This window comes from Homo sapiens, chromosome 7 (genome assembly GCF_000001405.40).
Source record: "Homo sapiens chromosome 7, GRCh38.p14 Primary Assembly".
In the NCBI taxonomy this organism is placed as follows: domain Eukaryota; kingdom Metazoa; phylum Chordata; class Mammalia; order Primates; family Hominidae; genus Homo; species Homo sapiens.
The window spans coordinates 157,110,156-157,538,765 of NC_000007.14; the positions used below are offsets into that span (position 1 = coordinate 157,110,156).

The window sequence follows — 428,610 nt, forward strand, 5'->3', positions numbered from 1 at the left end:
TCTACCTTACTCTCTGCCTGAACCAAAATGAGGTGGCAAAGTCACAGGAACAGAAGTCCTGCTTTTGGTGAGACTACAAGACACCTGGAACCTGAATCACAGTGTAGAAGAACGTCAGCAGACAGTGGACGCAAACATGACCCCACAGAGCGGACAGTCTGGAGCAGCCAGTGGATCCCTCCACATGACCTGTGTGAAAGGAAAGGAAAATCTCGAGACCAAACTCACCATGCCAAAGGGAACTGAGTCATGCAATGCCTGCCTGCCTTCTGTTTCCAGACAGCTGTGATCCCCATGCCTGCGTTATCGCATGTCAAATGTAGACCTACTGAGCGTGAGACAGATGCATGACTGGCTTTCCCCTAACTCTGTTCTTTTTTTTTTTTTTTTTTTGAGATGGAGTCTCACTCTGTCATCTAGGCTGGAGTGCAGTGGGGCGATCTTGGCTCATTGCAACCTCCGCCTCCTGGGTTCAAACGAGCCTCCTGCCTCAGCCTCCCGAGTAGCTGGGATTACCGGCGCATGCCACCATGCCTGGCTAATTTTTTTGGTATTTTTAGTAGAGATGGGGTTTCGGCATATTGGCCAGGCTGGTCTCAAACTCCTGGCCTCAAGTGATGTGCCCATCTCAGCCTCCCAAAGTGTTGGGATTACAGGCATGAGCCACCATGCCCGGCCGGCTCCATTCTTTACACAGGTGAAATGTAGATTCTCTGAGTGCTAATCAGAGCCTCATGAGAATGTGGCCTCTCACCTGTTTGCCTACCCTCTTTGTTTCCCTTTTCTCCTTTCTCTTGAAACACTGAAGTCCTTAAAACCCTCTTTGGTAAAAGCACAGGACACAGATTCTATTGTGCCTTGAGTTTCTTTTTCCCGGGCACATGCTCAACCTCAGCAAAATAAATCTCTCAGCCGATTGGGATCTGCCTGTCACTTTTTGTTTTGTTTTTCGATAGGTCATTTTAAGGACTTTATTAGTCGCTGTTTGGTTTACATCCAATAAGGACAAGGGAACAACCACAGGTGCTGACCCAGGGCACGGTTGGGGCCACGCAGGACTGGTTAACGGGTAAGGACTACTTAGACCCCCAGTTCCTAGCCCCTACAGTTAGGCAGTCACTCTTTCCCATCCATTTACGGGTTTAGAGTTTTAATTTATAACAGTGGAACTGGAGAGATTCCAGTTTGGGAACCAGGCTGACGGAAGGACAGATGTTGAAGCAGGATGTTTCCCTGACCTCTTTGCCCGCGGGAACTGAAGTGCGTGGGCACCAGCAGGGGCCAACTCCACTCACTTCCTGCTCCACCCCTCGTGGGAGCACAGGTGCACATGTGCAGGAGTCGGGGTGGGTGCTTTGGGTGCGGCAAGAGCGAACTCCATACCAGCCCTCCCGGCAGTGTCTAAAGGAGGATGCCTGCAACCCCTGAAGCCCCAGAGGAAGTGTTACAGTGCCCTTTTAGCTTTGCCATCCATGGCTTAAGTGTTAACAGCTCAGCAGAGGGTCAGTGTGACAGCCTTTTGCACCCACACTTGTAGCACTTGAGTTCTTGTCTGGCGCCCAGGAGGAATGAGGTTGCATGAATGACTTGAAGGTGGTAAATGCAGGACATTTTGTTGCTGATGAAAGTGGCTCTCAGTGGTAAGGGGAGCTGAAAAGGGGACGAAGTGGGAAGGTAATCTCTCTGAAGCTATGCCATCAAGTTGTTCCCCTGAACTCAAGCCACTTCTCTCCAACATCCAGCTGCTTCTCCTCTCCCTGCCAGCTTAACCAGGGGTTTTTAATGGGCACAGGACCACTGGTGAGGCGGGCCATGGGTGGTTTTGGAAAAGGCGACATTGGAGCTGGAAAACACAGATGTATGTTCTCACTTTGGGCCACAGTACGAGGTTTTGAGGCTTGAGGGTGGGGCCCTCACTGGAGACCTGCCCTCCTCTGCCCAGAACGTCCCTGCCTCCTGTCCTTATCAATATTTGGTGAGTTAAGTATTTTTAATTTCTTTGGGTATGATAATGGAACTGTAGTTATGGTTTACCAAAAACCCAGTCCTTATCTTTTAGCAATACATCCTGAAATGTTTATGGGCAAAATGGCGCAATGTGTGGGGCTGGCTTTAAAATAAGCTGGGTGGGAAGAGGGTGCAGGTACAGGGAGAAGGTGGCTGTGGAGGAGACAAAGTGAGGGATGCACTGGTGGCTGCTGGGGCTGAGTGATTGGCATGTGAGGATTTATTAAGCTCATCTCTCTACTTCTGTAGATGTTTAGAATTTTCTGCAATAAGATGCTTAAAAAAATTAAATGATGGCCTGGTGTGGTGGCTCATACCTGTAATCCCAGTACTTTGGGAGGCTGAGGCAGGCAGATTGCTTGAACCCAGGAGTTTGAGACCAGCCTGGGCAACATGGCGAAACCCCGCCTCTACAAAAAATACAAAAATTACGCAGGTATGGTGGTACATGCCTGTAGTCCCAGCTACTCAGGAGGCTGAGGTGGGAGTATCAATTGAGCCTGGGAGGTTGAGGCTGAAGTGAGCTGAGATTGCACCACTGCACTCCAGCCTGGGTGACAGAGTGAGACTTTGTCTAAAAAAAAAAAAATTTAAATGATGTTAACTGGGCAGAACAAAACAGTAACCCACAGCCACCACTTCAGAACAGTCATGGAGGTGAGGGACCCGGGGAAGCAGAATCCAGACCGGGTGCCTTCGACAGAGAGGCTTTACCCAGTGTTACCCGAGGAGTGGCTCATCGACCGGGGCAGGGCTGGCCCAGAACCTGTGCAGCAGCAGGGAAGTTCTGCAAAGGAAGAAAGAGATTCTATAAGGGAGGAAGAAACGGGGAGGACAGGGGCAAACAGATGGCCAGCATGGCCCCACATGGGCGTGCTTTGCTCAATGATCTCCTAATCTTGAAAAGTAAGGAAAAAGGCTCCCTTTGAAACATGACTGAAATAATTTTAGGACAATAACAAGGCATCATGATATTAATATAAAGAAAGAGAATTGGAAATTGCATCCACCTGGGTAATTTTCTCTCCTCGCTGAGATTAAATTTTCTAATCTGTAAAATGAGGGGGTTGGACAAGATCCATGGCTATCAATCTTCATCCTACTTAATACTGAGCTATTTACTATCCGTATGTCAGTCTTTGCACCTCAAAAATACATAAAATATCTTAAAGTAATCATATTTCCCCAGGAAAAATATAATCAAAAACCTACTTAGCAAATTTAATTTGAAAGATGATGAGGCAGGAGGATCAGTTGAGGCCAGGAGTTTGAGATGAAGCTGGGCAACATAGTGAGACCCTGTCTCTACAAAAAAAATTTAAAATTAGCTGGGCATAGTGGTACATACTTGTAGTACCAGCTACTTGGGAGACTGAGGCAGGAGGATTGCTTCAGTCTAGGAGTCAAAGGCTGCAGTGAGCTGTTATCATGTTACTGAACTCCAGCCTGAGTCACAGAGTGATATCCTGTGTCTAAAAATATAATAAAAAGTTGAAAGATGAGGGATGTAGTTTGGCTGTGTCCCCACCCAAATCTCATCTTGAATTGTAGTTCCCATAATCCCCACCTGTGGCAGGAGGGACTTGGTGGGAGGTGGTTGAATCATGGGGGTGGTTTCCCCCATGTTGTTTTTGTGGTAGTGAGTAAGTTCTCACAAGATCTGATGGTGTTATAAGGGGCTTCCCCCTTCACTCGGCTCTCATTCTTCTCCCTCCTGCTGCCATGTGAAGGAGGACATGTTTGCTTCCCCTTCTACCATGATGGGTAAGTTTCCCAAGGCCTCTCCAGCCATGCTAACCCGTGAGTCAATTAAACCTCCTTCCTTCATAAACTACCCAGTCTCAGGGATGTCCTTTTAGCAGGGTAAGAACAGACAAATACAATGAGCCACGGATGGATGAAGGGGGCTTGCTTTCTAGTGTGGCATTGGACAATTGGATGTGCATTCATGGCTCTGCATTTGGTTTATTATTGTTCTCTGTTTTCCATGTAGAAATGACTGCAAAACCCAGACTTCAGGATATCACTAGCTTGTCATTAAAAATGTTTAAGTTTAAATCTCTATTGCATAATAATTCCGCAATTTTTAAAATTACCAAATCAGGGTTTATGATCTGAAAAAGACTGTGAATTTTCAGTTTCACGAGGAAAACCCCCATGTGTGTGGAGTCTTATGCTGCACCTCATTGGCCATCAGTCTTGTGATTTTCCTGTGAAAAGTTGTCATGGGTGGAGAAGAAACTAAATCAACCTTTGTTTTCTCATCCATACCATATCTGAATTTTCTTTTCTTGTGGCTATGATTTTGCCATGGCAGAGAAGATGTTTTGCCTTAAAAATGTAGGTTTCTTCAACTCCTAGGTATATGTTCAAAAGAATTGAAAGCAGGGACTCAATCAGATATTTGTATACCAATACTTTTTTTTTTTTTTAAGAGATAGGGACTTGCTTGTCGTCCAGGCTGGAGGTCAGTGGCACAATCACAGCTCACTGCAGCCTCAAACTCCTGGGCTCAAGGGATCCTCTTACCTCAGCCTCTTGAATAGCCGGGACTATAGGCATGCCCCACCATACCTGACTAATTTTTATTTTTTATTTTTTAGAGATAGGATCTCACTTGTTGCCCAGGTTGATCATGAACTGCTGGCCTGAAACCAACCTCCCGCCTCAGCCTCACAAGTCATTAGAATTATAGGTGTGAACCACCTCCCCTGTACGATATCAATATTTGTATAGCAGTGTTAGTCACAGTCGCCAGAAGGTAAAGCAACCCAAGTGTCCATCAACAGATAAATGGATGAACAAATTGTGGTCTATTCATACAATCGAATATGATTGAGTCTTAAAAAGGAAAGAAATTATGACACAGGTTACAATACCGTTGAACCTCAGAAACATTATGCTGAGTGAAATAAGCCAGACACAAAAGAACAAATGCTGCGTGATTCCACTTTCATAAGGTACCTTCACAGTCAAATTCATAGAGACAGAAGCTCCAGGGGTTGGGGCAAAGGGGAATGGGGAGTTAGTGTTTAATAGGGACAGAGTCTTAGTTTGGAAAGATGAGAAAGTTTGGAGATGGATGGTGGTAATCATTGCAAAACAATGTGAATGTATTTAATGTCACTGAACTGTATATTTAAAAATGGCTAAATGAGGCCAGTTATGGTGGCTCACAGTTATGGTGGCTCAACCTGTAATTCCAGCACTTTGGGAGGCCAAGGCAGGAGGATTGCTTGAGCCCAGGAGTTCGAGACCAGCCTTGGCAACATAGTGAGACCCTATCTCTACAAAAAATTTAAAAATTAGCCAAGTGTGGTGGCATGCCCCTGTAGTCCCAGCTACTCAGGAGGCTGAGGCAGGAGGATCATTTGAGCATGAGAGGTCAAGGCTGTAGTGAGCTATGATCGTGTCACTGCATTCCAGCCTGGAGAACAGAGAGAGAGACCCTGTCTCAAAAAAACAAAAAAACAAAAAAACAAAAAAAAAAACCCCAAAAAGGTTGAATGATTGATATTATGTTATGTACATTTTACCACAATAAAAAAGTCATGAATAAGAAATTTTAGGTTTACACTTTGGGAGGCCGAGTCGGGTGGATCACTTGAGCCCAGGAGTTTGAGACTAGCCTGGTCAACATGGCAAAACCTCATCTCTACTAAAAATACAAAAATCAGCTGGGTGGTGGTGACTGCATGTAGTCCCAGCTTCTCAGGAGACTGAGGCAGGGGAATCACTTGAACTGGGGAGGCAGAGGTTGCAGTGATCTGAGATCGTGCTACTGAACTCCAGCCTGGGTGACAAAGCGAGACTCCATCTAAAAAAAAAAAATTAGGTTTAGCTCATTCTTGTTAAAAAATGGTGAATCTGATAGGAAGGTAAAACTGCAGTCAGGTAACTATCTTCTGTTCAGTGGGTAATGAACACACCAAATGCAAAGAAGCCACAAAGAACCAATGCATGAATGCTACAGTATTCTAAGTACAGCCCCACTTCAATCAGCAGCTACTCCTTAGTACTTCGCTTTGATTCAATGGCTATGCATTGTGGAGTCTCACATCTCTGCAGGTTATACACAGTGCTTGGCTTTCTGGGACCCAGGTTTTATACAATTTACTATGTGGATCGCGCCCTCTAGTCCATCCTCGCCAAGACTGTGAGAGTCTTCTATATTGTGGATTGTCAGCAGTGATGAACAGAGTGAGCCACTGCACAATGAATTTCCCAGCTTTCTTTGAGGTCCCACCAGGAGAAACTAAAACAATGATTTCCAAAGGAATGTGGGTATGAGTATTTTATTTTATTTTATTTTTTATTTTTTTTTGAGACTGAGTTTCGCTCTTGTTGCCCAGGCTGGAGTGCAATGGCATGATCTCGGCTCACTAAAACCTCCACCTCCTGGGTTCAAGCCAGTCTCCTGCCTCAGTCTCCCAAGTAGGTTGGATTATAGGTGCCTGCCACCACGCCTGGCTAATTTTTTGGTAATTTTAATAGAGACGGGGTTTCACCATGTTGGCCAGGCTGGTCTCGAACCCCTGACCTCAGGTGATCCACCCGCTTTGGCCTCCCAAAGTGCTGGGATTACAGGCGTGAGCCACTGCACTCAGCCGGCATGAGTATTTTAAACAACAACCACACAACTGTAGTTGATTTTCCAGCAGTGATGTCTCCCCTCCCACTCATAGTCATCGAACCCCAAGCGAAGGATTTCTGAGCTAGGATACACTCAGAGAAGCAGCAGGGCATAATCAATGACTGTCGGTCAGCAGACCTGCCACAAGCCCTGGCCTTGTCACTTCACCAGCTATGACAGCTTGTGTGAGTCACTCAACCCTTCTGGGCTGGCTTTGGTTTCATTATCTGTAGGACATCCAAGATGATACTTCCTCACTTTTCCTGTCTCTCAGGGATTTCTGGAGGGCTCAATGAGCTAATGCATGCACTGGTTTGTAAACTAATTTTTCTTTCTTTTTTTTTTTTAAAGACGGGGGTCTCACTGTGTTGCCCAGGCTGGTCTCCCACTCCTAGCCTCAAGTGATCCTCCCACCTTGTCTCCCAAAGTGCCGGGATTACAGGCGTGAGCCGCCGTGCCTGGCCTTGGTTTGTAAACTGTAAGCAAACATCATCTTTTGCTTTTAATGGAGAATCACTTGGATGTCCATTCAACCTCATTAGGCCTCATTTTCATGTTGGACTCAAATTTTCTCAAGGTCTTATCCAGCTCCAACATTTGGGCTAGGTTGATTAAGGACAGCTTCATGGAGGAATCAGCACTTTAGGCCCTTCGGGTCTCCCAAGAAAGACTGCACTTAGCCATTTAAAAATTAAGGAAAAGACTGAAACAGGAGGCAGAAACGACCATCAAAGGCACAGAGGTGCAGGTGAGCCTCTGAGCACTTAACTCCAGAGAAGCTGCCCCTGGGTGGGGAGCACACAGTCACTGTGCAAGGGTTACTTGCATCAGCCAAGCTAGCACGCGGTGTCACATCAGTATTGTTAGTTTGAATGTTAATGGTTTGGCAGTTTTGTTTATTTTTAATTTGTGAATTATTTTACTTCTATGTTTGCACGATGACATGAAGCATCAGAAGCTTATAATGAGTTTACATTTACACGTTTAAGGAAAATTGTACTCAAAATAATGCGGAGGGTACATGAGAAATATTACCTTTACATGTAATCTACTGGATAGTACAATTGTGTCCCCCCAGATCCCTTCTCTCCCTTCCTAATCATCTAGCTGCAGAAGGGATTGAGCCATCCTCAACTGCCAGAATCACCCTGATTTCTTCAATTCTTCCTCTCTGCCACTGATTGGTTAAGTTCTAGCCAATCAGCACATGGCATTTCCCTAGTCAATGGGATTGGCTCCAAATGGGCACATGACCCAATGGGAGGGCAGACATGCCAGTAGAGGTGTGTGGGGCTCGCTCTAAAAGATAGCTTCTCTTCTGGAGTTGTTCTTTGAAGAGCTACTGAGGGCTGCCACTTTCTCCCTTTCTGGTATATGTCCATAAAAGCTGGAACTGCTTCTGCTGCTGTTTTGCAGATGTGTAGAAGACCAGTGCTAGAGGGAAGCAGGGCAGTAGCACAGGAAAGCACATACTTACCTGTCTGGGCAGCTGAGTCATCATACCCATCCTGAAGCCCACTCATTTCTTGGACAATCTAGTGTGAGTTTATAAGTCCCCTTTTAGTTTAAGTCTTTCTGCTATAAGAGATAGCCCCACAATTTCATGCTATAGAACAATTACAACAATATTTTTAATTTATATTTATTTATTTATTTATTTTAGGCGAGGTCTCACTCTGTCACCCAGGCCAGAGTGCTGTGGCGCAATCTCGGCTCACTGCAACCTCCGCCTCCCAGGCTCAAGTGATTCTTGTGCCTCAGCCTCCCAAGTAGCTGGGACCAGCTAATCTTTGTATTTTTAGTAGAGACGGGGTTTCGCCATGTTGGCCAGGCTGGTCTCAAACTCCTGGGCTGAAGTGATCTGCCTGCCTCAGCCTCCCAAAGTGCTGGGATTACAGGTGTGAGCCACCGCACCCATCCAACAGTGTTTATTTTGCCATGAATCTGTAATCTGGGCAGGGCTTGTCAGGCCCAGCTTATCTCTGCTTTGTCAGCTTCAGCTGGAGCTCCGGAAAAGTAAAGGGCTGGGATCACCTAGAGCCCATCCACTCCACAGGCCAGGTGTCCTGGACCTTCGCTGAAACACCTGCAGTAATCTGTGCCTGCAGCTGGGGCTGCCTCACTGCACACGACTGGGTTCCAAGGGACAGAGGAAGGGAGAGAAAGAAAGCAAGAAGGTGAGTGCTCGCACAAACCAGGTGGAAGCCATATTGCTCCTGTGACCTGACCTTGGGATGACCTTGGAAATGACCTGCATCTTCCCCTGAGTCCACAGAAGCAGCTTCAAATGGAGGGAAATAGACTGTCTTTTTTTTTTAGACAGAGTCTTACTCTATCGCCTAGGAGTGTCATGGCATGGTCTCAGCTCACTCTAGCCTTACCTCCTGGGCTCAAGCAATCCTCCAGCCTCAGCCGTCTGAGTAACTGGGACCACAGGTGTGCACCACCACACTCAGCTAATTTTTATATTTTTTGTAGAGACAGGGTCTCATCATGTTGCCCAGGCTTGTTTTGAACTCCTGGGCTCAAGCAATCCACCTGCCCTGGCCTCCCAAAGTGCTGGGATTAAATATTGCTTGGCCAAGCATGGTGGCTCACACCTGTAATCTCAGCACTTTGGGAGGCCGAGGTGGGAGGATCACTTGAGCTCAGGAGTTGGAGACCAGCCTGGGCAATACAGGCAGATCCATCTCTACAAAATAAAATTTTAAAATGAAAAATATATATTACTTTTCTTACTATAACACAGGTTTGATAATACCTGCTTGATGGATTATTACAGGGATTAATGAGAAAATATAAGTAAAATTATTTTGTAAGCTGTAAAGCTCTATACAAATGTGAATGATTATTTTAATTTAGTATTTTAAACTTCAAAACCAAATTGATACAACTGATCATTTAAGTCCAGGAGGTAACTACTTCCCTCTTGCTTCTAATGCCTGACAATGAGGAACAGAACTGGGGTTGAGGCTGCTCTCCAGGGAAGGCGGCTGATGCATCAAAGAAGGTCATGTTTTATTTGTAAATTGGGCAATGGGTCCTTGGAACTTGGTATTTTATCCTTTTAGTCATTTTGTATGTCCAAAATATTTCATCATAAATTTAAATCAATCCCTTCCCTTGCTTTTCTATTAATACGTGAGGCACTGGGTTGGGAGAAGTCGGATAGGGTCCCTTCATACCAGCTGGGAAGTTTCTGTGGTGACTGCTCCATTGGGTAAGATTTTAGCTTTGTTGATCAGCCCGTCTGATCAACAGGACCAGTTGCTGGGAGGTTAGAAGGAGCAGTGGACGGCCACTTGGCCATAAGCATCACACGGAGAGGGGCCTTGTCTCTGTTGCTGTGTCTCCAGCTCCTGGCGCACAGCCCACGTGTGTCTGCTGAGTGCGGGCAGCCCTGGAGTGGGGTCTTTGCCTTCTCCTCCTGTCTGTTTCTCCTGTTCTTCTGGGCCCCTAGATGATCCCACGTCTTCATGTCCTGGCAGTTGGGTGGTTCTAGGGACCGTGGGATAAGATTGCCAACGGGCCTGTGTGGGAGGGCCGTGTGCCACTTCTCATCACCCTGAGACCATCGTGTTCTTGTCCCCACTGTAGAGATGGAGGCACGAGAGCTGGGCAGGCTGACCTGCCGAGTGGCCGCGGCGGACACTGTCCTAGAGAGCCGTCCAGACTCCCAGCAGACCTTGCATTAGCACCAGGTAAACCTAGGGGTTGTTTGTACCTGAGCATGACGTAGCCTGCCCTGACAATTTCATGCTCCTGTCAAGAAGCGTGAGCTCCTGCATCCACACACAGCGGTTCTCGGGAGGAAAAGCATCACAGGCAAGGCAAGGGAGAGGAAGAGGAAGGTACATTTTAATAACAAACGGTTGAGGCTTTAAGTGAAATGGAAGATCTTTATGTGAAAAACGGTTGAGATCTGGTGATAATTTGAAAGTAAAATCCATGGTCCTTGTTTCTGTAACGGCAGTTTGAGGAAGCTGCATGTTCACAATGACCGTGCCGGCCTTCCTAGTGAAGGTGTCTACCGACTAGGACTAAAGCCATGGTGACATAAAAGAGATTTTCATAACTAAACAGTTCTTTAAATGTGTGTCATTGAGCACCCGATGTGGCTTCCAAGATAGTTCAGCGGGACACAGGGTAAGGTGTGGAGGCAAAAGTGCGTCTCGCCCAGACCCAGCGGTCGAGAGGGCTCTGTGGCCACCTCCACCAGCTTCTTAGCCACCGGCCATTTCAATCCAGGTGAGCACAGCACAGATGGGCAGGATTCTAACTCCCCTGCACCTCTGTCTGGAAATCTCTGGAACTGACTAGAAAGTGGTTCTGGAAACTTCTCTAGAGATTGTCTATGCAGGCCTAAGCACTGCAAATGGTACTGGCAGAGCCCAGCTTGGAGATTTTCCTGAGGTTAGACCCGCTGGCCCTGCTGCACAACCAACTACCCAGCACTTGGTGGCCCAAAAGCAAAACACATTTGGTGCCCAGCTGCTGCGGGCCAGGGGCTGCCGCGGGCCAGGGGCTTGGGGATGGCTTCGCTGGGTGCTTCTCTCTCAGGGCCTCTGGCGAGGCTGCAGTCAAGAGGCCGGCTGTGGCTGCATTTGCCAAAGGCTCAACGGAGGCAGGTGGGCCCACCTCAGGATGGCCCCGTTGTGGGGGTTGGAGCTGGAGGCCTCGGCTCTGTGCCGCGTGGGGCCCTCTGTGCACTGCCTGAGTATGCTCCCTGTGTGGTGTTTGCGTTCTCCAGGGTGCATGACCCAAGAGAGGGAGCACACAGGAAGCTGAGTGCCTCGCGTGAATGTGTCTCCGAGGCCCACACTGCGGAGTCCAGGTTTCTTCTACTCAGCAGAAAAGAGCAGCTAAATCCAACCTGTGCTCCAGGGGAGGGGCATAGGCGCCATCTTTTTTTTTTTTTTTTTTTTTTTTTGAGATGGGGTCTGGCCATGTTGTCCAGGCCGATCTTGGACTTTTGGATGCCTCCCATCTCAGCCCACGTAGCTGAGTCTACAGGTATAAGCCATGGCACCTGGCTTCAGGATCCATCTTTTGTTTCTTTGTTTTTGAGACTGAGTCTCACTGTGTCGCCCAGGCTGGAGTGCAGTGCCATGATCTTGGCTCACTGCACCCTCCACCTCCTAGGTTCGAGTGATTCTCCTGCCTCAGCCTCCTAAGTAGCTGGGATTACAGGTGCCTGACACCAAGCCTGGCTAATTTTTGTATTTTTAGTAGAGACAGGGTTTCACCATGTCGGCCAGGCTGGTCTTGAACTCCTGACCTCAGGTGATCCACCCACCTCGGCCACTCAAAGTGCTGGGATTACAGGCATGAGCCACTGCGCCCAGCCCAGGCTCCATCGTTTGAAGAGAGTGCCAGAGAAGCTGTGCATATACAGGCTGAGCATCCCTAATCCAAAAATCCCAAATCTGAAAAGCTCCAAAATTCAGAACGTTTTGAGCACCAACGTGATGCCACAAGGGGAGAATCTCATGCATGCCCTCACGTGATGGGTCACAGTCAAAATGCAAACTTTGTGTTCTGCACAAAATTATGTTTATGTATTGCATCGAGTTATCTTCAGCTATGTGTGTAAGGTGTATATGAAACATAAATGAATTTTGTGTTTAGATTTGGGTCCCACCCTCAAGATATCTCATTATTACAAATATTCCAAAATCCGAAAAAATAAAAATCTGAAACTTCTAGTCCAAACTATGTTGGATAAGAGATTGTAACTAGTATTTTAAATGCCATAAGATTTAATTGGCTAATATTTAACAATAACTATAATGTGCCAAGTACTAAGCTACATTTAGAAAAACAAATTGTCTAATCAAATGGTTGGTGTGATCATCTCTGAGTTACACACGAGCAGACAGACCTCAGAGGTGGCCTGACTTGCTCATACAGGCAGTACCTGAGATTTGAACCTTGGTCCTTTGATGCTGTAGTAACTATGTTGTTTATTTTCTGTATCTGATGCTCTGACACCTGGGGCCTGTTGACCCTGGGAGGCTGCCTCTCCCACAAACAGCCAGTTCCTGGATAGCGAACACTTGCCCACCCCACGCAGGCTTTCCATGTGCAAACCCTGCAATGCAGAGCCCACACCTGCCACCTCCTCTGTGGGCTCACACCCCAGGCCACTGTTCACCCACACTTGTCAACCCTGGGTAGGGACCAGACGCGGGGCAGCCCCTGGCCCCAGAGGGCTGTAATTATTCAAGCTGGGCAGTCCTGGGCCTGCTGACCCTGCCTTGGCCTCCCTTATTGTGGAAACCACAATAGAGGCTCCTGCTCGGTTCCCCCACCCCCCAGCATCCCGACCAACCCTGGCGCATCCCTGTGTGGCCCCTGTGGTGCGACCTGCCCTCCTCTCAGGATCTGTGAGTAACAAGCCATCTTTTCAATGGCAGCCATCCTGGATCTGTTGCCCTCACCATGCTGAACCATAAGCAAGCCTGTTGAAGACAGACAAACAGATGCCTGGCCTGGTCCTCCCCGCCGCCCCCTCCCTGCTGCCCCCTGGACACTTGCTGCTCCAGTGTGCACCATGGTGAGGGCACAGGGAGGCACCACCTGCATAGATCTCACAACAGCACATGGAGAGCTCTGCGCCAGGCCTTGGGTGCTTCTGGATTCCTTGCAGCTGGTGATTATTTCAGGCCCGCTGCTGCCTCTAGCCATGGCTCTTCAATGAACTTGTATCGGAAGAGATTTACTACTCTAACTAGATCTGTATCTCAATTTAATGAAAATGTTAAGGATACTTTGATGGTCTTGCGCCAGTGTAATTTTAAATGAAATGTCTTCACTCTTTGGCAGCCTGCACTGCTCAGGTGTTTAACTATCAGAAAGTGCTTAAGTGAAGTGCTCTTTGCAATACTGTCTTTACATCAGCTTGTTTTACAGCATTTTTTTCCCCAGAGTAAACAAAATAAGTTTTGTGGGTATCTTTGAGGCAAAGCCTCATCTGTGTTGCTAGAAATTAAACCCTGGCCACCATAGGTTACAAAGTGGTGCATCTTGGGGGAGACACCAGGCCTGGTGCTTCTTTCTAAGCTTTGGTTTCCACGTTTGTAAAATGTGGGTAATAACGTTTCCCTCATAGGACTGCTCTACGCACATAAGTTTAAAAGTCCGTATGGGGCCGCGCACAGTGGCTCACACCTGTAATCCCAGCACTTTGGGAGGCTGAAGTGGGTGGATCACTTGAGGTCAGCAGTTCGAGACCAGCCTGGGCAACACAGTGAGACCCCCATCTCTACTAAAAATATGAAAATTAGCTGGGCATTGTGGTGGGCGCCTGTAATCTCAGCTACTCGGGAGGCTGAGGCAGGAGAATCGCTTGAACCTGGGAGGCGGAGGTTGCAGTGAGCGGAGATCATGCCACTGCACTCCAGCCTGGGTGACAGAGCGAGACTCCATCTCAAAAAAAAAAAAAAAAAAAAGTCTATATGGCATGTCGTGTCATACCTGACAAAATATGAATCCTCAGTAAAGAGGAGCTTTGATTTTCCACTGCTGTGTTTATATGTTCCGACACTTGATTATTCGTAGATGACCTTGAGCAGAAGTGTAAGTGTATCTTCCCAAAACACAGGGTGCTCCGCGCTTGGCGAGGAGGAACTCTCCTTGACTGTCCTGGCAGCTTCGAGCTGTCCAAGGCGACAAGGAGCACTTGCAATTTGGCCTCCTACTTCCCACACATTGAAGGGCTGCCAAACACACGCTTAATTGTCTAACCTTTTTAAATGATTAAAATGATGGTGATGATAATGCGGAGAAGAGTAGAATGTTAACCGCAGCATGTTATCAGTACTTGGTGTTTTCATACTGTTTATCATCGCAGTTCTTTCAACCTGTGAACTTAGCAAAATGCCCTTTGAGTACAGATGCTGAGTGTCAGTAACGCTGGTCTGAAATGACCGGGCTCATTCAGCGTTTGTATCACTAAAATGTAGCCCTCAAGAATGGAGCCCGGCCAGGCCTATGCCTTCCACCTCGTGGGGCATCCTGCCCACGTGGCAGATGAAGTTGATGACGTTAAGTGACTCACCAAAGTCATGCAGTTAGGAAGGGTCAGGGAAGGGCTGGAACCCAAGTCTCAACAACGCTTTACTACTAGGAAACGTCTTAAGCGTTAGGAAGTTGAAGGCATGCATGAATATCTGAATATTGCTCAGTCTGCAATTGACAGTGTAAACAAGGTTTCACGGAAGAACAGCTCGGCGATCTGCCCGGGTAGCTGTGAAGTCACAGCCATGTTGGCCGATGGATAGTGGACACTGTTCCGTTTTTAGCAAAAAACCCCACAATCCTCAACCTTCAAGAGCTTTATGAGAAAAAGAAGAAAATGGAAATGCCTAGACTCACGAGGGGTGCTGCCTGCCTTCCTCCCGAGGAAGGAGGAAGCCTCTGGGTCCCCGTGCCTCCGGGCAGTCGGGCTCTGGCCCTTCTCGTCTTGTCCCAGACACGCTGTCTTTCTTCTGTTCCAAGCGGGGCCTTCACCTGCTTTCACTCTCACCCCTGCCCCTCCAGGCCCTTGTTCTGCCAAACTCCTCCTGTGACTCAGCCCCTCCCTCCCTCCACACTTGCATTATCGGTTCATTGCTGAGAACTGGGAGCCTGGGACACAGACCTCTGGGGAATAATTTCATGCCTGGAGAAGGAGCCCCTGGCAGGGCTTTGGCCACCGCCCCAGGCCTCAGAGCTGAGCGCCGGCCCCAGGGAGGCCTGTGTCTCACAGCCAGCCCCGCAGGAGCATCCCCAGCAGTGCACCTGGCTGTTCACAGCCGCAGCTTGAGGCGAGGATGGACGTTGAGGCCACACAACATGTTGGCCTTATTGGGTGACTGCAGCTCACAGGGGAGGGGCCCAGGTGCAGAGGCTGCCTGTGTCTGCAGTGCCCTGGGACTTATGCGGCAAGGCCTGAGCAAGGGTGTGGGCCGTGGACCTCAGAGCAGGCAAGGGCCGGGCTCGGGGGAGTCTGAGGGGCATCTCAGCTGCACACCGAGGCCCCTCGGGACAGCTGCTGACGCGTGGCCCGACCTCTCCTGGGGAAGTTCAACTCAAGGTGCAGAACAAGTCAGGTCAGGGCAGAGAGCCTGGTGGGGGGTGTGGGCAGGGGGAGGCTCCCGGTGACCCCACGGGAAACCCCGCAGAGGCTCTGGGGCAGGAGTCACTGTGAGGTGAGGAGAGAACCATCCGGAGTCGCCATCCACGGACAGATGCGGTTCTACAGGGTGAGGCAGGACAAGGCATGTCCCAGCACTGACTTGAAACTGTCCTGAAGCCACTGGAGCTGGTGTCCTAGGCAGAGAGGTCACACAGGCAGAGCTCTGAGTGCCAGAGACATGGGACTCATCAGGTAAAGGAAAGGAGGGTTTCAAAAACTTGGGATCGGCCGGAAAAGCACCTGAAGCAAGGCCTGATTGAGCTTGCCCCTGTGTCTTGAATACCACCTTCTGGAGTGCAGGAGAGGACGCACAGGCCACAGTTGCAGGCTGGAGTACAATGGCGTGATCTCAGCTCACTGCAACCTCTGCCTCCCAGGCTCAAGCAATTCTTGTGCCTCAGCCTCCCAAGTAGCTGGGACTACAGGCATGTGCTACCACATCTGGCTGATTTTCATATTTTTAGTAGAGACAGGGTCTCACCATGTTGGCCAGGCAGGTCTTGAACTCCTGACCTCAAATGAGCCACCCACCTCAGCCCCCCAAAGGGCTGGGATTACAGGCGTGAGCCACTGCGCCTGACTAGCAACTGAGAATTTTTGGCATGGATTCTGGCTAAGCTGTACAGAGGGTTTGCATTTTGGTGAGTGGAAAATCATATCTACCCTCCTGTTAAATGCCATGGTCCCTGCTGTGGTCTCTGGTACACTGTGTCTTGATTCTTATTCATCTCAAAGTATTTTCTGGTTTCTGTTTTTCTTAGACTCATTGGCTATTTAGGAGTGTGTTGTATAATTTCCACATATTTGTGAGTTTCCCAAATTGTCTCCACAAAGTCTTACTCTGTCGCCCAGGCTGGAGTGCACTGGCGTGATCATGGCTCACTGCAGTCTTGACCTCCTGGGCTCAAGTGATCCTCCCATCTCAGCCTCCCAAGTAGCTGGGACTACAGGCATGTGCCCCTACACCAACTAATTTATTACTTTTTTTAATAGAGATGAGGTCTTGCTATGTAGCCCAGACGGGCATCGAGCTCCTGGCCTCAAGTGATCCTCCCAAGTCGGCCTTCCAAAGTGCTGGGATTATAGGTGTGAGTGCTGTGCCCGACTCTTGTCATCAATTTCTAATGTCACTCCCTCGTGCTTGGAGCACGTGCTCTGAATTACCTGCTCCTTTGCAGATGTGCTGAAGCTTGCTTTACGGCCTCGCACGTGGTCCATCCTGGAGAATCCTCCGTGCGCCCTGGAGAAGCATGTGTGTTCTGTTGGTGCTGGCAGAGTGTCCACAGGTGTTATGTCTAGTTGGATTGTATTGTTATTTAAATGTTCTCTTCTTTCTTTCTTTCTTTCTTTCTTTCTTTCTTTCTTTCTTTCTTTCTTCTGTCTGGTTTCTATGCATTATTAAAATTGAGGTAGTGGAGTGGGCGTGGTGGCTTATGCCTATAATCCCAGCACTTTGGGAGGCCGAGGTGGGCAGATCACAATGTCAAGAGATCGAGACTATCCTGCCAACATGGAAATACCCCGTCTCTACTAAAAATACAAAAACTAGCTGGGCATGGTGGCAGGCGCCTGTAATCCCAGCTACTCAGGAGGCTGAGACAGGAGAATCGCTTGAACCTGGGAGGCGGAGGTTGCAATGAGCTGAGATGGTGCCACTGCACTCTAGCCTGGCAACAGAGCAAGACTCAAAAAAAAAAAAAAAATTAAGGTAGCGAAGTCTCTAGTTACTACTTTGAATTGTCCATTCTCCCTTCATTTCTGTCCATTTTAATTATTTTGGACTTTAATGAGACTTTCATCTTGTAAAACAATTCAATTTTTTTAATGCTTGAACTTCCCCTGGAATATAATGAAGAAGAGAATATATTCAAATGCAGAACATCTTATTGTGGGCATTTTATTAATGAGGTTTATTTTTCTAAAAAATTATTATTAAAGTTATTATGCCTACAGAAAGTGTATTAAACAGATATTTAAATTTTGAAGAGTAAGATCGAAGCACACATCTCAAGGAAGACCACCCAGCTTGAGACACTCCGTCGGCAATAACTGAGACGCTCTCGCGGTGGTCTTTCCTGCTCAGTAACTACCATCCCCACTTTTCTGGAAAACTTTTCTTTGTATTTCTTTACAATTGTGTTTATTGGAATGTCTTTTTGTATTTTATTTTCAGAGAATTTTTTTTTTTTTTTTTTTTTTTTTTAGACAGAGTCTCACTCTGTCGTCCAGGCTGGAGTGCAGTGGCATGATCTTGGCTCACTGTAACCTCCACCTCCTGGGTTCAAGTGATTCTCCTGCCTCAGCCTCCTGAGTAGCTGGGATTACAGGTGCCCACCACCACACCTGGCTAATCTTTGTGTTTTTAGTAGGGATGTCATCATGTTGCCCAGGCTGGTCTCAAACTCCTGGCCTCAAGTGATATGCCTGCCTCGGCCTCCCAAGGTGCTGGGATTACAGAGGTGAGTCACTGTGCCCAGCCAATTATCAGAGAAACTTAATGTGACCACTTAATCTCATTGATAACTTCTGATGAGCTCTATTGGACAGGGTAGCTGGACACAGTTTGGTATAGTAAATGGAGGAAGGAGTGACTGTTCAGCCTCAGGTGTACCGTGGCCATGGTGTTCACTTAATGAATGTTTTCCTTGCACCCACTTCAGAGCCTCTGGGGTCCAAATCTACATTGCTCACTGGTGGTCCCAGGATGATACCTGAAGGAGAGGTGGTGTGTCCTTTGGGGTAGCAATGAACAGAACCTATTGAAATTTAGGCATGTATACCCTTCAACTCAGCCGTACCGTGGTTTCATTTCCTTTGGGTATATAGCCTGGAGTGAGATTGCTGGATCATAGGGTAGTTCTACTTTTAATTTTCTGGGCCGGGCGCGGTGGCTCACGCCTGTAATCCCAGCACTTTGGGAGGCTGAGGCGGGCGGATCATGAGGTCAGCAGATCGAGACCATCCTGGCTAACAGAGTGAAACCCCGTCTCTACTGAAAATACAAAAAAAAATTAGCCGGGCGTGGTGGCAGGCACCTATAGTCCTAGCTACTTGGGAGGCTGAGGCAGGAGGATGGTGTGAACCTGGGAGGTGGAGCTTGCAGTGAGCCGAGATTGCGCCACTGGACTCCAGCCTGGGCGACAGAGCGAGACCCCATCTCAAAAAAATTAATTAATTAATTAATTAATTAATAATAATAATAATAATTTTCTGAGGAACCGCCATGCCGTTTTCCGTACTGGCTGTACCAATTCACTTTCCCACAGTGTACAAGGTTTGCTTTTCTCCTCATCCTCACCAACCCCTGTTACCTCCTGTCTTTTGGATAGCAGCCGTGCTAACAGGTGTGAGGAGCTGGCTCAGCATGGCTTGACGTGCACGCGCCTGATGCTGGGTGATGGTGAGTGCCCTTCCCTGCAGCGATGGAGCTATGCCCTTTCGAGTGTCCATCCTGCAGAAAGAGCTCCCACCTGTGTGCAAGAATGTTCTTGCAGCATAAATTGAAATAGGAAGAAAAAAAAAGAGACATCCGCCTGGGTGTGAAACAATAGGGAAATGGTAAAATAATAAATTCTGGAGCGTTCAGACAATAAGATTCTAAGCATCCAGTTAATGCAGCAAAATGAGTTAGTTAATGTTAAAATGAATGTGCTACATCTCTAAATGCCGTTATGGAAGACTTGTGATATATTTTGGTTCCCAACGAAAGAAAGTTTTGGGGGAGATGAGGAAAATGATCTTGTTTAAAAACAAAAAAATTGTAGATGGATAGTATGGCACACAGAATCATGGCTCCCTAAATATGTCCATGTCCTAATCCTGTGAACGTGTGAATGTCATCCTTTTTTTTTTTTTTTTTTTTTGTGACAGAGTCTTGCTGTGTCGTCCAGGCTGGAATGCAGTGGTGCAATCTCAGCTCACTGCAACCTCTGCCTCCTGGGTTGAAGCAATTCTCCTGCCTCAGCCCACCTGAGTAGCTGGGATTACAGGAACACGCCACCATGCCAGACTCATTTTTTTTGTATTTTTAGTAGAGATGGGGTTTCACCACATTGGTCAGGCTGGTCTCGAACTCCTGACCTCATGATCCACCTGCCTCAGCCTCCCAAAGTGCTGAGATTACAGGCGTGAGTCACCGCGCCCGGCCGGATGTTATCTTACACAGCAAAAGGGACCTTGCGGATGTCATGAAGTCAAGGATTTTGCCAGGTGAGATGATCCTGGGTTACGTGGTGGACCCCATGTCATCCCAGGGTGCCTACGATGGGGAGGCAGGAGAGTCAGTCAGGGAAGGGAATTGAGGACAGAGCGGTGGTTGGCATGAAGTGATTGCTGGAATGGGTCATGAGCCAGGGAATGCTGGACAGGGCAAGAACAGAGCCTCCTCCCGCGTCTGCAGAAGGACCCCGCCCTGTGATGCCTTGGTTTCAGCCCAGGGAGACCCGTGAGGACTTCTGACCTCCAGAGCTGTAGGGCAATGCATTTGTGTTGTTTTAAGCCTCTAAGCTTTTGGTAATTTGTTACAGGAGTGATAAGAAACTAAGAGAGAGAGAGAGCTGATAGATCAATAATCTCAAAGATATGATGAGGAGGCAGAGCAGATAGGATTTTTTTCATTTATTTGTGTACATTGGAATTGATTTTTAAAATAATTAGCATGTATTACTATTCTAAATAATGAATTTTTAAAATAAAAATATAGCCCATTTTTATCATATGTTTGAATTGTGAGGTAACTAAGACAAGATGGTGTGTAAGACAGAAGAAACTGGATAAATGACTTTCTTGGTGAAAGCAGCTCTTCCTTTTCTCTCCTGCAGTTTGCAAAAGAACTTCTGAGACAATGTGTGGTTTTCAGGTAGAATCTTCAGATACACTGGGAAGCTCTTACAAGCATCCATAAACAATAAGTTAAAAATATATTGCTATTTTCTATTAGATTCCTTTGGAGCAAAGGGATAGAAGGAAGGAAGGAGAGATAGGAGGAGTATATATGTTTCCTAATAGAGTGCAATGAGACATTCGGGGCTTTTTCAAACACCGGAAAATTTGAGCCATAGGGGAGATGTATGTTTTCTCTGTCTCTCTCTCTCTCTCTCTCTCTGTCTCTCTCTCTCTCTCTCTCTCTGTCTCTCTCTCTCTCTCTCTCTCTCTGTCTCTCTCTCTCTCTCTGTCTCTCTCTCTCTCTCTATATATATATATATATGTATATATATGTATTAGGGTCTCCAGAGAAACAGAACCAATATGATGTATGTATCTATAGCTATACCTATATCTGCATTTGAGAGAGATTTATAATGAGGAATTGGCTTAGGCGGTTGTGGCGGCCGGGAACTCCTACCATCTGCCATCTGCAATCCTGAGGCTCAGGAGAGCTGGTGGCATGGGACGGGGTGAAGAACCAGTGAAGTCCCAGAGTCTGAAGCAATAGCCCGGAGCTCTGATGCCCGCAGACAGAAGATGAACGTCCCAGCTCAAGAACAAAGAGGGAGAAGGTTCCCTCAGGTTCCCTCCCTCCACATTTTTTTTTCCTCCATATAATCTTGCCCCTCCTAAACACCTTTTTGTTCTATTCAGGCTCTGAATGAGTTGGAGGTTGCCTGTTCACGTTGGTGAAGGCAGCACACAGAATCATGTTTTACCAGCTATCTGGGATCCCTTGGGGCCCTCAAGTTGACACAAAAATTAACCATCACAGCTGGATGTGATGGCTCATGCCTGTAATTCCAGCACTTTGAGAGGCTGAGGCAGGCAATCAGCCTGGGTAACATGGCAAAACCCCATTTCCACAAAAAATACAAAAATTAGCCTGGCATGGTGGCATGTGCCTGTAGTCCCAGCTAATCAGGAGGCTGAGGTGGGAGGATGGCTTGGGCCCAGGAGGCAGAGGGTGCAGTGAGATCAGGTCACACCACTGCACGGTCCAGACTAGGTGGCAGAGCCAGACCCTATCTCAGAAAAAAAAAGTAACCATCACAATATCCTGTTACATACATATGTATAACTTTTTTTTTTTTTGAGACGGAGTTTCGCTCTGTCCCCCAGGCTGGCGTGCAGTGGCGTGATCTCGGCTCACTGCAAGCTCCACCTCCCGGGTTCACGCCATTCTCTTGCCTCAGTCTCCCGAGTAGCTGGGACTACAGGCGCCCGCCACTACGCCCGGCTATTTTTTTGTATTTTTAGTAGAGACGGGGTTTCACTGTGTTAGCCAGGATGGTCTCGATCTCCTGACCTTGTGATCCACCCACCTTGGCCTCCCAAAGTGCTGGGATTATAGGCGTGAGCCACTGTGCCTGGCCCATACATATGTATAATTATATTTGGCATTTAATGTTTCTGTTATTATTGTTGTTTTAGGCTGCATTTTAAAATTCTTATTTTGAGCCCTTGTAGTCCCAGCTACTCAGGAGGCTGAGGTGGGAGGATTACTCGAGTCCAGGAGTTCAAGGCTACAGTGAGCTATGATCATACCACTACACTCCAGGCTGAGTGACAGAGTGAGATCTGGTCTCTAAACAACAACAACAACAAGAAGCTATTTTTAAAAATTCTTTATTTTGAGATAGATAGAAATTCACAGGAAGTTGTGAGACTAGTACAGAGATGGACCCTTCATCCAGTTTTCCACCTATGGTTATATCTTATGGAATGATAGCACAATATCCAAACCAGGGCCTTGACATTGGTACAACATGTGTTCATAGTTCTAGGTCATTCTAGAAAACAGTTTTATTGAGGTATAACTGATGCAAACATCTGTGATACCATCACCACCATCAAGGTCATAGACACACCTGAGACCTCCCAAGGTAGTGCTGTGCCATTTTATCACATGTGTGTTTTCATGTCATGGTCACAGTCAAGCTACAAAATTGCTCCATCACCACAATGGCCTCCCTTCGAAGCCACCCTCCTCCTCTTCCTCCCCGTCCTTCTCACGTGAATGGAGTCATACAGTACGTATGTGACCTTCTGAGACTGGCTTTTCCAGTCAGGAGGATGCCCTTGAGGGCTTTCTGTGGGCATCAGTAGTTTGCTGTTTGTAAAAATTGCTGAGTAGTGTCCATGGCATGCACCTGCTGAGGTTTGTTTAATATCATCCTTTGAAGGGCATTTTGGTGTTTCCAGATTTGGGCTATTCCAAATAAAGCTGCTGTGGACATCTGTGTAAAATGCTGTATAGACATCAGTTTTCATTAGTCGGAGGTAAATGCACAGGGATGCAATTGCTGGGTGCTGTGGTAAGTGTATGTTTAGTTTATAAGTTAAATTAATTACATTTTCTTTGAGGCAGGGTCTCATTCTCTTCCCAGGCTGGAGTGCAGGGGCACAGTCACATCTTACTGCAGCCTCAACCTCCTGGGCGCTCAAACAATCCTCCCACCTCAGCCCCCTGAGTAGCTGGGACTACAGGCACCAGCCACCATGCCCAGCTAAAAGTTTTTTTTATTAAAGTTACTGCCAAACTATTTTCCAGACTGGTTGCACCATTTTACTTTCCCACAGTGACATATGAGAGGTCCAGTTTCCTCACCTCCTTGCTAGCATTTGATGTTGTCAGTATTTATTTTAGCTGCTCTGATAGGTGTGTAGTGGCTGTAGGATTTTGACCTACTCTTTCCACTGCCTTTCCGTAATCATCTGTTTAATCCAACACATATTTGAGGGCCTGCAGTTGGTACAAAAGTGAGGTAGACAGCTCCTCACCCTTTAGGAGTTTGCTGTCTACAAGAGGAAGTAGGCCAAGTAAACAGTGCTGTTCACTGGAGTCGGAGTGTACAGGCATTAGGTTCTAGGTCAGCACCTATGGTTGGGAATTCTTTTTTTTTTTTTTGAGACAGGGTCTGTCTCTGTCCCCCAGGCTGGTGTGGAGTGGTGCAATCTCTGCTTACTGCAATCTCTGCCTCCCAGGCTCAAGGGATGTTCCCACCTTAGCCTCCGAGTAGCTGGGACTATAGCCACCATGCCTGGCTAATTTTTGTATTTATTTTTTAAGAATGGGGTCTTGCTATGTGGCCCAGGCTGGTCTTGAATTCCTGAGCGGAAGCAATCCACCCACCTTGGCCTCCCAAAGTGCTGGGATTACAGGTGTGAGCCACCATGCCCAGCCTGAAAATCTTTTATAGTGAAAATTACTCTTGAAAATTATTAATCTTTGTAGAGTGATAATGAGATCATAATCTTGTACAAAAATTCCACTTTTTAAGGGTTACTGACAAAATGACGTCTGGAATTTGCTTCAAAGGGATGGAGGGGAGTCTAATCACATAAGATTGGCCCTGGGGTGGGCACTCACTGACGCTGGGCGATAGCTGAAGGAGACTGATTGATTATATGAGTCTCCCTGGCTTGTTGAGTTTGAAATTTTCTATAAAAAGGTACTTTTAAAATCCTTGAAAATCCTTCATTAGGAATCATGTTAAAGATGCTGAAATGATCCTGATAAGACAGATTTTCCTGTGGCATCACTGGTTCTCCAGTGGACACCAGGGGAAGAAGTGGCTCATGGAGCAGGGCCACCCAGCAGACGCACCGACCTCAGCACAGAGGAGCACCCACCCTGGGCTGACTGTGGAAACAGACCAGATGCCAGGCAGCGGTGTTGAGATGGGCAGAGGTGCAGTCAGGAGCACTTCTTCCCTACCCATGTGGGCCGGTCAGAACATTTGAAAGAGGCCCAGCAGATGTGGGACAGCACCCCCCAGTTACCAGCAACACTGAGGTTGGTGTGAGATTCACATGGGCATTCTTGCTCCTCCTCCTAGTCCAGACATTGGAAGGGTTCATTCGAAGCAGAATCTCAGACTTCAGGCTGGGCGCGGTGGCTCACGCCTGTAATCCCAGCACTTTGGGAGGCCAAGGCGGGCGGATCATCTGAGGTCAGGAGTCCAAGATCAGCCTGATCAACGTGGTGAAACCCCATCTCTACTAAAAACACAAAAATTAGCCGGGCATGGTAGCGCACCTATAATCCCAGCTACTCGGGATGCTGAGACAGGAGAATCGCTTGAACCCAGGAGGTGGAGAGGTGGAAGCTGCAGTGAGCCAAGATCACGCCATTGCACTCCAACCCGGGCAACAAGAGCAAGACTCTGTCTCAAAAAAAAAAAAAAAAAAAAAAGAATCTGAGACTTCAGAGCAGACTTACAGAGGTCACAAATATTGATATTACCAATTTTAAATCTTTGCTAACCTGACAGGTAAAAACAAAAGGTTATATCTTTTTTAATTGACAAAATTTGTAAGCTTTCAAAATGGTAAAATTGGGACATTTTATGATTAAAAATACATTCTATACTGTTGCAGTTCAAATATATGTATGAACTATGATAGTTCATACATATATACGAACTGTGACCTTGTTCACATATATATACACACACACATTTGTGTCTGGGTGTGGGTGCCTTAGTCTATTTGGGTTGCTATAACAAAATGCCTTGGCCTGGGTAATTTTTGGACAACAGAAATATATCTCTCACAGCTCTGGAATCTGGGAAGTCCAAGATCAAGGCACCCCACATTCTGCGTCTGAGGACTCTGCTTCATAGATGGTGCCTTCTTGCTGTGTCTCCCCATGGCAGGAGGGACAAACAGGCTGCCTTGGGCACTGATTTCCTTCATGGGGGTGGAGCCTCATGCTATAAGACTTCCTAATGGCCCCTCCTCTTAATACGATCACATTGGGGACTAAGTTTCAAACTATGATTTTGGGGAGACACCAACATTCAGACAACAGTAGAGTGTTTGTATATCTTTCTAACCATCTATCTGTCTATATTTAATTTATATGGCAGATTTTTTCAAACTGTGAGCTGAGACCCATTAGTGGATTGTGAAACGTATTTAGTGCTTTGCGTCTAGCATTAAAAAGAAGACGACGACAGTGGGTGCAGTGGCTCATGCCTGTAATCCCAGCACTTTGGGAGGCCGAGGCAGGAGGATCTCTTGAGCCCAGGAATCTGAGACCAGCCTGGGCAACATAATGAGACCCACCTCTACAAGAAGTGGGGGGGGGGGGAAAGCTGGGGGGTTGGGGGGAAAGCCAGGCTACTGGCACACACCTGGTCCAGCCATTTGGGACGCTGAACTGGGAGAATTGCCTGAGCACAGGAGGTTGAGGCTGCAGTTAGCTGTGATCGTACCACAGCACTCCAGCCTGGGCAATACAGTGAGACCCTGTCTCAAAAAAATAATAATAAAATAAAATAAAAAGACAGAATTTTTTTTAAAAAAAACAGTGCATTCCACATAGTAATGACAAATATTAGTTTTAAAATTTGGCTTTTCCCAATTAAAAAACGAGCAAAGGGCCTGAATTTTTCCAAATAGACATAAAAACGGCCAAGAGGTAATGAAAAGGTGCTCATCGTCAATAACCGTCAAGGAAATGCAAAACAAAACCACAATGAAATATCACCTCACAGTATTAGCATGGCTATTATCCAAAAGACAAGTGTTGGTGAGGGTGTGGGGAAATAGAAGCCTTTGCCCATCGTTGGAGGTACAGCCATTATGGCAAACAGTATGGAGTTTCCTCAAAAAAAACAAAACTGGAACTACCACATGACTCAGCGATCCCTCTGCTGGTTATATATCTACAGGAAATGAAATTGTTTCTTCTGGAGCTCCTCTCAGTTCATTGCAACATTATTCATAACAGCAAGATACAGAAGGAATTCCTGTCATTGGCTACATGTGTGAACCTGGAGGACATGATGCCAAGTTAAATAAGCGAGACAGAGAGAAAGATACTGATGAGCTCACTTATACGTGGAATCCAACAGTCAAATCCTATCTAGAAACAGAGAGTAGAGTGGTGCTTCCTGGGGCTGGGAAAAATGGGGAGAGATATGTAAAAGGAAACACACTCGCAGTTATGTAGCATAAATATGCCCACAGATCTAATGTTCACAGGAGGACTGTTTATTATTATTGTTATTAATTTTTATTTTTATTTATTTATTTTGAGACGGAGTCTCCCTCTGTTCCCCAGGCTGGAGTGCAGTGGCGCGAGTGGCGCGATCTCGGCTCACTGCAAGCTCCGCCTCCCGGGTTCACGCCATTCTCCTGCCTCAGCCTCCCAAGTAGCTGGGACTACAGGCGCCTGCCACTATGCCTGGCTAATTTTTTTGGTATTTTTAGTAGAGACGGGGTTTCACTGTGTTAGCCAGGATGGTCTCGATCTCCTGACCTCGTGATCTGCCCGCCTCGGCCTCCCAAAGTGCTGGGATTACAGGCGTGAGCCACCGCGCCCGGCCTGTTTATTTTTATTTTTTGAGACAGAGTCTCACTCTGTCACCCAGGCTGGAGTACAGTGGCACGATCTCAGCTCATTGCAACCTCCGCCTCGCAGACACAAGCGAGTCTCTTGTCTCAGCCTCCCAAGCAGCTAGAAGTTTAAGAACTTTAAGTGGGGGACCACCTATACATAAACATGCCACCATGCTCAGCTAATTTTTGTACTTTTAGTAGAGACGGGGTTTCCCCATGTTGGCGAGGCTGGTCTCAAACTCCTGACCTGAGGTGATCCACCCACCTTAGCCTCCCAAAGTGCTGGGATTACAGGCGGCGCCAGGACTGTATTTCTTTTTTTTTTTTTTTTTTTGAGACGGAGTCTCTGTGTCGCCCAGGCCGGAGTGCAATAACACGATCTCAGCTCACTGCAACCTCTGCCTCCTGGGTTCAAGCAATTCTCCTGCCTTAGCCTCCAGAGTAGCTTGGACTACAGGCGTGCACCACCACACCGGCCTAAGTTTTGTATTTTATTAGAGATGGGGTTTCACCATGTTGGCCAGGCTGGTCTCGAACTTTTCACTTCAGGTGATCCGCCCGCCTTGGCCTCCCAGAGTGCTGGGATTACCGGCGTGAGCGACCGTGCTCGGCCGCAGGACGACTGTAGATGATATCGTATTGTGTGTTGAAATTTTGCTAAGAGAGTAGATTTTATGTACTCTTACCACACACACACAAAGAGGGTAGTCATTTCACAATGTCTCTATGAAATCATCATGTTGCACACCTTGTATACAACCAAAAATCAATTTTTAGAAATTGGTTTCAATCGTGTATGATATATATGTATATGCACATGTATATGAGATATTATGTATACGTATGTGTGGATATAAGACACATGTTTATGTATAGGTGGTCCCCAACTTAAAATGGCTCAACTTACAATTTTTTGACTTTGTGATGGGTTTATTGTAGCATTAAATACATTTTCAACTTACAATATTTTCATCTTACGATGGGTTTATCAGGACAAAGCCCCATGGTAAGTCCAGGAGCAAATATTTTTGCATACACAGGTATGTGTACATGATACATATTTATATGTATTGATGCTGTATCTATAGATGCATATGTGTGCTATGTATGAGGCAAATCTGCGCATGTCTGTGTACATGGTAAATATTTACGTCCGTCTGTGCGTGTCATAGACATAGAACAGGTGGGATGTAAACAGACGGGCTGGGCCTAGCTGCTCCTTTCCCGCCTCACTCGAGTCTGGCACCAGATTGGCCGCTCCCAGCCCGCTCCGGGTGCCGGCCCCTGCACCCCACCCTGCACCCCGCACCCTGCCCTGCACCCCATCCCGGCCCGTGCCTCGCACTCCACCTTTCCCGCACCCTGCCCCGCACCCAACACCTCCCGCGCCCCTCGCCGCGCTCCCCCAGCACGCACCAGGCCCCGCCCACTCCGCCGCGTGCCCAGCCCGCGTCACCGCCGTCCTCCCCAGGCTCCAGCGCGCCTTGCGGGGCCGCGCACGCTAGCGGAACCGCCGGGAAGAGCGCCGTGCCGTCAATGGCGGAGGCGCGCACGTCTGCAGGGCCGCGCACGTCTGCAGGGCCGCGCACGTCTGCAGGGCCGCGCACGTCTGCAGGGCCGCGCACGTCTGCAGGGCCGCGCACGTCTGCAGGGCCGCGCACGTCTGCAGGGCCGCGCACGCACTGACGGCTGACCGCCATCTTCCCTCCCGAGGCGGCAGTTCCAGGTGCAAGCGCCGGGTTTGCTGCCCGCTGGGCGCCCCTGCAGCGGCCCGAGCTGTGGCCGGCGTGGATGAGGGGCAGGCGAGGCAGGGCCGCCCCTCCAGTATTGCCGCCCCTCCCGCCCCAGGGCAGGGCTGGGAGGGTACAGCCCGGGGGCGGGCTCGGGTCGCCTCCCGGCCGCCGCGTCCTCGCTGCCCCGGGCCGGGCGGGCGGGCGCCGAGAGCCTCCCAGCCCGCCCCGTGCCCCGCCCGCCCGGCTGCTTCCGCGGCGGCGCTGCCCGCACATGGGCTAGGCTGCCAGGATGTTCAGCTTCGAAGGCGACTTCAAGACGCGGCCCAAGGTGTCCCTTGGCGGCGCGAGCAGGAAGGTGAGGGCCGGGCTGGCGGGGCGCCCTCGGCTCGGGGCCTGCGCGGCCGGGGCTCGGGGCTGGGACTCGGGGCTGGACTCGGGGCTGGACTCGGGGCCGAGACTTGGGGCTGGATTCGGGGCCTCCCTGGCGGGGACTCGGGGCTTCCTCGCCGGATCTCGGGGCCGCTCCGGCCGGGACTCGGGGTTGGACTCGGAGCCGAGACTTGGGGCCAGGACTCTGGCTGGGGCTTAGGACTGGACTCGGGGCCTCCCTGGCTGGAACTCGAGGCCGCGCCCGTGGGGGCCTTGCCTGTCCACTGCGCTTCGGGACCCGGGCGCGCTGGCCGTGGCTCCCTTCCATGCAGGAGGCCGGTGAACCCTGGCACGCTTTGTGCCACCCAAGGTGAACTTACCCTTTCTGGGTGTTTCCTTTCAGAAATGCGCTTTCCATGCTCGCTCCCGCATGGCATCAGGGAGTGGCTGCTTTTCGAATGCCACCTGAAGGGCGTTTTCGGTTGTAGAAGGTGAACGGCACGCATTTGCTGATGTCGATAATCTCTAAAGTAGAGGCAGAACGTCTCATGAATAGCCACGTGTTTGAATCCAAGACGAGGGCAATTATTTGCCACCAGCCTCCTGGAAACTGTGGAGAGACTCCGGACTTACATCTGTTGTGATCGACATTAAGTTGTTCGCATGGTAATTGTTTAGGATAAGGGTAGGCAAACCATGACGCCTCTGTTCTAGTCTAGAATTTCTAGCTGTCTGTCCCTGAAGACGGGCATCAGTTGGTTCACTGGAACCGCTAAGTCGTTGAACACTGTGTGGTCTTGTTCCCGCCCCTCCCTTCCCACCCCTTCCCATCATTTCTGAAATGTTCTTTAAAATGCTTCACCTAGTTTTTCTTGTCTATCAGTATATTCTGTATATCACAACCACCAGGTAGGCACATAACGCAGAGTGGGTGCTGGCAGGCCAAGGAGGAACTGCTGTTATTAAGATTGTGCTGTGGGGCTGTGTTTGGTGGTTTCTGAGGTTAGAAGGGAACCTGGGTAAAGAGTTGGGAGAGAAGTGTGCTGATAATTTTTCAGCTTTGAGGTTCGTGTGATGGTGATTGCTTGGAAGTCACTTGTGCTCCAGAACTAAGTACTGTGCAGTTAAGGGTGGTCGTGGTAGCACTTAGGGTCTTCCACGTTAATGAAAATGTTTTATGAGATCAAAGGATTTCTACAGTTAGGAGAGACTTCAGAGAATCTCAGGGCCAAATCGCCTTGCTTACAAGTTCGGAAGGTGAGCTGCAGAACATTTGAAGGAGTGCCCATTCACACAGCAAGCTAGTGGCAGACCATCTGAGACTCCATGCCATTTACACAGCGCCGCGCGGCCTCTGTTGCAGGCAGGAACACCCCACGGGCCACGGATGTTGGTCCCTTTTCACCAAGGAGTGCATCTCTGCTCTGAGGGAGTGAGATTTCTTAACTGTTGATCAGAATCTCAAGGGAAGATAGCACGAGCTGTGTAAAAGAATCACCCCTTTAAAAACAAAACTCTTTTTATTGAGGTATAACTTAAGATACAGTCAGGTTCACAAACACTAAAGAGATCCTTGTGCAAGTGAAATTGAGGAGGAAGGGCGAGAGGGAAGCTGGGTAGGGAAGGAAAAGGCGTCTCAGCTGGAGGCTAGCGTTAACCCCATCTCACCAGGAGCATGCTACAATTGGCCCTAATTGCGGCAGAGGGGTTGGTGGCTGCAGGCTGCTGCCCCTCCGGGATGAGGGTGGGAGTGTGGCACTGCTAACCCTGAGCCGAGGGCCATTCTTCTGGGAGAGAGTGGCAGTAAAGAGCCCTTAGTAGGAACTGGCAGCAGCTGGGGCATGGGTGCCCTGGCCTGGTTAAGGAATCTGGGTGGGGAGCCAGCTGTATGTACAGCTTGAAGGATTTTTGCATATGGACACTCTCCTGTAGATGGAACACCACTCACATCAAAGGAAGACCATCCCCAGCATTCCAGAGGCTCCCCTGCACTCTCACCCATTCATTACAGTCATATGTGACTTAAAGAGGGGGACGCTGTCACTAGTCCAGTTGGTTGTTGTGGGACCGTCCTAGAGTGCACTTAACAGAAACCTATAGCCAGTGTTGCCCACTGCACACCTAGCTGCTTGGTACAGCCCGTTGCCCCTATGCTACACACCTGGACAGCGTGTTTCTGTGCTGAATACTGTAGGCAGCTCTTCATGCAATGGTGAGTGTCTGTGCATCCAAACGTAGATACAGTAAAAATACAAATTATAATCTTATGGGACCACGGTGTATATGTGGTCTGTTGTCGACAGACTGAGAGGTCATTATGCCATGTATGTCTGTAGCCCCACAAAGGTGACTGTCCTTCTGACCTCCATTACTGTAGATGAGCGTTACCTGTTGAACTTCAGGGGCATGGAGCCACTCACCACTTGTCGTTTGTGCCCGGCTGCTTTGGCTTGGCTTCTGTCTGAGAGGTGGACTCCATCCGCCTCGGTGCACGGCATTGCCCTTTGTGTGAACGCACCGTGGCTGATTCTGTTTTCTTACAGACCTTTGCTGTGTGTGCCTTTTGGTGCACATAATACTCTTGTGCTGGGTCCTAGATGATACGCATGTTCAGCTGTTGTGCACACCGCTGCCACAGTTTCCCCGTGTCGCACGCCCACAGCATCTGAAGGTATCCAGGTTTCCACATCCTTGCCAACACTTGATATTGCAAGTCCTTTAATTTTAGTGAGGATGTAGTTTCTTTGTGGTTTTAATTTTGTTTCCTGACAACTAATTATGTTGAGCACCTACATATGCTTGTTTTCCTGAATTCTCTTTGACTGCCGCATAAGTCCCTTCCCTTGTTGGAAAAATGAAGTTATAGTGACCCTTTTCTCATGTCTTAAATTATTATTTGAAATCTTCCCTTTCTGGAGCTTAGTGGAAAATGGAGTGGTTACCACCTTTGAATAAGCTTTTTCTTTTTTCAAATTAAATACTTTTAGTATTTATTATTTGTATAGATCTGTGTACGACAAGTCTGACTTGAAGAAGTTGATAATCTTGTTGGGCAGATAAGACTTAAGCAATTAAAAATTAAATAACAATAGAGTAATTGCTACATTCTAAATTTCCCTTGGTCCTGATTCAGAAAAAGTAGAATTGTTTGGAGCTTAGTCCTGAAGGATGGGTGTAATTAGGATGGGTGGAAGACGAGAAGGCATTCCAGGTTCGTGGAGCGGGGTGTGTGGAGTACATGTAGATTGGATTACATTGATTCAAAGTCACTTTGGGGAGCTAAACATTGATTACACATGGACATAAAGATGGGATGATAGACACCAGGGACTACTAGAGGGGGAAAGAGAGGGACGGGGACAAGGGCTGGGAAGCTACCTGTTGGTAACTGTGCTCACTCCCCGGGTAATGGGATCATTCACACCCCAAACCTCCGCGTCCTGCAGTATATTCTTGTAACAAACGTGCATAGGTACCCCCTAACTCTAAAATAAAAGTTGAATTTTTTTTTTTTTTTTGAGATGGAGTTTCGCTCACGCTGGAGCGCAGTGTTGCCCAGGCTGGAGTGCAATGGTGCGATCTCAGCTCACCACAAACCTCCACCTCCCGGGTTCAAGCGATTCTCCTGCCTCAGCTTCCCGGGTAGCTGGGATTACAGGCCTGCACCACCACGTCTGGCTAATTTTGTATTTTTAGTAGAGATGGGGTTTCTCCATGTCGGTCGGGCGGGTCTCGAACTCCCGACCTCAGGTGATCCGCCTGCCTCAGCCTCCCAAAGTGCTGGGATTACAGGTATGAGCCACTGCGCTCAGCCTGAAATTTTTTTTTAAGTCACACTGATTTCTATCTTTAAATATTTCTGACATCGGGATACACACTGATAGCATGATGCAGTTTAATTGGGGGTATGTTTTTCTTGGTAGTGTATAGAAGAATATCACGGGGTCATCTGATTTCAAGTACAGAAATGGACTAAAACTAGCTTAGTAGGCAAAACAAAAAGAAACAAAAACAAGTTTATGAAAGGATAGGCGTGTCTGACAGAATAGAAAGGTCAGAAACACCCAGATAGCAGGTATCACCACCACAGGAGTTGCTTGTCTTTCTCCAGGAGCTGGGTGCACTCCCTTCTTCCTGTCTCCTTCATTCCTGGCTCTGCAGACTGGCTTTCTCCATTTCTCACACATGGTTTCCTAGCTTAAGCGTCAAGAAAGTTTGATCATAATTACCAGTTTTCAGGAGAGGAAAGTCTGATTGGCCTGGGTCATGTTTCCACCTGATAACCTCAGTCTGAGGAGGGCTTGGAGGCTTGGTTCAGATGGAACAGTCTAGGTGCACCTGAGGGCTGGGGTAGATTCTTCAAGAAGCGGGGAGTGGTCGTTGACTGAATGCCTGAGTTCCTGTGGGACAGGCACAGGAAGGAGTCTAGGCTAGAGATGCAGATTTGGGGGTTATCAACAGAATGGTGGCTTCGAACACAGGTCCTTAAGAGGACTTGGAGTTTGGGACAGGGTGGGACTCGTGAGGTACTGCAACATTTAATATGTGTGGGAGTTGGGGATACTTACAAAAGAGTCACACCTCCGGGAGTGGAGGAGAGTGGTGTCCAGGGAGTGAATCTCAGGGAGGGAGGAGTGACAGGCAATGCCAAGTGCTGCACAGACACAGTGAGTCCACTGACTGCGGAGCTGGGAAGAATTGGGTGATTTGAGCATATTCTGTAGGGTAGTCAGAGTTGGAAGTCAAGAGCATAGCACATTGGAGAGTGAATGGGAAGTCACAAACAGGGCCGAACACAGGCCGGATGCTGTGGCGCACGCCTACAATCTGCCACACCGAAGACTGAGGCGGGAGGATCGCTGGATCCCGGGAGTTCAAGGCTGCAGTGAGCTGTGATCATGCCATAGCACTCCAGCCTAGGCGACACAGCATGACCCCATCTCTTAAAAAATAAGGCAGGGGCAAGGCAACAGTGTAGACCTTTTTTGAAAAGCACCGGAAGATTGGATGATAGAGGGAAATTCGGTGTCTCGGAAATAGTTTTGTCTGTTTTGGGAGACGGGGGAAACTTAAGTTTATAGACTGGGAAGGACGGGGGTTAAAAATGTGGGGAAGACAGGAGTGGCATAACTTTCAGAGTCTTCGAGAATACCCGAGAGGGGAGAACTGAGTGGGAGCAGGCAATGGGAAATATTTTGAGACTTAAAGAAGCTAGGGATGAATATGGATATAGAAAAGTTTGTAGACCGGAGGAACTGAAATTTTTTAAGTTTTTGTAGATCTGACAATAGTGGGAGTAGAATTAAGATCACTTTAATGTTTGTCCAGTGCTTTTTTTAAAAAAAAATAGACTTTATTTTTTAGAGCAGTTTCAGGTTTACAATCAAGCAGAGGGTAGGGTTCCCATATGCCTAGTCTCCCTCACCTCACTTTTCTCTATTACTAGCATCTGGCATTAATGTGGATCATCAGTTACAATTGATAAACCAATGTCGATGTGTTATTATTAATTGAAGTCCATAGTGTACATTCAGGTTCACACTGTGTGTTGTGCATTGTGTAGGTTTTGACGAATATATGATGACATGTATCTACCCTTACAGCGTTATACAGAAGAGTGTCATTGCCCTAGAAATCCTCATTGCTGGCCAGGTGTGGTGGCTAATGCCTGTAATCCCAGCACTTTAGGAGGCCGAGGTAGGCAGTCAGGAGTTTGAGACCAGCCTGGCCAACGTGGTGAAACCCCGTCACTACTAAAAATACAAAAAATTAGCTGGGCGTGGGAGGCTGAGGCAGGAGAATTACTTGAGCCCTGGAGGTGGAGGTTGCAGTGAGCCTGGATTGTGCCAGCGCATTCCAGCCTGGGTGACAGAGCATGACTCTGTCTCCAAAAAAAAGAAAAAAGGAGGAGGCCCGGCACTTTGGAAGGCCAAGGAGGGTGTATCACCTGGAGTCAAGAGTTCGAGACCAGCCTGGTCAACATGGTGATACTCTATCTCTACTAAAAATACAAAAATTAGCCAGGCGTGGTGACAGGTGCCTGTAATTGCAGCTACTCAGGAGGCTGAGGCAGGAGAATTGCTTGAACCCGAGAGGCAGAGATTGCAGTTAGCTGAGATCACGCCATTGCACTCCAGCCTAGGTGACGAGAGTGATACTCTTTTAAAAAAGAAAAAAGGAAGAAATCCTCATTGCATATTCATCCATCCCTCCCATCCCTGTAACACCTGGCAACCACTGATCTTTTTACTGTTTCTACTCTAGCCTTTTCCAGAATGTCATATAGTTGGAATCATATACTATGTAATCTTTTCAGATTGGTTTCTTTCACTTAGTACTATGCATTTAAGGCTCTTTTCATGGCTTGACAGTTCATTTCTTTTTACTTTATTTTTTATCAATTAATAAGCTTTTTTTTTAGAGTGGTTTACGGTTTACAGAATAATTGATGGGAAACTATAATAGAGTCCTCAAAACCTCCTCTCCGCTGCACGCTGTTTCCTTTGTTATTTACATCTTGTATCTGTGTGGTACATTTGTGACATTGGAGAACTATTGAATTTTAATGAAGTCCAGCTCACCAGTGTTTTTTTCATGGATCTTGCTTCTCGCGTTGTGTCTAAAAAGTCATTACCAAAGCCAAGGTAACCTAGATTTTCTCGTATTTTCTAGTAGTTTTATAATTTTGTATTTTACATTTAGGTCTCTGATCCATTTTGAGTTAATTTATGTGAAGGATATAAAATCTGTGTCTAGATTTTTAATTTTTGAAGTTTTTTTGTTTGTGGATGTCCAGTTAGCACCATTTCTGAAAAGACATTCCCCAACTCCATTGAATGCCTGCCTTTGCTCCTTTGTCAAAGATCAGTTGGCTATATTTTTATGGATCTATTTCTTTTTTTTTTTTGAGACGAAGTCTCGCTCTGTCTCCCAGGCTGGAGTGCAGTGGCGCAATCTCGGCTCACTGCAACCTCTGTCAAGCAGTTCTCCGGCCTCAGCCTACCGAGTAGCTAGGATTACAGGTGTGCACCACCACACCTGGCTACTCTAGTACAGACGGGGGTTTCACCATGTTGGTCAGGCTGGTCTCGAACTCCTGACCTCGTGATCTGCCCGCCTGGGCGTCCCAAAGTGCTGGGATTACAGGCATGAGCCCCTGCGTCCGGCCTTTACGATCTGTTTCTAAGCTCTGTTATGGCTTTATTCTCTCCTCCATTGATCTCTCTCCCTTTTGTCAATACCATACCATCTTGATTACTGTAACAGATCTGTAGTAAACTGTACTACTTAGTATATATATTAAACTAAACTTTTTTTTAATTTGAGAGGGAGCCTCCTGTTGCCCAGGCTGGAGTGCAGTGTTGTGACCTCGGCTCACTGCAAACTCTGCCTTCTGGGTTCAAGTGGTTCTTCTGCCTCAGCATCCTGAGTAGCTGGGTGGGCATGTGCCACCACACCTGGTTAATTTTTGTATTTTTAGTAGAAACTGGATTTCACCATGTTGGCCAGGCTGGTCTTGAACTCCTGACCTGAAGTGATCCGCCTGCCTCAGCCTCCCAAAGTGCTGGGGTTACGGGAGTGAGACACCGCGCCCAACCATAGTAAGCATTGAAGTCTGGTAGTGTGAGTCCTTCGACTTCCTTCTTCTTTAGTATTGTGTTGGCTATTGTGGATCTTTTGCCTCTCCATAAGAGTCAGTTTGTTGATATTCACAAAAAAAACCTGTGGAATTTTGATTGGGATTGTGCTGAATTGGTAGATCAAGTTGGGAAAAACTAAAATCTTGACAGTGTTGAGCCTTCCTATCCATGAATATGGAATATCTCTTAATTTGTTTAGTTCTTTTATTTCTTTCATTGGTTATATAATTTTCCTTATATATACCTTATACCTATTTTGTTAGATTTATACCTAAGCGTTTATTTTTAAGGGGTGCTAATGTGAATGGTATTGTGTTTCAGTTTCAAATTCCAGTTCATTGCTTATTTGTAGAGAAGCAATTGACTTTCATGTACTAACCTTATGTCCTGAAATCTTGCTATAATCACTTCTTAGTTCCAGGAGTGGTTTTTTGGTTGATACTTGGAATTTCCTGCACAGATAATCATTTCATTTGCAACCAAAGACAGTTTTATTTCTTCCTTCCTGATCTGTATGCCTTTTTTTTCTTTTTTCTTTTCTAAGACCATCAGAAAGCAATGTGTTTTATTGTCTTACTGCATTAGGTAGGATTATAGTTGAAAAGGAGTGGTGAGAACTTGCCTTGTTCTTAATCTTAGTGGGAAAGCTTTGAGTTTCTCATCATGAAGTATGATGTTTGGTGGGTTTTTTGGTAGATATTCTTTATCAAATTGGGGAAATTCCCCTCTATTCCTAGTTTGCAGAATTTTATCATGAATGAAGGTTGGGTTTTGTCAGATGCTTTTTCTGTATCTGTTAATGTTATGTGATTTTCCTTCTGCAGCTTGTGGATATGATGGATCACATTAAGTCATTTTAGAATATTGAGCCCGTCTTGCGTATCTGGAATAAATCCCACTTGACTGTGATGCATAATTCTTTGTATACGATGTTAGATTGAGCTTGTTGATATTTTGTTCAGGATTTTTGCATCTCTTTTGATGAGGGACATCAATTTAGGGTGTTTTTGTGATGTCTTTGTCTGGTTTGGTATTAGGGTGATACTGGCCTTATGGAATGAGGATACTCTAGGGCCTACCAAAACCAATTACTATAGTTTTTTTGTTTTATTTTGTTTTTTTGAGACAGAGTCTCCCTCTGTCGCCTAGGCTGGAGTGCCTGGAGTACAGTGGTGCGATCTCACTGCCACCTCCATCTCCCGAATTCAAGTGATTCTCCTGTCTCAGCCTCCCAAGTAGCTGGGCTTACAGGCGCCCACCACCAGGCCTGGCTAATTTTTTTGTATTTTTAGTAGAGATGGGGTTTCGCCATGTTGTCCATACTGGCCTTGAACTCCTGGCCTCAAGTGATCTGCCCACCTCAGCTTCCCAATGTGCTGGGATTACAGGTGTGAGCCACCATGCTTGGCCTCAATTACTCTAGTTTTAATTCCTCCCCTATGATAGGTCTAGACTGTTAAGATGGTAAGAACTTGATTGCTTAGTTTTGTAAAACTGCCCTCTATTATATAATTGAAGGGATTACCTAGTTTTGTAAAACTGCCCTCTATTATATAATTGAAGGGATTACCTAGAATATTTTAACTTAAAATGTTTTGTGCTATTTTGTTTTAAAAAGCAGAGGTGTAATGGATGTGATAGTATAATGCTCCATATACATTGTAGTGGAACATAAAAACTTTTTCTTACAGATCTGGCATCAAATAAAGTCAAAATATTTTCTAAGATCAAATTAGTTCTTTTTTTTTTTTTTTTTTCCTTTAAGAGACAGGGCCTCACTGTGTCGCCCAGGCTGGAGTGCAGTAGCTATTCACAGGCATGATCATAGTGCACAGCAGCCTCAAACTCCTGATCTCCAGCGATTCTCCTGCCTCAGCCTCCTGAGGAGCTGGAACTCCAGGCTTGCCACTACCCAACCCCAGCCTGGCTCTGAAAATGTTAATTGACTGTCAGGACTGGTATTATTTAGCAACACTGCATTTGTTCCTTCGAATACAGTTATGCTGTATCCTTTACATGTAGGAGCAAAAGACTGTAGTTCCCTGCTATAGATAAGGTTAAGAATTCTTTTTTTGTTTTTTGAGATAGAGTTTTGCTCTTGTCGCCCAGGCTGGAGTGCAATGGCTCAATCTCGGCTCACTGCAACCTCCGCCTGCCAGGTTCAAGCAATTCTCCTGCCTCTGCCTCCGGAGTAGCTGGGATTACAGGTGCCTGCCACCACACCCAGCTAATTTTTCTATTTTTAGTAGAGATGGGTTTCACCATCTTGGTCAGGCTGGTCTCGAATTCCTGACCTCAGGTGATCCACCCACCTCAGCCTCCCAAAGTGCTGGGATTACAGGCGTGAGCCACTATGCCTGGCCAGGAATTCAACCGATTTTTAAAAATAGAAACCAAGCGGAATGGAAGGAGTGAGACTTGAGACTAATTGTCTCATTGTCTCATTTTCTTTGGACATTAAATCTGGGCCTACAGGGAGGTGAGTAAAGCACCATACAGTATTTAAGGAGGCACTTACTCTCAGGTTCATGCACAGGCGGACCCTGCACTGGCACATCCCTGAGAGTGAGTGCCTCCTTAAATTTGTGCCTTAAGCATCTGGCTTGCCTCATGATATCCCCTACTTGGCTTTAACCACTTGAATGTGTGCTGATTTTCTTGAGTTACAGTGTGAATTGCCAGCTAGGGTCCTTAAAAGGTTGAAAAAATAGATGGTCTCATAAGACCATAGAATAGCCTCAAAAGAAGTTCTTGCAAAAGCTGTAAGGAGCTTCACTCTGTGACTTTTCTTTAATTCTTCTATTATAGAATGTAGGCACCTAGGAATTTGGAAGTGGGGCATCTTATTCTTTGACTGTGACCCCTGTTTTTTACTGCCTTTAAAGCAGCTGCTTTCTGCATGTCCTTGTTCTCCTGTCTCAGGCCTCCAAATGCCGCCCTTTACCATTTGTCAGCATGAAGGAGAAGCCATGCTTTCCATAGCCCATCACCTTCGATGGTGGTCAAATTACAGGCTGTAATACCTGCTGTTGCTGAGGGCATACAGACACTGGGCACAACCTACCTAGGGTTGGTTATAACAGATTTATCAAGAGTCTAACAAGGCCAGGCATGGTGGCTCACACCTGTAATCCTAGCACTTTTGGAGGTGGAGGCTGGCAGATCACTTGAGGTCAGGAGTTCCAGACCAGCCTGGCCAACGTGGTGAAACCCCATCTCTACTAAAAATACAAAAAATTAGCTGAGTGTGGTGGCACCCGCCTGTAATCCCAGCTACTTGGGAGGCAGAGGCGGGAGAATCGCTTGAACCCAGGAGGCAGAGGTTGCAGTGAGCTGAGATCATACCACTGTCCTCCAGCCTGGGTGACAGGGCAAGACTCTGTCTCAAAAAAAAAAAAGAGTCTAACAAGATATGTCCCCTCTAATCCAGCAGAACAAATTTCTACATTTAGAAACGTAAAAATTTATTCTAGTGAACTAATATGCATAAGAGAAGATGCATGGGAAAGGTGATTTATGGCATTACTTATAATACTGAAAAATACTGAAACAGCCTACATGTCTAAATACAGGACATTTGTTAAATAACCGTTAATATAACAATGCAGTGAAATACTGTGCAGCCATTTAAAATGGTCATGATGCGTATTAATGTCTGTCATTAATTTATTAACATACTTGTATTTATGAACATGATTTATTGTTAATGGAAATAAGTAGATTACAAAACAGGATTGCAGTCTGCATTTAAATTATGTTTATCTGAACAGTAAAGATAGCTAGTTTCCCAGTTTCTTAATTTCCATTGAATAAAAGAAAGATACTAGTTGCTTATTGCTGTGTAATAGAGCTTAAAGCAATACGTTTTTGTTACCTTGGTCAGTTCTGTGGGGCAGGCATCTGGATCTACTTCTGCGCTGGCCTGTTCACAAGCCTGGAAGTTAGTGCTGGCCGTTGGCAGGAGAGTCAGTTCTCGGCCGCTTGCGGGGCTTCTTAGGGATACCGTGTCCTCATGGCAGCTGGCCTCCCGCTAAGCTGCTGAGCAGACAGAGCAGGGAGGAAGGGCAAAGCCTGTGGTGACTTTGGTCATGGTGTATTTGTCCAGCCCACTCTCGGGGTGAGGGGAGTCGGGCTCCACCCCCTAAAGGGCAGCAGTAGCAAAGCGTCTGTGGACATAATCCTGAAGCCACCGTAGAAGGGAGCTTCAGGTTTAGCTTAGTCGTAAACGCTGGCGCTGCAAAACAAATACGCTGTGTTTTCTGCCTCAGCCTATTAGGAGTTAAAAATTGTGGTTTTCCTTCTTACCTCTTACCTTCTGTATCAGTAGTTATTGGCTACATAAATAACAACACAGTGAGTTAAAAAGCAAGCATTGTCAACATACATTTTGGTGAATGTGAGTTCACTCGGAGAAGATTGTATAGCTCTTTGGAAATGTAACAAAGAAATTGGCAAACTAGGAGCAGCTTAAAAAACAAGTAAATAGAGACCTGACTTAAAATGCTATTTTTCTAGATGTGCCCTCCTGATCATGTGCTGGCTTTTCTTGTGAACTGTTACCTTCTCCCGTATGCTGCTTGGAAATGCTTAGGTTCCTGCATTATCCTGCCGGAAATACTATCTATTAAGCCGTTTAAGTGTCTTCCTCAAAAAAGCCCAGTAGAACCATAAGGAGTAATTTTTTGTAACAATGCAAATTCACTGATTTAGATCATTTAGCTTTTTAATCCATTTGCCCTTGGAGAGAAGAGGGGGCTATGCAATTGGACCAAGAGGAGTCAATGATTTTGAAGTCAGTCAGCCCTTGGTTTGTCACCATGACAACCGTGGAGCAGGAGGTAGCCACATCATGACAGGGAGGAGAGGTGAGTGAAGTGAGAAGCAGGGGAGCATCACAGTAAAGTGGCCGTCATCTGAGAACTCTTCTGCACAGCCTCGTACCCAGAAGTTTGTTCCCCTTCTGTTCTAGTACCATGTGTGTATCCTATTTCCAGAACCCCAAGCAAGCATCAGTTTTTGTGTGCTGGACTGGGTAGGATTCTTAGGACTATTTACATATTAACATTACTGTCACCAGTTAGAGGGACAGCATGGGCAAAGCTGTCCAACCATGGAGACGTGGTGTTCAGCTACAGGTTGTGGCCAGAATGGGGGTGGGCAAAGGGTGTAGGGAAAGTGGAAGAGAAGGCTGGGAGGAAGGTAGTCAGGGACAGAGCTGGGAGGAAGGTAGTCAGGGAGAGAGCTGGGGGAAAGGTAATTAGGGACAGAGCTGGGGAGCATTGTAGGCCACACTAAGGCATATTCAGGGAGGACTGGAAAGCCGCTAAAGAGTTTTAAGCACATTAATGAGACTTAGGTTTTAGAGATGCGTGGGGGGCAGTTTGGGTGTTTGAATCTAGGGAGGCAAAGCCTGAAGCCAGGGAAATCAAGGGAGAAGCACCCACACTTGTGCCTGAAGAGCAATGAGGGCCTAAAACCTGCAGTGGGCATTTTCTTTTAAGGATGTTTGTGTTTCTCTCCTTGTTTGTCACATGCAGATCCTTGCGCTCCTCACTATTTGTTCTCCTGCAGGGCACTTTTCGTTTATGAGCTCATTGATCTCGACTTCTGATATGTGAGGCAGAGGTGTTAGTGTCCTGTGGAGGAAGAAATCAAGGCCTGGAGTCCAAATAATTTAGCAAAACCCCCAACACTGCCCTGTGGTTTGTTTATCCGGATGCTGTACGGCCTCTCCCTCGTGTCTGGGCAGGTTGTCTTGCCGGCACATCTTGCTTCTGTCTCCTGCTTTACTTGTGCATTCCTGTAACTGCTTGGGAAGTTGAGGACCACATCCTGCAGGCACTGAGAAGGTGGTTCCAACAGTCCTACATCTTTTGGAACTAATTTTTCTTACAGTGCAGCTTTAACGTTGTTTAATTTTTTGCCAGGTGTGGTGATGCACGCCTGTAATCCTAGCACTTTGGGAGGCTGAGGGGGGTGGATTGCCTGAGGTCAGGAGTTTGAGACCAGCCTAGCCAACATGGCGAAACCCTGTCTCTACTAAAAATACTGAAATTAGCCAGGCATGGTGGTGGGCGCCTGTAATCTCAGCTACTTGGGAGGCTGAGGCCGGAGAATGGCTTGAACCCCAGGGGAGCAGAGGTTGCAGTGAGCAGAGATCGCACCACTTCACTTCAGCCTGGATGAAAGAGTGGGACTCCCTCTCAAAAACAAAACAAAACAAAATTGTTCAGTTTTGTACATATTATTTTAGAGCTGTGTGAGCAGACGCTAGATTGTTGGCAGTTAGTATGGTTCACATCACATCTTGCCACTGTGAAACCCCTTTACTGCAAAAGACGAAATTTTAGAAAGTGTAACCTTGAAAAAAAAATAGTTAACTCTGGAACCAACTGTCTGTGACTTAGCTGTTCATCTTTTCTGGGCTTTTCTTTGTTGTATTGCGTAATGGGAGAGTCACAATTCTCTTTCTAATTTGTTTTTAACAGAGTCCAGGTCTCACGGCGTTGCCCAGGCTGGTCTTGAACCGAGCTCAATTGATCCTCCCACCTTGGCTTCCCCAGGTAATCCCAAGTGTTGGGATTACAGGTGTGAGCCACACGCCCAGCCAGAAAGTCATAATTCTTGATAAGGATAAAACCAAACTAGATTATCACGAATCTTCCTTGCTCTAAGAATGGTTGCGTTTCTACTCTGCAGTCAGTGGCCTTTTTAAAAAGTTAACTTTTCCTCCCGGCACTCTGGGAGGCTAAGGCAGGCAGATGCCTTGAGCCCAGGAGTTCCAGATCAGCCTGGGCAACATGGCGAGATCCCGTCTATACTAAAAATACAAAACAAACAAACAAACAAAAAAACGGGCATGGTGGTATATGTACCTGTGGTTTCAGTTACTCGGGAGGCTGAGGTGGGAGGACGGCTTGGTGGGGCGGGGGCGAGGTTGCAGTGAGTGAGCCAAGACCGCGCCACTGCACTCCAGCTTGGGTGACAGAGCGAGGCCCTGTCTGGGGGGGGAAAAGTTAACTTTTTCTGTTTAAAAAAAATGATAGGCCGGGCACGGTGGCTCACACCTGTAATCCCAGCACCTTGGGAGGGAGGCCGAGGTGGGTGGATCACGAGGTCAGGAGTTCAGACCAGTCTGGCCAAGATGGTGAAATCCCGTCTCTACTAAAAATGCAAAAATTAGCCAGGTGTGGTGGCAGGCGGCTGTAATCCCAGCAACTTGGGAGACTGAGGCGGAGAATTGCTTGAACCTGGGAGGTGGAGGTTGCAGTGAGCCAAGATCACACCACTGCACTCCAGCCTGGTGACAGTTCGAGATTCTGTCTAAAAAAAAAAGATAAAAGGTCAGACCTTCTAAAGAGTATCCATGAAATCATCTTCTCACTGAATCCCCTAACTTCCCACCATTATTTTCTCAGTATCCTCTCAGAACAAGTCTAAACATAAACATGTCCTCCCCTCTCATTTTCAGTTAAAATGAGAGATCATATTGCTTTTTCACCTCAACAAAATATCTTAGTGATTCCATATCGGCATCTTTATATTTGTTATTTTTCATGGTATATAATACTCCATAGCATAGTTTGATACTTAATATAACCACTTTCCTATCAATGGATACATATAAATTGTCTTTAGAGTTTTGCTATTAAAATAGTGCCTTATTTACCACACAATTCTGAGGTAAGAAAAGAAAGTCTCTTGGCGTATATTGTGATATTTAAATGATTGCGTTTTGCATTGGATACTTCATTTTTTCTCTAGTCAAGTGAAGCAGAAGGAGTGGAGAAGGAACAAAGAAATCTATAACTGGTTGTAGTCAGACTTTATTTTTAAAAATGAGCTCTTGTGATTGTAAAATAATATTTATAATTGGAAATGTAGGCTATACTGAAATGTATTTAATAATTACCTATTGGAACCCTACCCATCCCTTAGAAATGAAATGCTGTTAATGCATAGTCAGTTTTTTTCCCCATCTTTGTGATGGTAAATGGTCAAATATTTTCCTAGCATTTTAAAAACTTTCTTTTGAACTTGCATCATCTTGTGCATTATGTTTTATAAATATGATTTTTAGTGGCTGATGATGATGCACCTGTAAGTATGTTTTGCATTTGTGAAATTGGCGGTTCTCATATTTTCATAGAGATTCTTATTTCATGTAGGTCTGCAAAAAAGAATCCCACCCCCTCCACACGCACACACACACATTGTAGCTTATGCATTACTCACAAATGTTAACTTTTAACATTTTCCTTTACTCAAAGGCAATGTTCTTTGAAGTGTATAAAATGGCTAGCATTATGTTAGTGCCTGAGAGCCAGAAAATACTGAACTGAAACAGATGTGAAGCTGATAATTCTGTGTAAATGGAGTAAATTGTTAATGGAAGATAAGCCAAATAGGTGAAACAAAAACCTCACAGTTTTTTGGGGTTTTTTTTAAATCAAGATATTTACAAACATGCTAACAATCGTTCTGTAAATGGTTAGCAGTTAATTTGGGCATGTGGTCTTTTGGAAGTTACTTAAATTTACTTTGACATTCACTCTAGTTTTTTAACATAAAAATTTTATTCTGAGGGTTTAATGAAATCTGATTTAAACTGTGTACGCTTTACTATTTCAAATAAAGAATAAACTTTGTTACCACTAAATTTATTTAGTGAAGAAAGCATTTTCCCCCCATTTGAAATCATCTTGGTAAGACAAAACGAAAAGAAAATCACCTTGGTAAATGGCATTTGTAAGATTTGGTCATATTTAATGTTCAGAGAAGATAACGATAGTACCTAAAGCTCCACAGGCACCCAGAGCAGTTGGCTGTGCTCACTGTGGATTTCACATTGGTGGGTAGTTACAGCAGGGAGCGTGCACGCTGTCAGGACGATGGCCTCGGTCGTTTCAGAGACCCTTTGGGTGTTTGATGGACCTTGTCTGTAACTGCTACTAGGCATCCTTACGGGTTCTACATCTGCATAATTTGAAAGATAAGGATGTTTTCAACTATGAGTACAATAAATTGAAACCAAAAACTTGTTAATCAATAGGAAGTTCAGTCCTTTTTCAAAATCAAACTGCTTTCTCCTGGTACCTTATTTGCCCCTTTCCTCCCAGCCACTCAGTGGTGAACTTGTTCCTCATTATATTGAGCTGTTTTTAGAACTTGTTCTCATATTGCTTTGTTACTACTTTGTTTAAAAGTGAGAAAATATTATAAGTACATGGGTGATCATTCAGATGGGAATGTAAACAGTCAAATAAAATACTAGAGCCTTTCACCTCCACTCCTCACACCCCCAGTTCTTTTTTTTTTTTTTTTTTTTTTTTGAGACAGAGTCCTGCTCTGTCACCTGGGCTGGAGTGCAGTGGCATGATCTCGGCTCACTGCAGCCTCCACCTCCCAGGTTCAAGTGATTCTTGTGCCTCAGCCTTTCAAGTAGCTGGGACTACAGGCGCATGTCACCACCCCCGGCTAATTTTTGTATTTTTCATAGAGACAGGGTTTCACTACGTTGGCTGGGCTGGTCTTGAACTCCTAACCTCAAGTGATCCACTACCCTGGCCTCCAAAACTGCTAGCGTTACAGGCATGAGCACCGCATCCGGCCCCAATTCTTTAATCCTTACATTCACACTCTATTTTGGGATTTTTACACATCCTGTCAGAGCTGTTCTCTACATACATAATCATATAGGTGTGTAAATTCCCTTCTTTTTAAAAAAAAAAAAAAAAACACAAGCTAGAGCATATTAAACAGATTGCTGTACTTCTCCTGTCCCCCTTAATAATACTCTCGGAGACAGTTCCTGATCAGTAGATAGATCTACCACATTCCTTTAAAGAGCTATATGATATTCCATGTAGTGAATGCCCTATAATTTTCAGCAGCCAAAAAAATAAAGCTGACTCCAGTGAGTTATTAATGTGGTCCTTATTATATGTGAAGACAGCCTTATTTATAGTTAATGTCTTCAGTTATAAGAGTCTTCATCATTAGACTTTTTAAATTACCCTTTTAAAAACTCATGTCCGGCCCAGGCGGTAGGAGGAAAAAATAAAGGTGTAGGCATGATCCTAATTCACAATTATGAATATCAGCATGTGGCTCACACTAGTAAGTGTCAGCTTCTGAAAGTGAAATTTCAGCATACTATTAAAAATAAACCTGCAACAATGAATTAAAAAATTCAATATACAGAAATCCATGCTAGTGATGTGGACGGTAATAGTCCATGCTGTGCATATAATCCTAAGCTGCAGCTACTGAATTCTTAAGCGAGAAATTTGACTACATTAAGAATTAAAACTTTGTACACATAAAAATATCATAACCAAGGTTAAAGAGTAACAAAGGGAATATTTGTAGCATCATGAAAATGATTATTTGTAGAACAAGATGAAAAGATAATCAAATGAAAAAATTAAATGATTCAAACTGTGGAAACATAAAAAGTTAGACGCTGCACTGTGCAGGTGAAGACAAGGGACAGCAGTCACTTTTCATACATTGACATGATCTCCTTGGAGGGCAATTTGGAAATATTCATTAAAATTCAAATGCACATAGCCTTTGACCTACAAAGAAATTTAACCTGCAGACATTACTGACACATTTGCAAGGATATCCACTGCAGTTTTATTTGAATTAGCCAAAAACTGAAAACAACCTAAATGACCATTAAAATATAACATGGTGGCTGGGCGTGGTAGCTCATGCCTGTAATTCTAGCACTTTGGGAGGCCAAGGTGGGTGGATCACCTGAGGTCAACAGTTTGAGACCAGCCTGGCCAACGTGGTGAAACCTGGTCTCTACTTTGAAAAACAGCACAAAAATTAGCCAGGCATGGTGGTGGAAGCCTGTAATCCCAGCTACTTGGAGGCCGAGGCAGGAGAATTGCTTGAACCTGGGAGGCGGAGGTTGCAGTGAGCCAAGATCGTGCCACTGCACTCCAGCCTGGGCAACAGATATATATAGATATATATATATATAGAGAGAGAGAGAGAGAGATACATATAAACATGGTGAGACCCAATCTGTACACTCTTTTTTCCTTTTTTTTTTTTTTTTTTTTTTCCTGTAAAGGGAGCCTTGTTTCATGGCCCAGGCTGGTCTCAAACTCTTGGCTTCCAGTGATCTCCTGCCTCAGCCTCCCAAAGTGATGGAATTACAAGTGTGAGCCACTGTGCCTGGCCCTAGAGTCAGCTTTAACTTGGAGGCTGCGAAGAAAATTCAAAGGAAACACAAATATAATGAAGCCTTTTGAAAACCAGTTTTTCATGGACTGGCCGAGAGAGGGAACCTATTCTATTACATGCCAAATTCCAGTGTGAAACCATGCACTCATACTTTATTTTGAAACCGTAAGCCATAGCACCCAAAACCTGTTAAACTTTTGGGAACAAACAGGTTGAAAGTAGATGCACAGAGTGGCAGGACCGGTGTAGAGAACACTGCATCTGTGCGTTGTATTTAATCACAAAGGCTAGAGCTGCTAATTGGCCAAGTGGGAAGCTGCTGCCAAAGCTGTGATTAAAAGTGATGATTAGTCACAAAGCAAATAAAATAATGGACAAGATTCCTTTGTCTAATGATTTAGCTCATTGTCCATTTTTAGATAGGGACAAATACATTGAGCAGCTGTTATTTTCCTGGGGAAGACAAACTTGGTTCTGTTCACTAGAGACTGATGAGCCCACTGATACTCTGAACTCAGCTAATCCTTTGCTTTGTCAGGCATGAGCTGAATAGACAAGCCCATGGGGACGTTTTTTTTCTAGCTCGTCAATTAGAAGAAATGCTTTAAAATCTATTGTTGATTTTATGACAAATGACAACATAGACTCCAAGTGTGTTGAATGGTAAAAGCAGAGATGGTGTCTTGGGTTAATATGAGAATTTGGTCCATTGTGCTCCAGCACCAGAAACTACCAGAACTAAAGTCTGCTCCCTTTTTGTATTGAAAACACAGTCCTACTAGTCTCATGTATGCGGGGATATTAAGTCCGTTATCAATAGAGTGTGAAATAATCACTCCTGTGAAAGGCGGAGACTTAATTCTCTAGCCTTGTGAAGTCATGGGCGGTAACTACCAGCACCCACTTCTCCTTCATCCTGAAAGCTTGTAGGTAGGAAAGTCTCTCTCTCCTTGACTGTTATCTCAAGAAGAGTGTCACATCTTTGTGGAGTCAAACTTTCACCATGGCATACACACCATGATTGTGGAGGAAAGAATTGTGGAAAACTTGAAAAAAGTATTTTGAATATGGCATTTACAAAGTTAGGAGTATTTGACACAGCAGGCATGTGGGGAAAAAAAGAAAAGATTAAAAAAAAAAAACAGAATTAGGATTAAAGGTCTCCATGAATGTTTTCCTAAACCAGTTGGTGGCGGTGAATGGATAAAGACAGTCTCCCCCTACCCTGTTTTATTAATATGTGAATATTACCAAGTAAAAGGACACATTCAAAAGATCAGACTGTGGATGGTTTCTTGAAGCAAAAGTTTGTTAAAGCAAAATGGCATTTTGGTTAGGAATTCCTTTTCAGAATCCAGTTGTATCAGAGAACGTGATTAAATACCATTTGCAGCTGGGTGCGATGGCTCATGCCTGTAATACCAGCACTTTGGGAGGCTGAGACGGGTGGATCACTTGAGGTCAGGAGTTTGAGACCAGCCTGACCAACATGGTGAAACCTTGTCTCTACTAAAAATACAGAAACAGCCGAGCGTGGTGGCACATGGTAATCCCGGCGGCGGAGGTTGCAGTGAGCCAAGATAGCCCCACTGCACTCCAGCCTGGGCCAGAGCGAGACTCTGTCTCCAAAAAAATAAATACCATTTGCTTGCCTGATCTAATTACAGACATGTAAATCAGAATTCTTTGGTTAATATCAAAATTTAAAAATAAAACTGTCTAATAGAGCCTAATCTTCCTCTTAAACTAAGCAGCGTAGCGTCTCGTATTCTTTTGTTGTGATTATAAACAGTTTCTTTTACCTTGAGGAATCAAGTTTCAGATAGGACTTTTTATAAATAAACTTGTTAGATTTTTATGTAATTCCGTAGTTACTTTTTTTTTTCTTTTTTTTTTCTGAGATGGAGTCTCGTTCTATCACCCAGGCTGGAGTGCAGTGGCATGATTTCGGCTCACTGCAACTTCTGCCTCCCAGGTTCAAGTGATTCTCCTGCCTCAGGCCTCCAAGTAGCTGAGACTACAGGTGCGCGCCACCACGCCCAGCTGATTTTTGTATTTTTAGTAGAGACGGGGTTCCACCATGTAGGTCAGGCTGGTCTCGAACTCCTGACCTCAGGCGATCTGCCGGCCTTGGCCTCCCAAAGTACTGGGATTACAGGTGTGAGCCCCTGCAGCAGCCACTTTCAAATTTAACTTTAAAAATACAGTTTTCATTGTATTTAATTTGGGGGGATGCCTTCTGTTTGTGACCAGTGATGCTGTTTTTCTGTTTAGTGATGAAAGATTTCCCCTTAAGATAAATATATTTAGGTTAAAAAGAGTCTTTTTGGCAAGACTAACACAATAGTTGATTGTATCATTTGTATGGTACCAAGTAGTAGTTCATTATGCCGTTATGTTTTATTACTGAGCCAGTTGATGTCTTAGTTGGTGTCTGCAAAATTTCTCCCCTTTAAATTTTCTGTCTTTCCCTTGTTAATTGATCTATATCTTGAGAGATACTTTGAGACTAGGCAAATCCTGTTTCTCCTCAAACTTTTGCCCACTAATTTTAGCATACATTAGTAGATCTTGTCTGCAGTGTTTTTCTGTTTTCTGCTTTTCTCTTTCCTTCTACATTTTTAAACTGGATTCTGTGAGGAAAAGAGTTTTCTTTTCCTTGTTTATTGATTTGGTTATTTATGTAAGTATTGAGTCCATGATGCGTGTTTGTGCGTATAATCCTATGGATTAAAATCTAATGCTATCCTTATTTCGTAACCTTACTGTAATCATGAGAGTATTGGAAAAACCCAAATTGAGGGACAGCATCCAGGACATGAAAGATGAAGATAAGAACTCTATAAGATTGGAGGAAGATTAAGAAGAAATAGTACCTAAATATAATGTGGGGTCCTGGATAGGATTCTAGAACAGATAAACAGCATCAGTGGGAAAATTGGTGGATTTCTAATTAAGTTTGTAGATTAGTTAATGTTATTGTATCAGTGTTAATTTCCTGTGGATAATTGTATCTGCTTAATGTAGAAGTGAGTAAGACATATGGGATAAGGGAAATTGTACCATTTTTGTAGCTTTTCTTTGTCTAAAATTAGTTTCTAAAAGTTTAAAAAATTAAAGAATATTAAGTAAACAATCATGAATCATTTTAATTAAGTTTAAAACAATATTTTTTCTGCTGTTGGACATGTGATGAAGGTTTTTTATGTGAAATTTTCTTTGATAGAAAGTATCTGGAGGATTAATTTCTTTGATTTTACTTTTTTTTTTTTTTTGAGACAGGGTCTCGCTTTGTGACTCCAGCAAGAGTGCAGTGGCACAATCTCGGCTCACTGCAGCCTCAGCCTCCCCAGTTCAAGTGATCTTTCTGCCTCAACCCCCAAGTAGCTGGGACTGCAGGCATGCACCACCATGCCTTGCTAATTTGTTTTGTATTTTTTGTGGAGATAGGGTTTCACCATGTAGCCCAGGCTGGTCTCATACTCCTGAGCTCAAGTGATCTGCCCTCCATGGCCTTCCAAAGTGCTCGGATTATAGCCATGAGCCATTGCGCCAAGTCTGGCTTTACATTTTGGCAATTAGAAACTTGATTCTAGGCCAAGCATGGTGTCTCATGTCTGTAATCCCAGCAGTTCGGGAGGCCAAGGCGGGCAGATCACTTGAGGCCAGGAGTTCGAGACCAGCCTGGCCAATGTGGCGAAAACCCGTCTCTACTAAAAATACAAGTTAGCCAGGTGTGATGGTATGCACCCGTAGTCCCAGTTACTCGGTAGGCTGTGGCACGAGAATTGCTTGAAACCGGGAGGCAGAGGTTGCAGTGAGCCAAGATCGCCACTACACTCCAGCCCTGGGTGACAGAGCACGACTCTGTCTCAATTTAGAAAAAAAGGATAGAAACTTTGATTCTGAATATTGTTAGTTCATGTATCAGTGTATAATTTTAAGTTGGCTTAACTACTCTCTGACACTGTTCTGATAAAGTATATCTCTTAAGATATTTAATTTTTTTTTCTTTTTTGAGACGGAGTCTTGCTGTGTTGCCCAGGCTGGAGTGCAGTGGCGTGATCTTGGCTCTCTGCAAGCTCCACTGCCTGGGTTCAAGCGATTCTTCTCCCTCAGCCTCTCGAGTAGCTGGGACTACTGGTATGTGCCACCATGCCCGGCTAATTTTTGTATTTTTAGTAGAGACGGGGTTTCACTGTGTTGGCCAGGCTGGTCTCGAACTCCTGACCTCATGATCTGCCCGCCTCGGCCTCCCAAAGTGCTGGGATTACAGGCGTGAGCCACCGTGCCCAGCCTAAATTTATTTTTTTGTAATGATTCATATATAGTGTCTCCAATCTTGAACTTTTTTTTTTTTTTTGAGACAGGATCTTGCTTTGTCACTCAGGCTGGAGAGTGGTAGCTCAATCCTGGCTCACTGCAGCCTTGACCTCCTGGGCCTAAGTGATCCTCCCACCTCAGCCCCCTGAGTAGCTGGGACTACGGGCACATACTGCTGCACCCAACTATTTTTAAAAAGTTTTTGTAGAGGCAGGGTCTCAAACTCCTGTGCTCAAGTGATTCTCCTGCCTTGGCTTCCCAAAGTGCAGGGATTACAGGCATGAGCCACCTTGCCCAGCCTGGACCTTTAATTTTATTTTGGATGAAATTTACAAAAATAAAATGTCCATACACTAAAGACTGGAACAGTCTTTGGGGGAGAAGAGGGTTCTGTTTAAGTATTTTTCATTTATTTGAAGTTTTCCTTTTATTCTTTCACTTCCTTCTACAAACCAAGTCATTTTGTTCAAAACTTAGTTTTATTTATGAAAAAAAATTTTCATCAAAGAAATTGATTTCTTCATTGAAATTTTTATTGAGATAATTGTAGATTCATATGCAGCTGTTAGAAATGATACCCAGAGATGGCCGGGCGCGGTGGTTCACGCCTGTAATCCCAGCACTTTGGGAGGCCGAGGCGGGTGGATCAGGAGGTCAGGAGATCGAGACCATCCTGGCTAACACAGTGAAACCCCGTCTCTACTAAAAAAATACAAAAAATTAGCCGGGCGTGGTGGCGGGCGCCTGTAGTCCCAGCTACTTGGGAGGCTGAGGCAGGAGAATGGCGTGAACCCGGGAGGCGGAGCTTGCAGTGAGCCGAGATCACACCACTGCACTCCAGCCTGGGCGACAGAGAGAGAGACTCCATCTCAAAAAAAAAAAAAAAAAGGAAAGAAATGATACCCAGAGACCCCTGTCCACATCACCCAGTTTCCTCTGGGGTAATATTTTACAAAGCTAGTAAGATGTCACAGCTAGAACTCTGACATTGGTACGGAGCACCAGTCTTACTCAACATTTCCCCAGTTTTACCTGTACTCATTTGTATATGTGAAGAAATCAGATTTTATGCTTAAAAAACTACTGAAGTACTAACTTGTATTATATCTAGTGACCTCTGGGAAACCATTTAACTTCTTGTGCCTCAGATTCTCTCATCTGATTAAGTCAAGACAGCTTGTTTGGATGATCTTTAGGATCTTTTTTTGGGTGAAAACATTCTGTAATTTTTGTATGGGAGTTTTAAAATTGAAATTATAACCTTACCTCCTTTTTTCTCTGTTTGGGTGTAGGAGGAAAAGGCTTCTCTTTTACATCGTACTCAGGAAGAAAGAAGAAAGAGAGAGGTAAAAACAGTTTTGTAATACTCTGTAGATAAGCATTTTTTCTACAGCATTTAAACATGCCTTGGTTTTACTGTATATATGTATGTGTGTATGTATTTTTTATATATGACAGAATGTGTGTGTATGTGTGTTTAGCTTTAGAAACATTTATTCTGGAGCCGGTGTAGAAAGAGATGGACTAAAAGGGCAGTTTCCAGACTGGAGAAGGAACATGGGCTTTTGGTTGACTTACATAATGATATGGTTTCCAGAAGATCTAGAAAGCCGTATTATAAATATAATGTTCATATTTCTTTTTCTTCTCTTTTTTTTAAGATACTGAGTCTTGCTCTGTGACCCAGGCTGGAGTGCAGTGGCAAGATCATAGCTCACTGTAGCCTTGACCTCCTGGGCTCGGTGATCTTCCTGCTCTAGCCTCCTGTAGCTGGGACTACAGGTGCATGCCACCATGCCCAGCTAATTTTTAAGATTTTTACATAGATAGGGTCTTGCTTTGCTGCCGAGGCTGATTTCAAACTATGGCCTCATGCAATCGCCTCCCTCATTTTCCCAAAGTGTTGGGATTACAGGCGTGAACTGCCTCGTCTGGCTGATGATGTTGATGTTTCATGAAGCATAAGGAGAAAGCTCACTGTTAAGACATGTGTCTTAACTGTTTGTGAAGAAGGTAAAAGAAAGACACTAATGACATTTTTATTGTTTATCCTACGTTATATCTTGTGATAGTTTCTTTAAATAGCTTTATTTTGTTGATTAATCAGCAATTGTACTATCTTATGACCTGCTTTTTTAGGTAGAGTTTTTTGTTTTGTTATTTTAACAATTCATTTAGGCCCCTGACAAATATTTATTGAGAACTTACTATGTATGTACTAGGTATTGCTCTGCTTGCTGGGTATACAGATAGTGAATAAGACAGACAAGGTTCCTGCCGTGAACCAGGATGCTGAGGTGGTGACAAAACCTGTGAGGGCCACAGAGTAATGTGATTACAGCTGGAAGGGCCTATATTAGAGATGGTGTTTAGGGGAAGGGCTCTCTGAGGTGGTTACAGTGAAAAGAGTTTAGGCAGGATTTTCCAACCTTGGTGCTGACATTTTTGAACAGATAATTCTTTGTTGGGGGGAACTGCTCTGTACATTGGAGGATGTTTAGCAACACCCATGGCCTCTACCCACTAAATGCCAGTAGCACTCCGTTACCTCAGTTGTGACAACCAAAAATGTCACCAGAAACTACCAAATGTCCCAGGGAGGGCACTGCTCAACCAAGAAAGATATTTGTTGGTTGGTGTTTTTAATCTTGTTTTATGGAAAATTCTCGGCCATTATCTCTTCCATTAGTGCTTTTGCTTCATTCTTCTCCTCCTCTCCTACTTGGACGCAAACTGTAAATGTTTTTGACCTTTGCGTCGTTTCCCATATTTCCCTCATGTGCTTTTCTCTGTGTTTATCCTTTTGAATATCTCTGCTTCAGTTTGGATATTTTCACCTGACCTAATTTCTGATTTACAGCTGATCTCTTTAGCATTGACTTTTTTTTTTTTTTTTTTGAGGTGGAGTCTCACTTTGTCAACCGGGCTGGACTGCAGTGGCACGATCTCAGCTCACTGCAACCTCCGCCTTCCAGGTTCAAGCGATTCTCCTGCCTCAGCCTCCCGAGTAGCTGGGACTACAGGTGCACGCCACCGCACCCAGCTAATTTTTTGTATTTTTAGTAGAGATGGGGTTTTGCCATGTTGGGCAGGCTAGTCTTGAACTCCTAACCTCAAGTGATCTGCCTGTCTCAGCTTCCCAAAGTGCTGGGATTACAGGCGTGAGCCACCCTGCTGCCTAATTGTTAAATACATCCATTGACTTCGTAATTTCAGTTTTTGTTATTTCAGTTCTAGAATTTTCTTTCATTCTTTTATATAGTCTTTAGTTCTCTTTTAATTTCTTGAACATAATTATAGATTTTTTAAGACAATGTTTAAACTCCAGTAATTGGATCTTCCGTGGGGTTTGTTTCTATTGTTTGTCTTCTTGATTTTTAATCTGATGGGGTTTCCTTTATAGGTGACTAGCTGCTTTTCTTTTGATGCTTTTAGAATTCAGTCTTTATCTTTGACTTTAGATAGTCTGATTATTTGCTTGGAGATCGTTGAGTCTGCTGTATGTAGGTGTCTAAATCTCTTGTGAGACAGGAAGTTTTCATCTATTATTTCATTAAATAGGTTTCCTAATCCTTTCTTTGACTCTTTGACCTTGGTGTTACCAATACTTTGAATATTTTATTGCTTTATGTTATCCCAAATGTCATGAATGCTTTGCTCATTCTTTTTTCTGTATTTTTGTCTGGCTGGATTATTTCAAAAGACCTGTCTTCAAGTTCTGAGATGCTTTCTTTTGCCTGATTAGTCTGTCTTGAAGCTTTCAAATGTATTTTGTATTTCTTTAAATGAATTCTTCACTTCCAGAATTTCTAGTTGATTCTTTTTAAAAATACTTACTCTTTGGTAAGTTGCTCACTTATATCCTGAATTATTTTTCTGACTTCTTTGTATTTTTCAGAATTCCCTTGTATCTCACTGAGCTTTAAAATCAATATTTTGAGGGCTGGGCGCGATGGCTCACGCCTGTATTCTCAGCACTTTGGGAGGCCGAGGCAGGCCGATCACCTGAGGTTGGGAGTTCGAGACCAGCCTGACCAACATGAAGAAACCCCATCTCTACTAAAAATACAAAATTACCCAGGCATGCTGGCGCATGCCTGTAATCCCAGCTCCTCGGGAGCCTGAGGCAGGAGAATTGCTTGAACTCGGGAGGCGGAGGTTGTGGTGAGCTGAGATCACGCTGTTGCACTCCAGCCTGGAGTGAAACTCCGTCTCAAAAAAAAAAAAAAAAATCAATATTTTGAATTATTTGAGATTTTCAAAATTTCTATTTGATTAAAATCTATTGTTGGAGAATTATTGTATTCCTTTGGAGATGTCGTATTTCCTTGTTTTTTCATGTTTCCAGCATCCTTACATTGCCATGTGCATCTGGTGAAAGTCGCTTTTTCCTGTTGGTGGTGGTGGTGGTGGTGGTGGTGGTGGTTTTTGAGACAAAGTCTTGCTCTGTCACCCAGGCTGGAGTGCAGTGACATGATCTCAGCTCACTGCAACCTCCACCTCCTGGCTTCAAGTGATTCTCCTGCCTCAGCCTCCCAAGTAGCTGGGATTACAGGCGTGCACCACCATGCCCAGCTAATTTTTTGTATTTTTAGTAGAGATGGAGTTTCACCATGTTGGCCAGGCTGGTCTGGGACTCCTGACCTCAAGTGATCTGCCCACCTCAGCCTCCCACAGTGCTGGGTTTACAGGCATGAGCCACCATGCCCGACCTCACAGGATTTTTTTATAACCATTTCAAGCCCAGGAACTACATCTACATGACCTGATGGTGTTCTTGAATCCCACAGTGTGTGTGTTAGTCTCAGCTTTGTAGATGGCATTCATAGAAGACATGAAACAAGGTAGTATGGTGAGATGGAGTACAGGCTTTATTATCATACCTGAGTTTGAATTCTGCTTTACATCTTTGGGTGTTGCTTAATTTTTATAGCAGTCTCAGTTTCTGCATCTTTAAACTGGAAGTGATGCTCACCTGTAAGATGACTGTGCATTTGTATATAAAATGCCTCTCTCTCTCTCTTTTCTTTTTTTTTTTGAGACGGAGTCTCACTCTGTCACCCAGGCTGGAATGCAGTGGCGCGATCTCGGCTCACTGCAAGCTCCACCTCCCGGGTTCACGCCATTCTCCTGCCTCTGCCTCCTGGTAGCTGGGACTATAGGCACCCGCCACCATGCCCGGCTAATTTTTTGTATTTTTAGAAGAGGTATGGTTTCACCATTTTAACCAGGATGGTCTCGATCTCCTGACCTTGTGATCCTCCTGCCTCGGCCTCCCAAAGTGCTGGGATTACAGGCATGAGCCACCATGCCTGGCCTAAAGTGCCTCTCATAGGGCTGGCACATAGTAGTAGGCTGTCCAACAGCAGTAGCACTGGTCATAACAATGATGAAGAACGCATATTTTTGCCAGGTCGCTGAACATTTTAAAGATACTCTCAAGTCAATGAAAATTGGAATTTTCTCTTGAAACAAGAAAGTGACCTTTAAAATAGATGCTGGTGTTGTCTGCTTGTATTCCTTTAATATTTAAAACTTTAAAAAGTCCTGCTAGCCGGGCACGGTGGCTCATGCCTGTAATCTCAGCATTTTGGGAGGCCAGGGCTGGAGGATCATGAGGTCAGGAGATCGAGACCATCCTGGCTAACATGGTGAAACCCCGTCTCTACTAAATATACAAAAAATTAGCCAGGTGTGGTGGCGGGTACCTGTAGTCCCAGCTACTCGGGAGGCTGAGGCAGGAGAATGGTGTGAACCCAGGAGGCGGAGCTTGCAGTGAGCTGAGATCAAGTGGGCGACAGAGCAAGACTCTGTCTCAAAAAAAAAAAAAAAAAGGTCCTACTATGCTGGTGAGATTGTAAAATGGTATTGCCATTTTGGAAAACAGTGTGGCAATTCCTCAATGATAACTCTACTTCTAGGTTTATGCTCAAGAGAAATGAAAACCTGTATCCACAACAAAACTTATATATGAATGTTCATAGCAGCCTTAATTCATAATAGACCAAAGTGGGAGCAGCCCAGATGTCCATCAGTAGATGAATGGAGGAATTCAACGTGGTCCATCCATACAATGGAACATTACTCTTACTTAGCCTTAAAAAGGAATGAAGTTCTCACATATGCTGTAACATAGGTGGATCTTGAAAACATCATGCTAAGTGAAGAAAACCAGACACAGCATATTGTATGATTCCATTATATGAAGTGTCCAGAATAAGCACATCCATAAGATAGAAGTAGATGAGTGATTGCCAGGGGCAAGAGAAGGGACGGCAGGAAACGGGGGGTGACTGCGAATGGAGACGGGGCTTCTGGTTGTGGTGATGAAGGTATTCTAAGATCAGTGGTGATGGTTGCATAGCTCTTAATATATTAAATGCATATTTAGTGGGTGTTACCTTTTAAAGAATGAATTTTATGGTATGTGAATTACATAGCTGTTAGTGTTTTTAAAGTCTTTACTAGCAAAATGTCATTTTCACTGGATTCTGACCAATTGCTCCCTCACTCCTCCTTTTATTGTTTAGGAAGAAAGGCGAAGGTTGAAAAATGCAATAATTATCCAGTCATTTATTCGAGGCTATAGAGACAGAAAACAGCAAGTAAGTTTGTTTTAAAATGAGGAGATTAGTAGGGCATGGGAGAGCTTATTTTAAATATGGTATCTTTGTACACCTTGTTAATTGAAGTCAATGCTGACAGTAGTATTCTTCCCAATAAATAATTTTATTTGTTCTAATTATTGTGAAGATTTATAGATAGGTGAGTTTTTAGGTAATTTTTAAATAATAAAATACAAACATGGGCCTCACCACAGTTGAAAATCAAAATAGAAGGAAGTCATGAGAGATCCTTTTTTTTTTTTTTTAAATTGAGACTGAGTCTCACTCTGTTGCCCAGGCCAGAGTGCAGTGGCATGATCTCGGCTCACTGCAACCTCTACCTCCTGGGTTCAAGCAATTCTACTGCCTCAGCCTCCCGAGTAGCTGGGATTACAGGCATGTGCCACCACGTGCAGCTGATTTTTGTATTGTTAGTAGAGTCGGTGTTTTGCCACGTTGACCAGGCTGGTCTGGAACTCATGACCTCAAATGATTCGCCTGCCTTGGCCTCCCAAAGTGCTGGGATTACAAGCATAAGCCACTGCGCCTGGCCTGTTTTTGTTTTGTTTTTTGTTTTTTGAGAGAGTCTTGCTCTGTCACACAGGCTGGAGTGCAGTTGCACGATCTTGGCTCACTGCAAGCTCTGCCCCCAGGTTCAAGCTATTCTCCTGCCCCAGCCTCCTGAGTAGCTGGGACTACAGGTGCATACCACCACAGCTGGCTAAATGTTTTTGTATTTTTAGTAGAGATGGCGTTTCACCATGTTGCCCAGGCTGATCTCGAACTCCCGACCTCAGGTGATCCACCCACCTCGGCCTCTCAAAGTGCTGGGATTACAGGTGTGAGCCATCGTGCCCTGCCTAGCTTTTGTATTTTTAGTAGAGATGGGGTTTCGCCATGTTGGGCAGGCTGGTCTTGAACTCCTGACCTCAGGTGATCCACCTGCCTTGGCCCCCTGAAGTGCTGGGATTAAAGGCATGAGCCACCATGCCTGGTTTTTTTTTTTTTTTTTCTTTTTAACCATTTTTTTTCTACAATTCAACTGTGAGCAAGGACCGATAATGGTGTTTTCGTTGTCAATTTCCACCATTCCTGTAAACACAGCAACGTATATTTACATCATAAGAATTGTGTGTCCAAATACTATATTTATGGGTCATTTTGTTTTGTTTTTCTTCCAGTATTCCATCCAAAGAAGTGCATTTGATCGCTGTGCTACCTTGTCACAGTCCGGGGGCGCTTTTCCCATTGCTAATGGCCCCAACCTTACCCTTTTGGTAAGGCAGCTTCTGTTTTTTTACAAACAAAATGAAGACTCAAAACGTTTGGTGAGTGTTAACTACATTTTCACTTGTCCTCGTTTACACGTGTTCTGCTTTTTTGTTTAAAGTGGAAATGGCTTCTCATCAGAAAGTTAAACAGCTCTCCACTGCATCCAGGCTTTGCAAACTTCTCAGCTAGCTGTGAGAGGTTACCTATGTGGTGATGTGTTTTACCTCTTAAAATTTGATACACATAAAAATGTGTATCCAAAAATAGGCTTTTTCGTATTTTTTGCAGTGGAAAACCTTAAGCATTTAAAAAGCAGAATATTTTGCCCACCTATCATGTACCCTGACACAGCCTTAGCAGTTGCCAGCACGCCTAGGTCAGTGGGACGTGCACCCTGAATACCACATCATGATTACTTGCAAACTCTAAAATACAAGGTCTCAGTGTTTACATTTTATTATTATTATATTAGAGATGGGGTCTTACTCAGTTGTCTTGAATTCCCAGGCTTAAGCAGTCCTCCCACCTCAGCCTCCCAGGTAGCTGGGACTACAGGTGTGTGTACACCTTGTTAATGTTAAGGCTAATTTTTTTTTTTGTAGAGATGAGGTCTTGCTATGTTGCCCAGGCTGGTCGTGAACTTCTAGCCTCAAGTGATTTTTCCCTCCCTGGCCTCTCAAAGTGCTGGAATTATAGGCGTGAGCCACTGTACATGATTTAGGGTCTCTTTTGTGGGGAGGGCACTGAGGGAGTAGAGCCTTGCTCTTGTCACCTAGGCTGGAGTGCAGTGGTGCATTCTTGGCTCACTGCAACCTTCCCCTCCCGGGCTCAAGCAATCGGTGGTGTCTCAGCCACCTAAGTAGCTGGAATTACAGGCGTGTTACCAACATGCCTGGCTAATTTTTGTATTTTTAGTAGAGACAGGGTTTCACCATGTTGGCCAGGCTAGCCTCCAACTCCTGGCCTCAAGTGATCCTCCCACCTCATCCTCCCAAAGTGGTAGAATTATAAGCATAAGCCACCATGCCCAGCCTTAGGGTCTCATGTTTTTAAAAAAAATCCCAAATGTAATCGTAGTTCTCTAAAATTTTGTAGGCTGTTGATCTTATCAGTGCTGAGGAACAGTGTGTATTAATGGTGGAAAATACAACCAGATGCATAGAAGAATAATTTTTTTAAAAAATGGAATTTGTTACTGTCCATTTTCTCAAGGAATATTAAGAGATTTGTATATAATTGTTGGGTTATATACATTTTTAAATATTTTATATATATATATATATATATATATATTTTTTTTTTTTTTTTTTTTTTTTTTTTTTTTTTTTTTGAGACAGAGTCTTGCTCTGTCACCCAGGCTGGAATGCAGTGGCATCATCTCGGCTCACTGTAACCTCCGCCTCACGGGTTCAAGCGATTCTCCTGCCTCAGCATCCCAAGTAGCTGGGATTACAGACGTGTACCACCACGCCCAGCTAATTTTTGTATTTTTAGTGGAGATGGGATGTCGCCATGTTGGGCAGGCTGGTCTCGAACTCCTGGCCTCAGGTGATCCACCTGCCTCGGCCACCCATAGTGCTGGGATTACAGGCATGAGCACTGCACCTGGCCTAGGTTAAATATGCTATTTATCTTTTTTTTTTTTCCTTTTTGAGACGGAGTCTTGCTCACTCTGTCGCCCAGGCTGGAGTGTAGTGGTGCGATCTCAGCTCACCGCAACCTCGCCTCCTGGGTTCAAGCGATTCTCCTACCTGAGCGCCCTGAGTAACTGGGGTTACAAGCTTATGCCACCACCCCTAGCTTAAATTTTTTTGTATTTTTAGTAGAGTCAGGTTTCACCATGTTGGCCAGGCTGGTCTGTACTCCTGACATCAAGTGATCCACTTGCTTTGACATCCCAAAGTGCTGGGATTACAGACATGAACCACCACACCCAGCCAGGTTAAATATATAATTTATTTTTGGAAATTTTTGTTTATCTGTGTTAAAAATTTCAAATTGCATGAAAGGGGAGTATACAGTGAAAAATAAGTCTTCCTCGCTACAAACCATCCCTACTAGAATGATCCTACTTGAATTAATTACAGCGGACAAAGGAATACATGATTATTCCTCTAGTGTTTGGCTTTAAAACCCAGCATTGCCTCCAGAGTTGAGCTAAGGTGGAACATGGTGAAGACTTTCTGTAAACCGAGAACGTGCAGAGAAGGAACTGAGAGCCAGTCTAGAGAGGCAGTGAAAGCCGTTGAATCTACCCATTCTGGACTTCAGTTAAGTGCAGGCTCTTTCCAGGCTTGCTTTCTGAAGTTGTTGAAAAAAAGAATCAGAATAGTACAACGGCAGATAATCGGGCTTGCTTTCTGGAACAGGATGTCCTGGCCTCACATACTCTAATCTTGTAGATTACAAGATCACCAAGGAGCACAGACAGGCAGGTGCTGTGAGATGTCGATTGGTGTCTCTCCAGAGCACCTATTGCCTTTGAGTGAGGTCCTCAATCTTAGTCATCAGTCACGACATGGTGTAGCTACACAGTCTTGCTTCAGAAGCCATCTGTGAAAAGCTTGGAGGTAAATGAACATATTTGACTTTCGGCCTCGAGCAAATATCAAGCAAATTGCTCATGTGCAGATTCTGAAACCTGAAATAGAATTAAATGTCATAAGACCAGTCCAGGAAAAGGATAAAAGAAAAGTGGGCTGGACACAGTGGCTCAGGCCTGTAATACCAACACTTTGTGGGGCTGAGGTGGGAGGATCCCTTCAGGCCAGGAGTTTGAGACCAGCCTGGCCAAAATACCAGACCCCACCTGTAAAACAAAGCAAAAAATAAATTAGCTGGCTGCGGTAGCTTGCTGCTGTAGTCCAGCTACTTAGGAGGCTGAGGCAGGAGGATCGTTTGAGCCCAGGTATTCAAGGCTGCAGTGAGCTATGATCCTGCGACTGCACTCCAGCCTGGGCGGTTGAATGTTGATTCAGTTCTCAAGCATAGATGCGATAGCAATAAATTAATCTTAACGTAGGGGAAAATGTCTCCTGCCCCAGTCTTCACATTGTTTGCCTTCTACTCTAGGAGTAAGCATAATGCCACTTTTGATGGGTTTTCAAAGTTATTCTATGCAAAAATCAACATATATGGCTATTTCTTCCTCACCTCCTTTTTAAAAAATTTTTCTTACGACTTTAAGTCAAATATGGTACTAAGATTATATTTTATGTATAGTTTAATTCTGGAATTAATTGCCTCACTTTTTAGTTGCTTAATTTTCTTTGAATCTTTTGATAAAGTCTTCTTCCAACAGTCCTATTATATAATGTATAGTTATTTTACATCTTATTTGTTAACTGATAATAGAAATTTTAGGACGAACTACATGTCAGATGGTGAAGGGAGTATTCATACCTTATTCATTCCTGAGAAAATGTGGGCAAGGTGGCTCCAAACACCTCAAGAGAAAGCCTGTGTGTAGGCAAATTAACTAATATTCGGAGTAGTTCAGAATTATTTCATCCCAGTTTAAGACATGCGCTAATTTATTATGCAGAGTGCTTTTGTGTTGGTAATTTCATTGTTTAATAACGTTTTATGGCAAAGAAATGTTAATGTCGAAGAAACTACTTAAAAATATAGGCAAAGACAAGGCTATGTGGCGTATTTATGACTAGCTACACTTAAGAGGCTATCTTTGCCGAGGGTGGTGGCTCACGTGTATAATCCCAGCGCTTTGGGAGGCTGAGGTTGGTGGATCACTCGAGGCCAGGAGTTCGAGACCAGCCTGGCCAACATGGCAAACCCCGCCCCTACTAAAAATATAAAAATTAGCTGGGCGTGGTGGCGGGCACCCGTAATCCGAGCTACTTGGGAGGCTAAGGCATGAGACTTATGCCTAATATATGAGAAATACCGTATTTCTCATATATTTTTATTACAGATTTCTGATATTTGCAAGTGAACTATTTTTGTTTCAGATTGACATGAGCTTTAAGTGTACTTTGTTTTAGTTACTAATTTAGTAATTTAATACTGATGTGTTATTTTAAGATTGAAAATGCAAATACTTTTGTTTTTTTGGAGACAGGGTCTCTCTCTCTCTCGCCCAGGCAGTGCAGTGGCTTGATGTTGGCTCACTGCAACCTCCACCCACACCCCGCAAGTTCAAGTGATCCTCCCATCTCAGCCTCTCGAATAGCTGGGACTACCGATGTGTGCCACCACGCTCGGCTAATTTTTGTATTTTTTTGTAGAGACAGGGTTTCACCATGTTGGCCAGGCTGGTCTTGAACTGGACCTCAGGTGATCTGCCTGCCTCAGCCTCCCAAAGTTACAGACGTGAACCACTGTGCCTGGCTGGAAAATGCACATACCTCTAAATAAAACCGACTTAGAATATTTACTTCTTAACCATCTTTTGATTAGGTTTGATTAAATGTGCATTGCCACTAAAGGAAATTTGGGGTATTATGTAAATTAGCAAACTATTAAATTTTCATTGAGAGTTGTATATTTTATGTTTTGCTGTTTCAGATATGGCTGTATCAGAACTTAATTAAACACAGCTCTCTGTTTGTCAAGCAGTTGGATGGATCTGAGAGACTTACATGCTTATTTCAGATAAAAAGATTGATGAGCCTCTGTTGCAGGTAAAATTCTATTGTAAGTCAGTAACGTATATAATGTATTGATCACCTTGTCTAGGGGAACACCTTTTGACTTTTATTTTCAGAGACAGTGGCTTTTCCATACTTTTTTTTTTTTTTTTTTTTTGAGGTCATGGACTTCTGTATATATTACAATTTTTACTGTAGGTGATTCAGGCCGGCATGAGGTATAAATGAAGACACATATTCAGTATCTTTCAGATGACTTTTTCTTTCACGGATGCCTTTGAATTATCTTGTGAATGATGGCCATCCTGGTTACTGGAGAATGGAAGGCCAGCCAAAAGAGGACTCCTGATGTGTGAGAATGATTCCATTCCATAGGGGTCTCCACCAAAATGCAGTTTGAAAGCCCCATCTTTAGAATACACCTTTCATCAGGCTTTTTATTATTTATGTAGGAACGCAGCATAAGCCACTGCCGTGACTTTCTTGCATTCAGTGTCCGAAAGAACACGTGTAAGTGATGTGAGTTACATTACCTGAATATAACACCTTTACCAGCTTTTAATAAATTGCTTATATCTCAACTGTAGTAAAATTTTCAAATGATCCTGAGCCTTCCATATAATTTCACTTAATTTTCTGGACACTGTCTGTAATATTTGTTTAGGATTACTGTCAGAACTAGTCTTTATTAACTGATTTTTCCAAAATACTTAGCTGGACCAAAGGTAGGAATAAAGAACCTATTAGAAGAGAGAACCAAGAGGATCCTAGATGCCAGTAATTCATATTTTTTCTAACTTATTTCTTTAATAAACTTTTAGTTTGAAAAACACATTGTATACATTCTTTTTGTGAAGCAGGAGTTTGCAAACTTTTTATGTAAATGGCGAGATAGCAAATATTTTAGGGTTTGTGGTCCACATATGGTCTCTATTATGTATTTTTCTTGCCTTTTGCTTACAACTCTTTAAAAATAAAGGAATCATGCTTCACTCAACAGCCGTACAAAAAACAGCCCTAGGGCTGGTTTGGCCTGTGGGTTGTAGTTTGCAAAACACCTTTAACGTAACTTTTGAATGTATTTGTATAAGCAAATAATTTTGATACATGATATATGTAAATATAATTATTCTTTTCCCAACTTTTATTTTTAAAAATTTCTAATACCAGAAACACCTGAAGCCCAGGAGTTCGAGGCTGCAGTGAGCTGTGATTGTGCTACTGAACTCCAGTTTGGGCAGCAGAGCAAGACCATGTTTCTTTTTTTATTATTTATTTATTTTTATTTTTGAGATAAGAGTCTTGCTCTGTCACCCAGGCTGGAATGCAGTGGCGTGATCTCGGCTCACTGCAACCACTGCCTCCTGGGTTCAAGCAGTTCTCCTGCTTCAGCCTCTCAAGTAGCTGGGACCACAGGCACGTGCCACCACGCCCAGCTAATTTTTGTATTTTTAGTAGAGATGGGGTTTTGCCATGTTGGCCAGGCTGGTCTCAAACTCCTGACCTCAGGTCATCCGCCTGCCTTGGCCTCCCAAAGTGCTGGGATTACAGGCGTGAGCCACCGTGCCCAGCCAAACCCATGTTTCTTTAACAACAAGAAAACACTCCTCCTCATCTTTCCTCTTTAATCTCAGTAAGGTCTCATGTATTTTTTAAAATACAGTGTGTGACAGATGACTTTTAATGGTCTGCTTATAGGTAGAGAGCACCCTGTAAGCAGCCCGTTTTTCTTGGCTTGGCCTCATTTGTATTTTGAGAGATCTTTGTTTTCTGTGAGGTCACAAAGCCTTAAGTGCTCTCTCTGCCCCAGGCCTGGGGCTGTTTTCTCTAAGGAGCACTGATTCTTTTTGATGAGAAATGGAATTTTAACAAAATGTAAATGTTAGAAATTGTACTTCAAGTGTATGTTAGTAAGTCGACAGTCTTATCTGCCACGTGCCAGAACATTGAATTTTTCTTTTTCTGTAAATGTGGCCTTCCAGAACCACCTGCAGCTCCTTTTATGACTAATCACATACATATTTTTTAATGCCGTTGAACATTTCTGAAGTCATGGAATCACTGGGTCACATAGTAGTTATATATTTCACTTTAGAAGAAACTACCAAACTTAGGACAGCAGCATAGGAGAGGCGCAGTTCCTCCATATCCTGAACCCTTGGTATTGACATTTGTCAAAACCCAGCCATTCTGATGGGTGTGTAGCTGTATTTTATTGTGATTGGAATTTGTATTTCCTGGATTACTAATGATGACGGGTGTTTCTCAGGAGCATACTGGTCACTCAGATGGCTCTTTTTCAAGAGTCTGTTCAAATCTTTTACTTCATTTTTTAAGGTGGGTTGTCTCTTGACAATATGGATATCCTTTTCCCGTCCAAGGCTGTCCCGATAAACCTGGAGCTACATCCTATGTTGTCTCTCACACGAGGCACCGTTCCAGCACTTCTCTCTGTTGCATTATCAGGTTTACCTCTCACATGGGATTATCAGCACACATGCTGCTGACTTTTCCAGGTTGACAAGAGGCTCTCCCACCGCCCGCCGCTGCCCTTTGCGTCCCAGCGGCTTGTTATGTGTAGCCCCGCTCCTCCTGCACTCGTACACCCCTCGAGAGACACCAGTGTGGTGCTGAGGGGAAAGTTGTGAAAAGGGCAAAGACAAAACAAGGTCTGGCTGGGTGTCCTGCCCAGCCTGCCCGCTGGGTCCTCACCCCCTGTCTCTCCTGGGCTTTGCGGCTGTTGAGACAGAAGGCAGCCTGCGGTAAGCGGATAAGCCGTGTAGACACACCCCACCCAGAACCCTGCACGTTATTCCCCTCCTGGCAGGGCAGAAGGCTTTTGTCACATAGAGAAGTTAGTTTCAGTGAGGCATTGAAACAGCCTCCTGGGTCCCTCATTAAAGGTGATGTGTGGTCAGATGGATTCTGTTTTTTTTTTTTTTTAAGAAAAAGGAAAAACAGCTGTAAAATACCTTGTGAAAGCAACAGGAGAAATCTAAAAATAAGTTCGGTGTTAGACAAAGTTTTTGATAGAAAAAAGGATTGGGGTGGGGGGAAAGAGGGAGGAGTGGACTAGAGACAGCCAAGAAGAAACTTTCGGGAGTGGCAGATGTGCTCTGTGTCTTGATTGGTGCGGCCTGCCCGACTGCTTGTGCTGCCCTCTCTAAACGGATAGTTAACCTGCAGTTCTTCTCATAGTAAGAAGGGAAGCCTCAGTCAAAATGAGAGTTGACTTAGGACCAGAAATATATCATTGTTCTATTTGGGGGATATTGCAGGCGTGGAAAGTCTCAAAAGCATCTTTAAGGAGATGAGATGCACTGTTAAAGAGATTCGTATCTGAGTTTAATTAAATGCAGCTTCTTGGTACAATTCATGGATTATAATACTTCTTACAGTGTTTTGTAATCTTTAATTTTTCGTGTTCATTTCTCCACTGTCCATTTTTCTTGTCTGTGAACTTAGTGCCAGCATACCGTTTGGCACATAACGAGAATTCTTTTAAAAACTGTCTGAATGACTGAATGTTAGTTGGATGATTTCCCTGTCTATCTGTAAGATGTCCCTATTTTCAGAGATAATCTTGTACTGGAATAGTTTCTTAACCATTGTCACTGAGAGTAACTTGGGGAAACTGGTGACATTTTGCCATCCTGTAAGTGTGTGAATACTTTTTTCATTTTTACAGGTTGCTGCAAAACTGTAATGATGACAGTTTGAATGTTGCACTTCCAATGAGAATGCTTGAAGTATTTTCGTCTGAGAATACTTACTTGCCTGTTTTACAAGATGCTAGCTATGTGGTGTCAGTGATTGAACAAATTTTGCACTACATGATTCACAATGGTAAGTAGTAGGCAGGATCAGAACTGTGGCTCAGCATCCTGATGGGGAGTGAGCAGAGGCCAGCCTGCTGCTGTGAGCCTGTGCCCTCAGTCTCAATGTCAGAGCGGTACTGGTGTCCCAGACGCCTTGTGCTCCATCCACAGGTGCCCACCAGAGTCCCAGATTCCAAAATCTGTCCTTGGCTCCACCCACTCTGAAAATTCAGAAACATGCTACTCTCTTTGCCTTTTTCTTTTGCTTGGAAGTGAACCAAAATTGACATATGCTTTCATCAGTTGTCCCGTCATCCAAGATTGGTGTCTGCAGTGCAGCTGCCGGTCCTTCACCTGACCAGGAAGGGCTCTTACCACCTCCTGGTCATTCTGAGTGAATGGGAAAGGTAATGCCACCAATGTATGAGTTGAACATCACTCCAAGAGCCTTATGAAAAAGTAAATTTTGTTAAATGATTTTTCTTCCAAGAGTGAGGTCCTTTCACATTAGTTCAGTAGAAGAGAATAGGATATTTAGTTTGAATTTTCTAACTCAGTGCTAAAGTTTTAATACATTGATAATGCTCCTAAAATGACTGCATCGTAGAAGCTATACTGAACTGCATCTGAAACCCTTGAGGACACATTAGTGACACTTTCTGGAGAAAAAGGATGAAATAAACATGATTTTTAAAAATTTTATGAAGTGAGCAGTATAAATCCTAACACAAAAGAACCTTTGGTCTCGACATCCTCATAGGTAGAAACCCAAGCACTTCAGGACTCCTGGGCTCGAGAAGTATTTGTCAGCATTAAAAATGTGCGTGAGACTAGTTGTGAAGGGAGGTCTGGAGAGCCGTGGCTGCAGACAGAATTATAAGCAGCTGTGCTTTCCTTCACCTGAAGTCATAGTCTGGGTTACATCTAACGGACTTGAAGTCTGGACCACTTGGTCCTCTTGGTCCTCTGTCAAAACTACAGAAATTAAACGCATACTCATTTCAGCCTTGCTGCTTGGCGTGTTACTATTTTTTAGACTCCTTAGTTTGTTGAAAACTTAGGGAAACAGTATTCCGAGTTAATTAAAAGTAAACTGAAAGTTGTGGAATTTGATCTTTTTAAAAACTAATAATTAAAAGTGGTTCATTGTGTTAGTTGACATATATACTGTTTTAAGACTAAGCGTTTGAGAATTTGTATTTGTTTTCTAAAATTGTAAGGAAGATATTTAAGAAATATGCATTATTTGAAATGTGTCCCAATATACGAAATGCTTAAAAATCTTACACAGAAACTGCCGCTTCTAGCATCTTCTGTGGTACAGCAGTTGTTTACTTTCTAACAGTCGATAAAATTTTAGCCTTTTAAATTATAGTATTACCATTATTTGTATTGTTATTGCACATTCTGTGCCATGAAGCTTTTTAACATTTGCAACAGAACCTTTGTCATGTTGTCAGTCTATTCAGTAAGTACATTGTTAGTTATGTTAGTCACTTTTTTAAAAAAGTCTCTGTGTATTTTTTAAAATTCTTGATGTATTTTTATCTTTTTAGTTTCATAGCAAAAGAGCTTTCAAGCTTTCATATGAGTTTCACTAGTTATCAGTATACACTAGGTTAGACTTGGGGTAGTTACAAAGTAGGTCTAATGATAAAGTACTGAGTATGCATTGTTTGGTGATCTTCACTCAAATACGAAGCTGTGTAGGACTGTTTCAAAAACTAGCCCATGCAGATGGATTGTTTTTAATGTGCTACCAAATACGCTTGTATATGATGAGATACTCAAAAATTGCACCTGAACCTTCTTATTCTATAAAAATGGAGTAAATGATTCTGAAAGAATATATGATTTGGATCATTCTTGATACCCAGAGTTATGTTCACTGCCTCCCACCCAGAGTTCCTATCAGAAGCGTAGGCTGGATATTTTAAGAGGTTCTGAAAGTTGTTTCAGTTTACGTATAAGCTGCCTTTAAACAGTTAACTTCTTCAGTTCCCAGATTGTGGTCTCCAAATACATCATCTCCTCTAAAAGGAGCTTAAGAGTTTCTGGAGAAAAGGCTGATTGTAGGGCGGGATGCAGGACTGCCAGTGACCCTGGGGCTCAGGAGCCTCCTAAAGCCCACCCCGGGGCCCCAGGTGGAGCAGCATGAGGTCAGGACTACAGTGGAATGAAACCTACCAATATGTTCAACTCTATGAATTCAACACGGTGTTTAAAAAATGCACAAATCAGAGACAAATTATAAGATCACAATATGTGGTCCTTATTGAGCTCCTTCCTGATGCAAGCAAACTAGTTAAATAGAATTTCTAACATGAGACAGTTGGAGACTTGAATACTGACTAGATATTTGTGATGTTAAGGAACTACTCTTCATTTATTTTAGCTGTGATAATGTTTTTAAAAATAGTCTCTTAATGATACACTAAAATAATTATATCTTAGACTTCCTTCCAAATGAGTGGTATACAGGTGAAATGAGATTGGCTGTAGTTGACAGTTGTTGGTACATGAGGTTTGTATACCGTTCGGCTGCCTATATATTTGTTTAGTTTTCCTTGCTAGCATGTTAAAGAACTAACTTAAGTTTGGACCTGTAGAGATGGTTAAAAGCATTTAAAAATTGGCAAGTTTTTTCCCTTATTACAGGAAAAGGCACTAAATTTTAAATATGTGTTTTTCCTTTTAGGGTATTATAGGTCTCTATATTTGTTGATTAACAGCAAGCTTCCATCAAGTATTGAATATTCTGATTTATCTCGAGTTCCTATAGCAAAAATTTTGCTAGAGAATGTTCTAAAACCATTGCACTTTACTTACAACTCCTGTCCGGAAGGTGCGAGGTGAGACTGGAATGGATTTATTGATTTTGTCCTTTCACAAGATCTATATCTGATGGTAACTTTTACATAGGATGTGATTTTAAATATAGACTTGAAATTCAGGTTTTTACTTTATTAGTGTTGATTTAGTTTATAGGAAAGTGTACTTTTTCTTTCTGGCCTGTAGCCTAATACAAATTTGTGATTCTGATAACATGGTTATTTTCCTGCTTTTCTAAGTAACTGTCAAAAATTAACGAAAACATGGTAGTTATCTTAATAGAGAAGACATTAAGTTTACTTTAGGTTGATCTAGTTGATATTAAAATGGTTAACTTGGCTAATTTAGAAGAGTAGATTATCCTTTTAGAAGGATATTTTGAAAGGTGATTTTAATCAGTGATTGGATGGACAGTATAATTTGATTTTATAAAAAGCTTCTGTTTTTCTTTTTCAGGCAACAAGTTTTTACAGCCTTCACAGAGGAGTTTCTGGCAGCACCTTTTACAGATCAGATTTTTCATTTCATCATTCCGGCGCTTGCAGATGCGCAGACCGTTTTCCCTTACGAGCCCTTTCTGAATGCACTGTTGTTAATAGAGAGTAGATGTTCAAGAAAGAGTGGTGGAGCACCCTGGCTTTTCTATTTCGTTTTAACTGTTGGCGAAAATTATTTGGGTATGAAATACAAGATCTTTTTTACCTGAACACACATATGGGTAGCATTGGCAGATGAGTCAAGAGAAGGCCATGCAGTGGCAGGTGTTATGGAAAGGTGGGCCTCTCCTGGAGGAGTGTATTTGCTGGAGGGATGTGGTCTGGGCAGTGTGTTCCTGGGGACAGTTTCCAGATACAGTGGAAAAGACTGACATATATATGTGTCTTATGAGGCCACACAGATTATTTTAATAGAGTTAACAGAGTTAAATGGGAAAGCTCTTCTGTGAGTCAGGCCTGTTTCCCTCCCTCTGCTAAATTTCCAGTGTGCCTCTTCTAGAATAACATCTTCCTGTAGTATGTTTGAAAACATACATACATACATACATGCATGAATTATTCATGAAAGAAATATAGGAAAATGTGAAAACCAAACTTTTGGGGGTTGGGTGCGGGGGGGTATATAGAGTCTCGCTCTGTCACTAGGCTGGAGTGCAGTGGCTCCATCTCAGCTCACTGCAACCTCCGCCTCCCGGGTTCAAGTGATTCTCCTGCCTCAGCCTCCTGAGTAGCTGGGACTACAGGTGCACGCCACCACACCCAGCTAATTTTTGTATTTTTAGTAGAGACGGGGTTTCACTATGTTGGCCAGGATGGTCTCAATCTCTTGACCTCGTGATCCACCCGCCTCGGCTTCCCACAGTGCTGGGATTACAGGCTTGAGCCCCTGTGCCCAGCCCAAACTGTTTTTCTTACTCTCTCACTCAACACTGAAAAATTCTGTGAGCAGAAATGTGGGGTTTTTTTTCCCACACACCAAGCAATTCTTCAGTGGACACCAACTAGGTATTCTACAATTCAGTTCAATTCTGATGCCGTCCACCCGGAGATAATGTCAGATCCCATCATCTGAGGGCTTAGTCCTGCAAGACTACACCCACTTCAGAGGCCGATTACAAGTAGTAGGTTGTCACCTATACTTCTGACCAACCTGCAAAAATGGGGGTTCCTCAGCCCCTCCTTGGGATTGGTAATTGACTAAGACAGTTCACAGAACTCGGGAAGTCGAGGTGTGCGGGAATGGGGAGCTTCCATGCCTTCTCCAGGCACTCCACACTCTCGGCACCTCCCTGTGTTGAGCTCATTGTGTCTTCCTGTTGAGTTTTATGGTGCTTCTTCTCCAGTGTCCCTCCCACAGACAGCCCCTTGGAAGTTGGTGCGTGGGGCTGAAAGTTCCAACCCTCTGATCACTTGGTTTTTCTGGTGAAAAGCCCCATTCTGAGTCCCCTAGATGGCCTCACCATAAGTCACCTCAAGTATGATCACAAAGGGCTGGCTATGAATAACAAGAGACTCTTTATCTTTCAAGAAATTACAAGAGTTGTAGGTGCTTTCTGACATGAACGGGGACAAAATCTAAATATGTTTCCTATTATAACACAGTTAGAATTTTAAAAATAAGATCTGGTCAGAAATGCCTCTCTGCGTGTGAGGAAAAATGGCGTCTTCGTTTTCCATTTTAAAAAATAATGTTTAACTAAAATACGTTTTAACTGATTGTTTTGCAAAGGGGCCCTCTCTGAGGAAGGGCTGCTGGTGTATTTGCGGGTGCTGCAGACCTTCCTCTCTCAGTTACCAGTCTCTCCTGCCAGCGCGAGCTGTCACGACTCAGCCAGTGACTCTGAGGAGGAGAGTGAAGAAGCCGACAAGCCCTCAAGCCCGGTAAGCCCCGTGCCCTGCATCTGGGGGGCTGCGATGCAGGCAGCCCCGTCGGATCTTCTAGCTTTCTGTCCACCCGTAGTTTCAGTTACACAAGTCAGACCCTCAAGCAGCCTTTGCAGAGAAGCCCCGTCAGCCCCACTACCACAGTTTCTAGTGATGGGAAAGTCTCTCCCACCGCTTTGTTAGCACGTTCATGGAAGTGTAAATGGAGACACATAGCTTTGTGTTTGGTTTTTTAGGCAAAATAGGATCATACTATATGTTAACTTAGTTATTAGGAAATATTTTCTGGAAGTGAAATTGTTGGGTCAAAAAGATCCTTTTTACCCTATCCTGTGAACACCGGGTAGTGTCTTCCATTAATTCCTGCTGATTTTATAGAGGATAAATGTTATTTACTTAAAAATTACTTTCAAGTTCTTATCTCTTTTCTTCCTTACTATTGAGTTTACAGTATATTTTCAGGGAATAAAAAACTTTAAAATTATATATACATGCATACATAATTTGTGTTTTACTTAAAGAATTTAACCGCCAATGACTTTTTTTGGTCTTAAGCAATTGAAATGGCTTGAGGTATGGCTATCATAAGTTGTTATTTTTTCATTAAGGAGTTTTATATTGATTACTACTAAGTGTAATCACAGAATATACTTGAGAGGGTCTCAGGGCTTCCAGGTGAAGTAAATTTTTAGAATATTGTGAAGTGGGTGTGTCAGTGCAGTGCTGCACCTTCCTGGACAAAGAGCTTCACTAGTATCGAATGAAAGAGATCACAGCAATAAGAAAAGGATCGATAAGTCAGCTCAGGGCTTGATTTTTTTTAAAAAATAAGAGAAGACAAAGAAAGGAACAGAAGATATTCACTGCCAGGGCTCATGGCTGAGGGGTGGGCTGATGACAAAGGAGTGAAGCCGTTTTTATAGTGGACAGTGGATGCTGGAACTGTTGCATCTGTCCAAACTGTACACCAACAAGTATTCATTTTTTTGTATGTTTATAAAAAAGAGTGGGTTCTGTAGATGGAATGTAGATAAATTTTTGTTTTTGGAAGAAAGTTATTAAATAGTCACCTCCCATAGAATTTGTGAAATTAAACCCTTATTTATATGCAGTGTATTTTGTATTCATGTGAAGATGAGGCTGTGGGCTTTCTCAGCGAGAGAGAGGACAGGTTTTTCCTCGCTGTGGGTGTGCAAACACGATGAAAGCAGAACATGCGGACCCGTGAACCGGGAAATCACCTGCAGGCTCTCACTCGTGCTCACACTTTGAACATTTAAGAAGTGGGATCAGTTTCTTGATTTTTAAAATTATTTACAACCATAGAAAATATTACTCTATATTCTTTTTTAATACATAAGGGTTTCAAGGTCTGTGTATTATTTAACTTTATACTTTAATTTTCCTTTTTTTGTTTATTCTCTTCATTCTTCCTTTGTCTTGGGTATTGTCCACATTTGGGCTGAGAACTAAAGACCCCATTTTGAGCCAGGCACTCATAGGTTTCACTGCAAGTCATTCTTTCTTTGCCATGTCTCTTACCTGTATGTTTCTGTGTTGCCTTTTCTTTCCCCTGGCACTTAATTATATAAAACCTAATGTGATTGTATGAGATTTTTCCAAGGTCAAAGTTCACCCTTGATAAGCTCTTTTGCCTTTAGGTTTCTGTATAATCTGTTCACTTACAGCTTATGTACAATTTATTTTAAAATTGTACACTACAAAAATAGTAGTGCTAGGATTCCTTTCTCATTCTGATGTACTTTTGTTAGTCTTAATGTTAAAGATTCAGGTTTGACAGATGAATTTACTGCTTTTATCTATAAAACAGTGTTTTGTTTGGTAAGTTATTATAAATTATATAAATTGTATTCATCCAAGTTTCCAGACAATACAGTCAGCAATACCCAATGTTATATATATTCACATTCATATATATATATTCATATATACACATACATATGAAAAAAGTATATATCTTTGGTTACTGCCCCAAATGAGTAAATTGCATAGATTGGCTTGGGTTATATTCAGTGAATCAAATCTTCTGGAGAGATTAAGGTATAAAATAGATTTGTGTAGCCTTTGATTTTAAAAAATTCGTTAATAGGCTGGGAGCAGTGGCTCATACCTGTAATCTCAGCACTTGGGAAGGCTGAGGCAGCTGGATCATTTGAGGTTAGGAGTTCGAGACCAGCCTGACCAACATGGTGAAACCCTGTCTCTACTAAAAATACAAAAATTAGCTGGGTGTGGAGGCGGGCAAGTCCCAGCTACTTGGGAAGCTGAGGTGGGAGAATTGCTTGAACCTGGGAGGCGGAGGTTGCAGTGAGCCGAGATTGTGCCACTCAGTCCAGTCTGGGTGACAGAGCAAGACTGTCTCAAAAAAAAAAAAAATTTATGTAATACTCTCACTTATTTTGCTTAAACTGTGATCTCAAATTAAAATGAAAATGCCATTAGATGATGATAGTTTCACTATGTATGGTTGTCTTAGTGCAGCTTGATGTAAAAAAAAAAAGTAGGAAATGAAGTTTTTTTGAAATGTAAATACTGAAGCTACTGTTATATCATAGGCAAAAACCGGGTATTCAGAGTTTACTGTGTTAGGCAAAATGGATGCCTACTGTTGACTGGATCCCTAGAGGATTTCACACTAAGTGTACTGTGATGTAGATAATTTTGAGATGATGCCTAGCTTTCTTTGCCCGAAGAAAAATGTGATTTCGTATATGTTTGTAGTGTAGAGGACGTTCCAGTTGAGCACATTTATGGAGACTGGTTGTTCTGGTATGTTCTAGGAGGATGGCAGACTGTCAGTATCATACATAACAGAGGAATGCCTGAAGAAGCTGGACACAAAGCAGCAGACCAACACCCTGCTCAACCTGGTGTGGAGGGACTCTGCGAGCGAGGAGGTCTTCACCACCATGGCCTCCGTCTGCCACACGCTGATGGTGCAGCACCGCATGATGGTACCCAAAGTCAGGCAAGTGTCCGTGGGCGTCTGTGCCAGGGGGTGCCAGCCAGAGAACATACCTTCCTCCCTGGGAATTGCTCTCCTCTTAAGTTTTGTCTGCTCTTTTCTGGTAGAGATTGATGTAGGATATTCTACTGTCCAAGCGTTTCATAAAAAATAATTTGTGTTTTTCTTTTCTAAACCAACAAATACTGAGACCTTTTCCTGGCCCGTGAGGCTCTCAAGTACCCTATCTGTAATATTTTCTGTAGTACCTTATGAATGTGAGTTTATTCACCCATCTGAAAGGCTGGACTCATACCTGCATTAGTGAAACACTATGTTACATATCTTTTTAGGCTTTTTTCATAGTACTCGTGTTTTATGGGGTTTTTTTTTTTCTTCTTCTTCTTCAGACAGCATCTCACTCTGTTGCCCAGAGTGCAGTGGTGTGATCATAGCTCACTGCAGCCTTCACTTCCTGGGCTCAAGCGATCCTTTCACCCCAACCTTCTGAGTAGCTGGGACCACAGGTGTGCACCACCACACCTGGCTAATTTTTTGTTTTTGTGTGTGTGTGTGTTTGTTTTTTGTTTTTTTTTTTGAGATGGAGTCTTGCTGTTGCCCAGGCTGGAGTGCAGTGGCGCGATCTCGGCTCACTGTAGGCTCTGCCCCCCTGGGTTCATGCCATTCTCCTGCCTCAGCCTCCCGAGTAGCTGGGACTACAGGCGCCCGCCACCTCGCCCGGCTAATTTTTTGTATTTTTAGTAAAGACGGGGTTTCACCATGTTAGCCAGGATGGTCTTGATCTCCTGACCTTGTGATCCGCCTGCCTCGGCCTCCCAAAGTGCTGGGATTACAGACATGAGCCACCACACCCAGCCTTCATAGTACCCTTTTAATTAGATTGTCCTTGACAATTTATCCCTAAAAGTAAATTTTTGTTTTTCAGCCTTTGAAATAAACTTTTGGTTCAGACAAAACAAAACCTGCAAGTTAAAAATATGGCCTGTTTGTGCTTAAATAATTGTGACAATAATCTTGAACTGTTTTCTCTCCCTCCAATTTGAGTGATATGTTAGTGGTTTCTTGAGAATTTAACAGAAAAGTATTCAATTGGATACAGAGTAAAATATATGTAGTAGTTCTGCTAGGACCCAAGGGACTGATGTTGCATAGGCAAAAGCTGTCAGTAAGTAAGCAGGTCTGACGTTAATTCACGTTACCCTACAGAATTCTCTTTGTTTTTATAAAATGCCATCCCATCATATGAAAAGAGTGATTTCTGTTGGCTAAGAAAGCATTCTTTGAAATGAACTGTAAGTAAGGAACCCATCGGTTGAAATGGCCTTGTAAACACTAATGTGGCCAACTAATGAGGTGCTGTCTTCACTCACTGGTGTTTATTACCATCGGAGGAAGTAGATGTCAGTGAAACTGTGGCTCCTAGATTAGGTCCTTAGCTCTTTGCCGGCTAATTGCATGAGAGCAGGATGTGAGATCTGAGGATCGCAGCAGCTGAACCAGGACACTTGCTTTTATTGTCGCACAACCCATTGCTGTGGATGGTAATTGCTGGATTTCAATGCATCACTGCCCTGGGCTGAGGTTTACTAGAGAACCGCTTCCAAAAGGTGTTTAATGGGTGAAGGAACTTTCTGTGTAGGCTTGATTTTATGAGTACAGCACCTATTTCCTCTAAGAAACTACTCTAGGAATTTTATTTATGGCTTAAACATATTAGGTTCTAGTATTTAGAAAGAGCAAGTAGGCTTACTCTAACTGTTACAGATTTTAACTGCTTTCAATTTTGATTTTTTTAAAAAAGTATTTGAAAGATGATTAGTATATTCCCAGGCTGATAACTCATTCACAGGCCCTCACTGATTAATATTAGTCCCTTTTATTTTCAGAGTTAGGATTTGCCATTTAATTTCTGTTTAACACTGATTGTCAGGGTGTACAAATGAATGTGGAGACCTTTGTACCCTGACATGGAAAGATTTCCGAGACAGATGCGTACATGAAAACCGGGAAGACACAGGACAGTATGTAGAAGAACCGGCTTTTCCTATAAGAAGGATGGAAAAAATAGGAATATATATTCATATTGCATAAAGAAACTTGGAAGCATATACAAGAAACTCATGAAAGTGAACACTCGTGTCTGAATATGCCGAGGAAGCTGGGGCTGGAGCAGAAGTGCTCTTCTGAGTACACTATTTTTATATCACTTTTAAGTTTTGGATTAGGTGAATGACTTAATATTTTAAAATTGGTTAAGTAATAAATGAATTGCCAGCTCCTTTTCTGAGAGGAAATTTTAGATATATTACCATTGGACGTGGAAATTTGGATTTAACATTTTTAATATCCACTATTTTAAAATATGATTAAATATTCACTGGCTATATTTTAAGGGGGCAAAAAATAAAGGCTCTACTGCAGTATCAGACAACTAAAATAAGAAAGTAGGCTACCAAAGATAGCCTGTTAGAAAAGTGCTTGGCTTTCATCTGGCATACGTGGGGTTTTTAGTGGGTACTGTTTCAGAGTTTCATTGACTGCATTTGTGACCCTACTTACATGTAGATGAGGCCTGCGGTGCCCACTCAGCCCCGCGGCATTCCTGGCCTTTGTGTGTATTTCACATTCCTCGTCCTTCCTTTTCCTGACTCTTTCAGCGGCTTCTTTCATAGATACCATATTCATGTGATTTTTCCTTTACTTGGGCTTCTCAGTTTCCTTTGTGGGTTCTTTTTTCTCCTCTTTCTCACTCTTTCCTAAACTTCTTTTTGTATTCAGTTTTTTAGGGTTGTTAGTTTGTGACGGAGTCTCTTGCCTTGTCGCCCAGGCTGGAGTGCAGTGGTGTGAACTCGGCTCACTGCAACCTCCACCTCCAGGGTTCAAGCGATCCTCCTACTTCAGCCTCCCGAGTAGCTGAGATTACGGGCACCCATCACCATGCCCAGCTAATTTTTGTATTTTTAGTAGAGATGGGGTTTCACCATGTAGGCCAGGCTGGTCTCGAACTCCTGACCTCAGGTGATCTCCCGCCTCAGCTTTCCAAAGTGCTGGGATTACAGGCGTGAGCCACTGCGCCCTGCTTAGTTTTTTAGTTCTTTATTTGGTCCTCTGGGTAATCTCTTTCATACAAGTGGCTTCAGCTACATTCTAGTGACTCTCACATTTGTGTCTTTAGTTTAAGTAACTTTCTGGAGCTCCAGACACAAGTGTACCTGCTTAATAGGAGATGTCCCTGGGGACCTCTCCTCTGTCCCCTCCCAGGGTCTGAAGTTGAGTCCAGCATCTCTCCCTCTTAAGAGCCTCCTCTTTCTGTCCCTGTTTTGGTGAACAGGCCCGTCATCTACTTGGTTGTCTGTACCTGCAGCCTGAAACTGCAGTGTCCTGCATGGTAGCCACCAGTGACGTGTGTTTTAAAGTAAATTAAATACAAGCACAGACTCAGGTCCTCGGCTACCAAAGCCACATTTCAAGTGCCCAGTAGCCACATGTGGCCAGGGGCTACCTTATTGGACATCACAGATTAGAACACACCCACCCTCACGGAAGGTGCTGGTGGGCGGTGCTGCCCAGGGTTTTGGCTCAGTATTCCCACCATGGTGCTCGAGAGCTGTATTCTCTATGTCATGGTTTGCCAGCCTGACTTGTGGAAAATACAACCCTGATTATTGCATTCTCTTGAACAGTGTAGACTCCCTTTGCTTTTAGGAAAAAATTCACATTCCTTGGATTATTGATTTGTGCAGTATCCCCTTGTTATCAAGCATTTGTTTACCTCTCAACTTTATTTCTAGCACAAAATACTTTTTCTCCAACCATAAATGAGGCAAAAAGGCATATCTTGCATTTTCTTGATCCCATTGCGCTTTTTTATGCCTCCATGGTGTTTCGTGCCCCTTTCCTTTTGCGTATGCCAGTCTCTTCCAGTTAATGTCTGGGCTGGCATGTTCTCAGGGGCTTGGCTCTTTTACCCCATTGATGGATCTAAAAGTTTTGAAGCAGAATTTTGAAGATAGTGTTTTAGGGGTCGAAGAGGTTGATGTTATAATTTGCCCGTAGTTTCATTTAAATACATAAATCATAAGACACCTAGTTTTATTTCAACATATGCTTGATTTTTCCACCAAAAAGTAGTACAGTGAAGCAGCTTAATTATGTCTTGTGTTGTTAATCATTGTGATTTAGATAAACAGCGGTGCGCCTCGAAGCGCAGTGCTTCTTTTCTGTGCACGCGCGTGTGTATGTGTGTGTGTAGTGTTTGTTGGTTTTGTCTTTATTTTTGTTTTTGTTTTCTGAAACAAGGTCTCACTTTGTCACCCAGGCTGGAGTGCCGTGGCGTGATCTCAGCTCACTGAAACCCCGCCTCCCAGGCTCAGGTGATCCTCCTACCTCAGCACCCTTGAGTAGCTGGGACGATAGGCGTGCCACCACACCTGGCTAATTTTTTGTAATTTTTGTAGAAACGGGGTTTTGCCATGTTGCCTAGGCTGGTCTCGAACACCTGGGCCCAAGTAATCTGCTTGTCTCAGCCCTCAGCCTCCCAGAGTGCTGGGATTGCAGGTGCAAGTCACTGCGCCCAGCCCCTCGTGTGTTTTCTAACCATTTCTTTGCCATGTGTTTTCTAAGAACTGTGGTGTATGTGGTGGGGATGAATGCTCTTTAGCTCTGAGAGATTTATAGCTTCATATCTTATACTTTAATAATTTGGGATAAAATGATTACACAGATGACTTCAAAGCAGAAAAATACAGATTTGTTTTTCATTGTATGTGTAGAATTAAATATATATACCGTCCATGTGTTTGTAAACAAGTTTTTATAATATTTTGGAAAAAATATTGAGGATGTGCCTGGAGAGAGAAGTAAATTTTGTCTATAATTTCATAGCTGCTTTTATTATCAGTGATATTTTCATTATAATCAATAGAATTAATAAGCTATTGATTCATGTTAAAAATTGCATTCTCTTTCATGAAGTTCAAATAACATTGATGAGCTTTTAAACATTTCAGCACATAGTGATCTTAAAATTAAATGTATTTTGAAATCCTATCTAGATTATAAACTAATTTCCACTAGCTGTTGTTAGACACATCAAATAAATAAAATAGACTTGCCTTCGTCAGCTTCAGCAATATCATTCATAGTTCTGAATCTTCTAAGAATTCTTAGAACATTTGTGAATGATAATTGTTTCCCGGGAAATATGAGTACACTTGGAAGAAGCATATTCCACCAAAGTGATTCTAAATCCCTACCACGTTTTTAAAGTTTTCTTTTAAGCTTGTTAAGAAATAGTAAGAGAAGGGGCTTCCTTTTCGATCCGCCATCTGCGGTGGAGCCGCCACCAAAATGCAGATTTCCATAAAAACCCTTACGGGGAAGACCATCACCCTCAAGGTTGAACCCTTGGATATGATAGAAAATGTAAAGGCCAAGATCCAGGATAAGGAAGGAATTCCTCCTGATCAGCAAAGACTGATCTTTGCTGGCAAGCAACTGGAAGATGGATGTACTGTCTGACTACAACATTCAAAAGGAGCTTACTCTTCATCTTGTGTTGAGACTTCGTGGTGGTGCTAAGAAAAGGAAGGAGTCTTACCCCACTCCCAAGAAGAATAAGCGCAAGAGAAAGAAGGGGAAGCTGGCTGTCCTGAAGTATTAGAAGGTGGATGAGAATGACAAAATGAGCTGCCTTCGTCGAGAGTGCCCTTCTGATGAATGTGGTGCTGGAGTGTTTATGGCAAGTCACTTTGACAGACATTATTGTGGCAAATGTTGTCTGACTACTGCTTCAACAAACCAGAAGACAAGTAACTGCGTATGAGTTAATAAAAGACATGAACTTAAAAAAAAAAAAAAGAAGGGATTATCAAAGAAGACATTTGAGGTAGTGAATGCCACTTTCCCCCATTTTAATTTAAACTGTAGCATGAGGGAAAGTATGTTTTTTGAATCTGTAAATCTTTTAATTAAAGAAAATCAGTTGCCAGTAAGAAGGGCTGGCTGTTTAAATTGGTTCTGGTGTCAATGCTGGAATGCTAGCGCGCCTGAGTGTCTAAGGCTTACCTCCTACTCTTAGCTCCTAGTTTGTGAAGAGCAATTTTTAGCAGCTTGTCTCCAGACGAAATACACCTTAAAATTTTTATTAGTAAGGACATTGGAATTTATTTTGAATCTTGCATTATCTGATGCAAATTATTATATATCTGTTTTATTGCTTTTTATGGCATTAGAAGTGTCCAGTAATATTTTTTTAAAAAGAAAAATTTCAGAAGAACAAATTATTGCCTTTGTACTTGTGTGCTATAAGAGTTCGACAGATCATTGGGTGTCTCGCTGTTTCTTTTACCTGTGGCACCTGGACTTAGAGGGGAATTCTCAGAGGATGCCATGCTGTGGTGGCCTTGACTCCTTGTGTGGGAGCCAGTGTCTTCCATTGTGTTCTCTTTCATAACTCAAGAGAGTCCCCGTGGAAAACTGGCCTGAATTTATGACCCGGCTTACTGATTAACTCATAGGATTGTTACAGCTAAATAAAGCTTAATGAGTAATTTTTAATCTATCCCACTATGTGGGAGAAGAATATCACTTCTTTACATTTTAGAAGTAGAGCCCCAGACTAAATAACCTTCAGAAATTTGTCTTTTTTTTTTTTTTTTGGTGAAAACATTCTTTATTAGTAAGCAGACATTTGAAACTTTTTGATTACATGCATCATGCAAAATGACTGACCTCACACATGGTTGTCTGTTCATTGTGACATCTTTTTTGAGATGATTACAAATTTAAGATGACTGCAGTAGTAAAAATAATTCATGAAAATGACTCTCAATGAAGCAAAACACTACATAGCACACATGAAATACTGTTCATCCCTCCTGGATGTTTAATTCTCTCCTAACGTAAATCTCTATTTTGGAAGACTATTATTTACAAAAATGGCAGTTGTTTTTGTATGTGCATCTATAGGCACTGAACTGATATGAACAAAATTTCAAATAATTTTACAAGGTTTGGTTGTTTTTTCCTGTTTTGTTAATCCAAAACAGGACAATGCCCTTTGATTTACAATGTTCAGTTCTTTTAAGAAATCATTTTCTTTGGAAGATGATTTTGACCCATGAAAAAGTTGTTTTACCCCTGGTAATCTTTTTGAAATGGGGCTGGCTGTTATACATTATACAGGTTGTTTTCAGTTAAGTGAAAAGGAGTTGGGCTTGTCTTGAGAAGAATTCCTCTAAATTATGGCACTGAGAAAACTTCTCTGCAGTGGTGGGCTCACCACTTCCATCCTGTGGTAGTTCTGGTAGCACTCCTGGTATGAAAACCCTAGCACAGGTAATTTCACCTCTTTGAAATAAGCAGTGATCCTGGAGAAAGGTGAATATTCCAAATCTAGTAGCATATTCAGGTCATCTGGCAGAGAAGTAGGCATAAAAGACTTTTCTAGGTACTTAGAATGCTGCTGTAACAAATATCTAAAAATGGAAAAGTGGCTCTGGAATTAGGCAGTAGGTCGAGGCTGGAAGAATTCTGAGGCGCATGCCAGAAAGAAGCCAAATTGCCTTAAACAGACTGTTAGTAGAAATGTGGAATGTTAATGCTAGGGAGGCCTTGAAGGAAGAAAGGAGTATAGCAGAGAATACCTCGATTGCGGTAAAATATCTAAATCATCATGAATAGACTGTTGGTAGAAAATGAGGAATATGTTATTGGAAAACTGGAGGAAAAGGGGTCCTTGTTACATAGTGGCAAAAAGCTAAGCTGAATTGTGTCCTGCAGTTATGTGTAAAGCAGAATTTTTAAGTGATGACTTCAGTATTAGCTGAGGATATTTCCAAGCAAGCTGTGGAAGGTACAGCCTGCTGTCTTCTTGCTGATTATGGTAAAATATGGAAGGAGGTAGATAAATTGAGGGAAGAACTGTTGAATATAAAGAAACTAGGACTTGATTTGGGAAATTCGTGGCCTATTCAAGGCAAAAGCCACTAAAACTAAGAGATTCACTGTCAGGACAGCCTTCTCTAGAGAAAGTGATGAAGGTATGGCTGTATAACCTTCTGCTAATACTTCAGAAACATCAAAAGGTCTGAGTATCAAGTCACACAAAAGGCTCTTTGAGGAGATTAAGAGTGTGAATCATAGATCCTCCCAGCTATTTCAGAAAAAGCCAAAATTAGAGACGGGATTTTCCAGGAAAGATATGTGAGGAGCCTCCTGTGTAAATGAGTGAATCCCCATGACATATGTAAGAGACCCACAAGTTTCTCGACAATGTTATAGCAGCAGAAACACCACTATTTTTAACAGAATGCTTTAGAGAATATAAAAGAAGAAACAAACTGATAAGCTGATACTCAGCTGCAAACATGTGCTACCTTTTGTGAAAAAGTAAAGATGATTGAGACAGTCACAAGCCCAGAGAACTGAGCAGTGAGCTGAAGATTACTCCCAGGCCTTGAAACTGAAAGGAGGGTGCCTGGCTGGTTTTGTAAATTGATGGTGCTGATGGCTCCTTTTTTCATCCCAATTTCTGCTTTTTGAACAGGAATGTGTATAGCTGTTACTGTATGCCTGTCACACCATCATACATGGGAGCAGATAACTTGTTTTCTAGGTTCGCAAGTGCACAGATGGAGGAGAATTATGCCCCAGAAATCACACCCAGATCCTCTCCCAAATTTAGATGGCTTTAGTGTGAGATTTGAGACTTTTGAGTTGGTGAGACTCAGATAAGATTTTGGATTTAGAGTTGATGCTGTAATAATGGGTTGTGACTTTTGAGCACCTATGAGTGACGTAAATTTATTTGTGATGGATCTGAATCTTTTAACACAGGGGTGGAGTGGTGGCGGGGCGGGGGTTGCACTGTAGTAGGCAAGAAGAATAATGTTCCATGTAAAACGTTAATGTCCTAATCTCCAAACCTGTATGTAACCTTAAATGGTAAAAGAGATTTTGCAGATGTAATTAAGGTTACTATGGATTTCAAGACGAGGCGATAAGCCCAGATTATGCAATGGGACTAATTTAATCATGAGTCCTGCAGAGAACCTCTCCAGGGTGGTGTCAGAGAGATGTGGTAACAGAAGGGTCATAGAGATGAAACAGTGCTGGTTTTTAAGATAGAAGGCCGCAAGCCAAGGAATGCGGATGTTCTCTAGAAGGTGGAATGACAAGGAAATAAATAATTCTCCTATGCAACGCTGCCGACAAACTGATGTTAAAAGCACCGCGAAACCCGTTTGGACTCCTAACCTATAGAATTGTTAAGATAATAAATTTGTGCTATTTTAAGCCACATTTTGTAACTTGTTATGGTGGCAATGGGAAACTAACCAGAAGTGATAACTAAGGATGAAGTGGTGTCTGGGAAGAAGGGAAACCTTCTGACTTCAGAAATACAAACATTTATGCTGGTAGTTCTTTAGATCTAGTCTGTCCGACAGAATATACATTCCTGTATTTCTACACTAGTCTTGTTCTGGAGAAGACGTTCTAGGTTGAGCACATAGAAGAGTGTTTAGTGTATATAGTGAGTTTCCTAGAAAAATGTGTTGAATGAATAAATGAATGTGATCAAGGCAAGCTCTGGGAGGAACTGTAATTACTTGATTTTAAAATGCTGTTGCTGTTTATCATATCTTCTTAAGAATTGCTGACCTTTAGGCCAGGTGCAGTGGCTCACGCCTATAATCCCAGCACTTTGGGAGTCTGAGGTGGGTGGATCACCTGAGGTCGGGAGTTTGAGACCAGCCTGACCAACAAGGAGAAACCCCGTCTCTACTAAAAATACAAAAATGAGCTGGGCGTGGTGGTGCATGCCTGTAATCCCAGCTACTCGGGAGGCTGAGGCAGGAGAATCTCTTGAACCTGGGAGGTGGAGGTTGTGGTGAGCGGAGATAGCGCCATTGCACTCCAGGCTGGGCAACAAGAGCAAAACTCCATCTCAAAAAAAAGAATTGCTGAACTTTATGTGTTTCTGTTTAAGTTCACAGCAGTCATAATTCTGCAAAATACAAGGCAAAACTGTCGTTTCTGATACTAGTAATATATCTAAATCAGTAAGTAAAAAGGATGTGTAACATCTTAATAGGAGAAATAATTATTGTATGATCAAACAATTTCAAAATCAAACTAGACACTTTTCAGTATTTACTACAGACAAATTTTCAACTTATTTGATCAAAAGATTTCTTAATGGCTGTTAGTCAATGCTGCATCAAGAAACTTTAGTGCAAATTTTACCAAATGCATTTATCAAAAAGGGGTTTTCATTTTTTTCTGCAAACAAAACATTAACACTAAGTATGTAACAAACTGATTTGCCTACAAATCCAAAAACTATCAACATAAGCCAGTCCTTCAACTAAAAACTCAAACATACTTATCTTAAGGTCTATTCCTAATCCAGATTTGTCTATATTCAGGTTGGAAGACAGAATAACAATAAAACCAAAATTTATCTGTAAAAATAATAAAAATAATTTGTTTTTTTTTTTTTTTAATGCTGGAGGTATTGTCCTTATTAATACGACACATCATCTGTTCCCACATGGTACTGCATGGATAGGAACAATATTATTTTAGTTGATGGAGTAACACAGTGTTAAGAATATCTGCTTCTAGCAGTGTCAGGCTTTCATCTGTTAGCTCTTTATTCGGAAATGAAGTCACAAGAATAAAGTCAAGAGCTGCAAATTCAGGACAAGACTGTACAATAAAGTTCCGGACATCCAGGATCCTGTGTGTACTATTGAATCTTTGTATCAAACGACTCCCATCTGCTAACCTGATTTGAATTTTTGTTGTTGGCACTGAATCATCAATAAGAACAACCGCGTTAAGTATTGATTTATCCTCCTCTTCTGGAGAGGAAGGTGTACTGACTATTTCAGGTGTAAGCCTTCCAAGTTTTTGCCCTTCTCCACTAAAAGCCTTGAACCTCAATCTAGGTTTTATGTATTCTTGATCCTGATGGTCCTCCATATCCCAATTCACTTGGCCACCATGAACAAGGCACTGAAGCTCCAGGGGGATCTCTCCTCTTTTAACAAACTCCAGAAATTGAGCATTTGTTGGTTCATTGTAAGGTCTCAATTCTCCATCATCTAAACTGAAACCATTGCTCCACAGTTTAAGCAAAATCTGAACATCTTGTAGCTGATTTTCTCCATGCATATATTCAGACCGCTTACAAAAGGAATTACCCAATCTGTATCCTCCACCTGTAAATGACATTGAGGTGGTGTCCGTGGGCTCTTGAAGACTGCAGCTTTAGGTCTGTCAGACTTGGAAGATTTGCGCTTCACTTCATCTTCATACAGTTCTTCCAAGGCCAGTTTATTTCTTGATATGTCATCCCTTTGGCTGTTTTCAAGTTTCTTTGCAGGTTCTTCACATTAAGTTCTGCAAATCCTGTGCGCTCGGAGGCCACAGCCTGGAAGATCTCCTCTCCTGCTCACCGAGCTCAGGGCCGCCGCCCTCCGCCATCTTCCGCTGGCTGTATTTGTCTTTTTTTTTTTATTTTTTTCGACAGGGAGTCTTGTTCTGTCACCCAGGCTGAAGTGCAGTGGCGCCATCTCGGCTCACTGCAACCTCCACCTCCAAGGTTCAAGCGATTCTCCTGCCTCAGCCTCCTGAGCAGCTGGGATTACAGGCATGCGCCACCACACCTAGCAAATTTTTGTATTTTTAGTAGAGACGGGGTTTCACCATGTTGACCAGGCTGGTCTCGAACCCCTGACCTCAGGTGGTTACCCACCTTGGCCTCCCAAAGTGCTAGGATTACAGGCGTGAGCACCTGGCCCAGAAATTTATTTTTAAAAGTTTAATAGTTTGTTTTATTATTGCTTATTGAGTGATTTAGTAAATATTCTGTCAGGGTTAGCTTGAAATACAAATTTTAAAATGTGTATTTTAAATGTGTATTTCTGAAAATGGTATTTCAGAAATATGTATACATTCACATGGAAAGATGTTAATTATAATCTTAGTGACAAACTCTTAGAACCTGTAGGAAGAACTCATTTTTGTTTCTATGTCTACACACAAGGGTCTGGATGGATTTATAGCAGGGTATTAACTGATGATTTCTGGGTAGATAAGATGCCATGTGGCTAACATTCTTTTGCCTTGTTTTGTTTTAATAACATTTTTTAAAAACTCAATTTCTCAACTGAAGAGAAAATAAGCAAATAATACCTTTTCAAATTATTTTGAAAGTTCGTATTTTTCGTAGCTTTTTTCTTACTCTTTTTTCCGTATGACTGTTGCGTATTCTTAGCAAATAAAACTCCACAAAGGCAAGAAAAAACGTTAACACTCTTATCAGGCATATGGTAAGGATTTTAAATATCTCAGAGATAGGGTATCTATTATCATTTTCTAATACAGCTTCCCTTTTCAACAGTATAGTCTTTTTCAGAGTGAATTTTTTTTATTTTTATTTTATTTTATTTTATTTTTTTGAGTCTGAGTCTTGTTCTGTCACCCAGGCTGGAGTGTAATGGTGTGATCTCGGCTCACTGCAACCTCAGCCTCTCAGGTTCAGGCAATTCTCCTGCCTCAGCCTCCTGAATAGCTGGGATTACAGGCGCCTGCCACCACGCCCAGCTAATTTTTCTATTTTTAGTAGAGACGGGGTTTCACCATGTTGGCCAGTCTGGTCTCGAACTCCTGACCTCAAGTGATCCACCCGCCTCAGCCTCCCAAAGTGCTGGGATTACAGGCGTGATCCACCAGGTCCAGCCATATTTCAGAGTGAATTTTAAGTGGAAATTTGCTCGAACATTAATGACAGACAGCATACTTAGTTACCTGTCTTAATTGGTCTCCTTTAACTTGTATTATTACCATTTTTTCGTTTTTCCAATATTATTAAATATTTATTATTAAGTAATATTTTCCAATAATATTAAATAATATTTGTTGGAGACCCCGTTTGAGATTCTGCTCTTACTGGAATGAATGCAGTGTGCCCCCACTTTGTCATGGCGTGTGACTGATAAACATCATGCATGTTTTCATAAAATCATAATACTTCTGAGCTGGAAGGACCTTAGAACAGATGTATCACTGCCCCTTCATTTTCTTATGCAAACATTGCTTTTAGCCTACATGACATTGGAAAGATGGCTGGGCTGAATGATCTAATAGATTCTTTCTAGCTTAAGGTTTCCTGATTCTAGGAAATTTCACATGCTCTTTCATGCTTTTACTGTTTTTTCAGTGATGTACCCTTATTGCCATCTGGATATCTCAAAATGCATTACATTAAAATAAGAATGGAGTTTAGTTGTTGTTTATTTTTAATCAGTACTTCATGATTCCTATGGTGTACTCAGAAAGTGCCAATATGGAACAATGCATTTGATGTTTTGGATTGAGTGCAGGAAATTACTCGACCAATCAAATATGAGATTTTTTTATTGGATTTTGAAAGACCTCATCTCTTAAAAAAATATTTATGCTAGCTGATTACACAATTGTGGCTAGAATGTTTATCCTGTCACAAACATGCAGTATAAAACAGAGCTAATTTAAATGCTCATGCATTCTTCACAAAGTTCATCTTTTTTAAATCTAATATTATAGAGGAAAAGTTTTTAATTTTTATTTATTTTTATTGTTTTGAGATAGGATCTCACTTTGTCACACAGGCTGGAGTGTAGTGGTGCAATCTTGGCTCACTGCAGCCTTGAACTCCTGGGCTCTATCGATTCTCCTACCTCAACCTCATGAGTAGCTGGGACTACAGCCACCACACCCAACTTTTCATAGAGATGAGGTCTCACCACATTGCCCAGGCTGGTCTCAAACTCCTAGGCTGAAGCAATCTGCCTCCTTTGGCCTCCCAAAGTGCTGGGATTACAGGCATGAGCCACCGTGCCTGGCCTAAAAATCTTTAAGATACATTTTTTTAGATTTATTTTTGAGATGTTAACAGCACATTTTTTGTATTTCAAGAAAAGTGACTTGAGTCCGTCACTAAATATTTTACAAATTTTAAACGTGTTAAGTAGGCCAGGTGCAGTGGCACACACCTGTAATCCCAGCACTTTGGGATGCTGAGGCGGGTGGATCACTTGAGGTCAGGAGTTCAAGACCAGCCTGGCCAACGTTGTGAAACCTCATCTCTACTAAAAATACAAAAATTAGCCAGGCGTGGTGGCGGGCACCTGTAATCCCAGGTACTCAGGATGCTGAGACAGGAGAACCCCTTGAACCCAGGAGGTGGAGGTTGCAGTGAGCCAAGATCGTGGCACTGCACTCCAGCCTGGGCAACAGAGCAAGACCCTGTCTCAAAAAAAATAAAAAGAAAAGTATAAGCAGTAATAACAATAGTAATTATAATATTGTGATATATTAATACGATATGTAGCAGAGGGGGAGCAGGTTCAACTTGTGCATGAAAACAGCTTATATCTTTATCTTTTGGGGTAGGTCTCACAGCCACAGGGGAGGGAGGGCGGGCTTTCCTAGCTTGGTAACAGCACAGATTTACACCTTTGGGAGCCGTGTCTCGGTGTCTCATCAAATGGCTGGTTGTCTGAGGCAGCTTTTTGTGGTATTAGTACAGAGATTTGCTAAATTGTACGTTGATCTTCAGTGTATCGCTTTTTTTTTTTTTTTTTTTTTAAGAAATGTTTTGAATAAGTAATTGCTTTACTGTTCTGTGTTTTTCTCCTATTCCTTTTTAGGCTTCTCTACAGTTTAGCCTTTAATGCCAGGTTTCTGAGACATCTTTGGTTTCTAATATCTTCCATGTCAACACGGATGATCACAGGGTATGTATTATACAGACTTATAAATTGAGCTCAAGGGCACAGGAAGTGGCAGCCTAATCAAAAATGTTGCCAGAACCTGTTTTTAAGTCCTGTTTATACTGGGCTTATTTCATATTAGAAGGTAAGTTCCAGATGGTCTCAGTTGCACAAAAAGAAAAATCAGTGTCTAATCTTAACAGTTACTTATCTGTATATATTATAGAGAGTATGGTTTTATCTGAAGGTAAGTTTCCTTTAAACATCCTAGCCATGTTTTTAAAAAAGCAGACATTTGGAAATTGCTTTGCTCCATATGACTTTACTCCTCTTTTCACAGTGAAAATACAGATTTGAAGTAAATTAAAGACTGCTGCAAACATTAGAACAGTGTAGAAGTTTTTAAACATTTGTTGAAATAATTTGATTTTTCTTATTTGAATCGTGTAATTTAAAAAATATCATCTTTGACTTAACATATTTTAACTGAGTATGTAATAGGTAGGAATTTCATACTTAAAATCCTTCATGGTAAACTGACTTAGCCTAGTACTCTGTTGTTGAATTTTTCCTCTGCCAGAAGTCTAAGCCGGCCGGGCGCGGTGGCTCACGCCTGTAATTCCAGCACTTTGGGAGGCCGAGGCCAGCGGATCACCTGAGGTCAGGAGTTCAAAACCAGCCTGGCCAACATGGTGAAACCCCATCTCTACTAAAAATACAAAAATTAGTCGGGCATGGTGGTGCGTGCCTGTAATCCCAGCTACTTGGGAGGCTGAGGCAGGAGAATCGCTTAAACCTGGAAGGCGGAGGTTGCAGTGAGTCGAGATCATGCCACTGCAGTCCAGCCTGGGTGAGAGCAAGACTTCCTCTCAAAAAAAAAGAAAAAAAGAAGTCTATGCCAATCCCCCTGTGCTGTAATCGGAAAAGATGAAGTGTGTAATTCAGTTAATTGGAGACTAAACTTACAAGATGCAACTGTGTGTCATGCTCATGGTAGTAGTGATAATAGCAGTCACTGTTACTGACTCCATGCTGTGAACCAGCTCATTCGGTGGTGGGAAGACACATCTCAGTTGTAGGGCAAGAGTGTAGAAAGTGGTCTTGTTTTCTTTTTAGGAACAAGAAGTTAGAAGAAAGAATTTTTGGTGGGTTGGGGTGGTATATCTAAAATATAAACACACTCATCTGCAATCTAACTTGCTGTGTGCAGTCATAATGAAAACTCTTGTTGAGATTTCTGGATTTTGAGCTTTTTCATGCAATATGTAGAGCAAAAGATATTCATATGTTGTTCAGCCAGGCACAGTCAGCCCCTTTATGATGGGACTGGTGTTCAAATCATCTGGACAAAACAGTTCATACTAATGAAAGGGGAATGTCAGTTTCTCAATATTATTACTTCAAATTTTTCATTTTTTTAATTGAATCTTAAGTGAGGAAAGGGGAGTTTTACTGCTGCCGCTGTGACTGGTGAAACTCATAAAGGTTAAGTGAGTTATCTTGCATCAACAGTGGGTGGCTAAAGCAGAGACAAAAGACTCCTACAATGATTTACTGTCTTGAGAAATTCTTTTCTTTCATTTCCAAACCAAAATACAAGATTTTAAGTATGTTTTGTTGTGTTTTTTTTGGTGCATTTCAGCCACTTCTGACTACGCCAGCTTTGGTTTTCATTAGTGACAGGTTTGTTTTGGGCAGAAGGGAATTGAGAATCATTAGGACAGGAAATTATCGTTTACCCATAAGTGCCTCAGCTTAGCAACAGAAACACTGTCATAGTTCTGCCTGATAATTGCTTATTTGTTTATGGCATTTGTCTCTTGCTAAGGAAATGGAGTCATGGTGTGTGAAAGAAAAGTGGGATATTGTTAATTATATTAAATTATTAATACTATTTTATGATAGGGTAGTTTTACAAATCTTATTAAAAGACAGTTTGATAATTTGAATGTCTTTTTACTTGTTTATTAGAATGAAGTCCCTCAAGAAACTGACAGTGTATTAATGCGTTCCCAATACAGATACTCCTTGAGGTACAATGGGGCTTTGTCCTGATAAACCCATTGTAAGTTGAAAATATCATAAGTTGAAATGCATTCAAGACACCCAGCTTACTGAGGCCTCACAGCTTAGCCTAGCCTACCTAAAACGTGCTCAAAATATGTGCATTAGCCTACAGCTAGGCAAAATCATCAAACACTAGGCCAATTTTATAATAAAGTGTTGAATGTCCATGTAATTTATTGAATATTGTACTGAAAGCGTAAAAACAGAATGGTTTATGGATACTCGAAGTATGGTTTCTACTGAATGGGAATCACCTTTGACCATCTTGAAGTTGCAAAATCCTAAACTGAACCATTGTAAGTCAGGCACCATCTGTAAATGTCTCATATTTCCTACTGGGAATAAAGTTTAAAATGAAATAACTGATTTTCTGAAACTGGCACTCAATTTAAGTCAAAAATAGTTTAACAGTAAGGCTTGCATTGCTAGGACTTACAGCTTTAGTGGGCAGAAGTATCATCAGGGGAGCGTGTTAAAATGCATATTCTCCTGAGACGAGATTGCGCCATTGCACTCCAGCCTGGGTAACAAGAGGGAAACTTTGTTTCAAAAAAAAAAAAAAAAAAAATTTCAGCTTCTCTGTTCCTGCCCTAAGACTTGGGTTAGAAACCCTGGAGACTGCAACCTCACAAGCTTATCAGGTAATCGAGGTACAGATGGTTTGGGGGCCAACCGAGAAGCACTATTCTTCACCCCAGTCTAGCAGACCACATTTAAACAATCTCCAGATGGATAGTGAATTTTGACACATCAGACATTTTGCAAATAACATCTTTATTCATTTACCTCATTTTCAGTACTTGCTATTGAAATCAGCCAGTTTAGTTTCCTTCTTCTTGAAGATGAGGGAACCCATAGCCAGCTGGTACTGTTTTCCATTAGGCATCCCTTGACTACAACATAACATAGAGATGCTTTGCCCAGATGTCTTCAGTGTGGGCAGTAGGTGCTGGTGTTGGCTGTTTGATAAATAATCTCAAAACAGTCTACAGTAGTATTCTGAAAACCTGTTAAAGCAAGAATCCGTTCTTAAAAGCTCTTTGCAAGGGTGGGGGACATTGGACGAGGAGGAGGAGTGGTTCCCACAGGCACGCAATTTGAAAACCCTTGTTCTCAAGATCTAGACAGAGGTTAGGGATTGCCTCGGGTCTCACTGATGGTCAGTAATTCACCTAGCTCCCCTGAGTTATGTGTGAATCAGTGTCTTTTCCATTACAGTAAGTTGCAGACTTTATTTGCACATAAGTCTTTGAGACTGACCTGTTTTCAGAGGAATATTTGAGTCAGTGTTTATAGCAGAAAGAATGGTCAGCAGAGAACTAAGAGACCTGTGTCTCGTTTGTGCCCTGTCTGCAGGGCAGCATTGGCACATATCCTTGCCAATCCCAGTTTTTGTCATTAAAGTAAAAATGATGCATTCCTTTTGCTTGTTTCACAGGGGGTTTGAAGAGGACAAATAAGTTTTTGTTGGTTAATTACCCTGTCCCTTTTTTTTTTGGACCCAATATAAGAATTTTATGCATCCTGCAATATGTGTGCATAACTGATGATGTGTTGGTGGTGATGATTCTTGTCAGGGATAACAGTACAAGTACAAGGATTCTTGTCGGGGATAACAGTGGAAAGCAGGCTCATCAAGACGCAGGAGTGGGCTCCAGCTGTCATAGGCAGGGCTGTTGAAAGAAGCCACCCCTGTCCAGTTAAGGCAGCCCTGTGCCTTTTTTATCCTCCATATAAACAACCTTTTTGTGTCATCCTGGCTTTGGCAATGAGGTAGGACAATTGTGCTTTGTCCCTTTTTGAATGTCCCACAATGTTTAAATTTTGGAAGAATGGCATTCATTCATTGATGAATCTGTTCAGCATAGTGCTAAATGCAGAGTATCACAACTGCAAACATGGATCATGTATGCTCAGGTTGTGTAGCATGTGGACATAGTGTATCTTCTCTGTGGGAACACAGTTTCAGGTGCACATATGGGTTCCTTTTCTCAAAGCGGTTGATGATGGCAGTGCCCTCCCCTGAACCATGCACCATGGAGACTCAGAAGCTCCAGGTGGCTCAGCCAAGCTCCTTACGGCCCCGCTAATTAGAACAAGTGGCCTTACCTTCTGCTTTGCTTTCATACATGATTTGTAGATCCTGACTCCTGGTTACATCTCATCTAATATATACCTGTAGTTTTGTGGAAATGGATATTTGGGGAGATAAGAGAGTGATCTTGCTCACAGTGTCTGTTAACCTGTGATTGATTTGACTTGGTAGAGGGGACCATGGACTTTATAGAAAGAGCTTGCAGGTGAGCCTATTAGCTAAAAGTTCCATAAGACAAGGAACCAGACTTAAAAACGAGAGAAAAGGAAGAAGTTCTAGGTGAAATAAGTCAATTTAATATATCGTAGCTCTTTTTTATTTATTTATTTTTTTTGGAAACGGAGTCTCGCCCTGTTGCCCAGGCTGGAGTGCAATGGCACGATCTCGGCTCACTGCAACCTCCGCTGCTCGGGTTCAAGTGATTCCCCTGCCTCAGCCTCCCAAGTAGCTGGGATTACAGGCACGTGCCACCACACCCAGCTAATTTTTTGTATCTTTAGTAGAGATGGGGTTTCACCATGTTGGCCAGGCTGGTCTCGAACTCTTGACCTTGTGATCCACCCACCTCGGCCTCCCAGAGTGCTGGGATTACAGGCGTGAGCCACCATACCCAGCCTTTTTTCTTTTCTTTTTTTTTTTCCTTAATATTTTAAACTTCTTTGAAACAGAGTCTGGCTCTGTTCCCCAGGCTGGAGTGCAGTGGCGCAATCTCAGCTCATGGCAACCTCTGCCTCCTGGGCTCAAGCCATTCTCCTGCCTCAGCCTCCTATGTAACTAGGAAGGACTACAGGCACCTATCACCACACCTGGCTAATTAATTTAATATATCATAGCTCTTGATGGGTGAAAGGCTGCTGAGTAAAGACCACCTTAGCTGCTGTGAAAGCAGGAGCAGGATGGGAGCTGGTGAATAAAGTGGACAGTGGGAGCAAGGCCACCATAGAGAACTGGAAACTTTGTTTCTTGAGGTTCCAGTTTGGCTTCAATATTGAATAGCTTTCAACGTTACCAAAAGTTAAGTCGCTGGATAAATTTTTCCTGAGACCAGAATGATTTGCCTTTATTAAATATGTTGAGTAGAAGGGAAGGGGGATGGTTTCCTCATAAGAGTAAAGTACATGTGTGTCTTGAATAGTGGCCTTATTAGAGCTCTTCTTAGGGCCTTAGTCTGGGAACGACTGGCTTACTCTTAGTAACTTCATTATCTAGTTGGTACAGGTAGCAGAAACCTTAGTGAAGATTAATGGGTTGGTATGCTATTTTTTGTATTAATCTATGCTGTTTATTAACCTGCATTGCCATGGTGACTTTACCTTGCCTTTAAATAGTTTAATTCCTAATGCAAATGTTACTTTCCCTGATTATATTTGTTTGATGTTATGTTTTAATTAGTTCCCAAACTAAGACTAATTTTAAAGTGACTGGTTTTTTTCTTCTTTTCTTTAATTCAAGGTCTATGGTACCGTTGCTTCAGGTGATATCCAGGGGTTCTCCTATGTCTTTTGAAGATTCTAGTCGAATCATCCCACTCTTTTATCTTTTTAGCTCCTTGTTTAGTCATTCACTAATTTCCATACATGATAACGAATTCTTCGGTGATCCCATAGAAGGTAAGGATTTTGAGAAACCAGTTTGCTGCTGGCCACTTGGCCCATCAGTTTTCATAGACAGTAGAAAAGTTTTAAGCTTTTTAAGTCTTTCAGTGTGTGTTAAAAGATGGAAAAAGAAACAATAGAAAACTGGATTGTGTTTTTTAGTTGTAGGTCAAAGACAATCATCAATGATGCCTTTTACTTTAGAAGAGCTGATAATGTTGTCTCGATGCCTTCGAGATGCATGCCTGGGGATCATCAAGTTGGCTTATCCAGAAACCAAGCCAGAAGTTCGAGAAGAATATATTACAGCATTTCAGAGTATTGGAGTTACTACTAGCTCTGAAATGCAACAATGCATACAGATGGAACAGAAAAGATGGATTCAGTTATTTAAGGTATAGAGTATATGTATTTTTTTGTTTACTGACATTGAAAAATGTACAAACTTTTGTCTTGACTCGTTGCAGAGGAATAAAAATGCAGGTTTGTTTCAGACATGTTTTAATTTGCAAGACTTTTTTTTTTTTTTTTTTTTTTTTTTTTTTTTTTTTTGATACATGGACTTGATGTGTCTCCCAGGCTGGAGTGCAATGACACCATCATACTCCACTGCAGCCTTGAACTCCTGGGATCAAGCAATCCTCTCACCTCAGCCTCCTGAGTAGCTGGGGCTACTGGCACATGCCACCACACCCAGCTAATTTATTAGTTTTTTTGTAGAGACAGAGTCTCACTGTGTTACCCAGGCTGGTCTCAAATTCCTGGCCTCATGGATTCCTCCTGCTTCTGCCTCCCATAGTGCTGGGATTATAGGCGTGAGCCACTGCAGCTGGCCTATATACCTTTTTAATTAAGAAAAGTAATTTTAGTACTTTTGATTAATTAAGGTAATTTAATTAACTAAAATTACTTTCATTTTAATTTACATTTGCCTCACTTAAAACCATGTTTTTAAACCTTGTTACATGCATCTTTTCTATGTGGCCCTAACTACTTAACTGTGACACGATGAAATATAAATACAGTTTTTAAAATGTTTTTATTTTTCACTAAATATTTCTTAGATTTTATTGTTTTTTCAAACCTTTCAAAAATTGATTAACAACGTAAAGTAGGTCATTAATTTTTAATGCTAGTTGTATATAAATTATTTTAACATATCTTCGTTCTTAACCAGAAAGTGAAGTTTTGAGTTACTGTGGCTGGAATGTTGGCAGGAAACCACCACCAGTGAGAATGTAACTGTTGGGATGGAAAAAAAGAAAAGGAAAAGGGTGCTTGACTTCCCATGAAATTTCTGCAGCAAACACATCTAGTCAGCTAAAATTGCTCATTAAAGGAGTGAGAGCAGAAGAAATGCATTTTCCAAATTGAATGCTAGATTTACAGTCCGTTTAATACCAGCGACCTCTCGCACACTAATGTTCAGTTCGAGTCATCAGCTGTCCCTTTGGGTCTTTTATCACTGCTTTTGTCAAGCTATCTATTTAATTGAAAGAAGTTAATTGAATGAAAATGATCAACTAAGCTTGTATTAATATTGCTAATGGAACTTTCTTCTTGGCCATGTTTGGAGAAAGATGTCAAGCTAGACTTTAGGAAGGGCCCATTAATGCTTGCACTTAACCTGATGGGCTAATTAAGGAATGCTTATTCATCCTCCAAGTCCACGAGAGTCTCTCTCCAGCCCGTTCTGCCTGGTTTTACAACACATTTCTCTTAGGAGCATGAGCATTAGCAGCAGCAGCCGTAACTGATAATGTTTTGATTGCACTGAATACAGTCCTAATGCATCGTTGAATTTATAATTTGGGCAGATTGATGTAATATATGTTTGCACAATTTATTTTAATTACCTATTTCTGTATTCCTAAGTAAACTGGGACGGTCACATGGTAAGCCTTTACTATATCCTTTCTTAAAGATTGACAAATTTGCAATTTTTCTATGTTAAAAAATAAGCAGTCTCACCTATTTAAAACTTATAATTCTTACATAAGCTTTTCCTGGATGTGGGTGTTAACGGTAGCATATTTGTTTTCCTTTCAATATTTGATTAAACCCTGGGGTCTTTGTTAATAAAGCTTTCCATGATGTGCAATATCAGGTGTTGTGTATGATATCAGATAATTTCACTGTTTTATGGCATCTGTTGAGAGTTTCATAATTTCCATGACAGGCTTATCTTTAGTATGTAGAAATCTCTGAACTTAATAATGCCATATAAGATATTTTCCACCCTGGCCTTATTTTGTTTTGGTTAAGCGTTAAATGAAAAGTTTGTACAGAATTTTTTTATGCCTCAAAATGACTCCCTGCCACTTTATTCATCATTGAAAGTTTTAAGAGTTAGGGCAAGGCCGGGTGTGGTGGCTCACGCCTATAATCCCAGCACTTTGGGAGGCCAAGGCGGGTGGATCACGAGGTCAGGAGTTTGAGACCAGCCTGGCCAAGATGGTGAAACCCCATCTCTACTAAAGATACAAAAAATTAGCTGGGCGTGATGTACGCCTGTAATCCCAGCTACTAGGGAGGCTGGGGCAGGAGAATTGCTAGAACCCGGGAGGCAGAGGTTGCAGTCAGCCGAGATAGCGCCACTGCACTCCAGCCTGGGCGGTAGGGTGACTCTCTCTCCAAAAAAAAAGAGGGTGAAAATTTACCTTTTTTTTGTTGGTGGTGGTGATTGTTTTAGGTTTGAAATCAAGTTGTTGTAAGACCTTTTGAGTTTAGAATTGTTTAAAGACCTTTTTTTTTTTAAAGGATTTCTGTTCTTTGGTCACCTGTCCCCCAAACCATTTTATGCTACCTGCTATTGAGCTGAGCCCCCAAAATAAAAATCACTGCATAATTTTTGAGTAATCAGCTGCTGTTAGCTGTTCTTTTAAGAAAATACTATCTCTATTATGAAGTTGTATGAACTTACACCTCTGTAGTTAACTGTGTTTTAGGCAGTATTCTAAGAGTTTTGCATATATTCATTTAATACAATAGTTCTGTGAGAAAGATACTATAATTTGTTTTACAGATGAGGTCATGTATATGATGGTAGAACCAGCTGCTATTCTACACTCCCCTTCTGAAAAGAATACAAATTGTATCAGCATTTTTCATATTATTGTTGTGCCAAATTTGAGTTGAAGAATTCGAGGTAGAATCAACCAAAGAACGCAGAAGCGTTTAGCCCATGATCTCCTGCCTTCCATTGATTTTGACAGAATTGCAAACGATGAGACCTGACTCCTTCAACACCGACCATTTTCATTTTTCAGTCCTATCATGGTCCTCCCAAAGTCATTTGTGTGAGAGGCTCTGCTGGCTGGTCACAGAGCATAGAATTTTAAGTGGATAGAGTCATCTTTCTTTGTCACTGTAAGAATTGAGGTCACTTTCTAAGCCCTGTCTTGACACTGCTAAAACAGTTTATGCATTTATCAAATTTATAAACTCCTCTTGAAGTGTAATTTAGAGCTATAATTACTTTAGCTTGATGAGATAGGAAATCCTGTTTTGAGATGTCTGTGTGCATCCACCAAACTTAACAGGAGTTTCCTCCTGTGATAGGGAAACAGGAGGAAGTGGCAGGGAATGAGGAGGAAGGTTCCCATGCCCTCATTATCCATATGTCTGGAGAGAGAGAGAGAGAGAGAGAGAGAGCCATACTATGAGTGATTTTTTTACTTCCTTAGTGGTTAAGTTGTATTTTTTCAGTTCCAAAAAGCTATTTTTAAAAAGTAATAAAGCAACAGCAGTGCCCTGTTAATATAATCCTAACATGCGACCATTTGACTATGTTACAACCAAGAGATCCAAAGCTTGTAGCGCTGTGCCTTATCCTTTTCTGTTATTGAAGATTTTGATTGATTTTGTTTTTGTTTTTTGACTACTAAAGTGGATGCTATATGCAGTAATTTTATAGTGTTTTAAATATGTGCTGAAGAATACTGTTTTTCAAAATACTCCAGTTTTTAACCCGTTTGTGCCAGAGGTTGCGAATTTTTTGTGTGAAAAATCAGGCCTTGGCAATGACCTTGAGCAGTAGAATATAAATCCCACAAGCTTAGCGTTCCAGTAATGGAACACTAGGCATAAATGGGTTAACAAGTGGTAACTAAGGGCTATATAAAATTTGGTTAACCCTTGACAGCAGCAGTGCATACCAGATACTTCATGACTTTCATAGGTTAGAGTGTTTTATTCTCAGTTATTTGAACACTCACAGTATTCATCCCACCCATAGTGACACAGCTCTATGCTAAGGGATCATAAATGAATTCACACAGGGTGCCTGTTCCTGCAGTATCACCACGTAGTGAAGGAGACATGCATTCAGCTAATGACAGTGGGAAACAGCAAACCACAGAGGCCGGTCCTGTGGAAGCACACAGGAGAGAAGCACCAGCTGCTGCGTCATCTGGCACTTGACTCACTTGAGGAAAACGGTTGTTTTCCAACGAGGTCATGTTCTTAGAGCTTTTTCTGACATGTTACTTTTATATATTCTTCTTATGAAGTCAAATTGTAAAAATCCATTCTCATTTGATGTATTTCCCACATTGCACATTTATTGCACTTCAGAACCTGGAAATTGTATGCTAAGTATGCTTTGTATTTTGCTTTTTAAAGAACTAACTCATCTGGTTTCAGGACTAGATCTACTGTAGAAAGAAAAAAAAAAATTAACTCAGTTGTTTGGTTTTAGTTACCAGATTTTACATATCACATTTAAGATAAAAAAGATACTTTTATTTTATGTTATGATGCAATTTAGTCTTTCAGTTGCCCTTCAAAACTTGGACTATATGTACTTAATTTTTTGGTTGCAATACTATATCTAAATATCCGTCATCTCCATACAGAAATGTCACAATTTAGGATTAATAGCCTTGTCATCTAATTTATATATACATTTGTGATAATATAGCTAGTGCGTAAGAATATTTCCCCAAGGTCAGTTAAGCAAGATTTTCTTATGATCATCATTGCCATGAACTCTCAAACATAGCGATCTTGTGAAAACAGTGCCTGTTAATTTACAATGTTTACCTTGAACAGTTGTCAAGTGTGATTTTTATAAGGAGTTGGTATGTTTCTAAGCAGTTATCTACTTGATCTTTTTAATATTGGGGTTAAGGGAAACCTGCTTACAGCATCACCTATTTTTCATTCAAATGGCACATAATAGAGCATGTGTAACAGTTGTGTACCTTTGTGGGGTTTTTTTGTTTTTTGTTTTTCTTTTTGAGACAGGGTTTCGTTCTGTTGCCCAAGCTGGAGTACAGTGGCTCGATCTCACTGCAACCTCCACCCCCCAGGCTCAAGTGATTCTTTCACCTCGGCCTCCTGAGTAGCTGGGACTACAGGCATGTGCCACCACACCCGGCTAATTTTTGTATTTTTTGTAGAGATAGGGTTTCACCATGTTACCCAGGCTGGTCTTGAACTCCTAGGCTCGAGTGATCTGCCTGCCTCGGCCTCCCAAAATGCTAGGATTACAGGTGTGAGCCACCACGCCCGGCAGTGTGTGCATTTCTGAATAAATTTATTAGTACTTGAATAATGTATTAGTTTCTGCATTTATTTAATGTAACGTTTTGATCTGGCGTGGAAGAACATGAGAGGAGGCACAAGAGTTAACACATCAGATGGACATAATGCTATTGTATTTCAGAACTTAAAATCCACTAAAATTTGTATATTCAGCTAGATACAGCTAGTTGTTCCAGTGTTTGCTATCTTACTTCATATAACTTACCACACTGGTTCTCAAGTCGTAACTACCTATCAGAGTCATCTGGGGGAGCAGTTGAAAACTCGACTGGCTCCACCTCAGACTAATTGAATTGGAGTCAGTGATGGCGGCACGCCTGTGGTGGGCTTGTCTTAGTGCTCCAGGTGATTCTAAAATGCAGCAAAGGTTAAGAGCCACAGGCCTAACCCTGCAGATAACTCACTTTGAGCACATTTAGTCACTTTATGTGATTTGGCATGGTTGCCTCTACAAACTTTCCCTTTTTGGTGCTAGATACTTGTAGAGCAGTTGAGTTTGTGATTCTGAAAGTGAATGTGGAAAAAAGGAATGTGTTAAGGTGTTTCGAGATCACAAAATGGATCCAGTCAAATTTTCATGTTTATATTTTTCATTAAAACTTAGGAGAAAAATAGTTGATATGAAGGAGGGAAAAATGTTCTCAGTTGAATTTTAAGGTTTGGTATTTGATATTCTAAATAAGTATTTTGGGAATTGGTCCGGGACTAGTCATGCCATATTTAGCAAATAAAAAGACAGGTCACCTAGTTAAAATTGAATTACGGATAAATCACAATTACTTTAAAAAATGTAGTTATGTCCCATGCAATATTGTGGACATACTTTAAAGAAAGCAATATTTTGGACATACTTCTACTAAAAATGTATTATTTGATATAAATAAATATAAACATATTATTTGATGTTTATTAAACCATCCATTACCACAGTGCCGTCTATCTTGATATCCCATCCTTAACATAACTCCCTTGGCTGGACTCACTTTTTTACCTTCTCCTTTCCTCCTCCTTTCTCCCCATCTCCCTCCACCGCCTTTTTTTGATTGACCAAGGATCCATGGTACTGGCATGTTATATTGGTAACATGTGATTACTTCTTTTTTCATATTTAGGATAGGAAATATGAAAGAGGATACACTATATTGAAATTTTTTTAACATTTAATTGTATAATAATTTAGTAGAAGAATGTAAATGAGAACTTAATTGTCTCATATAATTTGATAATGTTTGTAATCTGTAGAAAATATATGTTCTTATGAACAGAGATTGAATAGAAATAGATATCTAGGAGTTAGGCAGACCTGATCTTTCCGTTGCCTGACCTGGAGCAAGTTACCCCCTCAATAAAGCTAAGTTTCCTTGGGGATGATAAATTCATGGGGACCCCAGGATTCCATGGGATGATGCAATTAAATATGTAAATATGTCAGAAAGGATGACCTTTGTTAACGGTTGGGGTGATTATGAAAGGGCTAATTTCAGCATGGTAACTATTAAATCTGGATTTATTTAAAGTATCAATTTAATTGGTCACAAAAATGGAAAGACCAGACACGAACATCTTCATACAAAAAGATTGTACTTCTGTTCCTTTTAGAAGGGTGTGTGCTCTGTGTGGACTACCTGAATTTATCCCATACAAGGATAGCACATGTAATTAGCATAGCTCATTGAGATTTCATCTTTGCTTTTGAAGAGTAAAATGAATGACTTTCAAGAATTAGTGTATTAGGTCAATGACAGTACTTTGTTTCAGCCAAACAGTTAACCAGACAGAACTAATAATGAGGCTCTCCCCAGGCTGCCTAGGCTGCATAAGAAACCATTAATTGTAAGATGTTGTATGTGCAGCTAAGCCCCTGAGCAACACCATAGAGTCAAGGGTCAAGGAATAGCTGACTCCAGTTTACCCTGATTAGTTCACTAAACATTTCCACTCGTTGAAGAAGGACGGTATTTCCATAGCGTTGTGATAGGTTTTAAAATGCCACAAGAGAATCGCCACTTCTAAATTGGCACGAAATACCCACCACTTATAAAGGTGCATCTTTGATCTTGAGTGGGTTTTTACTATGCAGTTTTATCTGCATGACCAAATTGCTCGAATAACACTTTTTCTCTGTCCACGGGTAGGTCATTCAAGGGGTGTCCACATTGTAGTGGCCTGAGATATCAACCCAAGTACCCTTCCCCTTTTTTCTTGGGCACACAGAATTTCTGGTATCCCTGCATGCCTTGGATTTGCATTTCATAAAATAAGCATTTGTATTTCATTGTATGTAAATGCTAAATTATGGAATTTTAAAGGGAAATCTCAACAATTGATTGTGTGATCTTTATAATGTATAATATATCCAGTATAGATTAGATATATTATAAATTTATATATTATATATACTAGATACATAGTATATATTATACAATTTATAACTATAATATAAATTATATAAATTAGTATATATATAATAGATATATATTAGAAATGTTATTTCTAATCTAGCCGGTGGGTATATTATAAATCAGATTGTCCTGATTTTGTTTTTTCTGTGGTGATTTCCGTTGTCTTTAATTAGAGGCAGCATGCATACAGGCCTGGCCGACTTTTTCAGAAAACGCCGTCTTGAGCTCTGTAGTAGTTATATGATCCAATCCTGGTTGTAGACATTTAAAATGTTGGATTTACAATTTTGGTTTATCTTTGTTTATTACAAAATGCATTTCTATTCGGTAGAGAACTTCAGGTCTTTTTAAAGTAATGCTATTATATCTCTTTAATCATGTATTATAAAATTTACAATTATTGATCTCAAGTCAGTCATTTAGTACCTGCTAGGTTCCAAGGTGGCTAGTTGGATTCTATTTGTGAGGAACTCACTGCACAACAACCAGAGAGGAACTGTTCTGAAAGAATATTGTAATTTTTTAAAACCATAATAAAATACTAAGCTGTGATGACATAGTGAAGTGTGTCCAGGCCAGCCTGTTTGGAAAGGTTATCAAGGAGATCAGACTCGATTTTTCTGGAGTTAAGATCACAGATCTGACTCCATTTGCTTACGTGAGGCAAGTGCTGCAATTGTTTTCTCTTTGGGAGATGTGACAGTGATATCTGGGGTGCTGCTTTTTTCCCCTAGTGCCGTTAGTACATTATTTCTCAGAAAACTCAGAAATACTCTTTCAGGAAAAAGTTGTACAAAATTGCACCACTTAGAGGTATCTTTCATTAGAACTCAGATGAGCTAAGACATTTCCAGATTCGTGGGTTTTTTTTTTTTTAATATTTTAGGTTTGGGGGTACATGTGAAGTTTTGTTACATAGATAAACATGTCATCGGAGTTTGTTGTACGCATCCTTAGATCACTCAGGTATTAAGCTCGGTCCCCAGTAGTCATCTTCTCTGCCCTCTCCCTCCTCCCACCCTCCCCCTTCAAGTAGATCCCAGTGTCTGTTCTTTCCTTCTTTGTGTTCATGGGTTCTTATCATGTAGCTCCCGCCAAATTTGTGTTTCAAAGCTTAATCGCCACCTCCGTTGTAACTTAAAAATTATCATGTACATGTGTTTGTGTTGTTCTGCACATATTTGTTGGCAGATAACTGCTTTGTATACATTATTGTGATGGCAAAAAGAAGCCCTTTTCTGTGAGCGGGTTTGGTGTCCGGCTCGACCTGGGTTCCTGCACCACCGCTGTGTGCTCCTCCTCGAGTGAATGTATGGCTCACTGTGCATTGTGCTGCCGAGCTCACGTGTGTGACGCGGATATGTTCTTTCTTTTCAGGTTATCACCAATCTAGTGAAAATGTTGAAGTCCAGAGACACGAGGAGAAATTTTTGTCCTCCAAACCACTGGCTGTCAGAACAAGAAGATATTAAAGCAGATAAGGTGTTATTGAAAGATCTTTTTAATATTTATCATTAAAAAATACATTCAGCTTGTGTCTTTCTGGAGAGAAGAATTAAGCACTTTAAAATTATTTATTTTATGACTCATATGACTAAATAGTAATGATAAACCTTATTACTAACTCTTACGCCAACTTCTTAATGGAACATATAGCAGTATCATTGACTTAAAATGATATTCTGAGTTATTAATCCTCAATTTTCCTTTTTAACCTGAGATTATATTAAAGCCTTAATGATTCTTTGTGAGGTTGAAAAATATTTTGCTTTTATTAGTATTAATATATGTCTAGTATTTAAAAGAGATAGATCTTATACCTAATTTTTGTGATTTTTTTTTTTTGAGACGGAATCTTGCTATGTTTGCCCGTGGTGGTCTCAAACTCCCAGCCTGAAGTGATCTTCCTACCTTGGCCTCCCAAAGTGCTGGGATTACAGACGTAAGCCACCACACCAGTCCTTTATCCTTGATTTTCTAAAAGAACAGAGACAAATTTGAATATTACTAATACCTACATCTAAAGCAGATTCAGTAGTATGATACGTTAGTAAAAAATTTAAGTGGCCAGGCGCGGTGGCTCACGCCTGTAATCCCAGCACTTGGGGAAGCCGACGGGCAGATCACTTAAAGCCAGGAGTTTGAGACCAGCCTGGCCAACATGGCGAAACCCTGTATCTCTATTGAAAATACAAAAATCAGCCGGGCGTGGTGGCAGACGCCTGTAATCCCAGCTACTCGGGAGGCTAAGGCAGGAGAATCACTTGAACCTGGGAGACAGAGGTTGCAGTGAGCTGAGACTGTGCCATTGCACTCCAGCCTGGGTGATAAGAGCGAAATTCCGTCTCAAAAAAAGAAAGAAAAATGAAAGAAAATACAAATATTAGCCGGGCATGGTAAGTGTCCCCCTGTAGTCCCAGCTACTCAGGAGGCTAAGGTATGAGAATCCCTTGTGCCCTGGAGGCGGAGGTTGCAGTGAGCCAAGATCGTGCCACTGCACTGCAGCCTGGGTGACAGAGCGAGATTCTGTCTCCAGAAAAAACAAAAAATATAAGTGATGTTAACAGAGGGACATAAGGTATTTTCAGTTCTTGAGAAAAAGTCGTAACTGGATTCATTTCAGAATCTTGGGAGTAGGAGATGGAGTGGTGGAGGGTATAAAAGAAACCATGTCGGCTGGGCGCGGTGGCTCATGCCTGTAATCCCAGCACTTTGGGAGGCCAAGGCAAGTGGATTGCCTGAGCTTAGGAGTTTGCGACCAGCCTGGGCAACATGGTCAAACCCAGTCTCTACTAAAATAAAAAAATTAGCCAGGCACGGTGGTGTGCGCCTATAGTCCCAGCTACTTGGGACTGAGGCTGAGGCAGGAGAATCGCTTGAACCTGGGATGCGGAGGTTGCAGTAAGCTGAGATCACGCCACTGCACTCCAGCCTGGGCGACAGAGCAAGATTCCGTCTCAAAAAATAAAAAAAAAAAACCATGTCACAGAAATATTCGAGGAGAGAAAACAGGAGTGTTTCAGAACAATTTTATAAGCATGACTATGTCCTCATAAGATATTTGTGAGTTAAGCCTGTTGCATCTAACTCTGCCCACTGACAAGGTAGAGCAATGGTGGCAGATCCCCCAGCAGTGAACAGTTCTGGGGCCCAGGCTGGGGTTGCTTCACAGCAAAAGAAGCAGTCCTGGCAGGGTGCTTGGCTCCAGGTCTGGGGAAGACCCTGCAAGATGGGTGTGGAGTGCTCTGTCATGCTGGAGAGCGAGGAAGCTATTGCAGGGTGGCTGGGGCTGGGAGACAGGGTTAGGAGCCTGTCTCTAGCTGGTCATGGGCAGAAACTTGAAGCATTCATGAAAACAGCTAACTCTGAGTTCGCAAGGGTGCTAACAAAACCCTTCGTCATCATATTTGTAGGATGCAAAGGAACCATCTCATTATTTTGAATGCTGTTTTGAAAAAAAGAAGTACTCAAGCATTTAACCCACCTTTCATTTATAAACTGTACCTCAGGCAAAACAGATAGTGTGTGATCTTTTGCATAGAAGTATTCCAGCCAATACTACATGAAAAGGATTTTTGCAAACTAGAATCAGCCTGTTGCAGGCTCTGGTGAAGGAGATGACCAGGGCGGTGCCACTCCAGGTGCAGCGCATGTCTAGGGTCTGCTGGTCTGAGATGGTGTGTTGGCCTCCCAGGAGAGGAGGGTCTGGTCCCAGAATGCAAATAGCTGCACCTCTTCCTTACTCCAGAAAGTTGTGCGATGGGAAAATGTCAGCTGAACCCAGCAGTGTGCTTAGTGATTTAATTGATTTATATTTTGGCACAAGTCCCTTATCTCATCACCAGCTGGTAGTACGGTGCACACACCCACACTTGAAGTAGGTTTCACTTCTGCAGTGAAAAGCAGAGATGGGGCCTCTCAGTGATCGAGCATCCCACACCACCTAGGAAACGTTCTCGCCAGAAAGTTAAATCTAAATGTGGTGGAACCTCTACATCTAACTACAAAATTACAGGAAACATAGGGGTTAGAAGTACATCTTTAACAACACCATGAGGGTGCAATTAGCAAAATCTAGATTATGGGAAATTTTACAGGATGAAAGTTTCTTCATTAAAAATTGCAAGGGTGGCTGGGCACGGAGGCTCACATCTGTAATCCCAGCACTTTGGGAGACCGAAGTATGTGGATCACCTGAGGTCAGTTCGAGACCACCCTGGCCAACATGGTGAAACCCCATCTCTGCTAAAAATACAAAAGTTAGCCAGGCATAGTGGCATGTGCCTGTAATCCCAGCTACTTGGGAGCCTGAGGCAGGAGAATCCCTTGAACCTGGGAGGCAGAGGTTGCAGTGAGCCAAGATCAGGCCACTGCACTTTATCCTGGGTAACAGAGTGAATGAGACTCCATCTAAAAAAAAAAAAAAAATTGCAAGGGCCAGCCGGGTGTGGTGGCTCACGCCTGTGACCCGGGCACTTTGGGATGCTGAGGCAGGTGGCTTGCTTAAGCTCAGGAGTTCAAGACCAGTCTGGGCAAGATAGCAAAACCCCATCTCTACAAAAAGTACAAAAATTAACCAGGCGTGATGGTATACACCTGTAGTCCCAGCTACTCAGGAGGCTGAGGTGGGAGGATCGCTTGAAACCAGAAGGTGGAGGTCGCAGTGGGCTGAGGTCGCACCACTGCATTCCAGCCTGGGTGACAGAGTGAGACCGTGTATCAAAAAATAAAAAATTGTAAGGACCAAAAATAAGGGATGAGAGGAACTGACAGATGAAAAATAACTTGAGAAAATATACTGTGTCTGTTTTATTTGAATACTGCCTCAACCAAATTGAAAAAAAAACTAGAAAGTGAATTTTTGATAATAATAACTTAATTTTTAAAGTGATCTATTTTGCTTCATAAAGCAATTATATTATTTTACTATGTTTAGATATTATGCACCATCAAATAAAACAATTAGAGATTTCTTTGGGGCATATTAGAAAACATAGTTAACTGTAAAAGTATGAAAGGACAGCTAGCATGAGAGAGGACCTGAAAAGGTAAAGCAAAAGGGGACATGAAGGTATGAGGTCAGAGAGAGGGCCCAGCCCACGGTAGAGAAATGTCCAGCACCAATTCTGTTCAAGTGTGATCAGGTCAAAGTGTGTGCTAGAGCACAGGGGAGTTCTGAACCAGGATTGCCCCCGACAGGTCACTCAGCTCTATGTGCCAGCATCCAGACATGTGTGGAGGTTCCGGCGGATGGGGAGGATAGGCCCGCTGCAGTCCACCCTGGACGGTGAGTTCTCTAGGACACAGGGTTACTGAGGTATGAATTACATGCTGTCAAATTCACTCCTTTAATCTACAGATCTGTTATTTTTCATAAACTTATACAGCCATGTCACTCCCAGCAGGAGCTACCATGTAGAAAAGTTTCATCACCCACAAAATTGCCTCTAGCTCCATTGCGGCCACCTCTTCAGCAGCCACCCATTTCTGTTTTGTCCTGTCACTTTGCCTTTTGCAAAAGGCCTCCAAAGGGAACCATGCTGTGTAGTCTGCTCCTGGCTCCTTTTGGTCAGCACGCTGCATTTGAGGGTGCTGTGTGGGTTGATTGTTCCCTCTGTTGCTCAGCAGTATTCCAGTGTGGGGATGCACCACAGTTTGTGAATCCATTCATTGGTTGAAAGACATTTGGTTATTTTTTCTGTCTCTGGGAATACGAGTACAGCTGCTATAAACATCTATGTACAGGTTTTTCTGTGAACATACATTTTGTTTGACATGGAGTAAGTTTCACTGGGAGTAAGAATCCTGAGACATTTGGCAAGTTTATGTTTAACTTGATGAGAAGCTGCAGAACTGTGTTCCAGGGTGGCTGCACGGCTTTGCATTCAGACCAGCAATGAATGAGAGCCTCTGTTGTTCCCAGTCCTCATCAGCACTTACAGTTGTCATTTAAAAAAAAAAAATTCTATGGGCCAGGCGTGGTGGCTCTCGCCTGTAATCCCCAGCACTTTAGGAGGCCGAGGTGGGCGGATCATCAGGTCAGGAGTTCAAGACCAGCCTGACCAACATAGTGAAACCCCGTCTCTACTAAAAATACAAAAAACTAGCTGAGCGTAGTGGCGGGCACCTGTAATCTCAGCTACTTGGGAGGCTGAGGCAGGAGAATCGCTTGAACCCAGGAGGTGGAGGTTGCAGTGAACCAAGATCACACCACTGCACTCCAGCCTGGGTGACAGTATAAGACTGTCTAAAAAAAAAAAATTTGGCCATTGTAAAAGGTGGGAAATGGTATCTTCTTGTGGTTTTAATTTGTGTCTACCAGCCGACTAATGATATTCAGCATCTTTTTCATGAATTTGTTTTTTTGTTGTGTTTTCTTGGTTGTTTTTTGTTTTTTTGGAGACAGGGTCTCACTGTGTGCTCAGGCTGGAGTGCAGAGGCGCAATCACGGCTCACTGCAGCCTTGACTTCCTGGGCTTCAGCGATCTTCCTGCCGTAGCTTCCAAAGTAGTTGTGACCACAGGCGTGTGCCACCACACCTGGCCAATTTTTTAATTTTTTTGTAGAGATGGAATCTCCATGTGTTGCCCAGGCTGGCCTTTAACTCCTGGGCTCAAGGGATCTTCCCACCTTGGCCTCCCAAAGTACTACGATTACAGGTGTGAGCCACTGCACACTGCCTGTGAACATGTTTTTTAGTTATTGAATTTTGAGAGTTATAAAGCTATTCTGGATATAGTTTATCAGATATGTGATTTGCAAATATTTTGTCCCAATCTGTGGCTTGTCTTTTTCTTTTCTTAGCAGTGTCTTTCAAGGAGGAGAAGTTTTAAATTTTGATAGAATCCCATTTACCATTTTTTTCTTTAATGAAATTGTGCTTTTGATATGATGTCTAAGATACCTTCACCTAACACTTTACTTTTTTTTTTTCTTTCTTTCTTTTTTGAGGCAGGGTCTCAGTGTGTCACCAGGCTGGAGTGCAATGGTGCAATCACAGCTCACTGCAGCCTTGAACTCTGCAGTCTCAGGCAGTTCTCCCACCTCAGCCTCCTGAGTAGCTGGGACTATAGGCGCGTGCCACCATGCCCAGCTAATTTTTAAAAAAATTTTCTTCGTAGAGGCAAGGTCTCTCTGTGATGCTCAGTTTCTCAAACTCCTGAGCTCAAGGGATGCTCTCGCCTCAGCCTGGGATTACAGGCATAAGCTGCCATCCCCAGCTCCTTGAAATGAGTTTTAAGAGGCCAAGTTACGATTTATTGTTGGAAAGGAATGGGATATGTGTTTATTCATGAAATACTGCCTGGGGCCTACTGTGTATACAGCCTTCTCCCAGGCACCATCTCATGCACACACGCCTGGTCTGGGAGGAACTTTGTTGCCATAGTAGGAGGGAAAGGGCACGAAGGTGGTCGGGGGTGGCCAGGGCACCGCCCACTGCTGGATCTGGCTGCATTCGGGCCTCACCGCCAGTGCTAGGGCTAGCTGTGCACTTGAGACGTGCTAGACAGCTGGAGTGGAAGTGTAGTCCTTGATTAGGACATCTTTAATATTCGATCAAGTTATGTGTTCGGGGAGCTACTGTGCTGATCCTGCACTGTGCATGGCTCATGGGTCTGCCTGAGGCGGGGATGTGTTCATGGAACTGGATTTAGATAAATGAGTTAATCAGGATGATTTCAAGAATCTTCACCTTAAGAATTGTCAGTGGGAATGCAGGGGAAAGTACAAGTGAACTAATTAAGGTTTTAAAATGTGTTTTAGTGGGTTTGGAGTCCCCGCCGCTGTCTGTGTCTGAGGAAAGACAGCTTGCTGTCCTGACAGAGTTGCCTTTTGTGGTTCCATTTGAGGAACGAGTAAAGGTATGCAATTTGGCTTCTTTATTGTCACTACGTATCATATTAGTGTTAAGAAATTAACACACACCCACCAGAGAAATCTCTAAAGGTGCCTAGTGCCTGGCTGATTACATAACATACTTTTCTCATTAGGCTGAAATAGCTAAGAATGATTTATAAAACCCAACCAGATACCTCTTTTTACAAACTGAAAGTATTTTCTTAGTTACAACTGATTGAAAGCCAGTAAACACTATAGATTTCTTATAATGAGGGTCTAACGTCATTTTTCTCTATTAAATTTTGCATTATTTGGCCAGGTACAGTGGCTCATGCCTGTAATCCCAGCACTTTGGGAGGCCGAGGCAGGTGGATCGAGCCCATGAGTTTAAGACCAGCCTGGGAAACATAGTGAAACCCTGTCTCTACAAAGAATACAAAAGTTAGTTGGGCGTGGTGGCATGTACCTGTAGTCCCAGCTACTTGGGATGCTGAGGTAGGAGGATCATTTGAGCCTAGGAGGCAGAGGTTGCAGTGAGCCAAGATCGTGCCAGTACACTCCAGCCTGGGCAACAAAGCCAGAACCTATCTCAAAGGGGGGAAGAAACTTTGCATTGTTTTTGAAAAAGCAAATTTTTTGTGAAGATATGCTTCTGTACATTCACGTTTATTTATCAGAAACGATGTTTTTTTTTTTCTGAGACAGGATCTCACTCTGTCACCTGGGCTAGAAAGCAGTGCTGTGATCATAGCTCACAGCAGCCTCAAACTCCTGGGCGCAAGCCACCATCTCACCTTGACCTGCTAAAGTGCTGGGATTACAGGCATCAGCCACTACACCTGGCCTGGAAACACTACTTTATTTTTTTTGTTTTTTATTTTTTTTGAGATGGAGTGTCCTCTGTCGCCCAGGCTGGAGTGCAGAGGCGCGATCTTGGCTCACTGCAACCTCCGCCTCCCGGATTCAAGCGATTCTCCTGCTTCAGCCTCCCAAGTAGCTAGGACTACAGGCACGTGCCACCATGCCTGGCTAATTTTTTGTATTTTCAGTAGAGACGGGGTTTCGCCGTGTTAGCCAGGATGGTCTCGATCTCCTGACCTCGTGATCTGCCTGCCCCAGCCTCCCAAAGTGCTGAAATTACAGGCATGAGCCACCGCGCCCAGCCACTTTACTTTTTATAAAAAAAGAAATGGACAAATATCTTAATTCCTTGTCTGGTGTCTTTGATGTACAAAACTTTGTTTATATATGTTTCCAAATTTTAAAATGTTTTGTTTTTATTTGTCAACTATTTTTACCAAATTTCTAAAGATTACTTGGTTCCGTTCTTCAGTAATGGCTTCAAGAGTGTATTTTTTAGGCCTATACACTCTATTTGCATGGTGAACAAAAGAGTTTCTTTTGAAGCTGTTCATGTCCCTTTACTAAACCCTCCCTGCACGTGCGTACACACACACACACACACTCTCTCTCTCTCTCTCTCTCCCACTCACTCACTCACTCACTCACATAATTCCTGAGCTCCCTCTACTGGATTTTTAACATCAAAAAATTATTTGAATTTTGTCAGAGATATTTCTACTAGTGTTAGTATACAGCTTTTTACAAAGCTGTTCTTTCCTCACTACCTAAGTTTTTATAAAGGATTTATAAATGAAAATATTCTATCGCAAGGGGTTTAAATTTTAATTTTATTTTATTTTTGAGACAGAGATTCACTCTGTCACCCAGGCCTGAGTGCAGTGGCGCCTGCAACCTCTGCCTCCCGGGTTCACAAGATTCTCGTGCCTCAGCCTCCCAAGTAGCTGGGATTACAGGCATGAGCCAATGTGCCTGGCCGGATTTTTAAAATTTATTTTAAACTGGGCAAAGGAGCAGCTTTAGAAATATTTAAATATGATATACATTATATATTATCTATACATTTATTGATAAAAATCAAGATTTGATACCTTGACTATTAGCATTTATTTCAGAATTTATGAAGATACAAAAGATAAGATTTAGCAGTTTATTCTTTGGTAGGTTGTAAGAGGTCTTTTGTTTCTAATAACCTTACAGCTTTCCTTGTTTGTTAGATCTTTCAGAGGTTGATTTATGCAGATAAGCAAGAAGTTCAAGGAGATGGTCCATTTCTGGATGGAATTAATGTCACAATAAGAAGAAATTACATTTATGAAGATGCTTATGACAAACTTTCTCCAGAAAATGGTATATATAATTCTTTCTGTGTATTATTTGGCAGGTGGAGGCTAGGGAATTGTTTTAGAAAATGGTGGTTCTTTAAAAATTAGTGTCCATCATCTTGTTCCATAATGACTTAAAAACTGAAATGTGAGGCTGGGCATGGCAGCTCACACCTATAATCCCAGCACTTTGGGAGGCTGAGGTGAGAGGATTGCTTGTGCTCAGGAGTTAGAGGCCAGCCTGGGCAACATACTGAGACCCTGCCTCAACAACAAAAAAAGTGAGCTTATCTGGATGTGTTAGCGTGCCCCTGTTGTCCCTGCTCTGCAAAAGGCTGAGGCGGGAGGATGGCTTGAGCCTGGGAAGTGAAGGCTGCAGTCGAACTCTGATTGTGCTACTGCTCAGGCCTTGGCAGTAGAGCCAGACCCAGTCTCCAAAAAAAAGTGTAGCAAGTCAGATTTGGGAGACATGTTATCAAGTAATATTTCTAAAATTGACAGTTACTACAACAGAAGCCTTTAAAAAATATTAATTATTTTTAAAGGGCAAGAAAGTAACCAGTTCCCCACCTCCTGTTGTCTGCCCCTAAAATTTAGTTTGCAAGCTGTTGTTCTAAAAATCTCGATGGTAGCCATTTATATTCTGCGTTTTTGTATAAATATTTATATGAAATCACAAATTGTAAGCCAAATTAAACATATTAAAATAAGTGCCATTGCAATCCAAGTTTCTTATGAAAAGATAAGTGTGCTCCAATGACACTGCCGTTAGTAAAGGAGAATTATACTGTGATAGCATTTGGAGCTCACTGGCACGTTTCGTCGTATGTTCATATTTGATACTCAGTCTTGAAAGTTCGTGTGCTATTAACCTCTAATATATTAGCAGTTTTAACTTCCAAATATTGTGCTTATGGTAATACATTAATTCCATGTTGGTCAATGCCGAGGGGATTAAAATGAAAGTTTAGGCTGGATCTAAAATTAAAAATGAAATCATCTTACCCAGCTTTTGGAAGGTGATGAGTTGTCCAATGTGAAATGACAATTGCCTTTTCCTCTAGGGGAGCAACTTAATTTTCTTCTAAGGAAATGAAACCTGATTTCTAATAATTTTTATTGCTTACATAAAGAACTAATTTTATCATAATGTTGGAACAGTGGAGGAAAGCTGACATCAGTTGTTTCCTTACTCTATTTCAAGCTTTTTTTTTTTTTTTACACAATTTACCGTTGCCATTGAATCCTTGCCATGGCCCTCTGATGCCGAGTGTCATCAGCTGAGACCGAGTAAACTTAGGTCTGCATGCAGGCTGTGGCCTCTCCACAGGGCCAGGTTTGTCTTGCCTAGCAGATTGTGTTTTCAGAGTATTTGGTGTGAATGAGATGAGACTAGGTACTTTGACTCCTAATCTAACTAATCGTCTAATTGAGAGATGTTTTGGGGTCCCACAGTACCTTATAAATCAATTCTAATAGTTCTTACATTGTATTTTTATTAGCAGATTTCACGTTCATCTCTCCCACTTGACCCTGGAGGTCTTTACAGCTTGGGATGGAATTGTTTATTTGGTGTACACAGCTGATGCTCAGTAGATGCTTATTCAATTTGTGATTGAATCCCAGGGGAAAAAAATAGATGTGACAAAACAATGAGTTTGCCAATGATCGTGTAGTGTTTAGAGAAGAGTGAGATGTTTAACCTTGAAGGGCCTTCCAAGAGGCAGTTCTGGAGCAGCACCTGTAGGGGAGGAGCTGAGTTTGTGGGTGAGGGGAGCTCCGAGGGCACGGGTGCTGTGGTCAGGGGTACTTGCAAGTGGGGGGGCTGTAAGCTCTTCAGCCAGAGTAGAATGCGTTTCTTACTTACCAGCAATTTAAAATTAACTTTAAAACTACTCCCTGGGCGTGGCGCAGTGGCTCACGCCTGTAATCCCAGCACTTTGGGAGGCTGAGGCAGGCAGATCACAAGGTCAGGAGATCGAGACCAGCCTGGCCAGCATGGTGCAACCCTGTCTCTACTAAAAATACAAAAAAAAATAGCTGGGCGTGGTGGTAGGCACCTGTAGTCCCACCTACTCAGGAGGCTGAGGCAGGAGAATGGCATGAACCCGGGAGGCGGAGGTTGCAGTGAGCCGAGATCGCACCACTGCACTCCAGCCTGGCAACAGAGTGAGACTTCATCTCAGAAAAAAAAAAGAAAAAACTACTCCCTGTAGATGATTTTTTGATGTTACTGTCCAATTATAACAAGCCTCAAATTTCCTAATGAATCCTTAAGCTTTAAAAATTGTTAAAAAACTGATCACACCCACCTCCCTAGGGGCATGCTAATAATTGCATTGAAGTTAAAAGATTTGGAAGAATCTTCTCATATTGTTTATACTGTAATGCTTGAAATCTTTATAAATGTTCTCAACTCAAATACTGTAAGCATGATTAAGCCATGTGTTAAAATGTGGTGTTTTGCTACGCAAATTAGTAAAGTCAGATATCATCTCAGAATAATTAATTTACTTGTGAGAGAATGGTTTGAGGTGCATTTTTGACTAAAAATTTACATATAATCAACTAATGTGATTATTCCACGTGTCATCTAGTCATTGAAGTGAATCCATGCTTTACGATGCTCGTTGTCTTATCTCCGAACGATTCTCTGCAGTGTGCATGTTAGCCCCTGTTACCCATAAGTTGACTGAGTGGAATGCAGAGATTGATGGCTGTTCCTGCAGTTGGTGCTCAGAGAGCAAAGATGGGCTGGGGTTCCACAGGGATGCCCACGCACTCCCAGCCTGCACTGCACTACCTTGTTGCAGTGTGGAATATTGGGAGAAACCGTCACATTCCCTCATGGGATTGCTGTAAGAATTGTAAAGTGGGTAACAAAGTTCCCTCGGGGCCTGGAGCTCACTCTGTCATTGACTCTTGGGTGAGAGTGAGGCACAGCTGGCTCTGCACTCTGCTGTCATCAGTTCTGGAGAGCCTCACTTGTCTGCTTTTGTTGGTTGGTTACTTTTATTTTATTTCATTTAATGGGCAGAATTACCATTTCTTCCTGAAGCAGAGGAAATTTATTCCAGAAGCAGGAAAGCAAGCTGGAGCCAAATGGCTTAGATGTGTTTACCTGATTCCCAAGGGTGACACGGACACTGACCCAGAGGTGGCGGGCACGGCAGGGCAGCACTGCATCCCTGCTGCTGTGCAGAGTGGCCCCATCTTGTCCATTCAGTCAGCGACCACTGCTCAGTGAATGGGAACTTGGTATTTCTGTGTGGTGGCTGTAAGCCTCAGTCAGTCCAGTAAATTGTATTTGCCCTATTTGACACATATCATAGACTATTTACACTCCAGGTACGGTAACTTCAAAATTACTGACACGTGTACATAGCAATCTAGGGATAGACAGGGTTTTGAGGAGATTGCATGGAGGCTCTATCAAACATTCTGCTAAACCCCTTTTCCAGAATGCTTCTAGAGGTTACATGTCCCTTGAGATGCTCCAGGGCAGATATGTTTGGGTGACTATGCACCAAAGCCAACAGAGGGCAGCAGCGCATGGGGCCTGTGAAAGTGTCGAATGTACACTACGTGCGGTTGCTTTCCCCTGACTTCATGCAGCAGCCTGTCCCCAACTCTCGTCCCCTCTCCTTCCCCCTATCTTTTCTGCAAAGCACCTGTAGAACATTCTTAGGGAAAGATAAAGGACATTTCACTTACTTCCCCAAAGCTGTTCTCTGATTCAGCCTGTTTATCAGAGCACATCTTAACTTGGTCCACCTTGTGTTTTTTTTGGTTTTGGATTTTTGTTTGTTTGTTTTTTGAAATGGAACTTCTCTCTTGTTGCCCAGGCTGGAGTGCAATGGCACAATCTTGACTCACTGCAACCTCCACCTCCTGGGTTCAAGCGATTCTCCTGCCTCAGCCTCCTGAGTAGCTGGGATTACAGGCATGCACCACCACGCCCGGCTAATTTTTTTTTGTATTTAGTAGAGACGGGGTTTCACCATGTTAGTCAGGCTGGTCTCAAACTCCTGCCCTCAGGTGACCCACCTGCCTTGGCCTCCCAAAGTGCTGGGATTACAGGCATGTGCCACTGCACCCGGCCTGTTTTTGGGGTTTTTAAATTTTTATTTTAGAGATGGGGGTCTCACTTTCAGCCAGGCTGGAGTGCAGTGGTGCAATCATAGCTCACTGCAGCCTCAAACTCCTGGGCTCAAGTGATCCTCTTGAGTAGCTGGAATTACAGGCACATACCACCATGCCCAGCTTTTCTTATATTTTGTAGAGACAGGGTCTTGCTAGTGTTGCCCAGGCTGGTCTTGGACTCCTGGCCTCAGGCAGTCCTTCTGCCTTGGCTTCCCAAAGTGCTGGGATTACAGAAGTGAGCCTCTGTGCAATGTTTTAATTTATTTATTTTTTTTTTTTTTGAGACTGTCACGCAGGTTGGGATGCAGTGGCACGATCTTGGCTTACTGCAACCTCTGTCTCCCAGATTCAAGTGATTCTCCGGCCTCAGCCACCCAAGTAGCTGGGATTACAGACATGTGCCACCTTGCCTGGCTAGTTTTTATATTTTTAGTAGGGATGGGGTTTCACCATGTTGGCCAGGCTGGTCTCGAACTCCTGACCTCAAGGCGATCCGCCCACCTCAGCGTCCCAAAGTGCTGGGATTACAGACATGAGCCACTGCACCTGGCCTTAATTTACTCTTCGTAGCAAATTATATAACCAGTAATTTTCCCCCCTTTTCAGCCAAATACAGCTTTTAAAAGATCACGTAGATCAGGGTTGTCCAATCCTTTGGCTTCCCTGAACCACATTGGAAGAGGAATAATTGTCTTGGGCCACAGACAAAATACACTAACAGTAGCTGATAAGCTTTTGAAAAAAAAAAAAAATTACAGGCCGGGCACGGTGGCTCACGCCTGTAATCCCAGCACTTTGGGAAGCCAAGGCGGGCAGATCACAAGGTCAGGAGTTCGAGACCAGCCTGGCCAATATGGTGAAACCCCATCTCTACTAAAAATAGAAAAATTAGCCAGGTGTGGTGGCACACGCCTGTAGTCTTAGCTACTTGGGAGGCTGAGGCAGAAGAATCACTTGAACCCGGGAGGCGGAGGTTGCAGTGAGCTGAGATGGCACCACTGCACTCCAGCCTGGATGACAGAGGCAGACCCCGTCTCAAAAAAAAAAAAAAAAAAAACCTCCTAATGTTTTAAGAATTTAGGTATCTGTATTGGGCCGCATTCAAAGCCATCCCGAGCCACATCGGCCTGTGGGCTGCAGGTTGAGGACAAGCTTGCTGTAGATTCTGGAGGACCAATTCCCTGAGAGTTTGTGGGGGCGGAGGTTGCAGTGAGCCGAGATCGTGCCACTGCACTCCAGCCTGGGTGACGGAGCAAGACTCTGTCTCAAAAAATAATGATAATATCATTGCTGTTTTGAGTCCTATGTTAAAATGTCCCTAAGATCCTCACACCCCTTCCTTAAGCCTTCCTGTAAGGCTAGTTGATGTTATTGCTTGCTTGTAACATCTTTCCTCCTCACCCTCCCATTTTTTTTTAACAGAGCCTGATTTGAAAAAGCGGATCCGTGTGCACTTGCTCAATGCCCATGGCCTGGATGAAGCTGGCATTGATGGTGGTGGTATTTTCAGAGAGTTTTTAAATGAACTACTGAAGTCAGGATTTAACCCCAACCAGGGGTTCTTTAAGACTACTAATGAAGGGCTTCTGTACCCCAACCCGGCTGCTCAGATGCTTGTGGGAGATTCTTTTGCCAGACATTACTACTTCCTAGGCAGAATGCTTGGAAAGGTAAAGTAACCTTCATATAAAAATAGACCTCGGACCAAAAGATGTTGACATTTTATGTTTATGTGTGGTTGTTATCCAGGTTTACCATAAAATACTGTTTGTTTTAAATTTGGATGCTAAATGTTGCAAAAGCACTGCACGAAACAAATTTGTATGGTTGTAAGTAGGTGCTATGGTTTGAATGTCCCCTCCAAACTCATGTTGAAACTTGATCCCCAGTGTGCCAGTATTCAGAGGTGGAATCTTTAAGAGGTGATTAGATCATGTGAGCTCGGCCGTCATGAATGGATGAGTGGTTTATTGTGGGAAGGGCCCTGGTGACTTTTTACAGGAGGGAGCCCCTAGCTTTGTGATGCCCTGTGCCGCCTCCGGACTCTGCAGAGTCCCCACCAATGAGAAGACCTCACCAGGGGCTGCCTCTGGACCATGGGCTCCTGGCCTTCCAGCTATAAGAAATGGATTTCAGTTTTTATTAATTACTCAGTTTCAGGTCTTCTGTTATAAGCAGTCAAAACGGACTAAGACAGTAAGTTACTGCCTAGTGACTATTAGTTTAATAGGACTGCCGCAACAAATTACCACACTCTTTGGGGGGGGAGGGAGGCTTAGAAAAACTGAAATTTATTATTTGACAGTTCTGGAGGCTGGAAGTCCAAACTCAGGGTGTCAGCAGCAGCATAGATTCCTTTTTAGAGGCTCTAGAAGAATCCATTCTTCTGGTTTTGCCAGTAGCCCTTGACCTTTTTTGGCTTGTAGATTCATCATTTTGATCTCTGCCTCTGTGGACTTCTCCCTGAGTGTCTCTGTCCAACATTGCCTTATTTTTTTTAATAAGGACACCTGTCATTGTATTGGGGTCTTCCCTGATCCAGTGTAACTTCATCTTAATTTGGTTATCTGCAAATACCTCATTTCCAAAGAAGGTTATATTCACAGATTAGGATTTGAATTTGTCTTTTGGGGGGACACAGCTCTACCTGTTAGGGTGACATTTATAAAGTTGAGTATTCAGGAATTGTTATTAGTTTGTTTGTTTGTTTGTTTGAGACGGAGTCTCTCCTTGCTCTGTTGCCCAGGCTGGAGTGCTGTGGCGCCATCTCTGCTCACTGCAAACTCCACCTCTCAGGTTCAAGGGATTGTCCTGCATCAGCCTCCTGAACAACAGGTGTGCACCACCACGCCCAGCTAATTTTTCTATTTTTAGAAGAGATGGGGGTTTCCACCATGTTGTCCAGAATGGTCTTTAACTCCTGACCTCAAGTGGTCCACCTGCCTTGTCCTACCAAAGTGCTGGGATTACAAGCGTGAGCCACTGCACCTGGCCTGTTATTCGCATTCTTAAATAAATTAGAAATTAATGTTGCTATTGTGATTAATTTCTGTAAGAATCAGAGCTATAATCATTTTCAACTTTGTAATAAAATTTCTTTGTCTCATTGGTGGTTCTGTTTTCCGAGAAGCATAGTGCATGGAGTCGCCTGTTTTGAGAAGCAGCTTAATTGAAAAATCAGTGCCTGCAAAACAGGTGGTGCTTTTAGGACTTCTTTTACATAACAGTTTTATTAAAATATAACTCACATTATGGAAAATTGAACCTTTTAAAGTGTACAGTTCAGTGGTTTTTAATATATTCACTGTGTTATGTGACCATCACCAATATCAAACTTGGAAGCAATGTCATCATCCCAAAAAGGAAACGCTAGGTAGTCACTCCCTATCCTGCCCTTCCTCCCCCAGCCCTGGCCAACCACTAGTCTACTTTCAGTCTGTATGGATTTTTTTTTTTCTAGACATTTCATATAAGTGGAATCATTTGTTATATCAACTATAAATTTGTGACCTTTTGTGATTGGCTTCTTTGATTTAGCATGTTTTCAGGTTTCATTCATGTCGTAGTATGTCAGAGCTTCACTCATTTGAAGGGCCAAATCTTATTTCATTGTATGGATATACCACACTTTGGGGTTTGTTTTTTTCATTTTGAAACAGGTCTTTCTCTGCCACCTAGGCTGGAGTGCACTGCTACAAACACGGCTCAGTCCTGCGCTTAAGGAGGCCTCCTGCTTTCAGCCTCCCGAGTAGCTGGGACCACCGTTGCTTGCTACCACACCTGGCTAATTATTTCATTTTATCGTAGAGGCAGGGTCTTGCCATGTTGCCCAGGCTGGTCTTGAACTCCTGGCGTCAAGCAATCCTCCTGCCTCAACCTCTCAAAAGGCTAGAATTACAGGTGTGAGCCACCACACCCAGTCACCGCATTTTGTTTACTTACTCATCCCAGGCTGGAGTGCAGTGGTGCATTTGCATTGGGAATTTGCATTGTTTCCACCTTTTAGCTATTGTGAATAATGTTACTGCAAACATTTGTATACAAGCTGTTATTTGGACATAGGTTTTTTGTTTTTCTTGGGCATATACCTAGACATGGAAGTGTTAGGTCATACAGTACTCCACGTCAAAGTGTCTGCAACCTTTTACAATCCCACCAACAATTTGTGAAGGTTTCAGTGACTCCACATCGTTGTCAGCACTTACTTAGTGTTGTCTTTTTCATTACAGCCATTCTAGTGGGTGGGAATTGGTATCTCATTGTGGTTTTAATTTCCCTGGTGACTAATAATGTTGACCATCTTTTCATGTGCTTCATGACTTCTGTTGAGAAATGTCTATTCAAGTCCATTGCCTATTTTTTTATTGGATTGTCTTTTATTATTAAGTCCCTGCAATGCAATGAATTATGAAATTTATATTCTCTGAGGAAGCTGAAACATTGTCAGATAAATGATTTGCAAGTATTTTCTTCTCTGGATTGTCTCTTCACTTTCATGATGATTTCCTTTGAAGAACGAACATTTTTAATTTTGAAGTCTAACGTGTTTTTTTCTTTTATTGCTTGTTTTTGATGTCTTATCCATTCCCTGACCTAAAATCACAAAGATTTACACCTGTATGTTCTTCTGACGGTGTTGTAGTTTTAGCTCTTACATTTTGGTCTTTGATCCTTTTTGAGTTAATTTTTGTAGATTGTATGAGTTAGGCATCCTCATATTCTTGGCACCCTTGTTGAAAATTAGTTGACCGTACACGTAACACTCTGGGTCTGCCCTTATGCAGTATGGTCTTGATTACTGTAGCTTTGCAGTATGGGGTGTGTGGATTTATTAATAGCAGATGGGAGTAGAACCGCAGCCTTGTTAAGCAGGGATAATGGGAAGGAATCAGTCTATCCTGGATATAGAATAATTCCCCTTTATTTGTGTCTCTTTGAAATGCATTGTCGTAGCCCCAGTTATTTCTTTGTTCAGACTCCCAGTGATTTTAAGTGCTCTTCAGGTTTGAGAAAGGGCTCCAACCTGACTTCACTACCGTAACGGTATGTGTTATATCATCATCTTCAGGCTCACCGTATTTCAGGTGGCAGATTTCAGGTGTTGATTTGATGTTGATTTGTGAGTTGGCTTTGGTGGCAGTTTTCAGATAGCATCTCTCTCTTTGTTGATGGTCACACAGCCTACTTCTCAGTTTCAGCTTCCCCTGGAGGATGTACATTTCATAATTCATTGTATGAAAATCTTTACAATGGGCCAGGCATGGTGGATCACACCTGTAATCCCAGCACTTTGGGAGGCCTAGGCAGGCGGATCACCTGAGGTCGGGAGCTCGAGACCAGCCTGACCAACATGGAGAAACCCCGTCTCTACTAAAAATACAAAATTAGCTGGGCGTGGTGGTGCATGCCTTTAATCCCAGCTACTCCAGAGGCTGAGGCAGGATAATGGCTTGAACCTGGAGGCGGAGGTTGTGGTGAGCCAAGGCCTTACCATTGCACTCCAGCCTGGCAACAAGAGCAAAACTCTGTCTCAAATTAAAAAAAAGAAAAGAAAAGAAAATCTTTACAATGAAATCCCTTAGTTCTTTCTGTTAAAGTGAGCCCAAGAACCTTCTAACTTAATATATATGTGAAAATAAAGGTGAGTGTTCTGCTAGACTAACCTGAAATACTCTAAACTTGGTGGTTTTTACACAGTACAGTCACAGAAGATAGAGCAATAATTTTACCTGCATGAATTAAATCTTAAGATTATATATTACTTTTTCTTCCTGAATGTATAAATCATCCAGTCTTGATTAATGTAGAAGCTAATAGTTATGTAAGTCTGGTGAGGATAAACTCATTTCTCCTCTGTTTATTGACATATTGCTTATAATTGAAATTATTCTGAAGATGATGTCATTGTACAGTTCTGTACTTTGGAATATGTATATATTTACAGAAGATCCAGGGAAGAGAATTTGTGATTTTAAACCTTTCTCCCACAAATGAAGTTTATGTAAGTTATATCTTATTAAGGCTGTTTAAAATAATAAAGTTTAGACCAATAACAAAACTAAGAGTAATTTGAGGATGGTAGTTAACTTAGTTTCACATATTTAAGACTTCCCTTACATTACTCTCTGTGTGGAAATTCCTAAGGGGTTACTAACTTCCAAAACATATCTGATGACCATCTGATTACAGAGTTAAACTTTGTGCTAATGTGCTAACCATTGCTCGGATCTAAGTAAGTGTCATAGTACAGCAGCTGATAGTGTGGCACCTGAACATTACATCTTCAAGAGAAGAAAACTGTATATTGATTGATTGTGATATTTATTGGGTCATAATGTATTTAAATTTTCTTTAATGCATATGTTAGTGATTGTTTACTGTGATAAAGTGCAAAGAGGTCTTCAAGAGTGATCCTGCAGAGGAAGAATTACCTCATGTCACTGGTCACTTCTCAATTAAAAGTTCCATTAGCAAATGATTCTTGCTTCTGGTGTGGGTCATGATTGCATTTTGTCGCCTGTAAGTCAGGCTGCAGACAGGGAATAAATAAACAGCCCAAGGATGTGGTAATGTCATCTTGAACTTTTTTTTACAGATAGAAGCACCTAGGTCCATTTAAGCCAATTAAGTTCAGAATATTTATTGAGGTTAATCCTTTATCATATTTGAATTCTATTTGAAAATGGCTTTTTTTCTTGCTTTAGGATATTGATTTAATTGGGATGGCATGCCTATAAATCAGATTATTTGATATGATCTTGGTTATATATTTGAAAATTTCAATTAGATTGTATAACTTTGGCGTGGTTTATAATTTTTTATCGCGGTAGAATTCAGTGTGCATTTAATGTATTCTGTAGTGTAATATTGGCACTTAACAGTTTATCTTGAGATTTTCAAAAGTTGGAAAGTTTCTTTTTCTCCATCATTAGCATCCTTTTGTAAAATGCTCACTGAATTTGCTGAGGCTTTAAACATCTAAATTGAGGTGAATACTAGTCATTTTGGTTGCCTTAGTCCTTAAAGGGGCAGAGCTTCTCTTGTATAATACCTTGTTTTGAACCCTAAACTCTTTTTTTTTTCTCTTTTTTTGAGATGGAGTCTCACTCTGTTGCCCAGGCTGGAGTGCAGTGGTGCGATCTTGGCTCACTGCAACCTCCACCTCCCGGGTTCAAGCGATTCTCCTGCCTCAGCCTCCCGAGTAGCTGGGATTACAGGTATCCACCACCATGCCCGGCTAATTTTTGTATTTTTAGTAGAGACGGGGTTTCATCATGTTGGCCAAGCTGGTCTCGAAATCCTGACCTCAGGTGATCTGCCCATCTCAGCCTTCCAAAGTGCTGGCATTACAGGCGTGAGCCAGCACACCCGGCAAGACAGTTTTCTATGTAAGTTTATTTCTTCAGAATTAACCATGAAATACAAGTGGTTTAGATTCTACAGTTAAAATGGGAGATGTATTCCTGAATTCAGTTGATTGCTGCACCTAAATAAGATTTCTCGGCTGGGTGCAGTGGCTCATGCCTGTAATCCCAACACTTTGGGAGGCCGAGGTGGGCAGATCACCAGGTCAGGAGATCGAGACCATCCTGGCTAACACGGTGAAACCCCATCTCTACTAAAAATACAAAAAATTAGCCGGGCGTGGTGGCGGGCGCCTGTAGTCCCAGCTACTCAGGAGGCTGAGGCAGGAGAATGGCGTGAACCCGGGAGGCGGAGCTTGCAGTGAGCCGAGATTGCGCCACTGCACTCCAGCCTGGGCGACAGAGCGAGACTCCGTCTCAAAAAAAAAGAAAAGATTTCTCACTGTAGGTTTAGCACCACAAGGTAAATTCTTTCTGCCCTTGGATTAAGTAGGTCTTGCTTACTATTGAGTTATTCCTTCCTTTTTATTTTTCTCATCACGCCCAAGCAATAGTTAAACATCTGAAATTCATGAGAAGAATGGATCAGTATGGTATTGAGACCATTCTGTTTTTTCTGGGCCATGTTAATTTGTCACCATGAAGATTAGAAGCACACACTCTTGCTGGCCCCACTTAAAGTCTGCTGTTTATCTTTGGCTCTTATTTGTGCAATAAAGACAACAAATAATCTAAAAAATAGTGTTGGGTGCAGTAGCTCATACCTGTAGTCCCAGCACTTTGGGAGGCCGAGGTGGGAAGAACACTTAAGCCCAGGAGTTCAAGACCATCCTAGGCATACATAGGGAGACCTGGTCTCTACCACTAAAAAAAAAAAAAAAGTAGCCAGGCATGGTGGTGTGTGTCTGTAGTCCCAGCTACTTGGGAGGCTGAGGTGGGAGGATTGCTTGAGCCTGAAATGTAGAGGCTGCAGTGAGCAGTGATGGCACCACCACACTCCAGCCTGGGTGACAGAGACCCTGTCTCAAAATAATAATAAAATAGGGCCCATGTAAATCCTTTTAAACATTTAAATATTCAATTTAATTTAGATTTAGATTTAGCAAATGTAACTTTATGAAATAAAAGCCAAATGAAGGTATATGGTGTTAATTTTATTGTTTCTAAACTTAAAATCAGCTTTGAGAGGCGGCAGTAAGTAGAGTGGTGGAGGTCACGCTCTGGAGTAAGACAGGCCAGTGGGGACTCCTGGCGTCACCAGCAGAGGGCAGCAGAATCCGGCCTGTGTTGTCGTGGGCCTCCTTGGCTTTGGTGTAAGTAGCTAGCATTGGTCAAGCACTCAAGCTGGGAGACCGGATGGAGTGTCACATCGTTCAGGTGGAGTGATGCTGCTGCCCATGTCCCGGTGGTAGTGCTGGTAAGAAGTCATCATATTCAAGGAGATTTGCTGATGAATGAGATGTTGGGATGTGTGAGGACAGGAGAAGGTAAGGGAACCACCTGGGTTCTGTTATGAGAACTAGAAGGATGGAGGTCATGCTGACTAAGCTGGGAAAGGTGCGGGCAGGAGCAGGTGTGGAGAGGGAGGCATTCTTATGGAGGCTTAGTGAGGGGCAGTTGAGGATAGGGGCCTCAAGTTAGAGGCAGTATCTGGGCTGAGCCATCAGCATTCCCAGGGTCCTTAAGGTCATTAGCCTGAATTAGATCACCCAGGGTGTAGGTGTCACTGGAGAAGAGAAGAGATGAAGAACTGAGCCCCAGGGCTCTCCAAGGTTTAGAGTCCAGAGAGTAGAGAATTGACTAATAGAAGTTCAGGAGATGAAGCTGGAAAGGAAGGGAGAAAACCAGAGAAGTGGGATTTCAGGTGCCAAATAAAGACAGTGTTTGAAAGGAAGAGAAAGGTGGGTATTGTGTGATGGTACTGTTAGACCAAGTAAGGTTTAGCACTGAGAAGTGGCCATGTCATTTAGCACTCTGGACAAGTGATTTCTGTGGCGTGGTGAAGGCAAAAACCTCAGCAGATGGGCTGAAAAGAATGTCAGGATTATCTTCCTAAAGCATCATATTAAAGCTGAAAATATCCACATCATATCACAAGAGAAATGTGTACCTATTAATTAGAATACATGTGAAAGAATGTTTATGGTAACACTGTATAGCCCCTAAACTGGAAACTACAAAAATGTCCTTCGAAAGCATAATGATAATAAATAAATTGTAGGATATTCACAAGACTTACTGAATGAACAGACTACAGCTACTCAAAATGGTATGAGTGAACGGCACAGACCTAACATTGAGTTGAAGAATCCAGACACACAAAAGTACATTTTGTCAGATTTCATTTATGGAAGTTCAGAAACAAGCAAAGCTCCTTGCAGTTTTTGGAAGGCAGGATCCTGATGCTCCTGGGAGGGTAACACTGGAAGGGGGTGCAGGGGGCTTCCAAGGTGCTAGGCATTTTCTGCGCTGTGGACTAAGTGCTTTTCCATAAGTGTGTTCACTGGGTAAAAATGGATGGAACCACAGGCTTGTGATTAGGGCACTCTGCAGCAGTAGACTTCAGAGCAGTTACAAGAGGAAGGATCGGAGAAGAATTGGGGGACTGGTTATCAAGAAAACTTGAGCAGCCGCTTAAGGGATATGGGGCTAGGAAAGCTGTGTTCTAAAGATGGGAGAAATAACAGCATGTGTATTTGCTGCTGGAAATAAGTCAGTGGAATTGCTGAGGGAGAGAGGAACCACACCCTGCAAAGTGAGGGTGTGGGGTCTGGTGCTGAAGCAGGGGGCGCCACAGGCTGCGTGTCCAAGAAGAGGTAGAGGAACACTGGGTGCAGCTGCATGAGCTGGGGAGCAGGAGCTCATTCTGACTGCATCCCACTGTTGCTGCTTTCTGGGTGATGCAGCAGAGAGCAAGGATGGGAAGAGCAGTGTTCCCAGACCAGCCACATCTGCATCACCGGGGGATCTATTAAAAATGCAAATTCTTGGGCTCCACCCCAGACCTTCTGAATCTGGAACTCTAGGGCTAGGGCTCAGCAAGCTGTGTGTTTTGGTTTTTGGTTTTTTGGGGTTTTTTGAGACAGAGTCTTGCTCTTGGCATGGCTCACTGCAACCTCTGCCTCCTGGTTCAAGCAATTCTCGTGCCTCAGCCTCCCAAGTAACTGGGACTACGGACACCCACCACCACGCCCGGCTAATTTTTGTGTTTTTTGTAGAGATGGGGTTTCGCCATGTTGGCCAGGCTGGTCTCGAATTCCTGGCCTCAAGTGATCCGCCCACCTCAGCCTCCCAAAGTGCTGGGATTATGGGTGTGAGCCATAGCACCCGGCCAGCAAGCTGTGAATAGGCTTCAATTAATAAGTGTGACTCTGATGCATGCTGAAATTTGAGAATTACTGGACAATGGAAATACAATAGGATTGCCAGTTAGTGTAGGGCCCACTTGACGTTAATATCATAAAGTGAAGTGAGACCAGCCGTGTGGGTTACTTTTTCTACACCCGTAAACGGCTGTGTGGGTCTGACTAGGATGTAGAGTCAGATTTAACCAGGGGTGGGGTTTTTTGCCAAGTGACTATAATAAAGGGTGAATTGGTTGCAAGTTCAGAGTGGTTACAAGAGCCTGCCTTTGAATCTAGGCTGTTTAGAGAGGAAATTAATCCGTGAATGGAGATTTGAGGGCAAGGGAAGCTGGACAGGAGAGGAGACCTGTGGAGTCGAGGTCCTTCAGGGAGTCAGTGTAGCGGTGGTTAGAGCTAAGATCAGAGGGGCTTAGTTACCGGTAATGCCACTTGGAGGACAGAGCTGAAGGAACTGGTAGCTAAGGTGGAGTTGAGGGACAGCCAGGATGGTAGAATGACAGTCAACTGTGTGCTACAGATGTCACCAAAAATTATCACCAGAGTGTGTTGGACTCTCAGGAGCTAAAATCTTGAATTAAGGGGCAGTGACTGAACCCGGGAGAGGTAATGGATGCGCAAGCCCAGTGCATGAGATTGAAAGCCAGGGATTTTAGCGGGAGGGAAGGGAAGGATGGTCTGGAAGTGGCAGTAAGGAGCACAGGGGGCCTACCTCCCTTCTGTGCCCGGTGGTTCAAGGGTGCAAAAGAGACCACAGCTACTCACGCAGAGTGCTCTGAGGATCACAGAGCGCTGCAGGGCATGTGGGAAAATGGACTGCTGAGTGTCGCAGCATAGTCAGGAAAAAATCCCGTCTTAGCTGTGAGACCAGGAGCACAAAAAACAAAAGGAAAAATGAACTGGACTTAAAAATGTTTATGCTTCAAAAGACACCATCAAGAAACTGAAAATACAACACACTGAAAGAGAAGATACTTGTGGCATATATATGAAGGACTCCATGATAAAAATGGGCGAAGGATCCAATTGGACATCTCTCCAGGGACTGGCAGCAAGCAAATGGGCCATTGGTTCGTGCAAAGATGGCCAGCATCACTAGTCATCAAGGAAGGGCAAAGCATAGCCACAGGCTGCCGCGCACACCCGCGAGTACGGCGGGAATCAAACCAGGAACCGCAGGGTTGGTGAGGATGTGGAGGAATCAGTCCTCATGCATTGCCAATGGGAAGATAAAATGGTGCAGCCACTTTGGAAAAGTTTAGCAGTTCCTCAAAAGGTTAATTACCTTTGGACCCAGCAAACATATTTACCCAAAAACTTGCACACAAATTCTCACAACAGCATTATTCCTAATAGCTAAAAGATGGAAATGACTCAAAGGCCCATCAGCTGACAAACGGGTAAACAGAATACGGTTCATCCATACAGTGGACTATTACTGGGCCGTAAAAAGGGGTAAAGCACTGACACATGGCACACATGGATGTGCCTTGAGAATGTTCTGCCCGGTGAGAGCAGATGCAGAGATCACCAAAGACATGGTTCCATTTATATGAAATGTCCAAAACAGGAAAATCTAGAGACAGAAGGTGGGTGAGTGATCGCCAGGGCTGGGAGGAACCAGGAGTGGCAGCTGAGGGATGTGGAGTTTCTTTTTAGAATAATGAAAATCTTCAGAAATTGATTGTGGCGATGGTCATACAACTTTACGAATATAATAAAACCTTTGAATGTAAGTTATGTGGGTGATATCCCAGTAAAGCTGTTACAAAGGAATCGTGCGGTAGGTAACGTGGTGACTGAGAGAGCCAGTGTCACAGAAGTTAGAGAAAGCAGCAGTCAGTATCAATCGGAGTTCATGGATGCTTTCGTTCTAAAGCTGGAAGGAGTATAGTGATTAGAGCATGAGCTGTTGTTAGGGAAACATAGTACCTGATGGTAACGAAATCTGTTATCATCGAAGGCATCATTGTCCTCAAATTTCTCAAGAGGTGGCTCGACAGATTTCTAGTCTGATATTTTATTCTCCTATATGGCAAAAGTAGAATTTTGAAACTTGAAAGATGTTTTCTTCTAATTGTTGAAAATAGTTCTTGGTTATGTGGGGTACCTTGAGACTGAGCCTGAGTTGTTTTTTTTTTTTTTTTTTTTTTTAAATTCCTACTGTCTTTCAGAAGCAGGAGTGTAAAACTGTCCTCAGATGCTCAGATGTTTGCTTCTTGTCAGTGGAAGTGGGAATATGGGTTTGCTACTTTAGCGAACTTCCTTGTTCATGAAGATGTTTTTTATCTTCTAGAAATATTTTGGTGAGCAGGGTCAGGGGTTTCTGTGTTTTGGAGCCTGAACCTGGAAGCCATAGAACTAGAAGTCGAGGAAAAAAAGGAAGGGTCGAGCCAGGTCTGGTGGCTCAAGCCTGTAATCCCAGCACTTTGGGAGGCCAAGGCGGGAGAATCACGAGGTCAGGAGTTCTAGACCAGCCTGACCAACATGGTGAAACCCCGTCTCTACTCAAAATACAAAAATAAGCTGGGCGTGGTGGTGGTTGCCTCTAATTCCAGCTACTTGGGAGGCTGAGGTAGGAAAATCGCTTGAAACCGGAAGGCAGAGATTATGGTGAGCCAAGATTGTGCCACTGCTCTCCAGCCTGGGTGAAAGAGGGAAACTCCATCTCAAAAAAAAAAGGAAGCGTCAACTCCAAGCTGCTCAAAATGTATCATATTGTGGCTCGATCGCTGGAAGCCACTATGAGGAAAATAGGACAGGAGATGTGCACGTGTCCTCCACGGTCCCCATCCCCCATCCTCTGTGCCCTGCAGGGCTTCCGAAGTGAAAGCCGAGTTGGAGATGAGAAGGGCAATCTCTGCAGGCTTTCCTTGTCTTTATGGAGTGCCAGGGTCTCAAGGAAGAAAAGGTACGAGCACTGTGAGGCCTCGGCAGCTCTGCATGCTGGGGATTTGGGCAGCCTCTGTAGAGAAGTAAGAGTGCAGCACCCGTGTCCTGGTGTGGTGGTTCAGGATTTGCAAGGCAGAGTTGCTCTTTTTCTCTGAGTAACAGCTAGTGGGCTCTGCTCAGTTATCCGTGGTAGACATCTGCTGAATGAGGAGTGAGTTCACCTCAGCTCACGTTTAGAGATTGGCTTTAGGGCACCTGCCAGTGGAGTATTAGAGTGAGGCCCACGGCCTGGCCCCTCCCAGGGAGCTTGGTGTCCTCCTGCTGCTGTTCCTGCATGTGAGGCGCAGGGGACACTGGGACAACACGGATTTTTTAGTGCCAGGGTAGCTGTGTAGACCAAGTGTTGCGGGAGTTGATGGTGTAGAAAGCTCTCTGGAATAGGATTGTGAAGATCTAGGACTTGAAATGGGTGTTGACGTATACATAACCTGAAACCCACAATCCGAAAACTCTTAACACAAGAATGAAAGGGTTTTTTTGCAAACAGATTCATGAATGCAGAATTCCAGTATGTAATGTGGTCCCTGACATATAGTTGGCACTTAATAAATGTTTGTTACATGAATGGGCACCATATGTTGTATTTGGACTCTTGCATTAAAGATGAGGTATGTTGCCAGGCGCGGTGGCTCACACCTGTAATCCCAGCACTTTGGGAGGCCGAGGCGGGTGATCACCTGAGGTCAGGAGTTCAAGACAATCCTGGCCAACGTGGGGAAACCCTGTCTCTACTAAAAATACAAAAATTTGCTGGGCATGGTATGCGCACTTGTAATCCCAGCTGCTCGCGAGGCTGAGGCAGGAGAATCGCTTGAACCCAGGAGGCGGAGGTTGCAGTGAGCTGAGATCGTGCCATTCATTGCGCTCCAGCCTGGGCGATAGAGTGAAACTCCGTCTCGAAAAAAAAGAAAGAAAGATGAGGTATATCTCCTGCCCCCTAGGAGTTTAGAGTTAGTTACACAAGCCCCTAGTGGTCCCAGTGACTGAAGGGACTTTGTTTTTCAATTCCAACTTACTAATTCTGAAGCACAATTATTAAATAGCGTGTTGCTATTAGTATACATTCTTATTTTATGTTTCTTTTTTGTTTTTTAAATTATATGGTTAATATGATATGAAATAATTAAAATTATCTGCTTGCTCAGTTAGGATGGCTTTAAAGCAAGACATCATCTCTTATATAGTTTTTAGATTAAGTTATAAATGTTCACTTTAGAGCTGCCTGAAGATTGATAGAGATGCATTTGAAAAGCATTATTTTTTTATTGATTCTTAATGTAGTAAATTACTGAAGTTATTTGGCGGCAAACAGAAATGGTCTGTGATGTGGTTCACATTTATTCTGATAGAGCCACAATTTGCATTAATTGCGTCGCGACTGCACTCACTTATATTAAAAGGCTTCTACTATAATTAATCCTTTTTATTTCAAATCATTTTGGCACAATTTCTAGCTATAAACATTCATAAAAGACAGACAGTTGAAAAATTCGTTACAGGTCTTTTCCATATACCTATTGCTATTTTTTTCATGACAAGTAGTTATTGATATGCTTCTAGGAACAAGCGTGGTACAGCTGGCTGAGAAGGCCAGTGTGAAAAATGCTAAGTGGATTATTTTGCATAAAAAATAGGCAGTTTTTGAAGTTGTATAATTAACCTGTGTTTAGAAAATACCTTGATTTATGCTTACATTTGTATCTCAGTTGCATACATTATGGAAATTTAATTTATAATCCATTTAGCTGATGCAATCATAGTTTTTAGTGCCATCATTTATTAGTGCTTGTATATTAAATGCTCTGAAGGTTTAAACCTGCCTCATGTAAAAAATGGTACCTATGCATTTACATTTTATGAGTCACAGTGGGATTTCTGTTTAAAATTCAGGTAGTTCTGATATATTTAACTAGTTTCACTGGTTTATTGTTACTAATGCAGAAATGGCAAACAGTGACCTTATATATTGAACATCAAATGATTTACACTTCCAGTTTACTTTTAAAGTCCACTGTACAAATGAGGGCTTTTCTTCAGCACCTGGAATCAATCATGTAGTTGTATGCAGAATGTTCCCCTTGGCTTTGAACTCGTCATTCATTTCGAAGTGATGCCGTTTATCAGTGCTCCAGGTTAATAGTATTAACCATCCTTAACTTTAAACAAACTGTGACTTTTCAACACAACTTTCTTTACATTATCAGGAGATGATGACTATGTGCCTGTTGCCATTTTATTCATTCTCTCATTAAGAAACCCTTTTTTGCTATCTTTTCAAAATTAATTGGGTAATCATTAGTCCTCAAATCAGAAATAAAAGCACAAGGACATAATACTTTGGTTTACCTGGCAGAGGCCAGCCGCAGTCTTCCTGGAGGGGATGTTATGCCGGCTCTAGTTATCAGACATGTGCCTGAGCTACTTAAAAAACAGCATTCTTCAGTCAGGAGTTCGAGACCAGCCTGGCCAATATGGTGAAACTCCATCTCTACTAAAAATACAAAAATTAGCTGGGCCTGGTGGTGCACGCCTGTAGTCCCAGCTACTCAGGAAACTGAGACAGGAGAATCGCTTGAACTCGGGAGGCGGAGGCTGCAGTGAGCCGAGATCGTGCCACTGCACACTCCAGCCCGGGCAACAGAGGGAGACTCCGTCTCAAAAAAAAAAAAAAAAAAAAAACAGTGTTCTTCACAATGTCTGTCATTTTCTGAAACAAAAAGCCAGTGGTACTCTAGATGTTTGCTTTTGGGAAAACCTCAACAGCTATTTTCTCATTTTCTCCAGTCGTATCAGTGGACGAGTCCTTAAAATGTGAATCTCAAGGGGTGTCTGAGCATGCCCTGTTGGAGTGTATAAGTTCTGGAATACTTATTTAAGGATGCGCATTTTATAGACTACACATACGAAGTAGATTATTACTAAATACGGTAACTGGTTGGAAGCTGTGACTAAGCAAAGGACTCACTCCCCACAGGAGCAGTGGCTCACAGTTGAAACGTTTCTCCTTTGCTGGAAGCTTGCAGAAGCACAGTCCCGGCTCTCTGGAAGCTACTTACTCCCATGTTATTAATTCACACAGATCGCTCTAATATTTACAGTGCATGATATGGTTGGGTGATGGCCTCTAGGTTGGAAGGGTGACTTCTGAGTTGACTGTCTCATGGATGAATGACTACCCCATAAAGTTTTGTTTTGATTTTGGTATTCCCTGGGTAGCACCATAGCACTTGAATCTTAAAACAGTAGGATAAAGAGGGTCTGGGTCTATCACAGCATCTCCTGCAGCACAGCTCATAGTAGTCATTTGCAAGGTATGGTTAGTCCAGCCTTCACCTTCCCTCTCTCTGTCCTTCCTGCCGTCCCTCATTCTCGGGCAAAAATTCCAGTGCTGCACCTCCAGACAGTAGGAAGGCCCGTGACTGCCTCTGTTGAGAGGGTTTCTTTCTCTAAAACTGTTCTCCACCTGTTCTCCACACCCCCGGGGGTAATTAGACTACCTCTGTTTGACCTGGGAAAATAGGATCACTGTAAATACACATCTCTCTGAAGACTGGATATTTTCTCTTTTTTTGAGACGGAGTTTTTGCTCTTGTTGCCCAGACTGGAGTGCAGTGGCACAATCTCGGCTCACTGCAACCTCCACCTCCCGGGTTCAAGCGATTCTCCTGCCTCAGCCTCCCAAGTAGCTGGGATTATAGGCATATGCCACCACACGTAGCTAATTTTTTTTTATTTAGTAGAGACGGGGTTTCACCATGTCGGTTGGTCTGGAACTCCTGACCTCAGGTGATCCAGCCGCCTCAGCCTCCCAAAGTGCTGGGATTACAGGCGTGAGCCACCGCACCTGGCCTGACTAGATATATTCTAACACGAATGGCTTTTGTAGAGGAAATTGAGATTTCTTGTTTACTTCCATTCCTTTACCTTAAGTTAAAAAATTGTCCAGATGGACCACATGGAAACAAGATAATTAATGTCTAACTGCATGTCTAGCACAGTGCCTGGCACCTAGTACCTAGTAAGTGCTCAAGGAATGGTAACTGTTGTCTCTATTGTCTTTATTAGAAAACTTTTGGCCGGGCAGGATGGCTCACACCTATAATCCCAGCACTCTGGGAGGCCGAAGTGGGTGGATCACCTGAGCTCAGGAGTTTGAGAAAAGCCTGGCCAATATGGCAAAACCCCGTCTCTACTAAATATACAAAAATTAGCTGGGCATGGTGGTGGATGCCTGTAATCCCAGCTACTGGGGAGGCTGAGGCAGGAGAATCGCTTGAACCTGGGAGGCGGAGGTTGCAGTGAGCTGAGATCGCGCGGCTGCACTCCAGCCTGGGCAACAGAGCAAGACTCCGTCTCCAAAAAAAAAAAGAGCATAAGTAATATTTCTTGACATGTGAAAATCACATGAAACCCAAATTTGGAACATAGCCACCCTCACTCATTGACACATTGTCCATGGCTGCTTTTGTGCTGCAGGGCAGAGTGGCATATGCGGTTATGAACTGGGACCCCCCAAAACTGTGCTCAAATCCTAATACCCCATCCTGTGGGCACGGCCTTGTTTGGAAATAGGGTCCAATAGCTGCGAGGCCTTGTTTGGAAATAGGGTCCAATAGCTGCGAGGCGTGAGTTCATGTGGTTTTCAGTCTCGCAGTGTGTGATCATTTGCCGTAGCCACCTTGGGAGACTAACAAACCTGCAGTTCCTGAAGGATTCACCATCCTTCTGTTGAGGAGGAGCATTTGTTGGCTTCTGTCTCACAAGAAGGATCTGTCTCTTCATAATTCCACGATTTCGCTCCTAGGTGGTCTGTTCCAGAGTTCTCTGCATGCTTAGTGCGTGCATTGAATGCCTGCACGGGATCCTGGAGCACAGTACCTGCCCACTGAATATCAGCTTCCATCTTCGGTACTATGAGGAGAAAATACCTGCTCTCTTAGGATTGGGTTTAATATCAAGTTGAGCATATGGCTCTTTGTTTGTAGAAGGCTTGTATATTCGATGCTAACGTTGTCACTGTTCTCTTTTGAAGGCTCTCTATGAGAACATGCTGGTGGAGCTGCCCTTTGCAGGCTTCTTTCTTTCCAAGTTGCTTGGAACCAGTGCCGACGTGGACATTCACCACCTCGCCTCCCTAGACCCTGAGGTGTATAAGAATTTGCTCTTTCTGAAGAGCTACGAAGACGATGTGGAGGAGCTTGGGCTGAACTTCACTGTGGTGAACAATGACCTGGGAGAGGCGCAGGTGAGGGGTCAGGAGGAGGATTCACATACCTGTATAGCAAGTAGCAGCATCTCCTTGTGTGTGGAAGTCCATTTGTGTTACAGCGTTTGACTTCCGCACATTTTAGTTAGAATGACTGTGGCTGTGAGTTAGACGTCGAAGCATATAGCTCCAAAGCACCTTAGCCCTGGCGTCTGAGCTGAGTGCAGTTCCTGCTCCCACGCATGAAGCCTGTTCCTGCCCGGCAGCCCCTCCTGCGGAGCTCCACTCTCGAGGCTGCGGCCCAGGCTTGCTGCTTGTCTGGCTCTTCCCGGTGCTGGGGGTGGCCGTTCAGCAGCTTCCCGGCAGGACCCCTTGCTTAGTCCTCACTCCTTGCCCGCTCAGAGCCACCTCAGCTGCTCCAGCACTGTCTAGGGGGTGTGTTCATTACCCATCTGGTTACTTTTGTTACTTATATCCTTTTTAAAAAAGAAAAAAGAAAGGTCTATATTAGAGATTCAAACTGATTTTCTTAATAACAGCTTTATCAACATGTAACTCACATACCATAAAATCTGCCCTTTTTAGTACATGATTGAGTGGTTTTTAGTATATTCGTAGAGGTGTGCAGCCATCATCACCCTAGCCAATGTTAGCACATTTTCCTCGGTCTACAGAGCAACCGTGCACCCATTAGCAGGCTCCCCCACCTCCCGCAGGCAGCCACCAGTCCACTCTGTCTCTGCATGGGCCTGCTGTGGACACTTCACATCGATAGAGTCTTTTTTTTTTTTGAGATGGAGTTTCACTCTTGTTGCCCAGGCTGGAGTGCAGTGGCGCAATCTCGGCTCACCACAACCTCCACCTCCCGGGTTCAAGTGATTCTCCTGCCCCAGCTTCCCGAGTAGCTGGGATTACAATGCGCCACCACGCCCAGCTAATTTTTGTATTTTTAGTAGAGATGGGGTTTCTCCATGTTGGTCAGGCTGGTCTCGAACTCCCGACCTCAGGTGATCTGCCTGCCTTGGCCTCCTGAAGTGCTGGGATTACAGGCGTGAGCCACCGTGGCCGGCACGACAGAGCCTTTTACGTGGTCTTCCTTCACTTGTAGTTGCATGGATCAGGACTTCATTCCTTTTCTGGCCAAATGATATTCCATTATATGGATATACCACAAGGTCTTTACTGGTTGATGGACATTTGGGTTGTTCCTATGTTTGGGCTAATAAGAATATTACTGTTATAAACATCCACATACAGCATACTAAAATAATTATTAATGAGTTAGTAACATCTGGGATTTGCTTCAAATACACTCTGTGCATCCATAATCTGAAAATCCAAAATGTTCCAAAATCCAAAACTTTCTGAGTGCCAACATGAAGCTCAAAGGAAATGCTGATTGGACCATTTCAGGTTTTTGGATTAAGGACTCTTACTGATAAGTATAATGCAAATATTCCAAAATTTGGGGGGAAAAAATACAAATCCAAACACTTCTGGCCCAAGTATTTCACTCAGATAAGGGATACTGACCCTGTGTGGTGAGAACAGGGGCAGGAAGTGGGGCTATCAGTTCCAGAGACTGGCCGGGAGGTGTGATGCCTGATGAACTGGCTGTGTGGGGTTGGGAGCTCATACACTGTTCTGTCTACTTTAGCATATGGGGCTTTGTTGTTGTTGTTGTATTGTTTTGAGACGGGGTTTCACTCTGTCACCCAGGCTGGAGGAGTCTAGTGATGGCATCTCGGTTCACTGCACCCTCAGCCTCCTGAGTAGCTGGGATTACAGGCGTACACCACCAAACCTGGCTAATTTTTGTGTTTTTTGTAGAGATAGTGTTGCCCTGTGTTACCCAGGTTGATCTCAAATTCCTGAGCTCAAGCGATCCTCCTGCCTCAACCTCCCAAAGTGCTGGGATTACAGGCATGAGCCACCATTCCTGGCTAATTTTTGTGTTTTTTATAGACATGGGTGTCTCCCTATGTTGTCCAGGCTGGTCTCAAAGTCCTGGGCTCAAGTGATCCTCCTGCCTCAGCCTCCCAAAGTGCTGGGATTACAGATGCAAGCCACCATGCCTGTCCAAGAGCCATATTTATTTGGTTACAACTTATTTAGTTGCTTTTGTTTCTGCATATTTTTCCATACCATAGAGCTGAATTTTCACCAATGCAAAATTTAGATAATTTGGCGGGGGGGCTGTTACTGTCATTAGGAAGTACTCGACATCCAGTGATGTCGCTTGCTGCTAGGTCTTGCACCACCTAGTGGCCTGATTTCTAAATGGCATAAAAGCCTTCGGACGGTGAGTGTTGTGGTGACCTGCCTGAGGCCTTTGCTAATGCGAGTATTTCCCATTTTTCCTTCTGAAATAAATGTTAATAGTGAAACGTCGCATATGCAAGAATTCCATTAAAGCACTGCCGATAATACTGGAATCTGTTAAAAGCAAAAGTGTGAAGTTAAGATGTTCCAGTTATTCATAGAGATTCCCACTGAGTTAAAAAATTATAGATAATGTATGAGAATAATTATACTAAAGAGCCTAATGAGAAAAATTAAGAAATTCACTAGTGAAGCACCTAATTTAGAGGGAGATCTTAAGGATTTCTGTAGAAATAAATAGGTAGTCCTCCTTACAAGTTTTTAAGTTTATAAAGTATGATTTAAAGACTTGTAATATGCAAATACTTTATTGTGTCAGCAGGTTATGTTAATTAATCATCCCTTTTAAAATATGGTGCTGCTCTCAAATTTGTTTTTTTCAGTGTAATCAATTTGGCTGTTAATCTGTTTAATAGTGACCATGAAATTTTAGACGACTAATTTACATAGAACTCTTTCTAGCAGAAAATGCTAAGGGTTTAAGAAGGACCCACAAATAATCATCTGTTAGGTAGAAAAGATTGGACTTGAGTCACGACACCTTGGTTCAGGTCCTGGTTTGGCCGCTTTTCTGTGAGGCTTAAGGAAGTCACAAGACCCCTTCCTCATCTCAGACGGGTGTGAGTGCCGGAGGATGAAATGAGCTAATGGAAGTAGGTCATGTATGGTGGTGTCTTGTGGGGCTTTATGGATTCCAAGTGAAAATAGACTTTCTGGAGGAGCAGAAAGGACAGCTCTTGGTATCTTGCTGTCCTGAGAACTGCTCCAGTTAAATATATTTGTATTTAGAGGAAATTTTAAATATGTCCCTCAGATCTGAAATTTAGCACTTATGTGACATGATTTTTAAGTACACATAGTTGTTTAGGCTTAGCCTGAGAGAGAATTTTAAATTAAAAGTAGTGTAACCGTTTAAAAGTTATTAGAGGGGCTGGGCGCAGTGGCTCACGGCTGTAATCCCAGCACTTTGGGAGGCCAAGGCAGGCAGATCATTTGAGGTCAGGAGTTCAGACCAGCCTGGCCAACATGGTGAAACCCTGTCTCTACTAAAAATACAAAAAACTGAGCCGGGCGTGGTGATGTGCACCTGTAATCCCAGCTACTCGGGAGGCTGAAGCACAAGAATCTCTTGAACCCAGATGGTGGAGGTTGCACTGAGCCAAGATTGCTCCACTGCACTCCAGTGTGGGTGACAGAGTGAGACCTTGTCTCAAAAAAAAAAAAAGTTATAGAAATGTCAGTTTTCTCTGATCAGGCAAGGTAATTGGGAGCCTTGGAAGTTCCTTTAACTGATAACTTCACTGGTCCTTTGTCTTCCAAATCATACAAGTACATCATCATTTATTACCTGCCTCTAATCCATTTAAAGGAAGGGGTGGTATTTTATACATTGAAATATAATAGCTAGCCTCCTGAGGCTTGGTTAACAGATGGACTGTCAGCTGAGTACAAGCAAAGGAATTAAGATAATGAACACAATCTTTAATCAGAATGAAGACAATGGAATTGAAAGCCCATTCTTAGGCTTGATGGTTCCAAACCTTAGGAAGTGAATTATTGAGAATAATTGTATCATCCTTTAAAATGTGAAACGTTAAAAGAAGCAGATCTGGTAAGTTGAACGTTCAAGTTCAATTTGAACATTCTGTATAAAATGAGAACCAGCAAACGAGTCTCCTATAACCATCAGCTGTAGGATGACTTAAGTCAGGCTCTCTAGCACATTTGTGAAACAATCTTTCTGTAAATGGTAAGAGACTGGGACATCAGTGCCATTGCCCAGAGGCAGCAGTCTTGTCTGTTACTCTGGGAATATTAAAGCTACCAGGAAAACTGAAGGCTGTGAAAAGAAAAGAATGGAAAGGTAGGGAAGTTGAAATGTCTTTGTTCATTTATTTTGGGCTTATTTTATATTTTCATTGTCCACAGTATAGGTTGCCCTCATCTAACCCCAGGAATGCAGTTGGGGTGTTTTTGTTGTTTTTTTGTTTTGTTTTAGAAATACAGGTGGGGGTCTTGCTTTATCTCAAACTCCTGGGCTTAAGGGATCCTCTTGCCTTGGCCTCCCACAGTGCTGGGATTAGAGGCGTGAGCCACTATACCCGGCCTGTTTTTTTGGTTTTCTTAATAAATACTTTTTAAAAATTTTTTTATTTAAAATACACTCTTTATAAATTATGATTACATGTTTATATTGTATTTTGCTCGTGTACTGTTTTGTATTTATGAATTCATATAATCATGTAATCACAGCAATTCCAAGTCAGACAAACAAATATCACCATTTTATTAATGGCCAAAAGTTTCAAGGTGTAAAGTGACTTGTCTGTCATACAAGTGGGGGACAGTAAGACCCAGGTCTGTGTTTCCGCTGTGTTGCTTTTCTCATGAGCACTCTTGTGGTGTTTATGGGAGCTCCACGTTATACCTGCAAATTCTGTGAGTATAGCCACGTACTAATAAAAAGTGTTCTTACTCACTCTGTTTATATACATAAGAAATTGGCTGATCTGTTATCACTGATCGTTACCACCACCCTTTGTATCGTAATTAAAGTGCTTTATAGTAATGGCATTGTGGAAGCACACAGGTAAGTGTGTGCTGCTTATATGGATGAAAATGAGAAATCACTTTACTACAGCCTTTGCGTTTCCTCCAGAATGAGTCGCTTTTTCTCTTCTGACTTAACGGTGATTGTTTGCTTCATGTCTTTGCCCTCTGTGATTTCTCATTTTTGTTTAAGTAAAATTGCCATGGTGACATTGCTGCACAATTCCCTAGTGCTTCGGAGGAAACATGGATGGTTAGTGATCTTAAAGACAGAGTAAGGTGCTGGGCTTCGGAGACTCTTCCTGGAGGTGCATCTTGGCATCTGCACAATGCTGTGCATACTCGGGTACTATTTCGTATTTAGATTCTTGTTCACAAAGCATCAAGTCCTATTTCCTTAAAACATTTGTTTCTTGCTTTTTTTTTTAACCTATTATCATACTTTGAGGATTTTGAGATCCTTACGTTTTGTATTCCCAGGTAGTTGAACTAAAATTCGGTGGGAAAGACATCCCTGTCACCAGCGCCAACCGGATTGCGTACATCCACTTGGTGGCAGACTACAGGCTGAACAGGCAGATCCGCCAGCACTGCCTGGCTTTCCGCCAGGGCCTTGCCAATGTCGTCAGCCTCGAGTGGCTCCGAATGTTTGATCAGCAAGAAATTCAGGTACCCTACCTGCTGACTTTCTGGGACACGCTTGTCACAGGAAATGAACAGGCTTTCTTAAAATTTACCTCAAATGTTATTATTTGAACTTTTTTCCTTAGGTATTAATTTCTGGTGCACAAGTTCCCATAAGCCTAGAGGACCTAAAATCCTTTACAAACTATTCAGGTATGTTATCACTGCTAGTTATTGTTTCTGAAAATGTTGCAGGTGGTCATATTTCCAAAGTAATTTTTATTTTATTTTAATTAATTTATTTATTTTTTTTTTTTCAGACTGAGTTTCACTCTTGTCGCCCAGGCTGGAGTGCAGTGGCGCGATCCCAGCTCACTGAAACCTTTGCCTCCCGGGTTCAAGCAATTCTCCTGCCTCAGCCTCCCGAATAGCTGGGATTACAGGCACCTGCCACCAGGCCCAACTAATTTTTGTACTTTGAGTAGAGACAGGGTTTTGCCATGTTGGCCAGGCTGGTTTCAAACTCCTGAGCTCAAGTGATCCACCCCCCTCAGCCTCCCCAAAGTGCCAGGATTATGGGCGTGAGCCACCATGCCTGGCCTCAAAGTAATTTTTATTGTACTCTTTTGTAGGGGTAATGTACATGGTTCAAAAACCAGATGGCTGAGTGCAGTGGCTCACGCCTGTAATCCCAGCCTTTGGGAGGCCGGGGCAGGTGGATCACTTGAGCTCAGGAGTTTGAAACCAGCCTGGGCAATGTGGCGAAATCCCATCTCTACTAAAAATTAGCTGGGCGTGGTGGCATACACCTGCAGTCCCAGCGTGGTGGCGTACACCTGCAGTCCCGGCGTGGTGGCGTACACCTGCAGTCCCGGCGTGGTGGCGTACACCTGCAGTCCCATCTACGTCGGGTGCTGAGGCAGGAGAATCACTGGAGGTGGGAGACGGAGGTCGTGAGATCTCAGTGAGCCGAGATCATGCCACTGCACTCCAGCCTGGGCGACAGGAGTGAAACCCTGTCTCTAAATAGATAAATATATACATACACAACGTACATGGGCAAAAAAAACCAGATGTTTAACATAGAAGATAGATAAATGGCCAGTAAGCAAATAAGCACACAATAACGATGTTCAGCATCATTAGTCATTATAGAAAAATGCCACTTACATCCAAATGAGATAACCCCACATACCCACTAGCTGTCTACTGGTGCAAGTGAGAGCTTTTTGAGGAAATGGAAATGTTCTAAAACTGGATTGTGCTGATGGTTGCAAAACTCTAAACTTACAAAAAATCATTTTTACATATAACCTGTGTGTATCCATGCGTATGTATCTCTTATCTGTAGTTTGCATTGTCCTACATCTGAAGTCTAATCTTTATGTAAAAGCAAATAATGCCTAAGGTCACGTTGTCCCCATGATCGGGTCATAAGTTTAAGGAAATGAAATCAGTCTGACCTTTCCTTTGCCAAGAGATTGTCTTCGGTTGTTTTCATTACCCATCTGCACTGAGGGCTTGCACCTTTAATAATCTCAGCTATGCCAGTAAATAGGTTTAAAATATTATATTCATTTTGGTGCCAATTAATGCACTTAAGACATTTTATTGGTGTTATTTCTGTAGTATATTAACAATGAGGGAACAATATACAGCAATTATTTTAGGTTTAGGGAGCACTTTACTAGATTAAAAGCTGTAAGTGGCAGACATTACATTTCAGAATAGTGGTCTCATCATATAGTGAGATTGGTTGTTAGCCATGGTATTAATATCAGAATGATAATAAGTTAGAAGGAAAGATGATAAAATTAATTTAGCCACCAAATCATGCTGGGAAAACACCCAGCTGTGTTAGTACTAGACACCCATTGTCTGTCATGTTAGATCTGTGGCCACGTGCAAGCCCCTTCTCTGCCGTCTGTTCAGCGGCGGCTTTGAACTGCAGCACGGTTCTTCAAAATAAGGCTCCTCTGCAGTAGTTCTTGGTGCCTGCATTCATCTTTATAGTTACAGGGTGATCCTTATTCTAGCTTTTTATGTATTTATTTATTTATTTTGAGGGCGAATCTCACCCTGTCACCCAGGCTGGAGTGCAGTGATGCAATCTCAGCTCACTGCAGCCTCTGCCTTCTGGGTTCAAGCAATTCTCCCACCTCAGCCTCCCAAGAAGCTGAGATTATGGGTGCGCGCCACAACATCCAGCGAATTTTTGTACATTTGGTAGAGACAGGGTTTCACCATGTTGGCCAGGCTGCTCTCGAACTCCCGACCTCAAGTGATCCGCCAGCCCGGGCCTCCCAAAGTGCTGGGATTACAGGTGTGAGCCACTGTGCCTGGCCCTGCTTTGACCCTCCTTAAGTTGCTCTCCCCTTCTCGTACTTTGCCCATCGCCTCCACATAATTGGCGGTGGGTGGGGTGGGGGCGGGGGGAGGCAGAGAATTCCGCTTTTGCATTTACAATCGGTCCTTCATATCTGTGGGTTCTGTCCACATCCATGGCTTCAACCAATTGCAGATTTTAAATATTTGAGGAAAAAGCAATGGTTGTGTCTGCACTGAATGTGTGCTAAGCAATATAGTGTCACAGCCATTTACACAGCCTCGGCATGAGATGGGATTGTACCAGTGCTCTAGAGATCATGGAAGTGCACAGCACGTACACAGGTGATACACACATGCCACGCCGTTTTAGAGAAGGGACTTGAGGATCCATGGACTTTAGTTTCCGTGGGTGTCTGGACCAATCCCTGTGGGTCCTGAAGGGTGGGTGTGCTTTGCATTTCATAAAGCATGTGTTCATTTTGCCATAGGAGGCTATTCTGCAGACCATCCTGTTATTAAGGTCTTCTGGAGAGTTGTGGAAGGGTTCACTGATGAAGAAAAGCGCAAACTGCTGAAGTTTGTAACAAGCTGCTCTCGACCCCCTCTCTTGGGGTTTAAGGTACACAACTTTCATGACATTTGCTTTAAAGACCACTTCATAATAAGAAAGGCAGCAGAACATTCAGTAGGGTTAAATGAAGTCCTTTTACATACACTTTTGTTTTTATCTTCAGCTAGATTTTTAATTAAGTACTGGTTATGATGTATATATTTTGGTGCTAGTTTTATTTGGGGTTGCTTTTTTTGTTTGTTCACAATAACCTAGTCATATGATAGTTACACATTGTGGTTATGATTGCCTGTGAACAAACCGTACATTTGGAGGGACTATTTGCAATATTAATAATGTCTCATAAATCTGTAACACATCTTGGGCTTTTTGCTACTGAACTGAAGCAGGTACAACGTAGAGATGTTGATGGAGTGTATATGCTACTGAGCCTTATTTTACCACTTCTGGAAATTAATGTTGATCTTACGTAATTTGGCTTATTTTTAGCAATTAAAATTGCCTCAGGCAGATGGATCATTTGAAGTCAGGAGTTCGAGACCAGCCTGGTCAACATGATGAAACCCTGTCTTTGCTAAAAATACAGAAAAATGAGCCAGGCATGGTGCCCTGTGCCTGTAATCCCAGTTACTTGGGAGGCTGAGGCACGAGAATTGCTTGAACCCAGGAGGTGGAGGTTGCAGTGAGCCGAGATCGCGCCACTGCACTGCACTCCAGCCTGGGTGACAGAGTGAGACCCTGTCTCCAAAAAAAAAAAAAAAAAAAAATTGCCTCAGGAACGTCTAATCATAATTCCTGTATTCACTGTAAATTAAAATAAAGCCATATTAACATTTAAAAATGCACACAGTGGTATATATATTATAGAATAATATATAATTAGATAAGTACTGTATGTGATTTGTGCTTATGAAACTTCATAGGCATTCACTTTCTTTTTTCCTTTTTTCTTTTTTTTTTTTTTTAAGTAAGATGAGCACTCGCTGTATCACCCAGGCTGGAGTGCAGTGGTGTGATCACGGCTCACTGCAGCCGCAGCCACCCAGGCTGAAGCAATCTGCCCACCTCAGCCTCCCAAGTAGCTGTGACTACAGGCATGTACCACCATGCCTGGCTGACATTTTGATTTTTTGTAGAGAAGGGTTTCACTGTATTCCCCAGGCTGGCCTCCAACTCCTGGGCCCAAGAAATCCTCTCACTTCAGCCTCCCAAGGTGCTGGGATGACAGGTGTGAGCCACCACACCATGCCCAGCTGGCATTCACCTTCAAATAACCTTCAATCAGAAAGAGTTCCTGCACACTCATGTAGTCCCAGCTACTCTTGAGGCTGAGGTAGGAGGATTAGTTGAGCCCAGGAGTTTAAGACCAACCTGGGCAATGTAGTAGCGAGATCCTGTCTCAAGGGGGAAAAAGTAATGTTAAGGTTTTTTGCTTTGTTGTTGTTGTTGCTGTTTTGTTTGTTTCTTTGTTTTTGAGACGGAGTTTTACTCTGTCGCCCAGGCTGGAGTGCAGAGGGCAATGGCGTGATTTCCGCTCACTGCAACCTCTGCCTCACAGGGTCAAGCAATTCTCCTGCCTCAGCCTCCTGAATAGCTGTGATTACAGGCGTGCGCCTCCATGCCCGGCTAATTTTTGTATTTTTAGTAGAGACGGGGTTTCACCATGTTGGCCAGGCTGGTCTCAAACTCCTGACCTCAGGTGATCCACCTACCTCAGCCTCCCAAAGTGCTGGGATTACAGGTATGAGCCATCATGCCCGGCCCCCCAAGTATTTTTTTATATTTCTGAGTGAAGCTATTCTTTAACTTTTTACTTCGAAACTATTTTAAATGTATAGAAAAGTTGTGAGAATTGACCAAATAACTTCTAAACCCGCACTGACCAATTGTTAACATTTTGCTACATTTACTTTATCATTCTTTTCATGCATTTCTTTCCTGAATCATTTGAGAATAGGTTGAAGACATGAGGTCTTCCCTAAATATCTCAGCACATACTTCCTAAGAACAGAGACAGTTTTGAAACGGCCACAATTAAATTATTACAAGTCAGGAAATTGAACTCTGACATACGGCACTTACCTTATCGAATCCACTGGCTGCACAGTGTGGTCCTGGGACCAGCAGCTGCAGCATCACTTGAGCACATGTTAAAAATGAACATTTTCAGGCCCCACTCAGACCTGAGTCAGCGCTCAGTGGGAGCGGAGCCCCGCAGTCACGTTGTGACCAGCTCTTCAGGTGTTAGGCCGGTTGTCCCTTCGCGTCCTTCATAGAATCTGATCCAGGACCACACGTTGCATTTAATTGGCGTGCTCTTTAGTTTCCTTTCTTCTGTACCCCCATTTTCAAGGGGTGCAGGCAAGTTATCTTGAGAATGTTCGTCAATGTGATGTCGCAGCCCCACCGTTGGGAGTGTACAGATGGCAACATATTTTCACACAGTGTGTTTATGAATGTTCAGAGCAAGCCTTCATAATGGCCAAAAACGAAATAATTCACAGTACATGAACTGCTAGTAAATACTATAGATTAAGAGATATTTAGAATTTAAAAGGAATAAATGATATCTACTACACTGTGTATGAACATTGAAAACACTGTGCTAAGTGAACGAAGCAAGACACAAGACTACGTATTATTATATGTAATTCCACTCGGATAAACTGTCCTTTGAAAGGCACATTTAGAGACACAGAGCGGGTCAGGGGCTGCACAGGGCTGGAGGTGGCAGCGGGAGCTTCGGAGAAGTGGAGCGACCCAAAACCGGATTGTGGGGGTCGCTGCGGAACTCTGTAAATTTGCTAAAATCATTGGATTGTACATTTAAAGGGATAATCTTATAGTAAGTCAAGTACACCTCAATTAAGCTGTTCTTAAAAATTGACTATAAACTAACACAGCATCTCAGTTAGTGCCCTCAGAACTGGAGTTGGGACCCAGTAGAGAGGTGGAAAGAAGTGAGGCCTAAGTGCAGTGAGTTTGTTTCAAATAGGTCAATCATCGACGCCGTTATGTTCTGGAAGTAATGAATAATAAAGACGTATAAACTTAAACGTGTTAGTGAATACCATCACTCAATGATATCAGTAGAAATGATAATCTTCCAAATTGTTGGAGAGAAAAAATAACCATGCAAATAAAACAGGACAAACAGAACCAACTCTGTTTACCAGATATGGGGGGTGGGGGTGGGAAGTAACATTCAGAATCGTAAAATAGAAAACATAGAATGAGAGAAGCCTGAATGTTACAACAGTGAGTGCGGAGAAACTGACGTAATGAAAGAAAAAGACTTTGAGACAGGGCCAGGAAAACGCTGCCGCCTACAAGCAACACACCTAAACGGAGTGACCCAGAAGGGTTTAGTGGCACGTCCAGGTTCGTGTGTGAAGAAATAGATGGGTCCCCTTCAGAGTTTGAAGCATGACCCATGTGACCAGATAGGAGAATCTCTCGAGCGCAGGGAAAGCTGGGTGCTGCCTGTGTGGTGGCAGAGTCTGGAGGGCTTGCTGTGCTGGGGACTAAAGAGCAGGAGGACTGCAGGTGAGGCGTGCAGACGACTTTTTATCGGTAAAGATTTTAATGCCATTTGGTAATTTTGTCATTAACATTTATTATGATAGACAAGGCTTCTAGTATCTTTGTTTCAAAACTGGTTTGTTCCAAAGCTAGAGATAAGAAAATTATGCATCTCATCTAGTTTCATAAAAGGAAGTTTGGAGGACCTGCTCCCATCAAAACACTGGAAGATGCAGAGACTTTTGTCAGCTCCTGGCTAATTAGATAATGCTAATCATGTGAGTAGCAATAAAAATTCGAAGTCCTGCCAGACGTAGGTTCTAGACATTCTGACAGCCAACTAAAGAGCCAGCAATAACGTGTGCCTAGGAGTGCGAGAGCCTTCTCCACCTCCGTGATGCCTCCGGGTTCGTGCATGGCCACTTGTGCTGCGTGAGCGTCGTAGGTTTAGGGGAACAGAAGTAGAGGGATTTACATGAGCTTTTAAAATCCCAAATAGACTGGCCAGGTGCGGTGGCTCACACCTGTAATCCCAGCACTTTGGGAGGCCAAGGCGGGTGGATCCCCTGAGGCCAGGAGTTCAAGACGAACCTGACCAACATGATGAAACCCCGCCTCTACTAAATACAAAAAAAAAATCAGCCGGGCATGGTGGTGCATGCCTGTAGTCCCAGCTACTTGGGAGGCTGAGGCAGGAGAATGGCTTGAACCCGGAAGGTGGAGGTTGCAGTGAACCAAGATTGCACCATTGCACTCCAGCCTGGGCAACAAGAGCAAAACTCTGTCTGAAAAAAAAAAAAAAAAAAAAAAAAAAAAAAAAATCCCAAATAGACTAAAAGGGAAAATCCTACCCCAGTCAAGACCCCGCACAATCATAATTGAGTTATACCGTGGAAAACACTTTGAGCATCCATGAGACGGTCTTACTGTTTTTTTTATTTTTCTCAATGTTCTAACATATGTGAAATTTAATTGATTTTTCCATGATAAGTGTTTTTGAAGTTGTTATATGTTAGACATCCAGTTTGGAAAAATCATCTTAATATTTAGGCTTTCCGGTTAGCTTAGTATGCCTGGATTTGCCAGGGCTGCAGAATTAATGTAGACTTAAAGGAAGAGAATGTCTTTCAGTTGAAGTACTATAAATAGCAAAGGCAGGCAGGCATAATTTTAAAGTTATGAAACTCCTTAGTGCCAGATTATTGGAGAAGAATAACATCTGCTAAAGCTAATTAAAGTTTAATATGTTTAATAAATGTGATTGTTACAGACAAAAAATCATTAAAGTGCTGTAGAAAATTGTTAAGTTACCATCAGGCCACATAATAAATTAATGATTTTTCTCACTCTGAATTAATGCAAATTCCCGTTGTACTGTATTTAATTATGCACAAAATGGTGCCCTTGACTCAGATTTCAGTGAAGAACTTCATTTTTTTACTTTTAAGTCTCCAAGTAGGAAATTCAATTAGCGTTATGAAAGAAACACTAAAATGTGGCATTTAATTGCAAAATATATTTTAAGCTTTTCATTTATCCAGTGACTTTGCCAGCAGTCACTGACCCCTTCATTCAGAGATCCTTTTCTGTTTCAAAAATGCAATGCTTCCTTTTTAGTATATTCAAGCATTTGTGAAAATTATTGCCCTCATGTACTCAGAATGCTGAATAATAAGTGTAATAAATGTTATTTCTGGTTCTCCTTTGGTTCTCATTCTAACATTTTTATGAGAGATTTAAAGGAGCAAATAAACTATAATTAGAAAAAAAAAGACAATGGATTTTAGCACATATTATATGCCACATATATATTTTTTAATGAAGTTTACATTTAACAGTAAAGAGACCTACAAAGATCAGTAATAAGAATCATGTAAGTCTCTTCATAGGCTTTTTTTTTTTTTTTTTTTTTTTTTTTGAGATAGAGTTTCGCTCCTGTTGCCCAGGCTGGAGTACAATGGCCCATCTCAGCTCGCTGCAACCTCTGCCTCCTGGGTTCAAGTGATTCTCCTGCCGCAGCCTCCCGAGTAGGTGGGATTACAGGCACCTACCACCACCCCCAGCTAATTTTTTTGCATTTTTAGTAGAGGCAGGATTTCACCATGTTGGCCAGGCTGGTCTCGAACTCCTGACCTCCGGTGATCCACCCACCTCAGCCTCCCAAAGTGCTGGGATTACAGGCATGAGCCACCGCGCCCATCCTCTTCATAGCATTTTGTGGGCTGTGCTCTTACTAGTTTTACCCTTAACATAAATTATATGCTAAACTCAACATATAATTGAAACAAAATCCAACTGAAATGTGGGTGTGGCCAGTTGGGTGCCTGTTGTGCTTTGTGACAGCTTCAGTGCTTCCAAAGGTTCCTGCAGAATGGGACATTGCTCTAGTTTGATTCACATTTGACTACAATGGTTAGAAGGTAATTACCTTTTCTATTTTTTAAATTTTTTTGAACATAAACTCAAGATTGTATTGTCTTCATAATAAAACAAAAGATGACACTTAGAATTGGATGTCTTGGCCCTTCCTCCTCTTCTGTCCTCCCAGTTCAGAATGCTCACATCTCTTTATATCCAGCATCCTCTTACATCTGCACCTATGCTCAACGCACTCAAGCCTCAGCACAAGCTTCTTCGTAGTTCTAGCCTTTTCCCGGAAAATCAGCTTAGTCTGCCCACCGTAGCCGCTATGCTTCGTGTCCTAACACCACCTTCCCCGGGCACCTGTCCTAACGCCACCTTCCCAGGCACCTGTCGTAACGCCACCTTCCCCGGGCGCCTGTCCTAACGCCACCTTCCCGGGCATACAGAGAATCCGTGCCCTTTTGTGCCGTGTCGCTTTGTGGGCTTGCCACACTTACAGAAAGTCGAACGGGGGCCGGGTGTGGTGGCTCACGCACTTTGGGAGGCTGAGGCGGGCGGATCACCTGAGTTCAGGAGTTCTCGACCAGCCTGGCCAACATGGCGAAACCCCATCTCTACTAAAAATACAAAAATTAGCTAGGTGTGATGATGGGCACATATAGTCCCAGCTACTCGGGAGGTTGAGGCAAGAGAATTGCTTGAACCTGGGAGGCAGAGGTTGCAGTGAGCCGAGATTGTGCCATTGTACACCAGCCTTGTTGAGAGAGCAAGACGCCAACTCAAAAAAAAAAAAAAAAGTCTAGCAAGTATTAGGAACATTCACTTTGTGGGAGCGCTGTTGGCACCGAAAGCACTTTTTTTATATTGGATTTTTTTTTTTTTTTTTTACCTTTCAGTAAAAGTAATGTTTTCATTATAGAAAATTGGAAATTGTGATCAAGTATAAGAAACCTATATTTCCTCCCATTCTAACCATTATTTTTTTATGTTTCCTTCCTTTAATTAGTATGTGTTTTATCTACCTACATGAGTGTGTGTTAATGTAGATATGCATAATTTTTTCTGTTTTTGGTAGAGGTAGGGTCTTGCTCTGTTGCCCAGGCTGTCAGAAACTCCTGGCCTTGAGTGATCTCCCACACCAGCCTCCCAAAGCACTGGTACTACAGGTGTGAGCCAACATGCTCGGCCTGTTACACACACACACACCTGGTATTACAGGTGTGAGCCAACATGCTCAGCCTGTTACGTGCACACACACACACCTGGTATTACAGGTGTGAGCCAACATGTTCGGCCTGTTAAGCACAGAGACACACACCTGGTATTACAGGGGTGCGCCAACATGCTCGGCCTGTTACACACACACACACACACACCTGGTACTACAGGTGTAAGCCAACATGCTTGGCCTGTTACACACACACACACACACACACCTGGTATTACAGGTGTGAGCCAACATGCTCGGCCTGTTACACACACACACCTGGTACTACAGGTGTGAGTCAACATGCTCGGCCTGTTACACACACACACACACACCTGGTACTACAGGTGTGAGCCAACATGCTCGGCCTGTTACACACACACACACACCTGGTACTACAGGTGTGCGCCAACATGCTCGGCCTGTTACACACACACACACACACCTGGTATTACAGGTGTGAGCCAACATGCTCAGCCTGTTACACACACACAAACATATATATTTTTAAGACAGAGTTTCACTCTTATTGCCCAGGCTGGAGTGCAATGCGTGATCTCGTCTCACTGCAGCCTGCAACCTCTGCCTCCTGCCTCAGCCTCCCGAGTAATTGGAATTATTACAGGCATGCACCACTACAGCCGGCTAATTTTTTATTTTTAGTAGAGATGGGGTTTCGCCATGTTGGTCAGGCTGGTCTCAGAAATCCTGACCTCAGGTGATCCACCCGTTGTGGCCTCCCAAAATGCTGGGATTACAGTCATGAGCCACTGCTCCTGGTCACGTAATTTTTAAATATAATTTTAGCTGTATCTTGTGTTCAGTTTTCTAGGCTACCTTTTTCACTCAACATTACATCAGGATCATTTTTCCTCATGTTATTCTTTGAGATATTTTTAATGGGCTTGTAGTGTCCCATCATGTGATTTACCAGTTTACTTTCTGTTTTTTAGTTGTTTACAGCTCTTCCTTCGTTGTGATGCTGTGAACCTCTTGTGCATAAATTATCATGTGCATCTCTAATTATTTCTTAGAGTACAGTCCCAGGAGTTGTGAATGTGGGTGAAGCCCCTGCTCCTGCTGCCAGGCCCACCTCTCAGAGAGTTTCGTGTACACGTGTGCAGGGAAGGGCTGACCTAGCTAGGTCTCTGAAACCCGTGCCAGATACTAAATCTGCACAGGCTGCGACAGTGAGCAGACTGAGGGCGATCTGTGCCTTATTGTCTTCCTGTTGGAAGAGAACACATAAATCACGTATCTCAAATGTGAGGCAAATAGCTAATGGTGTTTGTGTATACGAGGAAGGTGGAGTCACCGGTTCTTCGTGGCCATCAGAGGACCGACACGCCCATAGGTCTCATGCATTAAGTCTGCGTTGAGCAATCCCTAACACGGTTTTTGCCTACAGATACATTTGCACAACTGTGAAAACCAGGTACGTATTCATTGCATCATTTTTTGTAAAAAGCTGAGAGAAGTGCCCAGCAACACGTCGTGCCGCGCGTGTGCATGGAACACCATATAGCCTCACCATTAATAGGCAAGATGAGCGAGACCCATTATCAGATGAGAAAAGCACGGCACGGAATACTGTGTCCAATGTGCTCACCGTCTCAATTTTAAACCTAAAGGAGGGAGAACATTTTCTCATGCGTGCATTTCATCTCTGGGAGCACTTAAGACGCTGAAGCGTTGGTTGCCAGTGGGAATGGGAACTGGGTATCTGTGATACAGGGATGAGAATTTTCACACTGTACCTTTAAATACCAGAACGTCATGAACACATCTGAAAAACAATATTCAAATTTCCCTGATCATCTTTCTTTTTTGTTAACAATTATTTAAATTCTGGCACAAGCAAGCCACTTTTCATCATGCATTTGGTCTATAGATGTTCTACCTCCCTCAATTTCGTCTTGTAATTTAATGAATAGGGGAACTGGGGCCGGGCACGGTGGCTCACGCCTGTAATCCCAGCACTTTGGGAGGCTGAGGCGGGTGGATCACGAGGTCAGGAGATCGAGATCATCCTGGCTAACATGGTGAAACCCCGTCTCTACTAAAAATACAAAAAATTAGCCGGGCGTGGTGGCGGGAGCCTGTAGTCCAAGCTATGCGGGAGGCTGAGGCAGGAGAATGGCGTGAACCCGGGAGGCGGATGTTGCAGTAAGCCGAGATTGCACCACTGCACTCCAGCCTGGGTGACAGAGCAAGACTCCGTCTCAAAAAAATAAATAAATAAAAATAATAGGGTAACTGGGTTGCTTCTTTGTATCTCTTGAAAACTGATAGAGGTCTCATCAGATTCTAAATTTGAATTTTTCTTTTTTTGGCAATAACATCACATAGGTAATGTCGTATGCTTCCCATTCCCTTAATCATCGTGGAGATCCACTTCTCGTGAGTCATCTCCCCACAATGCTGGGATCGATCTCTGCGTCAGAATTCCTCTTGATTTTAGTGGTCACTTATCACTGCCTAGATCCATTGTTTAATGTGCTTCTAAAACAGCCGTGTTCTAATTACATAATTGTATAATTTATTAGCTGGAATTTTCTATTTAAAAACAGCTTTGTTTCTTCTCACCAATGATTTGGTTAACCCGAGTAATAGCTTGTACAGGAAAGATAGAATAAATCTTGATCCTTTTTAAAAAATTTTTATAGACAGGGTCTCACTGTGTGTTGCCCAGGCTGGAGTGCAGTGGTGTGATCATACCTCACTAACCTCGACCTCCTGGGCTCAAGACATCTTTTCACCTCAGCCTCCCAAGTAGCTGGGAGTATAGGGGCAGACCACCACACCTGGCTAATTGTTTTGATTTTTATTTTTAGTGGAAATGAGGTCTCGTTATGTTGCCCAGGCTGGTCTCGAACTCCTAAGCTCAAGCCATCCCCCAGCTAGGCCTCCCAAAGTGCTGGGACTACAGGTGTGAGCTATGCGCCTGGCCTGGAATGTTATTTATCCCTTTTTATGCCTGAAGCACAGTGCATAATCTTTTATGTAAGTTAGAACTAAGCCATCAATGTAATTTTTTAAAAAAGCAAATGTGGGCCAGGCACGGTGGCTCACGCCTGTAATCCCAGCACTTTGGGAGGCAGAGGTGGGCAGATCACAAAGTCAGGAGTTCAAGACCATCCTGGCCAACGTGGTGAAACCCCTTATCTAGGAAAAATCCAAAAATTAGCCAGGCATGGTGGCAGGCACCTGTAATCCCAGCTACTTGGGAGACTGAGGCAGGAGAATCGCTTGAACCTGGGAGGCAGAGGTTGCAGTGAGCTGAGATGGCGCCATTGCCCTCCAGCCTGGGCGACAGAGCTAGACTCCATCTCAAAGAAAACAAACAACAACAACAAAGCAAATGTGGTTTCGGGAAAATGTGACTGCAATGGTAACTTTACTGATTGGAGCAGGCACATTTTGTGTACTTTGTATTAAAACTCATGTAATGCCATGCTTGTTACAGTGACATCTTGCACACATGCTGTTTTTCAGGAGTTGTATCCCGCATTTTGTATTCACAACGGAGGCTCCGACCTTGAGCGGCTCCCCACAGCCAGCACCTGCATGAACCTGCTGAAGCTCCCCGAGTTCTATGACGAGACACTTTTGCGAAGTAAACTTCTCTATGCGATTGAATGTGCCGCTGGCTTTGAGCTGAGCTGAAGCTGATGCTGGGGTCAGACCCCTACAGAGAACCAGTGCTTCCTTCGTCAGCAGCGCCTCCCCAGACCCACGAGGATACTCACACTGCACGCCTGAGGCTCTCCTAAGCTCCTTCTTTCATTCTGCCATTCCTCCCTCCCTTCCTTTTTTAAATGATTTTTATTACGGTGTGGTCACTTATTTAGATGGACATTGCTTTTCAAATAACTTAAAATAACACGTTATGTGCCATGTGGCTACTTTAGTAATATTGCCAAGAAGAGCACAGTTTTTACACTAGTGGCATCTCAGTGAAATTAACCAAAGATGAAGCTTTGGCTTTGCTGGTGAGATCAGAGCCCTCCTGAGCAGGCAGCGCCACTCCAGGGTTCAGACAGGGCTGCACAGGCGGCAGAGATACAGGGTCTGAGGGCTGAGACGCCATGGGGCCGCTGCTGCTTATGTGGTTGGATTGTTTACAAGCCTCATTATTAAAACTGAAGGCATTTTTTTTTTCTGCTGCCTTTCCCAAAGTGGTTAGGTTTGGAAAAGAGATGATGATGGTAATATTTTATTTGTGCTTTTTAAGCCATTTCCCCAAATGGGACTAGCATGCTTGTTTTCAGTATACCGTGGCCTGCCTCATGATGGTTTGGAGATACTGTCTGTGGATGTGAGGTGGGGACTTCATTCATTGTCCTATTTCTATCTCCACTTTGTGCCTGGAGAGCTTTCAGGGGAGGTGGAGGAGGAGGGTCTGCCAAGCTACTGCAACATCTGTCACCCACTATACCCAGTTACTTGGGGGAGGACAGACACTGTGGTGTCATTAAAGTTGTTTGAACCAAAGTGGCGGCTGCATCTTTGTCCCGATGCTAGCCGTGCCGGTCTCCCATCATCCGCTCGCCCTCCTTTCCCCTGGGCTGCGCCCACTTGTCTTCCTGGATATTTGGGGGTGACTCGCCATGCTTGGCACCCTCTGCTTCCTGGTGCTGCTCTGACTCGAAGACGGGACAGTCCCTGGTGCACATCCAGGGAAGAGGAGTGTCGGTAGTTCTTGCAGTAGGCACTTTATCAGGACCTGACCTGTTGCTGGGTGATTTTAGTCTCTACAAACAGAAAGCGTTTCAAAGCGTCAGCTGTGGGAGCAGAGTGACCCTTTGCTGATGCTGGGGGGAGGGGATCTAAATCCTCATTTATCTCTTCTATGTCTCGTATTTTACTGTCACTGGAGGCTCTGTGGGCTGTCATAGTTAATTGACCATAATTAGCAATATACTTTTAAAGTGGGAAAGCTGAATGACACTTTTAAGACAATGAACATTATCAAAACAAAATGTATAATTTCTTAATTTGAATAATAAATTAAGCGTTTAAATGCTATTTGTAGTCTTGATATACAGAAATAAAATAATTAGGGTTGGTCTTTTTTATTTTAGGTTGTTTTATGTTGAATGTTCTATATCTTATTAGTTAATTTGTATATTTTATTAGTATTTTGGAAATAGCATATCTGAGACTGAAGAGAAATTGACAATTCACTTATTTGTGGTTTTTTTCTCAGCTATTCTGAGCTTATTTATTTATTTGTATGTTCTAATGGCTAAACATTTACATTAAATGTTTTTTTTCCCAAGATTGTGTTGGAGTCCTACCCCAAATCATTGTGATTAGCACAGCTTCTGAATGTTACTAGTTTTATCACAGGTGTTTGCATGTCACCAGCTAATGGAGTATAGTAAGATGGCCTACACTCACTGAGAATCAGAGGTCCTCGGGAGGATGCCTGTCATCAGGGGTGGGCCGAGCGTGGCTCCCAGGCCGGCGGCCGGTGTGCTCCTATCCGACCAGCCACGGGTGTTGGCTTCCCGAGTCTCCCATTGGGTCTGGCATTAGTTCTTGAAAAATTTCTGGAGGAAGATTCTTTGTTCTTTGTTTTGTTTGCCCTTTTCTACGTTCTGTCCTACTTTCTGCTTTCTGGTAATTTTGTACACAAACCTAAATGTTGACTTGGGGTTATTGCAGATACTTCTCATGAGGTGTTATCTGCAGAGAGATCTTTGTTTTGGTATCCTGAGCTCGTTAAGGCAGCTTTATCGATTGCAGTGGTTTACAGGATGGTGTGTGCTTTTGCGGAGTGTGGGAAACCAGATACTGCATCCCTGCCCATCGTGAGCCTGCAGTCTACACTCTATGTATCCCTGCCGTTGACATGCAGGCCTCCAGTGGTGGAACTGGGAGCACGGGAAAGGCTGTGGTGGGGTTAATGACTCCTTCCAGGAACTTCCTGAGGAGGTGAGTGGTGAACCTGAAATAATTGAATACGTAAGCTTTCTCATACTTGAAAGAAATAAACAGCCAAAGGCATATGGTAACTCAAATAGAAATTCAGGGCATGCTCAGCTCTTTCAGATCCACCTGCTCCGGGTCAGCAAGCATCACAACTAGCAGGGTAGTCTAGGAAGTGACGCAGCCACCCTGTGCATCCCTCACAGAACAGCAGGTTCACCTGGAGGTTTTTCTAATGAGAAATTACCTAGACTTCCCAAACACGGGCTGAATGCTGGAGTGCTACACTGTGGCATGCTGGGATCAACCCAGAGGGCTTTTCCTGGTGCTTGGATGGTGGTCAAAGTTGGTGACCTGAAGAGACTGGTGACCAGCATGTCCAGGTGGGAAAAGGCACTGACTACACAAAGGTCTCTGCTTCCAGAAAATTCTGAGGGTAAGTTCTTGAGCCCAAGTGCTTTGTGCCTCGACTGATTTATCTGTGAAACAGGGACAGTCTGGAGGCTTGGGTTTCACAGGAGCATTCTGGAGATGCCATGAGCATTGTAGACAGGCTTTTGACTTTCACATACTGTAAACCACGTTTTAATTTGTCTCCCTAGGCGGTTGGTGTCACAGGTTGCAAACATCACATCTTCAAAAGTCTGCCCTAACAGCCTACAAGGTTACAATAGTTTTGGCCAAGGTCTTAACAATAAAAATATTGCTGTATAAAGGCAACGTTACTACTACTTTTTCTTCTGCAGAGGTAGGCAGAAAACGGTAATCTCTTTAAATGCTGTTCTCTTTTTATGTGCATTTTTCTTTTTTTGAGACAGAGTCTCGCTCATTTGCCCTGGCCAGAGTGCAGTAGTACTATCTGGGCTCACTGCAAGCTCCGCCTCCCGGGTTCAAGCGATCGTCCTGCCTCAGCCTCCCGAGTAGCTGGGATTACAGGCGTGAGCCACCGCGCCCGGCCCCACTTTTGCTTTAAGAGGATGGTTCACGTTCTGATTACTGAGATGGATTGCTGTGGTTTGGATTCATCGATTGCGCACTTCTAAATGTTGACAGGAGGCAGTGTCCGTCATTAGCTTATAACTGAGGGCCTTATTTATGTTCAAAATACTGAGCTGAAGACTCTTGACACCAATTTTACCGTTCAGATAGGAGCTCCCACCACCAGCCTCGTCTTCCCTGACCCTGGAGTGGGCAAAAGCAAACATAGAGGCTCGAAGGGTGTCACAGGAGGGAACCATAGCCAGCCAACTGGGGCTGCCTAGAGAGGCAAATACGGCAGAAGTCACTGGGTTTTTCTTTCTGCACGATCCAGAATAAAGAAAGGCACACCTGTTGTGCTCATTAAGGTGATCTTATGTCATGGAAGCAGCCTGGTGTCAGTCTTGAATTTATCGTGGAGGGTGTTCACATACTGAGTCACCCAAAGAATTCAATTGCTGGCAATGTTTCTTAGATTTGTGGATAGCACAAGGTCCATGCGTCTCCTTGAACTGCCAGGATTGCAGACAGAAGTCCGCCTCCACGATGGGTGCTCCACGCCTTCACAGCTCAGGACCCGCATGTGAACTGGCCAGCGTCACTCCACGTACGCACCGTGCTAGGTAATGGGATGGCGCCGATGGACTGATGAGTTTGAGGTGATGACTGAATGGATGCTGTCGTGCTTGCATCCACAGACTTGACAGGACCAGAGCTGTTAGAGCTCATTCAAGTGTGAGGGGGGTAGTCTTTCTTAAAATGGTATCGTGTTCATGGTCATCAGCTCCCTGTGGCTGCTGTAGCAAATTACCACAAATCAGGTGGCTTAAAGCAGCAGCATTTCTCTCCTCCAGGGATCAGGAGGCCTCACAGCCTCAGGGAGGAACCCTTTGTCTCCTCCAGCTTCTGGTATCTGGTGTCTTCTCCCCCTGTCTCCAGTGTCCTGCCTTTTTCCTATAGACACCCCTGTAATCCAGGATGACTTCATCTCAAGATCCTCAATTACATCTGCAAAGACTTTTTCCAAATAAGGCCATGTATGTACACATGTCCTGGAGTCAGGACGTGGCCTGTTTCTTTGGGCAGCCCCATTCTGGCTGTGTTGATTTAAGTGTGGTAGGTAGACCCGTGGGGATTTCGAAACGTGTTCTGGTTGTACTTGGCTGTTGCCCACGCAGACGCAAACAAGCCTTTCCTTTGACTCAGTAAAACGAGCGGTGCATGAGATCAGTGTTCCCGGCCCTTCCTGAAGGCCATTGTGTCTCTAGGGGTTGGGGCTTAGCAGTCTGTATTTTTTATAGTGTCCTGGATAATCCTTCACAGGTGATTTCTGGAAAACAATTAGACAGTCTCAAAAAATCCTTTCAATGTTAAAAACTTCTAGGTTGGGAGTTGCAGGGCATTCCAGCTGATTTGCCTGGAGTTCATTTCTGGTGCTCCAGGGAGTCCTGATACCCGCAGCACCTGGGCCGGAACCTCCAGCTGTACGTGCCATCCAGGCTCCATGGAGGATGGTCTGTGGCACAGCTGCCGACTGCTCGGCTGTGGCCTGGCCCACAGCCCTTCGAGCCTCTACGTTTGCTTTTGCCCAGTCGGGGGTCAGGGAAGATGAGGCTGGTGCTGGGAGCTCCTATCTGAACCGTAAAACTGGTGTCAAGAGATCTTCAGCTCAGTATTTTGAACATAAAATAAGGCCCTCAGTTATAAGCTAATGATGGGTTCTAGAGGCTAATTGCAGCCCGGAGCCAGACGTGAGACTCCAGTCCGGACTGCGTTCTATGTTCCCGACACGCGGGCTGTCCCTAGGCACCTGGCCCTCCTCAGGTCAGCCTGGCCTTCTCCCACTCAACACCTACCACTGCATCACAGACCCTCCCAACAACACCTGAGGCCTTCCTGCCGCTTTCTCTGCCCCTCCCTGTCCCAAGCCATTGGCTTAGAATTGCAGCAAAGTGTCCTCCGTCCTCAGTTCCTGCCCACTGCCAAAGTGACCCTGACCTCAAGTCAGTTCATGACACTCTGGGCAAGACCTTCCAGTGTGTCCCCAGCTCAGGGAGAGCTGAGACCCTGTCATTCGCCCCTGGTGCCATCAGACCGCGCCCCTCCCCGGCTTGGGGCCCTGGGATGTGTGCTGTGCTGTGGCGCATGGCTGATCTCGTGTTGTACAGCAGTTTATTGCCCAGTGCCACCTCCCCTGCCACACCCTATTTAAAACACAGCCCCCCTGACCTCAGCACATCCATCCTCTCTTATTGGTATCTTTCTCTAGAGTGCTGATTTTCATCTAATACACCATGTACTTCACTCACCTATTACTTCCTTTCTCCCCCACCATGTAAGTTTCATGGAGGGTGGGAGGTTAGTAAACTGCTGTTTACCAAGCATGTAGAATAACGCCTTGCACACAGCAGATGCTCAGTAAATACTGGTTGAGTGCATGGATTTGCTACATCTATGGAGAACAGTCTTGCTAACTAAGGTAAATTTCAAGTTAGCCCCTGTATGGTTCCTACCCTCAATTCTTGGACCCCCATTTTTCTCACGAGAGCCTCCCTGCGGCTGCCAGCCGGCCCTAGCTCAGGGTAGGAGTGGGCGCCCGGTGCAGGCCGCCCAGGCACCGCCTTTCTGGTGGTCCCACTGCGGGCAGCTGCCCACGTGTCCAGCAAGTGCCTGCCTGGCCTGCTCCAGACCCCGGGTCGGCTTCGTGGTCCTGGGCAGTGCGTGGGCTCCATCTGGTGGTCAGGAGTGGGCACTGCGTGTGGAAGGGCGCCCGGCGCTCTGGAAGGTGATCTTCACCCGGGTGCCTGCCCCCGCAACCAGAGTCAGCAGGCTTGCACTGCTTGTGTCTCCTCATCAGGAAGTGGCTAATAAAATAGCAATATAAAGCTGACCTTTTAAGAGAAATGTTAAAGTTTTTGAGATGGAGTTTCCCTCTTGTTGCCCAGGCTGGAGTGCGGTGGTGCAATCTTGGATCACTGCAACCTCTGCTTCCTGGGTTCAAGCAATTCTCCTGCCTCAGCCTCCCACATAGCTGGGATTACAGGCACCCGCCACCACGCCCAGCTAATTTTGTATTTTTAATAGAGACAGGATTTTGCCATGTTGGCCAGGGTGGTCCCAAACTCCTGACCTCAGGCGATCCGCCCACCTTGGCCTCCCGAAGTGCTGGGATTACAGGCGTGAGCCACTGTGCCCAGCAGAAATGTTAAAGTTTAACATCCCATTGCCTTAGTTCCTCAAATGTTACACACACAGCAGCAAGCCAGCAGTTTCTACTAGGTTTACAGTAGAGAAGGGAAACCTGGCCAGGCACCCGAGCTCATGTCTGTAATCCCAGCACTTTGGGAGGCCAAGGCAGGTGGATCGCTTGAGGCCAGGAGTTTGAGACCAGCCTGGGCAACATGGCAAAACCCCATCTCTACAAAAAATAAAAAGGTTAGCAGGGCATGGTTGGTGCACGCCTGTGGTCTCAGCTACTCTGGAGGCAGAGGCAGGAGGATCGCTTGAACCCAGGAGGTCGAGGCTGCAGTGAGCTATGAATGGCACCACTGCACTCCAACCGGCCACAGTGTGAAACTCTGTCTCAAAGAAAAGTGAAAACCTTTGTCCACACACAGACTTGTACACAAATGTTCATAGCTGCCTTATTCACGATCGCCAAAGGATGGAAACACACAAGTGTTCATCAGCTGAGGAAGGAATAAACATTATGTGGTCCCTCTGTGCAGTGGAATAGGACTTGGTCGTAAAAAGAAGTGTGGGCCAGGCGCGGTGGCTCACGCCTGTAATCCCAGCACTTTTGGAGGCCGAGGCGGGCAGATCACGAGGTCAGGAGATCAAGACCATCCTGGCTAACACGGTGAAACCCCGTCTCTACTAAAAATACAAAAACAATTAGCCGGGCGTGGTGGCGGGCGCCTGTAGCCCCAGCTACTCAGGAGGCTGAGGCAGGAGAATGGTGTGAACCCAGGAGGCGGAGCTTGCAGTGAACCGAGATTGCGCCACTGCACTCGAGCCTGGGCGACAGATTGAGACTCTGTCTCAAAAATAATAATAATAGTAAGTAAAAGGAAGTGTGATACACAGCAGCATGGGTGCGCCTCAGGGACGTTAGATACAAAAGGACACATGCTGGGTGACTCCTTGACCTGAAGTGTCCAGCACAGGCACATCCCCAGAGGCGGGGTGCAGACTGGTGCTTGTTAGGGCTTAGGAGGGAAGAGACGGGCACTGACAGCTGATGGGTACAGGGCTTCTTTGGGGGCTGACGAGAATGTTCTGGAATTGGTGGTGGTGGCTGCACAATCTTGTGAATATACTTAGAAATAGGAAACTGTACACAGCTGGCCCTTGCGTAACACGGTCTGAGCTGTGCAGGTCCACCAAAGCGTGGGTGGGTTTCTTTTTTTTTCTTTTTCTTTTTTTTTTTTTTTTTTTTTTTGAGATGGAGTCCCAGCCTCCCGAGTAGCTGGGACTGCAGGCGCCCACCACCACGCCTGGCTAATTTTTTTGTATTTTTAGTAGAGACGGGGTTTCACCGTGTTAGCCAGGATGGTCTCGATCTCCTGACCTTGTGATCCACCCGTCTCGGCCTCCCAAAGTGCTGGGATTACAGGCGGGAGCCACCGCGCCCGGCTACATGGGTGGTTTTCCATGAAAGCTGCCCTCTATTGAGAGGCCAGCCTCTCACCTCGCCTTCCGCCTGCCCTTCCTCCTCTAGCCCACTTTATTGTAAGAATACAGCATATGATACGTAACATAGAAACCATGTGCTAACCACTGTTGATGTCACCAGTTGGTTAGGCTTCTGGTCACCAGCAGGCCGAGTTACATTTTTGGGGAACACTGCCTAGTTCAGAGGAAAGACTGGAGTTGGAAATTCTGTCAAACCCATTTGAAGAAGCTTGGAATTTTCTAATTTGGGGGTGTATTTACCTTATTTCATTCTTACCTTTGCTGAGGCTTCCAGTTCAGAAAGAATGGGCCTGGGGCGGTCTTTATCTTCCCCCAGGACCCCCAGTCGAAGGATCCCTTCCTTTGAGGTGGGGCCCACATGGATCTGCAGGGGCCTCCCCTCCCTGCAGCACCCTCGCCCCCCTCCCCTACTCAGGGGCCCCTGGGACCAGAGACCTCAGCCCTAGGGACACCCTGGTGGGCCTGTGCTGCCACCGAGGCCCCTCTCCTCTCTCCGGGGCTGACCGCGGTGGCCGTAGGGGCCTTGCCAGGGTCTGCAGATTCAGGGGGCAGTTTCCTGTTCTGCAGCAGAAGGCGTCCTTGCACAGTCCCCGTGCAGCAATGATGTGTGTGTGAGCACAGGCCCTGGCCACTGCGGGGCAGGCAGAGGGAGCCGGTTCTCCACCTGCCCAGCTGGGACCCCAGTGTGGGACCTGTTTCCTGATCCGCCGCATCTGGGGCTGTCACCTGCAGCTCAGACTGTGGTGCCCGCGGCCAGGTAAGGTTCACACATTATGTTCACATCCAGACCCCACAGATGTGAGGGGCCCCAGCAGATGTTCTGCACCAAGTAAGGGATGAACAGACAGGCCCAGGTCCAAGGCCTCCTGCCCCCTCTCTATTGCCCCCGCCTGGTCTTGCTGAGGCTCCTAAATGGGGTGACAAGGGCAAGGCCAGGACTCCCAGCCACCCTTACCACCCTGTGCCCTGACACCCAGCCAGCTCCTCACCTAAGACCCATCCAACATCTTGGACTATCATTCAAGGAGGAAAGACACCTTGATCCATCTTCAGAGTCCCAACATTACTAAGACAGCCACCTAAGACACCATGAAAGGAAGGCTGGTCACAACAAGGACTGATGAGGCAGGAAGTGCCTGATAAATTCACTCAGAATGTGGTCATTGCTTCCTGGATACAATGAAGTCAACACTGAAAACTCACAGGAGAGAAGTCCCCCTGGAGGGAGCCTCCCCTGTCTACTGGGGGGACTGTTTCGCTGTAGCAGTGTGGGGCCATCCACTCCCTGCTTCAGGGCTATCCCCCGTCTACTGGGGGGACCATTTGTCTAACGGGGCAGCATCACCCACTGCAGGAATCACCCCTGTCTACTGGGGAGACCGTCCCCCGTTCAGTCTGGGGCCTCAGCCTCTGAGGCAAGCAGGGGAGAACCGGGCAGAGTCTGTTGACTTCGGATGGTCCTAATGGCCTCAGTTTCTGAGCAACTCCTTTCTGCGTCTCCCCACACCGGCGCTCCCGTTCCTCCAGCCAGGCTCCCGTGTGTCCTCCTGGTGCCTGTCCTTCCCCCGGGTGTGGGCTCCTTCGCAGGCGCTGCCCACCCCCCACCTCCTGCAGCCACTCATGGCCGGCTCTGGGCCCTGGATCCCCGGAAGGCACACACATTGAGGAAGAGGCTGTGTCTCCTCTCCCCTCCCCTTGCCGGGCTGCTGGGGGCAGTCCTTGGCCGGCTGCCCATCTGTGCCATCGTCTGCACAGAATGGAAAGTGAGCGTCTGTCATGCTCAGTAATTCCATGTCTGTTGAATCTAATATCAAAAGATCTGGGCATCTGTGCTGTGTGTCTGAGTTTTTTCATTTCATTTTCTAGTGATGAGTGTTGAGTGCAGGTTGCCACATACAGAGCAGCGAGACCGCTGGACTTTCGCTCTGCCCAGTGCTTGGTGGCCCCCCAAGGAATGTGTTAAGTGACCTCCTTTATTTTTATTTTGTTTTATTTTTTGACACAGGGTCTCCCTCTGTCGCCCAGTCTGGAGTGCAGTGGTGCGATCTGGGCTCACTGCAACCTCCATCTCCTGGACTCAAGCGATGTTCCTGTCTCCGCCCCCCGAATAGCTGGGATGACAGGTGCGTGTCACCGTGCCCAGCTAATTTTTGCATTTTTTGTAGAGACGGGGTTTCACCATGTTGCCCAGGCTGGTCTTGAACTCCTGACCTCAAGTGATCTGCCCGCCTTGGCCTCCCAAAGTGTTGGGATGACAGGTGTGAGCCACCATACTGAGCCGAAGTGACTTCTTTTCAAGGAGGTTTCTAGGGGCCTGGAATTGCTTTTCACAGGGGGATGGGGACTTGATTTACTCCTGAAAGGGTGAGGGGCGATGGTGTCCCCCTCCCCAGGTCACCCCTTGAGCTGCCATGGGCTTCCAGTGTGCAGGAGCCTTTGGGGACAGGAGACAAGGACAAAACACTTGCCTTAGGGGACCCTTGAATGAGGGCTGTCACTGGCTTAGGTCACCTGGGGAAGCTGCTTACCCTCAGGTGGGTGCCTGGAGTCTCATTCAGGGAAGGGCAGAGCCTAGGGTGGGGGCGCACCCTCAGACAGTGCAAGGGATCTGCAGGGATGTCAGAGGCTCTGTCCCAGACAGACAGGCCCACAGGTGGGCACCACACCAGGGCCACCACCCTAGCCCCACAGCCAGGCCACCCCCAGATGGGCAGCCTGGGCCCATCTTGACGCTGTCAGCTCCCATCCAACTCAGATGCCCGCCCCCCCTCCAGGGGAAGCAGGGAACCCTCGTGTGGGTGGAAGCTCCTGTTCCTTTAGAATGGAGATTGCAGCTGGGCACAGTGGCTCACGCCTGTAATCTCAACACTTTGGGAGGCCAAGGCAGGAGGACCCATTGAGCTCAGGAGATCTGTAGAGCGGAAGGAGGGTCTGGTTCTTCGACACGTGTTTGAGAGATGCTAGCAGCCAAGGCTGGGCTCTGGAGGCCGACAACACAGAAACACACTGTGTCCCAGTTCTGGAGGCCAAAGTTCAATGTCAGCATCGCTGGAGCAAAGCCCCTCAGGGGCTCGGGGACCCTCCTCCCCTGGTCCCGCTCCTGGGGTGCAATAGGCCTTGGCTGGGTCTGCATCGCCCCACCCCCCTCGCCTGTGAGCCTGCCCTCTGCTTCCTCGGTGATGCCACGGAGCCCCGCTGGTCCAGCAGCAGCTGACCTGGGCTGTTCTCTTTTCTTTTTTTGTAGAGACGGGGTCTGGCTGTGTTGCCCAGACTGGTGTTGAACTGGCCTTGAGCCACCTCCTGCCTCAGCCTCCCCACGTGCTGGGAGTGAGGCTGAGCCACGGGGCTGGCTGCTGTGGGCGAGTTTCCTCCGTGGGACCCTGGGCTCAGATCCTCCCAGGGCCTGACCCCTCGGACACACGGACAGTATGCGCTGGCTGTATACCTGGGTCACCCGTGCCCACACCGAACCCAGCACGAGGCCCACTTCATTTCCGTATTCGTCCGCTCGCCCAGTAAACAGTGAGAACGCGCAAATCCCTGCGGGGCCCGGGCTTCCGGGACGGGCTGGACGGACAGGCCTGAGGGGCGCGGCCCGGGGACGCGGGAGGGGGCGTGGGAGGCGGAAGTCCCAGGAGAGCCTCTGGGGACTCCAGGGCCGCGGGAGCGGTTGTGGGTGCGGGGTCGGGATTTGCATTTCCCGCGCTGGGCCGGCGGACGCCCGAGGCCTGCAGGAGACCCGGGGCCCAGGGCTCGGAGTCCAGGAGGTGATTCGGGAGGGCCTGGGACGGCCCCGGGGCCAGGGGTCGAGCCGAGAGGCGGCCCCGCGCCGCTCCCAGGAAGGAAGGAGAGCCACGCCCGGCCCCGCCACGTTCCAGAGACTTGGAACCGCGCAAAGGACGCTTCGGACTCGGCCACCCTGGGGGCCTGGCGGCCGCTCTCCTAGAAAACGGGTCCGCGGAGGGAGGACCGGGGCTCCCGCAGCCAAGGCTCCTCCCCGCCCGCTCCAGCCCGCAGCCCTCCGGGCCCTCCAGAGCCGCGGTCCCGAGAGTCCTCGGGGGTCCCCACCGGGGGCCGGAGGTCGGAGGAGGGAGGCGAGGCCTGCGCGGGACGGTGCCGCGCGGATGGCAGAGGACGCCCGTGGGTGTCGCCCCCACGCCGGCTGCTCCGGGCCCCCCGCCCCGCCCCCACTCCTGCCCTGACCTGGGAGCGGCCGCCGCCGTCCAGTCCCACCCGACAAGGACTTCAGAGCGCTGACCGCAGGGGGCACAGGGTACCAGAAGGTTCCGCCCTGCATGCTTCCAGCTTGGCTGAGAAAGGAGCTGCCGGCCATGGAGGCTGTCGGGAAAGCGCCCTGACGATGAGAGATGCACGAGGGTCCTCGGGGGTGTCCTCAGGAAGGAGCTGAGCAGGTCCTCAGCTCGCCCCACCTCCCCGACAGGTGCACACCCGGCGGGGGCTGAGGTGGGCCCTCCTCTGTCTCCGTGGCCTCCTTGGTACCATGAGCACAGGGCCTGGTCATGGACACCTTCAGCCAGGAGTGTCCCTTCCAGAAAGGGGGAGCCGCCCGGGAAGGTGTTCCGGCGTGCTCAGTCCTTCAGTGACAGCACTGTGACCACTCCAGGTGCCTGGCACAGGCAGAGGTGGTGGCCGCCAGAGCTGGGGGACGCTCCCAGGGTGTAAGGCCAAGGCCTTGGTCAGGAGGACGTGATGCTTGGTGTCACTGGGGCGAAGCTCCGGACCCCGGAGGGAGGAGCTGCTCCCCCTGATGGGAGGATGGGAGCTGGGGGTCCAGCTCTGCAGGTTTTAGCGTAGCCCTGTCCCTCAAGGCTGCCCAGGCCAGGCAGGGGTTTCTCTGCAGTCTCAGCTGGGTGAGGCCCGGCCGGGCAGGCAGGAGGGAGGAAGGCACAGTCTCCTGAGGCGGAGTTGGGGACTGACGGGGAGAGGCAGTGCTCCAGAGAGGCTCTGCACGGGGTCACCCTGCTGGCGATCAGCTGCAGAGGAGCCCTGCCCGTGGACCCGGGATTTGTGGGGGGCACTTCTGCCGGGCGGGGGGTCGGTGTCCAGGTGCTGCAGGGCACAGGGTGAGTGCCCATTGTGCCCTTGGTGGGTGCCGACTCCGCACTCAGCTCTGTGCTGATGAAGAGAACCCGCTCTTGTCCCGAAGGACTTAGGCCTGACCCCCGAGAAAAGGCCGGCACACAAAAACACCAGGGGTCAGGTGCTCAGGCCTCTAATCCCAGTACGTTAGGAGACCAAGGCCGGAGGATGGCCTGGGGCCTCAAGTTCAAGACCAGCCGGACAGCACAGCAAGACCCTGTCTCCACAAAAATAAAAAAATTGGGCCAGGAGTGGTGGCTCACTTTGGGAGGTCGTGGCAGGCAGATCATGAGGTCAGGAGTTCAAGACCAGCCTGGCTGACGTGGTGAAACCCCATCTCTACTAAAAATGTAAAAAATTAGCCGGGCGTGGTGGTGTGCACCTGTATTCCCAGCTACTCAGGAGGCTGAGGCAGGAGAACCACTTGAACCCAGGAGGTGGAGGTTTCAGTGAGCCGAGATTGCACCACAGCACTCCAGCCTGGGCCACAGAGTGAGACTCAAAAAAAAAAAAAAATAGCCGGTGTGGTAGTGCGTCATGCAGCCTCATCCAGCCTCTGAGGAACTGCAGAGACAGAGGGCAGATGGTTCAGAGGTGCAGGCCGGGGTTGGCTCACCTGCCAGCGGCTCCGGGCCCCAACCTCCTTGGCAGCCTCTGCCTCACCTGCTCACGCGGCCCTCGGGCAGCCCAGGCTGTGGGCACCAAGGGGTCCTGCCGGCTTCTCAGGCAGCAGAGTCCTCCGGGTCCTGAGTGTGGTGTGCCTTGGGAACATGCGGGAGGCAGAGAAGAACAGGAAGGGATTGAAACCGCTCCCTCCACCCACTCCTGCCCGAGGCACCAGAGGCAGCCTCAAAAAAAGCAAAAGGTCCAGCCTTCTGTGGATCTCAGGGATGCAGGAGGGGAGGCCAGGGTGGGGACAAAGGCGGGGACCAAAAAGCCGTGTGGGTTCTAGAACATTCCTAGCTGGGCCTTGATCCGTGGCACCGTCGAGGGGTGTGGCCCCTCCGGGGAGGCTGGAGAGGTGAGCTGCAGTCAGGAACCGACGGGCCCCTCTGCGGGCACTGAAGGCCAAAGATCTGACTATCAGCCTCTGGCCACAGGGCTGGGTGGCCCAGGGCCCCCACAGCATGAGGGTTCAGGGAGGAATGGCAGAAACCCCCCGCTGGGAACCAGGAGACCCCCAGCTCATCACTCCCTGATCTTGGGCACGCTGTCCTCAGCCCTTCCTGTGCCTCAGTTTCCCCTCTGTGACATGGAGATGGGAGGTTTGTTGTGAGGATTTGTGATGGTGAATCTGGGCCAAAGCTGTGGTAGCCCTGCAGGGAGGACCCCGAGGACCCCACTCACCTGGAGAGGCTGGCCGCCTGGCATTTGCAGGGCTAGGGCTAGGGCTGGGCCAGGGGACTGGCGGCTGCTCATCCTGAAGGTTCCTCCTGGCACCTGCCCCTGGTGAATCAGGGCTGCAGCCCGGCCTGGGCCTCAGGCTCTGTGACCTAATGGAACTGTCTCAATATTTTCTGCAGCTTCTGCGGTGCTGCCTGGACGCGGCCCACAGGGAGGTGGCCTGGCCACACGGAGGCTGTTTGTGAACCGATGCCAGGCACACCCTCCCCCAGGCACGAGTCTCCCCTCTGGCCTCATCCCTGCCCCACCCCACACTCAGGGAACCCCCTCCCTGTCTTTAAGGCTGATTTCCTCGGTGCGTTCCCCGGGCTGCGTGGGCCATGGCGGATAACCCGCCTGACCCCTTCCACTCGGCTGTCGGTACCCACCTGTCAGCCCCACCTGCGTGTCCCCCTGGAAGGCAGGGCCCGAGTCTCACCCACTCTGCACGTCAGGGCCTCACCCAGCAGCAATAAATGTTTGTTGAATGAACAAGGAGGCTAATACAGCCGGGGCGGGGCTGGGGGGGTGGGTGATCAGCAGGAAACAGTGATGACCGGGCCTCGGGAAGGAGCCGTGGTTACTCCCAGCAGGTGGGACCCTGCAGTCAGCCCAGATTCCTCACGGCTCCACCCTCAGGATTGGGGAAGGAGAAATCAGAATTCCTGGGAATTATCAGAAATTCTTACAATCATACGTTAGTCTGTATTCGCCCTATAACATGTTATTTTCATGTTTTTATGTAATATTGACTGGCCATCATGATAAGAGTAAACGATTTTCTGTGATAGAATCATACTAAACTTTTCGGGGCTTTTCTATTTTAAGAAGATTTAATAATAAATGTGTGGTTCAGTGTGATTTAAAACAGATCTGGAGGCCGGGCGCGGTGGCTCAAGCCTGTAATCCCAGCACTTTTGGAGGTGGAGGCAGGTGGATCACCTGAGGTCGGGAGTTGGAGACCAGCCTGGCCAACATGGTGAAACCCCATCTCTACTAAAAATACAAAAATTAGCAAGGCGTGGTGGCATGTGCCTGTAATCCCAGCTACTCAGGAAGCTGAGGCAGGAGAATCACTTGAACCCAGGAGGCAGAGGTTGCAGTGAGCCAAGATCACGCCGCTGCACTCCAGCCTGGGCAACAGGGTGAGACTCCATCTCAAAAACAAAAAAAAAAACAAAAAAAAAACCAGATCTGTACACGTGCAGGTTTCTTATAGGTAATAAAAATAAAATAAAAATAATAAACAATAAATAGGCGAGGCACGGTGGCTCACGCCTACAATCCCAGCACTTTGGGAGGTCAAGGTGGGCAGATCATGAGGTCAGGAGTTCCAGACCAGCCAGACCAACATGGTGAAATACTGTCTCTACTAAAAATACAAAAATTAGCTGGGTGCAGTGACTCACGCCTGTAGTCCCAGCTACTCAGGAGGCTGAGGCAGGAGAATTGCTTGAACCTGGGAGGCGGAGGTTGCAGTGAGTTGAGATGGGGCCACTGCACTCCAGCCTGGGTGACAGAGCAAGACTCCATCTCAAAAAAAAAATTAAAATTAAAATAAATAAAATAAAATAATAAATAAATAAAACAGATCTGGCTATGAGCCACTGGATTGCCTTTATCTTTCTTAAAATACTTCCGATGTTTATCAAGCTCTTTATTCACGATTATGGAGATCTGAGAAGTTTTGCTTAATAAGGACATTAAGTTTTAGCAGCATTTCCAAAGATAGGTAGCTTGTAGCAAACACTCGAGCACTAGAAAACGGCGTACAGGCTTCGGGGTAACGTCCAGTACCACGGTGCTCACTCCCACAGGCAAGGCTGGCACCAGGGGCTGGAAGCGCCCACCTGAGGGCTCCGAGCAGGCAGCCTCGAACACAGGGTGAGGACAGCGTAGGAGGTGTGAGGAGTCCCTGGTGCTGACATTACAGGAGGCATGCAGGCTCCCTGGTGCCAATGGCACTTGGTCTCATCATTAGCACCAGACACAGGATCGCACACATACACCCCGACAACAGCCTGGAGCCAGGCTGGCCGATTGCTGCAGCATCTCTTCCCACCCCAAAATGTTGACCTCACATGCCTCGTTTCCTGCTCCAGCTCCTGACTGGACACCCTGGAGTACTCCAACAGCAATATATGTTGTGCTAGTTGTTACGGGGGTTTTTTTTTTCTTTGAGACAGGGTCTCACTCTGTCACCCAGGCTGGAGTGCAATGGTGCAATCACAGCTCATTGCAGCCTCGACCTTGTTGGCTCAAGGGATCCTCCCACCTCGGCCTCCTGAGTAGCTGGGATTACAGGCAGGCCATAACCACTCGGCCACACTCTGCCATGCTTGGCTAATCTTTAGAAATCTTTGTAGAGACAGGGTCGTGCTGTGTTGCCAGGGCTGGTCTTGAACTCCTGGGCTGAAACAGTCCTCCTACCTCAGCCTCTCCAAGTGCTGGAATTACACTGTGAGCCACCATGGCCGGCAGTTGTTATGTTCTAATTCTCGCAAAATTATACTCCTTGTTCCTGTTTTACGAATTTCTCCATTGATTTTTCTCGGTTCAGAAAATTATATCTACTTCCTGGGAAAGGCTAGGAAGGAAGTTCTGCAGGAAAGCATCATGGAGAGCAGCCGAGCTGGTGAGACCGGTGAGGCCCATGGTGATGAGCCGCTTGTGGGGCTCGTCCGTGTCTGTGTGCATTCACGCAAACGGCAGAGACCAGACAAACTGTGCACCCAGTACCTCCCAGCCCAGAGACCTCTTTAATCAATATTTACTATATGGCCTGACCATAGTATAGATTTTTTATATAAATTAGGGTTTTTATTAGCACATTAATTCCCAATTTGGGGGCAGTACTTCTGCGGACATTTTGGAGTCACTGTGCTTTGTTAGAACCTTGCCATGGCTGAGGTTTTGCACACACGGTGTAGAAGCAAGCACTGTTATTAAAAGGGGTGTCTGGGCTGGGTGCGGTGGCTCACACCTGTAATCCCAGCACTTTGGGAAGCCAAGGCGGGTAGATCACCTGAGGTCAGGAGTTCGAGACCAGCCGGCGAACATGGTGAAACCCCGTCTCTACTGAAGATACAAAAATTAGCCTGGCGTGGTGGCACATTCCTGTAGTCCTAGCTACTCGGGAGGCTGAGGCAGGCGAATCACTTGAACCCTGGGGGTGGAGCTTGCAGTGAGCCAAGATCTCACCATTGCACTCCAGCCTGGGCGAAAGAGCAAAAGTTTGTCTCAAAAAATGAAAATTAAAAAAAAGAAACCAGCCTGGCCAACATGGTGAAACCATGTCTCTATTAAAAATACAAAAAACTAGCCGGGTATGCTGGCAGGTGCCTGTGGTCCCAGCTACTCAGGAGGCTGAGGCAGGAGAATCACTTGAACCTGGGAGGTGGAAGTTGCAGTGAGCCGAAATTGTGCCACTGCACTCCAGCCTGGGTGACAAGAGCAAAACTCTGTCATAAATAAATAAATAAATAAATAAATAAATAAATAAATAAATAAATGGAGTGTCTGGTGCAAAACACCTGGAGACTCCTGGTGTGCAGCTCTGCAGGCTGGTGTCTCTGGGCGGGGGTTCCCTGCAGGTCCCACCAAGGCAGGGCTCGAGGCAGAGGCTGATGAAAGGCAGGAATGCTTGTTCTTCAAAGATGCAGCTACAGGCCCGGTGTGGTGGCTCCTGCCTGTAATCCCAGCACTTCGGGAGGCCCAGCGAGGTGGGAGGATTGCTTGAGGCCAGGAATTTGAAACCAGCCTGGGCAATGTAGTGAGACTCCCATCTCTACTAAAAATTATAAAAATTAGCTGGGCTTGGTGGCATGTGCCTGTGGCCCCAGCTAACTCGGAAAGCTGAGGTGGGAGGATCACTTGAGCCCAGGAGTTGGAGGCTACAGTGAACTCTGATCACACCACTGCATTCCAGCCTGGGCAACACAGCAAGACCCTATCTCAAAACCAATCAACCAAACAAACAAACGAACCAAACAAAGATGTAGCTGTCCACACGGGAAGCTATATGAAGTGAGCTTTTGTTTTACTGAGACGCTTTGCTTACAAGCTGTTGCAGGAACAGCTCGCCTCCCCAGCAGGCCGGGCAGGGCTCTTTCCAGGCCTGTTGGGAACAAAAGGTGTTCCTTGCATGCTTTGGGTGTTCACTTTCGGGTGATCAGGAAACAGTGACGACCGGGCCTCGGGAAGGAGCTGTTCTTGTTCCTGGCAGGTGGGACCCTGCAGTCAGCCCAGATTCCTCACAGCTCCACCCTCAGGATTGGGGAAGGAGAAATCAGAATTCCCGGGAATTATCAGAAATTCTCACAATCATACGTTAGTCTGTATTTGTCCTATAACATGTTCTTTTCATGTTTTTAAGTAATATTGACTGACCATCATGATAAGAGTCAATCATTTTCTGTGATGGAATCATACTAAACTTTTTGGGGCTTTTCTGTTTACAAAAAAAGATTTCATAATAAATCTGTGGTTCAGTGTTATTTAAAACAGATCTGTATATGTACAGGTTTCTTACAGGTAATAAAAATAAAATAAAAATAATAAACAGTATATAAAACAGATCTGGCCATGAGCCCCTGGATTGCCTTTATCTTTCTTAAAATATTTCCAGCATTTACCAGCTGTTTATTCACCATTATGAGATCTAAGAAGTTGTGCTTAATGAGGACATCAAGTTTTAGCAGCATTTCCAAGGATAGATAGCTTGTAGCAAACACTCAAGCACTAGAAAATGGCGTATGGGCTCCAGGGTAACGTCCAGTACCGTGGTGCTCACCCCTGTAGGCAAGGCTGGCACCAGGGGCTGTGCCCACCTCAGGGCTCCGAACCACAGCGTCCTCCCTACTGGAGCCCAAGAGGCTTGTCCAGCAGGAGCCGTTCTCCTCCTTTGTTTGTATGTTTGTTTTGAGATGGAGTCTTGCTCTGTCGCCCAGGCTGGAGTGCAGTGGCACCATCTCGCCTCACTGCAACCTCAACCTCCTGGGTTCAAGCGATTCTCCTGCCTCAGCCTCCCGAGTAGCTGGGATTACAGGTGCCCACCACCACGCGCAGCTAATTTTTGTATTTTAAGTAGAAATGGGGTTTCACCATGTTGGCCAGGCTGGTCTCAAACTCCTGACCCTCAAACGATCTGCCTGCCTCGGCCTCCCAAAGTGCTGGGATTACAGGCGTGAGCCCCCACGCCCGGCCAGTTCTCCTTTTTGTCTTGGTGAAGGGCCGTGGGGTGGGGTCCACTGACCGTCAGCGAGACCGTGAGGCAGAAGCTGTCTCCTTGGTGCCCTGGCCTCCATGTCCTCTTCTGGAACCCCTGACCCTTTCCCCAGACAGACACCCAGCACTCAGCTCTTGTCCAGCTGGCTCAGGAGGCAATAACTCACTGGCACCTTGGAATGAAGTGTGCGTGAGGCCCTCCTGTACATGCCCACATGCTAAAGAGAAAACCCATGGGAGAACATTGTGCACCCCAAGGGGGTCGAGTCTTGGGAAAGGCCTGAGTTTTTGTGGTCCGTGAACCCAAAAGTATCTGAGACAAGCCTCAATCGATTTAGAAAGCATATTTTGCCCAGGTTGAGGTGTGCCTGTGACACGTCCTCAGGAGGTCCTGATGACACACGCCCAAAGTAGTCAGGGCGCAGCTTCTTCTCATACATTTCAGGGAAACAAGACACATCATCAACACACGTACGATGGCTGGGCGCAGGAGCTCACGCCTGTAATCCCAGCACTTTGGGAGGCCGAGGTGGGCAGATCACCTGGGGTCAAGAGTTCCAGACCAGCCCGGCCAACATGGAGAAACCCAGTCTCTACTAAAAATGCAAAAATCAGCTAGGTGCGGCGGCAGGTGCCTGTAATCCCAGTTATTTGGGAGGCTGAGGCAGGAGAATCGCTTGAACCTGGGAGATGGAGGTTGTAGTGAGCCAAGATCACACCATTGCACTCCAGCCTGGGCAACAGAGCAAGACTCCAACTCAAAATAAATAAATAAATATTAAAATATATACATATGTAAGATGTACATTGGTTTGGTCTAGAAAGGCAGGACAACTTGAGACAACTCGAAGCAGCGGCTTCCAGTTAATGTTGATAAGCAATAGATGGTTGCATTCTATGAGTCTCTGATCAGCCTTTCACTGAATACACAATCCACATGTGAGAGGGGGTAGGGGAAGGGCCACGTGTGCCTTAGTCTGGCTCAGTGAGACAACAGGGCCGAGGAAGCAGTCAGATATGCGTTTGTCTCAGGGGAGCAGAGGGATGGCTTTGAGTTCTGTCCTTCATCTGCACCTGTGAAGGTAAGCTGTCCACTGACATTGCCAGGGTGAAATCCCACACAACTGCTCTAGGGTAAAGATCTTGAGCCCCACGGGGAATTTCCTTGTGCACAAATTGTGAGGGAGGTGTGTGGCTTTTTTGTTTTTTTAATCTCTGTATCTGTCTTATTTGGGAATAAAATGGGAGCAGGCTCGCCTGACAGTTCCCAGTGTGACTTTTCCCTTTGGCTTAGTGACTTTGCGGTCCCAAGATTTATTTTCCTTTCACAGGTCCTTGCGAATGAACGAGGTAGCCACCCACAGTTTCATGAATGCAGGCAGAGGACACGAGACTCCTGGGTCAGATACAAAGGTCTTTATCACCCCCCAGTAGTGCAGAGTCAGGGCCAGCATGTCCGTGCACCATGGCTCCTGAGCCCCAGCTCCTGTGGGGGGATGTGAAGAGGGTGAGGTACCCCTGCAAGCAGCGGTGTGCATTGCAGGAGATGACCCTGTTGTTAGAGAACCCGAATCTTTTATAACAGGCAGTAAGCATACCTGTCCTGAGCTCCTGAGTGAGACTCTCTCTCTTTCTTCCAAGGCTGTCTGCTGTACAAGCGTCCCTGAAAAGACAACCTGAAACAAAGGCTCTGGTCAGAACTACACAGAAATACCAGAGGCCCAGGGAGAGTCACCTCCCAGCCAGAGGATCCACTGGGCTTCCACTGTGGAGCTGGATTACAGAGGAGCTTTTTGTTAGGCAGTGGACTGGGGGAGACATTTGGAAGCAAGGCCCAGGAGTGGTCAGTGCTGGCCTGGGGCAGGACAGAGCCGACTTCCCTCAGTTCACACAGACATCTCAGAGAAGCACTGGCTGGGGTCCCTCCCCACGACTGCCATCCGCAGGGGCACGGGGACAAGAGTGAGAGTAGCCTCTGCTGCTGCTTGCAAAGCCCTGGAAAAAGCCAGACCCCGGCAGAGTCAAGAGTCATAAGGAGCAGGGGCGTCCCGTGGCAGCCCCGTCCATCCCTGTCACTCTGCCTGTCACCTCCTGGGGCTTCTCTGGAAGATCTGAGGCCTCCACCCAGAGCCCCACCCAGACTGGTTCTCCTGGAAATGCCAGCTCCTCCCTCCCTGCTCCGGGGACCTGCCTTTCCCTGAACAGGCGGCTCTGTCTCAGCAAGATGGCAAGGTCAGCTCGTTCGCACTCACATGTAAATGACTGAATGACGAGAGCCTCTTGGGGCAGAGGAGGGATCAGAGGGCGGGCTGGGTCTGTCAGGACGGTTTTCTCCAGGGGACTGGGAGACGTTTCTCAGGGGCTGGGGTTGGGTGGAGGCACCTGCCTGCTCTAGCCCTGCCCAGGGGGCATGGGGGCACCCAGGGATGACCGAGGAAGGGGCTCAAGCACAGTGTGGGCCTGTGTGTGGGAAGGCAGGAGCCAGGTGGAGGCCTAAGGGGAAGGGAGTGAGTCAGGCGGGGCAGTCAGGCTTGCCTGGTGCGTCAGGAGGCAGGCCCAGGACAAGCGTGTGTGTGTGTTTGGGGGTGGGGGGGGGTGCACACTCTGCAGCTCAGCTTTTCAAGCCAGGGCTGCCTCTGTCCCCGACGCTGCCTCATCTGGGGCCGCATCTGACCCTTCCGTGGCTGCAAACAGCACCACCAGCCCCTCCTGGAGTCATCTGCCTTCCCCAGGGCTTTGGTGCCCAGGGCACCATGCAAATGTGTTCTGGGAAGGAACAGCACAGACTGTGCTCACCTGGGCCGGGAGGCAGGGCCTCAAGGCTGCATGGAGACTCGGGGCAGGGGAGAGGACTGGGGGCGCTGGGAGGATTGCGGGGGCTGGGGGGGGGCTGGGGCCACCCCCAGGTGGCTGGAAGTGAGCACAGTGGCCCAAGGCCCCTCCAGGTGAAGGAAGAGGGAAAGGTCCTGGGGACCGTCCATGCACCTGTGAGTGGGGCCAAGGCTTTGCCCCTAGGACACGGCGATCCCTGCACGGCCCAGTGCAGCGAGTGGGTGACCCGTGCAGCTCCGGTTGCTTCCCAGTTACTCTTGGCCACGCACACAGCCTGAGAGCAGGAGCTCTGCGCTGGTTTCACAGCCCTGGAGCCTGGGGGAAGAACCAGTCGCCTGCATGGGGATGGGGAGGCGCAGGGGTGCCGGGGGCCCTTCCAGGGGGTGCGGTTCTGCCATTCAAGGTCCAGAAAAATGACAGAGGAAGAAGAGTTAGAACAGATTCTGAATCGTTCCGCCTCAGCAGGAAGGAAACCCCGTCCCTGCTCCACCACTGGCGCACCTTGAGGACCTAATGCCGGGCACAGAGGGACAGGCGCTGCAGGACCCCGTGTATGCGGCTCCTAGAGTTCTCAGACCCCTGGAGACAGGAAGAAGAGTGGGGGTGCCGGGGGACAGGAGTCAGCGTTTCATGGGGACAGAGATTCAGCTTGGGAAGATGGAAAGTTCTGCGGACGATGGAGGTGATGGCTGCACATCAGTGCGAACGTGCTCCATGCCACCGAACTGTGCGCTTGAAGACGGCTGAGATGGTGCATTTTATGTTATGTTAGATGAACTTTACCACAATTTTTTAAAAAATCAAGAAGTGAAAATTTAGACCATGATCCCCAAGTGAAAGCAGATGAAAATCGGAGGAGGGGGCCGGGCGCAGTGGCTCACGCCTGTAATCCCAGCACTTTGGGAGGCCGAGGCGGGCAGATCACGAGGTCAGGAGATCGAGACCATCCTGGCTAACACGGTGAAACCCAGTCTCTACTAAAAATACAAAAAATTAGCCGGGCGCGGTGGCGGGCGCCTGTAGTCCCAGCTACTCAGGAGGCTGAGGCAGGAGAATGGCGTGAACCCGGGAGGCGGAGCTTGCAGTGAGCCGAGATCACGCCACTGCAGTCCAGCCTGGGCGACAGAGCGAGACTCCGTCTCAAAAAAAAAAAAAAAAAATCGGAGGAGGGGGTGAGGCCAGTGGAGGGCAGGGGAGGAGGAGGGCAATTTCGCTTTGGAAATCCACTCCGGGGGGCCTTGGCCGGAAGCTGGACTGCCGCGGAGGACACTGCGCCCCTGCTCTGCAGAGGAGGAATCCCAGCCGGGGGACGGGCCGCCCGAGGTCACAGAGGGGCCTGCCAGCAGGGGTGTGGCAGGAGGGCGGTGGGGAGGAGGCCAGGGCAGTGTCTGAGGCTGCGTGTGGGGGCCGTGTGTTCACCTGGGCGCCAGGGTGCAGAGGGGGGTCGCAGGGCAGATGGGGGAGGATGGGGGCTCCAGCCAGGCCTTCAGAGACCGCGCGCCTGGAGGAGCGTTTGGCATCACTCAACACTAAAGTGCAAACGTGGGCTCCAAGAGCAAGTCAAGGGTGTTACCAGCTGGGCTCTGGGAGCAAAGACAAAGGCCAGTGGCCTCCCACCCGCCGTGGCAGGACAAGCAGAGTGTGGTCTCCACGCAAGAGGCTGGAGCCTGCAGACCCGGGAGGGCCCCGGGCTGGCGTCACATAGCACAGCAATGCCAGCAGCAGCGCAGTCTCAGGCTCTCCCCGCCCCGATGATTCTCCACTCCCAACATAAGGGTCATGTGGTCTGGAGGGACCTTTGGCCCAGCTACAGGGGACCAACTCAGGGAGACCCCTCCTTGGCTCCGTGTGGGTCAAGAAGGAAAGGATGGATTCCTCGTGTCCATGTAGAGGCAGAGAGCGCTTCCAAAAAGACAGATGAGTGACCATTGCCTCGGCTGCCTGGGCCCTGAAGGGCTCCCCTGTCCTGCTGACTGTTCTGTTCTCAAGGACCTCGGAGAAATCGTGTCGCAGTTTAAGGTCCCTTCCTTGCTGCCACCCAGACTTCTCCTTCCCAAACCTTTAGTGAACAACAGCACCGGGAGAGCTCACTGAGCGTGTGCACCTGTGCACCTGTGAGCGTTGCTTGTGCGTATGTATGTGTGTACATGTGTATGTATGTACATGTAATGTAGGTGTATGTATCTGTGCGAATATGTGTGTTGTGTGTGTGTATGTATATGTGTGGGAGGGTGTGTGTATCTGTGTGAATGTGTGTGGGTGTGTGAGTGGGTGTGTTACACGTGTGTGTATATGTATATGTGCGGGAGGGTGTGTGTATCTGTGTGAATGTGTGTGGATGTGTTACACATGTATGTGTGTGTTGGTGTGTGCACACGCAGCTCTGCAGTGGGCCTGGCCTCGCCTGGTCCTGGGGGAGGCCAGGACCGTGGAGTTCTAGAGGGGGCACCAAGGGCCCGTGTGTCCGCGTGGAGCTGGACATGCTTCTGTGGGCCAGGCACCCTGACCCTGATCCTCTCCAGTGAAGAGGCCGGGGGCAGGCGGAACTGGGTCAGGCTCCAGGACACAGCCTCACCCTATCAGGGCAGCGAGGGCTGGGGCGGACAGGGGAGCCGTAGACAGCCCGTCCCTGGGTGGGCCTGGCCTTCCCGGCCCTGACTCAGCGTGAAGGGGCAGACAGGGCGCGGCCGCCCACGGGGATTCCCAGTTCCAGCCCAAACCCCACCTTTTGCTGGCTGCAGGCCCAGGGCCCAGCCCCTCCCAGCGCCCGGTGAGGCCCCAGGTGAGACCTAAAGATCCTCGGCGGGGACGGAGGATGCACGTACCTTCCGAGACAGGGTCGCTGCTGGCGGCAGGAGGGGCTCCCGGCCCTGCCTTCCTTCCCAGGGGCTGGACCAGGCAGTGCTGGGCTTGGTTCTCAACCTTGCCTGAGAAAAAGCGTGAAAAGTGCACACAGGGCTCTGGGGCCTGCGGAGCTCATGGCCCCCTGAGGGCAGGGAGAGCTGCTGCCCGGCCGAGCCTCTGCTCCCACGGTCTCAGGCCCTCCCCGCCCTGATGAGTCTCCGCTCCCAACACAAGGGCCACGTGGTCTGGAGGGACCTTTTGCCCAGCTGCAGGGGCCATCTCAGGGAGACCCCGCCTTGGAGGACTTGTTCTCCGGATCTCCAGACGTTTAGGCTGAAAGTGCAGAGATTTAGAAGTCGGACAGGGAGTTGGGGAGCAGCGCTGTGCACGTTCCACTCACCTGAACGGCATCGTCTGAGTCGCGTTTGATAAAATTCGTAGGAGGCCACTGGTCTGGCCTGAGCTCCTGCAGGAGGCCTGGCAGAACAGACCAAAACGCAGCCACTCGTGCTAGAGCTCCACGTCATCAAGCCAAAACTAACTTGTTCATCTCACCTTCCAGGAAACCAGGAGACAGAGAATAGCCCCAAACAAGCCAGGTCTTGCCGGCATGATGAGGAAGTCCCCTCTGCTGGAACCTTCCAAGGAAAACCTCTTGGAAATGACCGATCTGCTTTTTGTTCTGTGTCTGCTTCCTCAGCCCCTTTCTGTCTACAAAACCAACCTCCTCTACCCAGCACGCCAGAGCCCTCGTTCTGTTTTATAGAATGATCTGTGCCTGGTTCTAGAATTGCAAAAAGAGCCATTAAGACCATTCAACTGGGGCCGGGCGCGGTGGCTCACGCCTGTAGTCCCAGCACTTCGGGAGGCCGAGGCAGGCGGATCACCTGAGGTCAGGAGTTCAAGACCAGCTTGACCAACGTGGTGAAACACCATCTCTACTAAAAATACAAAATTAGCCCGGCGTGGTGGTGCATGCCTGTAATCCCAGCTACTTGGGAGGCTGAGGAAGGAGAATCGCTTGAACCAGGGAGGCAGAGATTGTGGTGAGCCAAGATCGCGCCATTGCACTCCAGCCTGGGTGACGAGAGTGAAACTCCATCTCAAAAAAACAAAAACAAAAACAAAAACTTTCAATTGTGGCTGGGCACAGTGGCTCACGCCTGTAATCCCAGCACTTTGGGAGACCGAGGCGGGCAGATCACCTGAGGCCAGGAGTTCGAGAACAGCCTAGCCAATGTGGTGAGACCCCATCTCTACTAAAAATGCAGAAATTAGCCAGATGCAGTGGAGCACGCCTGTAATCCCAGCTACTCAGGAGGCTAAGGCAGGAGAATCACTTGAACCCAGGAGGCGGAGGTTGCAGTGAGCTGAGATTGTGCCACTGCACTCCCGCCTGGGTGACAGGGTGAGATTCCATCTCAAAATTAAAAAAAAAAAAAAATCTTTCATTTGGCTGCCTTTTTTTTTTTTTTTTTTTTTTTGCCAGAGTCTCACCCTGTTGCCCAGGCTAGAGTGCAGTGGTATGATCTCAGCTCACTGCAACTTCCGCCTCCCAGGTTCAAGTGATTGTCCTGCCTCAGCCTCCTGAGTAGCTGGGACTATAGGCGCCTGCCACCATGCCAGGCTAATTTTTTTTTGTATTTTTAGTAGAGACGGGGGTCTCACCACGTTGGCCAGGCTGGTCTTGAACTCCGGACCTCAGGTTATCCTCCCGCTTTGGCCTCCCGAAGGGCTGGGATTACAGGCATGAGCCACCTCACCTGGCCTTGGCTGCAATTTCTCTTGCCAGTTGTAAGCTTAGCGATGGTCTCTGGCTTGTAGAGGAGCCTCCAGGGTGACTCGATTAGCCCCTACTCACTTGTGTGGTTGTACCTTCATTCTTTTCCAGCAGACAAGCCTGTGCTGAGCACCTGCTGTGTGCCAGCGACTGTCTGAGTTGCACAGCTGATACGGGACCCAGGCTTGGACCTGCACGGCTGCCAGCCACTGAGCCTGGAGTGCCACAAGCAGGGTTCAGTCGCCATCGTGGGAATGCCACGCAGGAGATGCATGGGTTTCAGCGTGCCATGAGGATGAACCCAACCTACAGAAATGATCATTATTTAGACTGAACTCTGAAAAAGTAGAGGGGTTTAGCCAGGGAGTGGTAATGGGGGGACAGACAGGCCGTGGTGGGAAGGGAGGGAGGGGACCCCAGGCAGAGGGAGCAGCCTGTGAGGAAGAGCAAGGACACCGTGATTCTTGGACTGTGGTGGCCGAGAGTGGCTCAGACTCCCTGGCTAGGGAAGCGGGGACGCCTGCTTTCTTCTGGGAGCCCTGCCCCACACAGTGGAGTCTGAGGGTATTTTAAGCTGAGGACCAGATTCTGAACAGCGGTGACCCTCCCCTAGAGCCCAGCCCTTATGGTGGGAGAAGCCCCAGTCATCCGGGGAGGCATGTGATGCCAGCCCGGCCCCCAGCAGCCAGTGCCAGGCCTGCGAGCGGGTATCCTGGGGGAGCCCCGGCCAGCATCTGCCTTCACTTCAGGAGAGGAGAGCCTCCCAACAGAGCCCCGTCTCCCGGAGCCCTCAGAGAGCTCTGCCACCATTGCTTTAAGACAACATAACCAGAGCCAGTGGGAACCCTTCCAGTTCTGGGGCGGGTGCAGGACTCCCACTTCCCTTAACTCAGTCTTCAAGAGTCCCTCCAGCCTGCGAGACCGTGGTGGGCACCTGGTGAACCATTGAACCCCAACATCCCTATGGAAGCCCTGCACAGTGAAAGTCCCAAGAAAAATATCTGTGAAATGAGTAAAGGGTTATTCTCAGTTTACAACAAAGACTTGAGGTGAAGAGAGAGTGAAGGATGTGAATATCACCCAGCCTCGAGGATTGCGGCCAGAGCTGGAACGGGGTCCTGGACTCCACCGTCCTCCCTGCAGCTGGGGCTGGAACGGGGTCCTGGACTCCACCGTCCTCCCTGCAGCTGGGGCTGGAACGGGGTCCTGGACTCCACCGTCCTCCCTACCCCACGCTGTCTTCTTCCAACCCCCTGCCTTTTTTTTTTTTTTTTTTTTTTTTGAGATGGAGTCTCACTCTGTTGCCCAGGCTGGAGGGCAGTGGCACGGTCTTGGCTCACTGCAACCTCCACCTCCCAGGTTCAAGTGATTCTCCTGCCTCAGCCTCCAGAGTAGCTGGGATTACAGACATGCGCCACCACACCCGGCTAATTTTTGTATTTTTAGTACAGACGGGGTTTCACCATCTTGGCCAGGCTGGTCTTGAACTCCTTATGTGATCGACTTGCCTCAGCTTCCCAAAGTGCTGGGATTGCAGACCTGAGCCACCACGCCTGGCCTTTTTCTTTCTTTCTTTCTTTTTTTTTTTTTTTGGAAACGGAGTTTCACTCTTGTTGCCCAGGCTGGAGTGCAGTGGCGCGATCTCAGCTCACTGCAACCTCTGCCTCTTGGATTCAAGCGATTCTCCTGCCTCAGCCTCCCAAGTAGCTGGGATGACAGGCATGCGCCACCATGCCTGACTAATTTTGTACTTTTAGTAGAGACGGGGGTTTCTCCATGTTAGTCAGGGTGATCTCGAACTCCCAACCTCAGGTGATCCGCCCACTTCAGCTTCCCACAGTGCTGGGATCACAGGCGTGAACCACCACGCCTGGCCTCCCCCAACCACTTTCACCTTGTGTTTCCCTCCTTGGGAGAACAGCGGATTTTATTTTATTTTATTTTATTTTATTTTTTGTCACCCAGGCTGGAGTGCAGTGGTGTAATCTCAGCTCACTGCAACCTCCGCCTCCCGGGCTTAAGTGATCCTCCTGCCTCAGCCTCCTGAGTAGCTGGGACTACAGGCGCCTGCCACTATGTCTGGCTAAGTTTTTGTATTTTTAGTGGAGGTTTCACCTTTTTGGCCAGGCTGGTCTCGAACTCCTGACCTCAAGTGATCCACCCGCCTCGGCCTCCCAAAGTGCTGGGATTACAGGCGTGAGCCACTGCGCCCCGCCTGAACAGCAGATCTTTATTTTCCGTTCATTTCTTTCACTAATTCAGGTTATCGATTGCCATGCTGCTCTCAGGAGGGGATAACCCAATCTCAGGGAATTCCCCTAGGGGAACACTGTTTCTCCGTCTCCCATCCTAGGCTCTGAATTCCCCAGTGATTTCAGAGGAAGTTTCTGATAAGCCAAAAACAAAGACACATAATCCAGCGGAAAGCCTCCTGTGGCTCTGACGGGCGAGAATATCCCCGGTGATTTGGACACACGCACCTCTTCCTGGCGGGGTATTTGATTAAGGAAGAAACTCCCTGTGTTATGTAAGATCTGTGTCATCTGATCCATCAGGGTTTCTTGTCCAGATGCTCAGGCTGAAGAGGTACCGTCGGTCCGAGGTCACTGCCTGGCAAGCGAAGGCCATGATGGTGGGTTGGATGGGTCATAGGTCACGGTCATGGGCTCCAGGCCCTCAGACCCCACCTCCAAATGCCCGGTCATCCTGCTAAGATGTTTATAGCATACATCGTATTTAACCTTTGAAGGTGTTAGATACAGTCAACATGGTAGTTCCATATTTTGAGTACGAGAACCACGTTTAACATCAAGAGATTATCATGTCCTCTCAACTGGTCATGGTTATAATTTTGTTATTTATTGAAAGAGAAAATTCTGAGGGACTCCAAAACCACTATAAATTCAGGAACATTTACAGGAGCTTGTGTCTCATTCATTTGAACAGCCCGTATATTTCATTTCTTACCTTGGAGGACTCCTGTTGTTCACCCACAAGGCTTGCTGTGTTCAGGAACTTCCAAATCTTAGAGTGAGGCAGCCACGTCCAGGGGCTGAGGTCCGCTGTGAGGAGCCCCTCAGCTGCAGGTGCCAGGGTGGGGATGCGTTCAGACAGCCTTGAAGGGCCGTGGGCCACCCTGTGGGTGCAGATGAGCTTCACATGGGTTGTTGTGCGTTAAATTGTCCCCCAAAAGATGCGCCGAAGGCCCAGTGCCTCTGCGTTTTAGGAAGCAGGGTTGGTGTCTGTGTAATTAGTTAAGAAGAGGTTGTATTGGATTAGGGTGGGCCCCAAATCGTGTTCTTAGAAGAAGAAGGAAATGGCTGGGTGCGGTGGCTCACACCTGTAATCCCAGCACTTTGGGAGCCGGAGGCGGGCAGATCATGAGGTCAGGAGTTTGAGACCAGCCTAACCAACATGACAAAACCCCATCTCTACTAAAAATACGAAAATTAGCCAGGCGTGGTGGCGGGCACCTGTAATCCCAGCTACTCAGGAGGCTGAGGCAAGAGAATCACTTGAACCCGGGAGGTGGAGGTTGCAGTGAGCTGAGATTGTACCACTGCACTCCAGCCTGGGCAACAGAGTGAGACTCCGTCTCAAAAAAAAAAAAAAAAAAAAAAAAAAAAAAAGAAGAAGAAGAGGGAATTGAGACACAGGGACAGGGAGGAGGCTCTGTGACAACAGGCAGAGAGGGGACGGCTGCGTCCACAAGCGGGGAGGGCCGAGGGTTTCCAGCGCCCCCCAGAGGCCAGAGGCGCCCACAGAACAGGCTTCCTCCAGGAGGAGGCACTTCTGCTGACGCTAATTTCACTCCCAGCCTCCAAGACTGTGAGAGGAGGAACCTCTGTTGTTTGGAGCCACGTGCAGTGATTTTACAGCCGCCTGGGAAACGCATACAGTGGTCCTGTGCTCTTAGCCTTTCATTGAAAGAGTCCACATGCGGTTGCTAGAAAGCACACGGAGCCCTTTGCCCAGGCCCCTCCACGGTGGCGTCGTGCGGAATCACCGCATGGCGTTCCCGCCAGCACGGCCACAGAGACACAGCCACGCCTCTTGTCAGGCCTCCTGGTGTTTCTTGTACTTGTGTGTGCTGCGTATGTGTCTCTATGTATGTGTGGTGTGGTGTGTGTATGTGGTGTGATGTGGTGTGGTATGGTGTGGTGTGTGGCATATGTGTGTGGTGTGTGTGGTGTGTGGCATGCTGGGTAGTGTGTGGTATGTGGTGTATAATGCTGCGTGGTGTGTGGTGTGTGTGTGTTCTGTGGTGTATGGTGTGTGTGGGTGTGATATGTGTGTGGTGTGTGTGGTGTGTAGTGTGTGGTGTATTGTGTTGTGTGGTGTGTGTTGTGTGGTGGTGTGTGGTGTTGCCTGGTGTGTGTGTGCTGTGTAATGTGTGTTGTGTTGTGTGTGGCGTGTTGTGTTTGTGTGCTGGCTGGTGTGTGATGTGTGGTGTGCTGTGTGTGTGGTGTGTGTGGAGTGGTGTGTTGTGTGTGGTGTGTGTGATATGATGTGTGTATGCTATGTGTGGTGTGTCATGTGTTGTGTATGTTTGTGTGTGCTGGGTGGCATGTGGTGTGTGTGTGCTGTGTGGCGTGTCATGGGTAGTGTGTGATATGCTGGGTGGTGTGTGGTGTGTGCATGGTATGTGGTGTGTGTGTGGTGTGTGGTGTGCGGTGTGCGTTGTCTGGTGTGTGGTGTGTGTGGTGTGTGGTGTGGTGTGTGTGGTGTGTGGTGTGTTGTGTGTGTGGTGTGGTGTGTGTGGTGTGTGTGGTGTGTGGTGTGTGTGGTGTGGTGTATGGTGTGTGTGGTGTGTTGTGTGGTGTGTGCGGTGTGTTGTGTGGTGTGTGTGGTGTGTGGTGTGTGATGTGTGTGGTGTGTGTGGTTTGTATTGTGCGGTGTGTGTGGTGTGTTGTGCTGTGTGTATGGTGTGTGGTGTGTGTGTTGTGCGGTGTGTGTGGTGTGTGGTGTGTGGTGTGTGCAGAGGCTTCTAGTTCTCTACGACTCCACCACCCATGGGTGCTCACAAGCTCCCTCTACAGGAGCGGCTCCGCCCCGCCCTGCACCCAGCACCCCTCCCCACGTGGGACCCTCCCCACGTGGGACCCTCCGCCCTGCTCTAACCCTGCCGGCGGCGCCGCCCTCCACGTCTGAGATTCTGTCATTTCCGCTGTGCTCTGTGAGTGGCATCAGGCCGCAGGTCGCCTTTGGGGGTGGCTTCCCACACAGCCGAGGCCCCAGAGGCTGCCTTGAGCGTGGCGGGGGCCAGGAGTCCGGGGCGGGGGAGCCCGGGGTTTGCTCCTCGGGACGGAGGAAGATTCCAGGCTCAGCCGCCTCCAGTCTGCAGCCCTGCGAACCGCCTGCCACGCGCATTCCTGAGCAGGGCTCTGCAGGGCGCGGCGTGCACGGCTCTGGAACCTGCCAGGATGCGCTGATGTGGCAACTCACTCAGGGTGGCATCGTTCCATGGGCAAGCACCCCTTAGAGAAATGAGGAATGACTCAGATGATCGGCTTCTACGAGTCTCTGCTGCCATTTTAGGGGCCCCGTAAGGTTCCAGCTGTTTTTTGTTTTGCTTTGTTTGCTGTTTGGTTGGACGACAACGTGAGTAGGACTCCTGTCCCAAGGGGAGGACGCGTCCAGCCCGCCCGCCACGTGTCCAGCCTGCTCTCCGGAGCTGCACCAGAGCCTGTGTGGAAAGGAGAAGACGCAGCTCTCCCTGGGAGAGGCCTCAGCACAGCGATGCGAACCTCTCACACGCATGCAGAATTCTCCCACGTGTGTCAGGGAGCCCAGGTCCACCTCCCAGGAAGGCCGGCTCCCCAGCGTCCAGCACGTGGCCTGCTCTGCAGGGGAGCGGGAGGCCGGGGTCCCCCACACAGCTTCTCTCCGTCCACCTGCGCGGAGGCTCCTGCACAGGAACCCTGGTGAGAAAACACCCGCGGTGGGAGGAGAGCGCACGCCGGTGTTGCACACGCTCCCGTGTCACTTTCCCTGGTGGTCTAAAGACATGGTATTCACTCACCAACATCCCACTGCATTGTTCGGAAATAAAAATGCCATTAGTCCTGCCTCTGTCAGGCTGAAAGCAGTCACGGCCCTGGAACCAAGAATGGCTTTTACATCTATGGAGGGTTGCAAAAGACAAACAAGGGAAGGAGGATCACTTGAGGCCATGAGTTTGAGACCAGCCCAGACAACAAAGCAAGATCTCATCTCTACAAGAAAAAAAAAAGGCCGGGAACAGTGGCTCACGCCTGTAATCCCAGCACTTTGGGGCTGGCAAATTGCTTGAACCCAGGAGTTTGGGACCAGCCTGGGCAACATGGTGAAACCCATCTCTACTAAAAAATACAAAAAAGTAGCTGCTCAGGAGGCTACGGTGGGAGGATCACCTGAGCCCTGGAAGTCAAGGCTGCAGTGAGCCGTGTTCACGCCACTACACTCCAGCCTGGGTGACAGGAGTGAAACTGTCAAAAAACAAACAAACAAACAAAAAACTAGCCTGGCATTGTGGTGAATGCCTGTATTCCCAGCTACTTGGGGCAGGAAGATCGCTGGAGCCCATGTTCGAGGCTGCAGTGTGTGGAGAGCTATTATTACACCACTGCACTCCAGCCTGGGTAACAGTGATCCTGTCTCAAAATACATACATATATCTAGCAAGTAATTCAGATCATGTTGATTTAAAGACAACACAGCTGAATATACGATGGCAAGAACAAAATGTATGACTCCAATATATAATATGAAACCTTAGAGCATTTATTCCCCTTGGCTAAGAGGGTCTGAATTCCTTTCGCAGGGCTGCCAGAACAACATCCCACAGACTGGGCAGCTTAAACAAGAGATTGAGCGTCTCGCACTCTGCAGTCTGGAAGGCCAAGGTCAAGGTGTAGGCAGGGCTGGTTCCTCAGTGGCTCTGCAGGACGACTGTGTCCCAGGCTACTTCCCTTTGCTGATCGATGGCCCTTGGCCCTCTGTGTCCTCACAGGGTGGCCCTTCTGTGCACGTCTGCATCCTGATCTCTTCTGGTAAGGACCCCAATCGGATTGGAAGAGGGCCCACCCTAATGGCCTCCTTTTGGCTTAATGATCTCTCGGGAGACCCTGTCTCCAGGTACAGTCACATTCTGGGTACTGGGAGTTGGGCTTGAACACAGGGCTTGGAGAGCACTGTTTTGCCCATAACAGGGCCTCTGGGGAAAAGTTCAAAAATCTGTCAAAAGAAGGAGAAGACAGGAGAATCGCATCGCTTGAACCCGGGAGGCGGAGGTTGCAGTCAGCCAAGATTGCGCCACTTCACTCCAGCCTGGGCGACAGAGGAAGACTCTGTCTCAAAAAAAAAAAAAAAAAAAAAAAAAAAGAACGGTAGATCCTTCTGTTCTGCCTGGAAGGTTGTCCACGAGGCCTTAGTGAGTGAAAGAGCCGTTCTGGGGGCGTCTAAACTGTATGTTCCCATGTGTATGTTCAGGCTACTGACCTGTAGCTCGAGTGGAATTGCAGGGGCCTGTCTGCATCATAGACAGGGCACACTTTGAATTTTCCTGACAACGTGCGTTTTATCTATTATAGGCACACATTTTAAAAACTGGAAATGGAAACCAGAGCAAACACACGAAAACAAAAACCCCCAAACAGATGAGTAAGGGAAACCACTCAGTATGTGTAAACCGTGCCACCAACGTTCCAGTTCACAGCAGCCAGATCACAGGAAGCTGCCTGGCACAGGCGCCCACTTCCTGGTGTCGGGTGGCCCAGAAACCGCCTTGTCATCAGCGTTGCTTGGTGAGCACAGCCCCAGGCACAGCCCCAGGGCTCGACTGTCTTTCTGAGCCCAACTCCCTCCTGGTGGGAACATTCAGTATGTCTTCCTCGGAGGAGGCCATGTCAACCCTGACCCAGCCACTCCCTCTATCTTCTTCTTCTTCTTCTTCTTCTTTTGAGACTGAATGTCGCTCTGTCGTCCAGGCTGGAGTGTCGTGGTGTGATCTCGGCTCGCTGTAACCTCTGCCTTCTGGGTTCAAGTGATTCTCCTGTCTCAGCCTCTCAAGTAGCTGGGACTACAGGCACGAGCCACCATGCCCAACTAATTTTTGTATTTTTAGCAGAGGTGGAGTTTCACTATGTTGGTCAGGATGGTCTCGATCTCTTGACCTCATGATCTGCCTGCCTCGGCCTCCCAAAGTGCTGGGATTACAGGCATGAGCCACCACGCCCGGCCCTGTATTTTTTATTTTTTATTTTTTATTTAGTAGAGATGGGTTTTTCTCATGTCGCCCAGGCTGATCTTGAGCTCAGGCAATCCACCTGCCTTGGTCTCCCTAAATGCTGGGATTATAGGCACGAGCCGCTGCGCCCGGCCGATCTGCCCTTCTTTTTTTGTTTGTTTGTTTGTTTGTTTGTTTTGAGACGGAGTCTCCCTCTGTCTCCCAGGCTGGAGTGCAGTGGCGCAATCTCAGCTCACTGCAAGCTCCGCCTCCTGGATTCAGGCCATTCTCCTGCCTCAGCCTCCCGAGTAGCTGGGACTACAGGCACCTGCCACCACGCCCAGCTAATTTTTTCGTATTTTTAGTAGAGACGGGGTTTCACCGTGTTAGCCAGGATGGTCTCGATCTCCTGACCTCGTGATCCGCCCGCCTCAGCTTCCCAAAGTGCTGGGATTACAGGCATGAGCCACCGCGCCCGGCCTCTGCCCTTCTTTTCAGTTGCTGCATAGTCTCCATTGCATGGTCCTACTGTGTCCATCTCATCAGTTCCTTAGGAATTAGTGCTTAGGGTAGCTGCAGTCTCTGCCACTCTCACCATGGCTGCAGAGCGTGTCCCGGCATATATTTAATGTGTTTCACTTTGTCTACTCCTGCAAATGGATCTGCAGACGTTCCTGTCAGTGGAATTGTTAGGTCAAAGACGATGCATGTCTTCCTCTGAGTATTGATTGTCACGTCTCTCACACTGACATATGCTACTGATTGCAAATCTATGTGGATGCTGCTGTATCAAATAACATTCAAATTAGTCGCAAAGGAAAAGAGAGATGGATTCCTTTCATATGAATTGTCCAACATAGGCAGGTGCACGGGGACAAAGTGGAAGAAGGGGAGAGCCTGTGATGGATCTGAGGTGGTTGTTGTTTTTGTTTTGTTTTACTGCTCCTTGTGGGGTAGGTCCTCCTCGTAGACAGTGTGCCCAGCATAGCCCAAGGTTTCTTTCTTTCTTTTTTTTTTTTCTTTTTGAGACAGAGTCTCACTCTGTCGCCCAGGCTGGAGTGTAGTGGTGGGATCTCGGTTCACTGCAACCTCCGCCTCCCGGGTTCAAGCGATTCTTCTGCCTCAGCCTCCTGAGTAGCTGGGACTACAGGCATGTGCCACCGTACCTGGCTCATTTTTGCATTTTTGGTAGAGACGGTGTTTCACCATATTGGCCAGGCTGGTCTTGAACTCCTGACCTTGTAATCCGCCCACCTTGGCCTCCCAAAGTGCTGGGATTACAGGCATGAGTCACTGCGCCCGGCCTGCTTTTCATATTTTAGAGATGGGTCTGGTGATGTTGCCCAGGCTGGAGGGCACTGGCCATGGTCAGCACAGAAGCTCTTAACCTGCTCCTGTTCCCCGCTGACATGGGCTCGTTCACCCCACCTTGGGCAACCTGGTGGCCCCCAGCTTCCAGAGGTCACCATATTGATGCTGAATTTAGCATGGACACCTAATCAATTTAACACACTGCAGCCTCAAGCTCCCGGGCTCACACAGTCATCCTACACTCCTGGCAATTCTGTTTTAGGAATTTAACTTTAGGAGATAGTAAAAGATAACTTCTTTTTTTTTTTTTTAAGTTGAGACAGGGTCTCGCCTTGTCTCCAGGCTGGAGTGCAGTAGTGCACTCACGGCCCACTACAACCTCAGCCTCCTGGGCTCAGGAGATTCTCCCACCTCAGCCTCCTGAGTAGCTGGGACTACAGGCACGCGTCACCATACTCAGCTAATTTTTAAATTTTTTTTGTAGAGATGGGGTCTCGTTATATTGCCCAGGCTGGTCTGGAAATCCTGGCAGCAAGTAATCCTCCTGCCTCAGCCTCCAAAAGTGCTGGGATTACAGGCAGGAGCCACCACCCTCGACCCCAGCAAAAGATAACTTTTAAAAAGAATATAGTCGTGATTCATACAGATATAAAATGAGCATGTGTTAAAAGATTTCATGTAACTCGTTCAGATGTTACAACTGGTTTAAAAATAATTCCAAGAACCACACACATATAGGAAATGTCAAAGAAAGAGTCAAACTGTAAAATATTTGAAGAAATTTATTCTGAGCCAAATACGAGTGACCATGGCCCATGACACAGCCCTCAGGAGGTCCTGAGAACATGGAACCAAGGTGGTTGGGGCGCAGCTTTATACATTTTAGAGAGGCATGAGACATCAATCAAATGCATTTAAGAAATACTTTGGCCGCGTGCAGTGGCTCACGCCTGTAATCCCAGCACTGTGGGAGGCCGAGGCGGGTGGATCACCTGAGGTTAGGAGTTCGAGACCAGCCTGGCCAACATGGTGAAACCCTCGTCTCTACTAAAAATACAAACAAATTAGCTGGGCGTGGTGGCAGGCGCCTGTAATCCCAGCTACTCAGGAGACTAAGGCCGGAGAATCGCTTGAACCCGAGAGGCAGAGGTTGCAGCAAGCCGAGATTGTGCCACTGCACTCCAGCCTGGGTGACAAGAGCGAAACTCCGTCTAAAAAAAAAGAAAGAGAGAGAGAGAAAGAGAGAGAGAGAGAGAGAGACTTGGGTTTGGTCCAGAAAGGAGGGACGACTCAAAGCGGGGGCTTCCAGGCTATAGGTAAGTTTAAACATTTTCTGGTTGACAATTGGTTGAGTTTATCTAAAGACCTGGGATCGACAGAAAGGAAATGTTCAGGTTAACATAAAAGATTGTAGGCCGGGCGCAGTGGCTCACGCCTGTAATCCCAGCACTTTGGGAGGCTGAGGCAGGTGGATCACCTGAGGCCAGGAGTTCGAGACCAGCCTGACCAACATGGTGAAACCCCGTCTCTACTAAAAATATAAAATTAGCCGGGCGTGGTGGTGCATTCCTGTAATCCCAGCTACTAGAGAGGCTGAGGCAGGAGAATCACCTGAACCCAGGAGATGGAGGTTGTAGTGAGCTGAGATCATGCCACTGCACTCCAGACTGGGCCACAGAGTGAGACTCTGTCTCAAAAAATAAATAAATAAAAATAAATAAAATCAGCCGGATGTGGTGGCACATGCCCGTAATCCTATCTACTCAGGAGGCTGAGGCAGGAGAATCGCTTGAACTCAGAGGTGGAAGGTTGCAGTGAGCCAAGATCGTGCCACTGTACTCCAGTCTGGGCAACAAGAGCAAAACTCTGTCTCAAAAAAAAAAAAAAAAAAAAGATAAAAGATTGTTGGGTGGGTGCAGTGGCTCACACCGGTAATCCCAGCACTTTAGGAAGCTGAGGCAGGAGTTTCACTTGAGGTCAGGAGTTCAAGACCAGCCTGGCCAACATGGTGAAACCCTGTCTCTACTAAAAATACAAAAATTAGCCAGGCGTGGAGGCGTGCACCTGTAATTCCAACTACTAGGGAGGGGCTGAGGCAGGAGAATTGCTTGAACCTGGGAGGCAGAGGTTGCAGTGAGCCGAGACCGTGCCACTGCACTCCATCCTGAGCGAGAGAGCAAGACTCCATCACACACACACACACACACACACACACACACACACACACAAAGACCGTGGAGACCAAGGTTTTTTTGAATCTATCGCGGCTGCCCTTAGAGACAAAAGATGACAAATGTTTCCTGTTCAGATCTTTAAAAGGTGCTAGACTTTCAGTTACTGTCTTCAGGATTGGGAGGGCCTGGAAGAAAAAGATCTATGTTACTAGAGACTCTTTACAGATGCATTTTTCCCCCACAAAGGATGCTTTGCAGGGCCATTTCAAAATATGGCAAAGAAACATGATTTGGGGTAAAATATTTTGATTTTCTTCTTTGTCATGTAATGTTATGCCAGAGTCAGATTGGAAAGTAAGTCACGTTATATAGGGTTAAAGAAAACCCATCTGTCTCTGAAGACGTCCCGCTGAGCCCTGGTGGACTTGAATCCACTAGGAAAGCTCAACCCAGCACAGCTCTCTAAGTCAGCATCCCAGTAAATGCACGTGGAGAGGAGGTTGGGCCAGGGCCACACAGAGCCTCAGGTCCGACATCTGCCAAACAAGACACCAGCTGTGTGCAGCCACAGCTCCTTCATGAAACTCTTGGGACCCAATGTGCTTTGGAACTCGGAATTTTCCCAAACTTTGAAAAGTCGATTCTGCACATATACTATGGTTCTGTTCCATCCCATCTCCGGAGGGTAGGCAGCAGAGTGTGTGCAGGTCCACACTGGCCATCAGTAGCCTCAGACCAATTATGTCATATTTTACAACCAAGGAGTTTCTTAAAAATGTACTTTCTGACCGGGCGCGGCGGCTCATGCCTGTAATCCCAGCACTTTGGGAGGCCCCGCCACTCTAACTAGGTGAACTCTCCCTCGCCCGAGGCTCCAACCAGCTTCCACCTCCTGGTTTGTCCACTCCGCTTCACGGCCACACCTCTGACTGCGCTTTGAGGGCTGCACCAGCTGTGTGAGCATCTCACCTGCTCGTCGGACAGACTTGGGTTTCTCGGTCCCCTGCTTCTGAATTATCTGCTCCCATCACCTGCAGGCTTTCTTCCGCATAACAAGGCAACGTTTGTTCACCAGACCCATTCTTCCTGGACCACCCCAAAACTTGTCTCCATCACACCCAGAAACCCCAACTCCTCTTCCTTTCTGTAGCTCAGAATGCCATCCAGGCCTCCGTCATCCAGCCCTTCTTTGCTTCTTATAGCTCTGCGGAACTATACCAGGAAGGGGTCCTGATCCAGACCCCAAAAGAGGGTTCCCGGATCTCACGCAAGAAAGAATTTGAGGTGAATCTATAGAGTAAAGTGAAAGCAAGTTTACTAGGAAAGCAAAGGAATGGCTACTCCATAGGCAGAGCAGCAGCTTAGGCTGTCTGAGTAAGAATACTTATGGTTATTTACTGATTATGTGCTAAACAAAGGGGTGGATTATTCATGAGTTTTCTTCAAAAGAGGTGGGCAGTTCCTGGAACTGAGGGTTCCTCCCCTTTCTAGACCATATATGGTAACTTCCTGACGTTGCCATGGCATTTGTAAACTGTCAAGGCAATGGCGGGAGTGGTTTTTAGCAGCTAATGTGTTATAATTAGCATATAATGGGCTGGGGAGGTGGCTCACTCCTGTAATCCCAGCACTTTGGGAGGCCGAGGCAGGTGGATCACGAGGTCAGGAGTTCAAGACCAGCCTGGTCAACATGGTGAAAACAAATACAAAAATGAGGCTGGGTGCGGTGGCTCGCGCTTGTAATCCCAGCACTTTGGGGTACCGAGGCGGGCGGATCACGAGGTCAGGAGATGGAGACCATCCTGGCTAACACAGTGAAACCCCGTCACTACTAAAAATACAAAAAATTAGCCGGGCGTGGTGGGTGGGCGTCTGTAGTCCCAGCTACCCAGGAGGCTGAGGCAGGAGAATGGCATGAACCCGGGAGGCGGAGCTTGCAGTGAGCTGAGATCGCACCACTGCACTCCAGCCTGGGCGACTGAGCAAGACTCCGTCTCAAAAAAAATACAAAAATTAGCCAGGCATGGTGGCAGGTGCCTGTAATCCCAGCTACTTGGGAGGCTGAGGCAGGAGAATCGCTTGAACCTAGGAGGCGGAGGTTGCAGTGAGTCAAGACCGCGCCACTGCACTCCAGCCTGGCGACAGAGCGAGACACAGTCTCAAAAAAAAAAAAAAAAAAATTAGCATATAATGAGCAGTGAGGACAACCAGAAATCACTTTCATCTCGGTATTTGTGGGTTTTAGATGGCTTTTTTTTTTTTTTTTTTTTTTGAGATGGAGTTTCGCTCTGTTGCCCAGGCTGGAGTGTAGTGGCACGATCTTGGCTCACTGTAACCTCTGCCTCCCGGGTTCAAGCGATTCTCCTGCCTCAGCCTCCCTAGTAGCTGGGATTACAGGCATGCGCCACCACGCCCGGCTAATTTTGTATTTTTAGTAGAGACGGGGTTTCTCCATGTTGGTCAGGCTGGTCTCGAACTCCCGACCTCAGTTGATCCGCTTGCCTCAGCCTCCCAACGTGCTGGGATTACAGGCGTGAGCCACCGCGCCCGGCCTTAGGTGGCTTCTTTACCGCATCCTGTTTCATCAGCAAGGCCTTTGTGACCTGTATCTTGTGCCACTTCCTATCTCATCTGGTGACTTGGAATGCTGACCCTCCTGGGAATGCAGCCCAGTAGGTGTCAGCCTCATTTTACCAGCCCCTGTTCCAGATGGAGTCGCTCTGGGTGAAATGCCTCTGACAGTACTCCCAGGCATGTGTGTGGAATTAGAATGATTTTCACCTGTTAAATCCGTTCTATGTCAATTTAATTCCTAGACCAGCCAAAGAACCAGCAGGGGTGGAAGGAAGCACAGGCTTTTCCTCCCTCCAGCTGGACAGCTTGTTGTAAATTCTCTTTGCCCAGCACTCGTCACAGGGGCTGGCCCTTTCCGAGCTCATGTCATGTTGTCATTTCCACACTCGATCCTAACTTTCCTTCATCGCGAGGTCTTTCCCACTGTAGGACACACGGGGCCACCTGTGAGTAGCGGAGACCCGTGGTACCAGGAGCCCACCTAACACTGCGGTCCCTGCCTCTCTCACCCAGACAGCTGCAGGGAGGTAGGTGAGGCTTGGGCAGCAGCCCTGCTCACACAGGGCCGGGGCTTCGGGACCCAACTGTACATTTCAGGCTGCAGGAGGGGAAGAATCAGTGAAACATGGGCCTCTGCTGCATCACGCTCAACCCTGGGCCTGACCTCGTTCTGTGGCCACACCCAGCCACAAGCAATGCCAGCCAAGAACCTAGAACCCAGGGCTTAGTTCTGAAGAACAAAGGGAAGATGCTCCCTGGAGGACACTGGCAGTTTCCACTTGGAAAAGTTATGCTTTCCAACTCGAATGGGCTGAGGTTTCCGTCCCAGTACCCTGGGTTCTCTAGTGACCAGAAAGACCCCTGGTCGAGACCAGGGAGCACCCACCACCTGATCAGGGACACGGAGATGGCTCTCAGATCGTCCAGCCATTCTGGGGAGGCCAGCCCCGCCATCCCCCAAAGATTGCGGTTAAATTTCTCCGCAGCTTCAGATGCATTTGCAGTTCTTTGGAACTTCAGGTATTTAAAGATTCTCCAACTGGGTTCAGGGCTCTGTCTGACTCCACAGTCATGACTCATAAATTGTGGTAATAACATAAATATTTGGGAAATGAATGAGGCTGGGAGCCTAGGAAGTGAGGATGTTACGGCTGGTGGAGGAGAAGGCTGAGACCCATACTGAAATTATAAATCTAAAGGGAAAGGAATGCAGAGTCGGTCCAGCAGCCACAATCTGGTATCTTGGTGGAGTGAGAGCCACACGAGAGGTTTCCTTGCCTCTCAGGTTAGTTCATCTTACCTAGATCACCTGAGGCCCCGCAGAATGGGAGCCATTGTTCCCTTCCATTAACAGCACACAAGGAGCAGTTGTCACCACTGGCAGAATAACAATGAGAGCATTATGATTGCATTTCCTATGAATGGAAGGCATCATTGCCATGATTTTTCCATTTGAAACTATTTCACTCTGAAGTGAGGAAAAGTACCAGATTAAAAAGAATGAAAGTTTCCTTGTTTTCAATTTGATAGAGACAAAATTACCACAAACTTGGCTTTATTTGCAATTCTAGAACTGGGAAACACCCCATTCTATAAAACAGAACGAGGGCTCCTGCGTGCTGGGTAGAGGAGGTTGGTTCTGTAAACAGAAAGGGGCTGAGGAGGCAGACACAGAACAAAAAGCAGATTGGTCATTTCCAAGAGGTTTTCCTTGGAAGGTTCCAGCAGAGGGGACTTCCTCATCATGCTGGCAAGACCTGGCTGGCTTGGGGCTATTCCCTGTCTCCTGGTTTCCTGGAAGGTGAGATGAACAAGTTAGTTTTGGCTTGGTGACGTGGAACTCTAGCATGAGTGGCTGTGTTTTGGGCTGGTCTACCAGGCCTAGAGCAGGAGCTCAGGCCAAACCAGTGCACTCCTGTATAGTGCAGCCTTGACATAACTAACTCCATCTTGAAGCCAGGCGGGGGCTCACACCTGTAATCCCAGCACTGTGGGAGGCCGAGACAGGCGGATCACTTGAGGAGTTTGAGACTGGCCCGAGCAACACAGTGAAACCTTGTCTCTACTAAAAATACAAAACTTAGCCAGGCGGGGTGGCGCACACCTGTAATTCCAGCTACTCGGGAGGCTGAGGTGAGAGGATTGCTTGAATCCGGGAGGCAGAGGCTGCAGCGAGCCGAGATCGTGCCACTGCACTCCAGCCTGGGTGACAGAGCGAGACCCTGTCTCAAAAAAACAAAAACAACGAACTCCATCTTGGAAAAAGACTCCATTTTCTATTTCATGGGGAACTCTGCCAACAAGGATGAGGCATTTTGCTTAATAAATAAGCCTGGGTGCGCTGGCTCGTGCCTGTAATCCCAGCACTTTGGGAGGCTGAGGTGGGCGGATCACCTGAGGTGGGGAGTTCAAGACCAGCCTGACCAACATGGAGAAACCCCGTCTCTACTAAAAATACAAAAATTAGCTGGGCGTGGTGGCGGGCGCCTGTAATCCCAGCTACTCGGGAGGCTGAGGCAGGAGAATCGCTTGAACCCAGGAGGCGGAGGTTGCGGTGAGCCAAGATCACGCCGCTGCACTCCAGCCTGTAATCCCAGCTACTTGGGATCCTGCCACTGCACTCCCAGCAGAGACCAGGACTCCTTTTGTCTTCTCGCCCTGTGGACTGGTTCATTAACACTCCCTCTCACCCTCCCTCCCTTCCTCCCTTCTTTCTGTCCTTCCTTCCTTTCTGAGTCTTGCTCTATCACCCCGCTGGAGTGCAGTGGCGTGATCTTGGCTCACTGCAATGTCTGTCTCCCGGGTTCAAGCAATTCTCCTACCTCAGCTTCCCGAGTAGCTGGGATTACAGGAGCTCACCACCATGACCAGATAATTTTTGTATTTTCAGTAGAGTTGGGGTTTCACCATGTTGGCCAGGCTGGTCTTAAATTCCTGACCTCAGGTGATTCACCCGCCTCGGCCTCCCAAAGTGCTGGGATTACAGACACGAGCTGCTGTGCCTGGCTCCTCTTTATTTCTTTTTATTTTTAAAATAAAAATTAAAAAGAGACAGGGTCTCACTAAGTTGTCCAGGCTGGTCTTGAACTCCTGAGCGCAAGTGAACATCCTGCCCCAGCCTCCCAAAGTGCTGGGATTACAGATGTGAGCCACCCTGCCTAGCTGCCTCTTTTTCCTTTTTTTTTTTTTTGAGACAGAGTCTCACTCTGTGGCCCAGGCTGGAGTGCAGTGGTGCAGTCTCAGCTCACTGCAACCTCTACCTCCCAGGTTCAAGTGATTCTCCTGCCTCAGCCTCCCAAGTAGCTGGCATTACAGGCACATGTTACCATGCCTGGCTAATTTTTGTATTTTTAGTAGAGACGGGGTTTCACAATATTTGCCAGGCTGGTCTCGAACTCCTGACCTCAAGTGATCCACCTGCCTCAGCTTCTTGAAGTGCTGGAATTACAAGTGTGAGCCAGCATGCCTGGTCCTCCGTTTCCTCTTGATTTTAAATGTTACTTAAATGTGGAGGCTAGGCACGGTGGCTCACACCTGTAATCCCAGCACTTTGGGAGGCCGAGGTGGGCAGATCATGAGGTCAGGAGTTTGAGACCAGCATGGCCAACATTGTGAAACCCCATCTCTACTAAAAATGCAGAGGTTGCAGTGAGCCGAGATCATGCCACTGCACTTCAGCTTGGGCCACAGAGTGAGACTCTGTCTCAAAAAAAAAAAAAAAAAGTTGTGGAATGTTTAACCTATAACATTTCTATATTGATTAAGTATACTATTACAGGTCAGGTGCGGTGGATCACGCCTGTAACCCCAGCACTTTGGGAGGTTGAGGCGGGAGGATTGCTTGATTCCAGGAGTTTGAGACAAGCCTGGGCAATGTAGTGAGACCCTGTCTCTATTTTTTAAATAACAGTAATAAAATAGAAAAAAAAACAAGAAAAAAAGTACACTATCGTGTTCAGTTTGCAACATTGACTGATCTGTGGAGAGGCTTGAGCCTGTGTGCCCACGTCTCTGACCACGGACTCACCAGGAAGTGGTGAGGAGAACTGTCTCCTTACGAACTCCATGGAGCTCATGGTTTTTGTGATTGAGGCAGCATCAGTAGAAGCCCGACACTGTGGAAAGACAAAACATGCAAGGACCTGGTTATCTCCAACCTTGCACGGCTCATGACACCTCCTATAAACTTTATTTAACAAATCTTATTTAAAGTATGGCCTGGCTGGGCACGGTGGCTCATGCCTGTCATCCCAGCACTTTGGGAAGCTGAGGTGGGAGGACTGCTTGAGCCCAGGAGTTTGAGACCAGCCTGGGCAACCTAGCTACCAAAAAAAATACAGAAAATTAGCCAGGTGTGGTGGCGCACACCTGTAGTCCTAGCTACTCAGGAAGCTGAGGTGGGAGAATCACCTGAGCCTGGGAGGTTGAGGCTGAGCCATGATCGCACCATTGCACTCCAGCCTGGGTGACAGAATCAGGCCCTGTCTCCAAAAAAATAAAGTATGGCCTTCCTAAATTGGAATTATTTCAACAATGTCCATTTTTTCTGATATAATTTCTGTTAAGTCATCAGTAAAATGTATCGATTACGTCTGGATTTACTTAAAAGAGCCTCCCTCTCGTGAACTGCCCCGAGTTGTACGTGCCCTAAAGTGAGGAAAGCATCTCGCCGAGCCGGTCCGGAGAGGCAGGCTATGTGCCTGTGTCCACTGCCTCCTGCCTCCAGTAAGCACACATCGTGTGTCCATCCAGCTAATGGCCAGATGAGCAACCTACCGCTGCACATGTATCCCTGGCTTGGGTGTTACTGCCGTGACCTTTAACCTCTTTTAACAATTGGAAGCCCACTGTGTGCCACCACGCCGAAGGCTGAGCATCTCTGGGGATGGAGAGTGAGGCGGCAGAGCTGCATGGGGCAGCGCAGGTGCACGTCGTCAATTCTCTGAATCAGAAAGTGAACTGGAGGTGAGTGTGAGGGAAGAGAATAAAAACCCGACCCAGCCCTGGGAGCGGGCTCTGCAGCGCGCCTGTGGCTCTGCCCGCGGCTGCTGGCTCTCACCTTTCTGGCCGCCATGCTGGGCAAGGATGCAGGACTCCTGCCCTGCCTTCCTGGGGGCCAGAGGCCTGCAGGGCACCCTCGACTGTGGGCGGCATGGCTGGGGCCTCAACAGCTCCTCTCAGGTAGGCTGCCCTTCCAGTATCGAAGACTCGTCACCCATGTCCCCTCTTTCCAGGCCTCCACTCCATTGGGGACCCACATCCTCCTGCTGCTTTCGTGGGATCCGTGCTGGTCGCTTTCTCAGGACTGAATTGAAACCGCCTTTGCAAAAACTATAACAGAGGAAATTAAGACAGTGAAAGAGATCAGACCCAACCGACTCCATCTTGCTTCTAACATTTAAGCTGTCCTTGTTCATTCCTGGGTGGAGGCCAAACTAACTTTGGGAAGCAATTCAGTTTGAGAACTAAACTCTGATTTTTTTTCTTTTTTCTTTTCTTTCTTTTTTTTTTGTGATGGACTCTCGCTCTGTTGCCCAGGCTGCCGTGCAGTGATGTGATCTCAGCTCACTGCAACCTCCGCCTCCCGGGTTCAAGCAATTCTTCTGCCTCAGCCTCTCAAGTAGCTGGGATTACAGGCACACGCCACGACGCCCAGCTAATTTTTTGTATTTTTAGTAGAGACAGGGGTTTCACCATTTTGGCTAGGCTGGTCTCGAACTCCTGACCTCAGGTGATCCACCCGCCTTGGCCTCCCAAAGTGCTGGGATTACAGGCGTGAGCCACCGCGCCCGGCCTGATTTTCTTTTTCTTGCCCATTCCTATCTAAGGGGCCTGGGGAGTTATGCCCTGGAAACCAGAAATTCTCATCCGATGGGTCTTATTTAACCTTATATATCATGACTTACTTTCCAATCTGACTCTGGCATAACATTACGTGACAAAGAAGAAAATCAAAATATTTTATCCCAAAACATGTTTCTTTGCAATATTTTGAAATGGCCCTGCAAATCGTCCTTTGTGGGGGAAAATGTGCATCTGTGAAGAATCTCTAGCAACACAGCTAGATCTTTCTCTGCCAGGCCCCCTCAGTCCTGAAGAGGTTAACTGAGAGTCTAGCGCGTTTTATTTTATTTATTTATTTTGAGATGGAGTCTTGCTCTGTCACCCAGGCTGGACAATGGTGGGATCTCGGCTCACTGCAACCTCTGCCTCCCGGGTTCAAGCAATTCTCCTGCCTCAGCCTCCCAAGTAGCTGGGATTACAGGCATGCACCACCCTGAACGACTAATACTGTATTATAGTAGAGATGCTGTTTCACCATGTTGGCCAGGCTGGTCTCGAATTCCTGGCCTCAAGTGATCTGCCCACCTCGGCCTCCCAAAGTGCTGGGATTACAGGCATAAGCCACCGCACCCGGCGAGTCTAGCGCCTTTTAGAGGTCTGAAAAGGAAACATTTGTCATCTATTGTCTCTAAGGGCAGCCACTATAAGACTTCAAAATAACCTTGGTCTCCACAATCTTTTATCTTAACCTGAACATTTTTCTCTATGATCCCAGGTCTTTAGACAAATTCAACCAATTGGTTGCAAATGGTTGCAATATTCCAGCAACACAGTAGTAGCTGTAAGCCCAGCTACTAGGGAAGCTGAGGCAGGAGAATCGCTTGAACCAGGGAGGTGGAGGTTGCAGTGAGCCCAAGATTGCACCACTGCATTCCAACCCGGGCGACAGAGACTCTGTCTCCAAAAAAAAAAAAAACAAAACAAAAAAATTTTTCCTATAGCTTGGCACCGCCCACCCTGCCCCCCTAACTTGCTTTGAGATGTCCCACCTTCCTGGACCAAACCAATGTATTTCTTAAATGTATTTGATTGACGTCTCATGCCTCCCTAAAATCTATAAAACCAAGCTGTACCCCAACCACCTCGGGCACATGTTCTCAGGACCTCCTGGGGGCTGTGTCACGGGCCATGGTCACTTATATTTGGCTCAGAATAAATCTCTTCAGATATTTTACAGAGTTTAACTCTTTTTGTAGACAAGTTTGTGGTTTGAATCTGAAAGAAAATTGATAATGGCCCTTTCCCAAAAAGACCCCCTTCTGGCCTGGAGACCTGTCAGCCTTTGCATGACTAACAAATTAGCTGCAAGATTAGAAATTACAGTTTAGGGGGTCAAACAGCCTCTGGCTCCAAGAATCGGAACCTCCCCAGTTGCCCCTGGGGATAACATCACTATTGTAAAACTTAAGATCAGTGCTTGAGATGTTTTGGAGACCCTGCATCCGCTGATACCACCCATTCAGGTAATCTGACTCAACCAGTTCAGCCCTCACACCCAGGAACAGAAGACAACAAGAAAACCTCACTTCAACCCCCTGTGAGTCCATCTCCAACCCGACCAATCAGCACTCCCCACTTCCCAAGCCCTTATCCACAAAATTAACTTTAAAAACTCTGATCCCTGAATGCTCCGGGAGACTGATTTGAGTAATAGTAAAACTCCTGTCTCCCTCACAGTCTGCTCTCTCCATTGCAATTCCCCTAACTTGATCAATCGGCTCTGGGCAGCGGGCAAGGTGAGCCCATTGGGTGGTTACACAATGAGTGCCCAGAGCCTTTGATCTTCTAAAAAAGTCACACACCTCTCTAGTGTGTCCATGTCCAATTAAGCCACTGTCCAAGAATACGTTTGTTCATTCACTCATTCCATCAATATTTGATGGACACCGGGAGGGTACGGTGGCTCATGCTTGTAATCCCGGCGTTTTGGGAGGCCGAGATGGGTGGATCACCTGAGATCAGGAGTTCGAGACCAGCCTGGCCAACATGGCGAAACCCTGTCTCTACTAAAAATACAAAAATTAGTTGGGCGTGGTGGCGGGTGCCTGTAGTCTCAGCTACTCGGGAGGCTGAGGCAGGAGAATTGCTTGAACCCGCAAGGCGGAGGTTGCGGTGAGCCGAGATTATGCCATTGCACTCCAGCCTGGGAGAAGAGAGTGAAACTCCGTCTCAAAAACAAAACAAAAGAAAACAAAACAAAAGGAGACAATTTTCAAACAACTGGGGTCACTTACCTATGGGTTATATACCAGCCCATATTATTGAATAAATGTTTTCTTAGGAGTGTCAAAAGACAAAATTAGGCTGGGCACGGTGGCTTACACCTGTAATCCTAGCACTTTCAGAGGCTGAGGCGGGCGGATCACTTGAGACCTCCTGGGCAGGAGTTCAAGGCCAGCCTGGGCAACTTAGTGAGACCTTATCTCTACTAAAAATACAAAAATGAGCCAGGCTTGGTAGTGCGTGCCTGTGGTTCCAGCTACTCAGGAGGCTGAGGTGGGAGGATCGCTTAAGCTGGGGAGGTTGAGGCTGCAGTGAGCCAAGATCAGGCCACTGCACTCCAGCCTGGGCAGCAAAAGAGCAAGAGCTTGTCTCAGAGAATAATAATAATAATAATATGTGAATAAAAATAAGGAAAGCTATGGAGAAAAGGTACTACTTGGTGAATACCTTTTGAAGGGTTTGCAGGTGTTCACTTGATTTTTTTGTTTGTTTGTTTTTGAGATGGAATCTCGCTCTGTCGCCCAGGCTGGAGTGCAGTGGCGCAATCTCGGCTCACTGCAAGCTCCGCTTCCCGGGTTCATGCCATTCTCCTGCCTCAGTCTCCCGAGTAGCTGGGACTACAGGCGCCCGCCGCCACACCCGGCTAATTTTTTATATTGTTAGTAGAGACGGGGTTTCACCGTGTTAGCCAGGATTGTCTGGATCTCCTGACCTTGTGATCCGCCCGCCTCAGCCTCCCAGAGTGCTGGGATTACAGGCATGAGCCACCGCACCCAGCCCACTTGATTATTTTTTCAAATTTTCTGTAGGTTTGAAAAATGAAATCAGAAACGGGGACAGTGTTTTGTGTTTTGTGTTAAAGGGACGGTCAGCTGGCGCATGGGACCTCTGCAGCCTGGCTTTGGGCCCTTGGACGCTGATGACCCCGCCATGCCCAGGAGCCCCGGGTGGCTCCCTTGAGCTGCAGGTTGAGCTTGTCAGGGCCTGCCCAGTGGCTGCTGGGAAGGGACAGGGAAAACCCTGCCCTGTCATTTCATAGGGCTGAGCATCAACTAGAAAAGAAAATTTCCCAGATTTCAGACTTCAAAAAAGTGGGGGAAGTGTGGGGAAAATCTACCAATTGACTGAAAATGAGAAAACATTCCCTCTGGAGGGGACGCTGCTTGACAGGCTGAGTGCTAGAGAAGCTTGCAAGAGCAACAAAGGCCCGGCTTTAGTTTCCTCCGCAGAATCTGCCTGTTCTTTCACTCTGCTGATCACTCTCAGGGTTCAGGCATGAAGAGGAGACCTCAGCGTTCTGAGCCCAGGACAGTCACTTCCTTCTGGCTCAGCTGAGGGTTCCTGGAGGCGTTTGTTTGCGTGCTGTCTCAGCTCTGAGATGAGGAAGCTCTGGGCCCAGTGACCTCACTCACCTGCCTCTCCGGATCCAGATCCAGAACTGCCCATGAATCCCTTCGTGGATGTCTCAACCTGTTTCCTCTTTGGAAGATGAGGCCTCTGGATCTGGTACCATCTGACGCCCCTTCCTGCTGGAAATCTGCCTGATTCTTTGCCAGTCCAGCCTCATTATAGAACTGACTCAATTTATGGCCCATGGAAGAAAATGAAAGGGACTGTTTAGGGACTTTACATACTCTTAGGACTTTTATTAAAATCCCATGTCCCGGCTGGGCACGGTGGCTCACGCCTGTAATCCCAGCACTTTGGGAGGCCAAGGCAGGTGGATCACCTGAGGTCAGGAGTTGGAGACCAGCTTGGCCAACATGGTGAAATGCTGTCTCTAATAAAAATACAAAAATTAGCCAGGTGTGGTGGCAGGTGCCTTTAATCCCAGTTACTCAGGAGGCTGAGGCAGGAGAATCGCTTGAACCCAGGAGGTGGAGGTTGCAGTGAGCCGAGATCCTGCCACTGCGCTCTAGCCTGGGTGACAGGCAACAGTTCTGGGATTACAGGCATGAGCCACTGCGCCCAGCCAAAAAAAAAAAAAACTTTATTAAATTATAAAAAGAGAGAGATGGCTGGGCATGGTAGCTCACACCTGTAATTTTAGCACTTTGGGAGACCAAGGCAGGCGGATCACCTGAGGTCAGGAGTTCGAGACCAGCCTGACCAAAATGGAGAAACCCTGTCTCTACTAAAAATACAAAATTAGCCGGGCATGGTGGTGCATGCCTGTAATCCCAGCTACTCGGGAGGCTGAGGCAGGAGAATTGCTTGAACCCAGGACGCGGAGGTTGCGGTGCACCAAGATTGCGCCATTGCACTCCAGCCTGGGCAACAAGAGCAAAACTCCATCTCAAAACAAAAATAAATAAATAAAAATAAAAATACAAAGAGATGCAGAGTTGACTGGAAGGAAAGGGAGCCAGGTCCTCTGCACCCTGGCCTCTTTGAGCACACCATTGTGATCGGCACCAGAGTTTTGAATTGGCAGGACGTCTAGTACTTCTGGTTTAACCCTCATGGTTTGAATTTTCTCTCAAATAGCATAACAGAGATTAGTCTGCTCTGAGTTTGACTCCTCTCATTACTTCATGAGGCAGCCCCTTCCATTTGGAGAAGTGTGGATGAAAATTATTGCAAACACCCACCTCCTCTGTAAAGCTCCCCCGTGTCTGCTCACCCTGATGACCTTTTAGAGCCCGGGCAGGGACCTGAAGGCTACTGGTAGGGACAGTTTATAACAGGGGACTACATGTCCCGCGAGAGAGGCCACAAGTGGCATAGGTTATGCATGGAGCTATGGTTGGCCTGGAAGGTCACCCCGAGGATCTCATCCTGAGCTATGGTTAGCCTGGAAGGTCACCCCGAGGATCTCATCCTGAGCTATGATTGGGCCTGGAAGGTCACCCCAGGATCTCATCCTGAGCTATGATTGGGCCTGGAAGGTCACCCCTGCATCTCGTCCTGGGTCCAGCTCAGTCTAGGGCTGTCTTTGTTTTATTTTGTTGAGACAGAGACTTCCTCTGTAGCCGAGGCTGGAGTGCAGTGGCTCCATCCCAGCTCACTGCAACCTCCACCTTATGGGTTCAAGTGATTCTCATACCTCAGCCTCCTGAGTAGCTGGGATTAAAGGCAAGCACCACGACACCTGGTTAATGTTTGTATTTTCAGTAGAGACAGGGTTTTGCCATGTTGGCCAGGCTGGTCTTGAACTCCTGACCTCAAGTCCTGATCCACCTGCCTCGGCCTCCCAAAGTGCTGGCGTTACAGGCTTGAGCCACCCTGCTTGGCCTTGGGCTTGTCTTTGAGATGGAGTCTCGCTCTGTTGCCCAGGCTGCAGTGCAGTCGTGCCATTTCAGCTCACTGCAACCTCCGTTTCCTGGGTTCAAGTGATTCTCCTGCCTCAGCCTCCTGAGTAGCTGGGATTACAGGCGCACGCCACCAAGCCTGGCTAATTTTTTTTTTGTATTTTTAGTAGAGACGGGGTTTCAACATGTTGATCAGGCTGGTCTGGAACTCCTGACCTCATCAGCTGCCCGCCTTGGCCTCCCAAAGTGTTGGGATTACAGGCTTGAGCTACCGCCCCCGGCCTGGGCTTGTCTTTTGTTGTTGTTGTTGTTGCTGAGGCTGGTCTCAGACTCCTGTGCTCAGTGATCCTATTGCCTCAGACCTTCAAGCAGCTGGAACTGCAGGTGGAAGCCACCACAGCATTCTGAGCCCAGAACTCTGGGCTCAGAGCCTGGCTTTTTCATTTTTATACTGTGGTTTTTGGAAAGTGAAAGTGTTTAATTTTGAAGAGATCTAATTTATGAATTTTCTTTTTTTTTTTTTTTTTTGAGACAGAGTCTCATTCTGTTGCCCAGGCTGGAGAGCAGTGGCACAGTCTTGGCTCACTGCAACCTTTGACCCCCGGGTTCAAGCGATTCTCCTGCCTCAGCCTCCCTAATAGCTGGGATTACAGGTACCTGCCACCGTGCCCGGCTAATTTTTGTATTTTTAGTGTAGGCGGTGTTTCACCAGCTTGGCCAGGCTGGTCTTGAACTTTTGACCTTGCGATCCTCCCGCCTCGGCCTCCCAAAGTGCTGGGATTACAGGCATAAGCCTCTGCGCCCAGCCATGAATTTTTTTCTTTTATGGCAAATGCTTTTGGTATCCTGAGCAAAAAAACTCTGCCTCCCAGAAAGTCTCAATTATTTTCACCTGTTTTCTTCTAGAAGTGTTATTGTTTCAGATTTTCATTTGAGTTTGTGATCTCTCTTGAGTTAATGTTTGTATACAGTGCAAGGTAGGGATATTTATTTTTATGTTTATTTTTGGAGATAGAGTCTCACTCTCGCCCAGGCTGGAGTGGAGTGGTGTGATCTCAGGTCACTGCAACCTCCACCTCCTGGGTTCAAGTGATTCTTATGCCTCAGCCTCCCGAGTAGCTGGGATTACAGGCATGCACCACCATGCCTGGCTAATTTTTGCATTTTTAGTAGAAATGGGGTTTCACCATGTTGGCCAGGCTGGTCTCAAACTCCTGACCTCAAGTGATCTGTCTGCCTCGGCCTCCCAAAATGCTGGGATTACAGGCATAAGCCACTGTGCTGGGCCACCTAATTTTCAAAAGTTTGGTAGAAATGGGGTCTCACTATGTTACTCAGCCTGGTCTTGAACTCCTGAGCTCAAGCTATCCTCCCGTCTCGGTTTCCCAAAGTGCTGGGATTATAGGGATGAGCCCCTGCATCCAGCGGAAATAAAATTTTTAGAATAAAACTCTTGCATTTTTTGATGGCAGCCCTTATATACTTGGTATTATTATTACTACTATGAATGATATTGAAATCACAGTGAATGCCAATTTGCAAAACATATGAAATACAGAATTAGGCCGGGCGTGGTGACTCATGCCTGTAATCCCAGCACTTTGGGAGGCCGAGGTGGGCATATCATGAGGTCAAGAGATTGAGACCATCCTGGCCAACATGGTGAAACCCTGTCTCTACTAAACACACAAAACTTAGCTGGGCGTGGTGATGCATGCCTGTAGTCCCAGCTACTCGGGAGGCTGAGGCAGGAGAATTGCTTGAATTCGGGAGGCAGAGGTTGCAGTAAGCTGAGATGGAGCCACTGCACTCTAGCCTGGTGACAGAGTGAGACTCCGTCTCAAAAAAATAAATAAAACAAATAAATACAGAATTAATTTCAGTTATGAGCAACTAAATTTTAACTGATAAAATAGAAAGCCCTCAGCAAGGTCAGGAGCTCAAACATGGCCAAGTGCGGTGGCTCACCCCTGTAATACCAGCACTTTGGTAGGCCAAGGTGGGCAGATCACGAGGTCAGGAGATCGAGACCATCCTGGCTACGGTGAAACCCAGTCTCTACTAAAAATACAAAAAAAATTAGCCGGGCGTGGTGGCTGGCGCCTGTAGTCCCAGCTACTTGGGAGGCTGAGGCAGGAGAATGGCGTGAACCCAGGAGGCGGAGCTTGCAGTGAGCTGAGATTGCACCACCGCACTCTAGCCTGGGCATCAGAGAGAGACTCCATCTCAAAAAAAAAAAAAAAAGGAGCTCAAACATGTATTACTTTATATCAAAATAATGATTTGGTCCCATACTTTGTTCTGGGAAGGGTAGGGAATATCTCTTCAATAGAAATTTGGCCGGGTGCGATGGCTCATGTCTGTAATCTCAGCACTTTGGGAGGCCGAGGCTTGTGGATCACCTGAAGTCGGGAGTTCGAGACCACCCTGGCCAACATGGAGAAACCCCGTCTCTACTAAAAATACAAAAATTAGCTGGGCATGGTGGCATGTGCCTGTAATCCCAGCTACTCAGGAGGCTGAGGCATGAGAATCACTTGAACCCAGGAGGTGCAGGTTACTGGGGGCTGAGATCATGCCACTGTACACCAGCCTGGGCGACAGAGCGAGATTCTGTCTCAATAAATAAATAATAAATAAATGAACAAATCAAAAACAGGCACATGCCTGTTGTCGTAGCTACTCAGGAAGCCGAGGTGGGAGGATCACTTGAGCTGGGGAGATGGAGGCTGCAGAGAGCCGTGAGCACGCACTTCATTCTAGCTTGGGCAACGTGGTGAGACTGTGTAAAAAATATATTTAAAAAAAATAAATACAAATAAAAAATTATTTCAATTAAATTGATTATAATTGAAAATTATAATAATTTGAAAGCAGTAAATATTTTATCGAATCGGAATTTGAAGTGCTAACACAGATTCAACATATTTCTAGGGCAGATGGCAGGTCTTAAGGCTCAGCTCTGTTGAAAGGGACGGTGTCTGTGAAACTAACTGGAGCCTCCTGGGGCTTCAGTGTTGGTCCCAGCTGAACTTTTTTGTTTGTTTTGTTTTGTTTTTGAGACAGGGTCTCACTCTGTCACTCAGGATGGAGTACAGTGGTGTGATCTCAGCTCGCTGCAGGCTTGACCTTCCAGACTCAACCTATCCTCCCACTTTAGCCTCTCTAGTTACTGAGACTACAGTCACGTGCCACCATGCCCAACCAATTTTTCTTTTTTTAAATTTTTGTTCTGAGACACAGTCTCCCTCTGTTGCCCAAGCTGGAGTACAGTAGTGCAATCTTGGCTTACTTCAACCTCTGCCTCCTGGGTTCAAGCGATTTTCCTGCCTCAGCCTCCCAAGTAGCTGAGATACGGAGGCACCCGCCACCATGCCTGGCTAATTTTTGTATTTTTAGTAGACACAGGATTTCACCATGTTGGCCAGGCTGGTCTCACCTCATGTGATCTGCCTGCATTGGCCTCCCAAAGGGCTGGGATTACAGGTGTGAGCCGCCGCGCTGGCCTCCAGCATTTGTTTTTTTCCTGAAGCTTTCCCTCCTCGCATTCTCCTCTCTCACGTAAGCCCTATGCTGTTGTTCCCCAAGATACTCTTTTTCTTCCTTTTAAACCTTACCTATTCTCTAAAATGGGTGACTACTATTAGTTTAGTATTAGAGGGAACCCACTTGGTGATAGTGTTTGCATTGCTTTCTCTATTGGAATTTGTGTGTGTGTTTTAGTAGAGATGGGGTTTCACCATGTTGCCCAGGCTGGTCTCGAACTCCTGAGCTCAGGCAATCTGCCCGCCTTGGCCTCCCAAAGTGCAAGGATTACAGGCGTGAGCCACTGCACCTGGCCTCTGTATTAGAATTGTATAGAGATACTTGTTTTGTGTTTTCTTTTTTTTGAGATGGAGTTTTTGCTCTTGTTGCCCAGGCTGGAGTGCAATGGTGTGATCTCATCTCACTGCAACCTCTGCCTCCCAAGTTCAAGCAATTCTCCTGCCTCGGCCTCCCGAGTGGGTGGGATTACATGTGCTCACCACCACACCCAGCTAATTTTTGTATTTTTAGTAGAGATGGGGTTTCACCATGTTGGCCAGGCTGGTCTCAAACTCTTGACCTCAAGTGATCCACCCCCCTCGGCCTCCCAAAGTGCTGGGATTACAGGGGTGAGCCACTGTGCCCGGCCTAGAGATACTCTCTTTTTTTTTTTTTTTTGAGACAGAGTCTTGCTCTGTCGCCCAGGCTGGCGTGCAGTGGTGCGATCTCGGCTCACTGCAACCTCTGCCTCCCAGGTTCAAGCGATTCTCCTGCCTCAGCCTCCTGAGTAGCTGGGATTAGAGGTGTGCACCACTGTGCCTGGCTAATTTTTGTATTTTTAGTAGAGACGGGGTTTCACCATGTTGGTCAGGCTGGTCTTGAACTCCTGACCTCAGGTGATCCACCCGCCTCAGCCTCCCAAAGTGCTGGGATTACAGGAGTGAGCCACTGCACCCAGCCGAGATACTCTTAATATTCCAATGTCATCAAGCTGGAGATAAGAAAATTATGCCTAATTTTTTTTTTTTTTTTTTTTTTTTTTTAGATGGAGTCTCACTCTTGTCGCCCAGGCTGGACTGCGATGGCGCGATCTTGGCTCACTGCAACCTCCGCCTCCTGGGTTCAAGTGATTCTCCTGCTTCAGCCTCCCCAGTAGCTGGGATTACAGGCACCTGCCTCCGTGCTCGGCTAATTTTTGTATTTTTAGTAGAGATGGAGTTTCACCATGTTGGCCAGGCTAGTCTCGAACTCCTGACCGCAGGTGATCCACCCACCTTGGGCTCCCAAAGTGCTGGGATTACAGGTGTGAGCCACCGTGCCCAGCTGATTTTTCTTTTTAATTTCTTTTTTTCTTTTGACTGCTCCTTATAAAGCAGGGCTAACCCAAAGGCAGCACTCCCAGAGTAGCCATGCTTAAAAATTTAAAGAGGCAGCAACAACCACTTTTCTCAGTGAACTAATTCCTACAGTTGAGGTCTCAAGCACAACCACACAGGGTTCTAACTAGGTGCTCTCAAGTACCAGGCAGGGTTTAACCCTGAGTTTCATTGTAATGTGTCCATGGTATTGCATGATGTCTAGATTTGATGTCCTTGCATTATGAGAACATAAGAACAACATATAGTAACAGAAACACATGATGCATGGTGATTTGGAGGAGTCTCGCGGTTGGAGGAGAGCGGACAAACCGTAATGATGTGAAGTGAAGAAGCACTCATTAGAGAAGTGCCCAGCGAGCAGAAGCAAACGAAAAAGAAAGCAATCGCTGTGAGCATCAGAAACCAATGTGTATGTCCCCAGTGAAGGGCTACCAAACGGAAGTTCCTGGAGCGCCAGGGCTCTCTGGGAAGAAACCCGTACAGGGTCCTGTGTGGCAATGGTGGGTCAATGGAAGCAGAGATACCAATGAATGTTTTCACTGGTCATTGAATTTCTCTTACCCTGTTTGTTAGCATTCATTCAAAGAAAACGAGGTCAAGGCCAGGTGCGGTGGCTCACACCTGTAATCCCAGCACTTTGGGAGGCCAAGGTGGGCGGATCACGAGTTCAGGAGATCAAGACCATCTTGGCTAACACGGTGAAACCCTGTCTCTACTAAAAAAAAATACAAAAAAATTAGCTGGGCATGGTGGCGGGCACCTGTAGTCCCAGCTACTTGGGAGGCTGAGGCAGGAGAATGGCGTGAACCTGGGAGGTGGAGCTTGCAGTGAGCCGAGATCCAGCCGCTGCACTCCAGCCTGGGCAACAGAGCTAGACTCCGTCTCAAAAAAAAAAAAAAAAAAAAGAAAACGAGGTCAATTTGTCCCATGGCGTACAGTGCAGATCCCCTGACCCACAGTCTGGAACTTCAGCTATTCAATGTTAGGCTGACTGTCGCGTGGGGTGGGGTGCGGTTGGCTTGGGGAGAGACAGCCTTTCAGTTTGACTTTAAGATTTTCTTGTTGGGTACAGTGGCTCACGCCTGTAATCCCAACATTTTGGGAGGCTGAGGTGGGTGGATTCATTGAGCCCAGGAGTTCAACACCAGTTTAGGCAACAAAGTGAGACCATGTCTCTACAAAAAAAAACATAAAAAATTAGCCAGGCTTGTCCAGCTACTCAGGAGGCTGAGGTGGGAGGATTGCTTGAGCCTGGGAGGTCAAGGCTACAGTGAGCTGTGGTCGTGCCACTGCACTCCAGCCTGGGAAGAGTGAGACCTTGTCTCAAAAAAGGAAAAATTTTCTTTTTTTTTTTTTTGAAATGGAATCTCGTTCTGTCACCCAGGCTGTAGTGCAGTGGTACAATCTCGGCTCACTGCAAGCTCCACCTTCCGGGTTCACGCCAATCTCCTGCCTCAGCTTCCCAAGGAGGTGGGACTACAGGTGCTCGCCACCACACCCAGCTAATTTTTTGTATTTTTAGTAGAGATGGGGTCTCACTGTGTTAGCCAGGCTGGTCTCGATCTCCTGACCTCGTGATCCGCCCACCTCGGCCTCCCAAAGTGCTGGGATTACAGGGGTGAGCCACCACGCCCGGCCAGAAGATTTTCTTCTGTCTCCTTCCTTCTGGGTTGGGGAACGGGATGATGCCTATTTTTTGTTTTGTTTTTTTAGTTAGTTTTTCTTTTTTTTTTTGAGATGGAGTCTTGCTGTATCACCCAGGCTGGAGCGCAGTGGCGCAATCTCAGCTCATTGCAACCTCCGCCTTCCGTATTCAAGTGATTCTCCTGCCTCATCCTCCCAAGTAGTTGGGATTGCCATCACACCCAGCTAAGTTTTTTTTGTTTGTTTGATTTTTTTGAGACGGAGTCTCACTCTGTCGCCCAGGTTGGAGTACAGTGGTGCAGTGGTGCGACCTCGGCTCACTGCAACCTCTGCCTGCCGGGTTCAAGCAATTCCCCTGCCTCAGCCTCCCGAGTAGCTGGGATTATAGGTGCCTGCCACCATGCCCAGCTAATTTTTTTATTTTTAGTAGAGATGGGGTTTTACCATATTAGCCAGGATGGTCTTGATCTACTGACCTCGTGATCAGCCCGCCTCAGCCTCCCAAAGTGCTGGCATTACAGGTGTGAGCCACCTTGCCCGGCCCCAGCTAAGTTTTGTATTTTTAGTAGAGATGAGGTTTTGCCATGTTAACCAGGCTGGTCTTGAAATCCTGACCCCAGGTGATCCACCTGCCTCAGCCTCCCAAACTGCTGGGATTACAGGTGTGTGCCACTACGCCCAGCTAATTGCTGTATTTTTAGTAGAGAGAAGGTTTCGCCAGGTTGGCCAGGCTGAAGGAGTGATGCCTGTTCTGAAGTGGGCACAGTGACGATGGTGACAAGCCTTGCCACGCTTGGGGTTAGTGTTTCATTTTATCCAAGGTGGCCTCTTCAGTCATTGCTTCAGAGGCTCTGTAAGGCACCCGCTAGAACCTTGGGATTCATTATTTAAAGCTTATTTATTGGCTGGGTGCGGTGGCTCACGCCTGTAATCCCAGCAATTTGGGAGACCGAGGCGAGAGGATCACGAGGTCAGGAGATCAAGACCATCCTGGCTAACATGATGAAACCTTGTCTCTACTAAAAATACAAAAAATTAGCAGGGCGTGGTGGCACGCGCCTGTAGTCCCAGCTATTTGGGAGGCCTAGGCGGGAGAATCGCTTGAACCCAGAAGGCGGAGGTTGCAGTGAGCCAAGATCGCACCACTGCACTACAGCCTGGGCAACAGAGCAAGACTTGTCTCTAAATAAATAAATAAATAAATAAAATAAAGCTTATGTATTGAGCTGCTGCTGAGAACATCCCTGTAGCTGCAAAGAGCATGCGGATCAATTGCTCAGCAAGACAAACACTAAATCCCCAAACCATTTTTGGATATTTTTGTCATTTAAATGAGCCTAGTGGTGATGTGACTGCCATGATACCAGTCAGCCATAAAGGGATCAATGAAAAGCAATTGGGGCTGGGCACGTGGTTCACACCTGTAATCCCAGCACTTTGGGAGGCCGAGGGGGGTTGATCACTTGAGGTGAGGAGTTCAAGACCAGCCTGGCCACCATGGCAAAACCCTGTCTCTACTAAAAATACAAAATTGGCCCAGTGCGGTGGCGCATGCCTGTTATCCCAGATCCTCGGGAGGCTGAGGCATGAGAATCACTTGAACCTGGGAGGTAGAGGTTGCAGTGAGCCGAGATTGCACCACTGTACTCCAGCCTGGGTGACAGAGCAAGACTCTGTCTCAAAAAAATAAAATTAAAAAAAAAAGCAGCTGGATGTGGCGGCTCAGGCCTGTAATCCCAACACTTTGGAAGGCTGAATTGGGCAGATCACCTGAGGTCAGGAGTTTGGGACCAGCCTGGCCAATATGGTGAAACCCTGTCTCTACTAAAAATACAAAAAGTAGCTGGGCATGGTAGCACGTGCCTGTAGTCCCAGGTACTCCAGAGGCTGAGGCAGAGAAATCGCTTTAACCTGGGAGGCGGAGGTTGCAGTGAAGTGAGATTGTGCCACTGCACTCCAGCCTGGGTGACAGAGCGAGACTCTGCCTCAAAAAATAAAATAAAATAAGTAAAAAAGCAATTGGGATTAATAAGAACCTACAAATAATTTTTGGCATCAAACTCATTCTTTTGTTTCTAGATCCCGGTATGTAGTTTCTTTTCACAGCTATTCTAAAGTAATGCTGAATGATATATGGAGAATATAGAAGACTTTGCAGAGCTAGCACGAAATTAAATTGTGACTTGATCTGTGACTATCACCCATCATCAGTATTATTTTTTCTCTAATGGTGTGCAGGTTTCCTGAGCACACAGAGTCTCCTGTGGATTCCTCCTGGGACACAGACCCTGTGCTTGCTTATTGTCAGGAGCTCACACTTTTCCTGGAAGGAGGAATGGGGAGCTTAATGCCACAGAGAGTTTACATGGAACTGGTGTAGTGGATGTGTGGGAGCTGGACTTGCCCACATTAGCTGAATTTGTCGAAGTGGTGTTTCGTATCTAATTCCCCTACTCAAGTGAGACAAACCCATCTGCGAAGAAATCAGAGGATGCAAGGCTGAGAAGCAAACTCACGGCCCATCTCGTGTTTAGAGAAGCCTGACTTATCTTTGATCCAGTGTCCTGAGGCAGTGTGAGGCTGCTCACCAGCTGCCAATGAAAGCCCGGCCTGACCCACTTTCAAGGCCACGCAGACACAACAGTCTCTCCTGCCACAGTCGGGATCTGTCACCACCAGCGGCCAGCCTTCGGGGAGTGCTGACCCGTGCTGACCAGCCTGACCAGCATGGTGAAACCCTGCCTCTACTGAAAATACAAAAATGAGCCAGGCGTGGTGGTGCATGCTTGTAATCCCAGCTATTTGGGAGGCTGAGGTGGCAGTATTGCTTATACCCGCTGGAACCCCGGAGGTGGAGACGCAGCACCAGGTGCTTCTGTCTCGCCCTTTCTACTCCACATTTCCTCTTGGTCTATTTATTCTATATGTGAATACATTCCCATGCCACGAGGTTCAAACAAGAAGTATAAAGGACAGTGTGTGAAAATTCCTATTCCCGGCCAGGTGCGGTGGCTCATGCCTGTAATCCCAGCACTTTGGGAGGCCGAGGAGGGCGGATCACGAGGTCAGGAGTTTGAGACCAGCCTGGCCAACATGGTGAAACTAAGGATACAAAAAAATTAGCCAGGCGTGGTAGCGCACGTGCCTGTAGTCCCAGCTACTCAAGAGGCTCATGCAGGAGAATCAGAATCACTTGAACCCGGGAGGCAGAGGATGCAGTGAGCTGAGATCGTGCCACTGCACTCCAGCCTGGGTGACAGGGTGAGACTCTGTCTCAAAAAAAAAAAAAAAGAAAAAATTCCTCTTTCCTTCTCTGCTTCTCAGGACTTACCCCTAACAGTTTTCTGCTCTTTTGCCCATCCCCAACCCCTGCAACTTAAAAAAAAGTTTTGTTTGTTTCTTTCGTTTGTTTCTTTTGTTTGTTTGAGACAGAGTCTCACTGTCACCCAGGCTGGAGTGCAGTGGTGTCATCTCTGTCCACTGCACCCTCCACCCACCAGGTTCAAGCAATTTTCCTGCCTCAGCCTCCCGAGTAGCTGGGATTACAGGTGTGCGCTACCATGCCTGGCTAATTTTTGTATTTTTAGTAGAGACAGGGTTTCGCCACGTTGGCCAGGCTGGTCACGAACTCCTGACCTCAAATGATCCACCCACCTTGGCCTCCCAAAGTGCTGGGATTATAGGCATGAGCCACTGCACCCTGCCTAAAAACAATTTTTTTTTTTTTTGAGACAGTGTCACACTGTCACCCGGGCTGGAGTGCAATGGCGCAATCTCGGCTCACTGCAACCTCCGCTGCCCGGGTTCACAAGATTCTCCTGCTTCAGCCTCCCGAGTAGCTGGGATTACAGGTGCACACCACCACACCTGGCTAATTTTTTGTATTTTTAGTAGAGATGGGGTTTCACTATGTTGGCCAGACTGGTCTCAAACTCCTGACCTTGTGATCCGCCCACTTTGGCCTCCCAAATTGCTGGCATGAGTCACTGAACCTGCCAAAACAATTTTAAAGCTAAAGAAAAGTTAAAAGAATAGAATAGGCTGAGTGTGGTAGCTCATGCCTGTAATCCCAGCACTTTGGGAGGCTGAGGCAGGTGGATCACTTGAGGTCAGGAGTTTGAGAACAGCCTGACCAACATGGTTAAACCCCACCTCTACTGAAAATACAAAAATGAGCCGGGCTTGGTGGTGCATGCTTGTAATCCCAGCTATTTGGGAGGCTGAGGTGGCAGTATTGCTTATACCCACTTGAACCGTGGAGGCGGAGGTTGCAGTGAGCTAAGATCATGCCACTTCCCTCCAGCCTGGGCGATAGAGCAAGACTTCGTCTCAAAAAAAAAACGTGTGTGTATATATATACGTTTATGTCTATTAAACATATATATTTTGATATTTTTATTAAACATATATATTTTAAAAACATATTAAACATATATACCATTTTGATATTTTTTATTAAGCATATATATGTTTAACAGGCAATATATTCACATAGTTTAAAACATATTCAGTGAACATCATTTTACCCTCAGCCCCCTCTTCTCTGTATTTTCTGCCCCACTCCCCAATGTCTTAAGTGTAATTGCAGAGTTTCTTATACAAATGCATGTTCTTTTTCTTTCTCTCCTTGCTATACACACTGTTCTAATGTTTTAAACCTTGCCTTTTTTTCTTACTTAGCAATATATCTTGATGATGATAAGATAAAGTGATTTCTAAGAATATATGTGAATAATTCTGTAATACAGTGAAAGTTCCTTACTCCTGGCCTCAAGTCATCCTCCCACCTCAGTTTTCCAAAGTGCTGGGATTATAGGCATGAGAAAGTTCCTGTTTAGTGTGTTTGAATAATCAGGGATTAAGCCAATATTTGTCTTTTTTAAAGCTAACATTTCTAAAATGAGCAGTGGGTAATTTATTTTGATGGCAGGAAACGTAACAAGTAAAGCACTTATATATAGGACTCTTCAAAGGTAATCAAATTTTAGGTATTCTTTGACAGTTTTGATTTACATACTTTCCTCTGAGGGTTTGAGCACAGGGATTTCATTAGAGAAACATTAAATAAGTATGTGTGTGAGATACCACAGTTCTCATACACTGCCCTGTTTATTTCTGATACCAGTATAGTAGCTATCCGTAGCTATCCTTCTTCCTATTTTACAGATAGGGAAACCGAGGCTTGTTGATGTGGGTAAAGTCAGTGCGTCATCAGCCCTAAAGTTTTATTGGGCATCAGGGGATGTGGGCACCACAGGGAACCATGCCTCGCACCCCTGTGGCCACTCAGCCTCCAGTCTGGCCCCAGTCAGCACTGGGTCCTCTTCCCTCTGCCCTGCAGCCTCTGTGCTTGCTGGCCCATGAAGCTTCTCGGTCCACTTTTGGCCTTGAACATTTCAGCTGCCCTCAACCCCCGGGGCTCCCTGCAAGCCATTACCCCAAATCCATCCACATTCTCCACGCTCCTCCTTTCTTTCTTTTATTTTTTGAGACGGAGTTTCACTCCTGTTGCCCAGGCTGGAGTGCAATGGCACGATATCATCTCACCGTGACCTCCACCTCCTAGGTTCAAGTGATCCTCCTGCCTCGGCCTCCCGAGTAGCTGGGATTACAGGTATGCGCCACCACGCCCGGCTACTTTTTGTATTTTTAGTAGAGACCAGGTTTCACCATGTTGACCAGGCTGGTCTTGAACTCCTGACCTCAGGGGATCTGCCCACCTCGGCCTCCCAAAGTGCTGGGATTATAGGCGTGAGCCACCGCACTCGGTCTCCAAAGACTTTTCACTCCTACTTAAATCTTTTCTGGGATAAATCCTTGTCATTGAAAGACCTCGTTGTTTCAAAAGAGTTAATTAAATATTACCATTTAATCTCCAAGGTGTTTATACCTGTCCTCCCTAACTGCTATGTGAAGTCCATCAGGATGGGGACCTTGTTTTGTACTGGTTGCTTTTCTTCATGATAAAATTTATTGTATTGACATGCTTCTTAAAAATTATGTATGTATTTGTTTAGAGACAGAGTCTTGCTCTGGCACCCAGGCTGCAGTGCCATGACATGATCACTGTTCACTGCAGCCTCGACCTCCTAGTCTCAAGTGCTCAAGTGGTCCTCTTACTCAGCCTCTTGAGTAGCTGGGACTATAGGTGTGTGCCACCATGCCCAGAAAATTTTCTTTTTTCTTTTTTTTTCCTGAGACAGAGTCTTGCTTTGTCACCCAGGCTAGAGTGCAGAAGCACGATCTCTGCTCACTGCAACCTCTGCCTCCCGGGTTCAAGCAATTCTCCTGCCTCAGCCTCCTGTGTAGCTGGGAATATAGGCATGTGCCACGACACCGGGCTAATTTTTTGTACTTTTAGTAGACATGGGGTTTCGCCATGTTGGCCAGGCTGGTCTCGAACTCCTGACCTTGTAATCTGCCCACCTCAGCCTCCCAAAGAGCTGGGATTATAGGCGTGAGCCACTGTGCCTGGTCATAATTTTCTATGTATTTATTTTTGAGACAGGGTCTGTGTTGCCTAGACTGGAGTACAGTGGTGCTCTACTGAAGCCTGGACCTCCCTGGGCTGAGGTGATTCTCCCACCTCAGCCGCCTGAGTGGTTGGGACTATAGGTGTGTGCCACCGCACTTGGCTAATTTTGCTATATTTTGTACAGATGGGGTTTCACCAAGTTGCCCAGGCTGCTGTCGAACTCTTGAGCTCAAGCAATCTTCTCGCCTCGGCCTCCCAAAGTGCCAGAAAAAAATAATTTATTTTTGGTAGAAATGGGGTCTTGCGGTGTTACCTAGGCTGGTCTGGAATTCCTAGGTTCAAGCAATCCTCCTGCCTCAGCTTCCCAAAGTGCTGGGATTACAGGTGTGCACCACTGTGACCAGCCTGATACGCGTTTTAATGTGTGTGTGTGTGTGTATATATATATACACACACACACATACACACACATATATTTTCTTTTTCGAAGGGGGAAAAGCTATTTGTGGCTAGCCTACCACTTACAATGTAAAATTCATGTCTGTGCTGCTTACATTTCAAGATGAGCTCACAATCACTGTAGGGACGTATTGACATGTAAAATGTCCCATGATAGTACTGTCTGTCCACACTGAGATGGAACTAAACCTCCATCAATCTGCAAGCAGATAGGTTACATGTGACAGTGCCAAGCTGTGCACATATCTGAAATTCCAGTCTTTGCTGAGATTATTTTAGGTTTTATTATGAGATGCCCATACTAACACAAACTATTATTTCTTCCTTTTGAACAGTCATTTATATAACCAGTAAAAAAAGAGAATAGAGGCTGGGCTTGGTGGCTCATGCCTGTAATCCCAGCACTTTGGGAGGCTGAGGTGGGTGGATCACCTAAGGTCAGGAGTTTGAGACCAGCCTGGCCAACATTGTGAAACCGCATCTCAACTAAAAATACAAAAAATTAGGCATGCATGGTTGCTCATGCCTGTAATTCCAGCTACTCAGGAAGCTGAGACAAGAGAATCACTTAAACCTGGGAGGTGGAGGTTGCAGTGACCCTAGATTGTGCCACTGCACTCCAGCCTGGAGGACAGACAGAGAGACTCAGTCTCAAATAAGAATAGAGAATCCAGTCAGATTTTCCTTTGCTAACTGATCATTTGCTAGAAATGACATGCAGTAATACAATTAAAGTTTAAGAAACACAAAAAATGAGCCCAGCACAGCGGCTCATGCTGGTAATCCCAGCACTTTGGGAGGCTGAGGCAGGAGGACTGCTTGAGCCCAGGAGGTTAAGGCTGCAGTGAGCCATGATTGAACCACTGCACTCCAGCCTGGGTGACAGAGCAAGACCCTGTCTCAAAAAAAAAAAAAAAAAAAAAAAAAAAAGGGCAGTATTTCATTTTGAAGTATAACAATTACAGCCATTAACCAAGTGTTCCAGTTGTCTAAAATGAGGCAGGTGTAGACGGAAAATTTTCCCTGTACTCTCTGAAGGTTTCACAACTGAGTCTCTGAACTAAGCTGACAATAGACAGATTCGTAAGAGAAAAAGTATACAAATCTATAACATGTACTAGGGCATCCCAGAATCCAGTGAGATCTGGAAGCTTATACAGCCCCTTCATAGAAGAGAGGGGAGGCAGATGCAGGCAGCTCAGGGGAGAGAAAATGATTTTTTGCCTTCAGAATAGGTGGTGGCCTGTGGCAAAATCTGTCTGGGTGTGCAGCTGACGTCCCTTGAAGCTCTTCTCCCGTGATCCTGGCTCATTCTTCCCTGGATGAGACTTCCAGGGAGGGGGTCAAGACAATTGAGTCCCTTTGGGATGATCTGTCTTTATGTAAATAATGGGGGATTCACAGAATGCCCCTCCCTGCATTGGCAGGTCCCCATGTGCCCTCAGTTTGAGGGCATACTAATGTGGTAATCAGTGAACTAGTTAGTAATCAGTATCCTAATATGGCATAATTCAGGGTGGCATTTCTCCAACTCTTTCATTACTAACGAGCTATTTTAAACCAAAAGTGATTCAAGTGTTAAAGTGCCTTTTACTTGAATATCTCCCAGGCTTAAACGATCACGAATTCATAAGCGTTGTTAGTTCAGAAGGTGGCTGAGCAGGCCCCCGGAATTCAGTGTCAGCATGCCACAGGATCTGAAGTTCAGGAAAGGTGTAACAAAAAGGGATTTTTCTTTTTTCTTGAGACAGAGTTTCGCTCTTGTTGCCCAGGCTGGAGTGCAATGGTGTGATCTCCGCTCACTGCAACCTCCTCCTCCTGGGTTCAAGCGATTATTCTGCCTCAGCCTCTGCAGTAGATGGGATTACAGGCATGCACCACCACACCTGGCTAATTTTTTTTGCATTTTTAGTAGAGACGGGGTTTCTCCATGTGTCAGGCTGGTCTCGAACTCCCAACCTCAGGTGATCCGCCCGCCTTGGCCTCCCAAAGTGTTGGGATTACAGGCGTGAGCCACCGCACCCAGTTGAGATTTTTATTTCTTAAAGGAAAGGATAAGGTGGGCCAGGACTAAGACAACACAGTAGCAAACATCTGGCTGAATGCTGGAGAGGAAGACAGTGGGAGATCCAGGCCAGGCTCCATGGACGAACTGCTTGTTGGCTCCTTAGGCTTTGGGTCTGCGGGACCCTTTCGCTACTGGGAATGGGAGCCTGTCTGACTGCACTGGGTCTGAGACTCCCTGCTCCTGCTGGTCACCATCTACACGCATGTGGTGTTGGTCTCCAGGGTTAGAACCAGAACCCCTGAGGACGCGGGAAAGGCTAGGAAGCCTGGGGATGACCTAAAGTCCAGCTATCAAAATGCGCCGCGTTTTCAGAAAAACTACTGCCACGATTTAACCTAAAAAGCTTCATCTGTATTTTCTGCCACAGTTTGCTTCCGTTTCCTTCAGTCACTATTCCCTGGCGAAGTCTCCACGCGCTCCCGTTCGCCGGGGAACTTAGGGTATCCGGGCTTCCCTAAATTGACAAGCGGGGGCCGGCGCCTTCGCCCGCCTTCGCTGGCCGCCGCTTGGTTTGTTCTTCTTCTCCTTCGGGGACTTCTCCGCCCGCGCCCGCGCCCGCGCCCCAGCTTTCGTCCCGCTGTGCGGAGATGCCACCCAGCTCCACCGCAGGACCGCGGAGCGAGAGGCGGCAGACGCGCTCCGGGGGCCGCCGGTCAAGAGGAAGATGAAGGGCGCGACGACTTCGCGGTTTCCAGAATGGGCTCCTTCTGGCCCAACAATAAGTGCCATTTGGAATCTTCTCGGCCTTCTCTGTGCCTTCCGCGCGTCTGGGCTCCCCGGTACCGTAGACCCGGCCCCGAGCTCCGCCCCCTCGCCCTGGGCTTCCCCGCCCCCTCGCCCCCAGTCTCCTGGGCTCTTCGGGGCGGCGGAAGAGCCGAGAACCTTCGCGAAGGTGGGGCGGGCGCCCCCGAGGTTGGGCCCGCGGTATGGGCAGTGGAAACTGCGCATGCGCGGCGTCAGGGTCGGGCGGAAGTTGACGCCGCCGTGCCGCCGCCGCGTGACGCATTTCCTGTTTGTTGTTGGAGAAAGGAGAGAAAGGAAAGCGCGAGGAGCCGCCGCCACCACCAGCGCAGCAGTCCTGGAGCTGTGAGGAGATTCGGGCCGTCACCCTGCCTCCCCTGCGTCCCGCCACCGGCCGCTTCTGTCCTCGGTGAGGGTCTGTTCCGAGGGTCGGGGGAGGTCGCCTAGGGCCCCGCGCGCGCCCGGCAGACGGCGGACCTCACCCGGCGCCTGGCAACAGCGCGGGGGGTGACCGGGGTCGCCGGCCGGGGAAAGGACTGGACGGGGCGGGGGCCGTGGCCGGGGTTGCGGGGCGAAGGGTGGGCGGGGTCCTCTGGGTCAGGTCTGGGGCCGGGGCCGGGGCTGGGGTCTGGGGCCGCCCGGCCGCGTCCTCCCCGCCCGGCGTCCTTGCCGGAACGCGGCCCAGCCTCCGCGGCGGCGGTTGGGGGTGGGGCCCGGCCTGGGAGCGGCCGGCTGGGGCTCGGCTGGGGCTCGGCGGGGCCGGCAGCGTGGGAGGCGTGGAGCGCCTTCTTTTTCTAAGGCTCCCGCACTCGCGTCTGAAACCAGAAACGGGAGTGGCTTGCGGAGCAGGAATGCCGCAGCCGTGCCGCCAAGTTCGGAGGGAGAAGAAGCAGGTGGGGGACCGCAAAGCCCTGTTTCTAGAACTCCGGACGGATTGTTCAGAAGTTTGTGGAAGAGCAGGCTGCCTTTCTCACTCAGAATGTTTGTCTGCTTTGCTTTGCGTTAAAGAATCTGCACCGTAGTTGATGCAACTGAAGTTTATATAAGAAGTTTACATTAACTCTTACCTAAGGAAGGTCAGTGACACACGCAGTGTAAACTGCAAATCATATATTGGCTCGAGAAAGGTTTTGGCACTAGCGAATTTTTTAAAGGATGGGTTTGCTAGTCAGACGTAAACTTCTGTGCTAACTTCTCACGTAAACGGGGCAGGAAACAGCGCAAGTAGAACGATCGTGCCACCACCGAAGGGGTGCCGCCTGCGAGCTCGGAGGCTTCAGCCTGTTTGGGAAGAGTAGGCTGAGCGGCGCTCTTTGTAGTTTTCAACGTTTTTATTGAGTTGCGAATTTTAGTAAGGATTTGTCGCTACAATTTAAGCCAAATTATTGATTTAGTAGAAAAGTTAGAGTGAAGACCGAAGAAAGGAAACAGACGTTAACCATTAAAGCTTGATTGCTGCTGCTTCGTGTTTAACCGCACTTTTCCAAATAGTGTTGCGTATCAGAACGATTCATGATTTCTGAAAGGAATTATATGCAGCCGCCTTACTCCTCCGCCAGTCCACCCGTCCCGCGTTCTCTCTGGGTTTACTCCAGACTTCCTTTTTTTTTTTTTCCTGAGACGGAGTCTGTTCTGTTGCCCAGGCCAGAGTGCAGTGGCGCGATCTCCACTCACTGCAACTTCCAGCTCCCAGGTTCAAGCGAGTCTCCTGCCTCAGCCTCCTGAGTAGCTGGGGTTACGGGTGCTCGCCACCATGTCCGACTAATTTTTGTATTTTTAGTAGAGACGGGGGTTTCACCGTGTTGGTCAGGCTGGTCTCGAACTTATGACCTAAAGTGATCGCCTGCCTCGGCCTCCCAAAGTGTTGGGATTAGAGGCGCGAGCCACCGCGCCTCGCCGACTCCAGACTTGTTTCCACTCCTGAGGGCCTTAAGCTCCCTTGGAGTTTGTGCTTTCACATTTCTTTCTGCCTTCCGTGATAAAGGGATGAATAGTTTTTATGCACGCTTCAGCGAGCTGCGGGTTTTTGTGGATTACGCAGGCTGTGAAATTTGGGAAGTAAGTTGCCTTAAGTTGGTAGATGTGGAGATTTGACAGGAAGTGGGAGAACAAAGGGGTTGGGAAGCTTTTGGAAAGTGTCCAGGCTTCATCTGTGCTGTGGAAGGTGAGAAAGTTGGGAATTCCAGAGGGCAGAGCTCTTAAAGAATTTGAGATGAGTTCAGCACTCTCTTCAAAACAGTGTTTTAAAATTTATTTTCTTCTGGATATGAAAGTGTTAGGTTTGGGAAGTAATTCTGGCTGTAGGACAGTTTTTCCGGAACACTAGGTGGGGAGTGTTGAATGTTGTGAAGACTAAAATATGCATATGGTATTACAGTGTGATACCTGTTACTGAGTGGCGTACATTAGCTTTCATTTTTAAGCAAGCCCGTAATTCCCTTCTATTAACTCTGTTTTGGACAGTGGTACCCGTCACCCTCATCAGTCTTCAACCTAGATAACCTAAATCCAGGTCTGAGGTGGGGGTGGAATGGTCTGTTTGCACCTTTTTTTTTTTTTTTTTTTTTTTTTTTTTTGAGACGGAGTCTTGCTCTGTCGCCCAGGCCGTAATTAATGCGGTGGCGCGATCTCGGCTCACTGCAAGCTCCACCTCCCGGGGTCACACCATTCTCCTGCCTCAGCCTCCCGAGTAGCTGGGACTTCAAGCTTCCGCCACCACAGCCGGCTAATTTTTTTGTATTTTTTTAGTAGAGACGGGGTTTCACCGTGTTAGCCAGGATGGTCTTGATCTCCTGACCTCGTGATCCGCCTCCTCGGCCTCCCAAAGTGCTGGGATTACAGGCATGAGCCACCGCGCCCGGCCTTTTGTGTGTGTGTGTGTGTGTGTGTGTGTGTGTGTGTGTGTGTGTGTGAGATGGAGTTTAGCTCTTGCCCCTGCTGGAGTATAATGGCACCATCTTGGCTCACTGCAACTTCGCCTCCCAGGTTCAAGCGATTCTCCTGCCTCAGCCTCCCGAGTAGCTGGGATTACAGGCATGCGCCACCACGCCCAGCTAATTTTTTCTATTTTTATTAGAGACGAGGTTTCACTATGTTGTTCAGGCTGGTCTCGAACTCCTGACCTCAGGTGATCCACCCGCCTCGGCTTCGCAAAGTGCTGGATTACAGGTGTGAGCCCGCGCGTCCGGCTGTCACTTTAAAGAGTATTATAAGAGGGCACTTCATAACTTGGGCAGGTATTTTTAGTCATCCTGAACGTGTCGCTGTGGACTGGGTGTCACCGCGGGACCGCACAGACACCTTACTGTCGTCTGCTGTAAAGGTCAGCTTCTATATTGGTTAATGCTTACAGATATCTGTTGAGGAATAAGAGAATGTAATTAGCCTTTGTATTTGTGAGTTGACGTTTTGACGGGATTTTTACTTCTTAGTATTTATTTGCATCGAGGTTACACACTGGATTAACAGCGTTTTTTGGAAACCTTTTTAAAACTTTTTCATTTCCTCAGAAATGATTCTGTTCAAAATGTGGTTTGGTTAAATTTGTGCAGGACCCCACCTGGTGGTGAGAGGCGGGTAACTGCAGGCTCATTAGCGAGTAAGAGTAGGATCAGTGGCAGGATTTAGCAAATGGTGTAGTTCAAGGATGAATAGAATTTGAGAATATCAAACTCAAAAAAATGAGGTTAATGAGAAGAAGAGCAAAGTTGGTGAAAACAAGAATATGTTAGAAACGATGATGTAGGAATGGAAAAACGACAACGCCTACCTGCAGAAAAGTCAACTAGTAAAAATGTGATTTTTTTTTTTGTATTGATATTAATGAGGTGTTTTGTCAAACAAAACCCTTTATGTTTTTGTATGGACATAAATCACTGTTGACCTGTTTCATGTTCCTGGAGATATCCTACTTGAGAAGGAATATTGATTGATGATTAGTTGACTGACTGATTTACTTGAGATGGAGTCCTTGCTCTGTGTCCCAGGCTGGAGTGCAGTGGCGCGGTCTTGGCTCACTGCACTCCTGGGTTCAAGCCATTCTCCTGCTTCAGCCTGCCAGGTAGCTGGGATGACAGGCGCGTGTCACCACGCCTGGCTAATTTTTGTATTTTTAGTAGAGACGGTTTCACCATGTTGGTCAGGCTGGTCTCGAACACCTGACCTCAGGTGATCCCCTGCCTCCGCCTCCCAAAGTGCTGGGATTACAGGCGTGACCCACCGCACCTGGCTGTGTGTGTGTGTGTGTGTGTGTGTGTGTGTGTGCGCGCGCGCAGGTGGAATCACCCTGTGTGCCCAGGCTGGTCTCGAACTCCTGGCCTCAAGTGAGTCTTTCATCCCGGCCTGTCAAAGTGCTAGAATTACAAGTGTGAGCCAGGTGCCTGGCCAGATTTTAGATTTTTTTGTTGTTGTTGAGATGGAATCTCATATTGCCCAGGCTGGATGCAGTGGCGCCATCTCGGCTCACTGCAACCTCTGCCGCACGGGTTCAAGCGATTCTCCTGCCTCAGCCTCCCGAGTAGCTGTGATTACAGGCACCTGCCACTGCTCCCGACTGATTTTTGTATTTTTAGTAGAGACGGGGGTTTCACCATCTTGGCCAGGCTGGTCTTGAACTCTTGACCTCGTGATCCACCCGCCTCGGCCTCCCAAAGTGGTGGGATCACAGGTGTGAGCCACTGCGCCAGGCCATATTTTAGAATTCTTAAGCTGTGTTGCAAAATTACGTGTCTTTGGAAGGGTGATTTAGTTTACACTACATATGATTTTTCCCCCTTTGATATTTTTCTACTTACCTTTTGCCACCAAAGGCTTAAATTAAAAGTGTGTTTTATATTTGTGTTGTGCATATATACGTGTGTGCTCTAGTTGGTATGCTTATGAACTGTGTACTAATACTTATTCCTCTCTGCCACCTTGAGATGGCATGTACCACTTGGGTGGGCTTTGAATCTGAAGTTATTTGTGTTTATAGGAATGTCCAGGACACAGAGTGCTTAGAAAGTATTGATTGAATTAGATTCTTTCTAGTTTGTGTATGTCCTGATGACCTTCCTGTGATTAATAATGGAATCCAGAATTCAAGAAAGTTGGAAAAAATAAGTTTCAGCAGCACTGGAGACTGAGTACTTAACCGAGTGTTGCTTTGTTTATTTTAGAGTCTCACACTGTCACCCAGGCTGGAGTGCAGTGTCGCGATCTTGGCTCACCGCAACCTCCACCTCTGGGGTTCAAGCGATTCTCCTGCCTCAGCCTCCCTGGTAGCTGAGATTACAGGCGTTCGCCACTACACCTGGCTAATTGTTGTATATTTAGTAGAGAGTGGGTTTTGCCATGTTGGCCAGACTGGTTTGGAAGCAGGTGATCCACCTGCTTTGGCCTCCCAAAGTGCTGGGATTACAGGTGTGAAGCACCGAGCCTGGCCCTATTTTATTATAATAATAATTTTTTTTGAGACAGGGTCTCACTCTGTCACCCAGACTGGAGTGCAGTGGCGTGATCTCAGCTCACCCCAGCCTCCGCCTCCTAGTGTCAAGTGATTCTCCTACCTCAGGCTCCGGAGTAGCTGGGATTACAGGCACGTGCCACTATCCTGGCTAATTTTTTTTTTTTTTTTTTTTTTTTTTTGAGTTTCACTCTTGTTGCCCAGGCTGGAGTGCAGTGGTGCAATCTCAGCTCACTGCAACCTCTGCCTCCCAGGTTCAAGCGATTCTCCTGCCTCAGCCTCCCGAGTACATGGGATTACAGGCATGCACCACGACACCCAGCTAATTTTGTATTTTTAGTAGAGACAGGGTTTTGCCCTGTCCAACTCCTGACCTCAGGTCATCCGCCTGCCTTGGCCTCCCAAAGTGTTGGGATTACAGGCGTGAGCCAGCGTGCTGGCCTAACTTCTATATTTTTAGTAGAGATAGGGTTTCACCATGTTGGCCAGGCTGGTCTTGAACTTGTGACCTCAATCCACCTTCCTCGACCTTCCAAAGTGCTGGGATTACAGGTGTGAGCCACCAAGCCTGGCCTATTATGATTTTTTAATGAAAGGGAGTTAAGCTTGGAAGTATCTAATAGGTGATGAGTGCTAGTTGAAGAAATGGTCTCTGATCTTGAGTAATGGGGAAATAACTTCTGTGTTTGTTTCAGAAATATTTTAGGACATACTGGATAATGAAATAAGTAGGTGATGTGTGTGATAAGGAATGAAAATTCACTGCTGTGGGTTTTTTTTTTTCCTACCTGTCTGTACTTTTTTTGTTTTTGCTTTTTTTTTTTGTTGTTTGAGACCAAGTCTCACTCTGTCACTTAGGCTGGAGTGCAGCGGCGTGATCTTGGCTCACTGCAACCTTTGCCTCCCAGGCTCAAGCAATTCTTGTGCTTCAGCCTTCTTTCTGAGTAGCTGGGATTACAGATGTGCACCACCACACCCAGGTAATTTTTTTTTTTTTTTTAAGACAGAGTCTTGCTCTGTTGCTCAGGCAGGAGTGCAGTGGCACTATCTTGGCTCACTGCGCCTGCACCTCCCAGGTTCAAGCAATTCTCCTGCCTCAGGCTGCCGAGTAGCTGGGACTACAGGCGCTCACCACCATGCCTGGCTAATTTTTGTATTTTTAGTAGAGAAAGGGGTTTGCCATGTTGGCCGGGCTGGTCTTGAACACCTCAGGTGATCTGCGTGCCTCGGCCCTCCAAAGTGCTGGGATTACAGGCGTGAGCCACCTCACCTGGCCTCAGATGAATTTAGAAACCACTATTTTTTTTTGAGATGGAGTCTTGCTCTGTTGCCCCGGCTGGAGTGCTGTGGTGTGATCTCAGCTCACTGCAAACTCTCCCGGGTTCAAGCAGTTCTCCTGCCTCACCTGGAACTACAGGCGCCACCACGTCTGACTGGGTTTTGTATTTTTAGTAGAGACGGGGTTTCACCACGTTGGCCATGCTGTTCTCAAACTCCTGACCCCAGGTGATCCACCTGCCATGGCCTCCCAAAGTGCTGGGATTATACGCATGAGCTACCCACGCCTAATCTTTATGTGACGTGTTTTTTTAAAAGTCCTAAACTTAGAGGTCATTGAATTTATTGGAGAAGGTTATTTTTGATTAATGGCGATTAGGCTAATTTTTTTCATGGTTTTAATAGAGATTTTTCGTTTTTTTAAACTTGATTTAGATGTATTGCTTTTGGAAATTGCAGAAATTAACAAACCGAGTTTTCCTAAGAAATATTTTTTCTTAATTTCTTAATTGAAAAGTTTTCTATGGCTTCCTTAATAGACAGTAGGACCTAGTTAATAGTTTAAAGAAGTTTCATAATTGTTATTAGAAATGTTAATTATGGGCCGGGTGTGGTGGCTCACACCTGTAATCCCAGTACTTTGGGAGGCCAAGGTGGTCAGATCACAAGGTCAGGAGTTTGAGACCATCCTGGCTAGCATGGTGAAACCCCATCTCTACTAAAACAATACAAAAATCAGCTGGGCGTGGTGACAGGTGCCTGTAGTCTCAGCTACTTAGCAGGCTGAGGCAGGAGAATGGCGTGAACGCGGGAGGCGGAGCTTGCAGTGAGCCGAGATCCCTCTACTGCACTCTACTGCACTCTGCCTGGGTGACAGAGTGAGACTCCGTCTCAAAAAAAAAAAAAAATAGCCAGGCATTGTGGGACACACCTGTAGTCCCAGGTACTCGGGAGGCTGATGCAGGAGAATCGCTGGAACCAGGGAGGTGGAGGTTGCAGTGAGCTGAGATTGTGCTGCTGCACTCCAGCCTGGGCAACAGAGTGAGACTCAAACTCAAAAAAAAAAAAAAGTTAATTTTGTAGTTAGAGAATATCTTCCTGCTCTACGCAAATTCCCTTCCAGCCTGAAATTATTTGTTTTTTTATTTTTTATTTAAAAAAAAATTTATTATTTTTGTGACAGGGTCTTGCTCCGTTACGTAGGCTGGAGGGCATTGGTGCGTTCACGTCTCACTAGCATCGACTGCCTGGGCTCAAGTGATTTTCCTGCCTCAGCCACTTCCAGTAGCTGGGACTACAGGTGCACACTGCCACACCCTACTGAGTTTTTATATTTCGTAGAGACAAGATTTTGCTGTGTTACTCAGCGTGGTCTTGAACTCCTGAGCTGAAGTGATCCCCCTGCCTCAGCCTGCCAAAGTGTTAGGATTACAGGCATGAGCTACTGTACCCAGCTGTGATTTCTTTTAAAGTGCTACTTTACAGCACTGTCACTTTTATTTTATCATTTTTAACTTTAAAGTTTTTTGTTTATTTTTATTTATTTTATTTTTTGAGATGAAGTTTCGCCCTTGTTGCCCAGGCTAGAGTGCAATGGAGTGGTCTCGGCTCACTGCAACCTCTGCCTTCCAGGTTCAAGTGATTCTCCTGCCTCAGCCTCCCAAGTAACTGGGATTACAGGCGCCCGCCACCACACCTGGCTAGTTTTTGTATTTTTTGTAGAGACAGGATTTCACCATGTTGTCCAGACTGGTCTTGAATTCCTGACCTCAGGTGATCCACCCGCCTCAGCCTCCCAAAGTGCTGGGATTACAGGCGTGAGCCACTGCGCCTGGCTTAAAATTTTTATTTTTTATATATTTTGTTTTTTTCTGAGACAGGGCCTTGCCCTGTCTCTTGTCCAAGTTGGAGTGCAGTGACATGACATGGCTCACAGCATCCTTGATCTCTTGCGCTCAAGTGATCCTGCCATTTCAGCCTCCTGCATAGCTGGGAGTACAGGCATGTGCCACCCCACTCAGCTAATTTTTTTTATCTTTTTGTAGAGATGGTGTCTTACTGTGTTGCCCAGGCTGGTCTCAAGCTCTTGGGCTCAAGTGATCCTTCTGCACATTTCCAAGGTTGTTTCACTCCTGTGTCTTTGCTGTCTAGAAGCTTTTCAGTGTGATGTAATCCCACTTGTCTGTTTCGGCTTTTGTTCCTTGTGCTTTTGGGGGTCATATCCAAACAAAGATTGCTGAGGGGCCAAATTTTAAATTGTGTATAATTTTAATGACTTCAGATTTAAATAGCTGCATTTGGCTTATGGAGTCTTTTGAGCAGCATGGTTTTAAAAAGGTTTTTGCCAAGTGGGGTTCTAATGGACACCTATGCTTGTAGAGCTCTGATGTGAGTGATCTGCTGTAGAAATTACTTCTTTTGATTTAGTATATTATTTTAAAATGCAGGTGATGCACTGGTTTCTTGGTGAGGGAAGCTGGTTTTTCCTGGCTGAGCTTCTGTAGGGTGGAGGGCTGGAGTCCAGGCTCTCGCTGGGCAGGGAAGGCAGCTTGAGTGTGCCTTCCAGTCCTCCTGAGGGCCCACATTTTTCTGGGATCACCTGTTTTCTGTAATGTGCATTGAACACACGGGCCAGGAGAAGAGGGAAGTAGAGGAGCTTTGTCCTCTGTGCTCATCCTCACAGTGCTGGGCGGGCCAGAAGGATTCAGGGCCAACCTTAGGGAGATGAAGGCCAGTTAAAATGTTTTATTGCCACAAATGGTGTCTTTTAAGAAATGAATCCATGTATTTTACACTTAAATGATATTAGGCTACTCCGGGCACACTGCCTATGGGGTAGCCCTGCTCTGCAAGGAGTAGTAAAAAAAAAAAAAAAAAAAAAGTTAAAGATACAACTTAGTTTCTCTGTGACTAGGGAAATCGTCCAAGTATGTATCAAATAATGCTAATTGGTACCTAGTTTTATATCTTGATTAGGCAACTTTTTGCTTAAAATTGTTTTGGAATGCATTAGTATTTCTACAGCTTCAGGCTGCTTTATCATCTAATACACAGTTGGATATTTAATATATAGTTTTATCAGTTTTTTTTAAACACTGTTTTTGAGAGGTCTGAGGAAAAAAAAGATAGTGTTACCAAAAATACTTCTATAGGGAAATACTGATAGAAATGTATAGGTAGCCTTGAAATTCTGAGGTTAATAAAAAAATTTGAATGCAGGTAACCTTTCATGGAGTTTGTCAAATTTTAAATTGTGTCTTACATCAGTGATGACTGAAGCAGTAAGGAGTGAGCTTGCAGCAAACAGTGGGGATTGTTGCAGCATCAGCACTTCAGCCAGCTCTGCAGGTTTCCTTGGAGACACGTGGATTTCTCTTTCTAGACCTTCAGCTATTTTCTTTTTTTTCTTGTTTTCTTGAGATGGAGTCTTGCTCTGTCGCCCAGGCTGCAGTGCAGTGGTGCGATCTCGGCGCACTGCAAGCTCCACCTCTCGGGTTCACACCGTTCTCCTGCCTCAGCCTGCCAAGTAGCTGAGACTACAGGCGCCCGCCACCACGCCCGGCTAATTTTTTCTATTTTTAGTAGAGACGGGGTTTCACCGTGTTAGCTAGGATGGTCTTGATCTCCTGACCTCGTGATTCGCCTGCCTCGGCCTCCCAAAGTGCTGGGATTACAGGCATGAGCCACCGCGCCCGGCCAGCTATTTTCATTTTGTTGTTTCTGTAATGCGTATTTGTATTTAATTTATATTCTAAATTTGTTAGTCTTACTGGCATTTGATGAAAACTAAAAAGGTAATTTTGAGATTTCAAGTACTGGTGAGAGAATGTCCCATAGCCTTGAGGGTTGGAATTGTGTACATTGACAGCATAGTGCCACGATACAGGCTAGCATGAGTTCTGGAGGCAAACTTGGATTCTTACTATTTTTAAAGATGCAGTGTCTTTGGTATGTTGCCCAGGTTGAACTCAGACTCCTGGGCTGAAGCCATCCTCCTGCCTCAGCCTTCTGAGTCACTGGGACTTTAGGTGCACGTGACTGTGCTCGGCTCAGACTTGGGTTTTGAACTTGCTGGAACATTGACATTTACTTAATTCCTTTGAGCCCCCGTTTCCTCACCTACAAACAGTAACTCACAGAATGACTGTGATGGAATACGTACCTGTAAGAATGTGTGACACGTGAGTCAGTAACACATTGTTGCCCCAGCTCCTTTCCCCCTTAATCGGCTAATAATTAAGCCTCAATTATTAGTAAACTAATTAAGCATCATATGACTTGATGATTAGCATGTCACGTTTAAAATTACCTGTTGTCATTCAGGTTATAAGAAGTTTGTTTATTTATTTGTTTTTTTGAGTTGGAGTCTCGCTCTGTCACCCTGGCTGGAGTGCAGTGGTGTGATCTTGGTTTACTCCAACCTCTGCCTCCCGGGCTCAAGCGATTCTTCTGCCTCAGCCTCCCGAGTAGCTGGGATTACAGGTGCACACCACCATGCCTAGCTAATTTTTGTATTTTTAGTAGAGATGGTGTTACGTCATGTTGGTCAGGCTGGTCTTGAACTCTTGACCTCAGGTGATCCACCTACCTCAGCCTCCCAAAGTGCTGGGATTACAGGCGTGAGCCACCATGCCTGGCCTTATTTTATTTTTTTGAGATGGAGTCTTGCTCTGTGGCTCAGGCTGGAGTGCAGTAGCGTGATCTTGGCTCACTGTGACCTCTGCCTCCCGGGTTCAAGCGATTCTCCTGCCTCAGCCTCCTGAGTAGCTGGGATTACAGGCGCCCACCACCTTGCCCAGCTAATTTTTTGTATTTTTAGTAGAGATGGGGTTTCGCCATGTTGGCCAGGCTGGTCTTGAACTCCTGACCTCAAGTGATCCACCCGTCTTGGCCTCCCAAAGTGCTGGAATTACAGGCATGAGCCACTGCGCCCAGTCTTATTTTTTAATATTGCCATATTTTAAATAGGAATGGAAGATTTCTGCACCAGTCCTAGCGTTTGTGGATGTGCATGGAACCCTGTTGGTGAAGTTTTCTTGCCTTGGAGAAGGACCCTAAACAGTTTCCTAAATAGCTCTCCTGTCTGCGCTTGGTTGCATTCCTGTCGTTTTTGATTCCCGCACATATCGTTTGGAGCATCTTCGTAACCCTGCCGTCCAGTCATCACTCTCTTAAGTCCATCTCCCTTGTAGTTAGAAGTTATCTTTCCACATACTCCTGTTGAGTTCACACCACCGCTTAACTCTTCTACTTACAGTGGAAGAGTCCTAATTCCTTAGTTGTAAAATTCTTCAGTTGCGCCCTGTTCTTTCTTGTCCTGACTCCCTCCCCTCCCTCTTACTCCCAGCACCCTCACACTGACGTTCCACCCTACTAACTTGCTGCGTCCCACATGGGCTGTGTGCTGTCGTTATTTTGCCTGAGCATACGCTGTTACTTGTGTGTGGAATACTTTTGCCTCTGTTCTCTGCCTGGGGAGCTTACTCTTGTTTTTCATTTCGTCAGTAAAATGTCAGTGTTAATTTTTCCTTTCCTCATGGTCTCTATACCATCTCCCCAGCACTCTGTGCATATTTGTCTTTTTAAATTTTTTTTTATTTTTTGTGTAGATGAGGGCTTGCTGTGTTGTTGCTCACGCTTATCTGGAATTCCTGGGCTGAAGCAGTCTTCCAGCCTCGGCCTCCCAGTAGTGCTGGGATTACAGGTGTGAGACCCTGCAACGGCCATGTGCATATTTGTCTACATGCCTGTCTTCCACTAAACTTGATGACTTTTATTATTTCCAAAGCTAGCATAGTGTGTGTTATAAATAGTAAGTTTGTATGATTAAATTCAATCAGAATGACAATATTCTTTTAACATTAGGAAGGCTTTGATTGGTTGACTAATGGGGCCAGTCTCACTAAAATGAAACAGTTGGGCAAGGTGTGACCCTCCCTTCCCTTGAGAGTCTCACCTGCCCAAAGGTAATGGGAAGGCAGGACCGTGACCCCAGGTTAGAAAAGACCAGGGGACTTAGCAGAGTTTTATTACTTTTTTTTTTTGAGTCAGAGTCTTGCTCGGTCACCCAGGTTGGCGTGCAGTGGTAAAATCACGGCTCACTGCAGCCTAGACCTCCTGGGCTCAAGCCATCCTCCCACCTCAGCCTCCCGAGTAGCTGGGACCATGCGCTGTGCCATCATGCCTGGCTAATTATTTTATTTTTTGAGACGGAGTCTCACTCTGTCATCCAGGCTGGAGTGCAGTGGCATGATCTCAGCTCACTGCAACCTCCGCCTCCCGGGTTCAAGCAATTCTCATGCCTCAGTCTCCTGAGTAACTGGGATTACAGGTTCATGCCACCACACCCAGCTGATTTTTGTATTTTTAGTAGAGACGGTTTCGTCATGTCAGCCAGGCTGGTCTCGAACTCCTGGCCTCAGGTGATCTGTCCGCCTCAGCCTCCCAGAGTGGTGGGATTTCAGACATGAGCCACCGCGCCTGGCCAACGCCCGGCTAATTATTTTATTTTTAGTAGATTCAGAGTCTCCCTTTGTTGTCCAGGCTGGTCTTGAGCTCCTTAGCTCAAGCGTTCCCTCATTCTCTGTCCCCAGAACACTGGGATTACAGGCATGAACCATTGCATCCTGCCCGAATTTTATTGTTAATTGTAGCATCCTGGTCCATTTTCCCGTCCTGATCAGAAAGAGAGCTGTGGGTCTTGTTATCTTTTGTTGGTGGCAATTGGACTGTCCCTGGAGTATCTGTGTTGGACTGGGGGCACTAAGACATTACGACATTGGAGCTTGCTCAGAGGGGAGGGACCAGGTAGGTCAGGGTTTCTCAGGAGGAACTGTGAAGAATTGTAAGGGTATATTTGCCTAGAGACAGAAAAACTTGCCAAGATAAAGCCCCCAAATATCCAAAGGTAACTATGCGGAAGAGAAATTGAACCTGTATCGCATAATTTGAATAAGGACCAAAGGGTGAAAATTCCTTGGAGACCCCCGCTCCCCAGCATAAGGAAGAATTCCTGTAGTTAACTAAAATTCAGGGCTTGACTTTGGAGATAATGAGTTCCGGTCACTGGCGTTTGTTCAGGCAGAGAAAGGTTGCACTAATTAGTGGTTATTGAAGTGTGGATGCCTTATGAGTCAGAGCTTGAACTTGGTGATATAAAGGTCCTTTAATAAGAATTTGAGGAAGACGCCCAATATGGCACTTTTCTCGAAGTACTTGGAGACAACAACCTTTTTTTTTTTATTTTTTTTTGAGATGGAGTCTTACTCTGTCTCCCAGGCTGGAGTGCAGTGGTGCGATCTTGGCTCACTGCAACCACCACCTCCCAGGTTCAAGTGAGTCTCCTGCCTCAGCCTCCCGAGTCTTAGCTGGCGTTACAGGTGTTAGCCACCAGACCTGGCCAGAGACAACAACTTTTTAATTCTGAGATTCTGTGGTAGCATATGCCAGACATTAGCCAGCTGCTTAACTTTTGTCCAGTCTTTTTTTTTTTTTTGAGACAGAGTTTCGCTCTTGTTGGCCAGGCTGGAGTGCGATGGTGCAATCGCGGCTCACTGCAGCCTCCGTCTCCCAGGTTCAAGCAATTCTCCTGCCTCAGCCTCCTGAGTAGCTGGGATTACAGGAATGTGCCACCATGCCTAGTTAATTTTGTATTTTTAGTAGAGACAGAGTTTCTCCATGTTGGTCAGGCTGGTCTCGAACTCTCTACCTCAGGTGATCCGCCCCCCTCAGCCTGAGCCACCATACCTGTCCTGTCTTTGAATACTGTCTCACTGTTTTTGTTCTGAGTCTTTGAAAAGAATGTTAAAGGTCAATAGTAGTTGGAAGAACTAAGCCTGACTGTCTCCCAACTCATGGTTTTACCAAAAACTCTATTAAAAAACTGTTGTGGGCCGGGCACGGTGGCTCATGTCTGTAATCCCAGCACTTTGGGAGGCCGAGGAGGGCGGATCTACAAGGTCAGGAGATCGAGACCATCCTGGCTGGCATGGTGAAACCCTGTCTCTACTAAAAATACAAAAAAAAAATTGGCCAGGTGTGGTGGTGGATGCCTGTAGTCCCAGCTCCTCAGGAGGCTGAGGCAGGAGAATGGTGTGAACCCTAGAGGTGGAGTTTGCAGTGAGCTGAGATTGTGCCACTGCACTCCAGCCTGGGTGACATAGTGAGACTCTGTCTCAAAACAACAACAACAACAACAACAACAACAAAAAAAACCACAAAACTTGTTTGGCTGGATATGGTGTATGCCCATAATCCCAGCACTTTGGTAGGCCAAGGTGGACAGATCACCTGAGGTCAGGAGTTTGAAACCAGCCTGGCCAACATGGTGAAACCCTGTGTCTACTTTAAAAAAAACCCAAAAAACAAAACAAAAAAAACCACAAAAAATTAGTCGGTGTGGTGGCACATGCCTGTAGTCCCAGCTAGCTGGGAGGCTGAGGCAGGAGAATTGCTTGAACCCGGGAGGTGGGGAGGTTTCAGTGAGTCGAGATTGTGCTGCTGCATTCCAGCCTGGGCGTCAGAGAGCGAGACACTATCTCAAAAACAAACAAACAAACAAACAAAAAAACAAAACTTCTCAATTTAAAATATTTACTCCAATTTGTGGCTCACGCCTGTATTCCCAGCACTTTAGGAGGCTGAGGTGAGCGGATAACGAGGTCAGGAGATCGAGACCATCCTGGCCAACATGGTGAAACCCGTCCCTACTAAAAATAGAAAAATTAGCTAGGCGTGGTGGTGGGCACCTGTAATCCCAGCTACTCCAGAGGCTGAGACAGGAAAGTCGCTTGAACCAGGGAGTTGGAGGTTGCAGTGAGCCAAAATTGTGCTACTCTACTCTGGCGACAGAGCAAGACTCTGTCTCAAAATATATACATATATATGTATATATATATAATTTTCTTTTTTACTCCAAGTAAGCTAGGAGTATCTTCAGTATTGCTGAAGGCTTTATTTAATCATGCAGTGTGTATTTGATGGTGGATTACTCTCTGAATATTTATTCAGTTGAATGTGGAATGAGGTGGTATGAAGATGGGGGTGGGGGTGATTTGGAGGTCCTTTGACTATTCCTGCTGGCTCCCTGGTGAGGGTGTGGCATCTCTGCAGATGAGTTCTCCTGACTGTGCTCAGGCGGCTGTCTGTGTGCCCATCGCTCCTGCCTGCTTTTCTCTTTCCTTCCCACTTCCTCATTGTGTGAGACCATCCACTCCGTGTATTACTGGTTCCTTTCTACTTCATCACAAGCAGGTAGCACTTAGGATATTCTAGATGGAGCTCAGGGCTTTCTTCCCTTGGAGAGCATCATCTGTAAACAACCATGGAAGTGGATGTCACCCACTTCACAGGGTGGGGAAGCAACCACAGTGAGTAGGTAGTTTTCCAAGGAACCACGGCTTGTTTACGATAAACACCCAGTTCCACTTCCAAGTTCCTACGCTGTGAACATTACTGCTTCCCTGTACAGGGAAGGCAGGGTGGTAAATCCTTGATTCTTAGTGCTTGCTGGCTTTTTAGAGTGACATGAACTCAAGAATTTTAAATGTAGGTTTTAAATTCAATTCAGTCAATTCACTTTGAAGCCCACATTCTCGTTAAGGTCAGGAATTGCCCTATCAAATTTTTTTTTTTTTAATTTTTAAAATTTTTCGTAGAGACAGGGTTTCGCCGTGTTGCCAAGGCTGGTCTTGAACTGCTGGGCTCATGCAGTTTGTCCGCCTCGGGCTCCTAAAGTGTTGAGATTACAGGTGTGAGCTGCCGCACCCGGTCCAGTTTGGTTTCTGTGTCCTTTTGATGTACACTTCGTCTTTTTGAAGTTTTTAAACTTTATTTTGAGGTAGTTTTAGATTTACAGAAAAGTTGTAAAGATAGTACAGGGATTTTCCTGTATACCATTCACCCAACTTCCCTTAATCTTTCTGTAACTGTGGTAACTGTGGTGAATTTCTCAAAAGTAAGCAGTTGACACCGCTACAGTATTGTTAAATGTGGACTTTATTCATATTCCACCTGTTTTTCTGCTAATGTCCTTTTCCTGTTCTAGAAACCATCCGAGGAACCCAGATTGTATTTAGTTGTCATTTACTCTTAGTTACAGGTTGTCTGTCCCGTTGTTTTTCTTGACCGGGGTGTGTGTGTGTGTGTGTGTGTGTGTGTGTGTGTGTATGTATTTTTTTTTGTTTGTTTGTGATAAGTTGGGCCTGGTTAGTGCTTGGATGGGAGATAGGGTCTCGTTCTGTTGCCTGTGCTGGAATGCCGCGGTGCAGTCCTGACTCACTGTAGCCTTGACAACCTTCCTGGCTCAAGTGATCCTCCCACCTCAGCCTCCTGAGTAGCTGGGATGACAGACACATGCCACCATGCACAGCTACTTAAATTTTTTTTTTGTTGCACAGAGTTCTCACTGTGTTTCCCAGGCTGATCTTGAACTCCTGGGCTCAAGCAGTCCTCCTGCCTTGGCCTCCCAAAGTGCTGGAATTATAGGAGTGAGCCACTGCGCCTGGCCTGAGTCTGTGATTTTGGATAGCTTTTTAAATTTTCTTGCTTGATCTAGCATTAGCCAGTATAGTAAATTTTTATTTCAATTTAATTCTGAATTGACCTGTACTTTATAGCTGGTTTTGTCCAGGGCAGGACCACAGATTGTATCTGTTGTGATAATAATCTACACATTTATTCATTTTTGTTTGTTTTTTTCGACTTTTTTGAGATGGAGTTTTGTTCTTGTTGCCCAGGCTGGAGTGCAATGGTGCGATCTCGGCTCACCGCAGCCTCCGCTTCCTGGGTTCAAGCGATTCTCCTGCCTCAGCCTCTTGAGTAGCTGGGATTACAGGCATGCGCTACCACGCCCGGCTAATTTTGTATTTTTAGTAGAGACAAGGTTGCTCCATGTTGATCAGGCTGGTCTCGAACTCCCGACCTCAGGTGATCCACCCACCTTGGCCTCCCAAAGTGCTGGGATTACAGGTGTGAGCCGCTGTGCCCAGCTATTCATTTTTAGTTTTAATTTTTTTTTTAAAAAAATTATTTTCATTTTTTTGGAGACAGGTCTCGCTCTCACCCCAAGCTGGAGTGCTGTGGCACGCTTTCGAACTGGTCTCCAACTCCTGGGCTCAAGGAGTCCTCCCACTTTGGTCTCACAAAGTGCCAGGATTACAGGTGTGTGCCACCGTGCCCAGCCAATATCTGCACATTTATAAGCTGACATCTCTGAGAGCACAGGGCAGGATGAAATTAGAGGCTGCTGTAGGTCAGGGTAAGGGATAATGATGCTGGTGAAGATAAAGAACAGTGAATGAATTTCATTTATTTCAGAGGTAGACTCGGCAGAACTTTGTGATTTATTTGTGTCTGTGTGCTGAGTGTAGTGACGTTGGCGAAGGTGAACATTTCACAGGCACCTCGGAGCTCAAGGTAGAATTTACTAGAAAATGACCAGGTATGTAGGAGGTGGGGAGGATTAAGAGTTAAATTTTGGTCGTGTTCTATTTAGGATGTCTGCTGGACATCCAAGTGGCTGTGTCAAGTAGTCATCTGTCTATTTGTGTCTGAAGTGCCCAGGAGAGGCCTGAGCTTGGAGCTTACATCTGGGACTCATTGCTAAGTAAATTATATTTATGTAATGGGAAAGGATGAAAACCCACATGTAGGATGAGAGTTGGCCTTGAGCCTTTAGCGTTCCCGTAGTTTCTTTTATTTATTTATTTATTTATTTTGAGATGGAGTCTCACTGTCGTCCAGGTTGGAGTGCAGTGGCGCGGGCGCGATCTCGGCTCACTGCAGGCTCCGCCTCCCGGGGTTCACGCCGTTCTCCTGCCTCACCATCCCGAGTAGCTGGGACTACAGGCACCCGCCACCTCTCTTGGCTAATTTTTTGTATTTTTAGTAGAGATGGAGTTTCACCGTGTTAGCCAGGATGGTCTTGATCTCCTGACCTCGTGATCTGCCCGCCTCGGCCTCCCAAAGTGGTGGGATTACAGGCGTGAGCCACCGCACCCGGCCAGCATTCCCGTGGTTTCTTCAGCGGGCCAGTGGAGGGGTGAAAGCTGGTGGTGGAAGGCAGATGGAGAGAGAAGTTGGACAAGGAGAGCTGGGAAACGTCTGTGGGTGGTGCTGTGGGTTTTTTACTGACCTTAAATAAGAGCCTCCAGTGGCAGGCAGTGGGGAGCTGCAGCAGGACTGGGGGATGAGTCCAGGCAAGGAAGTGGAGCGGCTAAGGGTAAGCAGTGCAGGAGGAGCGCAGAGGTGAGGGCATCCACTCCAGGGGGTGGCTCTCATACTGCCTTTATGCTTTCCTTGTAGGGTAGCCTTCATTTGGTAAGGAAACTAGCCATTTGATGGAGTGCTGCATGAATACCGAGTGCTGTTAGTGGATGCTGCACGTACATGACAGAGCAGGCTTTCAGTGAGAGTGTTTTTGGTGGTGAAGTAAATCACAGCATTCCCCAGCTGGCCACGCGGCCCTCACCCACACCCACGTTCTCACCTCTGTGCTCACTGCCTCGGGAGGTGTCTTCCTCCCATTCCCACCACCATATGCACAAACACAGGCACACAAGTGCAGATAGAAGATGAGCTGTTTGGACTTGCGAGGGCATGTGTGCTTGGTGTGTGGCACATTGAATGGCCTCTTGCTATATATAGTGCTCAGAGGGGATGATCCAGATGTCTGGCATGGGGAGACTGGTACTGAGATTTCTGCTCTTGTTCTGTTAGTGAGAGTGGATTAGCAGCTTCCCTCTGTTTCTGCTAGGTACTGCCACTGGCATCACTGCCAAAATGCCACCTCAGATCGTTGGCAGCAAACTGGAGCTGGAGTGAAAATAACCTCACGTAGTCACTCAGCCAAGGGAATGAGGGAGACGTGAAGAAACGCTGGCTTTCCTGCTGCTTGTTGCCTGCTCTGTCTTGTGTGCTGTGACTGATGGGCAGGTTTTTAGTTACTGAAAGAAGATTGCGGTGTTCCTACTTACGGGAGTCGACTCCTGTCTTTTCTCTAGAGACTGGTCGGACCTGTGTGGCTTGAATCCTGTATGTTGCCATGTCATTCTAACTACCAGGGAGGAAATCTTTCATAACTAGGGGTTCCTTACCTTGTAACTTATTACATGAAGTCCCTAATATTTTATATTGATTATTTCCAAATGGAGTGGAAAGAACTGTGCAGTGGTATACCCTTAGGCACATTCTCCAATTAATATTTTATCTTTGTTTTATTATGTATCCAGCAAAGCTGATAACGTTAAATTGGAATAATTACAAGAAAATAGGAACAAGTTTTTTTCTAAGTTGTAATTTTAAAAATACTGGGAACAAATCTACTTAAGAAAAAGAACATTTTGATACTCTAAATTCCGTATCTTGTAGTTGGCATATTAAACTTAACACCTAGAATCTTTGCTGTCATGTATTTGAAGATGTACATTTCTTTTCTAAGTTTGATGTTAGTCATTCTGTCGAATTGATAATGTAGTTTATATACATCTAAATAGATCCTGATTTCCATTATAGTTTTTTGTTTTTTTGATGAAAGGACTTCCATAAAAACAAGAGTTTTAGGTCCAGGTTTGGTGGCTCATGCCTGCAGTCCCAGCACTTTGGGAGGCTGAGGTGGGAAGAATCCTTGAGCCCAGGAGTTTGAGACCAAGATCAGCAACAAAGTGAGACCCTGTCTCAATTAAAAAAAAAAACAAAAAACAAAAACCAAGAGTTGAAGTTTCCACAGATGTGTCTTTGTGGCTTTGTGATACTGTTGTCCTTCCTTCCTTCCTTCCTTCCTTCCTTCCTTCCTTCCTTCCTTCCTTCCGTCCTTCCTTCCGTCCTTCCTTCCGTCCTTCCTTCCTTCCTTCCTTCCTTCCTTCCTTCCTCGTTCCGTCGCCCGGGCTGGAGTCCGGTGGCATGGGCTGGAGTCTGGTGGCACGATGTCAGCTCACTGCAGTCTCTGCCTCCTGGGTTCAAGCAATTCTGCTTCAGCCTCCCGAGTAGCTGGGACTACAGGTGTGCACCACGATGCCGGCTAATTTTTGTATTTTTAGTAGAGACAGGATTTCACCATGTTGGCCAGGCTGATCTCGAACTCCTGACCTCAAGTGATCCACCTCCCTCGGCCTCCTAAAGCGCTGGGATTACAGGTGTGAGCCACGCGCCCGGCTGTGCAGATTCTTGATTGTTGTTTTAAAAGAGTAGGTTAGCCAGTCAAATTGAAAGAAGTAAATTGGTTAGGAAACGTCACATCTTAAAGCAGCAGTGTGCGTAGTTCCTCCTTGTGGGACCAGAGGCTACATCCTCCATTAGAGCTGGCAGAAGCAGAATGGGTTTCATTGTACATTTTACTGCCCGGGGAAGTAACAAGGTTGAACCACGTAATCCATAGGGGAACTTAGAGAATGAATCTCTGCTGCTGGTTTTCCACCTTCCATTCGGTAGTGATACTATCTAATTAGTGTGGTCAACAGGGCAATATTGTATTTCTTTGGTAGAGGAATGGATGGGAGCTTGGAACCAGAGGGTAAAGTTAACGCTAACTGCTGTGTAGTCAAAGGTCTTTCTCTCTTGGGAGATGTGTGGGAGGGCTTTTGCTGTTCCCTCGTGTGGGTGACAGAATGGTGGAAGGATGGCTTTCTATTGTTCCCATGTGAAGTTAGTTCAGGGCAGGGACAACGTGTTTGTCCTTGGAGCCCCGTGGTCTTGCCCGATGCCTGGCACAGGAATGCATTGAATGAAAGAGGTAACTGACGTTCCCTGAGCACAGACCGTGTCTAGGAACACATGACAGACTTTGTCAGCTAGTGGTCAAGTGGCACGGAGTCTCTGCCTAGAGTCACCTGTTGTTTAGTTTAGGCTATTATTAGGCTATTTCAGAGCTTTTTTCCCCGTCTCTAGAAGGGTCTTAGGGCATGAATCTGGGAACCAGTTCCCAGACAAGGTCTTGGCCCAGCAGGCTAGTGGTTAGCTCTAGTGGAAGTTCCCTCTGTAGGCCAGTAGGTGCTAAGGTGACACCACCCCTTCCTCCCTCTCCAGACCCATCCCACCACCGTGATTTGCCCATCCCCAGCAGCCTCATCACTGACCACCTGTTTTTACTTGCAGGACCCATTCCAACAATCTCGTAAAACATGGTGGATTACTATGAAGTTCTAGGCGTGCAGAGACATGCCTCACCCGAGGATATTAAAAAGGCGTAAGTAGTTTTATTTCTGTGGTAATGCATTTTCACAGTGGTACATTGGTAATTGAGTAGTATAACTTCTTCTATTGCCTATGAAAATGGCTTTTAATGTAGTATACCAGTCTTTGAATGCCACATAGTTTAATTTGACAGAGCAGTTAACGAGCATTTGCAGTCTAGGCCTGGGCTTTGCTCTTCATTAGTCAGTCACTTGGTTTATATCTGAAGTTGATGATTGTTTCACTGAGGATGTGAGATAATCCCAAACATCTTTTACATTGGACTTTGAAAATGGAGCTGACTTGGCATTCTTGAGTGCCCCTTTGGAAGGCAGGGGCCCAGAGTACATAGCACTCAAATTTTCTTGTTGTGATTGTTGGGCTCCGGCCTATGCCACTGGAGTCCCTTCTGATTCATATGAAAGTTCGAGAACTGCAGCGCTGCCTGTGGTACCTGCATCTGTGTGACCAGGGCCTGGCCATTGTGAGGAGGGCAGTTCAGCCACAGAAGGCTCTCACGGTAACCTTAGTCTGTTTAATTAATGAGGTGTTAACTGTGAATGTAGAGTATACAGCAAAGACGTCATGAAACAGATTGTTAGATTTTAACATAGCTAGAGAGCAGTTAGCCTGGAATAGTTGGAACCAACTTAAAAAAATTGTTAATAAATAATGGAGTGTCTATACTGCTAGACTTAGTGGGTCTGAAGATAGAATTAACTTTTTTGGGGGCCAAATAGTTCATTTTGCTTAATTTTTAAATTTTAATAAAAATACAGAGTCTCAATATGTTGCTCAGGCTGGTCTCAAACTCCTGGGCTCAAGCGATTCTCTTGCCTTGGCCTCCCAGATTGCTGCGGTTATATTTGTGAGCCACTGTGTGTAGCTGAGATAGTTCATTTTAAAATGCTAAATTACGGCCAGGCAAGTGGCTCACACCTCTAATCCTAGCACTTCGAGAGGCCTAGGTGGGAGGGTCACTGGAGCCCAGGGGTTTGAGACCAGCCTGGGCAACAAAATGAGATACTGTCTTGACCAAAAAAAAATAGTTGGGTGTGGTGGCACATGCCTGTAGTCCCAACTGCTCCAGAGGCTGAGGCAGGAGAATTGCTTGAGCCCAGGAGGTTGAGGCTGCAGTGAGCTATGTTCGTGCCACTGTGTTCCAGCTTGGGCAACCAAGCCGAGACCCTGTCTCAAAAAAGCCAAGTCAGGATGGCTGACGTTGCCTGAAGGTTATTTGAAACCTCTGCCGAGGAACCTAGTAGAAGCAGTCTACTGAGGAGAGGTCAGGCAGGCCCTGATGCTGTCACTAGTAGAGTGAGGTTTCCCACACTGTGAGGAAGCCTGTGCTGCACACTTGAGGCTCACACTATTCTTATCAGTAATGTTAACAGCCAGGCATACTTGACAGATTATAAGACGAAGACAGTTGGGAATACCTTACTCCTCTCGAATAAGTTAATGGATGTATTAGTCTGTTTTTACGCTGCTGATAAAGACGTACCTGAGACTGGGAAGAAAAGGAGGTTTAATTTGACTTACAGTTCCACATGGCTGGGGAGGTCTTACAATCATGGAGGAGGGCGAAAGACACTTCTTACATGGCGACAGCAAGAGAATGAGGAAGAAGCAAAAGCGGAAACCCCTTATAAACCCATCAGGTCTTGTGAGGCTTATTATCAGGAGAATAGCACGGGAAAGACTAGTCCCCATGATTCAGTTACCTCCCCCTGGGTCCCTCGCATAACACCTGGGAGTTCTGGGAGTTACAACTCAAGTTGAGATTTGGGTGGGGACATAGCCAGCCCTTATCAATGGATAAGCATAATATGTGTACAGTGCTTTCAGTAATGATGGAAATTACATACCTTTATGATAGAGGTCATTAGAGAGTAGATTGGTTTTAGTTGTTTCTGAGAACATACAGGTTGCTGAGTGTCTCTAGCATGACGTTGAAGTAGGAATTTAGAAAAGGCTGTTACCTTTAAAAGCAGTGAGATTTCCTGCACTCCTGAGTGTACAGTTGTATAAATGCTGACTTTTAAAAATGAGCAGAATGATAGCTATGGGGGCGTGCTGTTAGTCTATCTTGTGTACCCTTGGCTTTGTGTGTTGACAGTTTTTGATTGAAGACTTAAAGGTCTGTGGCTGCCACCTGTTCTGCATCTCTCCTGAGATACCAGACTCTTCCTGGGTTTGAGTCACACACCATGGGCCTTCCTTCCTTGGTGCTGAAGTACTGGTGTGCAGGTCCAACAGATCTGAAGGTCAACATTCAAAGTCATTTGGCACTGTTTACACTTGCATATCGTGTTGTATTACACCTTGATTTTTAAATATTTTAGTAGTGTATGACTGGGGCATACACAGTTGAATCTTGTCCTGCATTCTCATCCATTGCCAAGTTTTCATATGAACACTAGATGATAGGTAGTACTGCACACTAATCATTTTTTCTCTTTTGTCTTTTGTATGGTCTGTTATTTTTGACTGAGGATTTCTGGCACATTTAGGGTTATTTGATCCACTGCTACACGTTTTTTTTTTTTTTTGAGACGGTGTCTCGCTATGTCACCCAGGCTGGAGTTCAATGGCGTGATCTCGGCTCACTGCAACCTCTGCCTCCCAGGTTCAGGCGATTCTCCTGCCTTAGCCTCCCGAGTAGGTGGAACTGCAGGCGCCTGCCATGATGCCCAGCTAATTTTTATATTTTTAATAGAGACGGGGTTTCACCATGTTGGCCAGGATGGTCTCGATCTCTTGACCTCGTGATCTGCCTGCCTCAGCCTCCCAAAGTGCTGAGATTACAGGCATGAGCCACTGCGCCCGGCTGCTACATGTTTGTTTAGGTCCACAGTGACATAAATTACTGTTAAGTATTCTGGACTCCAGCTTTAATCAGATTTTAGTATGGTTAAGCCAAGGTTTTGTTGAACATGTTGTAAGTTAAATTGAGCCACAACAGCTTTACAGTAATAACTTGCCTAGTGTTAAAAGCACTGTCAGATTAGTATACTAGTCTGAAATTTTGAGGGGTATGCTGCTTCTCTTTTTTAACGTTACCCTCCTTTTGAATATATGCTGCTTAGGTTTTGCTAATTAGACTAGAGGATTTTTTTGTATTCATTCATTCATTCATTCATTCATTCATGCATTCATGTTGAGCCGGAGGCTCGCTCTGTCACCTAGCCTGGAGTTCAGTGGCACGATGTTGGCTCACTGCAACCTCTTTCTCCTGGGTTCAAGCAATTCTTCTGTCTCAGCCTCCTGAGTAGCTGGGATTACAGGTGCGTGCCTTCATGTCCGGCTTTTTGTATTTTTAGTAGAGATGGGGTTTTGCCATGTTGGCCAGGTTGGTCTCGAACTCCTGACCTCAGGTGATCCACCCACCTCGGCCTGCCAGAGTGCTGGGATTACAGGTGTGAGCCGCTGCACCCGGCCTTTTTTTTTGTATTTAAATAGCGTGCAATTATTTGGTCAGTTGGAACTCTGCAACAGAATATGACCTTGGTCATAGAATCTTTGTAGAAGTCAGTGTTTTAACTCTGTTTAGATCTTGAATCTGGCACAGAGGGTGTTTGAAAGATTCTGAGATCCTGGCCTGTTGGGTGGCAGGTGATTCACCTTTGGCACACAGATGAGCTAGGTAGTGGGGCTGGCTGAGGAAGTAGGGTCCTGGGAATCAGAACATGGAAGGATATGAATGGTGATGTTGGATCTTGCTGCTCAGTGACCCAGGCCTTTTTTTCCCTTTTTAAAAATTTTTTGAGACGGAGTTTCGCTCTTGTTGCCCAGGCTGGAGTGCAATGGTGCGATCTCGGCTCACCACAACCTCTGCCTCCCAGGTTCCAGTGATTCTCCTGCCGCAGCCTCCTGAGTAGCTGGGATTACAGTCAAGTACCACAATGCCCGGCTAATTTTGTATTTTTAGTAGCGTTGGGGTTTCTCCATGTTGGCCAGGCTGGTCTCGAACTTCTGACCTCAGGTGATCTGCCCACCTCCCAAAGTGCTGGGATTACAGGCATGAGCCACCACGCCTGGCCTTTCTCCTTTACTTCACATACTTGCTCAGTCTTGTCACTGTCAGTCCACGTTGTGGACACTGTGATCTTTATTTTTCTATCTCTAGAGGTTCGTTTGTATTATGCTATCAGGATTTTTATTCTAAAACTTACTTTAATGAGTATTTTTACAATTTTAATTTTGAGACAGTCTTGTTCTGTCGCCCAGGCTGGACTGCAGTGGTGTGATCATAGCTCACTGTAGCCTTGAACTCCTGGCCTCAAGCAGTTGTCACGCCTCAGCCTCTGGAGTAGCTGGGTCTATCTGTGGCTGCACGCCACTACGCCTGGCTATCTGGATTTTAGAACTTTGTGTATTTCATTGTAGAGGAAAGGGAGGTTTTACAGTTAAAACCAGTATTCATCTCACCAGTTGGCAGCTCTGAAGCCATTCTCGTGGTTAATGATGTTAGTTTCAAAAGCATAGTTGATTTCTGGATTTAGAATGTGATCTATATCCTTTATTCTTTCCAAGATATCGGAAACTGGCACTGAAGTGGCATCCAGATAAAAATCCTGAGAATAAAGAAGAAGCAGAGAGAAAATTCAAGCAAGTAGCGGAGGCATATGAAGTGCTGTCGGATGGTGAGTGACAGCGAGCTGCTGAAGGACCCTGAGCGGGCATGCCGGAATGCGGAGTGGGTGTTGGGATCCTCCTCAGGGTAGCACAGTATGGACTCAAGTGACTTGTTTTTGATGCCTACTGGATTTTGGGCCCTTCTAAGAGATTTTTACTTTTCTCGTGAAGATTTGAATTGATTTAGGTAACCACGAGTGCTGGGGAGCTCCAGGGCTTCTAGTAGTTTCTCCTAGGATGGCTGTTTTAAAAGCGGGACTAGACATCCTGGGTTTGAGGAACCTGGGAGAGAGGAGGTTGCGGGACTCAGGTCACTGTGCATGTGGCGTGCTTGCCCCCGTTGTGTGTGATCATTCTGACCTTGCTCACCCCCACTGGCTTAAACAATACCATTCCAGTGGAGTCAGCTTTACTGCTTGAGAGGATGTCATTAGTTCCCAAAAAGAGGGGATGGAACATACAGCTAAAATTTAGATTTCCAGTTTCAGGCCTGTTTTCCCCTCCTAGGTCTGGAGCAGAGGTGTTCTATGTTACTGGAAGTCAGATCCATTGGCCTAGTTCACAAATGGGTGAGGGGTCAGAGGTCAGCTGTCGCCTAGATGCAGTCAGGGTTCCATGGGGGAAGTAAAGGCTGTGCATGGGGCCTGGGGTGGGGGAACAGTGACAGAACTGGAAAGCCACACAGTGCCCCTGTCTGCTGCAGTGCTGGGTGGCCTGTTGTGAGCAAAGGCCGAGGCTTTTCCAAGGTTAGGGATGGACTAACTGAACCCTGGAAGTGGGCACTTGGTTAAGTGTATCTGCATGTGGTCAGGTAATTGGCCCTTATTTACAACAAAAAAAATTTTTTTTTTTTTTAAAGAACCCAATTTGAGGCAGAGGTTGCAGTGAGCCGAGATTGCGCCACTGCACTCCAGCCTGGGCGACAGTGCGAGACTGTCTCCAAAAAACAAAACAAAACCAAACCAATCAGAAGGAACCCAGTGTAAGCTTGCCACCTTCAACAGCTACCAGCACACCACCAGCCTTGCTTTCTCTGGTGACACTGTGGCCCACCCCCTTTGTTTTAGAGGAAATTCCAAACATTTTACTTCAAAAAATATGAAAAGACATAAAAACACCGATATTTGAAGTCTTCTTGAAATGTGGCATTTAAGGTCTTGAACTGTTGAGCTTATTCATTGGAAAGTTTATTTTTTTTAAAGAGAGAGGATCTTGCTATGTTTCCTAGGGAGGCCTTGAACTCCTGGGTTGAGGTGATCGTCCTCTCTCCTCAAGTTCCAAGCACCATTGCGCCAGGCTTGTTCCCTTAGATTTGTGCGCTGGGAGTGACAGAGGAGGGCACAGGCCTCAGTGTTACCATCTTGGTCTTCGGTCCTTGTTGTTTGTGTGCTAATTCAGTATTGCCAGATTCAGGATTTTAGGGACTAGTAACATTAGGAAAAGTGAGGGCCAAAATGAAGCTTCATATTTGATAGAGCAGCTTTAAACTACCACACTGAAAAGTCGCTTGGTTCTTTTGGGAGGTGTATGAGGTGTGTTTTTCATGTCCTTTTAGGCAGCCTTCAGTGCCAGCTGGAGTTGTCTTCAAAACATGGTCATTGTTCTTGCCATGGCACTGGCTACCTGAAACTGCTTGCAAGTGGTTTGTTTCTAAGCTCGTTTTCCCATTTTGTGGAATGTGAGATTTTCTTCTACTTTTTAAAAATTGAGAAGGGGTCTCACTCTGTTGCCCAGGCTGGAATGTAGTGGCATGATCACAGTTCGCTGCAGTCTTGACCTCCCAGGCTCAAGCGATTCTCCCATCTCGGCTTCCTGAGTAACTGGGACCACGGGTGGGTGCCACTGTGCCCAGCTAACTTTTTTGTATTGTGTTTAAAGGTGGGATTTTGCCGTGTTGCCCAGGCTGGTCTTGAACTCCTGGGCTTAAGTGATCCACCTTCCTTGCCCACGCAAAGTGTTGGGATTATAGGCGTTAGCCACTGCATCCAGCCTATGAGATTTTTTGAGGAACGCAGATGGTGTCATGTCAGAAGTACCAGTGCTTCTAATGTCATTGTTTTTGTTCTGGGATATAAGTAGCATTTGGAATGTAAGTGTGAAGACTGTCAGTGGAGAGGGGCACACTAGCCCCAGGCCTTGCATCCGGGTGGTCCACTTCGAGGGTGAATGAGCCTGTAGGGTGTTAGGTTGGCGCCTTTCTGGCACATCTGCTTTCTCCCACTTGCCTAGGCCCTGGCATGTTTGTTTTCGTGCTGCAGATATGGTCCTCTAATTGGGTTTTTGTAGTAAGATGGTGCACTTCTGTGGTTGCAATAATCTTGTACTTGGTCGTGTGATTTTAATGTAGCATGTCTGGGCTCTGTGCAGTAGAGTGAAAGAAACGATCTAATGGAATAAAGAAAAAAATTTTTTTTTGCTTTTGAGATGGAGTTTTGCTCGTTGCCCAGGCTTGAGTGCAATGGTGCAATCTGGGCTCACTGCAACTTCTGCCTCCTGGGTTCAAGCGATTCTCCTGCTTCAGTCCCCTGAGTAGCTGGGATCACAGGCATGCGCCACCATGCCTGGCTAATTTTGTATTTTTAGTAGAGACTGGGTTTCTCCGTGTTGGCCAGGCTGCTCTCGAACTCCTGACCTCAGGTGATCGGCCCTTCTCGGCCTCTGAAAGTGCTGGGATTACAGGTATGAGCTACCTCGCGTGGCTAAGTCCCCCCCGCGCCTACTCTTGTTGCCCAGGCTGGAGTGCAATGGCACGATCTTGGCTCACCACAAACTCCGCCTCCCGGGTTCCAGCTATTCTCTTGCCTCAGCCTCCTGAGTAGCTGGGATTACAAGTGCCTGCCACCACGCCTGGCTAATTATTGTATTTTTACAAGAGATGAGGTTTCACCATATTGGCCAGGCTGGTCTCAAACTCCTGACCTCAGGTGATCTGCCCACCTTGGCCTCCCAAAGTGGTGGGATTACAGGTGTGAGCCACCATGCCTGGCCGTAAATACTTAAATATTTCTAATAACTTGTAAAAATTCAACATACTGAATTTTTTTTGAATTGTTTTTCAGGAGAGAGGTACAGAAAGTTTTCCCTGTTGCTTTGTTTTGTTTTAAAGAAAAGGTGGCCATACTCCTTGAAATTCAGTTGTAAAACATCGAAAACTGATTTACAACTGGGGAAATACCTTATCTATTGAATTAAGGGTTTAAAAGGAACTTGGCCTTACCGACTTTTCTTTCAATTTTTAGCTAAGAAACGGGACATCTATGACAAATATGGCAAAGAAGGATTAAATGGTGGAGGAGGAGGTAAGTACGTGAGTTTTTTCTTTGAAGACAAAAGGTCTTGGCAAGTAAGTTGAGTTTGTAAATCACGAGTCTCTTGGTCAGAGTCGATTTTGTATCAGTAAATAGAGATGCAACGTAGAAAGCGAACTAAATTGGGGAGAGGACAGAGAAATTGATGGCATTTAAAAGTCTTTTACGAGACTAGAAGTATATGTTGATGTATTTTTTATAGATAGAAACAATTTGTAACCATACTGCAATATATTGTGAACATATACCCTTAGATCAGCACTTGACGTTATGTCAAAATATCCTAAGGGTTTAAAGAGCAGATTTTCCTGAAAAGCTAAAATAATGACTTTGAAGGGCGTGGACTTTGTCCCCAAAAGTTCCCACGGTCACTGGGCTGTGACCAGCCTCCCCAGGGGTGTTGGGAAATTATTGCTCCAAACCCACTGGGGCCACGCGGCAGCTTCTGTGGCTCCAGGAGGCCAGTCGTCGAAGTGGATGCAGATACTCTTGGTCTTCATAAACCTTCATAACAAATCATAAAAATGGTGTGTAATGTTACATGTTATATGCCGATCACGGATTTAGAGATGGTGAAAAGTAGTGTCGAAGGGGCCACTGCTGCACTCATATGCCATCAGCGCTGGGCACACTCACTCTCTGTCAGTACAGGGCTCATGTTTTGAATTATAGAGAACTTCAGGTTTATGAAATATTTTTGTTTTTATTAGTTCATGATTTGTATAATGTTTTGTCAACAAAGAATTCTTTGCCTACAAAGCACCAAAATTCATAAACTAAAAGCTGTGTTGTATTTGTGCAGGTGGAAGTCATTTTGACAGTCCATTTGAATTTGGCTTCACATTCCGTAACCCAGATGATGTCTTCAGGGAATTTTTTGGTGGAAGGGACCCATTTTCATTTGACTTCTTTGGTAAGTTAATCACGTGGGTTGACTTGGTGTGTGTCCATGACCCAAATGAGGGCTTACTTAGTATGGCCTTTCTGTTGAATTAACATTGTATTTTAGGCTGGGCGCGGTGGCTCATGCCTGTAATCCCAGCACTTTGGGAGCCTGAGGCGGGCAGATCACCTGAGGTTGGGAGTTCAAGACCAGCCTGACCAACATGGAGAAGCCACGTCTCTATTAAAATACAAAATTAGCCGGGCATGGTGGCGCATGCCTGTAATCCCAGCTACTTGGGAGGCTGAGGCAGGAGAATCACTTGAACCCGGGAGGCAGAGGTTGCGGTGAACTGAGATCATGCCATTGCATTGTTGTCTGGGCAACAAGAGTGAAACTCCTGTCTCAAAAAAAAAAAAGTTAACATTGTATTTTGTCACGAAACTTTGTGTTTAAAGCAGCATTGGACTAGCCTGAACAACATGGTGAAACCCTGTCTCAACAACAACAAAAAAAATACTAAAAATTAGCTGAGTGTGGTGGCGTGTGCCTGTGGTCCCAGCTACTTGGGAGGCTGAGGTGGGAGGATTTCCTTGAGCCTGGGAGGTTGAGATTGGGCCACTGCACTCCAGCTTGGGTGACAGAGCAAGGCCCTGTCTCAAAAAAATAAAACAGCACAGTAGCTGTAAAATCTTTTCTCTTCTTCCTCTTTGAAAATTTAAGTTACAGCTTGAAAAATTAAAATAATAAAGGGTTTAATGTATTTTTTTCTTTGTTATGTATGGCCTTAATTAACTTGCTTTTGCCCTCAGAAGAGACAGTGGTAAGGGCATGGGTGCGAGTGTCTTGGAAACGTTGTTTCCCATTGAACAACCAATTGGTGTGTGAATTTGCCACATCATATTCCTGGTAAAATCATTAAGCACCATAGTACTGTTGGCAAGACCTTTCATCCGTAAACATTGTGTGTGAGGACTGTTGTTGAGAGTTTGCGGAAAGGCACCTCTAGAGCAAGACTGCGGAGGCCTTTGCTGAGGAGAGAATGGTTTTGTTAAGGGAGACAGTGCTGTTATAGCTGCTGTTTGATTGTAGGAAAATGGATTTCTCATCAGTGGCATCTCAGTCCTGATGCCTGGTCCTAGGCGTTGGTGTATGTCTTGGGCACAGTTTGGGTCAGGCACTTTTGTTAGCTGTCTCCTGTTAGAGTCTTCTCAACCACTGGGACTTCCTGAGTGGTGCACTGGGTGACCTGAGAGGTCAGGATTAAACATGTACTCCTGTAGTTGTTTTTGTCTTTTGACTTATTGAAAGGGAAACACATTGTATGTTTACCTCCTTCATTGCCTGGAGCTTGGGTGAAGAAACTGAACACCACCTGCAACTCGAGGAGGGAAAGAGAAGAGTAGTTGTGTCTACAGATAATACAGGGGAGAAACGTGGAGCTCCTGCCTGCCGCAGGCACGAAGAAGCATAATCACTCTCATATCTGGTAGGTCTTGGGCCTTTTGCATGGTGCAGTTCTTCAGTGTGTCTCAAATGGGGATTCAAAGAGGTTGTTCTTACACCTTATTATGGGCTGGCTGGCTTGAAGAGAGCCCCTTTCTGAGGGAGGAAGGACAGTCAGTGGCCTCAAGCATTTTCAGGGAAACTGAAGCTGAGCAGGCGATTTCCGATTAGGGGACCGGGAGACTGGCGTGCTCATCGTTTAAGTGCATTTGCTGTAATCACTGCTGCCATCAGCAGAAACAGAGCTCAAGAAAGAACCATGTTTACATCCGTCCTTCATCAACCCTCACAGGCAAGAAATATTTCTCTAAGAAAAATAATTTACGGATTGATCTCTGTCTTAAAAATGACCTTTGCATCTTGCTGTAGCCTTCAGCAAACTGCATTTGTTGCTTTGCAGGACAGGGCAGTGTTTGGGTTGAAGTCCTGTGTTCTGATCGGTGATTCTCATGGTGACCAAGCGAGGAAGAAGGCCCGCTCTTCCAACACCATGGCTTCTCTTCTGGGGCACACGAGGTGAAACGGGCTGTCCTCGTGATGTCTGAGACCGGGCGTCTTCAACAGGCCCTGCTTAACATTATGATTAAACAGGGCTTTCTTACCATTATTATTAAACAGGCCGTTTCTCAACATTATTATTAAATAGGCCCCTTCTTAACATTGTTATTAAAGAGGCCCTTTCTTCACATTATTATTAAACAGGCCCCTTCTTAACATTATTATTAAACAGGCCTTTCATAACGTTATTATTAAACGGGCCCCTTCTTCACATTATTATTAAACAGGCCCCTTCTTAACATTATTATTAAACAGGCCTTTCATAACATTATTATTAAACGAGCCCCTTCTTAACATCATTATTAAACAGGCCTTTCATAACGTTATTATTAAACGGGCCCCTTCTTCACATTATTATTAAACAGGCCCCTTCTCAACATTATTATTAAACAGGCCCCTTCTTAACATTATTATTAAACGGGACCCTTCTTAAGATTATTAAACGGGCCCTTTCTTAACATTATTATTAAACAGGCCCCTTCTTAACATTATTATTAAAGAGGCCCTTTCTTAACATTATTATTAAACAGGTCTTTCATAACGTTATTATTAAACGGGCCCCTTCTTAACATTATTATTAAACAGGCCCCTTCTTAACATTATTATTAAATGGGACCCTTCTTAAGATTATTAAACGGGCCCCTTCTTAACATTATTATTAAACAGGCCCCTTCTTAACATTATTATTAAAGAGGCCCTTTCTTCACATTATTATTAAACAGGCCCTTTCTTAACATTATTATTAAACCGGCCTTTCATTAACGTTATTATTAAATGGGCCCCTTCTTAACATTATTATTAAACGGGCCCCTTCTTAACATTATTATTAAACAGGCCGTTTCTCAACATGATTATTAAACAGGACCTTCTTAACATTATTATTAAATGGGCCCTTTCTTAACATTATGATTAAACAGGTCCTTTCTTAACATTATGATTATTATTTTAATTCAAAGGGGAAGGGTCCCTTAGTGACTGAATTGTAGCTAATTTTTGTTTTCCTTGGGGAAAATAATCTGATACACCAAGCCATAGAGCAATTACTTGTAAAGAAGGTATAGAGATCTAATTAGATGTGAGTGAATAAGTGAGTTTTTACCCCTAGTCCAAGGAGAGAGGTGCTAGTCTTACTGAAGCGCTTTACTGTTAAATGCTCCATTTTACATGCAGACCTATTTTAAGACCAGGTACCCTGTGTTTCCCATGATTAGTGTGGCAGTGATACTTGTTCATTCCGTTCTTATAGGTGTTCTAGATGACTTCCATTTTCAGGCTCTCAGGATTTACACACTGGGGAAGCTGCTGCTCCATGGCTGCTATATGTATGTAGTCACTGAGCAGCCTGCTGACGGTATGTTTAATGTAGATGGGTGTGGATGCAGAGCCAGAGGGATTTCCGCTTATTCATGATGTAGTTCAGGGGTCAACACCCTGGTCTGTGGCCTGTTACGAACTGGCCTGTTGGGAACAGGAGGTGAGCGGCGCGCAGGCAGGCAAGCATTACTGCCTGAGCCCCACCTCCTATCAGCTCAGTGGCAGCATTGGAGTCTCATAAGGGCACAAACCCTATTGTGAACTGCACACGCGAGGGACCTAGGTTGCGCATTCCTCATCAGAATCCAGTATCTGAAACCATCCCCCTACCCCAACCCATCACCCACTGTGTGGAAGAATTGTCTTCCATGAAACCAGTCCCTGGTGGCAAAAAGGTTGGGGACCGCTGTTGACAAATCATATTTACTAGACCTGGTGTACTTTCCACGTGACGAAAAAGTAGTTTAAAATGTGCTGTAAGATATTTCCGAGCTGCACTTTACATTTATCAGAATGCAGAACCCCTGCTGTACTTCAGACCTCCCTCATGATAGGTGGGGAAGGGTGAAGGGGTGCCGGATGTTGGACACATGGTATGCAGGTCTGTGCCTGAGCACCAGGCAGTGCTCACTGTCACACTGTGGCCAAGGAGACTTGGGCCTGGGGCCTGCGGTGTGGAACCCGTCCTTTACAGAAGAAGCCCTCCCAGGAGAGGTCGCGGAGGCGGATTCTAACACCAGCCTGGAAGGAATGCTGCCTCTGAATTGGAGGGGTACAATCAAAACTGCTGAGGCTAGGTGACTGTCGAAATTTCCAGAATGTGGAGCACATGCAAATGAGCTCTTGTCGAAATGTTAATTGGAAAATATTAATAGGCAGTGGACTTATTTGAATTAGGATGCTCTCTTTATTTTATTATTAGAGGACCCTATTGCTCAGTGAAATGATGTTCTGAGATAGGAAAGAAAGGGTACCTGATAATAGTGCCTTTTGATCCCATTAGTCACAGCAGGCATTACATCTGGGAAAAGCCTGTGGGTTTAACTTCACATTTTATTTATATTCTTGGAAAACCAAAGCGAACCTTTAAGGTTTCCAGAGAGGCCTTTTATTTTAGCAGTGCAGCAAGTTTTTCCTTTGTAAAGCATCACTGTGGTACGAATGATGCTCTGTAGCAATAGAGGAGGAGTCCTGTGGTATGTAGAACCAAGGAAAGCAGACTTCTTGCAGGAAAAATGAGTGCATTGAGGATAGTAACCTGACTTTCTGACCTGTGATTAAATTATGATAGTAGTCAGTCATTTTACTCTCCCAGGGTTTGAGGAAGTGGCCGGTGAGGACTTGGAGCCTAGTGAGGAGTTAGTAGAGCTGCCCAGGGTGGAGGAGGCCACAGAGGACAGCCCTGGTGAAGAGAACAGTGAGGCCTTGGATGTGTTGATATCCAGCAAGGACCTGGCACTGTCTAGTGAGGACGAGGCCTGCACAGGATGTAACTGGGGCCTGGGCGAGCCCTTCAGCGAGGAGCTGGGGCTCATATCCAGCGAGGACGGGGCCAGCCCTGGGGACGTAGAGGAGCTCGGCGAGGAGTGCGAGGAGCCGCTGAGTGAGGAGGAGCACAGCGGGCCAGAGCTGGGGCGCTGCCGGCACCACCATAAAGTGTCAAGGAGCTGCCCGAGTGGGACTGACTTAAAACAGTGTATCTAGAATAAAATGGTTTCCTCTAGTGCCTTGATACTGTCCTTGGTCAGACGACCTCAGCTGCCTTGGAGATAGAACTGAAGAAGCAAGAGAGGGAGGTGGCAGCCCTGAAGCACAGGCCGGGCGTCTCGTAGGCTCTTTCCCTAGAAGCCAGAGCACAGACCCTGAAGACAGCCTTGAGTTTGATCCGTACCACAAACCGGGGGCTTAAACTACCAAAATGTACCATCTCCCAGTCCTGGAGGCTGGCCATGTGAGACCCAGGTATTGCAGGGCTGGTTGCTTCTGAGGCTGAGATGTGTCCCGTCTTGCTCCAGGCCCTTCCCCAGCTGTTCTTCTCCCTACATTTGCAGACGGATGGCCCATCCGATGTTGACATCATCTCCTTTGTGTCTGTCTCTGTGTCCATTGGATTTAATGTTTTAGAGACAGATTTCACTGTGTTGCTTAGGCTGGCCTCCAACCGCTAGGCTCAAGCAGTCTTCCTTCCTCAGCCTCCCAAGTAACTGATCACAGGCATGAGCCACTGTGCCCAGCCACAAGTTCCCCCTTTTTATAAGGACATCATTTATATTGGCTTAGTGCCCACTGTAATGATTTCATCTTAACTTGATAATCTATAAAGAGCCTGTTCCCAGTAAGGTCACATTCACAGGTACTGGGGATTAGGACTCTAATTTAATCTTTTTTGGGGACCATGATTCAACCACTTTAACATCATATTTCTAACGGGTAGATTTTTGTGCTAGTCTTTGAAATTCACAGCCAAGCAGCAAATTTTGAAAGGTGAAAGGAGGAGGAACCTTTAAAGTTAGACATGTGCCCTCACCCCTCGCTCTGAGACAGAGTTTTGCTCTGTCACCCAGGCTGGAGTGCAGTGGCACAGTCTCAGCTTACTGCAACTTCCGCCTCCCAGGTTCAAGTGATTCTCTTGCCTCAGCCTCCCAAGTAGCTGGGATTTCAGGTACCCACCACCACACCTGGCTAATGTTTGTGTTTTTAGTAGAGACGGAGTTTCACCATGTTGGCCAGGCTAGTCTCGAACTTCTGACCTCAGGTCATCTGCCTGCCTTGGCCTCCCGAAGTGCTGGGATTACATGCGTGAGCCACCATGCCTGGCCAAAGTTAGATGTGTTAATGAGAGCTAGAAGTTAGGGGTCAAGTACAGGCATGGGAGTGGCACAGCAGATTGGATCGGTGTGTGCTGGTGACCTGGACCCACTATCATTACACGGCGCTACAGCAGTTTGTTTGTAATGAGTGTTCTTTGATTACTTTGGACAGAGTTCATACACAGGCACACCTACACACAGGTCACTTAGAAGAAGTTAAGGAGTCTTTTTAAATACACATAAAAACATCACATACTAAGCCAGGCATGGTGGTGTACCCCTGTAATGCCAGCTACTGGGGAGGCTGAGGTAGGAGATTCCTTGAGCCCAGGAGTTCGAGTCCAGCTTGGGAAAAATAATGAGATGCCATCTCTAAAAATTTAAGAAAAAAAGGTTAAAAAATGAAACCGTGATGTACGAGACTGGTTTCCAGCTAAAGTTGTTGGAACCATCCTTGTGTGTAATTTCACATGGTCGTGAAGCAGTGGGCAGTCCCGCCCGGCATCCCCACGCGCTCTTCCTCTCATCTGGTGAGAGTTTCTTGGAGAACATGCCAAACTCATGTATGGTTGTGTGCGTATTTGAGAACTCCTCGTGTTGAGATGGAGCTGTTTTTTGGAAGTATCTCATTTTTTTTGAGATGGAGTCTCACTCTGTCGCCCAGCTGGAGTGCAGTGGCGTGATCTCGGCTCACTGCAACCTGTACCTCCCGGGTTCAAGTGATTCTCCTGCCTTAGCCTCCCAAGTAGCGGGGATTACAGACATGTGCCACCGCGCCCGGCTAATTTTGTATTTTTATGAGAGACAGGGTTTCTTCATGTTGGTCAGGTTGGTCTCGAACTCCTGAGCTCAGGCGATCCACCCACCTCGGCCACCCAGAGTGCTGGGATTACAGGCATGAGCCACCGTGCCAGGCCGTTCATTTCTACTGAAAATTATCCTGGCTAGTGAGGATGGGTGCCATGTTAGTGATCTGCGATTCTTTTGTGCTGTTTTTCAGTACATACTTGGTCGTTTCAGGACCTTTGTTTCCTCTGACGTCCTCCCTTAAATAGGGAGAGGAAATGGTTCCTGGAAACGGTCATTTTGAGAATTTTCTGTGCTGTGAGAACTGAGGCTCTGGCTACCCCTCTAAAAGGCTTGAGCCATGCTGTAAGAGTTTGTGGGCAGTGTTTCTGTGGTGTTTCCTCCCTTGTATTTTGTGGTGTTGGTCCCCCTAACAGGTCTTTGTATAGTGTTTGGTTCACATTGTTGGCATGACAGTCACCTGAGCAAGACGTTGCCTGAGTCCTTTGTCAGTTTGGGTTTTCGCATCATCTGTTTCCAGTGGGATTTTGGTCCCTGGTCAACTTGTGGACAACTCCAGAGATTGAGATAGTTGCCGTATCCTTAGTGCTCCCAGGGGGAGATGTTCTGGGACTGTAGGTGCAAGATGTAGGAAGAGTGATTTAAACTTGAGGCTGCAGGCAGACCTGATACTGTGTTGGGCTTTGACAGGTTTAGGGAATACCAGTATTTATAGGCAGTATGATAGTGTAGGGGGACAGTGAGGTGGAAGGTGTGATGGTGGAGGAAAGATGAATCGGCCATCTGCGAGTAGGGCTCAGAAAAGAGCCTGGAGCCTGCTGCTGTTCTGGTGGTTTCTTCCCTGAGCAATGAGGACTGTGGTTGGGAAGAGGCCCATTCCTCCTGACGCCAGAGTTCCTCATCTCATGTTGGCTCTTTTGTATTTGAAATAGAATAATTTGATTGCAGTGTATTGTGGATTCTTTGACTTCGATAGATTTTTGTAACTTTTGGGAAACAGATTACTCTAACCAGACCTGGGAAGTAGCTAGAAATTATACTTGTAATAAAAAACAATTATATGGGAAGCTGAAAATGGTGGTGTTCATTTAACAAATATGGCGTGCCTGCTGTTTAGTGCCAGGCACTATTCTAGGTGCTGGTTTGGCAGTGGAGAGAAACACTGAAGCCCTGTTCTCAGGGCGTGCACTTCAGGGCGGAGCTCCGGCCGTGTTCTTCATTGGCTCCCATTGCGTGTTGTATTCCAGATTCCTAACAGTTAGGTTATTTGCTACTTCTGAAAATGTGAGTTGTAATAAATGAGTGCCTGGTTTTGAGAGGAGTTGGGAGAGCAGAGGAAGTCTGTCTTTCATGCTTGCCTTTTGAATCTCAAGCGTTTCTCCCTTTTGAGGGCGGCTGTCTAGGTTTTAGCTTTGGAACTTGAGGAGAGAGTGACATATTTTCCTTTGTTTGAAATAGCCATGGTGCTTTTTCAGTTTTGTTTTGCTGTCATTTTTTTGTTCCAGCTTTTCTGTGCACTTGGGGAATTGACAGTGGGTCCTGAAATCATGACAGCAGGCCTCTCCTGGGCCGCGGCTGGGAGTGTGCTGAGGAAGGGCGAGCTTAGTGCTGCCCTGAGATGAACGTGGTTGGTGGGAATCCCTTCGCTTCGTTGTGAAGCTGTTCCTGTTCCATCAGGTTCTCATGCTTGGTAAAGCTCAGAGAAAATGTGTGGGTTTAAAACATGTTCTCCACTTCCTCAGTGTTCTTCAAGTTTGTATGTGGGTAAATGTTTGTTACATGTGTTTTGTGGTCAGTTTTCTCACACTGTTCATTGTATATATATATTTTTTGGTCATAAATTTGTGACTGTTCTTTAGATAGTCAGTTTAGTATCTTGTTAATGTTATGGGCCCCTTAATGCATTGGTCTTAGTATTCCTCAGGGAATAGCATGATATTGCAAAATTTTAAAGAAGCTCTTGCTATACGATGCCCAGAATGTTGAAATGGAAGAAGTGTCACTGAAAAGAGTCAAACTGTAAAATATTTGAAGAGATGTATTCTGAGCCAAATATAAGTGACCATGCTGGTGACACAGCCTCAGGAGTCCCAAGAACATGTGTCCAAGTGGTCAGGGTGCAGCTTGGTTTATACATTATAGGGAGGCATGAGACATCAATCAGATCATAACCTGTAATCCCTGCACTTTGGGAGGCTGAGGCGGATGGATCGCTTGAGGTCAGGAGTTCCAGACCAGCCTGGCCAACATGGTGAAACACTACCTCTACTAAAAATAAAAAAATTAGCCAGGCGGGGTGGCAGGCACCTGTAATCCCAGCTACTTGGGAGGCTGAGGCAGGAGAACTGCTTGACCTGGGAGGCAGAGGTTGCAGTGAGCCAAGATCGCGCCACTACACTCCAGCCTGGGCGACAGAGCAAGACTCCGTCTTGGGAAAACAAACAAACAAAAAGAAATACATTGTTTTGGCCCAGAAAGGCAGGACAGCTCAAAGCAGGGGGGCTTCCAGACTGTTGGTGAATGAAAACATTTTCTGGTTGACAATTGGTTGAGTTTGTCTAAAGACCTGGGATCATAGAAAAAAAATGTTCAGGTTAAGATAAAAGATCGTGGAGATGAAGGTTCCTTTGAAGTCTCATAGTGGCTGCCCTTAGAGACAATAGATGACAAATGTTTCCTTTTCAGACCTTTAACATGTGCTAGACTTTCAGTTAATCTCTTCAGGATTGGGAGGGTCTGGAAGAAAAAGATCTAGCCATGTTAATAAGACTGTTCACAGATGCACATTTCCCCCACAAAGGATGGCTTTGCAGGACAATTTCAAATGGTTTGTAGGGCATGACTCCCCAGACCCCTTAGGTAGGAATTTGGGCAAGATAAAAAATCAGAACTCAGTCCTCAAGAGTTAAATCCTAATGCTGTTTCAAGTAATGTTTGTACCTCAGGATACAAAGTTAAGGTTTGAAGACCCATTTAAAGATGCTTCTGAAGAGATGAGCATACATGTTTTGCTTTGCAGAATCTGCATGAGTCTAGAGAAACTGCCACTGGGGGAGAAACGTGTATTACAAGGAAGGTGCTCACGACTCTAACCCTCACCACTGTGGAAGCTAGCCAGTAAAATCTGTCAGGACTGGAGCAGTCTCCTCCCCCGGGGTGGGATGGTGTGGGGTGGGGATCACAGGCCCCCAGGTGATTGGTCGAGGCCCATCCACATTAGGGAGGCAAGCTGCTTTACCAGTCTCCTGATCCAAATGCTAATCTCATCCAGAATCACCCAGAAGGATGTTCGGCTCAATATTTGGGAACTCTGTGCATGGCCCAGTTAACCTGAACATGAAATCAACCACATGTCCATCTGTTGTCAACTTGGCACCCATATGCATTTCCTTAACCCAGGGCTTAATCGTCAAGTGAGGGCAAGAACAAGGTCATAGCCACCTAACACGATCCACTATCCCACAGACAACCAACAGTGCACTAGCCCCTTGCCCAGCGCAGGTCACGTTCTCCTGTGATGTTTACGGTTCTCCTTGATACGGGGTAACTTAATAGGCAATATGTGTGTATTACATAAGAGGATAAGAGAGGGAAGAAAACTGCTATGTGCCTAAATATAACATGCATAGATTATATATGACAAGTATTGGTCACAAAATAAGGAGGAAATACTCCAGGCATTGATGGTCCTCGTTCCTGTAACTGGTCCTGTGGACACAGCCACTTTCTTCCACTGCCCATTCTGTGGTCTTGTGGCCTTCAGCAGGCACCTCACTGGTTGTGGTTCTTTCTGGTGAGGTAAAGTAAAAAAGAAGTTGGTAGCACATTTGATTAACACGTGTCTTAAGATTTATTTCTAAGGTATAAAAGTATGATCAGTTGTTTATAAATCCAAAAGTAATAATACATGCTGGGTTTAAGATTTGAAAATGGGAATGAGGTGAGAGGAGGAGGAGGTCTTGCCCCTCCACCCCAGTTGGAGCCCCACAGGAACGTTGTAGCACGTGCTGTATAGTTGTGATGCCCGCGGTCGGAGCCCCACGGGAGCATTGTAGCACGCGCTGTATGGTTGTGCGTTGTAGCGTGCGCTGTATAGTTGTGATGCCCACAGGCTTCCTTGCATTTCTCTCCAGCTCTGCTAGCCACGAACACTTCAAGTCTGCACTTCACATGCTTGCTTGCCTGTGCATGGTTACGCACGCTCAGCAACTTAGTTCCACGTTTTGGGATGAGTTGAGTTCCCTGACGTAGAATTGCTGGGTTGAGGGTTTTTTATAATAAAAATATTGGTTTTATTTTGGGGGCTGAAGGTTTTAAAAGCTTAATACATACTTCTAGATTGCTTTTCAAAACGACAGAAACCAGCACATGATAAGTAGCTCTTACTTGAAATAAGGACTTGTCTGATCTCAAGTGGCAACTTTTAACTGGTCTTTAAATATTATAAATTTTGAAATTATTTTAATGTTTCTTAGCACTGTTTCTGTTACAAATGAGACTTCATTTTTAGGGTAATTTGTGATTTTAATATTTGAAATTATACGAGTTAAAATTCAGTGAATACCTGAATTGTGAAAAATTATATTTAAGCTACAAAATGTCAGTAGAGAAATAAACAAGATAAAGATTTTTTTCATACAAGAAAATGGAACGGAAAAGCATTGGCCTTCTCATAACATAGTACTCAGCCAGCTTTTGAGGTAGCTTCTGTAGATGATGATATAATTATGAATGTCATTGTCTTAATTTAGCTTAGAATGCAAACCAGTTAAAATCACTTGGTTAGTACTGTTACCACTGAGACACGGGTTCAAGATGCATGTAAAAGCTCAGTGCCTTGTGGACAACTTCTAAGGGTTTAGTTGCCATGGATTTAAAGAAATTGTGACTAAACCAATGTTTTAGCATTGATAAATGGGAAATTGCGGAAGGATGTAAACGTAGAGTTTAACTCTACAACTTGGCTTAGGGACTCAGGTATGGACAGTGAGAATAACTTGGTTTAGGGACTCAGATATGGACAGTGAGACTGGCCACATGAGTGCCTTTCTCACTGTCACACTCTTACCCAGGTTGGAGTGCAGTGGCTGTCGACAGGTGTGATCATAGCTCCCTGCAGCCTTGAATTCCTGGGCTCAAGCAGTCCTGCCTCAGCCTCCCAAGGAGGTGGGACTAAAGATGGTGTGCCACCACACCTGGCTAATTTTTAAATTTATTGTAGAGAAGGGGTCTTGCTATGTTGCCCAGGTTGGTCTTGAACCCCTGACCTCCAGGGATCTCTCCTGCCTTGGCCTCCTCAGGAGCTGGAACTACAGATATATGCTAATGTCTTCAATTTATGGAAATGCAGAAATGCCTTTTTTTTTTTTTTTTTTTTTTTTGAGATGGACTCATGTTCTGCTGCCCAGGCTGGAGTGCTGTGGTGTGATCTTAGCTCACTGTATCCTCCACCTCCGGGGTTCAAGCAATTTTCGTGCCTCAGCCTCCTGGGTGGCTGAGACTACAGATGCCCACCACCACTCCTGGCTAACTTTTTTGTATTTTTAGTAGAGACAGGGTTTTACCATGTTGGCCAGGCTGGTCTCAAACTCCTGACCTCAAGTGATCTGCCCGCCTCGGCCTCCCAAAGTACTGGGATTATAGCTGTGAGCCACTGCACCCTCCCGGAAATGCTTTTTAACGGTCACCTCCTAGGGGAGATGAAGAGAGTTACCGCATAATCAGTTTTAACTGTATTTGTAATGTTTGTTTCTTTACCTGGGAGGATATGTTGTAGATACGTGAGATAGAATACCTAAGTGACACAATGGTGTGCAGGCTATGGCTGCAAAGTAGAAAGTTTCTAAATAGCATGCTTGGATTTTTATTTGAATTGGATGAAGTTTTTGTGTCCTAGAGAAATTCACAAAATGTTCCTAGTTTCAGATAAAAGGTTATGATTTAACATCTTTGCTTTTGTTCTTTCTTGTCTTTGAATAGAACAGTGGGGGACGGTAAGGTCTGTTTGCAAAGTACCTATGACCATCTTACATTATTTTTATGGGTGGGGGGCATTGACTGTGGAATGTGGGCAGTAACTTGCACAGTCAGTAACCGTTTGAGTAACTTCTTGTTGGCATCCCCATTCTGGCACTCCTCCTCTAGGTCTCCACCTCACACGCTGGTTTGTGGGCGGAGGGGCAGGTTGGTGCGTGGGGTGTCCGGGCACTGGCTGTGCATGCCTTCTTCCTCTTCTGTCTCTTGGCCACCTTTTCCAAAAAGTCACCAGTGACCAATTCTCCCAGTGTTTCTTTGGGACTCAATGCCTTGGGCTTGGCATTGGGTAAAGCCAACTGGCCAGTTTCATTCTGACGAGCTCTATAGTAGTCCGGTGTGGACCTCTGCCCTCCCTGCTCTGCGGAAGCTTCCTCAGCCTTTGCTTCTCACTATTTACTATTTGCGGGTCCTGGGGGTACCCAGCGTCTCAGGGTTTTGGCTGCCCACCTGTACGTCGGTCCTTTCAAACTGTGGTCAGAGTCAACCTCAGGTGCTGCTTTTCTCTAGTCACTGCATTTTTTTTTTTTAGTAGAGACAAAGTCTTGCTGTGTTGTCCAGCCTGGATTCAAACTCCTGAGCTCAAGGAATCCTCCCACTCAGCCTCCAGAGTAGCTGGATCAAGTCACTCTTGTTCATAACCTCAGTTGCTTCATGAATCTCGATTTCTGCTTGATTTCAGTGCTTGCTGTTGTATCCTTGTGTGCTGCAGTATTTATTGTTAACATTTGTGACTCAAATGTATCCACTCCCTGCTTTGGTTGCTCTGGCCTGCAAGTAGGCCGTACTAATTCTGTAGTTGGTCCTAGCTTGCCTTTGTCTTTACCTTGCATGCGTTTATGTCTTAATGCACCTATTAGGATTCCTTGCTTTTATCACAGGTTTCCCATTTTTCTGAAAAAATTACAGTAATTATTAACGCAGAACCCAGGTAAATTAAAAAGGTTTGTATGCTTTATGAATTTTTAGTAAGTACTCATTGATTGATAACAGCAACAGAGGAAAACAAAACGGTCAGTTCCGATCTTGATTTCCAGGAGCACTTTGTGTTTCCACTTGGCAGCGTGATGCTTCCTCATGTCGGTGATTTTCTGTTGAGACATCTTCAAGCATCATCTTACGTCTGCTTGTTAACATTTGTTCAGATTTGATTTCAGCTAATCCTTAAAAGTTTTTTGAGACATCAAACTTAGAATAAAAGGAATTTCCTTTGCCGAGATTCATCAGGTATTTACACTTAGCTTACATGGCCACACCATTCCTCGTGTGTGTGTGTGTGTGTGTGTGTGTGTGTGGGCGCGCGCATGTTAGGGTAATCCATTTTTCTGTTTGTTTCTGAATTGCTTTGGAGAAGGCAACTCAGACTCCAAGGAATACAACAGCTGCCGTGTGAAGCTTTTCTCACTTTTCCAGTGGTCGTAGCAGGAACAGCGTCTTGACCTCACATCAGTGACGTGAAAAGAGCTGAGTTTGAAGTGCATATTGGTCCTCCATAAAGAATGTGTGTATGTGCTGTTTTTTTAATTAAGTCTGGTAATTTATTTGATACAATGTATTGTAGTTTTAGTTGAATTAAACTAGTTAGTAAAACTGTTGGTGAGGTAGTGTTTCAGTTACTCTGTAGATAAGCTCTTTTGTTAAAACCTCTTAAGTTTTTTGTTCCTGAATATGTTACAAACATCTATTTTCTCTTACTGTAGCTATCACATGAGGAAAAAAACTTGAAAAAAAGACTTCATAGTGTGTGTTTATGTTTGATTTTAGAAGACCCTTTTGAGGACTTCTTTGGGAATCGAAGGGGTCCCCGAGGAAGCAGAAGCCGAGGGACGGGGTCGTTTTTCTCTGCGTTCAGTGGATTTCCGTCTTTTGGAAGTGGATTTTCTTCTTTTGATACAGGTATTAAATCCCTAGGTTTAATCTCTGTTATCTTAACAGCAGTTAGTACTTATAAAATCATAATACTCTTTTAGTTAGAGTGCTTTAAAATATGTGTATACCTTTCGTAGAATAGCATTGTGGATTTGCCAGCTTTTTTTGGTATACAGGTCTGCGCTTAACCTACATTTTCTCCTAATCTTCCTAAGAATGTCGTGCTTGGAAATCTTCTCCTCTTAATATAATAATCAAGGCCAGAATGTAATGAAATTCTTAGTTAAAAAGGGGCAACATATGTTCTGCATCAGTAGGTGGAAAGTAACGCAGTTGGAAAATCTCACTAACCTTCATGCTGTCTAACCTCCTTTGTAGTTAAAACAAAAGTGCACAAATAGCATCCTAGGAGCATCCCACTGGATGGAATCGAAGGCTGGGCCTTACCACTAGCCCAGGCCAGGCTCACTCACTAGTGAAGTGTCAGCCTCACGCACGTAGCTCTTCATAGTTCACCGATGGAAACAAGCTTGTAGACTGGAGTAACATGAATATGCATATATCATGATATGCCTGTGTGTTTAGCCTGAAGAATCCCACTTTTCTCTGAAGCTCATCCAGTTTCTCTTCACAAAGGAGCTTTTTTTTTTGTTGTGTTTTGTTTTTAAATTTAAAAAGAGTCTCACTTTAGTGAGTGCCACTCTTAGTGTAGTGGCACGGTCTCAGCTCACTGCAGCCTCCCGCCTCCTGGGTTGAAGTGATTCTTGTGCCTCAGCCTCCTGAGTAGCTGGGATCACAGGTGTGCACCAGCAGGCCCAGCTAATTTTTGTATTTTTAATGGAGACAGGGTTTTTGTCGTGTTGGCCAGGCTGGTGTTGAACTGACCTCGGGTGGATCCACCCGTCTTGGCCTCCCAAAGTGCTAGGATTACAGGCATGAGCCACCACTCCTGGCCTGGAGCTGCTGTTTTGATTCTCTCATTTTTATTTTTAAGCCTCCACGATAAGAATTGGGAGAGCTTGTTATATAGGGTTCCTTCTTCATCATGGTCAGAATTTTATTTTCTTTGAACATTGCGCTCATGCCATCTAGGTAAGTAGTGAATTCTGCTCGATTGGACCTCAGTTTTGATGTGCTTTCCCTCAACAGATCCTCTCATTTGATACCATGGAATATGCTGACCACAGGTTAAGAAAGCTAGTTAAAAATACCACGTAAATTGTCCTTTTTAAAAGTAATCAGTGGCTCCTGTATGTGTGTTTGTGTGTGTGTGTGTGTGTGTGTGTGTGTGTGGTGGGGGTGTAAGCCTTCTCCACTTCTGAGGTGCCTTACAAAGTATCACAAGAATAAATACTTAGCGAGGCTTAATTGAGACCAGTGCAGTAGCCACCAGCCACGTGTAGCTCCTGAGCCCTGGAGGCCTGGCTACTCCTAACGGAGATCAGCAGGAGTGTGAAATAGTCATTGGGTTTCAAAGATGGAACATGGGAAGCAGTGTAAAATACCGCAAATGATTTTGATTTTTTGTATTTCCAATTGAAATATTTTGGATATACTGTATTAAATAAAATACTAAAATTAATGTCACTAGTTTCTGCTTTTTAGTGAAATCATTAGAAAAGGTAAACTTAACATACCTGGTTCACATATTTCTTCAGGACACCACCAGCCCTAGACAGTATCTGCGCTTAGATGATTGAATCATGTTCAGAGGTATGCGTCATTTGTGTTAATGGGAGCATTTTGGAAACAGGACAAAAGCTCTAACCAGTAGACCAGCTTTAATATCGAAAAATAGGTTTGCTTTAGTGTGACTTGTGAAAGTTTTTAGTGTCCACACTGCGATAATATCCATAATGTATAATTGAGAATGGTGTTCATGAACTGTAGAACCATAGTTTTTTGAGACGAATACTTGTATTCTTTCTGCAATTATTTTAGTTTTTTAATAATTTAGATTCTTATCCCCTGTGGTCCTGTGGCAAAGAGGAGGGAAGCCGATTAGGTTTGCTGTTCTGTGGTGGTGAGGTCACTCTGTTCCTGTGGGGTAAGAGTGTCCATCACAGTCTGTGGAGTTTACAAGCCACGCCAAAGCAAACAGAGCTTGATACCGAGGCTGCTCTGCTGGTTGGAGCTTAATACTGGTCTCGGTTCCAGAATGTTCACATTAACACAACACGTGCTTCATGGTGCCAAGCAGACCACCCACAAGCAGGGGCTGTCTTTGGCATGTCAGAAAAGCTGCTTGGGTCCCGCGAAGCTCTGCATGAGGAGAGGGGGAGGGGAGAGGCTGCACTCTCGCGTTGCCCTAGAGTCCCCACTCAGGGATCTGAGAGACAGTCTTTCCCCCTGGGCACCCCAGCACTTCAGCTGAGGCCTTGATAGTTGCGTCGTTTATTACTCCTCGGTTCTATGCCTTAACATTAAATATTCTGCTACTGAACTTTCAAACTCTTGTCTTTGCATTACTAGTTGACATATTTCTTTAAGCATTTTTCTTTTCTGTTTTCCTGTAGGATTTACTTCATTTGGGTCACTAGGTCACGGGGGCCTCACTTCATTCTCTTCCACGTCATTTGGTGGTAGTGGCATGGGCAACTTCAAATCGATATCAACTTCAACTAAAATGGTTAATGGCAGAAAAATCACTACAAAGAGGTACTGTGGTATTCTGCATTTTATATTTTTAGTAAGCAGGCGTAACGTTTCACTGGTGCCATGTTGCACGTCTCCCAGAGTGTGAAGTAGAGGTTGTTGTATGCTAAATCTGGCGCCATGAAAATCTTTTGCTCTCCAAATTCATTAATTAAAGCCTTTTCTCTTAAATTTTACTTAACTGTTGAATTATTAGAGGGAATCTTTAATGTAATACAGTGTAATAAGTTTCTGCAGCATTGTTAAAATGGTAAAATGGAAAATCATTAATAGTAAAGCCTTTACTGTTTTATAGCCTCTGCATGTATTTAGCATCCGCCTGTACGGTATTTGAGACACAATTTATTTTGTCAGGTTAATTCTATTTTAGGAAAGGAAGATGTGTTGTTGACAGGTTGGCTTCAGCCATGTTTTTACAGCCTGAAAATTACTTATATTCATGGTGTATTTCAGTAATGTCCTTAAACAACTTAGTTACCCTCACACATGCATTTTCTTTACCAGAAAGGTTTTTAAATGAATTTTTTTCCTACAGAATTGTCGAGAACGGTCAAGAAAGAGTAGAAGTTGAAGAAGATGGCCAGTTAAAGTCCTTAACAATAAATGGTAAGGAGCAGCTGCTGCGCTTGGATAACAAGTAATTCAACGCACGCACTTAACAGAAATGTTAAACTATAACAAGCACCATTTGAGGATTAACAGGAACATTTTTTTGAAGATTTCAAACGAACTCGACTTTCAGTATAATTGTACCTAAAGTATTTATAAACAGCTCATCGGAGCCTCTATTTGTCATAGACTTTTGAGTTGATTGTTGGGACCACATAATAGGACCATTTTTTTTTTGTCTTTAAAATTGTTGTAAATCTCTGTATGCACTTTGCTTTTTTATTAAACGTACTCCAAGGTGAGTCTTGACTCTTTAGTGTAGGACAAGATTGTACACTAACACCAGCATGGACCTGCTTTTCATTGTGTCTGAAATGTGAGCCACGTAGTGTCGGCCTGCTGTGAAGTTAACATTGCCAGGACGATTCTTCTACAGAAATAATTTCAATTTTTTTCAGTATTTAGTAGTGAAAGATATTAATACATTAATGGTAATACATTTCTGGTTTAATATAAATTAAGGATGTTTTCTAGTTGTGCATGAATGCTGGCAACTTAGTAAGTTTTGACAATTGTTTAAATATGTAATGTTAAGCTTAGGTTTAAAAAAGTAAAGCTGGTAAACTGGGTCTTTGTCATTTGCTTTAAAAAAAAAAAAAAAGAAAATAAATGCGAATGTGTTGGTGCATTCTTCCTGAGTGGGATCTGGAGCTTTTTTGTGTCTGTGTATGATTTGTGCCTGGGCTTCTAGTGTCACTTTAATAGCGTTTCGTGCTGTTCATTCAGGTGGATGCCGCACCTCAGTTACATGTAGACATTTTCTTCAGTATATTTGAAGTATATGAAGATTTTCATATTGTAAGTTGTGATTTAGCAATTGATCAAACATTTAATTATGGTAACATTTCTACAGGAGAGGGAAGAAACCATTGTATAATTTTTCACTCTTAAAGTATGTTCTAGTTTGATGTAAGATCACTTACGGATCCGGGCGCGGTAGCTCAACGCCTGTAATCCCAGCACTTTGGGAGGCTGAGGCGGGTGGATCACCTGAGGTCAGGAGTTTGAGACCAGCCTGACCAAGATGGTGAAACCCCTGTCTCTACTAAAAATAGAAAAATTAGCTGGGTGTGGTGGCAGGCGCCTGTAATCCCAGCTACTCTGGAGGCTGAGGCAGAAGAATTGCTTGAACCCGGGAGGTGGACGTTGCAGTGAGCTGAGATCGTGCCATTGCACTCCAGCCTGGGAGACAGAGCAAGCCTTCATCTCAAAAAAAAAAAAAAATCACTTTGGGACAGTCAAGGTCTTTTGTTTCTCAGTTTGTAATATCTTTCATGATTACCATTGGTAACTAGAATCCTAGCTGTAGTGAATATTGAACTAGACTTTGACTGAATTTGAAACTGTTTTGGAACTAAACAGCGTGAAAACCGCTAGAAGGACAGGCGGTTCCCTGACAAACAGCGTAGCGTGTTCCATCCGTGCTGGCTTTGCAGGAGGGCATAGAGATTGCTCGGGATACGCCAGAGCCCTTAAGCAACCTCACGTGCTGTTACTGAAAATAAGTAAAAAATATTTTAAGGAATTTCATAGGAGCTCAAAAAAGCATAGCAACAGTTAAGTAATTGGGGACAGTTGAAGTACAAGAAGAACAACGAGTGATGTGCTTGTCTGTTGTGTCGGAAATAACCCAGCACGCGGCACTTCCTGTCTCTGGATAAGGTAGGTATGCAGCCATGGCACGTGCGGGAAAGCGGGACAGCGCCCTCTAGTGTTGGAAATCCCACTCACAACTAGCATTGTGCGATCATAGAGCGCGCTTTTGTTTATGCCATCAGGACGGGTGGTTTTTTGTTACTAAATAAATTCAAGTAGATACTTGGACTAAGGCGTTTTATATTTTTCATTAGTGGGTGGGATGAGTCAGTGCAGCAGCCTTGAGACATCCAGGGATGTCCAGAAATACCAGGAAAATGAAAAGTCTTTACCTGTAATTCTTAAACTAGGAAGCATTTTGCTATAGCGTTGGTACTACACAATTTTAGAACACATTTGGTTGTTCTAGACTTTGTGGAGTGTTTCATGCAACTCTAGCTGTGAACAGTTTACTCAACATGGTGTTACAGGTAAAATATGTTTGACTCCTAAGGAATCTTTCTTGTGAAAATTTTTTTTTGAGGAGGAGGGAGCATTCATTTGTACTTGGGAAAACTACTGTTTTGTTTGTTTGTTTGTTTGTTTGTTTTTTTGAGACGGAGTCTTGCTCTGTCATCCAGGCTGGAGTGCAGTGGTGTGATCTTGGCTCATTGTAACCTCTGCCTCCCGGGTTCAAGCAGTTCTCCTGCCTCAGCCTCCTGAGTAGCTGGGATTACAGGCACCCACCACCACACTCAGCTAATTTTTGTATTTTTAGTAGAGATGGGATTTCACCATGTTGTCAGGGCTGGTCTGGAACTCTTGACTTCAAGTGATCCATCCACCTTGGCCTCCCAAAGTGCTGGGATTACAGGCGTGAGCCACTGCGCCTGGCTGAGAAAATTACTTTTATTCTGTTCTTCCATTGATAGAAGTGTAATTTTATTAAGTTACTAATAGAATAGAAAGCCTATTTGTTGCTGTCAAATCTTACACCTTTCATTTTTAAACCCCGTTAAGTTTATTCCTAGAGAATTCAGTCTAAGGGTGCATGAGAGTACCTTTGAAAAGTTAGGAAATGGCTGTGAGCATTGATACCATCACTCAAGTAAGTGATGGCTTGGAAGAATAATAGCATTTGATTTAAATTACAGTTTTTGGTAAATTCAACAGTCTCTTTACTTGCTGTAGTGTTGAGCGCCTCTGAAAATAGGAAGCTGAACGCTCCTTAACGGCACGTATCTGGTTGTGCACAGCCCCATGTGGTCCCATCCATTCTGGGGTGTGCTGTCTGCTGTGTTTGGTTTGTGCTCAACTTCCCTGTTTGAGATTCTTTTTTAAGTTTTATTTTTAAAGTCTTTAATTTTTAAAAATACTTCAATAGCTTTTGGGGGGGGGGTAAGTGGTTTTTGGTGACGTAGATGCATTATATAGTGAATTCTGAGATGTTAGTGCTGCTGTCACCCAAGCAGTGTATGTTGTACCCAAAGTGTAGTTTTTTAATCCCTGTTTGGCATCCTTTTGTCTGGAGGGCTCAATAATCTGTATTTTTGTCATCTCCTGTTTTCCTATTCCTTGTAGCTCCCCACCCCGTTGGTTTGATTTGAGTGATGGATTATTCCTTATATTTCTATCCTTTATAAAATTTAAGCTTTTTAGATTCCAAAGATTCCAGGCTTGATTTTGGAAACTCGGGGTTTTAAATAATCTGAAAGATGTCAATCAATAGTGGCATCATGGGCGACTTGTCATTCTTCCTCTTGGAAGTCCTTCAATGAGTAGATTTTAGAAGTGGGTAGAGTTAGTGTCACCATTTGCTAAACTTACCTGTGCACCTAGTGTGCTGAAGTAAATGTTCCTTACAATGTGGAAACGCTTGAGGAACACTGTGGGGTGATTGTCTTTCCAATCAATTTTAATTTCTGTTTATTAATTAGAGCTTGAAAAATGCCTGCTTATCCTGTCTTGATTACCTTCTAGATATCATTTCTTTCCGGGAATACTGATCTTGTTTTAAGCACTATAGAATGAATTAGAAACATTTTTATTTGCAGAGGATTCAACGGTAATAAATAATTGGCATATTATCTCTGTTATTGATTGGCAGCAGTGTTGAAATTTAGCCATTAGCATGTTCAGTGACAGAATGGAGGCAGATGTTGTTATTTCGGAGGTTTTCAAGCACAAAATTATGTTTAGTTGATTTGAATACTTGGTTTCGTGGGGTCTGGAGGGGACTGAATTACATAACCCACTGCTGTTTGTATTTTTAAAAACGAAGGCATGAGATCTTACCCTTTGGGGTCTTGATTTCAAAGCCTTTGGATATGGTATTCCTAGCTGTTCTAGGGACGTGGGGGGAGCTAGATGTAGGCCTTGGTACTAAAGTGTGACCAATGGTTGAAATGGGGTAGACCGAAGTCTGTCATTTGGCTACGTTATTTCGTCTTCCTGTTTAAAAAGGTGAAAAGAGGGAATGTCACAGCAGCTATTCCTGTGTTAGAAATCTAGACGTCACTGATTTCCAGAGACAGCAGAGTTTATGATTGGGCGTTAGAAGGCCTGTCCTGGCTTCTGTGCTTTGGTCAGTATTTGCTGCCTTTTGTGCAGGGTATCAGTCGGTCTTACCTAACTGTTCACTAAGGACTCGACTCTGAGCTTTGTGGCCTGGGCAAGTTGCACACTCAGGGCAGACCCCTGACTGCGCTTTGCCCTTTTCCCTGTACCCTGATTGGGAGAAGATTCCTGCCTCGGAGTGCAACCCCAACAGGAATGCAGGTCCTGTGAAGGCAGTAATTCTCGTCTGTCTGGCTGCTGCTGTGTCCTGGCAGGTGTGCCCTGGAAGCATCCCGTGAGTGCTGGCTGCGGAAACCCAGATGGTGGTTGCTGTCCCACAGCCCTTGATTCAGAGATGCCCTGGACCACAGCTGCCTGGAGTGTAGAGCAGAGGCTTACTCCCCACACCCCTCCTGCTGTGCGACCTGCGGCCCAGCCTGCTGTTGGAGGCTTGCCATGTGGATCCGAAGGACCTGCGTCTTGGCTTTACAAAGATTCTCCACTCCTGGGAGCCCTGACTAGCAAACGTCTGTGTAGTGTTGATGCCACACTGCAGTTGTTAACATCGCGTCCTTTTCTGCCCTGTTAGGTTGGTTTCTCTCTTAAACAGGGCAGCGCTGTCATCCCATTCCCCCGCCTGGTCCTTCCTCTTCCCCCTAGCTGGTTACTGAACTGACTGCCATTCAGGCACTGATGGGAAATCACTTCCAGAACTTGCAAAACCATAGAGACCGGAGGTTTTCTGAAGGAGGCTTTGGTGCTGAAACATTGCTGCTGAAACATTGTTGCAGAAATGTGGGGTGGAGCCTCCTTCCTGCCCGTCTCACCCAGGGGATGTGGTTTGCTTCCCGTGTGGTCAGCGCTGTGCTGCGAGCTCTGAGAGGTGACCTTTTCCTCTGCCTTCCCACAGCTGCCCTGAGTTGGCAAAAAGTGCTTTGCCCAAGGACAGGGTCTAATTGATAATGGCGTGTGGGGGAGATGTGGCTCCTGAGGCCTGGAGCATGCATTCATTCATTCCTTTATATTATTTTATATTTTACTTAACTTTTGGACCAGTTCTCTCTCTCTAACCCAGGCTGGAGTACAGTGGTGCAGTCACAGCTCTCTGTAGCCTTCAACTCCTGGGCTCAAGCATTCCTCCCACCTCAGCCCCTAAGCAGTTGGGACTACAGGTGTGCGACACAACGCCTGGCTAACTTTTTGTATTTTTAGTGGAGACAGGGTTTTGCCGTGTTGCCCAGGCTGGTCTTGAACTCTTGGGCTCGAGCGCATCACTCACTTTGGCCTCCCAGAGTGCTGGGATCACAGACATGAGCCCCCACTCCCAGCCCAGAGCATTTTACACCAGATGTCAGGACATTGCTGGTAGGAACAGCAGTTGGAGCAGAAGCTCGGGGTGTGGTCATCAGGGAACTGTGGAGTTTGCAGCCTGCGTGAGACACGTTTCGTACACACATTTCTGCCAAATTGAGAACTTTGCTGCTCGTCAGCTCTAAGCCAAGTAACCTCTTACCCAAAACTTCCAGGGATGCTTTACATAATGCCAGGCCTCTGAGAAAGTCAGCTGCAGAACTTGAACGAGAAAGTGCTGTTTTCCACGAGTCTTTTCAGCCGTATCTTTCCGTGTCCATGGGTCAGTGGTCCCTGCACAGATGAATTGGCACTGGACACGGCCTCCTGCGGTGGCTGCTGGGGGCTGAGCCTTCCCTGCCAGTCCCTGCCAAGCAGGAAAGACAAGTTTCCCTCAGTTGGGGTCTGTGCCCAGCATGAGTGGTCTATCTAGTGAGTGGCTGGGCACAGTTGTCCCCATCCATGGCGGATGCCTGGTGGCAGCACCCACTGGGTCTCAGCCCAAGTCTTCCGTGGATCCTGGCAAAATATTGATGTCCTTTTCCACATAATATTTAAGGTATTTGTGTAGAGTCTTATGTACTTGCAGGAGCAGTTGGTTAAATTAGGTACCTAGAAGTTGAGTAATTGGCTTGAGAAACGTGTGCATTGAAAATCGGTAAGTTACCAGGCGCAGTGGCTCATGCCTGTAATCCCAGTGCTCTGGGAGGCTGAGGTGGGTTGATTGCTTTGAGCCCAGGAGTTCAAGACCAGCCTGGGCAACATGGTCAAACCACGTCTCTACAAAAAATATGAAAATTAGCTGGGCTTGGTGGCGTGCGCTTGTAGTCCCAGATACTCAGGAGGCTGAGGTGGAAGGATCACTTGAGTCAGGGATATGAGGCTGCAGTGAGCCGTGATCGAGCCACTGCACTCCAACCTGGGCAACAAGGAGACCCTGTCTCAAAAAAAAAAAAAAAAAAGGATAGTCATAAATGATTTCTTAGAAGGAGTCTTCTCCTATCAACAACGGATTGGGGTCTGTGTCCTCACGCTTGCTAGTACTGTCTGTCAACAGTTTCTAAAATTTGCGTCTTGGCTATCCAGGGCAAGCATCTTGTGTCACCTGCGTGTGCCTCTTTTTCTGTGGACTTACTCTCTTGATTTTATAGGAGCCCTTTACATGCTAGTTGATTAGTCTTTAGCCTGCTGTGTTGAAAGTGGGTTTTTTTTTTTTTTTTGGTTTTTCTTTTGTTCACGTGACTTACTGTGTGGTAGTCTTAATTATTTACACAGATGTGTGTGTGCGTGCGTGTGCCTGTTACAGAGCTGCCCCATATTTTTATTTTGTAATCCTGTGTGTGTTTACTTTTATTTATTTGGAAAGGTTGTTGTGTGGGAAACAGCCAGCTTTGTCCCAGATTTCTTGCCCGCGTTTCTGCCGGACTCTCGTCCTGTCTGGTTTCTTGCACCCTGTATGGATGGCAGTGTGTGCATCCGGAAGCGCAGCTCCTTTCCAGCTCGTTTCTAGGCCAGTCTTCGTCGTGCTTTCAAATGAAAGGTGCAGTCAGTGCGAGGAACACCCCATGTAGATTTGGGAGAGCCTTTGACACCCGAGAGCCATGTGGCAGACTAATTTTTTTAACATCCTGTTTTACGGACAGCTGTAAAGTGCTGTCTTAATATGTAGGTGTGCACATTTCCTCATTGTATCACTACATGAAGCTGGGAATGCCGTCTGTGTGTGTTTTCTGTTCTAACTTATGGAAAACCAGGAAGTCGGTACGCCTTACATTGCTTTTTATCTCATCACTTTAGTCTTGGTATTCTGATTTTATTATATTTATTTTTTTGAGGCAGTGTCTTGCTGTGTCGCCCAGGCTGGATGGAGTGCAGTGGTGTGATCACGGCTGACTGCAACCCCTGCCTCCTGGGTTCAAGCGATTCTCCTGCCTCAGCCTCCCGAGTAGCTGGAATTACAGGCGCCTGCCACCACCCCTGGCTAATTTTTTTGTATTTTTAGTAGAGACGGAGTTTCACTATTTTGGTCAGGCTGATCCCAAACTCCTGACCTCGAGTTATCCCGCCCTCCTTGGCCTCCCAAAGTGCTGGGATTACAGGTGTGAGCCACTGCGCCTCGCCTATTCTGATTTTAAAAAAGAATTGGAATATCATATTTTTTACAATTGGAAAACTCTATAAATTTTCTAATTTTTACCCTTATTTTTCTTATTGATATAAGTATTTTTGTCTTGTTTTCCAGCAGGCTGATTTTAGTATTTTACTGTGTGATTATGTTTCTGAGAAAGATTAGTTACTGTGTTTATGTCCCAAAATTCCTCTACATGGCACTGTTGGGTTCTCTTGTACCTTGATTTTACTTTGGGTTTTAGATTCTGTAGAGAGGGTGAAGCTCCCGGCCCTGTGATCTTGAGGAGGGTGAGTTGGGAGCCGTCCATGCCCTGCCTACCCCAACACCAGGTTCAGCTGCCTGTGAAGTCATTTGTTTCGTGCACATTTCCTAGTTACTGGTATTTTTTAATCATTAAAAATGTTTTTAAATTATTGATAGTAATTGTACGTATTTGTAGGGTGCATGTGTGCAGTGGGTGATGATCAGATCGGGGTGCATGTGTGCAGTGGGTGATGATCAGATTGGGGTTAATGGCAGAGCCACCTCACAGTTACTGTTTTGTGTTGGGAACATTCAGAGCCTCTCAGAAAACTTTATTTCCTAAGCTGGTTTGTTGAGGGGTTTTCTTTCATATCAGTTTGCTAATTTATGTGTTCACTGGAAGCATCCACGGTGTTCTGAGGCCTGTGATCATGCGCCTTTCTCATTCTTTACATTTGTCCGTGTCTGAAGGTTTCCAAGTGTTTTCCTGTTGGTTTAGTTTCTCTCAAAAGAATACCTTTCTCATATCTTATTATTATCCTGAGTTTTTCTTCCTATTTTGGTTAGTTGTGCTTCTGCAGAATATTTATTTGCAGTACTTTTGTTCATAAATAGGAATGTTAAGAATTGTTTTTAAGTTCGACTTGTAAAACATTTTTGTTGACTTCTAAGTCGTTCTTTTAAATTTCTATTTTCATTCAAAAATAACCCATATGACATCTATTTTTTGGAAGGAAGGGTTAAGAAACAGCAGATGTTGCCTTGTCAATTCTGTGAGCTTGTATTCTACTGGATTTTTTTCTATCTTGCTTAAGAAATGCTGCCCCTGTGTATCTACCTTAAAAAATGTTTAAGTCCAGGCGTGGTGGCTCACGCCTGTATTCCAGCACTTTGAGTGGCTAAGTGGGTGGATCGCTTGAGCCCTGGAGGTCGAGGCTACAGTGAGTCGTGATGACACCACTGCACTCCAGTCTGGTGATGGAGTGAGACCCTGTCTCAGAAAAAAAAAAGTTGAAAATATGAATCCATCTAGAACATTTGTGTGAAGTGGCCTCACTTTTTCCTCCTCTATGGACAATTTGTCCTTCCTCCATGATGAATTGTGATTTAATTTTTAATGATTTGCTTGTCTGCAGCTTTTTTGGGAGGAACTTTATTGGGATTTGCCCATCATGAGTACATTTGTTAAGGATGGGTGCGATTTCCCTCTTGTGAAGAAGCAACACATCACAAGAGCAGATTTTGTCCCCGCCTCTCAGCGGAGCTTAGAACCATACAGAAAGTGGGCCAGACGTGGTGGCTTACGCCTGTAATTCCAGCACTTTGGGAGGCTGAGCTGCGTGGCGGGTGGATTGCTTGAGCCCAGCCTGGGCAACGTGGTGAGACTCTGTCTCCACAAAGAATAGAAAATATTAGCCTGGCTTGGGGGTGCACGCCTCTAGTCCCAGCTACTCAGGAGGCTAAGGTGCGAGGATTGCTTGAGCTGGTGGAGGTCAAGGCTGCAGTGAGCCAGGATTGCACCACTCGGCACTCCAGCCTGGGCAACAGAGCAAGACCCTGTGCCCGCCGCGCCCCCCCACCTCCCAAAAAACCCCAGAAAGCAGAGAGTTAGCTGTTTGTCTTCCCCATCCGGTATTACCAGGGCTGGAAGCATACTTGAGAGCACTACGTTTAATGGGCAGCATTTTGGGAGGGGGCTGGGGGGGGGTTGGTGCTGGGCACATCTGGCCACTTAATGTAGTTAAAGCAATAGCAACTGAATGAAAAGCTCTAACATGAATTCATCGTTTCATCTGTTATCTGACTTTTAACATTAACATATCTAGTTCTGCTTTTGTCTGTCTTTTAAAGAGAATTGCATGGGCAGCTTCTCTGTTTTTCCTGCGTATGCAGGAGCTTAGCTTTGGGCTCCTGAGCTCAGGCCTTCTCAGCTCTGATGAGCTTCAGGAGAGGCAGTTGGAGGTTGAATCTGGGTGGTGTATGCCTTCTTATGGAAGTCCCTGATGGGAAGACAGAGGAGCTCTGAGAAGAAACTAGAATGACTTGTCATTACATTTTTATGTGGAATAAGATTCAGATGTCTTTAGAAAAATAAAATTTTGTGAATATGCGAGTCTGCAAAAGTTACAACATTCATTCTACGTTTTTTCTTTTCTTTTTTTTTTTTTTTTTTGAGACGGAGTCATGCTCTGTCGCCCAGGCTGGAGTACAGTGGGGCGATCTCGGCTCACTGCAACCTCTGCCTCCCTAGTAGCTGGGATTACAGGCCTGTGCCACCACACCCGGCTAATTCTTTTTATATTTTCAGTAGAGACAGAGTTTCACTCTGTTGGCCAGGCTGGTCTTGAACTCCTGACCTCAAGTGATCCACCTGCCTTGGCCTCCCAAAGTGCTGGGATTACAGGCTTGAGCCTGTAATTTTTTTTTTTTTTTTTGGAGACGTAGTCTTACTCTGTCACCCAGGCTGGAGTGCAGTGAAGTGAACTCGGCTCACTGCAACCTCCGTCTCCTGGGTTCAAGCGATTCTCATGCCTCAGCCTCCTGAATAGCTAGGACTACTGGTGTGTGCCACCACGCCCAGCTAATATTTTGCATTTTTAGGAGAGACAGAGTTTCACTATGTTGCCCAGGCTGGTCTCAAAACCCTGACCTCAGGCAATCTGCCCGCTTCAGCCTCCCAAAGTGCTGGGATTACATGCGTGAGCCACTGTGCCTGGCCCCATGTTCCTTTTCAAGATTTAATGATTAAGTGGGCAACAGTTAAATCCCTCCAGCGCCTCAGCCTAACCAGGGAGCGGGGCAGTCTCAGGGCGACGTGTTTCTTGAGGACGCTTAGATGCCTAGGGTTCCGTTTATAAAGAGTTCCTTCAATAAAAATCACACTTAGACTTTATGTAGTGGGCAGTTAGAAACAGGGAACTAAAGACTTTTCCTTTCTCTGCCTCCAGCAAAGCCCAGGCACCCCACCCAGCACCATGCTGTCAGCCGTGGGGACAGGCAGCCCAAGGCTGCAGGGAGAGGGCCCCAGGAGGCCTGGCCCTGTGGGTTGAGGCTGCAGTGCGCCCTGGGCCCCCTCCTCTGCTCTCAGTGTGAGAGTCCACTCTCTCTGCTGCCCTCTGGGGTACTCTGTGGACCGCAGCTGTGTCCATACTAAAACATGACCAAAGGCTGTAATTTCCGGCTTTCATAGCCCTTTGTCAGGGTATCGTATATTGTGAGTTCCTGGGAAATGGGCACAAATCAAAGGGACCCAGTTCGGGGCAGGGAGGCCACAGCGTATCCCCCGAGACTGAGGAACTTCAGACAGTTCAAGTCTAAGGGGTTTTTCAGGCATAAACATCCACCGCCCGCCTCCTTTTCTACATGGGAAGGCCGACGCCACAGTGTGCTTTAGTTGGTTTCCATCTGAAAGGGGTCCTGAACCTGCCACGGGACGTGATGCCAGTGGTAGCTGAATGTGCCTCACTCCAGGTCCTCCTGGAATTATCCTCACCACTCGGCTGAGGGATGCTGTCCACACCCCTCTCACCGATGTGGACGTGTGCACGCGGTGTGTGTGCAGAATCCAGGCTATCAGGATGCTGTGCCGTGGCTGCCCCTGCGAGGCCCGTGTGAAGCCAGCCCCGTGCGTCTGTAGCTACCCCTTGAGGAGTAACCCGAGCGGCGTGCTTCCTGGGAAGTTGCTAAGCTGCGCTGAGGTGGTAACAACAGCATGTGGCCTCCACCTCACGTAAGCATTTGGTGTCTCCTTGAACCTCTGTTGTGCACCAGCACCTAGGAGACACTGAAGAGCCAGACCCAGTCACGGCCGCCCAGCCAGGGAGAGGGGGTGCGGGTGAATGGTGTCCTGCAGGTGCTGGGCCGGAACCTCTGTGTCGCTGCGGTGGTGTGTTCAGCTCTGACATGAGTGGGGATGCCAACCCCAGCAGGGCTTCTGGGAATCTTTTGGCCTTTTGTTGGCGGGGTTTCGTGAGCCTCTTATGCTGGGAGGAATCCAACAGGAGACTTTCCTCCTCATTGTCCTCAGCCTTCGCCCGTGCTCCGATTTCCTCCTGTGTCCCCATGTGTGCTCCAGTGCCACCATCCCTCTCCCAGCTGGGCCCTGGGCACGTCCCCGTGCCGTCAGCCAGTGCGCTCTTGGAGCAGTTATTTCCAAACCGACCTTCACGTCTTCATTCCCTGGAGCCACCTCTTCATAAGTAGCCATGAAGAGTTAATTGTGGCACCTGTTCTCCCTCTCGACCTCTGCCCTTCATCCTTCTCAATTCAGCTTCTATGTCACGAGCCCATCACGTGGCTGGCAAAAGCAAGTCACTGTCCTGTTTAAAACTGTTCAGGAGTCTGGGCGTGGTGGCCCACGCCTGTAATCCCAGCTACTCGGAAGGCTGAGGCAGAATTACTTGAACCGGGAGGCAGAGTTTGCAGTGAGCTGAGATGGCGCCACTGCACTCCAGTCTGGGCAGCAGAGCGAGACTCTTGTCTCAAAACAAACAAAAACTTGTTCAGCCTTCGTACCTGCTCTGCCCTGTGTTTGAAGCCGGGTTCCTAGCGTTTCCCCAGCAGATGGCGTCTGCCATTCCAGGGCTGTTCGATGTGCCTTTGTATCTGCAGAGTGCAGACAGACAGCACTGCCTTGCCACATTGTTTGGAGTCTGTCCACCCTTGAGCTCCCTAGGAGTGAGGGCAGGGTCTTGCTGGGTGTCCCCAGTGCCTGGCACACATTAAATGTTTGAATGAGCCCATCTTCTGATGGGCCAGGCATGCATTTTTGGTTGTTTGAATAATCTGCAGTGTGTGAGTGGTATTCCTAATTTGTGTAAGTAGCGACTAACCCCCCTCTCTCCCCAAAAAAAGTCAAAGAAAGGAGCAGTCTCCCCAGGGGCCTCGTGGATTGTGTGTATTTGGGAAAAGCGTGTTTTTATCTGCAGGAGTTTGTTTTCATCTGCGTGTTATCAGCCAGGCTCCTGCACTCCATTCAGACTCCATTTGGGGAAGAAACTGGAGCCTCTGATAAGATGGCCATGCCCGCGCGGCAGCTGCGGAACATTCCTCTAATAGCTTCTCGATGATTTCAGTGTGTTTTTGGCTTGAGGGGGGGGATGCTGGCAGATCTTGTTTCTGTTTTTAAATTTTATTTAACTGTGGTTACAAAACAGGATGTTTTCTGGTATATTTAGTTCCCCCAATAAAAAGAAACTTGATCTGTTGTAACCAGCCTACATTTTAGTAATTTATAAGGTTTAATATTTAATTCACACACAGGAAGAAGCAGAAATTATACCCAAACAGTAAATTATCTATGGGCTGTAGAATTAGAAGTGACTTGTTTTTTCTACAACTAATGTGTATTGCCTTTTCCGTACAAATTGCTAAACTAAAATTGTTTAAACAATTAGTGGTAAATTTCCAAAGAAGAGTAATTAATGGTATTACATGGAAAGTTTTAAAAGGCTATATAGAAAGATTTTAGAAAATGGTTGGCTTTCAGAAAGTGGTGTTGGCTCTCAGAGGGTGAGGCTGAACGGCAGTGAATGCCCTTTTTTGGTTTTAATTTGGGGAATTTTAGGTTAATTTGTGAGAAGTTGAGTTGTTTTCTTAAGGATGTTTGTAGAAGTTCCGCTGACAAGTTTGTTGGGGGCTCTTCGTGTGAGATCTTGCACGAGTCAGGCTGCTTGACTGGAAGGTTCTCAGCAGCTTTTGCAGGTCGGGTCCCTGTGGCCCCCCGCCATCCCCTGCCTTGTCTGGTGATGCTCATGCCTAGAAGGGAGGTCTTTCGCCTCCTGATGAGTAGGTGCCAGGAAAGTGGCCCTGCCCCTGCTTGGTGCTAAAGAACAGCCCTGACCGCATCAGGACATTTTGGCCAGTGGTGGTCCACGTAGACCGCAGGGGTTGCGTAAGGTTAGGACGGCATTTTCACTGCATGTGATCCAGGTTTGTATCCTTGCCGTTGACCTACAGCTGCTTGCAGCGCTCAGTGCTGGGATGGCGGCACAGGTTTGCGGCCTAGCAGCAGTCGGCCGGGCCCTGCAGCCTGGGTGTGGAGTGGGCCGTGCCCTCTAGGCCTGAGTGCGGTGACATCACCTAACATACCCCTGTTGCTAAGCTGCATGTGACTATATATCTATATATCTCTCTCTCTATCTGTATTTTTTTTTTGGAGATGGAGTCTCGCCCTGTCGCCCAAGCTGGAGAGCAATGGCACAGTTGTGGCTCACTGCAACGTCCGCCTCCTGGGTTCAAGCAATTCTCCTGCCTTAGCCTCTGGAGTAGCTGGGATTACAGGTGCGCGCCACCACCCCTGGCTAACTTTTGTATTTTTAGTAGAGACGGGGTTTCACCACGTTGGCCAGGCTGATCTCAAAATCCTGACCTCAGGTGATCTGCCTGCCTCAGCCTCCCAAAGTGCTTGGATGACAGACGTGAGCCGCCGCACCCGGCCTGTATTTTGTCAGGAGAATATCAGCATGAGTTAAGTTTATGATGCAGGTGTTCAAAGTTTTTGTTTAGTTGGGGAAAGTGCAGTATTTTGTACCACCCAGTAAAGCCTTTGTAAAGCCAAAACATGAAGTAGATATTGATCACTAATAAGGTTTAATACAGTTGGTTTTGCCTTTTTTCGGTTTCTTTGTGAGCTGCAGTAACGGGAAAGCAAGTTCTAGGGAAGTGTGAGCATGAGGTGCTGGGATGCCTGGGTCCCCGCGCCTTTGTGTATGTGCTCGCGTCTAGGGAGTTCTGAACATGGGGGATGCCCGGGTCCCCGCGCCTTCGTGTACGCACTTGTACGTAGGGAGGTCTGAGCATGGGGGATGCCTGGGTCCCCGCGCCTTCATGGACACGCTCGTGTGTGGTGTGCCGTGATGCTTGCTGTGCAGCAGGCCGGCTGGTGGAGAGCTTTCGCTGGCACCGAGCTCTTCTCCTTGGTGTGGCCGTCGGCTCCATCCTGGTCATCCTTCCCTGGTAGGTGTTACTCTAAAGCTGGGTCCTAAACCTGGCAGGAGCTTCTAATGAGAAGGGGCACTTGATCCTCGGGTGGGCTGTGTTTACGTTCTTGGCTCTGGAATTACCTTTGTCTTGCGGTCTCCGCCGCTGGTGGTCTATGTCTCATCACCAGGCTCACCGCCGGGGCTCTTGCGTCCGCCTGGCACGTGTCAGCTGTGGGTCCGGGATGAAGCCCGGGTGGAAGTCGAGGGTGTTGATGAGGCACACAGGTCATGAGGCGGGGCAGGAACTGTGGGTGGGCGAGACGTGAGTGGGTCATGGAAGGATCTTTCTGGAAGTGAGTTGGTCGCTGAATCCTGCAGAGGGGCCTGGCACAAAGGTGTGGAAGGCAGGTGTGCTGGAGTCCCCACCCTGGCCAGCCCTTGGCTTGTTTCTGTGTGTGGCTGTGACCCCGGACTCTGGATTTCTAGGAAGCTGAAAAGGTTTGATGACCTCTTTCTGTCTTAAAAGGGGAGGTGAGGTAAAACCACTCCTGAGAGGGACTTACCCGCTGTGGTCCCTGCTTTGCCGAAGCCCCGGGTTTTGATGGTGCCGGCAGCTGTCGGCCTCCTCGCCTCTGATTTCTCTGGCCCACCACGAGCCCCTCACCTCCTGCAGGGCTTACTGTGACCTGGGCTCCTCCTCCTGTATCAAAGGATTGCTGGCAGTCAGAGCTCTTCAGTCGTGTACATGATTTATATAATTTATATTTCTTTTTTCTTTTTTTTTGAGAAGGAGTCTCACTCTGTTGCCTAGCCTGGAGTGCGATGGCGCCATCTTGGTTCACCGCTACCTCCACCTCCTGGGTTCAAGCAACTCTGCCTCAGCCTCCCGAGTAGCTGGGATTACAGGCACGCGCCACCACACCCCGCTAATTTTGTATTTTTAGTAGAGACGGGGTTTCTCCATGTTAGGCTGGTCTTGAACTCCTGACCTCAGGTGATCTGCCTGCCTCGGCCTCCCAAAGTGCTGGCATTACAGGCATGAGCCACCGTGCTTGACCAACCTAATTTATACTTCTTAAGGAATGGAAAGAGCACAGAGACCTGTTCATATGGTGGATGTAGCAGTTTTTAAAAGCGAATGTAGATTTGAAGTCATGACATCTGTGTGTGAGTTTTTGGGGACATGGTTCAGCTTGTAACAGGGGAAGTAAATCAGGTGTAAAAATGTGTCAAGGTGGGTGGAACTAAGGGGAGAGAGCTGTGACGTGAAGCATTACGCAATAAAGAGGTTCCCGCCTATTAGATAGAAACAGAGGTGGGAACAGGACCGAGGCGGTGTGAGTGTGCCCTGACCTCTGCAGCAGCGGCCCTCCTGCCGCCGTCTCCACGCGCCCTTCCCAGACCTGTTCAGTTTCCCAGCAGCGGGCTGGCGCCTGCCTTCTCTCTGTTGCAGAGGCCGGCTCTTCCTGGATGTGGGCCCTCTCAGGATGGTTGCAAGCCTGGAGCCCACAGGCTGCTTATCTTAGCAGAAGGCCTTGAGGGCTCCTTCCCCTGCGGTCGCTGTGACGGAGGGAGCGTGTCTGCTCTCTGTGGCTTCGGTTCTTCAGGCTGCTGTTGTGTTGAGAGTGGCTTCTGCCGCACTCCGCATTGATAACTGGGTTTCATCCTCGTTGTATTTTCTTATTTTTTATAGAGATGGGGTCTCCCTATGTTGCCCAGGCTGGTCTCGAACTCCTGGGCCCACGTGATCCTCCCTGCTTGGCCTCCCAGAGTGTGGGGATCCCAGGCGGGGTCCACCCTGGCCTTGTCCTCATTTTAAAGACGAGGGGACTGTGGAAGCACAGGGAAGGCGCCTCTTCTTCCCTGAGCTGCACCCCTTCCACAGGCACCCATGCTGCCCGTGCAGTGGCGGGTGCAGCACAGTCCCACTGCTGAGCGGCTTGGCCTGCAGCGAGGCCCCCTCCCACCTGCCATGCTCTCTTGCTGGCCGTGGGGCGGGCGTGGGGTGACAGGGTTGCCTGTGGTGGCCACAGGGCCATGTGTGCTTTGAGTCTGGCGCCGTCATGCTATGCATGGTGTCCATCTCCATTCAGAGACAAACACCTCCCAGGCTGGCCAGACCACTCACACCACTTCCACCTCCGTAGGCCTGAGGGAGCCGGGTCCCAGGGGAGGGCTGTGGGAGTGGCAGGAGAAGTAGCGATGTGTCTTGGGGACGTAGGCCCCAGTCATCCCAGGGGCCTACGGTGCATGGGTGGTCCCAATTTAAAACAAATAAGGAATATGGGGCCTGTGGTTTCTTATTTAAAGTAAGCCACTCTTTGGCCCCTGCACTTTTCCAGGGCAGGGTAAACCGGAACGTTGTTAGAATTGGGAACAGTCATCACCGTGGGCCACGGAGAAAGTCCACGGAACCCCACTTTCTCCATCAGCCTTCTGGTCTGCCTTCGTACTGTGAACCAGGAGTATCTGAGACCGTCTCAGTCAGTGTAGAAAGTTTATTTTGCCGAGGTTGAGGACACGCCCGTGACACAGCCTCAGGAGGCCCTGACGACAGGTGCCCGAGGTGGTCGGGGCGCGGCTTGGTTTTATGCATCTCAGGGAGACATGAGGCGTCCCTACACGCAAGATGTACGTTCCGGAAAGGTGGGACAGCTGGACGTGGGGTCGGGGGCTTCCGGGTCATAGGTGGATAAGACGAATCATTGCATTCTATGAGTCTCTGATCAGCCTTTCACTGAATACACAATCCACATATGAGAGGGGGTAGGGGAAGGGCCACGTGTGCCTTAGTCTGGCTCAGTGAGACAACAGGGCAGAGGAAGCAGTCAGATATGCGTTTGTTTCGGGGGAGCAGAGGGATGACTTTGAGTTCTGTCCTTTGTCTGCACCTGTGAAGATAAGCTGTCCACTGACATTGCCAGGGTGAAAACCCAACAACTGCTCTAGGGTAAAGATCTTGAGCCCCACGGGGAATTTCCTTGTGCACAAATTGTGAGGGAGGTGTGTGGCTTTTTTGTTTGTTTTTTTTGAGACATTGTCTCATTCCTGCTGCCCAAGCTGGAGTCCAGTGGTGCAGTCTCAGCTCGCAGCAACCTTTGCCTCCTGAGCTCACGTAAAGCGATCCTCCCAGCTCAGCCTCCTGAGTAGCTGGGACCACAGGTGTGCACCCCTGTGCCCTGCTGTAGCCACCTTCTTTAGGAATAAAATGGGAGGCAGGTGTGCCCGATGCAGTTCCCAGCTTGCTCTCTCCCTTTAGCTGAGTGATTTTGGGGTCCTGAGATTCATTGTCGTTTCACAATACCTTGTTTCCCAAATTAGCAACCAAAGAGAGCGGTTATACTTGCCCTGGGGCTTTAGGGGGAAGCGCAGCCCACCCTGTGTGGACTCGCAGCGGAAGCAGAGGCTGCTCCAGAGACTGCGGTGCCTTCCTGTCCACCCTGACCCAGGAGCCTCAGTGTTGAGTGAGGGGCACTGGCTGTTTCTTGAGGGTGGGAAGGAACACCTTTTCAGCCTACTGTGCAGGGTTTTTTTTTAAGGCAGGATTTCTGTTACCCAGGCAGGAGTGCAGTGGTGCGATCACAGCTCACTGCAGCCTCGAACTCCTAGGCTCAAGCCGTCCTCCCAGCTCAGCCCCCTGAGTAGCTTAGACTACAGGCATGCACCACTAGGCCTGGCTAATTTTTTCTTTTTTTTTGTAGAGATGGGGTCTCACTATGTTGCCCAGGCTGGTCTCAAACTCTTGGGCCCAAGTGATCTTTAGCCTCCACTTTAGCCTCCCAAAGTGCTGGGATGACAGGTGTGAGCTGCCACTTTCAGCCCTACTGTGCAGTTTTTTTTTTCTTTTTCTTTTTTTGAGACAAAGTCTTAATCTGTCAGTTAGGCTGGAGTGCAGTGGTGCGATCACAGCTCACTGCAGCCTTGAACCCCCTCGGCTCAAGTAATTCTCCCACCTCAGCCTCCAGAGCGGCTGGGACTGTAGGCGTGCAACAGCGCACTGGGCTAATTTTTGTCTTTTTTTTTTTTTTTTTTTGATAGAGATGGGGTCTGTCTTTTTTCTTTTCTTTTTTTTTTTTGGTAAGGAGTCTCGCTCTGTTGCCCAGCCTGGAGTGCAGTGGTGCAATCTTGGCTCACTGCAACCTCTGCCTCCCAGGCTCAAGCGATTCTTATGCTTGAGCCTCCCGAGTAACTGGGACTACAGGCACACGCCACCACACCCGACTAATTTTTGTATTTTTAGTAGAGACGGGGTCATGTTGCCCAGGCTGGTCTCAAACTCCTGACCTCAAGTGATCCGCCTGCCTCAGCCTCTCAAAGTGCTGGGATTATAGGCGTGAGCCACCGTGCCTGGCCCAGATGGGGTCTTTCTGTGTTACCCAAGCTGATCTCAAAGCTAAGCTGGTCTCAAACTCCTGGGCTTAAGTGATCCTCCTGCCTCAGCCTCCCAAAGTGCTGGGATGACAGGTGTGAGCCACTGTGCCAGCCTGTGCAGTGTTTTTAAAAGGATTGGTGTAACAGTAACTTGTGTGAACACATTGATGTGGTCTGGGCCCTTCCCCGCATGAAAGGACTGATGGAATCCTCAGAACTGCAGGCATGTTGAGCGCCAGAAGCAGGGTCCTTGGGTCACTGACAGGCCGGCCTTGGTGAACACGTGCTGCAGAACACTACCTCCAGGTCCTCCCACATGTGGGACGCGGCGATGGCAGAGATAAGAAGGTGATGTGGCAGGAAAATTCTGAATCATACAAGGACGTGTTGTGCAATAGCTGCGTGAGCTCTAGCAGGATGTTCGAGAGAATGTCCTGGGGGCTCTTTGCCATGGGAGAGGGTGTTGCTGTGGGAAGTGTGCTGAGTTGTGTGTTCCTCGGCCCTCTGTGTGGCGCCTGCTTCCAGGCTGTGCGTGAGGCTGGCTTGTTCCGTCCTGGGATGCTGGCAGGAGTGTGGGTCTGTGCATTCCCATATCTTGTGAGGCATGTTCTCAGCATCAGCAGCCCCAGCTCCTTCCTCCTCGTGGTGACTGGGAGGCGAATGGGCCAGGGTGCTGGGTTTCCAAGAACACCTGCCTTGCTCTCTGTGGGGATCCACAGAGAGTTCACGCAGTGGCCCTGTCAGCCCTGAACATGGAGAGCCACTGCATGTGAGGCCTTGGGGGCATGTCTGGAGAGCCTGTCATGGCGTGGAGCTCACCGTACAGTCTCCTGGGACCTTGACAGACCGCACCAGGCCACATCCTGCGCCAATTAAACCCGAACCTCAGGGCTGATCCCGTTGTGGCCAGGAGGAAGAATGGATAATGCTGGGCCTGGGAGGGACCGGGAGGCCGAGTCCGAGGCGAGAGCCATGGGGTGGTGCTTGTTCCGGTTCTCCTGCAGCCGGTCTGTCCATCCTGCCTGCTGTGACTGTTCTCCAGCCACTTTCTCTTTTTCATTTTTCTTGCTGGAAAGCTGTAGAAGGCAGTGGGGTGGGAACGCTCCATCCACAGTGCAGGTTAGAACCTTGGAGGTGATGGCTTCGCCTGGCAGTGAGGTGAACAGAGCCTCCAGCAGTGCCGGGCGTGTAGCCAGGGCAGCTGCAGCAGGAGGACGCCCAGAGCCTTGGCTCTGAACAGATAGAACCATCGAGGCCGAATCGGGCAGTCCTCCTGTTCAGACCAACTGTGTGTCCCTTTTGTGAGACAGCTGGTGACCCCTGCTGGCACATCTGTGTCCCAGCCGTGAGGCGGCCGCTCCCTGTCCATGCCGGCAGTGCACCGTGCCCACGGGAAGCTCGGTGTGGGGGTTTGGAGCAGCAGCACGCTGCGTGACTCCCCAGGTGATGCCAGGGAGATCTGGATAAGGAGGTCCACATCTCCACCTTCATCTTCTTTCCTCAAGTCACTTTTCCTGGCACCTCACTAACCATGAGGTTTCACAGGAACCTTGGGGAGTCCCTTGTGTGCTTGGCCTGGGGACACAGGACTGTGTCGGACTGCTGGGGCCAGAAGGGTTTTTCTAGAGACCAGACCCAAGCAGCTGCTGTCCACCTGCCACGTGTGCCAGCCCCAGCCTTCCTCCCAAGTGAGTGGGGGAGGGAGGCTTCTGGGTGTTGCCGGGACCTGGCCGGGGGCGGAGTGGCTGAGCTGTGCAGGAGAGGATGGGGCGCAGGCATCCACAGGAGCCAGGCTGCCCTGTGGATGTGGCCGTGGAGCCTGCACCTTTCTCCCCCAGTCACTCCAGGGCTTCTCTGAGCCCGCAGCCGGCCAGCTCAGCGGCCCGGGGTTGGAAGGAACGCAACATCCATGCCTGCCTGGCGGTCTCAGCCTCTGAGGAGACGACACAGGGAGCTTTGGACGCTGCAGGTGTCTTCAATATTCATTTTCAAAATATCAGTCTTAAGTCTCAGCGGGGCCTTTTTCTAAACAGACGGTAAATGCAAAACCTCCCCCAGAGCAGCTCTGAAGGCAGCGCGTTTCTCTTCCTCCGTGGTGGGAGGAGGCTGGGCTTTGAGGGCGGGAAGCCCTGGTCGAGGCTGGACCCGCAGCCTGGCCCTCCCCAGGCGATGGCAGCCCCGGCTGACCCACAGCGCTCTGAAGACAGGTCCTCGGACACCCGCCCAGGGGCGCGTTTTCACCTGCGGAGCAGGGGTGCGGGGAACAGCTGGGAGGTGGGGGGGGTCCCAACCGCAGCTGAGCTGGAAGTGCAGAATTTCAACTGGCAGCGAGACTGGGCTTCCCAGAGCCAGGATGAGCCAGGATGTGTGGGGTTACCCTGCCCCCATTTTCCCTCCGCGTGGAGTGGGGCGAGTGAGCGGCTCACGCTTGGCTCTGAAGCTCCCTGGGCACGGGGGGCTGTGACTGGGCCAGGCAGGGGCGGCTCTTCTGGCGGCAGTGACAGAGCTCACGCTGCATCGCTGTGCCCCGGGGAAGACTTCACAGCTATGGATATTTAGGGTCCAGTTCAGTGTGTCACACACCAGAAACTTTAAATTTTTTTCTCAAATGTTCTACTTTAGTTGGCAAAGTATAATTCTTAAAAGTCATGGCGGAGTATTGGGTGCAATCCTCCTGGAGGCAGGAACGGGCTTAGCACCGGCAGGTTCTGGTTGGCCCTTTGCTGCTGTGTGCGTGGGTCCCTTCGTCTCTCCTCTCTCCCTCCAAGGTGGGATGTGGTACCCTGGGAGCACCTGTGCTGAGTCTCTCCTTGGTGTCCAAGGGGCTGGGATGGCCCAGGGTGCACAGGTGTCCCCGGGCAGCCTGCAGATGCTTCTCGACGACACGGCCCCTTTGAGTTCGAAGGTCAGATCTGGAAGCCACGTTGCCACACAACAGCGACTTCGCAGCACTGTCGCCATGTGTCCCGCTCTCTTGCCAGGGTCCAGGCAGCTGGGAAACAGCTTGGTTTGCTGAGAAGCCACGTCCTGGGTGTCCCTGTCCCAGAGCCCTCCTCGCTCCCAGCCTGCAACTGGGGCCTGGTCGGGCGCCCTGGCATGTTTCCTCCTGCTGCAGGCGTGCTCAGGAAGTGCTGTGTGTGCATGGCGCCCGCGGGCATGGCCTGTGTGCTGGGTGCTGTTTTACTTCACTCACGTCATAGAATCGCAGACAGCAGCCCTGCCACCTGTTTGTTCTGCAGGTGAGCACGTGGAGTTCCCAAGGGGAGAACTGGCCCCGGGCTAGGTGACCCCTCTCAGCTCAACAGTTCCATGTGATGCTGAGAGATGTGCGTGCATTCTCCTGGTGCAGCCATCTCAGCAGGGGTCCTGGGGTCCCCTGGCAGGACGCGCGGGCCGGGTGTTGACAATGGGGTGTCATAGGTCAAGCCTCACAGCCTGCGTTTACGGTGCTTGGTTAAATGGTCCCCAAAATCACGTTTCTGTGTTCAAAGTGTGGGGAAATAGGATTGGGGTAGAAGGTGACATCTGAGGCCTGCGCCTCCTCTTGGGTTTGCTGAATTCCAGAAACGATGGAGCCCTGTGGGCGCCGTGCTGTGGCTTTAGGATTTTGTGAGGCTTGCCCTCCCCTCTGGGGACACACAGGCTCCAGGCTGCGAGTTGCCCAGGTCTTGGTGTTCATTGGAGATGAATTTCTGCACTTGTGTGGGGGTCTTCCTTAGGCCAGCATCACCATCGTGGTCTCCAAAGACCAGAGCCTGGCCTGAGGGGACAGCCTGAGAGCAGGTTCCTTCCTGACCTCGGAGCCCGTTCTCTCTGTTGTGGTTGAGCCACATTTGAGCTCCTGGGGGCAGGCCCTGGGCCTGGCACTCAGCACTGGAAGTGGTGTATAGGCCAGTTTAATTGGAGAAGCTCCTGAATGTCTGTCGGTCTGTCAGTCCGTTGGGTTTCAGATGCATTTCAATGGCTGAGTGCTCCTCAGTGCTTGCGGGGAAGCGAGGAGGATGGGGCCGCCCCTGGCGTAAACTCTCTGCTGTGCCACGGGAGGGGTCTGCCTTGCTTTACATCTGCGCAGGGCTCGGGGCCCGAAGTGCTGGGTGCGACAGTCGTTTTAGGCACATTTTAGAGTTTGCGGAGGGACGAGGAATCCCACCACCTGCGGCCTCGCACACTTGCTCCTGGAGCTCTGACGCAGCTGCCTCCCTCACATCCACGCAGTGATTGCCACTCAAACTTTGAGAATCACAGTGGAGAACATTCTGTGAATATTGTTTTCTTGTTTTTATTCCTCAGCGTTCAAAACATTTTTTCCATATTTCTTTTTTTTAATGCATGGCCTTCCAATGACTTTTTCTGTATTTCAAAGATTAATAAAAGCACAACTTTTCAGAGCGTTGAGAAGCCGGCCCGTCTTGGGTGTGTGTGTTGTGCGGGGCCAGAGCTGGAGCTGCACTGGAGTGGCCGGGATGGCCCTGCCTTGGGCGGGGCTGTGGCTCCCGTGGGCGCCGCCGCTGCTGCCACAGATTTATTCCAGCACGAGGCGGAGAGGGGATGTCTTCCGTGTATGGACTCAGGAGGAAATCGCCAACTGGACCCAGAACCTTTCTTCCCCAGGGTGGCTCAGCTGGCTGGTTTTGACAGCGAACTTGTCAGCCCTGACCGTGATTTCAGTGGGGCACACTCACTCTCGGAAGAGGCGTGTTGACTGTGCCAAAGCTGGTGGGGCGGGGAGCCGCTTCTTCCAGGAGAGAGAGAGGGGTGATTTTCTGATGACTCACTTTTTTCCCACTCTTGGAGGATTAAGTTCTGGCCCCAGTGGCGCCACTGAAGAAAGGAGATAACCTCTTTCTCCTGCCCGGAGATGGCGCGTCTGGATTCAGGGAGATCGTGCGGCCAGCTTCCCTCCCTCTGCTCTGGATGGGGGCCGGCCGCCGCCGCTCACTCACGGCTCTCTCTCTCCCGCTGTGCCTGCAGGTGTGGCCGACGACGATGCCCTCGCTGAGGAGCGCATGCGGAGAGGCCAGAACGCCCTGCCAGCCCAGCCTGCCGGCCTCCGCCCGCCGAAGCCGCCCCGGCCTGCCTCGCTGCTGAGACACGCGCCTCACTGTCTCTCTGAGGAGGAGGGCGAGCAGGACCGACCTCGGGCACCCGGGCCCTGGGACCCCCTCGCGTCCGCAGCAGGTGTGCAAAGGGAGGCAGCCGTGGAGCAGGCGCAGAGTGAGACTTCTCTGGGTGCCAGAGGACAGCGAGGACACAAACCGCGCCTGGGCTGCTGTGTTCTGACCTGAGCGGGCGTGGGCGGTCGGGCGGGGCGGGAGGAGGTAGCCTCGCTCTGCTCCTCTCCCGCTCGCGGCGCCCCACGCCACGGTGGCTCCGGGCCCCCCACCGTTAAAACGGGGTCCGCGTGTCCTGTACGCAGCGTGTTGCTCCGCAAAGGATGACAGAGCTGCCACGGCAGTGCGAGGTGCTGCTTTTACCGTAGACGTGCCTTTTCGTAGCTTTCAGCGTAGAGCTTGAGGCCTGTGGCTTAGGCCGGGTGGTCTCGTGCTGGTGGGGTCTGCGTTTGCCCCTGCCCCTCCGTCAGCTTCACCTTCTCGTGCCTTCTTCTGCGCTGGGTGCAGAACAAAAGACCCCCTCAAGTCAAGCCTCCTTGTGAAGCGTAGTCTGCCCGCCCACCCCCCGTGGGGTTCTTGGCCGCCCTGCCCTCCTCCCACCTGTTAGGGAGCCGGATAGTCTCTGAAGTGAGTGCCCCGGAGAAGTTCTGGGTCACCCTGAGGACGTGCTGTGCATGTAGGCTTGGCCCTGACTGCGTCCTAAAGCCCAGGGTCCATGTAGTGTGAATCGTGCGTCAGTTGGAAGTATTTGTGCCTCTTCTGGTTCTTATCACCGCACGCGGTGAGGTGACCCCAGCCGCTCATGTCGTGCAGGAAGACATGGATGGTTGATCCCTGGGTTTGGGGGACCGAAGCGGATGTCGTGAGGTTACTTCTGTGGACTTGGGCCGAACAGCACTGTCTAAGCAGGACATGAAAAGAAGGGGGAAGCGTCTCTCCTTTTCCCTTCATGGAACTTTCCATTGAAAAATTAGCCCCTTCCAGTCCTTCTCGGATGAAGCACAGTTGCCGGTTACGCTTCCGAGGAGGACGGAAGGTGCACCCCCAGCCGTGAGAGCCTCAGGATGTGCCGCCTGTGGGTGGGCACGGCAGCCCCTCCAGCCGGCCGCCCACCTGCCGTGCTGCGCTCACCTTTGCTGTGTGAGTCTGTGCTGTGTCACTGAGTGACAGACAGAGGCAGTTGCAGGCTGCATGCACCCAGAAAGAACTCCCCCTGCACTAAGCGGGCATGGGGGAGGCTCCCCAGGGTCCCTGCACTGAGCGGGGTGGGGGAGGCTCCCCACGGTTCCCTGCACTGAGCGGGGTGGGGGAGACTCCCCACGGTTCCCTGCACTGAGCGGGCGTGGGGAAGGTTCCCAGGATCCCTGCACTGAGCGGGGTGGGGGAGACTCCCCACGGTTCCCTGCACTGAGCGGGCGTGGGGAAGGTTCCCAGGATCCCTGCACTGAGCGGGCGTGGGGAAGGTTCCCAGGATCCCTGCACTGAGCGGGCGTAGGGGAGGCTCCCCAGGATCCCTGCACTGAGCGGGCGTTGGGGAGGCTCCCCAGGGTCTGTTGTGCGCTCCTGGTACTGGAGGGTCTGATGGCCGTAGGGAGGGTGCACTGTTTGTCGATGGGTCTTTGCAAGGTGCAGGATAGAGCAGGGTTGTAGCTGTAGTGTCCCTGAACCACTGGGGTTAGGAGGCCACCGGAAGCCTGGCCTGCTAGGGGCCTTGTGATTTCGCAGGCCCCGAGAACGTGGTGTGCAGGTGCGGGCCGCCTGGGGGAGCCATGTTTAAAGTGCGGTGAGGCTCCTGGAACGGCACCCACCGCAGGCCCGAGGCCACACCTGTATGTCAGAACTGGGCGGGTCTTCTCCTCCCAGGCCTTCAGCGCCTGTGGCTATGGCTGTGGGCGGGACTGATACGGGCAGGCAGGCGCTGTTCTCCCCACGTATTCTCGGCTTCCCCGCCATACACCGTTTCTGAGTGGGGAGAACTGGTTGACTGCTGAATCCCAACACAAATCCTTAGAGCAAAGAGGCCAGTGATGGCTTTTGTTTCTGCCCGGATCCTCTTTGTGGATCTTCCGTTTTGCGGCTTTTCCTCTCATTTGTTTCCTTTTTTTAATCGCTTCATGAGATCTTGAAGATACCAAAGTAACCATCAAAGATTTAAAGACGTGATTTTTATACAAATATATAACGAACACGTCAGAGACTTTTACTTAAGTTCTTACTGAGAGATGACAAAGCTGACTCAAAGGATGAGTCAAGAAACCGCTGCAGAGTTGGAGACAGAACTGGAGTGAAATTGCAAAGCAGGGTGGTTTTGGTCTCTGCAGAGGCCATTTGCGACTCACTCACCAACTCCGGTGTCAGGGTGCTGGTGGGTGACAGGGAAGAGGTTGAGCAAGCCTCCGCCCCTGCAGGCTCGCTCATTATACAATGAGCACCTGCACCACCAAATCCGAACAACTGTACATGCTTACAGAGAAGGGCACGTGCTAGTGTGGGAGTGACAAAGTCACACGGGTGCAGACCCCTTAGCTCCAGCCTGCTGGGTGTTCTGACGAATGGACTTTGTAGCGATAACACAGGCTCCTGAGTCAGGATACTGGTTTGCTGCATTTCTGCGTCACTGAAGGTCTCGCTTTCCCCGAAGCCCCTTGTCACAGAAAACCCATGACTCTTGGCCAGGCCTCTGGGTGCCTGGAAGATCCCACTATCATCTTTTTGTGGGATTTGCATGTCCTGGTCAAGGTTCCTGTAAAAGGAATACAGTGAGGAGACCGGCCACCCGACAGTATTGATGGCCCCCACTTTGGCCTCCAGCCGTCTGACCCGTCCCTGAATCGAGCAGGTCCTGTCGGAGCTCCCAGGAGTGAGCGAGCTTCCACTCACAGGGTCACAGCCAGGTGTGCAGCCCCCAGGCCTGGGCGGTTCTAGGGCATGATTTTTTTTAGGCTGGAAATGAGCTCTCACTTGAGATGCACCCCTCAAAATACTGAACGTACTGCTTCTGTGAGAATTTCCCCTCCTTGTGTCTGGTGTGATTGACAACGGGTGCAGCCAGTGGAAGCAGGAATGTCGGGGAGCGCGGGGTGCAGGGGGTGCCCTGTCACAGTCAGCGGGGAGCGCCTGTCCCTGCTGCGTGGTGTGGGGTTCCCGTGGCTGGCATTTGCTGCTGTGTGGAGTCCTCAAACCCAGCGCTCGCCCTGCCTGCGTTCAGAGGACAGAGGCACCACCGGGAACCCACCGGATCCTCACTCAGGCTTTGGAAAGGCCGAGTGATGTTTTGTGTTTGTGAATTCCACACATACTGTAGGAGTATCAAGAACACGTAACTGTTAAAAAAGGAAAAGTAAAATTACTGAACAGGAAAGAAAGAATAAAGCAGGTCCTTTGTTTTTTTGGCTGAGGAAAGCAGCCTGCCCTGGAACGCTGTAGAATGTCTCCCTTTTTGTGAAGCACAGCATGGAGCTCTCGGAACTGAAGATGGGAATCTAACCCTGCCCTCAGCTTTCAACAGCTCGAAGTTTGTCTTTTTAATGAAACTAATTTGTGTATTTATACTTAAGGGTTTTCAAGTCCTTAAACTTGATAAGAAAACTTAAGTCGTTTTCTATCAGGACAAGTTTTTAAGTAGTCACTGGTGGGAGAGCGTGCCTCTGTGGACTGTGCCCAAGGCTGGCGGTCCCACGAAGTCCCAGAGCCCGCGAGCCGGTGCCCAAGGCCATGTCTGTGATTTGCAGGAGGTTCAGGTGACAGGAAGGCCTGCTCTGTTTTTCTCACTTCAATTTTGGACTTTTTTTTTTTTTTTTTTTTTTTTGAGACAGTCTCGCTCTGTCGCCCAGGCTGGAGTGCAGTGGCGTGATCTCGGCTCACTGCAACCTCTGCCTCAAGGGTTCCAGCGATTTTCCTGCCTCACCTCCCCAGTGGCCGGAACTACAGGTGCTTGCCACCACTTCTGGCTCATTTTTGTATTTTTAGTAGAGATGTGGTTTCTCCATGTTGGACTGGCTGCTCTCGAACTCCTGACCTCAGGTGATCCCCCCGCTTCAGCCTCCCAAAGTGCTGGGATTACAGGCGGGAGCCACCGCGCCCGGCAATAGTGGAGGCTTGAAGAACACCGGAAAGTGGTTTCCTTGTACCGGACCCGCCCCTCCCCCACCATCCCGGCAGCCCCAGGGCGGGTGAGGGCGACTGCAGTGTGGTCACCTCAGGCTTTCCGTCCCTAGCTCATAAAGGCCCAGTGGCAGCAGTTGCTTTAAAGGAGCTCCGTTACTCCCTTTGTTCTGGGGTCTTGGTAAAGTTTGCTTTGCTGAAGCGGAGGAACCGCAGGCGGTGCTGACCCCCCCACCCCGCCCCCATCCCACGGGGTCCCTTGGGTCCCGGGGCACGAGGCTCCTCTGAGGGACACGGCCTCCAAGAGCTGGCTCTGCCCTGGCCGCCCTCCACAGTCACGGCGGCTCCCCGCATGCTCCTCGGGACGGAGATCTCCTGGCTTCCTCCCGCTTCCTTTCCTCTGCGTTTTCCGCAGAGCCGCCTCCCTGCTTTGGAAGCAGGTACTCAGCGGCCTCTGCAGCCGCCAACGGCACACAGGCCTCTCTCTGTTCGTTCTTTCTTTCCGTAACCGTAGCTTGAGGCACATTTCCTAAATATGCAGCATGGAACGCTTGGCGGTTCTGAACGCGCATCTCGTGCTGCTCCTGTAGGGCGGTTAGGACGCGCTCCTCTGGCGAGGAAGGTGGCAGCCTCCACTGTGCACGGGTCACAGGCGAGTGTGGTGTGGTGTGGTTGTGGGTGGGGTGTGGACTGGATCTGCAGGCTTGTCCCTCTCTCGTGGAGAGCTGTCGGGGTCCAGGCAGTGCTCAGTGGTGAGAGCCACAGCACATTTGAAAGTCCACATGTGTTTGCCCCACTGTGGTCCAGGACATGTGTGAGCCACACTCAGTGGACTTGCACCTGTGACATGTTGGTCAGCGTGGCGGCCGTCAGCTGGGTGTGGAATGCATCTGATTGGAGCCTGGCACCCGGCCTACCATGATTGTGATTCTCTGGGGCGAGTCCTGAGTGTGGGCAGGGCCTCAGGCCCCCAAGAGGGCTGTGAGCAGGCACCTTCCTGTGAGGCACGATGCCACCATGTGAAGTTGTGTGGGTCTTTGGAGAGTTCTGGCAGGTTGAGGGCCTGTGCGTGTGGGACCCAGGCCTGCCCTGCCTGCTGCCGGCCATGTTCCCTCTGCCCAGTCATGTTGACAATTGTGGCCAAATTCAACATCGGGCCTGTTTCCTGCACCCACGTTGGCACACACTGAGTTCAAGACAGTTTCTGCAGAAATGAATCCAGAGGTGTTTATTTCTGGCACGTTGGATCAGACGTTCAGAGGGTGGGCGTCTTTCTCCATGCACTTCAGCTGGATCAGTCAGTGTCAGCCATTGACTTTAGCAACAGGGAAATGAAAGACTTTCCTCAATAAGAAATGGGACTTTCTCACGCTGGATGGCACAGAGCTGGCAAACATGAGGCCAGTCCACACCAAGGCTTTGCCTGCAGAAAGGCTGCACTGTGGCCAGCGGGGGAAGCGGAGGAGACACCTGTGGACACCCTCCCCACAGGTGGGCACACCTTTGCGCAGGCCCAGTGTGCGTTCTGAAGGAGAGCCCAGGGTGGGGTTCCGGGACTGAGGTGCAGCCGTGTCCAGGGTGGGCTTCTAGCTCTGCCGCTGGGCGGAACTGGGGTAGGTCCCAGGGTGGGGTTCCAGGACTGAGGTGCAGCCGTGCCCAGGGTGGGCTTCTAGCTCTGCCGCTGGGCAGAACTGGGGTAGTCCCAGGGTGGGCTTTTAGCTCTGCCGCTGGGCGGAACTCGGGTAGGTGGGAGTCCTCACTTCTCTGCAGGGTGGTGAAGCTCTCTGGGTAGTGTGAGCAGTTCTCAACGTGCACCTTGGAAAGCGCCCGTTTTGAGGTTTAGCTGTGGCCAAGATAGATGACTTCATTTTGTTGCTTTTTGTTCTTAACATGGGGAGATATTTAGAAAACATGTTTGGCTCTTGCTGGGGAAGCAGTGCTGTTCCGTACAGTGTTTTACAAGCCGTGTTTCCTTAGGATTGAAAGAAGGTGGCAAGAGGAAGAAGCAGAAGCAGAGAGAGGAGTCGAAGAAGAAGAAGTCGACCAAAGGCAATCACTAGACCGGACTTGAGGCACGCGGTGCACCCCCAGACGCTGGCGCTCCACCGTGCTCGGCATGCGGTCGTGCACACGCGCTAGGTAGCAGCGTCGGTCAGGACTGTCTCGAGGCCACACTCGCTCGGCAGGATTATGCGATCACGGATCAGTCAGAGCAGGGTCAGGAGACGGGGCTGACGGCACGGGTGGCGGGGACAGACGTTTGGGACTTGGCCGCGACTCTCTGCTTCTCTCCAGCTCTCAATCTGCTGCATTTTCCTCTAGTGCTTCCGGATCCTCTTCATTCTTTTCGGCTACTCAACCACTCCGCATGCTGCTGGAATATTTCTGGCTTTAGAAGTACAGGAGGGCGCAGATGGCTAACTGAGTAACATTCATGAAATGAGGCTTTCTGTGGCGGCGTAGTGTTTGGAATTAGAAGGTAATTCAGTAGAGTGTAACTTAGAGAATATTGCAAGTGACACATTGAATCCTGCCCGTCAGGGCACCTTTTCCTCAGAGCAATCCGGCCACACGAATAGAAGGCTGTCGTGAATCACATCAGATGTAAAATCATTCCTTCTGTTTACTCTTTTAATTTTCATCCTTTGCAGGTAGTGCAAATTCAACTTCAAATATGGTGTAGGTTTTGCTAGATTCCATATTTTTTTCTTGGATTTTTGCTAATTATTTTTAGCAAAAAATTTTTGCTCAGTGGCACTCTCCCTAGTGTCCATGGGTTAGGGCCATGCTGGGGAAAACGGGCCGGTATTTACACACGCGCAAAACACCCAGAGACGGCACAAGGAGGTTGAACTCATGTTTCAGTTCGCGAACATTGACTCCTTACGAAAGTCACTTCATTCTAACTAGATGCGCCCACTTCCGGTCATTATTTCGTTTGCATGATGTATTGCTTCTTCACGTTTTGTTTTTATTGAGCACGGAGTAGAATTCCAGGGCTGCCTTGACTTCTTCCCTGCATGCTCCCTCCCAGTGACTTTCCTTCCCTTTCACATGAGGATCTGCCGTTCATGTTGCTTTCTCCTTTGTCCTCTTGGACTTGAGGGCATTGTGAAAAGCTTTGCTGTGATTTAAAAATGCCAGCAATTTTAATCTAGCAGTGTTGAAGCTGGGAATTTTTTGGCGCAATCCATGTAGCAGTGACCCAGGCTTGGGAGCCAGAAACAAGTGTGACCTGGGATTTTATTTAACACAACTGTTGCCAAAGAGTTGGCTTTGTTTATTTGGTTTTGGCGGGGAGAGGAGTGGTATTTGATGCTTTCTGTGGACAATGTAACCCTAAACACATCATGTATTTTAAATGCCACCTACATAAATAAAACATAAGCATATTGAATACAGCTCGCCTGCTGTCCTTTGTAAGCGCCAGTAAGTTGCACCGTTAAGACTGACTAGAAATAAAAGCAATTCTTCAACATTACGATTACAAAGGATGAAAGTGGTGTTTTGCAGGCAGAAGCCTTGCTTCCGAAATGCGTCACTGTAAGGCGAAAACATGACTTTAAAGCTAACACCCCCGGCTGGGCAAAGTGGCTCACGCCTGTAATCCCAGCACTGTGGGAGGCCAAGGTGGGCAGATCACCTGAGATCAGGAGTTCAAGACTAGCCTGGCCAACATGGTGAAACCCCATCTCTACTAAAAATACAAAAAATTAGCCGGGTGTGGTGGCACACGCCTACAATCCCAGCTATTCGGGAGGCTGAGGCACGAGAATTTCTTGAACGAGGGAGGCGGAGCTTGCAGTGAGCCAAGATCGCACCACTGCACTCTAGCCGGGAGACAGAACGAGACTCCGTCTCAAAAAAAAAAGGCCGGGCACGGTGGCTCACGCCTGTAATCCCAGCACTTTGGGAGGCCGAGGCGGGTGGATCACGAGGTCAGGAGATCCAGACCATCCTGGCTAACACGGTGAAACCCCGTCTCTACTAAAAAATACAAAAAATTAGCCGGGCGTGGTGGCGGGTGCCTGTAGTCCCAGCTCCTTGGGAGGCTGAGGCAGGAGAATGGCGTGAACCCGGGAGGCAGAGCTTTCAATGAGTCCAGATTGCGTCACGGCACTCTAGAGAGAGCGAGACTCTATCTCAAAACAACAACAACAACAAAAAAGTAACACCCCAACGCACAGATGAGGTGGAAACTCCCGCAGCCTTCACAGGAGGCATTGAGGGTCCCGAGAGGAAAACCTCGTCGACTCACCCTGGCTCTGCTGGCGACCAAGACTGGGCCAGACACGCGCTCAGTGCTGACATCCTGGCGTCCGGCCTTCCTGGTGACAGGGGAAGGCGGTGCAGTAAGTCGCCTTGCGGGCCGGGGTCGGGGGTGTTTTTAAAACAAGATTAGTCCTTCTCAACTGCTCAGATCCCAGAATCTGCTGCTGAGATTGTGGCGAGGGAGGCAGGTGGTTCGACAGGTTTAGAGGTGACTGTTGTGCCCTCAACCCTGCCCACTTGACCCTCAGGCCGTCCCAGGAGCGTGGCCGGGCTGCCTCAGCAGGGGCACAGCTAGGGAGCGTGGACAGAGCCGCGAGCGCCTTCCAGACAAGCCAGGCCACACACAAGACAGGCTCTTGGCAAAGGGGCCAGAGCCCCGTCTTCACACGGCCTGGCTACCGAGTCAGCTCATGTCACAGGTGGGTCCTCCCTTCGCTGAGAGGGAGAGACCCCGACCCCAGGAGGAGAAGGGAGCTGGTGTCCATGGGGCCCGGCAGGTGCATGGCCAGCAGGTAGGCATCTGCTTCTCAGGTGAGGAGGGGTATTGGGGTCTACCCGACCCCTGCGCCCAGCGCCCCATCCCCCTAGGGCGGGTCCAGGAGCTCTGTGCTGCAGATAGAGCCCGCGGCTGCTTATGCCAGCGTCTGCTGAGGGGGTGGATGCTGCAGATAGAGCCCGCGGCTGCTTATGCCAGCGTCTGCTGAGGGGGTGGAGAGGGAGCCCGGCCCCTGGGTGTGCTCGGCAGCTGCTGAGATGATGGCAAGGGGGAGCGCGGCACCTGTCGTCGTCACCTTTGTGACGTCCCAAGCACTGGGGGGCCCTGCGGGGGGTGGGGAAGGCAGTGAGGTGCTGGTGGGTGGGAGGCAGGGGGGCTGTGGACGGTGTGGCAGGGACTGCAGTTGTGGGACTGGGGTGGGGAGTCCTGGGGGTGTCAGGACCACAGTGGGGCTTCCTGGCCACCCCACTGCCAATCCCAGGGCCACCCTGTACGCCATTCACTTTTGTCAGGGGCATAAAGGGCTGCAGAACCCACTTTCTGTAAGTAAATACATTTAAACATCCTGAAACGTTCACACCCTAACCCTAACCTGGGGGTCCCACGTGCCTTCCCTCATGTGGGTTGCACAGCTGGAGACAGAACCAGGACGTGGCGCCGTCACCAGGGAGAGCTCTCTGCTCTTTTGTTCATAGGCCTGGAAAAGTGGGACCATGACGTGAATAACCACACCTGTGTTTAACACATTTTGTTTTGTTTTTGTTTGTTTGTTTTTTTGCAATGGAGTCTCACTCCGTCACCTAGGCGGGAGAGCCGTGGCACCGTTATCACACCTCAGAAAATTAGTAATTCCCCCATGCCAGCTACTTCTCAGTCCATTTTCAGAAACTATTTACTTTTATTCTTTTCTTTTTTGAGGCAGAGTCTCACTTTGGCACCCAGGCTGGAGTGCAGTGGTTCAATCATAGCACACTGTACCTTGATCTCCTGGGCTCAAGCGATCCTCCCACCTCAGCCTCCCAACATGCTGGGGCTACAGCTGTACCACCATGCCTGGCTAATTTTTAAATTTTTTATAGAGACAGGATTTCACCATATCATCCAGGCTGGTCTCAAACTCCTGGGCTCAAGCAATCTGCCTGCCTCAGCCTCCCAAAGTATTGAGATTACAGGCGTGAGCCACTGTGCCTGGCCCGTAATTTTTTTGTTTGTTTTTTTTTTTTTTTTTTTTGCAGGAGACTGGAGTTTTATTGTTACTCAAATCAGTCTCCCCGGGCTGTGATGTTTTTAAACTAGACTTCAGTCAAGACTACACATTGCATTTAGTCGTCACGTGTATTAGGTCTCTGTACGCTTTTACCTTTTATTATGAAAAATCTTAATGTCCAAATTGTGTGCTTGGAACAGGTAACTGTAGAAATGAATCCCTCTCCCTGGCCCAGAGGTGCACAGCGCCCGCCCCTCTTGTGTATCTGCACCCCCTCCCCATCATGTTTTTTTGTTTTTGTTTTTGTTTTGAGACAGAGTCTTGCTCTGTGGCCCAGGCTGGAGTGCAGTGGTGTGATTCGGCTGACTGCAACTTCTGCCTCCTGGGTTCAAGCGATTCTCCTGCCTCAGCCTCCGGAGTAGTGGGGACTACAGGCGCCCGCCACCGTGCCCGGCTAATTTTTGTATCTTTAGTAGAGACGGGGGTTTCACCATATTGGCCAGGCTGGTCTCGAACTCCTGACCTCAAGTGATCCACCTGCCTCGGCCTCCCAAAGTGCCGGGATTATAGGCGTGAGCCACCGCACCCGCCATCATGTTTTGAAGTAAGTCCTGGGCTATGCATGACTTCATCTGTCAATATCTGACCTGCCTTTCCTCCAAATTTCTTAGCTGGAATTCTGTAAAGACGGATTTTCCCTTATCCACTGCTTGGGTCCCAGAGGTACAGTTTCTGCTTCAAAAGGCCCCGCACATTCTTGTTTTTCCCGAGTCCCAGTGTCTAGAGCCACTGGCTGGCTCCCTGGCTCCTCCGAGGACCCCGAGGTGACCAGCGGCTCTGTTAGTTCCATCGTGAGCCCACAAGCTGTGATCGCACTTGTGGTGTTTCACGGTTGAGGCCATTGCCCTTGGAAGCTCGGATGGCCGCATCCTGGGGCGACAGACTCCTCGGTGCCTGCAGTTCGTGCTGGCCTCAGGGCCTCGGCTGCTCTGGGTCCTGCCTGGAGACCCCAAGGCTGCCTCTGTGGACGGAGGGAGAGAGTATTTTTTAAAGAGAAAATTCATATTAGGATATATAATATAAAGAATTTATATTAATATTTCCAGTTCAAATTTAGGATTACAGGGTTTTCACTATTTAGATTTTATATCAGATTTTTTTCTTTTACTCTGAGAATTTGAATTTTTTTTTTTTTTTTCAGATGGTCTCGCTGTGTCACCCAGGCCGGAGTGCAGTGGTGTGATCTCGGCTCACTGCAACCTCCAACTCTCGGGTTCTAGTGATTCTCCTGCCTCAGCCTCCCGAGTAGCTGGGATTACAAGTGCCCACCACCACGCCCGGCTCACTTTGTATTTTTAGTACAGATGGGATTCTACCATATCAGCCAGGCTGGTCTCAAACTCCTGGTCTTAGGTGATCCACCCGCCTCGGCCTCCCACAGTGCTGGAATTACAGGTGTGAGCCCACCACGTCCAGCCAGATTTTTAGTTCTTAATACATAACATAGTTACTTATTTGACATATAGAAAATTTGATATATAGAAAATATAATAATTTAAAAATTTAAAAAAATTTTTAAAATTCAGAGAGAGCTCTTCGATCCTTTTTCTCTTTCTTTCTTTCTTTTTTTTTTTTTTTTTTTTGAGACGGAGTCTCGCTCTGTCGCCCAGGCTAAAGTGCAGTGGTGCGATCTCGGCTCACTGCAACCTCCGCCTCCCAGTTCAAGCGATTCTCCTGCCTCAGCCTCCCGAGTAGCTGGGATTACAGGCATGCACCACCACGCCCAGCTAATTTTTGTATTTTTAGTAGAGACGGAGTTTTGCCACGTTGGCCAGGCTGGTCTCGAACTCCTGACCTCAGGTGATCCACCCGCCTCGGCCTCCCAGTGCTGGGATGACAGGGGTGAGCCCCCGCGCCCGGCCCCATGGTTGTTCTCAGGCTGTGACACTGGGATGCATAAATCTTGAGATAATCCCTCTTGGTGTGGCTAAGCCAACAACTCCGTAGACCCTTAGCTTCATTTATTTTCTTTTACTTTCAACGTCTAGGATTTAAGAAATGTTTGCTGTAAATATGTGCATGGTTCCAAAGCAGAATTCACAAACAAGGCGCCCTCAGGGGAGTCCGGCTTCCGCACCTGCCCCAATGGGCTTTCATTTCCATTTGTTTTTATTTCCTTCCATTTCAATACATTAAACATAAACAAAAGTTACTTTTATTTATAACTTAATTACATAATATTTAAATAAACATGAGGCGATCCTTCACTCCCGCCTTTGCTTTTCCTTCCTGGGCGTCTGGAGGGCCGTGCGCCTCACCGGCAGACCTGCCGCATTCCGGACCTGCCCCTGCCCCCGCCCCGAGTTGCTCACCTGGATCCTCTGCCCCCTGTGCAGGTCCTGGGGGCCGTAGGACCTGCAGTCACACATCTGGGCCCAGCACAACCCGTGCGTGGGGCAGGAGACGCGGGCACCTCCTCCTGTGTGGCGGAGCCCCGTGCGCACCTGGCGGTCCTGCTGGAGACGCTGAGTGCAGTCACCGTAGGGGTGCTGGGGCCATGCTCCTCCAGGGTGTGGAGGGTCTCTCACCTCTGTGCTGGCCCTTCCACTCTCAGAGACTGGTAGCTCGTTCATCTCCCGCTGCCTTGCTATGCAGCGGCATCTGGGGTCTGGACTACCATTCGTGAGTGGCTGCAGAACGCCGGCCTCCTCATCCTGTTACTCATCCTGCCTTTATCAGCTTGATGTCTTCCGAAAAGAAGCCTTCCCGAGTTGAGCACGGTGGCTCATGCCTGTCATCCCAGCACTTCGGGAGGCTGAGGCAGGAGGATCCCTTGAGCCCAGGAGTTCCAGACCAGCCTGGGCAACTGAGTGAGACCCTGTCTCTACAAAAAACATAAAAAAGTTAGCCGGGTGTGGTGGCACACACCTGTAGCTCCAGCTACTCGGAGGCTGAGGTGGGAGGATCGCGTACACCCAGCTGTGATCATGACACTGTGCTCCAGCCTGGGCAACAGAGTGAGACCACCCTATCTAAAAAAAAAAGTCTTCCCTTATTGACTGGGCATTTGCTTGTACTGAAATGTACCTTCTACCCCAGATGAAAAGTATTAATTAACTGGAGTACATTGAGGGCCAAGCCCCAAGAGAAAGCTGCGTCACCAGGGAGCATTCGAAGGAGGAGGTCACCGTCTGCTTGGAGAAGAGGCACTCACTTTATTAACTTTAAATATTTTATTCCTAAATTTTGGAAGTAAAATCAACATACAGGGAATACCTGATCATTGGTAGAAAAACCAGAAATGCAGATATGAAAACAAAGAAATGATCCCTGCCACCTGGAGACCTTGTCTTGGTGGACACACAGCAGTCTGTGCTTTACCCAACGATATGCTGGGAAAGACATCGCATCAGGAAATATTTCCATGAATATTTTCGTGGCACAGAATTCCTTTGTACCGAGATGACTTCATCACAGCCCAGTGCCGTTCTTACTCCTGCGGGCTGACTTCCTGCAGGCGGAAATCCTGTTTTATTTTTTTGCCACTTCTGGGGAGGTTCTTGTTCCTACAGGGTCCCACAGGGTCCCTTCCTGGACTTGTCTGTTGTCTTTGGGGCGGATTCCCAGAAGTGGGATGGCCAGGTCAAAGGTCAGATGAGCGCTCATCCCTGCGAGCTTCTACGCACCCGCACTCCTCCCCCTGCCTGCCCTGGTCCTTAAGAGGGGTCCTGCCCTCCATCAGGTTGGTCAGGGCAGCTCCCCTGCAGCCCACACTGGCTGTGGACAGAGCAGGGTGCCTGGAAGGCGTCCCTAGATTCATATTTTAGAGGTTTCTGACAGTTTTTTTTATTTGGCAAAACAGTTTTCTCCTGCATCTGGAACCCTCCCAGGCGAGCCCTTCGGTTGCACTGAGGAAGGGCCACAATCGTGGTTCTTGGCAAGCGAGGCGTGGACATGGCTGGCGCTGGTGGGAGGCCTCAGCCGTGTGGGGGCCCTGTGTGTCCTGACGAGGCCACCCACGCGGCTGCAGGGCTGTTGGGCATCTCAGAGGGCGAGGGCGCCAAGGGGCTGGGCTCTAGACGCTGTCCTGGCAGGCAGGCGTGGGGAGAGTTGGGCTGGGTGAGCACCCGTGGGATTCCCGGAGGTTATTTGGGGATGGGAGCACCCCGGGAAAGATGGACTTCCCGCGTTTGGGTGCCTTGGGCCCCTCGTCGCTGGGGTTTGAGTGTTCCTGGCGAGGCGCTGCTGTTCTGAGCCCAGACCAGGGGGCGGTGATGCCCTGGGGACTCCTCAAGGGCAGGCCCTCGCCATCCCTGGGCGGTCCTGGGTTTCTCCCCGTGCTGACTTCGTTTCTTCTCAGGAGAGGACAGAGCGGGCTGCCACTGTCACTGCTGTGCTGTGTAGGTGCAAAGCCCAGGGCCAGAACCCCCTAGCCAGGGGAGGTGCAGCCCAGCCTACCGTTCACCTGGACAGGAAGCAGGCAGGGACCAGGGCTGCCTCTCAGAGCCGGGCAGGTGGTGCCTGGTTTACAAAACCCAAATTCAGGGAGAAGAGAGACCTGACCTGCAGCTTCAGATCCACGCCTAGGCCGGGAGAAGTGGCTCGTGCCTGTCATCCCAGCACTGCGGGAGGATCCCCTGAGACCAGGAGTTCGAGGCTGCAGTGAGTCTCACCCGTGCCACTGCACTCCAGCGTGGGAGACACCGTGAGCCTTGTCTCTAAAACAAACAAACAAAGATGCACACTGATGCCTGTTCTCCACTTCTCTCCACAACGCTGCCTCCTAATGAGGCGGGTATCTGGGTCCACCCCGGAACCCCGAGGCTAGAGGCCAAGGGGAGTGTCAGCAACCCCGAGGCCTTTCATCCTGGAGGGTGGAGGGAAGAGCCTGAGGTAGACGCACGCACAGTGGGACCCCAGGTCAGCAGTCTGTCCTGAGACCCTGCCTTGAGCTGGGGGAGGGTGCACCTGGGTTCCACCCTTACCTGAGCGCCCTGAGCTCAGGCCCCACCCATACAGGGGCAGCGCTCACCCAGACACCCCGGGAGCCTCTCTCCCCTAGACTGGCCCAAGCACCTGCTGGCCCAGGGCAGGGGGAGGCAGTGAAGGGCAGTGGGCTTTGCAGAGAAGAGGGGTGAAGGCCACCGCTGTTGCCTGTGAAGTAGACTCAGGAGCACGGAGCCCCCTGTGAGCCCAGAGGGCCCTGGCTGACTGGCACGTGGGTCCCAGGCAGCCCAGTTAGTATTGTGCCCGCCTCTGCTGTGGGGTCCAGCCTGCTTTGCCCCTAGGCCTCCCTCAAGGGTGCTGCAGGGAGAGCCCGGCTGGCAGGTGACTTCCGGACACCCAGACCTGCAGAGCCTCGGCCCCCCCACCCGCTTGCTTGGGAGCAGCACGTGGCGTCTGCCACTCTCCTGCCTCTGCCCTCTCCCTGTTCCAAGCCACTGTGCTTCTCCCTGCGCTCACGTGGATCAGGCAGGAAGCAGAGGCAGAGGGCAGAGGGCTCCCTGCTCTCAGGCCCCGCCTGGGTGCAGTGTCCAGGGCAGAGGGCTCCCCCGTCTGGACCCTGCCTGGGTGCAGTGTCCCAGGGCCTATCCACAGACGCTGCGGGGCCGGGGCTTCCCAGGGCTGCTCCTGTCTGGTTGACAGAGGTGGGGGCATGGGTGGAGCCCAGGTGAGGGTAGGTTGGGCTGGGTGAGTGCCGGCTCACTTTCCCCTTTCTTTTCTGTAATAATACTTTTTTTCCTTCTTATTTTGGGGAATATATAGGCTATGATGAGGCTCAATTCAGCCGGATGTTTGTGCTCACGTGCTCACAGCGGCACTGGCCATGGCAGCTGGGGAGGGAGTGGATCCCGTGTGCGGGTGCAGAGATGGATGTGCTCCCTGCGCAGTGGGGCTGCGTTCAGCCCTCCAGAGGACGGGCTCTGATGTGCTGCCCGTGGACCCGCCCTGTGGACACGGTGAGACCCGCCCTGTGGACACGGTGAGACCCGACAGTCAGGAAAGGATGAGCGCTGTGTCCTTGCACTCACAGGGAGTCCCACGGCCGTCCGATTCCTAGAGGCAGAAAGTCGAATGGTGGGGGTGCCAGGGGTTGGGGAGGGGCTGGGGAGTTGGTTTACTGGGGACAGAGTTTCAGTTTAGGGAATGGGAAGTTCTGGAGATGGATGATGGTGATGGACACCAAGCAGCTCTTCATGCCGTGGAACTAACTGTGCACTTAGGAATGGGGAAAATGGTACATTTCCTGTTACATGTATTTTAGCACAATACAAAATTATTAAAAAATAAAAAGATGAGGCTTAGCCGAGAGTTGTGTAACAGCCCCCAGACAGAGCAATGGACAACAGAACTGAGAGTGCAGGGACAGGCTCCCGTCGCCTCCTCTGCGGGTGGGAGCCTGGTGCCCGTCTGGCTGCCCACGGCCCGCCCCTCCATGCTGCTCCCCTGGGCAGGACCTCCGCCGCCTCTGGGTTCCTTCACCTCTGGGTTCTCCTGACCGAGAACGTTGAGGACCAGGCAGCGGTCAAGGTTGGCCCGAGAGGAGGCGGTGGGTGGTGGGGACGAACCTCTCTGTAGGGAAGGGGCCCAGGAGCTGTCTTGAGACTCGGCAGCCCCCTCCCAGCTGGTGGCGAGCAGGGACAGGGAGGCCAGGCCGGTCACCTGGAGCAGACGGACACGGCCCAAGGACGCGGCTGGGGAAGGAGGGAGAGCGAGGTGGGGCACCTGGCTGGCAGTGGGGACCAGCCTTCGTCCCTCAGGGTCCATCAAGGGCGGAGCTTCCTGGATGTCGTGGGAAGGATGGTGGCATGGCCTGGACCCCGTAGGGGCAGCACAGGTCCCAGGAGTCTGGTACTGAGCTGGGCAGCCCCCGCCAGAAGCCGAGCTGGGGCACAGTCTTGGAAGCGACTGTGTGGGTTCCCCCTCTGCCTGGCTCCGAGGCCACCCCTTCCCTCCTGTGACTGGACGAGCTCCCAGGGGTCCTCTTGCCTTGCGCTGGCTTCCACGACTGGTGCCTGGCAACCAGGTCGCACAGTGGCAGACGGGGGGCTGGGGTGGCCGTGAGGTCCCTGGGCCCCCGCCACCCTCGTTCCCGGGCCCGGCAGGGACATATCTCCCCGGGGCTCCCACAGTCATGCAGGCAGTCGTCGGGGGTTCACACAGGATGAGGGTGCAGAGCTGGCTAGCGCACTCCAGGGCTCCCTGTGGCTCGCAGGCGCTGGGCCGCCTCACTGTGCCCAGCTTGCTGATGGGGGTCTCCGGGGAACACACCACTTCCCCTGGCCTGCCTCCTCCCTGCAAAAGGGCAAATCTTGCCTTGTGCGGCTTTTATTTGAGTAAATAACTGTGATAATGGAGGATTTTAAGAGGTGTTTTGACCCAGATTCAAACCTGCAGTGGAAAACACATGTTTTTTTTTTAGACAGTCTCTCTCTGTCGCCCAGGCTGGAGTGCAGTTGCGTGATCTCAGCTCACTGCAAACTCCGCCTCCCAGGTTCAAGCTATTCTCATGTCTCAGCCTCCTGAGTAGCTTGGACTACAGGCATGCATCACCATGCCCGACTAATTTTTGTATTTTTAGTAGGACAGGGTTTCGCCATGTTGGCCAGGCTGGTCTTGAATTCCTGACCTCAAGAGATCCACCTGCCTTGGCCTCCTAAAGTGCTGGGATTACAGGTGTGAGCCACCGCGCCCGGCCGGAAAACACACCTTCAAAAAACTGAGTCATCCTTTCCCTCCAGAGAAGCTACCATGTGTGGTGCAGTTTGCTTTGGGGACCCGCCTGGGTGGACCTGTCCCGGATCTCCGTCCGGGTCTGCCTGTGGAGTACCTGGCATCTCTGCCGAGGCCTGGGGTGCCCCTGACTGGCTCCTTGCCAGGGGAGGAGGCCTGGGGGGACCCCCGGGGGCTGCTGAGGTGAGGGGGGCCCAGGACCCGGCTGAGCAGAGTGAGTGGTCAGGGTCCAGCGCGGGCACAGAAGTGTGGGTGTTCACATCAGGGGCTGTGGGAGGGGCGTCCCCAGCAGAGGGAGGAGGGACGAAGGGGCCATCCCAGAACCCTGGGCTCACCACAGGGGGCATGGGGCTGGAGGGACCCTGTGAGGGGAACTGTGAGGGGCCAGCGGCTTTGCTGGGGACTGACCTGCAGTTGAGGAGGGAGGAGGGGCAAAGCATGGTGCCACCCAGGGCAGGACAGGGTCCAGGTGCCCAGCAGCCTCCATGGCACAGGATGGCCTGGGAGCCGCGTGGGAGCCTCGTGGGAGCTGGGATGTGGCGGCTGTGACCCGCATGGAGTCAGGGCCAGGCTCCTGCACCCCTGGGGAGTGGGCGCCCAGCGGGGCTACGGTGCTGGGGTGGGCTATCCCGGGAGGACAGCGTCAGTGGCTGTGGCTGGGAGTGAGGGAGGGGCTGGAAGGGCTCCCTCTCTGCACCTCTGCTGTCTGTGTGAGGTGTCGGCTCTACCAAAGCCCATAGCCTTCTCCTTGGTGAAGGCAGCTGTCACCAGGCGTGTGAGGCAGGGCTGCACCTGCTAGGCCCTCAAAGGTGAGGCTGGGACATCTCGCTGGGGCCTGGTGGCCAGGTCTTCTCCAAGTCCCTTGGGCCAGAGTCTGCTGGGGAGACCTGAACTATTTCTACTGTCCTGGGCCTCAGGGCAGGACGCAATGTGGGGACGCTTCCCTCTCTGCCCATGGGGTCCACCCGGGGAGCCCAGCCTGCGTTTCAGGCTCCCCCAAGTCCCAACGTGGGCCTGGTTCATGTCTCATCAAGAGAGCCTGTGGGCGATCTTACCTCCAGTCCACAGAGGGAAACACCTTGGACCCTGCGGGCGAGGCTGTGCCCCCGGGGACCCCTCTGGAGGGACCTGGATTGCCGGGGCCTGAAGTGGCCACAGCTGGGGCGGGGGGCCAGTTTCCCTGGGTGCTCTCTGCACCTGGGAGGGACATCCCAGGACATCCCCCAGTCTCACTGGGAAATCTGCCCACAGGGATGACAATACCCTGATTGTGAGGCATGCGGGTATCTCGCAGAGTCTTCCAGAGCTCATGGAGTAATTCTGGGGTGCTGATCAAGGTCTAGCTTGTGTGAGAGCCGGGGGCCACAAGGAGGGGCACGGCGCACCCCATAACAACAGCGGAAGTATGGCTGTTGGTGTTGGGACAGGGAGTTCTGTTTGCTGTCAGGGCCCAGAGACGTCCAAACCCTTTGGGAAGGGCTCACAGCTCCCAGGGTCGCCTCAGGCTCACGGAACCACAGGCCCAGTTTCCAGATGACCAACATAAGCTGCCCTTCCTTGGGCTTTTTCTGGGTTCGCTGCCATTGGCCACATAAAGGAAGGGCCAGTGGTTCATTTGAGGACACTGAGCAGGGTGAGCTTCTGAGCGTCTGCGCTCATGGATCCTGCAGCCCAGGCTATTTGGCACGCTGTGGCTGGAGCTTAAATTGTGGCTGACTGAGCCCCGTTCTCAGCTTAGTTAAAACTTCACGCAGCTGCCAGCTCAACAGGCTGCTTATGTGATTATTACAGTGAATTAGACAGGGCAAGGGGAGGACCACATGCTAGAGATGCTCAGCTTGGACCTTCCCAGGATGGATGTGGCTGGCCTGCTGCCAGCTTCCTGGGGGTGCATGGCTGGGCAGAGGCACCATGGGCAGTGGGCCAGGCTTCTCCAGCTCCCAGGACCTCCCCTCGGGGAGGACCGACCCTTAGGGTCCAAGTTTTGGGAGTGGGGGCAACCCCTGTCCCACACAGGGGACGGTGGACCTGCTGGGTAGCTGGGGGAGCTTGTACTGGGTAGAGGAGGCTGACTCAACATGCTCATGTTGTCATGAACCCCTCATGGGACTCCCCCAGAAAATCATATTCCTGTTTGGCCTGGTTACACACAAACAGACCTGGCCTAAGGGCGGTGTGTAAATACAATGTTTGGTTATTTGTTCATTCACCTGTCCATCCATCCATCCATCCATCCATCCATCCATCCATCCACCCATCCATCCATCTGTCCCTCTGTCTGCCCATCAGTTAATCCATCCATCTGCCTGTCCATCTGTCTGTTCATCCATCTGTCCATCCATCCACCCTTTCATCCACCCACCCACTTGTCCACCCATCCATCCATCCATCCATCCATCCATCCATTCATCTATCCATCCACCCACCCATCTATCCGCTGACCCACCCATCCACCCATCCATCCACCCACCCACGCACCCATCCATCCATCCACCCATCCACACATCCATCCACCCATCCATCCACCCACCCACCCATCCATCCATCCACCCACCCACCCACCCACCCATCCATCCATCCATCCATCCATCCATCCATCCACCCACCCATCCATCCACCCACCCACCCACTCATCCATCCACCCACCCACCTGTCCACCCATCCATCCATTCATCCATCCATCCACTCATCTATCCATCCACCCACCCATCCATCCACCCATCCATCCACCGACCCACCCATCCACCCATCCATCCATCCACCCACCCACCCACCCATCCATCCATCCACTCATCCATCCACCCTCCCACCCATCCACCCATCCATCCACCTACCCATCCATCTGTCCATCTGTCTATCCGTTTGTTCATCCATTCGTCCATCCTTCCATCTGTCCATCTGTCTGTCCATCTGTCTATCCATTTGTTCATCCATTCGTCCATCCTTCCATCTGTCCATCTGTCTGCCCATCTGCCTGTCCCTCCCATTCATTCATCTGTGTGTCCATTGCTGGCACGCTGGGGACAGAGAGCTTTATACATTGTCATCCTGCCCTGCAGAGGGGAAAGGCAGAATCAATCACTTCCAACCCACCCTTGTCAACCCCCCACAGGCCAGTGGAGGGGAGGACTACATGCTGAACACGCTCAGCTTGGACCTTCCCAGGATGGAGAGAAGGGTCAGAGAGCTTCCTGAGTGGGTGTCGGTGAGTGGATGTGGGCAGGCTCTCTGGACGAGAGTGGCCAGAGCCCGGGGTGGGCTTGTGGGTTGGAGGTGAATTTGTGGGAGGGAGAATTTTGCATGCAGCAGGAAGAGGTGAAGCAAGCCTGGACGTGAATGGGCGGCTTCTTCCCCACACTTCACCCCTTGTGCTGCCTGTGGAGTGAGCCACGGTGGCCAGTGATGGGCTTGCCCTAGGACCACTGTCCATGCCGAGTGGTGGCAGCCGCGCCCCGGGAGCACCCCCTCCTGCTGTGGTGGAAACGCAGCCAATGGACAGAGAGAGCCGGTCCCTGGAGCTCGGCTGAGTGTGACAGAGCTCCAGCCTGGGGGCAGCGAGGCTGCTGCACGGCCCACGGGACTCTGTCTTGAAGCGAGACCGTTACCATGACTGGCGCCGGGCGCCCACATACTGAGGTGTTTCTGTAGCACAGACACCCTGGGAAGAATGCCTGTCACACTCCCCAGCGGTCACGAGTTTCCCAAGAGAGTCAGATGTGGCCAGCTGCATGCGTCCCACCTTAAACACATGTGCACAAAAGACACTTCCTGGAGTGGGTGCGGGCGCCACCGTCTTGTGGCCACCGGAGACACTGATTCCTTTCCCAAGTCCCTGTGAAGTGTTTGTCTGAGGAGCTGGGTCTGTCAGCCTTTCTCTTCCACCTCTCAGCTCCCTTGGCCTTTGGGGTGAGTCTGCATAGACCTGCCCACCGCGGGACAGAGGCCTTCCCACAAGGACGAGGCAGCTGCTGTGGGACTGCCAACGTCTGTCTTTCTTGCCACACGGAAGGTCACCTGTCACCTGACAAGATTACCTGTCACTGATGGGCCACTTGTCACCTGAGGTCACCTGTCACCTGATGGGATCACCTGTTCCCTTTCAGCCCTCTTTGGCTTCAAGAGGTCGTGGGACCTCAGGTGTGCATCTGCCCTGGAGTGGTTTTGTTGTGGTTGGGGACATAGCTGTGTCCATCGCTTCTTGTCCCTCATCCCCCTGGGACCAGGCCTTGGGGAGCAGACAGCTGTGAACCCCCAGAGCTGTGAGTCAGTGCGAAGTGGGGAGAGAGCAGCCCACAAATCTCCAAAGGACAGACCACCATCCGCTCAGCTCCCAGCGCTCCCTGCGTCTCGGTAGTTCCTGCTACTGGCTGCTCCGTCCTCTCCAGGGCAGGCTGACTTCGTCGTCACCTGTCAGGCACAGCAGACGCCCACGGCAGGTGTGAGGTGAGGAAAGAAAACCGGACCCCACAGCCCTGAGTCCTCCCAGAGGCTGCTGGAGGGACGGGTGCTCTGCAGGGAAGCTCTGATGTCAGCGTTGTCCCAGTTTGCAGGGACAGGTCCTTGGGCCGAGGACCTCACTTTCAGTCAGCCACAGAGGCGTCCCGCAGCCCATCACCCACACGGAGAGTGCGAATGGCCTGGCCCGGCCTGCCTGTCTCATTCTCCTGTACACTCCAGCAACACGGACACCCACACCTTCCAGTCCCCCTGAGATCCCCAAGTCCTGTGCAGGGGAATGGTGGTCTCTGAAGACACGTCCACCTGCTGACCCCTGGAACCCGTGAGCATGCCTGCCCGAGAGGCCGTCTTTGCAGATGTAACAAGTTAAGGCCTGGAGAGGAGATCATCCTGGACTGAGAATGCCAGCAAACCCAACAACAGCCGTCCTTAGAGGAGAAGGGGGAGGGAGACTTGAGACCGGGACGGGGAGGGAGGCCACGTGGAGACGGAGGCAGAGATGGGAGGGGTGTGGCCACAAGCTGGGAGAAGCAGCAGCTTGTGTGCCGGAAGCTGGGAGAGGCAGGAAGGAGTGTCCATCCTGAGCCTCGTGAGGGAGCCGGCCCCGCCCACACCTTCCTCCACTTTGGCTCTGTCCTCCTGCCGGTGTGAGGAGCCCCCAGGCACGCGGGCGCCCCGCTTTAGAAATTCAGTTTAGAAGGTGCACCTGTGCATCAGTACCGAGGCATCCCAACTTATAAAACCCCAAATCAAGTATTTTATGAAAAAATTGCATATGTCTGTGTAGCTTTGTGGGAACGTTTATTTATTCATGTGAGACTCCAAATGCTTCACGCAGAAAAACAGCGACAGAAACACAGGATGCAGGGCAGAGATGGCATTTTACAGGGCAATATTTTCAGCGGCCACAGGAGGGCGCGTCTATAAAAGAAAACAGGACTGTGCGCGAGTGACCCACTCCACTCCCACCCGAGGCACGCACACACGCATGCACACACATGCACACTCACATGCACACACACACACACGCAGTCATCCACCCACATAGGCACACACATGCACAGACACGAAGTCACCCACCCACACATGTACCCTCACACATGCCTGCACACACACATACATGCACACTCACACATGCACACACATGCATGCACACATGCATGCTCATGCATGCACACCCACATGCAGTCATCCATCCACATGTGCGCACATGCACACAATCACATGCACTCACACGCACCCGCACCTGCAGTCACCCACCCACATGTGCACACACCCATGCACACATGCAGTCCCCCACCCACACATGCACACACACATGCCTGCACACACGCACACTCATGCATGCATGCACACACACACGGTCATCCACCCATATATACACACACATGCACATTCACATGCACACTCAGTCACCCACCCACATGTGCACACTGACATGCATACACACGCATGCACACACACATGCAGTCACCCACCCACACATACTCACACATGCCTGCACACGCATACACTCATGCATGCACACACGGTCATCCACCCACATATACACACACATGCACGTTCACATGCACACTCGCATGCACACATGCAGTCACCCACCCACACGTGCACACTCACACACGCATACATAGACATACACACACACGAAGTCACCCACCCACACATGCACCCCCACACCCCCATGGCCACCTAGTGGCGTTAGTCTTATTTTAATTATGTTCAGGTTAATCAAGGCTAAAATCGAGTTGAAGGGTGAGGGGCCTGAGTGCTTACACGGTCCCATCGGTGGAATAAAATAATTAGTTTAAGGCAGAGTGGGGAGTTTTTCTTGTTGAACAGTTAACATCCAGTCTCACAACCTTCTAAATGACATATCAAAAGCTTCGCAAGCACACAATTTTAAATGATAAAATCAGGCTCTACCAAAAGTTCAAGGTCACTTTTTTCCCCCTACACTCCCATGCCAAAAACATTTCTATAGTTTTTACTCAAATAACATTTGACAAATGGTAATTTGCGTTCTTCTGGGCTAATAGAGAGCAATAAAATCTATTGTTAATATTTTCAGCACCTTCTGGCTAAAATAATCCCATAACCCACTGAACCGTGCACCGCCCCCATAAGTGGTGGTACAAGGAAAGGTCAGGGCCACCAAACCTATCGCACAACCGCTGAAGTCAGCCACCCTGGCGGCCGGGGAGCGAATGGGAAGCACTTGACAACACCTGTCTTGGAGTTGCTTTTTGAAGCTTTGGTCAGAACATGCAGTCGTTTCCTTAATCCAGACTTTTGTGATCAGCAGTTTCTCCAAGGCGTGGTTGAACGGCCTCATAAGTAAAGTTGGCTTGGAGAGACCAGAAGACGTGGCTTTCACCCAGACCGATGACCGCTCTGCAGTGCCAAAGGGTGTGGCGTCCCGATTCCAGGGCCCTTTGCTTCCTATCCACTTGTTACCAAAATCAGGTAAAAAATTACCGAGGTAAAGAAGAAATAACATAAAGAGAGAAAACACAAAACTCAAAGCCAAAACTGTCCCAAGCCTTATAATACTTGTGAGCGAAGTCCTCAGCCCCTCCCGTGGTGCCCTCGATTCCCGTTAAAGGGCAGGAGCAGCAGCAGAAGCTGCTGTGAGCTCCAGGTCTCCACCTCATCCCCAACAACCATGCTCCCAAACCAGACAGCAGCAGCTGAAAACCGCAGAGCACCCTGCACTGTTGCCAGCCAATCCAGGAAGATAGATCATGCTGGTACAGACGGGTTTCAGTGCGGATGCAAATGAACTTATGCATGTGACTCTTCTTAGCTTTAAGCCTTTTACCTGAGGGTTTATTGTTGGAGTTATAGCAATGTATGGTGATGATAAAGGGTCTCCAGCATCATTCCGTGTAGTAAAAATGATGCTTCATCCGGGAGGGGAGGACTCCCCAGCATCTTACTCCCCGCCAGGCCTCCCACGCCCACCTGTTGGTATCTGAGGGTGAGGCGTGGAGGTGGCCAGACCATTACAGTTTGCCCGAGCGTCTAGATTTAGGAATTCTGTTGGACTTAGGAGCATCTAGATTGAGGTAAAAAGAGCACAGTCTACAAAGAAACTAATTGTTCCCGCTTTTACGTGCTCCTCAGTTTTAAAATCTTTTAATTTTAATTAAAAATAAGGGCCGGGCATGGTAGCTCACGCCTGTAATCCCAGCACTTTGGGAGGCCGAGGCGGGCGGATCACGAGGTCAGGAGATGAAGACCATCCTGGCGAACATGGTGAAACCCCGTCTCTACTAAAAATACAAAAAATTAGCCGGGCGAGGTGGCGGGCGCCTGTAGTCCCAGCTACTCGGGAGGCTGAGGCAGGAGAATGGCGTGAACCCGGGAGGCGGAGCTTGCAGTGAGTGGAGATCGCGCCACTGCACTCCAGCCTGGGCGACAAAGCGAGACTCCGTCTCAAAAAAAAAAAAAAAGATTAAAAATTAAAAAAAAATTAGCTGCCTTGACAAAGTCTTAGCTAAAGTACCAAGCATCATGGGAGAATATAAATATAAATATCCAGCCAGTCAAATATATTTCATAAGGAATGAGGCGATTGTAGGCTGGGCGCAGTGGCTCACGCCTGTAATTCCAGCACTTTGGGAGGCTGAGGCGGGTGGATCACCTGAGGTCAGGAGTTTGAGACCACCTGGCCAATATGGTGAAACCCTGTCTCTACTAAAAATACAAAAATTAGCCAGGCATGGTGGCACGTGCCTGTAATCCCAGCTACTCAGGAGGCTGAGGCAGGAAAATCGCTTGAACCTGGGAGGTGGAGGTTGCAGTGAGCGGAGATGGCACCATTGTGCTCCATCCTGGGCAGCAAAGCAAGACTCCATCTCAAAAAAAAAAAAAACAAACACACACAGACACACACCAAAAAAAAAAAGAACAAGGCAACCAACTCCATTTCAGATTAAGCGGCTGCCTTAGGTCCCTGGGATTTTGTTTTCATATGTAATCTCTACAGTTTACGTATTTTCGTATGTAACTTCTACGGTCGGACCAGATGGCAGGCCCCGTCCCAACGCCAGCCACTTGCCTGCTATGTGTTTCCTCTGTCGGCCCTACAGATCTGCCAGTGGCATTACAATCTCTTCAGCACAGGTTATATTTATCACAGCCGTTTAGACAGAGTTAGAATTAATTAGGGTATGTCGCAAATGTCAGATCGTTAAATGAAATGGTAAAAAGTAAATTGTGGTTTTTGGCAAGCAAGTATTTCATAAAATAAGATCCCTTGATGAAAAAGTAATTGCTCTAAAATATATACTTTTATTACCACTTTTAGGGACACAGATTAGCAATCTAAGTTTTAAATTTGATATGAATGGCAATGAATTCTATCTGCCACAATACAGCATGGAATTTGATGTCTAAAATATTCCTAAAGGGTGATTGAATAGTCAATTAAAATATAGCATTGCTAAGGGCCTGTGTGTGTGTGTGTCTGTGTGTATTTAATGCAAGTCAGTTGTTCTTTGAATTTTAAAAGTCCTTACACAGAATTTGGTATGATACATAATGGGAGAGACATTGAAAACTGAAGCTATAAAATACAGGAACCTTTGCAAGGAATGATAGAATTGGTGGGAGGTGGCCTGGGATGGTTAGCACTGAGTGGCCCCCCACGGCTCGCTTCCCTTGGTCTCTGGCCATCAGTGGTGACCGGTGATGAAACCGTTACCAACAGTTTCAGAAATTTCCAAACTCAATCCTGTCTCCTTCCTACAGTTGATTCTAACGGCACAGAAATGATTTCTGTTTCCACGAGTTCATGCTGCTCACGTTAAGCGGCTGTGACAGAGCCTGGTGGGGCACTTGCAATTCTTCCTTGTTTTTCAGTTGTTTATGGTTGAAAACACATCTTTTTCAGCATGGAAGGAATTTCTACAGAAGGCAAAAGGAATGTGTGTCCAGAAAAGGATCTAATTTTGAAGAGTCGAGCAAGTAACACTCACATGTTTGATGGCACAAGAGAGTTAACTTAAATAGCTTTAACCTGACTGGGTGAAGTGGCTCATGCCTGTAATTCCAACCTTTGGGAGACCGAGGTGGGTGGATCACTTGAGTTCAGGAGTTCAAGTCTAGCTTGGGCAACATGGCAAAATCTTGTCGCTACAAAAAATACAAAAATTAGCCGGGGGTGGTGGTGCATGCCTGTAATCCCAGCTGCTTGGGAGGCTGAGGTGAAAAAATTGCCTGAGCCCGGGAGGTGGAGGCTGCAGTGAGCTGAGATCATGCCACTGCACTCCAGTCTGGGCAACACAGTGAGAGTCTGCTGCCTCCTCCCCCAGAAAATCTTTAATCTAATCAACAATGAGGCTGGGTTTTCTAAGACGTTGCCTAAAACATGAAGTTCCAAAAATGTTCTGGACGACGATGGGGTGGTGGCTTCTGCCTGAGGGGCTGCACTAGCACAGAAGAGGGGACGGTGTCCGGAGTGTGCACGTGAACCAAGCCAGTGCCTCATGGTCACGGCCCCACAGCTCACTGTGCACACCCACACACAGACATGCATATGCTGTGTGCACATGCATGCATGTCCAGGACCACAGGCTCTTCCTGGGACAGGATCAGGAAGCAACTCTGGCCCCAGGCAGCCCCTAGCACGTTACCCCCACCCAGTTGTCCAGCCTGACTGAGTCTTATTTAACTTTACAGTTTCCTGAGAAAGCCTCTGTCTAGGAAGGTGGCCATGGAGCCCTTTCTCTCATTGTGTCCCGAGTCCTCCTTTGCCCACCACACAGTCTGGCCCCACCTTCCCCTCCCCTCCTCTCCTCTCTTCTCCCCTCCCCATCCTTCCCCTCCTCTCCCCTCTCTTTCCTCCCCTCCTCTCCTCTCTTCTCCCCTCCCCATCCTTCCCCTCCTCTCCCCTCTCCTTTCCTCCCCTCCCCTCCTCATCTTTCCCCTCCCCTCCTCATCTTTCCCCTCCCCTCCTCATCTTTCCCCTCCCCTCCTGAGCCATGCTGGCTTCACAGCTGAGTCACAGCTGTGGGGGGCGGTGGGGGGTGATTCCAGGGAATGGCTGGAGGGAAAGGAGCACGTGTTTTGGACTAGAGGTGATGTGAGAGCCATGTGTCCAGCCCTTGCTGGAGGCCAGTCTGAGCTGGCTCTCGGCCCTGGGCAGGGCATGGCCTTTCCCGGATGGGGTTGTTGTAGGAATCCCACCGGTCTAGTGTTTGGGGTTGAATTTTGTCTCCAAAAAGAAGGGTTGAGTCCAACCCAGGCCCCACAAGGGCCGCCCTGTTTGGGAGGAGGGTCTTTGCAGATGGATTTGGGCTCAGATGAAGTCATCCTGGAGTTGGGGGCCCCAATCACTGCTTCAGGTCCTTGGATGGAGGCCATGTGACAGAGGCAGAGAGTGGAGTGAGGCGTCTGCAGGTGAGGCATGCAGGGAGGGTCGTGAGGTGAGGAGAGGTCCCCAAGAGCCTTCCACACCTTGGAGGGGCATGGCCTCACGGACGCCTTGACCTCAGATGCCGGCTTCCAGAACCATGAGATGCACCCTCTGTTGTTTTAAGCCCCTGGTTTGTTAGAATGGTCCCAGGCCACGCACACTCGTTGAGCGGCTATAGCCAAGCTCCTGCCCTGTCATTGTTGGGGGCCCAGCAGCACGTGGAGCCTGCAGACTTTGGAGCTGGGTTCAGGGCTCATCTCTAAGCCCCAGGTTCAGCAGTGGCTCCTCAGCAGGGGCGAGTGCCCCCGACACAGCACAGACTCCTTGGCCTTAAATATGCAGCTTCATCTCCGTCTCCAGCTGAAATGGTTTGTCACCTTTGCTACTGGGAGATGCTCACGCTGCTGGGACACCATCCCTGTCCCTCCTCAGCCTGTGTCCTAAAGAAAGTGCCCGGTAGCAACCAAAAGCATCGGCACTGAGGACAGTGTTAGGGGCTCCAAGTAGCTAGAGGGACAAGGCCTGCCTTCGGCTTCTCCAGGGAGCACCTCCTTCACTGTCACCTCTAGGGAGCACCGTATTCACCACCACCTCCAGGAAGCACCTCCATCACTATCACCTCCAGAGAGCACCTCCTTCACCATCACCTCCATCACCTCCAGGAGCACCTCCATCACCTCCAGGGAGCACCTCCTTCACCGTCGCCTCCAGGAGCACTTCCATCACCTCCAGGGAGCACCTCCACACCTCCATCACCATCACATCCAGGAGCACCTCCTTCACCATCACCTCCAGGGAGCGCCTCCATCACTGTCACCTCCAGGGAGCACCTCCTTCATCGTCACTTCCAGGAGCATCTCCATGACCTTGAGGGAGCACCTCCTTCACTGTCACCTCCAGGAGCACTTCCATCTCCTCCAGGGAGCACCTCCATCACCTTCACCTCCAGGGAGCACCTCCTTCACCATCACCTCCAGGGAGCACCTCCTTCACTGTCACTTCCAGGAGCACCTCCCTCACCATCACCTCCAGGGAGCACCTCCTTCACCGTCACTTCTAGGAGCACCTCCTTCACCATCACCTCCAGGGAGCATCTCCTTCACCATCACTTCCAGCAGCACCTCCATCACCTCCAGGGAGCACCTCCTTCACTATCACCTCCAGGGGCACCTCCATCACCTCCAGGGAGCACCTCAATCACCATCACCTCCAGAAGCACCCCCGTCACCATCACCTCCAGGGAGCACCTCCTTCACTGTCACCTCCAGGAGCACCTCCTTCACCATCACCTCCAGGAGTACCTCCTTAGCTGTCACCTCCAGGGAGCAGCTCCATCACCGTCACCTCTAGGGAGCACCTCCATCACCTCCAGGGAGCATCTCTTTCATCATCACCTCCAGGAGCACTTCCTTAACCGTCACCTCCAGAGAGCACCTCCATTACCTCCAGGGAACACCTCTTTCATCATCACCTCCAGGAGCACCTTCATCACCATCACTTTCAGGGAGCACCTCTGTTGTTGGAGGGCAGCATCTCTGTCACTGTCCCCTCCCTCCTGGGCTCCAGGTCATGACTGGTCAGCCTCAGTGGGGCTCTAAGGTCTGAGGCCTCTCTGGCATCAACCTCTTAATAAATCTCTCTCTGTGGCCAAAAACGTTCCACGTCATTTCTTCCTCAATGTCACTTTCCTCGCTGAATAACCGATTAATGCGACATGAGAATAATTTACAATAAGATGACTGTATTTGCTGTGAAGCCCAGGTCAGATGTGAGGGGTGTGACCGTCGGATCAGACAGTCCTAGAGCCCGCAGCGTCAGCTGCGCGCCCGCCTGTCCTCCACTGCGGGCTCTGGAGGTAATGGAAGGGTCTGCCGCCAGTGCTGGCGACCGTCTTCCCCAGCCAGAGCCTGCCTGGGCCGCACAGCCGTGGCTTGACTGTCAGCAGCTCCTGAACATGGCACAGTCTGTGCTGGTGGGATTCTTGGTTCTGCTCTGTTTATGACCAACACGAGGTCACACCGAATGCCAGAAAGTTAAAGGAAGGATCCATTTTCTGAAAAAAGGCAGCAGTGTTTCTGTGTGGTGGTGACCCTGGGGCATCACCCCACCCTGATCTCTTGACCCGCGGTGATCTCTTCTGGCTGCAGCATCTCCCTCCCACCGGCTGCAAGACGCAGAAAGACCGCAGGGTCTGAGGGGGGCTCCTGGGTTTCAGTTCCACCTTCCACTTTGCACAACATGATGATGGGGGCAGGGTGACTTAACCTGCTGAACTTCAGACGTCCCATTTACAGGACAGAGATAAAAAAACCCCAAGCACACAGTTCCCCATGCACCTGGCTGGGTTTCAGGTGCCCGGGACAGGTGGGTGGCCCTGCCTACTGGAGCTCCCACTCTGGGCACGCACAGAGCCCAGAAACGGGGTCACCACAAATTGGAACTCAGAGCAGAAAGGCCTTGTCGGGCGGGAGGCAGGCCTGCTGCGAGGCTGTGCACACAGTTCCACTTCCAAAGGCTGAGGAAGCCAGGGTGATATTCAGCAGCCTCGCTAAATGCCCCACGCTCGTTGCATAGATGAAGACATCTGGGCTTTAGAGAGAAGAGCCTGCCAGGCTCACGGGGGTTAGAGGCGGTGGACTCCAGACCCTCCACTGTGGACCGCAGAGTAATGGCCCTGATGACGATCACGTCTCAGCCCCAGAACCTGAGAGCAAGTCGTGTTTCACGGAAGAGGGAATGGAGGCCGCTCCTCAGCCGACCCTGAGAGAGGGACCTGTGGCAGGCTGTTCTGGGCGGCGCCTGACGTAGCGCCTGGGGTGGGCTCTTCCGGGCGGCGCCTGACGTAGCGCCTGTGGTGGGCTGTTCCACGCGGGCGCTTGACGTAGCGTCTGTGGTGGGCTGTTCCACGCGGGCGCCTGACGTAGCGTCTGTGGTGGGCTCTTCCGGGCGGCGCCTGGCGTAGCGTCTGTGGTGGGCTCTTCCGGGCGGCGCCTGACGTAGCGTCTGTGGTGGGCTCTTCCGGGCGGCGCCTGGCGTAGCGTCTGTGGTGGGCTCTTCCGGGCGGCGCCTGACGTAGCGTCTGTGGTGGGCTCTTCCGGTCGGCGCCTGGCGTAGCGTCTGTGGTGGGCTCTTCCGGGCGGCGCCTGGCGTAGCGTCTGTGGTGGGCTGTTCCGGGCGGCGCCTGGCGTAGCGTCTGTGGTGGGCTGTTCCGGGCGGCGCCTGACGTAGCGTCTGTGGTGGGCTGTTCCACGCGGGCGCCTGACGTAGCGTCTGTGGTGGGCTGTTCCACGCGGGCGCCTGACGTAGCGTCTGTGGTGGGCTGTTCCACGCGGGCGCCTGACGTAGCGTCTGTGGTGGGCTGTTCGGGGCGGGCGCCTGATGTAGCGTCTGTGGTGGGCTCTTCCGGGCGGCGCCTGGCGTAGCGTCTGGGGTGGGCTGTTCCACGCGGGCGCCTGACGTAGCGTCTGTGGTGGGCTCTTCTGGGCGGCGCCTGGCATAGCGTCTGGGGTGGGCTCTTCCGGGCGGCGCCTGGCGTAGCGTCTGGGGTGGGCTGTTCCACGCGGGCGTCTGACGTAGCATCTGTGGTGGGCTATTCCACGCGGGCGCCTGGCTTACAGTCTGTGGTGGGCTGTTCGGGGCGGCGCCTGGCGTAGCGTCTGTGGTGGGCTCTTCCGGGCGGCGCCTGGCATAGCGTCTGTGGTGGGCTCTTCCGGTCGGCGCCTGACGTAGCGTCTGTGGTGGGCTCTTCCGGGCGGCGCCTGGCGTAGCGTCTGTGGTGGGCTCTTCCGGTCGGCGCCTGACGTAGCGTCTGTGGTGGGCTCTTTCGGGCGGCGCCTGGCGTAGCGTCTGTGGTGGGCTCTTCTGGTCGGCGCCTGACGTAGCGTCTGTCGTGGGCTGTTCGGGGCGGGTGCCTGATGTAGCGTCTGTGGTGGACTTTCCGGGTGGTGACTGATGTAGTCGCAGGGTCCTCAAAGCCGACGGAAGGAGGCACAGGGAGGGGGAGTCCCAGACGCCGGTGAGAGATTCGGCCACCGCTGCTGGCTCGGGAGGCAGGAGGAGCCCCAAGCTGGGGAAAGGGCAGCTTTGAGAAGTTGAAAAGGGCTGGAAACAGATTCTCCCCGAAGCTTCTGGAAGGACCCAGCCCCGAGACACTGTGACTTCAGCCTGGGGAGCCCTGGGCCAGACCTCCGACCCCTAGAGCTGTAGAGCAGGGTGGTCCCCAACATTTTTGGCATCAACGACCAGTTTGGTGGAAAATTTTTCCACGGATGGAGTTGGCAGAGGGATGGTTCCGGGATGAAACGGCTCCACCTCAGATCATCAGGCATTGGATTTTCATAAGGAGGTGGAACCTGGGTCCCTTGCATTCGCAATTCACAATGGGGTTCTCTCCCCTGTGAGACTCCAGTGCTGCAGCTGATCTGCCGGGAGGCGGGGCTCAGGCTCTAATGCTTGCGGCACCGCCACTCACCTCCTGCTGTACGCTGGCTCCCAACACGCCACGGACCTGCACTGGTCTTTGGCCGGGGTTGGGGACCCCTGCTGTTGGGGACAGACTCCTGCTGTCTTCAGCCCCCGAGCTTGTGGGCGTTCATTTCAGCAGGCTCAGGAAGCTCACACACGCTCAGGTGTGTCCAGTCCCAAGACCCCAGTCTCAACCACCGCCCCCCCACCCCGACCCGGGGCTAGACTGTGTAACACGCCATCCGCACATGGGCTGTGGGGCTCAGCATGTCTGCGGGAAGGTGCCAGCTGCACGCCGGACCCCCCTCCGCTGTCTTCAAGGGCCCAAGGCCTTCTTGCTGGACCTGTGACCCGGCAGGGCTGACTCGCTGTCTCTGTCTGGTGGACGCTTGATTCCCAGGATCACAGGCACATGTGTTCCCGAGGAACCGCAGCCTCACTCCAACTAGGACTCTCCCTCCGTGTGCCTCCTTCTTTCGGGTTGAGGACCCCGTGGCGACATCACTTCCCACCCTGGACAGCCCAGAGTGCTGCCTCCCTGCAGCCTCTGCCCTCCTCGGAGCCCCTGCAGCCCCATCGCTGCCCGGACCCTGGCCCTCCGTGGCTCGCAGAGCCGCTGCCCGTGCGTTTGTCCCTCACCTCGGTGGCCTCTGCACATCATAACTCTCCTGACGGAACCCACTGTAGAGTGACCTGGGCTGCCCAGACCCCCGTACCCTCCCATGTGCTGTCAGGGTGCGCAGGACACAGCTTGCTGAAAAGTGGGAGGCAAGTAAGAACAGCTGAGTGCAGACAGTGTTGACTTCTCTGTGGTCATTTAAATAGGCTGCTGCAGATAGTTTAAGACAGGGTTAAGTGGGTGAGATCCTTCTTCAGTTTTAACTTACACTGTTCAATTAAAAGTCATGAAATAATGTGGTCACTAGGATGCCGACCAAGACAGACAGCACAGGGCAAGGGCAGGCCAGGGGAGCGTCTGCGAGGGTCTAAGGGGAAAGGTGTTGGAGGGAAGTCGGGGGGCTGAGCCCGGAAAGAAGCCCTTAGTCACACAGCCTGACACCATCTTCAGGGTGGGGGTGCCCAGGCCAGGTGTCTGGGGGCTGCAGCGAGGCCCTCGTGACCGTACCCGTGGTCTCTGCAGTAGAGGAGAGTCCCCCTAAAGGGCTCCCCGCTGGCCATCTGCAGAGCCAAGACAGGTGGGGGTCGCACTCCCCCAGGGCACAGCAGCGAGGCAGAGCCAGCGGCAGTGTTTGCCCCAGGACCACGGCCCAAACTCAGACAACCACCACCTTGGCAGACTGGGGACCCTGGTCTGGCCCACGTCTGCTTGCTTTTTACCTCTTTCCCAAAGTGTAATATACACACCCAAAGCCCAGATGTTGGCGAGTGCTGCTCAGGGGTGGCCCCACCTGTGGACTTGGCTACCGGGTGGCCGCAGGGTGGTGGTAGGGTCTCTGTCCTTCAGGTCACCACACGTGCTGAGGCCAAGGGGATGGGAGCTATGACAGGCTGACCTGCGCCCCCAGCTCTTATGTTGAAGCCCCGTCCCCAGGAGGCTGTGTCTGGAGGGCAGGCCTTTACATCGGTCATTAAAATACAAGGAGGCGGTACGATGGTCCTGACCCGCTCTGACTGGGTCCTTACAAAAGGAGACATAAAGACACAGATGTGTGCAGAGGATGGCCCAGGGAGGACCGTGGTAGAGACGGCCTCTGCAGGCCTAGGAGAGAGACCTTAGGAGGAACCAGCCCTGCACACACCTTGATCTTGATCTTCTAGCCTCCACCGTGAGAAAGAAATATCCGCTGTTGGAGACCCCGCCTGTGGGGTTTTGCTGCGGTGGCCAAGCTAACCGTGCAAGAGGTGCGAAGGGGACGGAGTCTGGGGCACCTCCCAAGGCGGGGAAACTGCAGGGGAAGCTCAGGCAGCGGCAGCTGGGGAGGACTGAGTACAGACTTTTTTCCCCTGTTTGGCTTTTTCTTGCTGTTTAAGCCCTGAGACCCTAAGGGTGGAGGGGAGGAGAGATTTGAGTATTTTTAATTATTTAAAATTTTCTTTTTAAATGCTGATGCTGTTCAATAATTAACTTTCTCTAGATCCTGCTGTTTCTTAAATGGGAAATTAAAGGCAAATGGAAGTGTTGAAAAGACAGCAAAATCAATGACAAAATCCCTTTTATGAAAAGCCGAAACTAGGCGTCAGCAGAACGAAGCCTCTCCCACCAGGGTCAACCCTCTGGAGGCTGGGGCTGCAGGGGGTGGGGGCTGTGGGGTCCCAGCTGACTTTGGGCAGGGCCCTTGCAGGCTGGCCTCCCCCGACTCCACTTGGATCCTCTGCCTTCACACCGGGAGCCCAGCCCTGTGGGGCTCTGACTGGGGCGGGTGGCTCCCGAGGGAGAAGCTGAGCGGCTGCAGGCAAAGGCTTCGGGGAAGGGACCTGGGGGCAGTGGGCACCTGCCTGGGCTTCCTCATTCTAAATGCTCTGTCTCCACCATTTCACCTGCTAGCATTGGAAAAGTCCGTGGTGGGCACCTGGTCCTGAGGCCTCTGCTGGATGCAGAAGCTGTGGAAGGAGCGGAACAGGAGCCCCCGAAACCCACTGCCTCCCCCAAGTCCTCAGCCACCCAATACTCCCTGACGGGCTCTGTATTGGCTGTGGGGGTCCCCCTGGGTCGTGGTCCAGAGGGCCTAACCCTTCTACCCCTCGCCCTGTTCCCCTCTGTCATCACCCGAGTGTGTCCCCAGATTCCACCTGCTGAGGCCTGAGTCCCCAGTGTGATGGTACTGGGGGGTGTCAAGCTTCAGATGAGGCTGGGACCTCATGAGGGGATCAGTGCCCTGTGACCTGTAAGAGGAAGAGATGCCAGAGCTCCCTCCCCCAGCCTGTGGGTCACAGCGAGAAGGCAGTTGTCTGGAGCTGGGAATCTGGCCCCCACCAGGAACTGAATCTGCGGTCCCCTCCATCTTGGACTTCCAGCCTCCAGCAGAGTGTGCCCTTCGAGCCACCCAGGCGGCCTGAGCTGACCGGACGCCCTTGGTTTTGGTGTGTGGGGCACAGGTCTGAAGGCAAATGTGAAGCCGGCGAAGCCTCTGTGCCGATGTTACCAGGAGTTTTCACCCTCTCGGAAAGTGTCACAGACAGGGACCTTCCCCAAGGGTATGACAACACCCCTCCTTGCCCTCAACTCTACAGCGTCAGGTGTTTGAAATACATATATACTGTGTGTTTTTTCTAGGAAGATTTGAAACTTCTGGCTTAACCTGACATTTTGCTGTGGTGGTGATCCAACCTTTAATTGTTAAAATCATTTGCTCCTTAAATGGTTAATCCTTAATCATTAGAGCCCCATCATCAGGGAGTCTCTGTCCGCATGGCCTGGAGTATTTCAGGGCACACATGGCCGGGGCTCGAGACAGGCTGGTGAAGGGAAGAACAGGTGAGTGGTGGGCTGGCGGTTGTGGGGGGTCTGCAAGGGACTGGCCCTGTCCCACGTGAACACGTCCAGGCCCCAGTTAGCATCACCTTGGCAAGCCCCATAGGCTTTTCTCTTTTTATAATCAACCTTATTGAGCTGTAATTCACATAGAATACAATTCACCTATTTAAAAACATACAGTTCAATGATTCACAGACAGACACGTGTAGTTATCAGCACTGTTGATTTTAGAGCATTTTCATCAGCTTGAAAAGACACCTTGCATCCTTTAGTGGCCATGCCCCTAACCCCGCACCCAACTCCAGCCCTCAACAACCCCTCATTGGCTTTCTGTCCCCATGAGTTGTGGGTTCTGGGGACTTTCTGGAGAATGGGATCATACAGCATGGGTGCCTGCATGCCGGGGGCCCTCCTCATCCTGGCTTTAAGGTTCACCTACGTCATAGCATGTGCCTGTGCTTTATTCCTTTTATTTTTATTTTTAAAAATTGTAGTAAAGGGCCTGGTTTGGTGGTTCATGCCTGTAATCCCAGTGCTTTGGGAGGCCAAGCTGGGAAGATTGCTTGAAACCAGAAGTTTGAGACAGGCTTGGGCAACAAAGTGAGACCCCATCTCTACTAAAAAAAAAAAAAAAAAAAAAGTCAGGTATGGTTGTGCACCTGTAGTCCCAGCTGCTTAGAGGGTGGAGGCAAGAGGATTGCTTGGGCCCAGGAGGTTGGGGTTGCAGTGAGCCGTGATTGCACCACTGCACTCCAGCCTGGGTGACAGACTGAGACCTTGTCTCAAAAAAAAAATAAATGTAGTAAATATACATAGCATTAAATCTACCATTTAAACCATTTAAAAATATACAGTTCAGTGGCATTAAGTGAGTTTGCAACCATCACCACCATCCATCTCCAGAACTTTCTCATCTTTTCAAAAGGAAACTCTGTCCCTATTAGGCACGAACTCCCCATTCACCTCCCACCAGCCCCTGGCACCCACCATTCTACTTCTGTCTCTGTGAACTTGACTGCTGTAAACATTAGTATCTCATCTGACTGGCATCATAGAGTATTTGTCTTTTTGTGAGTGGCTTATTTCGCTTAACATAATGTCCTTAGAGTCCCTCCATATTGTAGCATGTGTCTAAATTTCTTTCCTTTTTGTGAATGAATAATATTCCATTGTATGAATGGGCCACATTTTGCTTACATCTGTCAGTGGACACTTGAGTGGCTTCTGCCTTTTGGATATTGTGAGCAGTGCTGCTGTGAACATGGGCGTGTAAATATCTGAGTCCCTGCTTTTCATTTCTATTTGCATATATCCAGAAGTGGAATTGCTAGATCATGTGGTAGCTCTATGTGAATTACCTCTAATGTTTTGAGGAACCACCATATTGTTTTCTACAGTGGTTGTATCATTTTACATTCCCATCATCAGTGCATTAGGGCTCTGATTGCTCTACATCCTTGCAAACACTTGTCATTTTCTGCTGTTTTCTTTTCTTTTTTTTTTTTTTTTGAGACAGGGTTTCACTCTGTTGCCCAAGCTGGAGTGCAGTGGTGCGATCTCAGCGCACCGCAACCTCCGCCTCCCATGCTCAAGTGATTCTCCTGCCTCAGCCTCCTGAGTAGCTGGGACTATAGGTGCCCACCACCATGCCCAGCTAATTTTTGTATTTTTAGTAGAGATGGGGTTTCACCATGTTGGCCAGGCTGGTCTCAAACTCCTGACCTCAAGTGATCCACCTGCCTTGGCCTCCCAAAGTGCTGGGATTACAGGGATGAGCCACCTGTGCCTGGCTTCATTTTCTGCTGTTTTGATATTAGCCATCCTGATGGCTTTGAAGTGGTATCTCACGGTAGTTTTCATTTGCATTTTCCTAGTGATAAGTGATGTTTACCATCTTTTTATTATTATTATTAAAGTTCTAGGGTACATGTGCACAACGTGCAGGTTTGTTACATATGTATACATGTACCATGTTGGTGTGCTGCACCCATTAACTCGTCATTTAGCATTTGGTATATCACCTAATGCTATCCCTCCCCCCTCCCCCCTCCCCCCACCCCACAGCAGTGCCCGGTGTGTGATGTTCCCCCCTTCCTGTGTCCATGTGTTCTCATTGTTCAGTTCCCACCTATGAGTGAAAACGTGGTGTTTGGTTTTTTGTCCATGCGATAGTTTGCTGAGAATGATGGTTTCCAGCTTCATCCATGTCCCTACAAAGGACATGAACTCATCATTTTTTATGGCTGCATAGTATTCCATGGTGTATATGTGCCCCATTTTCTTAATCCAGTCTATCATTGTTGGACATTTGGGTTGGCTCCAAGTCTTTGCTATTGTGAATAGTGCCACAGTAAACATATGTGTGCATGTGTCTTTATAGCAGCATGATTTATAATCCTTTGGGTATATACCCAGTAATGGGATGGCTGGGTCAAATGGTATTTCTAGTTCTAGATCCCTGAGAAATCGCCACACCGACTTCCACAATGGTTGAACTAGTTTACAGTCCCACCAACAGTGTTAAGTGTTCCTATTTTTCCACATCCTCTCCAGCACCTGTTGTTTCCTGACTTTTTAATGATCGCCATTCTAACTGGTGTGAGATGGTATCTCATTGTGGTTTTGATTTGCAATTCTCTGATGGCCAGTGATGATGAGCATTTTTTCATGTGTTTTTTGGCTGCATAAATGTCTTCTTTTGAGAAGTGTCTGTTCATGTCCTTCGCCCACTTTTTGATGGGGTTGTTTGTTTTTTTCTTGTAAATTTGTTTGAGTTCTTTGTAGATTCTGGATATTAGCCCTTTGTCAGATGAGTAGGTTGCAAAAATTTTCTCCCATTCTGTAGGTTGCCTGTTCACTCTGATGGTGGCTTCTTTTGCTGTGCAGAAGCTCTTTAGTTTAATTAGATCCCATTGGTCAATTTTGGCTTTTGTTGCCATTGCTTTTGGTGTTTTAGACATGAAGTCCTTGCCCATGCCTATGTCCTGAATGGTATTGCCTAGGTTTTCTTCTAGGGTTTTTATGGTTTTAGGTCTAACACGTAAGTCTTTAATCCATCCTGAATTAATTTTTTGTATAAGGTGTAAGGAAGGGATCCAGTTTCAGCTTTCTACATATGGCTAGTCAGTTTTCCCAGCACCATTTATTAAATAGGCAATCCTTTCCCCATTTCTTGTTTTTGTCAGGTTTATCAAAGATCAGATAGTTGTAGATATGAGGCATTATTTCTGAGGGCTCTGTTCTGTTCCATTGGTCTATATCTCTGTTTTGGTACCAGTACCATGCTGTTTTGGTTACTGTAGCCTTGTAGTATAGTTTGAAGTCAGGTAGTGTGATGCCTCCAGCTTTGTTCTTTTGGCTTAGGATTGACTTGGCAATGTGGGCTCTTTTTTGATTCCATATGAACTTTAAAGTAGTTTTTTTCCAATTCTGTGAAGAAAGTCATTGGTAGCTTGATGGGGATGGCATTGAATCTATAAATTACCTTGGGCAGTAAGGCCATTTTCATGATATTGATTCTTCCTACCCATGAGCATGGAATGTTCTTCCATTTGTTTGTATCCTCTTTTATTTCATTGAGCAGTGGTTTGTAGTTCTCCTTGAAGAGGTCCTTCACATCCCTTGTAAGTTGGATTCCTAGCTATTTTATTCTCTTTGAAGCAATTGTGACTGGGAGTTCACTCATGATTTGGCTCTCTGTTTGTTATTGGTGTATAAGAATGCTTGTGATTTTTGCACATTGATTTTGTATCCTGAGACTTTGCTGAAGTTGCCTATCAGCTTAAGGAGATTTTGGGCTGAGACGATGGGGTTTTCTAGATATACAATCACATCATCTGCAAACAGGGACAATTTGACTTCCTCTTTTCCTAACTGAATGCCCTTTATTTCCTTCTCCTGCCTGATTGCCCTGGCCCGAACTTCTGACACTGTGTTGAGTAGGAGTGGTGAGAGAGGGCATCCTGTCTTGTGCCAGTTTTCAAAGGGAATGCTTCCAGTTTTTGTCCATTCGGTATGATATTGGCTGTAGGTTTGTCATAGATAGCTCTTATTATTTTGAGATACGTCCCATCAATACCTAACTTATTGAGAGTTTTTAGCATGAAGGGTTGTTGAATTTTGTCAAAGGCCTTTTCTGCATCTATTGAGATAATCATGTGGTTTTTGTCTTTGGTTCTGTTTATGTGCTGGATTACGTTTATTGATTACGTTTATTGCATCCCAGGGATGAAGCCCACTTGATCATGGTGGATAAGCTTTTTGATGTGTTGCTGGATTCGATTTGCCAGTATTTTATTGAGGATTTTTGCATCAATATTCATCAGGGATATTGGTCTAAAATTCTCTTTTTTTGTTGTGTCTCTGCCAGGCTTTGGTATCAGGATGATGCTGGCCTCATAAAATGCGTTAGGGAGGATTCCCTCTTTTTCTATTGATTGGAATAGTTTCAGAAGGAATGGTACCAGCTCCTCCTTGTACCTCTGGTAGAATTCGGCTGTGCATCCATCTGGTCCTGGACTTTTTTTGGTTGGTAAGCTATTAATTATTGCCTCAATTTCAGAGCCTGTTATTGGTCTATTCAGAGATTCAACTTCTTCCTTGTTTAGTCTTGGGAGAGTGTATGTGTTGAGGAATTTATCCATTTCTTCTAGATTTTCTAGTTTATTTGCGTAGAGGTGTTTATAGTATTCTCTAATGGTAGTTTGTATTTCTGTGAGATCGGTGGTGATATCCCCTTTGTCATTTTTTATTGCGTCTATTTGATTCTTCTCTCTTTTCTTCTTTGTTAGTCTTGCTAGCGGTCTAACAATTTTGTTGATCTTTTCAAAAAACCAGCTCCTGGATTCATTAATTTTTTGAAGGGTCTTTTTGTGTCTCTATTTCCTTCAGTTCTGCTCTGATCTTCGTTATTTCTTGCCTTCTGCTAGCTTTTGAATGTGTTTGCTCTTGCTTCTCTAGTTCTTTTAATTGTGATGTTAGGGTGTCAATTTTAGATCTTTCCTGCTTTCTCTTGTGGGCATTTAGTGCTATAAATTTCCCTCTACACACTGCTTTGAATGTGTCCCAGAGATTCTGGTATGTTGTGTCTTTGGTCTCATTGGTTTCAAAGAACATCTTTATTTCTGCCTTCATTTCGTTATGTACCCAGTAGTCATTCAGGAGCAGGTTATTCAGTTTCCATGTAGTTGAGCGGTTTTGAGTGAGTTTCTTAATCCTGAGTTCTAGTTTGACTGCACCATGGTCTGAGAGACAGTTTGTTATAATTTCTGTTCTTTTACATTTGCTGAGAAGTGCTTTACTTCCAACTATGTGGTCAATTTTGGAATAGGTGTGGTGTGGTGCTGAAAAGAATGTATATTCTGTTGATTTGGGGTGGAGAGTTCTGTAGATGTCTATTAGGTCTGCTTGGTGCAGAGCTGAGTTCAATTCCTGGATATCCTTGTTAAGTTTCTGTCTCATTGATCTGTCTAATGTTGACAGTGGGGTGTTAAAGTCTCCCATTATTATTGTTTGGGAGTCTAAGTCTCTTTGTAGGTCACTAAGGACTTGCTTTATGAATCTGGATGCTCCTGTATTGGGTGCATATATATTTAGGATAGTTAGTTCTTCTTGTTGAATTGATCCCTTTACCATTATGTAATGGCCTTCTTTGTCTCTTTTGATCTTTGTTGGTTTAAAGTCTGTTTTATCCGAGACTAGGATTGCAACCCCTGCCTTTTTTTGTTTTCCATTTGCTTGGTAGATCTTCTTCCATCCATTTGTTTTGAGCCTATGTGTGTCTCTGCATGTAAGATGGGTTTCCTGAATACAGCACACTGATGGGTCTTGACTCTTTACCCAATTTGCCAGTCTGTGCCTTTTAATTGGAGCATTTAGCCCATTTACATTTAAGGTTAGTATTGTTATGTGTGAATTTGATCCTGTCATTATGATGTTAGCTGGTTATTTTGCTTGTTAGTTGATGCAGTTTCTTCCTAGCCTTGATGGTCTTTACAATTTGGCATGTTTTTGCAGTGGCTGGTACCGGTTGTTCCTTTCCATGTTTAGTGCTCCCTTCAGGAGCTCTTTTAGGGCAGGCCTGGTGGTGACAAAATCTCTCAGCATTTGCTTGTCTGTAAAGTATTTTATTTCTCCTTCACTTATGAAGCTTAGTTTGGCTGGATATGAAATTCTGGGTTGAAAATTCTTTTCTTTAAGAATGTTGAATATTGGCCCCCACTCTCTTCTGGCTTGTAGAGTTTCTGCTGAGAGATCAGCTGTTAGTCTGATGGGCTTCCCTTTGTGGGTAACCCGACCTTTCTCTCTGGCTGCCCTTAACATTATTCCCTTCATTTCAACTTTGGTGAATCTGACAATTATGTGTCTTGGAGTTGCTCTTCTTGAGGAGTATCTTTGTGGCATTCTCTGTATTTCCTGAATTTGAATGTTGGCCTGCCCTGCTAGATTGGGGAAGTTCTCCTGGATAATATCCTGAAGAGTGTTTTCCAACTTGTTTCCATTCTCCCCGTCACTTTCAGGTACACCAATTAGATGTAGATTTTGTCTTTTCACATAGTCCCATATTTCTTGGAGGCTTTGTTCGTTTCTTTTTATTCTTTTTTCTCTAAACTTCTCTTCATACTTCATTTCATTCATTTTGTCTTCCATCGCTGATACCCTTTCTTCCAGTTGATCGCATCGGCTACTGAGGCTTGTGGATTCGTCACAGAGTTCTCGTGCCATGGTTTTCAGCTCCATCAGGTCCTTTAAGGACTTCTCTGCATTGGTTATTCTAGTTATCCATTCGTCTTAATTTTTTTTCAAAGTTTTTAACTTCTTTGCCATTGGTTCTAACTTCCTCCTTTAATTCAGAGTAGTTTGATCTTCTGAAGCCTTCCTCTCTCAACTCGTGAAATCATTCTCCATCCAGCTTTGTTCTGTTGCTGGTGAGGAGCTGCGTTCCTTTGGAGGAGGAGAGGCACTCTGATTTTTAGAGTTTCCGGTTTTTCTGCTCTGTTTTTTGCCCATCTTTGTGGTTTTATCTACCTTTGGTCTTTGATGATGGTGACGTACAGATGGGTTTTTGGTGTGGATGTCCTTTCTGTTTGTTAGTTTTCCTTCTAACAATCAGGACCCTCAGCTGCAGGTCTGTTGGAGTTTACTGGAGGTCCACTCCAGACCCTGTTTGCCTGGGTATCAGCAGTGGTGGCTGCAGAACAGCGGATATTGGTGAACTGCAAATGCTGCTGCCTGATCGTTCTTCTGGAATTTTTGTCTCAGAGGAGTACCCGGCCGTGTGAGGTGTCAGTCCGCCCCTACTTGGGGGTGCCTCCTAGTTAGGCTACTCGGGAGTCAGGGACCCACTTGAGGAGGCGGACTGCCTGTTCTCAGATCTCAAGCTGCATGCTGGGAGAACCACTACTCTCTTCAAAGCTGTCAGACAGGGACATTTAAGTCTGCAGAGGTTATTGCTGTCTTTTGTTTGTCTGTGCCCTGCCCCCAGAGGTGGAGCCTACAGAGGCAGGCAGGCCTCCTTGAGCTGTGGTGGGCTCCACCCAGTTCGAGCTTCCCAGCCACTTTGTTTAACTATTCAAGGCTGAGCAATGGCGGGCGCCCCTCCCCCAGCCTTGCTGCCGCCTTGCAGTTTGATCTCAGACTGCTGTGCTAGCAATGAGCAAGGCTCCATGGGCGTAGGACCCTCTCAGCCAGGTGCAGGATATAATCTCCTGGTGTGCTGTTTGATAAGCCCGTTGGAAAGTGTAGTATTAGGGTGGGAGTGACCCGATTTTCCAGGTGCCGTCTGTCACCGCTTTTTTTGACTAGGAAAGGGAATTCCCTGACCCTTGCGCTTCCTGGGTGAGGCGATGCCTCATCCTGCTTTGGCTCACACACGGTGCACTGCACCCACTGTCTGGCACTCCCCAGTGAGATGAACCCGGTATCTCAGTTGGAAATGCAGAAATCACCCGTCTTCTGCCTCGCTTACGCTGGGAGCTGTAGACTGGAGCTGTTGCTATTCGGCCATCTTGGCTCCACCCCTGTTTAACATCTTTTAACATGTTTATTGGCCATCTGTATATCTTCCTTGGAGAAATATCTATTCAGATACTTAGCCCACTTTAAAATTGGGTTATTTCTCTTCTTGCTATTGAGTTGTAAGAATTCTTTGTATATTCTAGACACCCTTTTCAGATACATGATTTGAAAACATTTTTTCCTATTCTGTAGATTGTCTTTTCACTTTCTTGATGGTGTCCTTTGAAGCATGAATGTTTTACATTTTGATGAAGTGCATTTATTTTTTCTTTTGTGTTTCTTATAATTTTGGGGTCATATCAAAGAATTCTTTTTTTTTTTTTTGAGACAGAGTCTCACTTTGTTACCCAGGCTGGAGTGCAATGGTATGGTCTCGGCTCACTGCAACCTCTGCCTCCTGGGTTCAAGTGATTCTCCTGCCTCAGCCTTCCAAGTAGCTAAGACTACAGGTGCATGCCACCACACCCGGCTAATTTTTGTATTTTTAGTAGAGACAGGGTTTCACTATGTTGGCCAGGCTGGTCTTGAACTCCTGACCTCAGGTGATCTGCCCACCTTGGCCCTTCAAAGTGCTGGGATTACAGGCGTGAGCCACCATACCTGGCCATATCAAATAATTCTTTGTCAAATCTAAGGTCATGAAAATTTATCCTTATGTTGTCTTCTAAGAATTTTATAGTTTTAGATCTTACATTTAGGTCTTTCATTCATTTTTGCTAATTTTTATATATAGTGTGAGGTAAGGGTTCAATTTTATTTTATTTTTTCACAGGTGGCTCTCCAGCTGTCCCAGCACCATTTGTTGCAAGACTGCCCTTTCCCTATTGAATGGTCACAGCACCCTTGTTGGAAATCAGTTGACCATAGATGTGAGGGTTTATTTCCAGACTGTCAATTCTATCCCATAATGAAGAAAGTACCACACTATTTTGATTACTGTTGCTTTTTAGTAAGACTTGGAATCAGAGAATGTGAGTCTTCCAGCTCTGTTCTCCTTTTCCAAGATTGTCTTGGCTATTCTGGGCTTCTTGCAATTCTGTGTGACTTCCAGAATCAGCTTCTTAATTTCCACAGAGACATCAGTTGGGATTCTGATAGTGAGTGCATTGAATCGGCAGATCAGTTTGGGGAGGACTGCTGTTGTGGCAATGTCAAGTCTTTCAATCCATGAACGTGGGATGTCTTTCCATTTATTGAGATCTTCTTTAATTTCTTTTAATAATGTTTTTTAGTTTTCAGAGTATAAATTTTACTCTCTTTTGTTAAGTTTATTCAAAAGTATTTTATTTTTGATGTTATTGTGAATGGAATTGTTTTCTTAATTTAATTTTTGGATCACCCATTGCAGGTGTATAGAAATAAACTGATTTTTGTATATTGATCTTATATTATGCTATCTTAATAAGCTTAGTTGTTAATTTTAACAGTTTTTTTTAGTGGATTTCTTAGGATTTTCTGTGTACAAGATTATGTCGTTTGCAAATTTTCCTTTCCAATTTTTTTTTTTTTCTTAGATGGAGTCTGGCTCTGTCACCCAGGCTGGAGTGCAGTGGCGTGATCTTGGCTCACCGCAACTTCTGCCTTCCAGGTTCAAGTGATTCTCCTCCCTCAGCCTCCTAAGTAGGTGGGATTACAGGTACCCACCACCACACCTGGCTAGTTTTTGTATTTTTAGTAGAGATGGGGTTTTGCCGTGTTGGCCAGGCTGGTCTCAAAGTCCTGACCTCAGGTAATCTGCCTCCCTTGGCCTCCCACAGTGCTGGGATTACAGGCGTGAGCCACCATGCCCGGCTTTCCTTTCCAATTTGAATGGCCTTTATTTCTTTTTCTTGCCAAATCTCTCTGGTCAGAACCAGTAAAATATTCAATAGCAGTGATGACGGCAGACATGCCTGGCTTGCTCCTGATCTTTGGGGGATGTTTTCAGTCCTTCATCATTAAGTAGGAAGCTAGCTGCGTTTCTTTTTGTATATGTTCCTTATCAGGTTGAGGAAGTTCACTTCTATTTTCATTTTTTCAGTGTTGTTATCATGAAAGGGTGTTGGATTTTGTCAAATGTTTTTTCTGCGTGTACTGAGATGATCATGTCATTTTTGTTTTTTATTCGATTTATAAGATGTACTACCTTAAATTATTTTTGGATGCTAAAACGACCTTGCATTTTTGGGATAAAACCCACGTTTTTCATTTATAATTCTTTTTATATGTTGCTGGATTTGGTTTGCCAATATTTTGTTGAGGATTTTTGTGTCCATATTCTTAAGAGATATTGGTCTAGTTTTCTTGTGATGTCTTTGTCTGGTTTTGGTATCAGAGTAATACTGGCCTCACAAAATGCCAACTATCTGAACAAAACAAAACAACCTCCCAATCTATCATTTTAATGAAGTGCTCTAGAATTTTGCTGGCAGTCCACGTGAAATTTTCTAGTACTGGAGTTACTAGATGACCAGTCCTATTGTACCAACTTTTTGGCTTTAAGATTCCATTTGCATATTGTTTCTGCCTTCTCCAAAGGCTTTGAACGTGCATTTAGACCAAAATATTAAAACTTTGACCACTGTGGGTGGCTACATTTCACCTCACATTCATGAATTCATCAGTTAGTGAGTGAATGAGTCCCCTGCCTCTCCACCCGGACTCCACAGATCTCCTCTGCACGTTCTGAGCTGCAGGGAACCCTGTTTATTCCCCAGCTATCGGAGACGTCTCCAAACTGAAATTACGTCTGCAGTTTCTGCGGGGGCTTTTTCCTTCCTGCTTTTCCATTATTAATAATTCACCCTTGATCTTCACAGAAACCTATGCAGCAGGGGCTTTCACTGCCTTCATTTTTCAGATGAGGAAACTGAGGCTTGCTGAGGATATGCGGGCTGCCCAAACGTCTCACAGCTGGCGGCTGGCAGGCCAGAGGTTCTGCCCTGGTCCATCTGACTGTGGCCCCGGGACTCAGCTCCTTCAGGCCACTGGTGCTGCATGCCTTGTTCTGAGGGCTTGGGGGTGGGAGGCCGGGCAGCTCTTATGAAAACATAGACTCCAAAGCGGGGGCGGTGGCCATGCCCCTTTCTCCTGCTGCCTCGCATCTGCCACCCTGCTGTCTGCCCTTGCTCATGCCTGAGCTGCCGGGAGGACAATCATGTCCCTTCAGAAAGGACGAGGCTCAAGGACCCCGTTCGACTCACTCCGGCAATTTGTTCTTAATCAAAACCATCGCAGTTCCCGGCTGGGAGTCTTGATTAAGCCTCTCCAGCGGGTGCTCTGACTCCAAGCCTCGTCCCTGATTTTTTTATTTAATTTCTTCCCACTCTTCTTTCAGATTTCTAGGTCAGGGAGTTTGAGGCTCGTTCTTGCTTCAGTGCAGCTTGGCGGTTTTGTGTCTGGTGTGAGGTTTCTGCCTGGAGGGTGAGGGTGGAAAACCTTGCCCTTCAGCCAGGACTGAAACCCCAATTGACGGCCCTCCCTGACTGTCCGCGTTCCCAGCCCCGAGGCTGCAGGGCCATTCTTCTTGACCTCTCTTGAACCTTCGCCCCCTACAGAGCCAAGGTTAAGGGTCACTTTCTCAGCTTCCTTCTGCTGGAGAGAACCAAAGATCTGCTCCCCTTTTGTGTGCAGGGGGTCGCTGCCCTGTGAACGGTTTCCAGGCACAAGGCCGTGTGTCTGTCTTTGAGGGAGAGACTTGTGGGGTCATCTGTCCTGAAGTGACAGAGGTTTTCTCCTGTTCTTCCAGCAGCAGCTTTGAACTGGGGAGCCAGAGAAAGGAGGAGAGCGGTGGGAGAGAGGAGGAGGAAGAACCAGGGACCGTTAAGGATGGTTGATCTCTTTGTGCCTTTTAGGGAGAGAGGTCAGCATCGGATGGATGGTCACGCCTTCGGCCTCACAGAGGCAGAGGCCACCAAGGGTCACTTCCTTGAGCTCAGGGGCAGCCCCAGTGTCACTAGGCCCCTCTGAGAGGCACCAGGCAGCCGCTCCCCATCCCCGCTGTGGGGGCACAGGACGGTTGTGATGGGGACTCCCTCCTTTCCCCTAGTGTTGGGAAGGCAGCACCCCAACCTCTTCCTCAACGGTGACAATTCCCAAGGACTGTGTATCCTTAAAAAGGAGGTGGGAAGGCTTTGCAGCACTTTGGTGAGACCAATGTGGACACTGAGGCACATGCCAGCCACTTAGGCCCCTCAGCCTCTGCCTGGAGCAGTGCGGGTCCCTCTATGGCAATGCGGCCTCTGTGGACCTGCTGACCATGTGGCAGGCTCTGTTTCCTCTGAAAACTGCCCCGTCCACTGAGAATCTTCCACATGGGCTCCTGCCGACAGGTGCTAACCTTCAGAACTTTCTGATGGAGGTGACCTTCCTGAATTCCACCTCTTTTTTTTTTTTGAGACGGAGTCTCACTCTTGTCGTCCAGGCTGGAGTGCAACGGTGTGATCTCAGCTCACTGCAACCTCCGCCTTCCGGGTTTAAGCGATTCTCCTGCCTCAGCCTCCCAAGTAGCTGAATTCCAGCTCTTTCTAACTGCGCATTTCCCCCTGATAGCACGAATGCTCATTTAAGAAAAGTTGCAAAATACAGTTACAAAAAAGTTTTAAAAAGATGAGAGCCTTATTCCCTAGCGTTAATTATTGTAAATGCTTTAGAGTATTTTTCCCATCCTTTGATTAATTAGCATGTTTTGTGTATGTATGTATTTCATTAAAAACAAAAGTAGAATGCTCCTAGGTACAGTTTTGCATCCTGCCTTTCCACTTAATGGTATGTGTCATGGACATTTTTCACATCATTAAACCCTTTTCAAGAACATCATTTAAATAGCTACAGAGCTTTCCATTGTTTGGGGACACTACAATGTATCTTGTTCTTCTCCATTGTTAAAAGTTGACATGGAAAACGCTTCTGAACCTGGCTACATCTTATATAAACACGTTTGGACAATATGAGGCTCTTTTATGATCCGCTGACAGAAGGTGCTGAGCACAGGCTCCGTTGGTCCGGTCTTTGGCCCATGAGGCTGGAGAATCTTTGGGCACTAGAAAGTCGGTAGAGAAGCCAGGCGCGGTGGCTCATGCCTGTAATCCTAGCACTTTGGGAGGCTGAGGCAGGCAGATCACTTGAGGTCAGGAGTTCGAGACCAGCCTGGCCAGCATGGTGAAACCTTGTCTCTACTAAAAATACAAAAATTAGCTGGGCACGGTGGCAGGCGTCTGTAATCCCACCTACTGGGAGGCTGAGGCAGGAGAATCGCTTGAACCTTGGGAGGTGGAGGTTGCAGTGAGCTGAGATCATGTCACTGCACTCCAGCCTGGGGGACAGAGTGAGACTCCATCTCAAAAAAAAAAAAAAAAAAAAAGTCAGTAGAGAAACAAACCCTCATGCTCATGTGTCTATGTGTGTATTTGTGTCTGTGCGTGTAGACCAGTGTGTGTGTGCATGCGTGAGAACAGACCCAGGTATAGACTGGATATATGGAAATTGGTGACCGGCCTCTCTCTGGGGCTTTTGGTTGCAGGCACAGTGGCGGTGGGCCGGCCCTGGTGGACTGGAAGCTGGGTTTGGGCGGAGGGTCCAGGAAGGCTGACTTTGCCATGAGCCCCTGCCATGGTCACGAAAAGTCCACCGATAGGACCCAAATGGAACTCCACACAGTGCCTCTCAGAATGGAGGCTACCAGGTGTGGGCCGCAGCCTGGGACAGGCTTCAGGGAGGCCTGTGGGGTGACCGCAGATGATGGTGGGGAAGACAAGTGGGGCAGCAGCTGTGTCTGCATAAACTCTCCTGTAGCTTCCCGATCTCTCTCCCCTTTGTGGAAGGCCCAGTGGCGACTTGAGCAGTTAGAAGCACTGTGGCCGTGGAGCTGTGGCCACCACCTCTAACGCTGAGGTGCTCCATCCGTGCCGTGTGGCCCCGCGTGTGGGCATTCCTTTACTCTGGCAAGTCTGATGTTGGCAGGTGGCTGGGATTATGTTCCTGCTTGCTTGATTTTCAGTTTTTTTTTTTTTTTTTTAAAGGGAACACATAAAGGATAAAGAAATCTGCAAAGTTGTTTAAAAGAGCAAATTTTTTTTTGTTTGTTTTTTGAGATGGAGTCTCGCTCTGTCGCCCAGGCTGAAGTGCAATCTCGGCTCACTGCAACCTCCGCCTCTCGGGTTCAAGCGATTCTCCTGCCTCAGCCTCACAGTAGGTGGGATTACAGGCACGCACCACCATGCCTGACAACTTTTTGTATTTTTGGTAGAGGCAGGGTTTCACCATGTTGGCCAGGCTAGTCTTGAACTCCTGACCTCAAGTGATGCATCTGCCTCGGCCTTTCACAGCGCTGGGATTCCAGGCTGAGCCCCCGCGCCCGGCCAAAAATAGCAGATATCTTTTGACTCCTACTATAAACTTTTATCAATATGAGAGGAAAAGACATGCACTGACTTGAGTTTTGTGATCACAATGGCTCCAGACAGGATGGGCGCTTTTCCTCAGAGGATGCCAGGTGGATCCAGGCAAGGGAATGAAGCCGGTACGGCCACCTCAACCCTGCGAGACGACATGTCATTGCAGCCACATGGATCTCAGAGATTGTTAGATTATTTTAGCAAAAGGTCATAGGTCTCATGTACAAAATCTTCTTCCTTTGTGGCTAATTGCAGGGAAAACAGATAGTTACTTTCTCAATTTACTGGCGCTCCTGTAGCTTCTTGTATTTCCACCGCAAGGCTGCTGTTTGGGTGGATTCATGATTGTCTCTCTCTCTCTCTCTCTGTCTCTCTCTCTCTGTCTCTCTCTGTCTCTCTGTCTCTCTCTCTCTGTCTCTCTCTCTCTGTCTCTCTCTCTCTGTCTCTCTCTGTCTCTCTCTCTGTCTCTCTCTGTCTCTCTCTCTGTCTCTCTCTCTGTCTCTCTCTCTGTGTCTCTCTGTCTCTCTGTCTCTCTCTCTGTCTCTCTCTCTCTGTCTCTCTCTCTCTCTCTGTCTCTCTCTCTCTCTGTCTCTCTCTCTGTCTCTCTCTCTGTCTCTCTCTGTCTCTCTCTCTCTCTCTCTGTCTCTCTCTCTCTGTCTCTCTCTCCCTCCCTCTCTCCCTCTCTCTCTCTCTCTCTCCCTCTCTCCCTCTCTCCCTCTCTCTCTCTCTCTCTCTCTCCCTCTCCCTCTCTCTCTCTCTCTCTCTCTCTCTGTGTGTGTGTTTGATAAAGCACAGTGAGCTTTGAGGAGTCCATTTAATCCCTGCAGAAACCTAAGAGTGGTTTTAAAATCTAAATTATTGTCAAGAGTGACATTTTCATTTGACTTTAAGGGAAATGGTCCATTTCAAACAAAGACAAAAAATTGCACCAATGTCTCAGGGCTGAGATAATTTTTTCCCAGTAATACAAGAAGAACCATTAGTATGAATAGCAGAAAGGGGATCATCTCTCATGAACTTACTTTGAGGAAGGTTTAGAAAGCACCATCCTGGCCAGGTGAGCCCGCTGGCTGAGGAGGGTGTGGGCGGGACACAGGTGAGCCCGCTGGCTGAGGAGGGTGTGGGTGGGACACAGGTGAGCCCGCTGGCTGCGGAGGGTGTGGGCGGGACACAGGTGAGCCCGCTGGCTGGGGAGGGTGTGGGTAGGACACAGGTGAGCCCGCTGGCTGGGGAGGGTGTGGGTAGGACACAGGTGAGCCCGCTGGCTGGGGAGGGTGTGGGTGGGACACAGAGAGGACCAGGATGCTTGCCTTTTCCTCTTCCTCCTTGGCAGCTTGCCCAGGTGCTTGCTAATGTATTCAGTAAAGTTCAAAATAGGGCAGCTGCCCCCAAAATATAGTTTGGAGTGTCCATAAGAAATGTTCTCATTTTTGCCCCCTGAGCCACATAGGCATGACAGTGGGACACGGGGTCTGGGGCGAGGCTGGACGCTGCCATCCAGCACCCAGCTCGTTTCGGCCTGGGCTGCCCTCAGCACTGCGCAGACCCGCGAGCTCCTCATTTCCCCGGAAGATGAACGAGAAGGTTCGCGCGAGATTCTCTGCAAAGCCCTGGCACAGGCCCCGTCCCTGCAGCTGTTTATTGACGCTGTGGCGGCCGAGACGGCATGTTTGGAAATCTGCTTGGCATGGAGACTGCGGTGCCCTGACCACTGCAGACAAGAACTCGTCTTAACACCTGCAGGCTAAAGGAGGAAAGAGTGGGGTGTCTGCGTTAGAGGTTCAGAGCCGCAAGACTCCAACAGCCAAGTTCAACGACAGGCAGAGTTGGTGCCTGGAAACTTCTGTGGATCAGAGGGTTGTTGGTGGTGGTGGGTGCACACCTCACTCATGGTGGTGGTGTCTGAAACAAGACCCTTTTTGCTTTCTGTAGAACTGGCATAGACCGTGTGGTGCAGGTTCAGCTCCAGCTGTCAAGAGGAAGTTAGAGATGAGACAGTTACTGAGCAGGCTTCATCAGAGACCAAATGAACGCAGGGTTTCAAAAGCAAGACTTGGGGCCTCTCAGCTGAGCATTGTGACTTCTAGTGGGGTTTACGTGGCTCTGACAGGGTGTCCTCTGTGGCAGCAGCGTGGAGTGAGAGCACATTGTCCTCACGCTGCTCGCAAACCTGGTCAGGATGAGATGGTGAGAATGAGGCAGATTCTCGATGTGGTGAGGGCATCAGATAGCTGAGGCATGTTGAGAACACCCCCCAGCAGACGCCCACAGCCAGGTTGTGGTGTGGAAGACGAGCCGTGGGGGTTAAAATCAGCTGCTTTTTTTCACACAACGGTCCCTTGAGTGCCGATACAGACCTTGCTCTGATGTGCGGCAGGCGGACATTGTTCCAAGTTATGCTACTTTTGTTAAAAAAAGTACTTGCTGGTGAGAGATGATAATTTGAATGTAGTAACCTGGCACTTAGTTCATTTGCGCATGCCAGGCCAGTGACCGCCCGCTGCTCGTGATAAATACTGGGACTGGCCTCTCACTTTGGCTAATATTTTACCACAGTTCGAATTCACCTCTTCAAGCCTGAGCCCATGTTCTTTTTTTCCCACCTCGCCCCCATCCCCATCCTCACCCCTCACCCTCATCCCATCCCCCTCACAATCCCCATTCCCGTCCCCATCCGCCCCCACCCCATCCTCACCCCATCTGTCCCCACCTCACCCCATCTTCATCCCCATCCATCCTCCCCCCATCCTCATCTCCATCCATCCCCATTCACCGCATCCTCATCCCATCTATCCCCACCTCACCTCATGTGTCCCCACCCCATCCTCACCCCATCCGTCCCCACCCCATCCTCACCCCATCTGTCCCCACCTCACCCCATCTTCATCCCCATCCGTCCCCACCCCATCCTCACCCCCATCCGTCCCCACCCCATCCTCACCCCCATCTGTCCACACTCACCCCATCCTCACCCCCATCTGTCCACACTCACCCCATCCTCACCCCCATCCATCCCCACCCCATCCTCACCCCCATCTGTCCACACTCACCCCATCCTCACCCCCATCTGTCCACACTCACCCCATCCTCACCCCCACCACATCCCCATCCGTCCCCACTCACCCCATCCTCCCATCCTCTTCCCCACCCCATCCATGTCACAGTTCATGGGAAGCCTGGTGCACATGTGTAGAACCAGAGCCACCCTATCCCTGTCCCTCCCTTCCCTCCCCACTGGCTGAGCGGGAGGGGATGGCCTGGGATTGGCTTCCTACCGTTGCCATGACTGTTGCTAGGATCAGGGCTGTCTCCAGCCCCTGCAGGAAACATGTAATGAATTATGGATGTCCGATTTTCTCTGAGAGGCCTGATCTGTAATGCAGATGAGCACCAAGTCCCCCTTTTCTTCTGGTTTCTTAAGAAAAAAAAATCAGTTTTAAATCCGAAGCTGGCATTTGTGTAGTCCTGGCTGCCCCTTGCAGTGACCGCTGCCCGGTGTTGATTCTTATGCAAAGAGAGGGCCGGGGTCAGGGTCTGTTGTTTGTTCTGGAAAAGCTTGTAGGATTTTCACCAGACCTTGTGACCTTTGGGGACATTTTTTTTGTGTGTGATCAGAGACAGAATGGGATATAAACACTAGAAGTGACATTTTCTAAACGTGAGGCACTTCTCTGGGCTGGCAGTGCCAGGAGCGTGGAGGGCTCAGATCTCTGCTGGCAAAGGTGTGAGTGCTCTCCCTTCTCCCTCTCCCTCCCACTCCAGCCTCCACCCCAGAGCAGAGAAACGTTTGCCCAAATGTGACTTATACCTTCGTTCTGAGAGTAGGCACAGGTGGGCCTCTTCCATTGGCTGCCCTTGTGGGCTGTGAGCAGAGAGGGCCCTCATGTTTACTAAGTGCCCTTGTGGGCTTGGGGCCACCCCACCGCCAGATGGAGGGGACAGAGGTGACAGGCGACAGGGCTGGGCTCCCTGTCCAGCTCCCCAGTGGCAGAGGTCCTCGGACAGTGGGAATCAGAAGGGCGTCTTTGCTGGGCCACCCTTGGCAGGGAGTGACCTGAGCAGGTGCTTCCTGTGTGAGTGGGGGTGTCTGGGAACTGTGCAAGGTGCGGCCATGTGGGCATGCTCAGAGCCTGGTTGGACTGTAAGGTAGGAAGGCATCCAGTCGTTCCCATGGGCCAGCACAGAGGAGAAACAGGCATGTGTGCGCGGGCCTGAAGGCGGCCCCTTCCCGGCAGTCTTACCTAAGCGACTGGTCCCTTAGGCTCCCAGCTTCGTGCCTGTCACCCAGCATCCCCATTGCCTCACGGTTCCCCCTCTCACGGGAGAAACGTCGACAGTGCTGGTGGGAACACAGAGATGCCACCCAGGACCCCCGTGAGATGCAGACACAAGCGGCTTTAACTTTACAATGCAATGAAGCAAAATATGCTGGCTTTGAGACCCGGAGGGCACGAAAACAGGGAGCTGGGGTTCTGGAAGGACGCCAGCTCGGCCTGCGAGGGGCTGAAAAATACCTGCTGTTGCCTCTGTCTCGTTGAGAGTTGCCTCCCACCACCACAGAGGGAACCACGTGAGTCAAAGACAGAAAGAAAGGGACGGAAAAGAACTGTATTTCAAAGAGGCAAGCCTTTATATTAGAATGACGGCAACGCAGTTTAGGTGAAAATTACATTTGTCACCCCCACACTGGAGTGTTTATTGAACGGCAGCTGGGTCAGCTCAAGGAATTTCAAAGAGACGCAGGACACGAAGTGATGGATGAGTGGAATCCTCCACTAAAACTCCTTCCAGGACACTGTGTATCTGTCTACAGTTTCATTCTCGCTTTCTTTCTTTTTATTGAGGGCATGCCTTGGACGTTTTGTTTTTAGTCTCAGGACCATTTTAATGAAGAGCCATGGGTCACTGCTTCTATTCGGGGTCATGTACAGACAACAGTCAGTGGAAATAGCACTTGTCTTTGAATTGAGCAGATAGAAAATAGAGAAGGAAAGTCCTGGAGGAGCGGCTTTCCCGCCAGCGTCTACCTGTAGAGAGTGAGACGAAGATGGAGACAATTAACTGGACGAAGCAGGCAAAATCCCCGATAATTGAGGCCGGGTGCCACGGGGTGACTTTCCCTTTCTGGAGTTATTTAGCCAGTTTCTTTCTCTCTGCTGTGTGTGTCGACACAACCTTGGCCTCCCCCGCTGTAAAATGGAAAAACCACAGCCGCAGAGCTCACCAGGGAATTCTGCAGCTCTCGGAATGATTGCGCGCCGGGCTGACAATGCGAAGTGTTAGATTAACGTGAAAGTGTTCTATGTTGGAACATCGAATACAGACGAGGCATGTAAGAAAACGATGTTTTAAGAAATATGTTTTATGCTATATCATTTCTTTTACTGAAAACAATTGGACAAACAAACAAGAAAAGCCAAGGAAAATGCGACCGGGACGTGGAATCGGCCCGTCTGTGAGTGGAAGGATCACACTCCCAGCTGAGATAGAAATAAAGCCACGCGTGCCTCTGTTTCTATGCGTGGTAAAATAAACAAGCAACACTTCGAGGAACTATTGATTCTGTTATTAAAACACAGCCTGTTTGGTTTGCCAGATCGTAGCCATTATTAATGCATTATTAATTCTATGTAAGTGCCTGCTTGTCAGATCCATTAACCGGGGGAGTAATTGCCGAGGGAGAGAGCTCAGAAGGTGTGTCACGCTGCTCGCTCGGTCTAGGTGGAACGAAGCGGAGGGAAGCCACGCGGAGCAATGGAGGCAGCCCTGTAAGGCAGTGTCCGTTTCTGTCTGTGGCCAAAATGGCCAGGGATGTTTTTGGCCAAGCTGATGAGACAGAGATTGGAAGAGGAAAGTTTCATACTGATACTTCGGCTGGCTGGCTGCAGAGTAACCTGCATTTTGGGCCATTTTTGGTTAAATGTATGAAAGCAAACATCCACATAAAGGCTGAAATGGTTTGTCAATGACCCAGAGGCTGTTCCCGGGATCTTTTGAGCCCTGGGAACCTGGAGGTACCTGCAGAGCTGAGCAGATTGCTTCCGCATCAAGGAAACAAGCGGGACTTGTGAGAAGGGGCGGTTTGTGAGGCCCCTGGCTGCAGGCACTGGAGGTCCTGCCACCCAGCGGCACAAGGCTGCCCTGCCTGCTTTAAGGAGGAGACAGGACTATTGACTTGGTCCGATTTGCCTGAACTTCTTGAGTTTCTCACTGCCCGTGGATTCCAGTTGCTTTAACACGGGAAATCGGACCTGCTGGAGGAGACCCTGCGCTGTCCTCAAAGACAACACTGTTTCCACTAACGCAAGGATACAGCGTGATTGAAACAGTGCCCCACCCATAGGGTGGCTGGCAGATTGAACGTGGTGCTCTGTGGAAAAATGTGGTCTGGCCATACCCAGTGCTATGCACGTGTTTACCACCATTGCCTCCCCTTCTCCCATCTCATGTTATCGGTCTGTAAAGTGGGTGTCATGAGTGACTTCTGGTATCTGCTGAGGGGGGTGGTGTCTGGGTGAGGCCCGAGTAGTTGGAGGCTTTGGTTTTTGCATAATGGGACCCCTATTTTCCACTTAACCCGAACCAAAGCGGAATCATGGAAGGCCTCAATGCAGGCAGCCCTGAGGGCGCAAGAAAGTTTGCTTTGTTCAAAGGGCTCCTGGGAGCCGGGCGATGGGTGACCACGCCAGGAAGCACCTTGACTTGGGTACTTTGCAGAATCTTCCTCCCAGCGCACCTAGACTTGCCGCTGTGTGGCAGCTTTGACTCCCAGCCCAGTAACAAACACGTCCATGACGCTGTGGACTGACAGAGACCGCAGAGCTGGTCAACGTGAGGAATGGGGCCCGCGCCCCGGGGGACCTCCAAGGCTGGGGGCACGGGAGCAAGCGGGTTACTCAGGCCCACACTAACCGCACTTGTAACTTCTCTCCCTGAGTCAAGGCAAGTTTTCATTCAAGCCAACGTAACACAATCTTGCCAATGACTGGAAAAATAACTAGCTTTGCAAAAATTTAAAAAGACTCAGATAATACTCAAATTTGGAGCCCTAATGAAGTGTGTAAACCTCATGTCCACAGACTGTGTTACTGGAGCCAGAGGGGGAAGATCCCTGAATCAGCCCGCCTGGGGCCGCCCACGGCTGCTCCTTGCGTGGGAGGTGGCCCCATGCGGCCGCTTCTCTGGGGGACAGAACAGAAACTGGGGCGAGTTTGGCCCAGCCGCAACATCCAAGTCTGTGTTCATTTAAAACTAACTGCCTTTGATTGCATTTGACAAAAACATTGGTCCATGATTGACTGGAAATAAAATAATGAGGGTTTGAGACCCGGGCTCCGACCTCCCTTCTGTTCTGGGCCCGTGTGAGGCCGGGGACGGCCCGGGCAGGTGTCAGCAGCAGGAGTGTTTTCCGGGGTCCCTGTGGAGAACGTCTCTCCGCAGCTTCTCCTGGAACGTTGTCTCCGAGGCTCAGCAGCCTCCTCACACCCCCTGGGTCCACACCTCAGACCCATCTGCCCGCCCGGCCAGCCTGCCTCGTCGTTCCCCGCGGGCTCGTGCCTCAACAGGCAGCGTGTGGATGCCACCGTCACCTTCACGGGAGAGGCAGGTCCGCCCTGGAGCTGATCCCCTGGTGAGTGGGGACCATCCCTCACCTTTGGTTTGCCCGCGTTCTCACACGGGGACAGCTGTTTAACCCGACACCCTTCGGGGACAGCACAAGACACCCACGCTGTCTGGGGGTGGGCTGGAAGTGCACCGTCAGCTGGGCTTCTGGACTGGATCTGGCAGCCCTGCTGGTGGCCCTCAGGAGACGCCCGTGAGGGTTTTGGTGCTGGAGTGGGGAGGGGCTGCCATGGGTGAGAGGCTTTTCGGACACCGGTTGGGGGGTGGCTGGATGGGGTGACCTGGGGACTTGGACGATGGGGACGATGCCTGAGTCAAACCACTCAGTGCAGGGACCCCTGGGCCTTGATTTGGGGTCCTCCTGCAGTCCGGCCTCACTCACCCCGAGTTCAGGCTCTGCAGAGGTAACCCCGGTGGGCAGGGAGAGAAATGACCCAGGGGCCGCCACTGAGCTGGCAGCTTGGCGCAGCTCCATAAGAACACGGGCTTTGGTGCTTGGATTCCAGGAAGAGTGACTGTGTCTTTCCTGTGACCTCAGCGAAGCCTGGGGGCTTTCTAGGGTAGTGGTTTTTTTTTTTTTTTAACAAAGGAGGGGCTGCCGATGTCCCAGAAACGTCACCGCAGACGCTGCAGCATCAGCTGCCACCTTTCAGGAGCTTCACCGCCTGTTGGCATTTCTGATCGAAGGAGAGGGGCAAATGCAGCAGGGGCAGGACCCTCGGCCTGGCCACTCACACACCTCAGCCTGGTTGGCAGTTCACAGGGAGAGACCCTCTGAGGTGAAATCTCTGATGCTGTCCAGGTTCCTACCATCCCCTGACGCCCTGCACCAAGCATGGCAGCTTTTGGGGTCCCCACGAAGGGTCACCGACCTGAGAGGTTCTCGCTGCTGCTGATGGAGCCACAAGGCACGGAGCTAACGTGCTGAGTAGGGGGTGCAGACCCGGCCCCCGCCTGCCTGTCCCCCCTCCACCCCCGACCAAGGACATGCCGGCATCGGAGGGTTTGTGTCTACACTTCTCCCGGTCCCCAGGGTGCAAGAATGAGGCCGGGTGTCGGCGCTGGTCTCTGCTTGTCTGGAAAGGACTTGCTGTCCTGGGGGAAGGGCAAGGGGCTGCTGGCCAGTCCGCAGTGTCCCCCCGAGCTGTCAGCTCCTTCCAGGGTGTAGGGTCTGCGGATGGGAGGGGCTCAGGTTGAAGCTGTGTCCAGGCAAAGGGGAAGCGCAAAGTCGAAATGTTTCCTGGGCAAGGGGCCGGCGGCGCCTAATTCCACCTTGTGTGCCAGTGCAGTTCATAGCCCAGCAGTCACCCGGGGTGGGGTCAACTCTGGAAGGCCCCTGTGTGTTGACTCCAGGGTGAACCCGGGACTCCTGAGTGGGCGCCCAGGCCCCTCTAGTGCTGGCCGCCTCTGCTTCCCTCTCCAGGCCCACCTGCCGGCCACCACAGTGGCCCCCAGCGCCCAGCCCAGGTCCCCCACGCCGGCTTCTCTCGGCCCAGGTCACTCTCTTCACACTGTCATCTGCCAGTCACTTGCACACTCTGATTCCCAAGGCGACTCTGCTGCAGGCACACGCCCTCAGCAAGACCTGGCTGAGTGCCGTCTGTGCCCGTGGATGCACGCGCAGCTCTCCTGGGGACACTGGCCCTGGCTCCACTCCCTGGACAGATCTGTGCCCGGCACTGGGTCTGCTCCCTGCACAGACCCACACCTGGTGCTGGCGCCACTCCCCGGACACACCTGCCCCTGGCGCTGGCCTGGGTTGGGTGTGTCCGTGTGTCCAGCGCTGGCCTGGATTGGGTGTGTCCGTGTGTCCGGCACTGGCCTGCGTTGGGTGTGTCCGTGTGTCCGGCGCTGGCCTGGGTTGGGTGTGTCCGTGTGTCCGGCGCTGGCCTGGGTTGGGTGTGTCCATGTGTCCGGCGCTGGCCTGGGTTGGGTGTGTCCGTGTGTCCGGCGCTGGCCTGGGTTGGGTGTGTCCGTGTGTCCGGCGCTGGCCTGGGTTGGGTGTGTCCGTGTGTCCGGCGCTGGCCTGGGTTGGGTGTGTCCGTGTGTCCGGCGCTGGCCTGGGTTGGGTGTGTCCGTGTGTCCGGTGTTGGCCTGTGTTGGGTGTGTCCGGCGCTGGCCTGCATTGGGTGTGTCTGTGTGTCCGGCGCTGGCCTGGGTTGGGTGTGTCCGTGTGCCCGGTGCTGGCCTGCGTTGGGTGTGTCTGTGTGTCTGGCGCTCCAGCGGGGAGTCTGTGGGGGGCATGTTGCTGAGGTGCTGGGAGCTGGGCCTGACACTTCTGTGTTTTATTGAATCTCCCAACATCCAACATCCCATTTCCATTTAACAGATGAGGAAATGAAAACACAGAGAGGAGAAGGCACTCGCCTGAGGTACCCTGCCAGACGCTGGGGACGGGCTCACACGCAGCGGCCCAAAGCCTGCTGCCTCTCGGAGCAGCGGGGGTCTGGGACGGATATTGAGGCACAGGGCCTTGGACGTGCCCGTGGAGCTGCTCAGCCAGTGGGGAGTTAGCCAGCGTTTTACAGGCAAAGCTGCGGAGCTGTGCTGGTGCCTGTGTGTGAGTATTTACATGCAGTTTGTTACTTGGGGAAATCATGTACTCTTCTCACTGCTTCTGGCTGTGCAGAACACAAACTCAGATCTGGAATCTTCTCACTGCTTCTGGCTGTGCAGAACACAAACTCAGATCTGGAAGCAAAGGGCAGATGCCGTGCAGAGCGTCAGAAAGCACTGCAAACCTCAGACCAGAGGGAAGCCGGGTTTTTAAACCATCTTCCTGCAAGCCTTTTCAGGAGGACCAAAATTAGACCAGGTGGTTGAAGGAGGGTGGGTACAGCTGATGCTCCAATTCAGTCAGCTTTTAACGTGGCTCCTTCAAGCAACTGCTGCCAACCCGCTGTGCTCACCCATCCTGGTTGGGAAGGAACCTGCTGTTCTCAACAAGCCGAGTGTCCCTGCCCCCAGCCCCCGCATGGCTGAGGCTGCCCGTGTGTCAGTGGTGCAGGGTTGTTGAGGGTGCAGCACAGAGTGTGGTGATGATGCCGCCTCCATCCCCATTGCTCCAGGGCCAGGACTTGGATCCAGAGTGGGAGGAGCTTCAGCTGGGAGGGTGGCTGAGCAGCCAGGGAGTGCATCCGTCCCTGGACTGGGGAGACCCCACTGCTGAGGGGCAACAGGAGTGCATTCTATTGCAGACAAACTGCAGGTCCACTCTGACTTCTGTCTTTTCAAGCCTGGCTCTCTCTCTACCACTTCTGAGGTCCTGGCCTTGCCTTGCCGCGATGGCTGCTGTCTGCACCTCAAAGCTCATGCTATTGCTTGGCCCTCTTCTCAATTTCCTGTTTTGTTTCTGCCTTCTGTGGTATCTCCCATGCTACTTGCTTTATACATTAAAAAACCCTCAAAAACAACAACTCCAGGCATTTCCTGCCAAGCAAGCATTTTGGGCAGAACTTTTCCACTTCCAGGATGGGCTGGGTTGCTGTTGACTGTCTGAGAAGCAGCAGAGAGATTAGACATGTCTTTCTCAAGAGCAAACAGGCCTAATACATTTCTCTCACAGCCAAAATTGCCCTGTGTTTGTGCTACTGGAGTTCACTCTTTGAGGCTCTGAGTGGCTACAACCTTCTGTGTCTCCACCAGCAAGGACGTGCACAAACTGTACATATCCTGGTGGCAACTGGGAGGAAAGTCCAGGAGGAGAGGCTGTGGGCACCAGCTGATTTGTAGGGACAAAGTTTACTGAGGAGAGAGGAAGCAAGCCTTGAATTTGTCTGTCCTCTCACCTGGGTTGCAGAGGCTCCCAGGCTGCCCCGAGGGCAAAGCAGGGGAATGTCCCTCTGCCGTCTCTCCAGGATGCTTCAAAGGCACTTGCCTGGATCTGTGAACCTCTGCAGCACGTGGCTGGGAGGGATGGGAAGTGCTGGCAACGTCCTTCCTGGGAGATGGCAGCCTCTGCAGGAGAGGGAGCCCATGCCTGGGGAGAGGGAGCCCGTGCCTGGGGAGAGGGAGGGAGCCCGTGCCTGGGGAGAGGGAGCCTGTGCCTGCGCTGGCCCTCTAGGCTGGGAGCAGGGTTTCTATCACACTGGGCTGCAGAGGGGAGTGAGGCCATAGGCCGGGGCTCAGTGCCAGGGCTCTCATGATTTCCTGGAATGCCTGTTTCTTCACAAGCTGTATGCCCTTAAATTCTGGAACTTTAAAATTTGTTTGAAAAATAAATTTCACCAATTATGCTTGTTTCACTGGGGAGTCAGTCTCCCCCAGCTGCTGGTCTAGAAGAGGGACTCCCTCTCTGTTGTCTCTGGACCAAATCCACATTCACCAAAACCGTCAGTGATGATGTCATCATTTTTGCTTAAATTGCGAAACATGTTTTAAAGCATGCAAGAGAGGAAGAGGGGTCTATTCTTTTTACCCAGGCAGTTTCCATTTCTGTTACTCCTTTATCATTCCTGACACTCTGTGTTTTCTTCTGGTTTCATTTTGCCTCTGTCTGAAGAACTTCCCTTAGCAATATTTTTAGAAGAAGTCTGCTGGAAAACAATACTCTTTTCCTTCAGCTGAGAATATCGTCATTTCACTTCATTACTGAAGGCTCTTTTCATTGGAGATAGAATTCTGGGTTGACATTTAGCAGTTTAAAATGTTGTTCCACTTCCTTCTGGACTTCATTGTTTCTGAGGAGAAATCTGCAGTCTTTTGAATAGTTGTTACCTAAAGAGTAATGTCTCCATTTTCTCAAACTACTTTAAAGAATTTTCCTTTGCCCTCAAGTTTTAGTCTTCATTATGATGTGTCTGGCTGCGTAAAGATTTCTTTAGTTTTATCTTGCTTGGGGTGTTTGCTCAGATTCTTGAATTTGTGGGTTTATGTCTTTTGCCAGATTTGGAATGATTTTGCTGTTATTTCTTCAAATATTGTTTTCTTTATTGCACTGTTTTTCACTGTGGAGGTTGGCAAGTCCAAATCTGCAGAGGAGGCTGGCAGGCCCAGGAAAGAACTGGCATCTTGGTTCACGTTCGAAGGCTGAGAGCTGGCAGAACTCCCCCTTCTTTGAGGGAGGGCAATCTTTTCCTTAAGGCCTTCAACGAATTAAATGAAGCACACCCACATTATGGAGTGTCATCTATTTTACTCAAAATATGTTCACTTAAATGTTAATCTCATTAAAAAATACTTTCCCAGCAAAATTCAGGCATGTTTGGCCAAATATCTGGGTGTCACAGCCAAGCCAAACTGACAGCTAAAATTCACTGTCACGCTCCCCTACTTTGATTCCAGTGACACAAATCTTGGACATTTGCTATGGTCCCACAGGTCTCTGAGGCTCTGTTTATTTATTTCTTCAATCTTTTCTTCTTTGTCATTCAAATTGAATACTTTCTACTGATCTTTAAGTTCATAGATCTTTCCTCTGTCACCTTTATTTTGCTAGGGAACCCATCCACTGAGTTTTAAAATTTTGGTTACCATATTTTTTTGGTTCTAAAATTTTGATTTGTTTTCTTCTTTATATCACATATTTCTTTGCTGAGACTTTTTATTTCCATATTTCTCAAAAGTGTTCACTCCTACTTCTTGGAATATTTTTGCAATAACTGCTTGGAAGTCTTTATCAGAGAATCCCAATATCTGCGCCATCTCAAGGCTGATGTCTGTTTTCCCATGTACATGGAGATTTTCCTGTTTCCCAGGTCTTTGTATGGCAAATAATTTTGGATTATATGCTCGGCATTTTGAATATTATATTATAAAAGTGTGAGTTTTGTTTCTATCTTATGAAGAATGTGAATATTTTTGATTTAGCAACCAATTGACTCTACAACCAAGCTAACTGGGTTCAGAACACAAGTTCCAACCAACCTTCTGTTGTTGTAGTTTAAAAGTCAGCTCCATTTTTTTTTTTTTTTGAGATGGAGTCTCGCTCTGTTGTCCAGGCTGGAGTGCAGTGGCGAAGTGGCACAGATCTCTTGTCTCACTGCAACCTTCACCTCCTGGCTTCAAGCGATTCTCCTGCCTCAGCCTCTGGAGTAGCTGGGACTACAGGCACGCACCACCATGCCCAGCTAATTTTTGTATTTTTAGTAGAGACGGGGTTTCACCATGTTGGCCAGGATGGTCTCAATCTCTTGACCTCGTGATCCGCCCACCTTGGCCTCCCAAAGTGCTGGGATGACCTCGTCCGGCGCAGTCAGCTCCATTTTTAAAAGCCTTTGCAGTGCTATCTGGGTCAGTTCCGTGTGTGCGCCACCTGGTGGACGGTCTGAGCTCTGGGTGGGGTCTGTTCCATAGTTCTACATTTGTGGCACGTTGCTCAGGGTCAGACCCACACACGTGCAGCTCAGGGCGGCCCAGGCGTTCAGAAGCAACTTCACTGGGGCACGTCCTAGGCCTCTCTGCTCTTCCCATTGGACCTCCCCTTCTCAGTCTCCTTCCAGAAAGCTGGAGCTTGGTCAGCTCTGTTGTGCCTGTCACACACCTGCAGGTGTCTGAGGCCACATGGCAGGAGGATGCAGAGACAGCAGTAGGGTGTGCACCACCTTCTTAGGACGACAGCTCCTGTGACTGAAGCAAGAGGCTCATCTAGTCTCGGAGGGTTGGCAGACCCTCTCCTGGTGCTTGTCCACGACAGAAGCTCTTCCTTCCACACCAATACCTATTGGTGGGTTCTGGGCTTGTTGGAAAAACATGGTGAACTCATTGCTAGTCAGGGGTTATTCAGAAATCTAGTCTTCCTGCCGAATCCATGTGCCTTGTTTTCCAGAGACCCATGCATTCCACAGAAGTCTGATGGCTGTGTCTGTGGGGAGAGACTGGGTATGCTCACTCCTTCTTACTGAAAATCCCCCTCACTGCCCGGGTTTTGTTTTGTTTGTTTGTTTTATTGAGACGGGGTCTCAGCCTGTTCCCCAGGCTGGAGTGCAGTGGTGCAATCTCGGCTTACTGCAAGCTGCGGATCCCAGGTTCAGGCAGTTCTCCTGCCTCAGCCTCCCTAGTAGCTGGGATTACAGGTGCACACTGCCACGCCCGGCTAATTTTTTTGTATTTTTAGTAGAGACGGGGTTTCGCCATGTTGACCAGGCTGGTCTCAAACTCCTGGCTTCAGGTGATTCACCTGCCTTGGCCTCCCAAAGTGTTGGGATTACAAGTGTGAGCCACTGCGCCCAGCCACTGCCCAGGTTTTAAGTTCTTTGTTTCTGACATCTCAGCATTTCCCTTTTCTTCTCATCTATTTGGGCTCGGCTGTGAGCTTCACCTTTCGCACGGTGGTCCTTGCAGCGTGTGGTTGGCTGTGTGCTCGGGTTGACAGCATGTTTGGTGGTTTTAGCAAATCGGGATTCCCTGTCAGCTTGGTCCACTGTGGTGCCAAGGCCAAGGGCCCCTGGTTTTCTCCACGTCTCTGGAACCCACAGAGAGAGTGTTGAGAAATGCAGCGTGGTAGGGAGGTCTCCAGGGCTCAGAGGAGACTCATTTCTACCAGCCATGTTATACAGAAGCATTTTATACTTATTGCTTATCTTACACCTGAAAGTAATTTTTTTGGTCACTGTGAATCCGCGGGCTCCGTATAGTGCCTGTTACCCTGGAGAATGAGAAACAGGATGGCATAATTTAGAAACTGTCATCTTGTTGAAGGTGTTTGTTAGGATTACATTTGGCTGTGACTAGCAGAAGCCCCCAAAACAAAATGGTTTGCCCAAGGTTAATTTGATGGCTCCTCACACCAGCCACTGAGTGCCTGGCAGGAGGTGGATGCCCAGGCTTGGGTGCTGGCTTTGCCTTAGTGTCCTCTGACCCACGCCCCTCCCGCTCCCCCTCTACCACCCTTAGGGCACTGGTCAGGCGCCTGCAGGGATAGAGAGCAGCTTGAAGGCAGTGGAATTTGAGAAGGAGTAGAGCTAGTGGAGGAGCCGGGATCCTGGGGACAGAGGATGAGAAAGTGTCTGGAAGTCAGAGTGAGACAGCGTCCTGCACAGTGGGCTGGGGAGAGAGGGAGTGTCCTGCACGGTGGGCTGGGGAGAGAGGGAGCGTCCTGCACGGTGGGCTGGGGAGAGAGGGAGCGTCCTGCACGGTGGGCTGGGGGAGAGAGGGAGCATCAGAGGTCTTCTGCTGAAGACATGGCCAGCCCAAGAGGACCTCTCCAACCTGGCCTCTGTCTCCCTTCCTCTTCTTTTCTCCCAAGGCTCTGCTTCAGCCAAACTCAACCAAAGGTGAGCAGGCATGGAGCTGGTCGAAGCTGTCCTTGGCCTGGGCTTTGGGGGCAGAGCGCAGGGCAAGAAGGCCAGGGATGCCCAGGCTAACTTTGAAATCTGAGTTCTCGACCTTGATAGGATAGGAGGTCAGAAGCACCTTGTTATAACCCCATTAGGATTTCTTCCTGGGGGCCTAACAGAAACTGGCTCCTCCAAAAGACTCCACCGCTGGCACCAACCACCTGCCTGATGCCACCCCTCCTTTCCTGCCTGGTAAGAGACCACTGACCAGAGGCTGGTTCCGGATGACCACAGGCTGGTTCCGGATGACCACAGGCTGGTTCCGGACAGGCTGCGGAGGATGCGCAGGGAGGGTTTTTGTGTCTGCTGCTTCACCTTTAGACCTCAGAGGGCTGGAAACTCCACCCTCGGGCCGTGATAACACCACCACTTTTGCACATGGGACCCATGAGGGGCAAGCAGCTGTTTTGCACATACGTATGTCTCCTCTCGTGAATATTGGTGACTCCTCCTATAGCGTGTTGAGAATGTATACTCAGCCACTGGCTCAGCATCAGTTCCCTTCCCTTTACCCCTCCCTGGACGTGCCTGTTTCTGGCTTCTGGTCAGAGGCTACACATCCCAGCCTGTCAGGATGGCCCCTGCAGCTCTCCTTTCCAAACAAATAGAAAGAAGGGCCGAGACATGCGGAGGGTGGAGGAGAAGGCATGGTGTGGCCTTGTGCTCACAGTGTGGGACAGGGCTCCTGTGTCCCAGCAGCAGGCTGGAGAGAGGAAGAAGAAGATGGAGAAGCCAGGAGTCTACTACCCCTCGGGGAAAGCCCCCAGAACTGAAAGCGGCAAGGCTCCTGTTGACATTTTGTTCATTTCTGTTCCTGTTGGGAGAACTGAGTCCTCCACACCCAGCTGCTGGAGGGGCTGGGAAGCCTTTGTTAATTCTGGGACACCCCACATGGCCTTGGGGCCATATTCACAACTCATGTGCCCCTGGCAGGCACCGGGTTTCCCAGAGGCTCAGCTCTCAGCTCTCTCCCCTTGCCCATGTCCCCAGCCGAGAAAGCCTCGGAGAGAGGTGTGGGAAAGGAGGGGAGGCAGGAGTGTGGACCACGCGGAGCTTGGCGAGAGGCAGGGCTGCATCCTGGTGGGAGTGGGTGGCAAAGGCTGGGCCTCTGGGGACGCTGCAAACTTGGGGCAGCTCCGTCAGTGCCTTCACAGGACCTGAGCAGAGGAGGCTTGCAGGACCGCCCCTGACGGGTGCTCCTCGGGGCACAAGTCACACTCATCCTGTGCCGTCTGCCATGAGCTCCGCACACCCCGTGAAGCCTGGACCGTCTCACGGGGACCAGAGACTGCGAGTTAACTGGTTTTCCTCACAACAGGGATGCCGTGACATTGAGGCATTTGCTGGTGGTGAACAACTTAGTTTCTTTCCTGCATAACTTTTGTTATTTTGAGCAATCTCACTTTCACTTTCAGAGAGCGGTTGAAGAAGAAATGATCAGGAATTGGAGTTAACAGCTTTTCTGTGGGGCAGTTCGACATGAAGAAAATACCTGTTCAAGGACTTTGAAATAAAGATGAAAAAGAGGCCACACGTCCTTACATACCTGATATTTCTTTTTTTCTTTCTTTCTTTCTTTCTTTCTTTCTTTCTTTCTTTCTTTCTTTCTTTCTTTCTTTCTTTCTTTCTTTCTTTCCTTCCTTCCTTCCTTCCTTCCTTCTTTCCTTCCTTCCTTCTTTCTTTCTTTCCTTCTTTTTTTCTTTCCTTTCTTTCTCTCTCTCTCTCTCTCTCTTTCTTTCTTTCTTTCTTTCTTTTTTTTTTTTGAGACAGTTTTACTCTGTTGCCCAGGCTGGAGTGCAGTGGCTCAATCTCAACTCACTGCAACCTCTGCTTCCTGGGTTCAAGTGATTCCCCTGCCTCAGCCTCCTGAGTAGCTGGGATTACAGGCGCGTGCCACCACACCCGGCTAATTTTTGTATTTTTAGTGGAGATAGGGTTTCACCATGTTGGCCAGGTTGGTCTCAAACTCCTGACCTTAAGTGATCCACCCGCCTTGGCCTCCCAAAGTGCTGGGATTACGGGCGTGAACCACCGCGCCCGGCCTGAGCCACCGCACCTGGCCGTTTTTTATGTTATGTGTATCGTATGCTGTGTTCTTACAAGTAAGCTAGAGGAAAGCAAATGCTATTAAGCAAATCTTAAGGAAGAGAAGACACGTTTACAGTTCTTAAAATGGGAGTGGATCCTCATAAAGGTCTTCATTCTGGCCGTCTGCCGGTGGAGCAGGCTGAGGAGGGGAAGAGGAGGAGAGGCTGGCTGTGCTGTCTTGGTGGAAGAAAACCCGTGTATCAGTGGACCTGCCCAGCTCACACCTGTGCTGTTCACAGGCCAACTGCACTTGAGTTGTTTCTCCTGAGAACAAAGACAGGCTCCATGTGCCGGAAATTTTCCGCTGCTACATGTCTACGATTTGATATCAGCCACATTCAACATTCTTCACTATTTCCGTAATTTCCCTCGTAGCTCTTTTTAAAAATCAAACATTCAATCCACCTGCATTTAGCTTTCCTGGTGTCCTTTCTTGTTCTACGACAATTCCTTAGCCTTTTATTTTCTGCTTTTCGTGACGGTGACATTTTTGAAGAGTCTGAGTCCATTGTTTTGCAGAGTGGTCCCTCCGCTCACGTTTGTCTGACCGCGCTGACATTCAGCCTCCTCATCTTTGCAGGGCCCCAAGGCCTCGTTCTCTGCTCCTGGACAGGTCAGCAAGACCCGTGGCTCTGGCAGGGAGCCCTGCAGTGCTCGGGCAGTGCGGTGTCCAGGAACACTGTGGCTTTTAGCTCCTCTCTCTCTTCACTTCGGGGAACTTTTCTTTTTCTTTTTCTTTTTTTTTTTTTTTTGAGACAGGGCTTGCTCTGTCGCCCGGGCTGGAGTGCAGTGGTGCGATCTAGGCTCATGGCAACCTCCACCTCCCAGGTTTAAGCGATTCTTGTACCTCAGCCTCCCTGAGTAGTTGGGACTACAGGTACCCGCCACCATGCCTGGCTAATTTTTATTTTTATTTCTTTGTATTTTTAGTAGAGACAGGGTTTCACCATGTTGGCCAGGCTGGCCTCCATCTCCTGGCCGTAAGCGATCCACCCAACTTGGAGCCACCATGCCCGGCCATACTTCTGGGAACTGTTCTCACTTTATTCATACATCAGCAGTATTTGAGCACTCTCTCTGTGTGAGCACGCCTCTGTGTGTGAGCACTCTGTGTGTGAGCACTCCTCTGTGAGCACTCTGTATGTGAGCACTCTGTGTGAGCACTCTGTGGGTGAGCACTCTCTGTGTGTGAGCACTCCTGTGAGCACTCTGTATGTGAGCACTGTATGTGAGCATTCTCTGGGTGAGCACTCTGAGCACTCTGTGGGTGAGCACTCTGAGCACTCTGTGGGTGAGCATTCTGAGCACTCTGTGGGTTAGCATTCTGTGGGTGAGCACTCTGGGTGAGCACTCTGGGTGAGCACTCTGAGCACTCTGTATGTGAGCACTCTGTATGTGAGCACTCTGGGTGAGCACTCTGTGTGTGAGCACTCCTCTGTGAGCACTCTGTATGTGAGCACTCTGTGTGAACACTCTGTGGGTGAGCACTCTCTGTGTGTGAGCACTCCTGTGAGCACTCTGTATGTGAGCACTGTATGTGAGCATTCTCTGTGGGTGAGCACTCTGAGCACTCTGTGGGTGAGCACTCTGGGTGAGCACTCTGTCTGGGTGAGCACTCTGTCTGTGAACACTCTGTGAGCATCAGCCTTGGGACGGGCTCCCTGGGGTCGTGTGCTCACGGCCACATCAGCTTGTGTGCGGCAGCGGTCACAGAGAGGGAGAGGTGTGGTTGGTCGGCACCAAGCCCCCTGCGCATCCCCGGCGTGGTCCATGTTGAGGGTGCGGGGGGTCCTCGTCCCCTGAGTAGATGCTGATTGTCTGCTCTGAATGGCCACTGAAGCAAAGCCCAGAGAGGCTGAGTTCTTGTCCCAGGCACCGGGCTCTGACAAGGGGAGCTGGGTCTGCACCCAGGTCCAGCCCAAGCACTCCCGGGAGAACCACCGCCCGCTGCTGCCTGGGGAGGACGCCTGTCCCCAGATTGTCCTGCCCCAGCTCAGGGAGGGAGCCAAGAGCATCGTGAGTGAGCGTCTTGTCCACTGTGTGCTCTGCTGGGATCTGGGCACTGAGACACAGTATTTGATGTGGGACCCAGGAAATGCTGAGCCCCCGAGAGTACAGTGAGGCAAAGCGTGGCCAGTGCTGACTCTGGGAGGTCAGTGGGCACCATGAGCTGTCCGGCATTCCCATAATCCTGCTGCCTGTGTCAAGAGGGGCTTCCAGAAAAGACCCAGTGCCTAGCCTCAGGGTCCCTCCAGGGCCGCCTTATTCCTAACATGATGTCCATGAGCCACCCAATAAGCAAAACTGGAAGAGGCACCTGCCCCATTCCAGATCCTTCAGCTGTGAGACTACATGCTGTGTAGACAGCTCCCTACGTGGAGCACTCATGTGTAGACCACTCTGGGTGTGTAATGTGAATGCGTGTGTAAGTGTGTGTGGGGTGTGTGGTATATAGTGTGTGCTGTGTGTGTGGTGTGTGTCGTGTGTGTGTGGTGTTGGTATGTGTTATGATATGTGTTGTTTGTAGTGTGTGTGTTTGTGGTATGTGAGTGGTGTGTGTGGTATGTGGTGTGCTTGTGTGCCTATTGTGTGTTGTGTGTCGTGTTGTGTGTGGTGTGTGTCGTGTGGTGTATGTGTTGTGTGTAGTGTGTGTGGTGTGTGTCCTGTGTGTGTCGTGTAGTGTATGTGTGGTGTGACTGGTGTGTGTGTTGTGTGTGATGATGTGTGGTGTGTGTGTGGTTTGTGTTGTGTGTCGTGTGGTGTGTGTTGTGTGCAATGTCATGTGGTGTGTTGTGTGCAGTGTGCATGGTGTGTGTTGTGTATATGTGGTGTGCCTGTTGTGTCGTGTGTTGTGTGTGTGTTGTGTGTGTCGTGTGTCCTGTGTGTTGGGTCATGTGTTGTGTGTGGCGCATCTGTGTGTGTGTGTGGTGTGTCTGTTGTGTGTGTAGTGTGTTGTCATGTGTTGTGTCACATGTGTTGTGTGGTGTGTCATGTGTTGTGTCGTGTGTGTTGTGTGTTATATGTGTCGTGTGGTGTGTGTTGTGTGTTGTGTATGATGTGTCCTATGGTGTCTGTTGTGTGTAGTGTGTGATGTGTATTGTGTGGTGTATGTGTGGTGTGCCTGTTGTGTATGTGTGGTGTGCCTGTTGTATTGTGTCGTGTGTTGTGTTGTGTGTGTGTTGTGTGTTGTGTCATGTATGTGATGTGTGTTATGTGCGTCGTGTGTCGTGTCATGTGTGGTGTGTCATCTGTTGTGTGCTGTGTGTGTCATGTGTGTTGTGTGTTGTGTTGTGTGTGGTGTGATGTGTGTCATCTGGTGTGTTATGTGTAGGAAGTTATGTGTGTCTTGTGGTGTATGTGTGGTGTGCCTGTTATGTGTATTGTGTGTTGTGTGTCGTGTGTGATGTGTCGTGTGCTGTGTGTGATGTGTGTCATATGTGTGGTGTGTGTCGTGTGGTGTGTGGTGTGTGTGGTGTGTGTGGTGTGTGTGTGGTGTCGTGTGTGTGGTGTGTGGTGTGGTGTGTGTGGTGTGTGTGGTGTGTGTCGTGTGGTGTGTGTGAGGTGTGTGGTGTGTGTGGTATGTGTGGTGTGTGGTGTGTGTGGTGTGTGTCATGTGGTGTGTGTGGTATGTGTGGTGTGTGGTGTGTGTCGTGTGTGTGGTGTGTGTGTGGTGTGTGTGGTGTGTGTGGTGTGTAGTCTGTGTGGTGTGTGTGTGGTGTGTGTCATGTGTGTGGTGTGTGTGGTGTGTGTGTGGTGTGTGTGGTGTGTGTGGTGTGTGTCGTGTGGTGTGTGTGTGGTGTGTGTGTGTGGTGTGTGTGTCATGTGGTGTGTGTGGTGTGTGGTGTGTGTGTGTGGTGTGTGTGGTGTGTGTGTCATGTGGTGTGTGTGTGGTGTGTGTGGTGTGTGTGGTGTGTGTTTGTCGTGTGTTGTGTGTGTGTGGTGTGTGTGTTGTGTGTGTGTTGTGTGTGTGGTGTGGGTTTCATTCATTGGATGGATATTGAGCCTCTCTCTCCCTTTGGGGCTCCTGCTCACCCCTGGCTTGGGGAGTTTCTCGGGGTGTTTCTCTGAGCACCTCTGGTCCCTTCCTCTGACTCTGATCTCCTAGTTTATTTAACTCGTGGGGCTGCCTCGACGGATTTCTGCATTTTTCTTATCCCTTTTCTCCTGTTTTCAGTTTTTCTTGGTACTTGGAGATTTCCTCAGCTTTGTCTTCCAAACTTTCTTTTTTTTATTTTTAATTTTTATTTTTTTTATTATACTTTAAGTTCTAGGGTACATGTGCACAACGTGCAGGTTTGTTACATATGTATACACGTGCCATGTTGGTGTGCTGCGCCCGTTAATTCGTCATTTACAGTAGGTATTTCTCCTAATGCTGTCCCTCCCCGCTCCCCCCACAGAAAGATTTTGCTTCTACTGCCACGGGGCTGTTTTTAATTCCCGAGCGTTCTTTTGGGTGTGTAAGATGGCATCTTGCCTTTGTTTCATGGATGTCACATTTTCTCTGATTTCTCTGAACATTCTGCTGATATTTTCCATTAGTTTCCTTCTCCCCGTGGTTTTGTTCCACAGAGCAAATAGTACACTGATCTGTGTCCTGAAGCTCAGGCACCCAGGGATCTCCTGGGGTTTGATGCCGGGGCTCTCTGAAGTCCGTGGGCAGGGCTCATGGGCCCCTTGCGGACACCCACTTGGGAACCTCACGGTTCAGATCCAGGGACCTGCTCCCCGGGAGTCCAGCGTCCTTGCAGGGGCCTGCGATGCCTTGTGCGGCCTGGGCCGTGCTGCTTGGCGTCTGCACGCAATGGCGAGGGCTCCCGGCTCCCTGTGCGGAACCCTGTGCAGCCAAGGGGAGGCTCCCGGCCCGGTGTGCAGGTGAGGGGTCTCCCGGCCCCGCGTGCAGGTGAGGGGGCTCCCGGCCCTGCGTGCAGGCGAGGGGTTTTCCCGACCCCGCGTGCGGGTGAGGGGGGGTCCCAGCCCCGTGTACTTTTGCTGGTGGCCCTGGTCATGAGGCTTCTCTCCCTGCCCACAGCTGTCCTTGGGGTCTCGGGGTCCAGGGGTTGGCCCCATCTCTTGCTGTGCTACAGGCCCAGACCCCCCAGGGTAAAGGACTTACTGACCCCTTTTGGGAATTGTCTCAACTCCAGAGACCTGCCCGTTGGGGCCACTCCCTCTGGTCCCGTGACTGTGGGCACACCATGTCCAGGCCCCACCCAGGCAGCTCTGAGGGGTCACCTGACCTCGGGGCTTTCTGCTGGGCTGGCGGGGCCTTCAGTGAGACCCACTGCGGAGGTGCCCATCCCACAGCCAGGGCAGCAGCGCCCTCCTGCTCACCTCCAGCCAAGTTGGCTTCCCAGAGGCTGCAGCCTCACCCGCACCCCAGGCTTTCATCCCTCCCCACGCCCTGCCTTTCGGCCTCAGGCTTCTCCAGCATGGGTGAACTGAAAACACCCACGGAACACCCCTCTAGGTGGGGTGGGTGGCTGGGCGGCCACCTCACTGGTCCTCGACAGCCCACTGCACCCCCACATCCCCACTGCACCCCTTACTGCACCCCTCCTACATCGCCACTGCGCCCCACTTTGACCTCCAGGGCATCCCTTGTGCCCACTGCACCCCTATGCACCTCCGCATCCCCGCAGCACCCATGGCGCTCCTGCTGTGCCTCACTGCACCTCCCGCGGCAGCTCCCTGGGGATCGTCACTGCCACGATGAGTTGCTCAGCTTTCTACCAGCCCGAGCTCTCTTGACCTCCGGCACCTGCTGTCTTCTCCCCATCGGGTTTCTCCCTTGTGGTCACGTTAGTGATGTTTTGGAGCCGTGGACCAGGGCACCACGTTTCACTGAAATTCACCCCAGGTAGCTGAGTGTGGCAGGCTCTGCAAAACACCAGAGCAGCATCGCCCAGCAGAAAGGTGGAGCTCTCTGTCTGTCGCCGCGACGTCTCCAGCGTCCCGATGTTGTGACTTGAGCGCTTGTGAGCTCTGATTGTGGCTGTCGTGTTGGAGATGCAGTCCCCGGACGTGAGACCTGTGCCTGGGGGTGCACAGCTGACCCAGCCCTGCTGGGGTGTAGCCTCCCTCTGAGCAGAAGGGTGGGTTCACCGGGGGCTCTCTGCTGAGTCCACACATGCAGCCAGGCCTCTCCTTCTCCTGTGCAAGTGTGTAGGAAGAGAAGAAGCCGCTGAGGGTCAGCCCGGAGTGTCTTAGCACCTGGGATCATGGCTACTCGAGGGCCGTCCTGTCTCAGGCCGGATTTTAGTGAACGTGCTAAGAAACCATGTTCTGTTGTGTCTTCCCAATGCCTCCTCTGTCGCTCCTGGATGAACAGCCCAGTTCCTATGAGGTCACTCCTATTTCCACTGACTGCCAGTTTGTTCTTTGGGGTTAAGTGGTGGCATCTCCCTTTTTGTTGAGTGTGGGCCGGGTTTTGAAGGCAGGCACGTTCCTCTCCTGCCCCCGGCAGAGGTCTGGAGCAGGCAACATTCACTTCTGCACACATCTGTGGAAACCCAGGTGCTGAGTCCTGTTTTTCCTTTTTGAACCCAGTGTGGGGTGTAGACCCTACGCGGGCACGCCCTTTTGGTAACGAGCCTCTGGCAGGATGCTGTGGTGTCCTGAGATGGGAGGGTTAAAGGAGGCATGAGGTCCTGTGCTGGGATGATGTACTCGGGCAGCTCCACCCAGCGGAAGCCGTGGTGATCTTACTCTCTTAGGGTCTTGATTTCCTTCCCCCCATCAGTGGAGAGTGGCATCAGCCTCCAAGCAGCATGCACAGGAGGACTCAAAGTGGTGGGCGGTGAACAGTGTCCAGAATGCAGCACGTGACCCCCAGATGGACGAGCCCGCTGACCATGGGTGGGCTCAGGGGCCACCACATCACAGACTAGAAAGTGTCTCACATTTTCAGGGGGCAGCAATGTGAAAACACGTCCGTGGAGAAATTTTGCAGATAATACACCTTCAGCAGACAAGAGCTCTTACCATGACTTAAAAGTGTGTGGGTTTGTCTTTTAATTACTAATAAGGTTAATTTTTTCCAAAGCCCTCTGACTCCTCGCCCCTTTAAAATAGTGTGGATGCCGTGGGACCTCCACCCGCCCTCATGGTCAGAGGGAGTTGCAGAGCTGCAGGGGACAGGGTCATTTTTGTGCAGTAACCACGGGTGCAATAACCAGGCTAGAATATGCAGGGATGCAGCTAATTAATGAACCAAATGACAACACCCCTATTAAACCATTGTAATCAGAAGTGAAATCATATCATGCTGTCGTGGAGACAGCTGTCCTTGGAAGAAGTGAGGACAAGCTTCGCCCTCATTCGCTCTTGGGTGTGATTATCCACACTGGGGTCACTCAACAGCATTCTGGGCTGGGGAAACACTGCCTCGGAGTTGGCTGGTCAGCGCATGATGGGTTCCTTTGTGTGGGGCAGGCCTGGTTGTGGCATTTGTTTGGAGGGGTGTGTGTGTGTGTGTGTATGTGTGGTGTCCCCATAAGATTTTTTTGAGACAAGCTGCTGTTTCTCTGCATAAATATAATAGCCTAATTTTAATATTCGCCTGACTGTGCGTCTAAGTCAGCTGGAGAATGTGTCACAGGAGGAAAATACTAATAGGATATGTGCCAATTTGCAGTTTAAGTAAGGCTGCCTCTAATAGGAGTTGAGAGCTTTGTATTAACCCCCAACAATGGAGAGAAGCCGTCTTGGCGGCTGATTACTTAGGCAACCTCCAGATAGATCCACACAGCCCATTGAAATTCCAATCATTTCCACATACTATTCCCACCTATATAATTGTCAACTGGCCCTTATCATTATTTATTATGCAAAATTGAATTTTTTTGAAGCGTGAAGAATGAAGTAATTTCGTATGCAAACAGTTAAACTCTCATGTGTATTCTGATTACGTACGTGTTGATAAATTCACTTATGATGAGTGACAGTGTGAGATTTTGGGGTTGGATCGGTCAATCCGTGGAAGACACTGATGAAAATGACAAACCTCATGCCAGAAGCGTCCCCGGCACATCTCGGGTGGAGTGTGCAAAATGTCAGTGTCTAGCCGCTGTCTATTAATAACTAAATATGATTGTGTGTAATGAGCAGAGATTTTTGTGGTGATTGAAGTAGGATTTTTTTGATCTCCCAGATGTTGCTGCTTAGAAATTCATATTGCTTTTCTCCTGATGATGCCTCCTGACCTTCTCAACCCTCTCCACTGTTAGAGCCCCTGTTATTCCCGCACCGCGTTAAGTTGGGGGGCTGACGTGTCCTCCGCCACTGGGCCGATGTTCTGCCCTTTGTCAAAGTCCCCTTTTCCCGTGTGGCCCAGCACCTCCTTTAGGATGAGGCTGCACTGGTGGGGCTGGGAAGGCTGATCAGGAGGTTTGCAGTGCCAGGTCCAGTCCTCACCCCTGGGGTCAGTTTGGCCTCGGACCAGGCACGAGACACCTGGCCTTTTAGGAGGGGGGAGGTTTGAGGTCAGCAGTGGCCCCAGAGCCTTGGGAGAGGGGCCAGGGGAGGGCCATTCTAGATGCAGCCCAGGGAGCCTGCAGCCCATGGCTACCCACGAAAAGAAGAGAGGTCTAAGAGGGAGCCCGAGTTCCCACGCAGGGGAGATGAAGACCAGGGCGGGCAGGGGCCTGGCCCAGGTTCTGGAGAAGCAAGGGGTGCTTCTCGGATATCACGGTGGATGAGAGTGACCCAGAGTCGTTAACCAGAGTGTCTATGCGGCCGTGACGAGGCGTGGACTCGGCTGTCCCCATCACGTGTTCATGAGCTGAGTCTTTTATCCAACAGATACTTTCACGGAGCATCCAAAAAAGTTCCCATCATGTGCTGAGAGGCAAAGAAGGCTCAGCCGTGTTCCTGCCTTGAGGACTTGAGCCAGAAACGGCATATGGGAGAGCCAGGGACAGCACACGGGAGAGCCGGGGAGGGCACACGGGAGAGCCGGGGAGGGCACACGGGAGAGCCGGGGACGGCACACGGGAGAGCCGGGGAGGGCACACGGGAGAGCCGGGGAGGGCACACGGGAGAGCCGGGGAGGGCACACGGGAGAGCCGGGGAGGGAACACGGGAGAGCCGGGGAGAGCACACGGGAGAGCCGGGGCGGCACACGGGAGAGCAGATGAAGGTAATACATGCAGTGGCCCAGCTCGGGGGTGTGGATTCTGTGTGAAGATTTCCCTAGAGGAGGGGCTGCAGCCCCCGGAATCTGAAGCCAGAGTTTGTATGAACAGCAGCAATTCCCAAGCCCACGTCTCCCAGGCCACGGTTTGAGAAATGGAATCTTCCCCCTATGTTAGGATAGTGCTTCATTCCAAAAAAAAAACCCTTCCTAGGGCCAATTCCCAAGTCTAAGTTATGAGAACAGAAAGTAAAGTCGAGTCCCTTCAACAGTTCTTGGAAAATGCACCGGGAATGCTCAGTGTTTCTGGAGCCAAAGCCTTAATTCAAACAAGCAAGCAAACAAACAAGCCTGACGTTGAACATAAAACACATCAATGAAAACAAAGAAAATAATGCAGAGAGGCACATGACTCAGCTCGCAATCAGCGGCCCCGCGAGGGAGGCAGCCTGTGCACTGGGCACGCCGAAGCCCCTCCGGCGGCGGCTCTTTGTTCCCCGCGTCACCTCACTGCACGCCCCGTCACCAGCGTCGTGCTCCAGCAGCGGCGCTCCTCCAGCCAAAGAGGGAGGCACTGACGAAACCCGTGCAGTCAAATTCTCGCGGCCTGTGGTGGGTTGAATCATGTACTCCTAAAAGATATGTTCATTGGGAGGCCAAGGCAGGAGGATCACTTGAGCCCAGGAGTTCAAGACCAGCCTGGGAAACATAGCGAGACCCCCTTCTCTACCAAAATAAATAAATAATAAATAAATAAATAAATAAATAAATAAGCAAGCTGGGTGTGGTGGCTCGTGCCTGAGGGTGTAGAGAGCACCACTGCACTCTACACTAAAAAAAAAAAAAAAAAAAGGTATAATCAAGGCCTAACCCCCAGTACCTGTGGGTGTGACCTTATTTGGAAATAGGGCCATTACAAGATGTGCTCAGGTGAAGATGAGGTGATACTAGGTTAGGGTGGGCCCTGCCTCAATGACTGGTGTCCTTATTTGAAGGTCACGTGAAGACACAGACCCAGGAGGGTTCTGAGAACACCGGGAGACAATGGAGGCAGAGGCTGGAGCGACACATCTGCGAGCCAGGGGACACCAGGGCTGGCCTGCAGCAGCAGAGGCCGGGAGAGGCAGGAATTACCCTCCCCCAGCGACTCCAGCAGGGACCTGGCCCTCCAGGGGCTTTGGTTTTAGACTTCCAGCCTCCAGAACCGTGAGACAGTAAATTTCTATCATTTTAAGCCATCCAGTTTGTGGCAATTTGTTATGGCCGCCGTGGGAAATTGATACATAGCCCGACTGGGCTGGTTTGGTGGATTTTAACATGCTAAAAGTTTGTATTTAGGGCCAGGCATGGTGGCTCATGCCTGTAATCCCAGCACTTTGGGAGGCCGAGGCGGGCAGATCACGAGGTCAAGAGGTCGAGACCATCCTGGCCAACATGGTGAAACCCCGTCTCTACTAAAAATACAAAAATTAGCTGGGCGTAGTGGCACACACCTGTAGTCCCAGCTACTCGGGAGGCTGAGGCAGGAGAATCGCTTGAACCCAGGAGGCAGAGGTTGCAGAGAGCCAAGATGGTGCCACTGCACCCCAGCCTGGCGACAGAGTGAGATTCCATCTCAAAAAAAAAAAAAGTTTGTATCTAACATTAAAAAACAGCTTTATTGAGATATAAATCTTGTGCATGCAATTCACACATTTAAAATGTATAATTAGGCCTGGCATGGTGGCTCACGCCTGTAATCTCAGCATTTTGGGAGGCTGAGGCAGGCAGATCACATGAGGTCAGGAGTTTGAGACCAGCCTGGTCAACATGGCAAAACCCAGCTCTACTAAAAATACAAAAATTAGGTGGGTGTGGTGGCAGGTGCCTGTAATACCAGCTACTAGGGAGGCTGAGGCAGGAGAATTGCTTGAACCTGGGAGGTGGAGGCTGCAGTGAGCTGAGATTGCGCCACTGCACTCAACCTGGGCAACAGAGTGAGACTCCATCTCAAAAAAAAGAAAAAAGAAAAGTGTACCATTAGATGGTTTTTAATATGTGGCCCTTCATGTCTGGCATCCTTCAGGTAGCATCATGTTTCCAAGCTTCATCCACGTTGTAGTGTGTGTCATTCCTTTTTATGGTTTGATACTATTCCAGTGTATGAAGCTACCACATTTTATTGATCTGTCTGTCAACGGACATGTGGGTTGTTTCCATATTTTGACTATTATGAGTAATGTTGCTGTTAACATTCATGTTTACATTTTATTTAATTTTTTTTTGAGACAGAGCCTTGCTCTGTTGCCCAGGCTAAAGTGCAGTGGCATGATCTTGGCTCAGTACAACCTCCGCCTCCCAGGTTCAAGCAATTTTCCTGCCTCAGCCTCCTGAGTAGCTGGGATTATAGGCACCCGCCACTGTGCCTGGCAAATTTTTGTATTTTTAGTAGAGAGGGGGTTTCACCATGTTGATCAGGCTGGTCTTGAACTCCTGACCTCGTGATCCACCCGTCTTGCCCTCCCAAAGTGCTGGGATTACAGGCGTGAGTCACCGCGCCTGGCCATGTTTAAATTTTTGTGTGGACATAGGTTTTGCGTTTCTCTGGGTGTGTGCTTAGGAGCTGACATGCTGAGTCATGGTATCTCTATGTTTAATCATTTGAGGAACTGTCAGACTGTTCTCCAAAGCAGCAACACCAGTTTACATTCCCACCAGCAAGGCGTGAGGGTTCTGATTTCTTCACATCCTCACCAATACTTCCTGTTATCTGACTTTTTCGACTCTAGCCATCCTAGTGGGTAGGAAGTGGAAAGTGGTATCTCATTGTGGTTTTGATTTGCATTTCCCTGATGACTAGTGAAGTGGAGCATCTTTGTATGTGCTTATTGGCCATATGAATATCTTTCTTGGAGAAATGTCTATTCAGATTCATTGGCCATTTAAAAAGTTGGATTATTTGTCTCTTTTATTATTGAGTTGTAAGAATTTCTTATGTATTCCAGAAATGAGTCCCTTTTCAGATACAAGATTTGAAAATATTTTATTTCATTCTTTGGGCTGTCTTTTCACTTTCTTAATGATATCCCTTGAAGCATAAAGGTTTTTAATTTTTTTGAAATATTGTGTTTCAGTATTTTCTTTTTTTGCTTTTGCAATTGGTGTCATATCAAAGAATTCTTTGTCAAATCTAAGGTCATGAAGATTCCCCCTGTTTTCTTCTAAGATGTTATAGCTTTAACTTTTACATTTATGTCTTTCATCCATTTTGAGTTAATTTTTTTATATGGTGTGAGGTAAGGGTTCAGTTTTATTTTTTTCTCTTGTTTTATAGGTGGCTCCACTGGAATCCAGTTGTCCCAGCATCATTTGTTGAAAGACTATTCTTTCCCCACTGAGAAGTCTTGACACCCTTGTTGGAAATCAGTTGACCATAGATGGGACAGTTTATTTCTAGACTTTCAGTTCTAATCCATAATGAAGCCAGTACCACACTATTTTGATTACTGTTGCTTTTTAGTAAGTTTTGAAATCAGGAAGTGTGGGTCTTTCAACTCTGTTCTCCTTTTCCAAGATTGTTTTGGCTATTCTGGGTTTCCTGCAATTCCATATGACCTTCAGAATCAGCTTTTTGATTTCTACAAAGACATCAGTTGGGATTCGGAAAGGAATTGTGTTGAATTGGTAGATCATTTTAGGGATCACTGCCGTTGTAACAATGTCAAGTCTTTCAATCCATGAACATGGGATGTCTTTCAATTTATTTAAAACTTCTTTAAAGTTTTTCAACAATGTTTTGTAGGGTTCCAAGTATAAGTTTTACATTTGTTTTGTCATATGTATTCCCAAGTATTTTATTCATTTTGATGCCATTGCAAATGGAATTATTTTCTTTTTATTTTATTTTATTATTATTATACTTTAAGTTTTAGGGTACATGTGCACAATGTGCAGGTTAGTTACATATGTATACATGTGCCATGCTGGTGTGCTGCACCCATTAACTCGTCATTTAGCATTAGGTATATCTCCTAACACTATCCCTCCCGGCTCCCCCCACCCCACAACAGTCCCCAGAGTGTGATGTTCCCCTTCCTGTGTCCATGTGTTCTCATTGTTCAATTCCCACCTATGAGTGAGAATATGCGGTGTTTGGTTTTTTGTTCTTGCGATAGTTTACTAGGAATTATTTTCTTAATTTAGTTTTTGGATCACTCATTGCAAGTATATAGCAATAAAATTGGTTTTTACAATATCCATCTTGTATTATGCTATATTTCCAAACTCATTTGCTAGTTCTAATAGTTTTTAAGTGAATTCCTTAGGATTTTCTGTATATAGGACCATGTTATTTGCAAACATAGATAGTTTTACGTCTTCCTTTTCAAACCGAATGCCTTTTCTTTTTCTTGCCTAATTGCCCCGGAAACTCCAATACATTGGTGAACAGCAAGGTGAGAGTGGACATATCTGTCTTTTTTTGTGACCTTTGTGGGGAAGTATTCAGTATTTCACCATGAAGTATAATTTTAGCTGTGGGTTTTCCATAGATGCCCTTTCTCTGGTTGAGAACTTCCTATTAGTAGTTTGTTGAGCATTTCTATCATGGAATGAGGTTAGGATTTTGTCAGATGCTTTTTTTCTGCATGTATTGAGATGATCATGTGATTTTTGTTCTGTTGATATGAGGTATTACCTTAATTGATTTTAAAATGCTCAACCAATCTTGTATTCCTAAGATAAATCCCACTTGGTCATAGAATGTAATTCTTATTATAGCTGCTAAATTCAATCTGCTAGTATTTTGTTGAGGATTTTTGCATCCATATTAATAAGAGATATTGCTTTGTAGTTTTGTTTTCTTGTGACATCTTTGTCTTGTTTTGGAATTGTATAATACTGGTCTTATTAAATGCTGCACATTCTTTACAAAAAACAAACCCCCAAGCTGTCATTTAATACATTTTTCCAGGGATCAACATAAAATTTGATACTCTTGCAGTTACTAAAATCTCCAGTCCAGAGGAACAGGGGCAGCAGATAGCTGGGAGGTGCCCTTTAAGTGTGTTAAGACAACGATCAGCTGCCCTCAGCACTGATGTCAGCATTGGCATCTCGGGTAGAACCAGTCAGACAGGCAGACACCCGGTGTGGGAGCTTGGGTTCTGCCTGGCACTGAGAGTTCCTAAAGGCTTGTCTTGGGCACACAGTGTGAGGTGCTGTCTTCTCGCTGGTGCTGAAATTCACGTTTCTGCTGTGTCTTTCCTGTGAGGGCCAGTCCCAGACATGCTTCTGGACATTACCATATCCCTTCTAGGAAGATGCTGAACATCTCCAGGGACAAATTGGAGCCTGAAGCCTCAGAGCTACTGATGATGAAGGAAAGAGGCAAACATTCAGGAGCCACAGTGCAAGCTGAGGACAAGAGAAAGGCAAGTGGGGCCAGGCCACACACACCTTGTTCCCACCTTTGGGCTTTTTATCTTCTTCTTCTTCCGTTTGTGCCGTCTGTAAACCAGGGAGGAGAACGTCTCCTAGAGGGAGGGAGGAGGCAGACACCACAGACAGAAGTGGTCTCCATTTCCTCCTCGAGGGCCATTCCTGCGGGAAGCAGTCAAAGCTGGGGGTGCCAACGACAGCCACTTAGTGGGAAAGAGCCCAGGGAAGCTTTCTGCCTCTGAAAAAAAAAATAGAATTATAGACTGTTCTAGAACAAGGCATTTATGCCAGAATTCCATCTCAGTGACATTGTCATTCACAGAGTTGCTTGAGCCCAAATATTAAGAATCATCCTTGACTCCTCTCCTTTCTTCCCTCTCCCACATCCAAACCACACCTTTGCTTGCCAAATCAGCAGTAGCTGCTGCCTGCTTCATGCCCAGAGCTGCTCAGAGCATGATCTCTTTTCAGCATCTTGACTACTCCCTCCCCAGCCCAGGCCCCCTATGCTCCAGGAACTGTCTCTCATCCACATCTCAGACCTCACACTCGCGGGCTCCTTGACTGGGAAGGTGTTCCTGTCTCCACAGCCAGTCCTCCCCGAATCCCTCCATCTCAGAGAGGCCTTCTCTGCCCCCTGCACCCCTGTATCATCCTGCTTCATTTTTCTCCATTGCCTTTTCACAATGTGACCTTATACATGACCCGTTTTCTCTCCTCTATACTATGATGGGATGTGGGTAGGAATTTTGTTCATCCTGATCATAACTGGCGTATCCCCATCATTTATAAAAGAGTCTTGCATATTCCAATAGGCAATTGCTGAATGAATGGATTAATAATACTAGAAGGAAAAACTGTTGACAAGGGCACTGTCTTAGTCCATTTGCGTTGCTATGAAGGAACACCTGAGGCTGGGAAACTTACACAGAAAAGAGGTTTATGTGGCTCATGGTTCTGCAGACTGTACAGGAAGCATGGTGCCAGCACTGGCTTCTGATGAGGGCCTTGGGAAGCTTCACTCTTGGCAGAAGGTGAAGGGGAGCCTGCGTGTGCAGAGTTCTCATGGTGAGAGGGAAGCAAGAGTCAGGGAGGCACCAGGTTTCTTTAATAAACAGGTTTCACAGGGACGACTAGAGTGAGACTCACTGACTCGTTACCACGAGGGCCAGGCCAGCACCGAGCCATGCATGAGGTATCTGTCCCCATGACCCAAACACCTCCCACCAGGCCCCACCTCCAGCACTGGGATTCAGTTTCAACACGAGGCTTGGAGGGCCAAATACCCAGACCACAGCAGCCACCTGAGCCTGTCCACTCATGCAGCTCCCGCACGGCTGGCATGTTGGGGCATGGCCTTGCCTAAGTGGTCCTGTCTGCCTCCCACCTCCGAAGAGCGGCCTGATAAGGCCTGGGGGCTGTGGCACTGAATCCCTAGCCCATCACTCTTGGGGAGTTTCTTTAAGAGGCATCACTGAGAAGGGCATTTGCCTAGGCCAAATGGCTTCACTCGGCCCTCTCCTATGAAACAGACAATCGGAGCTCCAGAGCTCCAGAGCTGGGAGGGGCTTTGGCCACATCCACCTCTTCATTTTAATGCTGACCAATCTGAGTCCCGGGGCTGGAAACTGACCTGCCAGGACAGACTGCTGGTGGGAGGTAGAGCATGCCCCCTCAGCATCCCCTGGTGGGTTGGATGGATTTTCTTAAATACTATGGAGAAACTGAAAGTCTAGGATGGAATATCTCCTTTGGAAAATGTTATTGGGGTTAGCATTGGGGAGATGATAAGATGAGATAAATACAACTTGCATTTTCAGCAGCTCTTTTCCAAAGAATGAGTAAAAGGTTTCTTGACCACCATCCTCCTCTGATCATACAGAAAACAGTGGGTGGCTTTTGCTCATATCAAAACCACCTGTGATTGATGAGCAAAATTCGGGCTTCCTCAGAAAGTCAAGGGTGAAGTTGGATGTAGAAACTCACGACCTTCATGGAACTGAATCCATTCCCAGCACTTAGAGTTGAATAAATAGTTGTTGATTGAGTGGATAAATTTATAATTTTAAGCTTCTGGCTCTCTTAGCTAATCCAGGAGTCCGGGGAAATCAGTCTCTGTGAAGTTTTGATCAAAGAGGCCTTAGATCCCTCCGGAACAAGGATGGATAGAAATAATAATAATTTTAAAGGTGGGCCACCAGTGCCGGGGAAGGACGGGAAGTGCTGTTTCCCACATTCAGCAGGCACCCGACCACTGCCTGCTACGGGCATGGCTGCGGGAGGCCAAGTGGGACGAGAAGCGAATCCCTGCCGTAAAACTGTTCCCAGCCGAGTGGAGGAGAGAGGGTGTGAACACACTCTCAGGACGCTGTGCTGTGACTGGGGTTTTAGTGCAGCAGATTGAGAAAGGGAAAAAACGTGGCAGGTGGGAAACCCCCTGGGTAAGTCCAAGAATCTCCAGCCACACAAGCGTAGCCTCTTACATTTATGTATTTATGTATTTATTTATTTATCTGAGATGGAGTCTTGCTCTGTTGCCCAGGCTGGAGTGCAGTGGCGTGATCTCAGTTCAATGCAACCTCCGCCTCCCGGGTTCAAGCGATTCTCCTGCCTCAGCTTCCCAAGTAGCTGGGATTACAGGTGCACCACCATGCCCAGCTGATTCTGTGTTTTTAGTAGAGACAGGGTTTCACTATGTTGGTCAGGCTGGTCTCCAACTCCTGACCTCAAGTGATCCACCTGCCTTGGCCTCCCAAAGTGCTGGGATTACAGGCGTGAGCCATCGTGCCTGGCCAACCCCTTACATTTATATCACACTTTTTCTAGGGGCTTCCTTGCACGTTATTTCTAATGCAATAGACAGATGTGTTTGTCCTTCTCACAGTGTAGTTCACTACGTTTTAATGAACTCTTCTTCTTGTATTAAGGCATGGCACGTGCACACCAGAGGGGCTTCCAACAGGGGAAGGGGGAAGGGGGCGTCTCCTTCCCAGCCCAGGCGTTCATACATCTTCCTAGGACTCAGCCACTGTCACTGGGAACTTGTTTGTCCTTCCCAAAGCCAAGCATGTGCACTGAGGCAGAACTGTGAACTTACAGGATGGGTGAAATAGACAACACACGCGATCGACAACCCTCCCCGCTGTATGAGTGACGGCAGTGCTTATTGGCAGTGAAAGAATTCAGCCCTTGTCGTCTTTAACCGTATGAAAGTTGAGGAACAGACGTCTCCAGGCCCATTACTACAGGTTCAGGGCAGCCCCAGTCATGGTGAAAAGGTTTAAGGCCTAGGGCATATTGGTCCGTAGCAGGGCAGTTGGGGCAATACCGCGATGCTTGGGGTGGGCCGGGGGCTGCCAAGAGGAGCACCCCCGGCCGTCCAGCCCGCTGGGCACTAGCTCAGGCTCTTGTTTGCCAAGACGTTTCAGTCCCACCACGTTTGATTTATTTCTGTCCCAGTCTCTGTTTAAATCCATTTAACAGCTCCCAGTGGCCTCCAGGAAAAAACTCCAAATCCTTGGCCCGACATCCAAACCCGTCTACACCGGGGTTCAGGCTCCACTTCGGAGCTTGTGGCCCCTGCCCAGCCCGGGGGCAGGTTTGTGAAGCCAAGCTCCTGCCCCTCCCTGCCCACCCTGGAGAGCCCCGAGTTCTCTCCTCCTCCCCGCTCACGGGTGCTGCCCGAGACCCAGCCCTCCCTCTGCTCTCCCTGCACCTTCCCACCAGCGTGGACGTCCCCTTTTCTGGATTCCTGTAGCTTCAGCAATGCGTTTTCTGCCTTCATTTCTAGGACACTTTGGGGTGACTTGCTGTCTGACCTCTGTTTCTGAAGGTTGGGGGGCTGTTTATTTTGCATTTCTGAATATGGAGTAGAGAATTTTGTTCCATGAAGGTATTTACATAATTATTTATTAAAAGAAAAAACCCCTCAGCTGTTTGAAATTTTTTTCTCCCAGAAGGAGCTCTGTTTTAATGGGAATGGGTCTGAAAGTGGATTTAGTTTACAGATGCTCACAGGAGGATGGTGACAGGGAGGCTGTGTCCAACTGTCACCGCAGTGCGGAGGCATGTTTGGCACCTCGGATCACCTCTAGCTGGGGCTGTCCCGCAGCCGCCAGGCCCACACCCTAAAGGATGTGCGCTCTGTGGTTTGAAGGAGATTAAAGGAAACATGGAGAAACCCCCTGCAGACAGAGGCCGGGCCCTGCTGCCACATCTAGACCTTCCTGACGGATGAGGGGTGCCAGCCATATTCTTTTTGCTTTGATGTAGGGGGTATGTGTGTATTTTGGGGGCTGGGGAGGGAGGACTGAGGCGGACCCACTCTTGGCCAGGCCTGAAACCCTCCCATTGGCACCCCTCTTTGAGCTCCGGCTCACCGCATGCGGCCTGGTGCCCATCACCCAGGCTGTGCCAGGGCTGGGGGTGGCACCCGTAAGAGGCGACACTGTCTGTCTCTGGGCCTTGCCACCCACCCCTCCAGCCTGGCATTTTGTGAATGAAAGCAGGGCTTGGTTGGGGCAGGTGTGCCAGCGATGGAGGTGCTGTGTCCGCATGGGGCCTCATAGCTCAGGGCTTATTAGGAGCATCGATCATCTGCGGTGCCATTTCCAAACTCCCTCTCCCTCACTCAACTCGCTAAACCTCATTCTTTCCCACACCCAGGTGCTCGGGTGAGAAATGGAGTGTTAATGAGTGTTGGCTTGCTGGCCACGGGCTGGGAGGGGGTTTCCCCCTCACTCCTGACCCCGCATGACCCTTGCCCCCTGACCCCGCACAACCCTCATCCACTCAACAAGCTGCTGCATCTCCCTTTGACCCTGACCCGGTTTTTGGTGGCCCGAGAGTGGACCACGTCCATCCTCCCACCCTCAGAGTCCTGGCTTCTGGGGGGCGTAAAAGCCAGAGGAGCCGAGGCCCCGGCCCACGCTCGGAAACACTCTCAGCCTGGAGACATCGGCTGCAGCTCCCCGCACGCCCTGTCCCCTCCCGCTCTGCATTAATCTTGCACTGACACCCTCTTTATGCTGTTGGAAAAATCGAAATGCCAGGAGGCGGGAGGCAGGGAGAATCCCTCATCAGCAACGTTTATGGTATTGACTTGCATCTCATTGACTGTGTCAACAAGCGCTTGGCGTCTACATGTGGGAACAGCCTATAAAACTAGGAAAGCTAAGCGGCCATTGAAAACCCATCACTTCGGATCCACCAGCCACATAACCCTGGACAGGAAGATGAAAAGTACCTTCTTCCCAGCGCTCAGCCTCCAGCTCTGGGCCTGGTGAAGACGGGCACAAAACAGCAGCAGTGAAACACAAAGTGAATCGAATTAGTCACTACTCAGGCCTGGGGCCTCAGCTGGAAATGACCTTCAGAATTCAACGGAGGAGGCCCTTCGTGGGAGACAAAGAAGGATGGGGCGTCATTGTGGGAGCTTTAACGCTGCACAAAGGACGATCAGGAGGTGGCAATGCATGTGTGACCTGCGCCGGGCAGGGAGGGAGGCTCTCAAGAGGCCTCTGCGCAGGGCGGTGCCCTGTGTGCCTCTGGAAATGAGGCAGAATTTGTGGTGACATCATGCCCAGTCTTCCTGCCAACAAAAGAGTGTATCAGGTTGGAAGTGAGTTTTCCATTTCATAGGAGAGTGGGGGTATGGCAGGAGTCCCTCGGAAATAGTGGAGTTTTGCTCCTGCACAAAAATAAGACCCTGTTCTGAGGACGTGAGTGAGCCGAGCATGTCTGTGCTTCCGTCTGGAGGAGCCGGGAGCCCTGGTTGGCCCAGGTGTCTCGCAGCCTCGTGGCTGGCTCTGTCCACAGGGTCCACGAGCTGGAGGGGCACGGATAAAAATGCTTTTCCCACGACAGAGCGCGTGTGGTGGGCTGACTCCGGTTTATCTGTGAGCACAGAGGTGTGGCCTGCTCACCCCACAGGAGGTGACCCCGCAGAAGGAACACTTCTGCCCTGATCTGCTGTTTGCAGAGGACGAGGGCTGTCATCCTGCTCCTCTGAGGCTGAGGCCTCAGCCAGCAAGGCGGCGGGGTCAAGCGGGGTGTCTGAGCCAGCCACACAGTGCTCACTGGAAGCTTTGGTGCTTTGCTGACCCTGTGACCTGAACAGCCACCCACCTCTCCGAGCCCCAGCATCCTCGTCTGTAAAGTGGGGTGACAGTAGCTGCCTGACATGACTGACAGACTCGTTTGTTAAGCACTGTCACGTGTGGGAGGCGACTTCCTTCTGGGTTGGGGGGGCTTCTCTTATCCCTGGGCACTGTTGGGTCCCTAGGAGAAGCACAGGTGAGCAGAGGAGGGCTCCCCTGGGCTGGTGCGGCCAGCAGTTCTGCAGGGACCTCGCACTGGCTCCTTAATGTGGTTCGCGTGGCCTCCAGATTTACGGCTGAATTCTCTCTTCTGAGCATGTCACTGGATGACCAGCACTCTACCAGGGGAACTGCTGTTCTGGGAAAGGTGCCCGCTGGCCAGCGGAGTCTCCTCACACATCCATGGTGTGTGGGGCTCTGATGGGTTCTGGGTGAGCATTCCCCCCTTCTCCTGGATGCCACCTACGTGTCCGCTTGGGAGAATTAGGTGGGCTTTTTGGGCCACGGCTTCCTCATCCCTGTCTGTGCACACATCTGTGTGTGTGTGTGTGTGTGTGTGTGTGCCCGTGCACGTGTGTGTGCCTCGTGTGCATCTGTGGGAGTGCAAATGTGCACGTGTGTGTGTGCATGCATCGGAGAGGCGGAATGTGTGTGGGGCTGGAAACTGATAATCTTTAAAAGATCTCCCAGACTTAAAATTCTTTTATTATGTAACATTTATTTTTATTTATTTATTTTGAGACACGGTTTCACTCACGTCACCCAGGCTGGAGTGCGGTGGCACGCGCTCGGCTCACTGCAACTGCTGCCTACTGGGCTCAAGCGATTCTCCAGCCTCAGCCTCCTGAGTAGCTGGAATTATAGGCGCACGCCACCACACCTGGGTAATTTTTGTATTTTTTTTTGTAGAGATGGCTTTTCACCATGTTGGCCAGGCTGGTCTTTAACTCCTGGGCTCAAGTGATTCACCCACCTAGCCTCCCAAAGTGTTGGGATTACAGGCGTGAGCCACCGCGCCCGGCCTATTATTATGTTAATTTAAAATAAGCAAATACTTGAGTGCCTCTGTACCAGGCGCTGTTCTAGGAGCCAGGAGCTGTGCCCTTCTCCACCCGCTCCCACACTTTCTCCTTCTCTTAACTCCACCATTGCCTCCTCCCTCCCCTTGTTCTCCCCGCCAGCCCCAGGGACATGAAGCACTTGGATTGTCGGGAGCTGCCCGCCTTCAGCCACCGGCCAGTGGCCAGCACCCCGGGTTCGGCCCTCTGCCAGTGCGGGCTCAAAGGCCCCACGCCCACGCAGCCAATCCTCACATGACGGTGACCAGAGGCCACTTGAGCTCAGGCACCTCGGCTGGCACGTACTCCACCCTCCAGGGCTCGGGGCATGACGGGCACCTCGGCTGGCACGTACTCCACCCTCCAGGGCTCGGGGCATGACGGGCACCTCGGCTGGCACGTACTCCACCCTCCGGGGCTCGGGGCATGACGGGCACCTCGGCTGGCACGTACTCCACCCTCCGGGGCTCGGGGCATGACGGGCACCTCGGCTGGCACGTACTCCACCCTCCGGGGCTCGGGGCATGACGGGCACCTCGGCTGGCACGTACTCCCTCCGGGGCTCGGGGCATGACGGGCACCTCGGCTGGCACGTACTCCACCCTCCGGGGCTCGGGGCATGACGGGCACCTCGGCTGGCACGTACTCCACCCTCCGGGGCTCGGGGCATGACGGGCACCTCGGCTGGCACGCACTCCACCCTCCGGGGCTCGGGGCATGACGGGCACCTCGGCTGGCACGTACTCCACCCTCCGGGGCTCGGGGCCTGAGGAGCAGAAGGTGGCCCTGGGCAGATGCTCTGCGTGCGGGAGGCTGCGCTTTCAGTCATTATTTGGATTTCGTTTTCCACATGAAAATATTTAGAGATCCAGCTCTTGGAAGCCAAGGAGAAACTGGCTTTTAAGGTAAAGGAAGGCAAGTTTGCCGAGGTGATGGGAAGACACCTTGCAACTGCGAAACCTCCAAATTTACCGGTAGAACCTGGCACACAGCTTTTGCCGTCGTTTGGAGAATTACTGCGTGCACTGCCGTTCGCTCAGAGCCATTGTGCACGTTTGTTTCTCTGATCACTAACAGCCTGCACGTTTCCAGCGTTTCCAGTTTCCAGCGTTGTATGGGGATTTCCACGTGTTTCAGTCGCTTATTAGCTTTTGTGGCTTCAGGGTGAGCCGTGGCGTCTGAGACACCCAGCCACATCGTTCCGCTGTGGGCGGGGCATTGAAGACAGGTCTGAAAACGTTCCAGCTCTTGCTGGAAGGGACGTCATTTCTGAACACGTGAGGGGTCTGAGTTTCTTTACGACAGCAGCTTCTATTGAGCGAAATGGTCAGAAAACCATTGCTCTAGTTAATATTTTAGATAGTTGCAAGTTACTCCATTTACCATATATACTTTACAACTTTCCAAAGAGTTAAAATACAGAAGGGGCCTTACTTCCAAATATGAAGTGTGTGGGTGCACCGGTTGTTTCAAATTCAGAACGTGTTTTCCACAATGACAACGTCATAAATGCCGTTGAGATTCCCAGGCCGGCTCCTAGAAACCCTTAATAGTAGAAAACCATAGGGGGAAACACCAGTAATTAGACAGAACAGAATACAATTGCTTTTTTAAAAGTTATTTTGATCCCTGGTGGTCAAATGAAAAACATGATCATGGGAGGCCATGGAAGGTGAGCCGTCGATATTCCGAAGGGAAGCCGGGATCCGTCCAAGGGCGTTCGAGATAAAAGGTGCTGTTTCATTAATATGTCTAGCTGCACTTCGAGATTTATGGCTTAACTTTGTTTTGTAAAAATTGAATATTAGCCTTATTCTTATGATTTTCAGAAGTAATCAGAGAAGTTTTTAATTTACAAGGAGGGGAAACAGGGAAACAGAGGAAGGGAGAGAGACAGGCATCTGCGGAGACTTCCCTGGAGAGCAGAGGCCAGAGGCAGAAGAGGGAGGGGGTGGAGTGGTTGCGGAGGACTTGCCCAGGAAACCCCTGTGAGAAGGAAGAGTTTTCTCAGCTGAGCATTGAGCCAGCTGGTGTGTCAGGGGCAGCTTAGTTCACCATGCTGGGTCCTCTCCTGAGCACAGGAAGACTGCACTGTCCCACCTTCTCTGGAGTCCGCTGGGGCCTCCTGTGTGACCTGTGTCCAGGCCTGGCCCTAAAACATCCCACCAGCCTCTCAGCCCTCTCTTCCCTCTGCAGCAGGAGCAAAGGCCACGTCGGGGACATGATACATCACAACATGCAGGCAGCATGGCCCTGAGTCACCACGTGGAGACAAGCCTCAAGAGGACTCCACTTCCCAGTGGACGTTGCACGAGCAAGCAGGAAACCTCTTCTGTGAGCCCCTGAGGTTCAGGGTTTTTTGTTTTTTTTTAGTACCATGGCTACTGTGACGTATCCTGACTAATGCCGACAGCACAGGGAGCCTTTGCCTGCCGGAGGAAGCGGTGAGGAAGAGGTGGTGCGTCGTGCACTTCCTGTTGCTGTTTTAGGACAGCTTGGGTGAGTCCAGCATTAAAAATCAGAATGGGAAAAAGGAGAGGAAACCCGGAAGGGTCTACATGGGAAAGCCAGGGTCTGCGGAAGACAGATTGTCTCTCCCAGGATGCCTGGTGTTTTTGGAGGGGCACGCAGCAGTTGGAGGTTTGCATTTCAGGATTTGCCTTACATTAAAATGCAATTTATCTGTTAATTCTATTTACTTATTTAACTCACATGGATTAACTGCCTATTCTGTGTACCAGACGTAGTTTGTTCCAGGGAAGTGCTGCTGAACCAGGTAAACCCAGCCCCCCATCTCCAGGAGCAGAGGCTGCAAGGACAGGAAGACAATGAGGCAATGGTGTGCTGGGGGAATCGTGCTAAAGTGAAAGCATCCTTCGATCATTTTTAAGTCATTCTAGGATCTTCAGGGCATCAAAGTTTTGCCTGTGAGCCTCAATTGGTCTAATACAAAAATACAGACTGTGGTTAATCATCTGAGCTTTGAGATCATGTGAGATTGTAATCCTGCCTTGGTTCTGCCACTTACTGCTGGTGAAGGAAAAATTAATCTTTCCAAACAGCTTGCAAGACAGAAATCATGCTTTCTACCTCCCAAAGCTGCTGTGGGCATGAAACAGCCCACGTGCATGAGGTGCCCAGCATAGCGCCTGGAAATCACACACAATCACAGAATCATGGGGCCAGAGGAGGCCCTTGAAGTTTTATCTGATTTACTCCTCCCATGAGATGCTTTAATTCTCCAACTTCTCCTCAATGGCACCTATAAAGAAATGGGTTCTCCCTCTGTTGTTCTCTCTCTCGCTCTCAAGCTCTTTTAGTACTTAGAGTTACGCCACTTCATTTGAAGTTTAACATGGTAAATCTTAGAGACCATCCAAGTCCAACACATTTATTTTATTTTTTTTTCTGAGACTGAGTTTTGCTCTTGTTGCCCAGGCTGGAGTGCAATGGCACGATCTCAGCTCACTGCAACCTCTGCCTCCCAGGTTCAAATGATTCTTTTGCCTCAGCCTCCTGAGTAGCTGGGATTACAGGCATGCGCCACCATGTCCGCCTAATTTTGTATTTTTAGTAGAGACGGGTTTTCTCCATGTTGGTCAGGCTGGTCTTGAACTCCTGACCTCAGGTCATCCGCCCTCCCTTGGCCTCCCAAAGTGCTGGGATTACAGGCGTGAACCACCACGCATGGTCCCAACACCCTTATTTTAATGCTGTTAATGTCACTGGATTTCATTTTTGGCCCAGCATCTGCTTTCTCTTGTGGAATGTGCCACGTGCAGTGGAGAAGAATGTGTATTTTCCAGGCGGTGGGTGCAGTGTTCATCATTTGGGTCAAGGTGATGGATGGTGTTGTTCAGATATTTGTCTTTACTGATATTTTTGTTGAGGGATGTTGAAGTCCCTAATTATGATTGTGGAATCATTTATTTCTCCCTTTAACTCTGGATGTTTGCATCATGTGTTCAGAAGCTGTTACAAGGTGGGTTCAACTCTACGACTGTCAGGTCTTTCTGAAGAGCCTTCCCTTCAGCATTATGAAGCGTCCCTCTTTATTTCTAATAATACATTTTGTCTAAATGTCTATTTTATCTGATATTCACAGAGCTTCTCTAGTATTCGTATACTTACTGTTTGCATGGTATTTTCTTTTCCTTTCATTTACTTTCAATCAATATGTCTTCATATTTAAAGTGAATCTCTAAGAACACTACAATCTAATTAGACAAAAAATAAAGCAAATCTTTTAGAGATAGTATATAGTTGAATCTTGCTTTCAAAAACTGTCTGACAATCTGTCTTCTAATTGGAGTGTTTATTCTATTCATATTCAATGTAGTTGTTCATATGGTTGGATTTAGGCCTACTTTTTGGGAGACAGGGGACAGAGTCTCACTCTGCCACCCAGGCTGAGTACAGTGGCATGATCATGGCTCACTGCAGGCTCAGCCTCCCAGGGTCAAGCAATCCTCCCATCTCAGCCTCCCAAGTAGCTAGACTACCAGCACGTGCCACCACACTCAGCTAAGCATCTTTTATTATTTGTTTTCTGTTTGTTTCCTCTGTTGTGGTTCTCTGTTCCTCCTATTCTGCCTTCATTTGAATTATGTTAATGTTTTTTAGAATTCCATTGTACTGGTTTTATTGACTTTTTAGCTATAAATACTCTCGGCATTTTTAAGTGGCGGCTAATGGAATTCCAGTGCACATCCTTAGAGTTTTCTTAGGGTTAATAGTGTAACATCTTATGTACATTTGTAAACCTTGCAGCAAAATAAGTCCATCTGCTTCCCCTTCCTCCGTTTTTTAATGCTATAGTTGCCATAGGTATTACATCCACATACTTTATAAGCCTCACAAGAAAATGTTTTACTTTTTGCTTTGAACAGTCACATGCTTTGAACAGTCTTAAATTAAAAGGAAAATTAGTCTTTTGTATTTATCCAGCTATTTACAATTTCAGATTTCTTCATTCTTTCCCAAAGGTGCAAGTTTCCATCTGGTATTATTTCTCTTTAGCCTCAAAAACCTCCTCTAGCATTTCTTGTAGTCCAGATCTGTTGGCAATGAATTATTATAGCCTTCTTTTATCTGAAAATGTTTTAATTTTACATTTATCTTGAAAAGACATTTTTTACTGGTTGTATAAGTTTGTGTGACTATTTTTTTTCTTTTAGCTTGTTTGGGTGGTTGTTCCACCATATTCTGGCTTCCATAGTTTCTGATGAGACGTCAGTAGTACCTGGAGTTGCTACTTCTCTCTATATAATGTGTCATTTTTCATTTGCTGTGTTCCAGATTTTTTTGGCTTGTTTTTCTTTGTATTTATTGATCTTGAGGCTTATGGAGCTTCTTAAAGTTGTAAAATTATGTCTTTCACCAAATTTGGGCATTTTTGGACAATTACATCTTCAAATATTTTTTGCCCCCTTCTCTCCTCTTTTTATGGGACTCCAGTTCCATGGATGTTTAACATTTGATGTGGTCTTTCAAGTTCCTGAGGTTCTTGTTAGTTATCCATTGCTGCATAACAAATTACCCCCCAAACAGTTGGGGGTTAAACAATAATCATAATTTATTACCTGTCTGTGGTTTCTGTGGGCCAGAATCCACACAGGGCACTGTGAGGACAGACTGTCTCTCCTGGGATGCCTGGCATTTCAGCTGGAATACTGAAGCCTGAAGGTTGGAGTCATCTGAAGGTGCTCTCACCCACACATCTGGCAAGTGGAGGGCTGAGGGCCCAGTGTGGCTATTGGCCAAACACCCACGTGTGGGCTCTCCGTGTGGCCAGGACTGCCTCACAACACAGTGGCTGGGTTTGAAGGGCAAGCACGGGGGTTGGAGGCAGAAGTCATGTTGCCTGTGGCGACCTGGCCTGGGAGTACCACAGTGTCACTTCCCCTGTCTCCTTTTGGTTGGGAAAGTTTCAGGGGTCTGACCAGCTAGAGTCCGCCCAGAGTCTGCCTAACTGGAGACTCTGGATTTTGCTCTACCCCTGTTTATTTGTTCATTTGTTTGTTTAACCTGATCGATCTCAAACTGCAAACTGTTTATTGGGTGGCAGCTCAAATCTCAGAAAAATTTGTAAATTCTCCACTGGTGTGCTTTGTGTCTTCCTTGTGCACGCATGTTTCAGGAGCTAGCCAGAGATCTGGGCAGAGTTCATGGCTCTCTCTCCCTTTCTCTCTCAAAATTCTCCTCCTTTTCCAGAGGCTGTGTTTTCCCTGAACTCTGGCATCCAGTCTTCAGGCAAGGACAACTTCTATTATGGTTTTAGCTGCCCCTACAGCACCAACTACAATACACCCTTAGGATAAATCCATAGAAATGAGAAACTTGTTCTGTGTTACCACCTAAGATCTACGCTTTAGCAAATTTCAAGTATAAAATACAGTATTATGAACTATAGTCACCATGGTGGACATGAGGTCTCCAGAATTTATTCCCCCTGCATAACTGGAACTTTGCACCCTTTGACCAACACTTCCTCAACTTTCCCACCCCAGCTCCTGGCTGCCACCATCCTACTCTCTGCTCCTATGAGTGGCACTATTTTAGATTCCACAGATAAGTGAGATATTGTGGTATTTGTCCTCTGTGATCAGCTTATTTCACTTAGCATGATGTCCTTCAGGTTCATCCATGTTGTTGCAAATGGCAGGATGTCCTTCTTTTGAAAGACTGAGTAAAATTCCACTGGGGACAGGTATACACCACATCCTCTTTACCTGTTTATCCGTCCATGGATATTAGGCTGTTTCCATATCCTGGCTATTGTGAATAATATGCCAGTGAACACGGGAGTGGAGGCATCTCTTTGAGATTTGGATTTCATTTTCTTTGGGTATATCCCCAGAAGTGGGATTGCTGGATCATATGGTGGCTATGTTTTTAATTTTTTGAGGCATCTCCATACTGTTTTCCATAATGGCTGTATCAATTTACATTCCCACTAACAGTTCTAAGGGTTCCCTCTTCTTGACACCCTCCATTCCTAATGGTTTTGTGTAAATGCGCAGGTCTCACCTCCACAGTTGGGTTGTAATCCCGAGAGCAGAGCTGCAGTCCTCATGCCTGCTGACCCTGCAGGGTGTGGTGTCTCTGTCCATCCAAGGACCAGCCCTGTTCATTGTCTAACACAGCAGCAGAAGCTGTGCACACTGACTTTCCCTACAAGAGCAGTGACCAGAGAAAGTTTAATTTATTCCACGCAGAAATATGGCAAGTATTTTTTTTTTAACTAATCAAACAGATTACTTATCAGATGGCATGGGTTAAAAATTACTCAGTCTAAAAATGTCTGGTGAACAAGCGCTTAATTTTAGCAAACAATTCTAAATTGAGTACTTATGAAAAGCAATTTTTTTGTTCCCCAAACCCAAAAGACACCCTCCCTCCTTTAGATAAAAAGGGAAATTGCTTATGTGGGTAATTATTTCTGGAGCTGACCACTTACTGGTGTGGAAAGTCATTACAGACACCCGCTGCTTGTTTCCTGGGGATGAGGCCAGCCCTGGTGGGCTGGGAGGAGGTTCTGCGGCCTTTCATCATCAGGGTCTGTGAGCACCGCAGGGACTGCCTGGGCGGGGGACAAGGCAGGTGCAGAGACCAGGACGCTATTAAGGAGCCCCAGGGGTCCTGATGGTGCATGGGCTGGTTTTAAATTATGAGATGTGTGTGTGTGTGTGTGTGTGTGTGTGTGTGACAGAGAGAGAGAGAGAGAGAGACATGGCTACAGAGAGAGGCAGAGAAGGGGAGCCATTAAATGCCACAGAAAGGCATGGCCACGCGAGAGCTGCTGTGTAGCCCAGCAGAGCCCTTGCTGCTGTTTCTAGAATGGCTGTTTCACAGGCAGCTTTGTGAGTCCTGCTCAGGGCCAGTGTAGACCTCAGGGGTCTGCCCTGGGAGGCCCTGATCACCACCTTCTAGGACCCATGTCCTCGGGCTCCTGCCCAGGCCCACGCCTCCTGCGTCCCATGTGCGCACTGCTCTGTCCCCCTGGGAAGGTGGGAAACCCAACGTGGTGGTGCCTGCCTGCCCAGTCTGGCACAGAGATGGAGCGAGCTAGAGCCTGGCCTGAGCTGCGTGCTGTCTGCAGGGGCTCCCGGATGCTACTCTGTTAAAGCTGGAGTTGGCTGGTCAGAGGGGCAACCTCCTGACACTCCCTCCAAGGCACGGCCTGCCCACAGGCTGCAGCTTCGACCAGTAGAGTGCGGCAGGAGGGACATATTGAGACTTCCAAGCCCAGAGCTGAGGGCACTGGCAGCTTTGCTTCCTTCTGTTGGGAATGGTCATGGGTACAGCCAGGTGTACGGTGCAGAGGATGCAAGCTCAGGCTGGGGGACACACAGGAGGAGGGAGAGAAAGAGAGAGAGGAGGAGGGAGAGAAAGAGAGAGAGGAGACAGGGAGAGCGAAGGGGAGAGGGAGAGAAGGGGAAAGGGAGAGAGGGGGAGAGAAGGAGAGAGAGGGGAAGAGGGAGAGAGGGGGAGAGAGGGAGAGAGACCGGGAGAAGGAGAGAGAGGGAGAGAGGGAGAGAGAGGGGAGAGGGAGAGAGAGGGGAGAGGGAGAGGGGGACAGGGAGAGAGGGGGGAGAGAAGGAGAGAGGAGGGAGAGGGAGAGAGGGGGGAGAGAAGGAGAAGGGGGGAGAGGGAGAGAGATGGGGAGAAGGAGAGAGGGGGGAGAGGGAGAGAGAGGGGAGAGGGAGAGAGAGGGGAGAGGGAGAGAGAGGGGAGAGGGAGAGAGAGGGGAGAGGGAGAGAGAGGGGACAGGGAGAGAGAGGGGACAGGGAGAGAGAGGGGACAGGGAGAGAGAGGGGAGAGGGAGAGAGAGGGGAGAGGGAAACAGAGGGGAAGAGAGAGAGTTGGGGGGGGAGAGTGATGGAGACGGAGAGTGGGGAGAGCAATGGAGATGGGGAGGGACTGCTCATGGTGATAGCATGATGTTTTCTTCCAGTCGAGGTTGGTGGAAAAGCAAGATAGTTTTGGGTTCCTCATGTTTCTTTTCACTATTTTTTACATTTGAATCAAAGATGTTTTCTTGGATATAAGTGGACGTTAAGCTGGTCTTTTTCCTATTTGTGAAACTGTGAAACAGCAAAGTTAGTATTCACCTTTTAACTTGCCCAGGTTGAAAAGTGCTCCCAAAACGGGACTGGGAAAGACAATGGTCTAAGTACAAGCAAACGATTTACAATTCTTAAAAGTTGTTTTGTTTGAATACACTTCACATCAGATGATTCTACAGAGATTGTAATTGTGATACGATCGAGTCTCTGTTTTTCTGCCTTTCAGTATTAAATTCATATTTTTAAGCAGTGTGTAGAGGGAAATTTATAGCACTAAATGCCCACAAGAGAAAGCAGGAAAGATCTAAAATTGACAACCTAACATCACAATTAAAAGAACTAGAGAAGCAAGAGCAAACACATTCAAAACCTAGCAGAAGGCAAGAAATAACTAAGATCAGAGCAGAACTGAAGAAGATAGAGACAAAAAAAAAAAACCCTTCAAAAATCAATGAATCCAGGAGCTGGTTTTTTGAAAAGATCAACAAGGTTGATAGACCGTTAGCAAGACTAATAAAGAAGAAAAGAGAGAAGAATCAAATAGACGTAATAAAAAATGATAAAGGGGATATCACCACCGATCTCACAGAAATACAAACTACCATCAGAGAATATTATAAACACCGCTACACAAATAAACTAGAAAATCTAGAAGAAATGGATAAATTCCTCAACACATACACTCTCCCAAGACTAAACCAGGAAGAAGCTGAATCTCTGAATAGACCAATAACAGGCAATAATTAATAGCTTACCAACCAAAAAAAGTCCAGGACCAGATGGATGCACAGCCGAATTCTACCAGAGGTACAAGGAGGAGCTGGTACCATTCCTTCTGAAACTATTCCAATCAATAGAAAAAGAGGGAATCCTCCCTAACTCATTTTATGAGGTCAGCATCATCCTAATACCAAAGCCTGGCAGAGACACAACAAAAAAGGAGAATTTTAGACCAATATCCCTGATGAACATCAATGCAAAAATCCTCAATAAAATACTGGCAAACCAAATCCAGCAGCACATCAAAAAGCTTATCCACCATGATCAAGTGGGCTTCATCCCTGGGATGCAAGGCTGGTTCAACATACACAAATCAATAAACGTAATCCAGCATATAAACAGAACCAAAGACAAAAACCATATGATTATCTCAATAGATGCAGAAAAGGTCTTTGACAAAATTCAACAGTCCTTCATGCTAAAAACTCTCAATAAATTAGATATTGATGGGACGTATCTCAAAATAATAAGAGCTATCTGTGACAAACCCACAGCCAATATCATTCTGAATGGGCAAAAACTGGAAGCATTCCCTTTGAAAACTGGCACAAGACAGGGATGCCCTCTCTCACCACTCCTATTCAACATAGTGTTGGAAGTTCTGGCCAGGGCAATCAGGCAGGAGAAGGAAATAAAGGGTATTCACTTAGGAAAAGAGGAAGTCAAATTGTCCGTTTGCAAATGACATGATTGTATATTTAGAAAACCCCATTGTCTCAGCCCAAAATCTCCTTAAGCTGATAAGCAACTTCAGAAAAGTCTCAGGATACAAAATCAATGTGCAAAAATCACAAGCATTCCTATACACCAATAACAGACAAACAGAGAGCCAAATCATGAGTGAACTCCCAGTCACAGTTGCTTCAAAGAGAATAAAATACCTAGGAATCCAACTTACAAGGGATGTGAAGGACCTCTTCAAGGAGAAGTACAAACCACTGCTCCACGAAATAAAAGAGGACACAAACAAATGGAAAAACATTCCATGCTCATGGATAGGAAGAATCAATATCATGAAAATGGCCATACTGCCCAAGGTAATTTATAGATTCAATGCCATCCCCATCAAGACCAATGACTTTCTTCACAGAATTGGAAAAAACTACTTTAAAGTTCATATGGAACCAAAAAAGAGCCCACATTGCCAAGTCAATCCTAAGCCAAAAGAAGAAAGCTGGAGGCATCACGCTACCTGACTTCAAATTATACTACAAGGCTACAGTAACCAAAACAGCATGGTACTGGTACCAAAACAGAGATATAGACCAACGGAACAGAACAGAGACCTCAGAAATAATGCCTCATATCTACAACTATGTGATCTTTGACAAACCTGACAAAAACAAGAAATGGGGAAAGGATTCCCTATTTAATAAATGGTGCTGGGAAAACTGGCTAGCTATATGTAGAAAGCTGAAACTGGATCCCTTCCTTACACCTTATATAAAAATTAATTCAAGATGGATTAAAGACTTAAATGTTAGACCTAAAGCCATAAAAACCCTAGAAGAAAACCTAGGCAACACCATTCAGGACATAGGCATGGGCAAGGACTTCATGTCTAAAACACCAAAAGCAATGGCAACAAAAGCCAAAATTGACAAATGGGATCTAATTAAACTAAAGAGCTTCTGCACAGCTAAAGAAACTACCATCAGTATGAACAGGTAACCTACAGAATGGGAGAAAATTTTTGCAATCTACTCATCTGACAAAGGGCTAATATCCAGAATCTACAAAGAACTCAAACAAATTTACAAGAATAAACAAACAACCCCATCAAAAAGTGGGTGAAGGACATGAACAGACACTTCTCAAAAGAAGACATTTATGCAGCCAAAAGACACATGAAAAAATGCTCATCATCACTGGCCATCAGAGAAATGCAAATCAAAACCACAGTGAGATACCATCTCACACCAGTTAGAATGGCGATCATTAAAAAGTCAGGAAACAACAGGTGCTGGAAATGATGTGGAGAAATAGGAACACTTTTACACTGTTGGTGGGACTGTAAACTAGTTCAACCATTGTGGAAGACAGTGTGGCGATTCCTCAAGGATCTAGAACTAGAAATTCCATTTGACCCAGCCATCCCATTACTCAGTATATACCCAAAGGATTATAAATCATGCTGCTATAAAGACACATGCACACATATGTTTATTGCAGAACTATTCACAATAGCAAAGACTTGGAACCAACCCAAATGTCCATCAATGATAGACTGGATTAAGAAAATGTGGCACATATACACCATGGAATACTATGCAGCCATAAAAAAGGATGAGTTCATGTCCTTTGTAGGGACATGGATGAAGCTGGAAACCATCATTCTCAGCAAACTATTGCAAGGACAGAAAACCAAACACTGCATGTTCTCACTCATCGATGGGAATTAAACAATGAGAACACTTGGACACAGGAAGGGGAACATCACACACCGGGGCCTGTTGTGGGGTGGGAGAAGGAGGAGGGATAGCATTAGGAGATATGCCTAAGGTAAATGACGAGTTGATGGGTGCAGCACACCAACATGGCAAATGTATACATATGTAACAAACCTGCAGGTTGTGCACATGTACTCTAGAACTTAAAGTATAATTAAAAAAATAAAATAAATTCACATTTTTATAAATGTTGACTACAAAAGGATTTGATATCGTCACATTCACCGCTGGAAAGTCAATGATTGGATGTCCGCAATGTCACAACAAAGGCCTGTCTCATCTGTGTCATCAGGCTGAGGAGGGGATGTTGACCTGCAGATGACATCACGGCGGCCACACACGTGCCTGGGGCTGCTGGAGATGCTGGTTGGGGAGGAGTTTGGCCTTCTGAGGAGGAAGTCCCAGAGCAGACTTTGGCTCAACTCTAAGGTACATTTGAGCTTGTAGAGGGATCCCCGCCGCTCTCCTGCCTGTGAGCTCGCCCTTGGGCTTGGCAGCCGTGGTGCCTCCTGCCTGTGAACGCCCCTCTCCTCCTTTCTGTGAACGTCCCTCTCCTTCCTGTGAACGTCCCAGACTCTCCTCCTGCCTGTGAACGTCCCTCTCCTGCCCGTGAACGTCCCTCTCCTGCCCGTGAACGCCCCTGTCCTCCTGCTCCGCTCTCTCGACCTTTCCTTCCTTTTGTTGGAGAATAAAGACCTGCGTCTCATGGAGGTGGGGCCCAATACCTGTTGGGAGGCCGGGGCTGGCAAACAATGAAAAGATCGCTGTTTTCCAAACTCACTCAAAGGCTTGTCGATTCGACCTTTACTTCCAGATCAGAGAAAATGATTTTGATTTCATGTTTTTGTTACCACGACGTTTGAAGGTGTGACCTTTAAAGCGACTTTTGTCTCCCGCTCAAACGCTTCTTGCCCCTTTCGGTTTTGTGCTGAAATCAAAGTTGATTCGGTTGCACCAAAGGCCTCCGTCATTTTGGCTTCTGCCTGACGCGCACTGTGGGAAGAACGGTTTCATTATTGTGGGTCGCACCTCACCTCCCTTCGTGCTGTTTCTGAGGGATTCGGATGTCCTGAGGACCCCTTTCCAACTTCCATGGGAGCTGGGAGCCTGGAAAACAACAGCACAAGAGGCAATTTTCTTTTCTTTTCTTTTCTTTTTTTTTTCTTTTTTTGAGACCGAGTCTCGCCCTCTCGTCCAGGCTGGAGTCTGGAGTGCAGTGGCGCGATCTCGGCTCACTTCAACCTCTGCCGCCCGGGTTCAAGCGATTCTCCTACCTCAGCCTCCCGAGTAGCTGAGATTTAACCCGGTAAATTATTGTATTTTTAGTTGAGACAGGGTTTCACCATGTTGGCCAGGCTGGTCTCAAACTCCTGACCTCAGGTCATCCACCCACCTCTGCCTCCCAAAGTGCTGAGATTACAAGAGGCAATTTTTGATTTTCAGCTCCCGGCTGGGCCAGCTTCCAGGCCAGTGGGCTCGGCCAGGCGGGGTCTCCTCCTACAGCCGCCCTGTGCTTTGGGGCTCTGCCTTCCTGACCTTCTGTTTCAGATGATTTTGATCTGTAACAATCTGAGTCCTGCAGCCCCTGGGCTCTGTGGCAGCCTCGAAGGGGGTGGCTTCCACGATGAATGCCACAGATAGGAGCACTGCGGCCTCCCTGGGGTAGCCCAGCAGGCAGTCCGTCCAGTGAGGGAAAAGGGGCAGGTGCGTGGGCAGGCTTGTAACATCCTAATCCCGAGATGGAACTGACCAAGCTGCCCCAAAGCAGACACTGTCTTAGTCTGCTCGGGCAGCCACCACAGCAGACTTTTATCTTCCAGCTGTGGGGGTGGGAGGCCCAAAGTTATGGTGTGGCTGATTCAGTTTCTGGTGGGGGCCCTTCTGCACAGCCATCTTCTTGCTGTGCCCTCACGTGCGGGAGAGAGTTCTGGTGTCTCCTCTGATAAGGGCACTGATCCCACCATGGGTCTCACCCTCGCGACCTCATCTAACCTTAGTGAGTCCCTTAGAGGCCACATCTGTGACCTTGGGGTCTGCCCTGGGGGTCAGGGCTGCCGCAGATGGACTCAGGGGAACACAAACATTCGGTCCTTGAGACATGCAGACAAGCAGGAGAAAACATTATTCCCACAGAAATCAGGGAATGGAGCCAGGCAGAGGACCCTCAGGTTAAAGGAGGGTGGAGGCTGTGGCCTCTCCCTGCCCAGACAGCAGGGCAGGGGATGGAGGCAGGGTAGGTCCCAGCATACGCTGTCGTTCACCACTTTGGAAGGACGGGAGCCTGCTGAGGGGTAACAGGGCGTTTATTACCACAGCATGTCTTAGGCAAGCACCTAAAATGATCACAAGCTTCAGTATGTTTAATAAGCTTTTATTTCAATACAAGGCAAACAAATCAAGGAATTTTTATGCAGTTTAGTAAGAACAGAAGTAGAAATTGGAAATTTAGACAGTTGGATTAGTTTTATTTACAGAGTGAGATCTGTCTGTTTCCCTCTGGTGGTGACTGGCACCGTTTAAAAGAATCTGCGGAATTCCTAACCGTGACAGACGCTGATACTGCTGGGGACACAAGACCCTCTTGGCCAGCGTCAGCTCAAGGCACCTCCTCGCCTGCCGACAGTGGCATGGAGACTGGGGGCTGTGGCATTGGGGGTGGCTCCAGGGCCTGGGACCCTGGCTCCTGAGCGGGTGCGCCACCCTCAGTGTGGGGGAGGACGAGGGAGTGGACACCCACCCAAGGGGGTGACGGGACAGGCTTCCTAAACCACTGGAGCTCTGAGGCTCCTGGCATATCCCTCCCACGGGGCTGCATCTCCGGTGCCTCCCCTCCCCTCCTGTGTTCCACCCACCCTGCCCTGTTCTGGGTGTCTGCAGCTCCGCCACACCTGGTACAAATATCTGCCTTGCTCTGCTGTACCCAACAGCTCTGAGATTTTTAGGAAGCGAAGGGGCAGAAGAAGCGACTCACAAGCTCCTGGAGCCGTGTTGGGAGGGGCCCTCGGGGCCCCTGGAGTGGAGAGACACACCCAGAGGCTTTCCAGCCACCCAGGGAGGAGGCGCGGTGGCTGGGATTTGGAGACAGCTGTGGAGGTGGGTGCAGGAGGCCGGGTTCTCTGTATTTCCAGACTAGAGGCAGCGGCAGCTATTGGTGTGGGGTGGGAGGGGAGAGCAGCTGGGACATAGAAACATTCCGAACCTATGATAAGCTCCCTGCTTCCAAACCCTTAAATGTCCTTAATCTGTAAGAAAGAACACTCCTGACCAAAATTGGCCAGGAGGCCCTCTCAGGTTTATTCTCTGAAATAAACCTGTCCTTGACTGTGGAGCTGCTTTCCCGTTTCTTTCCTCTTTCTTTAACTCTTACAGAGAGCAGCTGGAATGGCCCCACAGGCTACAGCCCGTGTCGGTGTGGGATGCGAGGGAGAGGAGCCAGGATGGCCCCACATGCTTTCCTTGGCTGCCTGGGCGGGTGCAGCAGCCACCTGAGAGGGCCGTCTGAGGACACGAGGCGGCATCAGCCTCATGAGATCTGGGATGTGCACGGGACGTCCATGAAGCCGTCGGAGATGTGTGTCTGGGCAGGGTGCTGACAGGGAGGGTGGGTTTCTGTGGCATTTGGGTTTGGGGGATGAAGCCGTGCAGGGGTGTGAGGCCTGAGGGTTGCAGCAGATGCCTGTGTCCACATCTGGACAGCATTGCTGGCTAACGCCAACCCCACCTGGCTTGGGAACAGGCTTGAATGTGTGGTCTGTCCTGGGCAAAGAGTAAGTTCCTAGAAAATCCCAGCAGTCACTGGGAAGTCTGATGACTTCCTGAGCCGAGCTCTTGGTGTGATGTGATCCCATCGGTGGTGTTACTTCTGGTTTTTGTCTTGTTCACAATAGGATTTGGAGTAGTTTACAAAGGTTAACAAAGTTCAGGGAGTCAGGGAAGGGAAAATTAAGAAAAAGCCCACAGGACAGAGTGGAGCATGTGGCAAGGTCAGCGGCCGCGTGGACGTCTCCGATTGTGCTGGCTGTGCTGCTGTGGCCGCGGTGGGGCAGAAGGTGAGTCCGTCTCCCGAAACTGCTGGCCCCGAGCCTCACAACACCCATTAAAAACCCTGATTTCCAGCTCTGCTCGCAGAGACCTGGATGCAGTGGGCTTGGGCTGGGCCCCGGAACTTGGGTTTCCAGCAAGTGCCCCAGGCGAGTCCTGTGATGGGAGTTGCAGGAACGATGCCAGCCACGTGTCCTGAGGCTGCAGGCAGGGCGGGTGTCTCTGACACCCAGGGTGCTGCCAGTCTGGGAAGCCTGGGCTCCTGCTGTGGGCCTGGGTATTGGAGAGCTGGCAGGCAGAGGTGAGGGCCTCCAAGCTGGGGAGGGTGGGGGCTCTTTACAAGGACCCGGGTCTCCCACGATAGCCTCAGGTGTCTGAACTTCCTCACCTGCTCAGGGGCTTCACCTGCATCCTGGGGGTTTCCTGGAAGGTGAGTGGGTCGGGGGAGCTGCCGACAGGGAGAAGGCGGGCCCAGGAGACTGGGTGGTCCAGGCTCTTTGGGTCGTGCCCTCTGCGGGGCCCGGCTGGTGTTTTGCCCCAGGCAGGTGGTGCAGAGGCAGGGTGGCTGCTAGGGGCCTCCCTGGGAAAAGGTGATGGTCAGCCAGTGCCTGGGGCAGGGCTTGTGGTCGGCCCCAGCCGCTCTCTCACTCCTCCAGCATCTCTGAGCCCAGCCCTGTTGGGTGCCAGCACCTGACGTCCCAGAGGACCCAGGCTTCCTCCCTGGGGTGTGGTCCTGCTTACCATACCCACCCTAACAAGGAACCCAGTGCCAGCCCCCTGAGCCCTGGCACTGCCTCTGGTACCGCCTCGGGGTCTGGGCAGGGGTTGCCCAGAAGCTTTGGGGCAGGAAGAGAGTAGGATGAGACCTCTCGGACGATCAGGACAGGGCTGGCTCCAGGGAACAGGATCTGAGGCGTGGAGTTGGGGAGTGTGTTCCTTCCACATCCCCTGGAAAGGGTGGAGGCCTCCCCATCCCCTTACAGCTAGCAGGGCTTCAGCATCCCCAAGCCAGGGGGAACCAGGAGTCTACACTGATGTTTCTCTGTGCTTCTTCATGCAGGCCAGACGTCCTCACTTCCCCCAACCCCAGTCCAGTTGTACATGTTGTGCACTGCACAAGGGCCCTGGCAGAGGACCAAGTTGGAGTTGAAATCCAGCCATGGCATGGCCCTGTGGGCTGCACACAGCATATGGAGGCTGCACTGGTCAGCAGCTGCTCAGCCTGAGAGAGATCCTGGAGCCCCATGTGGCATCTCTGGGTCTGAATTCTCTCTTGACACAAAGAGGACACCTCCTTGGTCGTTGCTAAGGAATTTGAACAGAGGAGGGCCCTGCAAGTTCCCAGCGCCATGCACTGTGCAGCCGAGCCCAACACCCGGAAGCTGCTGTCAGCTGGTCCCTCGGACACTACTGTGGGCTGGTTTGACCTCTTGGGCCCTCACTGCTCAGAGCTGCAAGGTGGCTTCATCACTTTCTTCTGTGCAGTCCCAGCCTTCCAGATGGTCAGAGACTGCTGGTGCCTCCCTCCACCATCCCGTTGCTGTCCCCCAGGGCCTCATCTCTGGGACTTCTCTACCCTACCATCCCTCACATTGACACAAATGTGTACACAGAAGCACACATGCACACACACATACATGCATGTGCACAGATGAACACACAGACACACACGCACACACATGCACATGCATGCAAAGACATGCACACATGCATGCACACACACACATGCACATGCACAGATGAACACACAGACACACACACGCACATGCATGCACACAGACACACATGCATATACATGCACAGAGATGCACACATATACACACAGACATGCACACACACATGCTACAGCATGTGCACACAGACACACACACCCTGCACACCCCAAGCCTCGTCTGCTGTCTCTGCTGTGCCTGCTTCCCTTAGCCCCTGATACCACCTTCCCCAGGTCTCCCAACTGCCCTGCCTGGACACAGAGAGGGGTCCTGTGAAGTCAGGCCTTGAAGGAGTGGGCGTCTCTCAGCCCCTCTGGAAGCCTCGCACCAGGACTGTCCCCTCTCCCGCAGAGCATTCAGGACCAGCAGCCCTCAGCCCTGCAGTCTCCAGACCTGGTTCTGGGGAGCTTGGGGAGCTGGGGAGGTGGGTCAGGACCCAGACACCTTTGATTGGGACCCATTTGACATGAGACAGTGAGTGTCATCCCTAAATTAAATCTTGATTTCAGAATTTTGGAGTTTACCAAAATGGACTTATTTCTCAGTATTTCCAAAGTTTCTATTTTGTTTTAAAACAATAAACAATATACACCTGAACTTGTAAAAATAAGTTTACATGAATACTATTCCACAACCTCCCACCCCAGCCGTCTTTCCCAAGGTGTGAGGGTCGGGATGTAACTGGCTGGGACCCCATAGCTCCCGGGCCTCCCTGACGTCCAGGCTCCTCTGCGGGAACACTGGGATGACGTGATGCTCTGCAGTGAGGGACACCAGGGGTGGCTGGACGAGCCCAGTGCATGCCTGGGCCCTCCCCTGGGTGGGGTGTGGCATGAGGGCACTCTGAGTGCTGGGACCTGGGTCTTGCTGGCCTTGGCCCGTTCAAATGGCTGTGGCCACCACCGTCTTCAAACCCAACATGATCTCTGGCCGACTGCTCTGTTGCTTTCTGTATTCTGTTTATTTTCTGAGAATTAGAAGAAGATAATAATTATCTGCTCCAGCCTCACCCTCCATGAAGCCTGAATTCCCACTGTCAGCACGCCCTTCCTTTGGACTAAAGACAGCTCTGTTTAGCTTCCTCCTGAAAATGATCACCGGCCCTGGGAGGGCTCCAGGGCTCCTGCTTCAGGATCCTGAGGTGGGGGACGGTGAGAGATCTCTGCCTCCTGTTTGGGGTAGGTGGCCGGGGGTCGGTGGTGACTGCTGCAGAGGCCGCAGGCTGAGCTCACGGTTCACAGTTCTGCCCCCTTTCCCCTGTCACCTAAGGCAGCGAACTGCTTTCCAGCCATCTTGTTTTGTAGGCCATATCAGGAGCCCGACCCCAGCTCTTGTATCAGATCCCGTTACCCTGGGGCCTTCTGCCTCCAGAGCTAGGTGTTGGCGCCTGGTCCCCAGGGAGATGACGGGCTGGACTGCGGGCTGGGCCTCGAATCTGCAGGAACTGGCTGGTCTTGTTGCTCCCAGATAAATTTTTTGGATTTCCATGAAAAGGAAAAGAAAATGAGTGCACGTGAGGCAGGTCGGTGGTGGGCGGGGAGGTGGGGGTGGGGAAGAACTCGCCTGTGCTGTCAGTGAGGAAACGGGAGTTTTCTCCTGGGGGAGAGGGCCCCAGGCGCCTCCAGGAGGAAGCAGCTCAAGGGCTGACTCCAAGTCACCCCTGGGGCAACAAAGTTCAAAAGGTGGGTGCACCTGCTCCAGGCTGGTGGCTGCCGCAGGGCAGACAGCTCCCACCGCCTGCAGCTCGCTGTCCCCTCCCTATGCTGGGGCTGCACTGAGGCCCCGAGTCCCCTGAGCTGAATCAGCACCTGGGGAGATATCCTGGCTGCAGTCTTTGCTCTCGGTTTCTTTTTTCTATTCCTTTTTGTTTTGAGACAAGGTCTCGCTCTGTTGCTAAGGCTGGAGTGCAGTGGTGAGATCCTGGCTCACTGCAGCCTCAACCGCTGGGCTAGGGTGATCCTCCCACCTCAGCCTCCTGAGTAGCTGGGACCACAGGCACATGCTTCCATGCCTGGCTAATTTTTAATTTTTTTTTTTGTAGAGAAGGGGTCTCCCTATATTGTTCAGGCTGTTCTTGAACTCCTGGGCTGAAGCAGTCTTCCCACCTGTACCTCCCAAAGTGCTGGGGCTACAGGTGTGAGCCACCACAAACTGGCCTTGATTTGTCTTAACTTGGTCAACCTGGGTGGACAAAAGGAGTGTTATCTACTGGGGGCTTCCTCAGATACCCCAACAGCCATGAGGGGAGGAAGAGAAGGAGAGGGAAGGAGACTGGGGAGGAGGAGGGTGGAAAGAAGGAGGGGCTGAAGAGGGGAAGAGGGAGGGGCGAGGAGGGAGAGTGGGTGGAATTCCTGAAGGGTCTGCACTGCTAAGACAACCATGAGTTGCAGTTTCTCCCACATGCATGTGGCTGGACCTGCTGCCCCTTCCTTCTTGGGATGGAGGTGGGCCTGGCCGTGCAGATGTGAGAGGTACAGGCGAGTGGGCGCCTGGCGAGGGTTCGGTGGAGCCAGCGTTGGGTCCTCCTGCTGGGTCAGCCCCTGTGTCTGTGACGTTGTGCGGCAGCCTTGGACCCAGGAGGTGCAACACAGTGACCCCATCTCTGTGGAGCTGGAGGGCTCAGCGTTGTCAGCCAAGAGACGCTCGGGCAGACATGGCTTGATGGCGGGGGGACGTCACTAGTGCGTCAACACCATACCAAGGCCAGGCCTGGTTCTCGCCCCAAACAGAACAGCTTGCTCCGACCTTCCCAGCGACCCTGAGCACCTGGTCCCATACTGCCCCCACTCCACAGGGCAGAAGGATGATGTGGAGTGGCGCGCGAGAGTCGCAGGGCAGTGAGTGGGAGGAGGGCCCTGAGGTGTGGGCCAGGCCACAGGCCACAGTCAGGGTCTGCATGGTGGCGCTCCTCTCCCGGCTGAGTGTGGCGAGGGCTGGTGGGAGCCGCGGGCCAGAGGGTGGTGCCTGCCTCCCCAAGAGCCATTCCCACGCCTTCAGAGACGGTGATTCATCTCCAAGGGTAATACAGCAGGAGTGGAAAGGAAAAGAGCTCCAATGATCATGCAGCTGGATTTATTAAAATGGAAGCAGGGGGTTGGGGGCAAAGGCAGCGCCTGTATCCGGAAGAAGCTGTTTCCAGCGGCTTGATGAATTAAACAAGTTATTCCTATATCGCAATTGTAATTATGTCGGGAAATAAAATAGAGATGAGTGTGCATGTACAAAAAAGATGGTTTTGAATGAGGAGCTGGGCGTTTCGAACGCTGCAGTTGGCAGCGAATGGAGCCACAGCGCCGACCTCTTCAGCCGCGATTCCTGCTCAGGAGTGACAGGAGGCCCCAGGCGGCTGCAGAACCTTCCTGAGACAGGAGGGACTTGGCGTGACGGGCCGAGTGGTCCCTGGGCATCTGAATGTCCTCACCCCCTATTTTCTTCTTTATTCCCTGGCCTATTGTAAATAAAAACGAACATCAAATCCTTCACCTCATTTACGTCTCATAACCCATGAGAGAGAAGTTAGCAGAACTCTCCACCAGCGACTCAGCTCTTCACAGGGTCTCAGACGCGAGGGCCAGCTTGGTGCCCCTTAGCACCTAGGGGGTGGGGCTGGCGCTCAGAAAGACGCCCTCAGGCCCAGCCCAGAGAAGGCCCTGCACCCGCCCATGGGGCTTTTGGAACTGGGTCCCAGGGAGCAGCCATGGAGGGGGCTGAGCGTGGCCTCACTGGTGCGGCCGACCTTGGATGTGGTTGGGAACCCGGAGTTTGATCTGGCTTTAGGCTGAGGATGTTGAAAATCACGTGACCACTAGATCCAGACACGTGGAATTAGGAACCGTGCACAGTGGCGTGCAAGAGACTGGTCATTTCTGCAGGTGCATGTGTGTGCATGCTTCGTGTGTCTACACAGACGTAAGACTTCGTGAACGGAGATGCGCGTGTGGGCGTGTGCACTGTGTGGGCATACATGTACCACCACGTCTACAGACGCATGCGTAGATCTATCCAGGATTTGAAAGTGTCAATTAAATACAACCCCATATGGCCCCAGAAGAGTCTCAAAGAGACTCCCAAGGACTTAGGTTCTTCCAAGGAAAGAAATAGCTCAGCCCCATCAAGATCCGGCCAAGAGAGAATCTGTTGATTTCATCCTCCCTCCCTCTTGCCACTCCAAGGAGTTCAGATGTCTGCTGAACATCTCACTCTCTTCTTTCTCTTCTTTTGACAAAAACTTTGGAGACAAAGTTTGCAAAACAGGTAAAAGACCAGAGGTAAGAAAGATGTCAGCAGGTTGCTGAGAGCTGCATTGCTCCAGGAAACACTGCCCTGAGGCACACTCAGAAACCCGCAGCCTCCGGCAGCTCCTGCTCTGCTGGGAAAGTCCAGGTCAGGCCTGATGGACACACACGGGGAGGAGAGAGGCCTCGACGCTGCTGTCTGTCCACAGAAGCACAGGGCCTGGCCTCCTGTATGAGGATGAGGGCTTAAGGCTGCAGGTGTGGGAGGCTGTGAGGTGGGCAGCAGGGATGGTGGGGGGCTGGGGAGGGGAAGGACGTGGGGTCCCAGAGCTGGAAGCTGTGCCGCAGCAGGAGGCTTGGCATCCCCTTACCAGCCCCCTGCCCGGCACCAGCATTCTGCAAACACTGGCTGCTTAAAACGAATGGAGACAACAGTGCACTTCCTGGTGGAGCCTCACTGCTGCCTTGAGAATTCCAGCTGCCTCTCAAGCTGCACAAGAGTGAAGGTGAGGGCGTGGAGCGGTTCCAGCCCCAGTGCTCTGCGAGGTGCTGCTCCTCATGGCTGCGATCACTGCGGCCACCGTCCCACTTTCCAGCAGAGGAAACTCGGGCTCCAAGAGGGGAAGGAAGGTCCCTGTGGCCACATGGCTGGATGGACCATTTGAACCGACTTCGGCCCGCCCCAGCCCGTGCTGGGATGTGCAGGTGCTGGGGGCTACACAGAGCTGAGGAGGCTGTCGGGGCTCCCAGACAGATGCCTGGGCTGGGTTTGCACCCCAAATCTGTGCCTAGACCGGGCTGGGTTTGCACCCCAAGTCTGTGCCTAGAGACTGAAGGGCATGCATCAGGCCAGGGTCTGGTCAGGACCCTGCAAGGGAGTGAGGGGCCCTGGGGACTTGTGTGGGTGCCGAGCCTGGGCCTGGGGACAGCAGCTTTGCCTGGACTTTGCCCGTCTCTGGCTTCTGTTCTGGATAATGGGCCAGCGCCTGGCTGCAGGGGTCAGAGAGTGAGCCTGGAGTGTGCAGAGCCGCCTCCTGGAGTGCTCAGGAGCTCAGGGTGAGAAGGCCGGACGCCACCTTGGTGCGGAGAGACTGGGAAGGGCCCCCTTGCAGTCCCTCTGGGCTCTGCCCTGGCCTCCACCCTGGCATCTCCAGGAATGGCCGCGGGGCGCTCCTCTCTCTTCACTCTTCAGTGTGTACAGCTACTCCTTCCTCTGCTCTGCCCCATGGGAGCAGCTCTGGCTCAGGGGCCCTCTTCTGAGGGTGAGTGGGAGGGTCCCCAGGCCTGGCCTGAGGAGCCCCGACTCCTGCCATCTGGCTGTGACAATCGTGGGGGTTCGGGGCAGGGGGTGAGTGAGGGAGCACGATGCCGGGGTGGCGAAGTCCAGATGTTGTGTGTCCAGATGCCACACAGTTGCAAGCAAGGCCTCCGTGGAACCCCGAGGCAGCTCTGGGACTGGAGGGCCCCACCGGGTGGTCCCAAAAGGGGCCAGTGGGAGGGCCTCGTGGCCCTCTTAGACCAGTCATGGGGTGGGCCATGTCCCTGGGAAGGGCATTGGCATGGGGCAGGGGGCATGTGGCTGAGGGCAGTTCATGGAGAGGGGCCTGGCTGTGAGCCCTCAGCAGCCCAGCTGCCAGCCACTGGGAGCCCCAATGTCCCTGTGGGGCTCCTGGCCTCTGATGCGTGGCCCAAGGCTGCAGAGTCTATGATTTCCTCTGACTTCCCTTCGTTCACAGCCACCTTTTCACAGGGAACGTCTAATCCTAAAAAACAGAAGGATGACTGCAAAGCAGTGGGATTACTTTTTTTTTTAAATAGAAAATCGAGACCACAATAGTTATGTATCAATGGCTTCCTTCAAAGTAGATACCCCAGAGAAGAAAGAGAGAGGCTCAGGGCTGCTAGGAGAAGACAGAGACAGAGAAGGAGGCAGAGAGAGGCAGAGAGAGAAAAAAAGACAGAGACAGAGGGAGGCAGAGAGAGAGAGAGAAGAAAGAGAGGGAGGCAGAGAGAGAGAGAGAGAGATGATAGACGGAGACAGAGAAGGAGGCAGAGGGAGACAGAAGAGACAGAGACAGAGGGAGGCAGAGAGAGACAGAGAGAGAAGAGACAGACAGAGAGGGAGGCAGAGAGAGACAGAGAGAGAAGAAGAGACAGAGAGGAGGCAGAGAGAGACAGAGAGAAGAGACAGATGGACACAGAGAGGGAGGCAGAGACTGTGTGTGTAACACACTCTCCCTTGAAAGAGAAGCAAAAGGAATAAAAAAATATTTGCAAACTCTTCATCCAACAAGGGACTAATACCCAGAATCTACAAGGAACTCACCCAGCTCAACAGCAACAAAAATAATCTGATTTAAAAATGGGCAAATTTCAGCAGGTCATGGACTAAAAAAATAAAAAATAAGAAAAATGGGCAAACGATCAGAGTAGATGTTTCTCAGAAGAAGACCTACCAGTGGCCAGAAAGTATATGAGAAAAGACCCAACATCACTCAGGAAAATGCTAATTTAAAACCATAATGAGATACCACCCCACATCTGCTAGAATGGTTTTTATCAGAAAGGCAGAAGATCACAGAGGCGGGGAGGTGGAGAAAAGAGAGCCGTGTGCACTCTCGGAGGGAAAAGAGGGCCGTGTGCACTGTCGGAGAGAAAAGAGGGCCGTGTGCACTGTCGCAGGGAAAAGAGGGCCGTGTGCACTCTCGGAGGGAAAAGAAGGCCGTGTGCACTGTGGCAGGGAAAAGAGGGCCGTGTGCACCGTCTGAGGGAAAAGAGGGCCGTGTGCACTGTCGCAGGGAAAAGAGGGCCGTGTGTACTGTCGGAGGGAAAAGAGGGCCGTGTGCAGTGTCGCAGGGAAAAGAGGGCCGTGTGCAGTGTCGCAGGGAAAAGAGGGCCGTGTGCAGTGTCGGAAGGAAAAGTGGGCAGTGCGCACTGTGGGAGGGAAAAGAGGGCCATGTGCACTGTCGGAGGGAATGTGAGTGAGGATGCCTGCTATGGAGAGCCCCTGGAGTTTCCTGAAAACACTAAAAATAGAGCCACCTTGGGATCCAGCAGTCCCACTGCTGGGCATACGCCCCAAAGAAAGGAAATCCGTATATCGAAGATGTATCTGCACATCCCTATTCATTGCAGCACTACTTACAATGGCCGAGATTTGGAATCAACCTCAGTGCCCATCAACAGACGAACGGATAAGAAAAATGTGGTGCGTAGGCACAGTGGATACTGTTCAGCCAGAGAAGAAAGGAATCCTGTCATTTCAGCCGCATGGATGAGCCTGGAGGAATTGGGGAAATCAGCCAGGTGCAGGAAGACAAACACCCCAGGATCTCACACATCTGTGGGAGCTAAAAAAGCCGAACTCAAGGCGGTGGTGATGGACTGCTGGTTGCCAGAGTCTGGGGAGGGGGTAAGAGTTAGAGCCAGACGGGAGAATAAGCTCTAGTGTTCCTGGCACTCCACGCAACTGTGGTTGACAACAATTTATTGTATGTTTTCAGAGAGCTGGAAGAGAGGCTTTGGAATGTTCCCAGCACAAAGAACTGACAAAGGTTTGAGGTGACAGGCACGTGAACCGCCCTGATCTGACTATCCCACATCATACACGGGCGTCGAAACACCACCCTGTATTCCAGAAACAGGTGCAATTATTGTGTGCCAATTAAAAAAAGGAGAGCGAGAAGAGAGAGAGGGCGAGCTGGGCCGTGGAAGTGGAATCAGACTCGGAGCTGATGAGGCCAGCGTTTCCTCCTGTCTCCTTTGATGCTGAGGCCTGACGTCACTCCCGTGCCATTCCCAGCCTTCCTTCAGAGTCCCTGCGAGCCCTCAGGAGCTGCGTGGTGGGGTTGACGATGGCCACATCCCGGGCACCTCTGGCTGCTGCAGGCCTCCCAAGACCGCTTCACACTTCTGTGCCGACCAGGCCACCAGCCAGCGTTGCCTCTTGCAGACCACTCGGCCGCTAGTGGGGTGCGCACAGCAGCAGGCTTTCTGTACCCAGAGAGGCGGCAGCAGGAGAGCCACAGAGAGCACGGGAGCTTCTCCACCTCGCCTGGCCCCTCACGTGCGGAGCACGTCCCCTCCAGACTGAAGGGCGCACATCTTGGGCTGCAGGACAGACGCCCCCAGGGCTGAGCTGTGTGGTGCAGGCCAAACGCTCCCGGCTCCCCTGAGCACTGGCCTTGGAGGTGACCACAGAGAAATGACCTGATGGCCAGAAAACCCACCGTGATATTTACCAACTGCACTCAATTTAAAAAAGCAAATCCCTAAACCATCACGTGTGCCTAATAAATGGAGCGACATAAATGGCTAAGACCAGTTTCTAAACAAATGCCTTTACAAAATGAAACCCAGCCATTGTTTAGGAACAAAGGTATAATCAGATCCTCATTTTCTATTCCAATAAAGTCTTTGAATTAATGTCTATTCCGCTCATTATGAGGGTTTTTTCTTCGTGCTCTCCCTGATTACTAACGCACAAGACACAGGCTCCGTCTAACGTGGCTGGTGCTTCCCCAGGGGGTGCCCTGGGCTGGCTTCGTGCGTGAGGGGAGCAGCCAGAGGGGGAGGAACCCAGCAGAGACGGAGACAGTGGGGAGCGGAGTGGAGAGAGGCAGTGGGCGTGCAGGTCTGCTTTTAAAAAGTATTCAGTTAATTTTGTAGAAAAAGAATAAAACTTCCGGGAGCTGCCCTATTAGTTTACACAGCCCAGTAACATATATTCACAGCATCCATTTCAGTCCGAGGTCTCAGCAGGAAAGACCCCACACCTACGCAATGGTGGACATGCTGGTCTCTGCAGAGTCTGAGGACCAATGCTCTGACCTGCCGCATTCACTTTAGATGCTTTCCAGCCACCCAGCAGCACGGTGCTCGGGGCCACCACACCCAGCTGCCCCGAAGCAATGTGTGCAGGACCCCGGCCACGGAGGCAGACAGGCTTCGGACAGCCCACTCACCCACCGGCAGGGCTGCGGGGGCTCCCAGGTCGGGAGTGTGACCGTGGGCTTTCAGAGGAGGATGGAAAATTCCGTACTCGCACCGATTCCACCCGAGAGCAGGTGTGCGGTGTCGGGAAGTGATTCCTTCCCAAGGTAGTCTGCAGCTGGTGGTGCGGGCAGTGGGGCTGGAAGAGTGACAGGAGAGGCGAGTATGGCCCCAAAGGGGCCAGATTCAGGGTTAGGCCCCGGAACCTCACACATGAGGGCTCAGAACACCCACGAGAGGTGGGAATCTTTAATGAGACTTCATCTACCCACAAGGCGTGTGGGCCTCTGTGCATGTCTGTGCATTTCCAGGGAATTCCAATAAACCCCATTCCAAGACCCTGAGAAAAACAGATTTATGGTCTCATTATTAAGTTGGTGCATTTCTTTTTTTGTGTTTTTGTTTTGAGACAGGGCCTTGCTCCCCAGCCTGGAGGGCAGTGGCACCATCTCAGCTCACTGCAGCCTCAAACTCCCTCCCAGGCTCAAGCAATCTTCCCATCTCAGCACCACCTGCCACCTCAAACTCCCTCCCAGGCTCAAACAATCTTCCCATCTCAGCACCACCTGCCACCCAGTAGCTGGGACTACAGGTGTGCGCCACCATGCCTGGCTAACTTTTGTATTATTATTATTCTATTTTTTTGTAGAGACAGGGTTTCACCATGTTGCCCAAGATGATTTTGAACTCCTGGGCTCAAGTGATCCTCCCTCCTCAGCCTCCCAAAGTGTGAGCCGCTGTGTCTGGCCTGGTGCATTTCTTATGCACAGAATTACAATACACAGATCTTTCGTTTTCTTTTTGTAAGATCACGTCTCACCAAATTAAAAAAAATCAGTCTTAAGCAACAACTTTGTAAAAATCATCACTGAATCACTTGCTGAGCAGCCCCATTATGTTGAAACAGTGAATGGTTAAGAGCCCCTAACACGAGCCCCAGGCCCCGCTGACACGTGGGAGGGAGGAGACCATCATCTTGGCACCTTGCGGAGTGTCCCGCTGTGAACTCAGGGCGCCAGCCTGCCCTGCCTGTGATACGTCCACACAAGCTGCATGGCCAAGGTTTGCAGCACAGGGCCTGCACACTGTAAAGTGGGGTGACAAGGTTGTGCCCTCCCCACTCCTTGGTTAGCCCATTGCCTCCTGGGTGTCTGCGTTTTCTCATCCTGAAGCCCCTCGAGGCACCTCTGCGTCTGTGGCCTCCCAGTCAAGGCCATGCTAGAAATCCAAGTGTAGAGCCGTGTTGGTGGAAGAAAGCCCCCCTCGTGGCTGGGGTCTCGACACTGTCTCAATGCCCTCTCGACCGGGGACAGGGTGCACGTCCCAGGCCACATGCAGCAGTCAGGAAGGAAGCCTGGTCTGGGTAATAGAAATTGCCGACAAGTCTCCTCCGCCCACTTGGAACTGGAGCTGGACATGCGGACTGATGCTGAAATAAGAGCTGTCCCTGGCTAGGACCCACTGTGGAGAGGGGCACAGGAGGCCCACAGAGCCCACTTGGGCTGTGAGAGGGACTCCTAAAGGGCCTCGTCACCGACGGCCCTCCTCTTTTGGTGCCCACTCCTGCCCTCTGTATGTCCCCAACCTCTCTTGCATATTTTTGTTTTATGAGTGGGTTTCTCAGATCTGTCTTCCATTTCACTGAGTTTCCAGACCTAGCCAATCTTCCATTTTACACAGACATTGAGTTTTTATGGTCAGCTTGTATCATGTGAACACATATCCTCTAACTTTAAAATAATTGTTCCTTTTCGGTTTCATTTCTAGAAGTTTTGTTTGGTTCAAGTCTAGTTGTTCTCTTTTTAAATGCAGCTATTCTTTTTATATACCATTTAAAATGGTAAAACCGGTTTTATCACCTTTTTCACACTGGACGACTGTCCCTGACAGAGTCCATCCCCGTGGGCTTTGTGATTGTTTATTAGGAGCTCATCTTCAGGGGGCGTCTTTTCTGGGGGTTGCAGAAGGGCACTGAGCGGTTTTGCCTTTACTTATCTTGGGGACCCAAGGGTTTCACGGGGCTTGGATCAGTTTCAACCTTGATATTTCGTCTTGGCTTTCCTGGGCCACGTGGGGAGGGTAAGCTAGACGCCACACCCTCCTGTGGTATGTAGGACTTATTTTTTCCTGTACGGTGGGACGGGGCTGTCCTCCAAACTCTGCCCTTTGTCACAGGGTCCTGAGACAGAGTGTGTGGCAGCCGGCTCGGACCGACTTGCAGGGCAGGTTGTTAAGTTTGTAGGAGTCTTGTAGGCAGCTTGTCAAATACAGCCATTATTAAAAATTTAATTATATTAACCGACAAATTATATTAAAACACAGATAATAAACATGATGTTTTTTGTTTACACTTGTCATCATCCCTAGTGGTTGTATATCCTCTGGTTATTTCCAGCTCTTGAGCCTGTGCGGTGGAAGTGCTAACGGCAGGCTGCCGGCTGCCTGTCCCATCGCGCCGAAATCATTCACAGTGGGCGCGTTGACACCACAGAAGTCGGCAACCACGACAGACGGGGGCGTTGCTTTTGCTTTGCTGATTGTCTAGACTTTAATAAGTGATGAAGAAGACATTCCTAATGCTGATTAAACTTAAGCCTATGGTGTCTGTAGCCCTTCCATTGTGAACAGCAATGAGGAAATAGAGACCATCTTCCCTCAGGATTTGGCAACTATCATCCCATTTGGCAAAAAAAGTGCTCAGGCCATTCATGAGTGACGTGGAATAAGTTCTGACGTATTCTGTTTTCTCTTCTTGCCTGTTCAGGTAAGTGATGTTAACCAACACCACGTCGGAACAACACTCGTTCCCCGATTGCAATCATACGTTGGATACAGATGCAAGAGCTCCATGAAAATCGGAGCGAGCATTCTGTGAGAACCCGTGGGCTATAGGAAATTGAAAATAGAGCACCGTGTGTGCTGTTATTTGTAAGCTGTGTGCTACATATCGTCTATCTGTAAATCGCACAATCTCTGTGAGTCTGCTGTTTGGGGGAGCTGGTTGTTAAACATTCCCCGAAGCCATTTATGCAGATGCCAAGTGGACATGTTTAGCACCCGGTCACCTGCCCTTGTAGGGCTCAGTCCTGACCACCCTTCCCACACTGACCTCCAGCTCCCTCTTTGGAATAAGACCTTGAGGAGTTCTCTTTCTTTAGAGCTTGGCTACACATTTTAAAAGTTACTTTAGTACATTCTGTCCAGCATTTCTAAATAATCGTATCAGGAGTGGAATATTTACACGGCATTTCAGCCTGCCCTATTGTCCTCGGACCTAAATTCTGAAATGCATTCATCATGAGAAGCTTCCATATTGTCACACATCCTCACATAAGATGTTCGGTGGCCGGGTCTCAGCAACCTCTCACGACACAGGGAAAGCAGAAGCTTCCCGGAGGTGTAGGCAGGGTTCCGACATGGCTCACACTCAAGAAGGAAAGCCTGAGAAACTGCACCCACAGGAGCGAAGCTGAGAGTCAATCCACTGAGACTGAGAATTGGGCTTCTTAAGAAAGGAACACCAGCATGTTGGTGGACACTGACAAAGACCCTTCGCTTGGCCCGACTTTATTTATATTTTAAAGAATCTTTTAACTTTTATTTTAGGATCAGAGGTATATGTACTGGTTTGTTATATAGGTAAACTCTTGACTCGGGGGTTTGGTATACAGATGATTTCGTCCCCTGGGTACTAAGCATAGTACCCTACAGTTTTTTTTTGTTTTTTGTTTTGCCCTGGGCCTCTCCTCCCACCCTGCACCCTCAAGTAGGCCCCAGTGTCTGATGCGCCGCTCTTTCTGTCCACGTGTTCTCATTATTTAGCTCCCACTTATAAGTGAGAACATGTGGTATTTGGTTTTTTGTTCCTGTATTAGTTTGCTAAAGATAATGGCCTCCAGTTCTATCCATATTCCTGCAAAGGACATGACTTCATTCTTTTGTATGGCCGCACCGTATTCCATGGTGTATATGTACACATTTTCTTCATTCAGTCTACGGTCAATGGGCATTTAGGTCTCTGCTGCTGTGAATAGTTCTGTAATGAACATATGTGTGCATGTGTCTTTATGGTTGAACAATTTTTATTCTTTTGGGTATTTACCAGTAGTGGGATTGCTGGGTCAAATGGTAGTTCTGTTTTTAGGTCTTTGAGGAATCTCCACATTGCTTTCTACAATGGTTGAACCTAATTTACACTCCTACCAGCAATGTGTAAGTGTTGCCTTTTCTCTACAGCCTCGCCAGCATCTGTTGTTTTTTGAGTTTTTAATAATAACCATTCTGACTGGTGTGAGATGGTGTCTTATTGTGGTCTTGATTTACATTTCTCCGATTAGTGATATTGAATATTTTTTCATATGCCTGTGGGCCACATGTATGTCTCCTTTTGAAAAGTGTCTGTTCATGCCTTTTGCCCACTTTTTAATGGAGTTATTTTTTGCTTGTATGTTTGTTTAAGAGCCTTGTAGATTCTGGATATTAGACCTTTGTCAGATGTATATTTTGTAAATATTTTCTCCCCTTCCGTAGGTTGTCTGTTTACTCTGTTGATGGTTTCTTTTGCTGTGCAGAAGCTCTTTAGTTTAATTAGGTCCCATTTGTCAGTTTTTGCCTTTGTTGCAATTGCTTTTAGCATTTTTGTCATGAAATCTTTGCCAGTTTCTATGTTCAAAATGGTATTTCCTAGGTTATCTTCCAGGGTTTTTATAATTTTAGGTTTTACATTTAGGTCTTTAATCCATCTCGAGTTAATTTTTGTATGTGGTATAAAGAAGAGGTCAAGTTTCAATCTTCTGCATGTGGCCAGCCTGCTATCCCAGCACCATTGATTGATTAGGGAGTCCATTTTCTGTTGCTTGTTTTTGTCAGCTTTGTCAAAGATGAGATGGCTGTTGGTGTGTGGCTTTATTTCTGGGTTCTCTATTCTGTTCCATTGGGTCTATGTGTCTGTTTTTGCACCAGTACCATGCTGTTTTGGTTACTGTAGCCTTGTAGTATAGTTTGACATCTGGCAATGTGATTCCTCCAGTTTTGTTCTTTTTGGTTAGAATTGCCTTGGCTGTTCGGGGTCTTTTTTGGTTCAATGTGAACTTTAGAATAGTTTTTTCTACTTCTGTGAAGAATGTCATTGGTAGTTTGATAGCAATAGCACTGAATCTGTATCTGTAACTTGCCTTGGGCAGTATGGCCATTTTAACGATATCGATTCTTCTATCCATGAGCATGGAATGATTTTCCATTTGTTTGTGTCATCTCTGATTTCTTCAAGCAGTGTTTTGTAATTCTCATTGTAGAGATCTTTTACCTCTCTGGTTAGCTGTATTCCTAGATATTTTATTCTTTTTGTGGCAATTGTGAATGGGATTGCATTCTTGATTTGGCTCATGGCTTGGGTGCTGTTAGTGTATAGAAATGCTACTGATTTTTTGCCTTTTATTTATCTTGCCTGATTGCTCTGCTGGCCCAAATTTAGTTAAGCTCTTCAACCTCCTCCTAGTCCCATCTGTGCCCTTCTTTGTAAAATCCAATTTCAGCAAATAACCATGTTAAGTCAGTTTAGCAAGAACTGTGCCTCCACCCATCCTTGATATCTGGTCACCCTTGATATCTGATCGGGTCCCTCATCCTTTACCACCTCCCAGGTGATGTCGGTCACCCTGGCCCGCCTGCAGCAAGAACTCTGTTAGGTGGGTTTAGCCAGAATCTCCTGACCCTGACATTTCCTCTTAGTAACACTGCATCCACTCACCTTTACCCTGCTTTTTGGTTATGGATCCCCAACCTCCTGTGCTGTGTTTGGAGCTGAGCCAGCCTCTCTTCCCTACTGCAAGGCCCCATTGTCATGGCCCCTACACCTATCGTGTTGGCTCTGAATAAAGTCTTCCTTATTGTGCTTTTAACAGGTATCATTGAATAATTTTTTCTTTAACAATCATGGTGTTGTGATCTGACAGAATCAGATTGACCATGGGACCCCTGGGCCCTTATCCAGGACCCTAAGTGTACGCCTTTGAAACTTTGTCTTCACTCCTGACTGAGTGGGGTCCACTGGTGAGTCAGACTCTTGAACCAAATGTCTGTTGAAGGTAGTCAGCACAGATTTAGATTCTTCAGGTATGAATATCTCTCTGAGGCTAGGTGAATCTCAGGCTTCCTTGGGAAGGTAACTGTGGGGCTGGAAGTACCTTCCTCCTGGCTCTCGTTCCTGAGTGGGGATTTGTCTCTCATTCCCTGGGCTGGAAGTACCTTCCTCCTGGCTCTCTGTGAGGCCCCCCTCTTTTCTCTGTTGTCTGTTTTCTACCAGCTCCTGCTTCTCCCATGGGGACTTCTCTGTCACCTGGAATCCCTCTTCCCGCACCCCAGCTGACTCTGAGCTCTGCTAACTCTGTCCACCCCTGCCAGGCCCTTTCCTCTCCCTCCCTACTCCAGCCCCTCACCCACTTGAACTCTAGACTCCTACTGGGGTCTAAAGGGATCCACTGGAGGCTCAAGGGACTCAAGAGTGTCTTGAAAATTCCACTTGAGGCAGAAAAGAGGAAAAAGAAACTCTTTGGAACTGGGCAAGTGAAAAATCTTAAAGGCCTTCTCGACAAATATTGGTAAATAGCTGTATCCCTTATTAAGTAGGTATCCTCAGCTTGTTCCATTTTCATCAGAAACACAATTTGTATAAAAATATTAAGTGGAGATAAACCAATGAGTTTGTATGTATTAGTCTGTTTTACTGCCTCATGACTAAAATTTTGAAAAATTAAAAGATCTGCTTGCATCCATCTGTACATTTAAGTGTGGATCTATATATATATGTTATGGGTATGGAATATTTTTCTATCTCTGGGTGATGCTGCCAACATACACAAAAGAGCTCTATTTGATTAGCTTAAAATAAGCACTATATAAAGTATTATCTCAGAAAATAGAAACCAACTTAATTGCCCTTTAGCTCATGTGACTTGAGTAATTCTTTAAAAATAAACTAGTTTTACAATTACTGATAAAAATAAAAACAGAAATATCTTCAAAATTGTCAGCATTAAATATAATACAGACATACAATTTTGTCTGTTTTTGCCGGACAGGTTTGTGTTGTCTCTGTTAGATGTTTCAGGCCATAAAATTATAACTCCCACCGTACAGTGGAATGCATACTAAAAATGAATTGCTTAATTGCTTGACGCATGTCAGTTGTGAAAGGAAAAAAAGAGGCTGTAAAAGTGTTGTGAAAATCTTATCTTGTGTGGTCAAAACTGACTAAAAATGGATAACTTCACTTATAAGGTTTTATGAAAAATTAGTTTTAGTTGTACATTGACGCAAAAGTAGAATTTGGTCTTATCTGTTAAAATGACAAATTTTTCTTGGAGTATTGATCTGAGAATATGAAGGAGTTTCCTTGTCTTTTAAGTAATTGACCTAGGAAGCAAATATTTTGTGTTTTATCAAGATAATTTCTTGTGTTTCATGTTGTCTTTTATTAGGTCTTTGATTACTTAAGAAAAGCAGATCTTCTAAGTATTAAAAGAACTAAGTTCTTGTCTACAACTATGTAACCTTCTGCATTTGCCTTTATTTTATCGCTTTGATTAATCAATATCATATTTAATAAAGTGTCTTAAACTTTTTGACATTTTGTACAAACTTCCCAAAATCAAATTCTAAATTAAGTCTTTGTGACTTCAAATTAACTTTGGGACTTTCCACTTGGGCCCCTGGAAGGTCAAAAAATGTGTCTCTCACCTTGTAATAGAGTAATATTAAACAATTATTCTTATTTTATATGTTAAATTATATAGGAAGCATTTCCAAATAAATCTTCTGTGAGTTATATTTATGGGTATGTTACTGATATGAGTGTTCCAAAAATTGTATGAGATTTCTAGAAATCTAATGTGTTATCAGTCAAAATTTTGGTTATACTAAGATGTTGTGTACTACACAAATAACCAAATTTCCTTGCCAATCACATCATTTTTAAAATAAACTCTCATCAGATTTTTAACCATGATTGTTTTAAGTCTCTGTCATTCATAGACAGCTATTCTTTTATTTTAATTCTTCTCTAAAAGCATTTGCCATTAGTTACAGTCCAAGATTACTTCTTCTTCAAAAAATCATGGAAAATACTCTGACAAGCACTCTGAAATACTGGCTTCTGATAAATTTAAGATGCCACTGGGCTGGGTAAGAATTTCCAGAACTCTAATGAAGAAACCAATGAGTTCATAAAATTGCTAACTAAGATCAAGCAGGACAGAATTAATTACATGGGACTAACTACACCGATGAGGATATTTTAGAATGATTTTTTGCTGGAAATATTGGTGGTTCTTTAAATTTTTTGTATTAATTGATTTAAATGTTTTATTTTAATTAAGATTTTTTAACCCTATCTATAGTTTACAGAAGTTCAGTAAACTTTTGTGAATAAAAACTGAAACAATTACTTTTTCTACTTACCTGATCCATCTAGAATTCAGAAACTGTGAGTATTCTTATTTTTGTGGCAATATAGTTATTTGCATAAGTTCAGTAAGAATCTGTTGTCCTTGTACTAAGACATCACTAGAAATGCTGGTTATATTACCAAGGCTTTGACTGCTATGTCATATTTTCAGATATGACTAGACAACTTTAAGAAACTGAGGTTGACTTTATGGGGCCAGTAAAGCCCCCACTGGAAAAGCTTCCCTGTTTCCAGTTTTACAGGTGGTTAGGGATGTCACTTCTTGGCAGGCCCAGGAAACAGGATATTTTGGGAACCTTGAGAAGAGAGAATTCGCCCAAATCTATAGGTGCTACACATACAGCCTGAAGCAAGGCCTTGGTGTGTTTTCACAGCCTCAAGAGTCTTTACCGGTCCAATCTGAGACTCTTTGTCAAAAGTTCCAGCAAAGCAAACTTTAAAAAGCCTGTCAATCACTATTCTTGCTGCGGTGATACAAATAATCAAGACAAGTTTATGACACTAAACTTATTTTGCAAACAAATCAGTCTAACTTTGATTATTTTGGTTAGAAATGAAGGCGATTTGAGAGAGAAAAATTATGTTTCAGGAGAAAACTATAGTACATCTACTGTTAGATTCTGGCCTCTTTGAGGTTTTACTACCTACCTGCAATCTGAAATGGATCCAGAATTCTTCTTGTTCCCTCCAACATCTGACTACGACTTTCCAAACTATTATTTCCCATTTTCTTCCATTCTTCAAATTGGGAATTGTTGCCTTTTTCCTGAAGCCTTGCAAGCTGGAGCTGGACGACTTGATATAAACCTCAGCACTCATAGGGACAACTTTCATGGCATCCAAACTGCCAACCAGGGAGCCTGTGGTTTAGGACGGCCCGCTCCCCTCCAGCCGGAGATGCACCAGCCCAGCATCTAGAAAGCTTCTGGACTGCCTGCCCTCTGGGCTCAGAATCGGAGTTCATAGTTTGTCCCAACTATTTTTCTTTTTCTTTTTGTAGAAACTAAATTCCCCTCACTAAAGCCCTGATGCCTCATACCACCCAGCTGAACTCCTCCACCACCAAGCCCCAGCTGGTGACTCTGCCAGTCCTCACTGAACAAAAGGCAACAAAACAAGAACGGGAACTTATATTTTTCAAAGGAAAGAAGAGAACAAAGGTGTAAAGATTCTCTGCTTGACCAACCTTTAGTCGGGCTTTGGAACCTTCTTCTAGGCCGGTCTGTGCATGTCCTTGTAAAATGACATTTTCAGCAAAGAATCCTGCAAAGTCAGTTTAGCAAGAGCCATCCCCCCCAATTCTTGATATCTGATCACCTTGATATTTTTTCACCCTCGATATCGGATTGGGTCCCTCATCCTCCACCATCCCCAGGTGATGGCGGTCACCCTGGCTTGCCTTCAGCAAGAACCCTGTTAGGTGGGTTTAGCCAGAATCCCCTGACCCTGAGGCTTCCTTTTGGTAACTCTCCATCCACTCATCCCAGCCCACTCCTTGGCTGGGAAGCCCCGCTGCCCATGTGGTGTTTGGAGCTGAGCCCTGCTAGGGTTTGAGTATTGGACTCTGCAAACCTCATGTTGAAATCTGGAGGTAGGGCGTAATGGGAGGTTTTTGGGTCATGGGGGTGGATACCTCATGAATAGATTAATGCTCTGGGGTGGGGGACAAGTTCTTACTCTGGCAGTTCCCATGAAAGCTGGTTGTTAAAAAGAGCCTGGCCCTCCCTCCATGCCATCTCCTGCTTCCTCTCTCTCCATCTGAGCTCTGCACACACACGGGGCCTCCCCAGATGCAGACACTGGCGTCATGCTTCTTATACAGCCTGCAGAGCTATGAGCCAAAAACCTCGTTTCCTTATAAATTGCCCAGCCTCAGGTGTTCCTTCAGAGCAATGTGAAATGGACGGAGACGAGCCCAGTCTCTCTCCCCCACTGCAAAATCCCCCGGCACTCTCCCTGTACCAATTGTGCTGGTCCTGAATCAAGTTTTCCTTCCTGTGCATTAACAAATATCATTCAATATTTGTTTCTTAAACACCAAGCTCCTCTAGCTGGAGGGCACTGCTTAGGAGTTACCTGATTTTGGGACGAGCCCACTCTGCTGTCCTCGGTCTCTCACTGTTGCCAGTGGAGATAGCCGAGGGCAGGACGGAAGGTTGGTCGCTGCACCACGCCCCGGAGTGCCTGCCTCTTTGCTTACAGTTTGAATATTCCCGCTGCATTTTCCTGCCAGGTGGAGGGGTGTGATTGTGTGGCTGGTGGGGACGAGGTCTCCCTTCCCACCAAGGACAGAAGGACAGTCCCTAGATGGAATCGGAGTGCTAGGTGAGAGACATTATGAGCCTCACTGGGTCAGGGCCCGTTGTTAGCATCTAGGACTGAGAATGGGGAGGAAGGGGGCATCTCCCACCCC

The 428,610-nt window shown here is 47.7% G+C and overlaps 3 protein-coding genes, 3 long non-coding RNA genes and 3 pseudogenes across 24 annotated transcripts, besides 58 other annotated features; 6 read left to right on the plus strand and 3 right to left on the minus strand.

Moving 5' to 3' along the window:
• Window positions 1–1,009: 1,009 nt before the first annotated feature.
• Window positions 1,010–13,854, plus strand: LOC105375607 (uncharacterized). Of its 4 annotated transcripts, XR_928261.2 has the most exons (5): window positions 1,010–1,069; window positions 8,057–8,180; window positions 8,697–8,817; window positions 10,238–10,341; window positions 13,057–13,854. It is a non-coding gene; the product is annotated as an uncharacterized LOC105375607 (long non-coding RNA). The 4 variants fall into 4 exon arrangements; XR_928260.1 differs by lacking the exon at window positions 8,057–8,180 and having other exon boundaries at window positions 1,011–1,069; XR_928259.1 differs by lacking the exon at window positions 8,057–8,180 and having other exon boundaries at window positions 1,025–1,069; window positions 8,635–8,817.
• Window positions 15,003–15,553: an enhancer, noted in NCBI's record as "H3K27ac-H3K4me1 hESC enhancer chr7:156917852-156918402 (GRCh37/hg19 assembly coordinates)". NCBI's record gives its function as "activates a minimal SCP1, AML or CMV promoter by ChIP-STARR-seq in naive H9 embryonic stem cells {active_cell/tissue: H9 hESC(naive)}" and the evidence as "EXISTENCE:reporter gene assay evidence [ECO:0000049][PMID:30033119]".
• Window positions 28,263–28,612: a silencer, noted in NCBI's record as "silent region_18860". NCBI's record gives its function as "represses an Ori minimal core promoter by ATAC-STARR-seq in GM12878 lymphoblastoid cells {active_cell/tissue: GM12878}" and the evidence as "EXISTENCE:reporter gene assay evidence [ECO:0000049][PMID:35858748]".
• UBE3C (ubiquitin protein ligase E3C) lies at window positions 28,771–159,215 on the plus strand. 4 transcript variants are annotated; one of them, NM_014671.3, is made up of 23 exons: window positions 28,771–29,183; window positions 53,655–53,708; window positions 58,893–58,967; window positions 60,149–60,295; window positions 64,764–64,879; window positions 68,535–68,692; window positions 71,363–71,516; window positions 71,953–72,173; window positions 73,723–73,874; window positions 76,679–76,866; window positions 91,566–91,652; window positions 97,243–97,400; window positions 97,548–97,780; window positions 106,712–106,816; window positions 110,534–110,621; window positions 113,099–113,196; window positions 115,252–115,384; window positions 120,925–121,172; window positions 138,213–138,425; window positions 143,799–143,987; window positions 144,089–144,155; window positions 146,759–146,889; window positions 157,430–159,215. In NM_014671.3, the coding sequence occupies exons 1-23, from the start codon at window positions 29,118–29,120 to the stop codon at window positions 157,598–157,600; spliced, it is 3,252 nt and encodes a 1,083-aa protein (NP_055486.2). In that variant the 5' UTR covers window positions 28,771–29,117; the 3' UTR covers window positions 157,601–159,215. The 4 variants fall into 4 exon arrangements, with proteins under 4 accessions (NP_055486.2, XP_005249621.1, XP_047277029.1 ...); XM_047421072.1 differs by lacking the exon at window positions 28,771–29,183 and adding an exon at window positions 29,635–29,863; XM_005249564.5 differs by lacking the exon at window positions 58,893–58,967.
• Window positions 28,893–29,282: a silencer, noted in NCBI's record as "silent region_18861". NCBI's record gives its function as "represses an Ori minimal core promoter by ATAC-STARR-seq in GM12878 lymphoblastoid cells {active_cell/tissue: GM12878}" and the evidence as "EXISTENCE:reporter gene assay evidence [ECO:0000049][PMID:35858748]".
• Window positions 29,333–29,402: a silencer, noted in NCBI's record as "silent region_18862". NCBI's record gives its function as "represses an Ori minimal core promoter by ATAC-STARR-seq in GM12878 lymphoblastoid cells {active_cell/tissue: GM12878}" and the evidence as "EXISTENCE:reporter gene assay evidence [ECO:0000049][PMID:35858748]".
• Window positions 82,171–82,707, plus strand: RPS27AP12 (RPS27A pseudogene 12; annotated as a pseudogene).
• On the minus strand, window positions 83,519–88,368 carry LOC777650 (UBX domain protein 2B pseudogene; annotated as a pseudogene).
• RPL36AP30 (ribosomal protein L36a pseudogene 30) lies at window positions 152,867–153,246 on the minus strand (annotated as a pseudogene).
• Window positions 161,660–162,428: an enhancer, noted in NCBI's record as "H3K4me1 hESC enhancer chr7:157064509-157065277 (GRCh37/hg19 assembly coordinates)". NCBI's record gives its function as "activates a minimal SCP1, AML or CMV promoter by ChIP-STARR-seq in naive H9 embryonic stem cells {active_cell/tissue: H9 hESC(naive)}" and the evidence as "EXISTENCE:reporter gene assay evidence [ECO:0000049][PMID:30033119]".
• Window positions 161,820–162,114: an enhancer, noted in NCBI's record as "tiled region #10383; HepG2 Activating DNase matched - State 5:Enh, and K562 Activating non-DNase unmatched - State 17:Gen3'". NCBI's record gives its function as "activates a minimal TATA promoter and a strong SV40 promoter by Sharpr-MPRA in HepG2 and K562 cells {active_cell/tissue: HepG2 | K562}" and the evidence as "EXISTENCE:reporter gene assay evidence [ECO:0000049][PMID:27701403]".
• Window positions 162,429–163,198: an enhancer, noted in NCBI's record as "H3K4me1 hESC enhancer chr7:157065278-157066047 (GRCh37/hg19 assembly coordinates)". NCBI's record gives its function as "activates a minimal SCP1, AML or CMV promoter by ChIP-STARR-seq in naive H9 embryonic stem cells {active_cell/tissue: H9 hESC(naive)}" and the evidence as "EXISTENCE:reporter gene assay evidence [ECO:0000049][PMID:30033119]".
• Window positions 171,843–172,796: an enhancer, noted in NCBI's record as "H3K27ac-H3K4me1 hESC enhancer chr7:157074692-157075645 (GRCh37/hg19 assembly coordinates)". NCBI's record gives its function as "activates a minimal SCP1, AML or CMV promoter by ChIP-STARR-seq in primed H9 embryonic stem cells {active_cell/tissue: H9 hESC(primed)}" and the evidence as "EXISTENCE:reporter gene assay evidence [ECO:0000049][PMID:30033119]".
• LOC124901803 (uncharacterized) lies at window positions 178,085–184,953 on the minus strand. Its single transcript, XM_047421169.1, has 4 exons — window positions 184,881–184,953; window positions 183,327–183,442; window positions 182,908–183,009; window positions 178,085–178,926 (listed from the first exon to the last, which is right to left on the minus strand). Exons 1-4 carry the CDS (start codon window positions 184,951–184,953, stop codon window positions 178,576–178,578), a joined length of 642 nt encoding a protein of 213 aa, XP_047277125.1. The 3' UTR covers window positions 178,085–178,575.
• Window positions 179,064–179,671: an enhancer, noted in NCBI's record as "H3K4me1 hESC enhancer chr7:157081913-157082520 (GRCh37/hg19 assembly coordinates)". NCBI's record gives its function as "activates a minimal SCP1, AML or CMV promoter by ChIP-STARR-seq in naive H9 embryonic stem cells {active_cell/tissue: H9 hESC(naive)}" and the evidence as "EXISTENCE:reporter gene assay evidence [ECO:0000049][PMID:30033119]".
• Window positions 179,672–180,277: an enhancer, noted in NCBI's record as "H3K4me1 hESC enhancer chr7:157082521-157083126 (GRCh37/hg19 assembly coordinates)". NCBI's record gives its function as "activates a minimal SCP1, AML or CMV promoter by ChIP-STARR-seq in naive H9 embryonic stem cells {active_cell/tissue: H9 hESC(naive)}" and the evidence as "EXISTENCE:reporter gene assay evidence [ECO:0000049][PMID:30033119]".
• Window positions 181,558–182,171: an enhancer, noted in NCBI's record as "H3K4me1 hESC enhancer chr7:157084407-157085020 (GRCh37/hg19 assembly coordinates)". NCBI's record gives its function as "activates a minimal SCP1, AML or CMV promoter by ChIP-STARR-seq in naive H9 embryonic stem cells {active_cell/tissue: H9 hESC(naive)}" and the evidence as "EXISTENCE:reporter gene assay evidence [ECO:0000049][PMID:30033119]".
• Window positions 189,994–190,168: a silencer, noted in NCBI's record as "fragment chr7:157092843-157093017 (GRCh37/hg19 assembly coordinates)". NCBI's record gives its function as "represses an EF-1alpha promoter that drives an FKBP-Casp9 reporter gene in an ReSE screen in phorbol 12-myristate 13-acetate-treated (for megakaryocytic differentiation) K562 erythroleukemia cells {active_cell/tissue: K562(+PMA)}" and the evidence as "EXISTENCE:reporter gene assay evidence [ECO:0000049][PMID:32094911]".
• Window positions 191,300–191,594: a silencer, noted in NCBI's record as "tiled region #5233; HepG2 Repressive non-DNase unmatched - State 3:PromF, and K562 Repressive DNase matched - State 9:DNaseU". NCBI's record gives its function as "represses a minimal TATA promoter and a strong SV40 promoter by Sharpr-MPRA in HepG2 and K562 cells {active_cell/tissue: HepG2 | K562}" and the evidence as "EXISTENCE:reporter gene assay evidence [ECO:0000049][PMID:27701403]".
• Window positions 192,176–192,305: an enhancer, noted in NCBI's record as "active region_26923". NCBI's record gives its function as "activates an Ori minimal core promoter by ATAC-STARR-seq in GM12878 lymphoblastoid cells {active_cell/tissue: GM12878}" and the evidence as "EXISTENCE:reporter gene assay evidence [ECO:0000049][PMID:35858748]".
• Window positions 192,516–192,785: an enhancer, noted in NCBI's record as "active region_26924". NCBI's record gives its function as "activates an Ori minimal core promoter by ATAC-STARR-seq in GM12878 lymphoblastoid cells {active_cell/tissue: GM12878}" and the evidence as "EXISTENCE:reporter gene assay evidence [ECO:0000049][PMID:35858748]".
• Window positions 198,042–198,583: an enhancer, noted in NCBI's record as "H3K27ac-H3K4me1 hESC enhancer chr7:157100891-157101432 (GRCh37/hg19 assembly coordinates)". NCBI's record gives its function as "activates a minimal SCP1, AML or CMV promoter by ChIP-STARR-seq in primed H9 embryonic stem cells {active_cell/tissue: H9 hESC(primed)}" and the evidence as "EXISTENCE:reporter gene assay evidence [ECO:0000049][PMID:30033119]".
• Window positions 198,584–199,123: an enhancer, noted in NCBI's record as "NANOG-H3K27ac-H3K4me1 hESC enhancer chr7:157101433-157101972 (GRCh37/hg19 assembly coordinates)". NCBI's record gives its function as "activates a minimal SCP1, AML or CMV promoter by ChIP-STARR-seq in primed H9 embryonic stem cells {active_cell/tissue: H9 hESC(primed)}" and the evidence as "EXISTENCE:reporter gene assay evidence [ECO:0000049][PMID:30033119]".
• Window positions 199,124–199,665: an enhancer, noted in NCBI's record as "NANOG-H3K27ac-H3K4me1 hESC enhancer chr7:157101973-157102514 (GRCh37/hg19 assembly coordinates)". NCBI's record gives its function as "activates a minimal SCP1, AML or CMV promoter by ChIP-STARR-seq in naive and primed H9 embryonic stem cells {active_cell/tissue: H9 hESC(naive and primed)}" and the evidence as "EXISTENCE:reporter gene assay evidence [ECO:0000049][PMID:30033119]".
• Window positions 199,666–200,205: an enhancer, noted in NCBI's record as "OCT4-NANOG-H3K27ac-H3K4me1 hESC enhancer chr7:157102515-157103054 (GRCh37/hg19 assembly coordinates)". NCBI's record gives its function as "activates a minimal SCP1, AML or CMV promoter by ChIP-STARR-seq in naive and primed H9 embryonic stem cells {active_cell/tissue: H9 hESC(naive and primed)}" and the evidence as "EXISTENCE:reporter gene assay evidence [ECO:0000049][PMID:30033119]".
• Window positions 199,666–200,747: a biological region, named in NCBI's record as "OCT4-NANOG-H3K27ac-H3K4me1 hESC enhancers GRCh37_chr7:157102515-157103054 and GRCh37_chr7:157103055-157103596".
• Window positions 200,160–200,454: a silencer, noted in NCBI's record as "tiled region #8406; K562 Repressive non-DNase unmatched - State 23:Low". NCBI's record gives its function as "represses a minimal TATA promoter and a strong SV40 promoter by Sharpr-MPRA in K562 cells {active_cell/tissue: K562}" and the evidence as "EXISTENCE:reporter gene assay evidence [ECO:0000049][PMID:27701403]".
• Window positions 200,206–200,747: an enhancer, noted in NCBI's record as "OCT4-NANOG-H3K27ac-H3K4me1 hESC enhancer chr7:157103055-157103596 (GRCh37/hg19 assembly coordinates)". NCBI's record gives its function as "activates a minimal SCP1, AML or CMV promoter by ChIP-STARR-seq in naive and primed H9 embryonic stem cells {active_cell/tissue: H9 hESC(naive and primed)}" and the evidence as "EXISTENCE:reporter gene assay evidence [ECO:0000049][PMID:30033119]".
• Window positions 200,748–201,287: an enhancer, noted in NCBI's record as "NANOG-H3K27ac-H3K4me1 hESC enhancer chr7:157103597-157104136 (GRCh37/hg19 assembly coordinates)". NCBI's record gives its function as "activates a minimal SCP1, AML or CMV promoter by ChIP-STARR-seq in naive H9 embryonic stem cells {active_cell/tissue: H9 hESC(naive)}" and the evidence as "EXISTENCE:reporter gene assay evidence [ECO:0000049][PMID:30033119]".
• Window positions 206,120–206,414: a silencer, noted in NCBI's record as "tiled region #5385; K562 Repressive DNase matched - State 10:DNaseD". NCBI's record gives its function as "represses a minimal TATA promoter and a strong SV40 promoter by Sharpr-MPRA in K562 cells {active_cell/tissue: K562}" and the evidence as "EXISTENCE:reporter gene assay evidence [ECO:0000049][PMID:27701403]".
• Window positions 208,448–208,497: an enhancer, noted in NCBI's record as "active region_26925". NCBI's record gives its function as "activates an Ori minimal core promoter by ATAC-STARR-seq in GM12878 lymphoblastoid cells {active_cell/tissue: GM12878}" and the evidence as "EXISTENCE:reporter gene assay evidence [ECO:0000049][PMID:35858748]".
• Window positions 223,948–224,027: an enhancer, noted in NCBI's record as "active region_26926". NCBI's record gives its function as "activates an Ori minimal core promoter by ATAC-STARR-seq in GM12878 lymphoblastoid cells {active_cell/tissue: GM12878}" and the evidence as "EXISTENCE:reporter gene assay evidence [ECO:0000049][PMID:35858748]".
• Window positions 226,297–226,799: an enhancer, noted in NCBI's record as "H3K27ac-H3K4me1 hESC enhancer chr7:157129146-157129648 (GRCh37/hg19 assembly coordinates)". NCBI's record gives its function as "activates a minimal SCP1, AML or CMV promoter by ChIP-STARR-seq in naive H9 embryonic stem cells {active_cell/tissue: H9 hESC(naive)}" and the evidence as "EXISTENCE:reporter gene assay evidence [ECO:0000049][PMID:30033119]".
• Window positions 226,562–226,721: a silencer, noted in NCBI's record as "silent region_18863". NCBI's record gives its function as "represses an Ori minimal core promoter by ATAC-STARR-seq in GM12878 lymphoblastoid cells {active_cell/tissue: GM12878}" and the evidence as "EXISTENCE:reporter gene assay evidence [ECO:0000049][PMID:35858748]".
• Window positions 226,800–227,303: an enhancer, noted in NCBI's record as "H3K27ac-H3K4me1 hESC enhancer chr7:157129649-157130152 (GRCh37/hg19 assembly coordinates)". NCBI's record gives its function as "activates a minimal SCP1, AML or CMV promoter by ChIP-STARR-seq in naive H9 embryonic stem cells {active_cell/tissue: H9 hESC(naive)}" and the evidence as "EXISTENCE:reporter gene assay evidence [ECO:0000049][PMID:30033119]".
• Window positions 226,800–227,371: a biological region, named in NCBI's record as "H3K27ac-H3K4me1 hESC enhancer GRCh37_chr7:157129649-157130152".
• On the plus strand, window positions 226,849–307,284 carry DNAJB6 (DnaJ heat shock protein family (Hsp40) member B6). Of its 11 annotated transcripts, XM_047419696.1 has the most exons (11): window positions 227,399–227,473; window positions 227,589–227,656; window positions 248,392–248,482; window positions 253,006–253,115; window positions 256,347–256,406; window positions 257,218–257,328; window positions 272,091–272,222; window positions 274,712–274,853; window positions 275,386–275,456; window positions 299,640–299,846; window positions 305,861–307,284. In XM_047419696.1, the coding sequence occupies exons 3-11, from the start codon at window positions 248,418–248,420 to the stop codon at window positions 305,941–305,943; spliced, it is 981 nt and encodes a 326-aa protein (XP_047275652.1). In that variant the 5' UTR covers window positions 227,399–227,473; window positions 227,589–227,656; window positions 248,392–248,417; the 3' UTR covers window positions 305,944–307,284. The 11 variants fall into 11 exon arrangements, with proteins under 11 accessions (NP_490647.1, XP_006715886.1, XP_005249572.1 ...); NM_058246.4 differs by lacking the exons at window positions 227,399–227,473; window positions 227,589–227,656 and adding an exon at window positions 226,849–226,989; XM_047419698.1 differs by having other exon boundaries at window positions 227,399–227,656.
• Window positions 226,912–227,121: a silencer, noted in NCBI's record as "silent region_18864". NCBI's record gives its function as "represses an Ori minimal core promoter by ATAC-STARR-seq in GM12878 lymphoblastoid cells {active_cell/tissue: GM12878}" and the evidence as "EXISTENCE:reporter gene assay evidence [ECO:0000049][PMID:35858748]".
• Window positions 227,182–227,371: a silencer, noted in NCBI's record as "silent region_18865". NCBI's record gives its function as "represses an Ori minimal core promoter by ATAC-STARR-seq in GM12878 lymphoblastoid cells {active_cell/tissue: GM12878}" and the evidence as "EXISTENCE:reporter gene assay evidence [ECO:0000049][PMID:35858748]".
• Window positions 228,032–228,081: an enhancer, noted in NCBI's record as "active region_26927". NCBI's record gives its function as "activates an Ori minimal core promoter by ATAC-STARR-seq in GM12878 lymphoblastoid cells {active_cell/tissue: GM12878}" and the evidence as "EXISTENCE:reporter gene assay evidence [ECO:0000049][PMID:35858748]".
• Window positions 230,384–230,904: an enhancer, noted in NCBI's record as "H3K4me1 hESC enhancer chr7:157133233-157133753 (GRCh37/hg19 assembly coordinates)". NCBI's record gives its function as "activates a minimal SCP1, AML or CMV promoter by ChIP-STARR-seq in naive H9 embryonic stem cells {active_cell/tissue: H9 hESC(naive)}" and the evidence as "EXISTENCE:reporter gene assay evidence [ECO:0000049][PMID:30033119]".
• Window positions 239,072–239,641: an enhancer, noted in NCBI's record as "H3K27ac-H3K4me1 hESC enhancer chr7:157141921-157142490 (GRCh37/hg19 assembly coordinates)". NCBI's record gives its function as "activates a minimal SCP1, AML or CMV promoter by ChIP-STARR-seq in naive H9 embryonic stem cells {active_cell/tissue: H9 hESC(naive)}" and the evidence as "EXISTENCE:reporter gene assay evidence [ECO:0000049][PMID:30033119]".
• Window positions 247,620–247,669: an enhancer, noted in NCBI's record as "active region_26928". NCBI's record gives its function as "activates an Ori minimal core promoter by ATAC-STARR-seq in GM12878 lymphoblastoid cells {active_cell/tissue: GM12878}" and the evidence as "EXISTENCE:reporter gene assay evidence [ECO:0000049][PMID:35858748]".
• Window positions 263,272–263,470: a silencer, noted in NCBI's record as "fragment chr7:157166121-157166319 (GRCh37/hg19 assembly coordinates)". NCBI's record gives its function as "represses an EF-1alpha promoter that drives an FKBP-Casp9 reporter gene in an ReSE screen in phorbol 12-myristate 13-acetate-treated (for megakaryocytic differentiation) K562 erythroleukemia cells {active_cell/tissue: K562(+PMA)}" and the evidence as "EXISTENCE:reporter gene assay evidence [ECO:0000049][PMID:32094911]".
• Window positions 280,090–280,690: an enhancer, noted in NCBI's record as "H3K27ac-H3K4me1 hESC enhancer chr7:157182939-157183539 (GRCh37/hg19 assembly coordinates)". NCBI's record gives its function as "activates a minimal SCP1, AML or CMV promoter by ChIP-STARR-seq in primed H9 embryonic stem cells {active_cell/tissue: H9 hESC(primed)}" and the evidence as "EXISTENCE:reporter gene assay evidence [ECO:0000049][PMID:30033119]".
• Window positions 287,967–288,046: an enhancer, noted in NCBI's record as "active region_26929". NCBI's record gives its function as "activates an Ori minimal core promoter by ATAC-STARR-seq in GM12878 lymphoblastoid cells {active_cell/tissue: GM12878}" and the evidence as "EXISTENCE:reporter gene assay evidence [ECO:0000049][PMID:35858748]".
• Window positions 290,528–291,086: an enhancer, noted in NCBI's record as "H3K4me1 hESC enhancer chr7:157193377-157193935 (GRCh37/hg19 assembly coordinates)". NCBI's record gives its function as "activates a minimal SCP1, AML or CMV promoter by ChIP-STARR-seq in naive H9 embryonic stem cells {active_cell/tissue: H9 hESC(naive)}" and the evidence as "EXISTENCE:reporter gene assay evidence [ECO:0000049][PMID:30033119]".
• Window positions 291,343–292,333: an enhancer, noted in NCBI's record as "H3K4me1 hESC enhancer chr7:157194192-157195182 (GRCh37/hg19 assembly coordinates)". NCBI's record gives its function as "activates a minimal SCP1, AML or CMV promoter by ChIP-STARR-seq in naive H9 embryonic stem cells {active_cell/tissue: H9 hESC(naive)}" and the evidence as "EXISTENCE:reporter gene assay evidence [ECO:0000049][PMID:30033119]".
• Window positions 295,706–296,375: an enhancer, noted in NCBI's record as "H3K4me1 hESC enhancer chr7:157198555-157199224 (GRCh37/hg19 assembly coordinates)". NCBI's record gives its function as "activates a minimal SCP1, AML or CMV promoter by ChIP-STARR-seq in primed H9 embryonic stem cells {active_cell/tissue: H9 hESC(primed)}" and the evidence as "EXISTENCE:reporter gene assay evidence [ECO:0000049][PMID:30033119]".
• Window positions 298,232–299,231: an enhancer, noted in NCBI's record as "H3K4me1 hESC enhancer chr7:157201081-157202080 (GRCh37/hg19 assembly coordinates)". NCBI's record gives its function as "activates a minimal SCP1, AML or CMV promoter by ChIP-STARR-seq in primed H9 embryonic stem cells {active_cell/tissue: H9 hESC(primed)}" and the evidence as "EXISTENCE:reporter gene assay evidence [ECO:0000049][PMID:30033119]".
• Window positions 299,232–300,231: an enhancer, noted in NCBI's record as "H3K27ac-H3K4me1 hESC enhancer chr7:157202081-157203080 (GRCh37/hg19 assembly coordinates)". NCBI's record gives its function as "activates a minimal SCP1, AML or CMV promoter by ChIP-STARR-seq in primed H9 embryonic stem cells {active_cell/tissue: H9 hESC(primed)}" and the evidence as "EXISTENCE:reporter gene assay evidence [ECO:0000049][PMID:30033119]".
• Window positions 300,232–301,229: an enhancer, noted in NCBI's record as "H3K27ac-H3K4me1 hESC enhancer chr7:157203081-157204078 (GRCh37/hg19 assembly coordinates)". NCBI's record gives its function as "activates a minimal SCP1, AML or CMV promoter by ChIP-STARR-seq in primed H9 embryonic stem cells {active_cell/tissue: H9 hESC(primed)}" and the evidence as "EXISTENCE:reporter gene assay evidence [ECO:0000049][PMID:30033119]".
• Window positions 317,667–317,832: a silencer, noted in NCBI's record as "fragment chr7:157220516-157220681 (GRCh37/hg19 assembly coordinates)". NCBI's record gives its function as "represses an EF-1alpha promoter that drives an FKBP-Casp9 reporter gene in an ReSE screen in HepG2 liver carcinoma cells {active_cell/tissue: HepG2}" and the evidence as "EXISTENCE:reporter gene assay evidence [ECO:0000049][PMID:32094911]".
• Window positions 319,226–319,426: a silencer, noted in NCBI's record as "peak6870 fragment used in MPRA reporter construct". NCBI's record gives its function as "represses an SCP1 promoter by STARR-seq MPRAs in K562 erythroleukemia cells {active_cell/tissue: K562}" and the evidence as "EXISTENCE:reporter gene assay evidence [ECO:0000049][PMID:32103011]".
• Window positions 322,222–322,731: an enhancer, noted in NCBI's record as "H3K4me1 hESC enhancer chr7:157225071-157225580 (GRCh37/hg19 assembly coordinates)". NCBI's record gives its function as "activates a minimal SCP1, AML or CMV promoter by ChIP-STARR-seq in naive H9 embryonic stem cells {active_cell/tissue: H9 hESC(naive)}" and the evidence as "EXISTENCE:reporter gene assay evidence [ECO:0000049][PMID:30033119]".
• Window positions 331,216–331,747: an enhancer, noted in NCBI's record as "H3K27ac hESC enhancer chr7:157234065-157234596 (GRCh37/hg19 assembly coordinates)". NCBI's record gives its function as "activates a minimal SCP1, AML or CMV promoter by ChIP-STARR-seq in primed H9 embryonic stem cells {active_cell/tissue: H9 hESC(primed)}" and the evidence as "EXISTENCE:reporter gene assay evidence [ECO:0000049][PMID:30033119]".
• Window positions 356,076–389,561, plus strand: LOC101927914 (uncharacterized). Its single transcript, NR_110157.1, has 4 exons — window positions 356,076–358,391; window positions 360,714–360,944; window positions 383,178–383,292; window positions 388,175–389,561. It is a non-coding gene; the product is annotated as an uncharacterized LOC101927914 (long non-coding RNA).
• Window positions 380,380–380,674: an enhancer, noted in NCBI's record as "tiled region #4962; HepG2 Activating non-DNase unmatched - State 10:DNaseD, and K562 Activating DNase matched - State 8:EnhW". NCBI's record gives its function as "activates a minimal TATA promoter and a strong SV40 promoter by Sharpr-MPRA in HepG2 and K562 cells {active_cell/tissue: HepG2 | K562}" and the evidence as "EXISTENCE:reporter gene assay evidence [ECO:0000049][PMID:27701403]".
• Window positions 383,046–383,246: a silencer, noted in NCBI's record as "peak6872 fragment used in MPRA reporter construct". NCBI's record gives its function as "represses an SCP1 promoter by STARR-seq MPRAs in K562 erythroleukemia cells {active_cell/tissue: K562}" and the evidence as "EXISTENCE:reporter gene assay evidence [ECO:0000049][PMID:32103011]".
• Window positions 385,659–385,808: an enhancer, noted in NCBI's record as "active region_26930". NCBI's record gives its function as "activates an Ori minimal core promoter by ATAC-STARR-seq in GM12878 lymphoblastoid cells {active_cell/tissue: GM12878}" and the evidence as "EXISTENCE:reporter gene assay evidence [ECO:0000049][PMID:35858748]".
• A 1,689-nt stretch (window positions 389,562–391,250) lies between the features above and the next one.
• LOC105375610 (uncharacterized) lies at window positions 391,251–393,751 on the plus strand. Of its 3 annotated transcripts, none has more exons than NR_187969.1 (3): window positions 391,251–391,360; window positions 392,829–392,954; window positions 393,197–393,751. It is a non-coding gene; the product is annotated as an uncharacterized LOC105375610 (long non-coding RNA). The 3 variants fall into 3 exon arrangements; NR_187970.1 differs by lacking the exon at window positions 391,251–391,360 and adding an exon at window positions 391,921–392,187 and having other exon boundaries at window positions 392,652–392,954; NR_187971.1 differs by lacking the exon at window positions 391,251–391,360 and adding an exon at window positions 391,921–392,187.
• Window positions 402,781–403,281: an enhancer, noted in NCBI's record as "H3K4me1 hESC enhancer chr7:157305630-157306130 (GRCh37/hg19 assembly coordinates)". NCBI's record gives its function as "activates a minimal SCP1, AML or CMV promoter by ChIP-STARR-seq in naive H9 embryonic stem cells {active_cell/tissue: H9 hESC(naive)}" and the evidence as "EXISTENCE:reporter gene assay evidence [ECO:0000049][PMID:30033119]".
• Window positions 403,282–403,782: an enhancer, noted in NCBI's record as "H3K4me1 hESC enhancer chr7:157306131-157306631 (GRCh37/hg19 assembly coordinates)". NCBI's record gives its function as "activates a minimal SCP1, AML or CMV promoter by ChIP-STARR-seq in naive H9 embryonic stem cells {active_cell/tissue: H9 hESC(naive)}" and the evidence as "EXISTENCE:reporter gene assay evidence [ECO:0000049][PMID:30033119]".
• Window positions 404,985–405,915: an enhancer, noted in NCBI's record as "H3K4me1 hESC enhancer chr7:157307834-157308764 (GRCh37/hg19 assembly coordinates)". NCBI's record gives its function as "activates a minimal SCP1, AML or CMV promoter by ChIP-STARR-seq in naive H9 embryonic stem cells {active_cell/tissue: H9 hESC(naive)}" and the evidence as "EXISTENCE:reporter gene assay evidence [ECO:0000049][PMID:30033119]".
• Window positions 406,067–406,236: an enhancer, noted in NCBI's record as "experimental_97964 CRE fragment used in MPRA reporter constructs". NCBI's record gives its function as "activates a minimal promoter by MPRAs in K562 erythroleukemia cells, with activity observed for both the introgressed and non-introgressed 7:157309001 variant alleles {active_cell/tissue: K562}" and the evidence as "EXISTENCE:reporter gene assay evidence [ECO:0000049][PMID:34662402]".
• Window positions 410,758–411,261: an enhancer, noted in NCBI's record as "H3K27ac-H3K4me1 hESC enhancer chr7:157313607-157314110 (GRCh37/hg19 assembly coordinates)". NCBI's record gives its function as "activates a minimal SCP1, AML or CMV promoter by ChIP-STARR-seq in naive H9 embryonic stem cells {active_cell/tissue: H9 hESC(naive)}" and the evidence as "EXISTENCE:reporter gene assay evidence [ECO:0000049][PMID:30033119]".
• Window positions 411,262–411,765: an enhancer, noted in NCBI's record as "H3K27ac-H3K4me1 hESC enhancer chr7:157314111-157314614 (GRCh37/hg19 assembly coordinates)". NCBI's record gives its function as "activates a minimal SCP1, AML or CMV promoter by ChIP-STARR-seq in naive H9 embryonic stem cells {active_cell/tissue: H9 hESC(naive)}" and the evidence as "EXISTENCE:reporter gene assay evidence [ECO:0000049][PMID:30033119]".

Coding starts and splice junctions, on each gene's coding strand:
- UBE3C (NM_014671.3), top strand. CDS start 29,118: ATGTTCAGCTTCGAAGGCGACTTCAAGACGCGGCCCAAGGTGTCCCTT. Junction 71,517..71,952: donor TCCTGTCCGGAAGGTGCGAG/GTGAGACTGGAA, acceptor TTTCTTTTTCAG/GCAACAAGTTTTTACAGCCT. Junction 121,173..138,212: donor TAGGCAGAATGCTTGGAAAG/GTAAAGTAACCT, acceptor TCTCTTTTGAAG/GCTCTCTATGAGAACATGCT.
- LOC124901803 (XM_047421169.1), bottom strand. CDS start 184,953: ATGGCGACTGAACCCTGCTTGTGGCACTCCAGGCTCAGTGGCTGGCAG. Junction 183,443..184,880: donor CAGGTCCAAGCCTGGGTCCC/GTATCAGCTGTG, acceptor GATGACGTGGAG/CTCTAGCACGAGTGGCTGCG. Junction 183,010..183,326: donor ACTCAGACGATGCCGTTCAG/GTGAGTGGAACG, acceptor GCTTTTTCTCAG/GCAAGGTTGAGAACCAAGCC.
- DNAJB6 (XM_005249515.4), top strand. CDS start 248,418: ATGGTGGATTACTATGAAGTTCTAGGCGTGCAGAGACATGCCTCACCC. Junction 253,116..256,346: donor ATATGAAGTGCTGTCGGATG/GTGAGTGACAGC, acceptor TTCAATTTTTAG/CTAAGAAACGGGACATCTAT. Junction 275,457..299,639: donor AAAGTCCTTAACAATAAATG/GTAAGGAGCAGC, acceptor CTGTGCCTGCAG/GTGTGGCCGACGACGATGCC.